This window comes from Pleurodeles waltl, chromosome 1_1 (assembly GCF_031143425.1).
Source record: "Pleurodeles waltl isolate 20211129_DDA chromosome 1_1, aPleWal1.hap1.20221129, whole genome shotgun sequence".
NCBI classification, from domain to species: Eukaryota; Metazoa; Chordata; class Amphibia; order Caudata; family Salamandridae; genus Pleurodeles; species Pleurodeles waltl.
Window position 1 is genome coordinate 8,338,049 of NC_090436.1, and position 469,738 is coordinate 8,807,786.

The following is a 469,738-nucleotide window of genomic DNA, read 5'->3' on the forward strand; positions in this document are numbered from 1 at the left end:
AACTAAACTGCATGAGGCCTCTAAAGGCATGCTATCATCTCTACTGAACCGCTTGAGGCATTTAAAGGGAATGGTGTCACCTCAACTAAACTGCACGAGGCATCCAAAGGCAAGGCTATCACCTCCACTAAACTGCATGAGGTACCTAAAGGCAAGGATATCACCTCCACTAAACTGCATGAGGTACCTAAAGGCAAGGATATCACCTCCACTAAACTGCATGAGGCATCTGAAGGCAAGGCTATCACCTCCTCAACTAAACTAATCTGAGGGCAAGGTATGTCACTTTGACTAAACTGCATGAGGCATCTAAAGGCAAAGATATCTCTTCAGCTAAACTGCATGAGGCATCTGGAGGCAAGGCTATCACCTCCAGTAAACTTCATGAGGCTTCTGAGGGCAAGGTTATCACTTGGCCTTAATTGCATGAGACACCTAAAGTCAAGGGTATTTCTTCAACTAAATTGCATGAGGTATATACAGACAAGGCTATCACCTCCACTTAACTGCATGAGGCATCTGAAGGCAAGGCTATCACCTCCACTAAACTGCATGAGGCATCTGAAGGCAAGGCTATCACCTCCACTAACCTGCATGAGGCATCTGAAGACAAGGCTATCAGCTCCACTAAACTGCATGAGGCATCTGAAGGCAAGGCTATCACCTCCACTAAACTGCATGAGGCATCTGAAGGCAAGGCTATCACCGCCACTAACCTGCATGAGGCATCTGAAGACAAGGGTACCACCTCTACTAACCTGCATGAGGCATTTGGAGGCAAGGCTATCATCTCAACTAAACTGCATGAGGCATCTGAAGGCAAGGCTATCACCTCCACTAAACTGCATGAGGCTTCTGAAGGCAAGGCTATCACCTCCACTAACCTGCATGAGGTATCTGAAGACAAGGGTACCACCTCCACTAACCTGCATGATGCATTTGGAGGCAAGGCTATCATCTCAACTAAACTGCATGAGGCATCTTAAGGCAATACTGTCACCTCCACTAAACTGCATGAGGCATCAAAAGCACGGGCTGTCATCTGCAATAACTGCATCACACTTCTTAATCAGATAGTGACAAAGTGTTGTTCTCCAGCTGCTGGAGAAAACATTCTAAATTCCCCTTCAATGCCAGGATATGAGCTATGAATGAGAACAGTAGTGCCAGTATGAGCTATGAATGAGAACAGCAGTGCCAGGGTATGAGCTATGAATGAGAGCAGTCGTGCCAGTATGAGCTATGAATGAGTGCAGCAGTGCCGGTATGAGCTATGAATGAGAACAGCAGTGCCAGTATGAGCTATGAATGAGTGCAGCAGTGCCAGTATGAGCTATGAATGAGAACACCAGTGGCAGTATGAGCTATGAATGAGCGCAGCAGTGCCAGCATGAGCTATGAATGAGAGCAGCAGTGCCAGTATGAGCTATGAATGAGCGCAGCAGTGGCAGTATGAGCTATGAGAGCAGCAGTGCCAGTATGAGCTATGAATGAGAGCAGCAGTGCCAGTATGAGCTCTGAATGAGTGCAGCAGTGCCAATATGAGCTATGAATGAGCGCAGCAGTGCCAGTATGAGCTATGAATGAGAGCAGCAGTGCCAGCATGAGCTATGAATGAGAGCAGCAGTGCTAGTATGAGCTCTGAATGAGAGCAGCAGTGCCAGCATGAGCTATGAATGAGAGCAGCAGTGCCAGTATGAGCTATGAATGAGGGCAGCAGTGCCAGTATGAGCTATGAATGAGAGCAGCAGTGCCAGCATGAGCTCTGAATGAGAGCAGCAGTGCCAGCATGAGCTATGAATGAGAGCAGCAGTGCCAGTATGAGCTCTGAATGAGAGCAGCAATGCCAGCATGAGCTATGAATGAGAGCAGCAGTGCCAGTATGAGCTATGAATGAGTGCACCAGTGCCAGTATGAGCTCTGAATGAGAGAAGCAGTGCCAGCATGAGCTATGAATGAGCGCAGCAGTGCCAGTATGAGCTATGAATAAGCGCAGCAGTGGCAGTATGAGCTATGAGAGCAGCAGTGCCAGTATGAGCTATGAATGAGAGCAGCAGTGCCAGTATGAGCTCTGAATGAGTGCAGCAGTGCCAGTATGAGCTATGAATGAGCGCAGCAGTGCCAGCATGAGCTATGAATGAGAGCAGCAGTGCCAGTATGAGCTATGAATGAGCGCAGCAGTGCCAGTATGAGCTATGAATGAGAGCAGCAGTGCCAGCATGAGCTATGAATGAGAGCAGCAGTGCTAGTATGAGCTCTGAATGAGAGCAGCAGTGCCAGCATGAGCTATGAATGAGAGCAGCAGTGCCAGTATGAGCTATGAATGAGGGCAGCAGTGCCAGTATGAGCTATGAATGAGAGCAGCAGTGCCAGCATGAGCTCTGAATGAGAGCAGCAGTGCCAGCATGAGCTATGAATGAGAGCAGCAGTGCTAGTATGAGCTCTGAATGAGAGCAGCAATGCCAGCATGAGCTATGAATGAGAGCAGCAGTGCCAGTATGAGCTATGAATGAGTGCAGCAGTTCCAGCATGAGCTATGAATGAGTGCACCAGTGCCAGTATGAGCTCTGAATGAGAGCAGCAGTGCCAGTATGAGCTCTGAATGCGAGAAGCAGTGCCAGCATGAGCTATGAATGAGAGCAGCAGTGCCAGCATGAGCTATGAATGAGAGTAGCAGTGCCAGTATGAGCTCTGAATGAGAGCAGCAGTGCCAGCATGAGTTATGAATGAGAGTAGCAGTGCCAGCATGAGCTATGAATGAGAGTTGCAGTGCCAGTATGAGCTCTGAATGTGTGCAGCAGTGCCAGTATGAGTTATGAATGAGGGCTGCAGTGCCAGTATGAGCTCTGAATGAGATCAGCAGTGCCAGTATGAGCTCTGAATGAGAGCAGCAGTGCCAGTATGAGTTATGAATGAGAGCAGCAGTGCCAGTATGAGCTATGAATGAGAGCAGCAGTGCCAGTATGAGTTATGAATGAGGGCAGCAGTGCCAGTATGAGCTATGAATGAGGGCAGCAGTGCTAGTATGAGCTCTGAATGAGAGCAGCAGTGCCAGCATGAGCTATGAATGAGTGCAGCAGCGCCAGTATGAGCTATGAATGAGTGCAGCAGTTCCAGCATGAGCTATGAATGAGTGCACCAGTGCCAGTATGAGCTCTGAATGAGAGCAGCAGTGCCAGTATAAGCTCTGAATGAGAGAAGCAGTGCCAGCATGAGCTATGAATGAGAGCAGCAGTGCCAGCATGAGCTATGAATGAGAGTAGCAGTACCAGTATGAGCTCTGAATGAGAGCAGCAGTGCCAGCATGAGTTATGAATGAGAGCAGCAGTGCCAGCATGAGCTATGAATGAGAGTAGCAGTGCCAGTATGAGCTCTGAATGAGTGCAGCAGTGCCAGTATGAGTTATGAATGAGGGCAGCAGTGCCAGTATGAGTTCTGAATGAGATCAGCAGTGCCAGTATGAGCTCTGAATGAGAGCAGCAGTGCCAGTATGAGTTATGAATGAGGGCAGCAGTGCCAGTATGAGCTATGAATGAGAGCAGCAGTGCCAGTATGAGTTATTAATGAGGGCAGCAGTGCCAGTATGAGCTATGAATGAGAGCAGCAGTGCCGGTATGAGCTATGAATGAGAGCAGCAGTGCCAGTATGAGCTCTGAATGAGAGCAGCAGTGCCAGTATGAGCTATGAATGAGAGCAGCAGTGCCAGTATGAGCTCTGAATGAGGGCAGCAGTGCCAGTATGAGCTATGAATGAGAGCAGCAGTGCCAGTATGAGTTATGAATGAGGGCAGCAGTGCCAGTATGAGCTGATGAGAGCAGCAGTGCCAGTATGAGTTATGAATGAGTGCAGCAGTGCCAGCATGAGCTATGAATGAGAGCAGCAGTGCCAGTATGAGCTATGAATGAGAGCAGCAGTGCCAGTATGAGCTATGAATGAGAGCACCAGTACCGGTGCATTAGATGCTATAATGCGATCTCACACATATATGCACACAGTGCATCTTTTATGATACACTGGGAAAGAGCTGGTGACGTCATCACGACGCACAAGTTCCTGCCACAGAAAGCAACCAGGCAAATGTACAGCCCTTGTTTCGAACCAGAATCATCCTTCTCTGAAAGCACAGATGGGAAGAGGACCCCAACTTCCAAACTATTGACAGAAGCCATTTCAGACGCGTGTAAATGAATCATTTCAGACAACCTGCAGCTCTTTGTCCCAGAGCACATCCTTTCACTCACAACCAGGGCAGGTGGTCACGAAATGTGGGCTCCTGTCAGGAATGAACACACAGAAACAGATGGGCACCAACGTGATAATAAGACCAGCAGTCCTCAAGCTTAAAAATTATTTATATATAAATATATGTATCGTTTCACAATAATGGGGTTGTACAGTTAAAGAACATCCCGTGTTCCCCGCCGGGGCCTCAACAACTTGCATGAAACTAAGATGAAAGTTTTAAAAATGTTAGAGTCAAGTGACTGGACCAGGTGGTTATCGACTGTTAGGCCAGGTGCCCTGAAGCAGGAAGTTCATGTCACTGGTTCCGTTTAGGACCTGCTGCATGTTTTCATAGCAGTGGAGCTCAAGGTATGTAACTGATGTCCAGAGCAACAAGCACACAACACCAGTGTAATCCCAGCTGTTGTGGCTTAGATGTCTAGTGTATGTGGCATGTTCAGCACCTTGAGGTGGCATGACAAAAAAATCAGCAAAACTCATTAGCCATAAAAATGCAATTAAACATTATTTTCACTGAATGCACAGCAACATCTGAACTATAATATGCAGGGCCTGTCACAAAGTATAGGGTGAGCCTAGGATGGCAGGATGAATGCATAGGTTATACGGAGCCGCTGAGTGTTTTGTACATTTATATCAATGTCCTGGTTAATACCCTGGCTCATGTCGCTCCCCCCACCCAGAATGTGCCATTTACTTCTATTTGTGGCTAGTGTACCTTTGTCTATTGTAAACATCCCCCTAATACCCCTTGTTTCCTCTGGAAATGCCATTTCCTCTTGTGTGATGTCACTTCCTTTTGTATGGTGTCACTTCCTGTCATGTGAAGCCTTCCTCTAATTTAACGTCACTTCCACCCAAGGTGCTACTTCAGCCCTTCTCTATCCTATTTAGTGATGTGACCTGATTGCACAGAGATGAAACAAAGGCACTGAGAGACCCTCAAGCTTGATGTTGGCACCCTGTAGTGACTTCAAATATTGACTCTCTCCAGTTCGAGAGCCCACCAAGCTCACGCCAGGTGACAGTTGATGGTGCAGGCACATATTACTGGACATGGTGTATTCTTCTAACACAAGTGGAGGTCATGGTGTGTTGCAGAATACACATATACCCTTGCAACTCATATTTCAGAGACGCTCCCTCTTACATATAGGCGGAGCTTAGCGCTGTCCATTTACGCCATTAGCAGCCAAATGGGAGATGCGTCGCCCGTCTGCTCACTTCACCCATCATTTCCTCCGCACTCTCACACCTGGCTTTGCAGCCAGTTCCTGGGGTCCAGTTTGGCTCTTATTTTGCGCAAACTCTGTCGCGCGGCTGCTGGGCGTGAGAAAGAGGCGCTCTCGGAATCTGGGGTGGTGCTCCCACTGCTGCTGGAACTGCTGCATGGGATGACAACGGCACGCTTCAGGGGGCTAGCTTCTGCCCTCATGGCACGGTTCTTAAGCGACGTGAGCTTCGCGTCCAGGGAGAGCGTTCTTGGGCGGCTCCAAGGCTGCTCCTTTGGGTTTCTGCCCGAACCAGCATCCTTGGCAGTTCCGTTGGCAGTCGCAGCTATGCTCGGACTAGCACGGCGCATGCAGGGACTCGCGCTGTACGCGCTGTCACTATCTGAAGCAATGCTGGCAGACGATGAGGTCAGCTGAGCGGTGCATGCGCTGGGTTTTACTGGACAGTCGTACAAAGACACCCAGGGCGGAGGCTCCAGGCCCCTCTGCAGCTCAAACTCCTTCATTTTCTTGGCGAGGATGTCGGTCACAGTTCCAATGTCATCTGCCACATCAATAGCTGTGAATGAAAGGAAAAACACATTATATCATCTGTTGCTCAAACACCACAACAATAGTAAGCATGGACCCTGTCTCACTGAAGGCACTGCATGTGCCCTGAAGTGTTACTAACGACCCACTCAAACCTTGGGCTGTTGGTGCTCCCATCTCACTCATACCTTGGGCTGTTGGTGCTCCCATCCCACTAATGCAATGGGCTGTTGATGCTCCCATCCCTCTCATACCTTTGGCTGTTGGTGCTCCCATCCCACTCATACCTTGGGCTGTTGGTGCTCCCATCCCTCCCATCCCTCTCATACCTTGGGCTGTTGGTGCTCCCATCCCACTCATACCTTGGGCTGTTGGTGCTCCCATCCCACTCATACCTTGGGCTGTTGGTGCTCCCATCCCACTCATACCTTGGACTGTTGATGCTCCCATCTCACTCATACCTTGGGCTTTTGGTGCTCCCATCCCTCCCATCCCTCTCATACCTTTGGCTGTTGGTGCTCCCATCCCACACATACCTTGGGCTTTTGGTGCTCCCATCCCTCCCATCCCTCTCATACCTTGGGCTGTTGGTGCTCCCATCCCACTCATACCTTGGGCTGTTGGTGCTCCCATCCCACTCATACCTTGGACTGTTGATGCTCCCATCTCACTCATACCTTGGGCTGTTGATGCTCCCATCTCACTCATACCTTGGGCTGTTGATGCTCCCATCCCAATCACACCTTGCGCTGTTGGTGCTCCCATCCCTCTGACACCTTGGGCTGTTGATGCTCCTATCCCACTCATACCTTGGGCTGTTGGTGCTCCTCCCCACTCATACCTTGTGCTGTTGGTGCTCCCATCCCTCTCATACCTTGGGCTGCTGTCATTCCCATCCAACTCAACCCTTGGGCTGTTGGTGCTCCCATCCCACTCATACCTTGTGCTGTTGATGCTCCCATCCCACTCATACCTTTACCTTTTGGAGCTCCCAACCCACTCATACCTTGTGCTGTTGATGTTCCAATCCCACTCATACTTTGGGCTGTTGGTGCTCCCATCTCTCTCATACCATGGGCTGTTGTCGTTCCCATTCCACTCAACCCGTGGGCTGTTGGTGCTCCTAACCCACTCATACCTTGTGCTGTTGATGCTCCCATCCCACTCATACCTTCACCTGTTGGTGCTCCCATCCCTCTGATACCTTGGGCTGCTGATGCTCCCATCCCACTCATACGTTGGGCTGTTGGTGCTCCCATACCACTCACACCTTGAGCGGTTGGTGCTCCTGTCTCACTCACACCTTGGTCGGGCGGTGCTCCCATCCCACTCATACCTTGGGCAGGTGGTGCTCCCATCCCACTCATACCTTCACCTGTTGGTGCTCCCATCCCTCTGATACCTTGGGCTGCTGATGCTCCCATCCCACTCATACGTTGGGCTGTTGGTGCTCCCATACCACTCACACCTTGAGCGGTTGGTGCTCCTGTCTCACTCACACCTTGGTCGGGCGGTGCTCCCATCCCACTCATACCTTGGGCAGGTGGTGCTCCCATCCCATTTATTCCTTGGGCTGTTGATGCTCCCATCCCACTCATACCTTAGGCTGTTGGTGCTCCCATCTCACTCTTACCTAGTGCTGTTGGTGCTCCCATCTCACTCTTACCTAGGGCTGTTGATGCCCGACCAAGCTGTATCTAAACAGCTCTCAAACAATATTTTCAATAAGTGTTCCAGCTAAGTTCTGTGACTCCAAAATATTTAGTGTGTAGATGGGAGTGCACCAAAAGTTACATGGCACTTCATGTTTGTGCAGAGCACCCAGCTATTGGGAATTAAAGGAACATGGCTGGATGACAAGAATGGGCCAGTGTTGGATGGATTTTGCCAAATTACACCAAACAAGAACTACACAAGTGAAAGAAGCGAGCCTCCACTTTTAATTAAAAAAATCTTAATGTACCCAAATTGGATAGGGAAACCTCCACATTCATTGCATACATGACTTTTAGATTCCCCTACATGATTTCTTCTCACGTAATAAGCCAATTACATATAGAACTCGTAGAAGTGACTCATTGCTCAAGAGGACCTGCAATCCTGCCTCAAAGGTCAAAGGTATGTTATTTGGAAAGCCTAGACCTAGCGATTACTCAGTGGAGTGCTCGATATGGTACAGGAGAGGATACACTGAAGAGCAAGTCAAGTTTGTTTATAGAATTGAGGTGTCTTTTCATGTACCTTTGGAGACAGTACTGCCTCAGCTCTATTTATGTGTCAAGACATCTATGGCACCACAGCCTTGGAAGTCACATGCAAATAAATCTTAAACTCATCTCCAAGAACTGCCTCCCATGAGGGGACTTTGACACCACCAAGATGGCAAATAACCAGCAGGTGGCTCTTGACTGTGATCGAAGCGGGACAGGACTCTTGATACAATGTCAGTAACACCGTTGCCCTCGGTTTTTCACCCACCGTCGACACTGCTATTGGACGTAACCTGATCTGATCACAATGATGTTTAGGTCATTTGTCAAGAACGTGCTTCTCGTGTCTTACTGCACTGTACACAACAAACGTAAAGACACACAACTATCCAGACATCTTTGCTTGAAGCACAACATCTGTCCTTAGTCTACATCAATTAACTAACCTTATTTCTAAACTCTGAAAACCCTCATCCCAGACCCCTTAGAAATTGGTGAAAATGCAACACTGACACATAACCTGTTTTTGGATAATATGTAACTCCTCTGTAAAGTTAGCATCATCTTGGAGCGGTGTTGTAAGGGCTTCGAAAGACAGACTTTCAGGTATGAGTGAACAAGGGTAAAAATCTGTTCTTTTTAGAAAAATAGTTTTATTTGAGGCACAGATCTGTCATTAACCACCTAATAAAACTTTCCCCTCAAAGGCCAGTGTCAGTTGGGCAACAACAGCTGTCAGACTCACCGTAGACCGCATAAGGTGAGATCCTATCTGACAACCCCTAAATGTGTATCTTGGTTACCTATAAGAGCAGGAATACCTTTCAAGGCACTGTGCTTAACACAGTGTGCCTTCCTGGGGGCCTTCATCTCTCTACTGCCCAAGGCTAGCAGACATGTGTATCTTAGGCCAAAGCCTAAGGTCAGCCACAAAACTCCCATTAGGTATTTGTAAACATACATTAAAATAATTGAAATAGGAGATTGTAGTTGAAATATATTGTCTTTGCCCAATCGAGACAGGAAAGATTACAAAAACACCAAGAAAATTCTTACAACTCACCCACCTCTCTCTTTCCTAATAGACAACTAAAGATTGCCTCTTCACCTTGCCGGTTCTCCTTCTGTGCCTTAAAGTAGTGATTAAGGCATGTGGAACATAATGCAAGATGGTGTTACTAGCACAGCTTGTGACTATTCCTGTCCAGTACTGTATCTCCGGGTGTCAGGTCACACTGTGTATGTGATGCAGCTACATCAGCTCTCATCTTTCCAAGATTTGGGTTTGGGACTAGAAGATACAAATTTCTAAAGAATAGACATTGGTTATTCAGCACCAATTGGAATAAAAAGATATTTTCTAACTAGCGTAACAGCATCACAAGTCCTGACGGAATGTAATGGTGATTCCACCAAAGAAGTGTATGTATTGGAAACAAAGGTGCACCTTCTTAGTCCATATAGCAGTTGACTTAATTTTGAATTAAGAATAATGCAATTAACCAGGAATATATTAATAATTCATCATTTGAATAATACATTTAAGTCAGTTCAGGAAAGAAAGGGGGCTTAGATTTAATCCCCTGGCAGACAATACTGTGCATAACCCCTGATGCCAAGGTAGTAAAAAAATAAAATCTTTTTGCAAACTTTCAGACTCAGTCTGCTTATCAAGATATCACCCCAAGGCCATACTTTAGATTTAAAAATAATTGTTCCTCTGCTTCAGCCACTGTTTCTATCCTTTTCAAATAACAGAGAGCAATTGCCAGGAAACCATATGCCCTTCTCTCAATCTTAGATAAAGTCAGCGATTTCAATGTGCGACCCATCAACTGTTGACACACATTATATTTTTGTATTTAATACCCTTACATGAAACAGGGAGATATTTAGTGAATACATTTTGAGGTTCTAAGCTCAGGGTGTCATGAAGTGCAGCCAAAGAGACGGAGAGAACAGAGAGGGCGTTGGAATGGAAGAAGTGGGAAGGTCCATTTCTCACCACATAGTATCTTTGCATTCTTTTCAGCCTTGTCCTGCATCACCTACGTCCTGCAATCTGGTTCCTGGGTTGAGCTTCCCAGCAAAGGCTCCAATTGTTTCATAATTTTGGGATGAGGTATGACTTACTTTTGTAATGGCCTTTGGAAAACCACAACTCTAGAACAAGAAGTATGTTTTTTCTTTCAGATATACTGGACCGAAATATTAATACAGTATGCGCCCAAAATAATCCTAGCCTTCTGCCAAAGATGGGTCGAGTTGGAAATAGATGATGGATCCGTGGCACGCAATGGCTGCCATTTGCTATCCTGTTGCTTTCAGGCAGAGGATGTGTGTTGTGATGAATGCATTCAGCCATGAATGGATCTAAGATACAGACTGGGGAGAGCAGCATGGGAAGTGTTCAGAGGGGGAACTATCTGAACCACTAGATTTTCAAGACCCTTATCCAAAGCTCTCATAATAACTATTTCATTGGGATTGTGCATCTTAAATGGTGAGTGGGTGTCCTGCTCTGTCAGACCTGCACCAGTCCTGAAGATGGGACTTCCCTAAGTACTAGTCGTGTAGACGAGAGATGCAGCCTCCGACTGTAGCATTACAGTGGACAACCTATGTACAATGGAATGGCAAAGAGAACCAACTCTGAATTTGTGTCTAGGGGATCCACTTATGGCACCAAAGATGGTTGGGGGTTTCTCTACACTATTGAAAGCAAGTGGATTTTTAAGTTTAAGTCACCTGGATTAGCAGTGCTGATTGAGGGTCACCCGTGTTTCATCAATGGGGCAAAGCAGCAGGAATGAAACAAGACACCACAGTTCTTGCCTAGTCCTCCCTTCACCTATTCCACTAAAGTGTGGCTCTTTTTCAAATATGTTCATTTCATTCCTCAACCTTCAGTCTACTCTTCAGGTCACCTACCCACATGTTCATTCCATTCCTCAACCTTCAGCTCACTCTTGAAGTCACCTACCCACATGTTCATTCCATTCCTCAACCTTCAGCTCACTCTTGAAGTCACCTACCCACACGTTCATTCCATTCCTCAACCTTCAGCTCACTCTTGAAGTCACCTACCCACACGTTCATTTCATTCCTCAAACTTCAGCTCACTCTTGAAGTCACCTACCCACATGTTCATTCCATTCCTCAACCTTCAGCTCACTCTTGAAGTCACCTACCCACACGTTCATTCCATTCCTCAACCTTCAGCTCACTCTTGAAGTCACCTACCCACACGTTCATTTCATTCCTCAAACTTCAGCTCACTCTTGAAGTCACCTACCCACACGTTCATTTCATTCCTCAAACTTCAGTCCACTCTTCAGGCCACTTATCCACATGTTCATTCCTTTCCACAACATTCAGTTCACTCTTGAAGTCACCACATTCATTCCATTACTCAACCTTCAGTCCACTCTTGAAGTCACTTTCTAACATGTTCATTCTATTCCTCAACCTTCAGTCCACTCTTCAGGTCACCTACTCACATTTTCATTCTATTCCTCAACCTTCAGTCCCCTCTTGAAGTCACCTACCCACACATTGATACCATTCCTCAACCTTCAGTCCACTGTTGAAGTCATCTACCCACACGTTAATTCCATTCCTCAACCTTCAGTCCACTCTTGAAGTCACCTACCCACATGTTCATTCCATTCCTCATCCTTCAGTCCACTCTTGAAGTCACCTATGCACATGTTCATTCCATTCCTCAACCTTCAGCTCACTCTTAAAGTCACCTACCCACATCTTCACTCCATTCCTCAAACTTCAGTCCACTCTTCTAGTCACCTACCCACATGTTCATTTCATTTCTGAACATTCAATCCACTCTTAAAGTCTCCTGCCCACATGTTCATTCCATTCCTGAACCTTCAGCTCACTCTTGATGTCACCTAACCACACGTTCATTACATTCCTGAACCTTCAGCTCACACTTGACATCACCTATCCACATGTTCATTCCATTCCTCAACCTACAGCTCACTCTGGACATCATCTACCCACACGCTCATTCCATTTCTGAACATTTAGCTCACTCTTCAGGTCACTTCTTAACATGTTAATTCCATTCTTGAACCATCAGCCCACTCCTCAGGTCACCTACACACATGTTTTTTCTATTTCTTAAATTTCAGCTCCCTTTTATCTTCTTTGAGAGTGTAACCAGAAGGTTCTTGCCTCTAGTCCTACTAACAAGACAGAATGCAACATCCAATCACTCTTAAACTGGACATGTCTGGATTTGTACAGAACCCTCCAGTCTTTACTGAGATATTTCTTCATATGACTTGAGTCGACTGGATCTTTGAAGCCGTTCCCTATTCCTGCATCGTCTTTCCTCATCTTTGCATCACCACTTGTACTTTCCCCTATGCCCCCTCAATTTCATTTCATTCTTTTAACACCACCCGAGCCTCTACACATTCTGTTTCTCACTTGGCACCCTTCATCCAGTTTAGAAGCCCGCTTCTTGAATTCACGACGACCGACAGTCATACCCACCACAAACCGACCACACGCCTATCCACATCATAAACGAGCAGGAAACGGACAAATGTTACTTCACCTGTCGCTGTAATAAGATGAGAGCAGAGCCCGAATCTCAGCTGAGACAGCGTTATCCTGAAGCAGCAGGCCTTCGGAGGAAGAGGTAGGGAGTGAAGGACCGGAGATAGCTGAGGCAGCGTAGGAAGAGACAGGCAATGCGAGCCAGAAGGAGCAAACTCAAACAGAGGGGGGGGGATGCAGAAAAGAGATGATAGGGGTTGTGTGGGAGAGTTCATGAAGTGAGGAGATGGATAATGTGAGATCAAATGGGGGGAAAAAGGAAAAATAGAGATTGTAGTAAAGAGGGGGTGCAACATGACAGGAGGGGTAACACAGACAAGAGAGAGATATAAACACAGTGAGATGTTATAGACCCACAAGTAGGAAAAGTTGAGCTACATGCAATTGATAGCTGAAGTTAGTAGAAAGGAATGATCAGCTATTTATCATCAGAGGAAAACCTAAGAGCTGGCGCACGCAGACGCTCGCACACAGGCACACTAAATGAATGCAAGCCTACATTATTTTAAACCCCTACTACCTATAATAGAACACACTGAATACTGATTGCAACAAGTGTCAGCACACCTGCCACCAGGAGAGAGAAACCTGAGGTCCCAAGAACTGATTGATGCACTCTGGGTAAGAGTAAAGTATTGAAGGATTTCACTTAATCACCCTCTACTGAAGACTGAGGGGCATATTTATGAGAGCTTTGCGTCATGCTTGCACCACGCAACGTGGTACATGCATGACGCTAACCTCTAAGTCAGATTTTTTAAGCCAAGCAAATCACTGTGTTGCGTTACTCTGCCCTGAGAAGGTGTTCCATGGGTATTCAGTGGCTCTTCCCATGCAACTTACATGGTTTTTGATGCATTCCCAGATTCACAAGAACGTGTAAACCTGGGAATGTGCAAAATCTTACACCTTCCCAGGGGAGACGTAACGAGGAGAAATAGGAATATTCCTCACCGAATACTTTTTGTGCAGGAAGGTGTTCCTTCCTGCACAAAAACAATCCTGCATACAACGCCGTTGCCCTTGCACCTTGGTGCAAAGGTGCTTCCATTGGCCCTAGGCAGCCCATTGTGCTCCAGCGCAGGGGAAAGGACAAGAATGTGCCTTATTGCCTTAAATTCAGTGCATTTCTTCCCCTTCCCTGTCACTGCCTGACAGTCCCATAAATGAGGTCCTGAGTGTCACAACCATGGGACGTAAAATCCTCATCCGCCATGGACAGACTGGCGGGAAGGGGACTCGTAATCCCCTGGGCAGCGCTGCCCTGGAGGATTAAAACCGCCAGGACAACCATGGCGGTAAACCGCCGGTCCCGGCGGTGCGACCGCAGCGCTTCCGCCGCGGTCATAATAGGCAATATTGTACCGCCAGCCTGTTGGCGGTACAATCGCCAAAACAGCCCTGGCGGTCTTTGACCGCCAGGGTTGTAATGAGGCCCTTAATGCCTGACCATCTCCCCTCAAACTCAGAGCACATTGCCTTCTCGTAGTTGTGTCTGACCTTCTCGACCCACAGGAGGAGGTAGACTCATGCCTCGTGTACACATTCAAGTATGGACACAGAGCGTATCGAGGAGCCACGAGCCACAAATACTCACTGCTGAAGAACTCAAACATTCCTAATACATCCAAACAAGATTACTGTTCTTCATCTTTCTATCAATCGGGCACCTACTCGAGAATATTGTGCAGGAAACTGAGAAAGGTCCAGGGACTCCGGAGGCAACAGTCAACAATGGTCACGGTCAGGATTGGGGTTTAGAGTCAAGTGCTGGTGGCTACCACACACTGAGCCAGAGATTCCCTGATTTAAGGTTTCCACCGCACCAGAGCTTGCCCAAGAAGAGAACCCATGAGCTATCAGTGAACTGAGCAGGAGGCGCTATGGAGGGCTGTGGAGACAAACTTGGTGGAGGAGTACAGGGGGAAGGCTTAAAAGCACAGGCTTCTCTCCACTCGGATACATTTTTCATTCAAACACTCCTCAAGTACTGTTCCACAACCCAGGTCCCCCTTGTGACAGACAGATGGTGCTCTGTATTTTGCAGCCGCCATCTGTATTTTCCCTACAAACCATCCACGAAGCACTTTTGATCACATAACAATTTATCGGATTCTTCGGAGATTGTGCGCTGTTGATAAGTTTGGACCAATGCAGATGACACTAAAATCAGTCTTAGAATAGTTAAGCTTTCATTTCGGACCAGTTACCTAGACTCAGCAATTGTCTTAGAGAAAATTCTTCATGGATGGTCGCCAGTCACTGGAAGTTAAATTCTGAGAAAACAGATATCTTTATTTCCTGACCCTCCTCCCCCTAACTGGTACTCTTGGTGCAGTTGGTGTCAACAGTAACCAGGACAAACACCTAGTAAAAGGTATCCTGGCGCTGAGGGAGCTGCGAACCAGGAATGAAGGGAACAAGAGTGAGGCGCTTCACAGCCATGACTGCCGCGTTCCTGAACAGCAGCAAATCCTGAGCTTTGCAAAGAGCGAGAGAGAGAACAAGAGTTTTGGCTTGTGCCACTGAGAGATCCCTGGCCCTGCCGCAGACCTGTTTAAATCTCAGAAAAGTAAGGAGTCCAGCTTCTGTGGAACAAAGGGGGCAATCAGCAGATACGTGTTACATTTACAAGAAAGTGGCGCATCGGTCCCGATGTTGTAAATTTCACTGCACCATTTTTTCACGCCTCCCTGGAATGACCGCTTTGCATACATTATACCTGATGCAGGCATAATGTGGCACAAGGGTTTGCAAAGTGGCGCAGTGCAAGTATTGCGCCACTCTGTAAATAAAGCACGGGAGAAAGGCCTCCTTAACGCTGCCATAGTGTAAATAAAAGTGCCGCTAGGGAGGCGGAAGGAGGCGCTAGGGGCATGTAAATATGCCTCTTAGTTCGTAGGGTAAGAGGGGCCTTTCCGGTGTAGAGCTCTAAAAACATGGCAAAGGGATTTAAAGATAATTCTCTTATGCGCTGGAAGCCAGGGTAGGCTCCTAGGAGCCGCAGAGGCCGAAGACACAGCGTGGAAGGCCCGACACCGATTATACTGTCAGATTTTGTATCTTCTGCAACCTTCCTGTGAGTCTCACAGACAAACCCAGCAAGAAGGGGTTGCAGTAATCCAAGCAGCTTAAGATAGTGCCTGGGCCATGACTCAATGGGGAATTCTGGGAAAGCTCTTGGAAGCGAAATGGTTAGCCTGGTCTTCTAGGGAGTGTTCTGTCTCCAAACAAGTTGAAAGTGATCTACATCCAAAGTACCTCAGTTTTGTCAGAGCTAAACTTCAGTGTGTTTTCTTGAAGCCAAGATGAAGCGGCCGACATGCTCTGTTGCGGAGTCACAGGGGGCTGCACCCAACCTGTCCATGGCGATGGTCAGTTGTGTATTGCCTGCAAAGGTCTTACAGCTGAGGCCAAAAGATCTAACTAATTGAGCCAATGGACGAATGTAGATATTGCAGAGGGTTGGACTTAAGGCAGACCCAGAGGCACACACTGATTACTGACTTAAATTCTGACAGAAATGTAGGCAGATGGAGGAGACCACTTGGCAGGCCTTGCACAAGTGACACTCCCTGCCACTGGTCCAGTCTCCTGCAGTCTAGTTGACATGTTGGAATGTGACACTGGGTCAAATGCTGGCTAGAGGTCTAACAGCACGAGAGCTGAGCTTACAGCCCTCCCCGCCCACATATGCAGACAATCCAGCCCTGACAGCAGAGCGGTCTACGTGCTTCAAGATGGTCGAAAACCAGGCTGTCCTGGTCCACATTCCGCCCTTCATTTCAAAACACATCTATCCACGCTTGCACGAGCCTGTTACCTGACTTTGTGCTTGCGGAGAAAAATCCTTCCCAGTTGCAAAGTTTCTAACAGAGAAAATTCACACAAGCCCTCTAACCTCAAAGCTAGAACATACCACGTCCTTGTTCATTCTGTATGCCTCATTCTATGCAGAAACCTCAGCATTTACCTGTCCACATGGGTCTAGACTCTAAAGTTTCACTGGTATGGTTAGGAAATGGATCATTCTAAGACGCTTCGTGTCTGTCTCAAGGTGTGAGCCAACAAGGGCCCCCTTGTTTTGAGATAACACACCAGGGATTATAACCCTTCCGGCTCCTTCAGATCTAAGGATGCTCACCACGTTTGGTCCCCAGAATCCATCGGTCTAAATTATGATGCTCCTTTTCTTATCTGGCACTCAAGCATGTAGAACAACCTACCTCTACAGATTAGAAACATTTACAATCACAAGCACTTCCAAACACTTTCAGAGACAAGGGTTACTGAGACTGGGCATGTGAGGATTGGTTCTTGCAACCTGCTGTGTGTTTGAGGTGGAGACGAGGTAGGACTAGTGAGTGTGGGTTCTGGCGGTCTGCTGTGTGTTTGAGGTGGAGAGAAGGGTTAACGGGGTAGGACTAGTGAGTGTGGGTTCTTGCGGCCTCCTGTGTGTGCTAGGTGGAGAGAAGGGTTAACGAGGTAGGACTAGTGAGTGTGGGTTCTTGCAGCCTCCTGTGTGTGCTAGGAGGAGAGAAGGGTTAACGGGGTAGGACTAGTGAGTGTGGATTCTTGCGGCCTGCTGTGTGTTTGAGGTGGAGGGAAGGGTTAACGGGGTAGGACTAGTGAGTGTGGGTTCTTGCGGCCTCCTGTGTGTGCTAGGTGGAGAGAAGGGTTAACGAGGTAGGACTAGTGAGTGTGGGTTCTTGCGGCCTGCTGTGTGTGCTAGGTGGAGAGAAGGGTTAACGGGGTAGGACTAGCGAGTGTGGGTTCTTGCGGCCTGCTGTGTGTTTGAGGTGGAGAGAAGGGTTAACGGGGTAGGACTAGTGAGTGTGGGTTCTTGCGGCCTGCTATGTGAGCTAGGTGGAGAGAAGGGTTAACGAGGTAGGAGTAGTGAGTGTGGGTTCTTGCGGCCTGCTGTGTGTGCTAGGTGGGGAGAAGGGTTAACGGGGAAGGACTAGTGAGTGTGGGTTCTTGCGGCCTGCTGTGTGTTTGAGGTGGAGAGAAGGGTTAATGGGGTAGGACTAGTGAGTGTGGGTTCTTGCGGCCTGCTGTGTGTCCTAGGTAGAGAGAAGGGTTAACAGGGTAGGACTAGTGAGCGTGGGTTATTGCGGCCTGCTGTGAGTGCTAGGTGGAGAGAATGGTTAACGAGGTAGGACTAGTGAGTGTGCATTCTTGCAACCTGCTGTGTGTTTGAGGTGGAGAGAAGGGTTAACGAGGTAGGACTAGTGAGTGTGGGTTCTTGCGGCCTCTTGTGTGTGCTAGGTGGAGAGAAGGGTTAAGGAGGTAGGACTAGTGAGTGTGGGTTCTTGCGGCCTGCTGTGTGTGCTAGGTGGAGAGAAGGGTTAACGGGGTGGGACTAGTGAGTGTGGGTTCTTGCGGTCTGCTGTGTGTTTGAGGTGGAGAGAAGGGTTAATGGGGTAGGACTAGTGAGTGTGGGTTCTTGCTGCCTCTTGTGTGTGCTAGGTGGAGAGAAGGGTTAAGGAGGTAGGACTAGTGAGTGTGGGTTCTTGCGGCATGCTGTGTGTGCTAGGTGGAGAGAAGGGTTAAGGAGGTAGGACTAGTGAGTGTGGGTTCTTGCGGCCTGCTGTGTGTGCTAGGTGGAGAGAAGGGTTAACGGGGTGGGACTAGTGAGTGTGGGTTCTTGCGGTCTGCTGTGTGTTTGAGGTGGAGAGAAGGGTTAATGGGGTAGGACTAGTGAGTGCTGGTTCTTGCGGCCTCTTGTGTGTGCTAGGTGGAGAGAAGGGTTAAGGAGGTAGGACTAGTGAGTGTGGGTTCTTGTGGCCTGCTGTGTGTGCTAGGTGGAGAGAAGGGTTAACGGGGTAGGACTAGTGAGTGTGGGTTCTTGCGGTCTGCTGTGTGTTTGAAGTGGAGAGAAGGGTTAATGGGGTAGGACTAGTGAGTTTGGGTTCTTGCGGCCTGCAGTGTGTCCCAGGTAGAGAGAAAGGTTAACAGGGTAGGACTAGTGAGTGTGGGTTCTTGCGGCCTGCTCTGTGTGCTAGGTGGAGAGAATGGTTAACGGGGTAGGACTAGTGAGTGTGGGTTCTTTGGGCCTGCTGTGTGTTTGAGGTGGAGAGAAGGGTTAACGGGGTAGGGCTAGTGAGCCTGGGTTCTTGCGGCCTGCTGTGTGTTTGAGGTGGAGAAAAAGGTTAGTGGGGTAGGGCTAGTGAGCGTTGGTTCTTGCAACTGGCTGCATGTTTATGGTGGAGAGAAGGGTTAACTGGGTAGTACAAGTGAGTGTGGGTTCTTGTGGCCTGCTGTGTGTGCTAAATGAAGAGAAGGGTTAACGGGGAAGGACTAGTGAGTGTGGGTTCTTGTGGCCTGCTGTGTGTTTGAGGTGGAGAGAAGGGTTAACGGGGTAGGACTAGTGAGTGTGGGTTCTTGCAACCTGCTGTGTGTTTGAGGTGGTGAGAAGGGTTAACGGGGTAGGACTAGTGAGAGTGAGTTCTTGCGGCATGCTATGTGTGCTAGGTGGAGTGAAGGGTTAACGGGGTAGGACTAGTGAGTGTTGGTTCTTGCAATCTGCTGTGTGTTTGAGGTGGGGAGAAGGGTTAACAGGGTAGGACTAGTGAGTGTGGGTTCTTGCGGCCTGCTGTGTGTGCTAGATGGAGTGCAGGGTTAACAGGGTAGTGTAGGGCAGGTGAGTTTGGATTTTTGTGGCCTGTTATGTTGATTTGTTTAGTGCACTAATCATCTTAGAGGGTATACCGGCACGTGGGTAAGGTGTGTAGGTGTGGGGTCCTAAGGTGCTTATACAAAGAGCTGCGGAACTCAATAAGTGAGGCTGAGGTGGTGACATGTTGAGGGAGGTCATAGTCCAACACATTTTAGGTGGAAACAAGGGTTACCGGTGTGGACCACAGGTTCCTAAGGCCAATCCTGTCTCCTGTGTGTAGAGATAACTACAGCACGGACATACAGGTTCAACAAATCCCCACGACAAACATTCATAGAGCAGAGGTACCTCAGGTGCTCATAAGGTCCAGGGACCTGCTCAGTGTCCAGAGATGGGACATAACACATCGTCATGTGCTTATGGCAGGTGATGCCCAACCACCACTGGAACCCACCATTCAGTAGGGTTCAGAGATGATGTACAACAGGTGCCCACACACTCCTGGGACTGGCACTGTGCCCAGGGGAAATTCATGGAGTACAACAGATGCTCACAGATACCAGCAACAGTCCATGTTCAGACTGGGTAAAGTAGGGGTCTACATGTCCATGGGGTCCACTCTGTTTACATGCCTGAAACATGTCTAGAGTATGGGGTACAGCAGGCACTCCAAGGACTCCGGAGCCAGCATGGAGCTCCCCATCCACACCAGCTGTCTGTAACATGATCACAGATGGCAACGCCCATCGCATCAACTCAACAGTCCACTCATGTCCACCATGGGAGTCAAGCACAGCTCCTTCCACCCTCAGAGGACTTCCTGCCTGTCCTGATGTTCCTAGAAGAACCAGCTCGTCACGAAGACATGCTCTGAGGACAGTGGCTTACCCATCTCGTGGTACAAGGACCCCTGCTTAGACAGCATGGCCGGGGGCTTCCGTGGTGATGGGCCTTCGATCTTCATCACTTCATCGCAACACTGCTTCCACTGGCCTGTGGTCCAGGAGAAAGAGAAGATGTGTTATACCCAGAAAGCAAAGCTTCAGCTGACAAAGCAAGATCTCCCTCTACTGCCCCATACAAAGCAAGATTTACCTCTACTGCCCCATACAATGCAAGATCTACATCAACTGCCCCATACAAAGCAAGATCTACCTCAACTGCCCCATACAAAGCAAGATCTACCTCAACTGCCCCATACAAAGCAAGATCTACCTCAACTGCAACATACAAAGCAAAATCTCCCTCAACTGCCCCATACAAAGCAAGATCTACCTCAACTGCCCCATACAAAGCAAGATCTACCTCAACTGCCCCATACAAAGCAGGATCTCCCTCAACTGCCCCATGCAAAGTAAGATCTACCTCAACTGCCCCATACAAAGCAAGATCTCCATCAACTGCCCCATACAACGCAAGATCTCCCTCAACTGTCCCATACAAAGCAAGATCTACCTCAACTGCCCCATACAAAGCAAGATCTCCGTCAACTGCCCCATACAAAGCAAGATCTACCTCAACTGCCCCATACAAAGCAAGATCTCCCTCTACTGCCCCATGCAAAGTAAGATCTACCTCAACCGCCCCATGCAAAGTAAGATCTACCTCAACTGCCCCATGCAAAGTAAGATCTACCTCAACTGCCCCATACAAAGCAAGATCTACCTCTACTGCCCCATACAAAGTAATAACTCCCTCTACTGCCCCATACAAAGTAATAACTCCCTCTACTGACCCATAAAAGGCAAGATCTCCCTACACTGCCCCATACAAAGATCTCCCTCTACTGCCCCATACAAAGCAAGAACCCCTCTACTGCCCTATACAAAAAAATAATTATCTCTACTGCCCCATACAAAGCAAGACCCCCCTCTACTGCCCCATACAAAGCAAGATCCCTCTCTCTGCCCCATACAAAGCAAGATCTACCTCTACCGCCCCATACAAAGCAAAATCTCCCTCAACTGCCCCATACAAAGCAGGATCTCTCTCAACTGCCTCATACAAAGTAAGATCTCCCTCAACTGCCCTATACAAAGCAAGATCTCCCTCTACTGCCCCATGCAAATTAAGATCTCCCTACACGGCCCCATACAAAGCAAGATCTCCCTCAACTGCCCCATACAAAGCAAGATCTCCCTCTACTGCCCCATGCAAAGTAAGATCTACCTCAACCGCCCCATGCAAAGTAAGATCTACCTCAACTGCCCCATGCAAAGTAAGATCTACCTCAACTGCCCCATACAAAGCAAGATCTACCTCTACTGCCCCATACAAAGTAATAACTCCCTCTACTGCCCCATACAAAGTAATAACTCCCTCTACTGACCCATAAAAGGCAAGATCTCCCTACACTGACCCATACAAAATCTCCCTCTACTGCCCCATACAAAGCAAGAACCCCTCTACTGCCCTATACAAAAAAATAATTCTCTCTACTGCCCCATACAAAGCAAGACCCCCCTCTACTGCCCCATACAAAGCAAGATCCCTCTCTCTGCCCCATACAAAGCAAGATCTACCTCTACCGCCCCATACAAAGCAAAATCTCCCTCAACTGCCCCATACAAAGCAGGATCTCTCTCAACTGCCTCATACAAAGTAAGATCTCCCTCAACTGCCCTATACAAAGCAAGATCTCCCTCTACTGCCCCATGCAAATTAAGATCTCCCTACACGGCCCCATACAAAGCAAGATCTCCCTCAACTTCCCCATACAAAGCAAGATCTACCTCAACTGCCCCATACAAAGCAAGATCTCCCTCAACTGCCCCATACAAAGCAAGATCTACCTCAACTGCCCCATACAAAGCAAGATCTCCCTCAACTGCCCCATACAAAGCAAGATCTATCTCAACTGCCCCATACAAAGCAAGATCTCCCTCTATTGCCCCCTTTTTGGGCAAGACCCTTAAAGTTGGCCTCATTGTTTTGGGTTCAGAACCCTAAAAAGGCGGGATCCTGGATTCTGTGAGAGATACTGCAGGGACATATATCACTAAGGGATGATATATTTTGACACAATACAGCCATGTATCCCTTCCCCTGGCTTGTGTATCAATCGATCCGTAGAAACATTCCTGATCTCCCTTTCAGTGTTGCACCATTCTGCATATTTGTTCTTTACTCTCAGTAAATTTCCTTGTTTATGACATTCACAGCTCGTGGACTATGAAACTCCAAAGCCACCAAGTGCCAGTTCTAAGGGATCACCAGGAGAATACAAAGTTCAGCTTGTTTGACGGGCACCAGACGTGTGCCTGCAGACCACGCGTGATCACCTGGATGGGGTAGGGTGGTCTGGGGGCTAGGGTACAGACTTCTTGTACTCCTGAGAGTGAGACCTACTGAGCCATCTGTGTAAAGTCCAGTGTAGTCACAACCAGCCAGAGAGAAGAGAAAAGGGAGCCAATCTGTGTGTGTTCCTGTGCATGTTAACATGTGCAGGTATGTTCTTCAAATGGTTCATGTCTGGAATCCCTGCCTGACCTTAAAGGGCCCTTCTAACTATCCAATCTTCCAACGTCCATATCCAGCTGATGCTGGTTTCAATCTCCCACCTAAGGGACACAACAGGTAAGCATCCTTTGTCTCCCATAGTCTGGTTTCTAAATGACCTCATCATCTGATTGGAGCTGCATTTAACTAGAGCGTGATGTGCAGGACTTAGGCTGTCCCCAAGATGTGAAACTCTTCGTGGCCCGCCTCCCACCATCTGGAATATGCTTCTCCCCAAAAAAACAGAATCCGCGAGGCGGAAGTGGAGATGTTGAAAGAATGCCTGTCCATTGTGCTCCAGAGGAGTGGACATTGCTGAATACAGGATGATGGTGTTTGAGGGGATCCAGTGGTCCTGGGAGTGAGTCAAGAAGAATCTATGAAGGTGCAAATGATCAGCTTTGGAGCGGTGACTATTGGGCAAGTGTGCGCCCCTACTCCCTCCAGTTCGTCCACGGAGACTCCCACCTGGGGGACCTATATCTTGTACCTCAAACCGCCTACATCCAGCTGAGGTCAATAACTTACCCATGGTGGGCTTTACATGTGTCTGGAAATATCTAGGATTTTGTAAAGACTTCTGAAGTATAGAATGTTCTACACTTTTCCCCTAGAGACCTTGAACAAGATATGTCTGATTCCGTTCTGGTCTGTCCGGGTTCCCCAGCTCTGCAAGCAACTGAACCCATCTAGAATGTTCTCTGAAGGTCCTCCACTGGCTGAATAACTATTTGGCCTTGGCCACTTGCTTCCAAAAACAACTGGCCCACAAGGGACACTAGACTCCATGAGACTGTGAAGTATTAATCGCATTCAAAATTTTGGGCCAGACGTACAAAGCCATTCAGTATTTCTTAACGGACTGAATTGCTATTTTGGGACTTTAAGAAAAGCTAAGTGCGCTTTTCAGATGTACAAAGCCCTGTAAGCCGTCATAAGTTGTGATTTCTACTCAGTAAAAAATCGCAATTTGCGATCCACTAAATAGGAAATTACAGATAGGGATTACCTATTTGCGATTCCTATGCAAATGTGCAAAGCATTTGCTAAATACGAATTGGGAATTTAGGAAATAGAATTACCATCTACTCCAAGTTGAAGGTAACCATGTGCAATTTAAAGAAAAACACCCAAAACAGTTTTTTTAAGTGCAATAGAGCACACACATGTCCTTAAGGGCATATGTGGAATTTACATATGCACCACTTTTTTAGGGTGCATCACAGGGTCCTTTTGCCCATAGCAATCCTTGGTTTTGCATTCCAAAATACCCATTTCTGATAAGGAAATCACTATTTTGGAAATGCAAAATCAACCTATTGGAACAAATGCCATGGAATTTCCCTAATTGTGATTCCCTAATGCGATTCATACTTTGAAGGAATTGCTATTGGGAAATACGTTATTCCATACATGTTATTTTGCATTTCCTAAATGGCGATTTCTACGGAGTCAATTATCAGGAAATGCTAAATTGCATTTTCATACATCTGGCCCATGCACCTGTGTATATCTAATTGGCCCTGGGGCTTGTAAAAATGTCATCAGCTGACACCAGCTTTCAACTTGAGCGCAAGGCTTCAGCTTTGCAGCACAGGGTCTCACATTGGGCGTGAGTCTTAGAAGAGTCTCACTTATTGGGTGTGAGTTTCACTTCTTGGAGGACAGGGCCACTCATTCCTTATAACTTACACTTCTTGGAACATGACATCAGTCATTGCTGCAAGTCCCACAAGTGAAAGCACTGACCTGCTCAATGGGTGTGAATCCTGGCCCCCTTAGAGATTCTTACTCAATACATGATTTACTCAAGCCATCGGAGTTTGCGTTTTGAATAGCTACTCAAACAAAGGAGCCTACTCCTCTTTCTGTTACTTACTCCTAAGTGCTTATGTAAATCCAGGTAAATGTTATGAGTACTTACTCCTTCCGAATAGATCTACTCAAGCCAAAGGGATTACCCTATGAGATAGCTTCTGTGGTATCTGTGTTGTTGGGCTTTGCCTTAGGGGTGTACACCCATACTAAACACGTAATCAAGGTGCAATGGCTTACTCCTGTGCGGGTACTTAAGTTGTAGCAATTATATGTAGAGGCTTACTCCTCTCATAGAGCTTACTCATGTTCTGCATACTTAGTTACACCATACAGGCTTCTCCTAGGGACTCACTCATGCCATTGATACTCACTCATGTCGTAGAAGTGCTGCCAGAAGGCCTCCATCCAGCGCTGCATGTCGGCGCGGCTTTCCGCAAGCAGGGTGTGCGTCACCTCGTCTCCCCCGTAGCGGTTGGTGATGGACATGCTTTGGTGCTTGATCTTTGGATCTTTGTCTGTCGCACGGATTCGTGTTTCCTGCAGAAAGAAGAGTATGAGATGTGACCTCCACTTAGGTAAACGTGTCACATCTGCTTCCTACTTCACTTCTTGGATGCTGCAGCAAACGATCATCCTGACTTGATTGATGCCTTGCTTGATAACAACAGCCCTCCACATCTCTAGCTACTCCATTGAGAAGTCGTAGTCTTACAGGCAAGGGTCAGCGACTCGGCCTTACTCCATGGGGACACGAAACGCCACCAGTCAGTTACAGTGAGTTAGTGGTCTTATGCATGCCGGTTGTGACAGATCAGTGGTTCCACATATGTCACCTAGGCTACACACAAACTTCAAAATACAGTCACACTCTTTTGAAGCTTTGTACTCTATCTTTTGTTTTAGACAGGACAGTCAGGTTATGGTGCCAGTGCTGGGTGTATGTTCTTCCTGGATGCATTTCCAGGAGGGTATCTGGGAGTGTTTGTTGCTCCCAGAGTGTCTGATAGCATTAATTGGTGTTTAGGTACCTCAGTGAATTTGGTCTTTTGTTTTCTGATAGAAGATATTGGTGGATGGGTGTATCTAGCAGAAGTCTTAGCATTCAAAATTCAACCAGACATTTCTGCCATTTTCAATTCTCCTCTATGGTCTCATTGTGTTTTTCTTAGTAGTGCCTTCAAAGCCACAAGCCTGTAAAGTGAGAAGTTAAGGGGCAGTCAATGGACCCAGTGGTGGAGCTTCCTTTGAAAGGGTTGGGAACACCATTGTTGGTCTCCTGGAACTCTTAACAACCTCTTGTAACAAATACATTACTGTTCTTGTAGAGCATGACCCTGATATGCAGAGGCTGTGGTCTTGAAGAGCACTACTGTTCCTGTATTCGCCAAGTCACTGTTCTGAATATTTACATAAATATTCAGTTGTGTTGGATTTCCCAGGAAGGTGATTACTGCCAGACAGACAACTTCGTGTCTACATTTGTGAAGGCTGTGCATGATAAATGTGAGGTAAGCTACAACTTTCTATGTCCTACTATCCTCAGACTAATAGGTTTGTAAAGAGATTTAATAAAAAATAAAGAGCATAATGGGTGCTTTGGAAGAGGTCCTGAGGAGGACGTGCCTCAGAAGGGGGTCTAGACTGCATATGATTGGAGCCCTTGCATTGACATTTCATCTGTTGCCCCCTTTCTTTGATAAGGGCGATTTGTAAAGGGAACCTGATGTCCCCTCCACAAGATGTAGTGGACTGAAGAATATGATTGTTCAGTTCATGCATATAGGAAGGGACAACTGTCATGCTAGCCAGCAGTAATGAAGGAGCAGCCTGCTTAGAATGCGGCCCTGGCTGGTCATAAAGAGGGTCAGAGGTTTCGGATCCTGAATCTACTCTGCTGTTTGTAGATGAAGTGTCTGATTCTTATACAGTCTTAATATCGATTACAGATGTCAGTTATGTGATTGAGTTAAGGCTACCTGGGAGCTCAGTGTGGCCTACTAGAAATTGCCTCAAGCCCTAACATCTGATGGTTTTAGTATCAGCTCTGACTGGATCCAGTCCGAAGCTAGGCTGCCCATGAATTGAAAAACATGCGTAATAGCAGGGAAGGTTCACAAGCGCAACGAGTCGGAGCTCAACAAGATACTGTGGCCATGAAGGATTGGCTGTTCCTGTATATCACCAGTCACACAATGATGATGGGGCTCAAGCACTGGTAAACTGACTTACACTTCTGCATGAACTATTAGGATTTAAATGAAATTGCCAGCAGCCAATGACCACCCTATTCCCCAGTTGGGTGAGCCCACAGACAAGCTGGTCACAGCAAAGACTTTATGGTTTTTTATTTTCCCAAAGTCTGCTGTTCTCAGTACATGGGAAGAGCACTTCAGTCATCTCAAGAGATGAGACATAACCTGATCATGAGGTTTACAATGTACCAGATTGGTCAAAAGATCTAAGCCTAATCTATTCTATTACACAGCAGCTACCCAGAATGGTTTCCTGCCACGGGTATTCAACCAGTGACTTAAAAGAGGTGTCTTTGAAGTACTTTTCTGAAGATGATGTCACAGTTACTCTCTCTTGGAGAGACTTCCAGAAAATGGTCTCTTGGGGTCAAAAGCCTCTGGTGCCTTTTGTTTTCTTAGTAGACCCAGGACATATGAAGCAGTTTGTTGCCCTCGCTCTTGATATTTCTCGTTGATTGATATAAAGTATGGGTGCTCACAAACATTTTCGCAGGGGCCAAGCCTGTCTGTGATGCCAGCAGGGTGGTGTTCGGGGGGAGGGTGCCCGGGGCTGATGCGGGTAAAGGTGCAAAGGGCGGGAGCAAAGGGGTCTTTTAGAGCAAAGGCTCTGCCTTTCAGCATCAGATAAAAGGTCAGTCAGGGCAACGCAGAGCAACTGTTTAAAGACAACTGCCCTTTAAACCATCTTTTGGAACTGCTGGGTTCTAAGGCCTCTTGCTTTGAAATGGCGCCTTGGGTCCAAGAACTTAGCTGAAAAGCAATAGGAGTTATATATGTTACAAAACGGTTTTCGGATTCCAAACACAATTACAGATAAAAAAAGGGACTTGGGGCCAGATGTAGCAAACTTCCAAATTGCGACTTGCAATTTGCGAGTCCCAGCGACTCGCAAATTGCAACTCGCAATTTGGAATGCAGTACGGTGTCTCAGACACCGACTGCGACTCGCTATGGGGTCGCAATGACCCACCTCATGAATATTCATGAGGTGGGTCGCAAATTGCGGTCCCATAGCGAGTATAGGCATTCACAAACATGGAGACCTGCTGTCGTCAGCAGACCTCCGTGTTCGTGACTGCTTTAAATAAAGCAGTTTTTTTTTTTTGAAGTGTAGCCTGTTTTCCTTAAAGGAAAACGAGCTGCACTTAAAAAAAAAAACGAAACCTTTAGTTTCGGTATTTTTTCAGGGCAGGGAGTGGTCCCTTGGACCACTCCCTGCCCTGAAAAAATATTTTTGGGTCCATTCACAACGTGGAAGGGGTCCCATGGGGACCCCTTCCAATTTGCGAGTGGGTTACCATCCACTTCAAGTGGATGGTAACTGCGACTCCATTTGCAACCGCGTACGCGGTCGCAAATGGAATTGCATCCCACTGCGAGTCGCAAATAGGAAGGGAACACCCCTTCCTATTTGCGAGTCGGAAATGCATTTTGCGAGTCGGTCCCGACTCGCAAAATGCATTTCTGCATAGGAAACTCACATTTGCGACTCGCAAACGGCAATTTTTGCCGTTTGCGAGTCGCAAATCGTTTCCTACATCTGGCCCTAAATGCTTAATAAAATGCCTCAATGCCAATAATGATAAATTATTGGCATATTTACGGAAATGGTGGCAGGAGGGCAGAGCTGCAAGTGACGTTGCTGAGCTGCCCTGCGCCACAGGGAAACGGCAGGAATGCTCTGTATTTATGAAATACGATGCATTCCTGTCCTTTACCCCTGTGATTGTGCCCTTTTGACTGCTTAGTGCCAATGCGGGCACCCTTGCACCATGGTGCAAGAGTGCCTGCCTTGTCAGCAGGATTGTTTTCTTGCAGGAAGGGGCACCTTCTTGCACAGAAACAATCCAGGGAAGCAATTTCTTCTTTCTGTGTGTGCTGGAGGATGCAGCACACTTAGAAAAACAAAAACTCGAGGACAAAGAAAGATATGTTTCCTTATTATGCCTCCCTTGGGGAACTGTAAGATTTTGACATCTTCCCAAATTTATGAGTCTTTGTAAATCTGAGAATGCGTCAAACCCCATGGAAGTTGTGTGGGAAAATGCTTATGGAATGCCTCCTTGACGTAGAGTAGGGAAATGCATCGACTTGCTCTGCCTTGCCTTACTCCATATCTACAAGGCCATGAAAAGGCAGGAAAAGTGACTTTGTGTGGCCTCATAGATATGGGTCTGTAGTCTGCACCGTCAGAGTGTCGAAAAAAGTGCGCAGGTCTTGTAAATATGTACCTATGTTTATGTAATTAAAGCATGTTCTTGGATGGGGGTCTCCCGTTGCTCATGCCAGCTTCTCTCCCAGACATACATGTACAGACATTATGAGGCTCTGTTCAGATGGCCTCAATGTTCTCTGCAGGTAGAGACCTGAGCCCTGAAGTGTACCAGGTGCCACTAGTAAATATGCTGCATGCTATTTACAAAGCTCCAGCCTCCTGCACTGAGGGCAGTGTAGCACCTGCCAGATTGCTTCACAGCACCAATAAACGCTACACATAACACACACATATAAAAGAGCCACTCTGTAAACCTTGTCTGTGCAGTATTATTGGGAAGGTGAATACATATGAGAGAGGCAAGGGGAAAGATGCCTTGTCCATACAAGGGGAAATAGGAGAGATGGTGGCCACCCCAGGCCGGACCAGTAGGCCACCTACCTTGTTGATAGCGATGGTGAGCGCAGGCTCAGCCCTGGCCTCTGCCTCGTCCTGCCGCCGGTAACAGAAGAGATTGCACCCGCGCAGGACGCAGAACATGGGCGCCCACTGTTGCTGCTCACCGGCCTGCTGCTGTGAAGCACAAGAGAGGAGAGGGTGAGTCAAGGTGCTGTGTGACCGTGAGCTGCTGTTCACAAGCATCCCCCGCCTCTGGCACTAACGACAGATGCATGAGACACACCAATAGGTCTCGTCTACGTGAGAGCTCTTGGCTTTGCCAATGTCTTTTAGCCATGTTGTACAGCAGGCGTAGAACAGTGGTATAGAGTGGAGTGGCATAGAATGGTGTGGAGTGCCGTGGAGTAATGTAGAGTGGAGTGGCGTAAAGTAGAGTGACAGAGTGAATTGAAGTGCTGTAGGGTAGAGTGACATAGAGTACAGTGGCGTAGAGTGGTGTACAGTACAGTGGCACAGGGTAGAGAAGCGTAGAGTGGAGTGGTATAGACTAAAGTCAAGTGGTGTAGAGTAGAGTGGTGCAGAGTGGAGTGGCATAGAGTGGTGTGGCATACAGTGGAGTGGTGCAGATTAGAGTGGTGTAGAGTGGAGTGGCATGGCATGGCATAGAGTGGAGTGGCGTAGAGTGGAGTGGAGTAGAGTGACATAGATTAGAGTGCTGTAGGAAGTTGGCTCTGTATGTACTATTTCAAAGTAAGGAATAGCATGCACAGAGTCCAAGGGTTCCCCTTAGAGGTAAGATAGTGGCAAAAAGAGATAATACTAATGCTCTATTTTGTGGTAGTGTGGTCGAGCAGTAGGCTTATCCAAGGAGTAGGGTTAAGCATTTGTTGTACATACACAGGAAATAAATGAGGAACACACACTCAGAGACAAATCCAGCCAATAGGTTTTGTTATAGAAAAATAACTTTTCTTAGTTTATTTTAAGAACCACAGGTTCAAATTCTACATGTAATATCTCATTTGAAAGGTATTGCAGGTAAGTACTTCAGGAACTTTAAATCATTACATTAGCATGTATACTTTTTACATAAAACACAATAAGCTGTTTTAAAAGTGGACACAGTGCAATTTTCACATTTCCTGGGGGAGGTAAGTTTTTGTTAGTTTTGTCAGGTAAGTAAATCACTTACAAGTCTCAGGTTTGGGTCCAAGGTAGCCCACCGTTGGGGGTTGAGAGCAACCCCAAAGTTACCACACCAGCAGCTCGGGCCGGTCAGGTGCAGAGGTCAAAGAGGTGCCCAAAACGCATAGGCTGCAATGGAGAGAAGGGGGTGCCCCGGTTCCGGTCTGCCAGCAGGTAAGTACCCGCGTCTTCGGAGGGCAGACCAGGGGGGTTTTGTAGGGCACCGGGGGGGACACAAGTCAGCACAAAAAGTACACCCTCAGCAGCGCGGGGGCGGCCGGGTGCAGTGTGCAAACACGCGTCAGGTTTACAATGGTTTTCAATGAGAGACCAAGGGATCTCTTCAGCGTCGCAGGCAGGCAAGGGGGGGGCTCCTCGGGGTAGCCACCACCTGGGCAAGGGAGAGGGCCTCCTGGGGGTCACTCCTGCACAGGAGTTCCGTTCCTTTAGGTGCTGGGGGCTGCGGGTGCAGGGTCTTTTCCAGCCGTCGGGAAATGGAGTTCAGGCAGTCACGGTCAGGGGGAGCCTCGGGATTCCCGCTGCAGGCGTCGCTGTGGGGGTTCAGGGGGGACAGCTTTGGTTACTCACGGTCTCGGAGTCGCCGGAGGGTCCTCCCTGAGGTGTTGGTTCTCCACCAGTCGAGTCGGGGTCGCCGGGTGCAGTGTTGCAAGTCTCACGCTTCTTGCGGGGAGTTGCAGGGGTCTTTAAGTCTGCTCCTTGAAACAAAGTTGCAGTTCTTTTGGAGCAGTGCCGCTGTCCTCGGGAGTTTCTTGTCTTTCTTGAAGCAGGGCAGTCCTCAGAGGATTCAGAGGTCGCTGGTCCCTTGGAAAGCGTCGCTGGAGCAGGTTTCTTTGGAAGGCAGGAGACAGGCCGGTAGGACTGGGGCCAAAGCAGTTGGTGTCTTCTGTTCTTCCTCTGCAGGGGTTTTCCAGCTCAGCAGTCTTCTTCTTCTTGTAGGTTTCAGGAATCTAAATTCTTAGGTTCAGGGAAGCCCTTAAATACTAAATTTAAGGGCGTGTTTAGGTCTGGGGGGTTAGTAGCCAATGGCTACTAGCCCTGAGGGTGGGTACACCCTCTTTGTGCCTCCTCCCAAGGGGAGGGGGTCACATCCCTAATCCTATTGGGGAATCCTCCATCTGCAAGATGGAGGATTTCTAAAAGTTAGAGTCACTGCAGCTCAGGACACCTTAGGGGCTGTCCTGACTGGCCAGTGACTCCTCCTTGTTTTTCTCATTATCTCTCCTGGACTTGCCGCCAAAAGTGGGGGCTGTGTCCAGGGGGCGGGCATCTCCACTAGCTGGAGTGCCCTGGGGCATTGTAACACGAAGCTTGAGCCTTTGAAGCTCACTGCTAGGTGTTACAGTTCCTGCAGGGGGGAGGTGTGAAGCACCTCCACCCAGAGCAGGCTTTGTTTCTGTCCTCAGAGAGCACAAAGGCTCTCACCGCATGAGGTCAGACACTCGTCTCTCAGCAGCAGGCTGGCACAGACCAGTCAGTCCTGCACTGAACAATTGGGTAAAATACAGGGGGTATCTCTAAGATGCCCTCTGTGTGCATTTTTTAATAAATCAAACACTGGCATCAGTGTGGGTTTATTATTCTGAGAAGTTTGATACTAAACTTCCCAGTATTCAGTGTAGCCATTATGGAGCTGTGGAGTTCGTTTTTGACAGACTCCCAGCCCATATACTCTTATGGCTACCCTGCACTTACAATGTCTAAGGTTTTGCTTAGACACTGTAGGGGCATAGTGCTCATGCACATATGCCCTCACCTGTGGTATAGTGCACCCTGCCTTAGGGCTGTAAGGCCTACTAGAGGGGTGACTTACCTATGCCACAGGCAGTGGGAGGTTGGCATGGCACCCTGAGGGGAGTGCCATGTCGACTTAGTCTTTTTCTTCCCACCAGCACACACAAGCTGGCAAGCAGTGTGTCTGTGCTGAGTGAAGGGTCCCTAGGGTGGCATAAGAAATGCTGCAGCCCTTAGAGACCTTCCCTGGCATCAGGGCCCTTGGTACCAGGGGTACCAGTTACAAGGGACTTACCTAGGTGCCAGGGTTGTGCCAATTGTGGAAACAATGGTACATTTTAGGTGAAAGAACACTGGTGCTGGGGCCTGGTTAGCAGGGTCCCAGCACACTTCTCAGTCAAGTCAGCATCAGTATCAGGCAAAAAGTGGGGGGTAACTGCAACAGGGAGCCATTTCTTTACAAGTGGCGTAGAGTAAAGTGGCATAGAGTGGTGTAGAGTGGAGTAAAGTGGCATAGAGTAAAGTGAAGTGGTGGAGAGTAGTGTGCCATAAAATAGAGTGGCATACAGTAGTGTGGCATAGAGTGGAGTGCAGCAGAGTGGCTTAGAGTAGAGTAGCTTAGAGTGGTGTGAAGTAGAGTGATGTAGAGTGGAGTGGCATGGATTAGAGTGCATGACATCGCATAGAGTTGGGCGGCGTAGAGTAGAGTGGCATAGAGTAAAGTGAAGTGGTGTAGAGTGGAGTGGCATACAGTAGAGTGGTGTAGAGTGAAGTGGAGTAGAGTGGAGTGGCGTAGAGTAGAGTGGTGTTCATTGGAGTGGCATGCATTAGAGTGGCATGATGTGGCATAGAGTGGAGTAGAATAGCTTAGAGTACAGTGGCTTAGAATAGAGTGGTGTAGAGTGGTGTAGATTGGAGTGGCGTGGATTAGAGTGGCATGATGTGGCATAGAGTGGAGTAGAGTGGAGTAGAGTGGCTTGGAGTACAGTGGCATAGAGTAGAGTGGTATAAAGTAGAGTAGAGTGGAGTGGACTGGCGTAGAGTAGAGTAGCGTAGCATAGAATGGAGTGGAGTAAAGTAGGGTGGCATAGAGTAAAGTGAAGTGGTGTAGAGTAGAGTAGCTTAGAATGGAGTGGAGTAGAGTGCCATAGAGTAGAGTGGCATAGAGTAGAGTGGTGTAGAGTGAAGTGGAGTGGCTTAGAGTGGTGTAGAGTGGAGTGGCATAGAGTAGAGTGGTATACGTAGAGTAGAGTGGCATAGAGTGGCTTAGAGTGTCATAGAGTCGAGTGGTGTTGATTGGAGTGGCATCGATTAGAGTGGCATGATGTGGCATAGAGTGGAGTAAAGTGGCTTAGAGTAGTAGAGTTGCAGTGTATGTAACTAAAGAATCAATAGAGATGGCAGATATGGTGAAAGCTGCATAAATGAGAAGCTATATGCATGTGTTAAAAGTAGAGAAACACATTGCATGTCCAGGAATAACACAAAAACGCATAGAATTACAACAACTGTGTATTGGAAAATGATGAGAACGAACAAAGATGAGTAAGAAACTTGGTTCATACTCCACAGAAGAGCTAACACAAGAAAGGAAGGGAAACCTACAGGAGCTAAGCAATCGAAAGATTACAAATGAGAGTGACAACGACAAGACCTAATGACATACTGTGGGCGGGGTGTAAGCCACTGGATTGTACACAGCATGTCTCACATCACGGAGCATGTGCTGGGTAGGCAAGACGTAAAAAGTTAGGAAATGCAATTGGCGTGTTCTTTGAGATGGATTTTTACTCTGTTGTGTATAAATGAACCTCTTTTTATAGTTTGACAGCAAACATTACTTGAACTGAATTGTGAAGCCCATATTGCTTGTAAATTATGTACAGACATGTTTATGTTTTTTCTACCCTTGCCAAAAGATTTCATAAGCTTTGTTTTCGGAAGTTGAATGTAGGTTTCTGGAGCTGCTGTTCAAGAGTATTCAAAGGGCGCCAATTTCTGGAGATGTTTCTGATGTGTGTTGTACATCCCCCGGCCTAGAGTCACAGCAGAGGTCTTATGAGCCACCACAAGTCCTTCCAGAAAGAAGCCTTGTGCCGTGTGTGTTGGAGCCAGATGAAGTGAGCACAGGTACATAGCGCTTTGTAACTCTGAGGAAGTCCCAACTCCATCCCCAGTTCACAGTGGTCTGAGTAACACCACTCAGTTCTCAAGGAACAGGTACTGGCAGTACTGGTACTCTCCTGTTAGACATGGCCGCAATCAGAGACACCTAAGGCCGGGTCTAAGGATCACCCAATACCAGGTCTAAGGATGGCCCAATGCCACGTCTAAGGATCACCCAATGCCAGGCCTAAGGATCACCCAATGCCAGGTCTAAGGATCACCCAAGACCAGGTCTAAGGATCACCCAATGCCAGGTCTAAGGATCACCCAATGCCAGGTCTAAGGATGATGCAATGCCAGGTCTAAGGAGGACCCAAGACCATGTCTAAGGATCACCCAATGCCAGGTCCAAGGATCACTCAATGCCAGGTCTAAGGATGACGCAATGGCAGGTCTAAGGATGACGGAATGCCAGGTCTAAGGATGGTCCAATGCCAGCTCTAAGGATGACCCAAGTCCAGCTCTAAGGATGACGCAAGCGCTGGAAGAGGGCGGTGATCCAGGACAGGCCACTCTCTGGTGCTCCAAGGAGCACTGGCCTCAGTGCTTGCAATACCTGAGTACCGCTTGCCCCGGTGTCACTCCGGTGAGTACCAGCACGTACCTGCATCTTCAGGACTCCGGACATCATCTGGTCGCACATACAGCTGGGCTGGGCGGCCAGTCTGCAGCACATACTCCCATACAGGGGCAGCCAGAAGGAGCTCTCCTCTGGGGAAGAGAAGAGTGAACTTGTCAGCCTAGGCGAGCACTTCCAATACACTAGTTTAAATAGTCAGTGAGGAACAACTGGTTTAAAACTGCGAACTGAGGGTGTTGTACATTTCATAAGAAACATTTTGCTTGCAGAGGGTTGAAACAAAGAAAGTTTAAACATTGCATTGCTTTTTGGTTTCATAACCTTGTCCTAACCCTACTTTCGACCCTGTCCATCACCTGACCCGATGGGCTCACTCCTCTGACTGGAGTCCTTGTTTGCCTCAGTCCAAGTTCTGTAGTTCAGGTTGTTGCAATTGTTAAGTTGTAGCAGTGGGCAAAACTCACTTTTCACACTTTTTTCAAAATAGATGCTTTATAAATAAATGTTTCAAGCTAAAAGTTTCAAACTATTTGTCTAAAACCTGCAGCAGAGTCTGCCCTGACATCTATCTAAAACTGAAATAGCTATAACTCGAGAGACAAACTACAGAAGTGAGACATACTTTAAAGAGAGAACACTTTAGAGAGTGACACACTGAGACAGAACACAGAATGGAGACAGGAATGACAGGCGGACAACAGACGTGGGACAAGACAAGACTAAAAGAGCACAGAGGGGAGACATATACTGAGAGACAGAGCACCGAAGGGAGACATTCACTGAGAGACACAGCACAGAAGGGAGACCTGCACTGAGAGACACTCAGAGAGCACAGAAGGGACACAAACTCTGAAAGAGTCCAGGGCTTTCAGTGGTTTGCACTGGATTGTTAATGATGTTGAGACAACAAGGTCGAGAATGTGGCCTTTGGAGAATGCTGGTTGTGTGATATGCTCCACCCTATTGATGAGTGTGAAGACGGTGCCTCTTGTGTTTTTTTGAGCTTGTGTTGACTGGGAGGTAGAGCTTACTGTAGAGGGTGGTGTGAGGATGTCAGATGGACGAGGTAGGGAGTCGAGCCAAGGATTCATCCATGAAGGCCTGTTCTGCTTGTAGATGAGACTCAAAACGTTTGCTTCCTTCATTGGGCTGTAGGGTGCCTTTTGGTTCTTTTTGATCTGAGGCAGCGCAAAAATAACTTCAAATCTACAAAGTGATGCTAGAGGCCACTAGCGTCACTTTTCAGCCCCCGGGGCGCCAGACACTGACAATGATATGCAAGGTAGGCGTTGCCAGGCAAAAAGCCACGCAGAACTGACGCAGTTAAATTTACAACATTTCACTGCTTCGTTATGCGACTTCACTGAGTCAAAAATGTATCACCTGCTCAGATCAGGCGTTAAACTACACAGGGCTTTTTCATAAGGGAGCCTTCCACACATTGCGGGAGTAGCATCATTTTTTTGACACTAGTCCAACAGTGCATCAGGCTAGCACCAACAGATGCGTCAGGATTTCTGACACATCTGTGAAAACGTGCACCATAGAGCTCTGTATTGTAAATACGGTGCATCCATGATGTCATTATGGAATCATTAGGCAGCGCAAGAAATCTGACCCATCTGAGCTGATGCATCAGTTTCTGGTGAATGAGGCTCTAAATCTCCAAGAAAGGTGTACAACCAAAAACAATAACCTTGAATCTTTTTGGGTTTATTTGAGTTTTACTTGAAATGTATCCCACAATTTGCTGAGAAAACTGCATCATTGAGCAAGTTGCTCAGGAAGGGATCATGTGTGGGGTGATCAATGCCAGTGTGCGTTTGATGGCGTTTGTGCAGACATCATGAAAGCTGGACCTTTAAATCCTTTTGACACAGGTGATATCAGTATTATTGTTACTGATGGCAGTCATGTTGACTTGATGGAGAAGATGGGAGAGAGGAAGTGGTGGCTTTTGCCTCCAGGGCGCTGCATGGGGTGGAATCAAGGCCCTCAACAATCAACAAAGAGGCTTTGGGGTGGGGGTGGGGGACAACAACAAATGAAAACATATATTTAGGGTGTCCTATTTATTCTATGGATCGACCATCAGGCTTTTGTCCACTTGTTCAGTACATTGGGTCATGGAAAGGCCACACCTAGAATAGCAAACTGGCAATTTGCTTTGCAAGGGTATAATTACAGTACAAAGTATGCACCAGGAAAAATAAATGTTGTTGCTGGTTTTCTGTCAAGAATGCCACTTGTTGAATCGTGCAAGAGCGTATGTGTTGAAGGAGAGGGAGTGTGCGGGGCTAACCATCTTCAAACTGAGCTCTACCAGATGAAGAGTGGAGAAATGGCTTCGATGAAGCTGTGTCACTGAAACAGGTCATGGGTTGTAAATGGTTAGCCTAGGGTTATGAGACTGATTCCTGTATTGGCACCATATGTACATGTGTCAATTTAAGAAAAAGGGTGTTGCATGGATAAGGTTGGAGGCTGTTTCGGGAGGAATATCTTGAGTGATAAGTTGAAAGTGAATAAGCACACACCGAAAAGTCATGTTGCGACACCCATGGCAGCATAGAAAAAGTTGGCTCTCAATATATCAGGCCTGCTCAAAGTATATGGGAGACCTCCAAGAATGCCACAGAGCTCATCAATTATTTGCCCAATTGGCCTGAAGTTGCATTTGTGAATAATGTAAAAACGCACACTGTGACACAATTTTTACAAGGGGTGTTTGTTAAAAAGGGTTGTCCTAGTGAACCTGTTACAAATAATTGTACAAAGTTTCAGAAGATATGAAGAGATTTTTGGAGAGGCATGGCACTAAAAACATATGGACGGCTCTGAATCATCCCTGGAGTAACTGTTTGGTTGAGCGTTTTAACCATAAATTAAAAGATCAGTTGCCATTAGCTTGGCTAATAAACTAAATTTGAGGTATGTGATAGATGAATTGCTGTGGGCAATAAGAACCAGACCCAATATTAAGGCTGGTGATTTATCATTTGTGTTGTTTAAGGACCGTGTCCCAGGGATCCAAATTGAACAGGCACTTGATGGGTCGATGCTCAGTTGATCCTTCTTGCCTGCACAAAGCAAGTGAACTGAGGAAGGTTATGACAGCAGCATTAAAATACAGAAAGGGTCAAGGTTGATGGTTGGGAGTTGGGTCAGAATAAGAAAACCTGGACATGTGCAGAAGGGAGGATGCAAATTCTTTTCCACTAATTAAATGGTCCTTGTGTGGAGTCGAGTTATGGTCCTGTGTGAAACAGGGAGAGGGTGGTTGTAATCCCAGCTGATAAGTCTATGTGTGTTATCATTTGGAAGGGAGTGAGACGGAAGTGTTTGGTGGTGATACGCGCACAGTCGTGGCCACGCGTGTCCCTGATCATCCTAAAGATGTTGTGCTACATTAGTGATTCACTGGTGCTCATTATCTTATGGTCTCTCTAATTTGTTGTTTGCTGTGAGGCCAGCACATTTTCTTGTAACCTTTTTCTCTCCTTTATTTTTTCCTTGCTCATTTTTATTAACTTGTAGAAGGGAGAGGATATGCAAGGCCTGTCTTCCTGTTTCATCGTGCCTTGATGTGACTCTATAGAAGGTGTGGTGCATTCTATACGTGGCAGCTACTTGAAGAGTGAAGCTGGTGGCGATTACACGGCATAATCTAAAATAAACCTGCCACCCACTCAGCTGCTGAAGAGCCTTTCGTCTTCTATCCGTTGTGGAGTTTGAATGCAGTATTTTCTTGATGGACGTACTGCACACATCATCTCAAACAAACTCTATTTGGTTCCCCTATACAGACTAATCACCTTGACATATACTAACTTATACTTACATTATTGCAGATCAACTAACAAATCCATAACCCAGCACAAAAGGGCATAGACGTGAAATGTTTATTGGGACATATTTTAACAAGTTTTATTTACTACCTGCAGATATATTCTTCATCCGATAGTCTAAGTACATCAGAGCCAAAAAACAATTGGTTAAGCAGCGTGTTATGGCGTTCAAGTCCATTTCAATGGAATCCAGAATGTGGCATGCACCGACATAGGTACTGAGCTCCCTTTGTTGTTCTTTTCTTCCCCTTCCACCTGTCGCACGTCTAGACATCGACTGTGGACAGGTGGGAGAGGATAGGGGTTCACATTTTAGGAGCTGACATCATTCCCGCAAGACCAAACTCCTTCTCAGTTGAAGGGGGCCCCTACTGATCTGAGACCCTCCCTAAAGAAACCTTCTTACCATTGCTGGTGGTGGTGAGGTCGTGGGTTCGGAAGCTGTCCTGCACGTCCGCGAGGGAGAGGAGAGTGTGGGCCAGCAGGTGGTACTTCGGGCCACTGCGTGAGGCAAGCAGAAGAAGAAGGTTGGCATTAGTAGGAGGCAAGAGAGAACTAAGCAGAAGCAGGACTGAGGTTCAGCGACGCAGGGAAGTATTACTTACCCTTAACGATCGGTTTGCGGCATGTGGTGGTATACATCCCACACTCTGAACACTTCTGCCGTCTAGTAGAGTGCACCGATGGTGCAAACTGTTTTTATTTTAAAGTTATCAGTTTAGAAGTGACTTCTTATCCCGCCCCGCACTCCAGGATGTAAAAGCCACTTCAGATTGTGTTCCCATACAGGTGATAGTAAGTAGGTGCAGTGATGTGAAGCCGGACAGTATATGTGTGCTGGTATATTATTTAAACATCATTTGTGTTCCAAATGCTATACTATGACCTCGCAACCAATAACCTTCAAACTGATTTTTACAGGTAAGTAATGTTTTCCATTTGCAGCATGTGCTGCTGTCGATCACATGCCGTGCACAAGCAAATTCAATAAAGGCACACGAAGAAATGGGAGTGACAAGATAATCATGCACTGAACGGAATGAAGCAGGCACTGAGCTAGTGCCCTGAGGAAGCCCGGGGGATACATCCCAGAGACGAAACACGTATTGGCTGTTGGAATTGAACTGCCCTGTTGAAACTAAGCTGTATATTTTAAAGACTGACGGAATTACAATAAATTACTGAATTCCTGGACTGGATCTTTGCTGATGTTGGATGATAGAGACCTAATGTAAGGAACATATTGATCTAAAATTAACTCCAGAGGTAATAGTAATTGAATTGTAATCATATATTAATGACAAGGTGTGTGCCTTTATTGAATTTGCTTGTGGTCACAGTTGAGGACTGAGTCTGAGGGGGTTTAGGTGAGTTTTTCCCCCTAAGAGCACCGCTTTGGGAGTAATATGCAATAATCCTGTAAGACAGCCACCAATTTATCATTATTAGTGTTGTGTGAGCGCCATTTTGTCCCCTTATACCACCCATTCTGTAAATTTCACATGCTGTGCACACATTGAAAAGTACTGACCTTCTCTCTAAAGCAGTGGTTTGTGAGCTACTCGAGGAGACACTTGCAGAACTTGTGCTTCTTGCTGGGCGCGGATGTCTACACAATAATGCTTTGTGAAAGTGTGAACGGGAGACCATGTGGCGGCTTCACATATATCTGCGAGTGGGACATTGATCAAGAAAGTCATGTTGTCCCCACTTTTGCGAATGAACTTTCCTCTAGGCACATCATGTGGTGACCGCTTGGCTCTCGCAGAACAAGACTGAATATGTCTAACTATCCATCGACCAGTGTCAGACTTGCTTCTCTCAAGTGAGGGTTGCCAAAAATTACAGTGTTGTATAATCTTTCTAAAACCTTTTGTTCTCTCAGTGTAATACATGAGTGCTCTTGTGACGTCTAAGCATGTCAAGCGCTTTCTGCAACCAACTGAGGTTGTGGAATATTGGCAAGTCAATGGTTTGATTGATATGAAATTGGGAAACCAACTTAGGTAGAAAACTAGGGTTTGTTCGAAGTTTGCCATATTTGTGGTCTTGAATAAAAGGTTCATATACTGTTAAAGCTTGTAGTAAACTGACTCCATGAAGCGAAGCAATTCCATTGAGGAATCCCATCTCCCATGAAAGGTACTGAAGTGGGCGAAAGTCTAATGTCTCAAAGGGCAGGCCCAGGAGCCAAGTTATGACCAATATTCAAGCTCCATGAAAGCTTTAATTATTGGGATGATGTCTGTTCAGCGAGTAATCTATTTCTCCATTTTATAGGTGCAATAAATAAGAGAAAATGGGCTTTATTTAGAGTTTAGCGGACGGTCTGCTCCGTCAAAAGATGGCTCACATTCCAGCTGCCATATTATAATATACTTATAATATTATGCACAGGCCATCCACCACATTTGTGATGCAGTATTCCGTCCGTCTACATAAGGCCTAATGTCTTGCATCATGGTTCTGAAGGTTGCTTGCTAAGAGTGCAGCTGACAAACCTCTTTAATTGGTTGTGTAACAAGCCCTCAGAGTAGAGTTTGATTTTCTTGTACTACATATGGTTTCAGTGGGAGTGATGGAAACGTGTATGCACGTGACCCTGACCAATTCATCCACAGTGCGTTGCCTTTGGACTGAGGGCATGTATGCCTGGAAATGAACCTTTAGCATTTTTCATTCACTTATGTCACAAACAGGTCGATATCATTGATCCAAGTACTTTTGAAGTATCTGACCACTGATCTCCCACTCAAGGGTTTGCGGATGCGCCCAGCAGGTCCACAAGGTTTACACAACCCCGGAGTGGGTTCCACCCAGAGAAACATCAATCCCAGAGTGTCTGAGCCAGAATGCCACATTTTCAGGGCCAGCTTTGACAACAGGGGTTGCCTCCTTTATTTTGAATGTAATGCATTGAGGTCATGTTGTCTGTCTGAATGAGTACTGTCTTGTTGTGAACCCGTTTGTAATTTGCACTGAGCGCTAACTGAACTGTCATTAGTCCTGGCTGATTGATGTGCAACCTCCTTTGCTGTGGAGATCATTCTCCTTGAACTGTGAAGTGTACCAAATGTATTCCAGGCCCTGTAAGGGGCGCTTCTGGGGGGATGTTCACCTGCGACTGGAGGTTGGGGAATGACCTGCCCAGTAACAAGCTCTTTTTGTTCCAGACTTGTAGATTGCATTGAACTCTGCGCTCCATCAACACTAGAGCCTCCCTTTGACCAATCGCGTGTGACCATTTTCTGTGCAGTCGCAACTGTAGTGTCTGCTTATGCAAATGAGCATTTGGACTATTGCAAAAGACACAGGGGGTGATTCTCACCCTGGCGGGTGGCGGAGGCCGCCCGCCAGAGTTCCCCCCTCCAAAATACCGCTCCGCGGTCGAAAGACCGCTGAGGGTATTTTGGGTTTTGCACTGGGCTGGCGGGCGACCGCCAAAAGGCCGCCCGCCAGCCCAGTGCAAAACACCCTTCCCACAAGGACGCCGGCTCAGAATTGAGCCAGCGGAGTGGGAAGGTGCGACGGGTGCAGTGGCACCCGTCGCGTATTTCAGTGTCTGCAAAGCAGACACTGAAATACAAAGTGGGCCCCACGACACCCCATACCGCCATCCTGTTCCTGGCGGGCGAACTGCCAGGAACAGGATGGCGGTATGGGGTGTCAGAATCCTCCATGGCGGCGCAGCGAGCTGCGCCGCCATGGAGGATTCATTTGGGCAGCGGAAAACCGGCGGGAGACCGCCGGTTTTCCGCATCTGACCGCGGCCAAACCGCCGCGGTCAGAATGCCCTGCGGGGCACCGCCAGCCTGTTGGCGGTGCTCCCGCCAACCCTGGCCCCGGCGGTCCATGACCGCCGGGGTCAGAATGACCCCCACAGTTCTAAGCAGCTTTGTGATTGGCCTCCCAGTTAGAGGACTTGAAGCCTGGTAAAGGGCAAGCAGCCTTTGAAATGGCATTACCCTCTCCTTGCTGGGGCAGGCTTTGCCTGACACCCCATTCACTAACGCTGCCAAAAAGTTATACTTCTTGCTGGGATGTGTGACCTTTTGGCATGGACTGTAAACCCTGGCTCGGAAGGAGGGATACTGCTTATTGGGTGCGAGTGAGGCATTCCTGATGGTTTCTGCTCCTTAACAGGCAGTTGCAGAGCGATGGGCAATGGGAAAACATGGATGGCACTGTGGTGAAACTGAGCTGCAACCAGTGCAAACATTTTGTAAACACCCATGGGTGACCCCAAGAGACAGCACCTTGAAGTTCTAGAGTTTGCCACTTATCATGAATCTGAGTTACGGATGGCTGGATGGATGGCTGGGTGGATGGATGGATAGATGGATGGATGGATGGATGGATGAGTGAAAGTAGGCATCCCTGAGACGGAGGGTCGCCCTGAGCTCCCCTACACAGAGCAGTGGATTGACGCCCTGCAGCACTGTTGTTTTGAAATGATCTGATCTGATGTCACACTTGAGCGCCCACAGGTCTAGGCTTGGTGGCACTGTACTGTCTTTATTGGGAATGAGGCGAGTAAACTCCACCTCTGCGCAGGGATGGAGGGACAGGATTGATTGCTCATTTTTGTAGTAAAGCTTTTGAAGCAGCACTGAATGTTCTTGGCTGATATTGTGGCTACGCGGTGGGATGATGGGTGGTATGGTGTGGCATTTTAAACAGTAGCCGTGGGCAACTGCGGCTAGCACCCACTTGACTGAGGTTTTTACCCCAAAAGGAGTTGAGTGGTCAGAGGAATGCATGGGGGGTCATTATTGTGAGGTTGAGGTGCCCCTACCTTGAGTAGCTGTCACCCTAAAATCTGCTCTAGAGTACTGTTTATGTGACAGACCTTCTTGAAAGGTTTGCTGTGATTGGTGGCCGTTGGGATGTGGCTTTAGCCTTTCCATCTTGTCTTTGTTGCTCCTGTGGAGCATTGCCAATTTACCACCTCTCTGATCAGCTCCTTCTATTCTTCACATGTGTTGGCTTTTCAGGATTTTTAAAATCTTTTCCGTAAAGCACTCCGTAACAGTGTATGTGTTTTCCAGCTGTCTTCCTGATGTGCTTCTCTGTTCACCCCTAAGAGGGATGGGTATGCCCAGGCAATGGCCCCGTGCTCATTGCGCCACAGGATTCAAGCTAGCCTGGTCAATGAGGGGTGATACCCCAAAACCGGTCGGAAGATGCTTGTTTCCAGTCCACGGAGGACCTGCCCTGGCAGTCCGGGCTGGACTGTTCCCATGGGGAACAGGGTCAAGTCTGATTTGCATAAGGCTGGGTCCAAACTGGGGTGGCGTGTGGGGCAAAAAAACAGTTTGTTAAACCCAGATCTGTGACTGGGGGTGAATGCTTGCATTGTTCAGCATTCCGTCCATCATCTGTTCTTTATGTAATTCTCTGTTCACCCCAGCACTCCACATCTGTGATTCCCCTGCCTGCCCTGCATTGCCCCATGCCTTCCATGCTCACCCGCCCTCCTCTGCTGTTTGCTTTCCCACGCACTCCGAGCCTGCTGTGCGTTTACTCCCGCTCTCCCACTCTTTCTGGCGGTCGCAGCTAGCTCCTGTGAATACATTCTCACCCAGGTCCTTTTCTCCCCTCGCCACGTTCCACGGTCTCTCTCTCCCAGGTCATTCTCTCCTGGTCTGCCCTCTCTCGTTGGCACTTCACCATCCACACAGTGCCCAGTTTGTTTTATTATTATCATGTTTTTAATTTTTTGGGGGAAAAAGTGATTTTGGCCTTACTTAATATTTACTGATCCATCTCAGATTGCTAAACAAAAACATAAAAAATGTTTTCCTCATACTGTAGGTGGTGCATGTGTGTTGCTGCTCACCTACAAATGACGCACCAGCTGCGTCACAGGGCTTCTTTATTTTTATATCATCACTAATGGTGTGGGGTAGTAGGAACTGAAGGTAAGGCTAGGTCAGTCCTTTTTCAGTGGTATTAGTAAGGTCACTTTGGATCCTCAGGTGGGGAAGTCATATTTGGAAAATGTCCAAACTAAGGGGTGCTGTGTTGTCCTGCAGGGGGAAGGGGGATTTCCCTTACGGACTAGGTGGTCTCACACACATAATAGTGTCTTGCTTCATCATATGACCACCTAGCCCCACCCAAGTAAGATAGTACTACTTGGGCGGACTCAACCTCTTGGTTAAAAGAACCAGAGGGAGTGCTGAAATTAAGCTGACTGGATAGTTACATTGATCCAGAAGGAGTGAATAATAAAATTACCGAGCATGTCACCAATAGCTACTACTAGTTTTAATAAAGGTGCATGTTGGTAAGACTAAAACTAAAGGGGAAAGGCTCGTTGGAGAGTAATGTCTCTTGGAGTCTTTATTTTTAGCCATGCCGCAAAGCAACAACCAGGCTGTACGCAAAGTCTTGAACAAGCCAATGTGCCTCATAGGTGAGGCCAATATGCTTGGTCAATGCTTATTTATTTTTCCAAACATCAACTTGGTCGGCGTACCACAAAGGTGTTCCCCATCAAAGGGCACTTTAAGGATGTGCTTCTGTACCTCTGGCTTGAACCCTGAGACCCTTAACCCTGCGTGAAGCAGTATCGATACTGTCTAGTGCACATCTAGTATTCACCTTAGAAATTATCTTGCCTTCCAGCATTAGCTCTCTTCTAAAGTTTGCGTGAGCTTCTGGGAGATGCTGTATGAGCTGTTCCATTTCCTGCCAATACTGTCTGTCATATCGCGACAGCAGGCCCAGTGAGGGCCTCATTCAGATTTGGAAGGATATCCCGTCCACTGAAATCTAAATCCCACAGGACGTAATGGGATTTCGATTTTGGGGCACAGGGTATCCATCACGCTTCTGACGCAGTAACCCGTCCGCCAATATCTAAATCAGGACCACTGCATGCCAACCTTTCCACCCACTGCATCTATTCTTTAATTTCCTTTATCTGTGAGAGACTGTCTCCTGTCCCTGGTACGTAATCTCTTTTCTTGCAGTGTGCACTGAGTAATCAGGAATCAGCTCCCTATGGGTCCCCGGAGTACCTACAGGCTCCCCCTCAAATTGAGTTTCCCTCAATATCTTCAACGCCGGGTGTGGTAGATGGTTCGGGAGAACTTTGGTGCTGCAATTTATAGTTAGGGCTCCTGGGTTTAGGGTATTTATTTTTTAACATTTCCGTCTGTATTTATCCAGATTTATTTTGCGTTTTGTGAACTGATGAGGTAGTAACTCGTATATTTCCACATTCATTCAACGGATAAAGGTGCACTCATACTTTGATGACTGTCAGGTTTTAGCACATTACACAGCTAAAATATTTAAATAATAATTCCCATTAGGAAATTAGCATAATATCCCACGTAGATGTTGAGATATGCAGCACTTTCAGCAAATCTCATTAAGTTTTGTAACTCTCACTGCTGCCAATTAGCACGCACCTGAAAGTCATTCATCTCAGCATGGAGAGTCACTCAAAAGGAGCCAAAGTATCAGTGTTTTTCCACTTTTTAAAAATAAATACGGACAGGAAACTTGTTTTGTGTCTGTATTTATCTGTGAAAATCGATAAAAATGTTAAGCAGGGTGCTTTCTTTATAATGCACCCGCCGACTATCTCTTCGGTGCATGAGTCTTTTCACACCAGACCACAATTCGATTCCGTCTGGTCCCTTGGTCGATAAAGTTTATGATCAGTGGTTCCCAACCTGTGTCTGGGCACCCCTGTGGGGCAGCGAAGCCCCCTCAGGGGGTCCGTGACTGCTTAGAAAATTAACTAATAATAATAGATTAATAAAGTGTATATAAATAAAGTAGCTAAATATGAAACTCAACATTTTAAAACATTGGAGGCTAAAAATGCAATTATTGTCCTTACATTGATCTGTGGGAGCAGCGCGGGTGCATCAAACAGAATATAGCAGGTGCCTTAAACTGAATTTAGAAAAGTTCAAATTTTCCTATTAAAAAATGTATTTTATTTGTTTGCAAATTAAATAGAATATGTTATTTGTGCATGTCTTTGATGAAATGCGTGTTTCTGTATTTTTTGTGTATTTTTTTGCAGCAATGTTTAGGTCTGGGTCCCCGGCTTCTAGTAATGATTCAGTGGGGTCCCCGGATTCCAATAATGATTCAGGGAGGGGTCCCCGGATTCCAATAATGATTCAGTGGGGTCCCCGGATTCCAATAATGATTCAGTGAGGGGTCCCCAGATTCCAATAATGATTCAGTGGGGTCCCCGGATTCCAATAATGATTCAGTGGGGTCCCCGGATTCCAATAATGATTCAGTGAGGGGTCCCCGGATTCCAATAATGATTCAGTGGGGGTCCCTGGATTCCAATAATGATTCAGTGGGGTCCCCGGATTCCAATAATGATTCAGTGAGGGGGCCCCAGATTCCAATAATGATTCAGTGAGGGGTCCCTGGATTCCAATAATGATTCAGTGGGGGTCCCCGGATTCCAATAATGATTCAGTGGGGTCCCCGGCTTCTAGTAATGATTCAGTGGGGTCCCCGGATTCCAATAATGATTCAGTGGGGGTCCCTGGATTCCAATAATGATTCAGTGAGGGGTCCCTGGATTCCAATAATGATTCAGTGGGGGTGCCCGGCTTCTAGTAATGATTCAGTGGGGTCCCCGGATTCCAATAATGATTCAGTGGGGGTCCCTGGATTACAATAATGATTCAGTGAGGGGTCCCTGGATTCCAATAATGATTCAGTGGGGGTCCCCGGGGTCCTGTAACGATAAAGTGGGGGTCCACAGGAGTCAAAAGGTGGGAAACCACTGTTATAGACCATATGTTGGTCAGACCAGAGGAGCTTGGATTTGGACACATTTTAAAGGGACTGTTCTCCATACCCTTCCCCTGCGAATTAGTCTCATACAACCTTCCCGCAGGTTTTCGATCTGATGGCAAGCCCTCGACAGATGCTCAATGTCTGTAGGGGTCTTGGAGAGCTATTTTTTAATTTAGATGTGGAATGCTCAAAAATGTACCACGGAACCCGATGACGGGAAAAAACAATTGGAGGAGGAGTTTAAGGGCCTCACTCAAGGTTTGGAGGAACGGATATCCCTTCATGAATGTGAGGGATAGCCCATACATTGCAGTCCAACTGTGTTATATACTATGACACTTGTAATACAGCAGACAGGATATCCGTCATCTTTGTGATGGAGTTTCCCTTCCAATGCGGCCCTATGTCCTGTGCATTATGGGTTTCTGGGAGGTATCACGTGTCACCTCGGAACCAAAACCTTCACAGAAAAACAAATTGCAATCTCCACGCCCAACACTAGATGGCAGAAGTGTACAGAACAAGTGATCGACAGCAGCACCTGCTGGTGACGCATGGGTACTACAGGCTGCAGGAACGGGTGGATCAGAGCATCAAGGAAGTACTGTGCTAGTGCCTCCGGTATTACTGCCCTGCTGCTGCCCTCTCTACTGCCCATACTGTTCTGTCCCTTATACTTATGCTACCTTCCATCAGCCGGGGGCGCAGTGTAGTTAGCGAACCACAGATGTGCACGGACCACTTGGGAGTGGGATATGAGGTACTCCCTGCAGTATCAGCAAATGGGAGGACGGTGACTCAGGTCTAATACTGCCCACAGTACGTACATTAACTCAAGACCCCCTAGTACTGCCTGCAGTATCAGCAATGGGAGGTCGGTGACTCGTCTAATACTGCCCATAGTACGTACATTAACTCAACACCCCCAGTACTGCCTGCAGTATCAGCAATGGGAGGTCGGTGACTCGTCTAAAACTGCCCACAGTACGTACATTAACTCAACACCCCCTAGTACTGCCTGCAGTATCAGCAATGGGAGGTCGGTGACTCGTCTAAAACTGCCCACAGTACGTACATTAACTCAAAACCCCCTAGTACTGCCTGCAGTATCAGCAATGGGAGGTCGGTGACTAGTCTAAAACTGCCCACAGTACGTACATTAACTCAACACCCCCTAGTACTGCCTGCAGTATCAGCAATGGGAGATCGGTGACTAGTCTAATACTGCCCACAGTACGTACATTAACTCAAGACCCTCTAGTACTGCCTGCAGTATCAGCAATGGGAGGTCGGTGACTCGTCTAATACTGCCCACAGTACGTACATTAACTCAACACCCCCTAGTACTGCCTGCAGTATCAGCAATGGGAGGTCGGTGACTAGTCTAATACTGCCCACAATACGTACATTAGCTCAACACCCCCTAGTACTGCCTGCAGTATCAGCAATGGGAGGTCGGTGACTAGTCTAATACTGCCCACAGTATGTACATTAACTCAACACCCCCTAGTACTGCCTGCAGTATCAGCAATGGGAGGTCGGTGACTCAGGTCTAATACTACCCACAGTAGGTACATTAACTCAACACCCCCAGTACTGCCTGCAGTATCAGCAATGGGAGGTCAGTGACTCGTCTAAAACTGCCCACAGTACGTACATTAACTCAACACCCCCTAGTACTGCCTGCAGTATCAGCAATGGGAGCTCGGTGACTAGTCTAATACTGCCCACAATACGTACATTAGCTCAACACCCCCTAGTACTGCCTGCAGTATCAGCAATGGGAGGTCCGTGACTAGTCTAATACTGCCCACAGTATGTACATTAACTCAACACCCCCTAGTACTGCCTTCAGTATCAGCAATGGGAGGTCGGTGACTCAGGTCTAATACTACCCACAGTATATACATTAACTCAACACCCTCAGAACTGCCTGCAGTATCAGCAATGGGAGGTCGGTGACTCGTCTAATACTGCCCACAGTATGTACATTAACTCAACACCCCCCAGTACTGCCTACAGTATCAGCAATGGGAGGTAGGTAACTCGTCTAATACTGCCCACAGTACATACATTAGCTCAACACCCCCTAGTACTGCCTGCAGTATCAGCAATGGGAGATCGGTGACTCAGGTCTAATACTGCCCACAGTACGTACATTAGCTCAACACCCCCTAGTACTGCCTGCAGTATCAGCAATCGGAGGTCGGTGACTCGTCTAAAACTGCCCACAGTACGTACATTAACTCAACACCCCCTAGTACTGCCAGCAGTATCAGCAATGGGAGGTCGGTGACTAGTCTAATACTGCCCACAATACGTACATTAGCTCAACACCCCCTAGTACTACCTGCAGTATCAGCAATGGGAGGTCGGTGACTAGTCTAATACTGCCCACAGTATGTACATTAACTCAACACCCCCTAGTACTGCCTGCAGTATCAGCAATGGGAGGTCGGTGACTCAGGTCTAATACTACCCACAGTATATACATTAACTCAACACCCTCAGTACTGCCTGCAGTATCAGCAATGAGAGGTCGGTGACTCGTCTAATACTGCCCACAGTATGTACATTAACTCAACACCCCTAGTACTGCCTGCCGTATCAGCAATGGGAGGTCGGTGACTCAGATTCAATACTGCCCACAGTACGTACATTAGCTCAACACCCCCAGTACTGCCTGCAGTATCAGCAATGGGAAGTCGGTGACTCGTCTAATACTGCCCACAGTGTGTACATTAACTCAACACCCCCCAGTACTGCCTGCAGTATCAGCAATGAGAGATCGGTGAATCAGGTCTAATACTGCCCACCGTATGTACATTAACTCAACACCCCCAGTACTGCCTGCAGTATCAGCAATGGGGGGTCGGTGACTCAGGTCTAATACTGCCCACAGTATGTACATTAACTCAACACCCCTAGTACTGCCTGCAGTATCAGCAATGGGAGGTCGGTGACTCTCTAATACTGCCCACGGTACATACATTAGCTCAACACCCCCAGTACTCCCTGCAGTATCAGCAATGGGAGGTCGTTGACTAGTCTAATACTGCCCACAGTATGTACATTAACTCAACACCCCCTAGTACTGCCTGCAGTATCAGCAATGAGAGATCGGTGACTCAGGTCTAATACTGCCCACCGTATGTACATTAACTAAACACCCCCAGTACTGCCTGCAGTATCAGCAATGGGAGGTCGGTGACTCGTCTAATATTGCCCACAGTATGTACATTAACTCAACACCCCCTAGTACTGCCTGCAGTATCAGCAATGGGAGGTCGGTGACTCGTCTAATACTGCCCACAGTATGTACATTAACTCAACACCCCCTAGTACTGCCTGCAGTATCAGCAATGGGAGATCGGTGACTCGTCTAATACTGCCCACAGTATGTACATTAACTCAACACCCCCAGTACTGCCTGAAGTATCAGCAATGGGAGGTCGGTGACTCAGGTCTAATACTGCCCACAGTATGTACATTAACTCAACACCCCCTAGTACTGCCTGCAGTATCAGCAATGGGAGGTCGGTGACTCATCTAATACTGCCCAGTATGTACATTAACTCAACACCCCCTAGTACTGTCTGCAGTATCAGCAATGTGAGATCAGTGACTCGTCTAATACTGCTCACAGTACGTACATTAGCTCAACACCCCCTAGTACTGCCTATAGGTGTCACCAATGGGAGATCGGTGACTCAGGTCTAATACTGCCCACCGTATGTACATTAACTCAACACCCCTAGTACTGCCTGCATTATCAGCAATGGGAGGTCGGTGAATCGTCTAATACTGCCCACAGTATGTACATTAACTCAACACCCCCTAGTACTGCCTGCAGTATCAGCAATGGGAGGTCGGTGACTCAGGTCTGATACTGCCCACAGTATGTACATTAACTCAACACCCCCTAGTACTGCCTGCAGTATCAACAATGGGAGGTCGGTGACTCGTCTAATACTGCCCACAGTATGTACATTAACTCAACACCCCCAGTACTGCCTGCAGTATCAGCTATGGGAGGTCGGTGACTCAGGTCTGATACTGCCCACAGTATGTACATTAACTCAACACCCCCTAGTACTGCCTGTAGGTGTCACCAATTGGAGGTCGGTGACTCGTCTAAAACTGCCCACAGTATGTACACCCCCTAGTACTGCCTGCAGTATCAGCAATGGGAGGTCAGTGACTCGTCTAATACTGCCCACAGTATGTACATTAACTCAACACCCCCTAGTACTGCCTGTAGGTGTCACCAATAGGAGGTCGGTGACTCGTCTAATACTGCCCACTCTAGGTACATTAGCTCAACACCCCCTAGTACTGCCTATAGATGTCGTCTGGTGCCTCCCCTAGTACTGCCCTCCACCAGCACATTAGGTCAACACCCCAAGGTACTGCTCCTTAGGGCCTCATCTAAAGCTGTGTAGATCGCGTGCATTAGGTCAACCCCCACAGTCCTGCCTGTCAGTATCTACCCTGATACTGCCCAGCACTCATTCATTAGCTGAGCTCTTCTTTGTACTGCCCATTAGTACAAGCAGTGGCAGGATGGTGTCTTCCCTCATACTGCCCACAGTCTGCCCTTTACCTTAACACTCTATAGTACTGTCCTGGAGGGTCTAGTATAACACACTCTGGAGCCCCCACGTTATCTCAATACCCCCTAGTACTGCCCGTTAGTGTCAACAATGAAAGATCAGTACCTTCCAAAATACTGCCCACAGCCAGCGTATTAGCTAAATACAGTACGGTACTGGCATTTAGGGCTGTGCCTAACACTGCCCGGAGCCTTTGCTAAACAGTCCCTAGGGGACTGTGGCCCCATGATACTGCCCACAGCCCACGTGCTGGCTCAGCCCCCCATAGTACTGCTCACTAATGTCACAATGGGAGGATTGTGTGAACCCCACTGACGCTGCCCACAGAAACAGCCTGTGCATTACATCAACGCTCCCCTCATACTGCCCAGAGCCCATGCTTTAGCTAAGCACCCCACAGTAATGCCCATTAGAGACACCACTGCCTCTCTGATACTGCCCAAATCCACAGCCCCATTAGATCAACATCACCTAGACCTGCCCGTTAGTGTCTACCCTCTGATACTGCCCACATCCAGCGCATTAGTTTAACATCTCTTAGTACTCTACATTAGTGCTACCAATGGGAGGATGGTGTCTACCCCTCTGGTACTGCCCACGGCCTCCGCCTGCACATTATCGCAACACCCCTGGTATTGCCCAGTAGTATTCACCCCTCTGATACTGCCTACTGCCTCTGTCCCCATAATAGCTAAGGACCTCATAGTACTGCCCATTAATGTTAACACTGGGAAGGTGGTGTCTACTCCACTGATACTGCCCACAGCCTCCGCCCGCCCATTATCTCAACACCTCCTGGTACTACCCATTAGTGTCCACCCCTCTGGAACTGCCCCAACCCCCCGCCTGTGGATTTTCTCAATACTCCCTGGTACTGCCCAGTAGTGTCCACCCCACTGATACTGGCCACAGCCAGTGCATTCTCCCAACACCCTCTGATTCTGCCCAGTACTGTCCACCCTGCTGATACTGCCCAGTAGTGTCCACCCCGCTGATACTGCCCAGCAGTGTCCACCCTGTTGATACTGCCCAGTAGTCTCCACCCATCTGATACTGCCCCCAGCCTCCATCCGCGCATTAGCTCAACACTCCTTGGTACTGCCCAATAGCGTCCACCCCGCTGATACTGCCCAGCAGTGCCCATTCTGCTGATACTGCCCATTGGTGCCCACCCCGCTGATACTGCCCAGCAGTGTCCACCTCGCTGATTCTGTCCCCAACCTTTATCCACGCATTAGCTCAACAACCCCTGGTACTGCCCAGTAGTGGCCACCCGCTAATACTGCCCACAGTCAGCGCATTCTCTCAGCACCCTCTGATTCTGCCCAGTACTGTCCACCCTGCTGATACTGCCCAGTAGTATCCACCCCGCTGATACTGTCCCCGGCCTCCATCTGTCCATTAGCTCAACACCCCCTGGTACTGCCCAGTAGTGACCACCCCTCTAATACTGCCCAGTAGTGTCCACCCCTCTGATACTGCCCCCGGCCTCCATCTGTCCATTAACTCAACACCTCCTGGTACTGCCCAGTAGTGTCCAGCCCACTGATACTGCCCAGTAGTGCCCACTCCGTTGATAATGCCAAGTAGTGTCCACCCCTCTGATACTGCCCCCTGCCTCCATCTGCGCATTAGCTCAACACCCCCTGGTACTGCCCAGTAGTGTCCACCCCGCTGATACTGCCCAGTAGTGCCCACCCCTCTGATACTGCCCCCAGCCTCCATCCGCGCATTAGCTCAACACCCCCTGGTACTGCCCAATAGTGTCCACCCCGCTGATACTGCCCAGTAGTGCCCATTCTGCTGATACTGCCCAGTAGTGCCCACCCCCTGGTACTGCCCAGTAGTGTCCACCCTGCTGATACTGCCCAGTAGTGTCCACCCCTCTGATACTGCCCCCATCTGCGCATTAGCTCAACACCCTCTGGTACTGCCCAATAGTGTCGACCTCGCTGATACTGCCCAGTAGTGCCAATTCTGCTGATACTGCCCAGTAGAGTCCACCCCTCTGATACTGCCCCCAGTCTCCATCCGCACATTAGCTCAATACCCCCTGGTACTGTCAAGTATTGTCCACCCGCTCTACTGCCCAGTAGTGCCCACCCCACTGATACTGCCCAGTGGTGCCCAACTCACTGATACTGCCCAGGGGTGTCCACCCTACTCATACTGCCCAGTAGTGTCTACCGCTCTGATACTGCCCCCACCCTCCATCCGCACATTAGCTCAATACACCCTGGTACTGCCCAGTAGTGTCCACCCGCTGATACTGCCCAGTAGTGCCCACCCCGCAGATACTGCACAGTAGTGCCCACCGTGCTGATACTGCCCGAGGGTGCCCACCCTGCCGATACTGCCCAGTAGTGACCGTCCCGCTGATGCTGCCCAGTAGTGTCCACCCGTTGATACTGCGCAGTAGTGCCCACCCCACTGATACTGCCCAGTAGTGTCCACCCTGCTGATTCTGTCCAGTAGTGTCCACCCCGCTGATACTGCCCAGTAGTGCCCACCCCACTGATACTGCCCAGTAGTGCCCACCCCACTGATACTGCCCAGTAGTGTCCACCCCAATGATACTGTCCAGTAGTGCTCACCCCACTGATTCTGCCTAGTAGTGTCTACCTGTGAGAAAGTAGCCTCTTTCTAGCCTTGTTACCCCCACTTTTGGCCTGTTTGTGAGTGTATGGCAGGGTGTTTTCACTGTCTCACTGGGATCCTGCTAGCCAGGGCCCAGTGCTCATAGTGAAAACCCTATGTTTTCAGTATGTTTGTTATGTGTCACTGGGACCCTGCTAGTCAGGACCCCAGTGCTCATAAGTTTGTGGCCTATATGTATGTGTTCCCTGTGTGGTGCCTAACTGTCTCACTGAGGCTCTGCTAACCAGAACCTCAGTGGTTATGCTCTCTCATTTCTTTCCAAATTGTCACTAACAGGCTAGTGACCAATTTTACCAATTTACATTGGCTTACTGGAACACCCTTATAATTCCCTAGTATATGGTACTAAGGTACCCAGGGTATTGGGGTTCCAGGAGATCCCTATGGGCTGCAGCATTTCTTTTGCCACCCATAGGGAGCTCTGACAATTCTTACACAGGCCTGCCACTGCAGCCTGAGTGAAATAACGTCCACGTTATTTCACAGCCATTTTACACTGCACTTAAGTAACTTATAAGTCACCTATATGTCTAACCTTTACCTGGTAAAGGTTAGGTGCAAAGTTACTTAGTGTGAGGGCACCCTGGCACTAGCCAAGGTGCCCCCACATTGTTCAGGGCCAATTCCCCGGACTTTGTGAGTGCGGGGACACCATTACACGCGTGCACTACATATAGGTCACTACCTATATGTAGCTTCACAATGGTAACTCCGAATATGGCCATGTAACATGTCTATGATCATGGAATTGCCCCCTCTATGCCATCCTGGCATAGTTGGCACAATCCCATGATCCCAGTGGTCTGTAGCACAGACCCTGGTACTGCCAAACTGCCTTTCCTGGGGTTTCACTGCAGCTGCTGCTGCTGCCAACTCCTCAGACAGGTTTCTGCCCCCCTGGGGTCAAGCCAGGCTTGTCCCAGGATGGCAGAACAAAGGACTTCCTTTGAGAGAGGGTGTTACACCCTCTCCCTTTGGAAAATGGTGTGAAGGCAGGGGAGGAGTAGCCTCCCCCAGCCTCTGGAAATGCTTTCTTGGGCACAGATGTGCCCAATTCGGCATAAGCCAGTCTACACCGGTTCAGGGACCCCTTAGCCCTGCTCTGGCACGAAACTGGACAAAGGAAAGGGGAGTGACCACTCCCCTGACCTGCACCTCCCCTGGGAGGTGTCCAGAGCTCCTCCAGTGTGCTCCAGACCTCTGCCATCTTGGAAACAGAGGTGCTGCTGGCACACTGGACTGCTCTGAGTGGCCAGTGCCACCAGGTGACGTCAGAGACTCCTTCTGATAGGCTCCTTCAGGTGTTGCTAGCCTATCCTCTCTCCTAGGTAGCCAAACCCTCTTTTCTGGCTATTTAGGGTCTCTGTCTCTGGGGAAACTTTAGATAACGAATGCAAGAGCTCATCCGAGTTCCTCTGCATCTCTCTCTTCACCTTCTGCCAAGGAATCGACTGCTGACCGCGCTGGAAGCCTGCAAAACTGCAACATAGTAGCAAAGACGACTACTGCAACTCTGTAACGCTGATCCTGCCGCCTTCTCGACTGTTTTCCTGGTGGTGCATGCTGTGGGGGTAGTCTGCCTTCTCTCTGCACTAGAAGCTCCGAAGAAATCTCCCGTGGGTCGACGGAATCTTCCCCCTGCAACCGCAGGCACCAAAAAGCTGCATTACCGGTCCCTTGGGTCTCCTCTCAGCACGACGAGCGAGGTCCCTCGAATCCAGCAACTCTGTCCAAGTGACCCCCACAGTTCAGTGACTCTTCAGTCCAAGTTTGGTGGAGGTAAGTCCTTGCCTCACCTCGCTAGACTGCATTGCTAGGAACCGCGACTTTTGCAGCTATTCCGGCCCCTGTGCACTTCCGGCGGAAATCCTTTGTGCACAGCCAAGCCTGGGTCCACGGCACTCTAACCTGCATTGCACGACTTTCTAAGTTGGTCTCCGGCGACGTGGGACCCCTGTGTGTAACTTCGGGTGAGCACCATTTCACGCATCCTTGTAGTGCCTGTTTCTGGCACTTCTCCGGGTGCTACCTGCTGCTAAGAGGGCTCCTTGTCTTGCTCGACGTCCCCTCTCTTTCCTGGTCCAATTTGCGACCTCCTGGTTCCTCCTGGATCACAGCAGCTTCCAAAAACGCTAACCGCATGATTTGCAGCTAGCAAGGCTTGTTGGCGTTCTTTCGGCGGGAAAACACTTCTGCACAACTCTCCATGGCGGGAGGGATCTGTCCACCAAAGGGGAAGTCTCTAGCCCTTTTTGTTCCTGCAGAAACCTCAGCTTCTTCTGTCCAGTAGAAGCTTCTTTGCACCCGCAGCTGGCATTTCCTGGGCATATGCCCATCTCCAACTTGCTTGTGACTTTTGGACTTGGTCCCCTTGCTCCACAGGTACCCAAGGTTGGAAATCCATCGTTGTTGCATTGTTGCTTTGTGTCTTTCCTGCATTATTCCTCTAACACGACTTCTTTGTCCTTAGGGGAACTTTAGTGCACTTTGCACTCACTTTTCAGGGTCTTGGGGAGGGTTATTTTTCTAACTCCCACTATTTTCTAATAGTTCCAGCGACCCTCTACAAGGTCACATAGGTTTGGGGTCCATTCGTGGTTCGCATTCCACTTTTGGAGTATATGGTTTGTGTTGCCCCTATCCCTATGTGTCCCCATTGCATCCTATTGTAACTATACATTGTTTGCACTGTTTTCTAAGACTATACTGCATATTTTTGCTATTGTGTATATATATCTTGTGTATATTTCCTATCCTCTCACTGAGGGTACACTCTAAGATACTTTGGCATATTGTCATAAAAATAAAGTACCTTTATTTTTAGTATAACTGTGTATTGTGTTTTCTTATGATATTGTGCATATGACACTAAGTGGTACTGTAGTAGCTTCACACGTCTCCTAGTTCAGCCTAAGCTGCTCTGCTAAGCTACCATTATCTATCAGCCTAAGCTGCTAGACACCCTATACACTAATAAGGGATAACTGGGCCTGGTGCAAGGTGCAAGTACCCCTTGGTACTCACTACAAGCCAGTCCAGCCTCCTACATTGGTTGTGCAGCGGTGGGATAAGTGCTTTGAGACTACTTACCACTCTTGTCATTGTACTTTTCATAAGAGAAAAATATACAAAACAAGTTCAGTGTATATACACATAACCAAAAAGTTTTGCATTTCCTCTTTTCACTCTTTTCTAAGTGCTGAAAAGTACTTCTAAACTTTCTAAAAAGTTCTTAAAAGTTTAAAAAGTTTTTTTCTGTCTTTCTAAAAAGTTCTGAAAACTTTTTTTTCTTTTTCTATCACTTTAACTCTCTCTAAAAATGTCTGGCACAGGCCAAAATGTTGATCTGTCCAAACTTGCATATGACCACCTTAGCTGGAAAGGAGCAAGGAGTCTCTGTGTAGAGAGAGGTTTGAGTGTAGGGAAGAATCCTTCCTGGGAATTGTTACTTAACATGCTTAGAGAACAAGATAAGGCTAAAAGTGCCCCATCTGTTGAAAAAGTAGCTAATGGTTCCCAATCTGATCCAGGGACTCCCCCAGGTAAAGGTTCAGGAAAGAAACTTCTTAGCCTGCCCATTACAAGACAGTCTAGCATAGTTGGTACTGAGGTGGAGTCACATCATACAGATGATGTGCTCTCACATTACACTGTCAGCCAAGCTGTTAGGGTGCCCTCTGTAAGGGACAGGTCTCCTTCTGTTCATTCCCATCATACCTCTGTATCTAGAAATGTCCCTCCCACCAACCCTGATGACAGATTGTTAGAGAGGGAACTCAATAAGTTGAGGGTGGAACAAACCAGACTGAAGCTTAAAAAGCAACAGCTGGATTTGGATAGACAGTCTTTAGAACTAGAGAAGGAAAGACAGAAGTTGGGTTTTGAAACCCATGGTGGCAGCAGCAGTATTCCCCATAGTCATCCTGCAAAAGAGCATGATTCCAGGAATCTGCACAAGATAGTTCCCCCTTATCAGGAGGGGGATGACATTAACAAGTAGTTTGCTGCACTTGAGAGGGCCTGTATTGTACAGGATGTCCCTCAAAGGCAGTGGGCTGCTATCCTATGGCTATCATTTAGTGGAAAAGGTAGGGATAGGCTCCTTACTGTGAAAGAAAGTGAAGCCAATGATTACAAAGTTCTTAAGAATGCACTCCTGGATGGTTATGGCTTAACCACTGAACAATACAGGATAAAGTTCAGAGAGACCAAAAAGGAGTCTTCACAAGACTGGGTTGATTTCATTGACCATTCAGTGAAGGCCTTGGAGGGGTGGTTACATGGCAGTAAAGTTACTGATTATGACAGCCTGTATAACTTGATCCTGAGACAGCATATTCTTAATAATTGTGTGTCTGATTTGTTGCACCAGTACTTGGTGGACTCTGATCTGACCTCTCCCCAAGAATTGGGAAAGAAGGCAGACAAATGGGTCAGAACAAGGGTGAACAGAAAAGTTCATACAGGGGGTGACAAAGAGAACAATAAGAAGAAAGATGGTGAAAAATCTCAAGATAAGCATGGGGATAAGGGTAAAACCAAAGATCCCACTTCAAATCTTAAACACTCTTCAGGGGGTGGAGATAAAACAAATTCTTCCTCTTCTTCTCAACCTACACAATTTAAAAAGCATTGGTGCTTGGTGTGTAAAAACAGAGGCCATAGGCCAGGGGATAAGTCCTGTCCAGGTAAACCCCCTGAGCCTACCACCACTAATACATCAAGCTCTAGTGCCCCTAGCAGTAGTGGTACTAGTGGTGGGACTGCTGGCAACAGTCAAGTTAAGGGTGTAGTTGGGTTCACTTATGGGTCCATAGTAGAAACTGGGGTAGTCAGTCCCAAGACAGTTTCTGTCACACCTAGTGGCATTGGCCTTGCCACACTGGCTGCTTGTCCCCTTACAATGGATAAGTACAGGCAGACAGTTTCAATAAATGGTGTTGAGGCCTTGGCCTACAGGGACACAGGTGCCACTATCACTTTGGTGACTGAAAACCTAGTACACCCTGATCAACACATCATTGGACAACAGTATAAGATTATTGATGTCCATAACTCCACTAAGTTTCTTCCCTTAGCTATAATTCAGTTTAGTTGGGGTGGAGTTACTGGCCCCTTGCAGGTGGTGGTATCACCTAGCTTACCTGTAGACTGTCTCTTAGGTAATGACCTAGAGGCCTCAGGTTGGGCTGATGTAGAGTTTTATGCCCATGCAGCCATGCTGGGCATCCCTGAGGAATTGTTCCCTCTCATTTCTACTGAAATGAAAAAGCAAAGGAGAGAAGGCCTGAAAACTCAGGATCCCTCTCCAACAACAGGTAAAAGGGGTATCACAGTATCCCCTAACCACCCTACCATTCAGGATACCATTCCTGTGGTGGGAGAAACCTCTCCTGGGGTGGCACCTGTTCCAAGGGAATCACCAGTTGGCAAAACTGTACTCCCTGAGGTAGAAGTACCTCTCTGTGGGTTAACTAACATTGGTGAGAAAAAGAGCACCATTTTAGTTAACATGGAGCATCCCTCCAACCCTCCCAGAGAAACTTTAGTGCAGAAATTCTGCACTGCCTCACAACACTTAGGACAGCATCCCTGCCCTAGTGTGGAGCTCATAGGACAGCATCCCTGCCCTGCTCCAACCCAAGAGAAACAGCATCCCTGTTCTCTCTTCCAGCCATATGGACAACGTTTCTGCCCAGCTATGGCTTTTCTGAGACAGCATCCCTGTCTGGCATTTCCATCACCACAAATAGGTTCAGTGGACAATTCCCACTGCTCTAAACTAAAACTTACTGATAGAAACTCTGAAAATACATCTTCACATTGTGGCTTAGCTAGAAAACTTCAAACAGGGTGGTTTACATCCCCACAGGGAAGTAACCATATAGTGGATGATAAAGGGAGTAACCAGTCTATTGCAGAGCTACTCTCTACTTATCACCACTTAGACAATAAAGTGTCAACTGGCCAAGGTTAGCCTTATTGTCCTTCGTTTGGGGGGGAGGGGGTGTGAGAAAGTAGCCTCTTTCTAGCCTTGTTACCTCCACTTTTGGCTTGTTTGTGAGTGTATGGCAGGGTGTTTTCACTGTCTCACTGGGATCCTGCTAGCCAGGGCGCAGTGCTCATAGTGAAAACCCTATGTTTTCAGTATGTTTGTTATGTGTCACTGGGACCCTGCTATTCAGGACCCCAGTGCTCATAAGTTTGTGGCCTATATGTATGTGTTCCCTGTGTGGTGCCTAAGCTGTCTCACTGAGGCTCTGCTAACCAGAACCTCAGTGGTTATGCTCTCTCATTTCTTTCCAAATTGTCACTAACAGGCGAGTGACCAATTTTACCAATTTACATTGGCTTACTGGAACACCCTTATAATTCCCTAGTATATGGTACTAAGGTACCCAGGGTATTGGGGTTCCAGGAGATCCCTATGGGCTGCAGCATTTCTTTTGCCACCCATAGGGAGCTCTGACAATTCTTACACAGGCCTGCCACTGCAGCCTGAGTGAAATAACGTCCACGTTATTTCACAGCCATTTTACACTGCACTTAAGTAACTTATAAGTCACCTATATGTCTAACCTTTACCTGGTAAAGGTTAGGTGCAAAGTTACTTAGTGTGAGGGCACCCTGACACTAGCCAAGGTGCCCCCACATTGTTCAGGGCCAATTCCCCGGACTTTGTGAGTGCGGGGACACCATTACACGCGTGCACTACATATAGGTCACTACCTATATGTAGCTTCACAATGGTAACTCCGAATATGGCCATGTAACATGTCTATGATCATGGAATTGCCCCCTCTATGCCATTCTGGCATAGTTGGCACAATCCCATGATCCCAGTGGTCTGTGGCACAGACCCTGGTACTGCCAAACTGCCTTTCCTGGGGTTTCACTGCAGCTGCTGCTGCTGCCAACCCCTCAGACAGGTTTCTGCCCCCCTAGGGTCAAGCCAGGCTTGTCCCAGGATGGCAGAACAAAGGACTTCCTCTGAGAGAGGGTGTTACACCCTCTCCCTTTGGAAAATGGTGTGAAGGCAGGGGAGGAGTAGCCTCCCCCAGCCTCTGGAAATGCTTTCTTGGGCACAGATGTGCCCAATTCGGCATAAGCCAGTCTACACCGGTTCAGGGACCCCTTAGCCCTGCTCTGGCGCGAAACTGGACAAAGGAAAGGGGAGTGACCACTCCCCTGACCTGCACCTCCCCTGGGAGGTGTCCAGAGCTCCTCCAGTGTGCTCCAGACCTCTGCCATCTTGGAAACAGAGGTGCTGCTGGCACACTGGACTGCTCTGAGTGGCCAGTGCCACCAGGTGACGTCAGAGACTCCTTCTGATAGGCTCCTTCAGGTGTTGCTAGCCTATCCTCTCTCCTAGGTAGCCAAACCCTCTTTTCTGGCTATTTAGGGTCTCTGTCTCTGGGGAAACTATAGATAACGAATGCAAGAGCTCATCCGAGTTCCTCTGCATCTCTCTCTTCACCTTCTGCCAAGGAATCGACTGCTGACCGCGCTGGAAGCCTGCAAAACTGCAACATAGTAGCAAAGACGACTACTGCAACTCTGTAACGCTGATCCTGCCGCCTTCTCGACTGTTTTCCTGGTGGTGCATGCTGTGGGGGTAGTCTGCCTCCTCTCTGCACTAGAAGCTCCGAAGAAATCTCCCGTGGGTCGACGGAATCTTCCCCCTGCAACCTCAGGCACCAAAAAGCTGCATTACCGGTCCCTTGGGTCTCCTCTGAGCACGACGAGCGAGGTCCCTCGAATCCAGCAACTCTGTCCAAGTGACCCCCACAATCCAGTGACTCTTCAGTCCAAGTTTGGTGGAGGTAAGTCCTTGCCTCACCTCGCTAGACTGCATTGCTGGGAACCCGGACTTTTGCAGCTACTCCGGCCCCTGTGCATTTCCGGCAGAAATCCTTTGTGCACAGCCAAGCCTGGGTCCACGGCACTCTAACCAGCATTGCACGACTTTCTAAGTTGGTCTCCGGCGACGTGGGACCCCTTTGTGTAACTTCGGGTGAGCACCGTTTCATGCATCCTCGTAGTGCCTGTTTCTGGCTCTTCTCCGGGTGCTACCTGCTGCTAAGAGGGCTTCTTGTCTTGCTCGACGTCCCCTCTACCTCCTGGTCCAATTTGCGACCTCCTGGTCCCTCCTGGGCCACAGCAGCATCCAAAAACGCTAACCACACGATTTGCAACTAGCAAGGCTTGTTGGCGTTCTTTCGGCGGGAAACACTTCTGCACGACTCTCCACAGTGAGAGGGATCTGTCCACCAAAGGGGAAGTCTCTAGCCCTTTTCGTTCCTGCAGAAACCTCAGCTTCTTCTGTCCAGTAGAAGCTTCTTTGCACCCACAGCTGGCTTTTCCTGGGCATCTGCCCATCTCCGACTTGCTTGTGACTTTTGGACTTGGTCCCCTTGTTCCACAGGTACCCAAGGTTGGAAATCCATCGTTGTTGCATTGTTGGTTTGTGTCTTTCCTGCATTATTCCTCTAACGCGACTTCTTTGTCCTTTGGGGAACGTTAGTGCACTTTGCACTCACTTTTCAGGGTCTTGGGGAGGGTTATTTTTCTAACTCTCACTATTTTCTAATAGTTCCAGCGACCGTCTATAAGGTCACATAGGTTTGGGGTCCATTCGTGGTTCGCATTCCACTTTTGGAGTATATGGGCCCTCATTACGACCCTGGCGGTATAGAACCGCCAGGGCCGCGGCAGGCGGGAGCACCGCCGACAGGCCGGCGGTGCCCCGCGGGGCATTCTGACCACGGCGGCTTAGCCGCGGTCAGAGAAGGGAAACCGGCGGTCTCCCGCCGGTTTCCCGATGCCCCCAAGGAATCCTCCAAGCCGGCGCAGCTTGCTGCGCCGGCTTGGGGATTCCGACTCCCCCTCCCGCCATCCAGTTCCTGGCGGTTCTCCCGCCGGGAACCGGATGGCGGGAGGGGGAGTCGCGGGGCCCCTGGGGGCCCCTGCAGTGCCCATGCCAACGGCATGGGCACTGCAGGGGCCCCCGTAAGAGGGCCCCAAAATGTATTTCACTGTCTGCCTTGCAGACAGTGAAATACGCGACGGGTGCAACAGCACCCGTCGCACCTTCCCACTCCGCTGGCTCGATTACGAGCCGGCATCCTCGTGGGAAGGGAGTTTTTCCCTGGGCTGGCGGGCGGTCTTTTGGAGACCGCCCGCCAGCCCAGGGAAAAACTCATAATACCCTCCGCGGTCTTTTGACCGCGGAGCGGTATTATGGAGGGCTGAATTCTGGCGGGTGGCCTCCGCCGCCCGCCAGAATCAGAATGAGGGCCATGGTTTGTGTTGCCCCTATCCCTATGTGTCCCCATTGCATCCTATTGTAACTATACATTGTTTGCACTGTTTTCTAAGACTATACTGCATATTTTTGCTATTGTGTATATATATCTTGTGTATATTTCCTATCCTCTCACTGAGGGTACACTCTAAGATACTTTGGCATATTGTCATAAAAATAAAGTACCTTTATTTTTAGTATATCTGTGTATTGTGTTTTCTTATGATATTGTGCAAGTGACACTTGTGGTACTGTAGTAGCTTCACACGTCTCCTAGTTCAGCCTAAGCTGCTCTGCTAAGCTACCATTATCTATCAGCCTATGCTGCTAGACACCCTATACACTAATAAGGGATAACTGGGCCTGGTGCAAGGTGTAAGTACCCCTTGGTACTCACTACAAGCCAGTCCAGCCTCCTACACTACCCAACTGATACTGCTCAGTAGTGCCCACCCCACTGATTCTGCAGAGTAGTGTCCACCCCACTGATACTGCCCAGTAGTGCTCACCCCGCTGATACTGCCCAATAGTGCCCACCCCGCTGATACTGCCCACTAGTGTCCACCCTGTGTCCACCCCGCTGATACTGCCCAGTAGTGTCCACCCTGTGTCCACCCCGCTGATTCTGCCCAGTAGTATCCACCCTGTGTTCACTGCGCTGATACTCACCAGTAGTGTCCACCCCGCTGATACTGCCCACTAGTGTCCACCCTGTGTCCACCCCGCTGATACTGCCCAGTAGTGTCCACCCCGCTGATACTGCCCAGTACAGTAGTGCCCACCCGACTGATACTGCCCAGTGGTGTCTGCCCCGCTGATACTGCCCAGTAGTGCCCACCCCACTGATACTGCCTAGTAGTTTCCACCCTGCTGATACTGCCCAGTAGTGCCCATCTGCTGATACTGCCCAGTATTGCCCACCCCACTGATACTGCCCAGTAGTGCCCACCCCACTGATACTGCCCAGTAGTGCCCACCCCACTGCCCACTAGTGCCCACCCCACTGATACTATCCCAGCACAAGGACACTCACGCCACGGTGGGGGCAGGCAGCAGCAGCGGGTTGCCACCTCCATTGCTGACCGGTCCAACGCCGTCCAGCGTCGCTCGAATCCTCTTGCCGGACGAGCGCCCCAAGGAGCTGCTGAGCTTGCTGGCCAGCTTCTTGGGGGTGCCGGAGAGGGAGAAGTCCTCCTCGGTGCCACAGCTGTAAATCTCCACCTTCAGCTCAAAGTCCGGACCGGCATCGTTACTGGAACCAGAGGGGCAGAACCAGTGTTAGAACAGACACTACCGGCAACTGGTGAGTCTAGAGGGCAGTACACATGCAGAGAGAGGACAGGGCAGAAGGGATCCATGCTGGGAGCAATGACCTCTGGTCTGGGTGGGGGTGTAATGCCAGTCCTGGGCAGCAGGGGTCACTCTTGGGCAGTGATCTCTGGTCTGGGTGAGGGGATGTAATGCCTGTCCCGGGCAGCAGGGGTCACTCTCGGGCAGTGATCTCTGGTCTTGGGGGGGAGGGGGTATCACATCTCCTGCAGTGTCAGTGTTGGGCTGCAGGGGTCACTCTTGGGGCAGTGATCTCTGCTCTGGTGGGGGTGTCATAGCTCATGTAATGCCAGGGCAGCAGGGGTCACTCTTGGGCAGTGATCTCTGGTCTAGTAGGGGTGACACATCTTCTGCAGTGACAGTCCTGGGCAGCAGGGGTCACTCTTCGGCAGTGATCTCTTTGCTCTGAAAGGGGTGTGACAGCTCATGCAATGCCAGGCTAGGGCATCAGGGGTCACTCTTGAGGCAGTGATCTCTTCTCGAATGGGGGTGTCACAGCTCATGCAATGCCAGTCCAGGGTGGCAGGCGGCACTCTTAAGGCAGTGATCTCTGGTCTGGTGGGGTGTCACATCTCCTGCAGTGTCAGTCCTAGGCAGCAGGGGTCACTCTTGGGCAGTGATCTCTGGTCTGGTAGGGGTAACACATCTCCTGCAGTGCCAGTCCTGGGCAGCAGGGGTCACTCTTCAGGCAGTGATCTCTGCCCTGGTGGGGGTGTCACAGCTCATGCAATGCCAGGCCAGGGCAGCAGGGGTCATTCTTGAGGCAGTGATCTCTTCTCGAATGGGGGTGTCACAGCTCATGCAATGCCAGCCGAGGGCAGCAGGGGTCACTCTTGAGGCAGTGATCTCTGGTCTGGTGGGTTTGACACATCTCCTGCAGTGTCAGTCCTAGGCAGCAGGGGTCACTTTTGGGGCTGTAATCTCAGGTCTGAGAGGGGGTGTCACAGCTCAGGCAATGCCAGGCCAGGGCAGCAGGGGTCACTCTTGATGCAGTGATCTCTGCTCTGGTGGCTGTCACAGCTCCTGCAGTGTCATCTGATGACATCAGGGGTCACTGTTGGAGCAATGACCTCGGTCTGGTTCATGTCACAGCTCCTGCAGTGCCACACCAGGGCAGTAGGGGTCACTCTTGGGGCAGAGATCTCTGGCCTGGTAGACCCACCAGACCAGCGATCAATAATCTGATACCTGCTGGTGTAAAGAGGCACTGCAGGAGACGTGGCACCCACCAGACCAGCAATCAATAATCCCATAACGACACCTGCTGGTGTAAAGAGGCACTGCAGGCAATGTGGCACCCACCAGACCAGCAATCAATAATCCCACAGCGACCCCTACTGGTGTAAAGAGGCACTGCAGGAGCTGTGGCACCCACCAGACCAGCTATCAATCATCTTACAGCAACACCTGCTGGTGTAAAGAGGCACTGCAGGATCTGTGGCACCCACCAGACCAGCAATCAATAATCCCACAGAGACACCTGCTGGTAGTAGGGCCACTATTGAAATGGTGTAGGGTACAGAGCTCCAGGGGTCACTGACACAGTGGGGGTGATGCTTGTGGCCTGGGGGGGTTGGACCCTGCACTGCCAGTCTACAGTGGGGGGGGGGTAGAGGGGTCTGGGCTCTGGTAGCAGGGGGGTCACTATGGAGAACGGTGTAGGGCACAGCGGTCAAGGGGTCACCGATAGGGGGCGGTAGGTGATGCTTGTATCTGGGGTGTGTTGGACCCTGCACTGCCAGTCTACAGCGGGGGGGGGTTCTGGTAGTAGGGGGGTCACTATGGAGAACGGGGTAGGGCACAGCGGCAAGGGGTCACCCCAGGGGTCACTGATAGGGGGTGGTGGGTGATGTTTGTGGCCGGGGGGTGTTGGACCCTGCACTGCCAGTCTACAGCGGGGGGGAGGGGGCTCTGGTAGTAGGGGGGTCACTATGGAGAACGGGGTAGGGCACAGCGGCAAGGGGTCACCCCAGGGGTCACTGATAGGGGGTGGTGGGTGATGTTTGTGGCCGGGGGGTGTTGGACCCTGCACTGCCAGTCTACAGCGGGGGGGGGGGGCTCTGGTAGTAGGGGGGTCACTATGGAGAACGGGGTAGGGCACAGCGGCAAGGGGTCACCCCAGGGGTCACTGATAGGGGGTGGTGGGTGATGTTTGTGGCCGGGGGGTGTTGGACCCTGCACTGCCAGTCTACAGCGGGGGGGGGGGGGGCTCTGGTAGTAGGGGGGTCACTATGGAGAACGGGGTAGGGCACAGCGGCAAGGGGTCACCCCAGGGGTCACTGATAGGGGGTGGTGGGTGATGTTTGTGGCCGGGGGGTGTTGGACCCTGCACTGCCAGTCTACAGCGGGGGGGAGGGGGCTCTGGTAGTAGGGGGGTCACTATGGAGAACGGGGTAGGGCACAGCGGCAAGGGGTCACCCCAGGGGTCACTGATAGGGGGTGGTGGGTGATGTTTGTGGCCGGGGGGTGTTGGACCCTGCACTGCCAGTCTACAGCGGGGGGGAGGGGGCTCTGGTAGTAGGGGGGTCACTATGGAGAACGGGGTAGGGCACAGCGGCAAGGGGTCACCCCAGGGGTCACTGATAGGGGGTGGTGGGTGATGTTTGTGGCCGGGGGGTGTTGGACCCTGCACTGCCAGTCTACAGCGGGGGGGGGGGGGCTCTGGTAGTAGGGGGGTCACTATGGAGAACGGGGTAGGGCACAGCGGCAAGGGGTCACCCCAGGGGTCACTGATAGGGGGTGGTGGGTGATGTTTGTGGCCGGGGGGTGTTGGACCCTGCACTGCCAGTCTACAGCGGGGGGGGGGGGGCTCTGGTAGTAGGGGGGTTACTATGGAGAACGGGGTAGGGCACAGCGGCAAGGGGTCACCCCAGGGGTCACTGATAGGGGGTGGTGGGTGATGTTTGTGGCCGGGGGGTGTTGGACCCTGCACTGCCAGTCTACAGCGGGGGGGGGGGGGCTCTGGTAGTAGGGGGGTCACTATGGAGAACGGCACACAGCTTTACTCCTGCGGTGACTTACAACACAACTCCGCTCTCGAAGCAGATGTCTGTGACGGTTCTGTCCACCAGCACCATCTCCGTGTCATGGATCTCGGCGCCCACCTGGAGCAGGCAGAAGAGGGCGCAGCGGTGGAGGTCTGCAAGAGAGGGGTACATCAGAGGGACCTGAGGGGGGCAGCATAGGACAGAGAGAGAGGTGCCTCTGAGGGAGCTCATGGGAGAACATACGACAATCACAGAGGTACATCAGAGGGAGAACATACCACAATCACAGAGGTACATCAGAGGGAGAACATACGACAATCACAGAGGTACATCAGAGGGAGAACATACCACAATCACAGAGGTACATCAGAGGGAGAACATACCGCAATCACAGAGGTACATCAGAGGGAGCTCATGGGAGAACATACGACAATCACAGAGGTACATCAGAGGGAGCTGATGGGAGAACATACGACAATCACAGAGGTACATCAGAGGGAGTTCATGGGAGAACATACGACAATCACAGAGGTACATCAGAGGGAGCTCATGGGAGAACATACGACAATCACAGAGGTACATCAGAGGGAGAACATACCACAATCACAGAGGTACATCAGAGGGAGAACATACCACAATCACAGAGGTACATCAGAGGGAGCTCATGGGAGAACATACGACAATCACAGAGGTACATCAGAGGGAGCTCATGGGAGAACATACGACAATCACAGAGGTACATCAGAGGGAGCTGATGGGAGAACATACGACAATCACAGAGGTACATCAGAGGGAGCTGATGGGAGAACATACGACAGTCCCAGAGGTACATCAGGGGAGCTGATGGGGAGAGCATAGGACAGAGAGAGAGAGAGATGTGCCTCAGAGGGAGCTGATGGGGAGAACAGAGAGGTAGAAAGAGAGGTGCCTCAGAGGGAGCTGGTGGGGAGAACAGAGAGGTAGAAAGAGAGGTGCCTCAGAGGGAGCTGGTGGGGAGGGCATAGGACAGGGGGAGAGAGACAGTGAGAGGGGGGTAGACAGTGAGAGAAAAACAGACAGACAGAGAAAGAGACAGAGGGAGAGGGCGAGAACGAAAAAGAGACAGAGAGAGGCAGCGAGCGAGAAATAGAGGGAGGGGAGAGCAAGAGAGAGAGAGTGGGGGGCTATAGAGATAGAGTGAGTGAGAGAAAGACAGACAGAGAAACAGACAGAGGGAGAGGGCGAGAGAGATAAGAGAGACAGACAGATAGACAGAGAAAGCGACAGAGAGAGAGAGAGGGGGCGAAAGAGAGAAGATAGAGGTAGAAGAAGAGAGAGGGAGAGAGAGAGAAGAAGCGAGAGTGAGGGGCAGAGAGAGATAGAAAGAGAGAGAGGGGGGAGAGAGAGATAGAACGAGAGAGATGGAGAAGACAGCGAGAGACAGACCTCATTGTGGGGTACAGAACATGGTAAGAGGCAGAGGGGGGGTGACAAAGAGAGGCAGATGGAGACAGAGGCAGAGAGAGAGAAAGAGGGAAAGGGAGAGACAGACGGAGAGGGAGAAAGAGAGGGAGGGACAGAGAGAGGAAGAGAGAGACGAGAGAGGGGGGATAGACAGATACAGTGAGAGAAAGACAGACAGAGAAAGAGGCAGAGGGAGTAGGAGAGAGGGAGAGACAAGAGAGAGATGGGAGATAGAGGAGAGAGAGAGAGAGAGAGAAGAGAGGAAGAGGAAGAGAAAGGGAGAGGAAGAGAGAGAGACAGATGGAAACAGGGAGAGGGGAGAAGTGAGGGGGAGAAAGGAGAGAGGTGAGAAATAGAGACAAGAGAGAGAGAGGGGAAGAAAAAGAGGAGAAGCGAGAGGGAGAGAGAGATATGAGAGAGAGAGAAGAGGGAGAGAAGAGAAGAGAAGAGACACAGAGAGAGAAGAAAGAGAGAGGAAGAGAGAAAGAAGGACAGAAGAGAGAGTAAAGATAGGGGATAAGAGAGAGGAAGAGGGGGGAAGGAGAGAAGAGAGAGAGAGAAGCTAGGAGAGAGGAGTCAGAAAAGACAAAGAGAGAGAGAGAAAATAGGAGAGAGAGGAGGGAGAGCGAGAGAGAGTGTGAGAGAGAGACAAAAGAGGAGAGAGAGAAGAGGGAAGAGAGGAGAAAGAGAGAAGAGAAAAAGAGAGAGAAAGAGAAGAGAAAGAGACAGAGTGAGAGAGCGAGAGGGAGAGAGAGAGAGAGAGAGAAAGAGGAAAAAGTAGAGAGAGACAGAGCACGAGAGACAGAGGGAGAGGGAGAGGAGGCGAGAGAGAGGGGAAGAGGGAGAGAGAGAGAGAGAAAAGGGAGAAAAGAGAGTGAGAGGCGAGAGAGAAAGATTAGAGAGAAAGGGATACGGGAGAGAAAGAGAGCCAGGGAGAAAGAGAAAGGAAGGGGGAGACAGAGAGGGAGAGAGAGGGGGAGATAGACAGACAAAGTGATAGAGAGACAGACAGAAAAAGACAAAGGGAGACAAGAGAGAGAAAGAGAGACAGAGAGAGAGGGAGACGGGGAGAGAGAGAGAGAGGCAGAGAGAGAGAGAGGGAGAGAGAGACAGTGAGGGGGTAGACAGAGTGAGAGAAAGACAGACAGAGAAAGAGACAGAGGGAGAGGGCGAGAGACAAGAGAGAGAGGGAGAGAGAGACAGTGAGGGGGGATAGACAGAGTGAGAGAAAGACAGACAGACAGAGAAAGAGAGAGAGGGAGAGGGAGAGGGCGAGAGACAAGAGAGAGAGGGAGAGGGAGAGAGAGACAGTGAGGGGGGATAGACAGAGTGAGAGAAAGACAGACGGACAGAGAAAGAGACAGAGGGCGAGAGAGATAAGAGAGAGAGAGAGACAGAGAGAGAGACAGGCAACGTGGGAGAGGGAGAGAGAGGGGATAAAGAGAGAAGATAGAGGGAGAGGAAGAGAGAGGGAGAGAGAGTGGAAGAGAGAGACAGAGAGGGGGAGAGAAGAGGGAGAGAGATGAGAGAGAGAGGAGAGAGAGCGAGAGAACGGGAGAGACAAGAGAGAGAGGGGAAGAGAGAGGAGAGGAGGAAGGGAGAGATAGAAAGAGATGGGAGAGAGAGAGGGAAAGAAAAAGAGAAAAAGAGGGAGGAGAGAGAGAGAGAAGAGGGAGCGAGAGAGAAGAGAAGAGACAGTGAGAGGGGAGAAAGAGGAGAGAGATCGAGAGAGAGAGAGAGAGAGAGAGGGAAGAATAGATGAAAGAGAACTTAGGGGAGAAGAGAGAGACAGAAAAGAGAGAGAGAAGAGGAGAGAGGGAAGAGAGAGAGAGAGGAGAAAAGGACGAGAGAGAGAGAGAGGCAGAGTGAGAGTGTGTGTGTGTGAGAGAGAGAGATAGAGAGAAAGAAAGAGAGAGAGAGGAAAAGGGAGAGAGAAGCAGAAAGAAAGAGAGAGAGAGGGGGAGACGAGGGAGAGAGAGAGAAAGGAGTGAGAGAGAGAGAGGGCGAGGGAGAGATAGGAGGGAGAGAGGTGAAAGAAAAGGGAGAGAGACAGAGAGAGAGAAAGCGGAAAGGGAGAGAGAGGGAAGAGAGAGAGAGAGGGGGAGAGGAAGACAAAGAGAGGGAGAGAAGAGTGAGAGAGAGGGAGAGAGAGATAGGGAGAGAGAAACAGAGAGAGAGAGGGAGAGAGAGAAGGGAGAAAAAAGAGAGAGAGGTGAGAGAGGGAGAAAGGTAGAGAGAGAGAGAAATGGATGGGGGAGAGAGAGAAAGGGGGAGGTGGAAAGAGAGGGACAGACAGAAAGAGAGGGAGGGAGAGGGCGAGAGAGAGGGGGGATAGGCAGACCCAAAGAGAGAGAGACAGACAGACAGAAAGAGACAGAGGGAGACGCAAAAGAGAGACAAGAGAGAGAGAGACAGAGACAGAGAGAGGGAGAGGGAGATGGAGAGAGAGATCGAGAGAGAGACAGAGAGAGAGAAAGAGAGGGAGGGAGAGAGAGAGAGAGGGAGAGAGCGACAGTGAGAGGGAGGATAGACAGAGTGAGAGAAAGACAGACAGAGAAAGAGGGAGAGGGCGAGAGAGAGACAGAGGGAGAGAGATTCAGTGAGAGGGGGTAGACAGAGAGAGATAAATAGAGTGAGAGAGAGACAGAGAGAGTGAGTGAGAGGGTGGATAGACAGTGAGAGAAAGACTGACAGAGTAAGAAACAGAGGGAGAGGGCGGGGAGATAAGAGAGAGAGCGAGACAGAGAGAGAGAGACAGGCCGAGAAAGCTAGAGAGAGAGAGAGGGGAGAAAGAGAGAAGATACAGGGAGAGGAAGAGCGAGGGAGAGAGAGAGGAAGAGTGTGAGAGAGGAGAAGAGAGACAAGCGAGAGAGGGAGAGAGAGAGAGAGGAAGAGAGAGGAGAGGAGAAAGGGAGAGACAGAGAGGGGGAGAGAAGAGGGAGAGAGAGGAGAGAGAGAGAGAGAGAGAGAGAGAGAGAGAGAGAGAGAGAAAAAGTGAGAGAGAGGAGAACAGAGACAAGAGAGAGGGGGGAGCGAGAGAGAAGAGGGAGAGGAGAGAAGAGGAGGGGGAGAAAGAGGAGATGGGGAGAGAGGGAGAGAGAGAGAGAGGGAAGGATAGAAGAGAGAGAAGTTAGGGGAGAAGAGAGAGACAGAAAAGAGAGATAGAGAGAAAAGAGGAGAGAAAAGGGAGAAGTCAGAAAGAAAGAGGGAGAGAGAGGGAGGGAGGAATAGAGACAGATAGAGGGAGGAAGAGAGAGAGAGGGAGAGAGAGAGCGGAAGGAAGAGGGAGAGAGAGGGAGAGAGAGAGCAGGAGGAAGAGAGAGGGGAGAGAGAGAGAGAGGGAGAGCAGGAGAAAGACAGATAGAAAGGGAAAGACAGACAGAGAGGGAAAGGAGAAGAGAGAGAGAGGACAAAGAGAGGGAGGAGGGAGAGAAAAAGGAAGAGACAGAGAGAGAGGGAGACTGAAGGGGAGGGAGACCGAGAGAGAAAGAGAGACAAAGAGAGGGAGAGAAAAGAAAGGAAAAGACAGACAGAGAGAGAGAGAAGAGGAGAGACAGAGAGAGAGAGCACGAGCGAGAGACAAACAGAGAGACAGACCTTGGGCATGACAGGCTCAGGAGGCGGGGCATGAGAGCAGACCACAGGAGAGACACACACAGGGCAAGGGGAGAGATCTCGAGAGACACACACACAGGGAAAGGAGAGAGATCCAGAGAGACACACACAGGGTAAGGGGAGAGATCAGACCACAGGAGAGAGACACACAGGGTAAGGAGAGGATCAGACCACAGGAGAAACACACACAGGGCAAGGGGAGAGATCTCGAGAGACATACATACAGGGAAAGGAGAGAGATCCAGAGAGACACACACAGGGTAAGGGGAGAGATCAGACCACAGGAGAGACACACACGGGGGAAGGGGTGAGATCTCGCGAGACACACACAGGGTAAGGAGAGAGATCCAGAGAGATACACACAGGGTAAGGAGAGGATCAGACCACAGGAGAGACACACACAGGGGAAGGGGAGAGATCTCGAGAGACACACACAGGGTAAGGAGAGAAATCCAGAGAGACACACACAGGGTAAGGAGAGAAATCCAGAGAGACACACACAGGGTAAGGAGAGGGATCCAGAGAAACACACACAGGGTAAGGAGAGGGATCAGACCACAGGAGAGACACACACACAGGGTAAGGGGAGAGATCTCGAGAGACATACACAGGGTAAGGAGGGAGATCAGACCATAGGGGAGAAACGCGCAGGGTAAGGAGAGGGATCACCCACATGAGAGACACACAGGGTAAGGACAGAGATCCAGAGAGACACACTGGGTCAAGAGAGAGAGCGGACCACAGGAGAGAGACACACAGAGTAAGGGAAGAGATCAGACCACAGGAGAAACACACACAGGATAAGGAGAGGGATCAGACCACAGGAGAGAGACACACAGGGTAAGGAGAGGGATCAGACCACAGGAGAGACATACACAGGGTAAGGATAGAGATCCAGAGACACACACAGGGTAAGGAGAGAACTCAGACCACAGGAGAGACACACACAGCGTAAGGGAAGAGATCAGACCACAGGAGAAACACACACAGGATAAGGAGAGAGATCAGACCACAGGAGAGACACACACATGGTAGGGAGAAAGATCCAAATAGGCATACACAGGGTAAGGAGAGAACTCAGACCACAGGAGAGACACACACAGGGTAAGGAGAGGGATCAGACCACAGGAGAGACATACACAGGGTAAGGATAGAGATCCAGAGAGACATACACAGGGTGAGGAGAGAGATCAGACCACAGGAGAGACACACACAGGGTAAGGGAAGAGATCAGACCACAGGAGAGACACACACAGGGTAAGGAGGGGGATGAGACCATAGGAGAGACACACATAGGGTAAGGAGGGAGATCAGACCACAGGAGAGACACACACAGGGTAAGGAGAGAGTTGACACCACACGGGAGACATACGCATGGTAAGGAGAGGGATCAGACCAAAGGAAAGACACACGCATGGTAGGGAGAGAGATCCTGTGAGACTCACATACAGGGTAAGGATTTCAGACCAGCGAAGAGACATACACAGGGTAAGGATAGAGATTTGACCACAGGAGAGACACACACGGTATGGTGAGAGATCTCGAAAGACATACACAGGATAAGGAGAGAGATCTGACCACAGGAGACACACACACAGGGTAAGGGGAGAGATCCCGAGAGACATACACAAGGAAAGGAGAGAGATTCGACCACAGGAGAGACACACACAGTGCAGGTAGAGAGATCCAGAGAGACATGCACAGGGTAAGTAGAGAGCTCAGACCACAGGAGAGACACACACAGGGTAAGGAGAGGGATCAGACCACATGAGAGACATACACAGGATAAGGAGAGGGATCAGACCACAGGAGAGGCCCACACAGGGTAAGGATAGAGATCCAGAGAGGCATGCACAGGGTGAGGAGAGAGAGCAGACCACAGGAGAGACACACACAGAGTAAGGGAAGAGATCAGTCCACAGGAGAGACACACACAGAGTAAGGGAAGAGATCAGGCCACAGGAGATACACACACAGGGTAAGGAGGGAGATCAGGCCACAGGAGAGACACACACAGGGTAAGGAGAGTGTTGAGACCACACGAGAGACATACGCATGGTAAGGAGAGGGAGCAGACCAAAGGAGAGACACATGCATGGTAGGGAGAGAGATCCCGTGAGACTCACATACAGGTTAAGGAGAGAGACTCTGAGAAACACATACAGGGTAAGGAGAGATTTCAGACCAGCGAAGAGACATACACAGGGTAAGGATAGAGCTTTGACCACAGGAGAGACACACACAGGGTGAGGAGGGGGATGAGACCACAGGAGAGAAACACAGGGTAAGGAGAGGGATCAGACCACAGGAGAGAGACACAGGGTAAGGAGAGGGATCAGACCACAGGAGAGACACACAGGGTAAGGAGAGGGATCAGACCACAGGAGAGACACACACATGGTAAGGATAGGGATAGGACCACAGGAGAGACTTATGCAGGGTAAAGAGAGGGATCAGACCACAGGAGAGACACACACACAGGGTAAGGGGAGAGATCTCGAGAGACATACACAGGGTAAGAAGAGAGATCAGACCATAGGGGAGAAACACGCAGGGTAAGGAGAGGGATCATCCACATGAGAGACACCGGGTAAGGAAAGAGATCCAGGGAGTCATACACTGGGTAAGGACAGCGATCCAGAGAGACACACTGGGTCAAGAGAGAGCGCGGACCACAGGAGAGAGACACACGGGGTAAGGGAAGAGATCAGACCACAGGAGAAACACACACAGGATAAGGAGAGAGATCAGACCACAGGAGAGAGACACACAGGGTAGGGAGAAAGATCCAGAGAGACATACACAGGGTAAGGAGAGAGCTCAGACCACAGGAGAGACACACACAGGGTAAGGAGAGGGATCAGACCACAGGAGAGACATACACAGGGTAAGGGAAGAGATCAGACCACAGGAGAGACACACACAGGGTAGGGAGGGGGATGAGACCACAGGAGAGACACACATAGAGTAAGGAGGGAGATCAGGAGAGAAACACACAGGGTAAGGAGAGTGTTGAGACCACACGGGAGACATACGCATGGTAAGGAGAGGGATCAGACCAAAGGAAAGACACACGCATGGTAGGGAGAGAGATCCTGTGAGACTCACATACAGGGTAAGGATTTCAGACCAGCGAAGAGACATACACAGGGTAAGGATAGAGATTTGACGACAGGAGAGACACACACTGGGTAGGGAGAGAGATCCAGAGAGACATGCACAGGGTAAGTAGAGAGCTCAGACCACAGGAGAGACACACACACAGGGTAAGGAGAGGAATCAGACCACAGGAGAGACATAAACAGGGTAGGCGAGGGATCAGACCACAGGAGAGGCCCACACAGGGTAAGGAGAGGGATCAGACCACAGGAGAGACACACACAGGGTAAGGAGAGGGATCAGACCACAGGAGAGACATACACAGGGTAAGGAGAGGGATCAGACCACAGGAGAGGCACTCACAGGGTAAGGATAGAGATCCAGAGACACACACAGGGTAAGGAGAGAACTCAGACCACAGGAGAGACACACACAGCGTAAGGGAAGAGATCAGACCACAGGAGAAACACACACAGGATAAGGAGAGAGATCAGACCACAGGAGAGACACACACATGGTAGGGAGAAAGATCCAAATAGGCATACACAGGGTAAGGAGAGAACTCAGACCACAGGAGAGACACACACAGGGTATGGAGAGGGATCAGACCACAGGAGAGACATACACAGGGTAAGGATAGAGATCCAGAGAGACATACACAGGGTGAGGAGAGAGATCAGACCACAGGAGAGACACACACAGGGTAAGGGAAGAGATCAGACCACAGGAGAGACACACACAGGGTAAGGAGGGGGATGAGACCATAGGAGAGACACACATAGGGTAAGGAGGGAGATCAGACCACAGGAGAGACACACACAGGGTAAGGAGAGAGTTGACACCACACGGGAGACATACGCATGGTAAGGAGAGGGATCAGACCAAAGGAAAGACACACGCATGGTAGGGAGAGAGATCCTGTGAGACTCACATACAGGGTAAGGATTTCAGACCAGCGAAGAGACATACACAGGGTAAGGATAGAGATTTGACCACAGGAGAGACACACACGGTATGGGGAGAGATCTCGAAAGACATACACAGGATAAGGAGAGAGATCTGACCACAGGAGACACACACACAGGGTAAGGGGGGAGATCCCGAGAGACATACACAAGGAAAGGAGAGAGATTCGACCACAGGAGAGACACACACAGTGCAGGTAGAGAGATCCAGAGAGACATGCACAGGGTAAGTAGAGAGCTCAGACCACAGGAGAGACACACACAGGGTAAGGAGAGGGATCAGACCACATGAGAGACATACACAGGATAAGGAGAGGGATCAGACCACAGGAGAGGCCCACACAGGGTAAGGATAGAGATCCAGAGAGGCATGCACAGGGTGAGGAGAGAGAGCAGACCACAGGAGAGACACACACAGAGTAAGGGAAGAGATCAGTCCACAGGAGAGACACACACAGAGTAAGGGAAGAGATCAGGCCACAGGAGATACACACACAGGGTAAGGAGGGAGATCAGGCCACAGGAGAGACACACAGAGGGTAAGGAGAGTTAAGACCACACAAGAGACATACGCATGGTAAGGAGAGGGAGCAGACCAAAGGAGAGACACATGCATGGTAGGGAGAGAGATCCCGTGAGACACACAGAGGTTAAGGAGAGAGACTCTGAGAAACACATACAGGGTAAGGAGAGATTTCAGACCAGCGAAGAGACATACACAGGGTAAGGATAGAGCTTTGACCACAGGAGAGACACACACAGGGTGAGGAGGGGGATGAGACCACAGGAGAGAAACACAGGGTAAGGAGAGGGATCAGACCACAGGAGAGAGACACAGGGTAAGGAGAGGGATCAGACCACAGGAGAGACACACAGGGTAAGGAGAGGGATCAGACCACAGGAGAGACACACACATGGTAAGGATAGGGATAGGACCACAGGAGAGACATATGCAGGGTAAAGAGAGGGATCAGACCACAGGAGAGACACACACACAGGGTAAGGGGAGAGATCTCGAGAGACATACACAGGGTAAGAAGAGAGATCAGACCATAGGGGAGAAACACGCAGGGTAAGGAGAGGGATCATCCACATGAGAGACACCAGGTAAGGAAAGAGATCCAGGGAGTCATACACTGGGTAAGGACAGCGATCCAGAGAGACACACTGGGTCAAGAGAGAGATCAGACCACAGGAGAAACACACACAGGATAAGGAGAGAGATCAGACCACAGGAGAGAGACACACAGGGTAGGGAGAACGATCCAGAGAGACATACACAGGGTAAGGAGAGAGCTCAGACCACAGGAGAGACACACACAGGGTAAGGAGAGGGATCAGACCACAGGAGAGACATACACAGGGTAAGGGAAGAGATCAGACCACAGGAGAGACACACACAGGGTAGGGAGGGGGATGAGACCACAGGAGAGACACACATAGAGTAAGGAGGGAGATCAGGAGAGAAACACACAGGGTAAGGAGAGTGTTGAGACCACACGGGAGACATACGCATGGTAAGGAGAGGGATCAGACCAAAGGAAAGACACACGCATGGTAGGGAGAGAGATCCTGTGAGACTCACATACAGGGTAAGGATTTCAGACCAGCGAAGAGACATACACAGGGTAAGGATAGAGATTTGACGACAGGAGAGACACACACTGGGTAGGGAGAGAGATCCAGAGAGACATGCACAGGGTAAGTAGAGAGCTCAGACCACAGGAGAGACACACACACAGGGTAAGGAGAGGAATCAGACCACAGGAGAGACATAAACAGGGTAGGCGAGGGATCAGACCACAGGAGAGGCCCACACAGGGTAAGGAGAGGGATCAGACCACAGGAGAGACACACACAGGGTACGGAGAGGGATCAGACCACAGGAGAGACATACACAGGGTAAGGAGAGGGATCAGACCACAGGAGAGGCACACACAGGGTAAGGAGAGGGATCAGACCACATGAGAGGCACACACAGGGTAAGTAGAGAGCTCAGACCACAGGAGAGACATACACAGGATAAGGAGAGGGATCAGACCACAGGAGAGACATACACAGGGTAAGGATAGAGATCCAGAGAGACATACACAGGGTGAGGAGAGAGATCAGACCACAGGAGAAACACACACGGGGTAAGGGAAGAGATCAGGCCACAGGAGAGACACACACAGGGTAAGAAGGGAGAGCAGGCCACAGGAGAGACACACAGAGGGTAAGGAGAGTGTTAAGACCACACAAGAGACATACGCATGGTAAGGAGAGGGATCAGACCAAAGGAGAGACACATGCATGGTAGGGAGAGAGATCCCGTGAGACTCACATACAGGTTAAGGAGAGAGACTCTGAGAAACACATACAGGGTAAGGAGAGATTTCAGACCAGCGAAGAGACATACACAGGGTAAGGATAGAGCTTTGACCACAGGAGAGACACACACAGGGTAAGGAGGGGGATGAGACCACAGGAGAGACACACACAGGGTAAGGAGGGAGATCAGACCACAGGAGACACACACACAGGGTAAGGAGAGTGTTGAGACCACACAGGAGACATACGCATGGTAAGGAGAGGAATCAGACCAAAGGAAAGACACGCATGGTAGGGAGAGAGATCCTGTGAGACTCACATACAGGGTAAGGATTTCAGACCAGCGAAGAGACATACACAGGGTAAGGATAGAGATTTGACCACAGGAGAGACGCACACAGAGTATGGAAAGAGATCTCGAGAGACATACACAGGATGAGGAGAGAGATTTGACCACAGGAGAGACACACACAGGGTAGGGGGATAGATCCCGAGAGACATACACAGGGAAAGGAGAGAGCTCAGACCACAGGAGAGACACACAGGGTAAGGAGAGGGATCAGACCACAGGAGAGACATACACAGGGTAAGGCGAGGGATCAGACCACAGGAGAGGCCCACACACGGTAAGGAGAGGGATCAGACCACGGGAGAGACACACACAGGGTAAGGAGAGGGATCAGACCACAGGAGAGGCACACACAGGGTAAGGAGAGGGATCAGACCACAGGAGCGGCACACACAGGGTAAGTAGAGAGCTCAGACCACAGGAGAGACATACACAGGATAAGGAGAGGGATCAGATCACAGGAGAGACATCCACAGGGTAAGGATAGAGGTCCAGAGAAACATACACAGGGTGAGGAGAGAGATCAGTCCACAGGAGAGACACAAACAGGGTAAGGGAAGAGATCAGGCCACAGCAGAGACACACACGGGGTAAGGAGGGAAATCAGGCCACAGGAGAGACACACACAGGGTAAGGAGAGTGTTGAGACTACACGAAAGACATATGCATGGTAAGGAGAGGGATCAGAACAAAGGAGAGACACACGTATGGTAGGGAGAGAGATCCCGTGAGACTCACATACAGGTTAAGGAGAGAGACTCTGAGAAACACATACAGGGTAAGGAGAGATTTCAGACCAGCGATGAGACATACTCAGGGTAAGGATAGAGATTTGACAACAGGAGAGACACACACAAGGTAAGGAGGGGGATGAGACCACAGGAGAGACACACACAGGGTAAGGGGAGAGATCTCAAGAGACATACACAGGATAAGGAGAGAGATATGACCACGGGAGAGACACACACAGGGTAAGGGGAGAGATCCCGAGAGACATACACAGGGAAAGGAGCGAGATTTGAGCACAGGAGAGACACACAGGGTAGGGAGAGAGATCCAGAGAGACATGCACAGGGTAAGTAGAGAGCTCAAACCACAGGAGAGACACACACAGGGTAAGGAGAGGGATCCGACCACAGGAGAGACATACACAGGGTAAGGAGAGGGATCAGACCACAGGAGAGACACACACAGGGTAAGGAGGGGGATGAGACCATAGGAGAGACACACATAGGGTAAGGAGGGAGATCAGACCACAGGAGAGACACACACAGGGTAAGGAGAGAGTTGACACCACACGGGAGACATACGCATGGTAAGGAGAGGGATCAGACCAAAGGAAAGACACACGCATGGTAGGGAGAGAGATCCTGTGAGACTCACATACAGGGTAAGGATTTCAGACCAGCGAAGAGACATACACAGGGTAAGGATAGAGATTTGACGACAGGAGAGACACACACAGGGTAGGGAGAGAGATCCAGAGAGACATGCACAGGGTAAGTAGAGAGCTCAAACCACAGGAGAGACACACACAGGGTAAGGAGAGGGATCCGACCACAGGAGAGACATACACAGGGTAAGGAGAGGGATCAGACCACAGGAGAGGCACACACAGGGTAAGGAGAGGGATCAGACCACAGGAGAGACACACAGAAGGTAAGGAGAGGCAACAGACCACAGGAGAGACATACACAGGGTAAGGAGAGGGATCCGACCACAGGAGAGACATACACAGGGTAAGGAGAGGGATCAGACCACAGGAGAGGCACTCACATGGTAAGGAGGGCGACCAGACCACAGGAGAAACACAAACAGGGTAAGGAGAGGGATGAGACCACACAAGAGACATACGCATGGTAAAGAGCGGGATCAGACCACAGGAGAGACACACGCATGGTAGGGAGTCAGCTCCCGTGAGACACACAGAGGTTAAGGAGAGAGACTCTGAGAGACCCATACAGGGTTAGGAGAGATTTCAGACCAGCGAAGAGACATACACAGGGTAAGGAGAGAGATTTGACCACAGAAGAGACACACACAGGGTAAGGAGGGGGATGAGACCACAGGAGAGACACACACAGGGTAAGGGAAGAGATCTCGAGAGACATACACAGGATAAGGAGAGAGATTTGATCAGAGGAGGGACACACACAGGGTAAGGGGAGAGATACCGAGAGACATACACAGGGAAAGGAGAGGGATCAGACCACAGGAGAGACACACACAGGGTAAGGAGGGCGATCAGACCACAGGAGAGGCACACACAGGGTAAGGAGAGGGATCCCGAGAGACATACATACAGGGAAAGGAGAGAGATCAGACCACAGGAGAGACAGACACAGGGTAAGGGGAGAGATCCCGAGAGACATCCACAGGGAAAGGAGAGGGATCAGACCAGCGGAGAGACAGACACCTATGGAGATACACAGCCGAGGGAGAGAGCAGACACCAGCACACAAGAGAGGAAGAGGCCCCCCGCCACAGCATCACCCCACTCACCCCCCTTGTTCTTGAAGTATTCAGTGTCCTTCCACATGAGGGGGATCCGCAGGTCTAGGGAGAGAAAAGAGGCGGTAAACTGGGGGTGATGGGAACCCTCAACTCACAGCACCCCGAGAAATGGGGGGACGAGAACCATCAACTTATAGAGAACTGGGGGGATCATAGCCATCTACTCACAGCACCCCGAGAACTGGGGGGGACGAGAACCATCAACTCATAGAGAACTGGGGGGACGAGAACCATCTACTCACAGCACCCCAAGAACTGGGGGGGGGGGGGGAAGCGAGAGCCATGTACTCACAGCACCCCGAGAACTGGAGGACAAGAACTAGCTACTCACAGCATCCCGAGAACTGGGGTGACGAGAACCATCAACTCACAGCACCCCAAGAACTGGGGAAAGAAAACCATCAGCTCACAGAGAACAGGGGGGACGAGAGCCATACTCACAGCACCCCGAGAACTGGGGAGACGAGAGCCATGTTCTCACAGCACCCCGAGAACTGGGGAGACGAGAGCCATGTACTCACAGCACCCCGAAAACTGGGGGGACGAGGGCCATCAACTCACAGCACCCCGATAACTGGGGGGACGAGAACCATCTACTCACAGCAGCGCGAGAACTGGGGGGGGGCGAGAACCGTCAACTCACAGAGAACTGGGGGGACGAGAGCCATCAATTCACAGAGAACTGGGGGGCGAGAGCCACCAAACTCACACCACCCCGAGAACTGGGGGGACGAGAGCCATCTACTCATAGCACCCCGAGAACTGGGGGGACGAGAACCATCAACTCACAGCACCCCAAGAACTGGGGGAACGAAAACCATCAACTCACAGAGAACTGGGGGGACGAGAACCATCAGCTCACAGAGAACAGGGGGGACGAGAGCCATCTACTCATAGCACCCCGAGAACTTGGGGGACGAGAACGATCAACTCATAGAGAACTGGGGGGACGAGAGCCATCATCTCACAGCACCCCGAGAACTGGGGGGACGAGAACCATCATCTCACAGCACCCCGAGAACTGGGCGAACGGGAGGGGCAGGTGCCCAGCACCAGGGAAGTGCTCACCTGGGCCTTCCATACATTAAAATGATGTATACACCTCTGGCTGCCAAGAGGTATCAGTTCTACAGTGAGGCACAGTTTCAGTAATTAACAAACGGGTAAAATATAAAATGTGGCAGTGTTAAACTGTTTAAGACATTCTTAAAGATGTGTCTTATTTACAAGTAACTCATGTTTAAACAATTTTAAATGGTTAAGCATGTGCACTTTTAAATGTCAAACAGGCTTCATATATTTACACTTAAATACATCTACTGTACTCTATTTTTTTAAAAAGGTGTGCAAACAATGTGTAGGTCCCACCCACCTAGAATGTCATGCTGAGAAGTGTGGGTGTAACACCAGGAGAGGACAATGAACCGACATAGACAAACCAGGACACAAAACAACTCACAAATGTGAGAAAGGCAACAGAAGGGAATATCACAAAGAAACAACACGAACTGGAAAGAAAAGTATCCGAGTGAGGGGGCAGAAGAAATAAACAAAAGTCAAGACGGGAGTAAACGGTGTGTGTGGACCTGTGTGTTGGAGTGTGTTTTACTTCTGCCCAGGTGTGTGTTTGTGTGTAAGTGTGTGTGTGTACATGTGTGTGTGTATACGTGTGTGTACCTGTGTGTGTGAACCTGTGTGTATATCTGTGTGTGTGTGTGTGTGTGTGTATAGTTTTGTGTATCTGTGTGTGGGAGTGCTTTTTACTTCTACCCGGTGTGTGTGTTTGTGTGTAAGTGTGTACCTGTGTGTACCTGTGTGTGTGTAGTTTTTACTTCTGCCCAGGTGTGTGTGTTTTGAATTACTTCAAGTCTACAAATGCTATAGGATGCTGTCATAAGGACTACATGATGTCATTAGTGATGTCATCAATTATATCATGTGAGATGTCATCAGTGAGGTCATCAGTGAAGTCACTGAACATGTTATGAGTGATGTAGTATTCTAAGGCATAAGCAATGCATGGCGGAGGCGTGATTTATACCTATTTCAGGAGAGTATAACTTGTGAATTTCAGTTTGTTATTTTTAATCTTTTAAATACTGAGGCCCAGACACACGAGCGCCCGCGCTGCGGATGTGCCACTTTTTTTGACGCACCGATAGCACATGCTGCTGACTCATATCTACAAGTTTGCGTGGCTTTACATGGCCTTGTAGATATGGTGTAAGGCAACACAGTGCAACTCACTGCGTTGCCTTACTTTGCGTCGGGAAGCGTTTCCATGCGTGTTGCAGTGAGTGTTCACACGCAACACCCATGGATTGTGACGCATTCACAGATTTACAAGGTTTTGTAAACATGGGAATGCGTCAAAACCCTACGCCACCCCAGGGGTGGCATAGAAGTACCACAATGGGAAAAAATATATTTATTTGACCCTGTTATTTCCTATTTCTATATGTACCCCATTCTGCATTCTGCAGCGCACTTAGAAAGAGGAAAACTCCTCTTGGGATTGTTTTTGTGCAGGAAGGTGTCCCTTCCTACTCAAAAACAATCATCCCCACAATGCGTACGTTAGTGCACGGCAGCAATTTGTGCGCCAATGCTGGGTAAAAGGACATGAATGCGCAGTATGTCGTAGATACATTGCATTCCTGCCCTTTTGTTTTGACACAGGGCAGCGCAGGGAGAAGGCTTGCGGTGATGCCCTGCACCAAAACATTGTAAATCTGTCCCTGAGTTGATAAAATTAACACATATCACTTTAACCTTTGTTTTGAACAGTGATTTTCTGATTTTTCCTTTCCATTAGCTAAGATCATATTACCCAGCCTATGATGTTGCGTTAACCTTTGATTTTTTTTTTTGTGGATCTCTCTGCGGTTTTATCAACATAAGCTTAGATCTGGTTATGTAGGTTTACACTGAGAGCCACTAGAATGGATGCCAGACTCTGAATCCGGTAATTCACTGCTGTGACGCAGCAACAGTTGTTACTCAAGCTTGTACCCACTGTTCCTAAGTCACAGGGGAGTGCAAGGCTGGTCTGCAGGCCTCTCACACAGCCTGCCAGTGCAGGGCATAAAACACATCTGGGGCCCTATTATAGAAGTACCCCGGGGGCGCAACAGGCATGTGCGCCCACTTTGCACCCCTGGGAGCGCTTTGATGTTACAGAAGAACCCGCAGACGCTTGTGCACCCCTTTCTATTATACCGATCACCATAGGACAGAGGTCTTCAAACTGGGGGGCGGGCCCCACTAGGGGGGGCCTCAAGTGATCCCAGGGGGGGCCCCCAGACTCTGGACAAAATAAATATTATACAGATAACAGGCCTTTGTTTTAAGCAGAAGCATGTTATTGCAGTTTTAAAAAGGTAACAGTACTTAACTGCAATGTTTAAATAGGTTTAGACATATTTAATCATTGCCATGTTTGTAAAATAATTGTGAAAATTCTGAGGGGGGGCCCAATGATTTTTATTTTTCAACTGGGGGGGCGCGGCATTAAAAAGTTTGGAGACCTCTGCCATAGGATGCTCTCTCACTTGTATGGGGGTGTGGTCCCATGCAAATGAGGGGATCCCTTTCCCTGGCTGTGACGTATTATAGACAGGACGCAGAGGTAAAGAAACCCTCAGGAGGCGCACTGACACCAAAGGTGCTGCACTGTCAGTGCGGCCCCTGATGGCAGGTCTCCGGAGAGGTGAAAGGGGTCCCATGGACCCTGACATCCTCTGCAGGTGGGTACAGTCACTCACCTACAAGGGGGTCTCTAATCCCTATTAACAGTGCCGGTGGGTTGCCGCCTGGACAGTGGCACACGGTGCGGCTTCAAAGCAGTCGCTCTGTTTTTCACTTGAATGCACAGGCCCAGAACAGCACAGCGCGGGGGCGGCGCATTCATGCTAATACGGCACATGTTCCGTGTTTGCGCCAGGCGCACTTTTTAAAAGGTGCCTCCGGCCCTAACCATGAAAATGCGCTGCATGTGTGATGCGTCCCCGGGATGGGAAAGGAGGGGAAGGAAGGCACGTAGGGTGATGCGGGTGCAGGGTGGGAGGCGACAGGGAGGAGGGGCGTGTAATATATGGCTCCCCATTAAACTTTTCTCCTTGTATAGCAGTTCAACGTAGGGCCAGTTCATGTTGGGGGGCTAAACATAACATACAATTGTAGGCTGGTAAAAAGTGAATTATGGGAATTTCTTCACCTCGGGGTTCTGGGTGATATCATAGACAGCTCCAGGTTCACTCTTCATGTTTATTTGATGTCACGCAGAGCACCTCAGAATAAACCACCCTGTTAATTCACTGCTATCGCCACAGTGTAGCAATAGTTAGGGCAAACTTTCCACAAGAAGAATGTGTTTTGTTTTGCTAATAACTATGGTGTCGCTTTACCAATCTACACAAATCTTTCTTTCCAAGCACCCAGCTCAGCTCCTTACTGCAAAGTTTCCGGGTGGTCCTTCAAGCGGGACCGAAACAAAGGGAGGTCCCAAAACACAATTTCCCCACGCAATTTCCATAGGGACATTTAGACAAATGGAATTACTCCAAATTTGGCAGAAAGCCAGATCTTTACTCAGAATGAGTGCCTTTTGTGATTTGGTGTAACTCTGTTCAGCAGTTTTGAGAAATGAAAGTACAAAATTCATACATACACTGAGAGTTGGGCTTGAATTGAAAAGTTCACGCATTCCGATTGGCTGATTGGGTTTTTTATAGGGAGGGAGCGCTCCGATTGGCTGGGGCAACATGAGCACAATTGTTGTGGCCGCCATTACATGTCCCAGGGACTTGGTCCATTTGCCCTAATATTGTTCTATAAAAAATCATAAGGGGGCAGGGAAGGGATCCTCTCTGGCCCTTGTGGGGCATGGGGGCAAGAGGGACTCTCACAGGGGAAAAAATATTAAAAAAATGTTTTTGGGTTGTCACAATTCCGCAGTAATCTTTTAAACTAAAAACAGTGAAGTCCACCAGTTGTAGTTTACTGAAGTATCCATCCCTTGTGCCCTCACCACGCACTCATTAATAATATCCCTGATAAAATCTGAAATTACATGACTGATGACAGCACCGTGTGGCGGGGACATACGTTAAAAATACTTCTGTTAACTATAACTGGTGATTTTCAGTGGATTTTATTTAGTTTAAAATGTAACATTTTAACGACATTTTCACCTAACTCTAACATCACTTTAACTTTTGTTTTTTTTCAGGGAATTTCTCACAAGTTTTTAATATGAAGTAGAATATTATAACCATACCTAATTACAACCATATCTCGTTACTTTAAACTTTGTTTTTTCATTGTGCTTCTATTTTTTTCAAAATGTTAAATAATGTAAAGTAAAATCATATTTTATTACCATACCAAACTAGGCCTACCCCACACCCAGGCTGTGCTCACCGTGGGGTTGGTTGCAGGGTTTGGCCTGCAGCCAGGCCCTGCACTCAGCCCCCCGCAGGTGGGAAAGACCCCGTTGTTGGCAAACGACACAGCCACGCTGTAGGAGGCTGGCTCTCTATGTAGTGTGCCAAGCTGGGCACCCTTTGTAGAGGGTCCAGGCAACCACACGTTGGTTTAGAGAGGTAAAACTACACACTGTGCAGGGGTCCAGGCAACCACACGTTGGTTTACAGAGGTAAAACTACACACTATGCAGGGGGTCCAGGCAACCACACGTTGGTTTAGAGAGGTAAAACTACACACTGTGCAGGGGTCCAGGCAACCACACGTTGGTTTACAGAGTTAAAACTACACACTATGCAGGGGTCCAGGCAACCACACGTTGGTTTACAGGGGTAAAAACTAGACCACCTAATGCTCTAATTTTTAAGGCAGCTTGGTCGAGCAGTTAGGCCAATCTAGGAAAAGTGCAAAGCATTTGTTGTACTCACAGCATCAATCTTGCAACTCACACATTCAACGGAATAATGCAAGGTCAATTTATAAAAAGACTTCACCTTTATATGAAAATTTTAAAACCAAGATCATCAAAATTGGTTAGGTACTTTTCGAGATATGAATTTTTCAAGTTTAATAAAAATAGTCTTTTTGTGCGTAATTACGCACCCTAGGAATCAACGGAGGAAAACCTGTAAAAATGCATATAAAATCAGGCAGAGCAGTTACCAAGTTCTCCTTTTGCAGGTTAGACGAGGTCGTTGATGGCCACTTAGGGTCAGCTACAGAAGTTCAGGCAGCTCTCAGTTCCGGCAGGAGCAGCGAGAAAAGGTTTGTGGAGCAGGTCTTTGGCCACTGGGGGGGACCACTTGGAAAAGGTCTGCATAGTCGATTTTAGAGATGGATCCTTGGGTTCCCCTTGGAGCATTGACCAAGGGTTGGGGTACCCTTAGCCCACAGCTGGTTCTTTATTGCAAGCTGTGGGACGCAGCGAGGTGTAGAGCGAATTGGTGATCCAAAATTCGTGCACAAGGATGCCCTCAGAAACAGGAGGCAGGTCGGTTCAAGGGTCAATTGTAGGACAACGGGGTCACTATGGCAGGAAGTCCAGGTTGTTTCTGAAGTCCCTTGACTGGGGCATCCTCCTGGTCCTTTTACAGTCCCGGGTGGGCTGTTTTTCGGGTTGTCCGAAGTCAGGCAACTAATACCTAGGGTATTGGTGTGGTTCAGCCGCTGGAGTGCACAGTGCCACTAAATGTGGTACACTGGCAGAGTTTGTTATTACGGTCTTTGTGTGAAGTTTGGTCTGGCTGCAGCATCCAGTTCTGGAAGTGAACCTCGCTAGCTTGTTGGTCCATTGTGGATTTCAGAGTGGTACCTCCACTCTCTCGAGAGTTCTCTGGTGATTTGCAAAGCCTGGAGGTCCTCTGTGGTTCTTTATAGTTTTTCCAGTTGTCCATCAGCTACAGTGGTTCTTGTCGGGTCCTGGGTGCAGAAGGCAGGGTTTAATGCCTTTTCTTTGTGCAGCAGGTTCTCGTGCCTTGGATCTTCATGCTGCTGGTCTTCTTCTGTTAATCAAATCTGAGTTCCTGGTCTAGGGATGCCCACTAAATACTGTATTTAGTGGGTGTTTTAGGTGGAACCTGGTAGCGACCAATGGGCCATCTACCTTACAGTGGCTACACCCAGTAAGTGACCACTTTCGGTGGGCAGAGGTCACTTCCCTACACCTGATTGTCTATTTTCCTATCATCCAAGATGAAAGAAAATCAAATGAAGAGGTCAATTTGCATGTACACCTTGGGGGTGGTGCAGGCTAGGTGGGGCCACTCCTCCTGTCCTTTGTTTAGTTTTCCCGCTGGTGCTCATCAAAAGTGGTGGTTTGCAACCGGGCAGCCACCTTCTGCTAGCAGCAGGCCTGGGGGTCGAGTTTCCAGGACGGTAAGCCCTAGAAGCTCGCTGGCAGGAAAGTGCAAGTTCCTGAGGGAGGCGGAGTTGGCACAGCTACCCACAAAGGGCTTTGTTCTGAATCCCAGAGGGCAGAGGCCCTCACCCCAGGGATGCATGCTTGTGTCTGGAGGTGAAAGGCTGGATCTGACTGGCCAGCAACTATGCCAAGGTAGTTAGCTTTTGCAAGGGGCACCTCTAAGGTGACCCCATGTACATTTAATAATAAATCCAACACTGGTACCAGTATGGATTTATCATTCAGAGTTGTTTGATACCAAACAACCCAGGGTTCAGAGTGACCATCATGTAGCTGTGAAGCTCGTACTGATCAGTGCCCAGCACATGTTTCTCAAAAACTATTGGACAGATTGGCACATTCTCTCACTCCTAGTGCTAGAACGTGCTCTCTGGTGCTGCGGGCACGCCTCGGGCAGCAGGGAGCTGGTAGGCAGCTTGGCAGAAGAGGTGCGTGGTTTGTGCCCAGGCCCTGCCAAGAGAAGGTACTGTAGGCGGGACCTGTGAATGCCAAGTACACAGCATCTTTTCTAATCCCCCAGAAGGCGTTGTACCCATCAGAATAAACAGGGTTCACTGTGTGCGCAATTCATCAGGGATACACGTGTGCATGAGAGATCACGCCAAGTCACATGGAGATCAAGGGACTGATTTACAGTTTGGCAAGGGGATTTACTCCGTCACAAATTTGACTGATATTCCGTCTGCCTTATTACGATTCCTTTATATCCTACGGAAATTGTAATACAGCGGACGGAGCAGCCCTAAGTGTAAACCTGCCACCCTTTAAGAAAATGTCGCCATTTGAAAGAGAATGGGAGTCTGTGGAGGGGTGGGGCCTGGAGAAGGGGGCGGGACACTGAGGGTCCATCAATGTGTAGCCATGGAGGTGGGAGAGTAAGGGAAAGGGATGTGGCTTTACGCTGCACACATCCTCAACAGCACCAGGCACGAGCACTCCTGTTTTCACTTCCATTTACGTTGCCTTTTTAGGTCGAGCACGCGAGCGCTCTGATGTCTTGTAATCTATCTGTGGGCTTTTAACCACGCCCACTGCACGCCCATTAGTATCACTCGTTCGTGGGCCTGTCTTTCAAGAATCCTTCATCATCATTGGTAAATGCTTTACGTTCGTCCCTCCTTGGTGCAGTTTTGTTACCGCCTTGGCCATCTACCCTGTTACATGGATAATTGCACGTTTTCCGACACGTCTGACTGTGAGTGAACTTCTTTTTCCTTTTGTGTCTCTCCTTCGCGCTCACGGTGGCCGTGGAGCTTTGAATCGGCTCGCCTATGTCAACTGTTTTACTTGTCATTTTCAATTTATGAGTCAAGAAAAGTCCAGTTAGGAATTTACAACGTTAACAGCTCCAACTCAAGAAAACGCGAGGCCCATTGCATTGCAAATGCTTGTTTATTTCATTGCCGCATCCCCGCCGTCAGCCGCATTGCCTTGTACTGGTCTCCAGTGTGTGCAGATGTTCAAATATTGTCCCCCGGGCTGCACACCGCAGACTTATAGCCATGGGGACCCCGAGGTGGGCGCAGCGGCCTTTACTCTGGGGGGTACCCCCCCGTGCCTGAGGGGCATGAACAGGTGGAACTGGTCTGTGCTCTTCTCAAGAGCTCTCCCGGCCTTGGTTCCAGCTATAGAAAAAAAGAATAGTTTGTTTTTCAGCTCTGGCACTCGGTGTCGGCCTCCCTCCGACCCCCCAGCACTGAGCCCTTTGTTAGCTGCAGCGCCTCCTCCCTCCCTCAGCCCAGCACAGAGCGCTTTGTTAGCTGCACCCGCCTCCTCCCTCCCACAGCCCCAGCACTGAGCGCTTTGCTAGCTGCACCTGCCTCCTCCCTCCCTCAGCTCCAGCACTGAGCGCTTTGTTAGCTGCACCTGCCTCCTCCCTCCCTCCCTCAGCTCCAGCACTGAGCCCTTTGTTAGCTGCACCGCTTTCTCCCTTCCTCCACCCAGCACTGAGCGCTTTGTTAGCTGCACCTGCCTCCTCCCTCCCTCAGCTCCAGCACTGAGCCCTTTGTTAGCTGCACCGCTTTCTCCCTTTCTCAGCCCAGCACTGAGCGCTTTGTTAGCTGCACCCGCTGCCTCCCTCCCTCAGCTCCAGCACTGAGCCCTTTGTTAGCTGCACCGCTTCCCCCCTCCCTCAGCCCCAGCACTGAGCCCTTTGTTAGCTGCACCGCCTCTTCCAGTCCCTTGTTGTTGTTCCTCAGTTTTTATTTTTCTGTAGCACTCCGGGGTGGATCTGCTTGTACAGTTCTCTCCCTCCTGTGCTTTCCCTCAACGTACCCCCCGCACCCCATCTCGTCTGCTTTCCCACTTAACCCTCCACCATCCTTTCTGGCTCCTGTGCCCCGTCCCCCTGAAATTCCCCAGACCCCCCAAGCTCCGAGTTCCACTTGATACCCCATCCGCCGTGACATCGGGTTTTCAGGCAGAGGAGAGAGTTTATATTCCTGGAGGCACCCTGGCCTGATTCTGTACTTCAGTGTCTAGTACTAGAGGCCTCTTCTGTACTACAGTGTCCAGTACCGAGGGCCTCTTCGGTACTTCAGTGTCCAGTACTAGAGGCCTCTTCTGTACTTCAGTGTCCAGTACTAGAGGCCTCTTCGGTACTTCAGTGTCCAGTACTAGAGGCCTCTTCTGTACTACAGTGTCCAGTACCGAGGGCCTCTTCGGTACTTCAGTGTCCAGTACTAGAGGCCTCTTCGGTACTTCAGTGTCCAGTACTAGAGGCCTCTTCTGTACTACAGTGTCCAGTACCGAGGGCATCTTCGGTACTTTAGTGTCCAGTACTAGAGTCCTCTTCTGTACTACAGTGTCCATTACTAGAGGCTTCTTCTGTACTTCAGTGTCCAGTACTAGAGGCCTCTTCTGTACTTCAGTGAGGCCTCTTCTGTACTTCAGTGTCCAGTACTAGAGGCCTCTTCGGTACTTCAGTGTCCAGTACTAGAGGACTCTTCTGTACTACAGTGTCCAGTATTAGAGGCCTCTTCTGTACTACAGTGTCCAGTACTAGAGGACTCTACAGTGTCCAGTACTAGAGGCCTCTTCTGTACTACAGTGTCCAGTACTAGAGGACTCTTTTGTACTACAGTGTCCAGTACTAGAGGCCTCTTCTGTACTACAGTGTCCAGTACTAGAGGACTCTACAGTGTCCAGTACTAGAGGCCTCTTCTGTACTACAGTGTCCAGTACTAGAGGCCTCTTCTGTACTTCAGTGTTCAGTACTAGAGGCCTCTTCTGTACTTCAGTGTCCAGTACTAGAGGCCTCTTCTGTACTTCAGTGTCCAGTACTAGAGGCCTCTTCTGTACTACAGTGTCCAGTACCGAGGGCCTCTTCGGTAATTCAGTGTCCAGTACCGAGGGCCTCTTCGGTACTTCAGTGTCCAGTACCGAGGGCCTCTTCTGTACTACAGTGTCCTGTACCAGAGATCTCTTCCGTACTTTGGTGTCCAGTCCTGGAGGCCTCTTCTGTACTTCAGTGTCCAGTACCGAGGGCCTTTTCGGTACTTCAGTGTCCAGTCCTGGCTCCCTCTTCTGTATTTCAGTGCCCAGTCCTGGACCCCTCTTCTGTACTTCAGTGTCCAGTCCTGTAGGCCTTTTCCGTACTTTGGTATCCAGTCCTGGACCCCTCTTCTGTACTTCAGTGTCCAGTACTAGAGGACTCGTCTGTACTTTAGTGTCTAGTACTAGAGGCCTCTTCCGTACTTTGGTATCCAGCCGTGGAGGCCTCTAGTGTCCAGTCCTAGAGGGCACACCAACAGCTGTGTGCCCTACTCATCAGTTCTCATATCCAGAGACGACTTTAGTTAAGTCTAACATTTCGACTAGTTGAGCAGGAAAGGATTGCTAGAACAGATGTCCCAACTGGGGGGGGTGGGGGTGCAGGGGGTGCACTGGGCAGTGCGCCAAGAAACCTTAACAAACAATTCTTTGCATGGGGATGGTGACGAACCACAACAACAGCCTGCAGGAAAGTGGTGGGGGAATGACAGACCTTCATCACACCCGCGTCAGCGCCTCTGATGACGTTGCAGCAGCTGGAGTCTCCGTCAGAGCCCCCTGAAGGATTGTGAGCCCAGAGGGCTGTGTGAGCGGAAGAGTGTGTGTGTGTGTTTGTTGTTTGAGGGTTTGGGGGGGTTGTTTGTGTGTGTTTATGTGTCTGTGTGGGGGGGCGCTGTGGAAGCTCAATTTACATTACCCTGTGTGGGTGGGGGGGGGTTGTTGTTTGAGGGCTCAGTTCACATTACCCGAGGAATGCGCCGAGCTGCCAGGACCAAGCGAGCCCGAGGTTTACTGGGTGCAATCCAGCTACCAGGCCCCAAAATTACACCCTCTGGGGGGACAGGGAAGACGCTGGAGGAGCTGCAGCAAACATGGATGCGTCTGAGGCAGGATCTGAGGTCTGAGCTCCTGGTGCAATAAGGGGGGCAGGATCTGAGGTGTGAGCTCCTGGTGCTAGGAGGGGCAGGATCTGGGGTCTGAGCCCCTGGTGCCAGGAGGGGGGCAGGATCTGAGGTGTGAGCTCCTGCTGCCAGGAGCCAGGACAAGATCTGAGGTCTGAGCCCCTGGTGCCAGGAGGGGGGCAGGACCTGAGGTCTGAGCTCCTGGTGCTAGGAGGGGCAGGATCTGAGGTCTGAGCTCCTGGTGCTTGGAGGGGGGGCAGGATCTGAGGTGTGAGCTCCTGCTGCCAGGAGCCAGGACAAGATCTGAGGTCTGAGCCCCTGGTGCTAGGAGGGGCAGGATCTGAGGTCTGAGCTCCTGGTGCAATAAGGGGGGCAGGATCTGAGGTGTGAGCTCCTGCTGCCAGGAGGGGGGCAGGACCTGAGGTCTGAGCTCCTGGTGCTAGGAGGGGCAGGACCTGAGGTCTGAGCTCCAGGTGCTGGGAGGCAGGATCTGAAGTCGGGGCTCCTGGTGCTAGGAGGGGCAGGATCTGGGGTCTGAGCTCCTGGTGCAATAAGGGGGGCAGGATCTGAGGTGTGAGCTCCTGGTGCTAGGAGGGGCAGGACCTGAGGTCTGAGCTCCAGGTGCTGGGAGGCAGGATCTGAAGTCGGGGCTCCTGGTGCTAGGAGGGGCAGGATCTGGGGTCTGAGCTCCTGGTGCAATAAGGGGGGCAGGATCTGAGGTGTGAGCTCCTGCTGCCAGGAGGGGGGCAGGACCTGAGGTCTGAGCTCCTGGTGCTAGGAGGGGCAGGACCTGAGGTCTGAGCTCCAGGTGCTGGGAGGCAGGATCTGAAGTCGGGGCTCCTGGTGCTAGGAGGGGCAGGATCTGGGGTCTGAGCTCCTGGTGCCAGGAGGGGGGCAGGACCTGAGGTCTGAGCTCCTGGTGCTAGGAGGGGCAGGACCTGAGGTCTGAGCTCCAGGTGCTGGGAGGCAGGATCTGAAGTCGGGGCTCCTGGTGCTAGGAGGGGCAGGCTCTGAGGTCTGAGCTCCTGGTGCAATAAGGGGGGCAGGATCTGAGGTGTGAGCTCCTGCTGCCAGGAGCCAGGACAAGATCTGAGGTCTGAGCCCCTGGTGCCAGGAGGGGGGCAGGACCTGAGGTCTGAGCTCCTGGTGCTAGGAGGGGCAGGATCTGGGGTCTGAGCTCCTGGTGCCAGGAGGGGGGCAGGACCTGAGGTCTGAGCTCCAGGTGCTGGGAGGCAGGATCTGAAGTCTGAGCTCCAGGTGCTGGGAGGCAGGATCTGAAGTCTGGGCTACTGGTGCTAGGAGGGGCAGGCTCTGAGGTCTGAGCTCCTGGTGCTCGGAGGGGCAGGCTCTGAGGTCTGAGCTCCTGGTGCTCTGAGGGGCAGGCTCTGAGGTCTGAGCTCCTGGTGCTTGGAGGGGGGGCAGAACCTGAGGTCTGGGTTCCTGGTGCCGGGAGTGGGGGCAGGACCTGAGGTCTGGGCTCCTAGTGCTAGGAGGGGGCAGGATCTGAGGTCTGGGCTCCTGGTGCTGGGAGGGGAGGCAGGATCTGAGGTCTGAGCTCCTGGTGCTTGGAGGGTCAGGATCTGAGCCCCTGGTGCTGGGAAGGGGGCAGGATCTGAGGTCTGAGCTCCAGGTGCTGGGAGGCAGGATCTGAGGTCTGGGCTACTGGTGCGGGAGGCAGGATCTGAAGTCTGGGCTACTGGTGCGGGGAGGCAGGATCTGAAGTCGGGGCTCCTGGTGCTTGGAGGGGCAGGCTCTGAGGTCTGAGCTCCTGGTGCTCGGAGGGGCAGGCTCTGAGGTCTGAGCTCCTGGTGCTTGGAGGGGGGGCAGGACCTGAGGTCTGGGTTCCTGGTGCCGGGAGGGGGGGCAGGACCTGAGGTCTGGGCTCCTAGTGCTAGGAGGGGGCAGGATCTGAGGTCTGGGCTCCTGGTGCTGGGAGGGGAGGCAGGATCTGAGGTCTGAGCTCCTGGTGCTTGGAGGGTCAGGATCTGAGCCCCTGGTGCTGGGAGGGGGGCAGGATCTGAGGTCTGAGCTCCTGGTGCTGAGAGGGGGGCAGGATCTGAGGTCTGAGCTCCTGGTGCCGGGAGGGGGGCAGGACCTGAGGTCTGAGCTCCAGGTGCTGGGAGGCAGGATCTGAGGTCTGAGCTCCTGGTGCTGGGAGGCAGGATCTGAGGTCTGAGCTCCTGGTGCTGGGTGGGTCAGGATCTGAGGCCCCAGAGCTGGGAGGGTCAGGATCTGAGGTCTGGGCTCTTGGTGCTGGGAGGCAGGATCTGAGGTCTGGGCTCCAGGTGCTGGGAGGCAGGTTCTGAGGTCTGGCTTCCAGGTGCCGGGAGGGGGGGCAGGACCTGAGGTCTGGGCTCCTGGTACTTGGAGGGTCAGGATCTGAGGCCCCAGTGCTGGGAGGGACAGGATCTGAGGTCTGGGCTCCTGGTGCTGGGAGGGACAGGATCGGAGGTCTGGGCTCCTGGTGTTGGGAGGGGCAGGATCTGAGGTCTGAGCTCTTGGTGCTCGGAGGGGCAGGATCTGGGGTCTGAGCTCCTGGTGCTGTGAGGCAGGATCTGAAGTCGGGGCTCCTGGTGCTTGGAGGGGGGCAGGACCTGAGGTCTGAGCCCCTGGTGCTGGGAGGGGCAGGATCTGAGGTCTGGGCTAATGGTGCTTGGAGGGTCAGGATCGGAGGTCTGGGCTCCTGGTGTTGGGAGGGGCAGGATCTGAGGTCTGAGCTCCTGGTGCTCGGAGGGGCAGGATCTGAGGTCTGAGCTCCTGGTGCTGGGAGGCAGGATCTGAGGTCTGGGCTCCTGGTGCTTGGAGGGGCAGGATCTGAGGTCTGAGCTCCTGGTGTTGGGAGGGGCAGGATCTGAGGTCTGAGCTCCTGGTGCTCAGAGGGGCAGGCTCTGAGGTCTGAGCTCCTGGTGCTGGGAGGGGCAGGATCTGAAGTCGGGGCTCCTGGTGCTTGGAGGGGGGGCAGGACCTGAGGTCTGGGTTCCTGGTGCCGGGAGGGGGAGCAGGACCTGAGGTCTGGGCTCCTAGTGCTAGGAGGGGGCAGGATCTGAGGTCTGGGCTCCTGGTGCTGGGAGGGGAGGCAGGATCTGAGGTCTGAGCTCCCGGTGCTTGGAGGGTCAGGATCTGAGCCCCTGGTGCTGGGAGGGGGGCAGGATCTGAGGTCTGAGCTCCTGGTGCTGAGAGGGGGGCAGGATCTGAGGTCTGAGCTCCTGGTGCCGGGAGGGGGGCAGGACCTGAGGTCTGAGCTCCAGGTACTGGGAGGCAGGATCTGAGGTCTGAGCTCCTGGTGCTGGGAGGCAGGATCTGAGGTCTGAGCTCCTGGTGCTGGGTGGGTCAGGATCTGAGGCCCCAGAGCTGGGAGGGTCAGGATCTGAGGTCTGGGCTCTTGGTGCTGGGAGGCAGGATCTGAGGTCTGGGCTCCTGGTGCTGGGAGGCAGGTTCTGAGGTCTAGCTTCCAGGTGCCGGGAGGGGGGGCAGGACCTGAGGTCTGGGCTCCTGGTACTTGGAGGGTCAGGATCTGAGGCCCCAGTACTGGGAGGGACAGGATCTGAGGTCTGGGCTCCTGGTGCTGGGAGGGACAGGATCGGAGGTCTGGGCTCCTGGTGCTGGGAGGGGGGGCAGGACCTGAGGTCTGAGCTCCTGGTGCTGGGAGGGGGGGCAGGACCTGAGGTCTGGGTTTCTGGTGCTGAGAGGGACAGGATTGGAGGTCTGAACTCCTGGTGTGAGGAGGGTCAGGATATGAGCTGCTGGTGCTGGGAAGCAGGATCTGAGGTCTGAGCTCCTGGTGCTTGGAGTGTCAGGATCTGAGCCCCTGGTGCTGGGAGGGTCAGGAACTGAGGTCTGAGCCCCTGGTGTTGGGAGGCAGGATCTGAGGCCCTGGTGCCAGGAGTCAGGTAAGGATCTGAGGTCTGGACTCCTGGTGCTGGGAGGCAGGACCTGAGGTCTGAGCTCCAGGTGCTGGGAGGCAGGATCTGAGGTCTGAGCTCCTGGTGCTGGGAGGCAGGATCTGAGGTCTGAGCTCCTGGTGCTGGGTGGGTCAGGATCTGAGGCCCCAGAGCTGGGAGGGTCAGGATCTGAGGTCTGGGCTCTTGGTGCTGGGAGGCAGGATCTGAGGTCTGGGCTCCTGGTGCTGGGAGGCAGGTTCTGAGGTCTGGCTTCCAGGTGCCGGGAGGGGGGGCAGGACCTGAGGTCTGGGCTCCTGGTACTTGGAGGGTCAGGATCTGAGGCCCCAGTGCTGGGAGGGACAGGATCTGAGGTCTGGGCTCCTGGTGCTGGGAGGGACAGGATCGGAGGTCTGGGCTCCTGGTGTTGGGAGGGGCAGGATCTGAGGTCTGAGCTCTTGGTGCTCGGAGGGGCAGGATCTGGGGTCTGAGCTCCTGGTGCTGGGAGGCAGGATCTGAAGTCGGGGCTCCTGGTGCTTGGAGGGGGGCAGGACCTGAGGTCTGAGCCCCTGGTGCTGGGAGGGGCAGGATCTGAGGTCTGGGCTAATGGTGCTTGGAGGGTCAGGATCGGAGGTCTGGGCTCCTGGTGTTGGGAGGGGCAGGATCTGAGGTCTGAGCTCCTGGTGCTCGGAGGGGCAGGATCTGAGGCCTGAGCTCCTGGTGCTGGGAGGCAGGATCTGAGGTCTGGGCTCCTGGTGCTTGGAGGGGCAGGATCTGAGGTCTGAGCTCCTGGTGTTGGGAGGGGCAGGATCTGAGGTCTGAGCTCCTGGTGCTCAGAGGGGCAGGCTCTGAGGTCTGAGCTCCTGGTGCTGGGAGGGGCAGGATCTGAAGTCGGGGCTCCTGGTGCTTGGAGGGGGGGCAGGACCTGAGGTCTGGGTTCCTGGTGCCGGGAGGGGAGCAGGACCTGAGGTCTGGGCTCCTAGTGCTAGGAGGGGGCAGGATCTGAGGTCTGGGCTCCTGGTGCTGGGAGGGGAGGCAGGATCTGAGGTCTGAGCTCCTGGTGCTTGGAGGGTCAGGATCTGAGCCCCTGGTGCTGGGAGGGGGGCAGGATCTGAGGTCTGAGCTCCTGGTGCTGAGAGGGGGGCAGGATCTGAGGTCTGAGCTCCTGGTGCCGGGAGGGGGGCAGGACCTGAGGTCTGAGCTCCAGGTACTGGGAGGCAGGATCTGAGGTCTGAGCTCCTGGTGCTGGGAGGCAGGATCTGAGGTCTGAGCTCCTGGTGCTGGGTGGGTCAGGATCTGAGGCCCCAGAGCTGGGAGGGTCAGGATCTGAGGTCTGGGCTCTTGGTGCTGGGAGGCAGGATCTGAGGTCTGGGCTCCTGGTGCTGGGAGGCAGGTTCTGAGGTCTAGCTTCCAGGTGCCGGGAGGGGGGGCAGGACCTGAGGTCTGGGCTCCTGGTACTTGGAGGGTCAGGATCTGAGGCCCCAGTACTGGGAGGGACAGGATCTGAGGTCTGGGCTCCTGGTGCTGGGAGGGACAGGATCGGAGGTCTGGGCTCCTGGTGCTGGGAGGGGGGGCAGGACCTGAGGTCTGAGCTCCTGGTGCTGGGAGGGGGGGCAGGACCTGAGGTCTGGGTTTCTGGTGCTGAGAGGGACAGGATTGGAGGTCTGAACTCCTGGTGTGAGGAGGGTCAGGATCTGAGCTGCTGGTGCTGGGAAGCAGGATCTGAGGTCTGAGCTCCTGGTGCTTGGAGGGTCAGGATCTGAGCCCCTGGTGCTGGGAGGGTCAGGAACTGAGGTCTGAGCCCCTGGTGTTGGGAGGCAGGATCTGAGGCCCTGGTGCCAGGAGTCAGGTAAGGATCTGAGGTCTGGACTCCTGGTGCTGGGAGGCAGGATCTGAGGTCTGAGCTCCTAGTGCTGGGAGGGCCAGGATCTGAAGCCCCAGAGCAGGGAGGGTCAGGATCTGAGGTCTGGGCTCCTGGTGCTTGGAGGGTCAGGATCTGAGACCTCAGTGCTGGGAGGGACAGGGTCTGAGGTCTGGGCTCCTGGTGCTGAGGGGGGGGGCAGGATCTGAGGTCTGAGCTCCTGGTGCTTTGAGGGTCAGGATCTAAGCCCCTGGTGCTGGGAGGCAGGATCTGAGGTCTGAGCTCCTGGTGCTTGGAGGGTCAGGATCAGGGCCCCTGGTGCTGGGAGGGGGGGCAGGATCTGAGGTCTGAGCTCCTGGTGCTGGGAGTGTCAGGATCTGAGCCCCTGGTGCTGGGAGGGTCAGGATCTGAGGTCTGGGCTCCTGGTGCTTGGAGGGTCAGGATCAGAGCCCCTGGTGCCGGGAGGGGGGGCAGGACCTGAGGTCTGGGCTCCTAGTACTAGGAGGGGGCAGGATCTGAGGTCTGGGCTCCTGGTGCTGAGGGGGGGGGCAGGATCTGAGGTCTGAGCTCCTGGTGCTTGGAGGGTCAGGATCTGAGCCCCTGGTGCTGGGAGGCAGGATCTGAGGTCTGAGCTCCTGGTGCTTGGAGGGTCAGGATCTGAGCCCCTGGTGCTTGGAGGGTCAGGATCTGAGGCACAAGTGCTGGGAGGGACAGGATCTGAGGTCTGAGCTCCTGGTTCTAGGAGGGTCAGGATCTGAGGTCTGAGCTGGGAGGCAGGATCTGAGGTCTGAGCTCCTGGTGCTGGGAGGCAGGATCTGAGGTCTGAGCTCCTGGTGCTGGGAGGGTCAGGATCTGAGCCCCTGGTGCTTGGAGGGTCAGGATCTGAGGCCCAAGTGCTGGGAGGTCTGAGCTCCTGGTGCTGGGAGGCAGGATCTGAGGTCTGGGCTCCTGGTGCTGGGAGGGTCAGGATCTGAGGTCTGAGCTGGGAGGGTCAGGATCTGAGGTCTGAGCTGGGAGGCAGGATCTGAGGTCTGAGCTCCTGGTGCTGGGAGGATCAGGATCTGAGGTTTGGGCTCCTGGTGCTGGGAGGCAGGATCTGAGGTCTGGGCTCCTGGTGCTGGGAGGCAGGTTCTGAGGTCTGGGTTCCTGGTGCCGGGAGGGGGGGCAGGACCTGAGGTCTGGGCTCCTGGTGCTGGGAGGCAGGATCTGAGGTGTGAGCTCCTGGTGCTGGGAGGCAGGATCTGAGGTGTGAGCTCCTGGTGTTGGGAGGGTCAGGATCTGAGGCCCCAAAGCTGGGAGGGTCAGGATCTGAGGTCTGAGCTGGGAGGCAGGATCTGAGGTCTGAGCTCCTGGTGCTGGGAGGATCAGGATCTGAGGTTTGGGCTCCTGGTGCTGGGAGGCAGGATCTGAGGTCTGGGCTCCTGGTGCTGGGAGGCAGGTTCTGAGGTCTGGGTTCCTGGTGCCGGGAGGGGGGGCAGGACCTGAGGTCTGGGCTCCTGGTGCTTGGAGGGTCAGGATCTGAGGCCCCAGTGCTGGGAGGGACAGGATCTGAGGTCTGGGCTCCTGGTGCTGGGAGGGACAGGATCGGAGGTCTGGGCTCCTGGTGCTGGGAGGGGGGGGGCAGGACCTGAGGTCTGAGCTCCTGGTGCTGGGAGGGTCAGTATCTGAGGTCTGGACTCCTGATGCTGGAAAGGACAGGATCTGAGGTCTGAGCTCCTGGTACTGGGAGGAGGAGGGCAGGACCTGAGGTCTGGGTTTCAGGTGCTGAGAGGGACAGGGTCGGAGGTCTGAGCTCCTGGTGTAAGGAGGATCAGGACCTGAGGCTGAGCTCCTGGTGCTGAGAGGCAGGATCTGAGGTTTGAGCTCCTGGTGCTGGGAGGCAGGATCTGAGGTTTGAGCTCCTGGTGCTCGGAGGGTCAGGATCTGAGGCCCCAGAGCCGGGAGGGTCAGGCTCTGAGGTCTGGGCTCCTGGTGCTGGGAGGCAGAATCTGAGGTCTGAGCTCCTGGTGCTTGGAGGGTCAGGATCTGAGTCCCTGGTGCTGGGAGGGTCAGGATCTGAGCCCCTGGTGCAGGGAGGCAGAATCTGAGGTCTGAGCTCCTGGTGCTTGGAGGGTCAGGATCTGAGTCCCTGGTGCTGGGAGGGGGGGAAGGATCTGAGGTCTGAGATCCTGGTGCTGGGAGGCAGGATCTGAGGTCTGGGCTCCTGGTGCTGGGAGGCAGGATCTGAGGTCTGAGCTCCTGGTGTTGGGAGGGGGGCAGAATCTGAGGTCTGAGCTCCTGGATTTTGGGAGGGTCAGGATCTGAGCCCCTGGGGCTGGGAGGGGGGCAGGATCTGAGGTCTGAGCTCCTGGTGCTGAGAGGGGGGCAGGATCTGAGGTCTGAGCTCCTGGTGTTGGGAGGGTCAGGATCTGAGCCCCTGGTGCTGGGAGGCAGGATCTGAGGTCTGAGCTCCTGGTGATTGGAGGGTCAAGATCTGAGGTCTGGGCTCCTGGTGTGAGGAGGGTCAGGATCTGAGCCCCTGGTGCTGGGAGGCAGGATCTGAGGTGTGAGCTCCTGGTGCTGGGGGGGGGGGTCAGGAACTGAGGTCTGGGTTCCTGGTGCTGAGAGGGACAGGATCTGAGTGCTGATGGCCTGGACCTTAGAGGGAAAGTATTAGGTCTGAGACTCTCGAGCTAGGCCCAAGAAGTTATCAGGATTCACGCCTACTCTAGTTGCAGCTATAGTACAGTAAACACCTCACTCCATGCTACCGTGCACCCTGCAAAACCTCGTCTTCATCAGCGTCACTATCAAACAAAGACTACAATACCCACAAAGCATTGCATTATCACGTGACAGCCCAGATTTGCAAATAGTGCGCTGACATGGGAACAATAACAGTCTGATAAAACACCTAAAGCGGGCACAAAGGCCAGACCTAAAACAGATAAATATTTGGACGGAGGGGTACATTTAATAAATGATGCAGGATAATAAGTTATCGAGCAGGGTGTGACTGTCTATAGCAGGTGACACCAGGAGACAGGAGGTGGGAAGATAAGCATCAGAAGGTATTTGTGATGTGGGGGCTATTCTGATGACCTCATCCCTTTTGGAGGGGGAGGGGGTTGATTTCTAGGAGCAAGTTACTGTTGCCTTACCCTGCTTGGGGGGGGGGGGGGGGGGGGCTCTGTGGGCATTTGACACACTCCCTGATTTACAAGTGTAGGAGGCTGGCCTGGTGTGCGGTGGGTACCCAAGGTACTTACACCTCATACCAGGTCCAGGTATACCCTCTCAGTGAAGTGTAGGCAGTGCCTAGAAGCCAGGCTTTCTAGAGGTAGCTGTGGATGAGCAGCCAAGGCTTATCTAGGAGACATGCAAAGCCCACGCAATACCACTGGAGTCACACAGTACTCACACACATGAAATAAAATACTCCGTGTATATATACACTAGTAATCATCAATAGGCATAGAAAGTGATAGAAAACAGTGCAAATAGCAATAAGCAACAGTGACCCTAGGGGGCGCCCAAACCATGTGCTAAAAAATGGAATGCGAACACAGGACCCCACCCAGGTAAGTGGAATCTGTAGAGGGGGCTGGGGAGTAAATTACTAGATCATCCCCAAACCACCCAGAAGGAAGGAAAAGAAGGAAATGCCACACGCAGACAAGACTGCAAGGAGCCCGCTGTGGATTCCTGGGTGGAGAGAGGGGACCAGTCCAAGAGTGTTAGAATCTAACGTGGAGATTGTGCACTGTGGGTTTCATATGTGAAGTGTGCATGTATGGAGTGTGTATGTGTGTATGGAGTGTTTCCGTGTGTGTATGAAGTGTGTATATACAAAGTGTGTATATATGAAGTGTGCATGTATGAAGTGTGTATGTGTGTATGAAGTGTTTATGTGTATTTATGTGTGTGTATGTATGAAGTGTGCATGTGTGTGTATATGTATGTGTATGAAGTGTGCATATATGAAGTGTGAAGTGTGCATGTATGAAGTGTGTATGCATGTTGTGTGTATGTATGAAGTGTGTATGTGTATGTATGAAATGTTTATTAAGTGTGTATGTATGAAGTGTGCATGTGTGTATATGTGTATGTATGAAATGTTTAAGTGTGTATGTATGAACTGTGTATGTGTATGTATGAAATGCTTAAGTGTGTATGCATGAGGTGTGTATGTGTATGAATGAAGTTTGTATGTATGTGTGTATGAAATGTGTATGTATGAAGTGTGTATGTATGAAGTGCATATGCATGAGGTGTGTATGTATATGTATGAAGTTTGTATGTATGTGTGAATGAAGTGTGTATGTATGACGTTTGCACGTCTCTGTTCGGGCACAGAGTGTGCAGCTGCGGAGTGCACATAAGGCCCTTGACCTGTGACCCCAGGCTGTATAAACAGTGTGACCTCCCTCGGGGTCCATGGACTGAAGTCCATACACACACATTTACTGTACATTACATGTGAATTTTAAGAAAATGGCACCAAGTTTCCTCAAAAAGAACTCACTGCTCACTCTTGCAACACAGGATGCAAAGGTGTCCCACCCCACCCACCACTACTCATAGGGGTGAGGCACCCTACTCGAGGGATGAGACAACCTACTCATAGGGGTGAGACAACCCACTCCAGGGGTGAGACAACCTACTCCAGGGGTGAGACAACCCACTCCAGGGGCGAGACAACCTACTCAAAGGGGCGAGACAGCCCTACTCCAGGGGCGAGACAACCTACTCAAGGGGTGAATCAATCTACTCCAGGGGCGAGACAACCTACTCATAGGGGTGAGACAACCCACTCCAGGGGTGAGACAGCCCACTCCAGGGTCAAGACAACTCAGTCCAGGAGTGAGACAACCTACTCATAGGGGTGAGACAACCCACTCCAGGGGTGAGACAACCTACTCCAGGGGCGAGACAACCTACTCCAGGGGTGAATCAATCTACTCCATGGGCGAGACAACCTACTACAGGGTCAAGACAACTCACTCCAGGGGACAGACACCCTACTCATAGGAGTGAGACGACCTACTCATAGGGGCGAGACAGCCTATTCAAGAGGTGAGACAACCTACTCCATGGACAAGACAACCTACTTAAGGGGTGATACAACCTACTCAGAGGGGAGAGACAATCTACTCCAGGGGCGTGACAACCTACTCCAGGGGCGAGACAACCCATTCCAGGGGTGAGACAACCCACTCCAGGGGAAAGACACCTTACTCAAAGGGGGGAGAGACATCCTACTCATAGGGGTGAGACACCGTACTCCACGGGTGAGACACCCCACTCCAGGTACAAGACAACCTACTCCAGGGGAGAGACACCATACTCCAGGGGCAAGACAACCCACTCCAGGGGCGAGACAACCCATTTCACGGGCGAGACAACCTACTCATAGGGGAGAGACAACGTACTCCAGGGGAGAGACCCTACTCATAGAGGAGAGACAGCCTACTCCGTTGGTAATGCACTCTACTCCAGAGGTGAGACACCTCACTCCAGGGGCGAGACAACCCGTTCCAGGGGCGAGACAACCTGCTTCGGTGAAGAGACAACCAGCTCCAGCAGTGACGAGACAGCCTTATACCGAGACGGACATACCTGAGATGGAGACTCGTCCCCTGCACGGTAGTCGGTCGTCCATGGGGCCGGCATCAGAGGGGCTGTGGACACAAGAACACAGGCATGGTTCAGGCAGGTACCAGGGAGAAAGTATAGTGCTTAGATACCACAGGGGAGCTACACTCGACATGTGAGACATAGACATGGCACAGACAGAGATTATAGTGCTTAGATACCACAGGGGAGCTACACTCGACATGTGAGACATAGACATGGCACAGACAGAGATTATAGTGCTTAGATACCACAGGGGAGCTACACTCGACATGTGAGACATAGACATGGTACAGACAGAGATTATAGTGCTTAAATATCACAGGAGAGCTTCACTCGACATGTGAGACATAGACATGGCACAGACAGAGATTATAGTGCTTAGATACCACAGGGGAGCTACACTCGACATGTGAGACATAGACATGGCACAGACAGAGATTATAGTGCTTAGATACCACAGGAGAGCTACATTCGACATGTGAGACATAGACATGGTACAGACAGAGATTATAGTGCTTAGATACCACAGGGGAGCTTCATTCGACATGTGAGACACAGTGATGGCACATACAAGTCACAGGGAGAGAGTATAGTGCTTAGATACCACAGGAGCACTTGACACTACCTGTGAGACACAGACATGGTAGAGACAGGTCACAAGCAGAGAGTATAGTGCTTAGATACCACAGGAGCGCTTGACACTATCTGTGAGGCACAGTCATGGTACAGGCAGGTCACGGGCAGAGAGTATAGTGCTTAGATACCACAGGAGCGCTTGACACTACCTTTGAGACACAGATATGGTACAGGCAGGTCACAGGCAGAGAGTACAGTGCTTAGATGCCACAGGAGAGCTTGACACTACTCAGCCATAGTACAGACAGGTCAAAGGAAGAGAGTACAGTGCTTAGGTACCACAGGAGCACTTGACACTACTTGTGAGACAGTCATGGTACCGACATGTCACAGGCAGAGAGTATAGTGCTTAGATGCCACAGGAGAGCTTGACACTAAATGTGAGACACAGTCATGGTACAGGCAGGTCACGGGCAGAGAGTATAGTGCTTAGATACCACAAGAGAGCTCGACACTACCTGTCAGGCACAGTCATGGTACAGACAGGTCACGGGCAGAGAGTATAGTGCTTATATACTAAGGAATCATTGGCACTACTTGTGAGACACAATCCTGGTGAGAGCCACCGTGAGGTATTAAGCGCCACGAGGAGGGGGCTTTACACCTCGTCGCAAGGCATCAAGGAAGACCCCCACCCTAGATTAACACCTCAAACTTATCACTCTTAGGAAGGGGTACGGGTGGTTGTCTCCGGCCTCTTGGGGTTACCCTCTGTACTGGAAGAAAAGGAGGGGGTTGCTGAGCTCAAACGTCCCCTCAACCCTCTCTCTAGACCTGTGACCTGAAGCCCAGGAGGGCGTGGCCTTTCCTCTCACGCCCCCCCCCCCCCCACCCTCACTCCAAAGTATAGCCAGCAGTTCACTTTAATAATTCACTTACATGTGATTCTGCTCCATTCATCCATTCATCCATTTACACATTCTGCCAAAGCCTTACTGACAGGTCAGGGGCAGCCGGTGCCCCCTCCCCACCTAAAGTGTGCCCCCCCCCCCCCGCGTACACCTTATTCATTCGTCTCAATATTTCTGATTTAACTCGGTTTCCTAATTCTGCCGGTCTCTCCTCTCTCTCTGTCTCTCTCTCTCTCACTATCTCTTCTCTCTCTCTCTCTCTCTCTCTCTCACTATCTCTCTCTTTCTCTCTCTCTCTCTATATGTATCTTTCCATCGGTCTCTCTGCACCTCCCCTCCTGGTCCTCTCTCTCATGCTTCTGTAGTCCCTCCCCTGTCACTCCTTCCAGAGGTCTCTTTTCCACCCTCCTCCCTCCCTCTTTCTATCTCTGTCCCTCTCTCCCAAGGGTTTCCCCCTTCCACGCCTGTATCAGTGTCCCTCTCCTCCCCACCTGCCTCCCGCCCTTCCTCCTTCTATCTCTAGCCCTCTCTCTCTGTCCCTCTCCTCCCCACCTGCCTCCCTCCCTTCTTCTATCTCTATCCTCCTCTCCCTGTCCCTCTTCTCTCCACCTGCCTCCCTCCCTTCCTCCTATCTCTATCCCCCTCTCTCTGTCCATCTCCCCCACATGCCTCCCTCCCTCCCTCCTTCTATCTCTATCCCATCTCTCTGTCCCTCTCCCCCATCTCCCTCCCTCCTTCTATCTCTATCCCCCTCTCTCTCTCACTCTCCCCACCTGCCTCCCTCTCTCCCTCCCGCCTTCTATCTCTATCCCTCTCTCTGTCCCTCTCCTCCCCACCTGCCTCCCTCCCTTCTTCTATCTCTATCCTCCTCTCCCTGTCCCTCTTCTCTCCACCTGCCTCCCTCCCTTCCTCCTATCTCTATCCCCCTCTCTCTGTCCATCTCCCCCACATGCCTCCCTCCCTCCCTCCTTCTATCTCTATCCCCTCTCTCTGTCCCTCTCCCCCATCTCCCTCCCTCCTTCTATCTCTATCCCCCTCTCTCTCTCACTCTCCCCACCTGCCTCCCTCTCTCCCACCCGCCTTCTATCTCTATCCCTCTCTCTGTCCCTCTCCTCCCCACCTGCCTCCCACCCTTCTTCTATCTCTATCCTCCTCTCCCTGTCCCTCTTCTCTCCACCTGCCTCCCTCCCTTCCTCCTATCTCTATCCCCCTCTCTCTGTCCATCTCCCCCACATGCCTCCCTCCCTCCCTCCTTCTATCTCTATCCCCTCTCTCTGTCCCTCTCCCCCATCTCCCTCCCTCCTTCTATCTCTATCCCCCTCTCTCTCTCACTCTCCCCACCTGCCTCCCTCTCTCCCTCCCGCCTTCTATCTCTATCCCTCTCTCCGTCCCTCTCCTCCCCCACCTCTCTCCTATCTCTATCCCCCTCTCTCTGACCCTCTCCTCCCCCCGCCTCCTTCTGTCTCTATCCCCCTCTCTCTGTCCCTCTCCCCCACCTGCCTCCCTCCCTCCTTCTATCTCTATCCCCCTCTCTCTCTCACTCTCCCCACCTGCCTCCCTCCCTCCTTCTATCTCTATCCCTCTCTCTGTCCCTCTCCTCCCCCCGCCTCCTTCTATCTCTATCCCCCTCTCTGAGACCCTCTCCTCTCCCACCTGCCTCCCTCCTTCTGTCTCTATCCCCCTCTCTCTGTCCCTCTCCTCCCCACCTCCCTCCTACTATCTCTATCCCCCTCTCTCTGACCCTCTCCCCACCTCCCCACCTCCTTCTATCTCTATCCCCCTCTCTCTCACTCTCTCCTCCCCCACCTGCCTCCCTCCCTCCCTCCTTCTATCTCTATCCCCCTCTCTCTGTCCCTCTCCCCCACCTGCCTCCCTCCCTCCCTCCTACTATCTCTATCCCCCTCTCTCTGACCCTCTCCCCACCTCCCCACCTCCTTCTATCTCTATCCCCCTCTCTCTCTCTCTCTCACTCTCCCCACATGCCTCCCTCCCTCCCTCCTTCTATCTCTATCCCTCTCTCTGTCCCTCTCCTCCCCACCTCCCTCCTACTATCTCTATCCCCCTCTCTCTGACCCTCTCCCCACCTCCCTCCCTCCATCTCTATCCCCCTCTCTCTCTCTCTCACTCTCCCCACCTGCCTCCCTCCCTCCCTCCTTCTATCTCTACCCCTCTCTCTGTCCCTCTCCCCCACCTCCCTCCCTCCCTCCTTATATCTCCATCCCGCTCTCTCTGTCCCTCTCCCCCACCTGCCTCCCTCCCTCCCCCCTTCTATCTCTATCCCCCTCTCTCTGACTCTCTCCTTCCCACCTGCCTCCCTCCCTCCTTCTATCTCTATCCCCCTCTCTCTGACCCTCTTCTCCCCCACCTGCCTCCCTCCCCCTCCTTCTATCTCTATCCCCCTCTCTCTGACCCTCTTCTCCCCCACCTGCCTCCCTCCCTCCCTCCTTCTATCTCTATCCCCCTCTCTCTGACCCTCTTCTCCCCCACCTGCCTCCCTCCCTCCTTCTATCTCTATCCCCCTCTCTCTGTCCCTCTCCTCCCCACCTGCCTTCCCTCCCTCCTTCTATCTCTATCCCCCTCTCTCTGACTCTCTCCTCCCCACCTGCCTTCCCTCCCTCCTTCTATCTCTATCCCCCTCTCTGACCCTCTTCTCCCCACCTGCCTCCCTCCCTCCTTCTATCTCTATCCCCCTCTCTCTGACTCTCTCCTCCCCACCTGCCTTCCCTCCCTCCTTCTATCTCTATCCCCCTCTCTCTGACCCTCTTCTCCCCCACCTGCCTCCCTCCCTCCTTCTATCTCTATCCCCCTCTCTCTGTCCCTCTCCTCCCCACCTGCCTTCCCTCCCTCCTTCTATCTCTATCCCCCTCTCTCTGACTCTCTCCTCCCCACCTGCCTTCCCTCCCTCCTTCTATCTCTATCCCCCTCTCTGACCCTCTTCTCCCCACCTGCCTCCCTCCCTCCTTCTATCTCTATCCCCCTCTCTCTGACTCTCTCCTCCCCACCTGCCTTCCCTCCCTCCTTCTATCTCTATCCCCCTCTCTGACCCTCTTCTCCCCCACCTGCCTCCCTCCCCCTCCTTCTATCTCTACCCCTCTCTCTGTCCCTCTCCCCCAACACCCTCCCTCCCTCCTTATATCTCCATCCCGCTCTCTCTGTCCCTCTCCCCCACCTGCCTCCCTCCCTCCCCCCTTCTATCTCTATCCCCTCTCTCTGCCTCTCTCCTCCCACCTGCCTCCCTCCCTCCTTCTATCTCTATCCTCCTCTCTCTGTCCCTCTCCTCCCCACCTGCCTTCCCTCCCTCCCTCTATCTCTATCCCCCTCTCTGACCCTCTTCTCCCCCACCTGCCTCCCTCCCCCTCCTTCTATCTCTATCCCCCTCTCTCTGTCCCTCTCTCTCTCTATCTCTGTCCCCCTCTCCCAGTAGCCCCCCAACGCCTGTACCTCTGCCCCTCTCTCTCCCTCTCTGTTTCCCCTTGCCCCCTCTCCCTTCTCACAATCCAGACTTCCCTCCCCTCTATCACCCAGCTTGACCTCCCTCATATTTACTCCTAATGTAAATTGATTACAAAAAACACAATATTGGTCTAAGCTGATGCTTTCTGCATCTTAACACATTTCTTCCTCCTCTCCTGGTGGGTGGACACTGAGGGGGGCTGGGGTCTCCCCTGCAGACCCCACCCATGCCAGGAGAGGCATAAGGGGATGGGGGGGGGGGGGGGCTGGGGTCTCCCCTGCAGACCCCACCCATGCCAGGAGAGGCATAAGGGGATGGGGGGGGGGGGGGGCTGGGGTCTCCCCTGCAGACCCCACCCATGCCAGGAGAGGCATAAGGGGATGGGGGGGGGGGGGGGGCTGGGGTCTCCCCTGCAGACCCCACCCATGCCAGGAGAGGCATAAGGGGATGGGGGGGGGGGGGGGCTGGGGTCTCCCCTGTAGACCCCACCCATGCCAGGAGAGGCATAAGGGGATGGGGGGGGGGGGGCTGGGGTCTCCCCTGCAGACCCCACCCATGCCAGGAGAGGCATAAGGGGATCGGGGGGAACAGCTGAAGGGGGGCTGGGGTCTCCCTTGAAGACCCCACCCATGCCAGGAGAGATATAAGGGGCTCGGGGTCAGTTGGAGGAGTGCGGGGGTCTCCCCTGCAAACCCCACCCATACCAGGAGAGGCATAAGGGGGTCATGGGCGGGGGAGGGCAGTTGGAAGGGGGTTGGGGTCCCCCCTGCAGACCTCACCCATGCCAGGAGAGACATTAGGGGGTCGGGGGCCAGCAGGAGGTGGGCTGGGATCTCTCCTGCAGATCCCACCCATGCCAGGAGAGGCATAAGGGGGTCGGTGGGCAGCAGGAGGGGGGCTGGGGTCTCCCCTGCAGATCCGACCCATGCCAGGAGAGGCATAAGGGGGTCAGGTAATGGGGGAGGGCAGCTGGGGGGGGGGGCTGCCTCTCTTTCAGCCCTGCTGAGGCCTGGAGACGAGTTTTACCAAGCAGTTTCTTCATTTCATTATTTATATCTAAGGATTCAGCGCTTATGCTCAGTAAACATCTGTTATTCAGCGCCCAGAAGCCCTTCTGGTTGATCGCGCCCGAATATGTTAGGTAAAGAAGTTTCCTTCGTTCTTTATCCAAAGCTTTTTTTTTATTATTTACAATTTCTTATTCCTCTGGCTTTTATTTCCTTTTGCTATCTATTTTTATTAATTCCTGATTTCTTTTATATACATTTATTCCTTCCTCTCTGCTTGTTTCTTATTTTTACTTTTCTTTGTTTTTTTTATTGTTTTTATTTCTTGAGTTAATCCTTTCTTCATTGAATTTCAGTTTTCCCATTTCAACCCCTTTTCTGTTCCCACAATACTACTATTCATGTCATGAGCTTTCAAAGTCTTCGTTTTGTGTTTGATATATTTCTTTCTTAGAGTTGTCCTCGTGGCTTCCTAACTTTGTTCATTTTTACATTTCGTTTTTGCATCTCCGCCAATAGTTTTCTTCATTTGCTTCTCAACATTAAATTTATTTTCTCCATGTTGGATTTAATCTCTTAATTCTGTTATTTTTTTCAATGTATGTTTCTCGCCTCCACCATGTCCCCTTCTCTTTCTTTGGTCCCTCTTCTGTCCAGTTCCTCACCACATTCATCCTCATTCATTTCTTTTTTTTTCTTTTATTCTTGGCACTTGCCTCTGTGCTACTCAGTGCTCCACCTGCCATCCAGCTTCTCATTCTCCAGCTTGAATCTAGTCAATCAATCAAGGATTTATAAAGCAAAGCAATTCACCCGTGAGGGTCTCAAGGGAACACAAAAAAAAGAGATAAAGGAACGGAAAGCAGTGAAAACGAGGGAAAAGCAAAGCGAAAGCAGTGAAAACGATGAGAAAGAGAAGGAGAAAGCTGTGAAAATGACAAAAAAATAAGGAGAAGCAGTGAAACCGACGAAAAAGCAAGCAGAAAGTAGTGAAAACGATGAAAAAGCAAGGAGAAGCAGTGAAAACGATGAAAAAGCAAGGAAAAAACAGTGAAAACAATGAAAAAGCAAGGAGAAGCAGTGAAAACGATGAAAAAGCAAGGAAAAACAGTGAAAACGATGAAAAAGCAAGGAGATAGCAGTGAAAACGACGAAAAAGCAAGGAGAAGCAGTGAAAACGATGAAAAAGCAAGGAAAAACAGTGAAAACGATGAAAAAGCAAGGAGAAGCAGTGAAAACGATGAAAAAGCAAGGAAAAACTGTGAAAACGATGAAAAAGCAAGGAGAAGCAGTGAAAACGATGAAAAAGCAAGGAAAAAACTGTGAAAATGAGGGATAAGCAAGGAGAAAGCAGTGAAAACTAGGGAAAAGCAAGGAGGAAGCAGTGAAAAAGGTGAAAAAGCAAGGAAAAACAGTGAAAACGAGGGAAAATCAAGGAGAAAGCATGCACAAAACAAGCATTTGCAATGCAACGGGTCTCGCATTTCTCCGAGTTAGTAAACTCCCACTTGGACTTTTCTTGCCACATTAAATGGAAAAAAAGAGCGCCATTGCGCTGCTACAGTTCACTCGTAGTGAAACCTATCAGCAAAAGTGCAATTATCTACGTAACCGGCAAAAGTGCAATTAACTATGTAACAAGGTCAATATCATGCAAAGCGCTCGACTTCTGCTCAGCGAGATCATGCTGCGAAAAAAGATAAAAAGTAGTCCACAAACCGGACGGAAAACAGCGAGCCTCGCATGTTTTCAGTTCTTGGTCGCTGCGCTCGAGGGCTAACCACCGGAAAAGGCATGACGTATGCCTGCCTTCCACTAATGAAAGCAAGCAGATTTTAAAAGGCAAGCCCACGAACCAATGAAAGACACGGACGTGACATAGACGGGGCTCCGAGCCCTTTTCTAACTACTAAAGCATCTCGCAAGCGATACGCATGCGCAAGCACATGCAACGCAGGCTCGACCATAAAAAGGGGGTGAAAGCAGTGAAAATAAGGGATAAGCAAGGAGAAAGCACAGATAAAACAAGGGAAATAGCAAGGAAAAAGCAGTGAAAACGAGAGAAAAACAAGGAAAAACCATGCACAAAAAAGGGGGAGAAAGCAGTGAAAACAGGAGAAAAGCAAAGACAGGAGCGAGGCCAATGCAGGAGCACGGGGAGAGCACGGCCTGGGACCTGCTCAATGGGAGGGCACTGTTGTCCCCATTAAGTAGGTCCTGGGAGATGGGAGGGGCCCTGGATGGCAATGAGTGGGATTAGGAGGTAAATAACGGTCAGCAGGCGGGAGCAGCAATGAGGAAAAAGTTAGGAGAAAGCAGTGAAAATGAGAGAAAAGAAAGAAGAGGGCAGCCGAGGAACTGGAAAAAAAAACAAGGAGAAAGCCGTGAAATTGAGGGAAAAGCAAGGAGAAGGCACAGAAAAAACAGCGGGAAAACCAAGGAGAAGGCAGTGAGAATGAGGGAAAAGCAAGGAGAAGACAGTGAGAAGGAGGGAAAAGCAAGGAGAAGAGAGGAGAAAGAGTGACGTAGCAGCACGAGGAGAGCGGAGTCTGGGAATTCTACTGCCCCTGACCTGATGGTCACCACCTCTCCCACCTAGGGCCACCACCCTATGCCAACAGGGGCACGGCTTACCGTCTTGACATGCGCTGCATGACTTGTGCTTCCTTGAGTCGCTGCAGCTCTGACATGTAGGCCATGATGCGGCTGTTGCAGACCAGCAGGCTCTTGGAGGCCTCCATGGCCTGCTCCCTCTGGGTGCAGGCGGCCAGCAGCTTGCAGGCACCCTCACGCATGCGCACCTCATGGTCGATCTTCTTCTGGATGTCAGTGTCCTGGGATGGAAAGAAAGAGGACTTCATGAGGAACCAATCAGGTATCTGAGCGGAGATTCTATCAGGAGAAGACACTGCTGTTCACTTTAGACTCACAAACTCAAGCTTTAGGGAAAGGGTGGCTCCCTTAGGGGCCCCTGATAGAGCCAGCTCTGGCCCCGGGCCCAGCCTCTCAGGGGTCTCTGATAGAGCCAGCTCTGGCCCCGGGCCCCAGCCTCTCAGGGGGTCTCGGATAGAGCCAGCTCTGGCCCCGGGCCCCAGCCTCTCAGGGGGTCTCGGATAGAGCCAGCTCTGGCCCCGGGCCCCAGCCTCTCAGGGGGCCCCTGATAGAGCCAGCTCTGGCCCCGGGCCCCAGCCTCTCAGGGGGTCTCTGATAGAGCCAGCTCTGGCCCCGGGCCCCAGCCTCTCAGGGGGTCTCGGATAGAGCCAGCTCTGGCCCTGGGCCCCAGCCTCTCAGGGGGTCTCGGATAGAGCCAGCTCTGGCCCCGGGCCCAGCCTCTCAGGGGGTCTCGGATAGAGCCAGCTCTGTTCTGCAGAAAGTCTTGTCCTCATGATCTTGTATACTTATTAAACAGATTGGTTAACATTGTTTTCCTTTATTTTTAATGTGCTGATTACAGACATTTTGCAGAGAAATGTTGTGTTTATGTTTCATGCAACATCCATACAAAAAGTTTCTTTTAGATCAAAACAGGACCTCACATATGAGACATGAGAGGGAGTCACAGAAATTATTTGCAGCAACATTGCTGAGCTGCTGCTGTGTTACAGTACTGAAAACACACATCACTGTCCCTGAATATTACATGTAAACGCATTTAGTTTTTGGACCGTGTCCTGTGCACTGTCAGTGACCTGACCAAAGAGGGCGTGAAAGAGCTGAAACTGGATCATAAATTCAAACCTTTTCAGAACAGGGGCCCCCACAGTACGTTTGGCCCAAGGCCCCGAACATTCTTAACATGTCCCTATGTCAACCACCTATCAATGGCAGGTAAACTCCTCGGCCACCAGTGGGCGCCAGTACTCAGCCAATGAGAGGCGAGCAAGGCGGTACCCAGGTGAGGGGAGACGCTCTGGATGGTAAAACAGTCTTACAGACACAACCTCTGTGGCAGCTGACGTCATGCATAACATCCATCATGGGAGCCTAGAGAACAAACCTCTCCAAAGCCCATAGGTCTGGCCGCAGCATGCCTGCCATGTTTAAAGTTATTTAATAACATATGCAATAGGCATTAAAATGTCAAAGTAATAAAAAGTACAAACGCTGTCGTCTAACCATGTTGTGTATATTTGTAAAAAAAGATAAACAATGATCCATTTGAAAAGTAAATTAAAAACATAAAATGAATGCTGAACTGAAAGCACAGATGGACCTACACGCCCCGGTGCTGAAGTGGACTTCTTTTTAAAAGAGATGTGCACAAGTGCATAAGCAAAGAGCTGTCACTCACGATGAAGGCAGCCAATGGCTGAGTCAGACTCACTACAACATGCCATGGTAGGCGGAACCCAAATGTAGTTGGTGCAACAACAAGCCAATGAATGATCCGGGTGACCAGAAGCGCGCGCATGTGCGTGCGTGTGCGTGTGTGTGTATTTTGATGACTATGTGTGTTGTTTTTGAGAAAGCATGAGGTTCTAAAACAGCTAAATCTCTCTCTAAGCTAGACCTAAAAAATCACCCCAAAAATAGTAACCACTGCTCTCTGCTCCCCCATGCTTGTGGGAAGGTGAGGGACTGAAGTGCTCTCTCCACCTGCCCTGAGGCTAATGCCCTCCCCTACCCACTGCTGCCCCCTTCAGAGACCCCTACTTTGCTGTTCATCAGTTTAGAGCAAACCAGAGGCAAAGCCCTCCCATCTCAGCCTACCCCGGGCACAGAGGGATCCTTATAGCGCCTAACAGCAAGGCCACCCTCTGCCTCCAGATACACAGCTCCCTGGCTCTCCCAGGCTTCATTTTTCAACATCATTGTTTGTTTCATTATTTCACAAGAGCATTTAAAATTATTTTTAGCAATGATGTCCTAATCTGCAGGCAGCATCACATTGCAAGGGACTCTGGGGTCTGAGTTAGCGTTTGGCAATGGGGTTACTCCCTCGCAAACGTGACGAATATCCCGTCTGCTGTATTGCGATCTCCATAGGAGATGCAGTGATCGCAATAAGGTGGACAGGTTTGTGATGGCCACGATCTCAATCAGGTCCTTTGTTAGTGAAAAGGAGACATCTCTCAAAGATGGTCAACAATCAAAAAGTGTTTTTGCTTTGCTTGTGGTGTACCAGCGCCTGTATAACCTTGGTACAGGTCCAAGCCCATGAGGAATTTGTGTAAGACCCCTTCGAGGGAGAGGGGGAACCAGAACCTTCAAGGTGACGTCATCTCATCTCTCAACTGTAAAACCTGAAACTGCTTGGATTTCTAACCACCAGATTGAAGAATTCAATGCATCAGTAAGACTTAAAAATCCAATTGGACTGCGACCCATACACAACCCACTGAGCAACACTGTGCTGTTTACTGTCCACGATCAGTCGCAGTGGAACTCCAAACCCTCAATAACACGCTCAAAATAGGACTAAGAAACAGGGGATAAACTTTAAAATGTTTACTTTCTAAAACCACACTCGAGTGCATAAAGCACGAAGGGTAGCCACACAGAATGTGGAGATAAATTCAGCAAGGCGTGGCATGGTCAGCCAATACAATAAGAATAGCCCTAATGTGGTTAGGAAGTTCCTAGCATCCTAACTATCTCTTGCTACTTTTAAGCGCTATGCTAAGATTTCACTGAAGCAGCCAATGGCAAGCCCAAGTCACATTTCTTAAGATGGATGCACAGCACATATTCTTGCAGTAAAAACTGCAGGTTCAGCTATTCTCTATCACAGCTCTTGCCTGGAAATGAAAAGCAGCGCCAGGCTGAAGGTCACTTTCCTGCACAGCTCCTGGAGCAGTCTCTGACCAAGGCTTCTAGTCGCTACAAACTGGTGTGACCGCTAGTGTGATAGTCCTAGTGTGAACCCCTCTGACTTAGGTCATATGCCTGGGTTTGTATAGTACCTGATCGCTGATTTTCAGATCACTACTGCCCAGTGCAACCCCATCATCATCATCACGTGACCTCATTAAACCCTCAGCATCACTATCGTCATCATACCCTCAGCACCACCACATAATGACCTCATCGCCCCCTCAGCACCACCACCCTGCCCATGCTCTTTCATCACCATCAGACACCATCATCTGTGCACTGCTATCATCACCACCTCAGCAACACGTCACCATTAACACTTTGTCATCCATGCACCTTCATCAGCACTTCAGTAGCACCATCATCTGCTCACCATCATCAGCACCTCACTATCATCCGCTCACTATCATCCACACATCTCTACATCACCAACTCACCATCATCCTAACACCACCACCTCATCCTCACTGTCATTCACTAACCATCATCAGCACTTCAGTATCACTATCATCCGCTCACCATCATCAGCACCTCGGTATCACCATCATCCGCTCACCATCATCCACACATCTCTACATCACCACCTCAGCCTCACTGTCATTCACTCACCATCATCAGCACCTCAGTATCACTATCATCTGCTCACCATCATCAGCACCTCAGTATCACTATCATCCGCTCACCATCATCCACACATCTCTACATCACCACCTCAGCCTCACTGTCATTCACTCACCATCATCAGCACCTCAGTATCACTATCATCTGCTCACCATCATCAGCACCTCGGTATCACCATCATCTGCTCACCATCATCCACACATCTCTACATCACCACCTCAGCCTCACTGTCATTCACTCGCCATCATCAGCACCTCAGTATCACCATCATCTGCTCACCATCATCCACACATCTCTACATCACCACCTCAGCCTCACTGTCATTCACTCACCATCATCAGCACCTCAGTATCACCATCATCAGCACCTCAGTATCACTATCATCCGCTCACCATCATTCACACATCTCTACATCACCAACTCACCATCATCCTAACACCACCATCTCAGCATCACTGTTATCCACTCACCATCATCAGCACCTCACCATCACTGTCATTCACTCACCATCATCAGCACCTCAGTGTCACTATCATCCGCTCACCATCATCAGCACCTCAGTATCACTATCATCTGCTCACCATCATTCACACATCTCTACATCACCACCTCAGCCTCACTGTCATTCACTCACCATCATCAGCACCTCAGTATCCCCATCATCAGCACCTCCGTATCACTATCATCTGCTCACCATCATCAGTACCTCAGTATCACTATCATCCGCTCACCATCATCCACACATCTCTACATCACCACCTCAGCCTCACTGTCATTCACTCACCATCATCAGCACCTCAGTATCACTATCATCTGCTCACCATCGTCAGCACCTCAGTATCACCATCATCCGCTTACCATCATCCACACATTTCTACATCACCACCTCAGCCTCACTGTCATTCACTCACCATCATCAGCACCTCAGTATCACTATCATCCGCTCACCATCATCCACACATCTCTACATCACCACCTCAGCCTCACTGTCATTCACTCACCATCATCAGCACCTCAGTATCACTATCATCTGCTCACCATCATCAGCACCTCAGTATCACTATCACCCGCTCACCATCATCCACACATCTCTACATCACCACCTCAGCCTCAATGTCATTCACTCACCATCATCAGCACCTCAGTATCACTATCATCTGCTCACCATCATCAGCACCTCAATATCACTATCATCCGCTCACCATCATCCACACATCTCTACATCACCACCTCAGCCTCACTGTCATTCACTCACCATCATCAGCATCTCAGTATCACCATCATCAGCACCTCCGTATCACTATCATCTGCTCACCATCATCAGTACCTCAGTATCACTATAATCTGCTCACCATCATTCACACATCTCTAAATCACCAACTCACCATCTCCCTAACGCCACCACCTCATCCTCACTGTCATTCACTCACCATCATCAGCACCTCAGAATCACTGTAATTCACTCACCATCATCAGCACCTCAGTATCACTGTCATCTGCTCACTCTCATCCACACATCTCTACATCACCACCTCAGCCTCACTGTCATTCACTCACCATCATCAGCACCTCGGTATCACCATCATCCGCTCACCATCATCCACACATCTCTACATCAGCACCTCAGTATCACTATCATCCGCTCACCATCATCAGCACCTCAGTATTGCTATCATTCACTCACCATCATCAGCACCTCGGTATCACTATCATCCGCTCACCATTATTCACACATCTCTACATCACCAACTCACCATCATCCTAACACCACCACCTGAGCATCACTGTCATCCGCTCACCATCATCAGCACCTCAGTATCACTATCATCCACTTACCATCATCAGCACCTCAGTATCACTATCATCCACTCACCATCATTCACACATCTCTACATCACCAACTCACCATCATCCTAAAACCACCATCTCAGCATCACTGTTATCCACTCACCATCATCAGCACCTCACCATCACTGTCATTCACTCACCATCATCAGCACTTCAGTATCACTATCATCCGCTCACCATTATTCACACATTTCTACATCACCAACTCACCATCATCCTAACACACCACCACCTCAGCATCACTGTAATCCACTCACCATCATCAGCACCTCAGTATCACTATCATCTGCTCACCATCATTCACACATCGCTACACCACCACTCACCATCATCTTAACACTACCACCTGAGAATCACTGTCATTCACTCACCATCATCGTAACACCACCTCCTGAGCATCACTGTCATTCACTCACCATCATCAGCACCTCAGTATCACTATCATTCACTCACCATCATCCACACATCTCTACATCACCAACTCAGCATCATCCTAACACCACCAACTGACCATCACTGTCATTCACTCACCATCATCCTCTCCACATCACTAGCATCACCAACTCACCATCACCCTTCAAAACAACACATCACCATCTCAGCATCACTATCATCTGCTCACCATCATCATCACCGCATCACCACCTCATATCATTCACTCACCATCATCCCCACATCACCACATAACCACCTCAGCATCACTATCATATACTCAGCATCATCCTCACATCACACCATCAGCACCTCCCCATCATCCCCACACCACCATATAACCACCTCAGCATCACTATCATCTGCTTACTATCATCAGCCCCAGAATCACCATCTACAGCTCACCATCATCACCAGCAGAATCAATATCTACAGCTCACCATCATCACCAGCAGAATCAATATCTACAGCTCACCATCATCACCATCAGAATCACTATCTACAGCTCACCATCATCACCACTGAATCAATATCTACAGATCACCATCATCACCATCAGAATCACTATCTACAGCTCAGCATCATCGAGTAAGGACAGATGTCCAGGTCGGTATCGTGCTGCACCTGAGGTGTGGCTGGTGCACACGAATCTGAGCTTCAGAAGTGCACAGGTGCCCCCTCGGTCTATAACTCACATCTGTGCATGGAGATCACACGAGAGTGCCCTACGTGAACACGAATCACCACACACACCACATCCCCTGCCAAGAGCAGCAGAAGGTGAAGCTTCCTGAAGTAGTTGTGGGCACCACAAGGCTGTGGGGGGTCTGACTCCAAAAGAGGAGGAGGGGTGCTGGCCACACTAACCTGTCAACTTGCAGCTTCAAGGGGACACAACCCTAAAATAACTGAATGAACGACTGAACCGTCAGGTTCAAGGTGCTTCATGGTTAGGACAAGAGGAGTGAGCCACACAAGTATTTTTTTTTACCAAGAAAGGTGTTGTTTTTGGGCTTGGCGTGGATGGTGCAGGGTGTTCGGACACTAGTGCGGTCCATGTTTTCATATCCGGTGTGAGTGTCCTCAAAGGTCCACAGGGGTCACCCATGAGCACAGAGCTGCGTTTTGTTGTAGAAATAGTTTGGGATGTGACTGTGGGTTCATTTATGGGCGAGGTAGGGTCTTGGGGCTGGACTCGGCATAATGATTTGGGGGTTGGGGTGGTTCATACGTGCCAACCTCTTGATTCAGGTGGGACACTCCGATGTCAAGGCTAGTCTCCCGCCTCCTGTATGCAGAAACCCGATTTGGAGTTTTGTAAAACTGTCAAAAATTAAACGGGGATGCCTGCCACGCAGGCTACCTCTGAGGTCAAAGGTTGATTTTGGAGGGGGAGATCAGAGCATGTGACAGACCTCGACATTTTATTTCTGGCAGTTTTACAAAAACAGATTTTACAACTCTGTTTTTGTTTGGCTATGACATTCAGTGGGGTTCAGTGTAAGCGAGACAGCTGGGTTCAGAGTGAATGAGGCGGCGGAGTTCAGTACGAGCAAAACTTTGGTGTTCAGTGAGACCGAGACAGACAGGTTCAGAATGAGCAAGGCTTCGGTGTTCAGTGAAAGTGAGACAGGTTCAGTATGAGCGAGACAGACAGGGTCAGTATGTGCGAGGCTTCAGGGTTCAGTGAGAGAGAGACAAACAGACACAGTATGAGCGAGGCTTTGGGGTTCAGTGAGAGCGAGACAGATTCAGTATGAGCGAGGCTTCAGGGTTCAGTGAGACCAAGACAGGTTCAGTATGAGCGAGGCTTCGGGGTTCAGTGAGAGCAAGACAGACAGGTTCATTATGAGCGAGACTTTAGGGTTCAGTGAGAGCGAGACAGACAGGTTCAGTATAAGTGAGACTTTAGGGTTCAGTGAGAGTAAGGCAGAGAGGTTCAGTATGAGCGAGGCTTCAGGGTTCGGTGAGAGCGAGACAGACAGGTTCAGTATGAGCGAGGCTCCGGTGTTCAGTGAGAGCGAGACAGACAGGTTCAGTACGTGTGCGGCTTCTGGGTTCAGTGAGAACGAGACAGACAGATTCAGTATGAGCGAGGCTTCAGGGTTCAGTGAGAGCGAGACAGACAGGTTCAGTACGTGTGAGGTTTCTGGGTTCAGTGACAGTGAGACAGGTTCAGTATGAGAGAGACTTCGGGGTTCAGTGAGAGTGAGACAGGTTCAGTATGAGCGTAGCTTCGGGGTTCAGTGAGAGCAAGGCAGACAGGTTCAGTAAGAGCGAGGCTTCAGGGTTCAGTGAGAGCTAGACAGAGAGGTTCAGTACATGCAAGGCTTCTGGGTTCAGTGAGAGTGAGACAGGTTCAGTATGAGAGAGACTTTGGGGTTCAGTGAGAGTGAGACAGGTTCAGTATGAGCGTGGCTTCGGGGTTCAGTGAGACCAAGGCAGACAGGTTCAGTAAGAGCAAGGCTTTGGGGTTCAGTGAGAGGGAGACAGGCTCAGTATGAGTGAGGCTGTGGGGTTCAGTGTGAGCGAGACAGACAGGTTCAGAATGACCGAGGCTTCGGGGATCAGTGAGAGCGAGACAGGTTCAGTATGAGCGTGGCTTCGGGGTTCAGTGAGAGCAAGGCACACAGGTTCAGAATGAGCAAGGCTTTGGGGTTCAGTGAGAGCGAGACAGGTTCAGTATGAGCGAGGCTGTGGAGTTCATTGAGAGTGAGACAAACATATTCAGTATGAGCGAGGCTTCGGTGTTCAGTGAGAGTGAGACAGGTTCAGAATGACCGAGGGTTCGGGGTTCAGTGAGAGCAAGACAGGTTCAGTATCAGCAAGACTTCGGGGTTCAGTGAGAGTAAGACAGGCTCAGTATGAGCAAGACTTCGGGGTTCAGTGAGAGCGAGAAAGGTTCAGTATGAGCGAGACTTCGGGGTTCAGTGAGAGTGAGACAGTTTCAGTATGAGTGAGGCTTTGGAGGTCAGTGAGAGCGAGACAGGTTCAGTATGAGCGAGGCTGTGGTGTTCAGTGAGAGCGAGACAGACAGGTTCAGTATGAGCGAGGCTTCGGAGTTCAGTGAGAGCGAGACTGACAGGTTCAGTATGAACGAGGCTTCGAGGTTCAGTGAGAGCGAGACAGGTTCAGTATGAGCGAGGCTTCGGGGTTCAGTGAGAGCAAGGCATGTTCAGTATGAGCGAGGCTTCGGGGTTCAGTGAGAGCGAGACAGGTTCAGTATGACTGAGGCTTTGTGGTTCAGTGAGAGTGAGACAGGTTCAGTATGAGCGAGGCTTCAGGGTTCAGTGAGAGCGAGACAGGTTCAGTATGAGCAAGGCTTCGGGGTTCAGTGAGAGCGAGACAGGGTCAGTATGAGCCAGATGGCCGGGTGACATTTCCAGGGTTCAACCCTGGAAAATCACTACCACATGGTGATAAGAGAGTGGACAAATCCACCAGGGAGCCCCAAAGTTTCTTTAAAGATTGGACACTTATTACCCAGGGGCATGAATTAAGACGAGGCACTCTATACTTTTTAGAAGGGATCATAGAACAACACCCCCTCCCATGGCCACCCGGTCCATAGAATGTAGTCTCTGAAATAGAAATACGCAATCCAGTGGCGTAAGGAAACCTTAGGGCGCCCTCCCAGTAAGGAATGCATATCTCTAAGCTCACAAGCTGAGGGGGTGCCCCCCTTTATGTATGATGACTGGAGACCCCCCCTCCTCCAGTATCCATTACACTCCTGACGCAAGCACTACATTTATGGGATGCAGTAATCTGCACTTTTCAATGTAGCCTGGGATCTGATCACACTTATTTGCATGGACTGCAGATAAGAAATGAATTAACCCCTTCGCTGCCAGGCCTTTTCCCTCTCCTGTGCCAGGCCTTTTTTTGCCTATTTGGGGCAGTTCGCGCTTAGGCCCTCATAACTTTTTGTCCACATAAGCTAACCAAGCCAAATTTGTGTCCTTTTTTTCCAACATCCTAGGGATTCTAGAGGTACCCAGACTTTGTGGGTTCCCTTGAAGGAGGCCAAGAAATTGGCCAAAATACAGTGAAAATTTCGTTTTTTTCAAAAAAATTGGAAAAAGTGGCTGCAGAAGAAGGCTTGTGGATTTCCCCCTGAAAATGGCATCAACAAAGGGTTTGCAGTGCTAAACTCAGCAGCTTCCTAGCTTTCAGGAACAGGCAGACTTGAATCAGAAAACCCAATTTTTCAACACAATTTTGGCATTTTACTGGGGCATACCCCATTTTTGCAATTTTTTGTGCTTTCAGCCTCCTTCCAGTCAGTGACAGGAATGGGCATGAAACCAATGCTGGATCCCAGGCACCTAACCATTTCTGAAAAGTAGACAAAATTCTTAATTCAGCAAGGGGTCATTTGTGTAGATCCTACAAGGGTTTCCTACAGAAAATAACAGCTGAAAAAGAAAAATATTGAAATTGAGGTGAAAAAAACATCAATTTTTCTCTACGTTTTACTCTGTAACTTTTCCCTGCAATGTCAGATTATGGAAAGCAATATACTGTTACGTCTGCTGGACTCCTCTGGTTGCGGGGATATATAGGGCTTGTAGGTTCATCAAGAACCCGAGGAACCCAGAGCCAATAAATGAGCTGCACCCTGCAGTGCGTTTTCATTCTATACCGGGTATACAGCAATTCATTTGCTGAAATATAAAGAGTAAAAAAATGCTATCAAGAAAACCTTTGCATTTCCAAAAAGGGCACAAGATAAGGTGCTGAGGAGCAGTGGTTATTTGCACATCTCTGAATTCCGGGGTGACCATACAAGCATGTGAATTATAGGGAATTTCTCAAATAGATGTCTTTTTTACACACTCTCCTATATTTGGAAGGAAAAAATGTAGAGAAAGACAAGGGGCAATAGCACTTGTTTTGCTAATCTATGTTCCCCCAAGTCTCCCGATAAAAATGATACCTCACTTGTGTGGGTAGGCCTAGCGCCCGCGACAGGAAACGCCCCAAAGCGCAACGTGGACACATCCAAAATTTTGGGAGAAAACAGAGGTGTTTTTTGCGAAGTGCCTACCTGTAGATTTTGGCCTCTAGCTCAGCCGGCACCTAGGGAAACCTACCAAACCTGTGCATTTCTGAAAACTAGAGACCTAGGGGAATCCAAGGAGGGGTGACTTGCGGGGCTCGGATCAGGTTCTGTTACCCAGAATCCTTTGCAAACCTCAAAATTTGGCTAAAAAAACACATGTTCCTCACATTTCTGTGGCAGAAAGTTCTGGAATCTGAGAGGAGCTAGAAATTTCCTTCCACCCAGCGTTCCCCCAAGTCTCCAGATAAAAATGATACCTCACTTGCGTGGGTAGGCCTAGCGCCGGCGACAGGAAACACCCCAAAGCGCAACATGGACACATCCTAAATTTTGGGAAAAAACAGAGGTGTTTTTTGCGAAGTGCCTACCTGTAGATTTTGGCCTCTAGCTCAGCCGGCACCTAGGGAAACCTACCAAACCTGTGCATTTCTGAAAACTAGAGACCTAGGGCAATCTAAGGAGGGGTGACTTGCGGGGCTCGGACCAGGTTCTGTTACCCAGAATTCTTTGCAAACCTCAAAATTTGGCTAAAAAAACACATGTTCCTCACATTTCTGTGGCAGAAAGTTCTGGAATCTGAGAGGAGCTACAAATTTCCTTCCACCCACCGTTCCCCCAAGTCTCCAGATAAAAATGATACCTCACTTGCGTGGGTAGGCCTAGCGCCGGCGACAGGAAACACCCCAAAGCGCAACGTGGACACATCCTAAATTTTGGAAAAAAACAGAGGTGTTTTTTGCGAAGTGCCTACCTGTAGATTTTGGCCTCTAGCTCAGCCGGCACCTAGGGAAACCTACCAAACCTGTGCATTTCTGAAAACTAGAGACCTAGGGGAATCCAAGGAGGGGTGACTTGCGGGGCTCGGACCAGGTTCTGTTACCCAGAATCCTTTGCAAACCTCAAAATTTGGCTAAAAAAACACATGTTCCTCACATTTCTGTGGCAGAAAGTTCTGGAATCTGAGAGGAGCTACAAATTTCCTTCCACCCAGCGTTCCCCCAAGTCTCCCGATAAAAATGATACCTCACTTGCGTGGGTAGGCCTAGCGCCGGCGACAGGAAACACCCCAAAGCGCAACATGGACATATCCTAAATTTTGGAAAAAAACAGAGGTGTTTTTTGCGAAGTGCCTACCTGTAGATTTTGGCCTCTAGCTCAGCCGGCACCTAGGGAAACCTACCAAACCTGTGCATTTCTGAAAACTAGAGACCTAGGGCAATCTAAGGAGGGGTGACTTGCGGGGCTCGGACCACGTTCTGTTACCCAGAATCCTTTGCAAACCTCAAAATTTGGCTAAAAAAACACATGTTCCTCACATTTCTGTGGCAGAAAGTTCTGGAATCTGAGAGGAGCTACAAATTTCCTTCCACCCACCGTTCCCCCAAGTCTCCCGATAAAAATGATACCTCACTTGCGTGGGTAGGCCTAGCGCCGGCGACAGGAAACACCCCAAAGCGCAACGTGGACACATCCTAAATTTTGGAAAAAAACAGAGGTGTTTTTTGCGAAGTGCCTACCTGTAGATTTTGGCCTCTAGCTCAGCCGGCACCTAGGGAAACCTACCAAACCTGTGCATTTCTGAAAACTAGAGACCTAGGGGAATCCAAGGAGGGGTGACTTGCGGGGCTCGGACCAGGTTCTGTTACCCAGAATCCTTTGCAAACCTCAAAATTTGGCTAAAAAAACACATGTTCCTCACATTTCTGTGGCAGAAAGTTCTGGAATCTGAGAGGAGCTACAAATTTCCTTCCACCCAGCGTTCCCCCAAGTCTCCCGATAAAAATGATACCTCACTTGCGTGGGTAGGCCTAGCGCCGGCGACAGGGAACACCCCAAAGCGCAACGTGGACACATCCTAAATTTTGGGAGAAAACAGAGGTGTTTTTTGCGAAGTGCCTACCTGTAGATTTTGGCCTCTAGCTCAGCCGGCACCTAGGGAAACCTACCAAACCTGTGCATTTCTGAAAACTAGAGACCTAGGGGAATCCAAGGAGGGGTGACTTGCGGGGCTCGGACCAGGTTCTGTTACCCAGAATCCTTTGCAAACCTCAAAATTTGGCTAAAAAAACACATGTTCCTCACATTTCTGTGGCAGAAAGTTCTGGAATCTGAGAGGAGCTACAAATTTCCTTCCACCCAGCGTTCCCCCAAGTCTCCCGATAAAAATGATACCTCACTTTCGTGGGTAGGCCTAGCGCCGGCGACAGGAAACACCCCAAAGCGCAACGTGGACACATCCTAAATTTTGGAAAAAAACAGAGGTGTTTTTTGCAAAGTGCCTACCTGTAGATTTTGGCCTCTAGCTCAGCCGGCACATCGGGAAACCTACCAAACCAGTGCATTTCTGAAAACTAGAGACCTAGGGGAATCCAAGGAGGGGTGACTTGCGGGGCTCGGACCAGGTTCTGTTACCCAGAATCCTTTGCAAACCTCAAAATTTGGCTAAAAACACACATGTCCCTCACATTTCTGTGGCAGAAAGTTCTGGAATCTGAGAGGAGCTACAAATTTCCTTCCACCCACCGTTCCCCCAAGTCTCCCGATAAAAATGATACCTCACTTGCGTGGGTAGGCCTAGAGCCGGCGACAGGAAACACCCCAAAGCGCAACGTGGACACATCCTAAATTTTGGAAAAAAACAGAGGTGTTTTTTGCGAAGTGCCTACCTGTAGATTTTGGCCTCTAGCTCAGCCGGCACCTAGGGAAACCTACCAAACCTGTGCATTTCTGAAAACTAGAGACCTAGGGGAATCCAAGGAGGGGTAACTTGCGGGGCTCGGACCAGGTTCTGTTACCCAGAATCCTTTGCAAACCTCAAAATTTGGCTAAAAAAACACATGTTCCTCAAATTTCTGTGGCAGAAAGTTCTGGAATCTGAGAGGAGCTACAAATTTCCTTCCACCCAGCGTTCCCCCAAGTCTCCCGATAAAAATGATACCTCACTTGCGTGGGTAGGCATAGCGCTGGCGACAGGAAACACCCCAAAGCGCAACGTGGACACATCCTAAATTTTGGAAAAAAACAGAGGTGTTTTTTGCGAAGTGCCTACCTGTCGATTTTGGCCTCTAGCTCAGCCGGCACCTAGGGAAACCTACCAAACCTGTGCATTTCTGAAAACTAGAGACCTAGGGGAATCCAAGGAGGAGTGACTTGCGGGGCTCGGACCAGGTTCTGTTACCCAGAATCCTTTGCAAACCTCAAAATTTGGCTAAAAAAACACATGTTCCTCACATTTCTGTGGCAGAAAGTTCTGGAATCTGAGAGGAGCTACAAATTTCCTTCCACCCACCGTTCCCCCAAGTCTCCCGATAAAAATGATACCTCACTTGCGTGGGTAGGCCTAGCGCCGGCGACAGGAAACACCCCAAAGCGCAACGTGGACACATCCTAAATTTTGGAAAAAAACAGGGGTGTTTTTTGCGAAGTGCCTACCTGTAGACTTTGGCCTCTAGCTCAGCCGGCACCTAGGGAAACCTACCAAACCTGTGCATTTCTGAAAACTAGAGACCTAGGGGAATCCAAGGAGGGGTGACTTGCGGGGCTCGGACCAGGTTCTGTTACCCAGAATCCTTTGCAAACCTCAGAATTTGGCTAAAAAAACACATGTCCCTCACATTTCTGTGGCAGAAAGTTCGGGAATCTGAGAGGAGCTACAAATTTCCTTCCACCCAGCGTTCCCCCAAGTCTCCCGATAAAAATGATACCTCACTTGCGTGGGTAGGCCTAGCGCCGGCGACAGGAAACACCCCAAAGCGCAACGTGGACACATCCTAAATTTTGGAAAAAAACAGAGGTGTTTTTTGCGAAGTGCCTACCTGTAGATTTTGGCCTCTAGCTCAGCCGGCACCTAGGGAAACCTACCAAACCTGTGCATTTCTGAAAACTAGAGACCTAGGGGAATCCAAGGAGGGGTGACTTGCGGGGCTCGGACCAGGTTCTGTTACCCAGAATCCTTTGCAAACCTCAAAATTTGGCTAAAAAAACACATGTTCCTCACATTTCTGTGGCAGAAAGTTCTGGAATCTGAGAGGAGCTACAAATTTCCTTCCACCCAGCGTTCCCCCAGGTCTCCCGATAAAAATGATACCTCACTTGCGTGGGTAGGCCTAGCACCGGCGACAGGAAACACCCCAAAGCGCAACGTGGACACATCCTAAATTTTGGGAGAAAACAGAGGTGTTTTTTGCGAAGTGCCTACCTGTAGATTTTGGCCTCTAGCTCAGCCGGCACCTAGGGAAACCTACCAAACCTGTGCATTTCTGAAAACTAGAGACCTAGGGGAATCCAAGGAGGGGTGACTAGCGGGGCTCGGACCAGGTTCTGTTACCCAGAATCCTTTGCAAACCTCAAAATTTGGCTAAAAAAACACATGCTCCTCACATTTTTGTGGCAGAAAGTTCTGGAATCTGAGAGGAGCTACAAATTTCCTTCCACCCAGCGTTCCCCCAAGTCTCCCGATAAAAATGATACCTCACTTGCGTGGGTAGGCCTAGCGCCCGCAACAGGAAACGCCCCAAAACGCAACGTGGACACATCCCATTTTTTGAAAGAAAACAGCGCCTACCTGTGGATTTTGGCCTGTAGCTCACCCGGCACCTAGGGAAACCTACCAAACCTTTGCATTTCTGAAAACTAGAGACCTAGGGGAATCCAAGATGGGGTGACTTGCGGGGCTCGGACCAGGTTCTGTTACCCAGAATCCTTTGCAAACCTCAAAATTTGGCTAAAAAAACACATGTTCCTCACATTTCTGTGGCAGAAAGTTCTGGAATCTGAGAGGAGCTACAAATTTCCTTCCACCCAGCGTTCCCCCAAGTCTCCCGATAAAAATGATACCTCACTTTCGTGGGTAGGCCTAGCGCCGGCGACAGGGAACACCCCAAAGCGCAACGTGGACACATCCTAAATTTTGGGAGAAAACAGAGGTGTTTTTTGCGAAGTGCCTACCTGTAGATTTTGGCCTCTAGCTCAGCCGGCACCTAGGGAAACCTACCAAACCTGTGCATTTCTGAAAACTAGAGACCTAGGGGAATCCAAGGAGGGGTGACTTGCGGGGCTCGGACCAGGTTCTGTTACCCAGAATCCTTTGCAAACCTCAAAATTTGGCTAAAAAAACACATGTTCCTCACATTTCTGTGGCAGAAAGTTCTGGAATCTGAGAGGAGCTACAAATTTCCTTCCACCCAGCGTTCCCCCAAGTCTCCCGATAAAAATGATACCTCACTTTCGTGGGTAGGCCTAGCGCCGGCGACAGGAAACACCCCAAAGCGCAACGTGGACACATCCTAAATTTTGGAAAAAAACAGAGGTGTTTTTTGCAAAGTGCCTACCTGTAGATTTTGGCCTCTAGCTCAGCCGGCACATCGGGAAACCTACCAAACCAGTGCATTTCTGAAAACTAGAGACCTAGGGGAATCCAAGGAGGGGTGACTTGCGGGGCTCGGACCAGGTTCTGTTACCCAGAATCCTTTGCAAACCTCAAAATTTGGCTAAAAACACACATGTCCCTCACATTTCTGTGGCAGAAAGTTCTGGAATCTGAGAGGAGCTACAAATTTCCTTCCACCCACCGTTCCCCCAAGTCTCCCGATAAAAATGATACCTCACTTGCGTGGGTAGGCCTAGAGCCGGCGACAGGAAACACCCCAAAGCGCAACGTGGACACATCCTAAATTTTGGAAAAAAACAGAGGTGTTTTTTGCGAAGTGCCTACCTGTAGATTTTGGCCTCTAGCTCAGCCGGCACCTAGGGAAACCTACCAAACCTGTGCATTTCTGAAAACTAGAGACCTAGGGGAATCCAAGGAGGGGTAACTTGCGGGGCTCGGACCAGGTTCTGTTACCCAGAATCCTTTGCAAACCTCAAAATTTGGCTAAAAAAACACATGTTCCTCAAATTTCTGTGGCAGAAAGTTCTGGAATCTGAGAGGAGCTACAAATTTCCTTCCACCCAGCGTTCCCCCAAGTCTCCCGATAAAAATGATACCTCACTTGCGTGGGTAGGCATAGCGCTGGCGACAGGAAACACCCCAAAGCGCAACGTGGACACATCCTAAATTTTGGAAAAAAACAGAGGTGTTTTTTGCGAAGTGCCTACCTGTCGATTTTGGCCTCTAGCTCAGCCGGCACCTAGGGAAACCTACCAAACCTGTGCATTTCTGAAAACTAGAGACCTAGGGGAATCCAAGGAGGAGTGACTTGCGGGGCTCGGACCAGGTTCTGTTACCCAGAATCCTTTGCAAACCTCAAAATTTGGCTAAAAAAACACATGTTCCTCACATTTCTGTGGCAGAAAGTTCTGGAATCTGAGAGGAGCTACAAATTTCCTTCCACCCACCGTTCCCCCAAGTCTCCCGATAAAAATGATACCTCACTTGCGTGGGTAGGCCTAGCGCCGGCGACAGGAAACACCCCAAAGCGCAACGTGGACACATCCTAAATTTTGGAAAAAAACAGGGGTGTTTTTTGCGAAGTGCCTACCTGTAGACTTTGGCCTCTAGCTCAGCCGGCACCTAGGGAAACCTACCAAACCTGTGCATTTCTGAAAACTAGAGACCTAGGGGAATCCAAGGAGGGGTGACTTGCGGGGCTCGGACCAGGTTCTGTTACCCAGAATCCTTTGCAAACCTCAGAATTTGGCTAAAAAAACACATGTCCCTCACATTTCTGTGGCAGAAAGTTCGGGAATCTGAGAGGAGCTACAAATTTCCTTCCACCCAGCGTTCCCCCAAGTCTCCCGATAAAAATGATACCTCACTTGCGTGGGTAGGCCTAGCGCCGGCGACAGGAAACACCCCAAAGCGCAACGTGGACACATCCTAAATTTTGGAAAAAAACAGAGGTGTTTTTTGCGAAGTGCCTACCTGTAGATTTTGGCCTCTAGCTCAGCCGGCACCTAGGGAAACCTACCAAACCTGTGCATTTCTGAAAACTAGAGACCTAGGGGAATCCAAGGAGGGGTGACTTGCGGGGCTCGGACCAGGTTCTGTTACCCAGAATCCTTTGCAAACCTCAAAATTTGGCTAAAAAAACACATGTTCCTCACATTTCTGTGGCAGAAAGTTCTGGAATCTGAGAGGAGCTACAAATTTCCTTCCACCCAGCGTTCCCCCAGGTCTCCCGATAAAAATGATACCTCACTTGCGTGGGTAGGCCTAGCGCCGGCGACAGGAAACACCCCAAAGCGCAACGTGGACACATCCTAAATTTTGGGAGAAAACAGAGGTGTTTTTTGCGAAGTGCCTACCTGTAGATTTTGGCCTCTAGCTCAGCCGGCACCTAGGGAAACCTACCAAACCTGTGCATTTCTGAAAACTAGAGACCTAGGGGAATCCAAGGAGGGGTGACTAGCGGGGCTCGGACCAGGTTCTGTTACCCAGAATCCTTTGCAAACCTCAAAATTTGGCTAAAAAAACACATGCTCCTCACATTTTTGTGGCAGAAAGTTCTGGAATCTGAGAGGAGCTACAAATTTCCTTCCACCCAGCGTTCCCCCAAGTCTCCCGATAAAAATGATACCTCACTTGCGTGGGTAGGCCTAGCGCCCGCAACAGGAAACGCCCCAAAACGCAACGTGGACACATCCCATTTTTTGAAAGAAAACAGCGCCTACCTGTGGATTTTGGCCTGTAGCTCACCCGGCACCTAGGGAAACCTACCAAACCTTTGCATTTCTGAAAACTAGAGACCTAGGGGAATCCAAGATGGGGTGACTTGCGGGGCTCGGACCAGGTTCTGTTACCCAGAATCCTTTGCAAACCTCAAAATGTGGCTAAAAAAACACATGTTCCTCACATTTCTGTGGCAGAAAGTTCTGGAATCTGAGAGGAGCCACAAATTTCCTTCCACCCAGCGTTCCCCTAAGTCTCTCAATAAAAATGGTACCTCACTTCTGTGGGTAGGCCTAGCGCCCACGAAAGGAAATGGCCCAAAACACAACGTGGACAGAACATATTTTTTCACAGAAAACAGAGGTGTTTTTTGCAAAGTGCCTACCTGTGGAGTTTGGCCTCTAGCTCAGCCGGCCCCGGGAGGGGGGGGGGCAGAAATGCCCTAAAATAAATGTGCCCCCCCAGCCCCCACCCCCCCCTGGAGCGACCCTTGCCTAAGGGGTCGCTCCCCCTGCGTGACATTGGCGCCAAAAAACAAATCCCAGGTGCCTAGTGGTTTCTGCCCCCTTGGGGGCAGATTGACCTAAAATCTGCCAATCTGCCCCCAAGGGGGGCAGAAATGGCCTAAATACAATTTGCCCCCCGGGAGCGACCCTTGCCTACGGGGTCGCTCCCCCTGCGTGACATTGGCGCCAAAAAACAAATCCCAGGTGCCTAGTGGTTTCTGCCCCCTTGGGGGCAGATTGACCTAAAATCTGCCAATCTGCCCCCAAGGGGGGCAGAAATGGCCTAAATACAATTTGCCCCCCAGGGGAGCGACCCTTCCTGATGGGTCGCTCCCCATCTCGAAAAAAACAAACAAACAAAAAAAAAAACACAACAAAAAAATTTGCCCTGGTGCCTAGAGGGTTCTGCCCCCAGGGGGGGCAGAAATGGCCTAAAAAAAAATGAGCCCCCCCCCCAGCCCCCACCCCCCCCGGGAGCGACCCTTGCCTACGGGGTCGCTCCCCCTGCGTGACATTGGCGCCAAAAAACAAATCCCCGGTGCCTAGTGGTTTCTGCCCCCTTGGGGGCAGATTGACCTAAAATCGGCCAATCTGCCCCCAAGGGGGGCAGAAATGGCCTAAATACAATTTGCCCCCCAGGGGAGCGACCCTTGCCTGATGGGTCGCTCCCCATCTCGAAAAAAACAAACAAACAAAAAAAAAAACACAACAAAAAAATTTGCCCTGGTGCCCTGAGGGTTCTGCCCCCCCCCCCTGGGGGCTGTTCGGCCTAATAATAGGCCGATCTGCCCCCAGGGGGGGGCAGAAATGGCCTAAAATAAATTTGCTCCCCCCCCCCAGCCCCCACCCCCCCCGGGAGCGACCCTTGCCTACGGGGTCGCTCCCCCTGCGTGACATTGGCGCCAAAAAACAAATCCCCGGTGCCTAATGGTTTCTGCCCCCTTGGGGGCGGATTGACCTAAAATCGGCCAATCTGCCCCAAAGGGGGGCAGAAATGGCCTAAATACAATTTTCCCCCCAGGGGAGCGACCCTTGCCTGATGGGTCGCTCCCCATCTCGAAAAAAAACAAACAAACAAAAAAAAAAACACAACAAAAAAATTTGCCCTGGTGCCTAGAGGGTTCTGCCCGCCCTGGGGGCAGTTCGGCCTAAAAATAGGCCAATCTGCCCCCAAGGGGGGCAGAAATGGCCAAAATATAATTTTCCCCCAAGGGGAGCGACCCTTGCCTAAGGGGTCGCTCCCCACCCAAAAAAAAAGAAATGAAACATTAAAAAAAAAAAAAAAAAAAAAATGGTCCCTGGTGCCTAGAGGTTTCTGCCCCCAGGGGGGGCAGAAAAGGCCTTCTCAAAAAAATGCCCCCCCTGGGAGCGACCCTTGCCCAAGGGGTCGCTCCCTTTTGTCTGCTTCAATAAAAAAAAAAAATCCCTGGTGTCTAGTGGGGTTTCAAAAGCCGGATTGCAAGCAATCCCTCGGAGGGACTTCAAAGGGAAGGAAATACTTTTCCTTCCCTTTGAAGCCCCTCCGGGCCTCCCAAGTGATTGAAAAAGAAATGCTTTTGCATTTCTTTTTCTATCTAGGGAGGCCCCTGTGACAAATCAGCGCACGCTCGCACGCTGACGTCACAGGGGGGGGTGGGGGGGGTCGGGGGTGGAAGGGGAAGGTCTTCCCCTTCCATCCCGACTTGGGGGGGGAAGGGGGTGCACGGGGGGCGCGCTAGCGCGCCCCCAAGTTCCCCTGTGCCTAGGACGAGATGATCTCGTCCAAGGCACAGAAGGGGTTAAGAATTAAAAGGTACAATATTTATCAAAGTGACACCCTTTCCAATGAGACATAGGGGGTCATTACAACCCTGGCGGTCGGAGGAAGCACCGCCAACAGGCTGGCGGTGCTTCCATGGGGGATTCCGACTGCGGTGGAAGCGCCGTGGTCACACCGCCGGGTCCGGCGATTTTCTGCCACTTTTGTCCAGGCGGAAGTAATCCTCCAGGGCAGCAAGGGGATTATGAGTCCCCCTCCCGCCAGCCTTTTCATGGCGGTTTGAACCGCCATGAAAAGGCTGGCGGAAAGGGGTGTCGCGGGGCCCCTGGGGGCCCCTTCACTGCCCATGCCACTGGCAGGGGCCCCCTGCCACGGCCCTGTTCAGCGAAAAGCGTGACGGGTGCAACTGCACCTGTCACACAGCCGCAACAACGCCAGCTCCATTTGGAGCCGGCTCCTGTGTTGTGGCCCAGCGGGGATCTCATAATGGCTGCGGCGGGTGTACAGCCGCATTGGCGGCCGCCCAGCGGTCCAACCTTTAGCGGGCAGCTTCAGCCCCCGTCAAGGTTGTAATGAGGGCCATAATCTTTGTGTATGTTACACATGACAGCGCCTAGATCAACAAGCTGGAGGGAACACGTATACGTGATGATCCAGACACTGAGTAACCCTGAAATGCAGGATGAAGCTGTGAAAATGCAAACAAGGCGCTATAGAATGACTGACTCTAAGCATGTGAACAAACTCTTCTTGACAGTGATGCACCAGTGGCTGAAAGCTTCTAGGGGCCGACTGGACACACTGTGTTTGTGAATAAAAAGGTGATTGAAACAGACAAGGGACCGTGTAAGTCACTTCCAGTGGTCACTCAGTAGTCGAAGAGAGTTGGTGTTTCTGCCCAGTATGTTTACCAGGACCCTTCCAGGGCTTAATTTGTGCTGGGGTTTTCCGGGGCTCAGTACCAGCACTTATTTGTAAACACTGGCACCTACTAATGAGAATACGCCACATGGAGATGCTGTGTGTGTAATTTATAAACAAAGTTCATTAGTGGAGCATTTAATTGTTTAATTTATCTTTAAAAGATGATAAAACTCGAGCTTAAACCTGAGGTGGGATGTGGGTTGCAGCAACTGCAGCAGACCTTTGAGAAATATCTTTCACCCGGCACTCTATTTTTTGCAAATTAAGCGCTGCTTGGAGCAGTAAACAGGAACTATGGCTCTTATTTCGACCCAGGCGGTCTACCGCCAGGGTTAATGTGGCGGTAGTACCGCCGACAGGCTGGTGGTACTACCACCACATTTTGACCGCAGCGCTTCTGCCACGGTCATACCGCCAGGACCAACAGGCTACCGCCATGGTGGTCCCGGCAGTTGTAATCCGCCACGCCAGCGCTGCCCTGGGGACCTGGGGATTATGAGTACCCCTCCTGCCAGCCTGTCTGTGGCTGTAATTACCACTATGGAAAGGCTGGCAGTAAAGGGACTCGGGGGCCCCCATGCACAGCCCCATTGTGAATTCCACTGCCCGATTTATGGGCAGTGGAATGCACGACGGGTGCTGCTGCACCCGACGCACCTCAACATTGAAGCCGGCTCAAAATTGAGCCAGCTTCAATGTTGTGGTGACATTTCCGCCAGGCCAGCGGAAATGTCATGATAGGGTGGCAGGCATACCGCCAGCCCTGGCGGTATACTGTCACCTGCGGCTTCGGCGGTCTTGCCAAAAGACCGCCAAAGTCATAATGAGGCCCAAAATCCCAGGAAGCCGTGACAGATCTTCGACGGGACCATCCAGTAGTGACAAAAAAAAAAAAATTCTTTACCCAGTCCTGCATCTCTAACAATCACCAACAATAGGCTTTCTAGAATGTACGTTGACGACACCTGCTTGGGTTTTGAGACCTGTAGTGACGTCATGGATATGAAGGCTTGGCCCTTGCATGCATTAATTGGATGCAACAGGTGTGTGTTTGGTACCCATGGTCTGGTTCCTACGTGAGCACAGCTGCCTCTCCTTACATTGAAGAGATCTGGCGAGAGCATCCATGCTCCCAGCAGCAGGAGTGTGCATGTTTCTGCTGCCAGGAGCAGGGAAGGCAGCAGCCGGCAGGAGGGTTTACTCTCTGCAGCAGGGGAGTGTGTCATGGTTTGTGTGGGTTTGTTGCCATGGCGAGCAGCACATGTGCAGTGTTTGTTTGGGGTGAGCCTGGTTTCTGTGATGAAACAACAGGGTTGTGGAGGGCGACGGAGCTGAGAGGTTCATTTCTGCTTCTCGCTGCCGCCCTGGGGTTGTGAGGGGAGGACCAGTGGCGTAATGAAACTTGAGGGGTCCCCCCTGCAAAGTACACGGAAGGAGCCCCAGCCCACCACCTACCGTTATTGCTGAGGGGTCCACCCGCACCGCAGGGGATGTGGGGGCTTATGTTCAGACACGGGGAGCACAGTGAGTGGGGCTCTACCTGTGGGGGGAGCAGTGGCGTCATGGAGGTGTTGATTGTCCAGGGGTTGGTGGATGCTGGGTGGTCCAGCTGGTTGTGAGTACCTGTGGGTGGTCTGTCCAATAATTACTGAGACAAGTGGGGGGGGTGGGAATGTGGGAGTGGCAGGCTGCGTGTGTGTGCGTGTGTGTGTGTGATAGAGACAGAGAGTGTGTGAGAGTGTGCATGTGTGTGTGTGTTTTACTCCTTAACTGGTACTAACATATGCATGTTAGACTGTTGTATGTGTGTGTGTGTGTGCATGATAGAGAGAGAGTGTGAGAGTGTGTGCATATGTGTGTGTGTTACTCCTTAACTGGTTCTAACATATGCATGTTAGACTGTCGGCTGTGTGTGTGTGTCTGTGTGTTTCTGTGTGTGTGTTAGCTACTCCTTAACTGATAGTCACTAATATGTACATGTTAGACAGGGGAGTGTGTTACTCCTTAACTAGTAGTCACTAACATGTACATGCTAGACAGTTCTGTGTGTGTTACTTCTTACCTAGAATCCACTAACATGTACATGTGAGACAGATATGTGTGTGTTTTACTCCTTAACTGGTAGTTACTAACATACATGTTAGGCAGTTGGTGTGTGTGTTCACACGTGTTACTCCTTAACTGGTATACATGTTAGTTATGGTGTGTGTGTGTTAGCTACTCCTTAACTGATAGGCACTAACATGTACATGTTAGACAGTTGGGGTGTGTGTGTGTGTTACTAATTAACTAGAATCCACTAGCATGTACATGTGAGGCAGTTGTGTGTGTGTGTATGTGTTACTTCTTAACTGGTAGTTACTAACATGTACATGTTAGGCAGTTGGTGTGTGTGTGTGTGTGTGTGTGCACGCATTACTTCTTAACTGGTATACATGTTAGACAGTTATGGTGTGTGTGAATGAGTGGGTGTGTGTGTTATTCCTTAACTGGTAGTAACTAACATGTACATGTCAGGCAGTTGTGTGTGTGTGTGTCTGTTACTCTTTAAGTGGAAGTTACTAGCGTGTTTCTGTTAGACAGTTGTGTGTGTGTGTTACACTCCTTACCTGATAGTGACTAAGGTGTACATGTTAGACATTTGTTGTTTTATAACTCGTGACACTTACAGTTATACCCTCACTGTGATTGATGGACTTTCATCAATGTGAACTGTAGCTCTATTTTTCATGTTATATTATCATGTCACCAGAGCCCCAGGCCCCTGATCATATTATAGAACCACACATCAATATAACTGGGTACATATTCACAGGCAGTCTGGCCATTGGCAGAGCGAGAGCTGGCATGGGACTCATGGTTTACGTCACAGCTGCTACTCTGTGGTAAGAGAGGAGAGTAACACTGGTTGCCCAGTGAGGAGTACTAGTCAGGCCGCTCGAGAGCCTGGGATGAGGGTATCAGCTCTCCACGATCCCTTCCCAGGACACTGTGAGTATGTGGAGACAAACTGAGGGCCCGATACACAAAGGTAAACTTAGACCAGAAGTATATGTTTACGATTTACGGTATTCACAAAGGTAAGTTACGAGTAGTATCTTTACTTCCACCCTCGGGGCAGAATCTCCGCACTCGAGGCGGAACTCCCGCACTTGGGGTGGAATCTCCACACTCTGGGCAGAATCTCCGCACTTGAAGCGGAATCTCCACACTCTGGGCAGAATCTCTGCACTCTAGGTGGAATCTCCAAACTCGGGGCAGAATCTCCGCACTCAAAGCGGAATCTCCGCACTTGGGGTGGAATCTCCACACTCTGGGCAGAATCTCCGCACTCTAGGTGGAATCTCTAAACTCAGGGCAGAGTCTCCGCACTCCAAGTGGAATCTCTGTACTTGGAGTGGAATCTCCACACTTGGGGTGGAATCTCCACAATCGGGGCAGAAATCCATCCTGAGTGCGGAGATTCTGCTTCAAGTGGAGTAGAGATTTCGCAAATGTGGAGATTCCGCCCCAAGTGTGGACGTAAAGATGCTACTCTCAAGTTACCTTTGTGAATACCTAAAGTTGTAAACTTAGTTTCTGGTCTAAATTTACCTTTGCAGATCAGGCCCTGAGTGAGCAGAGACCCTGAACATGCAAAGAGAGTAGGAGATGTTTGTCGGTCAGTGGGGGAATATGAGTCAAGAAAACAGAACTATGTGTTCCTACTGCTTTAACTATTAATGATTCCTTGCACATGTGTGTTGCAACGTGCACTAATATATTCCATAATCCATTTAATATTGTTTTTATATTAACCAGAAGTGTTCATCAGCCTTAATAAACTTGCTAAGTTTCATGATTCCCGGAGACCATGAAGTCATTTTATTTACGGTAGTAGGTCTGTGCATCTCATAGTAAAGCTCAGCTGCCCTTTCAATGTTGGCCAACAGAAGTGTGATTTTAGGAAACCCCTGAATTCAGCCATGTTTATGTACTTTATCTTCATTTCAAGGGCTTCTGGCATCGTTCCCATGAGAAGACCTGCCTCCTGCTCATTAGGGATTTTCATTAAAGTAACAGTTTCTGTCACATGTTTACACCTCACAGATGTGTTTGTATGGAGAGCAACATGTGTAAGAACCATTGAAACCGCATGGATTTCAGCATCAGCGGATGCCACTGGCTGTTTCAGAGTTAACTCAGGTCAGCTGAAATGACAACTGTCACCTTGTTAGCTGTGCCTTTTGCTATTTTTCTTTAAATGTGATAAACTGTTAGGTCCCCCAGTGTGTTGTGTCCTAGTTTACAATTCTAAACCTCCCATTTCTAAAGTCCCTCAAGAAAGACACCCACAACTTTCCAGACCTGGGATATCCTACTTAGAAAAGGCAGAGTTCCTCACAGCATTTGCAATCACATGAGGACCTCTCCCAAACCTCTGGGTCTGAAGGCAGAGAAGACACCCCCATCCACACACCTAACACCCCATGAAGGTCTGAACCGCCCACCTGGGAGGGGACATCCTCAACCTTTACAAAATCAATGTATCACAAACACCAAGGGACCCACTATGCACCCCAGACTAAGAGCATGTAAGGGAGGAACTTTCTTTCTGATACCAGTTATGTGAATACTTTCTAGGTAGCCAGAGAGTTACTTATCTCAAATCGTTGGGGTACAAACTTCCGACCACTTGATCTTTGCAACTAACAGACTTCTGCAGGTCTACCTGCAAAATCAGGGTGTTATCAGTGTGTTGTGATGGGAATGTCCCCTGCAAGGGGCACAGTCATGTCCTCTGTCCTTACTGCCCAACTGCGAGGATCTGGTGTTCTGGTTTTTGGGGATTTTTGGCTCCAGCCTCAAGCAAATCTAGCGTGTGCACAAAGCCCTAGGCCAGTCCCTTCACACGAGCAAGGTCCTGCTCTGTTCTGGACCCAGCCGAGTGCACCAAACGTGCTTTCCTTGGTGACATGGATAGACATGGCTGTTCGAACAGTAACTCCTCCCCCCCCCACCCTCTCCCCTAGCGCCTTGAGACCCTAACGGGTGAGTAGCGTGCTTTATAAATGTTCTGATTGATTGATTCATTGATTGATAGTGGACTGCTGGTGCAGGACACAGAGGTGGGGTCACTTTCCCAGTTAGTGAGGTCTGCTCCGGATATTCCAGAGACGGGAGAGGAGCTCTTGACGCTGACGCTTTCCACACAACCCACAGACGGCTCATCACATCAACCAAAGCAAAGTGTTGTACCAACCCCATCAATGAAGCCACCAACAGAAGCTGAACACCGTCCAACATTGTACCAAACCCATCAATGAAGCCCCCAACAGAAGCTGAACACTGTCCAACATTGTACCAAACCCATCAATGAAGCCCCCAACAGAAGCTGAACACTGTCCAACATTGTACCAACCCCATCAATGAAGCCCCCAACAGAAGCTGAACACCGTCCAACATTGTACCAACCCCATCAATGAAGCCCCCAACAGAAGCTGAACACCGTCCAACACTGTACCAACCCCATCAATGAAGCCCCCAACAGAAGCTGAACACTGTCCAACACTGCGGACCTCCACACTACACCATCCACAGAAGAGTGCAATGCCACCAGCCTCTTCTTCAGTGAAAAAGTACGTAAACAACACGCTTCTTACGTCCACCCCTTCCCGTAACACCCTGCAGCGGTCATCGTTCAAAGCCCTGTCTCTTGCAGATGTCACTGACATACTCAACTCCCTCAAAGACACTAGTTATCAAGATTATGGGGGTCATTCCGTCCCCGGCGGGCGGCGGGCGGCGGGCGCCGCCCTCCGGGCGGAAACCGCCCAAACACCGCCCCGCGGTCAAATGACCACAGGGACCATTTTAACTTTCCCGCTGGGCCGGTGGGCGATCTTCAAAAGATCACCCGCCGGCCCAGCGGGAAAGCCCCAGCAAAGATGAAGCCGGCTCCAAATGGAGCCGGCGGATTTGCTGGGGTGCGACGGGTGCAGTTGCACCCGTCGCGATTTTCAGTGTCTGCTATGCAGACACTGAAAATCTTTGTTGGGCCCTGTTAGGGGGCCCCTGCAGTGCCCATGCCATTGGCATGGGCCCCAAGACACCCGTTCCCGCCAGCCAGGTTCTGGCGGTAAAAACCGCCAGAACCAGGCTGGCGGGAAGGGGGTCTGAATCCCCATGGCGGTGCTGCTTGCAGCGCCGCCATGGAGGATTCTTTTGGGCAGGGGTAAACCGGCGGGAAAACGCTGGTTGCCCTTTACTGACCGTGGCTTTCCCGCTGCGGTCAGAATTGCCCATGTAGCACCGCCAGCCTGTTGGCGGTGCTACCCCCGGCCTCCACCCTGGCGGTCATAGACCGCCAGGGTCAGAATCAGGCCCTATGTCTTACCACTGGCCTTCATCAAAGCTCTCTCTCTGGGGATCTCTCTCACCCTCGAAGCTCTCTCTCTGGGGGTGCTCTCTCTCTCACCTTCAAAGCTCTCTCTCTGGGGATCCTCTCTCTCACCCTCAAAGCTCTCTTTTTGGGGATGCTCTCTCTCTCTCACCTTTACAGCTCTCTCTCTGGGGGTGCTCTCTCACCTTCAAAGCTCTCTCTCTGGGGATGCTCTCTCACCTTCAAAGCTCTCTCTCTGGGGATCCTCCCTCACATTCAAAACTCTCTCTCTGGGGATCTCTCTCACCCTCGAAGTTCTCTCTTTGGGGGTGCTCTCTCACCTTCAAAGCTTTCTCTCTGGGGTGCTCTCTCTCTCACCCTCGAAGCTCTCTCTCTGGGGGTGCTCTCTCTCTCACCTTCAAAGCTCTCTCTCCTGGGACGCTCTCTCACCCTCAAAGCTCTCTCCCTGGGGATGCTCTCTCACATTCAAAGCTCTCTCTCTGGGGGTGCTCTCTCACAATCCATGCCTTTCTCACTCAATACATCTTCCTAAATCCTCCGACTCCTAAACAAACCTACACCTGACCCTGATTACCTCCCCAGTTACCTGCCTACCCACCATTCAGACTGAGCACACAACTGAGCCTGCAAAGGGGAGTGCAGTATTGTACCTGTGCCTGAGACCTAAACCTCACTTGTCCTGTCATGTAAGTGGGGTGGGGGCAAGATGAGCATTGGGGTACCCTTGCTGAAGTAATGCGAAGTAGCGACTCAGAGTGCCTGCATATTGTAGGGTGCAGTATTGTATTTTAAAGTATATTAAAGCACTTTCAAGCAGTGGGCTGGATAATCAGTTATTACACTGTTGTGTGTTTGTTGAGTGTCGAGCTCAGGCGCCCCCCCACTATCGACCTGAGAAGCCTGTGACTGCTCGAGCGCCCCCACATTACCTCCCTGAGCATCCTATGACGGCTCAAGCAACCCCACACTAACTCCCTGAGAAGCCTGTGACTGCTAAGCACCCCCACACTACCTCCCTGAGAAGCCTTCGACTGCTCAAGGACCCCGACACTACCTCCCTGAGAAGCCTGTGACTGCTCGAGCGCCCCCACACTACCTCCCTAAGAAGACTGTGACTGCTCGAGCACACCCACACTACCTCCCTGAGAAGCCTGTGACTGCCTGAGGACCCCCATACTACCTCCCTGAAAAGCCTGTGACTGCTCGAGCACCTCAACGGTACCTCCCTGAGAAGCCTGTGACTGCTAAGCACCCCCACACTACCTCCCTGAGAAGCCTGTGACTGCCTGAGGACCCACACACTACCTCCCTGAGAAGCCTGTGACTGCTGGAGCATCCTCACGCTACCTCCCTGAGAAGCCTGTGACTGCCTGAGGACCACCACACTACCTCCCTGAGAAGCCTGTGACTGCTCGAGCACCCCACACTACCTCCCTGAGAAGCCTGTGACTGCTCGAGGACTCCACACTACCTCCCTGAGAAGCCTGTGACTGCCTGAGGACCCCCACACTACCTCCCTGAGAAGCCTGTGACTGCTTGATCACCCTCACACTACCTCCCTGAGAAGCCTGTGACTGCTAAGCACCCCCACACTACCTCCCTGAGAAGCCTTCGACTGCTCAAGGACCCCGACACTACCTCCCTGAGAAGCCTGTGACTGCTCGAGCGCCCCCACACTACCTCCCTAAGAAGACTGTGACTGCTCGAGCACACCCACACTACCTCCCTGAGAAGCCTGTGACTGCCTGAGGACCCCCATACTACCTCCCTGAAAAGCCTGTGACTGCTCGAGCACCTCAACGGTACCTCCCTGAGAAGCCTGTGACTGCTAAGCACACACTACCTCCCTGAGAAGCCTGTGAATGCCTGAGGACCCCCACACTACCTCCCTGAGAAGCCTGTGACTGCTGGAGCATCCTCACACTACCTCCCTGAGAAGCCTGTGACTGCCTGAGGACCACCACACTACCTCCCTGAGAAGCCTGTGACTGCTCGAGCACCCCACACTACCTCCCTGAGAAGCCTGCGACTGTTCGAGGACTCCACACTACCTCCCTGAGAAGCCTGTGACTGCCTGAGGACCCCCACACTACCTCCCTGAGAAGCCTGTGACTGCTCGATCACCCTCACACTACCTCCCTGAGAAGCCTGTGACTGCTCGAGCACACCCACACTACCTCCCTGAGATACCTATGACTGCTCGAGCACCCCCAGACTACCTCCCTGAGAAGCGTGTGACTGCTCGAGCATCCTCACACTACCTCCCTGAGAAGTGTGTGTCTGCTCGAGCACCCCCACACTACCTCCCTGAGAAGCCCGTGACTGCTTGAGCACCCCGACACTACCTCCCTGAGAAGCGTGTGACTGTTCGAGCATCTCCATGGTACCCCCGTGAGAAGGCTGTGACTGCTCGAGCACCCCCACACTACCTCCCTGAGAAGCCTATGACGGCTCAAGCACCCCACACTACCTCCCTGAGAAGCCTGTGACTGCTAAGCACCCCCACACTACCTGCCTGAGAAGTCTGTGACTGCCTGAGGACCCCCACACTACCTCCCTGAGAATCCTGTGACTGCTCGATCACCCTCACACTACCTCCCTGAGAAGCCTGTGACTGCTCGAGCACCCCCACACTACCTCCCTGAGAAGCCCGTGACTGCTTGAGCACCCCACACTACCTCCCTGAGAAGTGTGTGACTGTTCGAGCATCTCCACAGTACCCCCGTGAGAAGGCTGTGACTGCTCGTGCACCCCCACACTACCTCCCTGAGAAGCCTATGACGGCTCAAGCACCCCCACACTAACTCCCTGAGAAGCCTGTGACTGCTAAGCACCCCCATACTACCTCCCTGAGAAGCCTTTGACTGCTCAAGGACCCCGACACTACCCTCCCTGAGAAGCCTGTGACTGCTCGAGGACCCCGACACTACCTCCCTGAGAAGCCTGTGACTGCTCCAACACCCCCACACTACCTCTCTGAGAAGCCTGTGACTGCTCTATCACCCCCACACTACCTCCCTGAGAAGCCTGTGACTGCTCGAGGACCCCCACACCACCTCCCTGAGAAGCCTGCGACTGCTCGAGGACCCCGACACTACCTCCCTGAGAAGCCTGTGACTGCTCCAACACCCCCACACTACCTCTCTGAGAAGCCTGTGACTGCTCGATCACCCCCACACTACCTCCCTGAGAAGCCTGTGACTGCTCGAGACCCCACACTACCTCCCTGAGAAGCCTGTGACTGCTTGAGGACCCCGACACTACCCCCTGAGAAGCGTGTGACTGCTCAAGGACCCCCACACTACCCCCTGAGAAGCCTGTGACTGCTCGAGCACCCCCACACTACCTCCCTGAGAAGCCTGTGACTGCTCAAGACCTCATACTACCTCCCTGCGAAGCCTGTGACTGCTCGAGCAGGGACCCCCAGACCTCAGAGACAAATGACCCCACTGCTAGGGTCTGGCTGCCCCTGCTCGCCCCGTGCCCCCCCTAGAAATGACATAAAGTGCTCAGGTATGTTGGGGGTATTTAGAATCAGGGTATTTGTACTGTGATAAAGCCTGCTGGCACCTCACATGTATGGCTCCCTGTTAACAGCCCTTCCCATCATTAAGGCATCTTCCCGCTGCAAATGCCCTCCCCCTCTTGCCCTCAAGCGCCCCTTTTACCCCTCTGGGGCATTTTGCCTGGACCGCCGATCTCCTGCAAGAGCTTCAATGGCTTGCAAACTCGAGGCGCATCCTTTAAGGCGCTGTGCTCTGTCTTTAAAGCTAGGTTGGGAGTTGGCCGCGCTACACTGAGGGGTTAGCACTGCCTTATTGGTGGCTGGTGGACAAACATTCTCAGCTTTGGGTCCCAAGCTCTGGAACTCCCTTCCAATTACCTTCAGAAACTTCTCACAAGACGTGGCTATTTGAATCTGGGAGTGGACTTTCACTGTTTCTATGGCTTAGCGCGGGAGACCCTATTTGGGTTGCTGTGCGCTTTACAAAATCAAATTAAATCAAAGTTTGTGCAATATGAACGCGAACAGGAAACAAGAGAGCTGCCGCATCTCCAGCACTTTGCACAGATGTGGACTTGTGATTTCACCACTGCAGTGTGGCGCCGGTGGGCACCGAGGCACCCTCTCTGGGTCTGTGATGCCAGTCTGCCAGCCATGAACGGGGGGCGGTGGGGCACACTGCACAAGTCTTGTGCATCTGTCCTGAATCTAACATTTACACAAACCGTCCGGTGCTGTGGCTGGGGGGGTCTCCCTGCAGGATCCCTCCTTCCGCTCTTTATCCCAGGCAGAGGGGGCTGGGGGCTGTGGCTGGGGGGGTCTCCCTGCAGGATCCCTCCTTCCGCTATTATCCCAGGCGGGGGGGTGCTTGGGGGGCTGTGGCTGGGGGGGTCTCCCTACAGGATCCCTCCTTCCGCTCTTTATCCCAGGCAGAGGGGGCTGGGGGCTGTGGCTGGGGGGGTCTCCCTACAGGATCCCTCCTTCCGCTATTATCCCAGGCGGGGGGGTGCTTGGGGGGCTGTGGCTGGGGGGGTCTCCCTACAGGATCCCTCCTTCCGCTCTTTATCCCAGGCAGAGGGGGCTGGGGGCTGTGGCTGGGGGGGTCTCCCTACAGGATCCCTCCTTCCGCTATTATCCCAGGCGGGGGGGGGGGGTTGCTTGGGGGGCTGTGGCTGGGTGGGTCTCCCTGCATGATCCCTCCTTCCGCTCTTTATCCCAGGCAGAGGGGGCTGTGGTTGGGGGGGTCTCCCTGCAGGATCCCTCCTTCCGCTATTTTCCCAGGCGGGGGGGGGGTTGCTTGGGGGGCTGTGGCTGCGGGGGTCTCCCTGCAGGATCCCTCCTTCCGCTCTTTATCCCAGGCAGAGGGGGCTGGGGGCTGTGGCTGGGGGGGTCTCCCTGCAGGATCCCTCCTTCCGCTCTTTATCCCAGGCAGAGGGGGCTGTGGTTGGGGGGGTCTCCCTGCAGGATCCCTCCTTCCGCTATTATCCCAGGCGGGGGGGGTGCTTGGGGGGCTGTGGCTGGGGGGGTCTCCCTACAGGATCCCTCCTTCCGCTATTATCCCAGGCGGGGGGGTGCTTGGGGGGCTGTGGCTGGGGGGGTCTCCCTACAGGATCCCTCCTTCCGCTCTTTATCCCAGGCAGAGGGGGCTGGGGGCTGTGGCTGGGGGGGTCTCCCTACAGGATCCCTCCTTCCGCTATTATCCCAGGCGGGGGGGTGCTTGGGGGGCTGTGGCTGGGGGGGGTCTCCCTACATGATCCCTCCTTCCGCTCTTTATCCCAGGCAGAGGGGGCTGTGGTTGGGGGGGTCTCCCTGCAGGATCCCTCCTTCCGCTATTATCCCAGGCGGGGGGGTGCTTGGGGGGCTGTGGCTGGGGGGTCTCCCTACAGGATCCCTCCTTCCGCTATTATCCCACGCGGGGGGGTGCTTGGGGGGCTGTGGCTGGGGGGGTCTCCCTACATGATCCCTCCTTCCGCTCTTTATCCCAGGCAGAAGGGGCTGTGGCTGGGGGGGTCTCCCTGCAGGATCCCTCCTTCCGCTATTATCCCAGGCGGGGGGGTGCTTGGGGGGCTGTGGCTGGGGGGGTCTCCCTACAGGATCCCTCCTTCCGCTATTATCCCAGGCGGGGGGGTGCTTGGGGGGCTGTGGCTGGGGGGGTCTCCCTGCAGGATCCCTCCTTCCGCTATTTTCCCAGGCGGGGGGGGGGTTGCTTGGGGGGCTGTGGCTGGGGGGGTCTCCCTGCAGGATCCCTCCTTCCGCTCTTTATCCCAGGCAGAGGGGGCTGGGGGCTGTGGCTGGGGGGGTCTCCCTGCAGGATCCCTCCTTCCGCTCTTTATCCCAGGCAGAGGGGGCTGTGGTTGGGGGGTCTCCCTGCAGGATCCCTCCTTCCGCTATTATCCCAGGCGGGGGGGGGTGCTTGGGGGGCTATGGCTGGGGGGGTCTCCCTACAGGATCCCTCCTTCCGCTATTATCCCAGGCGGGGGGGTGCTTGGGGGGCTGTGGCTGGGGGGGTCTCCCTACAGGATCCCTCCTTCCGCTCTTTATCCCAGGCAGAGGGGCCTGGGGGCTGTGGCTGGGGGGGTCTCCCTGCAGGATCCCTCCTTCCGCTATTATCCCAGGCGGGGGGGGGGGGTTGCTTGGGGGGCTGTGGCTGGGGGGGGTCTCCCTGCAGGATCCCTCCTTCCGCTCTTTATCCCAGGCAGAGGGGGCTGTGGGCTGTGGCTGGGGGGGGTCTCCCTGCAGGATCCCTCCTTCCGCTCTTTATCCCAGGCAGAGGGGGCTGTGGTTGGGGGGTCTCCCTACAGGATCCCTCCTTCCGCTATTATCCCAGGCGGGGGGGTGCTTGGGGGGCTGTGGCTGGGGGGGTCTCCCTACATGATCCCTCCTTCCGCTCTTTATCCCAGGCAGAGGGGGCTGTGGTTGGGGGGGTCTCCCTGCAGGATCCCTCCTTCCGCTTTTATCCCAGGCGGGGGGGTGCTTGGGGGGCTGTGGCTGGGGGGTCTCCCTACAGGATCCCTCCTTCCGCTATTATCCCACGCGGGGGGGTGCTTGGGGGGCTGTGGCTGGGGGGGGTCTCCCTACATGATCCCTCCTTCCGCTCTTTATCCCAGGCAGAAGGGGCTGTGGCTGGGGGGGTCTCCCTGCAGGATCCCTCCTTCCGCTATTATCCCAGGCGGGGGGGTGCTTGGGGGGCTGTGGCTGGGGGGGTCTCCCTACAGGATCCCTCCTTCCGCTATTATCCCAGGCGGGGGGGTGCTTGGGGGGCTGTGGCTGGGGGGGTCTCCCTGCAGGATCCCTCCTTCCGCTATTTTCCCAGGCGGGGGGGGGGTTGCTTGGGGGGCTGTGGCTGGGGGGGTCTCCCTGCAGGATCCCTCCTTCCGCTCTTTATCCCAGGCAGAGGGGGCTGGGGGCTGTGGCTGGGGGGGTCTCCCTGCAGGATCCCTCCTTCCGCTCTTTATCCCAGGCAGAGGGGGCTGTGGTTGGGGGGTCTCCCTGCAGGATCCCTCCTTCCGCTATTATCCCAGGCGGGGGGGGTGCTTGGGGGGCTATGGCTGGGGGGGTCTCCCTACAGGATCCCTCCTTCCGCTATTATCCCAGGCGGGGGGGTGCTTGGGGGGCTGTGGCTGGGGGGGTCTCCCTACAGGATCCCTCCTTCCGCTCTTTATCCCAGGCAGAGGGGCCTGGGGGCTGTGGCTGGGGGGGTCTCCCTGCAGGATCCCTCCTTCCGCTATTATCCCAGGCGGGGGGGGGGGTTGCTTGGGGGGCTGTGGCTGGGGGGGGTCTCCCTGCAGGATCCCTCCTTCCGCTCTTTATCCCAGGCAGAGGGGGCTGTGGGCTGTGGCTGGGGGGGGTCTCCCTGCAGGATCCCTCCTTCCGCTCTTTATCCCAGGCAGAGGGGGCTGTGGTTGGGGGGTCTCCCTACAGGATCCCTCCTTCCGCTATTATCCCAGGCGGGGGGTGCTTGGGGGGCTGTGGCTGGGGGGGTCTCCCTACATGATCCCTCCTTCCGCTCTTTATCCCAGGCAGAGGGGGCTGTGGTTGGGGGGGTCTCCCTGCAGGATCCCTCCTTTCGCTATTATCCCAGGCGGGGGGGTGCTTGGGGGGCTGTGGCTGGGGGGTCTCCCTACAGGATCCCTCCTTCCGCTCTTTATCCCAGGCAGAGGGGGCTGTGGGCTGTGGCTGGGGGGGGTCTCCCTGCAGGATCCCTCCTTCCGCTATTATCCCAGGCGGGGGGGTGCTTGGGGGGCTGTGGCTGGGGGGGTCTCCCTGCAGGATCCCTCCATCCGCTCTTTATCTCAGGCAGGGGGGGCTGTGGCTGGGGGGGTCTCCCTGCAGGATCCCTCCTTCCGCTATTATCCCAGGCAGGGGGGGGTTGCTTGGGGGGCTGTGGCTGGGGGGGTCTCCCTGCAGGATCCCTCCTTCCGCTATTATCCCAGGCGGGGGGGGGGGTTGCTTGGGGGGCTGTGGCTGGGGGGGTCTCCCTGCAGGAACCCTCCATCCGCTCTTTATCTCAGGCAGGGGGGGCTGTGGCTGGGGGGGTCTCCCTGCAGGATCCCTCCTTCCGCTATTATCCCAGGCGGGGGGGGGGTTGCTTGGGGGGCTGTGGCTGGGGGGGTCTCCCTGCAGGATCCCTCCTTCCGCTCTTTATCCCAGGCAGAGGGGGCTGTGGCTGGGGGCGTCTCCCTGCAGGATCCCTCCATCCGCTCTTTATCTCAGGCAGGGGGGTGCTGAGAGGGCTGAGGCTGGCACCAGCCCCCGCAGGCCCCCCTGCAGAGATCACACAGGGCAGGAGAGGAGTGAAGCCTGAAGCAGGTAATTCACTCTGACAGCCCAGGAGGGTCCAGGGAAACTAGGAATCTGAGTGAAGGCAGAGCCGGTCCCACAGCCCGACTCCGAGCGGTCTAGAGACAGTCTGACGTCACATCCGACATCTGTACATAGCAGCACACTCAGTCTGACGTCACATCTGCACACAGCAGAATCAGTCTGACGTCATATCTGTAAACAGCGGACTCACTCTCACGTCACTTCTGTACACAGCAGCAGACTCAGTCTGACTTCACATCTGTACAAGCAGCAGACTCAGTCTGACGTCACATCTGTACATAGCAAACTCAGTGTTGTCACATCTGCACAGAGCAGCATACTCAGTCTGACGTCACATCTGACATCTGTAGATAGCAGCACACTCAGTCTGACTTCACATCTGTACAAGCAGCAGACTCAGTCTGACTTCACATCTGTACATAGCAAACTCAGTGTTGTCACATCTGCACAGAGCAGCATACTCAGTCTGACGTCACATCGGTACATTGCAGCAGACTCAGTCTGACGTCACATCTGTACACTGTGTATAATGAGAGACAACCACACACCTCATCTGTACACAGTTTAGACAGCCTAACGCCCGTGTATTCTGCTCTAGAGACAGTGTCATATCTCGTGTACACACACTAGAGACAGCCTCACACCTCTTGTGTACACAGTTTTAGAGACAGCGTCATATTTCGTGTACACACACTAGAGACAGCCTCACACCTCTTGTGTACACAGTTTTAGAGACAGTGTCACATCTCGTGTACACACACTAGAGACAGCCTCACACCTCTTGTGTACACAGTTTTAGAGACAGTGTCACATCTCGTGTACACACACTAGAGACAGCCTCACACCTCTTGTGTACACAGTTTTAGAGACAGTGTCACGTCTCGTGTACACACACTAGAGACAGCCTCACACCTCTTGTGTACACAGTTTTATAGACAGTGTCACGTCTCGTGTACACACACTAGAGACAGCCTCACACCTCATGTGTACACAGTTTAGACAGTCTAACGCCCGTGTATTCTGCTCTAGAGACAGCCTCACACCTCATCTGTACACAGTTTTAGAGACAGTGTCACATCTCGTGTACACACACTAGAGACAGCCTCACACCTCTTGTGTACACAGTTTTAGAGACAGTGTCACATCTCGTGTTCACACACTAGAGACAGCCTCACACCTCATGTGTACACAGTTTAGACAGTCTAACGCCCGTGTATTCTGCTCTAGAGACAGCCTCACACCTCATCTGTACACAGTTTTAAAGACAGTGTCACATCTCGTGTACACACACTAGAGACAGCCTCACACCTCTTGTGTACACAGTTTTAGAGACAGCGTCATATTTCGTGTACACACACTAGAGACAGCCTCACACCTCTTGTGTACACAATTTTAGAGACAGTGTCACATCTCGTGTACACACACTAGAGACAGCCTCACACCTCTTGTGTACACAGTTTTATAGACAGTGTCACGTCTCGTGTACACACACTAGAGACAGCCTCACACCTCATGTGTACACAGTTTAGACAGTCTAACGCCTGTGTATTCTGCTCTAGAGACAGCCTCACACCTCATCTGTACACAGTTTTAGAGACAGTGTCACATCTCGTGTACACACACTAGAGACAGCCTCACACCTCTTGTGTACACAGTTTTAGAGACAGTGTCACATCTCGTGTACACACACTAGAGACAGCCTCACACCTCATGTGTACACAGTTTAGACAGTCTAACGCCCGTGTATTCTGCTCTACAGACAGCCTCACACCTCATCTGTACACAGTTTTAAAGACAGTGTCACATCTCGTGTACACACACTAGAGACAGCCTCACACCTCATGTGCACACAGTTTTAGACAGTCTAACGCCTGAGTATTCTGCTTTGGAGACAGCATCAGATCGAGGGAGGTCTCGCATCTCGAATGCATCCCACCTAAAGGCACAGTCAGTCTCACTTCGACTCTATGGAGCTCTAGAGATGGCCTCATAACTTATGTACAGAGTCTCATCTTAGGGATTTGTGGGGGCCCAGGAATGCATATTTTGGGGCACCCGATGTGGAATAACTTTGAAGTCATTACAATGTTCCTCTAACTCAAGTCTTCATGGCACCAAACAATATTAAACTATATGTTAAACTTTCAGAAACCCGGACACATAAAAACAGCTAAAGGCTCCAGCTGGCCACTGTCAAGCAGCCAAGGTCTAAACAAGCATTGGTAAAGCCACTTCCTTTTGCGCGGTGATCTTTTTTTTTGGACTTGTAAGAATATTTTATGTTGAATTCGGAATCAATGTGATATAGACTTGGTAAGGGTGGCTTGGTGGATGTTTAGTGGAACAGGGCACACTGTAATCAAACAAAAGCACATGTAAATAGCGCTTAAATTGCAGCTTTGATTGCCAGATGCTCATATTCACAAACAATTCCCCTTTCAGAACTGGCATTCACGGTCCAAGAGTGCAAATAAAAGCACCTCTGAAGGATGAGGCAGAGATGTCTGAGGTACGAGGGACGTCAGGGAAATGGAGAAAGGGGAGTTAGTTGTAAACAAAAACAGAGGGAGACAGAAACTGGAACAGAGAGCTGGAGCATGAAGCCCCAGGTCTGCCCCGTCACCTCCGCATGCATGCACATCCTCTGCAGTGTATGTAAACTCTACAAGAGGCTCCCAATGGATTCAGACGTTTATCATCATCAGATGATAATCACAAGCAGACTGGAGTGCGGCAACGCAATCTACGCCACATCCCAACCCAGCATCTTCACAGACTTCAAACCATCTTCACAGACTTCAAACCATCCCCAACCCACCATGTTCACAGACTCCGCTGCCAGGCTCATCCTCGACCTTCCACGCCGAAGCCCCACCAAACCGCTCCTCAGAGAACACCATTGGCTCCCCATGCAGAAGCGTTGCCGGTTCAAACTTCTCATTCATCCATTCATCATGGGACGCACACGTCACTTCCACCAACTCACCAGACAACTTTGCTCAGCATCGCTCTCACTAGCGCACACACCCCTGTATCACACTGTCACAATCGTCCCTGGCACTGAAAGGAACTAGTTTCACTTCTTTGCACTGGAGGGCGAGGGGGGTCCTTTATGTCATATCATACAAAGCGTCCCTTCCCAGCAGGCACACACCTCCTGGTCTCCCTTACTGTCTGTGAGTGTAATGTGTGTGTGCACAACTGATTGCTCGATGTGTACGCCCACGACAAGGCAGGGGTGAAGCTTTCCCATATAACGCAACTAGAATTTGGAATTCGCAACCTCCAAACCTTCGCACCATCACCTCTTCTCCCAAAAACACCCCTCGCCAATGCACCCCACCAGGCGCACGCCCTCACATGTAATAGCGTGATCATGACTGCTACGTGACACCCTGGAGTGTCTATAATGATCTTTCACTCCACCTCTGTACATATGTAATACAGGGGCGGCTTCTCCATGAGGGCAGAGGAGCCCCCCGCCAGCAGCTGCAGAACCTTTACAAGGAATCGATAACAAACAGTGTTTGTTATAGTTTCCTTGTAAAGGGGCGGGGCCACGGGGTGCGAGCACTGTTCAGGAGTGCACAGCGCTCCCCCTCACGGCACATGTGTGTTTGGTCAGCTGTCGCGGGACGGCCAAACACACATGCGCACAGGGCTCTCCAGCCCCGCACTGTGTTTCCGGGCTGGAGAGAGCCTGCACAGGCTCCCAGTCTGCCTCGGGGCGCCCTAGCTGGGCGCTCCCAGCCAATCCTGATGCAGCTCTGAGTCTCGGGCTCTGTGCCCACATCCAGCAGAGGAGCGACAGGTACGTTTATTATTTTTCTTTACATTTTATTGATATTTTCTTCCCCCCCCCCCCCCCCCCGCGTGCCACCCCGCCCCCTTTAACACCCGCGAGCCACAACTGAGGCAATATATAGTTATGTAACCATAATGGTTTTATCCTTTCCATTATGTAGTTTGCAAATAAATACCTAACTCTCACCATGAGTAACCGTAGTAGGAATACAGACTGTCACCTACTACCCTGTCACTCATGTGATGTTCTTTCGTGTGTTCTGTTATAAAGCGCTCTGAAGCCTCTGGGTAATATCCGCCGCTATATGTGAACGCGTAAGTAACGCTGAAGTCCCTGGGGTACCGAGCAGGACATGTGGGGCAGTCAGTGTGGCCTGGGGGCTCCTTATCTGCAGGATACAGGCTGCCTGGGGGTTTGGGGGGCTTTTCATCTGCTTGGAAAGGGGGGCGTGTGGAGCTGGGGTCGTGTCCGCCCTCACACACCACGTTTCTGCATGTGACAGTCACTTCTCATGCCCAGGGGCTCAGAGGACAGACCCAAGCTTGTCCACTTCCGCTTCCGGCCCTTCTGACCCCAGGGGTACTGGCTGGCAGAAGTAATCACCCGGCTGGCACACTGAGTGTGTCCTTTGTGTGTCAGCACGACTTTACCTCTATTCACGTGTTTGAGTGTCCGCCCTCTGGGGGGGTCTGTGTGTGTGGGTGTGTGTGTGTGGGTGTGTGTGTGTGGGTGTGTGTGGGTGTTGGCCAGTCTAGTCCCTCTGTGCCTTTGACCACGTGTACATGTGACTGAATGCTGTGTATCTAAGAGGGTGTTTCTATCTTGTTCCTGTGCTTTCAAGGGTTTGTGTACACGTGAGTGAATGTTGTGTGTCTAAAAGTATGTGTTTCTGTTTTGTCTGTGCTTTCAAGGGTTTGTGTCTGAACAGTTTGTTTGCCCCTAACAGTGGTTTGTGTACAAGTGGCTGAATGTTGTGTATCTAAGTGTGTGTTCCTGTTTTGTGTATGTGCTTGAAAGGGTTTGTGTTTGAACAGTTTGCCTCCCACTTCCAGTGGTTTGTGTACACGTGACTGAATGTTGTGTACCGAAGAGAGTGTGTTTATGTTTTGTCCCTGTGATTTAAGGTTTTGTGTACACGTGACTGAATGTTGTGTGTCTAAGGGTGTGTGTTTATGTTTTGTCTCTGTGTTTTTTAGGGCTTGTGTGCACGTGACTGAATGTTGTGTATCTAAGAGTGTGTTTCTATCTTGTGTCTGTGCTTATAAGGGTTTGTGTACACGTGACTGAGGCGGTGATTCTAACCGCGGCGGGCGGCGGTCGCCGCCCGCCATGCGGTTACCGCCAAATGACCGCACCGCAGTCACAAGACCGCGACGGCCATTCTGACTTTCCCGCTGTGCTGGCGGGCGACCGCCAAAAGGCCGCCCGCCAGCACAGCGGGAAAGACCCAGCAACGATGAAGCCGGCTCCGAATGGAGCCGGCGGAGTTGCTGGAGTGCGACGGGTGCAGTAGTACCCGTCGCGAATTTCAGTGTCTGCTAGGCAGACACTGAAATTCTTTTTGGGGCCCTCTTACGGGGACCCCTGCAGTGCCCATGCCATTGGCATGGGCACTGCAGGGGCCCCCAGGGGCCCCGCGGCACCCCCTACCGCCATCCTGTTCCTGGCGGGAGACCCGCCAGGAACAGGATGGCGGTAGGGGGTGTCAGAATCCCCATGGCGGCGGAGCGCGCTCCGCCGCCATGGAGGATTCTCAAGGGCAGCGGGAAATCGGCGGTACACCGCCGACTTTCCGTTTCTGGCTGCGGCTGAACCGCCGCGGTCAGAATGCCCAGCGGTGCACCGCCAGCCTGTTGGCGGTGCTACCGCGGTCATTCGCCCTGGCGGTTTTTACCGCCAGGGTTAGAATGACCACCTGAATGTTGTGTGTCTAAGAGTGTGTGTTTATGTTTTGTCTCTGTGTTTTTTAGGATTTGTGTACACATGACTGAATGTTGTGTGTCTAAGAGTGTGTGTTACTGTCTTGTGTCTGTGCTTGTAAGGCTTTGTGTCTGAACAGTTAGCTTCCCCCTTCCAGTGGTTTGTGTACATGTGCCTGGATGTTGTGTGTTTTTGTGTATCTGTGGGAGTCAGTCCTGTTTACAGCTCAGTCCCTGGCTGATTACTACAGAGTTGTGACTGACTCTCAACAAACACATCTGCACAGCTCCCCAGCTCGCTAGTGACACAAACTGAGCGCTGTGAGGCTGGTGCCCAGCTGTTTGTTGGGGGGGTGTAGGAGGCTGGACTGGCTTGTAGTGAGTACCAAGGGGTACTTGCACCTTGCACCAGGCCCAGTTATCCCTTATTAGTGTATAGGGTGTCTAGCAGCTTAGGCTGATAGATAATGGTAGCTTAGCAGAGCAGCTTAGGCTGAACTAGGAGACGTGTGAAGCTACTACAGTACCACTTAGTGTCATATGCACAATATCATAAGAAAACACAATACACAGTTATACTAAAAATAAAGGTACTTTATTTTTATGACAATATGCCAAAGTATCTCAGAGTGTACCCTCAGTGAGAGGATAGGAAATATACACAAGATATATATACACAATAGCAAAAATATGCAGTATAGTCTTAGAAAACAGTGCAAACAATGTATAGTTACAATAGGATGCAATGGGGACACATAGGGATAGGGGCAACACAAACCATATACTCCAAAAGTGGAATGCGAACCACGAATGGACCCCAAACCTATGTGACCTTGTAGAGGGTCGCTGGGACTATTAGAAAATAGTGAGAATTAGAAAAATAACCCTCCCCAAGACCCTGAAAAGTGAGTGCAAAGTGCACTAAAGTTCCCCTAAGGACAAAGAAGTCGTGTTAGAGGAATAATGCAGGAAAGACACAAACCAACAATGCAACAACTGTGGATTTCCAATCTAGGGTACCTGTGGAACAAGGGGACCAAGTCCAAAAGTCACAAGCAAGTCGGAGATGGGCAAATGCCCAGGAAATGCCAGCTGCGGGTGCAAAGAAGCTTCTACTGGACAGAAGAAGCTGAGGTTTCTGCAGGAACGAAAAGGGCTAGAGACTTCCCCTTTGGTGGACGGATCCCTCTCGCCGTGCAGAGTCGTGCAGAAGTGTTTTCCCGCCGAAAGAACGCCAACAAGCCTTGCTAGCTGCAAATCGTGTGGTTAGCGTTTTTGGACGCTGCTGTGGCCCTGGAGGGACCAGGAGGTCGCAAATTGGACCAGGAGAGAGAGGGGACGTCGAGCAAGACAAGGAGCCCTCTCAGCAGCAGGTAGCACCCGGAGAAGTGCCAGAAACAGGCACTACGAGGATGCGTGAAATGGTGCTCACCCGAAGTTACACAAAGGAGTCCCACGTCGCCGGAGACCAACTTAGAAAGTCGTGCAATGCAGGTTAGAGTGCCGTGGACCAGGCTTGGCTGTGCACAAACGATTTCCGCCGGAAGTGCACAGGGGCCGGAGTAGCTGCAAAAGTCGCAGTTCCCAGCAATGCAGCCCAGCGAGGTGAGGCAAGGACTTACCTCCACCAAACTTGGTAACTGAAGAGTCACTGGACTGTGGGGGTCACTTGGAAAGAGTCGCTGGATTCGAGGGACCTCGCTCGTCGTGCTGAGAGGAGACCCAAGGGACCGGTAATGCAGCTTTTTGGTGCCTGCGGTTGCAGTGGGAAGATTCCGTCGACCCACTGGAGATTTCTTCGGAGCTTCTGGTGCAGAGAGGAGGCAGACTACCCCCACAGCATGCACAAGCAGGAAAACAGTCGAGAAGGCGGCAGGATCAGCGTTACAGAGTTGCAGTAGTCGTCTTTGCTACTATGTTGCAGTTTTGCAGGCTTCCAGCGCGGTCAGCAGTCGATTCCTTGGCAGAAGGTGAAGAGAGAGATGCAGAGGAACTCGGATGAGCTCTTGCATTCGTTATCTAAAGTTTCCCCAGAGACAGAGACCCTAAATAGCCAGAAAAGAGGGTTTGGCTACCTAGGAGAGAGGATAGGCTACTAACACCTGAAGGAGCCTATCAGAAGGAGTATCTGACGTCACCTGGTGGCACTGGCCACTCAGAGCAGTCCAGTGTGCCAGCAGCACCTCTGTTTCCAAGATGGCAGAGGTCTGGAGCACACTGGAGGAGCTCTGGACACCTCCCAGGGGAGGTGCAGGTCAGGGGAGTGGTCACTCCCCTTTCCTTTGTCCAGTTTCGCGCCAGAGCAGGGCTAAGGGGTCCCCTGAACCGGTGTAGACTGGCTTATGCCGAATTGGGCACCTCTGTGCCCAACAAAGCATTTCCAGAGGCTGGGGGAGGCTACTCCTTCCCTGCCTTCACACCATTTTCCAAAGGGAGAGGGTGTCACACCCTCTCTCAGAGGAAGTTCTTTGTTCTGCCATCCTGGGCCAGGCCTGGCTGGACCCCAGGAGGGGAGATGCCTGTCTGAGGGGTTGGCAGCAGCAGCAGCTGCAGTGAAACCCCAGGAAGGGCAGTTTGGCAGTACCAGGGTCTGTGCTACAGACCACTGGGATCATGGGATTGTGCCAACTATGCCAGGATGGCATAGAGGGGGCAATTCCATTATCATAGACATGTTACATGGCCATATTCGGAGTTACCATTGTGAAGCTACATATAGGTAGTGACCTATATGTAGTGCACGCGTGTAATGGTGTCCCCGCACTCACAAAGTTCAGGGAATTGGCTCTGAACAATGTGGGGGCACCTTGGCTAGTGCCAGGGTGCCCACACACTAAGTAACTTTGCACCTAACCTTTACCAGGTAAAGGTTAGACATATAGGTGACTTATAAGTTACTTAAGTGCAGTGTAAAATGGCTGTGAAATAACGTGGACGTTATTTCACTCAGGCTGCAGTGGCAGGCCTGTGTAAGAATTGTCAGAGCTCCCTATGGGTGGCAAAAGAAATGCTGCAGGCCATAGGGATCTCCTGGAACCCCAATACCCTGGGTACCTCAGTACCATATACTAGGGAATTATAAGGGTGTTCCAGTAAGCCAATGTAAATTGGTAAAAATGGTCACTAGCCTGTTAGTGACAATTTGGAAAGAAATGAGAGAGCATAACCACTGAGGTTCTGATTAGCAGAGCCTCAGTGAGACAGTTAGTCACTAGACAGGTAACACATTCAGGCACACTTATGAGCACTGGGGCCCTGGGTTACCAGGGTCCCAGTGACACATACAACTAAAACAACATATATACAGTGAAAAATGGGGGTAACATGCCAGGCAAGATGGTACTTTCCTACACAACCCCCCCCCAAACGAAGGACAATAAGACTAGCCATGACCTGATGAGTCTTCATTGTCTAAGTGGAAATATCTGGAGAGTCCATCTGCATTGGAGTGGCTACTCCTAGGTCTATGTTCCACTGTATAGTCCATTCCCTGTAGGGATATGGACCACCTCAACAATTTAGGATTTTCACCTTTCATTTGTTTTAGCCAAAGTAGAGGTTTGTGGTCTGTCTGAACAATGAAGTGAGTGCCAAACAGGTATGGCCTCAACTTCTTCAGAGCCCAGACCACAGCAAAGGCCTCCCTCTCAATGGCAGACCAACGCTTTTCTCTAGGGGTCAACCTCCTACTAATAAAAGCAACAGGTTGATACTGGCCCTCAGAATTAAGTTGTGATAGGACTGCCCCTACTCCTAATTCAGATGCATCAGTTTGAACATAGAATTTTTTAGAGTAACAAGGGCTTTTCAGGACAGGTGCAGAGCACATGGCCTGCTTCAGCTCCTCAAAAGCTTTCTGACAGTTTGCTGTCCATAATACCTTTTTAGGCATTTTCTTGGATGTGAGGTCATTAAGAGGGGCTGCAATGGAGCCATAGTTCTTAATGAACCTCCTGTAATACCCAGTGAGGCCTAGGAAGGCTCTCACCTGAGTCTGAGTGGTAGGGGGAACCCAATTAATAATTGTTTGGATTTTCCCCTGAAGTGGTGCAATCTGTTCCCCACCAACAAGGTGTCCCAGATAAACCACCTTACCCTGCCCTATCTGGCACTTTGAAGCCTTGATAGTGAGGCCTGCCTTTTGCAGGGCCTCCAAAACTTTCCATAGGTGGACCAGGTGATCATCCCAGCTGGAGCTAAAGACAGCTATATCGTCCAAATATGCTGCACTGAAAGCTTCCAGCCCTTGCAGGACTGTGTTCACCAACCTCTGAAAAGTGGCAGGTGCATTTTTCAAACCAAAAGGCATTACAGTAAACTGGTAATGTCCTCCAATGGTAGAAAATGCAGTCTTAGGTTTAGCATCTTCTGACAATTTGATCTGCCAATACCCTGCAGTCAAATCAAAAGTGCTTAGATACTTGGCAGATGCCAGTGTATCTATGAGCTCATCTGCCCTGGGTATAGGGTGAGCATCAGTTTTGGTTACCAAGTTGAGACCTCTATAGTCTACACAAAACCGCATTTCCTTCTTTCCATCTTTGGAATGGGGTTTTGGTACCAGTACCACAGGAGAAGCCCATGGACTGTCAGAGTGCTCAACCACTCCTAGTTCTAACATTTTCTGGACCTCTTGCTTTATGCAGTCCCTGACATGGTCAGGCTGCCTATAGATTTTACTTTTGACAGGTAAACTGTCTCCAGTATCTATAGTGTGCTCACACCAAGAAGTGGTACCTGGCACAGTAGAGAAGAGTTCAGAGAATTGATCTAGGAGATTTATGCAATTGTCTTTCTGCTCAGCAGTAAGACAATCAGCCAAAACTACACCTTCCACCAGAGCATCTTGTTCTGTGGAAGAGAAGAGATCAGGTAGAGGATCACTGTCTTCTTCCTGTCCCTCATCAGTTGCCATGAGCAGGGTGAGATCAGCCCTGTCATAGTAGGGTTTCAGGCGGTTGACATGGAGCACCCTAAGGGGACTCCTGGCAGTGCCTAAGTCAACTAAATAGGTGACTTCTCCCTTCTTTTCAACAATTGTGTGGGGTCCACTCCATTTATCTTGGAGTGCTCTTGGGGCCACAGGCTCCAAGACCCACACTTTCTGCCCTGGTTGGTACTGAACCAAAACAGCCTTCTGATCATGCCATTGCTTCTGGAGCTCTTGGCTGGCCTGAAGGTTTTTACTGGCCTTTTTCATGTACTCAGCCATTCTTGATCTGAGGCCAAGTACATAATCCACAATATCCTGCTTAGGAGCTTTTAAAGGTTGTTCCCAACCCTCCTTTACAAGTGTGAGTGGACCCCTAACAGGGTGTCCAAAAAGAAGTTCAAAGGGGCTGAAGCCCACTCCTTTCTGGGGTACCTCCCTGTAGGCAAAAAGGAGGCATGGTAGAAGGATATCCCATCTCCTGCGGAGTTTTTCAGGGAGACCCATAATCATGCCTTTGAGAGTTTTATTAAATCTCTCCACCAGTCCATTTGTTTGTGGATGATAGGGTGTTGTGAACTTGTACGTTACACCACACTCCTTCCACATGGCCTTTAAGTATGCAGACATGAAATTGCTTCCCCTGTCTGATTCTACTTCCTTTGGGAAGCCCACCCTCGAAAATATTCCCAGGAGGGCCTTTGCCACTGCAGGTGCTGTAGTGGTCCTTAAAGGAATTGCTTCAGGGTATCTTGTGGCATGGTCCACTACCACCAAGATAAACCTATTGCCTGAAGCAGTAGGAGGGTCAAGGGGGCCAACTATGTCAACCCCTACCCTTTCAAAGGGAACCCCACCCACAGGCAGTGGAATAAGGGGTGCCTTTGGTGTGCCACCTGTCTTGCCACTGGCTTGACAGGTTTCACAGGACTTACAAAATTCCTTTGTGTCCTCAGACATTCTAGGCCAATGAAACAGGGGAACAAGCCTGTCCCAAGTTTTCATTTGTCCTAGATGCCCAGCTAGGGGAATGTCATGTGCCAGGGTTAGGAGGAACTTTCTGTACTCCTGAGGAATCACTAATCTCCTGGCAGCTCCAGGTTTAGGATCCCTATGCTCAGTGTACAAGAGGTTGTCCTCCCAGTAAACTCTGTGAGAGTCACTGACATCCCCATTAGCCTGTTTGACAGCTTGCTGTCTGAGACCCTCTAATGTGGGACAGGTTTGCTGTGCCACACTCAGCTCCTCTCTGGCAGGCCCCCCTTCACCCAAAAGCTCAGCAGTGTCTGCTTCCAGCTCCTCTGGTGTAGGTTCTGCACAGGGAGGGAATTCTTCTTCCTCAGAAGTTGAATCCACTGTAGAGGGAGGGATAGTAGGAAGTGGTTTGCTTCTACTAGCCCTAGCTTTAGGGAGCACTTGGTCCATTGTTCCAGGATCCAGGCTTCCCTGTCCTTTTTGCTTTTTGGCCTGAGCCCTTGTCAAAGCAAAAATATGCCCTGGGATGCCCAGCATTGCTGCATGGGCCTCCAACTCCACATCTGACCAAGCTGATGTCTCCAAATCATTCCCTAATAGACAGTCTACAGGTAAATCTGAAGCTACCACAACTTTCTTTGGACCAGTAACCCCCCCCCAGTTGAGATTTACAACAGCCATGGGGTGGCTAAGTGTGTTGTTGTGAGCATCGGTTACTTGGTACTGGTGACCAAGTAGGTGTTGTTCAGGGTGGACCAGTTTCTCTATGACCATAGTCACACTGGCACCAGTGTCCCTGTAGGCCTGAACCTCAACACCATTTATTAGGGGTAGCTGCTTGTACTTATCCATATTAAGGGGACAAGCAGCTAAGGTGGCTAAATCAATAGCCCCCTCAGAGACTAACACAGCCTCTGTGGTCTCCCTAACAAGACCAACCCCAACTAAGTTACCAATAGTGAGCCCAGCTACTCCCTTGGATTGGCTATTAGTAGGTTTGCTCCCACCACCACTGCTATTAGTAGGGACACTAGGTGTAGCAGTAGGGGTTGTAGTGTTAGGAGGCTTGGTGCTTTTCTTTGGACAACTGGGATCTGTTGTCCAATGGCCTTTTATTTTACATAAATAGCACCATGGTTTCTTTTCCTTGTTTTGATTAGAAGAGGATTTGGGCCCACCACCCCCACCAGAGTGTTTTTGTGGGCCTGATGAAGACTCATTTTTAGATTTGTCCCCACCCTTGTCAGAAGACTTACCATCCTTCTTTTTGTTGCCATCTTTAAACCCCCCTACACTCCCGCGGAAGCATTTCAGTTACTGCCCCAGGACAGTTGTCTTTTCACAAAATGTGGGGGAGCTGTTCATCTAAAATTAAAAAGTACCCCCTCAGATCCTGCCCACTTCCACCATTAACTGACCACACGAGACTGTCCTGTAGGAGACTGTCTTGAAGGGACGAACTGACCACACCACGAGACTGTTCTGTATGAGACTGTCCTGAAGAGACAAACTGACCACACTACATGAGACTGTCACAAAGAGACAAACTGACCTCACCACGAGACTGTCCTGAAGGGACGAACTGATCACACACATGAGATTGTCACAAAGAGACAAACTGACCACACCAGGAGACTGCCCTGAAGGGACAAACTGACCACACCACGAGACTGCCCTGAAGGGACAAACTAACCACACCACATGAGACTGTCACAAAGAGACAAACTGACCACACCACATAAGACTGTCTCTAAGAGACAAACTGACCTCAACACCACATGAGACTGTCCTGAAGGGACGAACTAATCACACACATGAGACTGTCACAAAGAGACAAACTGACCACACCACGAGACTGCCCTGAAGGGACAAACTGACCACACCACGAGACTGCCCTGAAGGGACAAACTAACCACACCACATGAGACTGTCACAAAGAGACAAACTGACCACACCACATAAGACTGTCACAAAGAGACAAACTGACCACACCAGGAGACTGCCCTGAAGGGACAAACTGACCACACCACGAGACTGCCCTGAAGGGACAAACTGACCACACCACATGAGACTGTCATAAAGAGACAAACTGACCTCAACACCACATGAGACTGCCCTGAAGGGACAAACTGACCACACCACGAGACTGCCCTGAAGGGACAAACTGCACACCACATGAGACTGTCACAAAGAGACAAACTGACCACACCACATGAGACTGTCCTGAAGGGACAAACTGACCACACCACGAGACTGCCCTGAAGAGACAAACTGCACACCACATGAGACTGTCACAAAGAGACAAACTGACCACACCACATGAGACTGCCCTGAAGGGACAAACTGACCACACCACATGAGACTGTCATAAAGAGACAAACTGACCTCAACACCACATGAGACTGCCCTGAAGGGACAAACTGACCACACCACGAGACTGCCCTGAAGGGACAAACTGACCACACCACGAGACTGCCCTGAAGGGACAAACTGCACACCACATGAGACTGTCACAAAGAGACAAACTGACCACACCACATGAGGCTGTCCTGAAGGGATGGGCGTCAACCCCCATGCTGGCTACAAAGCCAGGCAAGTGAAGGTTGCAGGGGCCCACTTGGTAGCTCTGGAAAGGTGACCGGAAGTGGCATTTTAATGACAGGAAATGACGTCAGCCTTCCTTCTCCGTTTGCCATTCCATCTCTATGGCTCTCCAGGGAGATGTTTACCACATACTCTGCCCGTGGGGGGAATGGGGCCCTCGTGGACATGCCATGTACATGCTAACTCCATGCCTATGCCACACGTGACAGTACTGGAGAAGCACATGCACTGGGTCACATGTGACTCACTCTTGCAGCAGAAACGCCCTCTCATTACTGGCAGACTGAGCTGGAGGAGCCAATGTCTGGAAGGAAAGAAACCCCAAGTGATCCCTGGTCTGGAGCTGAGCCCAGAAAACTGAGAATAACGAATGACCCATAAAACTCAGGAAGCCAGGCTGGGCGTGAGGGAGTCCCAGCGCCCCTACTGACAGCCTGTGCTCCCCTCTGCACAGATCCCACTGCGCCCCACAGCCTCGTGGGTGGAGAGGAAACTAGTATTAAAGCCGGTCCTGTGTACTAGGCGCCTCTAGGCGCATCTGGGCGCCTTCTGGTCCCCTGGCTGGAGGCTGGTGGGTGTTTGTCTCCAGCAGGAAGTTGGGGGGGCGGGGTGGGGAGTTCTATAATCCTTCCGAAGTCTGTGAGAAAATACACAGAGACGGAGGGGGGAGAAAGTGAGCAGAGGAAAGGAGGCAGAGTGAGACGCTCGCCGCTAACATCTGCTGTGAGCCACACAGCACATGTCCAAATCTTAGCTAGGACAACACAGCCTTCCTCTTTCTTATGTCGGTACTGTGTTTATTAGCGCTTCGAAGCCCTGTTGAGGAGCTGACCCTATTCTGATGAGCACAGAAGAGATCGTGAGAGCGGCAGCAAGACGGCTCAGAGAGTGAAACGCTCACCGCTGTCATCTGTTGTGAGCCACACAGATTATGTCCACATTTTAGCTAGGACAACACGGACTTCATCTTTCTTATGTCGATACTGCGTTCATTAGCGAGTCACAGCCCTGATGAGGCGCTTCTGGTGAGCACAGAATGGTGCTCCCTGCATGTGTGTGGTCGGAAGAGTCCGGGTCCACAAGGCCTCGAGTGGGAAGTGCTTGGTGTTTGTGTGATGAGCAGAGACATGGTCTGTGCATGGCTGCAGTGTGCACCTGCCCTCCAGTGTGGAGGGGACCCCCAGGATGTGTGCCTAGAAGGCCTGTGATTTTTGTGTGGATGGTAAGCTGAGCACAGGGGGCGCTCCTCGGTCTGGTGTAATCTTAGGACAGAGACTCCACCTTCCTGGGACCCCCTTACACCTCCCTGGTCTCACCCGGACCCGGGTACATGCCTTCACTGTTGGGAATATCTAGGTAGGAGGGGGAGGAGCCCAGACGTGACCTGGTTGGTGGGAGCCTTGTCAATCATGGAAGTGGGCCGGACAACCATGGCCTGCTGGGTACAGAGGGGGTGGAAGAAGTGATGAACATGGGTTCAATCAGGGATGAGGGGGGCAGAGGACAACGAGCAAAAACCAACGGGCAACCTGGTAAAAACACACACACGCCCACTCAGCTGAAGGGGCCTCACGGGGACACACAGCACATGTAGCGGCACTGGTGGCTTAGTGGACTAATGTGTCCAGGGCCGGGGCCTGTGTTCAACCTCATGGTCACAGGTTCAAATCATAGAGGGCCCACTCAGCCTTTCATCCTTCTGAGGTAGATAAAATGAGTACCATTGAGTTGGGTAGCAACAAACATCTGTTATTCAGCTATTGTGCACTTTACAAATACATATGTTGTGTGAATATTGATTATGTCACCATTATCGGCTTTAGGGACCCGAATCATCGACCTGAGGAGGTCACTAGCCTGGCCACCCCCAGCCGTAGGGATACAGGACGCATGCCACCCCACCTGGCCAGCATGTAAATATTTAAGGCGAACAAATGAAACTTGGCAGCAAATGGTTTACACAAAGAACATAGGGCCTGATTAAGATATTGACGGTGGTCCGCCATCTTACGATCCCATTATGTGCTATGGGGATCGTGGTAAGGCAGACGTGATATCCATCACGTTTGATGGAGTAATCCCTCCGCAAGGATCTAAACCAAGCCCTGAGTGGGCCAAACCACAGTCACCTCACTTGCCATCATCAGCGTCACCCATAGACGCAAACCACGGGCCACACAGGTGCGCAAGATCATTTATTGAACCCCGATACTCAACGCATTATGTTACCGCACCCAAAGTTATTGGGTGTGGGAGTACCAGGACCATTTTACAGGATGTAAATTCATATCTGGTAAAACCACGGGGCTCGAGGCAGGCAGAGGGCACAGCAGAACCCCTCTTCCCACCAACTCCTTCCGACAGCATGAGGTCTGGGGGCATACAATGCCCCCCACCTGCAGCCAGTGAGCTTGCACTGATCCCAACATCCGTGAGTGCTTAATTTATACCAGTGTTTGCCGGTGCTCGGCCCTGACACTTATTCCAAAACACCGGCACTTACTAAAGGCAGCCTACCACATGGTGGAGCTGTCGGACTATGTTTGAGCAGTGCTCACCAATAAAGTGTTTACAAACTTTTAAAAAACAGTAAAACCTGAGGCTCCAGGCCATGCATTCAGCTGGCGGTGGCCTGGAGTCCTCCAACAGCAGACTTGTACCCTTAGTATCTGCCACTGCTGGCAGGAACAGCGGGTAGTGCCAACCTCGGTGATCTCCTGAGAAATACCACCGGCCCTGGCACTTATGTTTGAACAAATTAAGCGCTGACACCCTCCCTGACCAGCAGCCCCTGCAGAGCAGCCCACCGTGGCCCCATTGCACACAAGTCACACCTGCTCATAAAAGGAGGTACATTTATGCAAAAAATCCCTGAAATGATAGAAAACCTGCAGAAAAGGGCCGGTAATTCCAAGTCCATAAGGATATTCCCTTTCCGAGGTGCGACCCCCATGTGCAGACAAGTGGCTTGAAACAGATAACTCCGGCCCCACTATCTCCTGCCCCCCCCCCCCCCACCTCCAGATTTTACAGCCAACGTCTACTTCAGCCCGGAATGTACATCACTCCTGTTCACAGCGCCTAGAGGCGGCTACACTGTGCTATGGAGCCCTCCTTAGAGAGCCTCACCGTTGCTTCAGCGCATGCGCGGTGGGGTTCTCAAGGACTGCTCCCGGATTATAGAGCGCCTAGGGCGCTGCCACAGATCACACAGCGCTTGCCTTGGCTAATTAACATAACACAGTTTAGCCCGTGGATTTGTGGACACGTCGCCCCTCGCCTCCAGCCGCACTCCGAGGCGCTCTTGGCCGCAAATATCCGGAAGGTTTAAGAGGCAAAGTGAGTCCATCACCTCTTCCCACACGGTAATCTGCTTCTGGTCTCACCCAGGCTGGCCCTGCTGCGGTAATATCAGCCCCTGGCAGGAGACACACAGGCCTGGCAGATGAGGGGTGAGAGAGCCCCAGTGTGAGAGAGACACCCCTCGTCCACACCAGAGGGAGAGACCTTGTCTAAGACACAGACAGGCCTTGGTATGCCAGATGGAGAGTAAGGGGGCAGGACCCACCCCCTGAGAGATCCCGAGTGTGAGAGACACTCCTATTTCTAAGACACAGCCAGGCCTTGGCATGACCTCTGGAGGGTAAGGGGGGAGGACCCACCCCTGAGAGAGCTCCAGTCAGAGAGACCCACCCTGACCCCTGGAGGGTAAGGGTGCAGGACGCACCCCTGAGAGATCCTGAGTGTGACAGACACTCCTATTTCTAAGACACACCCAGGCCTTGACATGCCCTCTTAAGGGTAAGGGTAAGGGGGGGGGGGGATGCACCCCTGAGAGAGTTCCAGTGTGGGAGGCCCACCCTGACCCCTGGAGGGTAAGGGGGCAGGACCCTGGAGGGTAAGGGGGCAGGACCCACTCCTGGGAGATCCTGAGTGTGAGAGACACACCCTGACCCCTGGAGGGTAAGGGGGCAGGACGCACCCCCGACAGACCCCAGTGTGGGAGACCCACCCTGAGACTGTGAAACTGAGAGAGCCAGGACGAGACACACACCCTGGAGGAGTGAGAGGACAGGTGCAGAGAAAAAAACAAACCCGGAAGTGAAAGGGAAGCCACCGGAAGGAAGTGAGTGGAGAGGAGATAAGAAAGTTTGACATGGAGGCCTGGCTGGGGGAGGAAATCCCACCTCCTCCCCATGGAGGGTCTTCCAAACAGGAAGTGAGGGGAGGGACCACCGTGGAAGCTGCAAATGTGACAACATTACATGAACGAGAACCAAGAGGTGTTAAAACCTCTGAATGTTGTATCTTTAAATGTTAACGGTTTGACACACTTTATTAAGAGAAAAAAAATAATGAGTTACCTTGGCCAACAAAAACCAGGTATTGCTTTATTACAAGAAACACATCTTACTGAATCAGAAAGTGAGAAACTGCAGAGAGAATGGATAGGTCAAGTAATAGACGCCAATATAACTCATAAACATCCTCTAGATACCGCCACACCCATCCGGAAATGTGGAGTGGCTATCCTTTTCAATAAAAACCTACCATATAAAATCTTACAAACCTGGACAGATGATGAAGGCAGATATGCATTCGTCAAAATACGTGTCAGAAACTGCCATATGATTATAGGGTCAATATATGCACCTACTGATTCCAAAACAATATTTATTAAAAAAATTACTAGATTACTTTCATCTTTTGGACCCACCAAAGTACTGATTGGTGGAGACTGGAATGTTACAATAGACCCATTTATTGACAAAGCTGGTAAACCAGATACCCATCATTCCATCGACAGATATATCCTGAAAGATCTTATGGATGACTTTGCTCTACAAGAACCTTGGCGTTTACTGCATCCACATGATAGAGACTATACTTTTACATCCAGTGCACACTCCATTCGTTCTAGAATAGATTATTTTTTAACATCACCAACATTGATACAGTCAATTTCACATGCAGGAATTACTCCTTGTAGTATATCTGATCATGATTTAATAGATCTGCACATCAATATTGGACTTACTCAATCACCTAGAACTCATTGGAGATTTAATACTTCAATGTATAAAACACCACAAGCTAAACTAGATCTATGTCAACATGTGGATCAGTTTCTAGATGAGAATAAAGATTCCGTCACAGATGCAAGCGTATTATGGGGTGCAGGCAAGGCTGTCATTAGAGGAATGATTATGAGGGATTCTTATCTACTTAAAAAAAAATTGAACGCAGAGAGGATCTCATTGGAACAAGAAGCTCAATCGCTTACGAAAGATTATAATAAATCAGAATCACCTATCCTTCTAAAAAAATTATTATCAGTTAAGTTTAGACTTAATAATTTATATACCTCTCAAGCTGAAAAATGCTTATTCCTAATACGACAACGTCATTATGAAAGGGGGGAGAAAGCAGGACGTCTCTTAGCCTATCAATTACGCCAACAAGAATCGTCTAGAACGATTTCTGCTATTAGGAACTCTTCAAATGACTTACTTACCCTACCTACGGATATAATAACCCAATTTCAACAATACTATGAAATACTCTATACCTCCTTGAACTGTGAAGATACACTAGTGGAAGATGAATTCTTTAAAAAATTAAAAATCCCAAGATTGTCTCAAGAACAGAAACAAAGATTAGAAGGACATATATCAATAGAAGAGATAGCTAAAGCTATTGAATGTCTAGCTACAAATAAAGCCCCGGGAGAAGATGGCTTCCCCATAGAATTCTATAAAATCACAAAAACTCAAATTATTCCAATTCTACACTCCTTTTTTAATGAATCTCTAATCAAAGGCCACTTCCCACCTGATTTCTAAGAGCGCGCATTACTGTACTTCTTAAACCCGATAAAGACCCTTTGGAATGCTATAGCTATAGACTCATATCTTTAATAAATTCTGATATTAAAATCTTGGCCAAAATATTAGCGACAAGATTAAATTCAGTCATCACATCTCTCATACATCCCTCACAAACAGGATTTGTTCCATCGCGATCCTCCTCTAACCATCTACGAACCATCCTGCACCTGTTATGGCAACAACGTAATAAACTAGACAAAAATATCCTTTTATCCTTAGACGCTGCAAAAGGCATTTGATAGAGTAGAATGGGGATATTTATTCCGTACCATGGATAGAATGGGTATAGGTCCAGATTTTATTACGCTTGCTAAAGGAATGTATAACTCCCCTACAGCTGCGATTACTTGCAATGGCTTCACTTCCCCCTACTTTAAAATCTCACGTGGAACCCGTCAAGGATGTCCTCTGTCTCCCTTGTTATTCCTCATAGCATTAGAACCCTTAGCTATTGCAATCAGGCAAAATATCAATATACACGGTATCGCTACTTTATCCGGTGAGATAAAAGCTTTTTATTATGCTGATGATATTCTACTCACATTATCCAACCCAAATACCTCAATTAACACTCTGATTTATTAACTCACTTCTCGGCATTCTCTGGATATAAGATCAACTGGTCTAAATGTGAAGCTTTGCCAATGAACACCTGTACCACTTCAACAGCTTTAGGGGATCTACCTTTCAATTGGAAATCATCTCAACTGAAATATCTTGGGATCCTTCTCAATACGGGACTAAAAAATATTGCGATGGATAATTTGAACCCCATTATAGACAAACTTAAAAGAGACTTTGTTAGATGGTCTCAACTGAATCTGTCATCATGGGGAAGAGTGCAGATTATTAAAATGAACACAATTCCGAAATGTAATTATGTTTTTAACATGCTATCACTCCCCCTTACTTCGATTTTTTTTAAGAATACAACCTCTCTAATAAGCCGTTTCATTTGGGGAGGGAAAACCCTCCGTATAAGTGGTGCGAAATTACACTCATCCTCCCTAAAAGGTGGCCTTAGACTCCCACACCTGGAAACTTACTGGATAGCACAACAATTATCTCACTCGACCTCCATGATATCTGAGAAAGATAAGATACCTATATGGGTCAAATTGGAACAACATTTATTGAAAACTACCACTTCTTTGGCGATTTATTATACTAAAAGTCCTAAATTCTCCCCATCCTCCAATCCAACCATATATTCATCCCAATTAGCATGGCAAAAAGCACATAATATTATAAACTGTAATGTCCATATACATTTAAATGCTCCGTTATGGAATAACTCAGCGATTATACATAAAGGAAAAGAGCTAAATTGGTTTATCTGGAAAAAATGTAAAGTCAACAACATATCAGACTTATATAATCAAAACAATTCTTTGAAATCATTTACACAACTACAAGAAACACATCGACTCCCGACCTCACAACTTCATAACTATATACTACTAACATCGATTTTAAACACTATAACATCCTTGAATTCAGACCTTCTGATTCACTCATCCATTGCACGCCATATTTATATATGGAGAAATTTTAAAGGCACAGTATCTGGCCTATATTATTTACTAATTGATAAATCTTTTTCAGATAATACATCCAAAGATCTACAATCTTGGTGTTCTACACAACTTAACATTACCTATACAGATAAAGATTGGGCTAAACTTTTAGAGAATTATAATAAAGGGATTTGTGATGCAAGGAAGAAACTTAATTACTTCAAAATTTTACATAGATGGCATTGGTCACCTTCAAAACTCTACTCTGCTAAACTTAGTAATGATTCCAATTGCTGGAGATGTGACCAAACCAATAGTGATATCGTTCACATCCTATGGGACTGTACTGCACTCCAACCATTCTGGATACAAATATCACAATATTTAAGGAAAGTATTGCACAATATCTCCCCACAATCACCTCGCCTATTTTCACTACATGATACCCAAGGTCTAGGCACACTTTCCTCACATCTATATAGATGGCTTTCTACTGCAATTAGTGTAGCCAAAGTTAATATATTGCGTTTTTGGAAATCTAATGTTTTACCATCTACTCAAATGTGGTTAAAGGATATGTTTGATATTGCCCAGTTTGAAAGAATGCTATATAAATTAAACGATAACTTACAACAATTTGACCAAATATGGAATGTATTCTTGACTAGCTAATAATTTCACTTCTCTTGTGTATTTCTTTAAATGTTCAATAATTCATAAATAATATCTCATGCCATTATTATATTTTCAACATTTCTGACAATATTTTTTTTCTTTTTCTCTCTCTAGTTAGGTTGTAGATAAGTGTAACTTTGTAATAATATATTTTATCATTTTGACATAATATATATTTGCTTATTATTTCTCTGTCAGGAATATCAGATATAATATAATTAACAATGTTTTATTTATGGAAAATATCTAAACATTTCACTGTACACTGGAATCTCTTTAATGTGAATCTAAGTTCTTTCTTTATCTTTTTGTACAATCTATAATTATTTGTTCACTTATAAAAGTTTAATAAAGAATTGGAAAAAAAAAAAAAAAAAAAGAGAACCAAGAGGTGAAGCCAGAGATGTGTGGAAGGAGGCCCTGAGAGCAGGGGCCTGGGGGGGCTGAGGGGAAGATCGATCACAGGGGCGGGGGCATACGAAAAAGAGTTTATTAGGATTCAGGCGAAGGAGAAGGGAGACACCAGGAGGTAAATTAAAAAAACAATGGTGAAAGTTTTAGAAAGAGGAACACAATGAGGGAATTATTTCACAGGCCTCTGGTTAGAAGAACGGTGTAAGGATTTGAGTTTCCCTCTGGAAGTGCCCGCAAGACCACCAGTAAAAGGCCCTCTTGTCCCTTGTAGTTTGTTGTGGCACCCCGGGGTGATGGAGGCGTCCAGTCAGGGAAGCATCTGAAGCACGTTGGTGCCGAGGGGACACTGACAAGCAGACCTGGGGAACACCACAGTGTTGGTGCCAAGGGGAAGCGAAGGAGCAGACCTGGGGCACACCACACGTTGGTGCAGAGGGGACACAGATGAGCAGACCTGAGGGACACCGCCGTGTTGGTGCCGAGGGGACGCGGAGGAGCAGACCTGGGGGACACCACCATGTTGGTGCTGAGGGGACACTGAGGAGCAGCCCTGGGGGTCACCACAGTGTTGGTGCCAAGGGGAAGCGGAGGAGCAGACCTGGGGCCTACCACCTGTTGGTGCCGAGGGGACACAGATGAGCAGACCTGAGGGACACTGCCGTGTTGGTGCCGAGGGGACACCAAGGAGCAGACCTGGGGACACCACACGTTGGTGCCAAGGGGACACGAGGAGCAGACCTGGGGGACACCGCCGTGATGGTGCCGAGGGGACACTGAGGAGCAGACCTGGGGGACACCACCACGTTGGTGCCGAGGGGACACTGAGGAGCAGACCTGGGGCACACCACACGTTGATGCCGAGGGTACACTGAGGAGCAGACCTGGGGACACTGCTGTGTTGGTGCCGAGGGGACACCCAGGAGCAGACCTGGGGGACACCGCCATGTTGGTGCCGAGGAGACACTGAGGAGCAGACCTGGGGGGTACCACCACATTGGTCCCAAGGTGACACTGTGGAGCAGACCTGGGAACACTGCTGTGTTGGTACCGAGGGGATACCTAGGAGCAGACCTGGGGGACACCGCAGTGTTGGTGCCGAGGGGACACCTAGGAGCAGACCTGGGGGACACCGCCGTGTAAGTGCCAAGGGGACGAGGAGGAGCAGACCTGGGGGACACCACTGTGTTGGTGCCGAGGGGATACCTAGGAGCAGACCTGGGGGACACTGCAGTGTTGGTACCGAGGGGACAGCGCCGTGACCTGGGGGGCACCACCACATTGGTCCCAAGGTGACACTGTGGAGCAGACCTGGGAACACTGCTGTGTTCATACCGAGGGGATACCTAGGAGCAGACCTGGGGGACACCGCAGTGTTGGTGCCGAGGGGACACCTAGGAGCAGACCTGGGAGACACCGCCGTGTTGGTGCCGAGGGGACACCTAGGAGCAGACCTGGGAGCACTGCTGTGTTCGTACCGAGGGGATACCTAGGAGCAGACCTGGGGGACACCGCAGTGTTGGTGCCGAGGGGACACCTAGGAGCAGACCTGGGGGACACCGCCGTGTTGGTGCCGAGGGGACACCTAGGAGCAGACCTGGGAACACTGCTGTGTTCGTACCGAGGGGATACCTAGGAGCAGACCTGGGGGACACCGCAGTGTTGGTGCCGAGGGGACACCTAGGAGCAGACCTGGGGGACACCGCCGTGTTGGTGCCAAGGGGACACCTAGGAGCAGACCTGGGAACACTGCTGTGTTCGTGCCGAGGGGATACCTAGGAGCAGACCTGGGGGACACCGCAGTGTTGGTGCCGAGGGGACACCTAGGAGCAGACCTGGGGGACACCGCCGTGTTGGTGCCGAGGGGACACCTAGGAGCAGACCTGGGGGACACCGCCGTGTTGGTGCCGAGGGGATACCTAGGAGCAGACCTGGGGGACACCGCAGTGTTGGTGCCGAGGGGACACCTAGGAGCAGACCTGGGGGACACCGCCGTGTTGGTGCCGAGGGGACACCTAGGAGCAGACCTGGGGGACACCGCCGTGTTGGTGCCGAGGGGACACCTAGGAGCAGACCTGGGGGACACCGCAGTGTTGGTGCCGAGGGGACACCTAGGAGCAGACCTGGGGGACACCGCCGTGTTGGTGCCGAGGGGACACCTAGGAGCAGACCTGGGAACACTGCTGTGTTGGTGCCGAGGGGACACCTAGGAGCAGACCTGGGGGACACCGCAGTGTTGGTGCCGAGGGGACACCTAGGAGCAGACCTGGGGACACCACACGTTGGTGCCGAGGGGACACTGAGGAGCAGACCTGGGGGACACCACACGTTGGTGCCGAGGGGACACCGAGGAGCGTTGTTTTTTGTGTCCATGTAAGGGTAGGAGCAATCCATACAGCCTTGTGTGCCTTGAGGGGACCAAGGATGCTTCGGTTTCTCCCGAGGTCAGTGATGCGGAGCGGTGCGTAGACAATGGCTCTTTACACAAGGACATGTCCTGAGATCTGTGTGTTCTCAGCTTGGGCGTCTGATGTAGGGCCGCACACTCTGACCTTTAAGGAGTCAATGTGTATCGACTTATCCTGGTCCTACACTTTTCAAAGGGCCAGGGGGACATCAGAGTGAGAATCGATGGCTCTTCCCCCCTGAACGTCCTGATGTAAGTAAATAAAATGATATTATCAAAGCCCAGGTGAGGCCCCTACAGGACCGGAAGTCTGAGATTACAAGGTTTAGGGTGGAAGCACAAGGACGGGGATAGGTTACTAAATACAGGGGCAGTGGAGGGGAACCCAAGGTGTGGGGGAGAGAAGCCAACTAGGGTCACAGTGGGAAGCCTCCCGGAACCAGTGCGAAGCGGACCCCAGTAAGAAGTGGAAACTGGCTGCTGTAGAGAGTTTCTGGTGAAGAGACCAAGTGAGGAGACAGAAATAAAATAATAATGTAAAATGAGCCATTGAGGGAAGAGGAACGGAAGGGGTCAGAGGGGGCGCGGGGAGTCGTGGGAGAGGGCAGGGGTTCAACAGATCAAGGCCATGGACGACCAATGACCACCTATCAGATGCAAGTCAAGGGATCATCCTTTTACCCCCCTTCAGCCGCTCTTCTAAGCTGAACAAAACGAGCACCCCTGTCCCTCAGGATAAAGCTACCCTTAGGGGTTTATGTGCGCTTTACAAATACGCGTCATGTTAACCAGGAACAGCCAATCACAAATGGCGAGCGCTGGCATGTGAGACCTATTGGCTTTGCCAATGCTTGTTTCGTTCGTATTTGCAATCACTATCTATCATGGTAACATCTATTTTGTTTCTTAATTTGTCTCTCTTTTCTGTTCTCAATCAAACAAAAATACCCTCTGCCTCCCCGCCAGCTTTGTTACATATTAGCTCAGGTTTAAAGTCATAATTCAGCCAAAAAAATCCAAAGAAACGCTGAATTGAAAGGCTTCTTTGAGACCCCTTGTAACATTCCCCGCTCTTGACCAGAGGCAGCAACTTAGGAAGTAACTTAAAGATGGGAAAATGTTTAGGGAAATGTATTACAGATTCACCAAAATTATCTACACAGATAGGCTGACAGGCAGAGAGAGAGACGATAGATCTATAGATATTAATATAGATAGACAGACAGACAGATAGATAAGGTTCCCTGCGGTGCATGAATAGCCATGTAACTATGTGGCACCCTGCGGTAGTGGACACCAGTGTACGATACATATTTAGTCTAAGAGGCAGTTAACACCATGCTCAGGAAACCGGAATTATGTGGCTGTGCGGCTGCAGAGATTTTCACATAATATATTTGCTACAAGGCCCATTATCTGCGGCATAATCTGCAGTTTTCAAGAAAAAACAATTTTGTTTCTAGCTCAAACTGTTTAAAAGTTACCAAAAACTCTGTATCAGGTGCTGCTGTGCAGTGGAAGGCCCCCTGCAAAGCTTAATTGGTCACTTCCTTTGCTCTTCGCTAAATTTGGGTTTTAATGAGCTGCAACCACTGTCCAGTCTTAACAAGTGTAAAAATGACAAAATAATGAGGTAATGCTATCACAAGATGTGCTGCATCACGTCGCATAATCTGCCTTTTCTTGCCGCATAATTTACTCAAACCTGCTGCATAATTTGGCCCTGCTGTAAAGTGGGTCTAGGGCCAGTGAAGCATCTACATGTAGTACCTGAGCTGCACAATATGAAACCAAAAATTTGGGATTAATCTCATCTTCTCCACTTAACCAAATTGTGTGATCCTGGGCAATTGTTTTTTTGTGACATACAAGAGGACCTCGAAGTACACGACTTCAGGGAAGTACACGACTTCAGGGGTGCGCTGTACAAAACCCTCTCCTGTGTTTGACTGCATAATCTATAACGTTGTTCCCGTATAGAAGGAACCCCGCCACCCAGAGGGTGCGCGTTACAAGTGACTCACCTCTTACTTCACTATTGGCATTGTTGTCAGGGTGGGGGGATAAATGAACGTTTTAAATTCTTGTCTGAAAATTATCACTTTAATCGTTATACATTTCTCAATGTACTGCTGTAATCTGGTGTACTAAGAGGGAACAGTTCTGCATGTTAATGAAATACACTGTTTGAATTTTGAACAGACTTTATTACAGGCCTACACTTTTGCTGTGAGATGTCTTTAAAAATGAAGGTGTTTCTAAAGTTAAGGGGTGCAGGGCACCCTAGTTTCTTCCTTTCTTTAACTTCAAATAACCTTTAAGTAAATGCTTGCTACTTAACATCTTGTTAGTTTTGGGTGGAGTGAAATGGAGACAGTGCTGGTGTAAAACAGGGGGCCCTATGGGATGGTCAGAAGGGCCACATGTGGCCCCCGGGGATACTTTGAGTGTCCCTGCTCCAGCCATGTCCCCGCTTCTATATAAAATAACAAACGTTTAATACAATTAATAACAAGGTGCCCACCACCACCTTGGCTTCCACCAGATATGATGGACTTTGCCAGCTTTCGCCCATGAGGTCCAGGTATCGCTCTTCTGGTCGCCTCCCCCACCACCCCAATGCCCCCCCAATCCGGTGTCCCAAGGTCCACCATCTTTGCTGCATCATGGAGATCGCATCTGGCTCTCTCCTAATTGTGGTGGCCAACAAACCGGATAGCGCCTTCCTCTCAAAGGAAAGCAGGGGTGGACTGGCCTTTAGGGCACCCCGGCAGTGCCAGAAGGGCTGGTCTGACAGGTCAGTGTGTGAGCCGTTGTTTGGCTGTTCGTGGGCCTGTTTTATTGTCTGGGGGGCTAGCGGGCCGGACTGACCTATAGGGCACCCCAGCAGTGCCAGACGGGCTGGTCTGACAGGTCAGTGTGTGCGCCGTTGTTTGGCTGTTGGTGGACCTGTTTTATAGTCTGGGGGGCTAGCGGGCCGGACTGGCCTATAGGGCACCCCGGCAGTGCCAGAAGGGCTGGTCTGACAGGTCAGTGTGTGCGCCGTTTTTTGGCTGTTGGTGGACCTGTTTTATAGTCTGGGGGGGCTAGCGGGGCCGGGCTGGCCTATAGGGCACCCCAACAGTGCCGGAAGGGCTGGTCTGACAGGTCAGTGTGTGCGCCGTTTTTTGGCTGTTGGTGGACCTGTTTTATAGTCTGGGGGGGCTAGCGGGGCCGGGCTGGCCTATAGGGCACCCCAACAGTGCCGGAAGGGCTGGTCTGACAGGTCAGTGTGTGAGCCGGTGTTTGGCTGTTTGTGGACCTGTTTTATTGTCTGGGGGGCTAGCGGGGCCGGGCTGGCCTATAGGGCACCCCGGCAGTGCCAGAAGGGCTGGTCTGACAGGTCAGTGTGTGAGCCGTTGTTTGGCTGTTCGTGGGCCTGTTTTATTGTCTCGGGGGCTAGCGGGCCGGACTGGCCTATAGGGTACCCCAGCAGTGCCGGAAGGGCTGGTCTGACAGGTCAGTGTGTGAGCCGTTGTTTGGCTGTTTGTGAACCTGTTTGATTGTCTGGGGGCCTAGCGGGCCGGACTGGCCTATAGGGCACCCCGGCAGTGCCGGAAGGGCTGGTCTGACAGGTCAGTGTGTGAGCCGGTGTTTGACTGTTTGTGGGCCTGTTTTATGGTTGGGGGGCTGTTTCTTGCTGCTGGTTTCACTGATATTACCACAAACATGACCTACAGTAAGCAGGGATGCATACAGTTCCCATACCTTGCTAAACACTTATACAGGGGCCTTTACAAGTTCATAATGGCCCAGTTTGCAAACCTGGGGCACGTTTTAGCCGTCTGATTCACTCATTTCATTTTGATGCCCGGGACCACTTTCTGTCCCAGTCTGACCCTGCAGGAGAGTGTTACAGAAAGGAAGGAAGAGGTTATGAAGTCTAACAATAACAGCAGAGGCAGGGTGTGGGCTCAGGCATGGGAGGGACTGTCACTGGGACATTTACTGCAGTCTCTCGTGCACTCTCACTGGCTGTCACATACACTGCACTCTCTCGTGCACTCTCACTGACTGTCACATACACTGCACACTCGTGCACTCTCACTGGCTGCCACATACACTGCACTCTCTCGTGCACTCTCACTGGCTGTCATGTTTACTGCTGTCTCTCGTGCACTCTCACTGGTGGTCACATACACTGCACTCTCTCGTGCACTCTCACTGGCTGTCAGGTTTACTGCAGTCTCTCGTACACTCTCACTGGCTGTCACATACACTGCACTCTCTCGTGCGCTCTCACTGACTGTCACATACACTGCAGTCTCATGCACTCTCACTGGTTGCCACGTGTACTGCTGTCTCATGCACTCTCACTGGCTATCACATACACTGTAGCCTCCTGTGCACTCTCACTGGCTGTCACTTTTACTGCTGTCTCTCGTGCACTCTCACTAGCTGTCACGTTTACTGCAGTCTCCTCACACACCCTCATACACTGCCACTCAAACCCTCATACACCGCTGTTTACATAATGTGATCCCGTTCACATACCCTCACACACTGCCACTCAAACCCTCATACACCACTGTTCACATAATGTGATCCTGTTCACACACCCTCACATACTGCCACTCTAACCCTCCATACACTGCTTTTCTCACAATGTGATCCTGTACACACACCCTCACACACTCCCACTCTAACCCTCATACACTGCTGTTCTCACAATGTGATCCCGTTCACATACCCTCACACACTGCCACTCAAACCCTCATACACCACTGTTCACATAATGTGATCCTGTTCACACACCCTCACATACTGCCACTCAAACTCTCATACACCGCTGTTCATATAATGTGATCCTGTTCACACACCCTCACACACTGCCACTCTAACCCTCATACAATGTTCACATAATGTGATCCTGTTCACACACTCTCACACACTGCCACTCAAACCCTCATACACCACTGTTCACATAATGTGATCCTGTTCACACACCCTTACACACTGCCACTCTAACATTCATACACTGCTCTTCACATAATGTGATCCTGTTCACATAACCTCACACACTGACACTCAAACCCTCATACACCGCTGTTCTCATAATGTGATCCTGTTCACACACCCTCACACACTGCCACTCTAACCCTCCATACACTGCTTTTCTCACAATGTGATCCTGTACACACACCCTCACACACTCCCACTCTAACCCTCTTACACTGCTGTTCTCACAATGTGATCCTGTTCACACACCCTCACACACTCCCACTCTAACCCTCATACACTGTTCTCATAATGTGATCCTGTTCACACACCCTCACACACTCCCACTCCAACCCTCATACACTGTTCTCATAATGTGATCCTGTTCACACACCCTCACACACTGCCACTCTAAACCTCATACACCACTGTTCACATATTGTGATCCTGTTCACATTCCCTCACACACTGTCACTCAAACCCTCATACACCGCTGTTCACATGTGATCCTGTTCATACACCCTCACACACTGCCACTCTAACCCTCATACACCGCTGTTCACATGTGATCCTGTTCACACACCCTCACACACTGCCACTCTAACCCTCATACACTACTCTCACAATGTGATCCTGTTCACGTACCCTCACACACTGCCACTCTAAACCTTATACACCACTGTTCACATATTGTGATCCTGTTCACATACCCTCACACACTGCCACCCAAATCCTCATACACTGCTGTTCACATGTGATCCTGTTCACACACCCTCACACACTGCCACTCAAACCCTCATACAATGTTCTCACAATGTGATCCTGTTCACGCACCCTCACACACCGCCGCTCAAACCCTCATACACCGCTGTTCACATGTGATCCTGCTCACACACTGCCACTCAAACCCTCATACACCGCTGTTCACATAATGTGATCCTGTTCAGACACCCTCACACGCTGCCACTAAAAACCCTCATACACCGCTGTTCACATAATGTGATCCTGTTCACACACCTTCACATACTGCCACTCTAACCCTCATACACCGCTGTTCACATAATGTGATCCTGTTCACACACCCTCACACACTGCCACTTAAACCCCCATACACTGTTCACATAATGTGATCCTGTTTACACACCCTCACACACTGCCACTCAAACTCTCATACACTGCTGTTCACATAATGTGATCGTGTTCACACACCCTCACACACTGCCACTCTAAACCTCATACACCACTGTTCACATAATGTGATCCTGTTCACATACTCTCACACACTGTCACTCTAACCTTCATACACCACTGTTCACATAATGTGATCCTGTTCACACACTGCTACTTAAACCCTCATACACCGCTGTTCACATGTGATCCTGTTCACACACCCTCACACACTGCCACTCAAACCCTCATACAATGTTCACATAATGTGATCCTGTTCACATACCCTCACACACTGTCACTCAAACCCCCATACACTGCTGTTCACATAATGTGATCCTGTTCACACACCCTCACATACTGCTACTCAAACCCTCATACACCACTGTTCACACAATGTGATCCTGTTCACACACACCCACACACTGTCACTCAAACCCTCAAACACCCCTGTTCTCACAATGTGATCCTGTTCACACACCCCCACTCTAACCCTCATACACTGTTCTCATAATGTGATCCTGTTCACACACCCTCACACACTCCCACTCTAACCCTCATACACTGTTCTCATACTGTGATCCTATTCACACACTCCCACTTTAACCCTCATACACTGTTCACATAATGTGATTGTGTTTGCACACCCTTACACACTGTCACTCTAACCCTCATACACTGGTATTTGCACACCCACAAAGCCTCATAGATGCACACTCACAAACAATGCTGTTTGCGCACCCTCATACACTGGTATTTGGGCTCCCACAAGCCCTCATTGGTACACACTCACAAACACTGATATTTGCACACACTTATACACTGGTATGTGCAAACCCACAATTCCTCATAGTTACACACTCACAAACACTGATATCTGCACACCCTCATACACTGGTATTTGCACACTCACAAACCATCATAGTTACACACTCACAAACACTGATATCTGTACACCCTCATACACTGGTATGTGCAAACCCACAATTCCTCATAGTTACACACTCACAAACACTGATATCTGTACACCCTCATACATTGGTATTTGCACACCCACAAACCCTCATAGTTACACACTCACAAACACTGATATTTTCACACCCTCATACACTGGTGTTTGCACACCCACAAACTCTCATAGTTGCACACTCACAAACACTGATATCTGTACACCCTCATACATTGGTATTTGCACACTCACAAACCCTCATAGATATACACAAACCCTCATAGCTGCACACTCACAAACACTGATATTTGCAGGCCCCCATACACTGGGATGTGCACGCCCACAAACCCTCATAGTTGCACAAACACTGATATTTTCACACCCTCATACATTGGTTTTTGCACACCCACAAACCCTCATAGATATACACAAACCCTCATAGCTGCACACTCATAAACACTGATATTTGCACACCCTCATACACTGGCACTCACAAGCATCACGTATTGTTGTTTTCACCCCAGACACTGAACCCCCAGCACTCAGGAGCGCTCAGTGAGACAGACACGGGTTTCTGACCCCCTCTCTGGCACACACAGCAAGAGCCGCTTGTTAAGAGTGAGAAAGCGGAAAGACTGAACATCTGGGAAACACGGGGCGAGCGCCGCCACATACTCACTCCAGCGTAGCACCAAGAGGCGGCTAGCCCGGCGGTGGGCGCTAAGGGCACGCACCGCGCGCTGGTAGTCACACTTTCTCGTGCACAGTCTCGTGCACACTCTCTCGTGCACAGTCTCGTGCACACTTTGTCGTGCACACTCTCCCGTGCACAGTCTCGTGCACACTTTCTCACGCGCAGTCTCTGCACATGACACACTTACTTTGCAGCTCCTGCGGCTCTCCATGGGACGTGTCAGTCCTGCGAACGCCTAGATGCGCTCCGTCCGCCTCTCACCGCCCTTATGTCCTTGCCATGGCTGGGCCCCGGACCCCGGCTCACACTGTCCGTGCTCAGATGGGCTCCTGCCCGGCAGAGACCTCCTGTCCTGGAGTCAGCAGGATGACAGCAGAGAGCAGAGAGAGACAGCCCCGGTGGGACCCTGAGAGTGGCCCTTGGTAGGGGGACAGGGAGACACTGTCCCAGCTCACACTGTCCGCGCCCAGAAGAGACCCCCTGTCCTGAGGGCAGCAGGATGAGACATGCACTGGCAGCTGATGGGACAGGAGACAGCTGAGAGCCAGACAGAGACAGCCCTGAAACTGGAGCTGGGGTGCAGGGGGCAGGATTACAGGAAGCCCCTGTCCCTCACTGTCCGCGCCCAGAAGAGACCCCCTGTCCGGAGGAAGCAGGATGAGACATGCACTGGCAGCTGATGGGACAGGAGACAGCTGAGAGCCAGACAGAGACAGCCCTGAAACTGGAGCTGGGGTGCAGGGGGCAGGATTACAGGAAGCCCCTGTCCCTCACTGTCCGCGCCCAGAAGAGACCCCCTGTCCTGAGGGCAGCAGGATGAGACATGCAGTCAGCTGATGGGGCAGGAGACAGCTGAGAGCCAGACAGAGACAGCCCTGGTGGGACCCTGAGACTGGCCCTTGGTAGGGGGGCAGGGGGCAGGATTACAGGAAGCCCCTGTTCCAGTCACACTGTCTGCACCCAGAAGAGACCCCCTGTCCTGAGGGCAGCAGGACGAGACATGCACAGTCAGCTGATGGGACACGAGGCAGAGACAGCCCTGAGACTGGAGCTGGGGTGGAGGGGGCAGGATTACAGGAAGCCCCTGTCCCTCACTGTCCGCGCCCAGAAGAGACCCCCTGTCCGGAGGAAGCAGGATGAGACATGCACTGGCAGCTGATGGGACCGGAGACAGCCGAGAGAGACAGCAGACACCTCTGAGACCGGGTTGGGGGTTGATGGGGGCAGGATTACAGGAAGCCCCGGCCCCAGCCAGCTCAGCCCACAGCTCCCAGTTCCTCAGCTCCCCTCCTATGGTCTGCACTGGGAGTGGGTGACATCACAGGGCTAATAATAGCCGAAGGGAGGGCTGTGACTGTACTGGGAGGAGAGAGGGAGGGGGCCCAACAGCTGCAGCTGGGAACACAGAGCTGGAGCTCAAGGGGGTCCCCACTGCCCCTCCCCGGCCCCCCAAAAACAATCACATGAGGGCAGGGGGCTGCTCTACTGGGGGCGGGGGGGTGGTGGCATTCATTCACACCCCGTTAGCAGCGAGAGACACTAGAGGGTCCGCATTAGCCCCCTGTAGCGCCCCCCCCCCCAACTGATGCCCCTAAACAATCACATTGCATTGGGGCAGGGGGAGCTTTACTGGAGGGAGGGGGCGGGCAATCTATTAGCATGACAGAGTTACTGGAATCCTCCCCAGTCCCCCCTCCCCCCCAAAGCTGAACAGCCCCCCCCAACACACACACACGCCTCACTGATACCCCAAAACAACCACACTATGTCACGGGAGTGGGGTGTCCGGGACAGAGGGAAGGAAACCATTAACGCACCCCCCCTCCACGTGTAATAGCCTTTGTTTTGCCCACCCCGCAGCCCTCCTCCCTAGGTGTGATAGACTTCAGAACCCCTCCCCACCTCTCGCCCACCGCTAAATCTAAAAACAATCACACTAGGGTAGGGGGTACCATCCCTGGGGGCAGATGACGGAGTGAGGGGGGCCTATCAACATCAGTATTCATTTAACACCCCCACCCACCAGAACAGTCAGCCCCCAGGACCAGCCCCTTCAACAACTGACCCACCGCCCTCTACTGCTGAGGCATCGGAGGGTGAGGGTCTCCGTCACACTGGGGAGGGGGGCACTGCTGGCATCGACGCTGGAAGGTTAAAACCACAATCTCTCGCCCCTGGTAGTACGTAGCACCACCGCACCTACTGCGCCTAGTACCCAGTACCTCCACACCTGACTGCATCTAGTACCCAGTACCACCGCACCTGACTGCATCTAGCACAACCGCACCTGACTGCACCTAGTACCCACCGCATCTGACTGCACCTAGCACCACCACACCTGACCGCACCTAGTACCCACCGCACCTGTCCGCATCTAGTACCCACCGCATCTGACTGCACCTAGTACCCACCACACCTGACTGCACCTAGCACCACCACACCTGACCGCACCTAGTACCCACCGCACCTGACCGCACCTAGTACCCACCACACCTGACTGCACCCAGTACCACCACACCTGACTGCACCTAGTACCACCACACCTGACTGCACCTAGTACCCACCACACCTGACTGCACCTAGTACCCACCGCACCTGACTGCACCTAGTACAACCCCACCTGACTGCGCCCAGCACCACTGCACCTGACTGCACCTAGCACCGCACCTGACCACACCTAGTACCCACCGCACCTGACTGCACCTAGTAGCACCCCACCTGACTGCGCCTAGCACCACTGCACCTGACTGCACCTAGCACCACCGCACCTGACTGTGCCTAGTACAACCGCACATGACTGCGCCTAGCACCCACCGCACCTGACTGCACCTAGTACCCAACACACCTGTCTCCGCCTAGTACCACCGCACCTGACTGCACCCTGTACAACCGCACCTGACTGCACCTAGCACCCACCGCACCTGACTCCACCTAGCACCACCACACCTGACCGCGCCTAGTACCCACCGCACCTGACCACGCCTAGTACCACCGCACCTGACTGCACCTAGTACCACCGCACCTGACTGTGCCTAGCACCACTGCACCTGACTGCACCTAGTACCCACCACACCTGACTGCACCTAGTACCACTACAACTGATTGCACCTAGTACCCAACACACCTGTCTCCGCCTAGTACTACCGCACCTGACTGCACCCTGTACAACCACACCTGACTGCACCTATCAATCACCACACCTGACTGCACCAAGCACCACCGCACCTGACTGCACCTAGCACCACCGCACCTGACTGCACCTAGTACTCACCACACCTGACTGCATCTAGCACCACCGCACCTGACTACACCTAGCACCACCACATCTGACTGCACCTAGTACCACTACAACTGATTGCACCTAGTACCCAACACACCTGTCTCCGCCTAGTACCACCGCACCTGACTGCACCCTGTACAACCGCACCTGACTGCACCTATCAATCACCACACCTGACTGCACCAAGCACCACCGCACCTGACTGCACCTAGCACCACCGCACCTGACTGCACCTAGTACTCACCACACCTGACTGCACCTAGCACCACCGCACCTGACTGCACCTAGCACCACCACACCTGACTGCACCTAGCACCACCGCACCTGACTGCACCTAGCACCACCACACCTGACTGCACCTAGCACTTACCACACCTGACTGCACCTAGTACCACCGCACCTGACTGCACCTAGTACCACCGCACCTGACTGCACCTAGCACCACCGCACCTGACTGCACCAAGCACCACTGCACCTGACTGCACCTAGCACCACCACACCTAACTGCACCTAGCACCAGCACACCTGACTGCACCTAGCACCACCGCTACTGACTACACCTAGCACTACCACACCTGACTGCACCTAGCACCAAGGACACCTGGCTGCACCTAGCAATCAATAAAAAAACCATCAATCAAAAAATGTGTAGAGCGCGCTACTCACCCGTGAAGGTCTCAAGGCGCTGGGGGGGGGGGAATCAAGAGGGGGGCAGGAAGGGTCACTGATCGAACAACCATGTCTTGAGGTTCTTTCTGAAGAGCAGTAGGTCTTTGGTTTTGCAAAGGTTGGTGGGGAGGGCGTTCCAGGATTTGGGAAGGACCTGCCTCCTGTGGTGGTGCGTTGGATGCGGGGGACTGTGGCTAGGGCGAGTTCGGCTGATTGGAGGTTGCGTGTGGGAGTGTGGAAGTTCACTCTTTCGTTGAGGTAGGTTGGGCCGGTGTTGTGGAGGGATTTGTGTGCGTGGTTAGCAGTGAGAGACATTAGAGGGTCCGCATTAGCCCACTGTAGCGCCCCCCCCCAACTGATGCCCCTAAACAATCACATTGCATTGGGGCAGGGGGGGCTCTACTGGAGGGAGGGGGTGGGCAATCTATTAGCATGACAGAGTTACTGGAATCCTCCCCAGTCCCCTCTTCCCCCCAAAGCTGAACAGCCCCCCAACACACACACGCCTCACTGATACCCCAAAACAACCACACTATGTCAGGAGAGTGGGGTGTCCGGGACAGAGGGAAGGAAACCATTAACGGCCCCCACCCTCCACATGTAATAGCCTTTGTTTTGCCCCCCCCGCGCACCCCTCCTCCCTAGGTGTGATAGACTTCAGAACCCCTCCCCACCTCTCGCCCACCGCTTAAATCTAAAAAACAATCACACTAGGGTAGGGGGTACCATCCCTGAGGGCAGATGACGGAGTGAGGGGGGCCTATCAACATCAGTATTCAATTAACACCCCCACTCCCCAGAACAGCCAGCCCCCAGGACCAGCCCCTTCAACAACTGACCCACCGCCCTCTACTGCTGAGGCGTCGGAGGGTGAGGGTCTCCGTCACACTTGGGTGGGGGGCACTGCTGGCATCGACGCTGGAAGGTTAAAACCACAATCTCTCGCCCCTGGTAGTACGTAGCACCACCGCACCTACTGCGCCTAGTACCCAGTACCTCCACACCTGACTGCATCTAGTACCCAGTACCACCGCACCTGACTGCGCCTAGCACCACCGCACCTGACTGCACCTAGTACCCACCACACCTGACCGCACCCAGCACCACCACACCTGACTGCACCCAGCACCACCACACCTGACTGCACCCGGTACCAGCGCACCTGACTGCACCCGGTACAACCGCACCTGACCGCACCTAGCACCACCACACCTGACTGCACCTAGCACCACCGCACCTGACTGCACCTAGCACCACCACACCTGACCGCACCCAGTGCAACCGCACCTGATTGCACCCAGTACCACCACACCTGACCGCACCCAGTACAACCGCACCTGACCGCAACTAGCACCACCGCACCTCACTGCACCTAGCACCACCGCACCTGACTGTGCCTAGCACCACCGCACCTGACTGCACCTAGCACCACCGCACCTGACTGCGCCTAGCACCACTGCACCTGACTACGCCTAGTACCACTGCACCTGACTGCACCCAGTACCACTGCACCTGACTGCACCCAGTACAACCGCACATGACTGCACCTAGCACCCACCGCACCTGACTGCACCTAGTACCACCGCACCTGACTGCGCGTAGTACCACACCCAGTACAACCACACATGACTGCACCTAGCACCCACCGCACCTGACTGCGCATAGTACCACCGCACCTGACTGCGCATAGCACCACCGCACCTGACTGCACCTAGTACCCACCACACCTGACTGCACCCAGCACCACCACACCTGACCGCACCTAGTACCCACCGCACCTGACTGCATCTAGTACCACCACACCTGACTGCACCTAGTACCACCGCACCTGACTGCACCTAGTACCACCGCACCTGAATGCACCTAGTACCACCGTACCTGACTGTATCTAGTACCACCGCACCTGACTGCGCCTAGTACCACCGTACCTGACTGCGCCTAGTACCACCGCACCTCACTGCGCCTAGTACCAACGCACCTCACTGCAACTAGTACCCACCACACCTGACCGCGCCTAGTACCACCACACCTGACCGCACCGAGTACCAGCACACCTGACTGCACCGAGTACCACCGCACCTGACTGCATCTAGTACCACCGCACCTGACTGCGCATAGTACCACCGCACCTGACTGCGCATAGCACCACCGCACCTGACTGCACCTAGTACCCACCACACCTGACTGCACCCAGCACCACCACACCTGACCGCACCTAGTACCCACCGCACCTGACCGCACCCAATACCACCACACCTGACTGCACCCAGTACAACCGCACCTGACCGCACCTAGTACCACCGCACCTGACCGCATCCAGTACCACCGCACCTGACCGCACCCAGCACCACCGCACCTGACCACACCCAGTACCAGCACACCTGACTGCACCTAGTACCACCGCACCTGACTGCTCCTAGTACCACCGCACCTGACTTCTCCTCGTACCACCGCACCTGACTGCACCTAGTGCCAACGCACCTGACTGCATCTAGTACCACTGCACCTGACTACGCCTAGCACCACCGCACCTGACTGCGCCTAGCACCACCGCACCTGACTGCACCTAGTACCACCACACCTGACTGCACCAAGCACCACCACACCTGACTGCACCTAGTACCACCGCAGCTGACTGCACCTAGCACTCACCACACCTGACTGCACCTAGCACTACCACACCTGACTGCACCTAGCACCACCACACCTGACTGCACCTAGCACTCACCACACCTGAATGCACCTAGCACCACCGCACCTGACTGCACCTAGTACCACCGCACCTGTCTGCACCTAGTACCAGCGCACCTGACTGCGCTTAGTACCACCACACCTGACTGCACCTAGCACCACCACACCTGACTGCACCAAGCACCACCACACCTGACTGCACCTAGTACCACCGCAGCTGACTGCACCTAGCACCACCGCACCTGACTGCACCTAGCACCACCGCACCTGACTGCACCTAGTACCACCGCACCTGTCTGCACCTAGTACCAGCGCACCTGTCTGCACCTAGTACCAGCGCACCTGTCTGCACCTAGTACCACCACACCTGACTGCACCTAGTACCACCGCACCTGACTGCACCCAGCACCCACCACACCTGTCTGCACCTAGTACCAGCGCACCTGTCTGCACCTAGTACCAGCGCACCTGTCTGCACCTAGTACCACCACACCTGACTGCACCTAGTACCACCGCACCCGACTGCACCTAGCACCACTGCACCTGACTGCACCTGACTGCGCTTAGTACCACCGCACCTGACTGCACCTAGCAATCAATCAAAAAACCATCAATCAAAAAATTTGTAGATCGCGCTACTCACCCGTGAGGGTCTCAAGGCGCTGGGGGGGAATCAAGAGGGGGACAGGGAGGGCCACTGATCGAACAACCATGTCTTGAGGTTCTTTCTCAAGAGCAGGAGGTCTTTGGTTTTGCAAAGGTCGTGGAGAGGGAGTTCCAGGTTTTGGGGCGAGGTAGGAGAAGGACCTGCCTCCTGTGGTGGTGCGGTGGATGCGGGGGACTGTGGCTAGGGCGAGGTCGGCTGATCGGAGGTTGCGTGTGGGGGTGTGGAAGTTCACTCTTTCGTTGAGGTAGGTTGGGCCGGTGTTGTGGAGGGATTTGTGTGCGTGGATGAGGATCTTGAATGTGATTCTCTTGTCTATGGGGAGGCAGTGAAGGGATTTGAGGTGTGGTGAGATTCGTTCGTGGCGGGGGAGGCCAAGAACGAGGCACGCGGCTGTGTCCTGGATTTTTGCGTTTGCGTTTGAGTGTGGTGCTGGCATAGAGGCCGTTACCGTAGTCCAGTCTGCTGCTGATGAGTGCCTGGGTGACTGTCTTCCTGGTCTCTGGGGGAATCCATTTGAAGGATTTTTTTAGAGTGCGGAGAGTGTGGAAGCAGGAGGAGGTTAGAGCATTGATTTGCTGTGTCATGGAGAGGGAGGGGTATAGGATGATGCCGAGGTTGCGTGCGTGGTTTCGGGGGTGGGTGCGGGGCCTAGGGCGGAGGGCCACCAGGAGTCGTCCCATGTGGTTTTGTTGGGGCCGAAGATGATGATCTCAGTTTTGTTTGAGTTGAGCTTGAGGTGGTTAGTGGTCATCCAGTTGGCGGTGTCGAGGAGAGCAGCACGTAGGTTGGCTTTGGCGGTGGTGGGGTTGCGGGTGAGGGAGATGAGTTGGGTGTCATCTGCAGAGGAGAGGATAGTGATTCCGTGTGCTCGGAGGATGTTGGCTAGGGGGATCATGTAGATGTTGAAGAGTGTGGGGCTGAGGGAGGACCCTTGGGGGACTCCGCAGGTGGTCTTGGTAGTGTTGGAGTGGAAGGGTGGAAGGCGGACTCTCTGGGTACAGTCGGTGAGGAAGGAGGTGAGCCAGTCTAAGGCTTTGTGGCGAATTCCTATGTTGTGGAGGCGTGTGCGGAGTGTGTGGTGGCAGATGGTGTCAAAGGCTGCGGAGAGGTCTAGGAGGATGAGTGCGACGGTCTCGCCTTTGTGGACTTTGGTCCTGATGTCCTCTGTGCATGCGATGAGGGCAGTTTCCGTGCTGTGGTTCTTGCGGAACCTGGATTGTGAGGGGTCAAGAGTGGTGTTTGCTTCGAGGAAGTGGGATGGGGTGCGTTGACTAATTTCTCTGCAACTTTAGCGGGGAAAGGGAGGAGGGAGATGGGGCGATAGTTGGAGAGGGTCTCCGGGTCGGCTTGGGGTTTTAGCACCACCTCACCGGACTGCACCTAGTACCACCACATCTGACTGCACCTAGTACCACCACACCTGACTGCACCCAGTACCACTACACGTGACAGCACCTAGCACCACCACACCTGACTGCACCTAGTACCACCACACCTGTCTCCACCTAGTACCAACACACCTGTCTCCACCTAGTACCACAGCACCTGACTGCACCCAGTACAACCGCACCTGACTGCACCTAGCACCACCGCACCTGACTGCACCTAGTACCACTACTGCTGACTGCATTTGGTACCCACCACACCTGACTGCACATAGTACCACCACACCTGACTGCACCTAGTACCACCACACCGGACTGCACCTAGTACCACCACACCTGTCTCCACCTAGTACCACCACACCTGACTGCACCCAGTACCACCACACCTGACTCCACCTAGCACCACCACACCTGACTACACCCAGCACCATCACACCTGTCTCCACCTAGTACCAACACACTTGTCTCCACCTAGTACCACCACACCTGACTGCACCCAGTACAACCGCACCTGACTGCACCTAGTACCACCGCACCTAACTGCACCTACTACCACCGAACCTGACTGCACCCAGTACAACCGCACCTGACTGCACCTAGCACCACCGCACCTGACTGCACCTAGTACCACCGCACCTGACTGCATCTAGTACCCACCACACCTGACTGCACATAGTACCACCACACCTGACTGCACCTAGCACCACCGCACCTGACTGCACCTAGTACCACCGCACCTGACTGCACATAGTACCACCACACCTGACTGCACCTAGTACCAACACACCTGTCACCACCTAGTACCACCGCAACTGACTGCACCTAGTACCCACCACACCTGACTGCACCTAGTACCAACACACCTGACTGCACCTAGTACCCACCACACCTGACTGCATCTAGTACCCACCACACCTGACTGCACCTAGTACCAGCACACCTGACTGCACCCAGTACAACCGCACCTGACTGCACGTAGTAACACCGCCCCTGACTACACGTAGTACCACCGCACCTGACTGCACCTAGTACCACCGCACCTGACTGCACCTAGTACCACCGCACCTGACTGCACCTAGTACCAGCACACCTGACTGCACCCAGTACAACCGCACCTGACTGCACCTAGCACCACCGCACCTGACTGCACCTAGTACCACTGCACCTGACTGCACATAGTACCACCACACCTGACTGCACCTAGTACCACCACACCTGACTGCACCTAGTACCAACACACCTGTCTCCAACTAGTACCACCGCAACTGACTGCACCTAGTACCCACCACACCTGACTGCACCTAGTACCACCACACCTGACTGCACCTAGTACCAACACACCTGTCTCCACCTAGTACCCACCACACCTGACTGCACCTAGTACCACCACACCTGACTGCACCTAGTACCCACCACACCTGACTGCATCTAGTACCCACCACACCTGACTGCACCTAGTACCAGCACACCTGACTGCACCCAGTACAACCGCACCTGACTGCACGTAGTACCACCGCACCTGACTGCACGTAGTACCACCGCACCTGACTGCACCTAGTACCACCGCACCTGACTGCACCTAGTACCACCGCACCTGACTGCACCCAGTACAACCGCACCTGACTGCACCTAGTACCCACCACACCTGACTGCACCTAGTACCCACCACACCTGACTGCATCTAGTACCAGCACAGCTGACTGCACCTAGTACCAGCACACCTGACTGCACCTAGTACCACCCCACCCGACTGAACCTAGTACCACCACACCTGACTGCACCTAGTACCCACCACACCTGACTGCACCTAGTACCAGCACACCTGACTGCACCCAGTACAACCGCACCTGACTGCACGTAGTACCACCGCACCTGACTGCACGTAGTACCACCGCACCTGACTGCACCTAGTACCACCGCACCTGACTGCACCTTGTACCAGCAAACCTGACTGCACCCAGTACAACAGCACCTGACTGCACCCAGTACAACCGCACCTGACTGCACCTAGTACCCACCACACCTGACTGCACCTGGTACCCACCACACCTGACTGCACCTAGTACCAGCACAGCCGACTGCACCTAGTACCAGCACACCCGACTGCACCTAGTACCACCCCACCGACTGCACCTAGTACCACCACACCTGACTGCACCTAGTACCCACCACACCTGACTGCACCTAGTACCAGCATACCTGACTGCACCTAGTACCACCACACCTGACTGCACATAGTACCACCACACCACACTGCACCCAATACCACCACACCGGACTGCACCCAGTACCACCACACCTGACTGCACCTAGTACCACCACTACTGACTGCACCCAGTACAACCGCACCTGACTGCACCCAGTACAACCGCACCTGACCGTACCTAGTACCACCACACCTGACTGCACAGAGCTCTTTAATTCACGATTCTGGCGCCCTGAGCATTCTGATGGAAATTTTACAAAGAAGACTTCATCACAGCGCTGTGCCAAGTTACTAAACCATCACCGAGGGACTGACCGCAGGGAGGTTGTCTGTTCTCGCCGTGGTTCACACCCTTCCTGTCCATGAAGCTTCCGGCCAAGGAATGCTTCTGTGCTCCTGAGAGATGGATGAAAACACACCCTATAGCAATACACACTCTGTAACACTACACACCCTATCACAATGCACACCCTATAGCAATACACACTCTGTAACATACACCCATTAACAACACACCCCATAGCAATACACACTCTAACACTACACACCCTATCACAATGCACACCCTATAACAATTCACACCCTATAGCAATACACACTCTGTAACACTACACAACCTATCACAATTCACACCCTATCACAATTCACACCCTATAGCAATACACACTCTGTAACATACACCCATTAACAACACACCCCATAGCAATATATACCCTGTAAGAACACACCCTATAACAATACACCCTATAACAACACACCCTATAACAACACACCCTGTAACAACACACCCTGTAACAATACACCCTATAACAACACACCCTGTAACAACACACCCTGTAACAATACACCCTGTAACAATACACCCTACAACAACACACCCTATAACAATACGCCCTGTAACAATACACCCTGTAACAATACACCCCCTATAGCAATAAACACTCTGTAACATACACCCATTAACAACACACCTCATCGCAATATATACCCCGTAAGAACACACCCTTTAACAAAACACCCTAAAACAGTACACCCTATAACAATACACCCTATAACAACACACCCTATAACAACACACCCTGTAACAACACACCCTGTAACAATACACTAACAACACACCCTGTAACAATACACCCTGTAACAATACACACCCTATAACAACACACCCTGTAACAATACACCCCCTATACCAATACACCCTGTAACAACACACCCTGTAACAATACGCCCTGTAAGAGCACACCCTGTAACAATACACTAACAACACACCCTGTAACAATACACCCTGTAACAATACACACCCTATAACAACACACCCTGTAACAATACACCCTGTAACAATACACACCCTGTAACAACACACCCTGTAACAACACACCCTGTAACAACACACCCTATTACAATACACCCTGTAACAACACACCCTGTAGCAATACACCCTGTAACAATACACCCTATAACAACACACCCTGTTACAATACACCCTGTAACAACACACCCTGTAGCAATACACCCTGTAACAATACACCCTATAACAACACACCCTGTAACAATACACCCTGTAACAACACACCCTGTAGCAATACACCCCATAACAACACACCCTGTAACAACACACCCTGTAACAATACACCCTGTAACAATACACCCTATAAAAACACACCCTATAACAATACGCCCTGTAACAATACACCCTGTAACAATACACCCCCTATAGCAATACACACTCTGTAACATACACCCATTAACAACACACCCCATCGCAATATATACCCTGTAAGAACACACCCTTTAACAAAACACCCTAAAACAATACACCCTATAACAATACACCCTGTAACAACACACCCTGTAACAACACACCCTGTAAGAACACACCCTTTAACAATACACCCTGTAACAATACACTAACAACACACCCTGTAACAATACACCCTGTAACAATACACCCTATAACAACACACCCTATAACAAGACGCCCTGTAACAATACACCCTGTAACAATACACCCCCTATAGCAATACACACTCTGTACCATACACCCATTAACAACACACCCCATTGCAATATATACCCTGTAAGAACACACCCTTTAACAAAACACCCTAAAACAATACACCCTATAACAACACACCCTGTAACAACAAACCCTATAACAACACACCCTGTAACAACACACCCTATAACAACACACCCTGTTACAATACACCCTGTAACAACACACCCTGTAGCAATACACCCTGTAACAACACACCCTGTAACAATACACCCTGTAACAATACACCCTGTAACAACACACCCTATAAAAACACACCCTGTAACAATACACCCAGTAACAACACACCCTATAACAACACACCCTATAACAATACGCCCTGTAACAATACACCCTGTAACAATACACCCCCTATAGCAATACACACTCTGTAACATACACCCATTAACAACACACCCCATCGCAATATATACCCTGTAAGAACACACCCTTTAACAAAACACCCTAAAACAATACACCCTATAACAATACACCCTGTAACAACACACCCTATAACAACACACCCTATAACAATACTCCCTGTAACAACACACCCTGTAACAATACACTAACAACACACCCTGTAACAATACACCCTGTAACAATACACACCCTATAACAACACAGCCTGTAACAATACACCCTGTAACAATACACCCCGATACCAATACACCCTGTAACAATACACCCTGTAACAATACACACCCTGTAACAATACACCCTGTAACAATACACCCCCTGTAACAATACACCGTGTAACAATACACCCTATAACAACACACCCTGTAACAACACACGCTATAACAACACACCCTGTAACAACACACCCTATAACAACACACCCTGTTACAATACACCCTGTAGCAACACACCCTGTAACAACACAACCTGTAGCAACACACCCTGTAACAATACACCCTATAACAACACACCCTGTAACAATACACCCTGTAACAACACACCCTGTAACAATACACCCTGTAACAATACACCCTGTAACAACAAACCCTGTAACAATAACCCCTGTAACAACACACCCTGTAACAATACACTCTGTAACAATACACACCCTATAGCAATACACACTCTGTAACATACACCCATTAACAACACACCCCATCGCAATATATACCCTGTAAGAGCACACCCTATAACAATACACCCTATAACAATACACCCTATAACAATACACACCCTATAACAATACACCCTGTAACAACACACCCTGTAACAATACACCCTGTAACAACACACCCTGTAACAATACACCCTGTAACAATACACCCTGTAACAGCCCACCCTGTAACAACACACCCTGTAACAATACACCCTGTAACAATACACCCCCTATAGCAATACACACTCTGTAACATAAACCCATTAACAACACACCCCATCGCAATATATACCCTGTAAGAACACACCCTATAACAATACACCCTATAACAACACACCCTATAACAATACACCCTGTAACAATACACCCTATAACAACACACCCTGTAACAATACACCCTGTAACAACACACCCTGTAACAACACACCCTGTAACAACATACCCTGTAACAATACACCCTGTAACAACACACTCTGTAACAACACACTGTAACAACACACCCTGTAACAATACACCCTGTAACAACACACCCTGTAACAATACACCCTGTAACAATACACCCCCTATAGCAATACACACTTTGTAACATACACCCATTAACAACACACCCCATTGCAATACATACCCTGTAAAAACACACCCTATAACAATACACCCTATAACAATACACCCTATAACAATACACCCTGTAACAATACACCCTATAACAACACACCCTGTAACAACACACCCTGTAACAATACACCCTATAACAACACACCCTGTAACAATACACCCTGTAACAACACACCCTGTAACAACACACCCTGTAAGAATACACCCTGTAACAACACACCCTGTAACAATACACCCTATAACAACACACCCTGTAACAATACACACCCTATAGCAATACACACTCTGTAACATACACCCATTAACCACACACCCCAATGCAATATATACCCTGTAAGAACACACCCTATAACAATACGCCCTATAACAACACACCCTATAACAATACACCCTGTAACAACACACCCTGTAACAACACACCCTGTAACAATACACACCCTATAGCAATACACACTCTGTAACATACACCCATTAACAACACACCCCATTGCAATATATACCCTGTAAGAACACACCCTATAACAATACGCCCTATAACAACACACCCTATAACAATACACCCTGTAACAATACACCCTATAACAACACATCCTGTAACAATACACCCTGTGACAACACACCCTGTAACAACACACCCTGTAACAATACACCCTATAACAACACACCCTGTAACAACACACCCTGTAACAATACACACCCTATAGCAATACACACTCTGTAACATACACCCATTAACAACACACCCCATTGCAATATATACCCTGTAAGAACACACCCTATAACAATACACCCTGTAACAACACACCCTGTAACAATACACCCTGTAACAATACACCCTGTAACAATACACCCTATAACAACACACCCTGTGACAATACACCCTGTAACAATACACCCTATAACAACACACCCTGTAACAATACACCCCCTATAGCAATACACACTCTGTAACATACACCCATTAACAACACACCCCATCGCAATATATACCCTGTAAGAACACATCCTATAACAATACACCCTATAACAACACACCCTATAACAATACACCCTGTAACAACACACCCTGTAACAATACACCCTGTAACAATACACCTTGTAACAACACACCCTGTAACAACACACCCTGTAACAATACACCCTATAACAACACACCCTGTAACAATACACCCTGTAACAATACACCCTATAACAACACACCCTGTAACAATACACCCTATAACAACACACCCTATAACAATACACCCCCTATAGCAATACACACTCTGTAACATACACCCATTAACAACACACCCCATCGCAATATATACCCTGTAAGAACACACCCTATAACAATACACCCTATAACAACACACCCTGTAACAACACACCCTATAACAACACACCCTGTAACAACACACCCTGTAACAACACACCCTGTAACAATACACCCTGTAACAACACAACCTGTAACTATACACCCTATAACAACACACCCTGTAACAATACACCCCCTATAGCAATACACACTCTGTAACATACACCCATTAACAACACACCCCATCACAATATATACCCTGTAAGAACACACCCTATAACAATACACCCTATAACAACACACCCTGTAACAATACACCCTGTAACAATAGACCCTGTAACAACACACCCTGTAACAATACACCCTGTAACAATACACTAACAACACACCCTGTAATAATCCACCCTGTAAAAATACACACCCTAAAACAACACACCTTGTAACAATACACCCCCTATACCAATACACCTTGTAACAATACGCCCTGTAACAATACACACCCTGTATCAATACACCCTGTAACAATACACACCCTGTAACAATACACCCTGTAACAACACACCCTGTAACAATACACCCTATAACAACACACCCTATAACAATATACCCTGTAACAACACACCCTATAACAACACACCCTGTAACAACACACCCTGTAGCAATACACCCTGTAACAACACACCCTATAACAACACACCCTGTAACAACACACCCTGTAACAACACACCCTGTAACAACACGCCCTGTAGCAATACGCCCTGTAACAACACACCCTGTTACAACACACCCTGTAACAATACACCCTGTAACAATACACCCTGTAACAACACACCCTGTAACAACACACCCTGTAACAATACACCCTGTAACAATACACACTATAACAACACACCCTGTAACAATACACCCTGTAACAACACACCCTGTAACAACACACCCTGTAACAATACACCCTGTAACAATACACCTTATAACAATACACCCTGTAACAATAGACCTTGTAACAACACACCCTGTAACAATACACCCTGTAACAATACACACCCTATAGCAATACACTCTCTGTAACATACACCCATTAACAACACACCCCATTGCAATATATACCCTGTAAGAACACACCCTATAACAACACACCCTGTAACAACACACCCTGTAACAATACACCCTGTAACAATACACCCTATAACAATACACACTATAACAACACACCCTATAACAATACACCCTATAACAACTGTGTGGTATTTCCATCTGCAGTTTATGTAACCAATCCATCTCTTTCTATGGAATGCTCCTTGTTACATGGAATGTGGTGATGGGGATTCTAGGAGGAGATGGTTGAGACTGGAATAGGAGGAAGATGATGTGAGGAGAGCTGTGGGCTGTTTTTCCTGTGGATGAGATATTTATCCTGGATTTAAATAAAGACAATAGAACACATCGACTATGGATATCTTTATTACACTGGCGACGAGGATGGGATACTAACCCACGTGTGCAAAGCACAATGGATTAGCATTCCATAGAGTGCTCGAGGAGAACTCGAGGTTATCTTAGATCCTAATAACTCTACACCTGTTTTGCTCAAAAAAGACTTTGTTAAGAATATGTGTGGTGTGTGTGAAATATCTACAGATGTCAATAAGGAAAGTGTACCAAACTTTGTGCATGAATTCAGGGATGTGTTTAGTGACACTCTAGGGTATCTCACCAAATATGTACATCACATCAAACTCAAAGATGGTGCAATTCCTGTGGCTTGTAAGGTACGGCCAATACCGATTTCTGTGAGGGATGATGTGGAGAAAGAGTTGAATAATCTGTGTCAGAATGGGATTATTGAACCTGTTGAGGCTTCAGAATGGGTCTCTCCCATTGTGGTCGCACGTAAGCCCTCGGGGGACATCAGACTGTGTATCGACTTAAGGAATCTTAACAAGGCTGTTGTGAGTGATCTATTTCCACTTCCTAATATCACAGAAATGGTGACTCTTTTGCATGGTGCCAAGTATTTTAGTACATTAGACTTAGCTTCAGCCTATCATCAAGTGATGCTTCATGTAGATTCAAGGGATCTCACTACGTTTATCACACCTTTTGGAACGTTTAGATATATAAGGATGCCGTTTGGGCTGGTATCAGCTGCATCGGTGTTTCAGCGGTTAATGCATGATCTATTTAGTTCTGAGAAAGGTGTGAAATATTTTCAAGATGACATTCTGGTATATGAACGAACTAGAGAAGAACATGAAGAAAGGGTTAGGAGAGTGTTAAGTATCCTAAAGAGTCATGGGCTCACGTTAAAGCTCAGTAAATGTCATTTTAGTAAGGAGGAAATAGAGTATTTGGGACACAGAATTACTTCTACTGGTCTGTACCCGAAACAAGACTTAATAGAAAGTATTTTAAAACTACACTCGCCAAAGAACAAAGAAGAATTGCAGGCTTTCTTTGGTATGGTTGAGTTTCATGGAAAGTTTCTGCCTAATTTAGCTATGAAAACAGAAAATATGTGGAGATTACTCAAAAAGGGAGTTGAATATGTATGGAATGATTTGTGTGAAAACGAGTTTACAATTGTGAAAAATTAACTGTCTAGTGTGGGTTGTTTGAAATCATTCAATCCTAATGAGTTGAGTGTGATCATGACAGATGCTAGCACAAGAGGTTTAGGGGGTGTACTCTTACAGAAAGGAGACGGACAGAAATGGAAACCTGTTGTGTATTGTTCGCGAACTTTAAAAGGGTCTGAAGTGAATTATTCTACAATTGAGAAAGAAGCATTAGGTGTTTTTTGGGCTATAAACAAATTCAAAAATTTTGTATGGGGAAGTCTCTTCCATGTTTATACTAACCACAAACCTTTAATTGAAGTTTTCATGAAAAAAGGTCTTGACCAAATTTCTTCCAGGATAAGTAGGTGGGTGGTTAATCTTCAAGATTTCAATTTTCAAATGTTTTATGTTCCTGGAGCTTATAATAATACAGCTGACTGCTTGTCCAGACTGGCATCTGTTTCAGAAGAAGACTCGTGTGATAATCAGGAAAACAATTTCAGTGTGTGTAGTGTAACAGAAGGGATAATTGGCCATGATGACTGGGTATGTGCAGTTACGAATGATTCCACTTTGCAAAGGGTATGCAATTCCCTCAAAGACAAATGGGACTTTGAAGATTTAAGGAGTTCTAATATTTTAAAGACATTCTGGAAGATAAGGAATGAATTGTCAGTTTCAGATGATCTATTGTTTCGTGGGGGGTGATTGGTGGTACCTAATACATTAGTTGAGAAAATCATTCAACTTGGTCATAGTGGTCATCAGGGCATAAGTAAAACTAAAGCTAGGATTCGTATGAACTATTGGTGGCCTGGGATGGATTTGTGTATTGAAAGAGTAATTAGAGACTGCCCTGACTGTTGTAATAGCAATAAAATCTACAAAACAAGAGTACCTTCAGGGGTTTGTCGAACAGGCCATGGGATGTTGTGGCTATGGATATTGTTGGACCTATTTATGGTAAAGGTGGGAGCAGTTATGTTTTGGTTTTAATTGATCAATTTTCCAGATGGGTGGAAATTGGTATAGTTAATAGTGTTGAAACCAAAAGAATAATCAATCTTCTGGAAGAAGCTTTTGCTCGAGAGGGTTTTCCCAATGCCATCCTAACTGATAATGGTACGCAATTTGTGTCCAAGGAAATGGAAAGTTATCTGAAGAAATTGGGGATAAAGCACAAATTGTGCTCATTGTATCATCCTGAAGGGAATGTCATTGTTGAAAGGTTTAATAGGTGCGTGAAGGAGTGTGTGCAGTTGGAGGTAGCTGCAGGGAGATGTTGTAAGGAAGGCTTGAAAAAATTCTTGATAGCTTATCGCTTTACTCCACATTTCACTACAGGATCTGTTCCTTTTGAATTATTCAGGGGAAGGAAACCCAATACTATGCTTGTTCCTGGTTGGGTCATTGGGGGTAAGGATAAAGCTGTTTCTTGGTCTCATGGAGAGTATGATAGGATGTGTGAGAAAAATTCAGTGGAAAAAAGAAAGGAGTACTTTGACAGAACGAAACGCGTATGTGATGTGAAAGTGAATGTTGGTGATGAAGTTGTGGTTAAAAGACCTGTTTTGGGTAAGAGCGAAAGCAAATTTTGGGGTCCGTTTAGTGTAATGAAATTGTTCAGACATGCTGTAAAACCTAATGATGGCCGCATATGGAATCTCAATCATATTGTGATCTCGAAGAGGAAAAATGTCTGATTTTTCAATGTGTTTTTTCTGAATCTTGTTTTATAGTTTTTAATCATATCTTAAGAGATAGTTTATTCTTATGTTCAATGTATATAGTTTATGATGTATACTTCCTATGTCTCTTTTGTTTTCTTTAGGGGAAAGGTGTGTGGTATTTCCATCTGCAGTTTATGTAACCAATCCATCTCTTTCTATGGAATGCTCCTTGTTACATGGAATGTGGTGATGGGGATTCTAGGAGAAGATGGTTGAGACTGGGATAGGAGGAAGATGATGTGAGGAGAGCTGTCGGCTGTTTTTCCTGTGGATGAGATATTTATCCTGCATTTAAATAAAGACAATAGAACACATCGACTATGGATATCTTTATTACAAACACACCCTGTAACAATACACCCTGTAACAATACACCCTATAACATACACCCAATAACAATACACCCTGTAACAATACACCCTGTAACAACACACCCTGTAACAATACACCCTGTAACAATACACCCCCTATAGCAATACACACTCTGTAACATACACCCATTAACAACACACCCCATCAAAATATATACCCTGTAAGAACACACCCTATAACAATACACCCTATAACAACACACCCTATAACAATACACCCTGTAACAATACACCCTATAACAACACACCCTGTGACAACACACCCTGTAACAACACACCCTATAACAACACACCCTGTAACAACACACCCTGTAACAATACACCCTGTAACAACACACCCTGTAACAACACACCCTGCAACAACACACCCTGTAACAACACACCACGTAACAATACACCCTGTAACAACACACCCTGTAACAATACACCCTGTAACAACACACCCTATAACAACACACCCTGTAACAATACACCCTGTAACAATACACCCTGTAACAATACACACCCTATAGCAATACACACTCTGTAACATTCACCCATTAACAACACAAACACACCCCATTGCAATATATACCCTGTAAGAACACACCCTATAACAACACACCCTATAACAATACACACTCTGTAACATACACCCATTACCAACACACCCATTGCAATATATACCCTGTAAGAACACACCCTATAACATACACCCTATAACAATACACACCCTATAACAATACACCCTGTAACAATACACCCTATAACAACACACCCTGTAACAATACACCCTGTAACAATACACCCCCTATAGCAATACACACTCTGTAACATACACCCATTAACAACACACCCCATCGCAATATATACCCTGTAAGAACACACCCTATAACAATACACCCTATAACAACACACCCTATAACAATACACCCTGTAACAACACACCCTGTAACAATACACCCTATAACAACACACCCTGTAACAACACACCCTGTAACAACACACCCTGTAACAATACACCCTGTAACAACACACCCTGTAACAATACACACCCTATAACAACACACCCTGTAACAATACACCCTGTAACAATACACCCTATAACAACACACCCTGTAACAATACACCCTGTAACAACACACCCTGTAACAATACACCCTGTAACAACACACCCTGTAACAACACACCCTGTAACAATACACCCTATAACAACATACCCTGTAACAACTCTCCCTGTAACAATACACCCTGTAACAATACACCCTGTAACAATACACATCCTATAGCAATACACACTCTGTAACATACACCCATTAACAACACACCCCATTGCAATATATACCCTGTAAGAACACACCCTATAACAACACACCCTATAACAATACACCCTGTAGCAATACACCCCCTATAGCAATACACACTCTGGAACACTACACACCCTATAACAATACACACCCTATACCAATACACACCCTATAGCAATACACACTCTGTAACACTCCACACCCTGTAACACCACACACCGTATCACAATCCACACCCTATCACAATGCACACCATATAACAATACACACCCTATAACAATACAAACCCTGTAACAATACACACCCTATAACAATACACACCCTGTAACAGTACACACATATAACAATATACATCCTACAACATTACACACTCTATACCAATACACCCTATAACCATATACCCAATAGCAACCTCTAGCAATATACACCTTAAAACACCACACACCGTATTACAATCCACACCCTATAACAATATAGTCTATAGAATACACAGGCTATAACACTACACCCCCTATAGCAACACACCCCCTTAACATACACCCATTAACAATATACCCAATAGCAGTGTACATCCTAAAATAATACACACCGTATAACAATACACCCTATAACAATACACACCCTATAACAATACACACCCTAAAACAATTACACTCTGTAACAACACACTCTATAGCAGTACACACACTATATCAACATACATTCTATTTGGGAGAAAACTGGGCTGATATCAGAAGCCCCCTAACTTTTGGTCCATTTTTCACTTTTGCTGGTGTTTTCCTGACTCTGACGGTGCCCGGGCACTGCTAACCAGCCCCAGAGCCTGTGCTCTTTGTAAAATGAGTATGCAAATTAGGCTAATTATAATTGGCTGTATCAACCTACCTATACGTCACCAGTATATGGTAGGGCGTGTAGGTTTCGGAACCCTAGCATAGGCGATGCACCCATAGGTGTGCTGCTGAGGTGCCCAGCGTCATTTTAGAGGTAGGCCTGCCCTGCTGGCTCCTTCTAGATTAAAGTTACATGCAAATTCGACTTTGGATTTCAAAGTACTTCCAAGGTGTTAAACGACCTTATTTTTACATATAAGTCATCCTTAAGGTGTGCTCTAGGTGCCCCAGGGCTGGATGCAGTGTAACTATAAGAATATGTTTTATACGCCCTGGTGACGAAAAATAGCTAATATGTTTTTCCATCATTGTAGTGAATGGGCTCCGTAGGCTAAAATGGGGAGACTTTATTTTAATTAATAAAGTCTCACAAAGAGCTAGATATATCAAGTTTGGTATCAAACCTATTGTTATATTAAATCCAACAACTTGCCATTGTTGAATTTAATATAACTGGTTCAGTGAAAGAGTTTTAGAACTCTACCTGATAGTTACTGACTTCAGCTCTGCAGTGCCATTCTCTGATTGCCCAGCCTCTGGCAGCCTGGCCAGGCTGCCTTGATGAGGTGTGAAGTGCATGGGGGAGGAGATCTGCGACATCAGATGGTGAAACAGGATCAGGGAGAGTGGCCAAACTGGTCTTCAAGTGAGGGAAGGCCATTTGCAGCAGCTCAGGACCTCCCCCGTTTCCTGCAAACCCAGACAACCAGGTGCACCCCTGACTAGCTCAGGAGAGGGCTGGAGAGGGAGGTGTTAAGGGAACTTAGCCAGACCTGTGGGTGGACTCAGCCAGACCTAACCCCCAAAACTCAGATTCTGCCATTTTTTATTTTTAAAGCATGTTGCTCCCTGGCATTGATTTTTGCCACACTTCTTTGGAAGAGGTCACTCAAGAGGGATATGGCCTGCATGTAATTGATCAAGAGCCCTCCCCCCGCTTTCCACCCCAGGAGCAAAGGTAAAATTGGCAAAACTGCACCCCACCTCAGATGCCTACAAGGAACAACAACAGAAGAAGGACTGCCCTGTTGGACCCCTGACCTGCACCTGGACACTGCACTCTGAAGGAGTGCACCAGGTGCACACTTGGGCTTCACTACAAAAGGGACTTTGACTGGTTTGAACTGGTTCAAGAAGGGACTCCCTGCTTGCTACAGTTGAAAAATAGCTAACCAGAGACCCCTGCATCAAATCTTGAAGGACCTGAGCATCTGACCACTGTCCAGTGGTCATTTTGGAGTTTGAGCCAGGTGCATTCTGGGAGTTTGTGTCCTAACCCTCAAGGAACAACTCAGAACTTCTGGAACCTTGGGGTGAGTTGTGGACCGTTAAAGGGCCTTCAAAGACCTTCTGGAAGAGGATCCAGAAGGGAGAAATTTGTAGAACTTTTGGAAAAAAGCTCCTTAAAGGGACTGACCCGCCAAGGTAAGTCAAGCCGGCTTACCTCAACCTTACTTGTAGGTTTGTCCCGCTAAAAAGCTCAGGAGCCCCGGATTTCTAGGATTTCACCAGGGGCTCCTGGAAAGGTAATCCGACGACCTCACATCAAAATCAGCTTGCTGTGGAGGGTTGACCGCTGTCAGAAGGAAAAAGCTCCAAAAAAATGACAAAGTCCCAAAATTTGACCAGGACATCCTGCACAGCACGTCCATGGAGGGCTCTAGGGACGTCGGATCCAATCTCAACTTCAGCCCTGACAAAGATTGCCATCCTGAAAAATAGCACACGTCTGAAGGTAGAATTATTCACCCAGGTCTCCTGCGATGCGTATCCGAAGAGGGCTCCAGGGAGGTTGGATCGGACTGGTGACTTTGCCTTGCTTAAGAAAATCTTCAAGAAAAAGACTTAGGGGCATATTTAAGAACCCCTAGCGCTACGTGAACGTCATTTTTAGTGGCGCTCCTGTGGCGCTAAACACTGCACCGTATTTATAAGGTGGCGTTAAGCCACTTTTTGTGGCTTAACGCCACCTTGTAAATATGGCCCCTTCACACGCAGCACTTTGCATAGAAGGGGCATGTAATGGGTGTTGCTGTGGGCGTGCCACAGCAACACCCATTGCATTTTGACGCTGCCCCAGATTTACAGCAGGGTTGGCGTAAGAAGGGCGAAACGAGCTGAAATGCTTTCATTTCTCCTCGTTTTTTTGTCCTTTCTATGTGTGCTGCAGAAAGAGAAAATCGCCATTTAAGAGTGGTTTTGTGCAGCAAGTAGTTCCTTCCTGCACAAAAACAATCTCCCCCTCACTGCAGCCATCCTAGCACAATGGTGCAAGGGTTGCTGCGTTGGCACACGTCAGTAAATTCAGCGCCAGCGCAGGGGGAAACACAGGGGTGCGCCATATTCTATTAAATACGATGCATTCTTGCGTTGTGAAAACTACGGTGTGCGATGCTGCCAAATTTGATGCAGTGACGAGCACCATCATTTCCCCTTCAATCTGGCGCAGAGTCCGAAGGTAAGCTTTGGACCGAGTCCTCCCACTTGCTGTAGCCGAGCCGGGCTCCATCGCAGTCGACCTCAAACTTTGACTTTTCCCCGGTCGAGTGAGATCAGATGACCAGATTGGCGCTTTTAGTTTCTATGCGCTAGATAAGATTAATTATTTAAAAATTCATATCTCCGGTTCCCCTTGTTCAATTTTAATCATTTTGGTGTCATTATAAAGATAAAAATATAATCTATTGTTATAAATTGGTGTTGGATTTTAATTTTGTTTTGTGTTTTACTTATTTACTCTTTTGTGATATTTAAATGCTTTACACACTTGTCTCCTAAGTTAAACCTTGTTACTCGTTGCCAACTTACCAAGGGTTGAGTGGGGACTGGACCTAGTGGGGGTTAGTGGCCTATTGCTAAGTGTAGGTACTTACCTACCCTTACCAATAATCCACTTTCCAACACTATTATTCCATACCCTATAGCAACACAAGCTACGACAATACACGCTATAACACTATACCCTATAAAATACACCCCCTATAAGAATATACACCCTCTAACAATATACACTCTGTAACAACACCCCCTATAGTAATACACTCCCTATGCCATTACACGCTATGCCATTACACCCTGTACCGTTACAGGCCCAGCCAAGCACGCATCCGACTACAATGCAGACCCGAGATGCCGGCCCCTCGTTCCAAACATAAAGAGCTGAATGCGCAATATGATTTCTCATTTTCTGCCCTCAGGCCCTCATTTATTCTGAACTGAATCCACACATGACACTGCTAGTATGGTGGAATACCAGTCTCTAAAAAAGAAAATCTATACATTTACTGTGTGGGCACCAATAGGTGCATCACAGGGACTGGCACCAGTAGACGCATGCGTTGGGGTTTCTGGATGTCCATTAAATTCTTCTCTTCAGTAAAGATTCTGTGACGGAGACTTATTTTTCTATGTCCCTGGCGAGATGTGAGGATTCGCCTGGCTGGATTGAATTGTTATTGTGATACGAGGGAGTTGGGACCCCATCTCGGTCTGCCGCTCTGCTGGCAAAGGACACAACGATTTATGTTTTTCATATATATGAAAAACATAAATCGTAGAAAAATCATGTAGAAAAAAATGAAACATAAATATACGCACATATATATAGATATATATGTGTATATTTATGTTTCATTTTTTTCTACATGAATAAAACACACTCTCCTACATGTATGGTTTCCTCATGCTATATAATCCTCTCCATGCTTATTTGTTGTAAACAGATCAACTGTGTCTACATAATTTCACCATTTCTTATCCATTTAACCAGCTGTTTTCATTTACATTTCACTATTTATATTCTTTTAAACTGCATATTTTCAATCCCATATGTGTATGATTTAGTTCACTTTTGGCTCATGAGAGGATTCATCCAGTAAAGTCACTCTAGCTAGTGTCAACGCTACGTTTCGGCTATGGAAACTTTACTTGGCCTTCACCAGGACTCATAACAAATTCATAGCATCATTTGCTTCTTTGGGAAGGTCTTTTTGACTCCTAGGATGATCAGTGTTATAGAGAAATAAAGTGTCAATGGGTTTATCATACAGCCCAGTACTTAGAAATCTATTCTCTTCCTGGAGGCAAATGTCCCACAAGAAGACAAAATGCTGTCTATTTGCTCAGTGTCCTGATGAAGGCCGTAAAACGTTTGCATAACCGAAACAAAGAGTCATCAGAGTGTCGGCACTGGGAGCATCCTGTTATGTGCAAACAAGATGAGTGAAGTAATACTCATATATGAATACTCACAGACAGTTGAGACGCATGCACACTGCGAAATGTGAATAAAATAACTCGTTACAAGGATATGAAAGTTAACAAAGTTGGCAGGTGAGTTGGTTTAAAGAAAAGTGTAAGCGGCATTATATGATATTAGAAGGATGTAATGATAGGAGAGCGGTCTATTTCATATATGTAAAGAAAAACAAATTATATAGTTTCATAGTGATCATATTCTGTGTATTGTTGACAGTCTATGTGATGCACATTTAGGATATAAATTATATATGCATAGGCTCTTTACTGTGAGATAATGGTGGAAAATCACTCCAGTTGCAGTGGAGATTACCTACTGCTTTACTCATGCAGCACAACTCCTTCATGGTCCCGCCCCTCCCTCCGCAGCACTGCAGCGTTTATCCTGATGCAAAGCAGCTTCTCCAGGCTCCATAAATTAGCATGTAATGCCACACAGTCTGTGTGGTTTTAATGTGACACATGACATGTGCACGCCTGTGTTTGCAGATGAAAGCCCCATCTACTGGCTTTGACAATGCTTGTTTGCAGTGCTTTGCCTTCTCTCACTTTCCTTTGATCAGTCAGTCTATTGCATATTTTATCTCACTCTAGACAGGGGGTGTTGTTTTAGGGCAGCAATCCTAAGTAATGATAAACAGGTGAAACTTCTAGCTCAGGCATTTAAAATGATTCCAAGTAAACACAAAAAGCAGGCCTTGCTTCTGCCATATTTACTCAGTTTATCTCTCTGGACACCTGGGCGGAGAGTTACAAACATTTTTGCGCTTAGTTTGCGTCATAAAAGTGATGCAAACCAGCACAAAATGATTTTTTTTCTAATTTACTTTCCAGCGCAAAACTTGTTTCACGCTGCAAAGTACACAAACAATAGTATGCAGAGTTTAGCACCAAAAATTAACGCCATTGAAAAGCAAGCATTCAAAGGAGAAAAGTTTTAATTTCTCCTTTCAATATACGAAAAGTTTTAAAGTGTGTTTACGCATAGGGCCATATTTATACTCCGTTTGCGCCGAAATTGCGTCGTTTTTTTTGACGCAATTTCGACGCAAAACTAACGCCAACTAACGCCATATTTATACTATGGCGTTAGAGGCGAATAGCGCCAAAGTTCCCGGAATGTGCGTCATTTTTTAGCGTGAACCCCTTCCTTGCGTTAATGATATGCAAGGGAGGCGTTCCCGTCTAAAAAATGACTCCCAGGACTTTACGTGGTATTTATACTCCCGGGCAAAAGAGACGGCCGGGAGTTGGCGTGGCTAAAAACGGCGCTTTTGCGCCACTTTTTAACGCCTGCTCAGGGCAGGCGTTAAGGGGCCTGTGGGCTCAAAATGAGCCCACAGGTGCCCTCCCATGCCCCCAGGGACCCCCCCTGCCACCCTTGCCCACCCCAGGAGGACCCCCAAGGATGGAGGGACCCACCCCAGGGACATTCAGGTAAGTTCAGGTAAGTATAATTTTTTTTTTTTTATATTTTGTTTTGGTGGCATAGGGGGGCCTTATTTGTGCCCCCCTACATGCCACTATGCCCAATGACCATGCCCAGGGGACAGAAGTCCCCTGGGCATGGCCATTGGGCAAGGGGGCATGACTCCTATCTTTACAATGATAGGAGTCATGTTGATGGGGGATGGGCGTCGTTAAAAAATGGCGCAAGTCGGGTTAAGACGATTTTTTCGACGTAACCTGACTTGCCCCATTTTAAGACGCCCATGCGCCATTTTCCCCCTACGCCGGCGCTGTCTGGTCTACGTGGTTTTTTCCCACGCAAACCAGGCAGCGCCGGTCTGATTGCGCCGTCTAACGCCATTCCATAAATACGGCGCCCGCATGGCGCTTCAGAATGGCGTTAGACGGCGCAAAACTTTTTGACGCTAAACTGCGTTAGCGCAGTTTAGCGTCAAAAAGTATAAATATGGGCCATAGTATTTTGTACTGGACTCACGCAGACCCTTGTATTATGGCGCAAAGGTGTGTGCGTGGCGCCGGCAGCTGAAATCATCACCGGCGCTAGGGAGAGGGGACGAGAGAGCCGTCTCTGTGAACACGGTGCTCCCTGCGCGACCATTTGGTAAATCTGGGCCTGGTATTTTGACCCCCGCAGGCGCTAATGCCTGGTAAACTGGCGTTGCCAGATGCGCTGTTTAAAAGGCCACTCATTTTTGTTTCCAATGTGCTATAAATGTCGTCCTGGTAAATCTCGTGTCGGTGTGCAGGGACCCTACCCCTTGGCACAGAGTGGGGTCTGTCTCAAAGGGAAGGTGATATGCTCCCACCTACGTCTGGAACACAAGATTACATTTTAGATTCAAAGCTTTCCAAAAGTCTGGGCCGAAGGGCTCATTCCTAATGTGAAAACCACCATGTATTTTGGACATGGACGCGTCATCCGACCCAAAGGTGGGGCATACAGGGAACCTGGGATGAAGAGACCAACACTGAAGATGGATTTCTGTTACCTAGAACCATTCCACTAGTTTGGAAATATGAAGTATATTCTGCCCACCCTCAGCTGTGTGCATTCCAAAGACATGCTCATTTCTGACCAGGATCACATGTGTGTCAAGCCTCCTGGGACGCTGGGCATGCCATCTCATGCCATCTCTTATTCACACAGTAGTCTGGCAAGGAGAGGGAAGGCCCTTTATGACTCCAACTGAGGCTTTGCATTCTCGGTAAACCTTTGTGGCACAGGCCCTGTGCAGACAGGGCCCTTACTGGAGCCAGGCACCCAAGGGGGCCTGCGACGCTGGGCAGCCATCTCTTAATCACACAACACTGTGGGAGGGAGGGTGAACTCTTGGCTGAGGTCAGCTGAGATTTTCCACTCTCAGTAAACCTCTGTTGCATCTGTTCCATTCAGAAGAGAGTCATCCTGCTCCCTGGAGCCAGGCCCTGAAGGAGGCTTGGGCTTGGGGCAAAGGGGGGTGCAGGGCAGGAGGTGTTCGCTGGAGCTTAGTGGACAGAACTCAAGGGACGGGGCGGAGTTCAGGGATGTGTGAGATCTTGGCCTGTTGGTTACCATAGTACCCTGAAAGGAGATGAATCTCACAGCAGGTCTGAATCCAAGAAGTCAACACCAGTGGCTGAAGGTTTATGCTTTAAAAAAAGCTGCTTGGAGAGAAACTGCCTGCTACCAAACGGACTTTCGCCTGCCTGCTGCTGCACTCAGAAGTTCCTGCCTGTCTGTCTGCTTGTGGAGTAGGGAGAACTCCCCCCAGCATTGAGCTTCTCTCCAAGGCTGCTTCTGCCAGCCACCTCGGACCCCCTCCAAGGGTGCTTGTGCCAGCCACGCTTAGACCTTCTCCAAGGGTGCTTGTGCCAGCCACCTTGGACCTTCCGAAGGGTGCTTGTGCCAGCCACACCGGACCTTCCCAAGGGTGCTTGTGCCAGCCACCTTGGACCTTCCGAAGGGTGCTTGTGCCAGCTACCTCAGACCTTCCCAAGGGTGCCCGTGCCATCTGCCATCAGACACCCTCCAAGGGTGCTTGTAACAGCCGCCCTTGGACCCTCCCAAGGGTGCTTGTGCCATCTGACATCGGACCCCCTCCAACGGTGCCTGCACCAGCCACACTTAGACGTTCTCCAAGGGTACATGTGCCAGTCGCCCTTGGACATGTAAGGCTTCATGGATGCCCCACCTGTCCTAAGAGCTTCCGTGCCACAGTGGACCCTTCCTCCGGTAGCTGGAGGGTGCCAACGGTCCTGAGACTAGGGAAGCTGCTGCCTGCTGGAAGAATTCCAGTAGACTAGTTACAACTGGGCATCTTCCTGCAGAGCTGACACTGGAGTTGTGAGAAGTGTCCCACAAATGGAAATTGTGGACTTGCTTTTCTGTCAGCCCGAGCAATAGAAGAAACCTTCATTCCTTATATTTGCTGGTCCTGAAGAAGGTGGCACTTAAGCCACGATGGCCACTGAAACGTGTGTTGACCACCTGTCTTACTGTGGCTAGCAGCTAAGAGCCAGTCTCAGCGAAGACGTGTCGCGTGCTCTCGTGACCGGGTGGCCACGCGAGGTCCTCTTGAATTGGAGATGTCGCAAGAGAAGCATTACTGGCTTGTATGGTTGAGACCAGCCTATGGGGTGTATATTAATGAGTTTTTGAAAATATGAATTTATTGAGAATGTATACTGGAAATTAATCTTTTTAGAACCGTGTAAAAAAAATCTATAATTTGTATATAACAGATGAATAATAGAAATGTATATTTTTGACAAATTTGGTAGGATGGATCATCACCATATTAAGCCTTATTCTTTCCAAGGCACTTAAAATCGATTCCTCAATATAATATTTACAGTAATCAAAATATACTTAGATTATAAAGATACATTTCCCATAGTTTTCTGAATAGTCACTGCCTGTCAAATGAAAGTGAGTACACATGAAGTTTTGTAGCGGAAGTGTGGTATTTACAAAGGAACATAAAGTGCTTTGCTCTGACTAACCATCACAAGGGCATTCCAACAGTGAGACTGACCTATCAGTTATCTAGGGAATTAAGCAAATGGATGAACAGTGCTGGACCTTAAACCATTTAAGACTAATCTGTGCTGTGGGTCCAGCACATGTACCCCAAAGGGTTGGTGACCCTTGACTATAGATGGCTCTAGACTTCCCCATTATGTCCTATGGATATCGTAATATGGCGGATGGAATATCCGTCACATAAACCGTGTCCCAAACTCTAAATCAGGCCCTAAAACTACTGATCTGTTCCTATCGGGGCCCAAGCCTGTGCACAATAACACAGGTTGTATCCTGATGTGATTCTCTGTGAAGGCATCCCTAACTCTGGATGACAAACAAATATGGCACAGCTCTGCGAAGCTGCTAGTCGCCTACCACAACAAGCACATTCGGAGGTTCGTAAACCCCAAAGTTGAAGGGGTCCGAGACTCCTGCCCTATGCATCACCCCCAAAACACACTGCCTTATAAATGGCACCCATCCCTCTTAGTGGTTTCTGCCCAAGTGTGGCTGCAAAATTAAATAAGGCTGTCACAGGTTTTGTAAATTGGAGTTTCCTTGCCAGTATAAGATGTTTCCAAGACCCCTGTTTGTCGAACAGTACACAAGTACAAATACTGGTGTTAGTCGGAGGTAATTGGAGTTCTCCCAAATTAAATTATCCGGATTTATCAACCTTTGATCCACATCTAATAATAAAGGTTTTACCCGGATTTGGGGCCTGATATAGATATTGGCGGACTGGTTACTCTGTCACGATGGTGACGTATGTACCGTCCGCCAAAATATAAATCCCTATCCGATTTAGATTTCAGAAGCTGAGATATCAGTCACTGTTGTGACGGAGTAACCCGTCCGCCAATATCTAAGCCTCAGGTTACGATTAGCCTTACAGTTCATGAAAGCATTAATCAGTCACTGCCAACCACCACTAGGGGCACGTGACATAATTCCTGCTTCGTCTGCATGAAGGAGGGCGGAGACAGGGCGGTGCCCAACCTGAGGCAAATGTCTGCACTGCTCCTGCAACAGCCTACCTAGATTCTTTATAGATGAGATGAAGAGAAACTTTGCCAGGACGTGGCCCTGTGTCACCCCCACTAAATGTGCCCAACACTGAAAGCATTCCCCATTTACACCAAACCTTACCCTGGCGCTGACGCCTGGGTAAAAATCCCTGAGAACGTTCATAAGAGGGGGTTCAATGCCCAAATCTCCAAGGATACGCTAACGTTTACTATGACTGACATGGTCGAAGGTGCTCGACAGGTCCATAAATGTCAGGTGTGATGGCCCCTTCTTCACCAGGGTGCCCTTCCCAATGAACAAATGTAAACATTGTTCGATGGTTCCCAGACCCTCATGGAACCCGCACCAGATCTCAGCAGTTGTACTATGAGTCTCAACGCAGGCCCCAATCTGGTGAGTACCCTTCTTCCAGTAATTTTCCCCGGGGAATCGAATAAAGAAATGGGGCGGTAACAAGTGGGGTCCCCATGATTACCCTTCTTAAACATTAGTACAAACAACGAATGTGACCATGTTTCCAGAATCCCCGATCTGCACACAGAGTTCAACACGTTCGGCAAAAGTGAGCCCCATTCACTTGTATCACCTTTGAGAAGACCGATGGGTATTCCAACGGGACCCAGCGACACGGCTTTTCTCGATGGCAGCCAATACCTCCTCCAGAGTAAATTTTAATGGACTAGAGTCACTATTACATGTCACAACTGCTCCATGTCAGTCATACTCAACTTCCCTGGTGCAGAATAGATAGTACAACAAGCATTGGCGAAGCCAATAGGTGTCCCCTATGTAAGATCTATTGGCTTTGTCAATATTTTAAGAAAACTTTGGCTCTGCATGCATAATATATCTCCAATAAAATGTGCCTCAAATATAATATTTTCCCTATTCTGCTGCTGAAACGCCCGAAGGACTTGCCAAAGGTGACACAGAGCTTTCTTATTGCATGTATGTATGTATGTGGTATTTGTATAGCACGAACCTAGCCGTAAAGCAGCGGAGCGCTGTACTGGGTCAGACGTAAGCATACAGTGGACAAGAGACAGGAGAGATATCTGGTAATAGGTTGTTACTGTGTCGTGAAATAGTTTTCTTATCCTATTTGGAATTGCCTTGCACTACTGCCATTACAATGCCCCATGCACAATATAACTGTGCCCAATATTGCGTAACATACACATTTGAACATCATTACAAAACCGAAAGTAAACAGAGGGGTGTTCAATAATGAAGTGTCTCTTTAACACTAACCAGAAGGAATCAATCTGTGCTTGGTCCTTGATCCAGGGAAGAAACAGGAAGTGACCTCTGGCACGCACCGGCCAATCAGGAGGCAGCAAAGAAGAGTGTCAATTAAACCGAATGGTAATCAATGGGCGGGCTCCAAGCCCTTTTTGAAAACAATAGTGTTTCACAAGCACATGCAGTACACTGCTCACACTGGCGAGACCTAAAAAAGTGACCCCCAATCATGGGAGGGAGTGGCTATCTCTAACAAGGGGGCGGGATCATAACTAAATAGGGATCATTGTGCACGTGTGTGCGTGTGTCTGTATGTTTGTGTGTGTGTCTGTGTGTGCGTGTGTATGTGATGTGTATGGGTGGGTGTCTGGGTGTGCGTGCACGTGTATGTGGTGTGTGTGTCTGTGTGTGCGTGTGCATGTGGTGTGTGTGTGTGGTGTGTGTGTATGTGTGTGTCTGTAAGCGTGTACATTTATATAGCACGGTTTATCACCCGTGAGGGTTTCCAGGCGCTGTCCATGGGCACGGGGGACATTAAGTGACATTGTGGGATTTGTCACCCTTTTGAAGTGATACAGGTTAAGCGGGAAGATCTTGTGATATATTTAATATTTAACCAGAAACCAACAGCGCCCGTGAAAGGTTTTGTGGACAGAATCAGCTATCACAGTTTCAGAAGGGTGGGGTGTGGAGGTCAGAGGTGAAACTCCAGGGGAGGGGTTTGAGGTGAAGGGGGGCAACGTGATTCTGGGGGGCGGGGATTGGGGACTTGCAGGTCGTCCCCCAACAAGTGACGTGCAAAGCGGGGGAGCTTCGGGGTGGGGGCAGGGCGAGAGGGGGAGCTGAGAGAAGACCCTCACTTCGTGGTTCTTGGCATTTGAATGTGTGTAGCGCAGAGATTCCCGTCAGTGGGGCATCGAAGCGCTTCCAGTAGCCGATTGAAGACGTGGGCAGGACTTTCAGGGAGTTCCGAGGTGACTGACATACACGAGCCTGTTCCTGTTGGAGGAGCTCTGCCTCAGTCGGTGGCAATCACTCCCTACTGAGATCAGAGGATGTGGGCATTAGACAGCACAGCTATCTCCCATTTTACACCAACCTTAGAGGCTCGGAAAGCAGAGCTCCCCTAAGATAAAACTGAAATCAAAGGCTTGGACTGCACGGATATTCCTCAAAATTACAGATATAACAGGTTCAGGCAGCAGGGCTATCTCCCATTTTAGAAACTCAGACAGCAGAGCTATCTTCAAGTATTTTAGGAGAGCCAAGAGTCTCAGACAATTGGGCTATCCCTTGGTATTATATACAAATTCGAGAGTATTAGAGAGCAGTGGCGGCCCGTCCTTTAGGGCGGAGGGGCCACGCCCCCCCACCCAATGAAGAGTGTCTGTCAGGCTGAACAAAGGCCAGCCTGACAGACACTCTTCATGTTCAGGTCAGGCAGCCAGGAGCAGACATGCGCGATTTGCGCAGACTCCTGGCTGCCTGAGATGAACTTTGCTGGGCTGAGGCGGTCACAGCTCCTATGGGCGTGACCTCCTCCGCCCAGCAAAGGTGCCTCGAGGCCCTCCCCTGGGTGACGAGGAAAGCATCACCCATTGACTTCGACCTGGGCACTTCAGGTTTAAGCCCTGAAGTGCCCAGGGCGAGTGTCAATCAGTGACACCTCGTCACAGAGTGGGGTGGGGTGGGGTCAGCAGTCTCACTGACCCCATCCCACTCTGTGACGAGGCTGGGACTGCTGCCTTCCCTCATTGGCTGACCTAAGGTCAGCCAATGAGGGAAGGCAGCAGTCTCTACCCTCCTGGGACCTGGAGGCTAAAGGTGTGTGTGTGTGTGTATGTATGTGTGTTATGTTTTACATTGAATGTTTGATGCGCGCGTGCATGTTTGAGTGTTATGAGTGTTGTTCATGGATGTGCGTGCGTGCGTGTGTGTGTGTGTGAAAGAATGAATGTGTTTGATCTTGTAAAATGAATGTTTGGTGCGTGCGTGCATGTTTGAATGGAATGAGTGTTGTTAATGGATGTGAGTGCGTGCGTGCGTGTGGAAGAATGAATGTGTGTGGATTTGTAAAATGAATGTTTGGTGTGTGCGTGCATGTTTGAATGGAATGAGTGTTGTTAATGGGTGAGCGTGCGTGCGTGCGTGTTTAGGTGTGAAAGAATGAGTCTGTGTGTGTGTTTGTGTGTGTGCCCCGCCCGCCCTCCTCCCAAAGCTGCCGGCCGCCACTGTTAGAGAGCACAGCTATCTCCCATTTTACACCAATCTAAGAGGCTCGGAAAGCAGAGCTACCCCCAAGATATCACTGAAATCAAAGGCTTGCACGGCAAGAGCATGCTCCCATTTTACGCCAATTTTAGAAACTCGGGCAGCAGAGCAATCCATCAGTGTTTTAGATGATCCTAGCATTTCAGACAGCAGACAGAGGTATCCTTTTATACCCAGATCCTAGAGTCTCAGACAGCAGAGCTATCCCTTGGTATACTATAGATACTAGAGTTTTAGAGAGCAGAGCTATAATTTGGTGTCATATTCAGATCCTAGAGCTATCCCTTGGTATACTGTAGCTGGCCTGGCTTGTAGTGGGTACCAGAGGTACTTACACTCTGTACCAGGTCCAGTTATCCCTTATTAGTGTAGAAGAGGTGTTTCTAGCAACTTAGGCTGATAGAAGGTAGCTATGGCAGAGCAGCTTAGGCTGAACTAGGAGACATGCAAAGCTCCTACTATACCACTGGTGTCATATGCACAATATCATAAGAAAACACAATACACAGAGTTACTAAAAATAAAGGTACTTTATTTTTATGACAATATGCCAAAAGTATCTCAGTGAGTACCCTCAGGATGAGGATGCCAAATATACACAAGATATATGTACACAATACCAAAAATATGCAGTAATAGCAAAAGGAAGTAATGCAAGCAGTGTAAAGTTACAATAGATTGCAATAGGAGCACATAGGTATAGGGGCAACACAAACCATATACTCCAAAAGTGGAATGCGAACCACGAATGGACCCCAAACCTATGTGAGCTTGTAGAGGGTCACTGGGACTGTAAGAAAACAGTGAGGGTTAGAAAAATATCCCACCCCAAGACCCTGAAAAGTAGGTGTAAAGTGCACCTACAACCCCCAGAGAGCACAGAAGCCGTGATAGGGGAATTCTGCAAGGAAGACCAACACCAGCAAAGCAACAACAGTGGATTTCCAGACCTGAGTACCTGTGAAACAAGGGGACCAAGTCCAAGAGTCGCGACAATGTCGAGAGTGGGCAGATGCCCAGGAAATGCCAGCTGAGGGTGCAAAGAAGCTGCCACCGGATGGTAGAAGCTGTGGATTCTGCAAGAACGAAGAGGGCTAGAAACTTCCCCTTTGGAGGATGGATGTCCCACGTCGTGAAGAAGCTTGCAGAGGTGTTCCCACAGAAAGACCGCAAACAAGCCTTGCTAGCTGCAAGGGTCGCGGTTAGGGTTTTTGGATGCTGCTGTGGCCCAGGAGGGACCAGGATGTCGCCACTTGGATGAGGAGACAGAGGGGGCGCCCAGCAAGTCAGGGAGCCCTCACAGAAGCAGGCAGCACCCGCAGAAGTACCGGAACAGGCACTTAGAAGAGGAGTGAACCGGAGTCCACCCGAAGTCACAAAAGGGAGTCCCACGACGCCGGAGGACAACTCAGAAGGTTGTGCACTGCAGGTTAGAGTGTCGGGGACCCAGGCTTGGCTGTGCATGAAGGAAATCCTGGAAGAGTGCACAGGAGCCGAAGCAGCTGCAAATCACGCCGTACCCAGCAATGCAGTCTAGCGTGGGGAGGCAAGGACTTACCCCCACCAAACTTGGACTGAAGAGTCATTGGACTGGGGGAGTTACTTGGACACAGTTGCTGAGTTCCAGGGACCACGCTCGTCGTGCTGAGAGGGGACCCAGAGGACCGGTGATGCAGTCTTTTGTTGCCTGCGGTTGCAGGGGGAAGAGTGCGTCGACCCACGGGAGATTTCTTCAGAGCTCCTGGTGCAAGAAGGAGGCAGGCTACCCCCAGAGCATGCACCACCAGGAAACAGGGGAGAAAGCCGGCAGGATGAAGCGATACAAGGTTGCAGTAGTCGTCTTTGCTACTTTGTTGCGGTTTTGCAGGCGTCCTGAGCAGTCAGCGGTCGATCCTTTGGCAGAAGGTGAAGAGGGAGATGCAGAGGAACTCTGGTGAGCTCTTGCATTCGGTATCTGAAGAATTCCCCAAAGCAGAGACCCTAAATAGCCAGAAAAGGAGGTTTGGCTATCTAGGAAGGAGGATAGGCTAGTAACACAGGTGAGAGCCTATCAGAAGGAGTCTCTGACATCACCTGCTGGCACTGGCCACTCAGAGCAGTCCAGTGTGCCAGCAACACCTCTGTTTCCAAGATGGCAGAGGTCTGGAGCTCACTGGAGGAGTTCTGGGCACCTCCCCTGGGAGGAGAAGGTCAGGGGAGTGGTCACTCTCCTTTCCTTTGTCCAGTTTCGCACCAGAGCAGGGCTGGGGGATCCTGAACCGGTGTGGACTGGCTTATGCAGAGATGGGCACCATCTGTGCCCATCAAAGCATTTCCAGAGGCTGGGGGAGGCTACTCCTCCCCAGCCCTGACACCTATTTCCAAAGGGAGAGGGTGTAACACCCTCTCTCCGAGGAAGTCCTTTGTTCTGCCTTCCTGGGCCAAGCCTGGCTGGATCCCAGGAGGGCAGAAACCTGTCTGAGGGGTTGGCAGCAGCAGCAGCTGCAGTGAAACCCCGGGAAAGGTAGTTTGGCAGTACCCGGGTCTGTGCTAGAGACTCGGGGGATCATGGAATTGTCTCCCCAATGCCAGAATGGCATTGGGGTGACAATTCCATGATCTTAGACATGTTACATGGCCATGTTCGGAGTTACCATTGTGACGCTATACATAGGTAGTGACCTATGTACAGTGCACGCGTGTAATGGTGTCCCCCCACTCACAAAGTCTAGGGAATTTGCCCTGAACAATGTGGGGGCACCTTGGCTAGTGCCAGGGTGCCCACACACTAAGTAACTTTGCACACAACCTTCACCAGGTGAAGGTTAGACATATAGGTGACTTATAAGTTACTTAAGTGCAGTGGTAAATGGCTGTGAAATAACGTGGACGTTATTTCACTCAGGCTGCAGTGGCAGGCCTGTGTACGAATTGTCAGATATCCCTATGGGTGGCAAAAGAAATGCAGCAGCCCATAGGGATCTCCTTGAACCCCAATACCCTGGGTACCTCAGTACCATATACTAGGGAATTATAAGGGTGTTCCAGTATGCCAATGTGAATTGGTGAAATTGGTCACTAGCCTGTTAGTGACAATTTGGAAAGCAGAAAGAGCAAAACCACTGAGGTTCTGGTTAGCAGAGCCTCAGTGAGACAGTTAGTCATCACACAGGGAACACAGACATATAGGCCACAAACTTATGAGCACTGGGGTCCTGGCTAGCAGGGTCCCAGTGACACATAACAAACATACTGAAAACATAGGGTTTTCACTATGAGCACTGGGCCCTGGCTAGCAGGATCCCAGTGAGACAGTGAAAACACCCTGACATATACTCACAAACAGGCCAAAAGTGGGGGTAACAAGGCTAGAAAGAGTCTACTTTCTCACATATACTATAGACAGTAGAGTCTTAGAGAGCAGGGCTATACCTTGGTATTATACAGATCCTAGAGTTTCAGACAGCAGAGCTATCCCTAGGTATTATATACAGATCCTAGAGTCTCAGACAGCAGAGCTATAATTTGGTGTCATATTCAGATCCTAGAGTCTCAGATAGCAGAGCTGTACCTTGATATTATATAAAGATCCTAGAGTCTCACACAGCAGTTGACCGTTGGTACTATGAACAGATCATAGAGTCTCAGACAGCAGACCTATCCCTTGGTATTATACACAGATCATAGAGTCTCAGATAGTACACCTACCCCATGATATCACATACAGATCCTAGAGTCTCAGACAGCAGAGCTATCCCATAGTATTATACACAGATCCTAGAGTTTCAGACAGCAGAGGTATCCCATGGAATTATATACAGATCCTAGATTTTCAGACAGCAAAACTATCCCTTAGTACTATATACATATCTGAGAGTTTCAGACAGCAGAACTATCTCTTGGTATTATATACATATCTCAGGTTCTCAGACAGCAGAGCCATCCCTTCATCTTATATTCAGATATCAGAGATTCAGCAAGCACGGTGTTCCCTATTTTATACAAGGCTTAGTGACTTAGACAGCAGAGCTATCCCTTGGTACTATAAGCAGATCCTAGAGTCTCCGATAGTACACCTACCCCATGATATCACATACAGATCCTAGATTCTCAGACAGCAGAGCTATCCCTTGGTATTATATATAGATCATAGAGTCTCAGAGAGCAGAGCTATCCCATGACATTATATACCGATCCTAGAGTCTCAGACAGCAGAGCTATCACTTGGTATTATGCTCAGATCTAGAATCTCAGACAGCAGAGCTATCCCTTGGTACTATATAGAGATCCTAGATTATCCAACAGCAGAGCTATTCCTTGGTGTTATATACAGATCCTATAGTCTCCAGCAGCAGACCTATCCCTTGGAATTATATAGAGCTCCTAGAGTCTCAGACAGCAGAGCTATCCCTTGGTATTGTATGAAGATCCTAGAGCAGAGCTATCCCATGGTGTTATATACAGACCCTAGAGCCTCAGACAGCAGAGCCACCCCTTAGTGACATATGCAGATACCAGAGACTGCGACGACAGAGCTATCCCTTGGTATTATGTACAGATCCTAGAGACTCCGACAACAGAGCTATCCCTTGGTATTACAGACAGATCCTAGAGTCTCCAACAGCAGAGCTATCCCATAGTATTATACACAAATTCTAGAGTCTCAGACAGCAGAGCTATCCCATAGTATTATACACAGATCCTAGAGTTTCAGACAGCAGAGGTATTCCATGGAATTATATACAGATCCTAGATTCTCAGACAGCAAAACTATCCCTTAGTATTATATACATATCTGAGAGTTTCAGACAGCAGAACTATCTCTTGGTATTATATACAGATGTCAGGTTCTCAGACAGCAGAGCCATCCCTTCATCTTATATTCAGATATCAGAGATTCAGCAAGCAAGGTGTTCCCTATTTTATACAAGGCTTAGTGACTTAGACAGCAGAGCTATCCCTTGGTACTATAAACAGATCCTAGAGTCTCAGATAGTACACCTACCCCATGATATCACATACAGATCCTAGAGTCTCAGACAGCGGAGCTATCCCTTGGTATTATATATAGATCATAGAGTCTCAGAGAGCAGAGCTATCCCATGACATTATATACCGATCCTAGAGTCTCAGACAGCAGAGCTATCACTTGGTATTATGCTCAGATCTAGAAACTCAGACAGCAGAGCTATCCCTATAGTCTCCAGCAGCAGAGCTATCCCTTGGTATTATATACAGATCCTAGAGTCTCAGACACCAGACCTATCCCTTGGAATTATATAGAGCTCCTAGAGTCTCAGACAGCAGAGCTATCCCGTGGTATTGTATGAAGATCCTAGAGCAGAGCTATCCCATGGTATTATATACAGACCCTAGAGCCTCAGACAGCAGAGCCATCCCTTAGTGACATATACAGATCCCACAGACTGCGACAACAGAGCTATCCCTTGGTATTATGTACAGATCCTAGAGACTCCGACAACAGAGCTATCCCTTGGTATTACATACAGATCCTAGAGTCTCCAACAGCAGAGCTATCCCATAGTATTATACACAGATCCTAGAGTTTCAGACAGCAGAGGTATCCCATGGAATTATATACAGATCCTAGATTCTCAGACAGCAAAACTATCCCTTAGTATTATATACATATCTGAGAGTTTCAGACAGCAGAAATATCCCTTGGTATTATATACAGATCTCAGGTTCTCAGACAGCAGAGCCATCCCTTCATCTTATATTCAGATATCAGAGATTCAGCAAGCAAGGTGTTCCCTATTTTATACAAGGCTTAGTGACTTAGACAGCAGAGCTATCCCTTGGTACTATAAACAGATCCTAGAGTCTCAGACACCAGCGCTATCCCATGGTATTATATAGAGATCCTAGAGTCTCAGACACCAGAGCTATCTCTTGGTATTGCATACAGATTCTAGATTTTTAGGCAGCAGAGCTATCCCTTGGTATTATATACAGATCCTAGAGTCTACGACAGCTGAGCTATCCCTTGGTATTATTCACAGATCCTAGAGTCTCACACATCAGAGCTATCACTTGGTATTCTACACAGATGCGAGAATCTGACAGCAGAGCTATCCCTTGGTATTATATACAAATCCTAGAGTCTCGGACAGCAGAGTTATCACATGGCATTATACACAGATCCTAGAGTATCAGACAGCAGAGCCACCCTTTTGTAATGTAAACAGATTCTAGAGTAGCAGACCACAGAACTATCCCTTGGTATTATACAGAGATCCTAGATTCTCAGACAGCAGAGCTATCTCTTGGGATTATAAACACATTGTAGAGACTTAGACAGCAGAGCTATCCCATGGTATTATATACAGATCCTAGAGTCTCAAACAGCAGAGCTATCCTTTAGTATTATATGGAGATCCTACAGCAGAGCTATCCCATGGTGTTATATACCGACCCTGGAGTCTTCGACAGCAGAGCTATCCCTTGGTATTACATACAGATCCTAGATTCTTAGACAGCAGAGATATCCCTTGGTATTATACACAGATCCTAGTTTCTCAGACAGCAGCACTATCCCCTGGTATTACATACAGATCCTAGAGTCTCAGACAACAGAGCTATCCCTTGGTATTATACACAGATCCTAGATTCTCAGACAGCAGAGAGATCCCTTGGTATTATACCCAGATCCTATAGTCTCTGACAGCAGAGCCATCCCTCGGTATTATACACAGATCCTAGAGTCTCAGACAGCAGAATTATCCCATGGTATTATATCAGATCCTAGTGTCTGAGACAGCAGAGCTGTCCCTTGGTTTTATATATATATATATCTTAGAGACTTAGACAGCAGAGCTATCCCTTGTTATTATACATAGATCTAGAGCCTCAAGCAGCAGAGCTATCCCTTAGTATCATATGGCGATCCTACAGCAGAGCTATCCCATGGTGTTATACACAGACCCTGGAGTCTTTGACAGCAGAGCTATCCCTTGGTATTATATGCAGATCCTAGAGTCTCAGACAGCAGAGCCATCCCTCAATATTATATACAGATCCTAGAGTCTCAGACAACAGAGCTATCCCTTAGTATTATATACAGATCCTGGAGCGTCTGACAGCAGAGCTCTCACTTGGTATTATACACAGATCTTAGAGTCTCAGACAGCAGACCTACCCCTTAGTCTTATATTCAGATGTCAGATATTCAGCAAGCAGGTTGTTCCCTATTTTATACAAGGCTTAGTGACTCAGACAGCAGAGCTATTCCTTGGTATTATACACAGATGTTAGAGTCTCAGACAGCAGAGCCACCCCTTGGTGTTATATAGAGATCCTAAAGTCTCAGACAGTAGAGCTATCTCTTCGTATTATATAGAGAGCCTAGATTCTCCAACAGCAAGCTATCTCTTGGTATTATACATAGATATAGAGTCTCAGACAGCAGAGCTATCCCTTGGTATTATATATAGATTTCAGAGTCTCAGACAGAAGAGCTGTCCCATGGTATTATATAAAGATTCTGGATTTCAGACAGCAGAGCTATCCCTTGGTATTATTATGCACAGATCCTACAGACTCCGACAACAGAGCTATCCCTTGGTATTATATAGAAATCCTAAAGTCTTATACAGCAGAGCTATCCCTTTCGTAATATATTCAAATCCTAGAGTCTCAGGCAGCAGCGCTATCCCTTGGTATTATATACAGATCCTAGATTCTCAGACAGCAGAGCTATCCCCTGGTGTTATATAGAGATCCTAGATTGTATCCCAGGCTTAGTGACTCAGACAGCAGAGCTGTCCCTTGGTACTATATAGAGATCCTAGAGCTCAGACAGCAGAGCTATCCTTTGGTCTTATATTCAGATATCAGAGATTGAGCAAGCAGGATGTTCCCTATTTTATACCAGGCTTAGTGACTCAGATACCAGACCTATCCCTTGGTATTATACGCAGATCCTAGAGTCTCAGGCAGCAGCGCTATCCCTTGGTATTATACACAGATCCTAGAGTCTCAGACAGCAGAGCTATCCCTTGGTATTATACACAGATCCTAGAGTCTCAGGCAGCAGAGCTATCCTTTGGTATTATACACAGATCCTAGAGTCTCAGACAGCAGAACTATCCCTTTATATTAAACACAGATCCTAGTGTCTCAGGCAGCAGAGTTATCCTTTGGTATTATACACAGATCCTAGAGACTCAGACAGCAGAGCTATCCCTTGGTATTATATACAGATCCTAGAGTCTCAGAAAGCAGAGCTATCCCTTGGTATTATATATAGATCATGGAGTCTCAGACAGCAGAGTGATCCATCAGCATTATAAGGGGTCATAGAGATCCTAAAGTCTCTTGCAGCAGAGCTATCAGTTGGAGTTGTAAACATATCATAGAGTCTCACACCGTAGAGGTATCCCATGGTATTATATACAAATCCTGGTGTCTATGACAGCAGAGCTGTCCCTTGGTATTATAGACAGATCTTAGAGACTCCGACAACAGAGCTATCCCTTGGTATTATATAGAAATCCTAAAGTCTCAGACAGAAGAGCTCTCCCTTGGTCTTATATACAGACCCTAGAGTCTCAGACAGCAGAGCTATCCCTTGGTATTATATAGTGATACTAGAGTCTCAGACAACAGAGCTGTCCCTTCTTAATATATAGAGATCCTAGATTCCCCTACAGCAGAACTATCCCTTGGTATTATATTCAGATCCCAGAGTCTCAGTATCCCTTGGTACTATACAGAGATTCTAGAGTCTCAGGCAGCAGAACTATCCCTTAGTATTATATACAGATCCTACATTCTCAGACAGCAGAGATATCCCTTGGTATTATATACAGATGCCAGAGTCTCAGATAGCAGAGCTATCCCTTTGTATTGTATACAGATCCTAGAGACTCAGAAAGCAGAACTACCCCTTGGTATTATATAAAGATCCTAGAGTCTCAGACAGCAGAGCTATCCCTTGGTATTATACACAGATCCTAGAGTCTCAGACATCAGAGCTATCTCTTTGTATTATATACCGATCTTAGAGTTTCAGAAAGCAGAGCTATCCCTTGGTATTATATACAGATCATCGAGACTCAGACAGCAGAGCTATCCCTTGGTATTATACACAGATCCTAGCATCTCAGACAGCAGAACTATCCCTTGGTATGATATAGAAATCCTAAAGTCTCAGACAGCAGAACTATCCCTTGGTCTTATATACAGATCCTAGAGTCTCAGACATCAGAGCTATCCCTTGGTATTATACAGATCCTAAAGTCTCAGACAGCAGAGCTATCCTTTGGTATTATATACAGATCCTAGAGTCTCAGACATCAGAGCTAGCCCTTGGTATTATATAGTAATACTAGAGTCTCAGGCAGCAGAACTATCCCTTGGTATTATATACAGATCCCAGATTCTCAGACAGCAGAGCTATCCCTTGGTATTATATACAGATGCTAGAGTCTCAGACAGTAGAGCAATCCCTTGGTATTATATACAGATCCTAGCATCTCAGACAGCAGAGCTACCCCTTGGAACTATACAGACATTCTAGAGTCTCAGGCTGCAAAACTATCCATTGGTATTATATACAGATCCTAGATTCTTAGAGAGAAGAGCTATCCCTTGGTATTATATAGTGATACTAGAGTCTCAGACAGCAGAGCTATCCCTTGGTCTTATATACAGATCCTAGATTCTCAGACTGCAGAGCTATCAGTCAGTTTACAATGATCATAAAGGTTAATTAGGGAGATGTACACTGCAGGGCCAAGCACACCCTACCTTCTGTAGAATGAAATCTGCAAGACTGCCTGGACCGGAAGTGTAAGCGTGCAACCTTGAAATAACACCTCATTGGCCAATAGCAGTCAGTCCCCTAGAGGCACATATGGGACCCGCCCCCTCTCCTGTGACAACTTTAACTTGACAATCGGTGTTCACTCATACTTGGACAACATCAGTACTCAGAAGTAGGCCCGGTCCCCTGTGTCCGGACCAGGGCTTTGAATGGGTAGGTACTGCCAGGTACTCCAGGTACTGAGTACCAGCAGCTCTTTAACCTGAAAGAGAGAGTGGCACCACTTTTTAGCAGTAGGTAACACTGTTATTAGAGAGTACCTGCACTTCTCAGCTGTAAACAGGTACTGTGGGACAGAGTACCTCAGCTGTAAACAGGTACTGTGGGACAGAGTACCTGACCTTCTCAGCTGTTCAGAGGTATTATGGGGCAGAGTACCTGAGGTTCTCAGCTGTAAACAGGTCCTATGGCACAGAGTCCCTGCCTTTTTGGCTATAAATAGGTACTATTGGACAGGGTACCTGCACTTCTCAGCTGTATACAGGTATTATGGGGCAGAGTACCTGAGTACCAGAGTACCTGAGCTTCTCAGCTTCCATTGGTGCAGCAGGTGCAGTGGTACTGGGGCCCGAGGCTTGAGGGATCCACTGAACAGTGATCATTCCTGGTTCATACCGTGGCCGGGAGCATGTCCTTCCTTGCACTAGGGCCCGTAGCAGACTGGCTGTGCCCCTGGTGAGGGGCCTTACCTTGTCCAGTGATGCCCCTAAGAACTGGAGCTCCTTTCAGCTGGCCCTTTCTCCTGGTCCTTCCTCCTGGTTCTTCTCCTGGTCCTTCCTACTGGTCCTTCCCTCCTCCTGGTCCTTCCCTCCTCCTGGTCCTTCCTCCTGGTCCTTCCGTCCTCGTGGTCCTTCCCTCCTCCTGGTTATTCCTTCTGTTCCTTCCTCCTGGTCCTTCTTACTGGTCCTTCCCTCCTCCTGGTCCCTCCCTCCTCCTGGTCCCTCCGCCTAGTCCCTCCCTCCTCCTGGTCCTTCCTCCTGGTCCCTCCTCCTCCTGGTCCTTCCTCCTGGTCCCTTCTCCTGGTCCCTCCCTCCTCCTGGTTCGAACTTCCTCCTGGTCCTTCCTCCTGGTCCCTCCTCCTGGTCCCTCCCTCCTCCTGGTCCCTCCTCCTGGTCCCTCCCTCCTCCTAGTCCTTCCTCCTGGTCCCTCTTCCTGGTTCTTCCTTCTGGTTCGCCGCATGAGAGCAGCGTTAGGATTGGCCGCAAGGCAGGCTGGGAACCTGTGCCTGCAAGTGGAGCCCGAAGAGCGGCACAGCGGCAGGGAGTTATGTAATTTTTAGTTTTTTTAATTTAATGTTTTGAGGTTGTTTGTTCCCCTCACCACGCGCCGCCCCGCGCCTTTACCACGCCGCGAGCTGCGCCTTATAAAAACATAAAGAGAAGGACCCCCCACGACCCCAGAAGTACTTCAGACTGAGCTCCTCTCAGTGTGTGTTCAAGCTCGCCCGCCCCATCACCTAGTGTACAACCAATGATGAATTAAACTAACCCCCCCTCCACCCCCTTGTGATGTGCTCTGGTGAGCCCCACTATTGTTTCTGGGCCCCCACCCGCCCCTGTGTGAGCGCTGTGCCCCCCCAGGGTCCCACCTGGCTGTAAAAGAAGTAAACACTTGGCAGCTGATGCCCCCTTTTACCTATTGCAGCGTCGTTTTCACTGCTGTCCTCAGGGGGGCAGTGTGAGCTTTATTTTGTGTTCACATCTCCAAAGGTTCTTCTAAAAGAGCGCTACTGAAACATTAAAAGGTCTGGGTGAAATTTTAATTACGCCGGAGTATTTTGCAATACTCTTCTGAAAAGAAATTATTGAAAATCACATGATTACAACTGTTCACATAATTATGAGTAATTTGCCACCAAAATCCTACGTCAGGAGCACAAGAGCACCAAACGCGGCGAGCGCCGGCTGCTCATGTTTTGTTGTATTAAGCGCTATTTTCATAGCGCACAAAGCACCCTCCGGTCCATTGTGGACACAATGAAGCATTGTGCGTGAAGAAAATAGCACTAAATGCCAGCGTACAGTTTCTGCACAATGCTACATAATATTGCGTAATTTTTATGTAATTTCACCTAATTATGCTACAGCAAATTACATGAGTTATGCAACCCCTACTTATTACCAGTTGACCAGAGTTGCAGCCCCCTTCAGGCAATCACAGGTTTTCATGTCTGTCCAGGCCCGCAATTATCAGGACCCACAACCGGTCCTGGGTTGCTTGTGTTCTGGTCCAGGGAGGACCTGGCCTGGCAGTTCGGTCTGGACTATTCCCCTGCAGAGCAGGTTCAAGACTGATTAGCATATGGCCGGGTCCAAACTGAGGTGGCGCGGTCGCCTAAAAAAGGATGGATTGTGAGGTGGACAAAATGATTGACAGTAGCTCGGATTTATTGAAGTATTCCATCCATCGCCACAGCAACGGCCACCAACATACCGTCACCGTGGCTACCAACCGCCACCAAAATATGACCGTAAGGCTGGCGGAATTCCAGCTATGGTCATGGCGGCGGACGGCCTGATACGGCCTGGCTGTGTTTTGCTGGTGGACGCTGCTGCTGACAGCAGTGCTGCGTCCCATCTCCTGCCAGAGGACCCCCTGCAAGTAGATAAGTCGGGTTCTCCAACAGGAGAGGGGGTTGGGGGTGTTGTGTGTTTGTGTGGGGGTGTGTGTGACTGTGTTTGTATGCGTGCATGCGGGTGTGGGCGTGTGTAATGCATGTGTGCATGAATGGGTGTGAGTGTACATGTTGTGTCGTATGATTGTGTGTGTGTTAGAATGTATGAGTGTTGATGTGAGTATGTATGAATGCATGCATGCGTGGGTGAATGGGCGTATGGGTCTGTGTACCAGTGTGTATGTATGTGCGTGTAGGTGTGTACATGTTGGGCGGATCGGAAGAGAAGGGGAAGGGTGGGAAAGGGCTCTGGGGAAGGGGTGGGGGAGGCCCACCTCAGTGCCAGCGAAGGAATCCCCTGGCACTGAAAGTGCCTCCCGCCATGGTATTCGTGGCGGTGCAGAAGCCACAGAAACCATGGCGGTGGACGTGGTCATAATACCATGGGGGGCCTAGTAACGGCCGCCGGGCTGGAGACTGTGGTCTCCAGCCTGGCGGACATTACCGCCATGGCGGTCAGTGTGTAAGCCAAACCGCCAATGTCATAATATGGCAGTATGTACCGCCAGCCTGTTGGCGGTACTACCGCCACTATTACACTGACCGCCGGGGTCGTAATGACCCCCATATTTCTTTAACAGGCAGAAGCACTTTATCTTAGTACATCAGATTATATTTCTGCTTTAAGAAGTATTTATTAAAAAGGTTAGTTTTTAAACAGAAATGGAGAGACTTTCCTGCCCCCTCCATGACGACAATACTAGTAGTGAACTAAGAAGCAAGTCAGATGTCATGTGGACCCTATATGTGGGCTAGATCCTTATTATACACAGAGCAACATTAATAAATAATAAATAGTTTATTAAAGCAAACAGGAGGGTTTTTCTACAGTGCAGCGCCTGAACTCACACAGCTGAAGGAGCTCTGATATTTGATAGTGAACAAAAGAGGGTTCAGTGGCAATCTACTTGCCTAGGATCACACTGCTTGGCCAAGCAGGGAAGCCGAGGTTGAGCCCAGATTTTCCAGTTTCATTCCATACAATTCATCCACTTGATGGATATTTCCTTCTGTCATCGAAGGTTAATGCTTTGTGTTTAATTCGTGGAAGGTGAGATTAGAGCATGCGAGCCGGGCAGAACGCACGTTTTATGTTTGCCAGGTTCCCATAAAGGAAACTTTGCTCAAGGACAAAGGAGCCTTCACAAAAGACACAAACCACATCCCATTGTTTTTATGACACAAGGAGATTGGCCAGAATTCATAGGATGAGGAGCCAAGGCTGGTGTTCAGACCTGGATCTCCGTGTTAAAAGGTTACATTTTGTAGTTACTAAGCCACATGACCCCTGTGAAAGCTTGGCTCATTTTGGGTTTGGAAAGAACGAAACTGAAACGTTTAATTTTTATTTTTGAAAAGCATCACATTTTCCTTTAAGGGAAACGGGCTGCATTTTAAAAAAAAAATACTTTGTTGAAAAAGCAGTCACAGATATATGGTGCACTGCCGTCCCCAGCAGGCCACCATCCCTGTGAGGGCAGCCATTCACAAAAGGGTCGCAAATTGTGACCTGCCTCATGAATATTGATGAGGCAGGTCTCTTGTGACCCATTTGTGAATCGCAAATAGTGTGCTTGACACTGCTGCACATTTTATTTTGCGACTCGGCATTTGCGATCCAAAAAAATCGCAAATTGGGAGTCGCAAAACAAAATGGTTGTACATCTGGCCCCAGAAGGCGCTGCCAGGGACTGTGCTGCCCTCTCACTCCACCAGAGGGCGCTGTAGGATAGTTTATGGGCAGCAGAAGCTGCTTCAAGCCCGGGGAAGTATGAGCAACAGAGAAAGGCCCCATAGAATGCCTTAGAAAGGGCCGCCGTGGGTGGCGGCCCTGGGTGGGCCCTGAAAGCACCCCTTGTTCCCTAGAAGTGCCCGGTCCTTGCCGAGAATGGCCACCATTGTGCCCCAGAGACATTCTGACCTTTCCACCACCCACCACTTAATTTCTCCTCTATTATTCCTCTCTGCATACTGCATTCTGCAGCACACAGAGAAAGAGGAATCCGCCTCCCAGGATTGTTTCTGTGCAGGAAGGTGCCCCTTGCACCATGGTGCAATGGTGCCTAAATTGGCACTAGGCAGCCCATTGTGTGCCAGCAGAGGAGGAAAGGACAGGAATGCGCCATAAGGATAGGAATGCGCCATTTCCTCAAATACAACTCATTCCTGCCCTTTTCAAATTACGTCGCGCAACAAAGTGACCACTCCCTGCCCCTTCCCCTCACCTCCGCAGGTTCTTCTTCATTCCTGTGCTCCTTATGTCACTGGCTCCCTGGTTCCTCTCCCCACTCCTTTCTATCTTTTCTGGTTTTCTCTTTCTCATTCTGGGTCAAAGCCTGAGAGCGATAAAGAAGTCCCAGTGCACAAAAATTAGTGATTGTGCACACCACCTGCGAGCACCGGCTCAAATTAAGCACTGGGGCGGGAGATGCTGTAAACGAAAGCAGCGGCCTCAAAACTTCAGGTGGACAGCAGCGATCAAAGTGCATGGAACTGCAAGTTACCTCACTGAAAGTGAGGGGACTAAGGCCATGATTACAGTGGGGGTGTGGCCACTCAGTTTGGGGCGGGGTCAGAGACATTACAAAAACAAACAAAATATTCCAGAACTACTTTGCTAGCCCTTAACCTACACCTAACTGTATCCAAAGTGAAATGCACCTTGGATCACTGAGGGATAGTGAGGTGAATTCGGACTGCTATGAGGTCTCATCTGGGACTAAACGTGCTGTGAAAATATATCATTCATCCCCAAAAATGTATTACACGCAAACTAAGGTTGGCTGAACAGAGTGTGAGAGACTGTGCTAAACCCAATCTATTGCAATTGTAATACAGAGCCAGGAGATCTGTCACATGTGACACAGTAATCCCACCTGCCAAGCTTTAAACTAGGCCCAAGCTAAGAACCGCAAAAAAAACAATGGTCAAAATTCCAATTTATCATGTCAGACAGAGCTAAAAGTGAAAAGATTGTAGAGAAGAGTGTGTACAGCAAAGAACGACTGGGAAGGATGATGGTACAAGTCAGCCCCATTCTGTACTGCACCTAGCATAAAGCAATAGATTATCCAAGGTCTGCTACCTAAAAGTGTCAATAACATTTCAGCCTTCTAATAGTAAGAGTGGCTGTATGCTAAGAGACATGCTGGGTGTGAGTGGCTGTATACTAAGAGACAGGTGAGGGTGAGTGGCTGTATGCTAAGAGACAGGTGAGGTGTGAGTGACTGTATACTAAGAGACATGCTGGGTGTGAGTGACTGTATACTAATAGACAGGTGAGTGGTGAGTGGCTGTATACTAAGAGACATGCTGGGTGTGAGTGACTTTATACTAAGAGACACGTGAGGGATGAGTGGCAGTATGCTAAAAGACAGGTGAGGGGGGAGAGGCTGTATACTAAGAGACAGGTGAGGTGTGAGTGACTGTATAGTAAGAGACAGGTGAGGGGTGAGTGGCTGTATACTAAGATTATACTAAGAGACATGCTAGGTGTGAGTGACTGTATAGTAAGAGACAGGTGAGGGTGAGTGGCTGTATGCTAAGAGACAGGTGAGGGGTGAGTGGCTGTATACTAAGAGACAGGTGAGGGGTGAGTGGCTGTATACTAAGATACAGGTTTGGGGTGAGTGGCTGTGTACTAAGAGACAGGTGAGGGGTGAGTGGCTGTATGCTTAGAGACAGGTGAGGGGTGAGTGGCTGTATGCTAAAAGACAGGTGAGGGGTGAGTGGCTGTATAGTGAGTGGCTGTATACTAAGAGACAGGTGAGGGGTGAGTGGCTGTATACTAAGAGACAGGTGAGTGGTGAGTGACTGTATACTAAGAGACAGGTGAGGGGTGAGTGGCTGTATGCTAAGAGACAGGTGAGGAGTGAGTGGCTGTATGCTAAGAGACAGGTGAGGGGTGAGTGGCTATATGCTAAGAGACAGGTGTGGGTGAGTGGCTGTATACTAAGAGACAGGTGAGAGGTGAGTGGCTGTATACTAAGAGACAGGTGAGGGGTGAGTGGCTGTGGGGTGAGTGGCTGTATACTAAGAGACAGGTGAGGGGTGAGTGGCTGTATACTAACAGACAGGTGAGGAGTGAGTGGCTGTATACTAAGAGACAGGTGAGGGGTGAGTGGCTGTATACTAAGAGACATGCTGGGTGTGAGTGACTGTATGCTAAGAGACAGGTAAGGGGTGAGTGGCTGTATACTAAGAGACAGGTGAGGGGTGAGTGGCTGTATGCTAAGAGAAAGGTGAGGAGTGAGTGGCTGTATGCTAAGAGACAGGTGAGGGGTGAGTGACTGTGTGCTAAGAGACAGGTGAGGGGTGAGTGGCTGTATGCTAAGAGACAGGTGAGGGGTGAGTGGCTGTATACTAAGAGACAGGTGAGGGGTGAGTGGCTGTATACTAAGAGACATGCTGGGTGTGAGTGACTGTATGCTAAGAGACAGGTAAGGGGTGAGTGGCTGTATACTAAGAGACAGGTGAGGGGTGAGTGGCTGTATGCTAAGAGAAAGGTGAGGAGTGAGTGGCTGTATGCTAAGAGACAGGTGAGGGGTGAGTGACTGTGTGCTAAGAGACAGGTGAGGGGTGAGTGGCTGTATGCTAAGAGACAGGTGAGGGTCAGTGGCTGTATACTAAGAGACAGGTGAGGGGGAGTGGCTGTATGCTAAGAGACAGGTGAGGGGTGAGTGGCTGTATACTGAGAGACAGGTGAGGAGTGAGTGGCTGTATACTAAGAGACATGCTGGGTGTGAGTGACTGATAAGAGACAGGTGCGGGTGAGTGACTGTATGATAAGAGACAAGTGAGGGGTAAGTGCCTGTATACTAAGAGACAGGTGAGGGGTGAGTGGCTGTATGCTAAGAGACAGGTGAGGGGTGAGTGACTGTATACTAAGAGACGGGTGAGGGGGAGTGGCTGTATATTAAGAGACAGGTGAGGGGTGAGTGGCTGTATACTAAGAGACAGGTGAGGGGTGAGTGGCTGTATGCTAAGAGACAGGTGAGGGGTGAGTGGCTTTATGCTAAGAGACAGGTGAGGGGTGAGTGGCTGTACGCTAAGAGACAGGTGCGGGGTGAGTGGTTGTATGCTAAGAGACAGGTGTGGGGTGAGTGGCTGTATACTAAGAGACAGGTGAAGGGTGAGTGGCTGTATGCTAAGAGACAGGTGAGGGGTGATTGGCTGTATACAAAGAGACACATGAGGTGTGAGTGACTATACTAAGAGACACGATGGGTGTGAGTGACTGTATACTAAGAGACAGGTGAATGGTGAGTGGCTGTATACTAAGAGACATGCTGCGTGTGAGTGGTTGTATACTAAGAGACAGGTGAGGGTGAGTGGGTGTATACTAAGAGACAGGTGAGGGGTGAGTGGCTGTATACTAAGAGACAGGTGAGGTGTGATTGACTGCATAGTAAGAGGCAGGTGAGGGGTGAGTGGCTGTATACTAAGATTATACTAAGAGACATGCTGGGTGTGAGTGACAGTATAGTAAGAGACAGGTGAGGGTGAGTGGCTGTATGGTAAGAGACAGGTGAGGGGTGACTGGCTGTATACTAAGAGACAGCTGAGGTGTGAGTGGCTGTATACTAAGAGAGAGGTGAGGGGTAAGTGGCTGTATGCTAAGAGACAGGTGAGGGGTGAGTGGCTGTATACTAAGAGACAGGTGAGGAGTGAGTGGCTGTGTACTAAGAGACAGGTGAGGGGTGAGTGGATGTTTGCTTAGAGACAGGTGAGGGGTGAGTGGCTGTATAGTGAGTGGCTGTATACTAAGAGACAGCTGAGGGTGAGTGGCTGTATACTAAGAGACAGGTGAGTGGTGAGTGGCTGTATGCTATGAGACAGGTGAGGGGTTAGTGGCTGTATACTAATAGACAGTTGAGGGGGAGTGGCTGTATACTAAGAGAGAGGTGAGGGGTGAGTGGCTGTATGCTAAGAGACAGGTGTGTGTGAGTGGCTGTATACTAAGAGACAGGGAAGGGGTGAGTGGCTGTATGCTAAGAGACAGCTGAGGTGTGAGTGGCTGTACACTAAGAGACAGATGAGGGGTGATTGGCTGTATGCTATGAGACAGGTGAGGGGTGAGTGGCTGTATACTAAGAGACATGCTGGGTGTGAGTGACTGTATACTAAGAGACAGGTGAGTGGTGAGTGGCTGTACACTAAGAGACATGCTGGGTGTGAGTGACTTTATACTAAGAGACAGGTGAGGGTGAGTGACTGTATACTAAGAGACACGTGAGGGGGAGTGGCTGTATACTAAGAGACAGGTGACGTGTGAGTGACTGTATAGTAAGAGACAGGTGAGGGGTGAGTGGCTGTATACTAAGATTATACTAAGAGACATGCTGAGTGTGAGTGACTGTATAGTAAGAGACAGGTGAGGGTGAGTGGCTGTATGCTAAGACACAGGTGAGGGGTGAGTGGCTGTATACTAAGAGACAGCTGAGGTATGAGTGGTTGTATACTAAGAGACAAGTGAGGGGTGAGTGGCTGTATACTAAGAGACAGGTGAGGGGTGAGTGGCTGTATGCTAAGAGACAGGTGAGGGGTGAGTGGCTGTATAGTGAGTGGCTGTATACTAAAAGACAGGTGAGGGGTGAGTGACTGTATACTAAGAGACAGGTGAGTGGTGAGTGGCTGTATTCTATGAGACAGGTGAGGGGTGAGTGGCTCTATACTAAGAGACAGGTGAGGGGGAGTGGCTGTATGCTAATTGACAGGTGAGGGGTGAGTGACTGTATACTAAGAGACAGGTGAGGGGTGAGTGGCTGTATGCTAAGAGACAGGTGAGGGGTGAGTGGCTGTATACTAAGAGACAGGTGAGTGGTGAGTGGCTATATGCTAAGAGACAGGTGTGGGTGAGTGGCTGTATACTAAGAGACAGGTGAGAGGTGAGTGGTTGTATGCTAAGAGACAGGTGAGGGCAGAGTGGCTGTATGCTAAGAGACAGGTGAGGGTGAGTGGCTGTATACTAAGAGACAGGTGAGGGGTGAGTGGCTGTATCTAAGAGACAGGTGAGGAGTGAGTGGCTGTATACTAAGAGACAGGTGAGGGGTGAGTGGCTGTATGCTAAGAGACAGGTGAGGGGTGAGTGACTGTATACTAAGAGACGGGTTAGGGGGAGCGGCTGTATATTAAGAGACAGGTGAGGGGTGACTGGCTGTAAACTAAGAGACAGGTGAGGAATGAGTGGCTGTATGCTAAGAGACAGGTGAGGGGTGAGTGACTGTATGCTAAGAGACAGGTGAGGGATGAGTGGCTGTATGCTAAGAGACAGGTGAGGGTGAGTGGCTGTATACTAAGAGACAGGTGAGGGGGAGTGGCTGTATGCTAAGAGACAGGTGAGGGGTGATTGGCTGTATACTAAGAGACAGGTGAGGGGTGAGTGGCTGTATGCTAAGAGACAGGTGAGGGGTGAGTGGCTGTGGGGTGAGTGGCTGTATACTAAGAGACAGGTGAGGGGTGAGTGGCTGTATACCAACAGACAGGTGAGGAGTGAGTGGCTGTATGCTAAGAGACAGGTGAGGGTGAGTGGCTGTATACTAAGAGACAGGTGAGGGGTGAGTGGCTGTATACTAAGAGACATGCTGGGTGTGAGTGACTGTATGATAAGAGACAGGTGCGGGGTGAGTGGCTGTATACTAAGAGACAGGTGAGGGGTGAGTGGCTGTATACTAAGAGACAGGTGAGGGGTGAGTGACTGTATACTAAGAGACGGGTGAGGGGGAGCGGCTGTATATTAAGAGACAGGTGAGGGGTGAGTGGCTGTATGCTAAGAGGCAGGTGAGGGGTGAGTGGCTGTATACTAAGAGACAGGTGAGGGGTGAGTGGCTGTATGCTAAGAGACGGGTGAGGGGTGAGTGGCTGTATATTAAGAGACAGGTGAGGGGGTGAGTGGCTGTATGCTAAGAGGCAGGTGAGGGGTGAGTGGCTGTATACTAAGAGACATGTGAGGGGTGAGTGGCTGTATGCTAAGAGACAGGTGAGGGTGAGTGGCTGTATACTAAGAGACAGGTGAGGGGTGAGTGGCTGTATGCTAAGAGACGGGCGCGGGGTGAGTGGCTGTATACTAAGAGACATGTGAGGGGTGAGTGGCTGTATGCTAAGAGACAGGTAAGGGTGAGTGGCTGTATGCTAAGAGACAGGTGAGGGTGAGTGGCTGTATACTAAGAGACAGGTGTGGGGTGAGTGGCTGTACGCTAAGAGACGGGTGCAGGGTGAGTGACTGTATACTAAGAGACGGGTGAGGGGGAGCGGCTGTATATTAAGAGACAGGTGAGTGGTGATTGGCTATATGCTAAGAGACAGGTGTGGGTGAGTGGCTGTATACTAAGAGACAGGTGAGAGGTGAGTGGTTGTATGCTAAGAGACAGGTGAGGGCAGAGTGGCTGTATGCTAAGAGACAGGTGAGGGTGAGTGGCTGTATACTAAGAGACAGGTGAGGGGTGAGTGGCTGTATACTAAGAGACAGGTGAGGAGTGAGTGGCTGTATACTAAGAGACAGGTGAGGGGTGAGTGGCTGTATGCTAAGAGACAGGTGAGGGGTGAGTGACTGTATACTAAGAGACGGGTTAGGGGGAGCGGCTGTATATTAAGAGACAGGTGAGGGGTGACTGGCTGTAAACTAAGAGACAGGTGAGGAATGAGTGGCTGTATGAGGGGTGAGTGACTGTATGCTAAGAGACAGGTGAGGGATGAGTGGCTGTATGCTAAGAGGCAGGTGAGGGTGAGTGGCTGTATACTAAGAGACAGGTGAGGGGGAGTGGCTGTATGCTAAGAGACAGGTGAGGGGTGAGTGGCTGTATACTAAGAGACAGGTGAGGGGTGAGTGGCTGTATGCTAAGAGACAGGTGAGGGGTGAGTGGCTGTGGGGTGAGTGGCTGTATACCAAGAGACAGGTGAGGGGTGAGTGGCTGTATACTAACAGACAGGTGAGGAGTGAGTGGCTGTATGCTAAGAGACAGGTGAGGGTGAGTGGCTGTATACTAAGAGACAGGTGAGGGGTGAGTGGCTGTATACTAAGAGACATGCTGGGTGTGAGTGACTGTATGATAAGAGACAGGTGCGGGGTGAGTGGCTGTATACTAAGAGACAGGTGAGGGGTGAGTGGCTGTATGCTAAGAGGCAGGTGAGGGGTGAGTGGCTGTATACTAAGAGACAGGTGAGGGCAGAGTGGCTGTATGCTAAGAGACAGGTGAGGGTGAGTGGCTGTATGCTAAGAGACAGGTGTGGGTGAGTGGCTGTATACTAGGAGACAGGTGAGAGGTGAGTGGTTGTATGCTTAGAGACAGGTGAGGGCAGAGTGGCTGTATGCTAAGAGACAGGTGAGGGTGAGTGGCTGTATATTAAGAGACAGGTGAGGGGTGAGTGGCTGTATACTAAGAGACAGGTGAGGAGTGAGTGGCTGTATACTAAGAGACAGGTGAGGGGTGAGTGGCTGTATGCTAAGAGACAGGTGAGGGGTGAGTGACTGTATACTAAGAGACGGGTTAGGGGGAGCGGCTGTATATTAAGAGACAGGTGAGGGGTGACTGGCTGTAAACTAAGAGACAGGTGAGGAATGAGTGGCTGTATGCTAAAAGACAGGTGAGGGGTGAGTGACTGTATGCTACGAGACACGTGAGGGATGAGTGGCTGTATGCTAAGAGAAGGTGAGGGGTGAGTGGCTGTATATTAAGAGACAGGTGAGGGGTGAGTGGCTGTATGCTAAGAGGCAGGTGAGGGGTGAGTGGCTGATACTAAGAGACATGTGAGGGGTGAGTGGCTATATGCTAAGAGACAGGTGAGGGTGAGTGGCTGTATACTAAGAGACAGGTGAGGGGTGAGTGGCTGTATGCTAAGAGACGGGTGCGGGGTGAGTGGCTGTATACTAAGAGACATGTGAGGGGTGAGTGGCTGTATGCTAAGAGACAGGTGAGGGTGAGTGGCTGTATACTAAGAGACAGGTGAGGGGTGAGTGGCTGTATGCTAAGAGACGGGTGTGGGGTGAGTGGCTGTACGCTAAGAGACATGTGAGGGGGAGTGGCTGTATGCTAAGAGACAGGTGAGGGGTGAGTGGCTATATACTAAGAGACAGGTGAGGGGTGAGTGGCTGTATGCTAAGAGTCAGGTGAGGGGTGAGTGGCTGTGGGGTGAGTGGCTGTATACTAAGAGACAGGTGAGGGGTGAGTGGCTGTATACTAACAGACAGGTGAGGAGTGAGTGGCTGTATGCTAAGAGACAGGTGAGGGTGAGTGGCTGTATACTAAGAGACAGGTGAGGGGTGAGTGGCTGTATACTAAGAGACATGCTGGGTGTGAGTGACTGTATGATAAGAGACAGGTGCGGGGTGAGTGGCTGTATATTAAGAGACAGGTGAGGGGTGAGTGGCTGTATGCTAAGAGGCAGGTGAGGGGTGAGTGGCTGTATACTAAGAGACAGGTGAGGGGTGAGTGGCTGTATGCTAAGAGACGGTGAGGGGTGAGTGGCTGTATATTAAGAGACAGGTGAGGGGTGAGTGGCTGTATGCTAAGAGGCAGGTGAGGGGTGAGTGGCTGTATACTAAGAGACATGTGAGGGGTGAGTGGCTGTATGCTAAGAGACAGGTGAGGGTGAGTGGCTGTATACTTAGAGACAGGTGAGGGGTGAGTGGGTGTATGCTAAGAGACAGGTGAGGGTGAGTGGCTGTATACTAAGAGACAGGTGAGGGGTGAGTGGCTGTATGCTAAGAGACGGGTGTGGGGTGAGTGGCTGTATACTAAGAGACATGTGAGGGGTGAGTGGCTGTATGCTAAGAGACAGGTGAGGGTGAGTGGCTGTATGCTAAGAGACAGGTGAGGGTGAGTGGCTGTATACTAAGAGACAGGTGTGGGGTGAGTGGCTGTACGCTAAGAGACGGGTGCGGGGTGAGTGTCTGTGTACTAAAAGACGGGTGAGGGGGAGCGGCTGTATATTAAGAGACAGGTGAGGGGTGAGTGGCTGTATGCTAAGAGGCAGGTGTGGGGTGAGTGGCTGTATACTAAGAGACAGGTGAGGGAATGTATAGTGAGTGGCTGTATACTAAGAGACGGGTGAGTGGCTGTATAGTGAGTGGCTGTATACTAAGAGACAGGTGAGGGGTGAGTGGCTGTATGCTAAGAGACAGGTGAGGGGTGAGTGGCTGTATACTAAGAGACAGGTGAGGGGTGAGTGGCTGTATACTAAGAGACAGGTGAGGGTGAGTGACTGACACTAAGAGACATGCAGGGAGTGATTGTCTCAGCCATAGTCCCTCACCCTCACCAGGTCCTGCTCAGACCCCTCCAGTGATGGGACACAAGGGACGGGGCAGCTGTGGTCTTTATGAAACAAGGTCTGCATGAGGGGCAGCATTAGGGGGGCAGAAGTGGGCAGGAGGGGAGGAGTTACAGGGGCAGAAGGGGTTCACTGTGTGTTAAACTCCTGGTGGGCGGCTGAGCAGACACCAAGCCTCACATCACACCTACGCAGCAGTCAGACACCAAGGCTCACATCACGAACACCCCAGCAATCAGACACCAGACGTCACATCACACACACTCCAGCAGTCAGATACCAGACATCATATCACACCCCTCCCCGCGCTCAGACACCAGGCCTCACATCACAAACACCCCAGTCGTCAGACACCAGACCTCACATCATACACACCCTAGCACACATCAGGCATCACGTCACACACGCCAGCAGTCAGACCCCAGGCCTCACATCACACACACCAAGGAGTCACACACCAAGGCTCACATCATGAATACCCCAGCATTCAGACACCAGACGTCACATCACACCCCCTCTCCGCACTCAGACACCAGGCCTCACATCACACACACCCCAGCAGTCAGACACCAAGGCTCACATCACACAGACCCCAGCAGTCAGATATCAGACCTCACATCACACCCCTCCCCGCACTCAGATACCAGGCCTCACATCACAGACACACCAGCAGTCAGACACCAGGTCTCACATCACACACACCCAGCAGTCAGACACCAAGGATCACATCACAAACACCCCAGCAGTCAGACACCAGACCTCACATCACACACACCCCGCCAGACACCAGGCCTCATGTCACACGCACGCCAGCAGTCAGACCCCAGGCCTCACATCCCACACACCCAGCAGTCAGATACCAAGGCTCACATCACGAACACCCCAGCAGTCAGACATCAGACCTCACATCACATTCCTCCCCGCACGCAGACACCAGGCCACACATCACACACACGCCAGCAGTCAGACACCAGGCCTCACATCACACACACCCCAGCAGTCAGACACCAGGCCTCACATCACACACGCCCAGCAGTCAGACACCAAGGCTCACATCACGAACACTCCAGCAATCAAACACCGGACCTCACATCACACCCCTCCCCGCACTCAGACACCAGGCCTCACATCACACACACCCCAGCTGTCAGACACCAGGCCTCACATCACACACACCCTAGCAGACACCAGGCCTCATGTCAGACACACCAGCAGACACCAGACCTCACATCACACCCCTCCCCGCACTCAGACACCAGGCCTCACATCACACACACCCCAGCGGTCAGACACCAGGCCTCACATCATACACACCCAGCAGTCGGACACCAAGGCTCACATCACGAACACTCCAGCAGTCAGACACCAGGCCTCACATCACACTTCCCCCCCCCCGCACTCAGACACCAGGCCTCACATCACACACACCCCAGCAGTGAGACACCAGACCTCATATCACACACACCCCAGCAGACACCTTTCCTCACGTCACACACACACCAGGACACCAGACTTCACATCACACCCCTCCCCGCACTCAGACACCAGGCCTCACATCACCACCCCAGCAGACACCACGCCTCATATCACACACCCCAGCAGACACCAGGCATCACGTCACACACACCCCAGGACACCAGACCTCACACACACCCCAGCAGATAGACACCAGGCCTCACATCACACACACCCAGCAGTCAGACGCCAAGGCTCACATCACGAACACTCCAGCAGTCAAACACCAGACCTCACATCACACCCCTCCCCGCACTCAGACACCAGGCCTCACATCACACACACCCCAGCGGTCAGACACCAGGCCTCACATCACACACACCCAGCAGTCAGACACCAGACCTCACATCACACTTCTAACCCCTGCACTCAGACACCAGGCCTCACATCACACACACCCCAGCAGTGAGACACCAGACCTCATATCACACACACCCCAGCAGACACCTTTCCTCACGTCACACACACACCAGGACACCAGACTTCACATCACACCCCTCCCTGCACTCAGACACCAGGCCTCACATTACCACCCCAGCAGACACCACGCCTCATATCACACACCCCAGCAGACACCAGGCATCATGTCACACACACCCCAGGACACCAGACCTCACACACACCCCAGCAGTCAGACACCAGGCCTCACATCACACACACCCCAGCAGTCAGACACCAGGCCTCATATCACACACACACACACCAGCAGTCAGACACCAGGCCTCACATCACACACACCCCAGCAGTCAGACACCAGGCCTCACATCACACACACCCAGCAGTCAGACACCAAGGCTCACATCACGAACACTCCAGCAGTCAGACACCAGACCTCACATCACACCCCTCCCTGCACTCAGACACCAGTCCTCACATCACACACACCCCAGCTGTCAGACACCAGGCCTCACATCACACACACCCCAGCAGACACAAGGCCTCACGTCAGACACACCAGCAGACACCAGACCTCACATCACACCCCTCCCCGCACTCAGACACCAGGCCTCACATCACCACCCCAGCAGACACCACGCCTCATATCACACACACCCCAGCAGACACCAGGCATCACCTCACACACACCCCAGCAGTCAGACACCAGGCCTCACACCACACACACCCCAGCAGCCCAAGAGGGTTGGTGGTGAGGGCCGAGGGTGGGAAGGTGGAGGACATGTCAGGGTGGTGTGCTTGCACATCTGGCACACAACCCTAGAGGTCCTGGCAGGGTGTGCGTCGATCGATCGTCTCTTGTGCATCACTCAATGTGTTCATCACTCACTGTGTGCAGCAGTCAGTGTGTGCATCACTCACTGTGTGCGTTACTCAGTGTGTTGCACTCAGTGTGCAGTACTCATTGTGTGCCTCACTCAGTGTGCGTATCACTCGGTGTGTGCATCACTCGGTGTGTGTATCACTGATTGTGTGTATAACTCAGCGTGTGCATCACTCAGTGTGTGTATCGCTCACTGTGTGCATTACTCAGTGTGTGCATCGTTCTATGTGTGTATCACTCAGTGTGTGCATCACTCAGTGTGTGCAACACTCACTGTGCAGTACTCAGTGTGAGGCTCTCAGTGAATATCACTTAGTGTGTATCCCTCCGTGTGTAGCTTTTAGCGTGTGTAACACTCGTTGCGTAGCTCTCACTGTGCATTACTCGGTGCGCATCACTCAGTGTGTGACTTACTCCATGTGTCCAGCATGCAGTGTGTGTATCACCCAGTGTCTGCAACACTCATTGTGTATCACTCAGTGGGTGCACGACTCTAGGTATACTGTGCTATGATATGGTACTGTGCAGTACTCAATGTGAGGCTCTCAGTGTGTATCACTTAGTGTGCATTAGTCAGTGTGTATCACTCAGTTTGTATTCCTCAGTGTGTAGCTCTCAGTGTGTGTGGCACTCCGTGTGTATGCCTCCGTGTTTAGCTCTCAGTGTGTGTATCACTCACTGTGTTTCCTTCAATGTGTAGCTCTCAGTGTGTATCCCTCAGTGTGTAGCTCTCAGTGTGTGTAGCACTCAGTGTGTAGCTCTCAGTGTGTAGCCCTCAGTGTGTATCACTCAGTGTGCATTAGTCAGTGTCTATCTCTCAGTGTGTATAGCTCTCAGTGTGTATCCCTCAGTGTGTAGCTCTCAGTGTGTGTAGCACTCAGTGTGTAGCTCTCAGTGTGTAGCCCTCAGTGTGTATCACTCAGTGTGCATTAGTCAGTGTCTGTCTCTCAGTGTGTGTAGCACTCAGTGTGTATGCCTCAGTGTGTAGTTCTCAGTGTGTGTAGCACTCAGTGTGTAGCTCTCAGTGTGTATCGCTCAGTGTGCAATAGTCAGTGTCTATCTCTCAGAAGGTATGCCTCAGTGTGTAGCTCTCAGTGTGTGTATCACTCACTGTGTTTCCTTCAGTGTGTAGCTCTCAGTGTGTGTAGCACTCAGTGTGTAGCTCTCAGTGGGTAGCTCTAACTGGGCATTACTCGGTGTGCATCGCTCAGTGTGCGCAGCTGTGCCAGGCGTGCACTTCAGGACACAGTCAGTCAGTCTTGCAGAATGAGCACAAAGGGTTAAACTCATTAGCCGCGGCGGGCATGGATGCCCCCACCCCCCAGGGCAGTAATGAACCATGAGATTGGAAGCATTGATCACTGCTGAGCCCTGCACGTGGCTGACTGATATCCCTGCTCAAGGTCACACAGTGCATCAGTGCCGGCGCTGGCCCTGGATCCCAACCCACAAATCACCAGCTGAGGGCTGGGGCGGAGTCACATCAGCACTCTGGCGTCAAGGCGCTTTTACCAGACTCTCACCACTTTACATGTCCCACCAGAACACTCATGCACACTCCTGGACAAGGGTGCTGCCCATCTCTCCAGACTCCTGGGTACCCACCATGCACATCTCTCCGGACCCGGACACACTCCTGAGTACCCACCCTGCACATCTCTCCCAGATCCATGCACACTCCTGGGTACCCATCCTGCACATCTCCCCCAGAACCATGCACACTCCTGGGTACCCACCCTGCACATCTCTCCCAGATCCATGCACACTCCTGGGTACCCACCCTGCACATCTCCTACAGATCCATGCACACTCCTGGGTACCCAAACTGCACATCTCTCCCAGATCCATGCACACTCCTGGGTACCCACCCTGCACATCTCTCCCAGATCCATGCACACTCCTGGGTACCCACCCTGCAAATCTCCTACAGAACCCTGCACACTCTTGGGTACCCACCCTGCACATCTCTCCCAGATCCATGCATACTCCTGGGTATCCACCCTGCACATCTCCCTGGACCCGGGCACCCACCCTGCACATCTCTCCGGACCCAGGCACACTCCTGGGTACCCAACCTGCATATCTCCCCCAAACCTATGCACACTCCTGGATACCCACCCTGCACATCTCCCCCAGAACCATGCACATCTCTCCCAGATCCATGCAAACTCCTGGGTACCCACCCTGCACATCTCCTACAGATCCATGCACACTCCTGGATACCCACCCTTCACATCTCCCCGGACCAGGGCACATTCCTGGGTACCCACCCTGCACATCTCCTACAAACCTATGCACACTCCTGGGTACCCACCCTGCACATCTGCCCAGAACCATGCACACTCCTGGGTACCCACCCTGCACATCTCTCCCAGATCCATGCACACTCCTGGGTACCCACCCTGCACATCTGTCACAGATCCATCCACACTCCTGGGTACCCACCCTGCACATCTCCCCCAGAACCATGCACACTCCTGGGTACCCACCTTGCACATCTCTCCCAGATCCATGCACACTCCTGGGTACCTACCCTTCACATCTCCCCCAGAACCATGCACACTCCTGGGTACCCCCCCTGCACATCTGTCCCAGAACCCTGCACACTCCTGGGTTCCCACCCTGCACATCTCTCCGGACCAAGACACACTCCTGGGTACCCACCCTGCATATCTCCCCCAGAAACATGCACACGCTTGGGTACCCACCCTGGACATCTCTCCCAGATCCATGCACACTCCTGGGTACCCACCCTGCACATCTCCCCGGACCCGGGCACACTCCTGGGTACCCACCCTGCACATCTCCTACAAACCTATGCACACTCCTGGGTACCCACCCTGCACATCTCCCCGGACCCAGGCACACTCCTGGGTACTCACCCTGCACATCTCCCCCAGAACCATGCACACTCCTGGGTACCCACCCTGCACATCTCTCCCAGATCCATGCACACTCCTGGGTACTCACCCTGCACATCTCCTAGAGATCCATGTACACTCCTGGGTACCCACCCTGCACATCTCCCCAGAAACATGCACATGCTTGGGTACCCACCCTGGACATCTCTCCAGACCGGGGCACACTCCTGGGTACCCACCCTGCACATCTCCCCCAGAACCATGCACACCCCTGGGTACCCACCCTGCACATCTCTCCCAGATCCATGCAAACTCCTGGGTACCCACCCTGCATATCTCCTACAGATCCATGCACACTCCTGGATACCCACCCTGCACATCTCCCCGGACCAGGGCACATTCCTGGGTACCCACCCTGCACATCTCCTACAAACCTATGCACACTCCTGGGTACCCACCCTGCACATCTGCCCAGAACCATGCACACTCCTGGGTACCCACCCTGCACATCTCTCCCAGATCCATGCACACTCCTGGGTACCCACCCTGCACATCTGTCACAGATCCATCCACACTCCTGGGTACCCACCCTGCACATCTCTCCCAGATCCATGCAAACTCCTGGGTACCCACCATGCACATCTCCCCCAGAAACATGCACACACTTCGGTACCCACCCTGGACATCTCTCCCAGATCCATGCACACTCCTGGGTACCCACCCTGCACATCTCCCCGGACCCGGTCACACTCCTGGGTACCCACCCTGCACATCTCCTACAGACCTATGCACACTCCTGGGTACCCACCCTGCACATCTCCCCGGACCCGGGCACACTCCTGGGTACCCACCCTGCACATCTCCTACAAACCTATGCACACTCCTGGGTACCCACCCTGCACAACCCCCCGGACCCGGGCACACTCCTGGGTACCCACCCTGCACATCTCCCCCAGAACCATGCACACTCCTGGGTACCCACCCTGCACATCTCCCACAGACCTATGCACACTCCTGGGTACCCACCCTGCACATCTCCTACAGACCTATGCACACTCCTGGGTACCCACACTGCACATCTCTTCGGTCCAAGGCACACTCCTGGGTACCCACCCTGCACATCTCTCCGGACCCAGGCACACTCTTGGGTACCCACCCTGCACATCTCCCCCAGAACCATGCGCACTCCTGGGTACCCACCCTGCACATCTCCCCCAGACCCGTGCACACGCCTAGACAAGGATGCTGCAAATATCTCTCAGATCACACCTCCAGAGATACTGTGCTATGATATGATATGCACCTGCTTCACACCTCCATGCATACTGTGCTATGATATGGTATGCACCTGCCTCACACCTCCAGGGATACTGTGTTATGGTATGGTAAGCAACTGCCTCACAGGTATACTGTGCTATGATATGATATGCACCTGCCTCACACCTACAGGTATACTGTGCTATGATATGATATGCACCTGCCTCACACCTCCAAGTATACTGTGCCATGATATGATATGCACCTGCCTCACACCTCCAAGTATACTGTGCCATGATATGGTATGCACCTGCCTCACACCTCCAGGGATACTGTGCTATGATATGTTATGCACCCGCCTCAGACCTCCAAGTATACTGTACTATGATATGGTATGCACCCGCCTCACACCTCCAGGTATACTGTGCTATGATATGTTATGCACCCGCCTCCGACCTCCAAGTATACTGTACTATGATATGGTATGCACCCGCCTCACACCTCCAGGTATACTGTGCTATGATATGTTATGCACCCGCCTCCGACCTCCAGGGATACTGTGCTATGATATGGTATGCACCTGCCTCACACCTCCAAGTATACTGTGCTATGATATGATATGCACCTGCCTCACACCTCCAGGGATACTGTGCTATGATATGATATGCACACGCCTCACACCTCCAGGGATACTGTGCTATGATATGTTATGCACCCGCCTCAGACCTCCAAGTATACTGTACTATGATATGGTATGCACCCGCCTCACACCTCCAGGTATACTGTGCTATGATATGTTATGCACCCGCCTCCGACCTCCAAGTATACTGTACTATGATATGGTATGCACCCGCCTCACACCTCCAGGTATACTGTGCTATGATATGTTATGCACCCGCCTCCGACCTCCAGGGATACTGTGCTATGATATGGTATGCACCTGCCTCACACCTCCAGGTATACTGTGCTATGATATGATATGCACCTGCCTCACACCTCCAGGTATACTGTGCTATGATATGATATGCACCTGCCTCACACCTCCAGGTATACTGTGCTATGATATGATATGCACCTGCCTCACACCTCCAAGTATACTGTGCCATGATATGATATGCACCTGCCTCACACCTCCAGGTATACTGTGCTATGATATGATATGCACCTGCCTCACACCTCCAGGTATACTGTGCTATGATATGGTATGCACCTGCCTCACACCTCCAAGTATACTGTGCTATGATATGGTATGCACCTGCCTCACACCTCCAGGGATACTGTGCTATGATGATATGCACCTGCCTCACACCTCCAGGGATACTGTGCTATGATATGATATGATATGCACCTGCCTCACACCTCCAGGTATACTGTGCTATGATATGGTATGCACCTGCCTCACACCTCCAGGGATACTGTGCTATGATATGATATGCACCTGCCTCACACCTCCATGCATACTGTGCTATGATATGGTATGCACCTGCCTCACACCTCCAGGGATACTGTGTTATGGTATGCTAAGCAACTGCCTCACACCTCCAGGTATACTGTGCTATGATATGATATGCACCTGCCTCACACCTCCAGGTATACTGTGCTATGATATGATATGCACCTGCCTCACACCTCCAAGTATACTGTGCTATGATATGGTATGCACCTGCCTCACACCTCCAGGGATACTGTGCTATGATATGATATGCACCTGCCTCACACCTCCAAGTATACTGTTCTGTGATATGGTATGCACCTGCCTCACACCTCCAGGGATACTGTGCTATGATATGATATGCGCCTGCCTCACACCTCCAGGGATACTGTGCTATGATATGGTATGCACCTGCCTCACACCTCCAGGGATACTGTGCTATGATATGGTATGCACCTGCCTTACACCTCCAGGGATACTGTGGTATGATTTGGAATGCACCTGCCTCACACCTCCAGGTATACTGTCCTATGATATATTATACACCTGCCTCACACCTCCAGGTATACTGTGCTATGATATGATATGCACCTGCCTCACACCTCCAGGGATATTGTGCTATGATATGGTATGCACCTGCCTCACACCTCCAGGGATACTATGCTATGATATGATATGCACCTGCCTCACACCTCCAGGGATACTGTGCTATGATATGCACCTGCCTCACACCTCCAGGGATACTGTGCTATGATATATTATGCACCTGCCTCACACCTCCAAGTATACTGTGCTATGATATGATATGCACCTGCCTCACACCTCCAGGTATACTGTGCTATGATATGATATGCACCTGCCTCACACCTCCAAGTATACTGTGCCATGATATGATATGCACCTACCTCACACCTCCAGGTATACTGTGCTATGATATGGTATGCACCTGCCTCACACCTCCAAGTATACTGTGCTATGATATGGTATGCACCTGCCTCACACCTCCAGGGATACTGTGCTATGATGATATGCACCTGCCTCACACCTCCAGGGATACTGTGCTATGATATGATATGATATGCACCTGCCTCACACCTCCAGGTATACTGTGCTATGATATGATATGCACCTGCCTCACACCTCCAAGTATACTGTGCTATGATATGGTATGCACCTGCCTCACACCTCCAGGGATACTGTGCTATGATATGATATGCACCTGCCTCACACCTCCATGCATACTGTGCTATGATATGGTATGCACCTGCCTCACACCTCCAGGGATACTGTGTTATGGTATGGTAAGCAACTGCCTCACACCTCCAGGTATACTGTGCTATGATATGATATGCACCTGCCTCACATCTCCAAGTATACTGTTCTGTGATATGGTATGCACCTGCCTCACACCTCCAGGGATACTGTGCTATGATATGATATGCGCCTGCCTCACACCTCCAGGGATACTGTTCTATGATATGGTATGCACCTGCCTCACACCTCCAGGGATACTGTGCTATGATATGGTATGCACCTGCCTTACACCTCCAGGGATACTGTGGTATGATTTGGAATGCACCTGCCTCACACCTCCAGGTATACTGTCCTATGATATATTATACACCTGCCTCACACCTCCAGGTATAATGTGCTATGATATGATATGCACCTGCCTCACACCTCCAGGGATACTGTGCTATGATATGGTATGCACCTGCCTCACACCTCCAGGGATACTGTGCTATGATATGGTATGCACCTGCCTCATACCTCCAGGTATACTGTGCTATGATATGGTATGCACCTGCCTCACACCTCCAGGTATACTGTGCTATGATATGATATGCACCTGCCTCACACCTCCAGGGATACTGTGCTATGATATGCACCTGCCTCACACCTCCAAGTATACTGTGCTATGATATGGTATGCACCTGCCTCACACCTCCAGGGATACTGTGCTATGATATGATATGCACCTGCCTCACACCTCCAAGTATACTGTGCTATGATATGGTATGCACCTGCCTCACACCTCCAGGTATACTGTGCCATGATATGGTATGCACCTGCCTCACACCTCCAGGTATACTGTGCTATGATATGTTATGCACCTGCCTCACACCTCCAGGGATACTGTGCTATGATATGCACCTGCCTCACACCTCCAATTATACTGTGCTATGATATGATATGCACCTGCCTCACACCTCCAGGGATACTGTGCTATGATATGCACCTGCCTCACACCTCCAAGTATACTGTGCTATGATATGATATGCACCTGCCTCACACCTCCAGGGATACTGTGCTATGATATGGTATGCACCTGCCTCACACCTCCAGGGATACTGTGCTATGATATGATATGCACACACCTCACACCTCCAGGTATACTGTGCTATGATATGTTATGCACCTGCCTCACACCTCCAGGGATACTGTGCTATGATATGATATGCACACACCTCACACCTCCAGGTATACTGTGCTATGATATGGTATGCACCTGCCTCACACCTCCAGGGATACTGTGCTATGATATGATATGCACACACCTCACACCTCCAGGTATACTGTGCTATGATATGTTATGCACCTGCCTCACACCTCCAAGTATACTGTGCTATGATATGGTATGCACCTGCCTCACACCTCCAGGTATACTGTGCTATGATATGTTATGCACCCGCCTCACACCTGACGTACACCAGGCCTCACCTCCAGGCTCAGCGCAATCTGTCGGATGTACATCATGTTGAGGTCCTCCAGGATCCATAGCTTGTCCTCCATGTCCAACAGCTTGTCCCTGGACAGGCCCTGGTACCACGAGTCCATCAGTCCTGGGCAGGCCTACCGGCCTTCAGTGCCAGTGGTGCTCCGGTCCTCTGCGTGCATGTCCAGCTGCGCGTCATACCCTGAAGCAGGGCAACCCGTGATCACCCATTTGCGACACTGGAGCGGAGACAGGTGGGTGCCAGACAGGGGGTGCACAGAGAGCAGGGAGGGGCCTATGTGCAGGGTGATGGGAAGTGTCCAGGGAGGTGCCTAGGACAGAGAGGTGCCTTGGAGTAAGGAGGTGTCCTGGGGGGGTCTTTGTGCGCAGGACAGAGAGGTGCCTTGGAGCAGGGAAGTATCCGGTGCGTCCTTGTGCGCAGGACAGAGAGGTGCCTTGGAGCAAGTAAGTATCCGGTGCGTCCTTGTGCGCAGGACAGAGAGGTGCCTTGGAGTAAGGAGCTGTCCTGGGGGGGTCCTTGTGCGCAGGACAGAGAGGTGCCTTGGAGCAGGGAAGTATCCGGTGCGTCCTCGTGCGCAGGACAGAGAGGTGCCTTGGAGTAAGGAGGTGTCCTGTGGGGGTCCTTGTGCGCAGGACAGAGAGGTGCCTTGGAGCAGGGAAGTATCCGGTGCGTCCTTGTGCGCAGGACAGAGAGGTGCCTTGGAGTAAGAAAGTGTCCTGGGGGTCCTTGTGCGCAGGACAGAGAGGTGACTTGGAGCAAGTAAGTGCCAAGGTGTGGGGGGGTCCTTGTGCGCAGGAAGTGTCCAGGGTGTACTTGTGCACAAGGCAGGGAGGGGCCCTGGGAGATGGGAAGTGTTCAGGGGGGTCCTTGTGTGCAAGGCAGGGAGGTGCCCTGGGAGAAGGGAAGTGTCCAGGGGGGGTCCTTGTGCGCAAGGCAGGGAGGTGCCCTGGGAGATGGGAAGTATCCAGGGAGGCCCTTGTGGGCAGGACAGAGAGGTGCCTTGGAGGAAGAAAGCGCCCAGAGCGGTGGGTCCTTTTGCGCAGGAAGTGTCCAGGGGGTACTTGTGCGCAAGGTAGGGAGGTGCCCTGGGAGATGGGAAGTGTTTAGGGGGGTCCTTGTGCGCAAGGCAGGGAGGTGCCCTGGTAGATGGGATGTATCCAGGGAGGCCCTTGTGGGCAGGACAGAGAGGTGCCTTGGAGGAAGAAAGCGCCCAGGGCGGTGGGTCCGTTTGCGCAGGAAGTGCCCAGGGGGTACTTGTGCGCAAGGCAGGGAGGTGCCCTGGGAGATGGGAAGTGTTCAGGGGGGTCCTTGTGCGCAAGGCAGGGAGGTGCCCTGGTAGATGGGATGTATCCAGGGAGGCCCTTGTGGGCAGGACAGAGAGGTGCCTTGGAGGAAGAAAGCGCCAAAGGCGGTGGGTCCTTTTGCGCAGGAAGTGTCCAGGGGGTCCTTATGCACAAGGCAGGGAGGGGCCCTGGGAGATGGGAAGTGTCCAGGGGGTCCTTGTGCGCAATGCAGGGAGGGGCCCTGGGAGATGGGAAGTGTCCAGGGGGTTCCTTGTGCAGGAGGTGCCTCGAAGCAAAGAAGTGTCCAGCGAGAAAGGAGGTGTCCAGGTGGAGAGAGGTCCCTGTGCGCGGGGCAGAGAGGCGTCCTTAGCGAGTATGAACCTAGGAGAAGCCCCAGCACCTCCCACCCTAGGCGCGCCAGCCACGGAGGAGCTGTGGGTTACCCGAGTTAACCACCCGGCAAGGAGTGAACCGCCCCCTTGTGTAGCGCACGTCATGGGTGAAGCACCTCCCGATCATTCACCATGAAGTGAATGGTCCCCTTGTGTAGCACACATCAGGGGGTGACACCCCCTCCTTATATAACGCGCTCTCCGCGTCCAGCAGCAGATGTTTCCGGCACTCGGTGCCTTTTCCTCTGTGGAGGAGCTTCCAAGCTTGGCCCTGATTCGTGCAAACGTCCTGGAGGGGCTGAGAAGAGAGGAAGGGAACTGGAAGGGACCCCCCCGGAGGAGGCTGTGGAGTAAGGAATGAGGCTGGGAAGGAGGCCCCCGGAGGAGGGCTGGGGAATCAGGACGGAGGGTGGAGGCTCGGAAGAGGCGACCTTAAAGGGGCGTCAAAGTGACCCACTGCCCCCGGGGGCCGCTTGCTTGGGTGCAGCCCACTGGCCCTTGCGCTCAGGGCGGTGACACAGCCCCGCAGCATTAAGCGGGTGCTGGCCACAGCCCCACCGTTGGCTCACTCTCCAGCAAGCCCCCCAGGGGCCCCTAGAAGCCTCCTGGCTCAGGAGTCTACAGGGACCAGAACTCATCAACAGGACCAAAAGTTCATGCTTTAGTAGCAAAGGGACGAGTGCCGGTCAGACATGCTTGACTTCAGTCACACTCCAGTTACTTCTCTGTGGCTGGCCTCCAGGTCCTTCTCTGTAGTCAGACACCAAGTCTTTCTCTACAGTCAGACACCAGCTCCATCTCTGCAGCCAGACATGCTTGGCTTCAGTCTCACTCCAGTTACTTCTCTGTGGCTGGTCTCCAGGTCCTTCTCTGTAGTCAGGCACCAGGTCCTTCTCTACAGTCAGACACCAGCTCCATCTCTGCAGCCAGACATGCTTGGCTTCGGTCTCACTCCAGTTACTTCTCTGTGGCTGGCCTCCAGGTCCTTCTCTGTAGTCAGACACCAGGTCCTTCTCTACAGTCAGACACCAGCTCCATCTCTGCAGCCAGACATGCTTGGCTTCAGTCTCACTCCAGTTACTTCTCTGTGGCTGGCCTCCAGCCTCCTCTCTGTAACAACAGAGTCAGCTGCTCCTGTGCTGCCACAGGCGGAAGTTCTCTCTACAGCCAGACTTCTACTTCCTGCCTGTGGTCAGACTCCAGCTGCCTCTCTGTGCCAGACACCAGCTCCTTCTCTACAGTCAGACACCAGCTCCTCCTCTGTAGGTAGACCTCAGTTCCTTCTCTGTAGCCAGACACCAGCTCATCTGAGGCCAGACCTCGGTTCCTTCACTAGAGCCAGACACCAGCTCCTTCCCTACAGTCAGACACCAGCTCCTTTTCTGTAACAACAGAGTCAGCTCCCCCTGTGCTGCCACAGGCGGAAGTTCTCTAAGTAGCCAGATGTCTACTTCCTGTCTGTGGTCAGACTCCAGCTCCTTCTCTGTGCCAGACTCCAGATCCTTCTCTTCCCCAGACCTCGGTTCCTTCACTGCAGACAGACACCAGCTTCTTCCCTGTGGCCAGACACCAGCTCCTTCTCTGCAGCAAGGGCCGAGCTCTCTCTCCCACCAGAGCCTCCAGTTCTCTCTCTTTCTCTCTCTGCAGCCAGGGCTCAGCTCCCCTCTCCCACCAGTCTCCAGTTGTCTCTCTGCAGCCAGGGCTCAGCTCCCCTCTCCCACCAGTCTCCAGTTGTCTCTCTGCAGCCAGGGCTCAGCTCCCCTCTCCCACCAGTCTCCAGTTGTCTCTCTGCAGCCAGGGCTCAGCTCCCCTCTCCTGCCAGAGCCTCCAGTTCTCTCTCTGCAGCCAGGGCTCAGCTCCCCTCTCCACACCACACACCGGCCCCCCTCTGCTGCCACAGGCTCTGGGGCTGATGTGCCGCTGGCTCCAGCTGCAGAAGAAAAAGGCTCTTTCATGGCTGCTCTAATGGCCTCATACATGACCCCTCCCACAGAGGGAGCAGCAGGAAGGGGGGGGGGGGGGCGTATGTGCAGACAGCCCCCCCCCGTTCACACACATCTGCACCCACCCGACACACATGTACACAAGGCTGCAGATCTAGTCATGGACACAACCAGACAGCCTCTCACACACACACACACACACACACACACACAATTGCACACTCACACACACATACACACATGCACACTCACACACAATTGCACACTCACACATACACACACACTTACACACACACACACACAATTGCACACTCACACACACACATATACACACGCACAGTCTCACACACACACACACACACACACACACATACACACACACACACAAATGCACACTCACACACATACACACACAATTGCACACTCACACACACACTCACAAACACACACACAAATACACATGTACCTAGACACACATAGCTTACATTCTGACATTTTAGAACTGGAAAGTGCCAGATTTTGGAAATAAGGGAACAATATAATTTTCTTATTGACTTCTATTGTAGCAGAGGAGAGTTCAGACAGGAGACAGTCAAAAGAAAGCCATTCAAAACATACAAACCCATTTAAAAGACACGCACATACACACACATACAGACATACACACACACAAACCCATATACAGACACACACACACACAGACATACACGCACACAAACACATATACAGACACACACACACACACACACACACGATATACAGCAGCAGCCGTACAAACCCACACACATGAACAAGACAAGCATCATTTCATAACCACAAACATGACACAGTTCAAACTTGTTCACACAGGAGTTCATATGTGTGCTTCTCGGCAGAAGCACAGACGCTCCCTGTGCTCTTGGGCAGGCAGCTGCTACTGGGCAGTATCCTGCATGGTTACTGTCCCGCCAGAGCCTGGGGGCTGGTGCACCCCACAGTCAGGGCGCACCCCAGGAGGCAGAGGGGGGCTGACACTCAGGTACTGCCAGATACAGCAGAACAATCCTTAATTAACTCAATGTCTGGACAGGGCGGTATTTTCAAAGAACAAACGTCTTCTTGACACAAAGTAAAAAGTGCAGTTAAATTAATGACTGTTTCAGCACGAGATACAACGGGGAGGGTCAAGGCCAGATTGGCTGTACCGGGCATCGGGCACTCCAGAGTTACAGTTCTCAGGCAATGATGAAAGTGCCAAGCTAACTCTGGTGATCAATGTACCTGCTGGACAGAGATCAGAGTTTTGTCTAGTGCCAGTTTTGACTCATCTAAGGTAGTGCAGAGGGTTAATGTGCCTGCTGCAAAGAATGTGTGCCATGCAGATCACAGACCTGCTTTTAAGGAGGATAGCTCAGTGGGTTCTTGCTTTTATCATAGAGATCCTTTTGTTACTGTGCAGTTAATAGGTTACAATCATAACCTATCTCACTGAGCTAGGAGCTGCCATCTAAGAGCTGCATGCAAACTGCATGGTGCAGGTTAGAAAATGATGGGCTAGATGTAGAAAGCTATTTTACAGTTGCAAAATGAGAAATTTGTCTTTTGCTACCGCAAAATGGCTTTGTTGCATTTATTATCCCTAATATGCGAGTCAGTATCCTGTTAACGACTCCCAAAATATGGATTGCGACTCGCAATTAGGAAGGGGTGTGCCAAGGGCGTCCCTTTCTAATTACAACTCACAGGCCCATGCATGATTGTTTTGCAGTGGTGAATGGGGTCAAAAAACAGTAGCAGTTCCACCAATTTCAAATTGGTATTAACCCATTTGAAACGGGAAGGGGTCACCAACGGACCGATTCCCCTTGGTGAATGGGGGCGCCAGTATTTTTTCAGAGCAAGCAGTCCACTTCCTAGTAATACAGAGCGTTGTATATCCAGACATGAGGGCGTCAACCACAAACAAGACCTCAAGCACAGCACACTAACACACCTGTGTGCGGCCCCCTACACAACAAAACACATCACACTACTAATGGTCTACAAGCCCCACCACTAACACATCACACAAGAACAAACATCACTGCTGAAACAAACCCCCTCACCATCAACACACATCGATTCCTCTTCACATCCTCAGGGCCACAGTGAGGAGGATAGCTCTCCCCAACACTTCCTGTCACTTCACTCCAGTGTGTGACAGCAGGTGGCCCAAGGTCACTCAGGGGCCATCACGAGTCTCCCAGGAATCCCACTTTCAACCAGTAATGGACGATAATGGGCAATCAGGAGCTGGAAACTCGCAATGGCCCCGCGCTGGTGCAGTAATACTGCAGATAAAGGTAATACCGGACACTATTATCCGGTCGCTAGTGATCGGCCCCTTAGTGTGGTCATGTAAACTGCACTAAAAATCAGGGGCTAGGAAATGTCCAACTGGTGAACACTCAGGGCCTCATTTACAAAGCCCGTGGCATAGGTGTGGCACAGCAAATGCCTTGCCACGCTGCCCTGCGCCACCGGGAAAAGGCAGAAACACCATATCTGCAAGATACAGCACATTTCCGTCCCCTCCCCCTGCGCTGGTGGACAAATTGCTGCCATGCGCCAAAGCAGGCAACTTTGCACCATTGTGCAAGGATGCCTGCGTTGTGGGGATGATTGTTTTTCTGCAGGAAGGGACAATTTCCTGCACAAAAACAATCACAAGAAGTGTTTTCCTCTTTCTATGTGTGCTGCAGAATGCGTGGAATGCGCAGAATGCAGCAGACATAAAAAGAGGGAAAAAAGGGGAGAAATAAGGTTATTTCTCATCGTTGCACCACTTTTACGCCCACCCTGAGGTGGCGTAGGAATCTCACGCATTCCAGCCTTCTAAATCTGGGAATGCATCGAATTCCTTCGGGTTCCATGGGTGTTGCATGGGAACACCCCAAGCAACACCCATGGAACGCCCATTTCACGCAGTGTTAAGCGTGAAAGGGGTCCATATTTACAAGGCCATGAAAAGCTACACAAGGTGGCATTGCGTGGCCTTGTACATATGGGCTGGCACACTGGCCCACCGGAGCGCCAAATAAAATACGCCTCAGTTGTGCAGTGTGTCACTAGGTCCTTGTAAAGGAGGCCGTCAGTGTGGACCTTACTAAGACAAAAACAGCAAAGAAGGAAGTCAGTCAGTAGATGTGTAGAGTGCTACTGGTCACCCGTGAGGGTATCCAGGCGCTGGACAGGTGAAGACATGATAATTGTTTCGGGATCCAATTTCAAGCAGGAGTTACTGGATTCCAATTCTCTGAGTTGAAGTCTTTCACCTCTGAAGTTCTAGACCATCTTACAATTATTATTAATATTTAATTATTATATCATTATTAAGCTTGATATAGCTCATGATTCACTCCCGAAGGAGCATCTTGGCACTTGTGATGCAGGCAACAGCAGGGGCATTCAAAATCAATCAATCAGGAATTTATAAAGCGCACTACTCACCTGTGAGGGACTCAAGACGCTGAGGCGGGGTGGGGTGGGGGGTGAGAGGTGCTGCTACTCCTTGAACAGCCAGATCTTGAGAAGTTTCCTGAAGGTAAGGAGGTCTTTGGTCTGGCGCAGTTGGGTGGGAAGAGTGTTCCACGTTTGGTGCAAGAATGATCTACCGCCGGTTGTAGTTCTGCGGACGCGTGGGACGGTTGCGAGGGTGAGGTCGGCGGAGCGGAGATGACCGGTTGGGCCAAGATCCAAAACAGCCAAGTTTTAGTACTTGACCCCCAAGGCAGCAAAGCAGAGCAGTCCAAGGCTTCCTCACCCAGGAGGTGTGGGGTACAGGACTCAGGACCCAGCAGAGCTCACAGTAAGAATGACTAAACTCAGTTCTGAGACTTGAAAAGTACTTTCATCGACATACACAGAAATACAAAAAGTACGGAAAGAAACAATGATCAAACTCACTTTGAGCTGGTTTCCTGAAGGAGTTCTCTCCAAGGGAGAAAAATACTTTGATGTCATCACCATGGTCTGAACTAGCACCCGGGAGAGAGGGATCCCCGCCTGATGCTTAGTCAGATGTGGAAGGACCAGAACCCACTCTGCTGTGGGGGCTTAACCAGAAACACCCCGCAAAGAACTCTTGAGATATGGCAGCTGGGAATTGTGCCTGCCTGCCCAAGGTGACTGCTTCTCACCCAGCCCCTCTGGCCTTCCTGTAGGCAAGGGGGAGGCTTTAAGTGGGAGCCATGCAGGGCCACTGGCATGGGCAGAAGCCTCCATGCATGTGCAGTAACCTTCACTGGCTGTCTGCGCAGAGCTTAAAAGATGCCTGGATTGGAAACTGGAGACCTTTGCAGTGACTGATCCCGTTTTTGCCGTTTTTGCGAAATTTTACACATGCAATACGTTTCCCACTTCCCTGAATTTGTTTGCTGGATTTACTGACTGAGTGTTTCTTGATTCAAGGATTGTGTTGGGACTGCTGACACCTAGGGGCATATTTCAGTGCTTAATTTGTAAATAAAGACTGCCGGTGCCCAAAGCCCTCCTCTGAAACACGCAGGTGCTGCAATTAAATGTGCAAACACGGAATACTGAGGCAGCTTAATCCTGAAGCCATCTCGGGTCTCTTCAATCCATTTACAGCCACTCCCTGCCCCTTCAGCTCACTCTAGCAGTTTTCTGCTTTTGTCCCATTGTGACGCTTTTTCCTTTTTCTCTTCCTCCATCTTTCCCATATGTCTTTTGCTCTCAGTAAATGTTTGAGGCAGCAAAATAAGTGCCGGCCCTCAAAAATAAGTGCCGGTGCCCTGCACTGGTAACCACCGGCTCAAATTAAGCACTGGCGTATTTACAAGAAAGTGGAGCAGGGCGGAGAAGCAAGTCTTGCTGCGCTACAAGGAAAGGGCAGGAATGCTCAGTTTTTACAAAGAACGGTGCATTTCTGCCCTTTCCCCCTGCGCTGGCGCCCTTTTGACTGCCTAGCGCCAATCCAGGCACCCATGCAGCATGGCGCAAGGGTATCTGCGATACATGCAGTATTGGATTGTGCAGAAAAGTGCCCCCTCCTCCACAAGGACAATCCAGAGAGGCGTTTTCTTCTTTCTATGTGTGCTGCACACATAGAAAGAGGAAGAATTAACGATATTTCTCCTTGTTACGCCTGCTCTGGGGAGGCGTAAGGTTTTGGCGCTTTCCTAGGTTTATGTCAATAAAAAATCTGGGGCAGCGTCAAAACCAATGGGTGTTGCATGCAAAAACACATCATAATCCCCATGGAACGCCTCCCTGGCGCAGAGTAATGCAACGCAGCTCACGTAGAGTAATGCAACGCAGCTCACGCAGAGTAATGCAACGCAGCTCACGCAGAGTAATGCAACGCAGCTCACGCAGAGTAATGCAACGCAGCTCACCATATCTACAAGGGCAGGAAGAGCCACGCATTTGTGCGGCTTCGTAGATATGTGTCCGCACTCTGTGCCACCAGAGTGTCAAAAAAGTGACGGGTGCACAGGGCTTGTAAATATGCTGCACAGTGAGTGGTCTCGGAGGAGCCTTCCTCCTCTTGCTTCTGCGCTGCTAAAGGGTAGAAAGGACGCTCTTAGAGGAACAGTGTTTGCCTGACTAGGCGCTAGCTTTGGGCGGTGCTGGGAGAATGTGCCCCAGTGAGTACCCCAGCTTCCTACATATGGTGTCGCATCCTGTAAACACTTACACTAGACATCAGTGTTTGTCGGTCAGTCATTGTGAAGAGGATGTGACACACTGCAGATTGTGGGAAGCTCACACAGACCCTTCAGTCCTTAAATCAGTGGTTTTCAAATGTTTTGATGTCGCCTCTCCAAACCCCACCCCTTGGAAGTAAAAATCATCAGGCCCCCCTCCAAATGTTTCTCAATTATTCTATTAAATTGGCAATGTTTAAATATGTTTAGACATTTAAACATCGCAGTTAAGTAATGTTACAGGACGCCAAACATACTATTCTTGTCAGGCAGGCATTACTAACCTGTCATGTACCCAGAGTGTGGGTACTAGAAGTGGGGGTGGGGGGGTTTGAAGAGAATTAGGGGTTCCTTCCCTCCTGACACATACTCCCAGCTTGGATATAAATGACAAAACATGTCAGTGATGCCCCTTACAGAGGGGTTTACTGCTCACTGACACACCCCTAAGCCCCCACCGGATCATTTGAGGCCCACTAGGGGGTCCCGCCCCAGCTTGAAGACCCCTGCTCTAAATGGAATAATCCCAGCAAGAAGGAGACTTAACCATTGCCACCCAGTGGCCCTACAACACTTAATGTTGGACCCGCCCTTTTAGTCAACAGCACCCCACATGCTGTGGCCTTTGAGACATTTCACACATGTTAAAAGTGAAACTGCAAGTCCCAGAATGCACCCTGCTGCAGACAGAGGTCTCTAGACCTGGTTAAAGGGGTCACATGTTCACAGGCATCTCTGATGGAATTCCTACAAATGCAGTGAGGCTGAGTGAATGAGGGGGTAAGTGCAAGATATTCTCTCACGAAAAGGAAAGTGATTGTAAGGGACAATCCTCAACGGGGGAGGGCGTGAGCTAGAGCAGGAAATGGATCAAGAATCACAGGAAAGGATCAGAGGAACTGCTGAGGAATAGCAGGCACACTGAAGACGAGGGGGTCTATGCTCCCCCCAGTGGCAGGGCCTGGGCGGTGCACACGCTCCAGCAGTGGCTGTCCCCTATAGGTGTCTGTGTCCTGCTCTGCCCTTGTTTGTGTGTCTGTGCACATCCCTCCTGTCTGTGCTGCATCTCTCCGTGGTGTCTGTCGTCCTCTAGTGGAGTGTTTAGGAAGCACTGACTACCCAGCTATCCTAAGCTGCGGTCTGCGTCTCTCTCCTTGGTGTCTGTCTCCCTCTAGCTGTGTCTTTAAGAAGCACTGAGTACCCAGCTATCCTAAACTGCGGTCTGTGTCTCTCTCCTTGATGTCTGTCTCCCTCTAGCTGTGTGTTTAAGAAGCACTGAGTACCCAGCTATCCCAAGCTGCGGTCTGCGTCTCTCTCCTTGGTGTCTGTCTCCCTCTAGCTGTGTCTTTAAGAAGCACTGAGTACCCAGCTATCCCAAGCTGCGGTCTGCGTCTCTCTCCTTGGTGTCTGTCTCTCTCTTGCTGTGTGTTTAAGAAGCACTGTCTCCCCAGTTATCCTAAGCTGTGGGCTGCGTCTCTCTCCTTGGTGTCTGTCTCCCTCTAGCTGTGTGTTTAAGAAGCACTGAGTACCCAGCTATCCTAAGCTGTGGGCTGCGTCTCTCTCCTTGGTGTCTGTCTCCCTTTAGCTGTGTGTTTAAGAAGCACCGAGTACCCAGCTATCCCAAGCTGTGCTCTGTGTCTCTCTCCTTGCTGTCTTTCTCCCGCTACTCTCTTTCCCTCAGTGGTGTCTTTCTACCCCTCTAGCTGTAGGTTTAGGAAGCACCGACCGCCCAGCTCTTCTCTGCCATGTTTTGTAGTTCTCTCCTTGGTGTCTGTCGCCCTCTAGCTGTGTGTTTAAGAAGCACTGAGTACCCACCTATCCTAAACTGTAATCTGCGTCTCTCTCCTTGGTGTCTGTCGCCCTCTAGCTGTGTGTTTAAAAAGCACTGAGTACCCAGCTATCCTAAGCTATGGTCTGCATCTCTCCTTGGTGTCTGTCTCCCTCTACTCTCTCTTTCCCTCAGTGGTGTCTGTCTCCTTCTACCCTCTCTCTCTGATGTCTGCCTCCCTCTACTCTCTCTCTCTCTGGTGTCTGTTTCCCTCTGCTCTCTCTCTCTCTCTGGTGTCTGTCTCCCTCTACTCTCTCTATGGTGTCTGTCTCCCTCTACTTTCTCTCTGTGGTGTCTGTCTCCTTCTACTCTCTCCCTCTGGTGTCTGTCTCCCTCTACTGTCTCAGTTGTGTCTGTCTCCCTCTACTTTCTCTCTGTGGTGTCTGTCTCCCTTTTCTTTCTCTCCATGGTGTCTGACTCCTTCTATACTCTCTCTCTAGTGTATGTCTCCCTCTACTCTCTCTCTCTGTTGTGTCGGTCTCCCTCTGCTCTCTCTCTGGTGTCTATCTCCCTGTTCTCTCTCTCTCTATCTCTCTCTATGTGGTGTCTGTCTCCCTCTGCTCTCTCTCAGTGGTGTCTGTCGTCCTCTACTCTCTCTCAGTGGTGTCTGTCTCCCTCCACTCTCTCCCTGTTGTATCGGTCTCCCTCTGCTCTCTCTCTCTCTGATGTCTGTCTCCCTCTTCTCTCTCTCTCTCTCTCTCTCTCTCTCTCTCTCTCTGTGGTGTCTGTCTCCCTCTGCTGTCTCTCAGTGGTGTCTGTCTCTTTCTACTCTCTCGCTGTGATGTCTGTCTCCCTCCACTCTCTCTCTGTTGTGTCTGTCTCCCTCTTCTCTCTCTATCTCTCTTTCTCTCTCTCTCTCTCTCTCTCTCTCTGGTGTCTGTATCCCTCTACCTTCTCTCCATGGTGTCTGTCTCTGTCTGCTCTCTCTCTCTGGTGTCTGTCTCCCTCTGCTCTCTCTCTCTCTGGTGTCTGTCTCCCTGTACTCTCCCTCTCTCTCTGGTGTTTGTCTCCCTCTGTTCTCTCTCAGTGGTGTCTGTCTCTGTCTACTTTCTCTCAGTGGTGTCTGTCTCCCTCTACTCTCTCTCTCTGTGGTGTCTGTCTCCTTCTACTCTCTCTCTCTCTCTGGTGTCTGTCTCCCTCTACTTTCTCTCTGTGGTGTCTGTCTCCTTCTACTCTCTCTCTCTCTCTCTGGTGTCTGTCTCCCTGTACTCTCTCTGTTGTCTCAGTCTCCCTCTACTTTCTCTCCATGGTGTCTGTCTCCCTCTGCTCTCTCTGCGGTCTCTGTCTCCCTCTGCTCTCTCTCTCTCTGTGGAGTCTGTCTCCCTCTACCCTCACTATGGTGTCTGTCTCCCTCTACTTTCTCTCTTTGGTGTCTGTCTCCTTCTACTCTCTCTCTGGTGTCTGGCTCCTTCTACTTTCTCTCTGTGATGTCTGTCTCCGTCTACTCTCTCTCTGTCTCTCTGGTGTCTGTCTCCCTCTACTCTCTCTGTTGTGTCTGTCTCCCTCTGCTCTCTCTCTCTCTTTCTCTCTGTGGAGTCTGTCTCCCTCTACTCTCTCTATGGTGTCTGTCTCTCTCCACCCTCTCTCTGGTGTCGTCTCCTTCTGCTCTCTCTCCGTGGTGTCTGTCTCCCTCTACTTTCTCTCAGTGGTGTCTGTCTCTCTCTACTCTCTCTCTCGGGTGTCTGTCCCCCTCTACTCTCTCGCAGTGGTGTCTGTCTCCCTCCGCCCTCTCTCTCCGTTGTGTCGGTCTCCCTCTGCTCTCTCTCTCTGGTGTCTGTCTCCCTCTACTCTCTCTCTGTTGTGCCTGTCTCCCTCTTCTCTCTCGCTGTGGTGTCTGTCTCCCTCCGCCCTCTCTCTGTTGTGTCTGTCTCCCTCTGCTCTCTCTCTCTGGTGTCTGTCTCCCTGTACTCCCTCTCTCTCTGGTGTCTGTCTCCCTCTGCTCTCTCTCCCTGGTGTCTGTCTCCCTGTACTCTCTCTCTCTCTGGTGTCTGTCTCCCTCTACTCTCTCTCGGTGGTGTCTGTCTCTCTTTGTTTTCTCTCTCTCTGGTGTCTGTCTCCCTCTGCTCTCTCTCTCTGGTGTCTGTCTCCCTGTACTCCCTCTCTCTCTGGTGTCTGTCTCCCTCTGCTCTCTCTCTCTGGTGTCTGTCTCCCTGTACTCTCTCTCTCTCTGGTGTCTGTCTCCCTCTACTCTCTCTCGGTGGTGTCTGTCTCTCTTTGTTTTCTCTCTCTCTGGTGTCTGTCTCCCTCTAGTGGCCTCCTGAAGAAGCGCAGGTGCTCAGCCTCCTGTTTCTGTCACTATAAAGGGAACGAGGCAGACTCCATCACTCCCCCTTCTGTGCCTAAAGACAGCTCAGTGGGTAGAGTGTCTGCAACAAGGTAAAGGGTCTGTAAATCCAACAAGACCCCCACATGTGAGCGTCAAGTAACAACTGGGCCGGGTCTGTCGCTTAGCTGGGCCCAGGGGCAGCAGAGAGATCTGTCAGTTTTGTTTAAAGTTGTGCAGGTTGTGGAATAAAGCGCCTGGAGACAACCGATGGGGCTCAGTGAGTTACAGAGCTGCCAAGCGAGAATCACTCTGCCTTCCATGGTGGGTAAGTCTCAGCCCCATCCAATTGGGCACCAGTAACACCTTTTTTTCACAGTGCTTAGAAGCGGCGGGCTTATGAGTATGAAGCGCTAAATGGAAACAAATCATTGCTGCGTTACAAATCACAGAGGAGTTGCCATTTATAAAGACAGAGAACTGTCTGAAGACTTGCAAGGGCCATGGTGATGTAGGGTGGGGGTGTTTTATTATTGCCGGTACCTCCCCCCTCTCTTCACTACTCCTGCGCTGCACCCCGTGCTGGATTAAAAAACTACGGGGTATATTTGCGCAGCAAGTCACCTCAATGCGCTGCGTGACAGGGCAGGGACGTGCTGTATTTAAAGAATATGGGCCCATATTTATACTTTTTTAGCGCCGCATTTGCGCCACTTTATGATGCAAAAACGGTGCAAACTTACAAAATACAATTGTATTTTGTAAGTTTGCGCCGCTTTTACGTAAAAAAATGACGCAAATGCGGCACTAAAAAAGTATAAATATGGGCCATGCTGCGTCCATGCCATTTCCCTGCATTGGTGCTGTTTCTGCAGCCTTGCGCCAACGCGGGCAGTCTTCCACCATGGTGCAAGCGTGCCTGCAGTGCATGCAGGATTGGTTTTGTGCAGTCAGGGCCACCTTCCTGCACAAAAACAGTCCAGAGAGGTGCTTTCCCCTTTCTATTGTGCTGCAGAATGGAAAGCGGAAACAAGGGGGAGAATTACATATATTTCCCCTTGTTACGCCTCACCTGGGGCAGCGTAAGGTTTTGACACATGCTCTCTCTCTCTATGGAGTCTGTCTCCCTCTACTCTCTCTGTGGTAAATCTGGAAATGCATTAAACTCCATGGGTGTTGTGTGGGAACACCCTTGGGATACATCCCTGGGCAAAGAAACACAACAGTTTGTGCAGCGTTTCAATTCTCTGCATTTATCAAGCCATGCAGGGCCACGCAAGGTGCCCTTGGGTGCAGGAGCGGCTCGCGTGGCTGGGCGGGGTGGATGGAGGGGAAGGGCACGGGAAAAAAATAATTAAATAATAATAAACATTTTTTAAAGTACCTCTGCTCCCACGCCGCGTGCCGCTCCTCTCCCGTTGCTGCTGCAGGCACAGGCTGCCAGCCTGCCCTGCGCCAATCCTGACGATCAAAGCAGCATCAGAATTGGCTAGGAGCCCCCAGCCAGGGTGCTCCCATGCAGACCAGGAGCCGGTGCCTGCTCTCTGCAGCCTGGCAACACAGTGCCGGGCTGGAGAGAGCACAGTGCACATGTGTCGGCCAAACACACGTGTGCTCTGAGGGGAGTGTACAGAGCAGTCCCCTTGGCTCGTCACCCCCAATGCCCATCCCTTTTACACGGAAAGGATAATAAATAGAGTTTATGATCCTTTCTGCATAAAAGGATTTGCAGTGGTTGCTGTTGGCAGGGGCGACACTCCTCCGCCCATATAGAGGAGCCCCGCCTGCTTGGCCTTCATAAATCTAATTTTGGAGGTACAACACAACTCCCTCATAAATATGGCCCTAAATGTTGGTGAAACACAACAATATTACAGCCTGGAGGTCAGTTTTAAATCTAGCTATGGGATTTAAAGTGTGTCCGGACGGGCGTGTGGACCTCAGAGTTCCTGCACTGAACCCCAAGAGTGCAACAAGTGAACCAGTTGAAATGAAGGTCCCTCCTCGGGTAATAAACTGACAACACCCGCATAAAGAGAGTGCAGGTGAGACCTCGATAAACCAGCCACCCTTTTAATTTCTAAAGGTCAGTGTGTGTCCTTGTAGGAGAGGCTCGGCTCTCTATAGAAAAGTGACGTGCGCTGCACAGCGAGTCCAAGCGACCCCACCTTGGTTTCCAGAGGTGAAAAGCAGACCACCCAATGCTCTGTTTTTGTGGTCGTGTGGGCGAGCAGTTAGGCGTATCTTCGAGATGTGCCCAGCATTTGTTGTACTCACAGTATCAATAAATATGGACACACGTTCTGAAGAATTACTTGAGACCAATTTACAAACCTACTTCAATTTTTTATGAAAGTTTTAAGACCAAGCTCATTAAAATCAGGTAAGTACTATTTAATTTATGATTTTCAAATTTTAGAAAATGTTCTGTGTCTGTGCTTAATTACCCACCATAGGAATCAATGGAAGAAAACTTTAAACATGCATATAAAATCAAACAATGTTTTTACAAGTGTCCCCCTTTGTTTCGAGGTCGAGGTCGCTACGGTGTCGTGTGGGCCAGCCGGAGAATTTCAGGTGGTTCCCGGTTTTGGTGGGAGCGGTGGCTGAGAGCCTTGGAGATGGTGCAGAACAGTGAAGGGGAACAATTGGGAAGACACTGCACAGATGGACTTATAGATTCATCTGGAGGGTCCCCGTGGAGTGTAGAGGTCTCAAGAGGTTTAAGACCCCTGGAGCACAGCTGGTTTGTTGATGCGGGGGCCAGGGAGCCTGGGTGCAGCGTGGATTGGTCAGCCAAGGGTTGTGTGTCCTAGAGTTCATAGGGCCTGGTGCAGGTCACTTTGAGGGTGGATTGCAGGTTAGCAGGCCACTCTAGGGGGTGGTTCTTTTGTGGCCTGAAGTCTTTCAAGTGGAGCTTGTTTCTGGTCCTCAGAGAGTCTGGAGTGGACTTTTCCTCTGGGTGTCCAATGTTGGGGGTCCCGTAGTCCAGGCTTTAGCACATCTCAGCCACTGGAGGTAGCAGTGCCATCAAACTTGGCACACTGGCACGGTTTGTCCTCTGGGTCTGTTGGGTGGAAATTGGTTGGGTTGCTATATCCGCTTCGTTGGTCAGAAGCCGGTCAGTGAACTGCTGGCAGGTGCAGGGAGTGATGCCTTCACTCAGAGGGAGGTTCTTGGTAATTTTTAGATGGTTCAAGGTCCTCTGGGGTTTCTTAGACTCTATCTGATGTCAAGTCGACCCCTCAGTGGCGACTGTCGAGTCCTGGGTACAAGAGGCAGGGTTTGGTGCCTTTTTCTTCTTGTAGCAGGACTTCTATTCGAGAGCCTTGGGTGTCCTTTGTCACTGGCCTTCTTTTATCTGTTGAATCCTATCTGTAGGTCCAGAGATGTCCACTAAATATTGCATTTAGTGGGTGTTAAGGAGAGTTCCTGGTAGTGGCCAATGGGCCACCTACCTTAGGGTGGCTACGCCATCTATGTGACCACTTCCTGTAGGAAGGGGTCACATCCCTAACCCTGATAGTCCATTTTCCTGCCATCCAACATGGAGGAAAATGAAATGGAGTGGTCACCTTGCCTGCCCCACCTGAGGGGTGGTACAGGCTGGGGGTGGTCACTCCTCCTCCTCTGACTAGATTTTCCAGCCAGTCTTCCCACTCAAAGTGGGGGCAAAAAACATTCTGCGGCCATCTGCTGCTAGCAGCATCGTCAGAGGTCAGATTTCAAGGACTGTAAAGCCTCTGATGCTGACCGCTGGTCCCGGGTGCCCGCTTGGGCGAGAAGGTGTAACACCTCCACCCAGGAAAGGCTTTGTGTTCTGATACCTGGGAGTAGAGCCTCTCATCCCAGGAATCCACATTTGTGTCAGGTGGTGGCAGGCTGCTAAAAACCACTCAGCAACCATGCCAGGGCTGGTAGGTTTTGCAGGGGGCACCTCTAAGGTGCCCTCTGGGGTCATTTTGGAATAAATCCAACACTGGCGTCAGCGTGGGTTTATTTTCCTGAGTTGTTTGATACCAAACAACCCAGTATTCAGACAGGCCATTATGTCGCCGGGGAACTCGTAATGACCAGTGTCCAGCACATGTACTTGCCATGGCTCCCCTGTACACTTACTATGGCTTAAGGTTTTATAAAGACACAGTAGGGGCGTATTTGCTCATGCACACATATGCCCTCACATGCATTATAGTGCACCCTGCCTTAGGGCTGTAAGGCCTGCCAGAGGGTGACTTACCCATAGTGCATGCAGTGTTACTGGACAGGGCACTCTTGGCGAGTGCCATGTGCAGTTTGCAACTTTTAAATACACCTTGTCATGCAGTTGCACTGGCAGCCTGAATGAGGCTGGTGTGGGGGTCGCTCAGAGTGGCACAGTTGGTGCTGCAGCTCTGGGGACCGCTCTTTGGTACCCATGCCCTAGGTACCAGGGATACCATGTCCTAGGGACTTACAAGGGTGGCTGAAGTGCCAATCCATAGTACAGTTTGAGGAAATAGATATGGCCCTGGGAACCTGTTTAGCAGTGGCCCAGAGCATTTACAGTTTGAAACCACATCATTTTCCAGGCAAAACTTAGGGGCTACCATGTCAAAAGAGGCCCTTTCTCACAGTCCTACGCAGTGTCTAGCTGGCCCAAAACGTCACAGCTGGGCTGTTAAAAGGCACAACCGTACAGATGTGACATCATTCTCTTCTTAGGGCACTGCCGAGGGGTCACAACTGGACTGTGCGGAGGGTGTCAGGGCAGGGTTTAGCAAGAGTTCTTGTAGAATGATATGTTTAGTAGTAATGCATGATCAACGCCATTAGGACGTCACAATTGCTCTTGTTACAGCTCTACAGGTATTTATTTCACTTGTTTATTTCTGCTTTTATTAAATGTGAAGCAGGCCAAAAGAGACCAGCGTCATGGCGCTATACGATAAAATGAGAGGATACGAGTCACCTGGTGATGGGGGCGAGGAAGCAAAATATGTAACAAAGACCCTGATAGCTGGGGCGGCAGGCATGAGTAGGGGCCTGGGAGACAGAGTGGCTAGGTGCAGACAGCCCCTGGGCAGCAGGTGACCGTGCAGAATGAAGGAGGGCAGACCAGCGGGGGCAGTGATGAGGCAGAGTCATAGCAGGAGGGGGTCCTGAGGCCGAGGGGTGTCCAGTTAGAAGGACAGCCATCAGGTCTCTTTTAAAGTTTTAAACTTCTAAGGGGAGACTGTTTCAGATTTTAGGGCTAACAAGCGAGAGAGCCTGACTCTCTATGAAAGGGTCTCCAGGCACAGGGGGGGTCACAGAGGAGGGCTGGGATAAAGAGGAAAGGACCAGTTTATCTGCTCTGTGAGAGTGAGAGGCCTGTGGGTGAGCTCTGAGGCCACAACTCATCCTTTTCATAGAACTGATTAGTGATGACCAGTGCTTCATTTGTAAGTGCCAGGGCCCCCCCTCAGGAGCTTACTGCAGCATTGCCCCTGCCAGCACCGCCAATGACAGTACCAATACAACCACTAGTCATCAAACTTCTACAAGTGTGACCCCAAGGCTATAAGAATGTCCCGGGCAGCAGGTATTAGTCATTGTCAATGTACATTGAAGTACTAAGCAACTGTTCTAGTGCTCACCCCTAAACTGGATAGAGAGCGCCACCGTGTGGCAGACTGTCATAAGTGCTGGTGTTGACAATTCAGTGCCTGTGGAAACCACCAGCTCAAATTAAGCACTGCTTGTGACAGACAGGGAGAGGGGCCCAAGCCACCAGCTCAAATTAAACACTGCTTGTGACGGACAGGAAGTGGGGCCCGAGGCACCAGCTCAAATTAAACACTGCTTGTGACAGACAGGGAGAGGGGCCCAAGCCACCAGCTCAAATTAAACACTGCTTGTGACCGACAGGAAGTGGGGCCCGAGGTGTAGGAGGCTGGCCTGGTTTGTAGTGAGTACCAAGGGGTACTTACACTCTGCACCAGGTCCAGGTATAGGGTGAGCATCAGTTTTAGTTACCTGGTTGAGACCTCTGTAATCCACACAAAATCTCATTTCCCTTTTCCCATCTTTGGAATGAGGTTTTGGTACAAGTACCACAGGAGAGGCCCATGGACTTTCAGAGTGCTCAACCACTCCCAGTTCAAGCATTTTCTGAACTTCTTGTTTTATGCAGTCTCTGACATGGTCAGGCTGCCTATAGATCTTACTTTTGACAGGCAAGCTGTCTCCAGTATCTATAGTGTGCTCACACCAAGAAGTGGTGCCTGGCACAGTAGAAAAGAGTTCAGAAAACTGACCCAGGAGATTTATGCAGTGGTCTTTCTGCTCAGCAGTAAGACACTCTGCTAAAACTACACCTTCCACTAGAGCATCTTGTTCTGTGGAAGAGAAGAGATCAGGGAGAGGGTCACTCTCTTCTTCCTGTCCTTCATCTGTTGCCATGAGCAGGGTGAGATCAGCCCTTTCATAGTAGGGTTTCAGGCGATTGACATGGAGCACCCTAAGGGGACTCCTGGCAGTGCCTAAGTCAACTAAGTAGGTGACTTTTCCCTTCTTTTCAACAATAATGTGGGGTCCACTCCATTTGTCTTGGAGTGCTCTTGGGGCCACAGGCTCCAAGACCCACACTTTCTGCCCTGGTTGGTACTGAATCAGAACAGCCTTCTGGTCATGCCATTGCTTTTGGAGCTCTTGGCTGTCCTGAAGGGTTTTGCTGGCCTTTTTCATATGCTCAGCCATTCTGGATCTTAGGCCAAGTACATAGTCCACTATGTCTTGCTTAGGAGCTTTTAAAGGTTGTTCCCAACACTCCTTTACAAGTGTTAGAGGACCTCTTACAGGGTGTCCAAATAGGAGTTCAAATGGGCTGAAGCCCACTCCTTTTTGGGGTACCTCCCTGTAAGAAAAAAAGAGGCAAGGTAACAGGACATCCCATCTCCTCCTGAGTTTTTCATGGAGTCCCATTATCATTCCTTTGAGAGTTTTGTTAAACCTCTCAACCAGTCCATTTGTTTGTGGATGATAAGGTGTGGTGAATTTGTATGTTACACCACATTCCTTCCACATGGCCTTTAAGTAAGCAGACATAAAGTTGCTACCCCTGTCTGATACCACCGCTTTTGGGAAACCCACCCTGGAAAAGATTCCCAGGAGGGCATTTGCCACTGCAGGAGCTGTAGTGGTCCTTAGAGGAATTGCTTCAGGATATCTGGTGGCATGGTCCACTACCACCAAGGTAACCCTATTGCCTGAAGCAGTAGGAGGGTCAAGGGGGCCAACTATGTCAACCCCTACCCTTTCAAAGGGAACCCCAACCACAGGTAGTGGAATAAGGGGAGCCTTTGGGGTGCCACCTGTTTTGCCACTGGCTTGACAGGTGACACAGGACTTACAAAATTCCTTTGTGTCCTAGACATTCTAGGCCAATGAAACAAGGGGACAAGCCTGTCCCATGTTTTCATCTGCCCCAAATGTCCAGCCAAGGGAATGTCGTGGGCTAGAGTTAGGAGGAACTCTCTGTATTGCAGGGGAATAACCAATCTCCTGGCAGCTCCAGGTTTTGGGTCCCTTGCCTCTGTATACAAGAGGTTGTCCTCCCAGTAAACTCTGTGAGAGTCACTGACATCCCCATTTTGCTGTTTGACAGCTTGCTGTCTTAGACCCTCTAATGTGGGACAGGTTTGCTGTGCCACACTCAGCTCCTCCCTGGCAGGCCCCCCTTCACCCAAAAGCTCAGCAGTGTCTGCTTCCAGCTCCTCTGGTGAAGGTTCTGCACAGGGTGGAAATTCTTCTTCCTCAGCAGTAGAATCCACTGTAGAGAGAGGGATAGTAGGTAGTGCTTTACTTCTACTAGCCCTAGCTTTAGGGAGTACTTGGTCCATTGTTCCAGGATCCAAGTCACCCTGTCCTTTTTGCTTTTTGGCCTGAGCCCTTGTCAAAGCAAAAATATGCCCAGGAATGCCCAGCATTGCTGCATGGGCCTCCAACTCCACTTCTGCCCAAGCTGATGTCTCTAAATCGTTCCCTAGTAGACAGTATACAGGTAAATCTGAGGCACCCACAACTTTCTTTGGACCAGTAACCCCCCCCAGTTGAGATTCACAACAGCCATGGGGTGGCTAAGAGTGTTGTTATGAGCATCAGTCACTTGGTACTGGTGACCAAGTAGGTGTTGTTCAGGGTGGACCAGTTTCTCTATTACCATGGTAACACTGGCACCTGTGTCCCTGTAGGCCTGAACCTCAACACCATTTATTAGGGGAAGTTGCTTGTACTTATCCATATTAAGGGGACAAGCAACCAAGGTGGCCAAATCAATGGCACCTTTAGAGACTAACACAGCCTCTGTGGTCTCCCTAACAAGACCAACCCCAACTAAATTACCAAAGTGAGCCCAGCTACTCCCTTGGATTGGCTATTAGTAGGTTTGCTCCCACCACCACTGCCTGCTATTACTAGGGGCACTAGGTGTAGCAGCAGGGGTTGTGGTAGTGGGAGGCTTGGTGCTTTTCTTTGGACAACTGGCATCAGTTGTCCAATGGCCTTTTACTTTACATAAATAGCACCATGGTTGCTTTACATGATTAGAAGAGGATTTGGGCCCACCACCCCCACCAGAGTGTTTTCGTGGGCCTGATGAAGACTCATTTTTAGATTTGTCCCCACCCTTGTCTGAAGACTTACCATCCTTCTTCTTGCCATCCTTTGTCACCCCCTGTATGAACTTTTCTGTTCACTCTTGTTCTGACCCATTTGTCTGCCTTCTTTCCCAATTCTTGGGGAGAGGTCAGATCTGAGTCCACTAGATATTGGTGTAACAAATCAGACACACAGTTATTAAGAATATGCTCTCTCAGGATTAAGTTATACAGGCTTTCATAGTCAGAAACTTTACTGCCATGTAACCACCCCTCCAAGGCCTTCACTCAATGGTCAACAAAGTCTACCCAGTCTTGTGAAGACTCCTTTTTGGTTTCTCTGAACTTGATCCTGTACTGTTCAGTGGTTAAGCCATAACCATCTAGGAGTGCATTCTTTAAAACTGTAAAATTATTGGCATCACTTTCCTTCACAGTAAGGAGCCTATCCCTACCCTTTCCACTGAAAGATAGCCATAGGATAGCAGCCCACTGCCTTTGAGGGACCCCCTGTACAACACAGGCCCTCTCAAGTGCAGCAAACCACTTGTTAATGTCATCCCCCTCCTTATAAGGGGGAACCATCTTGTGCAGATTCCTAGAATCATGCTCTTTTACAGGATTACTATCTGTAATACTACTGCTGCCACCATGGAGTCCAAACCCCAACCTCTGCCCTTCTTTTTCTAAGTCTAAAGTTTCCCTGTCTAGAGCCAGCTGTTGCTGTTTAAGCTTCAGTCTGGACTCTTCCACTCTCAATCTATTGAGTTCCCTTTCTAACATTCTGTCATCAGGGTGGGTGGGTTGGGCATGCTTAGACACAGAAGAATGGTGTGAATGGACAGAGGGAGACCTGTCCCTAATAGTTGGCACTCTAACAACCTGGCCTGCAGGAGTGAAACCCCTACTGTGATGAGAGCTCACATTAGTACCAGTGATGCTAGGTGGCCTGCTAAGGGGCAGGTTGGAAAGAATACTATCTAACATTCTTACTGGGGCTACCCCAGAATCAGAGTGTGAACCATCTGCTAATTTCTCACCTGATGTGCCACCTAAGGCCCTACCATTTTCAATTAGCATATTAATCAACAATTCTCTAGAGGGATTCTTCCCTACCCCTAAACCTCTATCAATGCAGAGACTCCTTGCACCTTTCCAGCTAAGGTGGTCATAAGCAGTGCTGGCCAGATCAAGAGTAAGACCTGTACCAGACATGATAGAAAAAGGGTTAAGGGACAGGAAAAGAAAGAAAAAGTTTCAGAACTTTTTAAGGAAACAGAAAAAAAACTTTTTCAACTTTTAAGAAACTTTTTGAAAGTTTAGAGGTACTTTTCAGCACTTAGCAATAGAGTAAGAGAAGAAAAGCAAAACTTTTTGGTTAGGTGTACATACACTGAACTTGTTTTGTATATTTTTCTCTTATGAAAAGTACAAAATGACAAAGTGGTAAGTAGTTGCAAGTACTTATCCCACCGCTGCACAACCAATGTAGGAGGCTGGCCTGGTTTGTAGTGAGTACCAAGGGGTACTTACACTGTGCACCAGGTCCAGGTATCCCTTATTAGTGTAGAAGAGGTGTCTAGCAGCTTAGGCTGATAGAAGGTAGCTTAGCAGAGCAGCTTAGGCTGAACTAGGAGACATGCAAAGCTCCCACTATACCACTGGTGTCATATGCACTATATCATAAGAAAACACAATACACAGATATACTAAAAATAAAGGTACTTTATTTTTATGACAATATGCCAAAAGTATCTCAGTGAGTACGCTCAGTATGAGGATAGCAAATATACACAAGATATATGTACACAATACCAAAATTATGCAGTAATAGTAATAGAAAGCAATGCAAGCAATGTACAGTCACAATAGATTGCAATGAGAGCACATAGGTATAGGGGCAACACAAACCATATACTCCAAAAGTGGAATGCGAACCACAAATGGACTCCAAACCTATGTGAGCTTGTAGAGGGTCGCTGGGACTGTAAGAAAACAGTGAGGGTTAGAAAAATAGCCCACCCCAAGACCCTGAAAAGTAGGTGTAAAGTGCACCTAAGTTCCCCAGAGAGCACAGAAGTCGTGATAGGGGAATTCTGCAAGGAAGAACAACACCAGCAATGCAACCAAAGTGGATTTCCGGACGAGAGTACCTGTGGAACAAGGGGACCAAGTCCAAGAGTCACGACAAAGTCGAGATTGGGCAGATGCCCAGGAAATGCCAGCTGAGGGTGCAAAGAAGCTGCCACCGGATGGTAGAAGCTGTGGATTCTGCAAGAACGAAGAGGACTAGGAACTTCCCCTTTGGAGGATGGATGTCCCACGTTGTGAAGAAGCTTTCAGAGGTGTTCCCACTCAGAAAGACTGCAAACAAGCCTTGCTAGCTGCAAGGGTCGTGGTTAAGGTTTTTGGATGCTGCTGTGGCCCAGGAGGGACCAGGATGTCGCCAATTGCGTGAGGAGACAGAGGGGGCACCCAGCAAGTCAGGGAGCCCTCACAGAAGCAGGCAGCACCCGCAGAAGTGCCGGAACAGGCACTACGAAGAAGAGTGAACCGGAGCTCACCCGAAGTCACAAAAGAAGATCCCACGACGCCAGAGGACAACTCAGGAGGTTGTGCACTGCAGGTTAGAGTGTCAGGGACCCAGGCTTGGCTGTGCACAAAGGAAATCCTGTAAGAGTGCACAGGAGCTGGAGCAGCTGCAAATCACGCGGTACCCAGCAATGCAGTCTAGCGTGGGGAGGCAAGGACTTACCTCCACCAAACTTGGACTGAAGAGTCACTGGACTGTGGGAGTCACTTGGACAGAGTTGCTGAGTTCCAGGGACCACGCTCGTCATGCTGAGAGGGGACCCAGAGGACCGGTGATGCAGTGTTTTGGTGCCTGCGGTTGCAGGGGGAAGATTCCGTCGACCCACGGGAGATTTCTTCGGAGCTTCTAGTGCAGAGAGGAGGCAGACTACCCCCAGAGCATGCACCACCAGGAAAACAGTCGAGAAGGCGGCCGGATCAGCAATACAAGGTTGCAGTAGTCGTCTTTGCTACTTTGTTGCGGTTTTGCAGGCGTCCAGAGCAGTCAGCTACGAGTCCTTGGCAGAAGGTGAAGAGAGAGATGCAGAGGAAATCTGATGAGCTCTTGCATTCGTTATCTAAATAATTCCCCAAAGCAGAGACCCTAAATAGCCAGAAAGGGAGGTTTGGCTACTTAGGAAGGAGTATAGGCTAGCAACACAGGTAAGAGCCTATCAGAAGGAGTCTCTGACGTCACCTGCTGGCACTGGCCACTCAGAGCAGTCCAGTGTGCCAGCAGCACCTCTGTTTCCAAGATGGCAGAGGTCTGGAGCACACTGGAGGAGCTTTGAGCACCTCCCAGGGGAGGTGCAGGTCAGAGGAGTGGTCACTCCCCTTTCCTTTGTCCAGTTTTGCGCCAGAGCAGGGCTGGGGGATCCTTGAACCAGTGTAGACTGGCTTATGCAGAGATGGGCACCATCTGTGCCCATCAAAGCATTTCCAGAGGCTGGGGGAGGCTACTCCTCCCCAGCCCTGACACCTTTTTCCAAAGGGAGAGGGTGTAACACCCTCTCTCTGAGGAAGTCCTTTGTTCTGCCTTCCTGGGCCAAGCCTGGCTGGATCCCAGGAGGGCAGAAACCTGTCTGAGGGGTTGGCAGCAGCAGCAGCTGCAGTGAAACCCCGGGAAAGGTAGTTTGGCAGTACCCGGTCTGTACTAGAGACTCGGGGGATCATGGAATTGTCTCCCCAGAATGGCATTGGGGTGACAATTCCATGATCTTAGACATGTTACATGGCCATGTTCGGAGTTACCATTGTGACGCTGTACATAGGTAGTGACCTATGTACAGTGCACGCGTGTAATGGTGTCCCCGCACTCACAAAGTCCGGGGAATTTGCCCTGAACGATGTGGGGGCACCTTGGCTAGTGTCAGGGTGCCCACACACTAAGTAACTTAGCACCCAACCTTTACCAGGTAAAGGTTAGACATATAGGTGACTTACAAGTTACTTAAGTGCAGTGGTAAATGGCTGTGAAATAACGTGGACGTTATTTCACTCAGGCTGCAAGGGCAGGCCTGTGTAAGAATTGTCAGAGCTCCCTATGGGTGGCAAAAGAAATGCTGCAGCCCATAGGGATCTCCTGGAACCCCAATACCCTGGGTACCTCCGTACCATATACTAGGGAATTATAAGGGTGTTCCAGTATGCCAATGTAAATTGGTGAAATTGGTCACTAGCCTGTTAGTTAGAGGTTCTGGATAGCAGAGCCTCAGTGAGACAGTTAGTCATCACAGAGGGAACACATACAGGGCACACTTATGAGCACTGGGGCCCTGGCTGGCAGGGTCCCAGTGACACATACAACTAAAACAACATATATACAGTGAAATATGGGGGTAACATGCCAGGCAAGATGGTACTTTCCTACACGAGGCACCAGCTCAAATACTTCGGGTAACAGAGTACTGCGCCCCCCCACCCCGATACTTTGTATATTATTACCGTTCGCAATATCACACCACTGACCTGGGGCTCCTCGTGCAGCCCAAATATGACATACCGGAGATACCACAAGGACACTGTAATCATAATCTGGAGTAAAGTAAATCAATGAAAATGTATTTTCAAGACCAAATCAAGGAAAGAGCGGACGCGTGCTAGTGTTAAGATACTTAGGGAGATATTTCCAAAGCGCTGGCGTGGGACAGCACCGCAGTCTACTTCCTGCGCTGCCTTACCCCAACTCCACAGGGCAGGATACGGCGCATTCCTGTGCTTTTAGCCAGCACTGCGCACTATTTGGTGCCCAGCGCCAACGCAGACACCTTCCTCCAGGGTACAAGGGCGTCTGCGTTGTTGGCAGAATTGTTCTTGTTCAGGAAGGGACACCTTCCTGCATAAAAAAATACAAGGAGGTGTTTTTCTGCTTCTACGTGTGTTGCAAAATGCAACAGACATAGAAAGAGTTAAAAACAAGGAAGCCAGATTTAAACGTCCTTGTAAATCTGGGAATGCGTGAAAACCCATGGGCGTTGCGTGGGAACACCCACCGCAACACTGATGGAACGCCCCCGTGATGCAGGGTAAAGCGACGCAGTGATACCTTACACCATGTCTACAAGGCCATGAAAAGCCACGCAAAGTGCCTTTGCGTGGCTACTTAGATATGGGTCTGCGCTCTACGCCACTGAAACGTCATAAAAAGTGACACACGGGCGGGACAAGGGGCTCGTAAATATGCCCCCAGGACAGGACCCTGCAGACCTGTAATGCCCTCTGCTAAAACTCCACAGAGTGCAGAGGGGCCCCTGCATCATCCCTGCCACAAGCGCACTGATTACCCTCAGATATCCTTCCACTTAAGGCGCTATGGCCCTCATTCTGACCTTGGCGGTCTTTTCGCAAGACCGCTGAGTTACCGCCGCGGTGAAGACCGCCGACCGCGGCGGTGTGCCGCTGTGCGCATTCTGACCGCTGGGAGCGTTCCGCCGGAAAACCGCCAGCAGCCACACTGGCGGTCGGCGGGAAAGTGGAGACTGGTCAACCTCCACCGCCACGCCAGCAGAACACCGCCCACAGAATTACGACCCACATTTCTGTGTGGCGGTCTTCTGTTGGCGGTCTTCTGTTGGCGGTCACGTCCCTATGGCTCCCGTCGCCTCCCGGAGGACCAACGCACAAGGTAAGTTGATCGTCCGTGAGGGGAGGGGGTGGGGGGGTGTTGTGTGATGTGGGCGTGCATGGGGGTGTGCGTGTGAGTGTGTAGAGGGGGTGTGTGAATGCGTGTATGCGGGCGGGGGGTGCTGCTGTGTCTATGGGTAATGTGTGCTGTTCGGCAGGTGCGCATGTCGGCATGTATGTGTGCGGGTATGTGTCCCCGTTGTGTATGTGTGTGTAGGGGGTGTGTATATGTGCATGTTGGGGGTGTGTGCATGTCGGGGTACATGTATGTGCATGTCGGGGTGGGGGTGGGGAGGGGGTTCGTACCACCTCTGGGGGGTGGCAGGGGGGTGGAGGGTGTGGGGGGAGGACTCGGGTGGGTAGTGGGGGGTGGGGGAGACCCCTATCAGTGCCAGGGAAGGAATTCCCTGGCCCCGATAGTGCTTACCGCCATGGTTCGCACGGCGGTTCCCGCCCGCAAGAAACCGCGGCGGTAGGCAGGGTCATAATACCCTTGGCGGTCTTGGGACGACCGCCGGGCCGGAGTGCGCAAACTCCAGCCCCGCGGTCATGACCGCCGCGGCGGTCGGAGTGGAGAAGTAGCGGTCGGTCGCGGCGGGGACCGCCGCGGTCAGAATGCCATTTTTAATACCGCCGGTCTGTTCGCGGTCCGACCGCCGTCTCTCCGCCGACCGCCAGGGTCAGAATGAGGGCCTATGTCTCTTGCACAAAGCTCCTTGTAGACATGTAACCTCTGACCCTGCAGATGTAACCTCTGACCCTGCAGACCTGGAGTGCTCTCCGCTAACACTCCACAGAGTGCAGAGACAGACCCTGCCTACCTCTCACGAGTCCCTCCACAGATCGACAATTTAAGGCGCTATAATCCTTCACAGACGTGCACCCCCCGACCTTTCAGACCTGTTGACTTTGCACCCGACCACAAACCTAAAGTCAGCCACCCCCATGAGATACAAACCTTTAGGGTCGACCAGGCCGCCCACAAAGTGCAGTCCTTTGGGAATCCCTTGCTCTCCCCTTAGAGGATGACTTCTCCCAGGACCCGTAGGTCACACAACCGCCTCCCCTGTGGAAAAACTGAATGTCAGACGCGACTTCAGTGCACATCATGTCAGAGTACCTGTGCACAGACTTCACATTACACCCGGGCTACATTGGGACCCTCCTGGCCTGGATTTTACGAGCCAGTCACATAACTTCTTAAAAGAAAAGTGCTCAAGTGACTGACATTTCAATGTGTCCTGAACACTCACGTGAGTTGTCTTTGTGCCTCTGCAGCACGTGCATCAACACACTGAGCTATCTTACAGACCTAAAGTTTAATAGTGAACTTTAGAAGTGGGCGAGCTCACGTATTAACAGGGAGAGCCGAGCCACCTCTGAGCCAGGGGTCTCATCATTGCTGCGTAAACCATACAACACACATCACATAAATTATGAAAAGGACATGAATCTTTAGTGAACTACGCGGCACATACAGTTGTCATGTAAACCCTGTACATGGCCCATATTATTACAGAGCAAAATTAGAGTCGACTAAATCAAACACAGTAGGTTGCCTAAGATCACACAGTTTGAGCGGGCAAGCTGCGATTTATCCTGGTTTTCTGGTTCCCCTTTGTACAAACAGCCACTAACTGGGTATTTGTAGGTTGTTTTACTACATAAACGCTTTGTTTTCACCTCTTTGTGCATTTGCTGCAGATTTTATCCAGCGCATACTCGAGCCAAGGTGTTGGATGCGGCACCAAGTGCATACTTCCAAGTCTCATTCATGTTTTAGTCACTGGGAGATTCAGTGATTTGACCAGAATCATGGGCTGTTGAGCCGACGCCGAGACTTGAACCTGGTCCCCCACTACCAAAGTCGGCACTTTGGCCCTAATACCCAATGCTTAATTTGAGCCGGTGGTTTCCGGTGTGGGGGCACCAGCACTTATTTTGGAAGGCTGGCACTTAGTTTTCTGCCTCAAGCCCTTACTGTGAGCCAAAGACACATATGGGAAACACGAAAAAGCGTCACAAATGGAGAAAGCAGAAAGCTGCAAGAGTGAGCTGCAGGGGCAGGGAGTGGCTCTAAATGTATTGAAGAGGCCCGAGGTGGCTTCAGGATTACACTGCCTCAGTATTCCGCGCTCTCACATTTAATTACAGCAGCTGCTTCTGTCAAAGGAGAGCTTTGGGCACCCACACGGTTTTATTTACAAATTAGGCACGCTAATGCCACATCCTAGGAAGAGAGAGAGAGGGACCCAGGCAAAAGCCACATGAAGCTCCTTCTGGGCTCGAGGTTCCAACAAGACCACGAGCCGAGCCAGGGTTCAGGCTGAAACCTGGACGAGCTTTCAGTGGCTCGCCCACCTCCAGGAAACACACACTGGGTGGAAGTCTATGAACCCCCCCCCCCTCCCACACTGAGGGGCAGCTCCCTGCTCCTTCCGGGTCTGGGGTCAGAGTTGCTCTGCGCCTCCTAGAGGTGAGCTGAAGCCTTGCCACGCCCTCCAGCCTGGGGGAAGGGTCTGGGGCAGGATCACTTCGCCCCCCCCCAATGTTCCTATCACAATTCACAAGAAAAGCCCCCCTGCCAGGAAGGAAGGTTTCAGGCCTCTCTTCAGTGCGGACTCAGATCTCTGGCACAACCAGGTCCTGGTGAATAAATCCGGACTTTACCAATGCTGCTTTCTTTCAGAGAGGACAGCACAGGTCTCTTTGTGAACTCTCAGAGGTACGGGCTGTTACACTCCAGTAATACCCCATCCCTCCCTCAGATAAAAAACTGTAAACTCAAGATCCCTCCAGGGGTTAGGTAAAAACCGGTGAACACAAATCCCTGCGCTTAACAGCTGACCCCACAGCTCCCCGCCCCAACCCTGCTGGCCCCGAGGGTGACCTGCTCCCGTGGAAGGCTTCCCGTACATATTGCCTTTCATCTAGCAAGTAATGTCCTCCCGAGCCCATGTGTTGGAACCTGCTGCCCTTTGGTGGCCACATGTGGCGGAGCAGTCACACAGCAGCCTGTGGTGGTTGTAATGTGGCACTCACTGGCCCTGGAGCTGCCAGAAGGCCACATGACTGATGCTGCCCTGCCAGGATCCTGAGTCCAGCCTGCCACTGCACCGACTCTGCCCCTCACCACCTGTCAGGGCAGAGAACACCCAATCAGGGGCCTAGGGACCCCCTGCTTTGTCTCTGCATCTGATGGGCTTGTGTGGTGGGTCCAGTTAAACACTGGCTGACACTCTACAGCGCCTTCTGTTTACCTGAGCAGCATTTGTCTGCGCGAGGAACCTGTGCTCTGCCCCTTGCCTGCTGCAATCCCAGCATCCTTTCTCAGACTCAAACGTCTAATGCTTGGAGAGGACACTTCCATGCACCCCCTGTGAGTGCCTGGGTGTTTACTGCACATGGACCAGAACTATATTCCAGGAAATAAAACACAAGAATGTTTCTGTTCAGCACATTTCGTGAACTCACATATTGTAAGGTACTGGAGTATGTGTTCATGAAGAAAAAGGAGGAACAGTGGAATAAAATATTTGCTTAGGATCACACAGTTTGGTAAAGTTGGGAAGCCAGGATTTCACATTGTGCAATGTAGCCCCTAAACGGCTTTGCTCCAAGGGGGTGATTTACTCTATTTGTTGTCTTAGTAGACTCCATAGTTTAGTTTACATGTGTTAATGTGTCACTTACGTGTCACACATCTGCAAAGCAATGTCACTCATACGCGCATTGAAGCCATGAAAATGTCACACATGAGCAGGACCACTTCAGGTCTGGAGCACGTAAGGGCCAAATACGAGACAGGATGAGATAGGATATGATACTAGGCAGGATAGATAGTGTCAGAACCTGTCTATAGAGCCCGGAGTCAGGGCCCGTCTATAGAGCCAGAGTCAGAGCCTGTCTATAGAGCCCTAGTCAGAGCCTGTCTACAGAGCCCGGAGTCAGAGCCCGTCTATAGCGCCCAGAGTCAATGCCTGTCTATAGAGTCCAGAGTCAGAGCCTGTCTATAGAGCCCGGAGTCAGAGCCTGTCTATAGAGCCCGGAGTCAGAGCCTGTCTATAGAGCTAGAGCCCGAGTCAGAGCCCGTCTATAGAGCCCGGAGTCAGAGCCCGTCTATAGAGCCCGGAGTCAGAGCCCGTCTATAGAGCCCAAAGTCAGAGCCCGGAGTCAGAGCCTGTCTATAGAGCCCGGAGTCAGAGCCCGTCTATAGAGCCCGGAGTCAGAGCCCGTCTATAGAGCCCAGAGTGAGAGCCCGTCTATAGAGCCCAGAGTTAGAGCCTGTCCATAGAGCCCAGAGCCAGAGCCTGTCTACAGAGCCCAGAGCCAGAGCCTGTCTATAGAGCCCGGAGTCAGAGCGTGTCTCTAGAGCCCGGAGTCAGAGCCTGTCTATAACACCCGGAGTCAGAGCCTGTCTATAGAGCCCAGAGCCTGTCTATAGAGCCCAGAGTCAGAGCCTGTCTATAGAGCCAGAGTCAGAGCCTGTCTATAGAGCCCGGAGTCAGAGCCTGTCTATGGAGCCTGTCTATAGAGCCCAGAGTCTGAGCCTGTCTATAGAGCCCAGAGATAGAGCCCAGAGTCAGAGCCCGTCTATAGAGCCTATAGCCCGGAGTCAGAGCCTGTCTATAGAGCCCGGAGTCAGAGCCTGTCTATAGAGCCGGAGTCACAGCCTGTCTATAGAGCCCAGAGTCAGAGCCCGTCTATAGAGCCCAGAGTGAGAGCCCGTCTATAGAGCCCAGAGTGAGAGCCCGTCTATAGAGCCCAGATTGAGAGCCCATCTATAGAGCCCAGAGTCAGAGCCTGTCCATAGAGCCCAGAGCCAAAGCCTGTCTACAGAGCCCAGAGCCAGAGCCTGTCTATAGAGCCCGGAGTCAGAGCGTGTCTATAGAGCCCGGAGTCAGAGCCTGTCTATAGAGCCCGGAGTCAGAGCCTGTCTATAGCACCCGGAGTCAGAGCCTGTCTATAGAGCCCAGAGCCTGTCTATAGAGCCCAGAGTCAGAGCCTGTCTATAGAGCCAGAGTCAGAGCCTGTCTATAGAGCCCGGAGTCAGAGCCTGTCTATAGAGCCTGTCTATAGAGCCCACAGTCAGAGCCTGTCTATAGAGCCTAAAGCCCGGAGTCAGAGCCTGTCTATAGAGCCCGGAGTCAGAGCCTGTCTATAGAGCCGGAGTCACAGCCTGTCTATAGAGCCCAGAGTCAGCGCCTGTCTATAGAGCCCGGAGTCAGAGCCTGTCTATAGAGCCCGGAGTAAGGGCCTGTCTATAGAGCCCGGAGTCAGAGCCTGTCTATAGAGCCCGGAGTCAGAGCCTGTCTATAGAACCCGGAGTCAGAGCCTGTCTATAGAGCCAGAGTCAGAGCCTGTCTATAGAGCCAGAGTCAGAGCCTGTCTACTGTATAGAGCCAGAGTCAGAGCCTGTCTATAGAGCCCGGAGTCAGACCCTGTCTATAGAGCCCGGAGTCAGAGCCCGTCTATAGAGCCCGGAGTCAGAGCCCGTCTATAGAGCCCGGAGTCAGAGCCTGTCTAGAGAGCCCGGAGTCGGAGCCCGTCTATAGATCCCGGAGTCAGAGCCCGTCTATAGAGCCCGGAGTCAGAGTCCGTCTATAGAGCCCGGAGTCAGAGCCCGTCTATAGAGCCCGGAGTCAGAGCCCGTCTATTGAGCCAGAGTCACAGTCAGAGGCCGTCTATAGAGCCCAGAGTCAGAGCCCGTCTATAGAGCCCAGAGTGAGAGCCCATCTATAGAGCCCAGAGTGAGAGCCCGTCTATAGAGCCCAGAGTTAGAGCCTGTCCATAGAGCCCAGAGCCAGAGCCTGTCTACAGAGCCCAGAGCCAGAGCCTGTCTATAGAGCCCGGAGTCAGAGCGTGTCTCTAGAGCCCGGAGTCAGAGCCTATCTATAGAGCCCGGAGTCAGAGCCTGTCTATAACACCCGGAGTCAGAGCCTGTCTATAGAGCCCAGAGCCTGTCTATAGAGCCCAGAGTCAGAGCCTGTCTATAGAGCCAGAGTTAGAGCCTGTCTATAGAGCCCGGAGTCAGAGCCTGTCTATGGAGCCTGTCTATAGAGCCCAGAGTCTGAGCCTGTCTATAGAGCCCAGAGATAGAGCCCAGAGTCGGAGCCCGTCTATAGAGTCTATAGCCCGGAGTCAGAGCCTGTCTATAGAGCCCGGAGGCAGAGCCTGTCTATAGAGCCGGAGTCACAGCCTGTCTATAGAGCCCAGAGTCAGAGCCCGTCTATAGAGCCCAGAGTGAGAGCCCGTCTATAGAGCCCAGAGTGAGAACCCGTCTATGGAGCCCAGATTGAGAGCCCATCTATAGAGCCCAGAGTCAGTCCCTGTCCATAGAGCCCAGAGCCAAAGCCTGTCTACAGAGCCCAGAGCCAGAGCCTGTCTATAGAGCCCGGAGTCAGAGCCTGTCTATAGAGCCCGGAGTCAGAGCGTGTCTATAGAGCCCGGAGTCAGAGCCTGTCTATAGAGCCCGGAGTCAGAGCCTTTCTATAGCACCCGGAGTCAGAGCCTGTCTATAGAGCCCAGAGCCTGTCTATAGAGCCCAGAGTCAGAGCCTGTCTATAGAGCCAGAGTCAGAGCCTGTCTATAGAGCCCGGAGTCAGAGCCTGTCTATGGAGCCTGTCTATAGAGCCCAGAGTCTGAGCCTGTCTATAGAGCCCAGAGATAGAGCCCAGAGTCAGAGCCCGTCTATAGAGCCTATAGCCCGGAGTCAGAGCCTGTCTATAGAGCCCGGAGTCAGAGCCTGTATATAGAGCCGGAGTCACAGCCTGTCTATAGAGCCCAGAGTCAGCGCCTGTCAATAGAGCCCGGAGTCAGGGCCTGTCTATAGAGCCCGGAGTCAGGGCCTGTCTATAGAGCCCGGAGTCAGAGCCTGTCTATAGAGCCCGGAGTCAGAGCCTGTCTATAGAACCCGGAGTCAGAGCCTGTCTATAGAGCCCGAGTCAGAGCCTGTCTATAGAGCCCAGAGTCAGAGCCTGTCTATAGAGCCAGAGTCAGAGCCTGTCTATAGAGCCAGAGTCAGAGCCTGTCTATAGAGCCCGGAGTCAGACCCTGTCTATAGAGCCCGGAGTCAGAGCCTGTCTATATAGCCCGGAGTCAGAGCCCGTCTATAAAGCCCGGAGTCAGAGCCCGTCTAGAGAGCCCAGAGTCAGAGCCCGTCTATAGATCCCGGAGTCAGAGCCCGTCTATAGAGCCAGAGTCAGAGCCCGTCTATAGAGCCCGGAGTCAGAGCCCGTCTATAGAGCCCGGAGTCAGAGCCTGTCTATAGAGCCCGGAGTCAGAGCCTGTCTATAGAGCCCGGAGTCAGAGCCCGTCTATAGAGCCCGGAGTCAGAGCCTGTCTATAGAGCCGTCTATAGAGCCAGAGTCAGAGCCTGTCTATAGAGCAGAGCCCGTCTATAGAGCCCGGAGTCAGAGCCCGTCTATAGAGCCCGGAGTCAGAGCCTGTCTATAGAGCCCGGAGTCAGCGCCTGTCTATAGAGCCTGAGTCAGCGCCTGTCTATAGAGCCCGGAGTCAGCGCCTGTCTATAGAGCCCAGAGTCAGCGCCTGTCTATAGAGCCCAGAGTCAGCGCCTCTCTATAGAGCCCTGAGTCAGGGCCTGTCTATAGAGCCAGAGTCAGAGCCTGAGCCTGTCTATAGAGCCCAGAGCCAGAGCCCGTCTATAGAGCCCGGAGTCAGAGTCTGTCTATAGAGCCCGGAGTCAGAGCCTGTCTATGGAGCCTGTCTATAGAGCCCAGAGTCAGAGCCCGTCTATAGAGCCCGTCTATAGAGCCCAGAGTCAAAGCCCGTCTATAGAGCCCGGAGTCAGAGCCTGTCTATAGAGCCCGGAGTCAGAGCCTGTCTATAGAGCCTAGAGCCCGGAGTCAGAGCCTGTCTATAGAGCCCAGAGTCAGAGCCTGTCTATAGAGCCGGAGTCCGAGCCTGTCTATAGAGCCCAGAGTCAGCACCTGTCTATAGAGCCCGGAGTCAGAGCCTGTCTATAGAGCCCGGAATCAGAGCCTGTCTATAGAGCCCGGAGTCAGAGCCTGTCTATAGAACCCGGAGTCAGAGCCTGTCTATAGAGCCCGGAGTCAGTGCCTGTCTATAGAGCCAGAGTCAGAGCCTGTCTATAGAGCCCGGAGTCAGAGCCTTTCTATAGAGCCCGGAGTCAGAGCCTGTCTATAGAGCCTGAAGTCAGCGTCTGTCTATAGAGCCCGGAGTCAGAGCCCGTCTATGGAGCCTGGAGTCAGAGCCTGTCTATGGAGCCTGGAGTCAGAGCCTGTCTATGGAGCCTGGAGTCAGAGCCGGTCTATAGAGCCGGAGTCAGAGCCTGTCTATAGAGCCGGGAGTCAGAGCCTGTCTATAGAGCCCGTCTATAGAGCCAGAGTCAGAGCCTGTCTATAGAGCCCAGAGTCAGCGCCTGTCTATAGAGCCCGGAGTCAGAGCCTGTCTATAGAGCCCGGAGTAAGGGCCTGTCTATAGAGCCCGGAGTCAGAGCCTGTCTATAGAGCCCGGAGTCAGAGCCTGTCTATAGAACCCGGAGTCAGAGCCTGTCTATAGAGCCAGAGTCAGAGCCTGTCTATAGAGCCAGAGTCAGAGCCTGTCTACTGTATAGAGCCAGAGTCAGAGCCTGTCTATAGAGCCCGGAGTCAGACCCTGTCTATAGAGCCCGGAGTCAGAGCCCGTCTATAGAGCCCGGAGTCAGAGCCCGTCTATAGAGCCCGGAGTCAGAGCCTGTCTAGAGAGCCCGGAGTCGGAGCCCGTCTATAGATCCCGGAGTCAGAGCCCGTCTATAGAGCCCGGAGTCAGAGTCCGTCTATAGAGCCCGGAGTCAGAGCCCGTCTATAGAGCCCGGAGTCAGAGCCCGTCTATTGAGCCAGAGTCACAGTCAGAGGCCGTCTATAGAGCCCAGAGTCAGAGCCCGTCTATAGAGCCCAGAGTGAGAGCCCATCTATAGAGCCCAGAGTGAGAGCCCGTCTATAGAGCCCAGAGTTAGAGCCTGTCCATAGAGCCCAGAGCCAGAGCCTGTCTACAGAGCCCAGAGCCAGAGCCTGTCTATAGAGCCCGGAGTCAGAGCGTGTCTCTAGAGCCCGGAGTCAGAGCCTATCTATAGAGCCCGGAGTCAGAGCCTGTCTATAACACCCGGAGTCAGAGCCTGTCTATAGAGCCCAGAGCCTGTCTATAGAGCCCAGAGTCAGAGCCTGTCTATAGAGCCAGAGTTAGAGCCTGTCTATAGAGCCCGGAGTCAGAGCCTGTCTATGGAGCCTGTCTATAGAGCCCAGAGTCTGAGCCTGTCTATAGAGCCCAGAGATAGAGCCCAGAGTCAGAGCCCGTCTATAGAGCCTATAGCCCGGAGTCAGAGCCTGTCTATAGAGCCCGGAGGCAGAGCCTGTCTATAGAGCCGGAGTCACAGCCTGTCTATAGAGCCCAGAGTCAGAGCCCGTCTATAGAGCCCAGAGTGAGAGCCCGTCTATAGAGCCCAGAGTGAGAACCCGTCTATGGAGCCCAGATTGAGAGCCCATCTATAGAGCCCAGAGTCAGTCCCTGTCCATAGAGCCCAGAGCCAAAGCCTGTCTACAGAGCCCAGAGCCAGAGCCTGTCTATAGAGCCCGGAGTCAGAGCGTGTCTATAGAGCCCGGAGTCAGAGCCTGTCTATAGAGCCCGGAGTCAGAGCCTGTCTATAGCACCCGGAGTCAGAGCCTGTCTATAGAGCCCAGAGCCTGTCTATAGAGCCCAGAGTCAGAGCCTGTCTATAGAGCCAGAGTCAGAGCCTGTCTATAGAGCCCGGAGTCAGAGCCTGTCTATGGAGCCTGTCTATAGAGCCCAGAGTCTGAGCCTGTCTATAGAGCCCAGAGATAGAGCCCAGAGTCAGAGCCCGTCTATAGAGCCTATAGCCCGGAGTCAGAGCCTGTCTATAGAGCCCGGAGTCAGAGCCTGTCTATAGAGCCGGAGTCACAGCCTGTCTATAGAGCCCAGAGTCAGCGCCTGTCAATAGAGCCCGGAGTCAGAGCCTGTCTATAGAGCCCGGAGTCAGGGCCTGTCTATAGAGCCCGGAGTCAGAGCCTGTCTATAGAGCCCGGAGTCAGAGCCTGTCTATAGAACCCGGAGTCAGAGCCTGTCTATAGAGCCCGAGTCAGAGCCCGTCTATAGCGCCCAGAGTCAATGCCTGTCTATAGAGTCCAGAGTCAGAGCCTGTCTATAGAGCCCGGAGTCAGAGCCTGTCTATAGAGCCCGGAGTCAGAGCCTGTCTATAGAGCTAGAGCCCGAGTCAGAGCCCGTCTATAGAGCCCGGAGTCAGAGCCCGTCTATAGAGCCCGGAGTCAGAGCCCGTCTATAGAGCCCAAAGTCAGAGCCCGGAGTCAGAGCCTGTCTATAGAGCCCGGAGTCAGAGCCCGTCTATAGAGCCCGGAGTCAGAGCCCGTCTATAGAGCCCAGAGTGAGAGCCCGTCTATAGAGCCCAGAGTTAGAGCCTGTCCATAGAGCCCAGAGCCAGAGCCTGTCTACAGAGCCCAGAGCCAGAGCCTGTCTATAGAGCCCGGAGTCAGAGCGTGTCTCTAGAGCCCAGAGTCAGAGCCTGTCTATAACACCCGGAGTCAGAGCCTGTCTATAACACCCGGAGTCAGAGCCTGTCTATAGAGCCCAGAGCCTGTCTATAGAGCCCAGAGTCAGAGCCTGTCTATAGAGCCAGAGTCAGAGCCTGTCTATAGAGCCCGGAGTCAGAGCCTGTCTATGGAGCCTGTCTATAGAGCCCAGAGTCTGAGCCTGTCTATAGAGCCCAGAGATAGAGCCCAGAGTCAGAGCCCGTCTATAGAGCCTATAGCCCGGAGTCAGAGCCTGTCTATAGAGCCCGGAGTCAGAGCCTGTCTATAGAGCCGGAGTCACAGCCTGTCTATAGAGCCCAGAGTCAGAGCCCGTCTATAGAGCCCAGAGTGAGAGCCCGTCTATAGAGCCCAGAGTGAGAGCCCGTCTATAGAGCCCAGATTGAGAGCCCATCTATAGAGCCCAGAGTCAGAGCCTGTCCATAGAGCCCAGAGCCAAAGCCTGTCTACAGAGCCCAGAGCCAGAGCCTGTCTATAGAGCCCGGAGTCAGAGCGTGTCTATAGAGCCCGGAGTCAGAGCCTGTCTATAGAGCCCGGAGTCAGAGCCTGTCTATAGCACCCGGAGTCAGAGCCTGTCTATAGAGCCCAGAGCCTGTCTATAGAGCCCAGAGTCAGAGCCTGTCTATAGAGCCAGAGTCAGAGCCTGTCTATAGAGCCCGGAGTCAGAGCCTGTCTATAGAGCCTGTCTATAGAGCCCACAGTCAGAGCCCGTCTATAGAGCCTAAAGCCCGGAGACAGAGCCTGTCTATAGAGCCCGGAGTCAGAGCCTGTCTATAGAGCCGGAGTCACAGCCTGTCTATAGAGCCCAGAGTCAGCGCCTGTCTATAGAGCCCGGAGTCAGAGCCTGTCTATAGAGCCCGGAGTAAGGGCCTGTCTATAGAGCCCGGAGTCAGAGCCTGTCTATAGAGCCCGGAGTCAGAGCCTGTCTATAGAACCCGGAGTCAGAGCCTGTCTATAGAGCCAGAGTCAGAGCCTGTCTATAGAGCCAGAGTCAGAGCCTGTCTACTGTATAGAGCCAGAGTCAGAGCCTGTCTATAGAGCCCGGAGTCAGACCCTGTCTATAGAGCCCGGAGTCAGAGCCCGTCTATAGAGCCCGGAGTCAGAGCCCGTCTATAGAGCCCGGAGTCAGAGCCTGTCTAGAGAGCCCGGAGTCGGAGCCCGTCTATAGATCCCGGAGTCAGAGCCCGTCTATAGAGCCCGGAGTCAGAGTCCGTCTATAGAGCCCGGAGTCAGAGCCCGTCTATAGAGCCCGGAGTCAGAGCCCGTCTATTGAGCCAGAGTCACAGTCAGAGGCCGTCTATAGAGCCCAGAGTCAGAGCCCGTCTATAAAGCCCAGAGTGAGAGCCCATCTATAGAGCCCAGAGTGAGAGCCCGTCTATAGAGCCCAGAGTTAGAGCCTGTCCATAGAGCCCAGAGCCAGAGCCTGTCTACAGAGCCCAGAGCCAGAGCCTGTCTATAGAGCCCGGAGTCAGAGCGTGTCTCTAGAGCCCGGAGTCAGAGCCTATCTATAGAGCCCGGAGTCAGAGCCTGTCTATAACACCCGGAGTCAGAGCCTGTCTATAGAGCCCAGAGCCTGTCTATAGAGCCCAGAGTCAGAGCCTGTCTATAGAGCCAGAGTTAGAGCCTGTCTATAGAGCCCGGAGTCAGAGCCTGTCTATGGAGCCTGTCTATAGAGCCCAGAGTCTGAGCCTGTCTATAGAGCCCAGAGATAGAGCCCAGAGTCGGAGCCCGTCTATAGAGCCTATAGCCCGGAGTCAGAGCCTGTCTATAGAGCCCAGAGGCAGAGCCTGTCTATAGAGCCGGAGTCACAGCCTGTCTATAGAGCCCAGAGTCAGAGCCCGTCTATAGAGCCCAGAGTGAGAGCCCGTCTATAGAGCCCAGAGTGAGAACCCGTCTATGGAGCCCAGATTGAGAGCCCATCTATAGAGCCCAGAGTCAGTCCCAGTCCATAGAGCCCAGAGCCAAAGCCTGTCTACAGAGCCCAGAGCCAGAGCCTGTCTATAGAGCCCGGAGTCAGAGCGTGTCTATAGAGCCCGGAGTCAGAGCCTGTCTATAGAGCCCGGAGTCAGAGCCTGTCTATAGCACCCGGAGTCAGAGCCTGTCTATAGAGCCCAGAGCCTGTCTATAGAGCCCAGAGTCAGAGCCTGTCTATAGAGCCAGAGTCAGAGCCTGTCTATAGAGCCCGGAGTCAGAGCCTGTCTATGGAGCCTGTCTATAGAGCCCAGAGTCTGAGCCTGTCTATAGAGCCCAGAGATAGAGCCCAGAGTCAGAGCCCGTCTATAGAGCCTATAGCCCGGAGTCAGAGCCTGTCTATAGAGCCCGGAGTCAGAGCCTGTCTATAGAGCCGGAGTCACAGCCTGTCTATAGAGCCCAGAGTCAGCGCCTGTCAATAGAGCCCGGAGTCAGGGCCTGTCTATAGAGCCCGGAGTCAGGGCCTGTCTATAGAGCCCGGAGTCAGAGCCTGTCTATAGAGCCCGGAGTCAGAGCCTGTCTATAGAACCCGGAGTCAGAGCCTGTCTATAGAGCCCGAGTCAGAGCCTGTCTATAGAGCCCAGAGTAAGAGCCTGTCTATAGAGCCAGAGTCAGAGCCTGTCTATAGAGCCAGAGTCAGAGCCTGTCTATAGAGCCCGGAGTCAGACCCTGTCTATAGAGCCCGGAGTCAGAGCCTGTCTATATAGCCCGGAGTCAGAGCCCGTCTATAAAGCCCGGAGTCAGAGCCCGTCTAGAGAGCCCAGAGTCAGAGCCCGTCTATAGATCCCGGAGTCAGAGCCCGTCTATAGAGCCAGAGTCAGAGCCCGTCTATAGAGCCCGGAGTCAGAGCCCGTCTATAGAGCCCGGAGTCAGAGCCTGTCTATAGAGCCCGGAGTCAGAGCCTGTCTATAGAGCCCGGAGTCAGAGCCCGTCTATAGAGCCCGGAGTCAGAGCCTGTCTATAGAGCCGTCTATAGAGCCAGAGTCAGAGCCTGTCTATAGAGCAGAGCCCGTCTATAGAGCCCGGAGTCAGAGCCCGTCTATAGAGCCCGGAGTCAGAGCCTGTCTATAGAGCCCGGAGTCAGCGCCTGTCTATAGAGCCTGAGTCAGCGCCTGTCTATAGAGCCCGGAGTCAGCGCCTGTCTATAGAGCCCAGAGTCAGCGCCTGTCTATAGAGCCCAGAGTCAGCGCCTCTCTATAGAGCCCTGAGTCAGGGCCTGTCTATAGAGCCAGAGTCAGAGCCTGAGCCTGTCTATAGAGCCCAGAGCCAGAGCCCGTCTATAGAGCCCGGAGTCAGAGTCTGTCTATAGAGCCCGGAGTCAGAGCCTGTCTATGGAGCCTGTCTATAGAGCCCAGAGTCAGAGCCCGTCTATAGAGCCCGTCTATAGAGCCCAGAGTCAAAGCCCGTCTATAGAGCCCGGAGTCAGAGCCTGTCTATAGAGCCCGGAGTCAGAGCCTGTCTATAGAGCCTAGAGCCCGGAGTCAGAGCCTGTCTATAGAGCCCAGAGTCAGAGCCTGTCTATAGAGCCGGAGTCCGAGCCTGTCTATAGAGCCCAGAGTCAGCACCTGTCTATAGAGCCCGGAGTCAGAGCCTGTCTATAGAGCCCGGAATCAGAGCCTGTCTATAGAGCCCGGAGTCAGAGCCTGTCTATAGAACCCGGAGTCAGAGCCTGTCTATAGAGCCCGGAGTCAGTGCCTGTCTATAGAGCCAGAGTCAGAGCCTGTCTATAGAGCCCGGAGTCAGAGCCTTTCTATAGAGCCCGGAGTCAGAGCCTGTCTATAGAGCCTGAAGTCAGCGTCTGTCTATAGAGCCCGGAGTCAGAGCCCGTCTATGGAGCCTGGAGTCAGAGCCTGTCTATGGAGCCTGGAGTCCGAGCCTGTCTATGGAGCCTGGAGTCAGAGCCGGTCTATAGAGCCGGAGTCAGAGCCTGTCTATAGAGCCGGGAGTCAGAGCCTGTCTATAGAGCCCGTCTATAGAGCCCGGAGTCAGAGCCTGTCTATAGAGCCCAGAGTCAGCGCCTGTCTATAGAGCCCGGAGTCAGAGCCTGTCTATAGAGCCCGGAGTAAGGGCCTGTCTATAGAGCCCGGAGTCAGAGCCTGTCTATAGAGCCCGGAGTCAGAGCCTGTCTATAGAACCCGGAGTCAGAGCCTGTCTATAGAGCCAGAGTCAGAGCCTGTCTATAGAGCCAGAGTCAGAGCCTGTCTACTGTATAGAGCCAGAGTCAGAGCCTGTCTATAGAGCCCGGAGTCAGACCCTGTCTATAGAGCCCGGAGTCAGAGCCCGTCTATAGAGCCCGGAGTCAGAGCCCGTCTATAGAGCCCGGAGTCAGAGCCTGTCTAGAGAGCCCGGAGTCGGAGCCCGTCTATAGATCCCGGAGTCAGAGCCCGTCTATAGAGCCCGGAGTCAGAGTCCGTCTATAGAGCCCGGAGTCAGAGCCCGTCTATAGAGCCCGGAGTCAGAGCCCGTCTATTGAGCCAGAGTCACAGTCAGAGGCCGTCTATAGAGCCCAGAGTCAGAGCCCGTCTATAGAGCCCAGAGTGAGAGCCCATCTATAGAGCCCAGAGTGAGAGCCCGTCTTAGAGCCTGTCCATAGAGCCCAGAGCCAGAGCCTGTCTACAGAGCCCAGAGCCAGAGCCTGTCTATAGAGCCCGGAGTCAGAGCGTGTCTCTAGAGCCCGGAGTCAGAGCCTATCTATAGAGCCCGGAGTCAGAGCCTGTCTATAACACCCGGAGTCAGAGCCTGTCTATAGATCCCAGAGCCTGTCTATAGAGCCCAGAGTCAGAGCCTGTCTATAGAGCCAGAGTTAGAGCCTGTCTATAGAGCCCGGAGTCAGAGCCTGTCTATGGAGCCTGTCTATAGAGCCCAGAGTCTGAGCCTGTCTATAAAGCCCAGAGATAGAGCCCAGAGTCAGAGCCCGTCTATAGAGCCTATAGCCCGGAGTCAGAGCCTGTCTATAGAGCCCGGAGGCAGAGCCTGTCTATAGAGCCGGAGTCACAGCCTGTCTATAGAGCCCAGAGTCAGAGCCCGTCTATAGAGCCCAGAGTGAGAGCCCGTCTATAGAGCCCAGAGTGAGAACCCGTCTATGGAGCCCAGATTGAGAGCCCATCTATAGAGCCCAGAGTCAGTCCCTGTCCATAGAGCCCAGAGCCAAAGCCTGTCTACAGAGCCCAGAGCCAGGGCCTGTCTATAGAGCCCGGAGTCAGAGCGTGTCTATAGAGCCCGGAGTCAGAGCCTGTCTATAGAGCCCGGAGTCAGAGCCTCTCTATAGCACCCGGAGTCAGAGCCTGTCTATAGAGCCCAGAGCCTGTCTATAGAGCCCAGAGTCAGAGCCTGTCTATAGAGCCAGAGTCAGAGCCTGTCTATAGAGCCCGGAGTCAGAGCCTGTCTATGGAGCCTGTCTATAGAGCCCAGAGTCTGAGCCTGTCTATAGAGCCCAGAGATAGAGCCCAGAGTCAGAGCCCGTCTATAGAGCCTATAGCCCGGAGTCAGAGCCTGTCTATAGAGCCCGGAGTCAGAGCCTGTCTATAGAGCCGGAGTCACAGCCTGTCTATAGAGCCCAGAGTCAGCGCCTGTCAATAGAGCCCGGAGTCAGAGCCTGTCAATAGAGCCCGGAGTCAGAGCCTGTCTATAGAGCCCGGAGTCAGAGCCTGTCTATAGAGCCCGGAGTCAGAGCCTGTCTATAGAACCCGGAGTCAGAGCCTGTCTATAGAGCCCGAGTCAGAGCCTGTCTATAGAGCCCAGAGTCAGAGCCTGTCTATAGAGCCAGAGTCAGAGCCTGTCTATAGAGCCAGAGTCAGAGCCTGTCTATAGAGCCCGGAGTCAGACCCTGTCTATAGAGCCCGGAGTCAGAGCCTGTCTATATAGCACGGAGTCAGAGCCCGTCTATAAAGCCCCGAGTCAGAGCCCGTCTAGAGAGCCCAGAGTCAGAGCCCGTCTATAGATCCCGGAGTCAGAGCCCGTCTATAGAGCCAGAGTCAGAGCCCGTCTATAGAGCCCGGAGTCAGAGCCCGTCTATAGAGCCCGGAGTCAGAGCCTGTCTATAGAGCCCGGAGTCAGAGCCTGTCTAGAGAGCCCGGAGTCAGAGCCTGTCTATAGAGCCCGGAGTCAGAGCCCGTCTATAGAGCCCGGAGTCAGAGCCTGTCTATAGAGCCGTCTATAGAGCCAGAGTCAGAGCCTGTCTATAGAGCAGAGCCCGTCTATAGAGCCCGGAGTCAGAGCCCGTCTATAGAGCCCGGAGTCAGAGCCTGTCTATAGAGCCCGGAGTCAGCGCCTGTCTATAGAGCCTGAGTCAGCGCCTGTCTATAGAGCCCGGAGTCAGCGCCTGTCTATAGAGCCCAGAGTCAGCGCCTGTCTATAGAGCCCAGAGTCAGCGCCTCTCTATAGAGCCCTGAGTCAGGGCCTGTCTATAGAGCCAGAGTCAGAGCCTGAGCCTGTCTATAGAGCCCAGAGCCAGAGCCCGTCTATAGAGCCCGGAGTCAGAGTCTGTCTATAGAGCCCGGAGTCAGAGCCTGTCTATGGAGCCTGTCTATAGAGCCCAGAGTCAGAGCCCGTCTATAGAGCCCGTCTATAGAGCCCAGAGTCAAAGCCCGTCTATAGAGCCCAGAGTCAGAGCCTGTCTATAGAGCCGGAGTACGAGCCTGTCTATAGAGCCCAGAGTCAGCACCTGTCTATAGAGCCCGGAGTCAGAGCCTGTCTATAGAGCCCGGAATCAGAGCCTGTCTATAGAGCCCGGAGTCAGAGCCTGTCTATAGAACCCAGAGTCAGAGCCTGTCTATAGAGCCCGGAGTCAGTGCCTGTCTATAGAGCCAGAGTCAGAGCCTGTCTATAGAGCCCGGAGTCAGAGCCTTTCTATAGAGCCCGGAGTCAGAGCCTGTCTATAGAGCCTGGAGTCAGCGTCTGTCTATAGAGCCCGGAGTCAGAGCCCGTCTATGGAGCCTGGAGTCAGAGCCTGTCTTTGGAGCCTGGAGTCAGAGCCTGTCTATGGAGCCTGGAGTCAGAGCCGGTCTATAGAGCCGGAGTCAGAGCCTGTCTATAGAGCCGGGAGTCAGAGCCTGTCTATAGAGTCGGGAGTCAGAGCCTGTCTATAGAGCCCGTCTATAGAGCCAGAGTCAGAGCCTGTCTATAGAGCAGAGCCCGTCTATAGAGCCCGGAGTCAGAGCCCGTCTATAGAGCCCGGAGTCAGAGCCTGTCTATAGAGCCCGGAGTCAGCGCCTGTCTATAGAGCCAGAGTCAGCGCCTGTCTATAGAGCCCGGAGTCAGCGCCTGTCTATAGAGCCCAGAGTCAGCGCCTGTCTATAGAGCCCTGAGTCAGGGCCTGTCTATAGAGCCAGAATCAGAGCCTGAGCCTGTCTATAGAGCCCAGAGCCAGAGCCCGTCTATACAGCCCGAAGTCAGAGTCTGTCTATAGAGCCCAGAGTCAGAGCCTGTCAATGGATCCTGTCTATCGAGCCCAGAGTCAGAGCCCGTCTATAGAGCCCAGAGATAGAGCCCAGAGTCAAAGCCCGTCTATAGAGCCCGGAGTCAGAGCCTGTCTATAGAGCCCGGAGTCAGAGCCTGTCTATAGAGCCTAGAGCCCGGAGTCAGAGCCTGTCTATAGAGCCCGGAGTCAGAGCCTGTCTATAGAGCCGGAGTCCGAGCCTGTCTATAGAGCCCAGAGTCAGCACCTGTCTATAGAGCCCGGAGTCAGAGCCTGTCTATAGAGCCCGGAGTCAGAGCCTGTCTATAGAGCCAGACTCAGGGCCTGTCTATAGAGCCCGGAGTCAGAGCCTGTTATAGAGCCCGGAGTCAGAGCCTGTCTATAGAACCCGGAGTCAGAGCCTGTCTATAGAGCCCGGAGTCAGTACCTGTCTATAGAGCCAGAGTCAGAGCCTGTCTATAGAGCCCGGAGTCAGAGCCTTTCTATAGAGCCCGGAGTCAGAGCCTGTCTATAGAGCCTGGAGTCAGCGTCTGTCTATAGAGCCCGGAGTCAGAGCCCGTCTATGGAGCCTGGAGTCAGAGCCTGTCTATAGAGCCAGAGTCAGAGCCCGTCTACAGAGCCGGAGTCAGAGCCTGTCTATAGAGCCGGAGTCAGAGCCTGTCTATAGAGTGAGAGTCAGGGCCTGTCTATAGCACCCGGAGTCAGAGCCTGACTATAGAGGCCGGAGTCAGAGCCCGTCTATAGAGCCCGAAGTCAGAGCCCGTCTATAGAGCCCAGAGTCAGAGCCCGTCTATAGACCCAGAGTCAGAGCCTCTCTATAGAGCCCAGAGTCAGGGCCTGTCTGTAGCGCCCGGAGTCAGAGCCTGTCTATAGAGCCGGGAGTCAGAGCCTGTCTATAGAGCCGGGAGTCAGAGCCTGTCTATAGAGCCGGGAGTCAGAGCCTGTCTATAGAGCCGGAGTCAGAGCCTGTCTATAGGGCCGGGAGTCAGAGCCTGTCTATAGAGCCCGGAGTCAGAGCCTGTCTGTAGAGCCCAGAGTCAGAGCCTGTCTGTAGAGCCAAAGTCAGAGCCTGTCTATAGAGCCCGGAGTCAGAGCCTGTCTATAGAGCCCGGAGTCAGAGCCCGTCTATAGAGCCAAGGTCAGAGCCTGTCTATAGAGCCTAGAGTCAGAGCCTGTCTATAGAGCCCGTCTATAGAGCCAGAGTCAGAGCCTGTCTATAGAGCAGAGCCCGTCTATAGAGCCCGGAGTAAGAGCCCGTCTACAGAGCCCGGAGTCAGAGCCTGTCTATAGAGCCCGGAGTCAGCGCCTGTCTATAGAGCCCGGAATCAGCGCCTGTCTATAGAGCCCGGAGTCAGCGCCTGTCTATAGAGCCAGAGTCAGAGCCTGTCTATAGAGCCCGGAGTCAGAGCCTGTCTATAGAGCCTGGAGTCAGAGCCCATCTATGGAGCCTGGAGTCAGAGCCTGTCTATAGAGTCAGAGCCCGTCTACAGAGCAGGAGTCAGAGCCTGTCTATAGAGCTGGAGTCAGAGCCTGTCTATAGAGTGAGAGTCAGGGCCTGTCTATAGCACCCGGAGTCACAGCCTGACTATAGAGCCCGGAGTCAGAGCCCGTCTATAGAGCCCGAAGTCAGAGCCCATCTATAGAGCCCAGAGTCAGAGCCTGTCTATAGACCCAGAGTCAGAGCCTCTCTATAGAGCCCAGAGTCAGGGCCTGTCTGTAGCGCCCGGAGTCAGAGCTTGTCTATAGAGCCGGAGTCAGAGCCTGTCTATAGAGCCGGGAGTCAGAGCCTGTCTATAGAGCCCGGAGTCAGAGCTTGTCTGTAGAGCCCAGAGTCAGAGCCTGTCTGTAGAGCCAGAGTCAGAGCCTGTCTATAGAGCCCGGAGTCCGAGCCTGTCTATAGAGCCCGTCTATAGAGCCAAGGTCAGAGCCTGTCTATAGAGCCTAGAGTCAGAGCCTGTCTATTGGGCCCGTCTATAGAGCCAGAGTCAGAGAATGTCTATAGAGCACAGCTCGTCCATAGAGCCCCGAGTCAGAGCCCGTCTATAGAGCCCGGAGTCAGAGCCTGTCTATAGAGCCCGGAGTCAGCGCCTGTCTATAGAGCCAGAGTCAGCGCCTGTCTATAGAGCCCGGAGTCAGCGCCTGTCTATAGAGCCCAGAGTCAGCACCTGTCTATAGAGCCCTGAGTCAGGGCCTGTCTATAGAGCCAGAGTCAGAGCCTGAGCCTGTCTATAGAGCCGAGAGCCCGTCTATAGAGCCCGGAGTCAGAGCCTGTCTATAGAGCCCAGAGTCAGAGCCTGTCTATGGAGCCTGTCTATAGAGCCCAGAGTCAGAGCCCGTCTGTAGAGCCCAGAGATAGAGCCCAGAGTCAAAACCCGTCTATAGAGCCCGGAGTCACAACCTGTCTATAGAGCCCGGAGTCACAGCCTGTCTATAGTGCCTAGAGCCCGGAGTCAGAGTCTGTCTATAGAGCCCGGAGTCAGAGCCTGTCTATAGAGCCGGAGTCCGAGCCTGTCTATAGAGCCCAGAGTCAGCACCTGTCTATAGAGCCCGGAGTCAGAGCCTGTCTATAGAGCCCGGAGTCAGAGCCTGTCTATAGAGCCCGGAGTCAGGGCCTGTCTATAGAGCCCGGAGTCAGAGCCTGTCTATGGAGCCCGGAGTCAGAGCATGTCTATAGAGCCCGGAGTCAGAGCCTGTCTATAGAGCCCGGAGTCAGAGCCTGTCTATGGAGCCTGTCTATAGAGCCCAGAGTCAGAGCCCGTCTATAGAGCCCAGAGATAGAGCCCAGAGTCAAAGCCCGTCTATAGAGCCCGGAGTCAGAGCCTGTCTATAGAGCCCAGAGTCAGAACCTGTCTACAGAGCCTAGAGCCCGGAGTCAGAGCCTGTCTATAGAGCCCGGAGTCAGAGCCTGTCTATAGAGCCGGAGTCAGAGCCCGTCTATAGAGCCCGGAGTCAGAGCCTGTCTATAGAGCCCGGAGTCAGAGCCTGTCTATAGAGCCCGGAGTCAGAGCCCGTCTATAGAGCCCGGAGTCAGAGCATGTCTATAGAGCCCGTCTATAGAGCCAGAGTCAGAGTCTGTCTATAGAGCAGAGCCCGTCTATAGAGCCCGGAGTCAGAGCCCGTCTATAGAGCCAGAGTCAGCGCCTGTCTATAGAGCCCAGAGTCAGCGCCTGTCTATAGAGCCCAGAGTCAGCGCCTGCCTATAGAGCCCTGAGTCAGGGTCTGTCTATAGAGCCAGAGTCAGAGCCTGTCTATAGAGCCCAGAGCCAGAGCCCGTCTATAGAGCCCGGAGTCAGAGCCTGTCTATAGAGCCCAGAGTCAGAGCCTGTCTATGGAGCCTGTCTATAGAGCCCAGAGTCAGAGCCCGTCTATAGAGCCCAGAGATAGAGCCCAGAGTCAAAGCCCGTCTATAGAGCCCGGAGTCAGAGCCTGTCTATAGAGCCCGGAGTCAGAGCCTGTCTATAGAGCCTAGAGCCCGGAGTCAGAGCCTGTCTATAGAGCCCAGAGTCAGAGCCTGTCTATAGAGCCGGAGTCCGAGCCTGTCTATAAAGCCCAGAGTCAGCACCTGTCTATAGAGCCCGGAGTCAGAGCCTGTCTATAGAGCCTAGAGCCCGGAGTCAGAGCCTGTCTATGGAGCCCGGAGTCAGAGCCTGTCTATAGAGCCAGAGTCAGGGCCTGTCTATAGAGCCCAGAGTCAGAGCCTGTCTATAGAGCCCGGAGTCAGAGCCTGTCTATAGAACCCAGAGTCAGAGCCTGTCTATAGAGCCCGGAGTCAGTGCCTGTCTATAGAGCCAGAGTCAGAGCCTGTCTATAGAGCCCGGAGTCAGAGCCTTTCTATAGAGCCCGGAGTCAGAGCCTGTCTATAGAGCCCGGAGTCAGCGTCTGTCTATAGAGCCCGGAGTCAGAGCCCGTCTATGGAGCCTGGAGTCAGAGCCTGTCTATGGAGCCTGGAGTCAGAGCCCGTCTATAGAGCCAGAGTCAGAGCCCGTCTACAGAGCCGGAGTCAGAGCCTGTCTATAGCGCCGGAGTCAGAGCCTATTTATAGAGTGAGAGTCAGGGCCTGTCTATAGCACCCGGAGTCAGAGCCTGACTATAGAGCCCGGAGTCAGAGCCCGTCTATATAGCCCAGAGTCAGAGCCCGTCTATAGACCCAGAGTCAGAGCCTCTCTATAGAGCCCAGAGTCAGGGCCTGTCTGTAGCGCCCGGAGTCAGAGCCTGTCTATAGAGCCGGAGTCAGAGCCTGTCTATAGAGCCGGGAGTCAGAGCCTGTCTATAGAGCCTGTCTATAGAGCCAGAGTCAGAGCCTGTCTATAGAGCAGAGCCCGTCTATAGAGCCCGGAGTCAGAGCCCGTCTATAGAGCCCGGAGTCAGAGCCTGTCTATAGAGCCCGGAGTCAGCGCCTGTCTATAGAGCCAGAGTCAGAGCCTGTCTATAGAGCCCGGAGTCAGCGCCTGTCTATAGAGCCCAGAGTCAGCGCCTGTCTATAGAGCCCTGAGTCAGGGCCTGTCTATAGAGCCAGAGTCAGAGCCTGAGCCTGTCTATAGAGCCCGGAGCCAGAGCCCGTCTATAGAGCCCGGAGTCAGAGCCCGTCTATAGAGCCCGGAGTCAGAGCCTGTCTATGGAGCCTGTCTATAGAGCCCAGAGTCAGAGCCCAGAGATAGAGCCCAGAGATAGAGCCCAGAGTCAAAGCCCGTCTATAGAGCCCGGAGTCAGAGCCTGTCTATAGAGCCCGGAGTCAGAGCCTGTCTATAGAGCCTAGAGCCCGGAGTCAGAGCCTGTCTATAGAGCCCGGAGTCAGAGCCTGTCTATAGAGCCGGAGTCTGAGCCTGTCTATAGAGCCCAGAGTCAGCACCTGTCTATAGAGCCCGGAGTCAGAGCCTGTCTATAGAGCCCGGAGTCAGAGCCTGTCTATAGAGCCCGGAGTCAGAGCCTGTCTATAGAGCCCGGAGTCAGAGCCTGTCTATAGAACCCAGAGTCAGAGCCTGTCTATAGAGCCCGGAGTCAGTGCCTGTCTATAGAGCCAGAGTCAGAGCCTGTCTATAGAGCCAGAGTCAGAGCCTGTCTATAGAGCCCGGAGTCAGAGCCTTTCTATAGAGCCCGGAGTCAGAGCCTGTCTATAGAGCCTGGAGTCAGCGTCTGTCTATAGAGCCCGGAGTCAGAGCCCGTCTATGGAGCCTGGAGTCAGAGCCTGTCTATAGAGCCAGAGTCAGAGCCCGTCTACAGAGCCGGAGTCAGAGCCTGTCTATAGAGTGAGAGTCAGGGCCTGTCTATAGCACCCGGAGTCAGAGCCTTACTATAGAGCCCGGAGTCAGAGCCTGTCTATAGAGCCCGGAGTCAGAGCCCGTCTATAGAGCCCAGAGTCAGAGCCCGTCTATAGACCCAGAGTCAGAGCCTCTCTATAGAGCCCAGAGTCAGGGCCTGTCTGTAGCGCCCGGAGTCAGAGCCTGTCTATAGAGCCGGAGTAAGAGCCTGTCTATGGAGCCGGGAGTCAGAGCCTGTCTATAGAGCCCGGAGTCAGAGCCTGTCTGTAGAGCCCAGAGTCAGAGCCTGTCTGTAGAGCCAGAGTCAGAGCCTCTCTATAGAGCCCGGAGTCAGAGCCTGTCTATAGAGCCTGGAGTCAGCATCTGTCTATAGAGCCCGGAGTCAGAGCCCGTCTATGGAGCCTGGAGTCAGAGCCTGTCTATAGAGCCAGAGTCAGAGCCCGTCTACAGAGCCGGAGTCAGAGCCTGTCTATAGAGCCGGAGTCAGAGCCTGTCTATAGAGTGAGAGTCAGGGCCTGTCTATAGCACCCGGAGTCAGAGCCTGACTATAGAGGCCGGAGTCAGAGCCCGTCTATAGAGCCCGAAGTCAGAGCCCGTCTATAGAGCCCAGAGTCAGAGCCCGTCTATAGACCCAGAGTCAGAGCCTCTCTATAGAGCCCAGAGTCAGGGCCTGTCTGTAGCGCCCGGAGTCAGAGCCTGTCTGTAGAGCCGGAGTCAGAGCCTGTCTGTAGAGCCGGGAGTCAGAGCCTGTCTATAGAGCCGGAGTCAGAGCCTGTCCATAGAGCCGGGAGTCAGAGCCTGTCTATAGAGCCCGGAGTCAGAGCCTGTCTGTAGAGCCCAGAGTCAGAGCCTGTCTGTAGAGCCAGAGTCAGAGCCTGTCTATAGAGCCCGGAGTCAGAGCCTGTCTATAGAGCCCGGAGTCAGAGCCCGTCTATAGAGCCAAGGTCAGAGCCTGTCTATAGAGCCTAGAGTCAGAGCCTGTCTATAGAGCCCGTCTATAGAGCCAGAGTCAGAGCCTGTCTATAGAGCAGAGCCCGTCTATAGAGCCCGGAGTAAGAGCCCGTCTATAGAGCCCGGAGTCAGAGCCTGTCTATAGAGCCCGGAGTCAGCGCCTGTCTATAGAGCCCGGAATCAGCGCCTGTCTATAGAGCCCGGAGTCAGCGCCTGTCTATAGAGCCAGAGTCAGAGCCTGTCTATAGAGCCCGGAGTCAGAGCCTGTCTATAGAGCCTGGAGTCAGAGGCCGTCTATGGAGCCTGGAGTCAGAGCCTGTCTATAGAGTCAGAGCCCGTCTACAGAGCAGGAGTCAGAGCCTGTCTATAGAGCTGGAGTCAGAGCCTGTCTATAGAGTGAGAGTCAGGGCCTGTCTATAGCACCCGGAGTCAAAGCCTGACTATAGAGCCCGGAGTCAGAGCCCGTCTATAGAGCCCGAAGTCAGAGCCCATCTACAGAGCCCAGAGTCAGAGCCTGTCTATAGACCCAGAGTCAGAGCCTCTCTATAGAGCCCAGAGTCAGGGCCTGTCTGTAGCGCCCGGAGTCAGAGCTTGTCTATAGAGCCGGAGTCAGAGCCTGTCTATAGAGCCGGGAGTCAGAGCCTGTCTATAGAGCCCGGAGTCAGAGCCTGTCTGTAGAGCCCAGAGTCAGAGCCTGTCTGTAGAGCCAGAGTCAGAGCCTGTCTATAGAGCCCGGAGTCAGAGCCTGTCTATAGAGCCCGGAGTCAGAGCCCGTCTATAGAGCCAAGGTCAGAGCCTGTCTATAGAGCCTAGAGTCAGAGCCTGTCTATTGGGCCCGTCTATAGAGCCAGAGTCAGAGCCTGTCTATAGAGCAGAGCTCGTCTATAGAGCCCGGAGTCAGAGCCCTTCTATAGAGCCCGGAGTCAGAGCCTGTCTATAGAGCCCGGAGTCAGCGCCTGTCTATAGAGCCAGAGTCAGCGCCTGTCTATAGAGCCCGGAGTCAGCGCCTGTCTATAGAGCCCAGAGTCAGCGCCTGTCTATAGAGCCCTGAGTCAGGGCCTGTCTATAGAGCCAGAGTCAGAGCCTGAGCCTGTCTATAGAGCCGAGAGCCCGTCTATAGAGCCCGGAGTCAGAGCCTGTCTATAGAGCCCAGAGTCAGAGCCTGTCTATGGAGCCTGTCTATAGAGCCCAGAGTCAGAGCCCGTCTGTAGAGCCCAGAGATAGAGCCCAGAGTCAAAACCCGTCTATAGAGCCCGGAGTCACAACCTGTCTATAGAGCCCGGAGTCACAGCCTGTCTATAGAGCCTAGAGCCCGGAGTCAGAGTCTGTCTATAGAGCCCGGAGTCAGAGCCTGTCTATAGAGCCGGAGTCCGAGCCTGTCTATAGAGCCCAGAGTCAGCACCTGTCTATAGAGCCCGGAGTCAGAGCCTGTCTATAGAACCCGGAGTCAGAGCCTGTCTATAGAGCCCGGAGTCAGGGCCTGTCTATAGAGCCCGGAGTCAGAGCCTGTCTATGGAGCCCGGAGTCAGAGCCTGTCTATAGAGCCCGGAGTCAGAGCCTGTCTATAGAGCCCGGAGTCAGAGCCTGTCTATGGAGCCTGTCTATAGAGCCCAGAGTCAGAGCCCGTCTATAGAGCCCGGAGTCAGAGCCTGTCTATAGAGCCCGGAGTCAGAGCCTGTCTATAGAGCCTAGAGCCCGGAGTCAGAGCCTGTCTATAGAGCCCGGAGTCAGAGCCTGTCTATAGAGCCGGAGTCTGAGCCTGTCTATAGAGCCCAGAGTCAGCACCTGTCTATAGAGCCCGGAGTCAGAGCCTGTCTATAGAGCCCGGAGTCAGAGCCTGTCTATAGAGCCCGGAGTCAGAGCCTGTCTATAGAGCCCGGAGTCAGAGCCTGTCTATAGAGCCCGGAGTCAGAGCCTGTCTATAGAACCCAGAGTCAGAGCCTGTCTATAGAGCCCGGAGTCAGTGCCTGTCTATAGAGCCAGAGTCAGAGCCTGTCTATAGAGCCAGAGTCAGAGCCTGTCTATAGAGCCCGGAGTCAGAGCCTTTCTATAGAGCCCGGAGTCAGAGCCTGTCTATAGAGCCTGGAGTCAGCGTCTGTCTATAGAGCCCGGAGTCAGAGCCCGTCTATGGAGCCTGGAGTCAGAGCCTGTCTATAGAGCCAGAGTCAGAGCCCGTCTACAGAGCCGGAGTCAGAGCCTGTCTATAGAGTGAGAGTCAGGGCCTGTCTATAGCACCCGGAGTCAGAGCCTTACTATAGAGCCCGGACTCAGAGCCCGTCTATAGAGCCCGGAGTCAGAGCCCGTCTATAGAGCCCAGAGTCAGAGCCCGTCTATAGACCCAGAGTCAGAGCCTCTCTATAGAGCCCAGAGTCAGGGCCTGTCTGTAGCGCCCGGAGTCAGAGCCTGTCTATAGAGCCGGAGTAAGAGCCTGTCTATGGAGCCGGGAGTCAGAGCCTGTCTATAGAGCCCGGAGTCAGAGCCTGTCTGTAGAGCCCAGAGTCAGAGCCTGTCTGTAGAGCCAGAGTCAGAGCCTCTCTATAGAGCCCGGAGTCAGAGCCTGTCTATAGAGCCTGGAGTCAGCGTCTGTCTATAGAGCCCGGAGTCAGAGCCCGTCTATGGAGCCTGGAGTCAGAGCCTGTCTATAGAGCCAGAGTCAGAGCCCGTCTACAGAGCCGGAGTCAGAGCCTGTCTATAGAGCCGGAGTCAGAGCCTGTCTATAGAGTGAGAGTCAGGGCCTGTCTATAGCACCCGGAGTCAGAGCCTGACTATAGAGGCCGGAGTCAGAGCCCGTCTATAGAGCCCGAAGTCAGAGCCCGTCTATAGAGCCCAGAGTCAGAGCCCGTCTATAGACCCAGAGTCAGAGCCTCTCTATAGAGCCCAGAGTCAGGGCCTGTCTGTAGCGCCCGGAGTCAGAGCCTGTCTGTAGAGCCGGAGTCAGAGCCTGTCTGTAGAGCCGGGAGTCAGAGCCTGTCTATAGAGCCGGAGTCAGAGCCTGTCCATAGAGCCGGGAGTCAGAGCCTGTCTATAGAGCCCGGAGTCAGAGCCTGTCTGTAGAGCCCAGAGTCAGAGCCTGTCTATAGAGCCAGAGTCAGAGCCTGTCTATAGAGCCCGGAGTCAGAGCCTGTCTATAGAGCCCGGAGTCAGAGCCCGTCTATAGAGCCAAGGTCAGAGCCTGTCTATAGAGCCTAGAGTCAGAGCCTGTCTATAGAGCCCGTCTATAGAGCCAGAGTCAGAGCCTGTCTATAGAGCAGAGCCCGTCTATAGAGCCCGGAGTAAGAGCCCGTCTATAGAGCCCGGAGTCAGAGCCTGTCTATAGAGCCCGGAGTCAGCGCCTGTCTATAGAGCCCGTAATCAGCGCCTGTCTATAGAGCCCGGAGTCAGCGCCTGTCTATAGAGCCAGAGTCAGAGCCTGTCTATAGAGCCCGGAGTCAGAGCCTGTCTATAGAGCCTGGAGTCAGAGCCCGTCTATGGAGCCTGGAGTCAGAGCCTGTCTATAGAGTCAGAGCCCGTCTACAGAGCAGGAGTCAGAGCCTGTCTATAGAGCTGGAGTCAGAGCCTGTCTATAGAGTGAGAGTCAGGGCCTGTCTATAGCACCCGGAGTCAAAGCCTGACTATAGAGCCCGGAGTCAGAGCCCGTCTATAGAGCCCGAAGTCAGAGCCCATCTATAGAGCCCAGAGTCAGAGCCTGTCTATAGACCCAGAGTCAGAGCCTCTCTATAGAGCCCAGAGTCAGGGCCTGTCTGTAGCGCCCGGAGTCAGAGCTTGTCTATAGAGCCGGAGTCAGAGCCTGTCTATAGAGCCGGGAGTCAGAGCCTGTCTATAGAGCCCGGAGTCAGAGCCTGTCTGTAGAGCCCAGAGTCAGAGCCTGTCTGTAGAGCCAGAGTCAGAGCCTGTCTATAGAGCCCGGAGTCAGAGCCTGTCTATAGAGCCCGGAGTCAGAGCCCGTCTATAGAGCCAAGGTCAGAGCCTGTCTATAGAGCCTAGAGTCAGAGCCTGTCTATTGGGCCCGTCTATAGAGCCAGAGTCAGAGCCTGTCTATAGAGCAGAGCTCGTCTATAGAGCCCGGAGTCAGAGCCCTTCTATAGAGCCCGGAGTCAGAGCCTGTCTATAGAGCCCGGAGTCAGCGCCTGTCTATAGAGCCAGAGTCAGCGCCTGTCTATAGAGCCCGGAGTCAGCGCCTGTCTATAGAGCCCAGAGTCAGCGCCTGTCTATAGAGCCCTGAGTCAGGGCCTGTCTATAGAGCCAGAGTCAGAGCCTGAGCCTGTCTATAGAGCCGAGAGCCCGTCTATAGAGCCCGGAGTCAGAGCCTGTCTATAGAGCCCAGAGTCAGAGCCTGTCTATGGAGCCTGTCTATAGAGCCCAGAGTCAGAGCCCGTCTGTAGAGCCCAGAGATAGGGCCCAGAGTCAAAACCCGTCTATAGAGCCCGGAGTCACAACCTGTCTATAGAGCCCGGAGTCACAGCCTGTCTATAGAGCCTAGAGCCCGGAGTCAGAGTCTGTCTATAGAGCCCGGAGTCAGAGCCTGTCTATAGAGCCGGAGTCCGAGCCTGTCTATAGAGCCCAGAGTCAGCACCTGTCTATAGAGCCCGGAGTCAGAGCCTGTCTATAGAACCCGGAGTCAGAGCCTGTCTACAGAGCCCGGAGTCAGGGCCTGTCTATAGAGCCCGGAGTCAGAGCCTGTCTATGGAGCCCGGAGTCAGAGCCTGTCTATAGAGCCCGGAGTCAGAGGCTGTCTATAGAGCCCGGAGTCAGAGCCTGTCTATGGAGCCTGTCTATAGAGCCCAGAGTCAGAGCCCGTCTATAGAGCCCAGAGATAGAGCCCAGAGTCAAAGCCCGTCTATAGAGCCCGGAGTCAGAGCCTGTCTATAGAGCCCGGAGTCAGAACCTGTCTATAGAGCCTAGAGCCCGGAGTCAGAGCCTGTCTATAGAGCCCAGAGTCAGAGCCTGTCTATAGAGCCGGAGTCAGAGCCCGTCTATAGAGCCCGGAGTCAGAGCCTGTCTATAGAGCCCGGAGTCAGAGCCTGTCTATAGAGCCCGGAGTCAGAGCCCGTCTATAGAGCCCGGAGTCAGAGCATGTCTATAGAGCCCGTCTATAGAGCCAGAGTCAGAGCCTGTCTATAGAGCAGAGCCCGTCTATAGAGCCCGGAGTCAGAGCCCGTCTATAGAGCCAGAGTCAGCGCCTGTCTATAGAGCCCAGAGTCAGCGCCTGTCTATAGAGCCCAGAGTCAGCGCCTGCCTATAGAGCCCTGAGTCAGGGTCTGTCTATAGAGCCAGAGTCAGAGCCTGTCTATAGAGCCCAGAGCCAGAGCCCGTCTATAGAGCCCGGAGTCAGAGCCTGTCTATAGAGCCCAGAGTCAGAGCCTGTCTATGGAGCCTGTCTATAGAGCCCAGAGTCAGAGCCCGTCTATAGAGCCCAGAGATAGAGCCCAGAGTCAAAGCCCGTCTATAGAGCCCGGAGTCAGAGCCTGTCTATAGAGCCCGGAGTCAGAGCCTGTCTATAGAGCCTAGAGCCCGGAGTCAGAGCCTGTCTATAGAGCCAGGAGTCAGAGCCTGTCTATAGAGCCGGAGTCCGAGCCTGTCTATAAAGCCCAGAGTCAGCACCTGTCTATAGAGCCCGGAGTCAGAGCCTGTCTATAGAGCCTAGAGCCCGGAGTCAGAGCCTGTCTATGGAGCCCGGAGTCAGAGCCTGTCTATAGAGCCAGAGTCAGGGCCTGTCTATAGAGCCCAGAGTCAGAGTCTGTCTATAGAGCCCGGAGTCAGAGCCTGTCTATAGAACCCAGAGTCAGAGCCTGTCTATAGAGCCCGGAGTCAGTGCCTGTCTATAGAGCCAGAGTCAGAGCCTGTCTATAGAGCCCGGAGTCAGAGCCTTTCTATAGAGCCCGGAGTCAGAGCCTGTCTATAGAGCCTGGAGTCAGCGTCTGTCTATAGAGCCCGGAGTCAGAGCCCGTCTATGGAGCCTGGAGTCAGAGCCTGTCTATGGAGCCTGGAGTCAGAGCCCGTCTATAGAGCCAGAGTCAGAGCCCGTCTACAGAGCCGGAGTCAGAGCCTGTCTATAGCGCCGGAGTCAGAGCCTATTTATAGAGTGAGAGTCAGGGCCTGTCTATAGCACCCGGAGTCAGAGCCTGACTATAGAGCCCGGAGTCAGAGCCCGTCTATAGAGCCCAGAGTCAGAGCCCGTCTATAGACCCAGAGTCAGAGCCTCTCTATAGAGCCCAGAGTCAGGGCCTGTCTGTAGCGCCCGGAGTCAGAGCCTGTCTATAGAGCCGGAGTCAGAGCCTGTCTATAGAGCCGGGAGTCAGAGCCTGTCTATAGAGCCTGTCTATAGAGCCAGAGTCAGAGCCTGTCTATAGAGCAGAGCCCGTCTATAGAGCCCGGAGTCAGAGCCCGTCTATAGAGCCCGGAGTCAGAGCCTGTCTATAGAGCCCGGAGTCAGCGCCTGTCTATAGAGCCAGAGTCAGAGCTTGTCTATAGAGCCCGGAGTCAGCGCCTGTCTATAGAGCCCAGAGTCAGCGCCTGTCTATAGAGCCCTGAGTCAGGGCCTGTCTATAGAGCCAGAGTCAGAGCCTGAGCCTGTCTATAGAGCCCGGAGCCAGAGCCCGTCTATAGAGCCCGGAGTCAGAGCCCGTCTATAGAGCCCGGAGTCAGAGCCTGTCTATGGAGCCTGTCTATAGAGCCCAGAGTCAGAGCCCAGAGATAGAGCCCAGAGATAGAGCCCAGAGTCAAAGCCCGTCTATAGAGCCCGGAGTCAGAGCCTGTCTATAGAGCCCGGAGTCAGAGCCTGTCTATAGAGCCTAGAGCCCGGAGTCAGAGCCTGTCTATAGAGCCCGGAGTCAGAGCCTGTCTATAGAGCCGGAGTCTGAGCCTGTCTATAGAGCCCAGAGTCAGCACCTGTCTATAGAGCCCGGAGTCAGAGCCTGTCTATAGAACCCGGAGTCAGAGCCTGTCTATAGAGCCCGGAGTCAGGGCCTGTCTATAGAGCCCGGAGTCAGAGCCTGTCTATGGAGCCCGGAGTCAGAGCCTGTCTATAGAGCCCGGAGTCAGAGCCTGTCTATAGAGCCCGGAGTCAGAGCCTGTCTATGGAGCCTGTCTATAGAGCCCAGAGTCAAAGCCCGTCTATAGAGCCCAGAGATAGAGCCCAGAGTCAAAGCCCGTCTATAGAGCCCGGAGTCAGAGCCTGTCTATAGAGCCCGGAGTCAGAACCTGTCTATAGAGCCTAGAGCCCGGAGTCAGAGCCTGTCTATAGGCCCGGAGTCAGAGCCTGTCTATAGAGCCGGAGTCAGAGCCCGTCTATAGAGCCCGGAGCCAGAGCCTGTCTATAGAGCCCGGAGTCAGAGCCTGTCTATAGAGCCCGGAGTCAGAGCCCGTCTATAGAGCCCGGAGTCAGAGCATGTCTATAGAGCCCGTCTATAGAGCCAGAGTCAGAGCCTGTCTATAGAGCAGAGCCCGTCTATAGAGCCCGGAGTCAGAGCCCGTCTATAGAGCCAGAGTCAGCGCCTGTCTATAGAGCCCAGAGTCAGCGCCTGTCTATAGAGCCCAGAGTCAGCGCCTGCCTATAGAGCCCTGAGTCAGGGTCTGTCTATAGAGCCAGAGTCAGAGCCTGTCTATAGAGCCCAGAGCCAGAGCCCGTCTATAGAGCCCGGAGTCACAGCCTGTCTATAGAGCCGGGAGTCAGAGCCTGTCTATAGAGCCCGGAGTCAGAGCCTGTCTGTAGAGCCCAGAGTCAGAGCCTGTCTGTAGAGCCAGAGTCAGAGCCTGTCTATAGAGCCCGGAGTCAGAGCCTGTCTATAGAGCCCGGAGTCAGAGCCCGTCTATAGAGCCAAGGTCAGAGCCTGTCTATAGAGCCTAGAGTCAGAGCCTGTCTATTGGGCCCGTCTATAGAGCCAGAGTCAGAGCCTGTCTATAGAGCAGAGCTCGTCTATAGAGCCCGGACTCAGAGCCCGTCTATAGAGCCCGGAGTCAGAGCCTGTCTATAGAGCCCGGAGTCAGCGCCTGTCTATAGAGCCAGAGTCAGCGCCTGTCTATAGAGCCCGGAGTCAGCGCCTGTCTATAGAGCCCAGAGTCAGCGCCTGTCTATAGAGCCCTGAGTCAGGGCCTGTCTATAGAGCCAGAGTCAGAGCCTGAGCCTGTCTATAGAGCCGAGAGCCCGTCTATAGAGCCCGGAGTCAGAGCCTGTCTATAGAGCCCAGAGTCAGAGCCTGTCTATGGAGCCTGTCTATAGAGCCCAGAGTCAGAGCCCGTCTGTAGAGCCCAGAGATAGAGCCCAGAGTCAAAACCCGTCTATAGAGCCCGGAGTCACAACCTGTCTATAGAGCCCGGAGTCACAGCCTGTCTATAGAGCCCGGAGTCAGAGCCTGTCTATAGAGCCCAGAGTCAGCACCTGTCTATAGAGCCCGGAGTCAGAGCCTGTCTATAGAACCCGGAGTCAGAGCCTGTCTATAGAGCCCGGAGTCACGGCCTGTCTATAGAGTCCGGAGTCAGAGCCTGTCTATGGAGCCCGGAGTCAGAGCCTGTCTATAGAGCCCGGAGTCAGAGCCTGTCTATAGAGCCCGGAGTCAGAGCCTGTCTATGGAGCGTGTCTATAGAGCCCAGAGTCAGAGCCCGTCTATAGAGCCCAGAGATAGAGCCCAGAGTCAAAGCCCGTCTATAGAGCCCGGAGTCAGAGCCTGTCTATAGAGCCCGGAGTCAGAACCTGTCTATAGAGCCTAGAGCCCGGAGTCAGAGCCTGTCTATAGAGCCCGGAGTCAGAGCCTGTCTATAGAGCCGGAGTCAGAGCCCGTCTATAGAGCCCGGAGTCAGAGCCTGTCTATAGAGCCCGGAGTCAGAGCCTGTCTATAGAGCCCGGAGTCAGAGCCCGTCTATAGAGCCCGGAGTCAGAGCATGTCTATAGAGCCCGTCTATAGAGCCAGAGTCAGAGCCTGTCTATAGAGCAGAGCCCGTCTATAGAGCCCGGAGTCAGAGCCCGTCTATAGAGCCAGAGTCAGCGCCTGTCTATAGAGCCCAGAGTCAGCGCCTGTCTATAGAGCCCAGAGTCAGCGCCTGCCTATAGAGCCCTGAGTCAGGGTCTGTCTATAGAGCCAGAGTCAGAGCCTGTCGATAGAGCCCAGAGCCAGAGCCAGTCTATAGAGCCCGGAGTCAGAGCCTGTCTATGGAGCCTGTCTATAGAGCCCAGAGTCAGAGCCCAGAGATAGAGCCCAGAGATAGAGCCCAGAGTCAAAGCCCGTCTATAGAGCCCGGAGTCAGAGCCTGTCTATAGAGCCCGGAGTCAGAGCCTGTCTATAGAGCCTAGAGCCCGGAGTCAGAGCCTGTCTATAGAGCCCGGAGTCAGAGCCTGTCTATAGAGCCGGAGTCTGAGCCTGTCTATAGAGCCCAGAGTCAGCACCTGTCTATAGAGCCCGGAGTCAGAGCCTGTCTATAGAGCCCGGAGTCAGAGCCTGTCTATAGAGCCCGGAGTCAGAGCCTGTCTATAGAGCCCGGAGTCAGAGCCTGTCTATAGAGCCCGGAGTCAGAGCCTGTCTATAGAACCCAGAGTCAGAGCCTGTCTATAGAGCCCGGAGTCAGTGCCTGTCTATAGAGCCAGAGTCAGAGCTTGTCTATAGAGCCAGAGTCAGAGCCTGTCTATAGAGCCCGGAGTCAGAGCCTTTCTATAGAGCCCGGAGTCAGAGCCTGTCTATAGAGCCTGGAGTCAGCGTCTGTCTATAGAGCCCGGAGTCAGAGCCCGTCTATGGAGCCTGGAGTCAGAGCCTGTCTATAGAGCCAGAGTCAGAGCCCATCTACAGAGCCGGAGTCAGAGCCTGTCTATAGAGTGAGAGTCAGGGCCTGTCTATAGCACCCGGAGTCAGAGCCTTACTATAGAGCCCGGAGTCAGAGCCTTACTATAGAGCCCGGAGTCAGAGCCTGTCTATAGAGCCCAGAGTCAGAGCCCGTCTATAGACCCAGAGTCAGAGCCTCTCTATAGAGCCCAGAGGCAGGGCCTGTCTGTAGCGCCCGGAGTCAGAGCCTGTCTATAGAGCCGGAGTAAGAGCCTGTCTATGGAGCCGGGAGTCAGAGCCTGTCTATAGAGCCCGGAGTCAGAGCCTGTCTGTAGAGCCCAGAGTCAGAGCCTGTCTGTAGAGCCAGAGTCAGAGCCTCTCTATAGAGCCCGGAGTCAGAGCCTGTCTATAGAGCCTGGAGTCAGCGTCTGTCTATAGAGCCCGGAGTCAGAGCCCGTCTATGGAGCCTGGAGTCAGAGCCTGTCTATAGAGCCAGAGTCAGAGCCCGTCTACAGAGCCGGAATCAGAGCCTGTCTATAGAGCCGGAGTCAGAGCCTGTCTATAGAGTGAGAGTCAGGGCCTGTCTATAGCACCCGGAGTCAGAGCCTGACTATAGAGGCCGGAGTCAGAGCCCGTCTATAGAGCCCGAAGTCAGAGCCCGTCTATAGAGCCCAGAGTCAGAGCCCGTCTATAGACCCAGAGTCAGAGCCTCTCTATAGAGCCCGGAGTCAGGGCCTGTCTGTAGCGCCCGGAGTCAGAGCCTGTCTGTAGAGCCGGAGTCAGAGCCTGTCTGTAGAGCCGGGAGTCAGAGCCTGTCTATAGAGCCGGAGTCAGAGCCTGTCCATAGAGCCGGGAGTCAGAGCCTGTCTATAGAGCCCGGAGTCAGAGCCTGTCTATAGAGCCCGGAGTCAGAGCCTGTCTATAGAGCCCAGAGTCAGCGCCTGCCTATAGAGCCCTGAGTCAGGGTCTGTCTGTAGAGCCCAGAGTCAGAGCCTGTCTGTAGAGCCAGAGTCAGGGCCTGTCTGTAGCGCCCGGAGTCAGAGCCTGTCTGTAGAGCCGGAGTCAGAGCCTGTCTGTAGAGCCGGGAGTCAGAGCCTGTCTATAGAGCCGGAGTCAGAGCCTGTCCATAGAGCCGGGAGTCAGAGCCTGTCTATAGAGCCCAGAGTCAGAGCCTGTCTATAGAGCCCGGAGTCAGAGCCTGTCTATAGAGCCCGGAGTCAGAGCCCGTCTATAGAGCCAAGGTCAGAGCCTGTCTATAGAGCCTAGAGTCAGAGCCTGTCTATAGAGCCTAGAGTCAGAGCCTGTCTATAGAGCCCGTCTATAGAGCCAGAGTCAGAGCCTGTCTATAGAGCAGAGCCCGTCTATAGAGCCCGGAGTAAGAGCCCGTCTATAGAGCCCGGAGTCAGATCCTGTCTATAGAGCCCGGAGTCAGCGCCTGTCTATAGAGCCCGGAATCAGCGCCTGTCTATAGAGCCCGGAGTCAGCGCCTGTCTATAGAGCCAGAGTCAGAGCCTGTCTATAGAGCCCGGAGTCAGAGCCTGTCTATAGAGCCTGGAGTCAGAGCCCGTCTATGGAGCCTGGAGTCAGAGCCTGTCTATAGAGTCAGAGCCCGTCTACAGAGCAGGAGTCAGAGCCTGTCTATAGAGCTGGAGTCAGAGCCTGTCTATAGAGTGAGAGTCAGGGCCTGTCTATAGCACCCGGAGTCAAAGCCTGACTATAGAGCCCGGAGTCAGAGCCCGTCTATAGAGCCCGAAGTCAGAGCCCATCTATAGAGCCCAGAGTCAGAGCCTGTCTATAGACCCAGAGTCAGAGCCTCTCTATAGAGCCCAGAGTCAGGGCCTGTCTGTAGCGCCCGGAGTCAGAGCTTGTCTATAGAGCCGGAGTCAGAGCCTGTCTATAGAGCCGGGAGTCAGAGCCTGTCTATAGAGCCCGGAGTCAGAGCCTGTCTGTAGAGCCCAGAGTCAGAGCCTGTCTGTAGAGCCAGAGTCAGAGCCTGTCTATAGAGCCCGGAGTCAGAGCCTGTCTATAGAGCCCGGAGTCAGAGCCCGTCTATAGAGCCAAGGTCAGAGCCTGTCTATAGAGCCTAGAGTCAGAGCCTGTCTATTGGGCCCGTCTATAGAGCCAGAGTCAGAGCCTGTCTATAGAGCAGAGCTCGTCTATAGAGCCCGGAGTCAGAGCCCTTCTATAGAGCCCGGAGTCAGAGCCTGTCTATAGAGCCCGGAGTCAGCGCCTGTCTATAGAGCCAGAGTCAGAGCCTGTCTATAGAGCCCGGAGTCAGCGCCTGTCTATAGAGCCCAGAGTCAGCGCCTGTCTATAGAGCCCTGAGTCAGGGCCTGTCTATAGAGCCAGAGTCAGAGCCTGAGCCTGTCTATAGAGCCCGGAGCCAGAGCCCGTCTATAGAGCCCGGAGTCAGAGCCCGTCTATAGAGCCCGGAGTCAGAGCCTGTCTATGGAGCCTGTCTATAGAGCCCAGAGTCAGAGCCCAGAGATAGAGCCCAGAGATAGAGCCCAGAGTCAAAGCCCGTCTATAGAGCCCGGAGTCAGAGCCTGTCTATAGAGCCCGGAGTCAGAGCCTGTCTATAGAGCCTAGAGCCCGGAGTCAGAGCCTGTCTATAGAGCCCGGAGTCAGAGCCTGTCTATAGAGCCGGAGTCTGAGCCTGTCTATAGAGCCCAGAGTCAGCACCTGTCTATAGAGCCCGGAGTCAGAGCCTGTCTATAGAGCCCGGAGTCAGAGCCTGTCTATAGAGCCCGGAGTCAGAGCCTGTCTATAGAGCCCGGAGTCAGAGCCTGTCTATAGAACCCAGAGTCAGAGCCTGTCTATAGAGCCCGGAGTCAGTGCCTGTCTATAGAGCCAGAGTCAGAGCCTGTCTATAGAGCCAGAGTCAGAGCCTGTCTATAGAGCCCGGAGTCAGAGCCTTTCTATAGAGCCCGGAGTCAGAGCCTGTCTATAGAGCCTGGAGTCAGCGTCTGTCTATAGAGCCCGGAGTCAGAGCCCGTCTATGGAGCCTGGAGTCAGAGCCTGTCTATAGAGCCAGAGTCAGAGCCCGTCTACAGAGCCGGAGTCAGAGCCTGTCTATAGAGTGAGAGTCAGGGCCTGTCTATAGCACCCGGAGTCAGAGCCTTACTATAGAGCCCGGAGTCATAGCCTGTCTATAGAGCCCGGAGTCAGAGCCCGTCTATAGAGCCCAGAGTCAGAGCCCGTCTATAGACCCAGAGTCAGAGCCTCTCTATAGAGCCCAGAGTCAGGGCCTGTCTGTAGCGCCCGGAGTCAGAGCCTGTCTATAGAGCCGGAGTAAGAGCCTGTCTATGGAGCCGGGAGTCAGAGCCTGTCTATAGAGCCCGGAGTCAGAGCCTGTCTGTAGAGCCCAGAGTCAGAGCCTGTCTGTAGAGCCAGAGTCAGAGCCTCTCTATAGAGCCCGGAGTCAGAGCCTGTCTATAGAGCTTGGAGTCAGCGTCTGTCTATAGAGCCCGGAGTCAGAGCCCGTCTATGGAGCCTGGAGTCAGAGCCTGTCTATAGAGCCAGAGTCAGAGCCCGTCTACAGAGCCGGAGTCAGAGCCTGTCTTTAGAGCCGGAGTCAGAGCCTGTCTATAGAGTGAGAGTCAGGGCCTGTCTATAGCACCCGGAGTCAGAGCCTGACTATAGAGGCCGGAGTCAGAGCCCGTCTATAGAGCCCGAAGTCAGAGCCCGTCTATAGAGCCCAGAGTCAGAGCCCGTCTATAGACCCAGAGTCAGAGCCTCTCTATAGAGCCCAGAGTCAGGGCCTGTCTGAAGCGCCCGGAGTCAGAGCCTGTCTGTAGAGCCGGAGTCAGAGCCTGTCTGTAGAGCCGGGAGTCAGAGCCTGTCTATAGAGCCGGAGTCAGAGCCTGTCCATAGAGCCGGGAGTCAGAGCCTGTCTATAGAGCCCGGAGTCAGAGCCTGTCTGTAGAGCCCAGAGTCAGAGCCTGTCTGTAGAGCCAGAGTCAGAGCCTGTCTATAGAGCCCGGAGTCAGAGCCTGTCTATAGAGCCCGGAGTCAGAGCCCGTCTATAGAGCCAAGGTCAGAGCCTGTCTATAGAGCCTAGAGTCAGAGCCTGTCTATAGAGCCCGTCTATAGAGCCAGAGTCAGAGCCTGTCTATAGAGCAGAGCCCGTCTATAGAGCCCGGAGTAAGAGCCTGTCTATAGAGCCCGGAGTCAGAGGCTGTCTATAGAGCCCGGAGTCAGCGCCTGTCTATAGAGCCCGGAATCAGCGCCTGTCTATAGAGCCCGGAGTCAGCGCCTGTCTATAGAGCCAGAGTCAGAGCCTGTCTATAGAGCCCGGAGTCAGAGCCTGTCTATAGAGCCTGGAGTCAGAGGCCGTCTATGGAGCCTGGAGTCAGAGCCTGTCTATAGAGTCAGAGCCCGTCTACAGAGCAGGAGTCAGAGCCTGTCTATAGAGCTGGAGTCAGAGCCTGTCTATAGAGTGAGAGTCAGGGCCTGTCTATAGCACCCGGAGTCAAAGCCTGACTATAGAGCCCGGAGTCAGAGCCCGTCTATAGAGCCCGAAGTCAGAGCCCATCTATAGAGCCCAGAGTCAGAGCCTGTCTATAGACCCAGAGTCAGAGCCTCTCTATAGAGCCCAGAGTCAGGGCCTGTCTGTAGCGCCCGGAGCCAGAGCTTGTCTATAGAGCCGGAGTCAGAGCCTGTCTATAGAGCCGGGAGTCAGAGCCTGTCTATAGAGCCCGGAGTCAGAGCCTGTCTGTAGAGCCCAGAGTCAGAGCCTGTCTGTAGAGCCAGAGTCAGAGCCTGTCTATAGAGCCCGGAGTCAGAGCCTGTCTATAGAGCCCGGAGTCAGAGCCTGTCTATAGAGCCCGGAGTCAGAGCCTGTCTATAGAGCCCGGAGTCAGAGCCCGTCTATAGAGCCAAGGTCAGAGCCTGTCTATAGAGCCTAGAGTCAGAGCCTGTCTATTGGGCCCGTCTATAGAGCCAGAGTCAGAGCCTGTCTATAGAGCAGAGCTCGTCTATATAGCCCGGAGTCAGAGCCCTTCTATAGAGCCCGGAGTCAGAGCCTGTCTATAGAGCCTGGAGTCAGCGTCTGTCTATAGAGCCCGGAGTCAGAGCCCGTCTATGGAGCCTGGAGTCAGAGCCTGTCTATAGAGCCAGAGTCAGAGCCCGTCTACAGAGCCGGAGTCAGAGCCTGTCTATAGAGTGAGAGTCAGGGCCTGTCTATAGCACCCGGAGTCAGAGCCTTACTATAGAGCCCGGAGTCAGAGCCTGTCTATAGAGCCCGGAGTCAGAGCCCGTCTATAGAGCCCAGAGTCAGAGCCCGTCTATAGACCCAGAGTCAGAGCCTCTCTATAGAGCCCAGAGTCAGGGCCTGTCTGTAGCGCCCGGAGTCAGAGCCTGTCTATAGAGCCGGAGTAAGAGCCTGTCTATGGAGCCAGGAGTCAGAGCCTGTCTATAGAGCCCGGAGTCAGAGCCTGTCTGTAGAGCCCAGAGTCAGAGCCTGTCTGTAGAGCCAGAGTCAGAGCCTCTCTATAGAGCCCGGAGTCAGAGCCTGTCTATAGAGCCTGGAGTCAGCGTCTGTCTATAGAGCCCGGAGTCAGAGCCCGTCTATGGAGCCTGGAGTCAGAGCCTGTCTATAGAGCCAGAGTCAGAGCCCGTCTACAGAGCCGGAGTCAGAGCCTGTCTATAGAGCCGGAGTCAGAGCCTGTCTATAGAGTGAGAGTCAGGGCCTGTCTATAGCACCCGGAGTCAGAGCCTGACTATAGAGGCCGGAGTCAGAGCCCGTCTATAGAGCCCGAAGTCAGAGCCCGTCTATAGAGCCCAGAGTCAGAGCCCGTCTATAGACCCAGAGTCAGAGCTTCTCTATAGAGCCCAGAGTCAGGGCCTGTCTGTAGCGCCCGGAGTCAGAGCCTGTCTGTAGAGCCGGAGTCAGAGCCTGTCTGTAGAGCCGGGAGTCAGAGCCTGTCTATTGAGCCGGAGTCAGAGCCTGTCCATAGAGCCGGGAGTCAGAGCCTGTCTATAGAGCCCGGAGTCAGAGCCTGTCTGTAGAGCCCAGAGTCAGAGCCTGTCTGTAGAGCCAGAGTCAGAGCCTGTCTATAGAGCCCGGAGTCAGAGCCTGTCTATAGAGCCCGGAGTCAGAGCCCGTCTATAGAGCCAAGGTCAGAGCCTGTCTATAGAGCCTAGAGTCAGAGCCTGTCTATAGAGCCCGTCTATAGAGCCAGAGTCAGAGCCTGTCTATAGAGCAGAGCCCGTCTATAGAGCCCGGAGTAAGAGCCCGTCTATAGAGCCCGGAGTCAGAGCCTGTCTATAGAGCCCGGAGTCAGCGCCTGTCTATAGAGCCCGGAATCAGCGCCTGTCTATAGAGCCCGGAGTCAGCGCCTGTCTATAGAGCCAGAGTCAGAGCCTGTCTATAGAGCCCGGAGTCAGAGCCTGTCTATAGAGCCTGGAGTCAGAGCCCGTCTATGGAGCCTGGAGTCAGAGCCTGTCTATAGAGTCAGAGCCCGTCTACAGAGCAGGAGTCAGAGCCTGTCTATAGAGCTGGAGTCAGAGCCTGTCTATAGAGTGAGAGTCAGGGCCTGTCTATAGCACCCGGAGTCAAAGCCTGACTATAGAGCCCGGAGTCAGAGCCCGTCTATAGAGCCCGAAGTCAGAGCCCATCTATAGAGCCCAGAGTCAGAGCCTGTCTATAGACCCAGAGTCAGAGCCTCTCTATAGAGCCCAGAGTCAGGGCCTGTCTGTAGCGCCCGGAGTCAGAGCTTGTCTATAGAGCCGGAGTCAGAGCCTGTCTATAGAGCCAGAGTCAGAGCCTGAGCCTGTCTATAGAGCCGAGAGCCCGTCTATAGAGCCCGGAGTCAGAGCCTGTCAGGGTCAGGGTCTGTCTATAGAGCCAGAGTCAGAGCCTGTCTATGGAGCCTGTCTATAGAGCCCAGAGTCAGAGCCCGTCTGTAGAGCCCAGAGATAGGGCCCAGAGTCAAAACCCGTCTATAGAGCCCGGAGTCACAACCTGTCTATAGAGCCCGGAGTCACAGCCTGTCTATAGAGCCTAGAGCCCGGAGTCAGAGTCTGTCTATAGAGCCCGGAGTCAGAGCCTGTCTATAGAGCCGGAGTCCGAGCCTGTCTATAGAGCCCAGAGTCAGCACCTGTCTATAGAGCCCGGAGTCAGAGCCTGTCTATAGAACCCGGAGTCAGAGCCTGTCTATAGAGCCCGGAGTCAGGGCCTGTCTATAGAGCCTGGAGTCAGAGCCTGTCTATGGAGCCCGGAGTCAGAGCCTGTCTATAGAGCCCGGAGTCAGAGCCTGTCTATAGAGCCCGGAGTCAGAGCCTGTCTATGGAGCCTGTCTATAGAGCCCAGAGTCAGAGCCTGTCTATAGAGCCCAGAGATAGAGCCCAGAGTCAAAGCCCGTCTATAGAGCCCGGAGTCAGAGCCTGTCTATAGAGCCCGGAGTCAGAACCTGTCTATAGAGCCTAGAGCCCGGAGTCAGAGCCTGTCTATAGAGCCCAGAGTCAGAGCCTGTCTATAGAGCCGGAGTCAGAGCCCGTCTATAGAGCCCGGAGTCAGAGCCTGTCTATAGAGCCCGGAGTCAGAGCCTGTCTATAGAGCCCGGAGTCAGAGCCCGTCTATAGAGCCCGGAGTCAGAGCATGTCTATAGAGCCCGTCTATAGAGCCAGAGTCAGAGCCTGTCTATAGAGCAGAGCCCGTCTATAGAGCCCGGAGTCAGAGCCCGTCTATAGAGCCAGAGTCAGCGCCTGTCTATAGAGCCCAGAGTCAGCGCCTGTCTATAGAGCCCAGAGTCAGCGCCTGCCTATAGAGCCCTGAGTCAGGGTCTGTCTATAGAGCCAGAGTCAGAGCCTGTCTATAGAGCCCAGAGCCAGAGCCCGTCTATAGAGCCCGGAGTCAGAGCCTGTCTATAGAGCCCAGAGTCAGAGCCTGTCTATGGAGCCTGTCTATAGAGCCCAGAGTCAGAGCCCGTCTATAGAGCCCAGAGATAGAGCCCAGAGTCAAAGCCCGTCTATAGAGCCCGGAGTCAGAGCCTGTCTATAGAGCCCGGAGTCAGAGCCTGTCTATAGAGCCTAGAGCCCGGAGTCAGAGCCTGTCTATAGAGCCAGGAGTCAGAGCCTGTCTATAGAGCCGGAGTCCGAGCCTGTCTATAAAGCCCAGAGTCAGCACCTGTCTATAGAGCCCGGAGTCAGAGCCTGTCTATAGAGCCTAGAGCCCGGAGTCAGAGCCTGTCTATGGAGCCCGGAGTCAGAGCCTGTCTATAGAGCCAGAGTCAGGGCCTGTCTATAGAGCCCAGAGTCAGAGCCTGTCTATAGAGCCCGGAGTCAGAGCCTGTCTATAGAACCCAGAGTCAGAGCCTGTCTATAGAGCCCGGAGTCAGTGCCTGTCTATAGAGCCAGAGTCAGAGCCTGTCTATAGAGCCCGGAGTCAGAGCCTTTCTATAGAGCCCGGAGTCAGAGCCTGTCTATAGAGCCTGGAGTCAGCGTCTTTCTATAGAGCCCGGAGTCAGAGCCCGTCTATGGAGCCTGGAGTCAGAGCCTGTCTATGGAGCCTGGAGTCAGAGCCCGTCTATAGAGCCAGAGTCAGAGCCCGTCTACAGAGCCGGAGTCAGAGCCTGTCTATAGCGCCGGAGTCAGAGCCTATTTATAGAGTGAGAGTCAGGGCCTGTCTATAGCACCCGGAGTCAGAGCCTGACTATAGAGCCCGGAGTCAGAGCCCGTCTATAGAGCCCAGAGTCAGAGCCCGTCTATAGACCCAGAGTCAGAGCCTCTCTATAGAGCCCAGAGTCAGGGCCTGTCTGTAGCGCCCGGAGTCAGAGCCTGTCTATAGAGCCGGAGTCAGAGCCTGTCTATAGAGCCGGGAGTCAGAGCCTGTCTATAGAGCCTGTCTATAGAGCCAGAGTCAGAGCCTGTCTATAGAGCAGAGCCCGTCTATAGAGCCCGGAGTCAGAGCCCGTCTATAGAGCCCGGAGTCAGAGCCTGTCTATAGAGCCCGGAGTCAGCGCCTGTCTATAGAGCCAGAGTCAGAGCTTGTCCATAGAGCCCGGAGTCAGCGCCTGTCTATAGAGCCCAGAGTCAGCGCCTGTCTATAGAGCCCTGAGTCAGGGCCTGTCTATAGAGCCAGAGTCAGAGCCTGAGCCTGTCTATAGAGCCCGGAGCCAGAGCCCGTCTATAGAGCCCGGAGTCAGAGCCCGTCTATAGAGCCCGGAGTCAGAGCCTGTCTATGGAGCCTGTCTATAGAGCCCAGAGTCAGAGCCCAGAGATAGAGCCCAGAGATAGAGCCCAGAGTCAAAGCCCGTCTATAGAGCCCGGAGTCAGAGCCTGTCTATAGAGCCCGGAGTCAGAGCCTGTCTATAGAGCCTAGAGCCCGGAGTCAGAGCCTGTCTATAGAGCCCGGAGTCAGAGCCTGTCTATAGAGCCGGAGTCTGAGCCTGTCTATAGAGCCCAGAGTCAGCACCTGTCTATAGAGCCCGGAGTCAGAGCCTGTCTATAGAACCCGGAGTCAGAGCCTGTCTATAGAGCCCGGAGTCAGGGCCTGTCTATAGAGCCCGGAGTCAGAGCCTGTCTATGGAGCCCGGAGTCAGAGCCTGTCTATAGAGCCCGGAGTCAGAGCCTGTCTATAGAGCCCGGAGTCAGAGCCTGTCTATGGAGCCTGTCTATAGAGCCCAGAGTCAAAGCCCGTCTATAGAGCCCAGAGATAGAGCCCAGAGTCAAAGCCCGTCTATAGAGCCCGGAGTCAGAGCCTGTCTATAGAGCCCGGAGTCAGAACCTGTCTATAGAGCCTAGAGCCCGGAGTCAGAGCCTGTCTATAGGCCCGGAGTCAGAGCCTGTCTATAGAGCCGGAGTCAGAGCCCGTCTATAGAGCCCGGAGCCAGAGCCTGTCTATAGAGCCCGGAGTCAGAGCCTGTCTATAGAGCCCGGAGTCAGAGCCCGTCTATAGAGCCCGGAGTCAGAGCATGTCTATAGAGCCCGTCTATAGAGCCAGAGTCAGAGCCTGTCTATAGAGCAGAGCCCGTCTATAGAGCCCGGAGTCAGAGCCCGTCTATAGAGCCAGAGTCAGCCCCTGTCTATAGAGCCCAGAGTCAGCGCCTGTCTATAGAGCCCAGAGTCAGCGCCTGCCTATAGAGCCCTGAGTCAGGGTCTGTCTATAGAGCCAGAGTCAGAGCCTGTCTATAGAGCCCAGAGCCAGAGCCCGTCTATAGAGCCCGGAGTCAGAGCCTGTCTATAGAGCCGGGAGTCAGAGCCTGTCTATAGAGCCCGGAGTCAGAGCCTGTCTGTAGAGCCCAGAGTCAGAGCCTGTCTGTAGAGCCAGAGTCAGAGCCTGTCTATAGAGCCCGGAGTCAGAGCCTGTCTATAGAGCCCGGAGTCAGAGCCCGTCTATAGAGCCAAGGTCAGAGCCTGTCTATAGAGCCTAGAGTCAGAGCCTGTCTATTGGGCCCGTCTATAGAGCCAGAGTCAGAGCCTGTCTATAGAGCAGAGCTCGTCTATAGAGCCCGGAGTCAGAGCCCGTCTATAGAGCCCGGAGTCAGAGCCCGTCTATAGAGCCCGGAGTCAGAGCCTGTCTATAGAGCCCGGAGTCAGCGCCTGTCTATAGAGCCCGGAGTCAGCGCCTGTCTATAGAGCCAAAGTCAGCGCCTGTCTATAGAGCCCAGAGTCAGCGCCTGTCTATAGAGCCCTGAGTCAGGGCCTGTCTATAGAGCCAGAGTCAGAGCCTGAGCCTGTCTATAGAGCCGAGAGCCCGTCTATAGAGCCCGGAGTCAGAGCCTGTCTATAGAGCCCAGAGTCAGAGCCTGTCTATGGAGCCTGTCTATAGAGCCCAGAGTCAGAGCCCGTCTGTAGAGCCCAGAGATAGAGCCCAGAGTCAAAACCCGTCTATAGAGCCCGGAGTCACAACCTGTCTATAGAGCCCGGAGTCACAGCCTGTCTATAGAGCCTAGAGCCCGGAGTCAGAGTCTGTCTATAGAGCCCGGAGTCAGAGCCTGTCTATAGAGCCGGAGTCCGAGCCTGTCTATAGAGCCCAGAGTCAGCACCTGTCTATAGAGCCCGGAGTCTGAGCCTGTCTATAGAACCCGGAGTCAGAGCCTGTCTATAGAGCCCGGAGTCAGGGCCTGTCTATAGAGCCCGGAGTCAGAGCCTGTCTATGGAGCCCGGAGTCAGAGCCTGTCTATAGAGCCCGGAGTCAGAGCCTGTCTATAGAGCCCGGAGTCAGAGCCTGTCTATGGAGCGTGTCTATAGAGCCCAGAGTCAGAGCCCGTCTATAGAGCCCAGAGATAGAGCCCAGAGTCAAAGCCCGTCTATAGAGCCCGGAGTCAGAGCCTGTCTATAGAGCCCGGAGTCAGAACCTGTCTATAGAGCCTAGAGCCCGGAGTCAGAGCCTGTCTATAGAGCCCGGAGTCAGAGCCTGTCTATAGAGCCGGAGTCAGAGCCCGTCTATAGAGCCCGGAGTCAGAGCCTGTCTATAGAGCCCGGAGTCAGAGCCTGTCTATAGAGCCCGGAGTCAGAGCCCGTCTATAGAGCCCGGAGTCAGAGCATGTCTATAGAGCCCGTCTATAGAGCCAGAGTCAGAGCCTGTCTATAGAGCAGAGCCCGTCTATAGAGCCCGGAGTCAGAGCCCGTCTATAGAGCCAGAGTCAGCGCCTGTCTATAGAGCCCAGAGTCAGCGCCTGTCTATAGAGCCCAGAGTCAGCGCCTGCCTATAGAGCCCTGAGTCAGGGTCTGTCTATAGAGCCAGAGTCAGAGCCTGTCTATAGAGCCCAGAGCCAGAGCCCGTCTATAGAGCCCGGAGTCAGAGCCTGTCTATGGAGCCTGTCTATAGAGCCCAGAGTCAGAGCCCAGAGATAGAGCCCAGAGATAGAGCCCAGAGTCAAAGCCCGTCTATAGAGCCCGGAGTCAGAGCCTGTCTATAGAGCCCGGAGTCAGAGCCTGTCTATAGAGCCTAGAGCCCGGAGTCAGAGCCTGTCTATAGAGCCCGGAGTCAGAGCCTGTCTATAGAGCCGGAGTCTGAGCCTGTCTATAGAGCCCAGAGTCAGCACCTGTCTATAGAGCCCGGAGTCAGAGCCTGTCTATAGAGCCCGGAGTCAGAGCCTGTCTATAGAGCCCGGAGTCAGAGCCTGTCTATAGAGCCCGGAGTCAGAGCCTGTCTATAGAGCCCGGAGTCAGAGCCTGTCTATAGAACCCAGAGTCAGAGCCTGTCTATAGAGCCCGGAGTCAGTGCCTGTCTATAGAGCCAGAGTCAGAGCTTGTCTATAGAGCCAGAGTCAGAGCCTGTCTATAGAGCCCGGAGTCAGAGCCTTTCTATAGAGCCCGGAGTCAGAGCCTGTCTATAGAGCCTGGAGTCAGCGTCTGTCTATAGAGCCCAGAGTCAGAGCCCGTCTATGGAGCCTGGAGTCAGCGTCTGTCTATAGAGCCCGGAGTCAGAGCCCGTCTACAGAGCCGGAGTCAGAGCCTGTCTATAGAGTGAGAGTCAGGGCCTGTCTATAGCACCCGGAGTCAGAGCCTTACTATAGAGCCCGGAGTCAGAGCCTTACTATAGAGCCCGGAGTCAGAGCCTGTCTATAGAGCCCAGAGTCAGAGCCCGTCTATAGACCCAGAGTCAGAGCCTCTCTATAGAGCCCAGAGTCAGGGCCTGTCTGTAGCGCCCGGAGTCAGAGCCTGTCTATAGAGCCGGAGTAAGAGCCTGTCTATGGAGCCGGGAGTCAGAGCCTGTCTATAGAGCCCGGAGTCAGAGCCTGTCTGTAGAGCCCAGAGTCAGAGCCTGTCTGTAGAGCCAGAGTCAGAGCCTCTCTATAGAGCCCGGAGTCAGAGCCTGTCTATAGAGCCTGGAGTCAGCGTCTGTCTATAGAGCCCGGAGTCAGAGCCCGTCTATGGAGCCTGGAGTCAGAGCCTGTCTATAGAGCCAGAGTCAGAGCCCGTCTACAGAGCCGGAGTCAGAGCCTGTCTATAGAGCCGGAGTCAGAGCCTGTCTATAGAGTGAGAGTCAGGGCCTGTCTATAGCACCCGGAGTCAGAGCCTGACTATAGAGGCCGGAGACAGAGCCCGTCTATAGAGCCCGAAGTCAGAGCCCGTCTATAGAGCCCAGAGTCAGAGCCCGTCTATAGACCCAGAGTCAGAGCCTCTCTATAGAGCCCAGAGTCAGGGCCTGTCTGTAGCGCCCGGAGTCAGGGCCTGTCTGTAGCGCCCGGAGTCAGAGCCTGTCTGTAGAGCCGGAGTCAGAGCCTGTCTGTAGAGCCGGGAGTCAGAGCCTGTCTATAGAGCCGGAGTCAGAGCCTGTCCATAGAGCCGGGAGTCAGAGCCTGTCTATAGAGCCCGGAGTCAGAGCCTGTCTGTAGAGCCCAGAGTCAGAGCCTGTCTGTAGAGCCAGAGTCAGAGCCTGTCTATAGAGCCCGGAGTCAGAGCCTGTCTATCGAGCCCGGAGTCAGAGCCCGTCTATAGAGCCAAGGTCAGAGCCTGTCTATAGAGCCTAGAGTCAGAGCCTGTCTATAGAGCCTGTCTATAGAGCCAGAGTCAGAGCCTGTCTATAGAGCAGAGCCCGTCTATAGAGCCCGGAGTAAGAGCCCGTCTATAGAGCCCGGAGTCAGAGCCTGTCTATAGAGCCCGGAGTCAGCGCCTGTCTATAGAGCCCGGAATCAGCGCCTGTCTATAGAGCCCGGAGTCAGCGCCTGTCTATAGAGCCAGAGTCAGAGCCTGTCTATAGAGCCCGGAGTCAGAGCCTGTCTATAGAGCCTGGAGTCAGAGCCCGTCTATGGAGCCTGGAGTCAGAGCCTGTCTATAGAGTCAGAGCCCGTCTACAGAGCAGGAGTCAGAGCCTGTCTATAGAGCTGGAGTCAGAGCCTGTCTATAGAGTGAGAGTCAGGGCCTGTCTATAGCACCCGGAGTCAAAGCCTGACTATAGAGCCCGGAGTCAGAGCCCGTCTATAGAGCCCGAAGTCAGAGCCCATCTATAGAGCCCAGAGTCAGAGCCTGTCTATAGACCCAGAGTCAGAGCCTCTCTATAGAGCCCAGAGTCAGGGCCTGTCTGTAGCGCCCGGAGTCAGAGCTTGTCTATAGAGCCGGAGTCAGAGCCTGTCTATAGAGCCGGGAGTCAGAGCCTGTCTATAGAGCCCGGAGTCAGAGCCTGTCTGTAGAGCCCAGAGTCAGAGCCTGTCTGTAGAGCCAGAGTCAGAGCCTGTCTATAGAGCCCGGAGTCAGAGCCTGTCTATAGAGCCCGGAGTCAGAGCCCGTCTATAGAGCCAAGGTCAGAGCCTGTCTATAGAGCCTAGAGTCAGAGCCTGTCTATTGGGCCCGTCTATAGAGCCAGAGTCAGAGCCTGTCTATAGAGCAGAGCTCGTCTATAGAGCCCGGAGTCAGAGCCCTTCTATAGAGCCCGGAGTCAGAGCCTGTCTATAGAGCCCGGAGTCAGCGCCTGTCTATAGAGCCAGAGTCAGCGCCTGTCTATAGAGCCCGGAGTCAGCGCCTGTCTATAGAGCCCAGAGTCAGCGCCTGTCTATAGAGCCCTGAGTCAGGGCCTGTCTATAGAGCCAGAGTCAGAGCCTGAGCCTGTCTATAGAGCCGAGAGCCTGTCTATAGAGCCCAGAGTCAGAGCCTGTCTATGGAGCCTGTCTATAGAGCCCAGAGACAGAGCCCGTCTGTAGAGCCCAGAGATAGAGCCCAGAGTCAAAACCCGTCTATAGAGCCCGGAGTCACAACCTGTCTATAGAGCCCGGAGTCACAGCCTGTCTATAGAGCCTAGAGCCCGGAGTCAGAGTCTGTCTATAGAGCCCGGAGTCAGAGCCTGTCTATAGAGCCGGAGTCCGAGCCTGTCTATAGAGCCCAGAGTCAGCACCTGTCTATAGAGCCCGGAGTCAGAGCCTGTCTATAGAACCCGGAGTCAGAGCCTGTCTATAGAGCCCGGAGTCAGGGCCTGTCTATAGAGCCCGGAGTCAGAGCCTGTCTATGGAGCCCGGAGTCAGAGCCTGTCTATAGAGCCCGGAGTCAGAGCCTGTCTATAGAGCCCGGAGTCAGAGCCTGTCTATGGAGCCTGTCTATAGAGCCCAGAGTCAGAGCCCGTCTATAGAGCCCAGAGATAGAGCCCAGAGTCAAAGCCCGTCTATAGAGCCCGGAGTCAGAGCCTGTCTATAGAGCCCGGAGTCAGAACCTGTCTATAGAGCCTAGAGCCCGGAGTCAGAGCCTGTCTATAGAGCCCGGAGTCAGAGCCTGTCTATAGAGCCGGAGTCAGAGCCCGTCTATAGAGCCCGGAGTCAGAGCCTGTCTATAGAGCCCGGAGTCAGAGCCTGTCTATAGAGCCCGGAGTCAGAGCCCGTCTATAGAGCCCGGAGTCAGAGCATGTCTATAGAGCCCGTCTATAGAGCCAGAGTCAGAGCCTGTCTATAGAGCAGAGCCCGTCTATAGAGCCCGGAGTCAGAGCCCGTCTATAGAGCCAGAGTCAGCGCCTGTCTATAGAGCCCAGAGTCAGCGCCTGTCTATAGAGCCCAGAGTCAGCGCCTGCCTATAGAGCCCTGAGTCAGGGTCTGTCTATAGAGCCAGAGTCAGAGCCTGTCTATAGAGCCCAGAGCCAGAGCCCGTCTATAGAGCCAGGAGTCAGAGCCTGTCTATAGAGCCCAGAGTCAGAGCCTGTCTATGGAGCCTGTCTATAGAGCCCAGAGTCAGAGCCCGTCTATAGAGCCCAGAGATAGAGCCCAGAGTCAAAGCCCGTCTATAGAGCCCGGAGTCAGAGCCTGTCTATAGAGCCCGGAGTCAGAGCCTGTCTATAGAGCCTAGAGCCCGGAGTCAGAGCCTGTCTATAGAGCCAGGAGTCAGAGCCTGTCTATAGAGCCGGAGTCCGAGCCTGTCTATAAAGCCCAGAGTCAGCACCTGTCTATAGAGCCCGGAGTCAGAGCCTGTCTATAGAGCCTAGAGCCCGGAGTCAGAGCCTGTCTATGGAGCCCGGAGTCAGAGCCTGTCTATAGAGCCAGAGTCAGGGCCTGTCTATAGAGCCCAGAGTCAGAGCCTGTCTATAGAGCCAGGAGTCAGAGCCTGTCTATAGAACCCAGAGTCAGAGCCTGTCTATAGAGCCCGGAGTCAGTGCCTGTCTATAGAGCCAGAGTCAGAGCCTGTCTATAGAGCCCGGAGTCAGAGCCTTTCTATAGAGCCCGGAGTCAGAGCCTGTCTATAGAGCCTGGAGTCAGCGTCTGTCTATAGAGCCCGGAGTCACAACCCGTCTATAGAGCCCGGAGTCACAACCTGTCTATAGAGCCCGGAGTCACAGCCTGTCTATAGAGCCTAGAGCCCGGAGTCAGAGTCTGTCTATAGAGCCCGGAGTCAGAGCCTGTCTATAGAGCCGGAGTCCGAGCCTGTCTATAGAGCCCAGAGTCAGCACCTGTCTATAGAGCCCGGAGTCAGAGCCTGTCTATAGAACCCGGAGTCAGAGCCTGTCTATAGAGCCCGGAGTCAGGGCCTGTCTATAGAGCCCGGAGTCAGAGCCTGTCTATGGAGCCCGGAGTCAGAGCCTGTCTATAGAGCCCGGAGTCAGAGCCTGTCTATAGAGCCCGGAGTCAGAGCCTGTCTATGGAGCCTGTCTATAGAGCCCAGAATCAGAGCCCGTCTATAGAGCCCAGAGATAGAGCCCAGAGTCAAAGCCCGTCTATAGAGCCCGGAGTCAGAGCCTGTCTATAGAGCCCGGAGTCAGAACCTGTCTATAGAGCCTAGAGCCCGGAGTCAAAGCCTGTCTATAGAGCCCGGAGTCAGAGCCTGTCTATAGAGCCGGAGTCAGAGCCCGTCTATAGAGCCTGGAGTCAGAGCCTGTCTATAGAGCCCGGAGTCAGAGCCTGTCAATAGAGCCCGGAGTCAGAGCCCGTCTATAGAGCCCGGAGTCAGAGCATGTCTATAGAGCCCGTCTATAGAGCCAGAGTCAGAGCCTGTCTATAGAGCAGAGCCCGTCTATAGAGCCTGGAGTCAGAGCCCGTCTATAAAGCCAGAGTCAGCGCCTGTCTATAGAGCCCAGAGTCAGCGCCTGTCTATAGAGCCCAGAGTCAGCGCCTGCCTATAGAGCCCTGAGTCAGGGTCTGTCTATAGAGCCAGAGTCAGAGCCTGTCTATAGAGCCCAGAGCCAGAGCCCGTCTATAGAGCCAGGAGTCAGAGCCTGTCTATAGAGCCCAGAGTCAGAGCCTGTCTATGGAGCCTGTCTATAGAGCCCAGAGTCAGAGCCCGTCTATAGAGCCCAGAGATAGAGCCCAGAGTCAAAGCCCGTCTATAGAGCCCGGAGTCAGAGCCTGTCTATAGAGCCCGGAGTCAGAGCCTGTCTATAGAGCCTAGAGCCCGGAGTCAGAGCCTGTCTATAGAGCCAGGAGTCAGAGCCTGTCTATAGAGCCGGAGTCCGAGCCTGTCTATAAAGCCCAGAGTCAGCACCTGTCTATAGAGCCCGGAGTCAGAGCCTGTCTATAGAGCCTAGAGCCCGGAGTCAGAGCCTGTCTATGGAGCCCGGAGTCAGAGCCTGTCTATAGAGCCAGAGTCAGGGCCTGTCTATAGAGCCCAGAGTCAGAGCCTGTCTATAGAGCCCAGAGTCAGAGCCTGTCTATAGAACCCAGAGTCAGAGCCTGTCTATAGAGCCCGGAGTCAGTGCCTGTCTATAGAGCCAGAGTCAGAGCCTGTCTATAGAGCCCGTAGTCAGAGCCTGTCTATAGAGCCCGGAGTCAGGGCCTGTCTATAGAGCCCGGAGTCAGAGCCTGTCTATGGAGCCCGGAGTCAGAGCCTGTCTATAGAGCCCGGAGTCAGCGCCTGTCTATAGAGCCAGAGTCAGAGCCTGTCTATAGAGCCCTGAGTCAGCGCCTGTCTATAGAGCCCAGAGTCAGCGCCTGTCTATAGAGCCCTGAGTCAGGGCCTGTCTATAGAGCCAGAGTCAGAGCCTGAGCCTGTCTATAGAGCCCGGAGCCAGAGCCCGTCTATAGAGCCCGGAGTCAGAGCCCGTCTATAGAGCCCGGAGTCAGAGCCTGTCTATGGAGCCTGTCTATAGAGCCCAGAGTCAGAGCCCAGAGATAGAGCCCAGAGATAGAGCCCAGAGTCAAAGCCCGTCTATAGAGCCCGGAGTCAGAGCCTGTCTATAGAGCCCGGAGTCAGAGCCTGTCTATAGAGCCTAGAGCCCGGAGTCAGAGCCTGTCTATAGAGCCCGGAGTCAGAGCCTGTCTATAGAGCCGGAGTCTGAGCCTGTCTATAGAGCCCAGAGTCAGCACCTGTCTATAGAGCCCGGAGTCAGAGCCTGTCTATAGAACCCGGAGTCAGAGCCTGTCTATAGAGCCCGGAGTCAGGGCCTGTCTATAGAGCCCGGAGTCAGAGCCTGTCTATGGAGCCCGGAGTCAGAGCCTGTCTATAGAGCCCGGAGTCAGAGCCTGTCTATAGAGCCCGGAGTCAGAGCCTGTCTATGGAGCCTGTCTATAGAGCCCAGAGTCAGAGCCCGTCTATAGAGCCCAGAGATAGAGCCCAGAGTCAAAGCCCGTCTATAGAGCCCGGAGTCAGAGCCTGTCTATAGAGCCCGGAGTCAGAACCTGTCTATAGAGCCTAGAGCCCGGAGTCAGAGCCTGTCTATAGAGCCCGGAGTCAGAGCCTGTCTATAGAGCCGGAGTCAGAGCCCGTCTATAGAGCCCGGAGCCAGAGCCTGTCTATAGAGCCCGGAGTCAGAGCCTGTCTATAGAGCCCGGAGTCAGAGCCCGTCTTTAGAGCCCGGAGTCAGAGCATGTCTATAGAGCCCGTCTATAGAGCCAGAGTCAGAGCCTGTCTATAGAGCAGAGCCCGTCTATAGAGCCCGGAGTCAGAGCCCGTCTATAGAGCCAGAGTCAGCGCCTGTCTATAGAGCCCAGAGTCAGCGCCTGTCTATAGAGCCCAGAGTCAGCGCCTGCCTATAGAGCCCTGAGTCAGGGTCTGTCTATAGAGCCAGAGTCAGAGCCTGTCTATAGAGCCCAGAGCCAGAGCCCGTCTATAGAGCCCGGAGTCAGAGCCTGTCTATAGAGCCGGGAGTCAGAGCCTGTCTATAGAGCCCGGAGTCAGAGCATGTCTGTAGAGCCCAGAGTCAGAGCCTGTCTGTAGAGCCAGAGTCAGAGCCTGTCTATAGAGCCCGGAGTCAGAGCCTGTCTATAGAGCCCGGAGTCAGAGCCCGTCTACAGAGCCAAGGTCAGAGCCTGTCTATAGAGCCTAGAGTCAGAGCCTGTCTATTGGGCCCGTCTATAGAGCCAGAGTCAGAGCCTGTCTATAGAGCAGAGCTCGTCTATAGAGCCCGGAGTCAGAGCCCGTCTATAGAGCCCGGAGTCAGAGCCTGTCTATAGAGCCCGGAGTCAGCGCCTGTCTATAGAGCCAGAGTCAGCGCCTGTCTATAGAGCCCGGAGTCAGCGCCTGTCTATAGAGCCCAGAGTCAGCGCCTGTCTATAGAGCCCTGAGTCAGGGCCTGTCTATAGAGCCAGAGTCAGAGCCTGAGCCTGTCTATAGAGCCGAGAGCCCGTCTATAGAGCCCGGAGTCAGAGCCTGTCTATAGAGCCCAGAGTCAGAGCCTGTCTATGGAGCCTGTCTATAGAGCCCAGAGTCAGAGCCCGTCTGTAGAGCCCAGAGATAGAGCCCAGAGTCAAAACCCGTCTATAGAGCCCAGAGTCACAACCTGTCTATAGAGCCCGGAGTCACAGCCTGTCTATAGAGCCTAGAGCCCGGAGTCAGAGTCTGTCTATAGAGCCCGGAGTCAGAGCCTGTCTATAGAGCCGGAGTCCGAGCCTGTCTATAGAGCCCAGAGTCAGCACCTGTCTATAGAGCCCGGAGTCAGAGCCTGTCTATAGAACCCGGAGTCAGAGCCTGTCTATAGAGCCCGGAGTCAGGGCCTGTCTATAGAGCCCGGAGTCAGAGCCTGTCTATGGAGCCCGGAGTCAGAGCCTGTCTATAGAGCCCGGAGTCAGAGCCTGTCTATAGAGCCCAGAGTCAGAGCCTGTCTATGGAGCCTGTCTATAGAGCCCAGAGTCAGAGCCCGTCTATAGAGCCCAGAGATAGAGCCCAGAGTCAAAGCCCGTCTATAGAGCCCGGAGTCAGAGCCTGTCTATAGAGCCCGGAGTCAGAACCTGTCTATAGAGCCTAGAGCCCGGAGTCAGAGCCTGTCTATAGAGCCCGGAGTCAGAGCCTGTCTATAGAGCCGGAGTCAGAGCCCGTCTATAGAGCCCGGAGTCAGAGCCTGTCTATAGAGCCCGGAGTCAGAGCCTGTCTATAGAGCCCGGAGTCAGAGCCCGTCTATAGAGCCCGGAGTCAGAGCATGTCTATAGAGCCCGTCTATAGAGCCAGAGTCAGAGCTTGTCTATAGAGCAGAGCCCGTCTATAGAGCCAGAGTCAGCGCCTGTCTATAGAGCCCAGAGTCAGCGCCTGTCTATAGAGCCCAGAGTCAGCGCCTGCCTATAGAGCCCTGAGTCAGGGTCTGTCTATAGAGCCAGAGTCAGAGCCTGTCTATAGAGCCCAGAGCCAGAGCCCGTCTATAGAGCCCGGAGTCAGAGCCTGTCTATAGAGCCCAGAGTCAGAGCCTGTCTATAGAGCCGGAGTCAGAGCCCGTCTATAGAGCCCGGAGCCAGAGCCTGTCTATAGAGCCCGGAGTCAGAGCCTGTCTATAGAGCCCGGAGTCAGAGCCCGTCTATAGAGCCCGGAGTCAGAGCATGTCTATAGAGCCCGTCTATAGAGCCAGAGTCAGAGCCTGTCTATAGAGCAGAGCCCGTCTATAGAGCCCGGAGTCAGAGCCCGTCTATAGAGCCAGAGTCAGCGCCTGTCTATAGAGCCCAGAGTCAGCGCCTGTCTATAGAGCCCAGAGTCAGCGCCTGCCTATAGAGCCCTGAGTCAGGGTCTGTCTATAGAGCCAGAGTCAGAGCCTGTCTATAGAGCCCAGAGCCAGAGCCCGTCTATAGAGCCCGGAGTCAGAGCCTGTCTATAGAGCCGGGAGTCAGAGCCTGTCTATAGAGCCCGGAGTCAGAGCCTGTCTGTAGAGCCCAGAGTCAGAGCCTGTCTGTAGAGCCAGAGTCAGAGCCTGTCTATAGAGCCCGGAGTCAGAGCCTGTCTATAGAGCCCGGAGTCAGAGCCCGTCTATAGAGCCAAGGTCAGAGCCTGTCTATAGAGCCTAGAATCAGAGCCTGTCTATTGGGCCCGTCTATAGAGCCAGAGTCAGAGCCTGTCTATAGAGCAGAGCTCGTCTATAGAGCCCGGAGTCAGAGCCCGTCTATAGAGCCCGGAGTCAGAGCCTGTCTATAGAGCCCGGAGTCAGCGCCTGTCTATAGAGCCAGAGTCAGCGCCTGTCTATAGAGCCCGGAGTCAGCGCCTGTCTATAGAGCCCAGAGTCAGCGCCTGTCTATAGAGCCCTGAGTCAGGGCCTGTCTATAGAGCCAGAGTCAGAGCCTGAGCCTGTCTATAGAGCCGAGAGCCCGTCTATAGAGCCCGGAGTCAGAGCCTGTCTATAGAGCCCAGAGTCAGAGCCTGTCTATGGAGCCTGTCTATAGAGCCCAGAGTCAGAGCCCGTCTGTAGAGCCCAGAGATAGAGCCCAGAGTCAAAACCCGTCTATAGAGCCCGGAGTCACAACCTGTCTATAGAGCCCGGAGTCACAGCCTGTCTATAGAGCCTAGAGCCCGGAGTCAGAGTCTGTCTATAGAGCCCGGAGTCAGAGCCTGTCTATAGAGCCGGAGTCCGAGCCTGTCTATAGAGCCCAGAGTCAGCACCTGTCTATAGAGCCCGGAGTCAGAGCCTGTCTGTAGAACCCGGAGTCAGAGCCTGTCTATAGAGCCCGGAGTCAGGGCCTGTCTATAGAGCCCGGAGTCAGAGCCTGTCTATAGAGCCCGGAGTCAGAGCCTGTCTATGGAGCCCGGAGTCAGAGCCTGTCTATAGAGCCCGGAGTCAGAGCCTGTCTATAGAGCCCAGAGTCAGAGCCTGTCTATGGAGCCTGTCTATAGAGCCCAGAGTCAGAGCCCGTCTATAGAGCCCAGAGATAGAGCCCAGAGTCAAAGCCCGTCTATAGAGCCCGGAGTCAGAGCCTGTCTATAGAGCCCGGAGTCAGAACCTGTCTATAGAGCCTAGAGCCCGGAGTCAGAGCCTGTCTATAGAGCCCGGAGTCAGAGCCTGTCTATAGAGCCGGAGTCAGAGCCCGTCTATAGAGCCCGGAGTCAGAGCCTGTCTATAGAGCCCGGAGTCAGAGCCTGTCTATAGAGCCCGGAGTCAGAGCCTGTCTATAGAGCCCGGAGTCAGAGCCCGTCTATAGAGCCCGGAGTCAGAGCATGTCTATAGAGCCCGTCTATAGAGCCAGAGTCAGAGCTTGTCTATAGAGCAGAGCCCGTCTATAGAGCCCGTCTATAGAGCCAGAGTCAGCGCCTGTCTATAGAGCCCAGAGTCAGCGCCTGTCTATAGAGCCCAGAGTCAGCGCCTGCCTATAGAGCCCTGAGTCAGGGTCTGTCTATAGAGCCAGAGTCAGAGCCTGTCTATAGAGCCCAGAGCCAGAGCCCGTCTATAGAGCCCGGAGTCAGAGCCTGTCTATAGAGCCCAGAGTCAGAGCCTGTCTATGGAGCCTGTCTATAGAGCCCAGAGTCAGAGCCCGTCTATAGAGCCCAGAGATAGAGCCCAGAGTCAAAGCCCGTCTATAGAGCCCGGAGTCAGAGCCTGTCTATAGAGCCCGGAGTCAGAGCCTGTCTATAGAGCCTAGAGCCCGGAGTCAGAGCCTGTCTATAGAGCCCGGAGTCAGAGCCTGTCTATAGAGCCGGAGTCCGAGCCTGTCTATAAAGCCCAGAGTCAGCACCTGTCTATAGAGCCCGGAGTCAGAGCCTGTCTATAGAGCCTAGAGCCCGGAGTCAGAGCCTGTCTATGGAGCCCGGAGTCAGAGCCTGTCTATAGAGCCAGAGTCAGGGCCTGTCTATAGAGCCCAGAGTCAGAGCCTGTCTATAGAGCCCGGAGTCAGAGCCTGTCTATAGAACCCAGAGTCAGAGCCTGTCTATAGAGCCCGGAGTCAGTGCCTGTCTATAGAGCCAGAGTCAGAGCCTGTCTATAGAGCCCGGAGTCAGAGCCTTTCTATAGAGCCCGGAGTCAGAGCCTGTCTATAGAGCCTGGAGTCAGCGTCTGTCTATAGAGCCCGGAGTCAGAGCCCGTCTATGGAGCCTGGAGTCAGAGCCCGTCTATAGAGCCAGAGTCAGAGCCCGTCTACAGAGCCGGAGTCAGAGCCTGTCTATAGCGCCGGAGTCAGAGCCTATTTATAGAGTGAGAGTCAGGGCCTGTCTATAGCACCCGGAGTCAGAGCCTGACTATAGAGCCCGGAGTCAGAGCCCGTCTATAGAGCCCAGAGTCAGAGCCCGTCTATAGACCCAGAGTCAGAGCCTCTCTATAGAGCCCAGAGTCAGGGCCTGTCTATAGAGCCGGAGTCCGAGCCTGTCTATAGAGCCCAGAGTCAGAGCCTGTCTATAGAGCCCGGAGTCAGAGCCTGTCTATAGAACCCGGAGTCAGAGCCTGTCTATAGAGCCCGGAGTCAGGGCCTGTCTATAGAGCCCGGAGTCAGAGCCTGTCTATGGAGCCCGGAGTCAGAGCCTGTCTATAGAGCCCGGAGTCAGAGCCTGTCTATAGAGCCCAGAGTCAGAGCCTGTCTATGGAGCCTGTCTATAGAGCCCAGAGTCAGAGCCCGTCTATAGAGCCCAGAGATAGAGCCCAGAGTCAAAGCCCGTCTATAGAGCCCGGAGTCAGAGCCTGTCTATAGAGCCCGGAGTCAGAACCTGTCTATAGAGCCTAGAGCCCGGAGTCAGAGCCTGTCTATAGAGCCCGGAGTCAGAGCCTGTCTATAGAGCCGGAGTCAGAGCCCGTCTATAGAGCCCGGAGTCAGAGCCTGTCTATAGAGCCCGGAGTCAGAGCCTGTCTATAGAGCCCGGAGTCAGAGCCCGTCTATAGAGCCCGGAGTCAGAGCATGTCTATAGAGCCCGTCTATAGAGCCAGAGTCAGAGCTTGTCTATAGAGCAGAGCCCGTCTATAGAGCCCGTCTATAGAGCCAGAGTCAGCGCCTGTCTATAGAGCCCAGAGTCAGCGCCTGTCTATAGAGCCCAGAGTCAGCGCCTGCCTATAGAGCCCTGAGTCAGGGTCTGTCTATAGAGCCAGAGTCAGAGCCTGTCTATAGAGCCCAGAGCCAGAGCCCGTCTATAGAGCCCGGAGTCAGAGCCTGTCTATAGAGCCCAGAGTCAGAGCCTGTCTATGGAGCCTGTCTATAGAGCCCAGAGTCAGAGCCCGTCTATAGAGCCCAGAGATAGAGCCCAGAGTCAAAGCCCGTCTATAGAGCCCGGAGTCAGAGCCTGTCTATAGAGCCCGGAGTCAGAGCCTGTCTATAGAGCCTAGAGCCCGGAGTCAGAGCCTGTCTATAGAGCCCGGAGTCAGAGCCTGTCTATAGAGCCGGAGTCCGAGCCTGTCTATAAAGCCCAGAGTCAGCACCTGTCTATAGAGCCCGGAGTCAGAGCCTGTCTATAGAGCCTAGAGCCCGGAGTCAGAGCCTGTCTATGGAGCCCGGAGTCAGAGCCTGTCTATAGAGCCAGAGTCAGGGCCCGTCTATAGAGCCCGGAGTCAGAGCCTGTCTATAGAGCCCGGAGTCAGAGCCTGTCTATAGAGCCCGGAGTCAGAGCCCGTCTATAGAGCCCGGAGTCAGAGCATGTCTATAGAGCCCGTCTATAGAGCCAGAGTCAGGGCTTGTCTATAGAGCAGAGCCCGTCTATAGAGCCCGTCTATAGAGCCAGAGTCAGCGCCTGTCTATAGAGCCCAGAGTCAGCGCCTGTCTATAGAGCCCAGAGTCAGCGCCTGCCTATAGAGCCCTGAGTCAGGGTCTGTCTATAGAGCCAGAGTCAGAGCCTGTCTATAGAGCCCAGAGCCAGAGCCCGTCTATAGAGCCCGGAGTCAGAGCCTGTCTATAGAGCCCAGAGTCAGAGCCTGTCTATGGAGCCTGTCTATAGAGCCCAGAGTCAGAGCCCGTCTATAGAGCCCAGAGATAGAGCCCAGAGTCAAAGCCCGTCTATAGAGCCCGGAGTCAGAGCCTGTCTATAGAGCCCGGAGTCAGAGCCTGTCTATAGAGCCTAGAGCCCGGAGTCAGAGCCTGTCTATAGAGCCCGGAGTCAGAGCCTGTCTATAGAGCCGGAGTCCGAGCCTGTCTATAAAGCCCAGAGTCAGCACCTGTCTATAGAGTCCGGAGTCAGAGCCTGTCTATAGAGCCTAGAGCCCGGAGTCAGAGCCTGTCTATGGAGCCCGGAGTCAGAGCCTGTCTATAGAGCCAGAGTCAGGGCCTGTCTATAGAGCCCAGAGTCAGAGCCTGTCTATAGAGCCCGGAGTCAGAGCCTGTCTATAGAACCCAGAGTCAGAGCCTGTCTATAGAGCCCGGAGTCAGTGCCTGTCTATAGAGCCAGAGTCAGAGCCTGTCTATAGAGCCCGGAGTCAGAGCCTTTCTATAGAGCCCGGAGTCAGAGCCTGTCTATAGAGCCTGGAGTCAGCGTCTGTCTATAGAGCCCGGAGTCAGAGCCCGTCTATGGAGCCTGGAGTCAGAGCCTGTCTATGGAGCCTGGAGTCAGAGCCCGTCTATAGAGCCAGAGTCAGAGCCCGTCTACAGAGCCGGAGTCAGAGCCTGTCTATAGCGCCGGAGTCAGAGCCTATTTATAGAGTGAGAGTCAGGGCCTGTCTATAGCACCCGGAGTCAGAGCCTGACTATAGAGCCCGGAGTCAGAGCCCGTCTATAGAGCCCAGAGTCAGAGCCCGTCTATAGACCCAGAGTCAGAGCCTCTCTATAGAGCCCAGAGTCAGGGCCTGTCTGTAGCGCCCGGAGTCAGAGCCTGTCTATAGAGCCGTAGTCAGAGCCTGTCTATAGAGCCGGGAGTCAGAGCCTGTCTATAGAGCCTGTCTATAGAGCCAGAGTCAGAGCCTGTCTATAGAGCAGAGCCCGTCTATAGAGCCCGGAGTCAGAGCCCGTCTATAGAGCCCGGAGTCAGAGCCTGTCTATAGAGCCCGGAGTCAGCGCCTGTCTATAGAGCCAGAGTCAGAGCCTGTCTATAGAGCCCGGAGTCAGCGCCTGTCTATAGAGCCCAGAGTCAGCGCCTGTCTATAGAGCCCTGAGTCAGGGCCTGTCTATAGAGCCAGAGTCAGAGCCTGTCTATAGAGCCCGGAGCCAGAGCCCGTCTATAGAGCCCGGAGTCAGAGCCCGTCTATAGAGCCCGGAGTCAGAGCCTGTCTATGGAGCCTGTCTATAGAGCCCAGAGTCAGACCCCAGAGATAGAGCCCAGAGATAGAGCCCAGAGTCAAAGCCCGTCTATAGAGCCCGGAGTCAGAGCCTGTCTATAGAGCCCGGAGTCAGAGCCTGTCTATAGAGCCTAAAGCCCGGAGTCAGAGCCTGTCTATAGAGCCCGGAGTCAGAGTCTGTCTATAGAGCCGGAGTCTGAGCCTGTCTATAGAGCCCAGAGTCAGCACCTGTCTATAGAGCCCGGAGTCAGAGCCTGTCTATAGAGCCCGGAGTCAGAGCCTGTCTACAGAGCCCGGAGTCAGAGCCTGTCTATAGAGCCCGGAGTCAGAGCCTGTCTATAGAGCCCGGAGTCAGAGCCTGTCTATAGAACCCGGAGTCAGAGCCTGTCTATAGAGCCCGGAGTCAGTGCCTGTCTATAGAGCCAGAGTCAGAGCCTTTCTATAGAGCCAGAGTCAGAGCCTGTCTATAGAGCCCGGAGTCAGAACCTGTCTATAGAGCCTGGAGTCAGCGTCTGTCTATAGAGCCCGGAGTCAGAGCCCGTCTATGGAGCCTGGAGTCAGAGCCTGTCTATAGAGCCAGAGTCAGAGCCCGTCTACAGAGCCGGAGTCAGAGCCTGTCTATAGAGTGAGAGTCAGGGCCTGTCTATAGAGTGAGAGTCAGGGCCTGTCTATAGCACCCGGAGTCAGAGCCTTACTACAGAGCCCGGAGTCAGAGCCCGTCTATAGAGCCCGGAGTCAGAGCCCGTCTATAGAGCCCAGAGTCAGAGCCCGTCTATAGACCCAGAGTCAGAGCCTCTCTATAGAGCCCAGAGTCAGGGCCTGTCTGTAGCGCCCGGAGTCAGAGCCTGTCTATAGAGCCGGAGTCAGAGCCTGTCTATGGAGCCGGGAGTCAGAGCCTGTCTATAGAGCCCGGAGTCAGAGCCTGTCTGTAGAGCCCAGAGTCAGAGCCTGTCTGTAGAGCCAGAGTCAGAGCCTCTCTATAGAGCCCGGAGTCAGAGCCTGTCTATAGAGCCCGGAGTCAGAGCCCGTCTATAGAGCCAGAGTCAGAGCCTGTCTATAGAGCCTAGAGTCAGAGCCTGTCTATAGAGCCCATCTATAGAGCCAGAGTCAGAGCCTGTTTATAGAGCAGAGCCCGTCTAAAGAGCCCAAGGTCAGAGCCCGTCTATAGAGCCCGGAGTCAGAGCCTGTCTATAGAGCCCGGAGTCAGCGCCTGTCTATAGAGCCAGAGTCAGCGCCTGTCTATAGAGCCCGGAGTCAGCGCCTGTCTATAGAGCCCGGAGTCAGCGCCTGTCCATAGAGCCCTGAGTCAGGGCCTGTCTATAGAGCCAGAGTCAGAGCCTGAGCCTGTCTATAGAGCCCAGAGCCCGTCTATAGAGCCCGGAGTCAGAGCCTGTCTATAGAGCCCGGAGTCAGAGCCTGTCTATGGAGCCTGTCTATAGAGCCCAGAGTCAGAGCCCGTCTATAGAGCCCAGAGTTAGAGCCCAGAGTCAAAACCCGTCTATAGAGCCCGGAGTCAGAGCCTGTCTATAGAGCCCGGAGTCAGAGCCTGTCTATAGAGCCTAGAGCCCGGAGTCAGAGCCTGTCTATAGAGCCCGGAGTCAGAGCCTGTCTATAGAGCTGGAGTCCGAGCCTGTCTATAGAGCCCAGAGTCAGAACCTGTCTATAGAGCCCGGAGTCAGAGCCTGTCTATAGAGCCCGGAGTCAGAGCCTGTCTATAGAGCCAGAGTCAGGGCCTGTCTATAGAGCCCGGAGTCAGAGCCTGTCTATGGAGCCCGGAGTCAGAGCCTGTCTATAGAGCCCGGAGTCAGAGCCTGTCTATGGAGCCTGTCTATAGATCCCAGAGTTAGAGCCCGTCTATAGAGCCCAGAGATAGAGCCCAGAGTCAAAGCCCGTCTATAGAGCACGGAGTCAGAGCCTGTCTATAGAGCCCGGAGTCAGAGCCTGTCTATAGAGCCTAGAGCCCGGAGTCAGAGCCTGTCTATAGAGCCCGGAGTCAGAGCCTGTCTATAGAGCCGGAGTCAGAGCCCGTCTATAGAGCCCGGAGTCGTCTATAGAGCCCGGAGTCAGAGCCTGTCTATAGAGCCCGGAGTCAGAGCCTGTCTATAGAGCCCGGAGTCAGAGCCCATCTATAGAGCCCGGAGTCAGAGCCTGTCTATAGAGCCCGTCTATAGAGCCAGAGTCAGAGCCTGTCTATAGAGCAGAGCCCGTCTATAGAGCCCGGAGTCAGAGCCCGTCTATAGAGCCAGAGTCAGCGCCTGTCTATAGATCCGGGAGTCAGCGCCTGTCTATAGAGCCCAGAGTCAGCGCCTGCCTATAGAGCCCTGAGTCAGGGCCTGTCTATAGAGCCAGAGTCAGAGCCTGAGCCTGTCTATAGAGCCCAGAGCCAGAGCCCGGAGTCAGAGCCTGTCTATAGAGCCCGGAGTCAGAGCCTGTATATGGAGCCTGTCTATAGAGCCCAGAGTCAGAGCCCGTCTATAGAGCCCAGAGATAGAGCCCAGAGTCAAAGCCTGTCTATAGAGCCCGGAGTCAGAGCCTGTCTATAGAGCCCGGAGTCAGAGCCTGTCTATAGAGCCTAGAGCCCGGAGTCAGAGCCTGTCTATAGAGCCCGGAGTCAGAGCCTGTCTATAGAGCCGGAGTCAGAGCCCGTCTATAGAGCCCGGAGTCAGAGCCTGTCTATAGAGCCCGGAGTCAGAGCTGTCTATAGAGCCCGGAGTCAGAGCCCGTCTATAGAGCCCGGAGTCAGAGCCTGTCTATAGAGCCCGTCTATAGAGCCAGAGTCAGAGCCTGTCTATAGAGCAGAGCCCGTCTATAGAGCCCGGAGTCAGAGCCCGTCTATAGAGCCAGAGTCAGCGCCTGTCTATAGAGCCCGGAGTCAGCGCCTGTCTATAGAGCCCAGAGTCAGCGCCTGCCTATAGAGCCCTGAGTCAGGGTCTGTCTATAGAGCCAGAGTCAGAGCCTGTCTATAGAGCCCAGAGCCAGAGCCCATCTATAGAGCCCGGAGTCAGAGCCTGTCTATAGAGCCCGGAGTCAGAGCCTGTCTATGGAGCCTGTCTATAGAGCCCAGAGTCGGAGCCCGTCTATAGAGCCCAGAGATAGAGCCCAGAGTCAAAGCCCGTCTATAGAGCCCGGAGTCAGAGCCTGTCTATAGAGCCCGGAGTCAGAGCCTGTCTATAGAGCCTAGAGCCCGGAGTCAGAGCCTGTCTATAGAGCCCGGAGTCAGAGCCTGTCTATAGAGCCGGAGTCCGAGCGTGTCTATAGAGCCCAGAGTCAGCACCTGTCTATAGAGCCCGGAGTCAGAGCCTGTCTATAGAGCCTAGAGCCAGAGCCTGTCTATAGAGCCCGGAGTCAGAGCCTGTCTATAGAGCCAGAGTCAGGGCCTGTCTATAGAGCCCGGAGTCAGGGCCTGTCTATAGAGCCCGGAGTCATAGCCTGTCTATAGAGCCCGGAGTCAGAGCCTGTCTATAGAACCCAGAGTCAGAGCCTGTCTATAGAACCCAGAGTCAGAGCCTGTCTATAGAGCCCGGAGTCAGTGCCTGTCTATAGAGCCAGAGTCAGAGCCTGTCTATAGAGCCTGGAGTCAGAGCCTTTCTATAGAGCCCGGAGTCAGAGCCTGTCTATAGAGCCTGGAGTCAGCGTCTGTCTATAGAGCCCCGAGTCAGAGCCAGTCTATGGAGCCTGGAGTCAGGGCCTGTCTATGGAGCCTGGAGTCAGAGCCCGACTATAGAGCCAGAGTCAGAGCCCGACTATAGAGCCAGAGTCAGAGCCCGTCTACAGAGCCGGAGTCAGAGCCTGTCTATAGCGCCGGAGTCAGAGCCTGTCTATAGAGTGAGAGTCAGGGCCTGTCTATAGCACCCGGAGTCAGAGCCTGACTATAGAGCCCGGAGTCAGAGCCCGTCTATAGAGCCCAGAGTCAGAGCCCGTCTATAGACCCAGAGTCAGAGCCTCTCTATAGAGCCCAGAGTCAGGGCCTGTCTGTAGCGCCCGGAGTCAGAGCCTGTCTATAGAGCCGGAGTCAGAGCCTGTCTATAGAGCCGGGAGTCAGAGCCTGTCTATAGAGCCCGTCTATAGAGCCAGAGTCAGAGCCTGTCTATAGAGCAGAGCCCGTCTATGGAGCCCGGAGTCAGAGCCTGTCTATAGAGCCCGGAGTCAGCTCCTGTCTATAGAGCCAGAGTCAGAGCCTGTCTATAGCGCCGGAGTCAGAGCCTGTCTATAGAGTGAGAGTCAGGGCCTGTCTATAGCACCCGGAGTCAGAGCCTGACTATAGAGCCCGGAGTCAGAGCCCGTCTATAGAGCCCAGAGTCAGAGCCTGTCTATAGAGCAGAGCCCGTCTATAGAGCCCGGAGTCAGAGCCTGTCTATAGAGCCCGGAGTCAGCGCCTGTCTACAGAGCCGGAGTCAGAGCCTGTCTATAGCGCCGGAGTCAGAGCCTGTCTATAGAGTGAGAGTCAGGGCCTGTCTATAGCACCCGGAGTCAGAGCCTGACTATAGAGCCCGGAGTCAGAGCCCGTCTATAGAGCCCAGAGTCAGAGCCCGTCTATAGACCCAGAGTCAGAGCCTCTCTATAGAGCCCAGAGTCAGGGTCTGTCTGTAGCGCCCGGAGTCAGAGCCTGTCTATAGAGCCGTAGTCAGAGCCTGTCTATAGAGCCGGGAGTCAGAGCCTGTCTATAGAGCCCGTCTATAGAGCCAGAGTCAGAGCCTGTCTATAGAGCAGAGCCCGTCTATAGAGCCCGGAGTCAGAGCCTGTCTATAGAGCCCGGAGTCAGCGCCTGTCTATAGAGCCAGAGTCAGCGCCTGTCTATAGAGCCCGGAGTCAGCGCCTGTCTATAGAGCCCAGAGTCAGCGCCTGTCTATAGAGCCCTGAGTCAGGGCCTGTCTATAGAGCCAGAGTCAGAGCCTGAGCCTGTCTATAGAGCCCAGAGCCAGAGCCCGTCTATAGAGCCCGGAGTCAGAGCCTGTCTATAGAGCCCGGAGTCAGAGCCTGTCTATGGAGCCTGTCTATAGAGCCCAGAGTCAGAGCCCGTCTATAGAGCCCAGAGATAGAGCCCAGAGTCAAAGCCCGTCTATGGAGCCCGGAGTCAGAGCCTGTCTATAGAGCCCAGAGTCAGAGCCTGTCTATAGCGCCGGAGTCAGAGCCTGTCTATAGAGTGAGAGTCAGGGCCTGTCTATAGCACCCGGAGTCAGAGCCTGACTATAGAGCCCGGAGTCAGAGCCCGTCTATAGAGCCCAGAGTCAGAGCCCGTCTATAGACCCAGAGTCAGAGCCTCTCTATAGAGCCCAGAGTCAGGGTCTGTCTGTAGCGCCCGGAGTCAGAGCCTGTCTATAGAGCCGTAGTCAGAGCCTGTCTATAGAGCCGGGAGTCAGAGCCTGTCTATAGAGCCCGTCTATAGAGCCAGAGTCAGAGCCTGTCTATAGAGCAGAGCCCGTCTATAGAGCCCGGAGTCAGAGCCTGTCTATAGAGCCCGGAGTCAGCGCCTGTCTATAGAGCCAGAGTCAGCGCCTGTCTATAGAGCCCGGAGTCAGCGCCTGTCTATAGAGCCCAGAGTCAGCGCCTGTCTATAGAGCCCTGAGTCAGGGCCTGTCTATAGAGCCAGAGTCAGAGCCTGAGCCTGTCTATAGAGCCCAGAGCCAGAGCCCGTCTATAGAGCCCGGAGTCAGAGCCTGTCTATAGAGCCCGGAGTCAGAGCCTGTCTATGGAGCCTGTCTATAGAGCCCAGAGTCAGAGCCCGTCTATAGAGCCCAGAGATAGAGCCCAGAGTCAAAGCCCGTCTATGGAGCCCGGAGTCAGAGCCTGTCTATAGAGCCCAGAGTCAGAGCCTGTCTATAGAGCCTAGAGCCCGGAGTCAGAGCCTGTCTATAGAGCCCTGAGTCAGAGCCTGTCTATAGAGCCGGAGTCCGAGCCTGTCTATAGAGCCCAGAGTCAGCACCTGTCTATAGAGCCCGGAGTCAGAGCCTGTCTATAGAGCCCGGAGTCAGAGCCTGTCTATAGAGCCCGGAGTCAGAGCCTGTCTATTGAGCCAGAGTCAGGGCCTGTCTATAGAGCCCGGAGTCAGAGCCTGTCTATAGAGCCCGGAGTCAGAGCCTGTCTATAGAACCCAGAGTCAGAGCCTGTCTATTGAGCCCGGAGTTAGTGCCTGTCTATAGAGCCAGAGTCAGAGCCTGTCTATAGAACCCGGAGTCAGAGCCTTTCTATAGAGCCCGGAGTCAGAGCCTGTCTATAGAGCCTGGAGTCAGCGTCTGTCTATAGAGCCCGGAGTCAGAGCCCGTCTATGGAGCCTGGAGTCAGAGCCTGTCTATAGAGCCAGAGTCAGAGCCCGTCTACAGAGCCGGAGTCAGAGCCTGTCTATAGAGCCGGAGTCAGAGCCTGTCTATAGAGTGAGAGTCAGGGCCTGTCTATAGCACCCGGAGTCAGAGCCTGACTATAGAGCCCGGAGTCAGAGCCCGTCTATAGAGCCCGGAGTCAGAGCCCGTCTATAGAGCCCGGAGTCAGAGCCCGTCTATAGAGCCCAGAGTCAGAGCCCGTCTATAGACCCAGAGTCAGAGCCTCTCTATAGAGCCCAGAGTCAGGGCCTGTCTGTAGCGCCCGGAGTCAGAGCCTGTCTATAGAGCTGGGAGTCAGAGCCTGTCTATAGAGCCCGGAGTCAGAGCCTGTCTGTAGAGCCCAGAGTCAGAGCCTGTCTGTAGAGCCAGAGTCAGAGCCTGTCTATAGAGCCCGGAGTCAGAGCCTGTCTATAGAGCCCGGAGTCAGAGCCCGTCTATAGAGCCAGCGTCAGAGCCTGTCTATAGAGCCTAGAGTCAGAGCCTGTCTATAGAGCCCGTCTATAGAGCCAGAGTCAGAGCCTGTCTATAGAGCAGAGCCCGTCTGTAGAGCCCGGAGTCAGAGCCCGTCAATATATCGCCCGGAGTCAGAGCCTGTCTATAGAGCCCGGAGTCAGTGCCTGTCTATAGAGCCAGAGTCAGCGCCTGTCTATAGAGCCCGGAGTCAGGGCCTGTCTATAGAGCCAGAGTCAGAGCCTGAGCCTGTCTATAGAGCCCAGAGCCCGTCTATAGAGCCCGGAGTCAGAGCCTGTCTATAGAGCCCAGAGTCAGAGCCTGTCTATGGAGCCTGTCTATAGAGCCCAGAGTCAGAGCCCGTCTATAGAGCCCAGAGATAGAGCCCAGAGTCAAAACCCGTCTATAGAGCCCGGAGTCAGAGCCTGTCTATAGAGCCCGGAGTCAGAGCCTGTCTATAGAGCCTAGAGCTCGGAGTCAGAGCCTGCCTATAGAGCCCGGAGTGAGAGCCTGTCTATAGAGCCGGAGTCCGAGCCTGTCTATAGAGCCCAGAGTCAGCACCTGTCTATAGAGCCCGGAGTCAGAGCCTGTCTATAGAGCCCGGAGTCAGAGCCTGTCTATAGAGCCAGAGTCAGGGCCCGTCTATAGAGCCCAGAGTCAGAGCCCGTCTATAGACCCAGATTCAGAGCCTCTCTATAGAGCCCAGAGTCAGGGCCTGTCTGTAGCGCCCGGAGTCAGAGCCTGTCTATAGAGCCGGAGTCAGAGCCTGTCTATAGAGCCGGGAGTCAGAGCCTGTCTATAGAGCCCGTCTATAGAGCCAGAGTCAGAGCCTGTCTATAGAGCAGAGCCCGTCTATGGAGCCCGGAGTCAGAGCCTGTCTATAGAGCCCGGAGTCAACGCCTGTCTATAGAGCCAGAGTCAGCGCCTGTCTATAGCGCCGGAGTCAGAGCCTGTCTATAGAGTGAGAGTCAGGGCCTGTCTATAGCACCCGGAGTCAGAGCCTGACTATAGAGCCCGGAGTCAGAGCCCGTCTATAGAGCCCAGAGTCAGAGCCTGTCTATAGAGCAGAGCCCGTCTATAGAGCCCGGAGTCAGAGCCTGTCTATAGAGCCCGGAGTCAGCGCCTGTCTACAGAGCCGGAGTCAGAGCCTGTCTATAGCGCCGGAGTCAGAGCCTGTCTATAGAGTGAGAGTCAGGGCCTGTCTATAGCACCCGGAGTCGGAGCCTGACTATAGAGCCCGGAGTCAGAGCCCGTCTATAGAGCCCAGAGTCAGAGCCCGTCTATAGACCCAGAGTCAGAGCCTCTCTATAGAGCCCAGAGACAGGGTCTGTCTGTAGCGCCCGGAGTCAGAGCCTGTCTATAGAGCCGTAGTCAGAGCCTGTCTATAGAGCCGGGAGTCAGAGCCTGTCTATAGAGCCCGTCTATAGAGCCAGAGTCAGAGCCTGTCTATAGAGCAGAGCCCGTCTATAGAGCCCGGAGTCCGAGCCTGTCTATAGAGCCCGGAGTCAGCGCCTGTCTATAGAGCCAGAGTCAGCGCCTGTCTATAGAGCCCGGAGTCAGCGCCTGTCTATAGAGCTCGGAGTCAGCGCCTGTCTATAGAGCCCGGAGTCAGCGCCTGTCTATAGAGCCCAGAGTCAGCGCCTGTCTATAGAGCCCTGAGTCAGGGCCTGTCTATAGAGCCAGAGTCAGAGCCTGAGCCTGTCTATAGAGCCCAGAGCCAGAGCCCGTCTATAGAGCCCGGAGTCAGAGCCTGTCTATAGAGCCCGGAGTCAGAGCCTGTCTATGGAGCCTGTCTATAGAGCCCAGAGTCAGAGCCCGTCTATAGAGCCCAGAGATCGAGCCCAGAGTCAAAGCCCGTCTATGGAGCCCGGAGTCAGAGCCTGTCTATAGAGCCCAGAGTCAGAGCCTGTCTATAGAGCCTAGAGCCCGGAGTCAGAGCCTGTCTATAGAGCCCGGAGTCAGAGCCTGTCTATAGAGCCGGAATCCGAGCCTGTCTATAGAGCCCAGAGTCAGCACCTGTCTATAGAGCCCGGAGTCAGAGCCTGTCTATAGAGCCCGGAGTCAGAGCCTGTCTATTGAGCCAGAGTCAGGGCCTGTCTATAGAGCCCGGAGTCAGAGACTGTCTATAGAGCCCGGAGTCAGAGCCTGTCTATAGAACCCAGAGTCAGAGCCTGTCTATTGAGCCGGGAGTTAGTGCCTGTCTATAGAGCCAGAGTCAGAGCCTGTCTATAGAGCCCGGAGTCAGAGCCTTTCTATAGAGCCCGGAGTCAGAGCCTGTCTATAGAGCCTGGAGCCAGCGTCTGTCTATAGAGCCCGGAGTCAGAGCCCGTCTATGGAGCCTGGAGTCAGAGCCTGTCTATAGAGCCAGAGTCAGAGCCCGTCTACAGAGCCGGAGTCAGAGCCTGTCTATAGAGCCGGAGTCAGAGCCTGTCTATAGAGTGAGAGTCAGGGCCTGTCTATAGCACCCGGAGTCAGAGCCTGACTATAGAGCCCGGAGTCAGAGCCCGTCTATAGAGCCCGGAGTCAGAGCCCGTCTATAGAGCCCAGAGTCAGAGCCCGTCTATAGACCCAGAGTCAGCACCTGTCTATAGAGCCCGGAGTCAGAGCCTGTCTATAGAGCCTAGAGCCCGGAGTCAGAGCCTGTCTATAGAGCCCGGAGTCAGAGCCTGTCTATAGAGCCAGAGTCAGGGCCTGTCTATAGAGCCCGGAGTCAGAGCCTGTCTATAGAGCCCGGAGTCAGAGCCTGTCTATAGAACCTAGAGTCAGTGCCTGTCTATAGAGCCCGGAGTCAGTGCCTGTCTATAGAGCCAGAGTCAGAGCCTGTCTATAGAGCCCGGAGTCAGAGCCTTTCTATAGAGCCCGGAGTCAGAGCCTGTCTATAGAGCCTGGAGTCAGCGTCTGTCTATAGAGCCCGGAGTCAGAGCCTGTCTATGGAGCCTGGAGTCAGGGCCTGTCTATGGAGCCTGGAGTCAGAGCCCGTCTATAGAGCCAGAGTCAGAGCCCGTCTACAGAGCCGGAGTCAGAGCCTGTCTATAGCGCCGGAGTCAGAGCCTGTCTATAGAGTGAGAGTCAGGGCCTGTCTATAGCACCCGGAGTCAGAGCCTGACTATAGAGCCCGGAGTCAGAGCCCGTCTATAGAGCCCAGAGTCAGAGCCCGTCTATAGACCCAGAGTCAGAGCCTCTCTATAGAGCCCAGAGTCAGGGCCTGTCTGTAGCGCCCGGAGTCAGAGCCTGTCTATAGAGCCGGAGTCAGAGCCTGTCTATAGAGCCGGGAGTCAGAGCCTGTCTATAGAGCCCGTCTATAGAGCCAGAGTCAGAGCCTGTCTATAGAGGAGAGCCCGTCTATAGAGCCCGGAGTCAGAGCCTGTCTATAGAGCCCGGAGTCAGCGCCTGTCTATAGAGCCAGAGTCAGCGCCTGTCTATAGAGCCCGGAGTCAGCGCCTGTCTATAGAGCCCTGAGTCAGGGCCTGTCTATAGAGCTAGAGTCAGAGCCTGAGCCTGTCTATAGAGCCCAGAGCCAGAGCCCGTCTATAGAGCCCAGAGTCAGAGCCTGTCTATAGAGCCCGGAGTCAGAGCCTGTCTATGGAGCCTGTCTATAGAGCCCAGAGTCAGAGCCCGTCTATAGAGCCCAGAGATAGAGCCCAGAGTCAAAGCCCGTCTATAGAGCCCGGAGTCAGAGCCTGTCTATAGAGCCTGGAGTCAGAGCCTGTCTATAGAGCCTAGAGCCCGGAGTCAGAGCCTGTCTATAGAGCCCGGAGTCAGAGCCTGTCTATAGAGCCGGAGTCCGAGCCTGTCTATAGTGCCCAGAGTCAGCACCTCTCTATAGAGCCCGGAGTCAGAGCCTGTCTATAGAGCCCGGAGTCAGAGCCTGTCTATAGAGCCCGGAGTCAGAGCCTGTCTATTGAGCCAGAGTCAGGGCCTGTCTATAGAGCCCGGAGTCAGAGCCTGTCTATAGAGCCCGGAGTCAGAGCCTGTCTATAGAACCCAGAGTCAGAGCCTGTCTATAGAGCCCGGAGTTAGTGCCTGTCTATAGAGCCAGAGTCAGAGCCTGTCTATAGAGCCCGGAGTCAGAGCCTTTCTATAGAGCCCGGAGTCAGAGCCTGTCTATAGAGCCTGGAGTCAGCGTCTGTCTATAGAGCCCGGAGTCAGAGCCCGTCTATGGAGCCTGGAGTCAGAGCCCGTCTATGGAGCCAGAGTCAGAGCCCGTCTACAGAGCCGGAGTCAGAGCCTGTCTATAGAGCCGGAGTCAGAACCTGTCTATAGAGTGAGAGTCAGGGCCTGTCTATAGCACCCGGAGTCAGAGCCTGACTATAGAGCCCGGAGTCAGAGCCCGTCTATAGAGCCCGGAGTAAGAGCCCGTCTATAGAGCCCAGAGTCAGAGCCCGTCTATAGACCCAGAGTCAGAGCCTCTCTATAGAGCCCAGAGTCAGGGCCTGTCTGTAGCGCCCGGAGTCAGAGCCTGTCTATAGAGCCGTAGTCAGAGCCTGTCTATAGAGCCGGGAGTCAGAGCCTGTCTATAGAGCCCGGAGTCAGAGCCTGTCTGTAGAGCCCAGAGTCAGAGCCTGTCTGTAGAGCCAGAGTCAGAGCCTGTCTATAGAGCCCGGAGTCAGAGCCTGTCTATAGAGCCCGGAGTCAGAGCCCGTCTATAGAGCCAGAGTCAGAGCCTGTCTATAGAGCCTAGCGTCAGAGCCTGTCTATAGAGCCTGTCTATAGAGCCAGAGTCAGAGCCTGTCTATAGAGCAGAGCCCGTCTATAGAGCCCGGAGTCAGAGCCCATCTATAGAGCCCGGAGTCAGAGCCTGTCTATAGAGCCCGGAGTCAGTGCCTGTCTATAGAGCCAGAGTCAGCGCCTGTCTATAGAGCCCGGAGTCAGGGCCTGTCTATAGAGCCAGAGTCAGAGCCTGAGCCTGTCTATAGAGCCCAGAGCCCGTCTATAGAGCCCGGAGTCAGAGCCTGTCTATAGAGCCCAGAGTCAGAGCCTGTCTATGGAGCCTGTCTATAGAGCCCAGAGTCAGAGCCCGTCTATAGAGCCCAGAGATAGAGCCCAGAGTCAAAACCCATCTATAGAGCCCGGAGTCAGAGCCTGTCTATAGAGCCCGGAGTCAGAGCCTGTCTATAGAGCCTAGAGCCCGGAGTCAGAGCCTGCCTATAGAGCCCGGAGTCAGAGCCTGTCTATAGAGCCGGAGTCCGAGCCTGTCTATAGAGCCCAGAGTCAGCACCTGTCTATAGAGCCCGGAGTCAGAGCCTGTCTATAGAGCCCGGAGTCAGAGCCTGTCTATAGAGCCAGAGTCAGGGCCTGTCTATAGAGCCCGGAGTCAGAGCCTGTCTATAGAGCCGGAGTCAGAGCCTGTCTATAGAGCCCAGAGTCAGCACCTGTCTATAGAGCCCGGAGTCAGAGCCTGTCTATAGAGCCCGGAGTCAGAGCCTGTCTATAGAGCCCGGAGTCAGGGCCTGTCTATAGAGCCCGGAGTCAGAGCCTGTCTATGGAGCCCGGAGTCAGAGCCTGTCTATAGAGCCCGGAGTCAGAGCCTGTCTATAGAGCCCGGAGTCAGAGCCTGTCTATGGAGCCTGTCTATAGAGCCCAGAGTCAGAGCCCGTCTATAGAGCCCAGAGATAGAGCCCAGAGTCAAAGCCCGTCTATAGAGCCCGGAGTCAGAGCCTGTCTATAGAGCCCGGAGTCAGAGCCTGTCTATAGAGCCTAGAGCCCGGAGTCAGAGCCTGTCTATAGAGCCCGGAGTCAGAGCCTGTCTATAGAGCCGGAGTCCGAGCCTGTCTATAGAGCCCAGAGTCAGCACCTGTCTATAGAGCCCGGAGTCAGAGCCTGTCTATAGAGCCCGGAGTCAGAGCCTCTCTATAGAGCCAGAGTCAGGGCCTGTCTATAGAGCCCGGAGTCAGAGCCTGTCTATAGAGCCCGGAGTCAGAGCCTGTCTATAGAACCCAGAGTCAGAGCCTGTCTATAGAGCCCGGAGTCAGTGCCTGTCTATAGAGCCAGAGTCAGAGCCTGTCTATGGAGCCCGGAGTCAGAGCCTTTCTATAGAGCCCGGAGTCAGGGCCTGTCTATAGAGCCCAGAGTCAGAGCCCGTCTATAGAGCCCGGAGTCAGAGCCTGTCTATAGAGCCCGTCTACAGAGCCAGAGTCAGAGCCTGTCTATAGAGCAGAGCCCGTGTATAGAGCCCGGAGTCAGAGCCCGTCTATAGAGCCCGGAGTCAGAGCCTGTCTATAGAGCCAGGAGTCAGCGCCTGTCTATAGAGCCAGAGTCAGCGCCTGTCTATAGAGCCCGGAGTCAGCGCCTGTCTATAGAGCCCAGAGTCAGTGCCTGTCTATAGAGCCCGGAGTCAGCGCCTGTCTATAGAGCCCTGAGTCAGGACCTGTCTATAGAGCCAGAGTCAGAGCCTGAGCCTGTCTATAGAGCCCAGAGCCCGTCTATAGAGCCTAGAGCCCGGAGTCAGAGCCTGTCTTTAGAGCCCAGAGTCAGAGCCTGTCTATAGAGCCCAGAGTCAGCACCTGTCTATAGAGCCCGGAGTCAGAGCCTGTCTATAGAGCCGGGAGTCAGAGCCTGTCTATAGAGACGGGAGTCAGGGCCTGTCTATAGAGCCCGGAGTCAGAGCCTGTCTATAGAGCCCAGGGTCAGAGCCTGTCTATAGAGCCAGAGTCAGAGCCTGTCTATAGAGCCCGGAGTCAGAGCCTGTCTATAGAGCCCGGAGTCAGCGTCTGTCTATAGAGCCCGGAGTCAGAGCCCGTCTATGGAGCCTGGAGTCAGAGCCCGTCTATGGAGCCTGGTGTTAGAGCCCGTCTATGGAGCCTGGTGTCAGAGCCCGTCTATAGAGGCAGAGTCAGAGCCCGTCTATAGAACCCGGAGTCAGAGCCTGTCTATAGAGCCCAGAGTCATAGCCTGTCTATAGAGCCAGAGTCATAGCCTGTCTATAGAGCCAGAGTCAGAGCCTGTCTATAGAGCCTGGAGTCAGAGCCTTTCTATAGAGCCCGGAGTCAGAGCCTGTCTATAGAGCCTGGAGTCAGCGTCTGTCTATAGAGCCCGGAGTCAGAGCCCGTCTATGGAGCCTGGAGTCAGAGCCCGTCTATGGAGCCTGGAGTCAGAGCCCGTCTATAGAGCCAGAGTCAGAGCCCGTCTATAGAGCCGGAGTCAGAGCCTGTCTATAGAGCCGGAGTCAGAGCCTGTCTATAGAGTGAGAGTCAGGGCCTGTCTATAGCGCCCGGAGTCAGAGCCTGACTATAGAGCCCGGAGTCAGAGCCCGCCTATAGACCCAGAGTCAGAGCCTCTCTATAGAGCCCAGAGTCAGGGCCTGTCTGTAGCGCCCGGAGTCAGAGCCTGTCTATAGAGCCGGAGTCAGAGCCTGTCTATAGAGCCGGGAGTCAGAGCCTGTCTATAGAGCCCGAAGTCAGAGCCTGTCTGTAGAGCCCAGACTCAGAGCCTTTCTATAGAGCCCGAAGTCAGAGCCTGTCTGTAGAGCCCAGACTCAGAGCCTGTCTGTAGAGCCCAGAGTCAGAGCCTGTCTATAGAGCCCGGAGTCAGAGCCCGTCTATAGAGCCAGAGTCAGAGCCTGTCTATAGAGCCTAGAGTCAGAGCCTGTCTATAGAGCCTAGAGTCAGAGCCTGTCTATAGAGCCAGAGTCAGAGCCCGTCTATAGAGCCCGGAGTCAGAGCCCGTCTATAGACCCGGAGTCGGAGCCCGTCTATAGAGCCAGAGTCAGAGCACGTCTATAGAGCCAGAGTCAAAGCCCGTCTATAGAGCCGGAGTCAGAGCCCGTCTATAGAGCCTGGAGTCAGAGCCCGTCTATAGAGCCCGGAGTCAGAGCCCGTCTATAGAGCCCGGATTCAGAGCCCGGAGTCAGAGCCTGTCTATAGAGCCCAGATTCAGAGCCCGGAGTCAGAGCCTGTCTATAGAGCCGGAGTCAGAGCCTGTCTATAGAGCCTGGAGTCAGAGCCCGTCTATAGAGCCTGGAGTCAGAGCCCGTCTATAGAGCCCGGAGTCAGAGCCCGGAGTCAGAGCCTGTCTATAGAGCCGGAGTCAGAGCCTGTCTATAGAGCCTGGAGTCAGAGCCCGTCTATAGAGCCAGAGTCAGAGCCCGTCTACAGAGCCGGAGTCAGAGCCTCTCTATAGAGCCCGGAGTCAGAGCTCTTCTATAGAGCCCGGAGTCAGAGCCTGTCTATAGAGCCCTCAGCGCCTGTCTATAGCGCCCGGAGTCAACGCCCGTCTATAGGGCCAGAGTCAGAGCCTGTCTATAGAGCCCAGAGTCAGAGCCCGTCTATAGAGCCCGGAGTCAGAGCCTGTCTATAGAGCCGGAGTCAGAGCATGTCTATAGAGCCAAAGTCAGAGCCCGTCTATAGAGCCAGAGTCAGAGCCCGTCTATAGAGCCCGAGTCAAAGCCCGTCTATAGAGCCCGGAGTCAGAGCCCGTCTATAGAGCCCGGAGTCAGAGCCCGTCTATAGAGCCAGGAGTCAGAGCCTGTCTATAGAGCCCGGAGTCAGCGCCCGTCTATAGAGCCTGGAGTCAGAGCCTGTCTATAGAGCCAGAGTCAGAGCCTGTCTATAGAGCCTAAAGTCAGAGCCTGTCTATAGAGCCCAGAGTCAGAGCCTGTCTGTAGAGCCCAGAGTCAGAGCCTGTCTGTAGAGCCAGAGTCAGAGCCTGTCTGTAGAGCCGGAGTCAGAGCCTGTCTATAGAGCCCAGAGTCAGAGCCCGTCTATAGAGCCAGAGTCAGAGCCCGTCTATAGAACCAGAGTCAGTGCCTGTCTGTAGATCCCAGAGTCAGGGCCCGTCTATAGACCCGGAGTCAGAGCCTCTCTATAGAGCCCAGAGTCAGAGCCCGTCTATAGAGCCCGAGTCAGAGCCTGTCTATAGAGCCCGGAGTCAGAGCCCGTCTATAGAGCCCGGAGTCAGAGCCCGTCTATAGAGCCAGGAGTCAGAGCCTGTCTATAGAGCCCGGAGTCAGCGCCCGTCTATAGAGCCAGAGTCAGAGCCTGTCTATAGAGCCAGAGTCAGAGCCTGTCTATAGAGCCTAAAGTCAGAGCCTGTCTATAGAGCCCAGAGTCAGAGCCCGTCTATAGAGCCAGAGTCAGAGCCCGTCTATAGAACCAAAGTCAGAGCCTGTCTGTAGATCCCAGAGTCAGGGCCCGTCTATAGACCAGGAGTCAGAGCCTCTCTATAGAGCCCAGAGTCAGAGCCCGTCTATAGAGCCCGGAGTCAGAGCCCGTCTGTAGAGCCAGAGTCAGAGCCTGTCTATAGAGCCAGAGTCAGAGCCTGTCTATAGAGCCAGAGTCAGAGCCTGTCTATAGCGCCTAGCATCAGATCATTAAATTGGAATACATAATTCCATACCAGTCCTCACAACCCTCTTTAGAGAAACCATTCTTATGGATACGCCCTTAGTTAAAATAGCTGAAGAGACAGGCATAGACAGTCTTTGCTATTCATCCTGCCCAGGCATCTCCAGACTTCTGCCTGTTGCAGCCTGGTAGCGCTTGGAATGCCAGGTAGGCTTAAAGCACTGTATAAGTTCGCGATGATCACCACAGGGCTCACGAAGCAGTTGAATCAAAGATTAGCTGTCACTGGGCACAGCTTCTTCTACAGGAAGTGGGTAGCAAAATCCATACCACAGAAACATCCAAGCGCTGTTTGTGTTTTTTAGGCCAAAAAACCCCACACAGCTTCAGGCTCCCTGCTGAGTCAGACCTGCTCCCGAGCAGTGAGTCAGGCAGTGTTTTTCACTCAGTCTCCTCAGTGCATCTAGTCACCCTCTTCCGCCTCACAGCGCCTCTGAGATCCCATCACCCTCCCTTGTGTACACACCTTCTGGCTTAGGATGCTCTGCACTCCTGAGTAATGTCTCCCATGGCTCTGCTCTATCCTTGCACTGACTCATCTCAAGGAACCATATTTAACACACTCTAGTTAATCCGCCCGCGTCCTCCCCATGACAAATTAAATGTTTGGTACCCAACCTGTTCTGTCATCTACCACTGCTGACCACCGAACTCTCTCCCACGCCCCCTGTGGTATTATTAATATTATTAATATATTATTAATAGCTGAATAGCTCCCTTAACTACACCTTTCGTTCTGATTCTCTTCGGACGGTACAGTGCTCTCTCCTGTTTCACAGCGCCCTCTTGTAATCAAAGATCCTTCCTTGGCAGGTAGGAGTCAGGTAGCCAGTTCACGTAGGAGAGAGGGTCTAGATATATTTAAAAGGTTACAGGATGAGTTACAAGTTACTTAGTAAGGAGACCCCATCGGGAGCAGCATCGTCTCTTCTCAGCCCACTCTCTCTCAAAGTCCCCCTCCTCCAGTCACTCAGCAGCATTCCAGGGCATCACAGACGGGCTGAGCAGGGAACACTGGAGGTGTGCACAGAAGGCATCACACTCAGAGCAGATCATAACACATCTCCTTCCTCTAGAAAATAGCAAAATGCAACCTGGCAATGTAAGATCAAAAAAAACTACAAGCAGAAAACGTAAGAGACTCTAGTTTCAATAAGTCCTATACGTTGTTCAACCCTATAATATTATTCACACAGTGGTCGCATTCAACCCGGTCCACACAAAAACAAAAGCACACCCATATACCAGCACACTAAGGCGGTCATTCTGACCCTGGCGGTCAAAGACCGCCAGGGCGGAGGACCGCGGGAGCACCGCCGACAGGCCGGCGGTGCTCCAATGGGGATTCCGACCGCGGCGGTAAAGCCGCGGTCGGACCGGCACCACTGGCGGGCTCCCGCCAGTGTACCGCCGCCCCATTGAATCCTCCACGGCGGCGCAGCTTGCTGCACCGCCGCGGGGATTCCGACCCCCCCTACCGCCATCCAGATCCCGGCGGTCCGACCGCCGGGATCCGGATGGCGGTAGGGGGGGTCGCGGGGCCCCTGGGGGCCCCTGCAGTGCCCATGCCACTGGCATGGGCATTGCAGGGGCCCCCGTAAGAGGGCCCCTACATGTATTTCACTGTCTGCTGCGCAGACAGTGAAATACGCGACGGGTGCAACTGCACCCGTCGCACAGCTTCCACTCCGCCGGCTCGATTCCGAGCCGGCTTCATCGTGGAAGCCTCTTTCCCGCTGGGCTGGCGGGCGGTCTGAAGGCGACCGCCCGCCAGCCCAGCGGGAAAGTCAGAATTACCGCCGCGGTCTTTCGACCGCGGAACGGTAACCTGACGGCGGGACTTTGGCGGGCGGCCTCCGCCGCCCGCCAAGGTCAGAATGACCGCCTAAACCTTTAACACACCACCTATCACTCAACCAAGCAGAAACAATCAAATGAAGCACAAAACCACAAAATGTGCATCTTTAAACCCTCACTGAACCCAGACAGGGCAGATTGTGCATAACACAATAGGTGACTTTCAACCCTCACTTTAACAGTAGGCAAAGGTGGCTTTCAACCCTCATTCCAGAAAATTTCACTGGGTGTCTTTCAGCCTCGTCCACTCTGTGCCAATAGAGAACCTCATGAATTCAGCAAATGGGTCTCTTCCACCCCACACACATCCCAGAACAGTGGGTATCTCTTGAACTTAGCAACGGGTCTCTTTCAACCCACATGCATCCCAAACAACAGGGCATCTTCTGAAGTTATCAACAGGTCTCTTTCACATTAAGTAACTGGTAACTTATCCTGTAACCTTCAAAATAAATCTACAACCTCTCTCCTACATGAACTGGCTACCTGACTCCTACTTACCAAGGAAGGTTATTTGATTACAACACACCCCATCTCTAAACTCCCACCATCTCCTCTGATGCAAAACAGGCCCCATTGTCTGATGCTAACTCTATTGGTAACCCCCTGACGCCCACACATTCTGCAGAAACTCTACAACAACAGAAATACAAATCATCCTCACTCCCTCACTTGCTGGAATTTCCAGAACTAATCTTTAAGCACTAATCCAACTACCTGCCCCTCTGATGAACTCTGGGAAAATAGTCCTATGACATCAGAGACAAATGTGTGCCAAACTCCTCCCAGCAACTCCATCAACGACAAAGGCACCATGCCTACCTTTACAGATTAAAATGGTAGCCACAAATGTACTTTGTGGACAGGAAAGGGCCAAGAACATAACTGTTGAAAGCACAAGATAGAAGCTTGAAACTAACTTGATTTTTGGGAGAAGGGTGTCGGTGGCCATTGGGCCCGGGTGCATGCAGGCCGAGTCACTGTTTAACAGTAGAGGACATATTTACAAGCCCTGTGCTCCGGCAGAGCGTCACTTTTTTTTAATGCTCCTGCTTCACAAACCACTTTGCGTGGCTTTGAATTACCACGTAGATATGGAGTAAGGCAAGGCAGCGCAAGTCCCTGTGTTGCCCTCCTCTGCATCAGGGAGGCGCTCCATGGGGTCGCGTGGGTTTTTCCAACAGAACACCCATGGGCTTTTACGCTGCCCCAGATTCACAAGGACTTATAAACCTGTAAATGCGTCAAAATCCTAAGCCTCCCCAGGGCAGATGTAACAAGGAGAAATCTCTTTACTTTGCCTCGTTTCTTCCTGTTTCTATGTGTGCCTGAATACACTATGCATAGACGCCTGAATACACTATGCATGGGCGCCTGAATACACTAATCATGGACGCCTGAGTACACTATGCATGGACACCTGAATACACTATGCATGGACACCTGAATACACCATACGTGTACGTCTCCATACACTATGCATGGACACCTGAATACCCTATCCTTGGATGCCTGAATACACAATACATAGATGTCTGAATACACTATGCATGGACGCCTGAAAACACTATACTCGGATGCCTGAATACAGAATACATAGATGCCTGAATACACAATGCGTGGACGCCTGAATACACTATGCATGGATGCCTAAATACACAAGGCATGCACGCCTGAATACTCAATGCATGGATGCCTGAATACACTATGCCTGAGCACCTGAATACACTGTGCACGGACTCCTGAATACACTATGCATGGATGCCTGAATACCCTATATGTGGACGCCTGAATACACTATACGTGGATGCCTGAATACACCATACGTGGACGCCTGAATACCCTATACTTGGACGCCTGAATACACTATACGTGGACGCCTGAATACACTATACGTGGACGCCTGAATACACCATACGTGGACGCCTGAATACCCTATACTTGGACGCCTGAATACCCTATACTTGGACGCCTGAATACACTATACGTGGACGCCTGAATACACCATGCACGGACGCCTGAATACACTGTGCACGGACGCCTGAATACACTATGCATGGACGCCTGAATACACTATACTTGGACGCCTGAATACACTATGCATGGACGTCTGAATACACTATACTTGGACGCCTGAATACCCTATACTTGGACACCTCAATACACTGTGCACGGACGCCTGAATACACTATGCATGGATGCCTGAATACCCTATACGTGGACGCCTGAATACACTATGCATGGACGTCTGAATACACTATGCATGGACGTCTGAATACACTATACGTGGACGCCTGAATACACTGTGCATGGATGCCTGAATACACTGTGCACGGATGCCTGAATACACTATGCATGGACGCCTGAATACACTATACTTGGACGCCTGAATACACTATGCATGGACGTCTGAATACCCTATACTTGGACGCCTGAATACACTATGCATGGACGTCTGAATACACAATGCATGGACGCCTGAATACACCATACGTGGATGCCTGAATACCCTATACTTGGACGCCTGAATACCCTATACTTGGACGCCTGAATACACAATGCATGGACGCCTGAATACACCATACGTGGATGCCTGAATACCCTGTATGTGGACGCCTGAATACACTATGCATGGACATCTGAATACACTATGCACGGACGTCTGAATACACTATACTTGGACGCCTGAATACACTATGCATGGACGTCTGAATACACTATGCATAGATGTCTGAATACACTATGCATGGACGTCTGAATACACTATGCATAGATGTCTGAATACACTATGCATGGACGTCTGAATACCCTGTACTTGGACGCCTGAATACACAATGCATAGATGACTGAATACACAATGCATAGATGACTGAATACACAATGCATAGATGACTGAATACATAGCGCATAGATGACTGAATACACAAAGCATAGACGCCTGAATACATTTAAGCCTCTCGACCACATCCAGTTCCTTCGCCCGCTGCATCACTACAGACAGGGACCAACCACATGGCATCAGCCCTGGCTGCCCTCCAGCAGGGGTGCATGGTTCTGCCATGCTGGGGCACCGGCACACCACCACAGGCAGGGGGCATGTGCCAACCAACAGGTGGGGCCGGCTGAATACAACGTGGGGCCAATGCAGAAAGAGCTGCCAAGGGCAGAAGTTTGTTATACAAAGATCAGTAACATAAAACACACTCCCCCCCCCCCCACCTCTCAGGCCCCCCTCACCCCCCCACCTCTCAGGCCTTCTCTCGCTGCCTCTCGTTGATTTTTTCTATCACAACATTCTGCTTGTCCAAATGGACTCCTGGTCCATCCAGGTCACAATGTCATTGAAATCACACACCCTACGTCACAAGCGCCTTGAATCCCAGAGCACAGTCCCTCAGGGGGTGCTCGGTCAGTGTTCAGGGTTGGGGGTGCTGCCATCAATGTTACATTACTGGAGTCAAAAGTATTGTGAAAGCTGAAGGAGAAGTGCCTGGAAAGCTTTAAAGCTCCTACGCAAAGCGCCTTCTCACCCTAAGATCACCCACCCCTCAGCCGTGTCCAATGTCTGCAGTCTCAGCTTTCAATGCACATGAACTTTTCACCTCCACATGAAGGAGAGGCGCTTGGAAAACGCTAACGCGCCTACTCAAAGCGCCTACTCGCCCTGAGATCACCGACCCCTCAGCCGTGTCTAATGTCTGCACCCTCAGCTTTCCCTGCACATGAACCTCACACCTGGACATGAAGAAGAGGCGCCTGGAAACCGTTAAAGCGCCTACTCAAAGCGCCTACTCACACTGAGATCACCGAACTCTCAGCCGTGGCTAATGTCTAGCACTCCCAGCTTTCCCTGCACAAGGACCTTTCACCTGGACTTGAAGAAAAGGCGCCCGGAAACCGTTAAAGCGCCTACTCAAAGCTCCTACTCACCCTGAGATCAACGACTCCTCACTCGTGAACACAGCAAATAAAACTATGACAAAACACAATACACCGATATAAACAAACCATGCCACATAACACAAGACAAGTGCAAACACTACAGCTGTGCTGTGTTGCCTGGTTGTGTGGTTGTATAGTGTTTTCTTGTACTGTGGGTTCCTGTCTTGTTGTTGTGTTGTTTGGTGAGATTGGGCTCCTTTGCTGTAGTGTGCTGTGTTGTTGGGCTTTATTGTGGCTGTTTTGTGTGGTGTTACTCTTCTTTTGGTGTGTAGTTGGGTGTTGTTATTTAGCACTTGGGTAGCCCACAATCTGTCATTTGTATCGTATTATAGCGCAGTGTGACCTTCCAAAGTTTCTATCACAGTTAGAGGTCAATGGGAGCACAGGCTGCAAAACCAAGACACAACACGTGGGTGTGAGGGATGTTTCCTGTGACCTCAGCAGAGAGGGATGCTGTGGTCTCTGGTGACCTCAGCAGAGAGGGATGCTGTGGTCACTGGTGACCAGAGAGGGATGCTGTGGCCTCTGGTGACCCCGACAGAGAGGGATGCTGTGATCACTGGTGACCAGAGAAGGATGCTGTGCTCACTGGTGACCAGGGAGGGATGGTGTGGTCTCTGGTGACCAGGGAGGGATGGTGTGGTCTCTGGTCATCTGGTGACCTCAGCAGAGAGGGATGTTGTGGTCTCTGGTGACCTCAGCAGAGAGGGATGATGTGGTCACTGGTGACCAGAGAGGGATGCTGTGCTCACTGGTGACCAGAGAGGGATGCTGTGGCCTCTGGTGACCCCGACAGAGAGGGATGCTGTGATCACTGGTGACCAGAGAGGGATGCTGTGATCTCTGGTCATCTGGTGACCTCAGCAGAGAGGGATGCTGTGGTCTCTGGTGACCTCAGCAGAGAGGGATGATGTGGTCACTGGTGACCAGAGAGGGATGCTGTGGCCTCTGGTGACCCCGACAGAGAGGGATGCTGTGATCACTGGTGACCAGAGAGGGATGCTGTGATCTCTGGTCATCTGGTGACCTCAGCAGAGAGGGATGCTGTGGTCTCTGGTGACCTCAGCAGAGGAGGATACTGTGATCTCTGGTCATCTGATGACCTCAGCAGAGAGGGATACTGTGATCACTGGTGACCAGAGAGGAATGCTGTGGCCTCTGGTGACCCCGACAGAGAGGGATGCTGTGATCACTGGTGACCAGAGAGGGATGCTGTGATCTCTGGTCATCTGGTGACCTCAGCAGAGAGGGATGCTGTGGCCTCTGGTGACCCCGACAGAGAGGGATGCTGTGATCACTAGTGACCAGAGAGGGATGCTGTGATCACTGGTGACCAGAGAGGGATGCTGTGATCTCTGGTCATCTGGTGACCTCAGCAGAGAGGGATGTTGTGGTCTCTGGTGACCTCAGCAGAGAGGGATGATGTGGTCACTGGTGACCAGAGAGGGATGCTGTGCTCACTGGTGACCAGAGAGGGATGCTGTGGCCTCTGGTGACCCCGACAGAGAGGGATGCTGTGATCACTGGTGACCAGAGAGGGATGCTGTGATCTCTGGTCATCTGGTGACCTCAGCAGAGAGGGATGCTGTGGTCTCTGGTGACCTCAGCAGAGAGGGATGATGTGGTCACTGGTGACCAGAGAGGGATGCTGTGGCCTCTGGTGACCCCGACAGAGAGGGATGCTGTGATCACTGGTGACCAGAGAGGGATGCTGTGATCTCTGGTCATCTGGTGACCTCAGCAGAGAGGGATGCTGTGGTCTCTGGTGACCTCAGCAGAGGAGGATACTGTGATCTCTGGTCATCTGATGACCTCAGCAGAGAGGGATACTGTGATCACTGGTGACCAGAGAGGGATGCTGTGGCCTCTGGTGACCCTGACAGAGAGGGATGCTGTGATCACTGGTGACCAGAGAGGGATGCTGTGATCTCTGGTCATCTGGTGACCTCAGCAGAGAGGGATGCTGTGGCCTCTGGTGACCCCGACAGAGAGGGATGCTGTGATCACTGGTGACCAGAGAGGGATGCTGTGATCACTGGTGACCAGAGAGGGATGCTGTGATCTCTGGTCATCTGGTGACCTCAGCAGAGAGGGATGTTGTGGTCTCTGGTGACCTCAGCAGAGAGGGATGATGTGGTCACTGGTGACCAGAGAGGGATGCTGTGGCCTCTGGTGACCCCGACAGAGAGGGATGCTGTGATCACTGGTGACCAGAGAGGGATGCTGTGATCTCTGGTCATCTGGTGACCTCAGCAGAGAGGGATGCTGTGGTCTCTGGTGACCTCAGCAGAGGAGGATACTGTGATCTCTGGTCATCTGATGACCTCAGCAGAGAGGGATGCTGTGATCACTGGTGACCAGAGAGGGATGCTGTGGCCTCTGGTGACCCCGACAGAGAGGGATGCTGTGATCACTGGTGACCAGAGAGGGATGCTGTGATCTCTGGTCATCTGGTGACCTCAGCAGAGAGGGATGCTGTGGTCTCTGGTGACCTCAGCAGAGAGGGATGATGTGGTCACTGGTGACCAGAGAGGGATGCTGTGGCCTCTGGTGACCCCGACAGAGAGGGATGCTGTGATCACTGGTGACCAGAGAGGGATGCTGTGATCACTGGTGACCAGAGAGGGATGCTGTGATCTCTGGTCATCTGGTGACCTCAGCAGAGAGGGATGTTGTGGTCTCTGGTTACCAGAGAGGGATGCTGTGGTCTCTGGTGACCTCAGCAGAGGAGGATACTGTGATCTCTGGCCATCTGATGACCTCAGCAGAGAGGGATGCTGTGGTCTCTGGTGACCTCAGCAGTGGAGGATGCTGTGATCTCTGGTGACCAGAGAGGGATGCTGTGGTCTCTGGTGACCTCAGCAGTGGAGGATGCTGTGATCTCTGGTGACCAGAGAGGGATGCTGTGATCTCTGGTCATCTGGTTACCTCAGCAGAGAGCAGAGATCTCTGGTGGCCCCGACAGAGAGGGATGCTGTGATCTCTGGTTACCAGAGAGGGATGCTGTTGTCTCTGGTGACCAGAGAGGGATGCTGTGGTCTCTGGTGACCAGGGAGGGATGGTGTGGTCTCTGGTGACCAGGGAGGGATGGTGTGGTCTCTGGTGACCAGGGAGGGATGGTGTGCTCTCTGGTGGCCCCGACAGAGAGGGATGCTGTGCTCACTGGTGACCAGAGAGGGATGCTGTGGCCTCTGGTGACCCCGACAGAGAGGGATGCTGTGATCACTGGTGACCAGAGAGGGATGCTGTGATCTCTGGTCATCTGGTGACCTCAGCAGAGAGGGATGCTGTGGTCTCTGGTGACCTCAGCAGAGGAGGATACTGTGATCTCTGGTCATCTGATGACCTCAGCAGAGAGGGATGCTGTGATCACTGGTGACCAGAGAGGGATGCTGTGGCCTCTGGTGACCCCGACAGAGAGGGATGCTGTGATCACTGGTGACCAGAGAGGGATGCTGTGATCTCTGGTCATCTGGTGACCTCAGCAGAGAGGGATGCTGTGGTCTCTGGTGACCTTAGCAGAGGAGGATACTGTGATTTCTGGCCATCTGATAACCTCAGCAGAGAGGGATGCTGTGGTCTCTGGTGACCTTAGCAGAGGAGGATACTGTGATCTCTGGTCATCTGATGACCTCAGCAGAGAGGGATGCTGTGCAGAGAAGGATGCTGTGGGCTCTGGGGACCTCCGCAGACAGGGATGCTGCGGTCTCTAGTCATCTGGTGACCTCAGCAGAGAGGGATGTTGTGGTCTCTGGTCATCTGGTGAGCCCGGCAGGGAGGGATACTGTAATCTCTGGTGACCAGAGAGGGATGCTGTGGTCTCTGGTGACCAGAGAGGGATGGTGCCGTCTCTCGTGACCCCGGCAGAGAGGGATGTTGTGGTCTCTGGTGACCAGAGAGGGATGCTGTGGTCTCTGGTGACCAGAGAGGGATGGTGCGGTCTCTCGTGACCTCAGCAGAGAGAGATGCTGTGGTCTCTGGTGATCCCAGAGGGGGATGCTGTGGTCTCTGGTGACCTCAGCAAAGAGGGATGTTGTGGTCTCTGGTCATCTGGTGAGCCCGGCAGGGAGGGATACTGTAATCTCTGGTGACCAGAGAGGGATGGTGCGGTCTCTCGTGACCCCGCAGAGAGGGATGTTGTGGTCTCTGGTGACCTCAGCAGAGAGGGATGCTGTGGTCTCTGGTCATCTGGTGACCTCAGCAGAGAGGGATGTTGTGGTCTCTGGTCATCAGATGATCTCAGCAGAGAGGGATGCGGTGGTCTCTGGCCATCTGGTGACCTCAGCAGAGAGGGAAGCTGCGGTCTCTGATGACCTCAGCAGAGAGGGATGCTGCAACTCGGTGACCTCAGCAGAGAGGGATGCTGTGGTCTCTGGTCATCTGGTGACCTCAGCAGAGAGGGTTGCTGTGGTCTCTGGTGAGCAGAGAGGGATGCTGTGATTTCTGGTGACCAGAGAGGGATGCTGCCGTCTCTGGTAACCTCATCTGGTGACCTCAGCAGAGAGGGATGTTGTGGTCTCTGGTCAGCAGAGAGGGATGTTGTGGTCTCTGGTCATCTGGTGAGCCCAGCAGAGAGGGATGCTGTGGTCTCAGGTCATCTGATGACCTCAGCAGAGAAGGATGCTGTGATCTCTGGTCATCTGGTGAGCCCAGCAGAGAGATGCTGCGGTCACTCCGAGAGTCAGACAAGCCCCTCTGTCCAGCCGCGGGATGCTGAGAGACGATCAGATTAGACCCCGGCTCAGCAGGCCCGAGGCATGAGGCCGGGGTTAGTTCTGCATGAAAAGGCGCTCACACTAGGTCTAAATTAGTGAAAGTTCAAAGGGCGAGTGAGCTGACCTTCCGGCCTCTCTTGTGCTGACGCAGCGCCCTCTCTTAGACTTGCACAATATGCCCTCCAGAGAGGCCCTTTTGTGAAGGTGCACGGACCACCATTATCCCTCCCCCATCCGCCCCCCCCCCCACACACACACACACAAACACACACTCGTGTGTTTTATCCAGACACAAGCTGCGCCGACGCAGGGTTATTAGAAAAGTGAAGGCGCCTCGAAGGGCAAGAGAGCGCCAGGAAGCGGAGTTATAAAGCACTAGGTAATCATTGGTCAGCCTTAATGGAAAGTTAAGCAGTGAAACAGCTCTGCGGGTGCAGCACATGCTGCAGACTCCTGCGTCTCCCATGTGGGCGCCCAGCCACAGCCCCAGCCACAGCCACAACCACAGCCCCAGCCACAGCCCTAGCCACAGCCACAACCACAGACCCAGCAACAGCCACAACCACAGACCCAGCCACAACAACAGCCCCAGCCACAGGCCCAGCCCCAACCACAACCACGGCCCCAGCCACAACCACAGCCACAGGCCCAGCCACAGCCACAGCCCCAGCCACAACCACAACAACAGCCCCAGCCCCAGGCCCAGCCACAGCCCCAGCCACAACCACAACAACAGCCCCAGCCACAACCACAGGCCCAGCCACAACCACAGCCCCAGCCACAGGCCCAGCCACAACCACAGCCACAACCACAGCCACAACAACAGCCACAACCACAGCCCCAGCCACAACCACAGCCCCAGCAACAGCCACAGCCACAGCCCCAGCCACAGGCCCAGCCCTAGCCACAACCACAACCACAGCCCCACCCACAACCACAGACCCAGCAACAGCCACAACCACAGACCCAGCCACAGCCCCAGCCACAGCCCCAACCACAGCCACAACCACAGCCCCAGCCCTAGCCCCAGCCACAACCACAGACCCAGCAACAGCCACAACCACAGACCCAGCTACAGCCACAACCACAGGCCCAGCCACAACCACAACCACAGCCCCAGCCCTAGCCCCAGCCACAACCACCGCCCCAGCAACAGCCACAACCACAGCCACAGCCCCAACCACAGCCACAACCACAGCCCCAGCCCTAGCCCCAGCCACAACCACAGACCCAGCAACAGCCACAACCACGGACCCAGTTACAGCCACAACCACAGGCCCAGCCACAACCACAGCCCCAGCCACAACCACAGCCACAACAACAGCCCCAGCCACAACCACAGCCACAACAACAGCCCTAGCCCCAGCCACAACCACAGACCCAGCAACAGCCACAACCATAGACCCAGCAACAGCCACAACCACAGACCCACCAAAAGCCAAAACCACAGCCCCGGCCCCAGCCACAACCACAGCCCCAGCAACAACAACAGCCCCAGCCACAGGCCCAGCCACAACCACAACCACAGCCACAGCCCCAGCCACAACCACATCGCCAGCTCAGTGTGTGCGGGACACCATGATTGGCCGTCACTTGTTATGTTATATGTATCTGTATAGCGCGCAATCGCCCCGGAGGGCTTCTTGGCGCTTAGAGCACAGTACCTGCCGTGCTGTGAGCACCCTTGTTATGTCAGGGATACGGATGGGCGCGGACCCGGCAGGCTATAAAGAACTGTGGGTTCGGCATCTACCGGCCTCTTACCCCATGGGTAACACAGCTACCGGGGGTCCCTCTGACAGGCTGCACGGGCTGGGGCAGAGTCAGCCACACCGCTGTGTGTCCTCGGGCCCCATACTTCACACCACACATTTGTGCCCCCCAGCTCCTCCGGGCACCGATCACAAGGCGACAAACTTTACAAAGAGTCTGCAACAAACACCTCACACAGCCTGTGTGCCTCGAGGTCTGCGGATTGTGTGCCCAAGCACTCTGAACCCCTCTCGGTCCTGTCCCTGTCACTCCTCCTCACTCTCCCTCTGTGCCTCTAGCTCCTCATCATGTCTCCCTCTGCGCAGTGCTTAATTTGCAAATTAAAACGTGCCGGTGCTCAAAGCCCTCCTCTGAAACACGCGGCTGCTGCATTTAAAAGTGCGAGAAGGGAGTACTGTGGCAGCGTAATCCTGAAGCCATCTCGGGCCTCTTTAATCTATTTAAAGCCCCTCCCTGCCCCTTCAGCTCACTCCTGCAGCTTTCTGCTTTCTCCCTTTGTGACGCTTTTTCGTTGTTCTCTTCCTCCGTCTTTCCCATGTGTGTCTTTTGCTCACAGCAAATGCTTGAGGCAGAAGAATAAGCCCCGGCCCTCAAAAATAAGTGCCGGTGCTCAGCACCGGAAACAACAAGCACAAATTAAGCACTGCCTCTGCGCCTCAAGCTCCTCACCACGTCTCCCTCTGTGCCTCAAGCTCCTCATCACGTCTCTCTCTGCGCCTCAGGCTCCTCATCACGTCTCTCTCTGTGCCTCGAGCTCCTCATCATGTCTCTCTCTGTGCCTCGAGCTCCTCATCATGTCTCTCTCTGTCTCAAGCTCCTCATCACGTCTCCCTCAGTGCCTCAAGCTCCTCATCATGTCTCCCTCTGTGTCTCTAGCTCATCACGTCTCTCTCTCTGCGCCTCTAGCTCCTCACACTGTCTCTCTCTGTACCTCTAGCTCCTCACGCTGTCTCTCTCTGCGCCTCTAGCTCCTCTGTGCCTCTAGCTCCTCCCTCACGCTGTCTCTCTCTCTGTCTTTAGCTCCTCACGCTGTCTCTCTCTGCGCCTCTAGCTCCTCTGTGCCTCTAGCTCCTCACGCTGCCTCTCTCTCTGTCTTTAGCTCCTCACGCTGTCTCTCTCTGTGCCTCTAGCCCCTCATCGCATCTCTCTCTGCGCCTCTAGCTCCTCACCTGTCTCTCTCTGCGCCTCTAGCGCCTCACGCTGTCTCTCTGCACCTCTAGCACCTCGTGCTTTCTCTCTGCGCCTCTAGCGCCTCGCGCTGTCTCTCTGCGCCTCTAGCGCCTCGTGCTTTCTCTCTGCGCCTCTAGCGCCTCGCGCTGTCTCTCTCTCTGTCTTTAACTCCTCACGCTGTGTCTCTCTGCACCTCTAGCTCCTCACGCTGTCTCTCTCTGCACCTCTAGCGCCTCACGCTGTCTCTCTGCACCTCTAGCTCCTCACGCTGTCTCTCTCTGCACCTCTAGCGCCTCGCGCTGTCTCTCTCTGCACCTCTAGCGCCTCGTGCTGTCTCTCTGCACCTCTAGTACCTCGTGCTGTCTCTCTGCGCCTCTAGCGCCTCGTGCTTTCTCTCTGCGCCTCTAGCGCCTCGCGCTGTCTCTCTCTGGTCCCCACCTGTTAGAGTGATTACCCGTCCTGTCCATAGTCTCAGCCTTCAGTGCTACAGGACCAAGATTGGAGGCGGCTCAGCTGAAGCACGGGGGGGGGGGGGGGGGGGGGGGGTCCTGTGCCGTGATCCCGAGGGGGGCTGGGGGGCTGCCTCAAAGAGATGTGAATGTGTGCAACAGGTTCATCTCGGCTCACCCACGACTAGAATGTGTGATTTAAGTCAAATGAACTTACTTCATTTGAGAGAACTTTCAAGTAATTCAGTTCCATGTGGACTCTGTACAAAACTCTGACTTGCACACGCTTTAATGGTCTGTAATGTTCCACCAGCCATGGAAATAATATTGGCCATGATATAAGGGAGACTTTGGTCACTCGTGGCTGTGTCAGGAGGGAGGCTAATAAATGTTTGGAAACTTCCACTTAAAACAAATTTGAATGCAATGTTGTGATCTCATATACTGAATTGAAACACTTCACATGTTCAAGAAACACTTTCTACATGTATTCTGTTTGTTGTGTAACTTTCATCCCATCTATTCTGCAAGTTCTACATGTTCTTTGGCGCTTAGGGAGGAGGCAGACCATTGGTTTGAGGTTGGCTCAACTGCAGAGACATCTGAAGACATGGACCGAGTGGACAGTGGCTCAGGGCCCCACTTCCCAAGGGGCCCTGCCCGCCCCCCGGGAGCACCACCAATGGACCCTCAGTGGGGCAGTCTCCCAGGGTGGAGGGCGCTGCCTGCTCTGCCACTGGACAGTGCTTCTGCTTCTGCCCGCTTTCCTGAGACTACTCTCCCTGTGTGCAATACTCTCCATACCATGGAGGGTCCATCTGATTGTAGGAACCGTCTCGTCTTGTTCTTCTCTCCCTTAAATGTCCAGTTCTTAGCAATGACCCTTGGAATCAGTTGCTAAGAACTGATTCTGATCTGATCCTGGCTTCATCCTGCTTTTTAGGTGGAGCACAAGTGCTTTGACCTTTTGTAAGTATTGTGGGCTTTTAACCCCGCCCACCTCACGCCCATCACTATCACTGGTTCATGGGCTTGCCTTTCAAAACTCCTTTCTTATCATTGGTAAACGCTTTATGTTTCTCCCTTTTTGGGACAGTTTTGTTACCGCCTTGGCCACTGACCCTGTTACATGGATAATTCCACGTTTGCCGAGCGAACTTCTTTTTCCTTTTATGTCTCTCCGCCTGCACGCTCATGGCGGCCCTGGCGCTTTGAATCGACTCACTTATGTCAAATGTTTTACTGTTCATTTTCAATTTATGCGGCAAAAAAGTCCAGTTATGAATTTACAACCTAACAGCTCTAACTTGTGCAAACGTGAGACCTATTGCATTGCAAATGCTTGTTAATTCTCTGTCTGGTGATCAGGCTCCCAGTTCTGAGATAAATGTAGAGTCCCTGACATCTAATGTATCAGTCGAATCTTCTTGGTGACGTAAGAGTAGGACAAGTTGCGGTACCTCACCTCCTGACACTAGGGGGCGACGGTCACCCACAGCATCTGCTCTCCATCATCCATTTGTTCAAGTTTGATGTCTAGTGGACGGTGAGATGGGCAGAAGGTGAAAGGTCACTTAATCACTTAGGGGGTCATTCTGACCCTGGCGGCCGGTGACCGCCAGGGTCACCGACCACGGGAGCACCGCCAACAGGCTGGCGGTGCTCCCGAGGGCATTCTGACCGCGGCGGTTCAGCCGCGGCCAGAAAGGGTAAACCGGCGGTCTCCCGCCGGTTTACCACTGCCCTTGTGAATCCTCCATGGCTGCGGAGCGCGCTCCGCAGCCATGGGGATTCTGACATGGGGATGGGGATTCTGGCGGGAGACACGGGTCTCCCGCCAGGAACAGGATGGCGGTAGGGGGTGCCGCAGGGCCCCTGGGGGCCCCTGCAGTGCCCATGCCCATGGCATGGGCACTGCAGGGGCCCCCGCAAGAGGGCCCCGCAAAGTATTTCAGTGTCTGCTAAGCAGATACTGAAATACGCGACGGGTGCAACTGCACCCGTCGCACCCCTGCAACTACGCCGGCTCAATTCTGAGCCGGCGTCCTCGTTGCAGGGGCATTTCCTCTGGGCCGGCGGGCGTTCTTTTGGAGAGCGCCCGCCGGCCCAGAGGAAATGTCTGAATGGCCGCCGCGGTCTTTTGACCGCGGTGCGGTCATTCAGCGGCGGTACCTTGGCGGACGGCCTCCGCCGTCCGCCAAGGTCAAAATGACCCCCTTAATGTTTACCGAACTGTTTGCCAGGGGGACTGAAATGTTTAGAAACCTAATCAAAATGTTGCTGATGCTTTCTGTCGAAGAAAGATGGGGTGGGGGGCAGCGATTTAATGTTGAACAAGGATCTAATCTGAATGCAGCACACCTAGGGGCATTCTCATTGGCACAGGGCATCAATATAGCAAATAAGTGCAATCTTAGACAGTACGTTCATGCATTGATACAACAGTAGGGTATGGCCACTAGGATGTGTCCTGAAAATTGACCTTTTGCCCCGAATTTTGACCTTTTGTCCTCAATTTTTTAAAGTTCTCTCCTAAATTTGCCTCCGGGCCAGGTGGTTAACCTACCACCTGTTCATCCCCCACTTACAGTCTGGACGTGGACTCTCCCCCCCCCCCGGGTGGTTTAATGGGGGGGTATCTCCCACACCTCACATAAGCCCCAGGCTGGGAGAGAGGGGCGTGGCCGCCAGGGGGGCTCCTGAGTGGCTGCAGGTGAGGGATGGGTGGTCTCTTTCTGGTCCTGCGCTGTGCATCCCCCACTTACAGTCTGGACATGGACTCTCTCTCCCCATCCCCCCCCCCCCGTGGTTTACTAGGGAGGGGGAGTATCTCCCACCCCTCATATAAGCCCCAGGCTGGGAGAGAGGGGCGTGTCCGCCAGGGGGGGCTCCTGAGTGGCTGCAGGTGAGGGATGGGTGGTCTCTTTCTGGTCCTGGGCTGTGCATCCCCCACTTACAGTCTGGACGTGGACTCTGCCCCCCCGGGTGGTTTAATGGGGGGGGGGGGTATCTCCCACACCTCACATAAGCCCCAGGCTGGGAGAGAGGGGCGTGGCCGCCAGGGTGGCTCCTGAGTGGGTGAAGGTGAGGCCTGCAGGTGATGGCGACGCCCCTCCCTTGTCCCACCCCCTCTCCCCCTCCGTGCTCTTCAGCCCTTCCCTCCTGGCTGTGCCAGAGCAGGGAGAAAGGAGCCATTGTTGTGTGCAGAGGTGGAGGGGCCGGGGCAGGTGGCAGCGCCTTCAGTGGATGCCAAGGGGCACGACCCTGCTTCCTGGATGGGGAGGGCAGGTGGCCTACTCTGGAAAGCCCCTCAGCAGGCAGGACGAGGGCTGGGGCAGAGTCAGCCACACTTTAAAGGCAGGGTACGTCACGCTAGAGACAGAGGGGGTTATTCTAACTTTGGAGGAGGTGTTAATCCGTCCCAAAAGTGACGGAAAAGTGACGGATTTACCACCAGCCGTATTACGAGTCCATTATATCCTATGGAACTCGTAATATGGCTAGTGGTATATCCTCACTTTACCGTCACTTTTGGGACGATTAACACTCCTCCAAAGTTAGAATAACCCCCAGAGTAAGTCACGCGTGATGTTGGGTCAGGGGAGACCGAGAACCAACCACAGCCACCAGACAGCCATCCACAAACCGAGACTGAGTACACAACCAGCAGGGCCTGGCCCACGTGTGACCGAACCACAAGCGCACAGGCCACACAACCAGCAGAAAACCAGACACAGAGGGAATCGAGGGCGCACAGGACACACAACCAGCAGACACCCACACACAGAGGGAATCAGAGGACGCACAGGACACACAACCAGCAGAGAACCAGACACAGGGAATCAGAGAGCCCACAGGCCACACAACCAGCAGAAAACCAGACACAGAGGGAATCCGAGGGCGCACAGGACACACAACCAGCAGAAACCCACACACAGAGGGAATCAGAGGACGCACAGGACACACAACCAGCAGAGAACCAGACACAGGGAATCAGAGAGCCCACAGGACACACAACCAGCAGAAAAACAGACACAGAGGGAATCCGAGGGCGCACAGGACACACAACCAGCAGAAACCCACACACAGAGGGAATCAGAGGACGCACAGGACACACAACCAGCAGAGAACCAGACACAGGGAATCAGAGAGCCCACAGGACACACAACCAGCAGAAAAACAGACACAGAAGGAATTAGAGGGCGCACAGGACACACAACCAGCAGAAAAACAGACACAGGAGGAACCAGGCGACGCACAGGCCACACAACCAGAAGAAAACCAGACCCAGGTAATCAGAGGACGAACAGGACACACAACCGGAAGAAAACCAGACCCAGGGAATCAGAGGACGCACAGGACACACAACCAGAGGAAAACCAGACACAGAGGGAATCAAAGGGCGCACAGGACACAACCAGAAGAGAACCAGACACAGAGGGAATCAGAGGGCGCACAGGACACACAGCCAGCAGAAAACCAGACACAGAGGGAATCAGAGGACGCACAGGACACACAACCAGAAGAAGAACAGATATAGAAGGAACCAGAGGGCGCACAGGACACAACCAGAAGAAAACCAGACACATAAGGAACCAGGCGACGCACAGGACACACAACCAGAAGAAAACCAGACACAGAGGGAATCAGAGGGCGCACAGGACACACAACCAGCAGAAAACCAGACACAGAGGGAATCAGAGGACGCACAGGACACACAACCAGAAGAAAACCAGACACAGAGGGAATCAGAGGACGCACAGGACACACAACCAGAAGAAGAAAAGACATAGAAGGAACCAGAGGGCGCACAGGACACAACCAGAAGAAAACCAGACACATAAGGAACCAGGCGACGCACAGGACACACAACCAGAAGAAAACCAGACACAGAGGAAATCAGAGGGCGCACAGGACACACAACCAGCAGAAAACCAGACACAGAGGGAATCCGAGGGCGCACAGGACACACAACCAGCAGAAACCCACACACAGAGGGAATCAGAGAACGCACAGGACACACAACCAGCAGAGAACCAGACACAGGGAATCAGAGAGCCCACAGGCCACACAACCAGCAGAAAACCAGACACAGAGGGAATCCGAGGGCGCACAGGACACACAACCAGCAGAAACCCACACACAGAGGGAATCAGAGGACGCACAGGACACACAACCAGCAGAGAACCAGACACAGGGAATCAGAGAGCCCACAGGACACACAACCAGCAGAAAAACAGACACAGAAGGAATTAGAGGGCGCACAGGACACACAACCAGCAGAAAAACAGACACAGGAGGAACCAGGCGACGCACAGGCCACACAACCAGAAGAAAACCAGACCCAGGTAATCAGAGGACGAACAGGACACACAACCGGAAGAAAACCAGACCCAGGGAATCAGAGGACGCACAGGACACACAACCAGAGGAAAACCAGACACAGAGGGAATCAAAGGGCGCACAGGACACAACCAGAAGAGAACCAGACACAGAGGGAATCAGAGGGCGCACAGGACACACAGCCAGCAGAAAACCAGACACAGAGGGAATCAGAGGACGCACAGGACACACAACCAGAAGAAGAACAGACATAGAAGGAACCAGAGGGCGCACAGGACACAACCAGAAGAAAACCAGACACATAAGGAACCAGGCGACGCACAGGACACACAACCAGAAGAAAACCAGACACAGAGGGAATCAGAGGGCGCACAGGACACACAACCAGCAGAAAACCAGACACAGAGGGAATCAGAGGACGCACAGGACACACAACCAGAAGAAAACCAGACACAGAGGGAATCAGAGGAGGCACAGGACACACAACCAGAAGAAGAACAGACATAGAAGGAACCAGAGGGCGCACAGGACACAACCAGAAGAAAACCAGACACATAAGGAACCAGGCGACGCACAGGACACACAACCAGAAGAAAACCAGACACAGAGGAAATCAGAGGGCGCACAGGACACACAACCAGCAGAAAACCAGACACAGAGGGAATCAGAGGGCGCACAGGACACACAGCCAGCAGAAAACCAGACACAGAGGGAATCAGAAGGCGCACAGGACACACAACCAGCAGAAAACCAGACACAGAGGGAATCCGAGGGCGCACAGGACACACAACCAGCAGAAAACCAGACACAGAGGGAATCAGAGGACGCACAGGACACACAACCAGAAGAAAACCAGACACAGAGGGAATCAGAGGACGCACAGGACACACAACCAGAAGAAGAACAGACATAGAAGGAACCAGAGGGCGCACAGGACACAACCAGAAGAAAACCAGACACAGAAGGAACCAGGCGACGCACAGGACACACAACCAGAAGAAAACCAGACCCAGAGAGAATCAGAGGGCGCACAGGACACACAACCAGCAGAAAACCAGACTCAGAGGAAATCAGAGGGCGCACAGGACACACAACCAGCAGAGAACCAGACACAGAGGGAACCAGAGGGCGCACAGGACACACAACCAGCAGAGAACCAGACACAGGGAATCAGAGAGCGCACAGGACACACAACCAGCAGAGAACCAGACACAGAGGGAATCAGAGGGCACACAGGACACACAACCAGCAGAGAACCACACACAGGGAATCAGAGGGCACCCAGGACACACAACCAGCAGAGAACCAGACACAGAGGGAATCAGAGGGCGCACAGGACACACAACCAGATGAAAACCAGACACAGAGGGAATCAGAGGGCGCCCAGGACACACAACCAGAACAAAACCAGAGACATAGGGAATCAGAGGGCGCACAGGACACACAACCAGCAGAGAACCAGACTCAGAGGGGATCAGAGGGCGCACAGGACACACAACCAGCAGAGAACCAGACACAGGGAATCAGAGGGCGCAGGGACAAACAACCAGCAGAGAACCAGACACAGAGGGAATCGGAGGGCACACAGGACACACAACCAGCAGAGAACCAGACACAGAGGGAATCAGAGGGTGCACAGGACACACAACCAGCAGAGAACCAGACACAGGGAATCAGAGGGCGCACAGGACACACAACCAGCAGACACCCACACACAGAGGGAATCAGAGGACGCACAGGACACACAACCAGCAGAGAACCAGACACAGGGAATCAGAGGGCGCACAGGACACACAACCAGCAGAGAACCAGAAACAGGGAATCAGAGGGCGCACAGGACACACAACCAGACACAGAGGGAATCGGAGGGCGCACAGGACACACAACCAGCAGAGAACCAGACACGGAGGGAATCAGAGGGCGCACAGGACACACAACCAGCAGAGAACCAGACACAGGGAATCAGAGAGCGAACAGGACACACAACCAGCAGAGAACCAGACACAGAGGGAATCAGAGGGCGCACAGGACACACAACCAGCAGAGAACCAGACACAGTGAATCAGAGGGTGCCCAGGACACACAACCAGCAGAGAACCAGACACAGAGGGAATCAGAGGGCGCACAGGACACACAACCAGAGCAAAACCAGACACAGAGGGAATCAGAGGGCGCACAGGACACACAACCAGCAGAGAACGAGACTCAGAGGGAATAAGAGGGCGCACAGGACACACAACCAGCAGAGAACCAGACACAGAGGGAATCAGAGGGCGCACAGGACACACAACCAGCAGATAACCAGACACAGGGAATCAGAGGGCGCACAGGACACACAACCAGCAGAGAACCAGACACAGAGGGAATCAGAGGGTGCACAGGACACACAACAAGCAGAGAACCAGACACAGGGAATCAGAGAGCGCACAGGACACACAACCAGCAGAGAACCAGATACAGGGAATCAGAGGGCGCACAGGACACACAACCAGCAGAGAACCAGACACAGGGAATCAGAGAGCGCACAGGACACACAAACAGCAGAGAACCAGACACAGAGGGAATCAGAGGGCGCACAGGCCACACAACCAGCAGAGAACCAGACACAGAGGAAATCAGAGGGCGCCCAGGACACACAACCAGAACAAAACCAGACACAGGGAATCAGAGAGCGCACAGGACACACAACCAGCAGAGAACCAGACACAGAGGGAATCAGAGGGCGCACAGGGCACACAACCAGCAGAGAACCAGACACAGGGAATCAGAGGGCGCAGGGACACACAACCAGCTGAGAACCAGACACAGAGGGAATCAGAGGGCGCACAGAACACACAATCAGCAGAGAACCAGACACAGAGGGAATCAGAGGGCGCACAGGGCACACAACCAGCAGAGAACCAGACACAGGGAATCAGAGGGCGCAGGGACACACAACCAGCAGAAAACCAGACACAGAGGGAATCAGAGGGCGCCCAGGACACACAACCAGAACAAAACCAGACACAGGGAATCAGAGAGCGCACAGGACACACAACTAGCAGAGAACCAGACACAGAGGGAATCAGAGGGCGCACAGGGCACACAACCAGCAGAGAACCAGACACAGGGAATCAGAGGGCGCAGGGACACACAACCAGCAGAGAACCAGACACAGGGAATCAGAGGGCGCAGGGAAACACAACCAGCTGAGAACCAGACACAGAGGGAATCAGAGGGTGCACAGGACACACAACCAGCAGAGAACCAGACACAGGGAATCAGAGAGCGCACAGGACACACAACCAGCAGAGAACCAGACACAGGGAATCAGAGAGCGCACAGGACACACAAACAGCAGAGAACCAGACACAGAGGGAATCAGAGGGCGCACAGGCCACACAACCAGCAGAGAACCAGACACAGAGGAAATCAGAGGGCGCCCAGGACACACAACCAGAACAAAACCAGACACAGGGAATCAGAGAGCGCACAGGACACACAACCAGCAGAGAACCAGACACAGAGGGAATCAGAGGGCGCACAGGGCACACAACCAGCAGAGAACCAGACACAGGGAATCAGAGGGCGCAGGGACACACAACCAGCTGAGAACCAGACACAGAGGGAATCAGAGGGCGCACAGAACACACAATCAGCAGAGAACCAGACACAGAGGGAATCAGAGGGCGCACAGGGCACACAACCAGCAGAGAACCAGACACAGGGAATCAGAGGGCGCAGGGACACACAACCAGCAGAAAACCAGACACAGAGGGAATCAGAGGGCGCCCAGGACACACAACCAGAACAAAACCAGACACAGGGAATCAGAGAGCGCACAGGACACACAACTAGCAGAGAACCAGACACAGAGGGAATCAGAGGGCGCACAGGGCACACAACTAGAAGAGAACCAGACACAGGGAATCAGAGGGCGCAGGGACACACAACCAGCTGAGAACCAGACACAGAGGGAATCAGAGGGCGCACAGGACATACAATCAGCAGAGAACCAGACACAGAGGGAATCAGAGGGCGCACAGGGCACACAACCAGCAGAGAACCAGACACAGGGAATCAGAGGGCGCAGGGACACACAACCAGCAGACACCCAAACACAGAGGTAATCAGAGGGCGCACAGGACACACAACCAGCAGAGAACCAGACACAGGGAATCAGAGAGCGCACAGGACACACAACCAGCAGAAAACCAGACACAGAGGGAATCAGAGAGCGCACAGGACACACAACCAGCAGACACCCACACACAGAGGGAATCAGAGGACGCACAGGACACACAACCAGCAGAGAACCAGACACAGGGAATCAGAGGGCGCACAGGACACACAACCAGCAGAGAACCAGACACAGGGAATCAGAGGGCGCACAGGACACACAACCAGCAGAGAACCAGACACAGGGAATCAGAGGGCACAGGACACACAACCAGAAGAGAACCAGACACAGGGAATCAGAGAGCGCACAGGACACACAACCAGCAGAGAACCAGACACAGAAGGAATCAGAGGGCACACAGGACACACAACCACCAGAGAACTAGACTCAGGGAATCAGAGGGCGCACAGGACACACAACCAGCAGAGAACCAGACACAGAGGGAATCAGAGGGCGCACAGGACACACAAACAGCAGAGAACCAGACACAGAGGGAATCAGAGGGCGCACAGGACACACAACCATCAGAGGGCGCACAGGACACACAACCAGCAGAGAACCAGACACAGGGAATCAGAGAGCGCACAGGACACACAACCAGCAGAGAACCAGACACAGAGGGAATCAGAGGGCGCACAGGGCACACAACCAGCAGAGAACCAGACACAGGGAATCAGAGGGCGCAGGGACACACAACCAGCTGAGAACCAGACACAGAGGGAATCAGAGGGCGCACAGGACACACAACCAGCAGAGAACCAGACACAGAGGGAATCAGAGGGCGCACAGGACACACAACCAGCAGAGAACCAGACACAGGGAATCAGAGAGCGCACAGAACACACAACCAGCAGAAAACCAGACACAGAGGGAATCAGAGAGCGCACAGGACACACAACCAGCAGACACCCACACACAGAGGGAATCAGAGGACGCACAGGACACACAACCAGCAGAGAACCAGACACAGGGAATCAGAGGGCGCACAGGACACACAACCAGCAGAGAACCAGACACAGAGAGAATCAGAGGGCGCACAGGACACACAACCAGCAGAGAACCAGACACAGGGAATCAGAGAGCGCACAGGACACACAACCAGCAGAGAACCAGACACAGAGGGAATCAGAGGGCGCACAGGACACACAACCAGCAGAGAACCAGACACAGAGGGAATCAGAGAGCGCACAGGACACACAACCAGCAGAGAACCAGACACAGAGGGAATCAGAGGGCGCACAGGGCACACAACCAGCAGAGAACCAGACACAGGGAATCAAAGGGCGCAGCGACACACAACCAGCTGAGAACCAGACACAGAGGGAATCAGAGGGCGCACAGGACATACAACCAGCAGAGAACCAGACACAGAGGGAATCAGAGGGCGCACAGGACACACAACCAGCAGAGAACCAGACACAGGGAATCAGAGAGCGCACAGAACACACAACCAGCAGAAAACCAGACACAGAGGGAATCAGAGAGCGCACATAACACACAACCAGCAGACACCCACACACAGAGGGAATCAGAGGACGCACAGGACACACAACCAGCAGAGAACCGGACACAGGGAATCAGAGGGCGCACAGGACACACAACCAGCAGAGAACCAGACACAGAGAGAATCAGAGGGCGCACAGGACACACAACCAGCAGAGAACCAGACACAGGGAATCAGAGAGCGAACAGGACACACAACCAGCAGAGAACCAGACACAGAGGGAATCAGAGGGCGCACAGGACACACAACCAGCAGAGAACCAGACACAGTGAATCAGAGGGTGCCCAGGACACACAACCAGCAGAGAACCAGACACAGAGGGAATCAGAGGGCGCACAGGACACACAACCAGAACAAAACCAGACACAGAGGGAATCAGAGGGCGCACAGGACACACAACCAGCAGAGAACGAGACTCAGAGGGAATAAGAGGGCGCACAGGACACACAACCAGCAGAGAACCAGACACAGAGGGAATCAGAGGGCGCACAGGACACACAACCAGCAGATAACCAGACACAGGGAATCAGAGGGCGCACAGGACACACAACCAGCAGAGAACCAGACACAGAGGGAATCAGAGGGTGCACAGGACACACAACCAGCAGAGAACCAGACACAGGGAATCAGAGAGCGCACAGGACACACAACCAGCAGAGAACCAGACACAGGGAATCAGAGGGCGCACAGGACACACAACCGGCAGAGAACCAGACACAGGGAATCAGAGAGCGCACAGGACACACAAACAGCAGAGAACCAGACACAGAGGGAATCAGAGGGCGCACAGGCCACACAACCAGCAGAGAACCAGACACAGAGGAAATCAGAGGGCACCCAGGACACACAACCAGAACAAAACCAGACACAGGGAATCAGAGAGCGCACAGGACACACAACCAGCAGAGAACCAGACACAGAGGGAATCAGAGGGCGCACAGGGCACACAACCAGCAGAGAACCAGACACAGGGAATCAGAGGGCGCAGGGACACACAACCAGCTGAGAACCAGACACAGAGGGAATCAGAGGGCGCACAGGACACACAATCAGCAGAGAACCAGACACAGAGGGAATCAGAGGGCGCACAGGGCACACAACCAGCAGAGAACCAGACACAGGGAATCAGAGGGCGCAGGGACACACAACCAGCAGAAAACCAGACACAGAGGGAATCAGAGGGCGCCCAGGACACACAACCAGAACAAAACCAGACACAGGGAATCAGAGAGCGCACAGGACACACAACTAGCAGAGAACCAGACACAGAGGGAATCAGAGGGCGCACAGGGCACACAACCAGCAGAGAACCAGACACAGGGAATCAGAGGGCGCAGGGACACACAACCAGCTGAGAACCAGACACAGAGGGAATCAGAGGGCGCACAGGACATACAATCAGCAGAGAACCAGACACAGAGGGAATCAGAGGGCGCACAGGGCACACAACCAGCAGAGAACCAGACACAGGGAATCAGAGGGCTCAGGGACACACAACCAGCAGACACCCACACACAGAGGGAATCAGAGGGCGCACAGGACACACAACCAGCAGAGAACCAGACACAGGGAATCAGAGAGCGCACAGGACACACAACCAGCAGAAAACCAGACACAGAGGGAATCAGAGAGCGCACAGGACACACAACCAGTAGACACCCACACACAGAGGGAATCAGAGGACGCACAGGACACACAACCAGCAGAGAACCAGACACAGGGAATCAGAGGGCGCACAGGACACACAACCAGCAGAGAACCAGACACAGGGAATCAGAGGGCGCACAGGACACACAACCAGCAGAGAACCAGACACAGGGAATCAGAGGGCACAGGACACACAACCAGAAGAGAACCAGACACAGGGAATCAGAGAGCGCACAGGACACACAACCAGCAGAGAACCAGACACAGAGGGAATCAGAGGGCACACAGGACACACAACCACCAGAGAACTAGACTCAGGGAATCAGAGGGCGCACAGGACACACAACCAGCAGAGAACCAGACACAGAGGGAATCAGAGGGCGCACAGGACACACAACCATCAGAGGGCGCACAGGACACACAACCAGCAGAGAACCAGACACAGGGAATCAGAGAGCGCACAGGACACACAACCAGCAGAGAACCAGACACAGAGGGAATCAGAGGGCGCACAGGGCACACAACCAGCAGAGAACCAGACACAGGGAATCAGAGGGCGCAGGGACACACAACCAGCTGAGAACCAGACACAGAGGGAATCAGAGGGCGCACAGGACACACAACCAGCAGAGAACCAGACACAGAGGGAATCAGAGGGCGCACAGGACACACAACCAGCAGAGAACCAGACACAGAGGGAATCAGAGAGCGCACAGGACACACAACCAGCAGACACCCACACACAGAGGGAATCAGAGGACGCACAGGACACACAACCAGCAGAGAACCAGACACAGGGAATCAGAGGGCGCACAGGACACACAACCAGCAGAGAACCAGACACGGAGAGAATCAGAGGGCGCACAGGACACACAACCAGCAGAGAACCAGACACAGGGAATCAGAGAGCGCACAGGACACACAACCAGCAGAGAACCAGACACAGAGGGAATCAGAGGGCGCACAGGACACACAACCAGCAGAGAACCAGACACAGAGGGAATCAGAGAGCGCACAGGACACACAACCAGCAGAGAACCAGACACAGAGGGAATCAGAGGGCGCACAGGGCACACAACCAGCAGAGAACCAGACACAGGGAATCAGAGGGCGCAGGGACACACAACCAGCTGAGAACCAGACACAGAGGGAATCAGAGGGCGCACAGGACATACAACCAGCAGAGAACCAGACACAGAGGGAATCAGAGGGCGCACAGGACACACAACCAGCAGAGAACCAGACACAGGGAATCAGAGAGCGCACAGAACACACAACCAGCAGAAAACCAGACACAGAGGGAATCAGAGAGCGCACATAACACACAACCAGCAGACACCCACACACAGAGGGAATCAGAGGACGCACAGGACACACAACCAGCAGAGAACCGGACACAGGGAATCAGAGGGCGCACAGGACACACAACCAGCAGAGAACCAGACACAGAGAGAATCAGAGGGCGCACAGGACACACAACCAGCAGAGAACCAGACACAGGGAATCAGAGGGCGCAGGGACACACAACCAGCTGAGAACCAGACACAGAGGGAATCAGAGGGCGCACAGGACACACAACCAGCAGACACCCACACACAGAGGGAATCAGAGGACGCACAGGACACACAACCATCAGAGAACCAGACACAGGGAATCAGAGGGCGCACAGGACACACAAACAGCAGAGAACCAGACACAGGGAATCAGAGGGCGCACAGGACACACAACCAGCAGAGAACCAGACACAGGGAATCAGAGGGCACAGGACACACAACCAGAAGAGAACCAGACACAGGGAATCAGAGAGCGCACACAACACACAACCAGCAGAGAACCAGACACAGCGGGAATCAGAATGCGCACAGGACACACAAACAGCAGAGAACTAGACACAGAGGGAATCAGAGGGCGCACAGGACACACAACCATCAGAGGGCGCACAGGACACACAACCAGCAGAGAACCAGACTCAGGGAATCAGAGAGCGCACAGGACACACAACCAGCAGAGAACCAGACACAGAGGGAATCAGAGGGCGCACAGGACACACAACCAGCAGAGAACCAGACACAGAGGGAATCAGAGAGCGCACAGGACACACAACCAGCAGAGAACCAGACACAGAGGGAATCAGAGGGCGCACAGGGCACACAACCAGCAGAGAACCAGACACAGGGAATCAGAGGGCGCAGGGAACACAACCAGCAGAGAACCAGACACAGAGGGAATCAGAGGGCGCACAGGACACACAACCAGCAGAGAACCAGACACAGAGGGAATCAGAGGGCGCACAGGACACACAACCAGCAGAGAACCAGACACAGGGAATCAGAGAGCGCACAGAACACACAACCAGCAGAAAACCAGACACAGAGGGAATCAGAGAGCGCACAGGACACACAACCAGCAGACACCCACACACAGAGGGAATCAGAGGACGCACAGGACACACAACCAGCAGAGAACCAGACACAGGGAATCAGAGGGCGCACAGGACACACAACCAGCAGAGAACCAGACACAGAGAGAATCAGAGGGCGCACAGGACACACAACCAGCAGAGAACCAGACACAGGGAATCAGAGAGCGCATAGGACACACAACCAGCAGAAAACCAGACACAGAGGGAATCAGAGAGCGCACAGGACACACAACCAGCAGACACCCACACACAGAGGGAATCAGAGGACGCACAGGACACACAACCAGCAGAGAACCAGACACAGGGAATCAGAGGGCGCACAGGACACACAACCAGCAGAGAACCAGACACAGGGAATCAGAGGACGCACAGGACACACAACCAGCAGAGAACCAGACACAGGGAATCAGAGGGCACAGGACACACAACCAGAAGAGAACCAGACACAGGGAATCAGAGAGCGCACAGGACACACAACCAGCAGAGAACCAGACACAGAGGGAATCAGAGGGCGCACAGGACACACAACCAGCATAGAACTAGACTCAGGGAATCAGAGGGTGCACAGGACACACAACCAGCAGAGAACCAGACACAGAGGGAATCAGAGGGCGCACAGGACACACAACCAGCAGAGAACCAGACACAGAGGGAATCAGAGGGCGCACAGGACACACAACCAGCAAAGAACCAGACACAGGGAATCAGAGAGCGCACAGGACACACAACCAGCAGAGAACCAGGCACAGAGGGAATCAGAGGGCGCACAGGACACACAACCAGCAGAGAACCACACACAGGGAATCAGAGGGCGCACAGGACACACAACCAGCAGAGAACCAGACACAGAGGGAATCAGAGAGCGCACAGGACACCCAACCAGCAGAGAACCAGACACAGAGGGAATCAGAGGGCGCACAGGGCACACAACCAGCAGAGAACCAGACACAGGGAATCAGAGGGCGCAGGGACACACAACCAGCTGAGAACCAGACACAGAGGGAATCAGAGGGCGCACAGGACACACAACCAGCAGAGAACCAGACACAGAGGGAATCAGAGGGCGCACAGGACACACAACCAGCAGAGAACCAGACACAGGGAATCAGAGAGCGCACAGGACACACAACCAGCAGAAAACCAGACGCAGAGGGAATCAGAGAGCGCACAGGACACACAACCAGCAGACACCCACACACAGAGGGAATCAGAGGACGCACAGGACACACAACCATCAGAGAACCAGACACAGGGAATAAGAGGGCGCACAGGACACACAAACAGCAGAGAACCAGACACAGGGAATCAGAGGGCGCACAGGACACACAACCAGCAGAGAACCAGACACAGGGAATCAGAGGGCACAGGACACACAACCAGAAGAGAACCAGACACAGGGAATCAGAGAGCGCACAGGACACACAACCAGCAGAGAACCAGACACAGAGGGAATCAGAGGGCGCACAGGACACATAACCAGCAGAGAACTAGGCTCAGGGAATCTGAGGGCGCACAGGACACACAACCAGCAGAGAACCAGACACAGAGGGAATCAGAGGCGCACAGGACACACAAACAGCAGAGAACCAGACACAGAGGGAATCAGAGGGCGCACAGGACACACAACCATCAGAGGGCGCACAGGACACACAACCAGCAGAGAACCAGACACAGAGGGAATCAGAGAGCGCACAGGACACACAACCAGCAGAGAACCAGACACAGAGGGAATCAGAGGGCGCACAGGGCACACAACCAGCAGAGAACCAGACACAGGGAATCAGAGGGCGCAGGGACACACAACCAGCAGAAAACCAGACACAGAGGGAATCAGAGAGCACACAGGACACACAACCAGCAGACACCCACACACAGAGGGAATCAGAGGACGCACAGGACACACAACCAGCAGAGAACCAGACACAGGGAATCAGAGGGCACACCGGACACACAACCAGCAGAGAACCAGACACAGGGAACCAGAGGGCGCACAGGACACACAACCAACAGAGAACAAGACACAGGGAATCAGAGGGCACAGGACACACAACCAGAAGAGAACCAGACACAGGGAATCAGAGAGCGCACAGGACACACAACCAGCAGAGAACCAGACACAGAGGGAATCAGAGGACGCACAGGACACACAACCAGCAGAGAACTAGACTCAGGGAATCAGAGGGCGCACAGGGCACACAACCAGCAGAGAATCAGACACAGGGAATCAGAGAGCGCACAGGACACACAACCAGAAGAGAACCAGACACAGAGGGAATCAGAGGGCGCACAGGACACACAACCAGACACAGAGGGAATCAGAGGGCGCACAGGACACACAACCAGCAGAGAACCAGACACGGAGGGAATCAGAGGGCGCACAGGACACACAACCAGCAGAGAACCAGACACAGGGAATCAGAGAGCGCACAGGACACACAACCAGCAGAGAACCAGACACAGAGGGAATCAGAGGGCGCACAGGACACACAACCAGCCGAGAACCAGACACGGTGAATCAGAGAGCGCCCAGGACACACAACCAGCAGAGAACCAGACACAGAGGGAATCAGAGGGCGCACAGGACACACAACCAGCAGAGAACCAGACACAGAGGGAATCAGAGGGCGCACAGGACACACAACCAGCAGAGAACGAGACTCAGAGGGCGCACAGGACACACAACCAGCAGAGAACCAGACACAGAGGGAATCAGAAGGCGCACAGGACACACAACCAGCAGATAACCAGACACAGGGAATCAGAGGGCGCACAGGACACACAACCAGCAGAGAACCAGACACAGAGGGAATCAGAGGGCGCACAGGACACACAACCAGCAGAGAACCAGACACAGGGAATCAGAGAGCGCACAGGACACACAACCAGCAGAGAACCAGACACAGGGAATCAGAGGGCGCACAGGACACACAACCAGCAGAGAACCAGACACAGGGAATCAGAGAGCGCACAGGACACACAACCAGCAGAGAACCAGACACAGAGGGAATCAGAGGGCGCACAGGCCACACAACCAGCAGAGAACCAGACACAGAGGGAATCAGAGGGCGCCCAGGACACACAACCAGAACAAAACCAGACACAGGGAATCAGAGAGCGCACAGGACACACAACCAGCAGAGAACCAGACACAGAGGGAATCAGAGGGCGCACAGGACACACAACCAGCAGAGAACCAGACACAGGGAATCAGAGGGCACACAGGACACACAACCAGCAGAGAACCAGACACAGGGAATCAGAGGGCGCACAGGACACACAACCAGCAGAGAACCAGACACAGAGGGAATCAGAGGGCGCACAGGACACACAAACAGCAGAGAACCAGACACAGAGGAAATCAGAGGGCACACAGGACACACAACCATCAGAGGGCGCACAGGACACACAACCAGCAGAGAACCAGACACAGGGAATCAGAGAGCGCACAGGACACACAACCAGCAGAGAACCAGACACAGAGGGAATCAGAGGGCGCACAGGACACACAACCAGCAGAGAACCAGTCACAGAGGGAATCAGAGAGCGCAAGGACACACAACCAGCAGACAACCAGACACAGAGGGAATCAGAGGGCGCACAGGGCACACAACCAGCAGAGAACCAGACACAGGGAATCAGAGGGCGCAGGGACACACAACCAGCTGAGAACCAGACACAGAGGGAATCAGAGGGCGCACAGGACACACAACCAGCAGAGAACCAGACACAGAGGGAATCAGAGGGCGCAGAGGAGACACAACCAGCAGAGAACCAGACACAGGGAATCAGAGAGCGCACAGGACACACAACCAGCAGAAACCCAGACACAGAGGGAATCAGAGAGCGCACAGGACACACAACCAGCAGACACCCACACACAGAGGGAATCAGAGGACGCACAGGACACACAACCAGCAGAGAACCAGACACAGGGAATCAGAGGGCGCACAGGACACACAACCAGCAGAGAACCAGGCACAGGATATCAGAGGGCGCACAGGACACACAACCAGCAGAGATGCAGACACAGAGGGAATCCGAGGGCGCACAGGACACACAACCAGCAGAGAACTAGACTCAGGGAATCAGAGGGCGCACAGGACACACAACCAGCAGAGAACCAGACACAGAGGGAATCAGAGAGCGCACAGGACACACAACTAGCAGACACGGATGCACACCTGATACTACAACAGAAGAAGACCCGCGCACTAAACACACAGCTGTACACACACAACCAACACACCCCGCGCAGAGACTGGAGCACCTGACCGCACGTCTAGCACCGCACACTGCCAAGAAGCCAGGCAAATAAACGAAGCGCTATCGCAAAAAAAAAAATTACGCCTTAGAAAATGTTATTCCTGTTTTAGGGTCCTCGGTAAAAGATACAAGAGTCACAAAGCTGCTTCTGCGCCACAGCAGGTGGGGTGATGTGAGCTGCCCAGTGGCCCACGTCATGTTAACATCTTCACACAGGTTTTAGTGGCGGCATTTCATTCTCTGCGAGCTCCGAGCCAGCACTTGCAATGAGCAAGGCGGGACTGCAAGTCCCAGAATGCACATCTGCACTTGTGAAGGTGGCCGCCAGCGAGGCCTCCGCACTCCTCGGGAGCTTCACAAACCAGGACACTTCTGTTTTGGGTGAATTCTTTCTATATTTCCCTGCGGCCCCCACCCCGTCCCTGAAGCCCCGGATCGTGTTTCCAGTCCGGGGCGTTTCTGTTGCAACCATTATAATGAGGTATGTCCGACCAACCGGGTCCATGCAAGCCACGCAGAACTACGACTCCCAGAATGCAACAGTGTCAAACCAAAGCCCTGGACTGAACATGCACCCTGTTTCTAGCACCCACCCCTGCTCAGCTCCTGGCACCTGTGTTTCCCCCTTCTGCCCCTCTGCTTTACGCGGGTGCTTGTTTTACCGGTGAGTGTCTCTGTCTGGACTGGCTTTATGTGTGTATAGTGCTTAAACTGCACCTTCTTGGCGCTATCCCCCCTCCCGACCCCACATCACCGCAGCAGGAGGAGGGCGCCTTGAAGTCCAGGGGGTCGGGTCACTGAAGGCATCAGGAGGACGTGGTGCCCAGAGCTGGAGCTATGCGCCTCGGAAGGGCTTCTAACCGCAGTGGGCGCGTTAACACCTCACAGGGACAAACAGTGCTTTGTACACAGGTCTGGACAGGGCCAGCTCAGGGGTGAAGTCATCAGTGCTGGGGAAGTCCCAGGGCACCTGCCCTCAGTGCCCAGGAATGTGACCCCTCCCCCAGTCTAGCCGCTTGTGTGCACAGCTCCCAGGGAGTAAGACAGAGAGGTACACCTCTGCCACCTGTGTGCACAGCTCCCAGGGAGTAAGACAGAGAGGTACACCTCTGCCACCTGTGTGCACAGCTCTCAGGGAGCAAGACAGAGAGGTACACCTCTGCCACCTGTGTGCACAGCTCTCAGGGAGTAAGACAGAGAAGTACACCTATGCCACCTGTGTGCACAGCTCTCAGGGAGTAAGGCAGACAACTACACCTCTGCCACCTGTGTGCACAGCTCCCAGGGAGTAAGACAGAGAGGTACACCTCTGCCACCTGTGTGCACAGCTCCCAGGGAGTAAGGCAGACAACTACACCTCTGCCACCTGTGTGCACAGCTCTCAGGGAGTAAGGCAGAGAGGTACACCTCTGCCACCTGTGTGCACAGCTCTCAGGGAGCAAGACAGAGAGGTACACCTCTGCCACCTGTGTGCACAGCTCTCAGGGAGCAAGACAGAGAGGTACACCTCTGCCACCTGTGTGCACAGCTCTCAGGGAGCAAGACAGAGAGGTACACCTCTGCCACCTGTGTGCACAGCTCCCAGGGAGTAAGACAGAGAGGTACACCTCTGCCACCTGTGTGCACAGCTCTCAGGGAGTAAGGCAGACAACTACACCTCTGCCACCTGTGTGCACAGCTCCCAGGGAGTAAGGCAGGCAACTACACCTCTGCCACCTGTGTGCACAGCTCCCAGGGAGTAAGACAGAGAGGTACACCTCTGCCACCTGTGTGCACAGCTCTCAGGGAGCAAGACAGACAACTACACCTCTGCCACCTGTGTGCACAGCTCTCAGGGAGTAAGGCAGACAACTACACCTCTGCCACCTGTGTGCACAGCTCTCAGGGAGTAAGGCAGACAACTACACCTCTGCCACCTGTGTGCACAGCTCCCAGGGAGTAAGACAGAGAGGTACACCTCTGCCACCTGTGTGCACAGCTCTCAGGGAGCAAGACAGAGAGGTACACCTCTGCCACCTGTGTGCACAGCTCTCAGGGAGTAAGGCAGACAACTACACCTCTGCCACCTGTGTGCACAGCTCCCAGGGAGTAAGGCAGACAACTACACCTCTGCCACCTGTGTGCACAGCTCTCAGGGAGTAAGGCAGACAACTACACCTCTGCCACCTGTGTGCACAGCTCTCAGGGAGTAAGACACCTTAAACATATTTTAACCAGCTGGGATGAAAGTCTCACATCACAGACAACAGTCTCACTCAGTGAACGCGTGAGTCCTACACGTATTCAGTGAAGAGGGGGACGTGTTGCTTTAGCATTGGAGGGGTTTCTCCCTTGTGTGTGAGTCCTACACGTAAGACCACAGCCTCATTCATCGGAGAGGGAGTCTGTGAGTCTTCGCCCTGCAGTACAATCTCACTCTTCATGTGAGCTTATTCTTCTGCCTCAAGCATTTGCTGCGAGCAAAAGACACATATGGGAAAGACGGAGGAAGGGAGAAACTAAAAAGCGTCACAATGGAGAGAGCAGAAAGCTGCAGGAGTGAGCTGAAGGGCAGGGAGTGGCTGTATATGGGTTAAAGAGGCCCGAGATGGCTGCAGGATCACGCCGCCTCTGTATTCCGTGCCCGCACATTTAATTGCAGCAGCCGCGTTTTAAAAGGAGGGCTTTGGGCACCGGCACCTTTTTATTTACAAGTTAAGCACTGCTTTAAAGACTGCACTGACGTCATCCGATTCGCTCACTTGGGAACTTTTATGTTTCTGTTCAAAGATTAACGTTCAGCCCCCAGGCATGATGACTTGGAGCCTGGGATTTCTAGGAGCCCCCTCCCCCCCTTGTCCAACCGGTTCCCCTCGAGGGAGTTTTACTCCTGAATCTCTTCACTTCCTGCTGGAGGAGGGGGGCAGGGGAGTGAATCACGGGGATCTTTGGCGCGTGGACTCATCAAGGTGTGTGCAGGACTGGAAGTGGATATCTGTATTTACTGCTCGTTGCTGGAAACCCTGTGACTTCCCAGGTAAGGCCCAGGCAGCGCCGCCTCTTGGCACTTTCATGCTGTATATCGGGAACAAGAGACCAAGGTGCCAACAGCACTTCAGAGGCTGTATGTATATCAATGGAACTACAAGTCCCAGAATGCAAAGCGCTCTGACACAATACCAGAACAGACTGAAGGTGCCACGCATGACACGAGGGCCCTGGGCATCGAGGAAGTTTCACCTTCTGCAGGATGTGTCTGGCCCTGGCCAAAGGTCCAGCCTTCCTCTAAGTCTGACTCCACCTGCCTGTCTCCACCACTGGTCCATGGTGGCTCTGCCTGGACTGGGCATGTGTCTCCACCACTGGTCCACGGTGGCTCTGCCTGGACTGGGCATGTGTCTCCACCACTGGTCCATGGTGGCTCTACTTGGACTGGGCATGTGTCTCCACCACTGGTCCACGGAGGCTCCACCTGGACTGGGTGGACTGGGCATGTGTCTCCACCACTGGTCCAAGGAGGCTCTGCCTGGACTGGGCATGTGTCTCCACCACTGGTCCATGGTGGCTCTGCTTGGACTGGGCATGTGTCTCCACTACTGGTCCACGGTGGCTCTGCCTGGACTGGGCATGTGTCTCCACCACTGGTCCATGGTGGCTCTGTCTGGACTGGGCTTGTGTCTCCACCACTGGTCCATGGTGGCTCTGCCTGGACTGGGCATGTGTCTCCACCACTGGTCCACAGTGGCTCTGCCTGGACTGAGATGTGTCTCCACCACTGGTCCATGGTGGCTCTGCCTGGACTGGGCATTTGTCTTCACCACTGGTCCTCTGTGGCTCTGCCTGGACTGGGCATTTGTCTTCACCACTGGTCGATGGTGGCTCTGCCTGGACTGAGATGTGTCTTCACCACTGGTCCACGGAGGCTCTGCCTGGACTGGGCACGTGTCTCCACCACTGGCCTATGGTGGCTCTGCCTGGACTGGGCATGTGTCTCTACCACTGGTCCATGGAGGCTCTGCCTGTACTGGGCATGTGTCTCCACCACTGGTCCATGTTGGCTCTGCCTGGACTGGGCATGTGTCTTCATCACTGGTCCAAGGAGGCTCCGCCTGGACTGGACATGTGTCTTCACCACTGGTCCATGGTGGTTCCGCCTGGAGTGGGCATGTGTCTCTACCACTGGTCCATGGTGGCTCTGCCTGGACTGGGCATGTGTCTCCACCACTGGTCCACGGAGGCTCCGCCTGAACTGGGCATGTGTCTCCACCACTGACCCATGTTGGCTCTGCCTGGACTGGGCATGTGTCTCCACCACTGGTCCATGGTGGCTCCGCTGGACTGGGCATGTGTCTCCACCACTGGTTCAGGGAGGCTGCGCCTGGACTGGGCATGTGTCTCCACCATTGGTCCATGGTGGCTCTGTCTGGACTGGGCATGTGTCTCCACCACTGGTTCATGGTGGCTTTGCCTGGAGTGGGCATGTGTCTCCACCACTGGTCCATGGAGGCTCTGCCTGGACTGGGCATGTGTCTCCACCACTGGTTCATGGTGGCTTTGCCTGGAGTGGGCATGTGTCTCCATCCACTGGTCCATGGAGGCTCTGCCTGGACTGGGCATGTGTCTCCACCACTGGTCCATGGTGGCTCTGCCTGGACTGGGCATGTGTCTCCACCACTGGTCCACGGAGGCTCTGCCTGGACATGTGTCTCCACCACTGGTCCATGGCGGCTCCGCTGGACTGGGCATGTGTCTCCACCACTGGTCCATGGTGGCTCTGTCTGGACTGGACATGTGTCTCCACCACTGGTCCATGGTGGCTCTGCCTGGACATGTGTCTCCACCACTGGTCCATGTTGGCTCCGCTGGACTGGGCACGTGTCTCCACCACTGGTCCATGGTGGCTCTGTCTGGACTGGGCATGTGTCTCCACCACTGGTTCATGGTGGCTCCAGCTGGACTGGGCATGTGTCTCCACCACTGGTCCATGGTGGCTCTGCCTGGACTGGGCATGTGTCTCCACCACTGGTCCACGGAGGCTCCGCCTGAACTGGGCATGTGTCTCCACCACTGGCCCATGTTGGCTCTGCCTGGACTGGGCATGTGTCTCCACCACTGGTCCATGGTGGCTCCGCTGGACTGGGCATGTGTCTCCACCACTGGTTCACGAAGGCTGCGCCTGGACTGGGTATGTGTCTCCACCACTGGTCCATGGTGGCTCTGTCTGGACTGGGCATGTGTCTCCACCACTGGTTCATGGTGGCTTTGCCTGGAGTGGGCATGTGTCTCCACCACTGGTCCATGGAGGCTCTGCCTGGACTGGGCATGTGTCTCCACCACTGGTTCATGGTGGCTTTGCCTGGAGTGGGCATGTGTCTCCACCACTGGTCCATGGAGGCTCTGCCTGGACTGGGCATGTGTCTCCACCACTGGTTCATGGTGGCTTTGCCTGGAGTGGGCATGTGTCTCCATCCACTGGTCCATGGAGGCTCTGCCTGGACTGGGCATGTGTCTCCACCACTGGTCCATGGAGGCTCTGCCTGGACTGGGCATGTGTCTCCACCACTGGTTCATGGTGGCTTTGCCTGGAGTGGGCATGTGTCTCCATCCACTGGTCCATGGAGGCTCTGCCTGGAGTGGGCATGTGTCTCCACCACTGGTCCATGGAGGCTCTGCCTGGACTGGGCATGTGTCTCCACCACTGGTTCATGGTGGCTTTGCCTGGAGTGGGCATGTGTCTCCATCCATTGGTCCATGGAGGCTCTGCCTGGACTGGGCATGTGTCTCCACCACTGGTCCATGGTGGCTCTGCCTGGACTGGGCATGTGTCTCCACCACTGGTCCCCGGAGGCTCCGCCTGAACTGGGCATGTGTCTCCACCACTGGCCCATGTTGGCTCTGCCTGGACTGGGCATGTGTCTCCACCACTGGTCCATGGTGGCTCTGCTGGACTGGGCATGTGTCTCCACCACTGGTTCACGGAGGCTGCACCTGGACTGGGCATGTGTCTCCACCACTGGTCCATGGTGGCTCTGTCTGGAGTGGGCATGTGTCTCCACCACTGGTTCATGGTGGCTTTGCCTGGAGTGGGCATGTGTCTCCACCACTGGTCCATGGAGGCTCTGCCTGGACTGGGCATGTGTCTCCACCACTGGTTCATGGTGGCTTTGCCTGGAGTGGGCATGTGTCTCCACCACTGGTCCATGGAGGCTCTGCCTGGACTGGGCATGTGTCTCCACCACTGGTTCATGGAGGCTCCGCCTGGACTGGGCATGTGTCTCCACCACTGGTCCATGGTGGCTCTGTCTGGACTGGGCATGTGTCTTCACCACTGGTCCAAGGAGGCTCTGCCTGGACTGGGCATGTGTCTCCACCACTGGTCCATGGTGGCTCTGTCTGGACTGGGCTTGTGTCTCCACCACTGGTCCATGGTGGCTCTGTCTGGACTGGGCATGTGTCTCCACCACTGGTCCATGGTGGCTCCGCTGGACTGGGCATGTGTCTCCACCACTGGTTCACGGAGGCTGCGCCTGGACTGGGCATGTGTCTCCACCACTGGTCCATGGTGGCTCTGTCTGGACTGGGCATGTGTCTCCACCACTGGTTCATGGTGGCTTTCCCTGGAGTGGGCATGTGTCTCCACCACTGGTCCATGGTGGCTCTGCCTGGACTGGGCATGTGTCTCCACCACTGGTCCAAGGAGGCTCTGCTGGACTGGGCATGTGTCTCCACCACTGGTCCATGGTGGCTCTGTCTGGAGTGGGCATGTGTCTCCACCACTGGTCCCTGGAGGCTCCGCCTGTACTGGGCATGTGTCTCCACCACTGGTCCATGGTGGCTCTGCCTGGACATGTGTCTCCACCACTGGTCCATGGTGGCTCTGCCTGGACATGTGCCTCCACCACTGGTCCATGGTGGCTCCGCTGGACTGGGCATGTGTCTCCACCACTGGTCCATCGTGGCTCTGTCTGGACTGGGCATGTGTCTCCACCACTGGTTCATGGTGGCTCCAGCTGGACTGGGCATGTCTCCACCACTGGTCCATGGAGGCTTCACCTGGACTGGGCATGTGTCTCTGCCACCGGTCCATGGTGGCTCTGTCTGGACTGGGCATGTGTGTCCACCACTGGTCCATGCGGGCTCTGCCTGGACTGGGCATGTGTCTCCACCACTGGTCCATGGTGGCTCTGCTGGACTGGGCATGTGTCTCCACCACTGTTCCATGGAGGCACCGCTGGACTGGGCATGTGTCTTCACCACTGGTCCACGGAGGCTCTACCTGGACTGGGCATGTGTCTTCACCACTGGTCCACGGTGGCTCCGCCTGGACTGGGCATGTGTCTCCACCACTGGTCCACGGTGGATCTGCCTGGACTGGGCATGTGTCTCCACCACTGGTCCAAGGAGGCTCTGCCTGGAATGGGCATGTGTCTCCACCACTGGTCCACGGTGGCTCCGCCTGGACTGGGCATGTGTCTCTGCCACCGGTCCATGGTGGCTTTGCCTGGACTGGACATGTGTCTCCACCACTGGTCCACGGAGGCTCCCCCTGGACTGGGCTTGTGTCTCCACCACTGTCCACGGTGACTCTGCCTAGACTGGGCATGTGTGTCCACCACTGGTCCATGGAGGCTCTGCCTGGACTGAGAATGTGTCTCCACCACTGGTCCATGGTAGCTTTGCCTGGACTGGGCATGTGTCTCCACCACTGGTCCACGGAGGCTCTACCTGGACTGGGCATGTGTCTTCACCACTGGTCCACTGTGGCTCCGTTGGACTGGGCATGTGTCTCCACCACTGGTCCACGGAGGCTCTGCCTGGACTGGGCATGTGTGTCCACCACTGGTCTATGCGGGCTCTGCCTGGACTGGGCATGTGTCTCCACCACTGGTCCACGGTGGCTCTGCCTGGACTGGGCATGTGTCTTCACCACTGGTCCACGGAGGCTCTACCTGGACTGGGCATGTGTCTTCACCACTGGTCCACGGTGGCTCCGCCTGGACTGGGCATGTGTCTCCACCACTGGTCCACGGTGGATCTGCCTGGACTGGGCATGTGTCTCCACCACTGGTCCAACGAGGCTCTGCCTGGAATGGGCATGTGTCTCCACCACTGGTCCACGGTGGCTCCGCCTGGACTGGGCATGTGTCTCCACCACTGGTCCACGGTGGATCTGCCTGGACTGGGCATGTGTCTCCACCACTGGTCCAAGGAGGCTCTGCCTGGAATGGGCATGTGTCTCCGCCACCGGTCCATGGTGGCTCCGCTGGACTGGGCATGTGTCTCCTCCACTGGTCCATGGTGGCTCTGCCTGGAATGGGCATGTGTCTCCACCACTGGTCCACGGTGGCTCCGCTGGACTGGGCATGTCTCCACCGCTGGTCCATTGAGGCTCCCCCTGGACTGGGCATGTGTCTCTGCCACTGGTCCATGGTGGCTCCGCCTGGACTGGGCATGTGTCTCTACCACTGGTCCATGGAGGCTCCCCCTGGACTGGGCATGTGTCTCTGCCACTGGCCCATGGTGGCTCTGCCTGTCCTGGGCATGTGTCTCCACCACTGGTCCACGGTTGATCTTCCTGGACTGGGCATGTGTCTCCACCACTGGTCCATGGTGGCTCTGTCTGGAGTGGGCATGTGTCTCCACCACTGGTCCCTGGAGGCTCCGCCTGTACTGGGCATGTGTCTCCACCACTGGTCCATGGTGGCTCTGCCTGGACATGTGTCTCCACCACTGGTCCATGGTGGCTCTGCCTGGACATGTGCCTCCACCACTGGTCCATGGTGGCTCCGCTGGACTGGGCATGTGTCTCCACCACTGGTCCATGGTGGCTCTGTCTGGACTGGGCATGTGTCTCCACCACTGGTTCATGGTGGCTCCAGCTGGACTGGGCATGTGTCTCCACCACTGGTCCATGGAGGCTTCACCTGGACTGGGCATGTGTCTCTGCCACCGGTCCATGGTGGCTCTGTCTGGACTGGGCATGTGTGTCCACCACTGGTCCATGCGGGCTCTGCCTGGACTGGGCATGTGTCTCCACCACTGGTCCATGGTGGCTCTGCTGGACTGGGCATGTGTCTCCACCACTGTTCCATGGAGGCACCGCTGGACTGGGCATGTGTCTTCACCACTGGTCCACGGAGGCTCTACCTGGACTGGGCATGTGTCTTCACCACTGGTCCACGGTGGCTCCGCCTGGACTGGGCATGTGTCTCCACCACTGGTCCACGGTGGATCTGCCTGGACTGGGCATGTGTCTCCACCACTGGTCCAAGGAGGCTCTGCCTGGAATGGGCATGTGTCTCCACCACTGGTCCACGGTGGCTCCGCCTGGACTGGGCATGTGTCTCTGCCACCGGTCCATGGTGGCTTTGCCTGGACTGGACATGTGTCTCCACCACTGGTCCACGGAGGCTCCCCCTGGACTGGGCTTGTGTCTCCACCACTGTCCACGGTGACTCTGCCTAGACTGGGCATGTGTGTCCACCACTGGTCCATGGAGGCTCTGCCTGGACTGAGAATGTGTCTCCACCACTGGTCCATGGTAGCTTTGCCTGGACTGGGCATGTGTCTCCACCACTGGTCCACGGAGGCTCTACCTGGACTGGGCATGTGTCTTCACCACTGGTCCACTGTGGCTCCGTTGGACTGGGCATGTGTCTCCACCACTGGTCCACGGAGGCTCTGCCTGGACTGGGCATGTGTGTCCACCACTGGTCTATGCGGGCTCTGCCTGGACTGGGCATGTGTCTCCACCACTGGTCCACGGTGGCTCTGCCTGGACTGGGCATGTGTCTTCACCACTGGTCCACGGAGGCTCTACCTGGACTGGGCATGTGTCTTCACCACTGGTCCACGGTGGCTCCGCCTGGACTGGGCATGTGTCTCCACCACTGGTCCACGGTGGATCTGCCTGGACTGGGCATGTGTCTCCACCACTGGTCCAACGAGGCTCTGCCTGGAATGGGCATGTGTCTCCACCACTGGTCCACGGTGGCTCCGCCTGGACTGGGCATGTGTCTCCACCACTGGTCCACGGTGGATCTGCCTGGACTGGGCATGTGTCTCCACCACTGGTCCAAGGAGGCTCTGCCTGGAATGGGCATGTGTCTCCGCCACCGGTCCATGGTGGCTCCGCTGGACTGGGCATGTGTCTCCTCCACTGGTCCATGGTGGCTCTGCCTGGAATGGGCATGTGTCTCCACCACTGGTCCACGGTGGCTCCGCTGGACTGGGCATGTCTCCACCGCTGGTCCATTGAGGCTCCCCCTGGACTGGGCATGTGTCTCTGCCACTGGTCCATGGTGGCTCCGCCTGGACTGGGCATGTGTCTCTACCACTGGTCCATGGAGGCTCCCCCTGGACTGGGCATGTGTCTCTGCCACTGGCCCATGGTGGCTCTGCCTGTCCTGGGCATGTGTCTCCACCACTGGTCCACGGTTGATCTTCCTGGACTGGGCATGTGTCTCCACCACTGGTTCAAGGAGGCTCTGCCTGGACTGGGCATGTGTCTCCACCACTGGTCCACGGAGGGTCTGCCTGGACTGGGCATGTGTCTCCACCACTGGTCCACGGTGGTTCCACTGGACTGGGCATGTGTCTCCACCACTGGTCCACGGTGGTTCTGCCTGGAATGGGCATGTGTCTCCACCGCTGGTCCACGGAGGCTCCCCCTGGACTGGGCATGTGTCTCCACCACTGGTCCATGGAGGCTCCGCCTGGACTGGGCATGAGTTGTCCGCGTCCTACAGAGTCACCCACAGCCTGTGATGCTGTTAAACTGTCTTAGATAACCAAGGGCCAGATGTCCATACCTTTTCCAAGGTTGCAAACGGGCAGTTCACAGAATCAGTGACTGTGAGTGCAAAAAAGCCTTTTGGATGTATAAAACCCTATTTTGCGAATTGGTAAGCTGTCACCGAATTGCAAAATGGGTTAGCGATCTGGTATTAGGAAGGGGTGTTTAGTGTGTCCTTTCCTAATAGCAGCTCGCAGTGGTATGTAAGAATGTTCTGCAACCAAAATGCAGCCGCAAAGATTCACATTTTACCGACTACTTCAATTTGGTGGTAACCCATTCGCAAACGAGAAAAGGTCCACAAGGGACCCCTTCCCCTTCCTAAACGTTTGTAAAAACATTTTTTAAGAGCAGGCAGTGGTGCCATGGCTGCCTACTCTTGAAAAATGAAAATAAAACTTTCCATTTTTCTTTTTGAAACACAACTCATTTTCCTTGGAGGAAAACAAGCTGCATTTACAGAAAAAAACATTGCTTTATTTAAAAAGCAGTCCCAGACATGGTGGTCTGCTGACCCCAGCAGGCCACCGTCCCTCTGATTTTAGCCATTCCCAATGGGTCGCATATTGTGCCCTACCTCATGAATATTAATAAGGTAGGTGTATTTGCGGCCCCCTGGGAATCGCAAATAGTGTAAAACACACGGGTAAATGGCTGTTTGTACCTACCTAATAGGGAATCTCAAAAATGTGATACTAGGTAACTGGAACCACAAAGGTATGTATGTCTGGCCCTGCGTCATGTGCAGTGTTTGTTTTTCTCTGGTTCTCTACTAGCAGCACGGAGGGGGGGAGTGCAGTCAGGAGGGATGTATTGCAGTTCCCACACCCTCCCCTTCCATCATTAACTTTATAGTTCAGGTAAGACCAGAACCTCATTCATTGGCGATGGAGTCTGTGAGTCTTGAACCTTGCAGCACAATCTCACCCATCATGTGTGACACTCACTCCCTTCACTGATTGTGAGGATGAGAAGTTGCGTAACACTCCCTGCACTGATTGTTGGGCTGGGAAGTTGGATAAAAGTGTCACTCATTGGGATGAGTGTCACTCCCACACCTTGTATAACAGTGTCACTCATTGAATGTGAGGCTCGCTCATTGGAGGGCTTTCTCCCTCGTATGTGAGTCCTTCACGTAAGACCACAGCCTCATTCATCGGCGTGGGAGACTGTGAGTCTTGGACCTTGCAGCACAATCTCACTTATCACGTGTGACACTCACTCCTTTCACTGATTGTGAGGCTGAGAAGTTGAATAAAACTGTTCTTCATTGGGATGATTGTCACTCCCACATCTTGTTCGACAGTTTCACTCAGTGGAAGTGATACATAACCCACGCTACACCCTCTCAGTCCTCATCAGCCTTAGAGACTAAACTGACGTCATCCGATTCGCTCACTTGGGAACATTTATGTTTCTGTTAAAAGATTAACGTTTCACCCCCAGGCCCGGGGACTTGGAGCCTGGGATTTCTAGGAGCCCCCTCCCCCCCTTCTCCAACCGGTTCCCCTCGAGGGAGTTTTACTCCTGAATCTCTTCACTTCCTGCTGGAGGAGGGGGCAGGGGAGTGAATCACGGGGAGCTTTGGCGCGTGAACTCATCAAGGTGTGTGCAGGACTGGAAGTGGATATCTGTATTTACTGCTCGTTGCTGGAAACCCTGTGACTTCCCAGGTAAGGCCCAGGCAGCGCCGCCTCTTGGCACTTTCATGCTGTATATCGGGAACAAGAGACCAAGGTGCCAACAGCACTTCAGAGGCTGTATGTATATCAATGGAACTACAAGTCCCAGAATGCAAAGCGCTCTGACACAATACCAGAACAGACTGAAGGTGCCACGCATGACAAGAGGGCCCTGGGCAGCGAGGAAGTTTCACCTTCTGCAGGATGTGTCTGGCCCTGGCCAAAGGTCCAGCCTTCCTCTAAGTCTGACTCCACCTGCCTGTCTCCACCACTGGTCCATGGTGGCTCTGCCTGGACTGGGCATGTGTCTCCACCACTGGTCCACGGTGGCTCTGCCTGGACTGGGCATGTGTCTCCACCACTGGTCCATGGTGGCTCTGCTTGGACTGGGCATGTGTCTCCACCACTGGTCCACGGAGGCTCCACCTGGACTGGGTGGACTGGGCATGTGTCTCCACCACTGGTCCAAGGAGGCTCCACCTGGACTGGGTGGACTGGGCATGTGTCTCCTCCACTGGCCTATGGTGGCTCTGCCTGGACTGGGCATGTGTCTCCACCACTGGTCCACGGAGGCTCTGCTGGACTGGGCATGTGTCTCCACCACTGGTCCATGGTGGCTCTGTCTGGACTGGGCATGTGTCTCCACCACTGGTCCACGGAGGCTCTGCCTGGACTGGGCATGTGTCTCCACCACTGGTCCACGGAGGCTCTGCCTGGACTGGTCATGTGTCTCCACCACTGGTCCATGGTGGTCTCCACCACTGGTCCATGGTGGCTCTGCCTGGACTGGGCATGTGTCTCCACCACTGGTCCATGGTGGATCTGCCTGGACTGGGCATGTGTCTCCACCACTGGTCCATGGTGGCTCTGCCTGGACTGGGCATGTGTCTCCACCACTGGTCCATGGTGGCTCTGCTTGGACTGGGCATGTGTCTTCACCACCGGTCCATGGAGGCTCCACCTGGACTGGGCATGTGTCTCCACCACTGGTCCATTGTGACTCTGCCTGGACTGGGCATGTGTCTCCACCACTGGTCCATGGAGGCTCCGCCTGGACTGGGCATGTGTCTCCTCCAATGGTTCATGGAGGCTTCGCCTGGCCTGGGCATGTGTCTCCACCACTGGTCCATGGTGGTTCCGCCTGGACTGGGCATGTGTCTCCACCACTGGTCCATGGTGGCTAAGCCTGGACTGGGCTTGTGTCTCCACCACTGGTCCATGGTGGCTCTGGCCTGGACTGGGCTTGTGTCTCCACCACTGGTCCATGGTGGCTCTGGCCTGGACTGGGCATTTGTCTCCACCACTGGTCGATGGTGGCTCTGCCTGGACTGAGATGTGCCTCCACCACTGGTCGATGGTGGCTCTGCCTGGACTGGGTATTTGTCCCCACCACTGGTCCACGGAGGCTCTGCCTGGACTGGGCACGTGTCTCCACCACTGGCCTATGGTGGCTCTGCCTGGACTGGGCATGTGTCTCTACCACTGGCCCATGGTGGCTCTGCCTAGACTGGGCTTGTGTCTCCACCATTGGCCCATGGTGGCTCTGCCTGTACTGGGCTTGTGTCTCCACCACTGGTCCATGGTGGTTCCGCTTGGAGTGGGCATGTGTCTCCACCACTGGTTCACAGAGGCTCTGCTTGGACTGGGCATTTGTCTCCACCACTGGTCCATGGAGGCTCTGCCTGGACTGGGCATGTGTCTCCACCACTGGTCCATGGTGGCTTTGCCTGGACATGTGTCTCCACCACTGGTCCATGGTGACTCCACCTGGACTGGGCTTGTTTCTCCACCACTGGTCCATGGTGGCTCCGCCTGGACTGGGCATGTGTCTCCACCATTGGTCCAAGGAGGCTCTGCCTCGACTGGGCATGTGTCTCCAGCATTGGTCCATGGCGGCTCTGTCTGGACTGGGCATGTGTCTCCACCACTGGTCCACAGTGGCTCCGCCTGGACTGGTCATGTGTTTCCACCACTGGTCCACGGTGGCTTTGCCTGGACTGGACATGTGTCTCCACCACTGGTCCATGGAGGCTCTGCCTGGACTGGTCATGTGTCTCCACCACTGGTCCATGGTGGTCTCCACCACTGGTCCATGGTGGCTCCGCCTGGACTGGGCATGTGTCTCCACCACTGGTCCATGGATGCTCTGCCTGGACTGGGCATTTGTCTCCACCACTGGTCCAAGGAGGCTCTGCCTGGACTGGTCATGTGTCTCCACCACTGGTCCATGGTGGTCTCCACCACTGGTCCATGGTGGCTCCGCCTGGACTGGGCATGTGTCTCCACCACTGGTCCATGGATGCTCTGCCTGGACTGGGCATTTGTCTCCACCACTGGTCCATGGAGGATCTGCCTGGAATGGGCATGTGTCTCCACCACTGGTCCATGGATGCTCTGCCTGGACTGGGCATGTGTCTCCACCACTGGTCCATGGATGCTCTGCCTGGACTGGGCATGTGTCTCCACCACTGGTCCACGGTGGCTCTGCCTGGACTGGGCATGAGTTGTCAGCGTCCTACAGAGTCACCCACAGCCTGTGATGCTGTTAAACTGTCTTAGATAACCAAGGGCCAGATGTTCGTAGCAAAACCCTATTTTGCCATTAGGTAAGCTATCACTGAATTGCAAAATGGGTCACCAGTTCAGTATTAGGAAGGGGTGTTTAGTGTGTCCCTTCCTGATAGCATAGCGACTCGCAGTGGTATGTAAGAATGTTTTTCAACCAAAATGCAGCCACAAAGTATCTGCATTTTATGGACTACTTCAATTTGGCGGTGACCCATTGCAAACAGGAAAAGGTCCACAAGGGACCCCTTCCCCTTCCATTTTTCAGAGTGACTAGTGGTCCCACCCATCACTGCCTACTCTTAAAAATGAAAAGAAAATGTTCAATTTTTCTTTTTGAAACACATCCCGTTTTCCTTTAAGGAAACCAAGCCACATTTAAACAAAAAACCCTTGCTTTATTTAAAATTCAGTCCCAGACTAGGTGGTCTGCTGACCCCAGCAGGCTACCATCCCTCTGGATTTAGCGGTTCCCAATGGGTCACATATTTTGACCTACCTCATGAATATTAATGAGGTAGGTCTATTACCGACCCGCTGGGAATTGCACAGTGTAAAACACACATTAGCACATCGCTGTTTGCAGCTACCTAAAAGCCAATCATAAAAATGTGATATTAGGTCATCGCAAACACAAAGTTATGTAGATCTGGCCCAGGCCATTGGCAGTGTTTGATTTCCTCTGGTAGCAGCACAGGGGGTAGGAGTGCAGTCAGGAGGGATGTATTGTTCCCGCCCCCCCTTCCATCATTAACTTTATACTTCAGAGTGCAGTTTGGGTTTGAGAGCAGTATGGAAACCCAGGGTTGCACCAAGCTACATGGAGTTTTAGGTCTGGCTTGACATTACAGCTATTACCTAACTTTATGTGATCAACAAAACAAGCTCCCAGGGTACTTCTGCAAGAGGAGTTCAGGTTCTACTCATATGTTCGTTCCCCTGAGGGTAGGATTTGATTGAGCCACGTCTGCCAGCTTCTGCTAAAAAGTCTGCCCGTGTTGCACTTTTAGGCTTGTGGCAAAGCATATACTTGATACAGCAGGAGGGCGCTTATTACAATCATGCTATAGTCTTGATTTACTTATCGTAGGAAAGTCCTCCTTTTTGCCCTGGTCACCCCCAAACTCTTTCGACAGATACTGGTGGTTATTGACTCTTGGCTGTGCCCTGGGTACTGCCTACCAGTCCCAGGGCCAGTGCTCTGTGTAAAGTGGATATGCAAATTAGGCTAATTATAATTAGCAATATTATCCTACCTATAAGTCCCTAGTATATGGTAGAGCATGTAGATTTAGGGACCACAGCATAGGTAGTGCACCCATAGGTGCCCAGTGTCATGCCTTGCTGGCTGCTTTTAAAGTTACATGCAAATTCGACTTTGGATTTACAAATACTTCCAAAGTCTTAGATTTTATTCATTTTGATGTCACTTTAAAGCTTAAAATATTTCCTATCTTTATAAATAGATTTTGGATTTTTAAACTGTTTCCTGTGTTTTATTTAATTACTGTTTTGTGATATTTGAATGCTTTACGCTTTGTCTCCTAAGTTAACCCTTGTCGCTCGTTGCCAAGCTACCAAGGGTTGAGCTGGGTTTAATGTTTGAGACCTAACTGGACCTAAGTGGAGGTTAGTGGCCTATTGCTAAGTGTAGGTACCTACCTGCCCTTACCTTACCAATAGCCCATTTTCCAACACTTATCATGAAATGTTGTGGTACAGGCAGGAGTCCTGACATATTTATTGTGAAAAGCATATGTTACTATGTTAAAGTCAATAGCTATTGACTGTTATTTCTCTGTAACTGCTACACAAAATCTCACAGATTACATTAGTAAGCAAGGGTTTTGGTGCTGGCTACCCAATGACAAACCAAGGGTGTAAACCATTCTACTGTTGAAATCCTTGTAAAGTCCCCTTAGGCACATTATTTGCCTTCCTACCTGTAATTTTGTATATATTTGCATTTTCTTATGACTGTATGCCTGATGGCTGGCTTGCGGTAAAGCTTACACTTAGTACAGTAGGCCTGGGTTGGTTATGGTGACAAGGCAACGATGTCAGCGATATGCGTGATTGGGGTGCGGGGAAATGTTGTGCCAGGTGCCATCGGCCTGGCCTGTTTATTACAAAACGTTGTTACTAAGGCAGTAGGTGTGGCCTGTTTATGGTAAAAAGCATATGGTAAAGCCAGTAGGCCTATATGAGTGAATTGTTATCACAATATGTTACAGTCTGTGGAAAGATATGTGATTGCACGCAATCTCACAGATTACTATAAGAGACAAGGGCTTTAGTGTTGGACTGCGCCTTGTAAATGTCCCTGATCTATGATCACATTTCTATAAAACCCTTCAGCCACAGGGCAGTGAGGGCCTGATTTAGAACTGGGCGGACGGGCTACTCCGTCACAACGGTGATGGACATCCACAGAAATCTAAATCCCATAGAAGATAATGTGAGTTATATCTCAGCGGACGGACGGAGTAACCCATCTGCCAAGTTCTAAATGAGGCACTTAATTGCTGCAGGTCAGCAGTGTTGACAAAACACAGCCAACAAAATGTTACATTTGCTGGCAGGTTTGGTAATCTGCAGACTCATGGGGTGAGGTTGCCTCCGGAGACCGCCAACGCCTCGTCAGATCTCCACGCGAGACCAGAATAGAACTAAAGACAAATTCTTTAATAGGTCTGAGAAGGAACATTTAGGTTGGAATCAGCTTTCTAGGAAGAAAGGACCTCCATCTTTTCGAACAGTTCCAGATTAGGGACGTCGGTCACAAGTTCTTGTGGCTTCACTCCAGATGCGGTCATTTGCTTACTAATAGATCCCTTGTCAAGTGACTGTTCAGACTTAGATGGGGGTTCAAGGAAGATGGTCAATAGAGGCTTCAGCACGAAACCGTGGAGTTCGCCCATGTCATGGCGGGCTGCTAGGGGCAAATTGTGTTTATTGGTCCCCTATCCCGCCATGGTGGCTATCTGCCCCAGCTTATCTGGATAGGTCCCTACGACCAGACATCAGCACTGTTGCACTTTATGCGTAATTGTGCACACAGCATAGGGCCTTGTTCATCCTGTACCAGTGCCCCCCCACTATTGGTTGTACAGTCGCATCAGGGTTTGTCGCCTTGGCCTCTCGCATTGGCTCATGATTAATCATGGCAGGGCCCCCGCACTATTGGTTGTACAGTAGCATCAGGGTTTGTCGCCTTGGTGTCTCGCATTGGCTCATGATTAATAATTTATCACCGTGGCCTCTCGCATTGGCTCATGATTAATCATGACAGGGCCCCTGCACTATTCGTTGTACAGCAGCATCAGGATTTATTGCCTTGGCCTCTCGCATTGGCTCATGATTAGTCATTTATCACCTTGGCCTCTCTTATTGGCACATGATTAGTCATTTATCACATTGCCCTCTCGCATTGGCTCATGATTAGTCATTTATCACCTTGGCCTCTCGCATTGGCTCATGATTAATCATGGCAGGGCTCCTGCACCATTGGTTGTACAGTAGCATCAGGGTTTATTGCCTTGGCCTCTCGCATTGGCTCATGATTAATCATTTATCACATTGGCCTCTCGCACTGGCTCATGATTAGTCATTTATCACCTTGGCCTCTTGCATTTGCTCATGATTAGTCATTTATCACCTTGGCCTCTCTCATTGGCTCATGATTAGTCATTTATCACCTTGGCCTCTCGCATTGGCTCATGATTAGTCATTTATCACCTTGGCCTCTTGCATTGGCTCATGATTAATCATTTATCGCCTTGGCCTCTCGCATTGGCTCATGATTAATCATTTATCGCCTTGGCCTCTCGCATTGGCTCATGATTAATCGTAACAGGGCGCCTGCACTATTGGTTGTACAATAGCATCAGGGTTCATTGCCTTGGCCTCTCTCATTGGCCCATGATTAATCATTCATCACATTGGCCTCTCACATTGGCTCATGATTAATTATTCATCACATTGGCCTCTCGCATTGGCTCATGATTAATCATTTATCGCTTTGGCCTCTCTCATTGGCTCATGATTAATCATTTATCGCCTTGGCCTCTCTCATTGGCTCATGATTAGTCATTTATCACCTTGGCCTCTCGCATTAGCTCATGATTAATCATTCATCACATTGGCTTCTCTCATTGGCTCATGATTAATCATTCATCTCATTGGCCTCTCTCATTGGCTCATGATTAGTCATTTATCACATTGCCCTCTCGCATTGGCTCATGATTAGTCATTTATCACCTTGGCCTCTCGCATTGGCTCATGATTAATCATGGCAGGGCTCCTGCACTATTGGTTGTACAGTAGCATCAGGGTTTATTGCCTTGGCCTCTCGCATTGGCTCATGATTAATCATTTATCACATTGGCCTCTTGCATTTGCTCATGATTAGTCATTTATCACCTTGGTCTCTCTCATTGGCTCATGATTAATCATTTATCACCTTGGCCTCTCGCATTGGCTCATGATTAATCATTCATCACATTGGCTTCTCTCATTGGCTCATGATTAATCATTCATCACATTGGCCTCTCGCATTGGCTCATGATTAATCATTTATCGCCTTGGCCTCTCTCTCATTGGCTCATGATTAGTCATTCATCACATTGGCTTCTCTCATTGGCTCATGATTAATCATTCATCACATTGGCCTCTCTCATTGGCTCATGATTAATCATTTATCACCTTGGCCTCTCGCATTGACTCATGATTAATCATTCATCACATTGGCTTCTCTCATTGGCTCATGATTAATCATTCATCACATTGGCCTCTCTCATTGGCTCATGATTAATCATTCATCACCTTGGCCTCTCGCATTGGCTCATGATTAATCATTCATCACATTGGCTTCTCTCATTGGCTCATGATTAATCATTCATCACATTGGCCTCTCTCATTGGCTCATGATTAATCATTCATCACATTGGCCTCTCTCATTGGCTCATGATTAATCATTCATCACATTGGCCTCTCTCATTGGCTCATGATTAATCATTTATCACATTGGCCTCTCTCATTGGCTCATGATTAATCATTCATCACATTGGCTTCTCTCATTGGCTCATGATTAATCATTCATCGCCTTGGCCTCTCTCATTGGCTCATGATTAGTCATTTATCGCCTTGGCCTCTCTCATTGGCTCATGATTAATCATTCATCACATTGGCCTCTCTCATTGGCTCATGATTAATCATTCATCACATTGGCCTCTCTCATTGGCTCATGATTAATCATGACACGGCACCTGCACTATTGCACTTGGCTCGTTATTTTGCTTGCAACTGTATTACAAAATTATTATTTGCAGAACACTTTCTTTTTTACTAATATATTCTGTGATATTAATTGAGTATTTTAATAATGTTTTTGTTTTTTAATGGCTAGTAAACAATTTACCTACCGTTGTTACTAACTAGAGACACAAAGCCCTTGCTGAGATGCATTTCTTTTTCCTTTCTCCAGAATGGGCCTTCACTGTGTGAGCAGAGATGGTTCAGGGTGCCGGTGGTGCCAGAAAGGACGGTACTCACCTTGGGCTCCCGCTGGCACGATGGGTTAAGAGTGTAACTGAAGGGCCACTAGAATGATTAGATTGTGCAGCAGCAGCGATTTTTGCATAACTATAGATTTGCTGCATTTGCCACATAATTCATCATCTGTCACATAATTCATCATCTGCCACATAATCTGCAGATTTTAACAAAAAAAAGTTTGTAGCTCAAACGGTTCAAAAGTTACTAAAAATGCAGCAACACGGATTGCCGCACAGTGGACGGCCCTTTGAAAAGCTGGACTGGTCCCCTTTCTGTTCCTTATTGCTATAGTTGAGTACTAACTGGTACTAGTGGGGTGCAGTCAATGCTCAGAGAGTGTTACCAAGTTTAAAATAGATTAAATAATGAAGTAACACTATTACAAAATATGCTGCATTATGCCACATAATTAGCATTTTCTTCCTGCATAATTCACACAACTCTGCCGCATAATTTGGCTGTCTCTTGCCACATAATTCCAGTGGCCCTGATCTTAGGTCATAGAGACACTCTTAGGACTTGCATACAGAGTCGCATCTATAGGAAGGCATGCCAAAAGCTTTGTTCCTCAGTCAACGGTGTTTATGGAAATAGTCAGTCTTCAGGGTGTAATATGGTCCTTATGGTAAAAAAAGACAGACCTGGATTGATTACAGAGTAGATGAAACAGGGCCATTCATACAGATCCTAGCAAAATTACAGGTATTTTCATAGGTGTTACCCAAGGCAGAAGATTATTCTACTTCACGGGCTAGAATGAGTTTATTGATCAGTTAGTTAACTTTAGCCACCCTTGTGTTGAATGAGTGCCAAGAGCTGAAGTCTGTAAACTAGTTGCATTTGTAGCATTGACACAAGTGATACCATCAATATTTCTGGTAAAGCTACAGGGGTGTTGGACGCCTGCTGAATTGTATCTAGAATTTGTAGAGTCTTTGAGGCCAGTTCCACTGCTGGTTATTCAGAAAGCCTTTGATCAGGAGTCAGTCCTGGACTCCCGACTGTGGGCAAACAGAGACATTTTTCCAAAGAAATAATGAGCCCCAAGCTTTCTTGTTCTTATAGACCAATTTTCCCTTTAAAGGTAGATGGTGCAATATTTGCAAAACTACTGAGCAATTCCATTAATAATTAATCCCAGATGTGATAGCTCTTGAAAAGTATATTTTTTAAAGATCTAGGGATGATCACACCACCACGATTACCAACTTTACACAAGATTGTTTCTCTTTTAAATCACCTTACGAGGTTCTCTCTCTTGTCACCGAAAAGGCGTTCGAGAAAGGGCCTGATTTAGATATTGGTGGACGAGTTACTCCATCACGGCGACAGATATATTTTCTTCCGACATATAAATCCCATAGGATATAATTGGGTTTATATTATGGCGGACATCATATAGTAACCCAATCGCCAAACTCTAAATCCGGCCCAGAGGCTCTTGGGACTTTTTTGGGACACAATGGAAAGGTATAAATTTAATTTTAACTTTATATCTGCCAATACACTGCTTTCTTCAAGGATTGTTGCAACTCTGCTAGAATCGGTCACATTGCAAGACTTTTAACACCAAACAAGATGTGAAACAGTCTACTATTTCTGGCCTTTGTCATCTTCTACGCTAAGCTATTTATCAAAGCAATTAGCAATTCTAAATCTTCATTCCCATTTAATTAAGGTACTTATGCAGAAGAGAGGGCCGTGGTGACTTCAGAGCCTCATTAGCTCTCTCTAAGCTTAAAACCTTGGCAGATCGATTTGAGGCTTCTTCAGGCTACAACATATCTGCAATAAAAGCCATTTTAATTTCTAGAACCTCTCCGGCTGATCCCCCCCCACCCCCCACCCCACTAAAGCAAGTATTGAATATCTAGGAGTGAAGATTCATGCAGATTACGATTGACTCTGGGCCATCAACCTTGAGCCACTTTTAGCTAAAACCAACCACCTTACTGGGAAAAAGGCAGAATGTACCTTTAATATTACTAGCCATGTTAACCTAGTGAAATTGTCTCTTTATAAATTTTCTGATATTTGTTTCAAGCATTGAATTTCGGAAACTCCAGGATTATATTCCTGCATTCATTTTATAGTTCGGTAAACCTTAGAAAGTGTGAAAGTCATTATCTTGTTCTGTTGCTGAAGGTGAGTGGAATCTTCTAGACTAGTGGTACCCAACCTTTTGACTTAAGTGGACCCCCACTTTATCATTACTTGAACCTAGAGACACCCACTGAATAATTATTGGAATCCGGGACCCCCCACTGAGTCATTAGTGGAAGCTGAGGACCTAGGGCCAGATGTACGAAAGGATTTTACCCATTCTGTGTCTATGGGAAAAAGCGTTCGTACATATGGCCCCTAATGTGTTAATATTTGTAATTTTCTAAGCAGTCGCGGATCCCCGGAGAAGGCTTTGCGGACCCCCGCTGTGTTACAAGTTCCATAGGATATATGTCAAACTCGTAATGAGGCCCAAAGTCAGAGCATCTGAGGAAAGAAAAGTGGACCCAAGAATGAAGAATGCTGGCGAGAGGGTCCTAGTTCCTGACTGAAGTGATACAGAACGAACCTAGGCCCAAGAGTTGGAAAGGTAAAGTTTTATTATAGTTTTGGCAGAGAAACTTCAGAGAGGGCACCAGGAGCTGCGGCATAAGTGGGTGACCGGCCGTCATCCTAAGTGAGGCGATCTAGACTCTGGGCTACAATCTATAGCTTACATAAATGTGACTTTTTTCTCTTAAAATATATTTAGTTCCAATTTATTTAATCTACGCTAAAGGCCAGGGGATCTAGTGCAAAATCCCCCCTTTAGGCTTTCGAAAGTTGTAATTAAGCACTGGGTTTATCACTTATGATACCTTGCCACTGCCAATGTCTGTTCCACCGAGGATGGTGAAACACTCACTTATATCACACACAAAACACCCTTCTGTGAGGTCCCACAAAACTGTGTCCATTGCTAGTCCACTCTCACTGCAAATAGGTTCTGCTGTTGGGTCAGGGTTAATGAGACATCCCTACCACAGCAGTACCTGCTGGAGCACCCCTCAGAAAGCCCCCTTTCAAGGAGAGCCCTATCAATGTTGTGTTTTGTATACTGGAGTTGGCTCAATTACATGTGCTTTCAATTTCCTGACAGTTATTTTTGTGTGAAATTGTATGTGTTTTTTTCCAAACAGTCATTTTGTTTTTCTCTGCATATTTGCGCCAATGTACAACGCGAAAACCTAAAAACACAGCTGGGTAAATCTACCATTCACCATGGAGGCCTTTTGCTGCGACAAAATTGTACTGGATACTAATACAATGATTTTGAGGGCCTTGCTCTTTGCCAAATATGCCACATAGGCTGCAATCTTTTGGAGCCACATGTCTGGATGTTTTTTGTGGTCACAAACAGTCCAATTCTCAGAATCAGGCCATTCGCGACCTCACAAAACATTTTGGGATGTACAAACCCTATTTTGTGGACCACTGCCTACTCTTAAAAAATGAAAACTTTTTAGGTTTCTTTTTAAAACACATCCCATTTTCCTTTGAGGAAAACAGGCTGCATTTAAAAAATGCTTTAGTTAAAAAAGCAGTCACAGCATGGTAGGCTGCTGACCCCGAGTGCTCCTACGAGCCCATGTCAGGGGCACCATACTTTAGGGGCTCATATCTCAAAGTCAGCAGCGGACACACACACACACACACACACAGACACAAGGACTCAACCAGTCACAAATGTGATCATTAATAGGACTTATTGATTGGCATTTTGGCCTACTCTGTATCAGCCAAGCCAGATCATTTCGACTTGGCTATATCTTTGGCGCCACTTGACAAATCTTAATGAAATGTTGCAAAACAAGTGTTCGCTACGGTCTTGTTGTGCATTGAAAGTTTCGGGGTGATCTCTCAAGTTGGGACTGAGAACAGGGGGGTGGTCAAAAAGTGTGTTTCCCATGTTAATTTCCATAGAGATTTTAGACACAACTGCAGCCCGAACTGCTGAACGGAATTACACCATAGTTGGAAGGAAGGTAGTTGTAGGCCCAGAAAGCTCGCTGTTTGTTATTTAGTATAAATCCATTCAGTAGTTTTAGTTTTCAAGATATTAAAGGAAAAATAAATTTGTATATCTGAGCCTAAGCAATGATGGTGAAATCTGATTGGCTCTCAGCACTTGAACCAGGAAGTGCTGGCAGCCATCTTGGGACCAGTATACATGAAGCACCCATTGAAATGCATTGTAGTAAATGGCAGGTTTTGAGGGTCACAAAAAGCAGAACTTGAAAAGGGTGATAACAGACTTTGGTTACAATATAAATCATTTCTTAATGGTACATACTGATTTTAGGGATTGTGTTTTGTTCTGAGGTGATTTTACCCTGCGGAAAAGCCTTCTCCTGGCTGTCCTGTTTGCATAATTTAGATGGGCGGGCCAATCATCTATATGTTATTGGTAACTGGGTCAAGTCACTGGGTGTCACCGAAGACTGAAAATATGCACAGAACTGCAGCAGGGAGCGACCTTCTCTGATACGCAAAGATAAAATTATCAGGCAGTAGATTTGCTGCCTGAAGATGGATCACACTGGTATCGGGAAAGGAAACACTCCCAGGTGCTAACAAAGACCTGGCACTGTGTCTTATACCAGGGTTCCCACTTCATCACCAGCACATCCTTTTAGACCCGTGCCCTGAGCCCAGGCACCCAGCCAGGGGGGTCACTGAGTCCTGGTGACAAAGATGAGATGTATAATGGTGGTTTTCTTCCATTTCTACCCTCAGAAAGGGTGGGTGGTCTAACTGTGGTCTTTCTTCCATGTCCACCTCCAGGTCCTCTTCTGTGATGCACATCCTCTCAGAAGTAAACAATGGAAGTGTGGAGCAAACACCGGAGCAGCTCACCTCCTCTGATGCCCCATATCTTGCGGGTCAGTACCTGAGCTGCAAGTCCTCAAGACTCCAGAACATCCCACTTCTTGAAGATAAGGTACATGTAGACTCCAGTCCATGGGTCCTTGCGCATGTCCTGGCCAGGGGTCAGCTCCTCCCCACACAGGGGTGGTTCATCTTCTGGTCCTGGTCCGGGGTCTAGCAACTCCCAAAGTCCTATCACCTCTTTGGGCCGCTGCACTGAACCTTGTTCCGGAGTCCAGATGATATCCAGGTACTGGCTGAATAGCAACAGCATGGGTGCTGCTTACAGACACTGACACCAGGCAAGAACCGACCAAAGTCCAAGATGGTGTTAAACCGTAAACATTAACATAATGTGCAGAGGGTGCATTGTTCCGGCCTTTCTTCCTGGGAGTTCTAGAAGGACTGGACAAGCCCCAAAGGTAGATGCTCAAGGGCAAGGTCTGAGGCTGCCAGCCAACACCCAGCACAACACATCCAACAAGGTCTCAGCCCAGTGCTTAATTTGTGCTTGTTCCTTCCAGTACTGAGCACTGAGGGCTGGTGCTTAGTCTTCTGCCTCAAGCATTTGCTACGAGCAAAAGACACATATGGGAAAAAAAACGAAAAAGCGTCACAATGGGAGAAAGCAGAAAGCTTCAGGAGTGACCTGAAGGGACAGGGAGTGGCTTTAAATGGATTGAAGAGGCCCTGAGATGGCTTCAGGATTACACTGCCTCAGTATTCTGTGCTCAGCTGCGTGTTTAAGAGGAGGGTTTTGGGCACCGGAACGTTTTTATTTACAAATTAAGCACTGTCCCAGCCTCTAGCTGACAGTCAGCACAACACATACTACAATGTCCAGGCTCCTAGCCAACACTCACCACAATCTACAAGGACCCAGCCTCTAGCCGACACTCAGCACAACACAACCTACAAGGTCCCAGCCTCTAGCCGACACTCAACACAACACAACCTACAAGGTCCCAGCCTCTAGCTGACACTCAGCACAACACAACCTACAAGGTCCCAGCCTCTAGCCGACACTCAACACAACACAACCTACAAGGTCCCAGCCTCTAGCTGACACTCAGCACAACACAACCTACAAGGTCCCAGCCTCTAGCCGACACTCAGCACAACACATACTACAAGGTTCCAGCCTCTAGCCGACACTCAGCACAACACAACCTACAAGGTCCCAGCCTCTAGCCGACACTCAGCACAACACATACTACAAGGTTCCAGCCTCTAGCCGACACTCAGAACAACACATCCTACAAGGTCCCAGCCTCTAGCCGACACTCAGCACAACACAACCTACAAGGACACAGCCTCTAGCCGACACTCAGCACAACACATCCTACAAGGTCCCAGCCTCTAGCCGACACTCAGCACAACACAACCTACAAGGTCCCAGCCTCTAGACGACACTCAGCACAACACATACTACAAGGTTCCAGCCTCTAGCCGACACTCAGCACAACACATACTACAAGGTCTCGGGCTGCTAGCCGACACTCAGAACAACACATCCTACAAGGTCCCAGCCTCTAGCCGACACTCAGCACAACACAACCTACAAGGACACAGCCTCTAGCCGACACTCAGCACAACACATCCTACAAGGTCCCAGCCTCTAGCCGACACTCAGCACAACACATACTACAAGGTCCCAGCCTCTAGCCGACACTCAGCACAACACATACTACAAGGTCTCGGGCTGCTAGCCGACACTCCGAACAACACATCCTAAAGGTCCCAGCCTCTAGCCGACACTCAGCACAACACAACCTACAAGGTCCCAGCCTCTAGCCGACACTCAGCACAACACATCCTACAAGGTCCCAGCCTCTAGCCGACACTCAGCACAACACATACTACAAGGTCCCAGCCTCTAGCCGACACTCAGCACAACACATACTACAAGGTCTCGGGCTGCTAGCCGACACTCAGAACAACACATCCTACAAGGTCCCAGCCTCTAGCCGACACTCAGCGCAACACAACCTACAAGGTCCCAGCCTCTAGCCGACACTCAGCACAACACATACTACAAGGTTCCAGCCTCTAGCCGACACTCAGCACAACACATACTACAAGGTCCCAGCCTCTAGCCGACACTCAGCACAACACATACTACAAGGTCCCAGCCTCTAGCCGACACTCAGCACAACACATACTACAAGGTCCCAGCCTCTAGCCGACACTCAGCACAACACATACTACAAGGTCCCAGCCTCTAGCCGACACTCAGCACAACACAAACTACAAGGTCTCAGCCTCTAAGCGACACTCAGCACAACACAACTTACAAGGTCCCAGCCTCTAGCCGACACTCAGCACAACACAACCTACAAGGTCCCAGCCTCTAACCGACACTCAGCACAACACAACCTACAAGGTCCCAGCCTCTAGCCGACACTCAGCACAACACATCCTACAAGGTCCCAGCCTCTAGCAGACACTCAGCACAACACAACCTACAAGGTCCCAGCCTCTAGCCGACACTCAGCACAACACATCCTACAAGGTCTCGGGCTGCTAGCCGACACTCAGAACAACACATCCTACAAGTTCCCAGCCTCTAGCCGACACTCAGCACAACACAACCTACAAGGTCCCAGCCTCTAGCCGACACTCAGCACAACACATCCTACAAGGTCCCAGCCTCTAGCCGACACTCAGCACAACACATACTACAAGGCCCCAGCCTCTAGCCGACACTCAGCACAACACATCCTACAAGGTCCCAGCCTCTAGCAGACACTCAGCACAACACATACTACAAGGCCCCAGGCCTCTAGCCGACACTCAGCACAACACATACTACAAGGTCTCAGGCTGCTAGCCGACACTCAGCACAATACATACACCTCTCTTGGTGGGCACAACACCCCAGTCATAGCTGCCAAGATACCCAGGTCCATGAGTGATGTGCTGCTCCAGTCCAGGTTTTCCCTCTGAATTCTGGGACTCGTAGTCCTGTTTTGTAATGGAATAAATAAAACTACATGTCCCTGAATTCAAAGGAGTAACCTAGATTGGAGCAGCTCTTCATGCATGGACCTGAGAAACTTGGCACGGCTGCAGGTTTCGGCCCTCACTTGGTGAGCACAACACCCCAAGTTTGGCCCTCACTGGGTGAGAACAACACCCCAAGTCTGGCCCTCACTGGGTGGGCACAGCACCTGGGTACTTTCATCAGTCTAACAAACCTTTGCTTCTACTCAAGCAAAAAGCCTGACTCTTGCAAGTCCAGCTCTCCCCATCTCAGTCCTTGTCAGTCAGTTACAGACACCTACAGGCTCATCTACAGCTGCCCCACCTCCGTCCTTGTCAGTTAGTTACAGACACCTACAGCTCCCCCACCTCCGTCCTTGTCAGTTAGTTACAGACACCTACAGACTCACCTACAGCTCCCCCACCTCAGCCCTTACCAGTCAGTGTAGGAAAGTACCATCTTGCCTGGCATGTTACCCCCATTTTTCACTGTATATATGTTGTTTTAGTTGTATGTGTCACTGGGACCCTGGTAACCCAGGGCCCCAGTGCTCATAAGTGTGCCTGAATGTGTTACCTGTGTAGTGACTAACTGTCTCACTGAGGCTCTTCTAATCAGAACCTCAGTGGTTATGCTCTCTCATTTCTTTCCAAATTGTCACTAACAGGCTAGTGACCATTTTTACCAATTTACATTGGCTTACTGGAACACCCTTATAATTCCCTAGTATATGGTACTGAGGTACCCAGGGTATTGGGGTTCCAGGAGATCCCTATGGGCTGCAGCATTTCTTTTGCCACCCATAGGGAGCTCTGACAATTCTTACACAGGCCTGCCACTGCAGCCTGAGTGAAATAACGTCCACGTTATTTCACAGCCATTTTACACTGCACTTAAGTAACTTATAAGTCACCTATATGTCTAACCTTTACCTGGTAAAGGTTAGGTGCAAAGTTACTTAGTGTGAGGGCACCCTGGCACTAGCCAAGGTGCCCCCACATTGTTCAGAGCCAATTCCCTGAACTTTGTGAGTGCGGGGACACCATTACACGCGTGCACTACATATAGGTCACTACCTATATGTAGCTTCACAATGGTAACTCTGAATATGGCCATGTAACATGTCTATGATCATGGAATTGCCCCCTCTATGCCATCCTGGCATAGTTGGCACAATCCCATGATCCCAGTGGTCTGTAGCACAGACCCTGGTACTGCCAAACTGCCCTTCCTGGGGTTTCACTGCAGCTGCTGCTGCTGCCAACCCCTCAGACAGGCATCTGCCCTCCTGGGGTCCAGCCAGGCCTGGCCCAGGATGGCAGAACAAAGAACTTCCTCTGAGAGAGGGTGTGACACCCTCTCCCTTTGGAAAATGGTGTGAAGGCAGGGGAGGAGTAGCCTCCCCCAGCCTCTGGAAATGCTTTGTTGGGCACAGAGGTGCCCAATTCTGCATAAGCCAGTCTACACCGGTTCAGGGGACCCCTTAGCCCTGCTCTGGCGCGAAACTGGACAAAGGAAAGGGGAGTGACCACTCCCCTGACCTGCACCTCCCCTGGGAGGTGTCCAGAGCTCCTCCAGTGTGCTCCAGACCTCTGCCATCTTGGAAACAGAGGTGCTGCTGGCACACTGGACTGCTCTGAGTGGCCAGTGCCACCAGGTGACGTCAGAGACTCCTTGTGATAGGCTCCTTCAGGTGTTGCTAGCCTATCCTCTCTCCTAGGTAGCCAAACCCTCTTTTCTGGCTATTTAGGGTCTCTGTCTCTGGGGAAACTGTAGATAACGAATGCAAGAGCTCATCCGAGTTCCTCTGCATCTCTCTCTTCACCTTCTGATAAGGAATCGACTGCTGACCGCGCTGGAAGCCTGCAACACTGCAACAAAGTAGCAAAGACGACTACTGCAACTCTGTAACGCTGATCCTGCCGCCTTCTCGACTGTTTTCCTGCTTGTGCATGCTGTGGGGGTAGTCTGCCTCCTCTCTGCACCAGAAGCTCCGAAGAAATCTCCCGTGGGTCGACTGAATCTTCCCCCTGCAACCGCAGGCACCAAAAAGCTGCATTACCGGTCCCTTGGGTCTCCTCTCAGCACGACGAGCGAGGTCCCTCGAATCCAGCGACTCTGTCCAAGTGACCCCCACAGTCCAGTGACTCTTCAGTCCAAGTTTGGTGGAGGTAAGTCCTTGCCTCACCTCGCTGGACTGCATTGCTGGGAACCGCGACTTTTGCAGCTACTCCGGCCCCTGTGCACTTCCGGCGGAAATCCTTTGTGCACAGCCAAGCCTGGGTCCACGGCACTCTAACCTGCATTGCACGACTTTCTAAGTTGGTCTCCGGCGACGTGGGACTCCTTTGTGCGACTTCGGGTGAGCACCGTTTCACGCATCCTCGTAGTGCCTGTTTCTGGCACTTCTCCGGGTGCTACCTGCTGCTGAGAGGGCTCCTTGTCTTGCTCGACGTCCCCTCTCTCTCCTGGTCCAATTTGCGACCTCCTGGTCCCTCCAGGGCCACAGCAGCGTCCAAAAACGCTAACCGCACGATTTGCAGCTAGCAAGGCTTGTTGGCATTCTTTAGGTGGGAAAACACTTCTGCACGACTCTCCACGGCGAGAGGGATCCGTCCACCAAAGGGGAAGTCTCTAGCCCTTTTCGTTCCTGCAGAAACCTCAGCTTCTTCTGTCCAGTAGAAGCTTCTTTGCACCCGCAGCTGGCATTTCCTGGGCATCTGCCCATCTCCGACTTGCTTGTGACTTTTGGACTTGGTCCCCTTGTTCCACAGGTACCCTAGATTGGAAATCCACAGTTGTTGCATTGTTGGTTTGTGTCTTTCCTGCATTATTCCTCTAACACGACTTCTTTGTCCTTAGGGGAACTTTAGTGCACTTTGCACTCACTTTTCAGGGTCTTGGGGAGGGTTATTTTTCTAACTCTCATTATTTTCTAATAGTCCCAGCGACCCTCTACAAGGTCACATAGGGTTGGGGTCCATTCGTGGTTCGCATTCCACTTTTGGAGTATATGGTTTGTGTTGCCCCTATCCCTATGTTTCCCCATTGCATCCTATTGTAACTATACATTGTTTGCACTGTTTTCTAAGACTATACTGCATATTTTTGCTATTGTGTATATATATCTTGTGTATATTCCCTATCCTCTCACTGAGGGTACACTCTAAGATACTTTGGCATATTGTCATAAAAATAAAGTACCTCTATTTTTAGTATAACTGTGTATTGTGTTTTCTTATGATATTGTGCATATGACACTAAGTGGTACTGTAGTAGCTTCACACGTCTCCTAGTTCAGCCTAAGCTGCTCTGCTAAGCTACCATTATCTATCAGCCTAAGCTGCTAGACACCCTATACACTAATAAGGGATAACTGGGCCTGGTGCAAGGTGCAAGTACCCCTTGGTACTCACTACAAGCCAGTCCAGCCTCCTACAGTCAGTTACAGACACCTACAGCTCCCCCACCGCAGCCCTTGTCAATTAGTTAAAGACACCTACAGGCTCACCTACAGCTCCCCCACCTCAGCCTTTGTCAATAAGTTACTGGCACCTACAGACTCACCTACAGCTCCCCCCACCTCAGCCCTTGTCAGTAAGTTACAGACACCTACAGACTCACCTACAGCTTCCGCCACCTCAGCCCTTGTCAATTAGTTACAGACAACTGCAGCTCTCCCCATCTCAGTCTTTGTCAGTCAGTTACAGACACCTACAGGCTCACCTACAGCTCCCCTACCTCAGCCCTTGTCAGTAAGTTGCAGACACCTAGACTCACCTACAGCTCCCCCACCTAAGTCCTTGCCAGTAAGTTGCAGACACCTACAGCTCCCCCACCTCAGCCCTTGTCAGTAAGTTACAGACACCTAGACTCACCTACAGCTCCCCCACCTAGGTCCTTGCCAGTAAGTTACAGACACCTACAGCTCCCCCACCTCAGCTCTTGTCAGTCAGTTACAGACACCTACAGGCTCACCTACAGCTCCCCCACCTCCGTCCTTGTCAGTTAGTTACAGACACCTACAGCTCCCCCACCTCAGCCCTTCTCAGTCAGTTACAGACACCTACAGACTCACCTACAGCTCCCCCACCTCAGTCCTTGTCAGTCGGTTACAGACACCTACAGCTCCCCCACGTCAGCCCTTGTCAGTAAGTTACAGACACCTACAGCTCTCCCCACCTCAGTCCTTGTCAGTCGGTTACAGACACCTACAGCTCCCCCACCTCAGTCCTTGTCAGTCAGTTACAGACACCTACAGACCCTCCTAGAGCCGCTACAAGGTTCCAACACAAATACTGTGACGCATTTTGGGAGATCCGGGATCCGGGCTGCGGTTTTGGCGCCGGGAGTGACGCGGGCGTTCACCCCCCCCCCCCCCCCCCCCCCAGGACCCTACCTCACCCCCCCCCCCCCCTTGCCCCTGCTCACGTAGGCGCATTCTTTAAAGCTGCTTTTGGCGGGATGTGGGGCGGACCAGGCAGCCCCAAGAGCCTCTGCAGTGCTTAATATTCACATTTTTGTGTTTGTTTCACTGTGGGAAGTGCTCAGGTGCTGATGCCTCCTGTGAATCACCTGCAGCTGCCCTGGAAATACCCGGCATGCCAGGACAACCCCCCTGGCACCCCGGACCCATGACTAGACACCTGCTGACAAGATGGGGGACCCCCCAGCTCACCATGGAGGGGGCACTCTGAGATGTGAGGGTCAGAGGTCAGAGCCTGGCACTCTCTCACCTGCCAGGGGGTGAAGGGGGCACAGGAAGCCATCTGGGATGTGAGGGTCAGAGGTCAGAGCCTGGCATTCCCTTACCTGCCAGGGGGCGGAGGGGGCACTTAGAGATGTGAGGGTGGCAGGGGGCAGAGGGGGTACTCTGAGATGTAAGGGTCAGAGGTCAGAGTTTGGCACTCTCTCTCACCTGGCATGCAGCGGAGGAGGCACTCTGAGATGTGAGGGTCAGAGCCTGGCACTCTCTCACCTGGCAGGGGGCGGAGGGACACAAGCGATGTTAAGGCTTTTTTTTTTTTGGGGGGGGGGGGCATCCAGCCGCGCTCCACACAGTAACATGCCAGCTAAGGGTAAACAGCAGCCCCCACCATCACTGCAACTGTCGGTGGCACAGTGTGCCAGACCTGCTACATTCTGGGGCACAATGTGCCAGGCCTGCTACATTCAGGGGCACAATGTGCCAGGCCTGCTACATTCTGGGGTACAGTGTGCAAGGCCTGCTACATTCAGGGGTACAGTGTACGTATTGTGCAGAATTGTGCGACACCAGAGCCAAGCCAGCAGCGTGCTGACTCCGCAGAACCCGATGACACAATGCGGTAATTATGCGGCATTCAGGGGAGAAAGGAACCAATACATGGAATTCTTGCACAAAATGTACTGAATCCGAAAACAAAAACTGCAAACTCTGAAAAAGCAGGATGGAGGCTACTCCCCCTTAAAAGGGACCCAGGAGGGCCCTTCCTGCTGGAATTGGGTGGGTCTGGTGAAGGGAACAAGGTCCGTGTGCCCTGGTGTGTGTGGCAGAAGGGAATCAGACCTACCTCACAGACCTACCTCACGAGCCTACCTCATAAACATAACTCACAGACCTACCTCATAGACCTAATTCACAGACCTACCTCATAAACCTAACTCACAGACCTGGCTAATAAACCTAGTTAACAACCTACCCCAGAGACCTACTTACAGGCCTAACTCAAATCCTACCTCAAAGGCCTAAATCACAGATCTAACCCACAGACCTACCTCAGAGACCTAATTCACAGACCTCCCTCATATTCCTAACTCACAGACCTAACTCATAGTCCTAACTCACAGACCTAGCTGACAATGCACAGACCTACCTCATATACCTAACTCACAGACCCAAGTCATACATCTAGGTGACAGACCTAGCTCACCAACCTAACTAACAGTCCTATCTCACAGACCTAGCCCACAAAGCACAGACCTACCTCACATACCTAACTCACAGTCCTATCTCACAGACCTAGCCCACAAAGCACAGACCTACCTCACATACCTAACTCACAGACCTATCTCATAGTCCTAACTCACAGACCTATCTCATAGTCCTAACTCACAGACCTAGCTCATAGTCCTAACTCAAAGACCTAGCTCATAGACCTAAATTATAGGTCTAACACACAGACCTACCTCACAGACCTACCTCACAGACCTACCTCATAGACCTAACTCATGGACCTACCTCATAGACCTAACCCACAGACGTACCTCATAGACCTACCTCAGAGGCATAATTCACAGACCAACCTCAGACACATTACTCACAGACCTACCTCATAGGCCGGACCATGTGGCCAACTGCATGTAGCGCACTGCCAGGGGAGGAGGGGGGAGCACAGACCCTGACCCCAGACCAGGCCCTACAGCCAGCCATGCCCTGCGTGCGTCTGAAGGCCCTGCATGGGGAGGGGTGGCCGCCCCCGGGGGACGCTGGTCTCAGGCCCTGCACCAACCCCATGCCCTGGCACAGGGCCTGGCCACAGGTCAGGTCCTCTATCCAACCCCCTGCTGTGAATAAAGCGTGCACCCAGTGAGGGAGGTGTGTGAATAGGAAAAAACACTGAAATTCCTTGAAAAATACAGAGGTTAAAGATCTTACTTCACGCTTTCGAAAGTCCGTTAAAACAGCAAAGGTTAAAGGGTGTTATCGTTCGGCATGGAGGTAATATCTGACATATGTTTTTATAAATCCCTAGAAATTCACTGTGAATAAACAAAGGGTAAAGTGAGGCTATAGTGAGGCATGAAAATAATATAAAAACTATTGTTTTAAAACAAAAAACGCATACACACACAGTGGCAGCTGGTGAACACACACACGCAGTGGTGGCTGGTGCACGCACACACACACACATTGGCAGCTGGTGAACACACACACAGTGGTGGCTGGTGCACACATGCACACACACAGGCACACACCCACACCGCACCCACACACACAGTGGTGGCTGGTGCACACACACACACAGTGGTGGCTGGTGAACACACACAGTGGTGGCTGGTACACACAGACACAGTGGTGGCTGGTGGACACACGCACACAGTGGTGGCTGGTGAACACACATACACAGTGGCGGCTGGTGCACACACACACACACACACACACACATTGGTGGCTGGTGCACACACACACACAGTGGTGGCTGGTGAACACACATACACAGTGGCGGCTGGTGCACACACACACACAGTGGTGGCTGGTGCACACACACACACAGTGGTGGCTGGTGAAGACACAGACACATACACACACACAGTGGTGGCTGGTGAACACACACACAGACACTGGTGGCTGGTGAACACATGCACACACACAGGCACACACCCACACCCACACCGCACCCACACACACAGTGGCGGCTGGTGACCTTTGGAACTGGTGGGGTGCAACAGCTGCCCCGAATTTCCCCAAGTGATCTAGAAAAGCGAGCAACCTCGGGTTCCCCAAAGGGTTTTCAGGACTCTCTCCCAAGAACACACTGAAAAGTATGGAACCAACTAGTACGTTTCCTGGTACACTTTACAAACTTTTAGAAGTGCTCAGGCCACTTTCAAGAGGAACTAATGAAATCTCCCAATGCATCCTCAAGATGTGCTGAAGAGTAACGACCCTGAGTGAGTGTTCCCTCCGCCCACCTATGAGTGAATTGATGCAGAACTGGTCCTCCATAGCCCCGCTTGCCCTCCATTACACTGCAATGTCTTGCTTCATTCTGCCAGCCTTTCAGAGGAGCTGGCGTAACAGGGCAGACTCTGGACAGAGCCGATGGACCTTCAGTCCGAACATACTCCGCCTAGTACAGCAGGCTAGTGGTAGCCCTCCAGGTGATTGATTGATTACCTACTATCCTTCAGGAGACACCTCTAGACTTGGCTGTTCGAGCAGTAGCAGAACCCCCTCCTCCTCTCAGCGCCTTGAGACCCTCACAGGTGAGTAGTGCGCTTTACAAATGCTTTGATTGATTGATTGATTAATCCTGGGTGCGACCCAACCTACTACATTAGCAGCTTTGGTTTGGTGGCTTTGATATGTGCACCTACGTTGAGGAGGGTGTATTCAAGACAAACCGTGTGTATTTTCAGAACTGATAACCCGATGTATGCAAATAAATGGTCAAATTCCAAAAATGTATTTAAACCAGGAATTTGAATGACGAATAATGTGATACTGAAGACCTGTTACTAATATTATTAACTTGGTGCCAGGGGCATCACAAATATGGCTGCTATGCATCACACATCTAGAGGTATTCAACATAGACAAAGCATTTTGCACATCACTGCTGGCGAGGATGCCCCCTCGACTGAGGTGGGCACTGCTGCCAGTCTTGCATGGGTCGGGCACTAATCTAATATTTTCCGATGAGGTCACTATAGCAATATTACTACCTCAGGATCCTTTTTGTTGAACATAAGTAGCTCTCATTGCAGAAAAGGTTAGAGACCCCTGTTGTACAGTATTACCTTCCTTGAAATCATTTCCACTCTCTTAACATTTAAAAATGCTTCCACTTGCTGTAACGGGGACACAGGTTCAAATCCTGGCTGCACCAATCAACGTTCATCTTTCTGAGGTTGATAAAATGAGTAACGATAATCATATGTTATTCAGCACCAAGATGTCCCAAGGGATGGAACGTGCACCGTACAAATACTCAATATGCTCTTTCCCCCCCTCTCTCTCTCTCTCTATATATATATATATATACATACACATACATACATGCCTGGTAGGGTGGTGGCTGAATCCCATGTTCCCCTACTGCCCCTTCTAGGTCACCAGCCAGTTAGACCGGTGTTACACAGTCGATGGTGAATTTTATCGGTTTTACACACTACAAAGAGGCTGGCGTGTCAAGTCTAACACCAGGGTGGAGTGCACCAAACCCGCCAGATTAACAAACTCCTGCTTGATCTCGGATATCCTTTAGTAGCTTTGGCAATGTCTGTTTTTTTTTAAACTTATTGTTATTTTTGCAAAATTACCACCTCCGGTAATGTCTGAGATCAGCTAGCGTTTGGTGCATCACCAGTAATCTGACAGTGCTGTCTAAGTTGTGCCCCAAAACACACACACACCTGCATGGCAGCACATAGACATGTATTGGGATGGATCATACATGTGCCAGGCACTGAACAGGTCATACACCTAGGCCCGGCTCCCACAGCATCCCTCGCACTCACTTACCTCTATGTTGTCACGTATTGGCAAGTCACAGACACACACACGCTGCACGCAAACGAACACACACACTGCCCACACATATGCTGCAGACACACACAAACACACACATGCCGTACACACATGCACACAAATGCACACACACACCCACACGCATGCACACACGCCGTACCCACACAAACACCCACACATCACACACACGCACGCACACAGGCTGCACACACGTACGCACACACACTACACAAACACACGCAAGCGCACACATGCTGCACACACACATGCAAACACACACATGCCACACGCACACGCTGCAGGCACACAAACACACACACACTGCAAACACATACGTCGCACATGCACACAAATGCACACACACACAAACACACACACGTCGCACACAAATGCACACACACACAAACACACCCACACACACGCTCTACCCACAGAAACACCCACACATCGCACCCACACATCGCACACACACAAACACAGGCACACACGCTGCACGCACACAAACGCACACACACAACCACACGCAAATACACACATGCTGCACACACACATGCAAACACACACACCACACGCACACGCTGCACATGCACACAAACACACACACGCCGCACACACATACTCTGCACGCGCACAAACGCATACGCACACACACGCTGCACACACACACCAACACACTCACACACGCACACACGCCCCACACACAGTACACATACAAACACACACATGCAGCACACAGACAATTTTGCTTTATTACATGGTGGTGTCAGCGCAGCTAAAGCTTTCTCCAGTTCAGACTTAAAAATCCTGGTACATGGAAGTCAGTAACACGCGCTTCATGTTTGCACGTGTCCTGCAACAACAGGGTCAGTGGCTGTCCTCGGACCCTGGAATTGTACGGCCGCAGGGATTTCCCCATAATTGTGTATTTGCCACATAGTCCATCATCCGCCGCATAAACTGCAGGTTTACAAAAAACTATTTGTTCCGAGCTCAAACAGTTCAAAAAGTTAGTAAAAACGCAGCGCCACAAGTTGCCGCGCAGTAGAAGGCGCTTTGCAAAGCTGAACTCGTCAACTTTCTGTCGCTTATTGCAATATGTAGCTGTTAAACTAGTACTAATAAGGTAATACGAATGCCCAGACAGTGATAAGAACTTTAAACATGATTAAATAATGAAGCAATACGGTCACAAATCGTGACGCACAATACTCATGCGTTACCTTTTCTTGCCACATAATTTATTCAACCCTGCCGCATGATTCGACCCTCTCCTGCCCCATAATTCCACTGGGCCTGGTTACAGAGCAAGAGCAAGCCATGTCACACACCAAGTACAACTCCACAAGCCAGGGTGCCATGCTCATGTGAACACATCAAGCAGTGCACTTCTGTCATGCTTACACATGGTCTTGTGATATCATATAAAAAGGTAAGGTATTGCACAAAACACAACCTGGCGCCCTGGTGGGGGATGCTGGGTGGCTGCAGGAAGGGGAGCAGAGGGGTCTCCATAGCTCCTCTTTCTTCAGCCGTCACTGTGCCACACGTGCACCTTGATAACATGCAAGGGAGCTGCATGTGTGCACATACATAGCTGCATGTGTGCACATAAACGCCCTCATGTTTAGACATAAACAGCTGTATGTGGACATACACAGCTGCATGTGTGGACATACACAGATGCATGCGTGGACATGCACAGATGCATGCCACGACACACCCATGCCCCTGTCACCTATGTCACTGTTCAACTGTGGCTATGCGGATCCATGCCACAACACACCTGTGCCCCTGCACCTATGTCACTGTGCAACTGTGGCACCGTGGATGCATGCCACGCCGCACCCATGTCCCTGCCACCTATGTCACTGCGCACCTGTGGCACTGCTGATCCATGCCACGCCGCACCCACGCCAATACCACCTATTTCACAGTGCAACTGTGGCACTGCAGATCCATGTCATGCCGCACCTGTGCCACTGCCACCTTTGTCAATACGCACCTGTGGCACTGGAGATCCATGCCACGCCGCATCCATGCCACTGCCACCTATGTCACTGTGCAACTGTGGCACCGTGGATCCATGCCATGCTGCACCTGTGCCACTGCCACCTATGTCACTGTGCAACTGTGGCACTATGGATCCATGCCATGCTGCACATGTACCACTGCCACCTATGTCGCTGTGCAACTGTGGCACCACGGATCCATGCCACGACACACCTGTGCCACTGCCACCTATGTCGCTGTGCAACTGTGGCTATGCGGATCCATGCCGCAACACACCTGTGCCCCTGCACCTATGTCACTGTGCAACTGTGGCACCGTGGATCCATGCCACGCCGCACCCATGTCCCTGCCACCTATGTCACTGCCCACTTGTGGCACTGGAGATCCATGCCACGCCGCACCCATGCCACTGCCACCTATGTCACTGTGCAACTGTGGCACTGCAGATCCATGCCACACTGCACCCGTGCCACTGCCACCTTTGTTACTGCGCACCTGTGGCACTGGAGATCCATGCCAAGCCGCACCCATGTCCCTGCCACCTATGTCACTGCACACCTGTGGCACCGCGGATCCATGCCACGCCACACTTATGTCACTTCCACCTATGTCACTGTGCAACTTTGGCACCGTGGATCCATGCCATGCTGCACCCATGTCCCTGCCACCTATGTCGCTGTGCAACTGTGGCACCGCGAATCCATGCCACGACACACCTGTGCCACTGCCACCTATGTCATTGTGCAACTATGCCAATGTGTATCAGTGTCACGCTGCACCTATGTCACTGTGCAACTTTGCCACAAGGGACCAATGTCAGCCCAGATCTATGTCAGTGATGTCAGAGTGTTTCTGTGCCAAAGCAAGCTAATGCCCCTGCGCTCCCATGTCACTGCTACCTCTGTTACTGTGAAACTACGGCACCCACGCAACTGCCAGCTATGTCACTGTGCAGCTATCCAGAACAGACACACGTCACTATGCGCCCATGCCTCTTTCACCTATATCACTATGCATGTGTGGCACCGTGGATCCATGCCACGCAGCACCCATGCCACTGCCACCTATGTCACTGCGCACCTGTGGCACTGGAGATCCATGCCACGTCACATCCATGCAACTGTATCCTATGTCGCTGTGCAACTGTGGCACTACGGATCCATGCCACTCACCATCCATGCAACTGCCACCTATGTTAATGTTCACCTATGGTACCTCAGATCCATGCCACAACACTCCTGTGACCCTGTAACTATGTCACTGTGCAACTGTGGCACTATGGATCCATGCCACGCTGCACATGTGCCACTGCCACCTATGTCACTGTGCAACTATGGCATGGCGAATCCATGCCACGCTGCACCTGTGCCACTGCCACCTGTGGCACTGTGGATCCTTGCCACGACACATCCATGCCCCTGTCACCTATTTCGCTGTGCAATTGTGACACTGCAGATCCATGCCACATCACACCCGTGCCACTGCCACCTATGTCACTGTGCAACTGTGGCACCACTGATCAATGCCATGCAGCACCCACGCCACTGCCACTTATGTCACTGTGAAACTATGGTACCCTGATCCACGCCACGAAGCACCTACGCAACTGCCAGCTATGTCACTGTGCAGCTACCCAGAACAGACACACGTCACCATGCACCCATGTCTCTTTCACCTATGTCACTGTGCATGTGTGGCACCGTGGATCCATGCCATGCAGCACCCATGCAACTGCCACCTATGTCGCTGTGCAAATCCATGCCATGCCACATCTGTGCCACTGCCAGCTATGTCACTATGCAGCTATCCAGAACAGATACACGTCACCATGCACCCATGTCACTTCCACCTGTGTCCCAGCGGGCCTAAGCCACAGCACACCACAGTACCACGCATCTATCTACCAGGCACTAACATCACCAAGCGCCTATACCACTGGACACCGGTGTCACTGTGCGGCTGTGCCACCAAGGGCCCGGACACGAGGCCACATGCCACCCGTGCCACATGCCACCTATATTCAAGATTTGTATTGATTAAGATTCGTTTCCGCCAGGAGGTCCGCACACGGATAAAACAAGAACATTTTAGTGCAACTGTGAAAAAACATTTACGACATTTCAGAACCTATATTTTCATTTTCGGGATACTTTTTAAGAGCTTTTTTTGGCAGAAGATGCATTTAAATAAGACAAACGGAGGCTTCAATAAAGTGCAATTGTGGAAAAAGAAACATGGCACCAGGTCTGGATACCAGAGACACAGGTCGCATATTCTGGCCGTCAGGTACATGTGTTAGCCCAGCACACGCTGCTCTCTTCAATGGTAATATATTCATTCGATATATAATAAAGTTACAGCATTGTTTGAAGATAAACAAGGCAAACAGTAAAGTCTTTGAGTGTTTAAGGGCAAACGCCTTTGAAAGGCAATAAATTAAAAAGGCGCCTTGGTAAAGTAAATTCTGGATGTTGTCACAAGGTCTTCATTCCACCTGTGAGAACATGCAACTGTGCACTGCGCACCTATGACACTGCACACCTATGCAACCTTGTGGCACAGTGCATCCGTGGGACTATGCATCTATCCCACAGTGCACCTATGACACTGCATACCTATGCAACCTGTGGCACAGTGCACCTATGCCACTGCACACCTATGCAACCTGTGGCACAGTGCACCTATGACACTGCAAACCTATGCAACCTGTGGCACAGTGCATCCGTGGGACTATGCATCTATCCCACAGTGCACCTATGACACTGCATACCTATGCAACCAGTGGCACAGTGCACCTATGCCACTGCACACCTATGCAACCTGTGGCACAGTGCATCTGTGGGACTATGCACCTCACCCACAGTGCACCTATGACACTGCACACCTATGCAACCTGTGGCACAGTTCACCGAAGCCACTGCACACCTACGCAACCTGTGGCACAGTGCATCCGTGGTACTATGCATCAATCCCACAGTGCAGCTGTGACACTGCACACCTATGCAATCTGTGGCGCAGTGCACCTGTGACAACATGCATCTGTGCACTGTGCACCGAAGCCACTGCAGACTGATGCCACTGCACACCTATGCATCTATCCCACAGTGCACTTATGACACTGCACACCTATGCAACCTGTGGCACAGTGCACCTATGCCACTGCAGACCGATGCCACTGCACACCTATGCAACCTGTGGCACAGTGCATCCGTGGAACTATGCATCCATCCCACAGTGCACTTATGACACTGCACACCTATGCAACCTGTGGCACAGTGCACCTATGCCACTGCAGACCGATGCCACTGCACACCTATGCAACCTGTGCCACAGTGCATCCGTGGAACTATGCATCCATCCCACAGTCCACCTATGACACTGCAAACCTATGCAACCTGTGACACAGTGCATCCGTGGAACTATGCATCCATCCCACAGTGCACTTATGACACTGCACACCTATGCAACCTGTGGCACAGTGCACCTATGCCACTGCAGACCGATGCCACTGCACACCTATGCAACCTGTGGCACAGTGCATCTGTGGAACTATGCATCCATCCCACAGTCCACCTATGACACTGCACACCTATGCAACCTGTGGCACAGTGCATCCGTGGGACTATGCATCTATCCCACAGTGCACCTATGACACTGCATACCTATGCAACCTGTGGCACAGTGCACCTATGCCACTGCACACCTATGCAACCTGTGGCACAGTGCACCTATGACACTGCATACCTATGCAACCTGTGGCACAGTGCATCCGTGGAACTATGCATCCATCCCACAGAGCACCTATGATACTGCACAGCTACGCAACTGTGGCACAGTCCGCCTGTGGAACTATGCATCCATCCCACAGTGCACCTATGTCACTGCACACCTATGCAACCTGCGACACAGTGCACCTGTGGCACTATGCATCTATGCCACATTGGCACCTATGACACCACACACCACTACAACCTGCGACACAGTGCCCCTGTGGAACTATGCATTTCAGCCACTGCACACATTTAAAACCACAGAGTCCGCTCAGAGATGCTCAGTTGAGAAGAAACTCACAAAAGGTGTGACGTCACCAGTAAGCAGCTGACACATTAAATGATACACGTTATCTTAATGACAATGCAACATTATCAGTGACATCACAACATTTCATTGTCAATGTAACGCAGTCTGTGGTTTACACCTGGGGCCCCACATGGGGCTCACAGCGTCTGGTCCTATTTAAGGGGTTGTGTTGAAGGGGGAGGGGGCACCTGCGAATGAACAAGGGTCTCACTTGAGTGCATCATGCCATGAGGGGCAGCGGTGAGAGCTGGCTCCCTGATGTGCTTTACCACGATTAATACACAGGGGGTGTCTGGGAGGGATGGGTATCATATGGTGGGGGCGCCTTGTGGCGGGGGGGGGGGGGGTCTCACGTGGTCTCTGATTCAATGTGGGTCTCACCTGTAGTGTAGTGATGAGTGGGGGCGCACTCACCTGTGGTCATGTAGTGCGGGGGGGTCTCACCTGTAGTCTAGTGGTCCAGTGGGGGGCACTGCCCTGTGGTCGTGTAGTGTGAGGGGGTCTCACCTGTATGCTAGGGATGAGTGGGGGTGCACTCACCTGTGGTCGTGTGGTGTGTGGGGGATGACATGGGGCCTATCAATCATAAAATTTATAGTGATGCTGAGGGGGTCTCAGCAGGGACATGTCATGCAGTGATGCTGAGGGGGTCTCACCAGGGGCGCAGTGATGCTGAGGGGTCTCACCAGGGGCGCAGTGATGCTGAGGGGGGTCTCACCAGGGATCCAGTGATGCTGAGGGGGGCTCACCAGGGTCATGTCATGCAGTGATGCTGAGGAGGGCTCACCAGGGGCGCAGTGATGCTGAGGGGGGCTCACCAGGGCCGCAGTGATGCTGAGGGGGGTTCACCAGGGTCATGTCATGCAGTGATGCTGAGGGGGGCTCACCAGGGTCATGTCATGCAGTGATGCTGAGGGGGGCTCACCAGGGGCGCAGTGATGCTGAGGGGGCTCACCAGGGGCCCAGTGATGCTGAGGGGGTCTCACCAGGGGCCCAGTGATGCTGAGGGGGGCTCACCAGGGGCGCAGTGATGCTGAGGGGATCTCACCAGGGGCGCAGTGATGCTGAGGGGTCTCACCAGGGGCGCAGTGATGCTGAGGGGGGTCTCACCAGGGATCCAGTGATGCTGAGGGGGGCTCACCAGGGTCATGTCATGCAGTGATGCTGAGGGGGGCTCACCATGGGCGCAGTGATGCTGAGGGGGGCTCACCAGGGCCGCAGTGATGCTGAGGGGGGTTCACCAGGGTCATGTCATGCAGTGATGCTGAGGGGGGCTCACCAGGGTCATGTCATGCAGTGATGCTGAGGGGGGCTCACCAGGGGCGCAGTGATGCTGAGGGGGGCTCATCGGGGCCGCAGTGATGCTGAGGGGGGTTCACCAGGGTCATGTCATGCAGTGATGCTGAGGGGGGCTCACCAGGGGTCCAGTGATGCTGAGGGGGTCTCACCAGGGTCATGTCATGCAGTAATGCTCGGGGTCTCACCAGGCATCCAGTGATGCTGAGGGGGTCTCACCAGGGGCGCAGTGATGCTGAGGGGGTCTCACCAGGGGTCCAGTGATGCTGAAGGGGGCTCACCAGGGTCATGTCATGCAGTGATGCTGAGGGGGGCTCACCAGGGGCGCAGTGATGCTGAGGGGGGCTCACAAGGGGCGCAGTGATGCTGAGGGGGCTCACCAGGGGCCCATTGATGCTGAGGGGGCTCACCAGGGGCCCAGTGATGCTGAGGGGGGCTCACCAGGGGCGCAGTGATGCTGAGGGGGTCTCACCAGGGGCGCAGTGATGCTGAGGGGTCTCACCAGGGGCGCAGTGATGCTGAGGGGGGTCTCACCAGGGATCCAGTGATGCTGAGGGGGGCTCACCAGGGTCATGTCATGCAGTGATGCTGAGGGGGGCTCACCAGGGGCGCAGTGATGCTGAGGGGGGCTCACCAGGGCCGCAGTGATGCTGAGGGGGGGCTCACCAGGGCCGCAGTGATGCTGAGGGGGGTTCACCAGGGTCATGTCATGCAGTGATGCTGAGGGGGGTCTCACCAGGGATCCAGTGATGCTGAGGGGGGCTCACCAGGGTCATGTCATGCAGTGATGCTGAGGGGGGCTCACCAGGGGCGCAGTGATGCTGAGGGGGGCTCACCAGGGCCGCAGTGATGCTGAGGGGGGTTCACCAGGGTCATGTCATGCAGTGATGCTGAGGGGGGTCTCACCAGGGATCCAGTGATGCTGAGGGGGGCTCACCAGGGTCATGTCATGCAGTGATGCTGAGGGGGGCTCACCAGGGGCGCAGTGATGCTGAGGGGGGCTCACCAGGGCCGCAGTGATGCTGAGGGGGGTTCACCAGGGTCATGTCATGCAGTGATGCTGAGGGGGGCTCACCAGGGGCGCAGTGATGCTGAGGGGGGCTCACCAGGGCCACAGTGATGCTGAGGGGGCTCACCAGGGGCCCATTGATGCTGAGGGGGCTCACCAGGGGCCCAGTGATGCTGAGGGGGGCTCACCAGGGGCGCAGTGATGCTGAGGGGGGCTCACCAGGGGCGCAGTGATGCTGAGGGGGGCTCACCAGGGGCGCAGTAATGCGGAGGGGGCTCACCAGGGGCGCAGTGATGCTGAGGGGTCTCACCAGGGGCGCAGTGATGCTGAGGGGGGCTCACCAGGGATCCAGTGATGCTGAGGGGGGCTCACCAGGGTCATGTCATGCAGTGATGCTGAGGGGGGGCTCACCAGGGCCGCAGTGATGCTGAGGGGGGCTCACCAGGGTCATGTCATGCAGTGATGCTGAGGGGGGCTCACCAGGGGCGTAGTGATGCTGAGGGGTCTCACCAGGGGCGCAGTGATGCTGAGGGGGGCTCACCAGGGGCGCAGTGATGCTGAGGGGGCTCACCAGGGGCGCAGTGATGCTGAGGGGTCTCACCAGGGGCGCAGAGATGCTGAGGGGTCTCACCAGGGGCGCAGTGATGCTGAGGGGGTCTCACCAGGGATCCAGTGATGCTGAGGGGGGCTCACCAGGGGTCCAGTGATGCTGAGGGGGTCTCACCAGGGTCATGTCATGCAGTAATGCTCGGGGTCTCACCAGGCATCCAGTGATGCTGAGGGGGTCTCACCAGGGGCGCAGTGATGCTGAGGGGGTCTCACCAGGGGTCCAGTGATGCTGAGGGGGTCTCACCAGGGTCATGTCATGCAGTGATGCTGATGGGGGCTCACCAGGGGCGCAGTGATGCTGATGGGGTCTCACCAGGGGCGCAGTGATGCTGAGGGGGTCTCACCAGGGGCGCAGTGATGCTGAGGGGGGCTCACCAGGGGCGCAGTGATGCTGAGGGGGGCTCGCCAGGGTCGCAGTGATGCTGAGGGGGTCTCACCAGGGGCGCAGTGATGCTGAGGGGGGCTCGCCAGGGTCGCAGTGATGCTGAGGGGGTCTCACCAGGGGCGCAGTGATGCTGAGGGGGGCTCACCAGGGATCCAGTGATGCTGAGGGGGGCTCACCAGGGGCGCAGTGATGCTGAGGGGGGCTCATCAGGGGCGCAGTGATGCTGAGGGGGGCTCGCCAGGGTCGCAGTGATGCTGAGGGGGTCTCACCTGGGGCCCAGTGATTCTGAGGGGGGCTCACCAGGGTCATATCATGCAGTGATGCTGAGGGGTGTCACCAGGGGCGCAGTGATGCTGAGGGGGTCTCACCAGGGGCGCAGTGTTGCTGAGGGGTCTCACCAGGGATCCAGTGATGCTGAGGGGGGCTCACCAGGGGCGCAGTGATGCTGAGGGGGTCTCACCAGGGGCCCAGTGATGCTGAGGGGGTCTCACCAGGGGCGCAGTGATGCTGAGGGGGGCTCCCCAGGGGCCCAGTGATGCTGAGGGGTCTCACCAAGGGCGCAGTGATGCTGAGGGGGTCTCACCAGGGGCGCAGTGATGCTGAGGGGGGCTCACCAGGGGTGCAGTGATGCTGAGGGGGGGCTCACCAGGGATCCAGTGATGCTGAGGGGGGCTCACCAGGGGCGCAGTGATGCTGAGGGGTCTCACCAGGGGCGCAGTGATGCTGAGGGGGTCTCACCAGGGGGGCAGTGATGCTGAGGGGGGCTCACCAGGGGCGCAGTGATGCTGAGGGGGGCTCACCAGGGGCGCAGTGATGCTGAGGGGGGCTCGCCAGGGTCGCAGTGATGCTGAGGGGGTCTCACCAGGGGCGCAGTGATGCTGAGGGGGGCTCACCAGGGATCCAGTGATGCTGAGGGGGGCTCACCAGGGGCGCAGTGATGCTGAGGGGGGCTCACCAGGGGCGCAGTGATGCTGAGGGGGGCTCGCCAGGGTCGCAGTGATGCTGAGGGGGTCTCACCTGGGGCCCAGTGATTCTGAGGGGGGCTCACCAGGGTCATATCATGCAGTGATGCTGAGGGGTGTCACCAGGGGCGCAGTGATGCTGAGGGGGTCTCACCAGGGGTCCAGTGATGCTGAGGGAGGCTCGTCAGGGTCATGTCATGCAGTGATGCTGAGGGGGGCTCACCAGGGGCGCAGTGATGCTGAGGGGGGCTCACCAGGGGCCCAGTGATGCTGAGGGGGGCTCACCAGGGGCGCAGTGATGCTGAGGGGTCTCACCAGGGGCACAGTGATGCTGAGGGGGGCTCACCAGGGGCGCAGTGATGCTGAGGGGGGCTCACAGGGATCCAGTGATGCTGAGGGGGTCTCACCAGGGGCCCAGTGATGCTGAGGGGTCTCACCAGGGGCGCAGTGATGCTGAGGGGGTCTCACCAGGGATTCAGTGATGCTGAGGGGGTCTCACCTGGGGCCCAGTGATGCTGAGGGTGTCACCTGGGGCCCAGTGATGCTGAGGGGGTCTCACCAGGGGCCCAGTGATGGTGAGGGGGTCTCACCAGGGTCATGTCATGCAGTAATGCTGAGGGGTCTCACCAGGGATCCAGTGATGCTGAGGGGGTCTCACCAGGGGCGCAGTGATGCTGAGGGGGTCTCACCACGTGTCCAGTGATACTGAGGGGGTCTCACCAGGGTCATGTCATGCGGTGATGCTGAGGGGGGCTCACCAGGGGCGCAGTGATGCTGAGGGGGGCTCACCAGGGCCGCAGTGATGCTGAGGGTGTCTCACCAGGGGCGCAGTGATGCTGATGGGGGCTGACCAGGGGCGCAGTGATACTGAGGGGTCTCACCAGGGGCGTAGTGATGCTGAGGGGGGCTCACCAGGTGCGCAGTAATGCTGAGATGTCTCAACAGGGGGGCAGTGATGCTGAGGGGATCTCACCAGGGGCACAGTGTTGCTGAGGGGCCTCACCAGGGGCGCAGTGATGCTGAGGGGGTCTCACCAGGGGCGCAGTGTTGCTGAGGGGTCTCACCAGGGATCCAGTGATGCTGAGGGGGGCTCACCAGGGGCGCAGTGATGCTGAGGGGGTCTCACCAGGGGCCCAGTGATGCTGAGGGGGTCTCACCAGGGGCGCAGTGATGCTGAGGGGGGCTCCCCAGGGGCCCAGTGATGCTGAGGGGTCTCACCAGGGGCGCAGTGATGCTGAGGGGGTCTCACCAGGGGCGCAGTGATGCTGAGGGGGGCTCACCAGGGGCGCAGTGATGCTGAGTGGGGGCTCACCAGGGATCCAGTGATGCTGAGGGGGGCTCACCAGGGGCGCAGTGATGCTGAGGGGTCTCACCAGGGGCGCAGTGATGCTGAGGGGGTCTCACCAGGGGCGCAGTGATGCTGAGGGGGGCTCACCAGGGATCCAGTGATGCTGAGGGGGGCTCACCAGGGGCGCAGTGATGCTGAGGGGGGCTCACCAGGGGCGCAGTGATGCTGAGGGGGGCTCGCCAGGGTCGCAGTGATGCTGAGGGGGTCTCACCAGGGGCGCAGTGATGCTGAGGGGGGCTCGCCAGGGTCGCAGTGATGCTGAGGGGGTCTCACCAGGGGCGCAGTGATGCTGAGGGGGGCTCACCAGGGATCCAGTGATGCTGAGGGGGGCTCACCAGGGGCGCAGTGATGCTGAGGGGGGCTCACCAGGGGCGAAGTGATGCTGAGGGGGGCTCGCCAGGGTCGCAGTGATGCTGAGGGGGTCTCACCTGGGGCCCAGTTATTCTGAGGGGGGCTCACCAGGGTCATATCATGCAGTGATGCTGAGGGGTGTCACCAGGGGCGCAGTGATGCTGAGGGGGTCTCACCAGGGGCGCAGTGTTGCTGAGGGGTCTCACCAGGGATCCAGTGATGCTGAGGGGGGCTCACCAGGGGCGCAGTGATGCTGAGGGGGTCTCACCAGGGGCCCAGTGATGCTGAGGGGGTCTCACCAGGGGCGCAGTGATGCTGAGGGGGGCTCCCCAGGGGCCCAGTGATGCTGAGGGGTCTCACCAAGGGCGCAGTGATGCTGAGGGGGTCTCACCAGGGGCGCAGTGATGCTGAGGGGGGCTCACCAGGGGCGCAGTGATGCTGAGGGGGGGCTCACCAGGGATCCAGTGATGCTGAGGGGGGCTCACCAGGGGCGCAGTGATGCTGAGGGGTCTCACCAGGGGCGCAGTGATGCTGAGGGGGTCTCACCAGGGGGGCAGTGATGCTGAGGGGGGCTCACCAGGGATCCAGTGATGCTGAGGGGGGCTCACCAGGGGCGCAGTGATGCTGAGGGGGGCTCAGCAGGGGCGCAGTGATGCTGAGGGGGGCTTGCCAGGGTCGCAGTGATGCTGAGGGGGTCTCACCAGGGGCGCAGTGATGCTGAGGGGGGCTCACCAGGGATCCAGTGATGCTGAGGGGGGCTCACCAGGGGCGCAGTGATGCTGAGGGGGGCTCACCAGGGGCGCAGTGATGCTGAGGGGGGCTTGCCAGGGTCGCAGTGATGCTGAGGGGGTCTCACCTGGGGCCCAGTGATTCTGAGGGGGGCTCACCAGGGTCATATCATGCAGTGATGCTGAGGGGTGTCACCAGGGGCGCAGTGATGCTGAGGGGGTCTCACCAGGGGTCCAGTGATGCTGAGGGAGGCTCGTCAGGGTCATGTCATGCAGTGATGCTGAGGGGGGCTCACCAGAGGCGCAGTGATGCTGAGGGGGGCTCCCCAGGGGCCCAGTGATGCTGAGGGGTCTCACCAGGGGCGCAGTGATGCTGAGGGGGTCTCACCAGGGGCGCAGTGATGCTGAGGGGGGCTCACCAGGGGCGCAGTGATGCTGAGGGGGGGCTCACCAGGGATCCAGTGATGCTGAGGGGGGCTCACCAGGGGCGCAGTGATGCTGAGGGGTCTCACCAGGGGCGCAGTGATGCTGAGGGGGTCTCACCAGGGGCGCAGTGATGCTGAGGGAGGCTCACCAGGGATCCAGTGATGCTGAGGGGGGCTCACCAGGGGCGCAGTGATGCTGAGGGGGGCTCACCAGGGGCGCAGTGATGCTGAGGGGGCTCGCCAGGGATCCAGTGATGCTGAGGGGGGCTCACCAGGGGCGCAGTGATGCTGAGGGGGGCTCACCAGGGGCGCAGTGATGCTGAGGGGGGCTCGCCAGGGTCGCAGTGATGCTGAGGGGGTCTCACCTGGGGCCCAGTGATTCTGAGGGGGGCTCACCAGGGTCATATCATGCAGTGATGCTGAGGGGTGTCACCAGGGGCGCAGTGATGCTGAGGGGGTCTCACCAGGGGTCCAGTGATGCTGAGGGAGGCTCGTCAGGGTCATGTCATGCAGTGATGCTGAGGGGGGCTCACCAGGGGCGCAGTGATGCTGAGGGGGGCTCACCAGGGGCGCAGTGATGCTGAGGGGGTCTCACCTGGGGCCCAGTGATTCTGAGGGGGGCTCACCAGGGTCATATCATGCAGTGATGCTGAGGGGTGTCACCAGGGGCGCAGTGATGCTGAGGAGGTCTCACCAGGGGCGCAGTGATGCTGAGGGGGTCTCACCAGGGGCCCAGTGATGCTGAGGGAGGCTCACCAGGGGTCCAGTGATGCTGAGTGGGGCTCACTAGGGGCGCAGTGATGCTGAGGGGGGCTCACTAGGGCCGCAGTGATGCTGAGGGAGGCTCGTCAGGGTCATGTCATGCAGTGATGCTGAGGGGGGCTCACCAGGGGCGCAGTGATGCTGAGGGGGTCTCACCAGGGGCCCAGTGATGCTGAGGGGGTCTCACCAGGGGCGCAGTGATGCTGAGGGGGTCTCACCAGGGGCCCAGTGATGCTGAGGGGGGCTCACCAGGGGCCCAGTGATGCTGAGGGGGGCTCACCAGGGGCGCAGTGATGCTCGTGGGGTTCTCACAGTCCATGGAGGGGGGTCTCACCTGGGGGGTGTCAATGAAGACGCTCCTCCGGAGCCGGCCCCTCCGGATCTCCATCTCCAGCGCGGAGCACCGCGCCACGGTCACTCGGCTCATGTGGTTCCGGACGAACATGGTGCCGGTTCCGCCCGGATCTCCGCGGATCCCGAGAGGTGCTGGACAGACAGGTGGGGCGGTGAGGAGTGCCGAGTACCTGCCCTGGGACCAGGGGGCCGGAACCGCAGAACCAGGACCCCAGACTGGGTCAGAACATCCGGGACCTCAACAGAACCCTGGACCTGGAGAGGAGCTGGATGGACAGGACCAAAGTCCAAAGTACTTGTCCTGGGACCAGGGGGTCGGAACCAGGGAACTAGGAGACTGGATCAGAGCATCCGGGACCTCATCAGAACCCTGGACCAAGGACCAGAACCGGAGAAACCAGCGGAGCTCTGGAGGGTAGAACCAGTCTGTGTCTGTGCACGGTACGTCCCGGGCTCTGGAGGGCAGAACCGGGCTCTGGAGAGCAGAACCAGTCTCTGCACGGTACTTCCCGGGCTCTGGAGGGTAGAAGCGCTCAGTGCACGGTACTTCCCGGGCTCTGGAGGGTAGAACCAGTCTGTGCACGGTACGTCCCGGGCTCTGGAGGGTAGAACCGGGCTCTGGAGAGCAGAACCAGTCTCTGCACGGTACTTCCGGGCTCTGGAGGGTAGAACCAGTCAGTGCACGGTACTTCCCGGGCTCTGGAGGGTAGAAGCGCTCAGTGCACGGTACTTCCGGGCTCTGGAGGGTAGAACCAGTCAGTGCACGGTACTTCCCGGGCTCTGGGAGGGTAGAAGCGCTCAGTGCACGGTACGTCCCGGGCTCTGGAGGGTAGAAGCGCTCTGTGCACGGTACTTCCCGGGCTCTGGAGGGTAGAAGCGCTCAGTGCACGGTACTTCCCGGGCTCTGGAGGGTAGAAGCGCTCAGTGCACGGTACTTCCCGGGCTCTGGAGGGTAGAAGCGCTCTGTGCACGGTACGTCCCGGGCTCTGGAGGGTAGAAGCGCTCTGTGCACGGTACTTCCCGGGCTCTGGAGGGTAGAACCAGTCAGTGCACGGTACTTCCCGGGCTCTGGAGGGTAGAAGCGCTCAGTGCACGGTACTTCCCGGGCTCTGGAGGGTAGAACCAGTCAGTGCACGGTACTTCCCGGGCTCTGGAGGGTAGAAGCGCTCAGTGCACGGTACTTCCGGGCTCTGGAGGGTAGAACCAGTCAGTGCACGGTACTTCCCGGGCTCTGGGAGGGTAGAAGCGCTCTGTGCACGGTACGTCCCGGGCTCTGGAGGGTAGAAGCGCTCTGTGCACGGTACTTCCCGGGCTCTGGAGGGTAGAACCAGTCAGTGCACGGTACTTCCCGGGCTCTGGAGGGTAGAAGCGCTCAGTGCACGGTACTTCCCGGGCTCTGGAGGGTAGAACCAGTCAGTGCACGGTACTTCCCGGGCTCTGGAGGGTAGAAGCGCTCTGTGCACGGTACGTCCCGGGCTCTGGAGGGTAGAAGCGCTCTGTGCACGGTACTTCCCGGGCTCTGGAGGGTAGAACCAGTCAGTACACGGTACTTCCCGGGCTCTGGAGGGTAGAAGCGCTCAGTGCACGGTACTTCCCGGGCTCTGGAGGGTAGAAGCGCTCAGTGCACGGTACTTCCCGGGCTCTGGAGGGTATTAGCGCTCAGTGCACGGTACTTCCCGGGCTCTGGAGGGTATTAGCGCTCAGTGCACGGTACGTCCCGGGCTCTGGAGGGCAGAACCAGTCTGCACACAGCAATGAAGGGCAGAAGCCCGCACCCCCGCCCCAGTCCCGGAGCAGATGTCCCGGAGGAGGCAGCGGCAGCAGTGCGGGGGCCCTCTCTCCTCTCTTTCACTCCGTGCGCTCTCTCCCTGCTTCCTGCCTCTCCCTCCTCCCTCCTCCCACTCTGCCTCCTTCCCTCCTCTTTCCCTCTGCCTCGGGCAGCTCTCCAACTTTCCTGGCACTTCTGGCCGCCTCTCTCCTGACGCCTGAGGGCCAAGAGCAGAACTGCACCCCTGGAGACATGTCCAGGGTACCAACCCCTGGCCCCGAGGAGGCGAGTGGTGAACCCTCAGGATGCAGCATCCCTGAGGAGTGATGAACCCTGAGCCTTCAGCATCCATGAGGATGTGAGTGATGAACCCTCAGGCTGCAGCATCCCTGAGGAGTGAAGAACCCTGAGCCTGCAGCATCCCTGAGGGGGCGAGTGTTGAACCCTCAGGCTGCAGCATCCCTGAGGGGGCGAATGATGAACCCTGAGGCTGCAGCATCCCTGAGGAGTGATGAACCCTCAGGCTGCAGCATCCTTGAGGGGGCGAGTGATGAACCCTCAGGCTGCAGCATCCCTGAGGGGACGAGTGATGAACCCTGAGCCTGCAGCATCCCTGAGGAGTGATGAACCCTGAGCCTGCAGCATCCCTGAGGATGTGAGTGATGAACCCTCAGCCTGTAGCATCCCTGAGGATGTGAGTGATGAACCCTCAGGCTGCAGCATCCCTGTGGGGGTGAATTATGAACCCTCAGCTTACAGCATCCATGAGGATGTGTGGTGAACCCTCAGCCTGTAGCATCCCTGAGGATGTGAGTGATGAACCCTCAGCTTGCAGCATCCCTGAGGGGGCGAGTGATTAACCCTCAGGCTGCAGCATCCCTGAAGAGGCGAGTGATGAACCCTCAGCCTGACGCATCCAAGAGGATGTAAGTGATGAACCCTCAGCCTGACACATCCCTGAGGAAGCGAGTGATAAACCCTCAGCCTGAAGCATCCCTGAGGATGTAAGTGATGAACCCTCAGCCTGACACATCCCTGAAGAGGCGAGTGATGAACCCTCAGCCTGACGCATCCAAGAGGAGATGAGTGATGAACCCTCAGCCTGACACATCCCTGAAGAGGCGAGTGATGAACCCTCAGCCTGACGCATCCAAGAGGAGATGAGTGATGAACCCTCAGCCTGACACATCCCTGAAGAGGCGAGTGATGAACCCTCAGCCTGACGCATCCAAGAGGATGTAAGTGATGAACCCTCAGCCTGACACATCCCTGAGGAAGCGAGTGATGAACCCTCAGCCTGAAGCATCCCTGAGGATGTAAGTGATGAACCCTCAGCCTGACACATCCCTGAAGAGGCGAGTGATGAACCCTCAGCCTGACGCATCCAAGAGGAGATGAGTGATGAACCCTCAGCCTGACACATCCCTGAAGAGGCGAGTGATGAACCCTCAGCCTGACGCATCCAAGAGGATGTAAGTGATGAACCCTCAGCCTGACACATCCCTGAGGGGGCGAGTGATGAATCCTCAGCTTGCAGCATCCCCAAGGAGGTGAGTGAGGAACCCTCAGCCTGCAGCATCCCTGAGGGTGCGAGTGATGAATCCTCAGTCTATAAAAATGACCTGAAAAATCCCATGGTAAATGTTTTCATGTCCCAGAGCTTTTCGTGGGTCCAGTCCCCTGCTGTGCTCCAGTACTTTTCAGTGGGGTTGGGAATCCATCAGTGCTGCGCCCCAAACCATGTGGCTGGCAGTGAGTTGTAATGCAGGTCTCTCACTCACAGGAGACGTCTCTTGCTGTGCCCAATACACTTCTCTGAGGTGTGATCGGGGCTGGCTTTAGGGCAGTGCGACCGGTGCCGCCGCACCGGGTTCTGACCTGGATTTGGGGGTGTTGACCTTAGGGGGGCACTGTGTTTAGCAATTACTTTTGAAACTCGCAATTTAAAAGCAGCTGCTGAAAAGTTCCTTGTGTGTCCAGCCTTCAGGAAACAATTAAAGTGTCAAGATACCTCTTGTGATTAATGTTAGGGAGAGAGATGGGGGTTTTGTCTAATGGCAGCTTTGACTCCCCATAAAGTAGTGTAGAGGGTTAATGTGCCTGCTGCAAAGAACAGAGCTATATATTATGTGGATAGCTGAGTGGATTAGCAAAGCCAGCATTTACCAGCACTTTACAACACATGAACTGTATGTGAAGGTGGGAGCTATGGCAGTGGTGTACCGAAACTGAAGGGGGCCCCCCTTGCAAAGTACCTGTAGGTGGCCACCTCCCTGGACCCAGTCAGGGGCCTGTCCCCCCTGCACTGTGCTGAGGGGGCCTCCTGGAGCTGCCCCCACCCGCTGCACCACGGGGACTGCGGAGACCTTTGTTATGTGGAGATGAGGGGCACATTTTCCGGGTGGTACTGAGTGAATCAGAGAAGGTGGTCATAGGGTGGGGGTGCCGAAAGAGACTGTCACACAGGGCGTCACCAGCGCTAAAGCTGGCCCTGGGTTTAATGCCGGCATCTCATTGGACAGGTCTCTCAATGGACAGGTCTCTCACTGGACAGGTGTCTCATGGGACAGGTCTATCACTGGGCAGGTGTTTCATGGACAGGTCTCTCACAGGATGTGTCTCTCAGTGGGTAGGTCACTCACGGAGACGTGTCTTGAGCTGTAATGCTGGCGTCTCATTGGACAGGTCTCTCACTGGACAGGTCCCTCACTTGGAATGCCTCCCACTGGACAGGTCTCTCACGGGACAGATCTCTTACTGGGCAGGTCACTCACGGGAGACGTCTCTTGCTGTGCCCAATACACTTCTATGAGGTGTAATGCAGGTGTCTCACGGGACAGGTTTCTCACTGGGCTGGTGTCTCATGGGGCTGATCTCTCACTGGGCAGGTCCCTCATGGGCAGGTGTTTCATGGACAGGTCTCTAACTGGGCAGGTGTCTCAAGGAACAGGTCTCTCACTGGGCAGGTGTCTCAAGGAACAGGTCTCTCACTGGGCAGGTCCCTCATGGGACACGTCTCTCAATGGGCAGGTGTTTCATGGACATGTCTCTCACTGGGCAGATGTCTCAAGGAACAGGTCTCTCACTGGGCAGGTCTCCCACTCAAGGAACACGTCTCCTGCTGGACTCTCTCTGTGCCCAATACACTTCCATCAGGTGTAATGCAGGTGTCTCACGGGACAGGTTTCTCACAGGGCTGGTGTCTCATGGGGCAGGTCTCTCACTGGGCAGGTCCCTCACGGGACAGGTCTCTCACTGGGCAGGTCCCTCATGGGACCGGTCTCTCACTGGGCAGGTGTTTCACGGACAGGTCTCTCACTGGGCAGGTCCCTCATGGGACCGGTCTCTCACTGGGCAGGTGTTTCACGGACAGGTCTCTCACTGGGCAGATGTCTCAAGGAACAGGTCTCTCACTGGGCAGGTCCTTCATGGGACAGGTCTCTCACTGGGCAGGTGTTTCATGGACAGGTCTCTGACTGGGCAGGTGTTTCATGGACAGGTCTCTGACTGGGCAGGTTTCTCACAGGATAGGTCTCTCACTGGGCAGGTGTCCCATGGGACAGGTCTCTCACTGGGCAGGTGTTTCATGGACAGGTCTCTCACTGGGCAGGTCTCCCACTCAAGGAACACGTCTCCTGCTGGACTCTCTCTGTGCCCAATACACTTCCATCAGGTGTAATGCAGGTGTCTCACGGGACAGGTCTCTCACTGGGCAGGTGTCTCACGGAACAGGTCTCTCACTGGGCAGGTCCTTCATGGGACAGGTCTCTCACTGGGAAGGTGTTTCATGGACAGGTCTCTCACTGGGCAGGTGTTTCATGGACAGGTCTCTGACTGGGCAGGTTTCTCACAGGATAGGTCTCTCACTGGGCAGGTCTCCCACTCAAGGAACACGTCTCCTGCTGGGCTCTCTCTGTGCCCAATACACTTCCATCAGGTGTAATGCAGGTCTCTCTATTGCCAAGTGTCTCACTGGGCAGGTGTCCCATGGGACAGGTCTCTCACTGGGCAGGTGTTTCATGGACAGGTCTCTCACTGGGCAGGTGTTTCATGGACAGGTCTCTGACTGGGCAGGTTTCTGACAGGATAGGTCTCTCACTGGGCAGGTCTCCCACTCAAGGAACACGTCTCCTGCTGGGCTCTCTCTGTGCCCAATACACTTCCATCAGGTGTAATGCAGGTCTCTCTATTGCCAAGTGTCTCACTGGGCAGGTGTCCCATGGGACCGGTCTATCACTGGGCAGGTTTCTCACGGGACAGGTCTCTCACTGGGCAGGAGTCTCATGGAACAGGTCTCTCACTCAGCACACGGCTCATGGGACAGGTATCTCACTGGCAGGTGTCTCAAGGAGCAGGTCTCTCACTGGGTAGGTCTCTCATGGCAAAGGTCTCTCATTGGGCAGGGAGTCTCATGAAAGAGGTCTCTCACTCAGCAGATGGCTCATGGGACAGGTTTGACACTGGGCAGTTGCCTCATGGGGCAGGTTTCTAACTGGGAAGGTGTCTCACGGGACAGGTTTCACACTGGGCGGGTGTCTCAAGGAACAGGTCTCTCACTCAGCAGATGGCTCATGGGACAGGTCTCACCCTGGGCAGGTGTCTCAAGGAACAGGGCCTTCACTGGGTAGGTCTCTCATGGTAAAGGTCTCTCATTGGGCAGGGGGTCTCATGGGACAGGTATCTCACTGGGTAGGGGGCTCATGGGCCCGGTCTCTCATTGGGCAGGTCTCTCACAGGACAGGTTTCTCACTGGGCAGGTGTCTCACACTGGACAGGTGTCTCAAGGGACAGGTCTCTCACTGGGCAGGTGTCTCACGGGACAGGTTTCTCACTGGGCAGGTGTCTCTTGGGAAGGGCCACTCACCGGCATGATCTCTGATTGGAGTCTCACTGTGCCCAATACATTTCAATGTGGAACTTGGGCCGGTCCCTCGCTGGTCCTCTCTCTCTCTCATCTGTCTTTCTCCAATGAGGAAATTGGGCCCCTCTATCTCTCTCTCTCTCTCTCTTCCTCTCTCTGTCTCGTTCTCTTGCTCCCTCTCTCGCTCTCCCCCTCTCTTTCCTCTCTCCTCTCTGTTTCTCTCTCCCTCTCTGTCTATTCACTCTCTCTCTCTCGCTCTCTGTCTCTCTCTCATCTCTGTCCTTGTCTCTCTCTATGTCTCTCTCTATCTCTCTTGCTTTTCAATGAAGAGTTTGGGCCTGTCCCTCACTGGGGAAATCTCTCTCTCTCTCCTCTCTCTCCTCTCTCTCTCTCCCCCCCCCCCCTCTCCCCCCCCTCTCTCCCCCCCCTCTCTCTCTCCCCCCTCTCCTCTCTCCCCCCCCCCTCTCTCTCTCCCCCCTCTCCTCTCTCCCCCCTCTCCTCTCTCCCCCCCCTCTCTCTCTCCCCCCTCTCTCTCTCCCCCCTCTCTCCTCTCTCTCTCTCCCCTCTCCTCTCTCCCCCCCTCTCTCCCCCCCCCTCTCTCTCTCCCCCCTCTCTCTCTCTCCCTCTTCCTCTCCCCCCCCCTCTCTCTCCTCTCTCTCTCTCTCCTCTCTCTCTCTCCCCTCTCCTCTCTCCCCCCCTCTCTCCCCCCCCCCTCTCTCTCTCTCCCCTCTCTCTTTCTCCCTGTTCCTCTCCCTCTTCCTCTCCCCCCCCCTCTCTCTCCTCTCTCTCTCTCCCCTCTCCTCTCTCCCCCCTCTCTCCCCCCCCCCCTCTCTCTCTCCCCCCTCTCTCTCTCTCCCTCTTCCTCTCCCCCCCCTCTCTCTCCTCTCTCTCTCTCTCCTCTCTCTCTCTCCCCTCTCCTCTCTCCCCCCCTCTCTCCCCCCCCCTCTCTCTCTCTCCCCTCTCTCTTTCTCCCTCTTCCTCTCCCTCTTCCTCTCCCCCCCCCTCTCTCTCCTCTCTCTCTCTCCCCTCTCCTCTCTCCCCCCCTCTCTCCCCCCCCCCTCTCTCTCTCCCCCCTCTCTCTTTCTCCCTCTCCCTCTCCCTCTCCCCCCCCTCCCGGGGGTAGTAGTGAGGGTTGAGGGATGTATGGGGACCACTGACAAGAATGTCTGATGTGTGAGAGTATGAAAGTAAGGGTTCTGTGCAGACCGGAGAGCGGGGCAGGGACTCCCTGGGGAGCGCTCATCGGGTGAGAGGTTCGGAGAGAGGGGAACACGTTCTGAATAAAAGTGACCCTGAGCCGTGGGATCTCCCAGCACTGAAAGGGGCTGATGTGCCAAGCGCTGCTGCTTGTGAGGAGGTTCTACGTGGGATGTTGAAATATGTTGGCGTCTTTAACAGTCAAAAGACATAAACTGACATAAGAGAAGAGTCGGTGATGAGCGGTTTCTTGGGAGCCGGGAGAGCACAGGATCGGGTCCCCGGCAGAGGAGGTGATGTTTCCCATGCACCTTCCATGCATGGATGCAGGCCCACGTGTTCTTCAAGAACAGCTGCCTTCATCTTCACAGAGACCGAGAAAGTGTTCATGAAATACTACAGGGGGTGTGGGGGGGACCCTAGAATCACAAAGTCACCAGGCATGTTTGGGACAAAGCCTTCAAGACTGGATGTCATGAGTCTGAGGTGAGAGACAATTGTAGATCGATGTATTTTACAGACTATGTAAGGATTCCAAGCATTATTTTTAGGGGCACCAGTATGGAAAGTGAAACCAGCACTGTTAATAACTGAGCTGGCCGTGCAGGCAGTGAAGGAATTGGTAGGGAAAGGAGGAACAGGGCAGGTTCGGGAGGGCCTCGAAGGGTTCATGAGCCATGAATACATATTGAACAAGTACAATGGTTCAAGGCCTGTGATAAATTTGCAGTGTAAGCTAATTGAGTGATCTACGACCATTTCAAGACAGAAGAAATCCACCTGTTAAGGGACATGTTAAGGAAAGGAGGTTGCACAACAGGTTTCGACTTGAAAGATGCTTGTTTGACAGTTCCCCGTGTGTTGCGAGCTTCAGGATTACCGACAGTTTCCTTGGTGGAGGGAACATGTGGCAGTTTACCTGCGCAGGCTTTGGCCTCACTTCAGGTCCTTGGTGTTTCATTAATGTATTGAGGCCGACGGTAACATGGATAAGGTCCCAAGGTTCCAGATTAATTATCTATGCGATGCATTGGCTGTGGATGGCTCGAGGTAAGTTAAGTAGAACAGCTGACAATAAAAACGTTTGATTTGTTCAGTCATTTTGTCCTATGCACATTTATCTTACATTTCTACAGGTCCAGGAAACATTCACATCGACCTGAAACCAGAGGAGCTGCATAATCGACCATCAGATCACTAAAATAAAGACAAGCATGGCTTCCTGCTTCAAAAACAATCACACCAGTTACACCACAGTCAAATCATTTTATATCTGAGAAGATCCCAGACATCAACACAAAACATTTTGTCAATATCCTTTGTAAACTCCCAGCAAATCATGTATGGAATGAGAAGGTGAAGTAAAACATGAACTTGTTCTGAAAACACAAACATTATCATTCTTCACCAACAGTGTCCCCAACACACACTATGGACAGACCTTTGAAGATGTGCCTCAGGGAGTAAGAAACCTTAACAAAATCATTCACTGTAGAGGCTCAGAGGGCAGGATATTTACTGGGTTTGGTCCATTGAGGGCTTCCACATAGCACAGGCTCCGGGGCATCTTTATATCCGAATTACTGTATTATCTTACAAAGGGTGTCAGCGGTGGGACAACACTGGTACCTCTTAGCAAAGCTGCTATAATTGTAATGGGCACTAGGGCCACTGCTTTTCATCAGAGCTGCTGGTCCTTCCATAGAACAGGGCCAGCACTTCTAAACATGAGGCCTACGATTTTCTTTCCAGTATTGAATTGAAAACCAGGAGAAGTAAATCCCTACAGGTGACGTCTATTTTACATAGTTACAGAATTCTGAAGTTTGGGCATCAGATGTTAACACAATCTGCTGTTTTTTCAATTTTTCACCATCTGAGGGGTCCAAAAAACCCTAGCATAGTTACCCTATGCCTCCCTGATGGGGATTTCACTATTTGTCCTAAAACTGATATGTTTTCCAGATCAGGAGACTTGTGTCAGAGGTTCCCTGGGAGGGGTGCCACTATTATTTGGTTAAATTGTTTCCAAGCAGAGCGCTCAACTCTGCTGGAAACAGAGATTTATCCTAGCGAAGCTCCTTTCAAGATGGCTGACTACTATCACCATGTGCAAGCATCAACACATAACGTAACATGTATTTTGTGAAGCGCACATTCACCCAGAAGGGCATCTTGGTGCTGAAAAACAGGTGTTTATTATTACCCAATTCAATGGTACTCATTTTATTGACCCCAGAAGGATGAAAGGCTGAGTCGACTAGCTGGGATTTGAACCTGTGACCATAGGGTCGGACACAGGCCCCTACAGCGGGCACATTAGTCCACTAAGCCACCAGACCCGGCACAGCTGCTGCCTGATGACAGATGATCATTAGTGATGGGGTGCACTTCTTTACACCTGAACCCCAGGTTCAGAAAGCTGCGTACTGGCTCTCCCAGGTAAATCTGTGCAATCCGCCTCGAGTAGGGCCACTCACATCCGCCGGGCAGCGGGACATGTGCGTGGAGGTGTGTGCAGGTGGCAAGGGAGGTGGGTGGTGTGCATGTTCCCAAGAAGGATGGTGTCTGTGTTAGACAAGAGAGGGCCTCTCTCGCTGCTGTCTCTCATGCCTTCCGCTCTTCACCTTTCCCTCCGCCTCCCCACAAGGTGAGACAGGCGGGTTCCAAATCTGGAGCAACAGTCTCTTCAATAGAGTTAGGATGGGATCTGTGTTCAGCCCTGAGGTTTGGGCAGATCCCTGTGACTTATAAAAAGCAAAACCTTAACAGAAGGAGAAACCAAGGACACAGCACCTGGTCTCACCTGGACAGGTGAGCTCCGTGCCCATTCTGCATACCCTATGCCCACGTCAGGAAGATAAGCTTCACCACAAAAACAATCTCTAAACTGAGTACACGTTCCAGAAACACTGATGAGAACTTGAGGGAGGCCATGAGACATGTGAGTGCACACATGCAGTCTGTGTGGCTCGTTGGCATGATGTCCATGACCACTAATGTGAAGTACTGGCTGTCCCGTGGACCAGAATATTCATTCACCCTGCACTCCAGGCACTGTTCTGTGCACTGCTGCAGAAAACGAACTGAGTCAGGGGCAAAACTGTGGTTCTGCCCTCCTGCAAGAGTTAGGGACAGACTTTAGGATTGAGGAATAAGGCTGGGGGGTGTCCTACAATTAACTCTCTGCATAACACCCTTCACCACTCTGCTTCCCTATACGTATGATTTTTGTAAATACATTTTTAAAGAATTGCTCTCCCCCCTTCCCTCTGTCTGGTTTGGGTAAAAGCGGTGCTGCACACTGGGATTGGGAAGGGGGCAGGCCAAGGGAGGAGCCAGAAAATTATAATGCTTCTGCCCCCCCCCCCCCCAATTTTGAACCAATGCTCTTACGGCACCAAGTAAAGCAAGTCATCGCACCCTCCCCCTAGACTAGCTTTCTTGTCTGTTCCATCCAAGCATCTATCCATTCATCTTTTCATTCTTCCATCCACCAGAGGCGGCTCCTCCGCTAGGATAGAGGAGCGTCGCCCCACGGCCAGCAGCAGCAGCTGCAAATCTTTTTTAAAAAACCCATAATAAACCATGTTTATTATGGTTTTATTGTAAAGGGGGTGGGGCCACGGGTGATGACAGGGGCTGTATGTTTAGCCGGGTGTCGCGCGCCAGCCAAACATCCATGCGCACAGGTCTGTCTCCAACCCGAGCAGGCGGGGCTTCCACTCTGCCACAGAGCGCCCAGCCAGGGCGCCTCATCCAATCCCATCACTGCTTTCATTCTGCCGGCAGCATGAAAGCAGCATTAGGATTGGCTCCAGGGCAGGCTGGGAGCCTGCGCCTGTAAGTACTGGAGCCAGTGGAGCAGAGCAGAGTGGAGCGTCTTGCCCCGGAAGCTAGGTTAAAAAAAAAAAATTGCCGTTCGCTCGTCACTTGCTGCCACCCCGCCCTTTTTCCCCCCGTGAGCCGCGACTGCCATCTACCCCTTAATATTCACAAAATCACCTTTACATTGTGTCATCTATTCATCTTTTCATCCATCACTCAGCCTTCCACCATTCAACAGACAGGTGAAAGACCACCCCTCCAGACCCAAAGCTGTCCATCACACCTAGTCATCCAATCGACCATCCATTCATCCATACATCCATCCACCCATCCTTTCAATCATCCACACCGCCATCCATCCATCCTTTTGCTCATCCATCCACCCAGCTATCCATCTATTCCCCCTTTCACTCATCTATCCATCTTGTCACACCGCCAACCATCTTTTCACTCATCCATCCACCCTTCCATCCATATCTCCAGCCACATCCACATTTCACTGAAGCCTCCAACCTTTCATTCCCTCATCCATCTATCTACCCTTTCACACATTTAACCATTCATACTTTCACTCATTAAACCATTCATCCTCACACCCTTCTTTCACTCACTCATCCTTACACCCACCCCTTCCCTCAATCATCTATCCATTTTTCCATCTGCCCTTTGACCCATCCACCCACACACCCTTTCACACACCCATCCATCCACCCATTCACTGCAACATGCACCGACCCTTTCAAAGCAATTGTGAGGCTTTGTCTGGCCCAAAATAGAGTCACCGGGTGACCTCAGGGATGTCATTGAAAGGCACTTTGAGGCACCGAGCAACATGGAAAAGCATCTCCTTGAAGAGTGAGGTGAACTTTTGAGGACTCTGATGGAGTATGTCCTGCAGTTTCTGGACAGTGGAGATGTGCCAGATCTGCGCCCACTGATGGAGTCATTTACAGATGTCAGATGTTTTGCTGTTATACCACAACTCATTAATGATACCACAACCAGTTCTCGTGACATCACCACAGAGTTAGAGTTAGATGTGCGATCACTGTTTCTGAATCTCTTCCTCTATGATTAGTGCAGAATTGGAATCAGGATTTTGCTCCTGCCCTGGTTCCTATAGGTGCAACATCCAGTGCTTTTCTCTTATTGCAAAAATAGTGCTAGTGCTCTGAAGACCACTTTCCACACGTTTCAGTGGTGTTTACTGACTCCCATATAGTCTTAATGACCCCTAAAGGAGTACGTCCATGAATGCTCTCTCAGCTCATGCTAACAGCAGGCGATGAATTATTCTGGTTTTCAGGAAGTGCTTCCACTAGACTACATGAGGGCTTGTTCTACAACTGAAGAATAAATTCATTTACGGTGTTTAGCACATTCAGTTTTTTCACACCTATGTGCATTCTATACAGATAGCAAAATTCAGCAGACAGGCTTTAACGTGCTAAATAACACATTTGCATACTGCGTGTAAACAACACTTGTGAATGCCTGTGTTTACATTTGTTGGTTGATTAAAGCCAAACCTATTAGCTTTGCCAATGCTTGTTTTTATTCTATGGGGTGCCTCACCCATTTCCTCTCTCCTATGTATTTTTTTCATTTCCCTGCCTGAGCCTGCTGGAGTGTCTGGGGCCGGTGTGCTGGGGATGTGAAGAAACGACAGATGGGGGGAAGAACGTGGCAAACTTGAGCCCACTTGAGTCCAATGAGATGTTCTGCCTCCTCACTGAGAGCCTGAACCAATCAGAGGCATACATCAAGGGGGGATGTTTGGGGTGTGACATCCCCCAAATATATACCTTCTGGGGTTGGTAGTTGGGTCTGGGGAGCATGAATTGGGTCTGCTATGTTGGTCGGTTTGTCTTGTCATCCTGATCTCACCAAGAGGTTTTAACTTGTTAATTTTTTGTACCAGGAACTTGCATCTAGGCCCAGATTTACAAAGATTTTGCATTGAGCTGTGTCGCTTTTTTGATGCAACCCTGACCAAAGTAATTTTTGGTATTTACAAACCCACACGTGTCGATCTGTGTGGCTTTATAAGAAAAAGTGACACGCACAATGCCCTGCCTTGTGTTACTTTGCGTCAGGGAGGTGTTCGGTGGGTGGTGCATGGGCGTTCCTGTGCATCTACGCGTGGATTTTGATGCAGACCCATGTGTACAAAGACATGGGTTTGAGTCATAATGATGTATCTGCCTGACGCTGGCGTAACAAAGGGAAATATCTTTATATCTCCTTGTTATTGCATCTTCGCACGTGTGCTGCATTCTGAAAAAGACATAAAAAGAGGAAAAGGCTTCACCTACACGAAAAACAAAAAAATGACCTGCACACCAGCTTTCTCCCATGGGGTAAGGGTCATATTTCATTTTTTACTGCCCCTCGCCACCAGGATATACCTGCCAGTGATGGTCAGTAAAAACAAAAGAAAAAGCCGTCTGACCTGATAAAGGAAAAGTTTGCACTGACAGAGTAAGTTTTACTCTAGCTGTGAATGTAGATGGCACAAAGGGTTCCCTGCCACCATTCCAACAGAGTGCCTGTCTGCAGACTGATACTCAGCCCCAGAGGCCACCTAATGCAGATCAGTACTGACCCTGTTCCTCCTGGGAACAGTCCATCACAAGCCCTGGTCACCCCTCACTTTCACCCGGTGACCAAATACTTTTTTTATTTGGGAAATTTGAGATTCGGACCCCCAGTCCCACAAATCTCACTGATGAAACCACGCCCCTGGCTCCAATTCATTGCACTAACCACCAAGTCTGTGGTCTTTCTATCCCCATGGTGAAGGCTCGAAGAGAGGGGCAGTCCAAGACCAGAGCGGGGGTGCTGTCCTCAGACCAAGATAGACATCAGGTCCCTCCTCATCTCTCCAAAGAAGAAAACCAGCAGAGTCTTTACTATACAGCAGGAGGAGTGAATGAGTGAATGCCTCCAGGGTGAACTACTTGTGACATGAGCTGCATCTTCTACACGGTGTGCTACTCACCTCCAACACCACACCTGAGCCTGTACTCCAGCTGTCAGCAGCCACAGCCAGCTGTTCACCTGCTGAGATACCCAGGGGTCAGCAGCCACAGCCAGCTGTTCACCTGCTGAGATACCCAGGGGTCAGCAGCCACAGCCAGCTGTTCACCTGCTGAGATACCCAGGGGTCAGCAGCCACAGCCAGCTGTTCACCTGCTGAGATACCCAGGGGTCAGCAGCCACAGCCAGCTGTTTATCTGCTGAGCTGCCCAGCAGCCACAGCCAGCTGTTCACCTGCTGAGTGGCTCCAGAGGCCAGCAGCCACAGCCAGCTGTTCACCTGCTGAGCTGCCCAGGGGTCAGCAGCCACAGCCAGCTGTTCACCTGCTGAGATACCCAGGGGTCAGCAGCCACAGCCAGCTGTTCATCTGCGGAGCTGCCCAGGTGCCCTGTCCACCAGCTTCTGTGAGACTGAACCACTAACAGCTCAAGCAGAACTTTCTGAATGTATCCCACAGACCAGGGCAAGGAGTAGCAGAGCCCCCTGAGCCCATCGAGAGTCGCTGCAGTACCAGCGAAGGCAGAAGTGTTGCTACATTTGGGTAGAATGGATTCCCTACCACCAGGGACCACCTTCTCCCTGTGCTGTTTACCCTAAAGTCAAAAACGAATACTCTAAAAGGCGCTGGTGCTTGAAGTAACAAGCCTGGCAGGGAGCTCTTCCTGTGTGAGGTGTATCTGAGGGTCTCCATCCCCCTCCAGGAGGGACCCTCGACTGTTCGACCTCAGTGCCCCAGAGTGTCGAGCTGGAAGAGGCAGAACTGGTCTGTTCAGTGACCCTTCGGCCGTGCTTAATTTGTAAAAAACAAAAAGTGCCAGTGCCATTCGTTCACCACCCATTGCCCCTGCCAGCGCTGCCAAGGAAGTACCAGCCCGCTACTAACCATTGCGCTCCTGCAAGTGTAATAACTGACTATACGCGGCCACCCTGAGCTACCATTACGGTGTCAGCGGCAGCTATTATTTTTTTTAATGTATGGTGACTTATTAACCACTGTTGTGGTTCTCATCTCAAAATTAGACCGGCAGCGCCTCCATGTGGTGGACAGTCACTGGAGCCGGAGCCGAGCACCAGAAACCACCTGCTCAAAACAAGCACTGCCCTGCGGCGCTATCTGCTTCCGGGGGTGCCTGGGGCCTCTGGTACTACTTGCTACGATGAACGTCCAGGTGCCCCCGAGTCCTCTAAGGCCAGAGGCAAAACTTCAGGGGATGTTTGGGGTGTGACACCCCTGAAATAAATGCATTCTTGGCTTGGTAGTTGGGTCTGGAGCCCTGAGTTGGGTCCGCTATGTCAGTGTCGTCCGCTTGGAATGAAACATAAAACAGTGACTTTTGATGTTATACCGGAGAGAAAATGAGAGACAGATACCCATCTGATGACTGCATTTCAAAATGTGAAAACTGATAGCCTGTTATGAATACCAACTTCAATACTTGTTCAATGTATGATCCAAAGCAAATGTTTTATTACATACAGCACACTCTTTTTATTATCACATGGGAGCTCACTTTTTAAAAGGGGAGAGGATGTGGCGTCGGGGACAGAACTGTTACCTGTGGAGCTGGGGAACCAGGTTCGAGTCTCAGTGTCAGCCCTGATTTCACAACTCTCCCATAAAGGTTTCTCGTAGCAGACAAGGGTGCGTGCAGTGAAAATACATTTAAAACAGGAAGCCCCAGGGCAGGGACACCAGGCCATTGTGTTGCACATGACTTCAATCAAAGGTTCCCAGGAAGAATTACCAGCCCAGGTGGGACGGGCAGGAGTTTCAGTTCAAGGAGGGCTTGATAACCTTCAAATGCAATCTTGCCTTTTTATTAAGATCTAGGGGCCCCAAGTCGGATTCGCTACATCTGCGTCATTTTTTCACGTCATTCTCATTTCATTAAGAAGTTTTATCTATCTATTTATCTATCTATTCCTTAAGAAAAACAAAGGTTACAGGGATATTATAGTTAGGAAATAGAATTAAAAAAAAGAAGTTCACTTAAAAATACAAAGGTTACAGGGACATTATAGTTAGGCTCACATTTCAAATGTACAAAACCATAGAAATTCAGCTGTTATAGTTAGAGTGATCTCAAGTAACTATAACTCCCACCTTAAGGTAAATATAACTCGTGCCGCGGCCATGCACAGTTTCCTCATCCATAATTTTATTGCAAATGTTGCAGAGATAATTTCAATGGTGTCATAGAAGATGCCATGAGTCACCTAATATCTGGGGTAATTAGCTGTGCATGGCGAGGGCGCAAGTTATAGTTACCTTAGGGCACGAGTTATAGTTACCTTAGGGCACGAGTTATAGTTACCTTAGGGTGCAAGTTATAGTTGCCTTAGGGTGCGAGTTTTAGTTACCTTAGGGCGCAGGTTATAGTTACCTTAGGACGCGTGTTTTAGTTACCTTAGTGCACAAGTTATAGTTACCTTAGGGCACGAGTTATAGTTACCTTAGGGCACGAGTTTTAGTTACCTTAGGGCGCGTGTTTTAGGTACCTTAGAGCAGTGTTGTCCAACCTTTTTATCGCCGCGGACCGGTAAATGTTTGATAATTTTTCTGTGGCCCGCTTGTCCCATTGTGTGACAAGCGGGCCACGGAAAAATTATCAAACATTTACCGCCCGCCACAGTGGGGCGGCCCGGTGCCGATTGATCCACGGACCGGCACCGGTCCGCGGCCCGGGGATTGGGGAACACTGCCTTAGAGCACAAGTTATAGTTACCTTAGGGCACGAGTGTTAGTTACCTTAGGTCACGAGTGTTAGTTACCTTAGGGCACAAGTTATAGTTACCTTAGGGCACGAGTTATAGTTACCTTGGAGCACGAGTTATAGTTACCTTAGGGCACGAGTTTTAGTTACCTTAGGGCACGGGAAATAGTTACCTTAGGGCACGAGTTATAGTTACCTTAGGGCACGAGTGTTAGTTACCTTAGGGCACGAGTGTTAGTTACCTTAGGGCACAAGTTATAGTTACCTTAGGGCACGGAATATAGTTACCTTAGGGCACGAGTTATAGTTACCTTAGGGCACGAGTGTTAGTTATCTTATGGCACGAGTTATAGTTACCTTATGGCACGGGATATAGTTACCTTAGGGCACGAGTTATAGTTACCTTAGGGCACAAGTGTTAGTTACCTTAGGGCACGAGTGTTAGTTACCTTAAGGCACGAGTGTTAGTTACCTTAAGGCACGAGTGTTAGTTACCTTAGGGCACGAGTGTTAGTTACCTTAGGGCACGAGTTTTAGTTACCTTAAGGCACGAGTGTTAGTTACCTTAGGGCACGAGTGTTAGTTACCTTAGGGCACGAGTTATAGTTACCTTATGGCACGGGATATAGTTACCTTAGGGCATGAGTTATAGTTATCTTAGGGCACGAGTGTTAGTTACCTTAAGGCACCAGTGTTAGTTACCTTAGGGCACGAGTGTTAGTTACCTTAGGGCACGAGTTATAGTTACCTTATGGCACAGGATATAGTTACCTTAGGGCATGAGTTATAGTTACCTTAGGGCACAAGTGTTAGTTACCTTAGGGCACGAGTGTTAGTTACCTTAAGGCACGAGTGTTAGTTACCTTAGGGCACGAGTTATAGTTACCTTAGGGCGCAAGTTATAGTTGCCTTAGGGCGCGAGTTTTAGTTACCTTAGGGTGCAGGTTATAGTTACCTTAGGGCGTGTGTTTTAGGTACCTTAGAGCACAAGTTATAGTTACCTTAGGGCACGAGTTATAGTTACCTTAGGGCACGAGTTATAGTTACCTTAGGGCGCGAGTTTTAGTTACCTTAGGGCGCGTGTTTTAGGTACCTTAGAGAACAAGTTATAGTTACCTTAGGGCACGAGTGTTAGTTACCTTAGGGCACAAGTTATAGTTACCTTAGGGCAGTAGTCAGCACCCACAGAAGTGCTCCTTCAATGGGTGCACATGTACTACTTCTCGGAATTGACAAACATTGCCAGTAGTAGACGTGGAAAGCTGTGCCAGGCTCAGGTTTCCGGGCACTGGCAATCAAACACTCAGATGGGGATGGGGATGGCATGAATGCTCGCAAGTAGCCTAAGTGGCAATCGCTTTCACCCAATGAGCCACTGGAGACAGAGGCCCATCTAACGTGAACCAGTACTGACCCTGTCCCTCATGGAGACAGTCCCTCCCGAACCGTGGTCACCTCAGCCCTCCGCTCTGCAGTTCACTGCGTTTTTAGTTGGGAAATTTGAGATTATCACCCCCGATGCTCAATAACTGAGCTACGCCCCATCTAGGGCTTTGAAGAACAGGTCAGATGCATGCTGTCCACAGGCAGCCCATGAACACTAGCACACGCGTGTGCCCGGCCAGTATCTCTCACTGGCCAGAGTGAAAAAAGGCTTCCATAGGCCATGAGCAGTGACGTCATTACAGCCTTCTAGGGAGCATGTATGGATCAATCAATCATTTGTTAAGCGCGCTACTCACCCGGTAGGATCTCAAGGCGCTGGGGGCTGGATGGTCCAAAGCAGAGGTCAGGGGGCAGGGGTTCCATAGTAAATAAGGCTCCCAGTTTGTACTTTTTAAAGGTTTTTACAGATGAATACAGACAGAAGATATTGTATTCCCTGCCATATTTATTTTGAAAAAGGGATAAAAACTGAAAATGCTGTCTTTAGTGAATTGCAGGTGAGCAGAGACACAGCATGGGAAGTTAAAAACAGGGTGTGATTTCCTTAAATAAAAGCAGATGTTAACATATACATGAAGTATAATAATGACAATATTTACCTGTGGGTGCAATATTTAGTTATTTGGTTGCTTAATTTACTAAAACACGACAGGCATGAAAGTATGAGTGTCTGTCATCAGTTAAATAGACTCCATTTATTCTGGGAACACAAGATAAAAATGGGTAAATACCAATGAGAAGGACACAAAAATATAGATGAATACAGAAGGAAATGTTAAAACAATACCATAAAACCGGGAGCCCCAATAATAAAGCACGTGGCTGGACACAGCACCCCTCCCCCTGGGACCTCACTCTGCGGGGATGAAAGCACTGATTGTCGCACACTGACTTCCAAGCAGACGCGTTGTGTGAATTAAGGAATTATTGTAATGTGCTCTGAAAGCACAAAATTGGTTTCGAGGCGTGGGACGAGAGTACAATGTGTGCGGCCACAAAAGGGTCTCGCCGGCGACGAAAGCCATTAACCGTCAGGCAGGAAGTGTTACTCGGCCAGAGAGGGCCAAAGAAAACGAACAGCGTCAGGCCATTTCATCGGTATTATTTTTATTATGTCCCACATCACTGCAAAGCCGGAGTACTTTTAAAATGTCTGTAGTAATGGACTTGTCACAGATCCCGTGTCTGCGTTTATACAGTGTTTGCGGTGTTACTACCGAAACGCCAATGACGCTTGAAAAGATTTGTTTATCAGAATTACTGGGGTTTCTTGCCTTTGTGACACAAAACGATAAGTTACAACGAAAGCCGCATAGGGTCTTTCGTCTCTGACGTCACTACGTCTAATAATGGTCACTATGTAAGTTTCCATAGGGGTGTGGTATACACAGGCACGTGTAGTTTTCAATGTGTGTCTGTGTGTCTGTGTGTGGTATGCACAGGGACTTGTAGGTGTGTGTCTGTGTGTGTGTGTGGTATACACAGGCATTTGTAGTTTTGTGTGTGTTTGTCTGTGTGTGGGGGTATACACAGGCATTTGTAGTTTTGTGTGGGGGGCTATACACAGGCACTTGTAGTTTCGTGTGTGTGGGGGGCGTATACAAAGGCACTTGTAGTTTTGTGTGTGTGGGGGGCGTATACAAAGGCACTTGTAGTTTTGTGTGTGTGTGGTATACACAGACACCTGCAGTTTTGTGTATCTGTGTGTGTGTGTGTGTGTGGTATACACAGGCACTTGTAATTGTGTGTGTGTCTGTGTGTGTATGGTATACACAGGCACTTGTAGTTTTGTGTGTGTGTCTGCGGTATACAGGAACTTGTAGTTGTGTGTGTGTGTGTTTGTGTGGTATACACAGGCACTTGTAGTATTGTGTGTGTGTGTGTGGTATACACAGGCACCTGTAGTTGTGTGTGTATGTGTCTGTGTGGTATACACAGGCACTTGTAGTTTGTGTGTGTGTATACAGAGGCCCTTGTAATTGTGTGTTTGTGTGTCTGTGTGTGGTATACACAGGCACTTGTAGTTTTGTGTGTGTGTCTGTGGTATACAGGCACTTGTAATTTTGTGTGTGTGTGTCAGTGGTATACATAGGCACTTGTAGTTGTGTGTGTGTTTGTGTGGTATACACAGGCACTTGTAGTTGTGTGTATGTATTTGTGTGGTATACACAGGCACTTGTAGTTTGTGTGTGTGTGTGTGTATACACAGGCACTTGTAGGTGTGTGTGTGTGTGTCTGTGTGTGTGTGTGGTATTCACAGGCACTTGTAGTTTTGTCTGTGTGCGTGTGTGTGGTATACACAGGCACATGTAGTTCTGTGTGTATGTGTGTATATAGTATACACAGGCACTTGTAGTTGTGTGTGTATGTGTGTGTAGTACACACAGGCACTTTTAGTTTTGTGTGTGTGTGTGGTATACCCAGGCACATGTAGTTGTGTGTGTATGTGTGTGTGTGGTATACAGAGGCCCTTGTAATTGTGTGTTTGTGTGTCTGTGTGTGGTATACACAAGCACTTGTAGTTTTGTGTGTGTGTCTGTGGTATACAGGCACTTGTAATTTTGTGTGTGTGTGTCTTTGGTATATATAGGCACTTGTAGTCTGTGTGTTTGTGTGGTATACACAGGCACTTGTAGTTTGTGTGTGTATACACAGGCACTTGTAGGTGTGTGTGTGTGTGTGTCTGTGTGTGTGGTATTCACAGGCACTTGTAGTTTTGTCTGTGTGTCTGTGGTATACAGGCACTTGTAATTTTGTGTGTGTGTGTCTGTGGTATATATAGGCACTTGTAGTCTGTGTGTTTGTGTGTATACACAGGCACTTGTAGGTGTGTGTGTGTGTCTGTGTGTGGTATTCACAGGCACTTGTAGTTTTGTCTGTGTGCGTGTGTGTGGTATACACAGGCACATGTAGTTTGTGTGTGTGTATACACAGGCACTTGTAGGTGTGTGTCTGTGTGTGTGTGGTATTCACAGGCACTTGTAGTTTGTGTGTGTATACACAGGCACTTGTAGGTGTGTGTGTATGTGTTTGTGTGGTATACACAGGCACTTGTAGTTTGTGTGTGTGTGTGTGTGTGTGTATACACAGGCACTTGTAGGTGTGTGTCTGTGTGTGTGTGTGTGTGTGTGTGTGGTATTCACAGGCACTTGTAGTTTTGTCTGTGTGCGTGTGTGTGGTATACACAGGCACATGTAGTTCTGTGTGTATGTGTGTGTGTGGTACACACAGGCACTTGCAGTTGTGTGTGTAGTACTCAAAGGCACTTTTAGTTTTGTGTGTGTGTGTGTGTGGTATACACAGGTACATGTAGTTGTGTGTGTATGTGTGTGTGTGGTATACACAGGCACTTGTAGTTTGTGTGTGTGTATACACAGGCACATGTAGTTCTGTGTGTATGTGGTATACACAGGCACTTGTAGTTGTGTGTGTATGTGTGTGTAGTACACACAGGCACTTTTAATTGTGTGTGTGCATGTGTGTGTGGTATACACAGGCACATGTAGTTGTGTGTGTATGTGTATGTGTGGTATACACAGGCACTTGTAGTTGTGTGTGTATGTGTGTGTAGTACACACAGGCACTTTTAGTTTTGTGTGTATGTGTGTGTGTGCTATACACAGGCACTTGTAGTTTTGTGTGTGTCAAAACTCATTTGAGAATAACAGTTCCATGGGGAATCTCCCACGATGGGGAATAACACAAGCGCTGTAACCAAACACGACAAGTCGATGGTAAGGAGTCAGTGAATTGTAACATGCACACACCATCAGCACATGCACACACCAGCCTTAGTACATGTGAGTATGATACTGAGTGGTGGACACATTCAGGGGACACAAAGGGGGTCATTCTGACTCCCGCGGGCGGCGGAAGCCGCCCGCATGGCGGGAACCGCCAGAAGACCGTACCGTCATTCTGACTTTCCCGCTGGGCTGGCGGGCGACCACCAAAAGGCCGCCCGCCCGCCCAGCGGGAAAGCCCCAGCAACGAGGAAGCCGGCTCCGAATGGAGCCGGCGGAGTTGCTGGTGTGCGACGGGTGCAGTTGCACCCGTCGCGATTTTCAGTGTCTGCCAAGCAGACACTGAAAATATTAATGGGGCCCTGTTAGGGGGCCCCTGCAGTGCCCAGGCCAGTGGCATGGGCACTGCAGGGGCCCCCAGGGGCCCCACGACACCCGTTCCCGCCATCCTGTTTCTGGCAGTGAAAACCGCCAGAAACAGGATGGCGGGAAGGGGGTCGGAATCCCCATGGCGGCGCTGCTTGCAGCGCCGCAGTGGAGGATTCCCTGGGGCAGCGGGAAACCGGCGGGAAACCGCGGGTTTCCCTTTTCTGACCGCGGCTTTACCGCCGCGGTCAGAATGGCCCCAGAAGCACCGCCAGACCTGTTGGCGGTGCTTCCGCGGCTCGTTGGCCCTGGCGGTCCATGACCGCCAGGGTCAGAATGACCCCCAAAGTCACAGCAAATTGCTGCTGCCCGTCCCCAAAAAAACACTTTCCCACACTCCAGGTCCATTTTTACTGATCCATCTCAGCCAGGTACATCTAAAAAAAGGGAATCACATCATTTCATAGGCAAGCGGTGACGCATGAGCGAGCGAGCATGATGATGTAATGATGCATGCGCACTCATGCGAACTGACGTGGCCACATCACCACGCCTTGTTTACTTCTGGACAGCATCAACCAAGGGCATTAGCAAATCAAATAGATCCCAAAGGCAAGACCTGTTGGTTTTGCCAATGCTTGTTTACCCATTGGCGAGGCCTTAAGGCACATTCTGGTTGGTTCGAGTAAGTAGCTCTGTGGTATTTAAAGTTTAAACGTGAAAGACCTGATATTAATCTGTTTCAATGATGCAGAGCTTCCTATATCCTTACCTGGCTTGGTAGGTGGCCTATTCCGATGACTTCCTGTTCTCTTACCTGACCATAGAAAGGGGACTATTGCACTGACTTCCTGTTTCCTTACCTGGCTTTGGGTGGATCTTCTTGCACTGACTTCCTGTTTCCTTACTTGACCTTGGGAGCTGACATTGCATTGATTTATTGTTTCCTTACCTGGCCATGGGAGATGACATATTGCAATGACTTCCTGTTTCCTTACCTGCCTGGGAAACAGGCCTACTGTACTGACTTCCTGTTCTCTTACCTGGCCTTGGAGAAGGCCCATTCCAATGACCTCCTGTTCCCTTACCTGGCCTTAGAAGGGAGCTATTGCACTGACTTCCTGTTTCCTTACCTGGCTTTGGGAGGATCTTCTTCCACTGACTTCCTGTCTCCTTACCTGACCTTGGGAAGCGGCCTATTGCACTGAGTTCCTGTTTCCTTGCCTAGACTTGGGAGGAGGCCTATTGCACTGACTTCGTGTTTCTTACCTGGCCTTAGGAGAAGGCCTGTAGCACTGACTTCCTGTTTCCTTGCCTGACCTTGGGAGGCGGCCTATTGCACTGACTTGCTGTTTTCTTGCCTGACCTTGGGAGAAGGCCTATTGCACTGAGTTCTTGTTTCCTTGCCTGACCTTGGGAGAAGGCCTATTGCACTGACTTCCTGTTTCCTTGCCTAGACTTGGGAGGAGGCCTATTGCACTGAGTTCCTGTTTCGTTACCTGGCCTCTGGAGGCAGCCTATCTCACTGAGTTCCTGTTTCCTTGCCTAGACTTGGAAGGTGGCCTATTGTACTGAATTCATGTTTCCTTACCTGACTTTGGGAGGATCTTCTTCCACTGACAACCTGTCTCCTTACCTGACCTTGGGAAGCGCCCTATTGCACTGAGTTCCTGTTTCCTTGCCTAGACTTGGGAGGAGGCCTATTGCACTGACTTCCTGTTTCTTACCTGAACTTAGGAGAAGGCCTGTTGCACTGACTTCCTGTTTCCTTGCCTGACCTTGGGAGGCGGCCTATTGCACTGACTTTCTGTTTTCTTGCCTGACCTTGGGAGAAGGCCTATTGCACTGAGTTCTTGTTTCCTTGCCTGACCTTGGGAGAAGGCCTATTGCACTGAGTTCCTGTTTCCTTGCCTAGACTTGGAAGGTGGCCTATTGTACTGAATTCCTGTTTCCTTAACTGGCTTTGGGTGGATCTTCTTGCACTGACTTCCTGTGCCTTACCTGGCTTTGGAAGGATCTTCTTGGACTGACTTCCTGTCTCGTTATCTGACCTTGGGAGGCGGCCTATTGCATTGAGTTCCTGTTTCCTTACCTGTCTTTAGGAGGAGGGCTATTGCACTGACTTGCTGTATCCTTACCTGGCCTTCAGAGGTGGTCTATTGCACTGACTTCCTTTACTCTTACCTGGCCTGTTGCACTGACTTCCTGTTTCTTTACCTGGCCTTTGGAAGCGGCTTATTGCACTGAGTTCCTGTTTCCTTGCCTAGAC

At 52.1% G+C, this 469,738-nt stretch overlaps 1 protein-coding gene across 8 annotated transcripts; it reads right to left on the reverse strand.

Moving 5' to 3' along the window:
* Positions 1 to 4,334: 4,334 nt before the first annotated feature.
* RTKN (rhotekin) lies at positions 4,335 to 446,396 on the reverse strand. Of its 8 annotated transcripts, none has more exons than XM_069205617.1 (13): positions 444,488 to 446,374; positions 114,844 to 115,043; positions 106,244 to 106,305; positions 83,096 to 83,149; positions 68,847 to 68,964; positions 65,530 to 65,748; positions 39,541 to 39,635; positions 35,311 to 35,417; positions 29,646 to 29,777; positions 25,109 to 25,274; positions 20,310 to 20,414; positions 12,801 to 12,909; positions 4,335 to 6,036 (listed from the first exon to the last, which is right to left on the reverse strand). In XM_069205617.1, the coding sequence occupies exons 1-13, from the start codon at positions 444,596 to 444,598 to the stop codon at positions 6,030 to 6,032; spliced, it is 1,485 nt and encodes a 494-aa protein (XP_069061718.1). In that variant the 5' UTR covers positions 444,599 to 446,374; the 3' UTR covers positions 4,335 to 6,029. The 8 variants fall into 8 exon arrangements, with proteins under 8 accessions (XP_069061718.1, XP_069061708.1, XP_069061736.1 ...); XM_069205607.1 differs by lacking the exon at positions 444,488 to 446,374 and adding an exon at positions 255,323 to 255,583; XM_069205635.1 differs by lacking the exon at positions 444,488 to 446,374 and adding an exon at positions 184,604 to 185,710.
* Positions 446,397 to 469,738: the final 23,342 nt, after the last annotated feature.

Coding starts and splice junctions, on each gene's coding strand:
- RTKN (XM_069205546.1), bottom strand. CDS start 255,439: ATGGACTCGTGGTACCAGGGCCTGTCCAGGGACAAGCTGTTGGACATG. Junction 35,418..39,540: donor CCTCACCACCACCAGCAATG/GTAAGAAGGTTT, acceptor TCTCTTCCCCAG/AGGAGAGCTCCTTCTGGCTG. Junction 20,415..25,108: donor GCAGCACTTCTACGACATGA/GTGAGTATCAAT, acceptor CCTGGACCACAG/GCCAGTGGAAGCAGTGTTGC.